Source organism: Bubalus bubalis, chromosome 2 (assembly GCF_019923935.1).
Source record: "Bubalus bubalis isolate 160015118507 breed Murrah chromosome 2, NDDB_SH_1, whole genome shotgun sequence".
Classification (NCBI taxonomy): domain Eukaryota; kingdom Metazoa; phylum Chordata; class Mammalia; order Artiodactyla; family Bovidae; genus Bubalus; species Bubalus bubalis.
In genome coordinates this window covers 80,035,388-80,612,103 of record NC_059158.1, presented here as the reverse complement: position 1 = coordinate 80,612,103, position 576,716 = coordinate 80,035,388, and the positions used below count along the sequence as shown (strand labels likewise).

The window sequence follows — 576,716 nt, the reverse complement described above, 5'->3', positions numbered from 1 at the left end:
TTTGGAGTTCAACAAAGTAGACATCTTGGTACCTAGGTACTAGTCCTTCAGGTAGGCATCTATTTAGGATACAAACAGATGAAGTTATGGATGGGTATAAGGTGGAGTTTGGTAAGCTTTTTACATATAGGGTCAGATAGTAATTATTTATGGCTTTGTGAGCTGTACAGTTTCTGTCATGACTACTCAAGTCTGCCAGTGTAGCACAAAAACAGATATAAACCACATATAACTGAATGAGCAGAGATCATGGTAGTGTTCAAATAAAACTTCATTCAAAACAAGGATTGCCCTAGTGTAAATCAGCTTCCTGGGATCATGTTTTGGCACAGTACTAAAAAATAGCGATCACAGAAACTTTCTTTACACATTCATGTGGGAAAAGTGTTGGGGTTCTTTTAGACACTGATGAGTTATTTAAAATGGTATCTTAATACCAGCAAACCCTTTCTCTAGGCTTGCAAGATGCAAGGCAACAAGTGCTTGAGTAAATGACCAAAAAAGGACCAGGTGAGACCAGGCAGAGGCAGCAGAGAGTCAGATCCACCCAGTACGTTTTCCCAGGTACTGGTAATGTGGGGTGGGGTGCATTGAAGTGAGAATAGAGGAGGTAGTCTGGTTGTAGAAGTTTGGACCAGGAACTTGCTAGTATGTCTGTTCCAAATCAGAATCCATCCAAGCCTTAAGGAAGTAGGAATTACCAAGATATTGGGGCCCTGGGACTTCTCTGGCAGTCCAGTGGTTAAGACTCTGTGCTTTCAATGCAGGGGGCACGGGTTTGATCCATGGTCAGGGAACTAAGATCTCACATGTTACACTGTGTGACCAAATAATAATAATATAATGGGGCCCTAACCTTGTGGACAATTCAGAAAGGAGAGTAAATTCTCGTAAAAACACTGGACTGCTTGGTAGGCACCATTCTGGACTGTGAGACGCTACCTGTTTTGGGGGAGCTGATGGAAGCGAGGGCGTGGGAGGAAGCAGAGAGTAGTTAATGAGATGTTCAAAAAATGGAAACTTCTGTTTTCAGAAGTTAACTTAGACACTCAAGTTTTCCCCCAAACAACCTAATTCCTGGAATATCACAAGATTTAATTAAGGGACCACTGAAACATGTGACGAGTTTCTGACCTACAGGTTGGGTAGATATCTACAGATAGCACAGCAAAGACTAGGGAAGGAGATAATCAAGACCCAGGAACCAGGCAGCAGCTGACAGAATTAGGGTTGCATGTATTATGCTTACATAGGACAAAAACTGCGAGGCCAAAAATGAACTCTGTCTTTATAAAGTCTCATTTATACCTCCGCAGAAAAATCAGACACTTATGCCTAACACTGCATTGTTCCATGAGAGTCTTAGCTACTGAAAGTCATATTGTCTAACCCTTTTTTTTCTGACACTTAAAGAACTTTTACATTGTAAAAAAGATTTTTAAAGATGCAGTGAGAGTTTAACTTGAAAATGGAAGCATTTTCAAGATAAAGAGTGGAAACAAAGAACAGCATAATAGGTATTATGTTCGGTAGACATTTTAAGATGAGTTATTGTAGGCATTTTTAAAATACAGAGAACAATGTTTTTAACCTTTATGTGTATATTTAAACACTCATAAAACATTTCTACTTCTTGTGACAAAAATTTTGATGTACTTACAAACGAAAGAAGAATGCCTGGTGTTAATTATATAAAGGCAGTGTAAGTATATAAAGCACATTGCTTTTATAGCCATGCGTCAACCCATATATACCATTTGGGTAGGTTTATTGTAAATTTCCCATAAAGCAATATTCTGTTTGTTCTTTAATAAAGTGTGGGTTTTGCCACTGGTGGAGAATAATAACCACCCTTTAATTTCACAATTAGTGGCTTCTCTCTAAGATAAGATTTGCCTGAAAGGATAAATGCATTCCAGTTCAGAGAAATTAATGGTGAACAAAGCTCTAAATCGAATACCTAACAGACTTCATCTTAGAGCCCCACAAGAGCTGGAAACAGCGGACCTGATGGCTCTGTCGCACGGCTCTTCGGCACTCACATTCGGGGAGCTGCTGTGACCAACGGAAGTAGAGGAGCTCAATTTGAGATAAACGGAACTGAGATGCTTCCTGAGGGAGCCAGGAGAGAGGAGGTCATTGAAGGCAAGCAGACTGACTGTCCTCAGCACCCCTGACTCTCAGGGTAAATATTAGGAAATCTACCCAACTGTGGGCCCAAGGCTGATTCTGGAAAAGAACCTTGTGCCAGGCAGCCCATCAGCATCAGTGGAGATCCTATTGCATTATAGACAAGAGCCATTTCATGGAATCCAAATGCAACTAAATACTTGAATTTGAAACAGGAATGTGAGTGGCACTTATTTTATTTTGAAGTTGATTGATATATTGAGTTTCCACGATATGGCCAGCTCTTTATGAAATTTACATTTCACATAAGAAAGAATAGCACTCATTTTAAATAATGGGGGAAAAAAAAAAAACCCAGGAAAACTACGGTGATAGCACAGGCCACTCACAGTTGTCCAGAGTTGAGGAATACCCTGAACCTGTCCCTCAGTGTGTTCCAGCCACTGACCTACAGCCCTCTGAGGCTAGGAGACTCACCTCCAGCAGAGGAAACCCGACCACACGAGCTGCTGAGATGTGAAACCTCGGCTCTGGCTCTGGCTGTGAGGTTCCAGGTTTGTAAGCCACTCATTTAACCTCCCATTCTCCATGTAGACAGTTGAGTTTGGACGCCAGAAATGGCCTGGTGAAGCTTTTCCCATCTCTAGGAGCACCTGTGTCTGTCTGTATTTCAGAACCTCCTCAGAGCCAGCTCTCTTGAGGAGGTTTTGAAATGCACTCTGTCCTCACTGTTTCTGTAATTCTCCCTTTGCCCTTCCCCTGAAAACGTGGAAAAGCTCCTTCCTCACCAAGTGGTTTGCCTCAACGCCAAACAACTCACTTGGTAATTGGTTCGACTGCAATAAATCAGCTGAACAATGATTTTGGAAGAGTTGTAGCTCTATATTGCAGACCTTCTTCATTCAAACTGCTTCCCACAGACCAACTGAGGGCTCTTAGAGAAGATGAACTCTTCTGGTTGCTAATCTGAAAGGGAAACCCAGCAAATCATATTCACTTAGTCTCTCTGTTCAATTTGCCTGTGATAAACTGGGCTCTGCTGGTTTTGTGCCTGCTTTATGCAATAGGGATAATGGAAATAAAATGAATACTTCAGAACAAAGGCAATAAAGCATTATTATGGCTAATGAAGGAATGATTTGTTTTGAATGTCAATTGCTTAGAGGCAAGGATTTTCTAAAAATCAAATAATAAATGGTCACCATATCGGCAATATAAATATACCCTTATTGATCTTAGATGGAAATCAGATTTCAGAGAGAAGAATGCCCAACATACTTCAAAATAGATTCTAAAGCAAGTATCTGTGATGAATGACCAAGTTCCTAACTTGCTTGCATTACATTTTTAGAAGCACCCTGATATTTTGACTTATAACTTTTCTTTCATTGCTTTGATATCTAAATTCTCTAGGTTAATACCATTGAAATGAAAGTTTCATTAGTTGAAGCAATCAGAACAAGGCTATAATGCAGTAGTTCTCTTAAGCCTGCACTAGACTTACCTGGAGAGTTATTTAAAAGACAGATTCCCAGGACAGGTCTTCCAGAGACTTTGAGTCGGAAGATCAAGTGGGACCTAGAAATCAGCATTCACACTAAACAGCCAATGTGCTTCTCTGCTTGAGGCTCTTGATCTCATTTTGAGAAAAACTGCAATAGAGTACATCCTGCTTTTGAATCAGGCTTCACAGGACACACATTAGAAAGAGGACAGAAAGTTAAGAGGCTTAAAATAGCTGGAATCGAACTGAGATCAAGCCTCTGGTTCAGAGTAGAGTGCCAAAAGGGAGGAAAAGGATAAAAAGGAATTTATACAGACGGGCCATTCACCTCGTTCCCCTTTTCCTGATCTACACCAAGTCTGCATCTTACAACAGAACCCAGAACTAATCTCCCCCCAGTCTCTAATGCACCCACTGAATTCAATGCACCCTGCCTCTCTGGAATAAATGTGGGTTTTAGTAAGGAACATTGCAGTTACAAAGACTAGGGCTGCTCAATACCAAAAAGAAAACAAAATGTCAATCATAGAAATGTATAGCCTGCCCTACTAATTATTTTAAGACATCTGGAGTAGCATGCTTAGTCTACAGTTCATGCAGATGTTTCAGCTTTGTGTACAGAGCCATGCTCTGCATTCGAGCCGTCTGTTTTGATAAGCATTTCCATGCTTGAACAGTCAGTGTCTGATGAGTGTATTGTGGGGTGGAGGGGAGAGACAGCCTGAAGCCATGCACACACAGTCCCCAATTTCAAACAGTTCTGTCCCAAAGATCGGTTTGCAGCTTAGATGTTCGATTTTCAGAGCATGGTTCCCTCTGGAAACCGTCTGTCACACACACAGTGGTTAACTGCCAAGCCAGTCCACAGAAGGCTCTTTAATCCTTAACATATCTAAGATAAGGAATGGAAAAATCAGCCAGTTGAGTTGTGCAAGTTGAATGTCCCCATAAAGCCCTCTGAAGGAGGAGGGAAGACAAAGAATTTTTTCCCTTTCCTGGAGTCAAGGATGAGCCTGGGATAGAAAATATACTTCCTCCCTCCCCAGTGCTCAGTCAAAACTCACATTCTTAAACTCAATTTGTCTGAAATAAATGGTATAAAAAGAAATTTGAGAAAATTTGATTAAGTAGATAAATGACCAACAGCCCCCTAACTTTCAAAGAGATAATTTGTCTTTTAAAAGAGGCTGTTTATTTTTTAATGAATTTCTGATTGTTGAAATGGCAGGCAGTGTAGCATATTAGCCTGCACGAAAATAAAAGAGAAATACTCAGATCATTGTGGAGAAAGGGAGTTTATAGGCAGGTTGGATTTGCCCAGGAATCCACCCTTAGTCTGTTCCCCAGGATGCTTCCTACATTTATGCCAACATTTCTGTTTCTTCCAAATATTCGTATTTTCAAAGGCTATACATGTTTTCAAGTAGCCAATATGGAAGCGGTGAGGCCGGCAGTGTGTGTATTTGTGTGTGTGTGTGTGTGTGTGTGTGTGTGTGGTGGGCAGGGTGTGGGTAGAGACAAAAGGTACAAGCAATTGAATATATGGATCATTTCTGAGGTGAGTTCTGCCACCACTCAAAAATATATCGGTCTATGCAGACAAAATACCTGTGCTAACTGTATGTAAATATACCAAGTGCTGATGGTGAATCATGTTAATTAACACAGACCAACACTTCTTAGTAATATGCTATGATCAATACTGTTCTATTATGATATTCATCTCTAATTAATTTAGGCTCAGCAGGCTGAAGCTGAAGACTGTGGCTACTCAGGGGATGGCATTTGAAATATGCATTGCTTTACTTGTGGACTAAACTAGTGAATAGCTAAGCTGGGGCAGCGTAAGAAATTATTTCACATCACTCCTCTCCACTGTTGTGCTTCAACTAGAAAATTTCTGCAGAGATGAAACAAAAAAATCACTATAAGAGAATTCCAGAAGTGGAAAGAGAAAGAAACCATGTAGATATCCAAGAAAATCTTGGTGCTTGAACAGAAATCAGTCAGAAGGGCTGACCAATTTACTGGCATTTATTCCAGAAACATGATATGTATTGTTTTCACTCCCATTCTCTTTGTAAGCACATGAAATGCTTCATTTGAATGTTGGGAAGCAGAATATTGGGGCAATAAATAGAAGGATTTCTTATGTCCAAAGGAGTGGGTTCAAATCCCATGTCTTCACCACTAACCACCACGTTGTTTGGGTCAAGTTAGTTATTTCCTTAAGTATCTCCCTCCTCATCTGCAATATCAGACTAAATAATAGGCATAGTTCACAACCTCAGAGGAGATGATAAAGAAGAAGGCATGGCTTTAAGGGGCCTGCTACTCCATAAACATTCACAGAGAGTCAGCTGTTATTAGGCCGAAGGACATAAGTTGCTTTTGTGGCCATTCAGTTCAGTATAATAATGAGCTGTGTGAAATAAAACCCTAGTCTACCCATCCAGTCAAAACCATTATACTACGGGCCAGCTGAGCACCCCCCATCACCCTGGGAGACTAGAGGAGCAAGGCCACTGTTTCTCAAAGCTGCCCTTCAGCAAACTCAAGTTTCTGTTTAAGTAGCTTGGTCACAGACTAGAAAAGAATGATCAGTTAAGTTTCTGGAAGGATATGGCCTTCTCCATCATAATCTGAAAAAAAGGGCTCACCCAGGCCTTGTACATGTACAGAGGTCAGTCTGGTTGATTTGATTTGGTTCCCTATTTACTTTCTAACTGTGGGGCAGGTCCAGCACTGGGACATCCAGGGTGCGTTATAAAGCCAGCTCATTATTCAAGATGTGATTTCACTCCCCTCAGATGAAGGAGAGGAGCAGATGTCTCAGCTCAGGCTTGAAGAAGTCATCCTTGGTCCCCACTTCCTGATACAGTCCTGTAACTCATCTACTAATTGTCCCTCAGCACCAAACTTACTCAAAATATACTCAGAGTTGTTATTAAACATGACATTAATAAGCACTGCAGGCAATTACTGAAATATATGAATTCAAATGGGAGCAGAATTATAATGGGTTTGCTCTTTTCCATCTTCCCAGATTCCACCCTTTTCCCTTCCTCTTCTTTGCCTCCACTCCCAGCTGTCAAGTAGGCCTGTAATGAAGGTGGGTAGTGATAGCCCAGGATAGTGATATCCCTTTTAGAGAGCCCTCGGATGCAGAGTCCAGTCCAGCCAAGCATATCTAGTCTTGGATTATAATCACCTATGAACATCTCTGTCTGCCTCGTTAGATCATAGCTCCTTAAAGCTTGGGATCGTGTGTTTTCATCAGTTTTTTAACCCTTGGCCCCTCCTCCACCCTGCCTCAGCAACTGGCTCTGAGATATTCTGAGATGCTCTCAGCGGTAGAGATGCAAAAGAAGGCAGGAAGCCGGGAGGTGGGCTCAGCTGCCTTGTAGGCCTGTGGTGAGTGGCGCACCAGCACCTCTGCTGGGCCAGTCAGTGACTCCAGCCCCCTGCTTCTCTGTGTGCCTCGCATCTAATCTCTCAGGGAGAGGATTTGATTAGTTTAGTTACTACACAGGCTCTCAGGCAAGTTATCTCTGGTGCCACAAGCCAGTCTAGAGATGGCCAGGCCTAGATCTCTGACCTAGTCAGCCGAGTTGGAGGAAAATTGTGTTGCCTGAGACAAACATGTCCTCCTGGGCCCAGTGCGTCTGTGGGTGGCCACTCTGTGCAGAGAGAAGCGGTAAGTGTGGTAGGCTCTCAGCCTTGCAGCACTTTTCCTCCAGGAAAGATGCCCTCCTGAAATGTTTCCTTAATGGCCAACTGACTCTGGAGGCTGGGCTTTTTGCTTTAGGCAGAGAAAGTAAAAGCTTTTTTGAAAAGATGAATGTAATATAACTGCATATAACTGCTCAATTCCAACATTGTGTAAGGCACACAGAGAATGAGTGACTCAAATGTTGTCCCCATTCTCAAAGAGCCCTCAGACTAGTAGCAAAAGACAGATATGTAAGTCTTTAGGAGCAGTAGAGTATGACCATGGCTGGAGTATGGGCTTTGGATACCAGTTCAGATCACACGTTGTCTGTTTACTAGCTGAGTGACCTTAACTTTCCTGGGTTGCAGTTTCCTCCATTTCCTCATTTATAATGTACAGCCTTGTACTGGGACTGTACAGGGAGGAAAGAATGCCCAGCACACAGCCTGGTGCTTTGTGAAAAACTGGAGTATGAGGATAGTATTATTTACCTGCATGAAGTTCTAATATATAAATTTGTACATAAATCACTTCATTTGGAACACAGGGAAATCTTACTGAAGGATAGTCATCTATTTTTCTTGATGTGTAGTTGTTAAGTCACTGTAGCCCGCCAGGCCCCTCTGTCCATGGGATTTCCCAGGCAAGAATACTGGAGTGGGTTGCTATTTCCTTCTCCAGGGGATCTTCCTGATCCAGGATTGAACCTGGGTCTCCTGGTTGGCCAGTGAATTCTTTATCACTGAGCTGCCAGGGAAGTCCGTGTTTTTCTAATGTCATGCAAATGTTAAAATGGAAGCATCCGTAAAGTATCATAGAAAGGAAAAAAAGGAGAAAATGGAGGTCAAAGAAGCCCGTACTGAGAGCTGGTTGTTTGGAGCAAGCCAGTAGTTGGCAGGGTCAAGGCTGAATCCCAGGACCAAAGTGCTTCTTTTTTCCACTGTGCTGTCCTGAGCTGCTGGCATTTCTCTCCAACCTGACAGGAAACAAGAGGCAACCACATGGGGAAACACTGAAGCATGCCAACGTGCTTAGGACATCCGCAGCCCCATCTGTAATAAGCTACTCCTTTACCTTACAAAGTGCATATCCTGTTATAAAGGGAGAACTCAAAATGTCTATAGATCTGCATTGATTTTGTGTCCATCTAGGGCTATTAGGATGTTATTATAGCTGAGGCACCATTTTGAGGGTTTGTTTACTTAAGTTGAACTGCTCCTGGGAAAGCACAGAATGAAAAATACATGGCTGTGCTCTTGAATTTATTTCGCTCAACTTTTTCTCTCATCACTGGAGTCTGAACCCAGGGTACTAGTTTGAAAGTCTGATTAACAGCCAAGAAGGTCATTTGAGAAGGACTCGAGAATTCATTTGAGGCTATAGCCATCCTTAGTTTGTCACATGAAAAATTAAACACAAAATTAATAGCCTCAAAGATTTGTTTTTGCTGTGTTCGTCCTAGACTAGAGAGGGGAGACTTACACTTATTTAAGCTTCTAATGAAAGTCAAAGATCCTCTTTCATAATAAATGAAGAGAACTATTTTTGGTCTAGAGGTCACAATTTATAATACTAACATGCCCAGAATTATGAAGACAGCGGCCCTTTTGTGAGTCGCTGAGCGGGTAAGGACCCTGGGTATGGGAAGGCGAATTCCGGCCGATGCCGGAAGCTGGGCCTCACGGTAGTAATCATGCCGGCCTACTACCTGTAACATGATGAACACAGAGGAAATCAGGACATTGCTGTGCATTAAAGGGCCAGGAAGGACCTGCTAAAAATCAGGCCCATGATGCCACAGTCCTTTTTTCCGAGATTAAAATGAACTGCTGAATTTTTTTCAGTTCTTGGCATCTTCCTTTTCAGACATTTGGAAATTATCTTCTATTGGCAGGTTAATTTTGCCTTACACATGTATTAAGCCTCTTATAAGTAAGCCAATCTAAAGAACAGCAGGTGACACTTAAGCCTTTGACATCTCCAGTAGTTTCTTAAGCTACCTTATTTCTAGTCTTATGTCTTACCATCTGTAAATTGGGATGCTTAATAAATCTCATATGATCATTTAATGTTCTATAGAAGGAAAAAAGAGAGAAAAATGTCACCATTTGACTTTCATAATACACTGTCTTTAATTTAACTGTGTGAACGCTGTATAGAGAGTTCATTCCACGCACTTGAGAAAGGGTTTGGGATGCAGTATATTTGAACTGGAGTGCCAAGAGTGCTTTATAGTTCGATGTTATGTGTGCCGATTTGACCTTGAGTTCCCTGAGAATAACCTCTGGGTTATTGTGCATTCCTCAGCGGCATTGTTCCAAGGCTCTAGATAACTTTTCCGGATGAAAATGTAACAGAAAATAATACAGAATAGTGAAACAGTGGTCATCTAGTGGTCATTTAGCCTGTTTTCAGCACCTTCTCTGTAATTAAAAAAAAAAAAAAAGTTCAAGTTAAAAGTTCAGTAGCAGTTTTTTTCTTCTGCAGCAAAAGATAGATTTTCATATGATGCTGGATTGATACAAAGCACCATTTCCTTCAGAACAGTCTTGCTATTGTCATTATCAGGTCCTTCTGCCTTTGGCAAACAGCATGTGTTGTGTGTGTGTGTGTGTTTTTTTTAAAGAACACATTTATCAAAGAAATACAGTTACAGGTTGAACGTGTGTTGCTAGGAAGAATGCATTTCAAGTCAGTGGATTCACTTTATCTTCCTTTTCTCTGTGTATGTATTAATTTAAATTTATTCATTCTCATGGTGTTATTTGGTAATACTATAAATCAGGGTGTTTTTTTCCATTGTCCACTGGATGTTCAAGGGGAAGTAGAAGCAACAGAAAGAAGAGATGTTTGAAAGAGATCTTGTATGGTAACCCAAGGCTGTGAACAAGTGCTTCACAGCTTTGTAACTAGCTAGGGTAAGTGACGGAGAAGGCAATGGCAACCCACTCCAGTACGCTTGCCTGGAAAATCCCATGGGCGGAGGAGCCTGGTAGGCTGCAGTCCATAGGGTCGGGAAGAGTCGGACATGACTGAGCAACTTCACTTTCACTTTTCACTTTCATGCACTGGAGAAGGCAATGGCAACCCACTCCAGTGTTCTTGCCTGGAGAATCCCAGGGACGGGGGAGCATGGTGGGCTGCCATCTATGGGGTCACACAGAGTCAGACACGACTGAAGCGACTTAGCAGCAGCAGCAGCAGCAGCAGGGTAAGCGAAACAAACCTCTGTTATTTCACAAGCATCTTTTCGGCTCTTTGTTCGGAGGTTAAAGTCTTTTCCAAACAAGGAAGTTCAACATCTGTAAATAAAGATAAGAAATTGATTCTCTCTACACCCAACATCACAGGTTAAAAAGTCTCTGATTCCTACAAATGTGTTCAACCAAGACATTTATTCTACACAGATTTAAGAATGGGGTCAGATCTCATGGGCTCGCATGTCTATTGAATACCAAGTTCTAAGCAATCTGCCCCTTGTCAATTGTTGACTCACCACCATGATGTCTAGCACACAGCAGGTACACAATACATGTTAGTTAGTGAATCAACTTGGAATTTTGAGGGCGTGGAGAAGCCCAGATGAAAGGGGAATTATCAGATTCAACTTTTCCTTTTTACTATTAATAGTCTAAAAAATATATATGTAGTAAAGAAAGGCACAGGTTAGCAGGTAATTAAAAAGCAAACACCTCAGTAATCCCCACTCAGTAGTTTTCACCCCCTTGGTTCTGGATTCAAAATGTTTCATTTTTCCCCCTATAGTTCTTAGCACAATAATGTGTCAACTGATATTTAAGTGAAAATTGTGACTTAAAATATTTTCATGTAAATCCATTAAAACAGTATCAGTGAAATTCACATTACTAGGTCATGAATCGGAGAAGGCAATGGCACCCCACTCCAGTACTCCTGCCTGGAAAATCCTAGGGATTCAGGAACCTGGTGGGCTGCAGCCCATGGGGTCGCTAAGAGTCGGACACGACTGAGTGACTTCACTTTCACTTTTCACTTTCACTTATTGGAGAAGGAAATGGCAACCCACTCCAGTGTTCTTGCCTGGAGAATCCCAGGGACGGGGGAGCCTGGTGGGCTGCTGACTATGGGGTCGCACAGAGTCGGACATGACTGAAGCAACTTAGCAGCAGCAGGTCATAAATAAGGCATTTCTAAAAAGAACTACTCCTTCTTCTACTCCATTCCTTTGTAGTTGCAATTATCTTTTGAAAGAAAGTGTACATCCTCATGACAATGCTGAGATTGTAACTTCAAAAATTTTCAAAGAGATGGAAATGGATCTTTTTCCTCTGGGGCAGACCACTTCTCCTGCCTCTCGGGTCAATCAAATGCCCTAGGAATCTTGAGACATTTTTAAAGAAAGAAATGGCTTTGTGACTATAAAGGAAGTCTGAACTGAAAAACTATCTAGTGAAAAGGTAAAATTTAAGACAGCTGCTGCTGCTAAGTCGCTCCAGTCGTGTCTGACTCTGTGCGACCCCAGAGATGGCAGCCCACCAGGCTCCCCCGTCCCTGGGATTCTCCAGGCAAAAACACTGGAGTGGGTTGCCATTTCCTTCTCCAATGCATGAAAGTGAAAAGTGAAAGGAAGTCACTAAGTCGAGTCCGACTCTTAGTGACCCCATGGACTGCAGCCTACCAAGCTCCTCTGTCCATGGGATTTTCCAGACAAGAGTACTGGAGTGGGGTGCATATTTCTTGCTTAATGATTTATGTGCTAATTGGGCTGATGACCCTTCACATACAGAGTTTGAGATGTATCCAGGCTCCTTTGTGAAGAATGAACTCCACCAAATTTTACCTGAGAGGCAAGAGAGGAATTTAGGTTGAACATTTTGTGTGAAGGATTTCAGAAGTGGCTCAATTTAGCTAGCTTAAAGTTGAAATAGTGAGAAAACCAATAAGATCCCAAAGGCAAAAGTCTTTCTTCTGTAAGAACTCATCTTTTGCCAAGAAATGCTTGCTTTCGAGCACAAAAAGAACTCTTGGAATTGTGACTTTATTGCTATCATTCTTGCCCACAGGGTGAATAAAAACTCAACAGCCATGTAGTGAAATTAAATCTGTTAATAAAATACATTATTTTCTTCATAGAAACTACTACTATATATTCTAAAAGTCACCTCTAGGTTTCATAATAATTAAGCTGCATTTGTGGTTAAAACAATTAAAAACAACAAATGTTTACCAAGTACCTAGGTTTACAGAATGATACTAGGTGTTATGAAAATGCCATAAGTGGATAAGTCAGCAGACTCTTATCTTGAAATAAAATAAATGCTGCAAATATTCATGAAAGTAAAGATCGGGGAAACTAATATTTATTTCCTTTCCACTTTTAGTTGCCTTTTTCTATTATTAGTGATAGGAAGGGCAAAAGGAACAACTTGGTTTAATAAGCTTATCAATAAAAGAGTAAATAAACAATTTGGAATGAACATAATAACTGCATGTTTTAAACAAAGTAGACAGCATCTGTTGAGACAAGAGAGAAGATAAATTGTGGTCTGCCCCTCCTTCTCAGTAGTCTGTGTCCAACAGAGGCATTTTGAGAACTCAAGTATTTTGAGAACTATTCAGGTGTGAAAATAGAAAGTAGTGTATCTATGTTTAAAGAAAGAGAGTCTTTTGATTACTGGATCCTTATTAGCCCCTAAAGAAAAGTACTAAATAGTCTTAAGAGGAACAAAGGAAAATAGAAGCTGCTTGCACATCCTTGAAGACAAAGGATCCTAGTCCTGATGAGTTTTCATGAAGGCCAAAGGTTTGGGATAGAATGCAGCCAAGAGTCATTTACAGGGAAGTAGAGGAGATGCTTTTGAAAATGAAATCACTCTAGCTTAAAAGTTATAGAATATAAAACACTCCACTTTTGAGTGTTATGGGAAGAGATACCTTGTATTCATGCATACAGTTACCTCATTTCAATAGCAAGACTTGTTTCAATAGAAAACTTTCCTTTTTTCAGGTGTCAGAGCTCCAAGTAGCACTGTAGTCTACATTAAATATCCAGTGCTCCTTTCCTTCACAAACTCCTCTGGTCTATTTAGTCACTGAATTCCAAAGAATCATTAGGGTGCCAGCATTAATCCCCATTATCATATTTATAAATTAATCCTAAATAGATTACAATATTTCAAAGTTGACTTCTCATTTTCCCTCTTAATTCTACAGTATAGTTTATACTTTTCACTAGAATTATTAACGGTGTAAAAGTTTTCTTTTTTCAGGTGTAAGAGCTCCAAATAGTGCTGTAATCTACATTAAATATGTAGCAGTTGCCTACACAGCTGAGAAGGAAGTGCGTACCCAGATGTAGGCATGCAGATGCATAGTGAAACCCAAAGACATGATTGGGTTAGTCTCAGAAATAACCCTACCCTGTTATTGTTTTATAAAGGTCTAAATTAGGTTGGCATAAATACAAAAAACACTCATTTTTATTTATGCGTCTTGAGTATGCTTTTATAAATATGTAAAGTGAACACACTTTGAGAGTTTAATGAGTTTTATAATTTTATTCCTAGATAAACATACTTTTGAGAAAAAAAAGAAAAATAATTATTCCTCGATTCATTCCAAATTAGCTAAAGGGCCCAAAACATAGTAGAGCAAATAATGAATGCAAATAAGGAAAGACTGCACATATTGCTTTCCTTCAGCCCCAGATTTATTAGAACATGAAGATATGAAAATAAGTAATGGCTTTCTACACTGAATCTTGATCTACACCAGAAGACCCGCTGCTTGGGTGTCCCCCAGGGAAACCTGGGTAGTCTGAACCTTACAAAGACCAGAGAAAGCAAGCAAGGATGTAGTCATATGACTGTCTTTGGGTATTTGCCAGCTTGCCAGGTTAAGGAGAAAAATGAGCAATTGACTTACACTTGGCCTTAATGAGGTGAAAATGAAAAGTGTTAGTTACTCAGTCCTGTCCAACTCTTTGCAACCCCGTGGACTGTAGCCAGCCAGGCTCCTCTATCCATGGAATTCTCCAGGCAAGAATACTGGAGTGGGCAGCCATTCCCTTCTCCAGCTAAATGGGGTAAATTTAGAATCTTTTCAAAAGGAGAGAAAATTTTATTAATCTTTACAGTTCTAATGAGAAAGGCATTTGTTAAGTATACGAAGAAGTTTCTAAACGTAGTAATTTATTCACTCCGTGGTTCCCAGAAACTAAAATCTTCACTCTGAATGGTAGGATTAGGAACCTTTGCTTCTGGGTGGTGGTGTTTTGTTTTCCTTAAATGAAATTAGCCATTGTGGTCTGAAAACTGGTGGGTAAAAAGACTTCCGCTCTCAGTGTCTACAACATCGCCTTCTGAGGAAAGCCTGCTAACTTGTGAGACATCCTCTCTGGGTTAGAGGATGTGGAATGACGGTGCAATTACAAATTCCACTCACAGGAGAGGCAGTTATTTTGATGACAGGAGCACATTTATTCTCAAAGATATCAGGCCATAAATTAAAATGTTAGCTACTCAGACTGGCACTTGGAAAAATAAAGGTTATTCCCAGTGTGTATAGTAGATATTTGCCTCCGATAAGTTCATAAATTCATCTTTTCCTTGGTGGTGTCACCAGCGACTCTCTCAGACCCCTCAAATCTCCCTACTTTTAAAATGTGCTTAAATTTACCTGGAGTACATGAAAGGCATTTGGAAATTGCAAAGTTTGGTAGCACTTGGTAGTGAGTGTGGGGAGAATCTAACAATAGCCAAGGTGCCTTTGGATCCTGTTTGCTTTTACTAATGTCTTAATCATAAATTAGAGTCTTGTTACATTTGCTATTCCATTTAGAAAATTATTGCTTAACAGGATCCTAGTCAGCTTAGAAAGGTAATACACTTCCAAAATTGCCTAATTTTCTCACCTTTAAAGGATTAGCTATTATAAGAACTTTTTCTATTAAATCTATCTTTAAAGAGCTGCTACTGCTGCTAAGTCACTTCAGTCGTGTCTGACTCTGTGCGACCCCATAGACGGCAGCCCAGCAGGCTCCTCTGTCCCTGGGATTCTCCAGGCAAGAACACTGGAGTGGGTTGCCATTTCCTTCTCTAAGCGGCAGCAAAAAAAAAAGATTGTATTTGGAATTGCATTGAATTAATTAGGTTCTCCTGAGGGTACCTGGTGCCCATGGACAGGCAGTCTAGCAGCTCTGAGATCCCAGGCCAACCCCACTAGACACAAAAGAAGCCTCTGAACTCCCAGACCTTGTAAATTGTCACTTTGGTCTGCACAGCTCTGGAGAGTACAGATGTGACAGACTGTGAGAAATAAGCCTAGAGTGAGACCCCAGTCCCTGCAGATGCTTTCTGCTTTCCTCCAAAGCTAACTAGGGAAGAGTAGAGCCTGTTGCCGAGTTTCCTAAATCTCAGTGTCTTCTTTTTTCACTATTTTGAATTTTAATTTTCATCTTTTAAAAAGTTGTGTACAATAAGATTCACTCTGTGGCATGTATTTCTTATGAGTTTTGACAAATGCACCACCACAATTAACATACAAAATAGTTCCGTCATTATACTCCCCAAAACCCATTGCTGCCCCTTTGTAATTTAACTCTTCCCCCATCCATAACAGAGAACAGAACTATTTTCTGTCTCTCTAGTTTTGTTATTTCCATGATATGGTATGAATGGAATCATACAGTAGCCTTAAATCTGCCTTCTTTGCCTTAGCGTAATGCATTGGAGATTTATCCAAATGCAGTACATATGGTAAATAGAGGGGCAGGCAGGCAGGTAAATGCTCTTGTACATATCAATAGTTTGTTTCTTTTTATTGCTGAGTAGTATTCTACTATATGGATATACCATAGTCAATCTATTCCTCAGCTGAGGGACTCGTTTGAGGGACCTGGCTTGTTACCAGGTTTGGGCAGATATGAACAATGCATTCAGGGTTTTGTGTTAACATGAATTTTCATTTCATCTGAAATACCTAGAAGTAGAATTTCCTGGTCATATGATAAGTATATGTTTAAATTTATGGGAAACTGCTGAACTGTTTTGCAGAATGACTACCATTTGACATTTCCAGCAGCAGTGCATGAATGTTCGGGTTGGTCTACATCTTCCTCTACGTGTGCTATTGTCAAGGTTTCTTTCTTTCTTTGCTTGTTTGTTTAGTTTTTGTTTTAGCCACTCTAATAGGGATACAATAATATCTCATTGTAGGTTTTATTTGCATTTCTCTAAAGACTAATATGCGAAGAGTTGACTCATTGGAAAAGACCCTGATGCTGGGAGGGATTGGGGGCAGGAGGAGAAGGGGACGACAGAGGATGAGATGGCAGGATGGCATCACCGACTCGATGGACGTGAGTCTGAGTGAACTCCGGGAGTTGATGACGGACAGGGAGGCCTGGCGTGCTGCAATTCATGGGGTCGCAAAGAGTCGGACACGACTGAGCAACTGAACTGAAAGACTAATGAGATTGTATATTTTTTCATGTACTTATTTTCCACTTGTATATCCTCTTTGGCCAAATGTCCATTCAGATCTTTTTTTCATTTCTAATTGGGGTTTCCTTGCTGAGTTTTGAGAGTTCTTTATATAGTCTGGATATCAGTTTTTTGTTGGCATGGTTTGAAAATATTCCCCTTCTATGTGTGGCTGTTCTTTTCATTCTCTTAGTGTCTTTCTCAGAGCAAAATTTTTATCCTGATAAAATCCAATTTACCAACTTTCATCTTTCAAGGATCATGCTATTAGTACTAAGTCTAGAATCTTTGCCTAAGCCAGAGTCACAAAGATTTTCTCTTACATTTTATGCTAAAAGTGTATCATTTTTTATATCAGGGCCCCTTTTTATTAGGCCATGAAGTACTCTGTGAATTCCGAGTATTGTAAATGGACATAGAAAATTTGGGATGTCAGAGAAATTTATAAATGCCCAATTAGATTTTTAGTTCCTTAAGTCAAAAGCTCGATCTCCTAGGGCCTTCACTGTGCCTCACTCCAGCCCCATCCTTGACAGCAGCTAGGTATCTAGTAAACATTTATTAAGAACTGATAAATCCTTTTGGAGAAGCAAGCTGTTTTCTGCATTGGGTAGTGCAATAAGGATAGGTTTTGCAATCAGCTCTGTGTTCAAATTATAGCTCCACGCCTTGTTGGCTTTACGATTTTGGGAAAGCATTTTATTTCAGTTCTTTGTTTCCTGACTTAAAAATATCGACTAATAATGCATTCCAAGATCTTTGTGAGAACTAAATGTGATAACTTGTGGAAGTGTCTTTGTAGTGCCTATCTATACTGGAAACACCATAAAGACATTTTCTCCCTTTTTCCTTTTTCCATACAATCCTAAATATGTCTGTTTTTTACAGTCAAATAGCTTGGTTCTGAGTAACTGATATCTCCAATATGCTGTGAATAAATATACTCCTTAGCTGTCGTTTGAATATATTTTTTCATGTATGCATAAATTTGTAGCAAAGAAGACTAAAGTGGTTTCACATGGCCACCTTCAACAGATTTTCTTCTTAGAACACTTCTTAGACGTTTCTTCTTAGAACACCTCTTACTGTGCACAAATTGAAGGAATGAAAAGAGTCCAGGTTAAAAGGAGGAGTAATCAGAGGAAAGGGCTTCCCAAGTGGCTCAGTGGCAAAGGACCTGCTTACGAATGCAAGGAGATACAGTTTCCACCCCTGGGTCAGGAAAATCCCCTGGAGAAGGAAATGGCAACCCACTCCATTTATCCTTGCCTGGAAAATCCCATGAACAGAGGAGCCTGGCAGACTACAGTCCACAGGATTGGAAAAAAGTTGGACACAACTTAGCAGCTAAACAACAAGTCAAAGGGAAAGCCCAGAAGTATAGCATTCATTGGAGAGTCCCTGTCTCACTCATATTTGGAATTTGGCCAGGCAGTTTTTAATCAGAACCTGGAAATCAATAATTTAACCAATAGTTAAATAAAAATGGGAGAAAGATGGTTCTGCTTAGGATTTGCTTGCCAGAGCTTTACCAATAACTTAGTGCATGGAAGTTATGCTACCTTTTATTAATACCTCAACTCTCTGTTAGACAAAAAGGATTTTTCTATGTAAAATAGCTCATTAATATTTGACTGAGGAAACCAAAAAGGCTGGCATACTTTCTAGTCCCAGACATTAGGTTGATAAACTGGATAATCAGAATCATGTTGCTTGATTGACAAGCTACAAAGTAAGCCCCTGGATGAGTTCGTTTAGAAGCCCTGAACAATGCAGTATCTTGACGTGCTCTTAAAATTGGTTATTTTTTAAAGCTGACCTGAGAAGAAAGTCATAATGATATTTTGTGTAATAATAGTGCTATGTATTAAGCATTTGCTCAGTGCCAGGAAGTGTCACTGAAGCTTTTTATACATTATCTCATTTAGTTGTTAAAACAACCATGGAAAGTGACTGTTATTATTTTATGAACAAGGAAATTGCAGGCTTAGGTTAAATATCTACCCTAGGTCACACTATTAATAAATGGCTAACTCAGAATTTGAACTCAAGTCTGTGTAACTAGAAAGCCCTGTTATCAATTATCATGTAACCCTGAATGGCTTACAACTTGTGGAAGTAGAAATGCTAAGACAGAGTCTCAATTTTGGAGACCCAGTGAATCAGGAAGGTACCTTACTTTTAGATATGCAGCACAAGACCTTTTGATTAGCTACATATGCATTTCCATTTGTAATTACAAGATTAAAGGTCACTCTAGTTTTATGTTTCCTTATTAATCTCCTAAACATTTTAGCACTTGCAAATATACAACTTACCAAATATGCAACTCTTCTCAAGCTCATCTAAACATATGCAGTGATACTGATTAAATTTTATTGATACCTGTCAAGAGATAATTATCACTTAATAGAGCTGTCCAAATGTTTCCTAATTTCTTAAATGCAGAATTTTCCCAGCCAAAAAAAAAAAAATTCTCTCCTAGGCAGAGGCAATCCAGAGCCTCTACTATCAGTTTGAGCAAAAATTTCTCTGAGCTTCTCAGTGAAAGGACAATAGCCTGTTCACTGTGGCATAGTGCATTGATTTGAGGAGAGGAGGAATTAATGTTTGTTGTGTTGTGGTATGAATGAATGAATGGGGCAGTTGGCAAATATTAACTCAATAAGTGTTTTTAGGATGAAGGAATCAATTAATGAATTTATCTATGTACAAGTTTTAGCTCATAGAACAATTTTTTGCCCACTTAGAATGGATTCTAGAACCAGGTAATTTAGAAGCAACTTTTAATTTTATATATATAATATTATATTTGAAGGTATAATTCAACCATATAATATTTATAAAATTCAGTGAGCACAAAATTCTAGGCTCCTTTAGCAGATTCATCACTCCTCATAGGCTGCTAAACTACTATACTTCAGTATTTCTAGAAAGGATTTCAAAGGCAGTGGGAACCATATCCAATCATGTGTTTGTTTTATTTTTTTTATCTCTTACCACTCTTTTGCATACTTGTTAGCTGATTCCAAAGTAAAACAACTTGGGGAAACCATACCCAAGTCCAGGTGGTCATTTATTCTTACCAATCTAGTAACTTGGAGGAGATTTATTCTTCTGACCTAAAAAGGTCCAAATCCACACCAGAAAGTATGGTTAAACTGATAGCTAGCTATTCCGAATACTTAGTTGAAAGATCCATGCTTCAGATTGAAATTGAAATAGTGTCCTATTTTTTGAACTATTGAAAGACTATTGTTTATGCCTAGACTTACAGGACCTTTTATCATAACCTAGTGTTCAGTTGTTCTTTTGTTGAACCACCATGTGACTGTTTAAGCAGGTAATAATAACATCACTGAAAAAGTAATTTCTTATGGAGATTCCTTTAAAAACTAGGAATAAATCTACCAAATGACCCAGCAACCCCACTACTGGGCATATACCCTGAGAAAACCACATTCCAAGACACTTGTACCCAATGTCCATTGCAGCATTATTTACAATAGCCAGGACATGGAAGCAACGTAGATGTACATCGACAGATGAGTGAATAAAGAAGATGTGTTGCATATATACAATGGAATATTACTCAGCCACAAAAAAAGAATGAATTTGAGTCAGTTCTAGTGAGGTGGATGGACCTAGAGCTGTTATACAGAGAGAAGTAAGTCAGAAAGAGAAAAACAAATACATTAACACACATATATGGAATCTAGAAACGTAGTGTTGATGAACCTATTTGCAGGGGAGGAATGGAGCTGCTGACATAGAGAATGGACTTGTGGGCTCAGTGGGAGAGGGAGCGAGCAGGACCAATGGAGAGAGTAGCATAACATATACACACTCCTGTGTGTAAAATGGATAGTGGGTGAGAAGTTGCTGTATAATACAGGGAGCCCAGTCTGCTGCTGTAGGATGGCCTAGAGGGGTAGGATGGAGGGAGGGGATATATGCATAATTATGGCTGATTCATGTTGTGTAGTAGAAACCAACACAACATTGAAAAACAAAAAATAATTTAAAAATTGAAAAAAAGAATCCCATGTTACAGTAAACTATGTGAGCTAGTATGTTCAAACTTTCTAACAATCATTCTTATAATTATCATTTGAATATTTGTTAGCATTACAATAAATATGGATTAAAGAGCCAAAGTCCCCTACCTTTTTTATACCTTGATCCCAGCAAGCACCTATAACCCATATTAAAATAAGAATATTACGGAAAAAATGAAGAACAGTTTTCCTTGCTGTTGTCATTCTCAGAATTTTATTTTTCTATATGAAACTGAAGAAATCATTGGCCTTTGGATATTTGCTTCTGTAGCTCTCTATTTATTCTTAAGACTGAACTTAAGCTAATGAAGTAGGTTTCCTTAATTACATTAATAAATTTATTAAAACCCAAACTCACTAACAATCAAAAACTGCAAATTAAAGTAGTAATAGGATATTATCATTTGCTTCTCAAAGCAGAAGCACTAATTTTTAAATGATACAGTTTAATGCTGATGAGGTTCCTTTAGATAACCATTCCCATGTGCAATTTGTAGGAGGAAATTTAACCTTCCCAGAAAACCTGAAATGTTTCTGCCTTTATAACCAGTAATGTGAGTTCTGGAACTCTGTAAGAAGGAAGATAAATATAGGTACAGATTAAGATTTGGAAATAAGGAAACTCTTTATGCTGTTACTTGAGACAAAAAATTTAAACCAGTTAAATATTTGCAGTATGAAATTAGTTAAATTATACTATGTACAAATGATGGCATATTTTCTATCCAGTAAAAGGTATATTTAAAAAAAATGTTCAAATGCTCATGATATAATATTATATAAAAGTATAAACTGTAAAGAGTATAATTCCAGTTCATTTTTTAAAGTACACACACATAAAAAGAGAAAGAGACACACACACGGTTAAAAAAGAGGGATTATTATATGCATAAACTCAAAGTTAGAGCCCCCAAAACCAGGGATATAGTAGTTATCCCTGAGCTATGGATGATATTCTTCTCTTTCTTATACTTTTCTATAATTTCTAGACTTCCTACCATCAACTTATAACATACATACTTGGAAAACATTTATTTTTAATTAGCTCATGAGACACCCCTGGAGGAGGAAATGGCAACCCATTCCAGCATTCTTGCCTGGAGAATCCCATGGACACAGGAGCCTAGCAAGCTATAGTCCATGGGGTCACAAAGAGTTAGATACGACTGAGTGTGCGTGTATGCATGAGACTCCAGCATTCTATAAATGAATGACATGGAATATAAGATTACCAAAACACAAAAGTAGGAGGAGAATCAATTCAAAAGAAGGCTGTGAGGTACAGTGTTAAGCAGAATTCTAATTTTTAAGGTCTCTTCTCCTCTGGTTCAAGCACTGTTTTACCAAAGGAATTTTTAAATAGTCTATTTCGAGCATTCCCCAAGGTCCCTGCTATTTAGACTATAAATAAGATCATGCAACATTGGATTTTTCTATGATTTAGTAGTATTCACAGGAATCTTAGGAAACTTAAATAGCTTTGCTCTGGGTACTCTTAAAAGACCCAAGAGAAACCATCAACAGAGTCCTTATCCTTTCAGTTCAGTTCAGTCGCTCAGTCGTGTCCGACTCTTTGCGACCCCATGAATCGCAGCACGCCAGGCCTCCCTGTCCATCACCAACTCCCAGAGTTCACTCAGACTCACGTCCATTGAGTCAGTGATGCCATCCAGCCATCTCATCCTCTGTTGTTCCCTTCTCCTCCTGCTGCCTAACCCTTATCCTTTAGGTGTCTGTAATCAAATGAAAGAAACCAGAGTACAAAAAGAACACCAGAAAATGTATTAAGCAGCTGTACAAAGAGATAGCTATGTAACTCTGGACACACACAAACACAATTACAGGTATCTCAGATGCTTCCCACCTCCAAAGAGATGTTTCTGACCTCTGTAGTTACCCTCAGCACCTCCAGACCTAGATGTTATCTCTCCCATCTTTGCGAGTTTATGTCATTCACTTGACGAGAACATAGATGTGAATGATGGGGGATTCTGGACATGAAAAGCATGGGGGGGGGTGTTTTGTGGGGAAAATTCCACCCCTTTTTGCCCCAACTATCCATTCATGGAAATTAACACAGTATAGAGGAAAAGCCGTAATCTTAGAATTAGAATACCCTGTCCACATCCCAGTCCTGATACTGAGTTTCTCGAACCTGTGAAAATTACATTACCTTACGAAACCTGTCTCCTCTGAAGTGTGAACGACAGAACTGATGACACACAGCTTTCTGAGCAGTAGATTAGAGAACATGGGTGAATGAGCCAGTGCATCACCGACCGCATCAGAGGCACTGGATAAGCTTAGTGGAAACTGGGTCAGAGCCTGCGTGTGGATTAAGCAGCAGTGCTTTTCTGTATCCAACATACTCCTTGACAAACACATGAATTACTTTTCATCAGCTCCTTGCCTTGGTTTCCTGGTCTGTGAAATGGGACACTATGCAACTTCAATTTCTCCTTTCTAAATATCTGAGAGTCTACAGTGACAAACATGATTTAAATCTTAAGACAATTAGGAGTAACATTTAGGAGAATTTTTTTAATTCCTCTTGCCATTGTGCACCTTAGTTCAGTTCAGTTCAGTTACTCAGTCGTGTCCGACTCTTTGCGACCCGATGGACTGCAGCACACCAGGCCTCCCTGTCCATCACCAACTCCCAGAGCTTACTCAAATTCATGCCCATTGAGTTGGTGATGCCATCCAACCATCTCTTCCTCTGTTGTCCCCTTCTCCTTACTCCTTCAATCTTTTCCAGCATCAGGGTATTTTCAAATGAGTCAGCTCTTCACATCAGGTGGCCAAAGTATTGGCGTTTCAGCTTCAGCATCAGTCCTTCCAAAGAATATTCAGGACTGATTTCCTTTAGGATGGACTGGTTGGATCTCCTTGCAGTCCAAGGGACTCTCAGGAGTCTTCTCCAACACCATAGTTCAAAAGCATCAATTCTTTGGCGCTCAGCTTTCTTTAGAGTCCAACTCTCACATACATACATGACTACTGGAAAAACCATAGCTTTGACTCTCTAGACCCTTGCTGGCAAAGTAATGTCTCTGCTTTTTAATATGCTGTCTAGGTTGGTCATAACTTTTCTTCCAAGGAGTAAGCATCTTTTAATTTCATGGCTGCAATCACCATCTGCATTGATTTTGGAGCCCCAAAAATAAAGTCTGTCACCGTTTCCACTGTTTCCCCATCTATTTGCCATGAAGTGATGGGACTGGATGCCATGATCTTAGTTTTCTGAATGTTGAGCTTTAAGCCAACTTTTTCACTCTCCTCTTTCACTTTCATCAAGATGCTCTTTAGTTCCTCTTCGCTTTCTGCCATAAGGGTAGTGTCATCTGCATCTCTGAGGTTATTGATATTTCTCCTGGAAATCTTGATTCCAGCTTGTGCTTCATCCAGCCCAGCATTTCTCATGATGTACTCTGCATATAAGTTAAATAAGCAGGGTGACAATATACAGCCTTGACGTACTCCTTTTTCTGTTTGGAACCAGTCTGTTGTTCCATGTCCATTCTAACTGTTGCCTCCTGACCTGCATATAGGTTTCTCAAGAGGCAGATCAGGTGGTCTGGTATTCCCATCTCTTTCCGAATTTTCCACAGCTTATTGTGATCCACACAGTCAAAGGCTTTGGCATAGTCAATCAAGCAGAAGTAGATGTTTTTCTGGAACTCTTGCTTTTTCGATGATCCAACGGATGTTGGCAATTTGATCTCTGGTTCCTCTGCCTTTTCTAAATCCAGCTTAAACATCTGAAAGTTCATGGTTCATGTACTGTTGAATCCTGGCTTGGAGAATTTTGAGCATGACTTTACTAGCATGTGAGATGAGTGCAATTGTGCGGTAGTTTGAGCATTCTTTGGCATTGCCTTTCTTTGGGATTGGAATGAAAATAGAACTTTTCCAGTCCCGTGGCCACTGCTGAGTTTTCCAGATTTGCTAGCATAATGAGTGCAGCACTTTAACAGCATCATCTTTTAGGATTTGAAATAGCTCCACTGGAATTTCGTCACCTCCACTAGCTTTGTTTGTAGTGATGCTTCTTAGGCCCACTTGACTTCATATTCCAAGATGGCTGGCTCTAGGTGAGTGATCACACCATTGTGATTATCTCGGTCGTGAAGATCTTTTTTGTACAGTTCTTCTGTGTATTCTTGCCACCTCTCTTAATATCTTCTGCTTCTGCACCTTAAGTCTGATATTATTTGGCTTGTTTTTGTCTTTGAAAACTGAGAAGGCAATGGCAACCCACTCCAGTACTCTTGCCTGGAAAATCCCATGGACGGAGGAGCCTGGTAGGCTGCAGTCCATGGGGTTGCTAAGAGTCGGACACAACTGAGCAACTTCACTTTCAGTTTTCACTTTCAGGCACTGGAGAAGGAAATGGCAACCCACTCCAGTGTTCTTGCCTGGTGGGTTGCTGTCTGTGGGGTCGCACAGAGTCGGACGACTGAAGCGACTTAGCAGTAGTAGCAGCATCAGTGATCTTTTAAAAAAAAAAAAAAAAACAGAAGGAGACTCAGATAAAGCCTTCTGAACCTTGGGCCTCAGCTGAGACAATTATTATTTTTTTTATTTTTTAATATAAATTTATTTTAATTGGAAGTTAATTACTTTACAATATTGTATTGGTTTTGCCATACATCAACTTGTCTTCTTATATGGAATAAAAGTTGATCATAGTAACTTCCCAGAATCTGCTGGAGAGAAGAAGAGTAAGAGACAAAATCACATTGAATTTTTCTGAATTTCAGGCACATACCGAATCTAATTTGGAAAATACAGTAGAGTTGAGTTGGGGGAAAACAGAGTTTATAATAGTTTTTGTAATAACAGAAATTAAAATGAACAGGTAAACTACATATATAATATGAACATGAAACTTGATGACATTCAGTAGTATATCATCTATTAATGCTAATGATCATTATGAATCATTGTATCTACCAACAAAACTATTTTCCTTAGAGAAAATAAAACCTTGTATGAAACTGTTATAGCATTCCTCCAAAAGAGGACATTTATAATTTCCTAAGAACAATTTTTAAAAAGACATTTTATTGTGATGTCTCTCCAGTATATTGTCATTAATTACCAAGTATATTTCCAGCACTGAGTGGGTCCATAAGCCTAGAACAGTGGTTCTTAACCAGGGGCAGTTTTGCCTTAGGAGACATTTGGCAATAAACAAAGATACTTTTGTTTGTCACAATTGACTGGGAGCATGTAGTGGGTGAGGCTTCCCTGGTGGCTCAGTGATAGAGAATCCGCCTGCAGTGTAAGAGACATAGGTTAGATTCCTGGTTCAGAAAGATCCCCTGGAGGAGGGCATGGCAATTCACTCCAGTATTCTTGCCTGGAGAATCCCATGGAAAGAGGAGCCTGCTGGGCTGCAGTCCATACGGTCGCAAAGAGTTGGACACGACTGAAGCGACTTAGCATGCATGCATGCATGTAGTGGGTGAAGACCAGAGATGCTGCTAAGCATCCTGTGATGCATAAGTCAGGCTCCACATCAGAAAAATCATCTGACCCAAATTGTCAGTAGTTCTGAGGCTGAGAACCACTGGTCTAGAATAAGCATGAATTTGGGGATAATCTGTCCATTCATCCAATCCATATGTTTTAAATACCAAAGCTAGGGACCCCAAAAAACATAGGCGTTTGGTGGATGAATATTCGTAGTTGAAGGATAAACAAAACAGGTGTTCCTCTTTAAATCAGTTCACCATTTACTTGCTTTACTTGCTTGTGTTCTACTTTACTTCTACTTGTCTCCTCTGTATTTTTTCTCCTTTTCCTTTCTCTGCTTCTCCCTTCTATCAACTCCTCTGTGTCCATTGTCTTATTTCCCTATGACCCACACTATACTTTTCATCTTCCTGCCTTTTTTTTTTTTTGCTCTAAGATTGAAGTGTTTGAACATTCTTCCTTATCAATACATAAATGGTGTGGAAACACAGAACTAAGCTGTATTTATACTGGATACAAGGAAAAGAGTCTGTATCCTTCTTCCATTAGCAGGTAAAATCGAGACCCAACAGCTACTTCAGTATTTTGTCTTTTCTCTCCTTGTCTTAGGATTTGAAGAGAACTTCAGCATTAAAGTAATTTGTGTCCTTCTAATAAGCAGAATCTTATGGTTTCTTATGGATCACATAAGGAAAAGAATGCTTATAAAGGAGTATCAAATGGGTGGGGTGGCAAATCCTTTTGAGTGAAATTCTCTAGGGATTGATTAAAATGTTATACCCTTTTCTCTAATTTATCCCTTTCTGCTAGACTGAGGGGTGGGCCTACCAGAGCAAGTCTGTGCTACCTCCTTGGAAAGTGAGGGTACTTGGGCTGATTCTTATACCCATCTTTGTTTACCTCCTTACGAGACACTTACCAATTAACAGTGACATCTAATGAAAGGATTTTGGTCATAGAATTGGGAGGCGGCTAGATCTGTGCAGGTATACTCTCATCTGAGGGTCCAGAGGAACATTAAGAGATTTACCCAGCAGAAATGCATCTTTTTTCATTCATTCATTGAATGTTACTAGATGTCAGACATAAGTGAAGTATTTGGCCATCATGTTCAGGTTTTTTTTTCTTTCTCTCCACACATTTTTTCAATCTTTTTAAACAAGCTACATAGCAGAAGAAAGACATTTGGAGCCATTTGGAATTGCTTGCCATATGTAGATTATCTGAATTTAATGATCTGCATGATGAGAAGGGAATGGCAGACTCAGGAAGGTAGTAGAACTATTTCAGGCTGGTAAATATTTTAAGACCAACAGATTTATTTAAGTTACCTGCTATGAGAGTTCCATTTTCTTTCTATTGTGGAAAGGCTCCTCAGCTTGCACAGAATATATTCGCAGTGATTTCCTGATTTTCTGATGCAGTTAGTCCGGATCAGTGTGCATTTTTTCTTTGTTTAGTATTTATTGATCAGAGCTACTACATGGAGCATTGTTGAAATACAAGTCCCTTGGTTTGCATGCTCAGAGAAGCTGTTAGAACCTCTCCTCATTTGTAGGTACTGGTCATTTCATGTGTCCAGGGACTCTGTGGTTTAGTGCCCAGCAGGCAGGGCCAAATATGAATGTCTGTTTATGAAAACAACCATCAAAAAGAACAGTAAGAACCAGAGCATCACATATTGTATTGTTCTCACAGTGCCACTCAAACTCATAACTGTTATTAATTTCAGAGTAATCACTGGATGAGAGAGTTTGATCCATCTGTTCAGAGAATTATGGAAGCTATTAAAAGAATTTACCACATATGTAATCCCTTCCACTTAATATCACACATCTTAAAACATTCAGCTTTTTAAAATGTATATCAAAATGTCAGTGCAAATGTTAGGAAAATTATTTGCTTGCTAACTACCAAGGTCTGCCTCACTATGTGGATCACAAATCTCAGACAAGTTGCAAAGTGACTGAGGAAAACATCACAGAGGAGTTCATTTGTTATCTTTGCCATGTTACGTCCATTATATTTAAGACAGTACCTCAAGAAAGGCAAGCTAGTTTTCAAAGCAGTTTTTCCTAAAACAGACTACCTGTGACTAAAAGAATCTTGAATGAAAAATGTTTATGGATAATATCACATTACATACAAGTGCCTCCAAGCTGGTGTGCTGAAATCTTGAACTCTGAGCCCAAGGGATGACACATGAGATCCAGAGTGACCAGAACCTCTGTTCCAGTCACCTTCAGTCACGATGAGCTTTGACCGTTGACCCTAACGTGCTGTGCTAAAATCTTTTCCTGTGTGTACAAAAAGTTGAGAGCACTGCTTTTAACAATCAACTGTAGTAATCATGTTCTAAAGAGTGTATTCTATACTCTGCAAGGCTCACTAAAATTGTAAGAACTCACTAACAAAGAGGAGACATCTATCATGATGACATCTCTATGCAGCTGTCCATTGTCAAACACTTTCAAGTAAATAGTCAATTCCAACAACAATTCTATGCCCATAAAGCTCCCAGGGACTCTTTCACATCTTCTTGTTAGTACATCTTGACATATTCTTACAGATGCACACTTCATTGATAAAGCCTGACTTATTGACTAAATTGCTGTACTTTGGAAGCTTAGTTGTCCCCTGGAATTGTTTCCTGCCACTACAAAATGCCACTTTTCTGAAACCAGAAAAGTGATCCATGCTGAAGTTTCAGTGATGGATTTCTACTCTATTTAAGCTCTACAGGTGTTATTGACCTGACAGGCAGCCTGGGTTAGAGCGGACGTGTCAGTCTTATGGTCACTGACAGGATGCACCAGGGCTTTTCAGAGCCAACCACAAGAGCCGCTGTGTTGGCTTCTCCCATACGTACATTCAGTAGACACACAACATTGTAATTATCCTTCAATTAAAAATTATTTTTTAAAAAACTGTGCTCTTGTATGTAAATGACACAACTGAAGACTATGGAAGAAACTTCTTTCAAATAAAAAAAGAGCATTTCAGAGTTGAAGATCTCTAAAAGAGTATAGGCTCTTCATTTCTTTTAGTCACAGCAGAGTGGCTCGATAAATGCGATGCCGTGTGATGGAGGGAGGCATCCTGTAGCTCTTGGGTAAACCTGTGTGTTCTATAACACTTTGGTTTTCTAGAACTTGATTATGAAGTATGACCCCATGGATTGCTTACCTTTGCAGTTATTTTTCAAGCCAACATTAGCTTGAAAGCATTAGAGTCTGGAAATGTTAGAGTCAGATGCTGTGGAAAGCACGCAAGCGTGGCTCCCTAGTGGCCCAGTGGTGAAGAGCCCACCTGCCAATGCAGGAAAAATGGGTTTGATGTCTGGTCATGGAGGATCCTACATGCTACGGAGCACCCAACCACGCGTGCCACAACTACTGAGCCTGTGCGCTCGTGCCCAGGAACTGCAGCTACTGAAGCCCACATGCCCTAGAGCCTATGCTGTGCAACGGGAGAAGCCCACACGCCGCAACTAGAGAATAGTCCCTGCTGGCCACGGTTAGAGGAAAGCCCACACATCAGCAAAGGCCCAGCATAGCCAAAAATAAATAAATAAATTATTATTAAAAAAGAAAATATGTGGGAATAAAGTAGTGATACATGCTACAACGTGGACCAACCTTGACATCATTATGCTGAGTGAAAGAAGCCTGACTTAGATGGCCACATACTGTTTGATTCCATTTATATGTAATTTCTAGAATAGATAAATCCAGAGAAACAGAAAGCCCTTGGTGGTTCCAAGGGCTGAAGAGAGAGGAGAACAGAGAGTGACTGCTTAATGGGTAAAAGGTGTCCTTTTGGGATGATGAAATGATTTCCAAAGTCAGGAGAGGTGGTGGTGTGCTGCTGCTGCTGCTAAGTCGCTTCAGTCGTGTCCGACTCTGTGCGACCCCATAGATGGCAGCCCACCAGGCTCCCCCGTCCCTAGGATTCTCCAGGCAAGAACACTGGAGTGGTTTGCCATTTCCTTCTCCAATGCATGAAAGTGAAAAGTGAAAGTGAAGTCACTCAGTCTTGTTCAACTCTTAACGACCTCGTGGACTGCAGCCCACCAGGATCCTCCGTCCATGGGATTTTCCAGGCAAGAGTACTGGGATGGGGTGCCATTGCCTTCTCCGGTGGTGGTGTACAACATGGTAAATATACTAAATGACACTGCATTGTTCCATTAAAAATGGTTAGTAGTCTCTTATGTGAATTTCAGAACAATTAAGCAAAATTAAAAATGCACACATATTCAGAATCAAAGAATTGCAATATTAGATGATACAACAGCACTATGAAAGGATCTACTCATCCAAAGGAATGTAGTGTGTTATCTTAATTATTCCATAAATAAAATAAGTAAGTATACACCATCCCCACTCCTGGAGGGAAGGTTATTTTAACAGAGCATGCACTTAAAGATTTTCAGTAGAAAAGTATGCATGTATTTTTCTAAATATATTTCTAAAAACTTAAATTGTCTGTGAAGCCTTCCTACATAGGTGAATCTAATTATGGTATCTCTCCAAGTCCCTTTAAAAGCTCTGTTTACAAGATGATGAAATTATCTTAACAGTAACCATAAAGAGAGAATAATAAGAATACATTAAAGAAAGAAACATTTTAGGTTAAATAACAGAGCTTTTGACTCTGTGACTCCTCTGATTACTGGAGAGCTCCCCCTAAGGTGTGGGCAGAGGCTGGTGGGACATGTAATTTATAGTGGATGGCAGAGAACATGAAACAGGAGCGGGCTATGTGTTGTAGGTTGGCACTCATGGGGGAATATGGTAGAGTTTTCAGTTTACCATTTCTGTCTTCAGTTATACCCACCCTCCTCCCCATCTCATACTAAACCAGTTAAGTTTGAAAGAAAAAGAAAAGTGATTAGAAAGAATAAAGAGGGTCCAAAAAATGTAATACCTTTTTCAATGAGGTTTAATCATTGAACGCAACAGGTTTAATCATTGAACTCAACAGAGGAAAAAAATCCCAAACGTTAGTGGTCCACCAGGGGCCATTTCTCTATTTATCTTTGTGTCAACTGCATCTGATGATGGTGAGAGAGAAGATGGTAAAAGCTGAGAGTCCATGCAATTGTTATTTGCTGGAGCCAAGTGAGGTGTGAGATCCATTATACTCCCTTCCCACCTCCCCCTAATGCCTGCCTCTGAGTCATTATGTGATGCCTTCACCAGCAGAGTGGGAGTTATTTTTCTGGAATCTGAAAGAAGAAAGTTTAATCATTTGCCACACATTTTCTTACTGTGAAGCTAGTTGGGAATTTATCTTCTTATCCCCAACAGAGCTGATGCCTTTAAGAGCAAATAATCAGGAAGGGTGAGGTGACTGCTTAGCATGGGGTGGGGATGGAGAAGATACTGTCTGATCCCGCCCAGATGGCTGCCCAGAGACTCTGGCGAGGGCAGGAATAGAGGTCAAAGAGACAATATGCCCTTCTAGCTAATCTTGGTTTCAAATGCCAAGTCCTGCAGTCAGAGGAAATGAAATTCAGCAAAGTTTCTGTGGTCATTAACTTCCTCTGACTTAAGGACACCACCCATCTCATTAGATTTAAAAGCAGTTTTTCCAGGCTAGTAACCTCTGGCAGAAGCCGGGGCTGATGACTGCATAGAGCAGAAATAAGCATGACCATTAGCAGTGGCAACAGGAGAGGGTCGGTCTTAGGAGTAACCAGCAATGGTAGATGTAAATCAGCATGAAAAAGATGACATGAGGAATTCCTAGCTGAGAGTAATCCAAGCCACCTTATCTAGCCAGTTTCCTTCTTAAACTCCGTTGCTCCCTGACTCTGTTCCCCAAGATGCCCAAGTACTGAATTCCAGCAGCCCAGCTCAAATGCATGGAGCACATTGTCATACATGGTGGCACCTGTCGCTGGGCCCACAGATTGATAGCCAACCACAAGGAGACATATTAATATGTGCCTCTGAGGAGTCCTGTGGGCATGCATAGCTGCAGACAATGTTCATAGCCTGTTGCTTTTGGAGAGCTCTGAAGCTATATCCTTTTTTTCATGACGGTATAAACATTCATGAAGGTGAAAATAGAATTTAGTTGCCCAGGTGCCATGCTAATTAGCACGTTATTTTTAGAGAGCATTCGGAGCTGCAAGAGCTAAATGAGATGATCATGACCTTTGAGTTGGTATCCCCACCCTGGGGAATTATCTAAAGAAAGTAGCTTTTAAGCCTACTTGTTCAAAGATGTTTATAACTACCTTATTTGTAAAAGCACACAACTGGAAACAACCCGAATGCTCAACAATTAAGAGTGGTGAGACAAAATTTGTAAAGTTAATACAGTGATAAATCTCTGACAATAAAAATTATGGCTCCCTGGACTGTGTAAATATTTAGAAAGCCTATGTACAATGATGTATAAAAAGGAGATTACAGAGCATTTCAAGCACAGTAGGACACAGTGTTATTGATAGTATGACAATGTGAAAACCACATGTGAGTAGTGGTAACAGAAGTGGTCACCCTCTTGTATCCAACTAGTGCTTTGAGTGAATGAGGACTTAGTGTTTTTATGGCAGTTTAAGGTTTTGTTTTGTTTTGTTTTAAGCTGTTTTAAAATGCAATATTTAAAGACAGTATCTATTACCGTGGTATAAGAAGCATTGAACCATCAACATGTATTAGTCTGCCCATTCATTTCCTGTGCACTTCTGACTTATACCACATGGTCAACATAAATCTGTGGCCCTGAGGAAGTTCGTGTGTTAAAATAATATATAATTGGTCTTATCCTGGTGGCTTAGACAGTAAAAGAAGCTGTCTGCAATGCAGGAACCCTGGATTCGATCCCTGGGTTGGGAAGATCCCCTGGAGAAGGGAAGATCCCCTGGAGAAGGAAATGGCAACCCACTCCCGTATTCTTGCCTGGAGAATTCCATGGACAGAGGAGCCTGGTGGGCTTACACTCCGTGGGGTCACAAAGAGTTAGACATGACTTAAGTGACTAACACTTTCACTTTCACCCAAAAGTAAGTACTTTGTTTTAGGTAATGATTGCCATTTGGTATAAGTCAAAGTCAAAATTTCCATAGCTGAATAATAAAGGGAGAATCTGAGCCAGAGGACCAAATCTGTTAGTAGCAGAAGTGAAAGATCTGGGGAAAGTGGTCATGGTCACAGCAGTGCAGAACAGAGTGAAAACCACTAGCCGCACAGCCTGTGATTATCAACAAAGAAGCAGATTCCAAAAAGGGCTTTGTGTACCAGATTATCATTCCCGAGCAGCTTTTATTTTCCTTAGTCCTTGTTTTCAGATTTCAGCTGATAGTGACACAGCTCTCCTGGGACAGAACTTCTCTTTGGTCATCTAGAAAGAGTTCACGTGCCATTCCAGTCAGGTTCTTCACTGTGTTGTAGTTAAGAAGCTATGAGAATGCAGTATAATTTTCATTGATCGACACCACAGTGCACTGGTCTATATCATATTATTAGAAATATTTTATTTCCTATTGCTGGAGTAAATCAACTAGCTAATTGGAACAAATGCATAAAATCCTTGAATGTCATGCTTCACTGAGCATTTAACAGAAGTGCTTGGATCTAGAATTGTTCATGTAAAGATTTCCTTATCGTGTAAAGGAATCATGTAAAGATTTCCTTATGAATTCAGGGGCCAAACTTCAGATTCCCTCTTGCTGCTGAGTTCTCATTTAGGAGGTAGCATCCGTTTTCATTGTGCTCACTGTTCATGAAGTCAAATGAGAAGATAAAAGCCCTCTGTGAAGGCTGACAAAGCTCTGTTCAGCCTCAGGGCTTCTCTACAACTGCTTTTCCAATTTCATATCAGTAAACTTTTTTCCAACTGTTCAAATCAGCAAGAACCATTGATTCATGAGTGATACATTGAAAGCAATTTCCCCTGCTCATTTCCAATCATTCCCACTAGTCAGCTTTTCTGAATCACTATAGCTATTAAATCAACACAGATGCAAATGGCAGGTCTGCCTCTTACTCTGAATTTGGATGGGCTTCGACATCATAAAAGATCTGTTGAATCTAGATCGTTCCTATTAGTGCAGACGAGTGGGAAGAGGAGGATTTTCAGCCAGGAAGCCTACCTGTCAGTTTCACCTTAGGTTAGTTGTTCACATACAATGTCTTGGGCTCCTCGTCTGCTACACAGGAGTTATACATCACTTGCCTTACAGGGAGGTTATAAGGTCAAATTAAATAAATATGGGGAAATGGTAATGAAACTCTACAGCATTATTTGATTCTCTTTAAAGAAATGATGTTTGGTAGTTAATGTGTTCATTTTCTATGTTGTCTGCATTCTTACTACCCTTGTTCAAGTCAGACTGATCTGGGTTTTAATCCTGACTCTGTCACTAACTTTGCAATGCTATTGTGTTTCTTAACCTCTCTGGCCTTGATATTCTCACCAACAAAATGGGCATAATATTTTAAGGATAAAATGGAAGAGTGTAAATAAAGCCTTTGGCACCGTATCTGCCACATAAGTGCTCAATAATGATAGAGTCCAAATAATAATGATGGTGATGGTAATAATAACCAATACTGTTGAAAAGGTTTTTTCAAAGAAAACAGCTAATTTATTATTGGGTAATAAAACATATTATTACCGCAACATCAAAAAGACCCTTTCTTGTAGTATACATTGAGGAAGGTGAATGTCATTGTAAATCCCTTCAGAGCTTTCCACCTCTGCTTCTCTAAATTCCCTGTTGCTCCTGTAATTCCCAGCTTCACCATGAATCAAGAATCACTCTGTGCCAAGTGGTTACAGTGTGGAAATTATAGACACAGATGGTATCGAATCTACACAGCTACAATCTACACAGATGCAAACAGAAGGGTGAAGGTTGGGCCCACTTCCCTTTGCATTCCTCCTCTGTTTTCTGTACAACCACCACCATGGAAGGATGGACAAGTGGTTCAGACTTCTCGGGAGTTAGCAATAACTAAAGAGAATTCCGAAAGAGGTAGGGATTTCTTTTTAACTCTGTACTTCATCAGACCATCACCTAGTACAATAAATCACTAGAAGAAAGTCAGTCCTTTCAGGGGTACCCCCTTGAAGGCATGCTCAGTCCCAGGCTTGCTCCCTGGCACTCAGGTTTGACTCCTGCTCCTTTTGCACATCTGCTAAGACCGTTTTAACCTACCGATTGGAAAATCCAATTCCACCCAGTGAGTTGGCCTCAGCTGAGATTGTAGCACCTTTTTTTCCTGAAAAACTATTTCTCCTAAGCTGAGATGTTCAGTCTAGACTTACACCCCACTTGGGGTCAACTAGGGCAATGGGAGTGAACTTGAATGCCTCTGCCCTCTGGTACTACGAGGCCAGGATGAGCACTGTGAGTCTGGTTCCATCTAAGATGTCACCACTTGGATAAGCTATGGGCAAGCTTTCCTTTTTTTATGTTTTTTTTTTCTAATTGTTATTGAAGTATAGTTGCTTTATAATGTTGTGTTAGTTTCTACTGTGCAGCAAAATGAATAAACTATCCATATATATATATATATATATCCTCTCTCTTTTTGAATTGTTCTTCTTATGTAGGTCACAACAGGACACTGAGTTCCCTGAGCTATACAGTGGGTTCTCATTAGTTATCTATTTTATACATAGTATCAATAGTATCTATATGTCAATCCCAATCTCCCCATTCATCCCACTTCCTCTCTCCTTCCTTGAAGCTTTCCTATTCTTAAATCTCTAACAGACTGTTGTTGAACCACCCGTCCCTACCCCCAATTCCCATCACTCCCTGACCCATACAACCATACGCTTCTCAAGGACAACATCAGAGGCAAGGATTTAAAACTGATACAGAGGAGGAAAAGTATATCTCCAGTAGAAAGACCCCATCTCTCTCAACCCCTCCCCAGAATAGGGTTGGTGTCCACATTCTTGAGCAAATCCTGGTTAGCTCCTTCCATCAGCCCTGTGTTCTTCCTTTTCCTGTCAGATTGTGCAAATCCTTATTCTATAAGGAGATGTTTTAAATAGTGGTTTTTCTACCTTTCCCTTAATTACAAAAATGCCTAACTAGAGCTTTAAGATTACCATTTGTATTGACCTAACTAAATTCTTAAGTTAAGTGCCTCCCCTTTTTCCTAGCTACATTATTTTTTTTCTAGTTGTCCTTTTGTGTAAATGTAGCATAAATGCAAAGATCCCCACTTTAGATTATTTGCTGGAGCTGTGTCAGGAGATGAATACAAATTCTTGTTTATCCATCAAACACTTGCATAACACTTCCTATGTGCCAGGCAGTGTTCTAAGTGTGTTTTACAAACATTAACGCATTTAAATCCTCTTGACAATTCTATAGATAGGCATTACCATCACCCCCTCTTACACTTGGGGAAATGAAAGCTCAGGGAACTCTATCAAGGGTACACAGCCAGTGAGCAGTAGGATTCCTACCTGGGTGACCTTCCTCGGGGGACCATGCTTTAACCTGTAGGCTTTTCCAGGTCAAAATTAGGCAGATTCTAAAATCAGAGAAGTCTTCTAAATTTAAAATCTGGTTTCAGTATATACTGACTTCTGCTTGAACTGGGACTACTAGAGTAGTCTCTGAAGAATGATCATGAGGAATTTTTGCTGTAGAATTTTATTCCTTGGTTCACTTTGCTGTCAATATGATCATTTGATCAGTCCTTTAATATAAAGCACATATGCCCAGAGAGTCGTGTAATAAATCCATTTCATACATTTTGTGGAGAAAGCCATAAATTATCTCCACATGAAGTGAGCATGGATCAAGGCTGCCTTATTTCTGTGAACAATATGATATACCCTAAGCCAAATTTGTATTTTTCCTTGTGAATGGGGATAAAAATCACATTGTTTTCCCCTTTGGATCACTGGATCTTATACACACAGTAACTACTTCTCTATGTATTGATCTATTGAACAGTTCATACTTAGGTCATTATTTAAAGCAATTTTTTTACTTCTGAGAGAGTGTTTATCAAGAACTCCTGAATCATTTTCCCAAAACAATGCAAATAAAAAATAATTATAATTTATTCTAATCTCATTGACAGGATCCTGGTGATTATGACATTGATCTCCCCCATATTATGACGTAGGCATTATCAGTTCAAGGTAAAGATAGAAGAGATGCTATATACATTTCTCAGGCTGAAAGTTAAGCTCTCTTGAGTTAAAATGTCCCACCCTTGCACTGAAGACCTCCCTCTAGAATCAATCACAATATATTTCTTAAACAGCTAGTATGAGCAAATCACTGGATTGAGCTCTAAAGATTCAGAGGTAAATAAGGCATGGTCTCTGGCTTCAAGAGTTTGTGGTTTACTGAAGAAGATAGGTTTATAAACAATTACAAAATCATAGTAATGAAAGTTGTGATGAAATTATGTACAAGATACTGAGGTGGCACAGAGAGGGAGTGATCACTGACCATGATGGCTCAGTAGTGCTGCAGAGTGGACTTCTTGCTTTTAAACTGGGTCTTGAAGGATGACTAGGAGCCAGCTAAACAATACCTAATAAAGAGTATTCCAGGATAGAAAACTTGGAAAGAACCAGATTATAGAATACCCTGTAAACATGAAAATAGTTTGGACTTATATTCACCATTCCCAGTAATCAGTTCAGTCAGTCGCTCAGTTGTGTCCAACTCTTTGCAACCCCATGGACTGCAGCACGCCAGGATTCTCTGTCCATCACCAACTCCTGGAGCTTACTCAAACTCATGTCCTTCACGTCAGTGATGCCATCCAACCATCTCATCTTCTGCTATCCCCTTCTCCTCCCACCTTCAATCTTTCCCAGCATCAGGGTCTTTTCCAGTGAGTCAGTTCTTCACATCAGGTGGCCAAAGTATTGGAGTTTCAGCTTCAACATCAGTCCTTCCAATGAATATTCAGGCCTGATTTCCTTTAGGATAGACTGGTTGGATCTCCTTGCAGTCTAAGGGACTCTCAAGAGTCTTCTCCAAACCACAGTTCAACAGCATCAATTCTTCAGCGCTCAGCTTTCTTTATAGTCCAACTCTAACATCCATGCATGACTACTGGAAAAACCATAGCCTTGACTAGACGGACCTTTGTTGGCAAAGTAATGTCTCTGCTTTTAATATGCTGTCTCGGTTGTCTGTTTCTTCCAAGGAGTAAGCGTCTTTTAATTTCATGGCTGCAGTCACCGTCTGCAGTGATTTTGGGGCCCCAAAAAGTAAAGTCTGTCACTGTTTCCATTGTTTCCCCCTCTATTTGCCATGAAGTGATGGGACCAGATGCCATGAACTTTGTTTTCTGAATGTTAAGTTTTAAGCCAACTTTTTCACCCTTCTCTTTCACTTTCATCAAGAGGCTTTTTAGTTTTCTTTCTACCATAAACGTGGTGTCATCTGCATTTCTTGCGGCAATCTTGATTCCAGCTTGTGCTTCATCCAGCCCAGCATTTCTCATCATGTACTCTGCATATAAGTTAAATAAGCAGGGTGACAATATACAGCCTTGATGTACTCCTTTTCCTATTAGGAACCACTCTGTTGTTCCATGTCCAGTTCTAACTGTTGCTTCTCGACCTGCATACAGATTTCTCAGGAGGCCGGTCAGGTAGTCTGGTATTCCCATCTCTTGAAGAATTTTCCACAGTTTGTTGTGATCCACACAGTCAAAGGCTTTGGCGTAGTCAATAAAGCAGAAATAGATGTTTTTCTGGAACTCTCTTGCTTTTTCCATGATCCAACGGATGTTGGCAATTTGATCTCTGGTTCCTCTGCCTTTTCCAAATCCAGCTTGAACATCTGGAAGTTCACAGTTCACGTACTGTTGAAGCCTGGCTTGGAGAATTTTGATCATTAGGTTGCTAGTGTGTGAGATGGGTACAATTGTGCAGTAGTTTGAACATTCTTTGTCATTGCCTTTCTTTGGGATTGGAATGAAAACTGACCTTTTCTAGTCCTGTGGCCACTTCTGAGTTTTCCAGATTTGCTGGCATATTGAGTACAACACTTTCACAGCATCATCTTTCAGGATTTGAAATAGCTCAACTGGAATTCCATCACCTCCATTAACTTTGTTCGTAGTGATGCTTCCTAAGACCCACTTGACTTCGCATCCCAGGATGTCTGGCTCTACATGAGTGATCACACCATTGTTGTTATCTGGATCATGAAGATCTTTTTTATATAATTCTTCTGTGTATTCTTGCTACCTCTTCTTAATATCTTCTGCTTCTGTTAGGTCCATACCATTTCTGTCCTTTATTGTGCTCATTTTTTCATGATATATTTGTTCCCCTGGTATCTCTAATTTTCTTGAAGAGATCTCTAGTCTTTCCCATTCTATTGTTTTCCTCTATTTCTTTTCATTGCTTGCTGAGGAAGGCTTTCTTATCTCCCAATAATAAGACACTATTTAAGAATTTAAGTGAAAGAATAATGTGATTTAATTTCCCTTCTAGAAAAGGCAGGATGGTTGCAGTCTGCTGGATGTAGTCAGAGACCAGTGCTACAGACAGGGAGATCAATTAGAAATTATTTTAAGAGCTGAAAAGAAAGACTTTCAGAAACAAAACTAAGACAGGAGGACAGAATTATAGATTGATGATAAATAAATGATAGGTAGAGTTGGAGGATGAGGAAGAAAAAGAAGTGGAACCTGCATACTCACTAGTGTAGTTGAAGGGACTAGAAACTGATCAGTTAAGGTGCTTTCAGGGAATTTATTATCTCTGATAACCACACGTGTGGAAGTCAAGTAAGCCCAGGATTGGTCAATTCATCCACATCCATTGGAACTGTGATTCCCATTTGTTCCATCTTTCCATTCTCCCTGCTCGTAGTTGCAGGCATTGCTTACAGACACATCAACAGGTGACAACGTAAAAGAGAGGATGTGTACTCAGAAGTGGTCAAACAAGAGATGGCAAGAGTGAACATCGACATTCTAGGAATCAGCGAACTAAAATGGACTGGAATGGGTGAATTTAACTCAGATGACCATTATATCTACTACTGCAGGCAGGAATCCCTCAGAAGAAATGGAGTGGCCATCATGGTCAACAAAAGAGTCCGTGATGCAGTACTTGGATGCAATCTCAAAAATGACAGAATGATCTCTGTTCGTTTCCAAGGCAAACCATTCAATATCACAGTAATCCAAGTCTATGCCCCAACCAGTAACGCTGAAGAAGCTGAAGTTGAACGATTCTATGAAGACCTACAAGACCTTTTAGAACTAACACCCAAAAAAGATGTCCTTTTCATTATAGGGGACTGGAATGCAAAAGTAGGAAGTCAAGAAACACCTGGAGTAACAGGAAAATTTGGCCTTGGAATACGGAATGAAGCAGGGCAAAGACTAATAGAGTTTTGCCAAGAAAATGCACTGGTCATAACAAACACCCTCTTCCAACAACACAAGAGAAGACTCTACACATGGACATCACCAGATGGTCAACACCGAAATCAGATTGATTATATTCTTTGCAGCCAAAGATGGAGAAGCTCTATACAGTCAGCAAAAACAAGACCAGGAGCTGGCTGTGGCTCAGACCATGAACTCCTTATTACCAAATTCAGACTTAAATTGAAGAAAGTAGGGAAAACCACTAGGCCATTCAGGTATGACCTAAATCAAATCCCTTATGATTATACAGTGGAAGTGAGAAATAGGTTTAAGGGCCTATATCTGATAGATAAGATCTAGGGGCCTAGATCTTTAAGGGCCTGATGAACTATGGAATGAGGTTCATGACATTGTACAGGAGACAGGGATCAAGACCATCCCCATGGAAAAGAAATGCAAAAAAGCAAAATGGCTGTCTGGGGAGGCCTTACAAATTGCTGTGAAAAGAAGAGAAGCAAAAAGCAAAGGAGAAAAGGAAAGATATAACATCTGAATGCAGAGTTCCAAAGCATAGCAAGAAGAGATAAGAAAGCCTTCCTCAGTGATCAATGCAAAGAAATAGAGGAAAACAACAGAATGGGAAAGACTAGAGATCTCTTCAAGAAAATTAGAGATACCAAGGGAACATTTCATGCAAAGATGGGCTGGATAAAGAACAGAAATGGTATGGACCTAACAGAAGCAGAAGATATTAAGAAGAGATGGCAAGAATACACAGAAGAACTGTACAAAAAAGATCTTCACGACACAGATAATCACTATGGTGTGATCATTGACCTAGAGTCAGACATTCTGGAACATGAAGTCAAGTGGGCCTTAGAAAGCATCACTACGAACAAAGCTAGTGGAGGTGATGGAATTCCAGTGGAGCTATTTCAAATCCTGAAAGATGATGCTGTGAAAGTGCTACACTCAATATGCCAGCAAATTTGGAAAACTCAGCAGAGGCCACGGGACTGGAAAAGGTCAGTTTTCATTCCAATCCCAAAGAAAGGCAATGACAAAGAATGCTCAAACTACCGCACAATTGCACTCATCTCACATGCTAGTCAAGTAATGCTCAAAATTCTCCAAGCCAGGCTCCAGCAATACATGAACCATGAACTTCCTGATGTTCAAACTGGTTTTAGAAAAGGCGGAGGAACCAGAGATCAAATTGCCAACATCCGCTGGATCATCGAAAAAGCAAGAGAGTTCCAGAAAAACATCTATTTCTGCTTTACTGACTATGCTAAAGCCTTTGACTATGTGGATCACCATAAACTGTGGAAAATTCTAAAAGAGATGGGAATACCAGACCACCTGACCTGACTCTTGAGAAATCGGTATGCAGGTCAGGAAGCAACAGTTAGAACTGGACATGGAACAAGACTGTTTGCAAATAGGAAAAAGAGTACGTCAAGGCTGTATATTGTCACCCTGCTTATTTAACTTATATGCAGAGTACATTATGAGAAACGCTAGGCTGGAAGAAGCACAAGTTGGAATCAAGATTGCCGGGAGAAATATCAATAACCTCAGATATGCAGATGACACCACCCTTATGGCAGAAAGTGAAGAAAAACTAAAAAGCCTCTTGATGAAAGTGAAAGAGGAGAGTGAGAAAGTTGGCTTAAAGCTCAACATTCAGAAAACAAAGATCATGGCATCCGGTCCCATCCCTTCATGGGAAATAGATGGGGAAACAGTGTCAGACTCTATTTTTTTGTGCTCCAAAATCACTGCAGATGGTGACTGCAGCCATGAAATTAAAAAATGCTTACTCCTTGGAAGGAAAGTTATGACCAACCTAGATAGCATATTCAAAAGCAGAGACATTACTTTGCCAACAAAGGTTCATCCTGTGGTCATGTATGGTTGTGAGAGTTGGACTGTGAAGAAGGCTGAGCACCGAAGAATTGATGCTTTTGAACTGTGGTGTTGGAGAAGACTCTTGAGAGTCCCTTGGACTGCAAGGAGATCCAACCAGTCCATTCTGAAGGAGATTAGCCCTGGGATTTCTTTGGAAGGAATGATGCTAAAGCTGAAACTCCAGTACTTTGGCCACCTCATGCGAAGAGCTGACTCATTGGAAAAGACTCTGATGCTGGGAGGGATTGGGGGCAGGAGGAGAAGGGGACGACAGAGGATAAGATGGCTGGATGGCATCACTGACTCGATGGACGTGAGACTGAGTGAATTCCGGGAGTTGGTGATGGATGGGGAGGCCTGGTGTGCTGCGATTCATGGTGTTGCAAAGAGTCGGACACAACTGAGCGACTGAACTGAACTGAACTGATACTCAGAATGCCTCCTTCTCAGGGTGAAGACACCCCATTCCCAGAAGCCCTCAGCAGATCTTCTTTCAAGTCTCACAGTCAGGATTAAATCAAATGTGCCTGCCTAACCTAATCACTGACAGGAAATGAGGCCACCATGGAGCAGCTCAGTTCAGTGACTCATTTGAAGCTAGAATCTGCCTTTCTAGCTGCTAGTATGTGAAGGGTACAGAAGGGAGCAAAATCCTTTTACTAAGGAAAAGTCCAAAAAGAATGGGGACCAGGTAGGAACTAACATTGTCTGCTGCTAAGGAGATGATTAGTTTGGCTTTTCTTCCAATCTAGTTGTAGAGGCAAGATGTATAGGGGAAAGACAAACTATAAAAGTAAGGTGGTAAGTAAAATTTCTCCAGTATAAATAACCTAAATGATCAATGTTTTGAAGACTCCAAGGATAAAGCAGATATCCTCTATCATTTATTTTTAGAAATGAAGAATTTAACTCCCAACCTGATGTTTGACCTGCATGGCATCAAGTTGACAGACATCTGAATGATGGATATTCATTCATCTTTTTTTTTAATGTTAGTACTTTATAGGCTACAAACTGTCTCTGTCTCTCTCAATTCTTTGAACTTCTTTCCTCTTTTAAGTACGGTTTCTTCACTCTCATCCCACTAGGGGAAAGGTGAAGAGATCAGCCTTAGACTTTACCTCTTAGCTGATTCCCTTTTTACTTCAAAACCAGCCTGTTTTTCAAGTGAGATTTTCCCCAAATTTGAAAATTCTCCGCCATAGATATTTCAGTAGGAAGATGGAGCCTCAGTGGGCATGTTATGCAATTTTTGCTGTGTCAAATGCCCATCCTCCTCATATTCTGGAGGTCTGTCTCTAACTGCTGAGAAATATTTCTAATCTTCTTGAAACAGAAATTTGCTCTCCTATGTTTGTTGCTCATCCATCTCAATGATTTTTTTCAGCTCTATTATCACTGAATAAACTAAAACTTTGCAGTGAGCCTAATGAATGTATGTCTTATTCAGATAAATCTGGTTGAATTTGATGTTTTTAATAAATAAACATACATGCTAGAATACATTGCCTCAGTTAATAAAGTTAAAGAAAACTTTTTTTTTCTGTTGATTTACCATTGCATTAAAAAAAAAAAAGAAAACTAGTAGGAGTACCAGCTCCTTTGTTATACCCTGTGTAACATTAACCAGAGCATTTAATAAACTATATGTTGCAAATTTTCTCATTAGCAGGCACCCAATTTAACTGGTAGTTTAAGATTTTGAGCTTCTCTAAATAAGCCAACAGAAAAAATAAATAAGCAAAAAGCTTTCTTGTATAGCAGTTATTTTCCTCAACCTTGAAGTTTATCCATAAGGCACTTAGTAAGGCCCCTTTGATATAACAGAAAGGTCAACTTCATTGCCACTGTTTTTCTAACATGCTATTTGTTGGACAAATCCTTTTTATTTCTCTCTTTTAAAAAGTTTAAGAGGGAATTCACTAATGTGATCAACTGTGGACTTTCATCCTGGCCACCCAGTTCCACAAAGTCAAAATGATCAAAGACTCTGCTGTTTCGCACCTTGCTTTCATCTCATGGCTTCCAGGGAAGATGGAAGGTAAACAGTCTCACAGAGCTCCAATTATGAATATCAAGATAAAGAGGAGATGGCTTTCCTTTTCCACCTTTGAAATTATCTATGGATTGATGTAAAATAGATTTCAGAGCCTCAAGTACTTGCTTGCTCTCTGATTGCAAACAATGGGTTCTGAACAAGAACAAATAAACATGGGAAGTGGAAGGGTAACCCAGTTAAGAGGCAGCCTCAGTGAGCACTGGGATAAGCAGAGCCAGGTTTCCACCATCAAACTCAGCTCTCCTTCGCTTTTCTGAGTATTGTGGTTGAAACTCTACTGGCAAAATGTAATTTGCATTTTCCTAAGAACCTGTGTAGCAGATAGATGGTAAAGAGAATTAAAAGATTATTCAAAGATATCTAAAATCATTAGGAAAGAAACATTCTGATACTATAGTGCTATAGAACAGAAATAAGAAGAAAAAACCAAGGCTCCCTTTTGAAAATTTCAGTTAGGGTGGGGAGGGAGCCTTAAAGAACTCTGTTTTGCATGTGCATTGCTTTCTTTTCATCCTTCTTAGAGTCATTTTGCTTTTTAAGGCTCCATTGCCCATTTATTTGCCTGAATTAACTGAAATAATTTCTTATATCCATCTTAAAAATAATTCCCCCATAAAAGCATTTTTTTCTGTGCTCTATGTTAACATTTGGGATCTTTATTCAAATCTTAGAATCAGTCCACATTATGTCTCTGGAGAATCCTGATTTCTGTCAGCTCATTTCTGTGTTAAGATGGAAGGGCTTCCTATACAAGCAAAGATCCAGGCTGGCTTGTTCTCTCATCGTTCACAGTAAACTAACAGTCCTAACACCTGGTGCTTTAAATTTCAAAGCTTATAGACCATCCATCCACCATGAAGCAGCGTTATAGGAAGCCAGCTCTCCAAGGTTTTTTTCCAAAGAATTAACCTTGACTTGTTGGCGATGCAGATATTTCCAATGCCAGATGAAAGAGTGCTCTGGGGGAAAATGGAGGGCAATGGATCTATCCATGTATTCATATCCTGAGCCATGTGTTTATATCATAATGATCCGCTTCCTTCTGGAACTGCCATCACTAAATTTGTTTTAATATTTGTCCTTGGATTTTATTGGGCTGATTGTATGAAATATGCTTCAGTATTTGGATAGTGGCCATTTTATAATTTAATCTTCTCTCTCCATGTAAAAGCTATTCTAGATTTTAATGTCAAAATAACTTGATCTCCCCTGAAAAATTGGCATGATTATTCTTTCCATTATTTAAATTATGTAACTAATTTGTCACATTTCTCATCTTTGCACTGTCTGCCAGGAAGCTCAAATGCAAATCTAAATAAGCCTCCAACTATTAATAACAGTAACTCTTATGGTTAACTTATCTGATTTCTTATAACATGGGTCTATTTTTCTATTTCTTTTTTGTCTTATGATTGTATCTTTTACTTTATACCCCTAAAACCTTTGCTGGAAAGTGATGGTATTTAAGTAAATTCAACAATTAAAGTGGTTTTCAAAAAATAATTTATTCTAAAATACATGAAGGGTCTTATAAAGAAATTGTAGATTTTTTTCGGTAACCAGATATTTTATCTTTGTCTCTTGAGAACATGTAAAACAGAAGAACCTTATGGATTGTGCCAAACATTAAGCAGAAATTAGTAAAAATAAAGCTTTTTCTCTAGCAAGCATGGTTGATAAAGGAGTTGAAGGAGCATTTTCGAGAGGCCATGGAATAGGATAATCTTGGCAATTTTTTTACATTACCTTAAATATGCCATCATTATAAAATTGATTTATGGTTAGATTGTCTATATTTCTGACTCCCTTATTTGCAATTGGCTTCTTGAGAATATAACCTATGACTTAGTTGTTCCCAATACGTAATACAGTACCTGACTCATAGTAATGAAGTGAAGGTCACTCAATCGTGTCCTGCTCTTTGCAACCCCTTGGGCCATACAGTCCATGAAATTCTCCAGGCCAGAATACTGGAGTGGGCAGCCTTTCTCTTCTCCAGGGGATCTTCCCAAACCAGGGATCAAACCCAGGTCTCCCACATTACAGATGTATTCTAACCAGCTGAGCAACCAGGGAAGCCCAACTCATAGTCGGGCTTCAACAAATATTTTTCGAATGCCACATGAGTTTTTATCTATTTAGAGGCACTCTTATATAAAGAAAAATTTCAAAGGACTTTCCATTTCTATGATTTCAATGAATGCACTCTCATTTACATTGCCATAGACATCTTTTCCCTAATATGGCACTTGATGCAGCCTCTTGATTCTGTAATAATTTTCATTGTGAATGAAACATCCTAGCATTTGTCTCACTGATGATGAAATGTATCAAAACTCTCAAAAGCAGACCATCATTGCAGAAATAAAGGAAAATTACCAAATATATTGGGAAGATTTCTTTTTAATTTACTAACTTTTGCTAAAAGTGATTATCCAGCAAATGTAAAGAGAGAATTTGAACAATTGTTTCCATCCACATCATTAAACCCAATTTTGAGTTTGGAGAAGTCTCGCTTTGTAGAACACTCTAAATGACTCTTTATGGCTCTATTCCTTGTGCTTGGTTCCTGCTCTTGTCAAACTATGAAAAGATTGTAATCTCATTAAGAATTGAGGTGGGGGGAGTTTAAAGCAAATGTTAAAGGGCAATTTAATTACCTTATGAAATCTAAAGTGTGTACGAGACCCGCAGACAGTGGCTCTTAGTTTCAGTACAATTTCTGTTTGACTTCAGTGCAAGTTCTATTAGCCCATTATGTATATACACATGGTGTGCATGTGTAGTTTCTTGCCCTAGAACATACATTTCACCAGAGCAGAGATTTTCATCTGTTTTGTGCACTAATGTGTTCCCAAGTGCCTAGAATAGTGTTAGTCATATCCAGCTCTTTGCAACCCCATGGACTATATTCCACCGTGTTCCTCTAACCATGGAATTCTCCAGGCAAGAATACTGGAAGGTGGCCATTCCCTTCTCCAGGGGATTTTCCCAACCCAGGGATTGAACCCACATCTCCTGCATTGCAGGTGGATTCTTTACCATCTAATCCACCAGGGAAGCCCATAGGCCCAATACAAATCTTTTCCCATTAGACATTTGTTGAATGAAGAGAAAAAGTTCATGCTGAGGGAATGATACCATTTCATGATTAACTCTGTTTCCATCCTGTTGAATTTTCCCCCTTATTTTATTTCATGGACATAAAATCATTGAGACAGGAAGTCCAGAAGGTAAAGCATTGGGCATTAAAGCAGTTTCAAGGGTGGTCGGTGCTAAGCATTCTTGTTTGATGCCTTTTAAAATTTGGAACCTCAAGATTATCTATTCCCATGATCAAACAACCTCTGGAGTCTTTTCTTACCATTACATCAGATGCTTAGGAAGGGAAAAAAGCCACTTGTACCTTCCTTCCCCATGACTCATTATCACTACACCTTATTCACAACCCTCCTGCTAAATCCTCCTCCACAACACAGCAAAACATAAAGATGTATATTTACAAGTTCCAAACTAAAATGCAAGTAGTAAATACACTAAAAATATTATCAGCAACTCAACTTCCCTACCTAACCATAGATCTTTGAGACTGGCATTATTCCTTAGTATTGAAATTTTTTCTGGAAACATTTAAGCTTATTTTTTCACCCTCAAAAAAGAGAAGTTTATGTTGAGTTACCAAAAGGAAGGAGTCTGTTGATCCTTGTCTTTGTGCTTGAGGGTGGGCAGTTCTGTGAAGGAGACCTAATCTTGACAAGTCCTTCTAAACCAGGAAGAGCTTAGATACACAGCTTTTATGCCCTAAACTAGCTAGCGGCCCTCAGCTCATTTAGCTTTAAGAGATGGAGTCTAGAGAAAGCCTTTGCATAAAGGAGGCATGTTCTGGACCTGAATTTAGAAACCGTACATGAAAAACTATTGCAGAAGAGCCACTCACTGAATATATTCATCAAGGGTTGTTTCTATGTGACAAAAATCCATCAAGGAGAAAAAAGGTGAAACAGCCAATTAACCATATGAACAGTGAGTTTATGCACTGGATACTTGACAAAGACTGGAAAAATTGCACAACCTGAGAGTTGATTAGTCGCTAAGTCGGGTCTGACTCTGCGACTCCCTGGTCTGTAGCCCACCCGGCTTCTCTGTCCATGGGGTTTTCCAGGCAGGAAGGAGTACTGGAATGGGTTTCCATTTCCTTCTCCAATATAGATATATTTCTCATACCTATATATATATATATGTATATATATACATGTATATATACATATATATATAGTATGTGTGTATATATGTATATGCATGTGTGTGTGTGTGAAAACAAAGCCAGTTAGTATATATTGGTCCTAAATTTAAAAAAAATCAATCAAAATCACCCCATTTTGTTTTCCTCCCATTGAATGAATAAGGAAAATCTATGTAGATATGACAGATAGAAATGAAAATGTGAGCTTTAGGTTTAAATAATTCACTTCCCCTGTACTATACTTAAAATATCAAGGTTTAATTTATACATAAAATAAAAGCCAGAATCTTTTATTTGTAGTGTTTTATCCACTTCACATATGCATTACTAAAATTGAACTAAATTCCTTAGAGAAAAAATAGAGTGCATCTGCTTTTCATGAAATCTCCCTAAAGGATATAAATGTTTTTATTTGCTACAATGAGCTACCTGAGTGTCATGCCATAATACAACATGACATTACTTAACTTGAGGTAATTTAGCATGGCAGTATTTTTTTGGACAGAATTGAAAATATTTTAGATTAACTTACCATATTAGCAAGTGTTGCATGGAATTTGCTACAGCTTTTTGAATCTAAACGCATTAAGTATCGCATGATTGCATGCATCCCTAACACTGAATACCAGCTCTTGTAGAGTTATTAAGGGCAGAAGTCACCATGGATCAGGCAGCTATAATCTCCTCCTGGTGTAGGACAGACTAGGATTTCACACATGCTCCCTGGGGTATGCCAGCACTTGTTTGGTCGGAGGAGGCGAGACTCAGTCTTCCTCTCTGCACCCATAGGCAGCTGCACAATCAAACCCAGCTGGGTGGGAATATACTGTAGTCCTGTGACCCCCAAACATACGGACATGGTGATATGGAGCTTGCTCACAGTCTTCCCTGGGAGCTCTTAAACTCCACGTGAAGCCTGCAGCCCAGGGCGCAGCATCTGGTAAAGATGTTTGTCAACTTGGGACCAGCCTCCAAAGTTACAGGGAATGAGAAGCAATTCTCTGTTCCTAATGCAAGCCTGGTGCAAGAGAATGGGTGTTTAGGGGACGGAGCCAGCACCTCACTGGTCTTCAAAGAGACTGTTGATCTCATTTTATGTGGTTGCTTTCCTTTTAATTGCTTTCGTGTTTGTTTTAAATTTATTATATTTTTTATTGACGTATAGTTGATTTACAATGTTGTATTAATTTTCTACTGTACAGCAGAGTGATTCAATTATATCTTTTAATTATTTTTAAAAATATAAAAGGAAGACTTGAATTTATGGTTGTTGTAAACAATTTGAACAGCATAGATGTGTAGAGAATAAAAAGAGGGACCTTTGCACCAGCTGCTCACAAGTTCATTCCTTTTCCCAGTGACAATTGCTGTTAATTGTTTTCTGAGTGTTTTATTTTGAGGCTAGATTTAAATATTTAGACTTAATATAACCAAATGGCTTAGTGATTCTTATAATGTGACTCATACATAATTGAAAATCCATTGTATCTATCATATCACCATTACTTTATATCTCTAGTAAGTCCTTATTGTAAGCATTTTTATCAGTAACTCTTGAAATACATTATCTCAGCACATCTACTCCAGAAGAACTCCTTCTTAACATTTAAAATGTTGCAGCTACCTATAGGTAGTTGCTATGTTTTTATTCCATGAAATTAAAAAATAGTAATAACAAAAATTTACAATGAAGTTGACAACACTTTAAAATGAATTAGCATTTTTCTTATGAAAGTATATGTCCACATTTGAAAAAATAATAGTGCCTACATGTACAGGACATTATTTTTTTAGGCTGTAAATGATCACAGACGGATTTTCAGATCAGATCACTTGAGGAAATTAACTCATCATTGCTGACCACATCCACCCACCCCCCCAACATACACATAGAGACACATACACCCAGAGATACACATTCATCCCAGGTTGGGAAATACCAGTATTAAACTATAGAAACTTTTCATCAAGGAGGGAAGTTCACATAAAATGTATCCTTAAAAAATCTCAGTGAAGCAGTTCTGCTCTAAGTGGGTCATTGTTTAATTTTTAGATATTTATATGTTTTGAAGAGCAAGTAGGCTTTCTATTCCAAAATAGCTCAATTATGTTTTGATTGCAACATCTGATTTTTTCCAGAGATCTTGGATCTCAGATACTGTAATCATTTATACATAAGTTGATAATTGCTTTACAAAAATAAAACCTGTCGCTGTGGTGGTGGTACAGTGTGGGCATGTGTGGTGTCTTCTCCCATCCTAGAGATTTCACAGTGTACTTAGCTCTGTTGATTGGCAAAATATGCTGTTTGATTCTGCATGATTGCAGATATCTCCAGTTTTCCAGGTAACAAAGAAGAGGAAATGAGCTGGAGTCTGTGGACCTGGCAGGGCCTTGTCTGGGGGTGGGGAATGGAGTGAGGTCTCGCAGCAGCTCACCCATCTCTTTGACCTTGAGCAGATGTCTTTTGCTCTGCATACTTGGCTTCATTGGCTTCCTGAGCAAAGACCTCGGAAATGAAATAACACTCAGTCCATTTATCCAAAACTCCCCCAAGGGATACACTTTAAAAAAACAATAATAATAAAGTATACTCTGTGTGACCCATTTCCACTCTCATTCCGTCACATGTATCACAGTTCCATGGAGAAGTAAGCCGTTATAGGTATGCATTTAGCCTGATGAAAGAGTTGTATTTTACTTTAATGGAGGCATATTTCACAGATCCCTTTTGTATTTATTATCATTTTTTTCCCCAGGAAAAAAATGTAATATTACAAAGAGTATATATACAGTGGTGATGATTTGTGACTTTCCTCAAAATATCTGTTTTATTTTTCGCTCAAAGAGAAAAGTAGACTGGTTTTTAGAAGCTAGACCAAGAAGGTTTTAATAGAGGGAACAGATGGACTACTTAAGGTACCATATCTTTGGGGCTACTATTACACCGAGTTTAATGAATGTAGGTAGAACCAGGTAATTCTTACGGTAAGTTTCAGCTCTCAAATTGATCATTCCAGCCATCTGTGCACTACAGAGCACATCTTTGTTTACTGCCTAAAGTTTAAGTAACATCCAGCTAAGCTTGCTAAGCCTAGTTGGTCCCACATCCCACCCCACACAAAGGAAACAACGCAGAGACCCAAAGGCAGTTTATCAGATAATTTTTAATGGAATTCCAGAAAACTCTGCACATATTGCCCAAGGTCCTTGATTGCTATCTTGGGGGAAAAACAGTTTCTTTTCCTCATATCTATCTGGTTAAAATGTGCAACTTCCTCCTGGGAAGAAATCAGGCAAAAAAATAACAACACAGGGAGAAAACATGAGGATGTAGCTCACTCATCCTATTCTCAGTGCCAGGGTGGGCTACCTAAACCTTGGACAAGGTCATGGCAACAGAGAACGGCAAGCAGTCCAGGTGATATTGCTGTTAAAGGAGTGAGGCGTTAAGTGGCTTCCAGGACCCTTAGCAGGAGAGTCGAGATCTCAAAACTTGAAAAATAGGGCTTCCCTGGCAGCTCAGTGGTAAAGAATTCACCTACCAATGCAGGAGATACAGGATGAATCCCTAGTCCAGAAAGATTCCACATGCCATGAAGCAGCTGAGCCCATGTACCGCAACTACTGAACCAGTGCTCTAGAGCCCGTGAGCCCCAGTCACTGAGCCCACGCGCCACAACTGCTGAAGCCCACGCAGCTTAGAGCCCTTGCCGGAGCTCCACAACAAGAGGAGCCGCCACAAAGAGAGGCCTCCACACCACACCTAGAGAGTTTCCCTAGTTTCACCACAACTAGAGAAAAGTCTGCAGAGCAACAGAAACCCAGCACAGACAAAAATAAACAAACAGATAGAATTTAAAATAATTTTAAAAAGAAGTGTAAAAAGCTGTTATTGTATACAGTATTTGTTTTTAACTTGAAAAATAATAGCATTAATCAGAGTATTAGAATACCAGGTTGGAAACCGTTGCTGAGCCAAACTTGGGCCCTCTCGCCTGCACACAGTAAATCCAGTCTACTAACACCAAGTGTGGTGAAGTCAAGTGCAGCTTTTACTGTAGGGCGTCATACAAGGAGTCTGGGATAGCTAGTCCTCAAAAAGCCCAAACTCCCCTATTAGTTTTAGCAAAGCTTTTTGTCCCCCCTTATTGAAATATAGTTGATTTATAACATGTTAGTTTCAGATGTACAACAAAATGATTCAGTTGTATATATACATACCATTTTTCAGATTCTTCTCCCTTTTAGGTTACAAAATATTATGTATAATTCTTTGTACTATACAGTAGGTATTTGTTGGCTATCTATTTTATATATAATAGTATGTATATGTTAATCCCAAACTCTAAATTTATTTCCCCTTCTTCTGATTTCTCTCTTCTCTTTTGAATAAAATAAGTTTGTTTTCTATGTCTCTGGGTCTATTTCTGTTTTGCATATATGCTCATTTGTATCATTTTAAAAGATTAAAACAGAATATTACTCAGCCATAAAAAAGAATGAAGTAATGCTGGTTGCAGCCACATGGTTGGTCTTAGAGATTATCATACTAAATGAAGTAAGCCAGACACAGAAAGATAGATATCATATGATTTTTTTTTAAATGTGTAATCTAAAAAAAATTTTTTTTAAAGCATTTGTAAAGGCCAGGTTAGGCAACGGGTGCCCAAGGGTATGTGATCAGCTCAGAGACAATTCTAATTGGTTCATGATGAGGTAACAGGGTAGTATAATAGGAGTTAACATTATCAAATCTTAGGTACCAGTAGGTCTGGGGGCCACATGCTTATGGTGATCAAGTAGTTAATCTCTTTCCCTTGGTGGAAGTTTTAGCATCCATAAAACAATTCAGGAAGTGTGCAGTGGACACTTATTATCTAGGTACATCAGAGAGTAACTAAAGCAAAGGATGTGGAAGAGGTGTCTGTCCAGGAATGCCCCATAGGGCCTGCCCAGTTACAAAGCCACTTCTTATGAACCTATTTCTTGAGTGTCTGATGTTTGTGTTTAGTCTTTCTATGACATCATTAATCTATAGGCTTCCCCCATCTTTGTTTTCCAAAAAGAACTTGTGGGGTTTTTTAACAAGTGTCCTAACTGATACCCTGTTTATTCAAAACATTTCTAAGTGGATTTCTCTCACAGCTTAGCCAAGGCGTGGAAAACACTTTCACAGTGTCAGGTCTAGCTCCCCATTCCTTTCAAAGGTCTAGTGAGGAAAATGTGCTCAGTTTGGAAGTAACAGATGTGCATTTTCCTTTCACATCTACGTATCCATCAGTAAAAACCTGGTGTGAAAACCTAGGGTGAAGCTTTATACTTCCGAGGGAAAAATGCACTTTCCCCATACTGGGCCTGTTGCTTGCCAGGCCACAACTTTAAGTCGTATTGATCGTGGAATATAGAAACCCCCATTGAGTATGATTCAATCAGGGCAAAGGGAACGTCCCACTTCCCACCCTCTGCAGGTGCTGCTGCAAGACCTCCATCATGCCTCTTCCTGGTCCATATGGCTGTGAGTGTCTGCACCACATGTGCCCAGGGATGATGGAGAACCACTGAAGTGAGGAGGAGGATCATTCTCCAGGTGCATGTCAGGTCAAGATGCTACCCTTTGAATTAAAGGATGCTGTAGCTGCTTCAACCGTCTGCAGGGCGTATACTTTAAGCTGTTGGCTTTGTTTTGCTGGGTTTTAATGGTGGTGAAATATTTGTCCAGATGCTGGCCTACTGTCTCATCCATTGTCTCTAGTGGCAGACGCCATACCCATTGCTAAAAATACTGATCTAGAATAAAACGCCTATAGAAAAAGAAGAAGGAAAAAAAAGCAAAGCAATTGCCCACAGATGGGTCATATTCAAGGCTCATTGTTGTTAACCGGCTGTAGACAGTCTGTGTCAAAACCAGAAGACATGTTCAAATTCCACGAGCTTATATGGAATGATTGACTCTGACAGCATTTGCAAGATAGGCAGTGCATAGCCTGAAAAGTCCAGCTAAGGCAGTAGTCGGTTCAGTCAATATGCAAACTTTGCTGAGTTCCTTTGCACATATGCCCTGGACTGTTCTTAATTTTCAGAACCAGCTTTTGCTCTCCATAAATTCAAAGACCTAAAATTGTAGCTAAAAAGTTTAACAGCCAAATTCAAACGGGGATCCATCCCATTGCTTTGTTTTGCCTGTTACAAATTCACTTTCTACCAAAATCATTTGTGAAGTAACTCATTTATATAGACTAACATTTCATAAATAGACATAAATTAGAGCATTTATATTCTTGAAAAGTATCATGAAATTATATCAAACTTTTGAAAGGGTCATAACATATCAGATTTTGGGGAAAGCCATTTGAATTTTCTTCATTGCTCTTTATATCCCCAGGACCTAGTCTGTGAATTGTATATAAAACGAAAATGAAAATATTATTGAACTACTGAAAGATTAACTCAGATGCATTCCAGCTTAAAATCAGGGAAAGATCGGATTGTTTTTAAGGCTCCATACTACATTCCTTCAGCCTCACAGTCTCCCGTTTATTTAACAGAAACGTTGTTGTTTAGTCGCTAAGTCATGTCTGAATCTTTGTGACCCGGTGGACTGTAGCATGCCAAGCTACCCTGTCCTTCACTATCTCCCAGATTTTACTCAAACTCATATGCCTGTTGAGTTGGTGATAGCATCCAACCATCTCATCCTCTGTCACTCTTTTCACCTCTTGCCCTCAGTCTTCTCCAGCATCAGGTGGCCAAAGTATTGGCGCTTCAGCTTCGGCATAAGTCCTTCCAATGGTATTCAGGGTTGATTTCTCTTAGGATTGACTGGTTTAATCTTTTTGCTATTCAAGGGACTCTCAATAGTCTTCTTCAACACCGCAATTCTACAGCATCAGTTCTTCAGTGCTCAGCCTTCTTCATGGTCCAAATCTCACATCTATACATGACTACTGGGAAAACCATAGCTCTAACTATATAGATCTTTGTCGGCAAAGCGGTGTCTCTGCTTCTTAATACGCTGTCTAGGTTTGTCATAGCATTTCTTCCAAGGAGCAAGCGTGTTTTAATTTCATGGCTGTAGTCACCATCTGCCATGATTTTGGAGCCCAAGAAAATCTGTCACCATTTCCATTTTTTCCCCACCTATTTGCCATGAAGTGATGGGTCCTGATGCCATGATCTTAGTCTTTTGAACATTGAAACATTAGTTGAATTCATATTTTTCAGTCAAGGGAAGTTATTGTTCTTATTTATTAATAGTCTGAGCACCTATTTTGAGAGAAAAATGCATTTGATCACACAAAAGACAAAGGCAGTTCCAGTTCCAGGTCTCTCCTCTGTGCTTTAGTAGCTCCATTACTGTACTTTATTGTCTGAATTTTATCTGTCTCTAGAAGGATATGAGTTCCTCTATATTTTCAGCTTCTCCTAGAATACCACAATATAGAAAACATTCAACATAGTTTTGTTGAATGAAACAATGGGTACTATAGGAGAGGAATTAAGTAGCTGATTAGAGAATCCAAACGTGGCTAGGCTGTCTTTCATCTTCGAGCAAGGTGTTGTGTGCACTCCGTCGCTTTAGTCATGTCCGACTCTTGGCTACCCCATGAACTGCAGCCCGCCAGGCTCCCCTGTCCAAGCTGCTGAGAGAGACTAAGTTCCTACCCTGTGGTAGGCCCTGTGCTGAGTTGTATGTCGTCATAGGGCAGTTGTTGGAAACCTCACATCCTGACTGCTTTGATGCCTGTTACAGAAATGGGATCGGTGCTGGAAAATAGATACAGTCAATACTGAGTTACTTTTTCATCCCTGAATTTCAGGATCAGCCACACTTTTCTGACTGTGTCTCCTTAAGTCTAACCCCATGTACTAAAATCATGACAAGTTCTTCTCCATTTGATGGCTAGTGTTTTGTTTTTTCCCTGAATTGGATGCCTACGGGGTGTTTTTGCAATTGCCAAATTGCTAAGAATTAGTGTGGGTATAAAATGTAAGGGGCAAAGCTGAGAAGAGGAGTTTCTCTGTAATCTGTCAAATTCTGAATCTTCCCTTATGGTCTTTCTCTGTTGAGTAAAGGGCTCCAGAGAAGAAAGAACTTTGATACATGTGTAGCTTTGTTCAGAATGGTTCTTTTACATTTTTCTGCTACCCCAGCTAATGGTGAATTCTCTCATACCAACTCTCTGAATTTCCGAAAAACACTGTTATTTGCAAAAAGAAATTGTCTTAGTTCATTTTGTGTGGAATTCCATTTTTAAAAAACTGGAATGATTTTATCCCAAAATCTTTGTGTGGCTTGGCTCATATATTTAAAATCTTCTCCCACCTTATTGGTATACGTGCTAAACTGGCTTTAGAAAAATTTTGTGACTTCATTAAACAAAGACACGGTGTAGTGATTATCTCTCTACTGGTAGGGTTGACATAATTGCAAGTAAAGAAATGGGAGTACTTTAAAATTATGTCTATTTTATTTATTTCTTTTACTGCACTGCAAGGCATGCAGGATTAGTTCCCTGACTAGAAATTGAACATGTGCCCCCTGCTGTGAAAGTGTGGTGTCTTACTCAGTGGACTGCCAGGGAAGTTCCCAAGTATTTTTAAATAAAGTCATTTCCATTGACTTTTTTTCTAAGTATTAGACTTAGGATGTTCTTTGATCATTGTCAGAACTTACTCCTCTGATAAGTCTGTCACTTGGGCCTTGGCAGTCATATCGCCATGTTCTATCTCATAGGAATGATGCCATTTCTATGGGAGCTAGTTGCCTCTCTCCAGAAGGCAAAAATAAAGACCCTGATAATGCAGTGAGACTTGTAATCCTGGGATTAGAATGATACTCTGGGTAGAACAGAGGAGACCTAGCCTAGAGAAGTTATAGCCATCCAGAACCTAACCATCCAAATATAGCCGTCATTCCCTTTATGTAGCATCGTGTGCAATTAAGAACTTATCACGTGGATTTGAGTACTGAGATGTGCATCTCAGTCTTGCTTAACGGAGGTTGAAGATTTGGGAATGGGAAGTGACAGAGCTCTGATTGTTTGCATTAGCCAGGTACTGTGTTGTAAATACTTCACACACACATACCTCCAATTTCAAAGTATCAATATGATGTCATTTACCACGCAGTTGGGAAAAGCTGTGTGAAGCCCGCTCTGCCCAAGTCCAGGGCAGCCAGCTCCAGGACAGTGGACATGTGCTGGCTAACCCCCTGGTTCCCGAGCTCCCTGTGAGCTGGTCTCAGGCTTCTCTGTGACTGCATCACAGTAAACCTCTCCCTCCCCTTCCTCCTTTTCCTCTTATCCCAAAACAGGTGTGGCTTCTGAGAACATGTTCTGATCAGCTTCCCACATGACTGTCTCAAAGTCTGTTTCCCAAGGATTCTACCTGTGACAAGAGAAAAGGAAAATTAGGCTCATTATTGTTGAGAGTAGAGAATGAGAACCCTCTGTTCTTTCTTTTAAATTCATTAACTATTACCTCTTCTTGGTTTCCTCATGAATCACAGAATATATCTTAATAAGCTAATAAATGGGCAGCTCAGTGGTGCTTTCTCTTTTGCTCTGTGGGTCTTTTTTCAAGTCCTTGATTGCAGACAGACCACACACAAACCAGGATCAAATTGTAACCAGATTCTGGCATTAGAAATTCACACTGTAAATTACTTTGCTGCCATAAAGAGGACTGTAGCAAAACTGGAGGAACTAAATCTCATGTCCAAATATTTTATTATCTTATTTGTACTATTCTGTCACTAAAATACTTCATAGCTAACTTTGATGTGGAGACAAAACAAAATGAATGGACTCTTTGGAATAAATGGCATTGGCAAAATTCCTTTTTGCCATGTGAATATAAAAAGAAGAAAAGATATTAATGAGGTGTAATAGAATAATGTACTAGAGTAACTATAATTTTTAGGCCTGGTAAAATTATAACTTAGATTAAAATGTGGGTGACAAAACTGAGTCTAGGCTATTTTCCCAGAAAAACACAACAATTTATATAGTAATTTTCAATTATCTGCCCAAGGAGAAATAGTAATAATGGCAGTTATCCAAAAGAGTAGATAATGAACAAATTCATTTCTATCAGACTTTGAAATATTGTTTTGTATTCTAAAAACATTTGAATGTGGATGCATTTTATATTCTGGAAAGTTGTGTTGACTCTAACTTATATACTGAAATTGTACTTTAGAAATCAGACTAAAGAAAGAAAGTGGCTTATATTTTTCATCTGACTTTGTGTAATGCATTTCTATTTTCTGTATTATTGCTGAGGATAGATATCAACTCTTAGGATAATGTTAACTTTTTCTGAAAGCAGAGAAAATTTGTCTCTGTGTGTTTCCTAGCTTTTATTTTCCCAGAACTGATTTTAATTTAAAAGATACCCTCCTTTCCTGCCCCTGTTTGGCTAAAATTGTTTTTAAAACATTTTCTGTTAAAAAAATTAGAGTTATATCTAAGTAAGACTTAAGGTTTAAATTGAAATATCTGACCCTGAAAAGTTGAATTGGCTGTAATATACATTTTTCACATGTATTTTGGCCCTACCTTTATTAATTTTTGTTCATTAAATACTAATATATAAATAACAGTATACATAAATAAGCTGGTATAGAATCTGGCACATGTTAGCAGTCGGTAGATGCTCATTCCCTATATTTCTTGCTTCCTTCCTTTTCTTCACTCAATACTTTATATAAGATGCTTCATATTAATGCTTCATATACTTTAATAAATGTTTATATCTTATTGTATTAAGTATAAAAAAATCTGTACAAGCAAGGATTTTTGTTAATGGGCTAGAATGAAATCTTCCAGGTCTTATTTTCCCTATGTTGACATTCAATATGTGTTTCCTAAAAGCTACCTCCATGGAACTAGATTTATCAATAATAAGCATATAATCTATTAAGAGCACTAACATTTTAAAGGATAAAAATGAGGGCTGAGGGCAGGCTGAAAATGGACCACATGGTCTCATGTCTTACTCATAGTCATGTAGAACGCTTCTAATCTAGAACTATACATTTTCACCTAAGGCAGAAAGTTACTACACATTGCAGTGTTTTGATTGTTTGCTTTGAGACTCCTTTGCTTTGGTATCTGACTTGATAAGTATTTGATGTTTGAGCAGAGTTAGTTATCTCTTCTTTAAAGATCTGAATAGTATCTTCAATGGAACACTAAGAAGGCACTAGAGTAGTGCATTAAGAAAGTAGCTAGGCTCAGTAGACCTATGTTCAAACACTTGGCTCCACTCCTACCCGGGTGTCATTACACAAGAAGCTGACTCTCCCAAAGTCCTGATTTTCCTTTTTGAAAAGGTGACAACATGAAACAGAGAGTTGGGGTGATGATTACAGATAATAAATGGAAGTAAATTAACATACAGTAGGCATTCAGTAAATACTGACATTAAATACAAATCGTAGCAAACATTTACTGAGTATGTACCTTATCTCAGTACCATTCTAAGCACTTTCTATGCACTGATTCATTTAAACCTCAGTACAATTCTATGATTCAGGTACTGTTGTTATCACTGTTTTTACACATGGAACTTTGAGAGCTTATATCACAATAAGCAGCTAAGTCCATATTTAAACCCATCTCTTGCTCTTAACCATCACACAATACCACGTATCATATAAACAGTGGCTTTTAGCAGAAACTGGAACCAGTAGATGGATCCAATGGGACCCAGTGGCACCTGTGCCCATAACTCTCTCCCACTCTTCACATCTGGCTACACTAAGGGACCATTGTATTTTAGTCACTTGACTTTACCCAGAAATCCTTCCATAATGTGAATGGTGAGGAGAGAAAATTGTACCTCTCATTATGAAGGTTTATAGAAATACAGATTGAGACCCAAGGGTCAGATACCCTAAAGGTAACTTCTGGTTGGCTCCTAGTCTGTTATGTAAAAAAGTCTGATCAGATTCAGCCAGTCTTAGAGTGGTCATGAGTCATAAATAAAAGGGAGAATACTCATACCTAGAAAGCCCAGCTCTGCCACTAATTAGCTGAGTATCATTGCACAGTGGCTTCAACCCTCCGGATCCTTCTTCATCATTGGAAATTAAAGATGTTGCCTTTGATCTTAGATCTCATGGCTACTCAGGAGCTAATCCTAAGCTTCCTGTGGGCTTTGGCTTTAGCCTTCTTTGACCTGCACAAAGTTTTGTTTTGTTTAATTGAATTTTAAAATAAAAATTCCAAAGGTTTCGCATAAAACTCTGTGTTTCTGTCTTCCCTTGAGAACCTGAAGTCATGGCATTATTGAGCCTGATTTTCCTTATGGCATCAATGGAAGATACCAGGCAGACCTGAGCCATGGCTGTGGCCTCAGATGGAATGTGTGTTCACCAGCTGAGCATGGCTCCACCTCTCCCTGATGTCTCAAACCCAGTCTGCTCCCTCACTTACCCTACCTGCCTGGTCTTGTAGGCATATAGGTTTGCAATCCAAGGACCAGCTCTGATGTTTTTTTGATCATTTGTTTATTATTATTTTTTTATTTGATCAACATCTGTTCAGTGCTTACTTACTTGCTTTTCTATGTACTGTATTTATAGCCTAAATACAAAGTTTTCTTTTTATATGATAGCATTCTGCCTTCATTCCCCTGAGCCTGATTAATTTCCAGTGTTTCTAAAGTGTTCTTTCTTCTTCTTATCCACCTAGGTGACTTCAGTTTGCTAAGCAGCAGCTTCTCCTGGCATGAGCCACTGCAGATCTCCTCATCAGACGGGCTGAGACCATCCTATGTGCCCTGCACCTGGAGTAAGGAGAACACAGCAAGGTTGGTCCAACAGGTGGGAGGATACACTGCTCAGTTAGGTAGCTCATCACTGTGGAAAAATAATAGCAATTCTGTACAATCAGAAATCAACATCTAAGAACTAATGGGTACAGAAAAAATTTCATTTTTTTATTAATGTTTACCTATTATGGTTTGTAAAATAACCTTGCCATAAATATCTGCAGGAGGGAAAAATTGATAGCTCAAAAAAGTATCCTTTTTTAAAAGTTCATATTCACAAGTGTCTATGAAACCTTTGACTGATTTTAGTGATGGCCTCTTTTAAGATGAAATTGTAGGGAACTATAAAGAGATGCCTTAGGTGACCTGAGACAATGCCTATTTAAAAATCCATTTCTCCAAGGTCATAGCTAAATGATTCTTAAATTTTCTTTGCTGAGGTAACCTTGTCCCACAGGCAATTGTACTTCAATTATTTCTCATTTCGCTTGAAAATAATAGTATTTCATATAGAAAATGATGGTATAGTTATAAAAAGTATCTAAAATAGGTAACCATAACAATGTTTTTATTTAAAATGATAAAAAGCAAAGACAAATGCTCAGAATATTTCTTTATACACTAACTTTTTGTGGTAAATAACATGCTAAGTTTATAAAAATGATTGCAGCCTTCCTGGAGTATGACTCAGGAAAAGAAGGACCACAGCACCACACTGGCAAGAGGTAACTTGAACCATAATTTTACCTTTCCCACCATCACCTCTATGATGTGGGCCGGTAACTTAATCTCTCTAAACAAACTGTTTCCTGGCACCTGAAGTGAAGAGTTATTTCAAAATGCCTCTTAAATACTGATTGAGTTTGACAGTGAAGCACAACTGTGAGCGGAGGGCAAGGTGACAGCTTTGAACTAATTCTCTACGAGATAATTTGCCAAAAGTAAATTCAACACAATGCACATTCACCATATTCCTTTTTTCTTTTCAGTATTTACAAAGTTTACAGCCGTGTGTACTGAATGTGCTGATTTTTGCCACTTTTGAAGATTCCTGTAAGGATTTAGTTGAGAGTTTTCCAATCGCTAACAGCGTTTGAAATAACACCCAGTTTGTCTTTGTCTCGCCCCCCACCACTGTACAGAGGGAGTATCCCGTGATAAGGGGGGATGGAGAGGTGATAGTCCACAGCCACAAAGGATGGCAACAGAGACGTGACGTTATCACAAGGATTCTCCTAGTTGAAGACAAATGTTAGATTCAGTATTTAAATATATTAGGCTGATTAACTGTTTTTGAGAACTATTTCATGGAATTAGCCTGTTGACATGGTCCTTCCCCTTAGGGATATGGGATGTATGATGTATTTATTCATTCATTCATTCACTCAGCTGTGCCAGTCTTAGTAATGGCATTGTGACATCTTTAGTTGCAGCATTCAAACTCTTTTTTGTGGCATGTGGGATCTAGTTTCCTGACCAGGGATCAAACCCAGGCCCCCTGCATTGGGAGCACGGAGTCCACCACTGGACCGCCAGGGAAGTCCCTCTCTTAGAGATCTTATAGTTCAATGGAGGTAAAACATCTAAAACTAAAACAGAAAGTAAATAAATAATACAGTTACAAATTGGGGAAAGCATTATGGAAAACAAAAGGGATGCTGAGGCAGTGGAGAGTGAGAAACTGCTTCATGGAGTGGTCACAGAGGGTGTGAGAGTCAAGAGAGCAGTTCCCCTCCCTCTCCAGGCACACGATAGGACTGCATTGCCTTAGTCTGCCTGCGGTTCCATGGACCATGGGATCTGGTCTGGCTCATCAGTTGTGCCCAGAAATATGTGTCACTTCCACATCGGAGCATCTAAGTGTTGCTTCTGTAGACCCCTTTCCCTGATGCAGTCTAATAAGTGTTGTGTTCCAAGATGTGGTTGCTCCCTTAGCCTGGATCTTGTGTGACTTCAAGGAACAGAGTTCCTTCAACCAACTCACACGGGCCGTGTAGCATGTAGCATGAGTAAACAACCGACTGTATTGTCTTAAGCCACTGAGATGTGGAAGCCGTTTGTTAGCACAGCTTAAGGAAAACAATCCTGCCTATTACAAATGGCATCTCTGAAGAGCCAGAGGGATGATTTACAGATGCTTTAAGACAGAAGGCCTTGAACTTGGCTGGTTCACAGAATTGAATGAAAGCCAGTATGGCTGGATTAGAGTAAATCAGGAAAAAATAGCAAATAATCTTTAGTTTCTACTCTCTCAACTCTTGCCTGTTCTGGTTCTAAGGCTGTTCTTGTATTTATATTCCTGGCAAGGCTTTAAGATAGATCAAGTAGCTTGAGTCTAAATGCTTTTGATTTGCTTACACAAATCAAACTCTCATACTTTATCTCTCGCTTCTGGATTATGATCATTTTTATCAAGAACTTGGCATGTGGGTGATTGATATGATAGTACAATCCTAATGCAGTCCCTGAAGCTGAGGGCCTCTACCCTTTCAGTCAATGCTGAGATGCACTTGGCTGTGTAGGCCATTCATAACTGAGCTGTGACTTGGGATGGGCAGCCCACAGCACTCTGCATTTGAATAATGGATAATATCGTACAGTTTTTAAGGTCTCAGTTTTCATATCCATTTCTAATATTCCAGCAACAGAATCTAGGAAAAAGCCCACATTTTCAGGTGCCTTGTCATAGCCCATTTAATGTATATGTAGGAGAGATTGTCTTTTGCACTGAAGAGCTTGTTTGAAACCAAAACGAGAACCCCTTAGCAAAAAGCAAATTGCGTGAGATGCAGTTTATCTTCCTTGGAAGAAAAGACGAGCTGAGTCAACCCTCCTGGGGTTTGACAACTAAGGTATTTCTTTATCCTTGACACTGCTCAGATAGAGCCACTGACATTATAACTGCCTTTATTGAAGTTTGGTCGATTTAGAGGAAGTACATCCATCTTATATTACAGTCATTCTTGTACAGTCCTTACAGTCTTAAGGATTTTTTATTGAGGTGAATGAAATCCTGCTTAAGAAAAAATCAGAGGAGAGAAGGGAAATGGATCTAGAATAAAAACAGGGTCCTTAATATAGTCCAATCTCAGTGCTGATTGCTTTCATATATAGTATTACTATCCCCATACCGTGGAGGAAGTAACCTAGAAAGGTTGTGATCACCCAGCCAGTGACTGGCAGACCAAAGAAGGGACAGTCTTCTCCCTCCCAAGACCCTTCTATTTATCTCTGCCACTAGAGACGAAAAGTCTAGAATGCAAAAGTCTCCCTATACCATCACCATGGTTAAATATAAAATGCCCATGTCCTGCATTTCTGTAATCTCCAGAGTTGTCCTCTAAAAGATAAATACAGATCACTCTCAACTTATTACATATCTGGAAGAGACTTGGTTTATTTCTTATGTTTACATATCTAAACAGAGCTGGTTGTAATAAGCTGTGCTCCGCTAATTGTACATCTTCCCTTTGTTTCACCTCATCCTGTATAATTAGTGCCGTCTTGAAAATAGAAGTTTTCCATGACATTAAAATTCTTACACAGCACACCCTCTAATTATTTCATATCTTCACATTAGGGACTAAGATACTTGTGGTGGAGGGGGTAATTCTGTTTGTTATTTAATTAGTTATAGAGGAGTTCAGGAAAAAGAGATTATTAAAATAATTTCTACTTGACTCTGAGATTTTTTCTCATTGCCTACTCCCTCCTGACTTCAAACCTCATCATTTTTGATACCAGAGTCAGTTATGCCTGTTAGGATCTCCTTCTATTAAAAAGTTATCTCTTCTTCAAGATCTACCCAAAATCCCCTTCTTTGCAGGTCTTTCCAGATATCCATCATTAAAATTAAGCGTCGTCTTCCATACTCTAGGATACTAATCCTATAGAATCTCTCTGTTTTGTATTATAGGGATAGAAATAGTGCAGAGATGGCTGGTAACTTACTCAAATATATTTCCTCTCTTTTTCTTGGGCATATAATTCAGCAGTATGTCCTTGCCTGCCTTAGAGTTGGGTGTGATCAGATGATGAATTTCTCACAATGGAAAACAAATGAAGTGACATGTTTCCTTTTGGGGCCAGAATTTTTAGGAGGTAGGTTGCTCCATGCCCGCCCTCCCCTGTTGACACCTGCATGAGAAAAGTCTGATGCCCTCAAGGATGGAGCGAGTCAGAGCTCCTAGATGACTAGGTAGAAAGCTGTCTGGCCAAACAGGAATAGCGTCACTAGGTTGAACGAGAAATAACCACCTATTGTGTTAAGGCTGGAAATTTAGAGTTTGTTATAGCAGCTAGTGTGGACATACCTAATACAGTGTGTGCACGTTTGTGCGTATCTTTGTGACTCCCTCTATTTCAGGAGCCCCAAAATGACGGGAACAACAACAACCAAAAAATCACCCCTTACTGGGAGTCTTATTTGGAAATGAAGCAGATGGTCATCAAAATGAAGAATGGAGGGTCTCTAAATCATTTCTAGTATTGGGAATGCCATTTTCTCATTGGCAAGCAACCGACTAGAATTTTGAAAATAATCTCATAGGCAACTAACTTAGGGTAGAGAATGAAAGGGATACCCAGTTAGTTTCCATATTAAAATGTGTCCTAGTTCATTACTCATTCAAATATTCATCATTCTTTCAATCAGCAAGTAGGTATTGGACATATTCTATATGCCAGGCAGTCCGATAACAGTACTGATCAATCACAGATCTAGTCCCAGCTCACTCCAAATATATACTCCACCTATCCAGCAAGTCATCAGACTACCAAAGGTGCATTCAGCTTCTCACCCAGGTTTTCAGGTTCTTCATCTATAAAAGTAAATAATAATATTATCTACTTCACAATTGTATTTTTAATGAGATAATGATCTAAATATAATGATTATAAAATTTTTAGCACTGTGCTTCACACTTGGAACTTGATGAGCACTCAATAAATCCTAGCTATTATTATTCTTATTAATTTAAATTAATTTCATAAGATTGTACAACAACAACAAAAAATCTGCCTGAAAGAGACTATGTGGAATGTAATTTCCCCTTTGTAGTGACTTCTGATATGAGAGTTGAGGGGTTGGGAATAATGCCCCACATTTGAAAAAAAAAACAAATAGTATATGCAAAGGACCAGTGATATGAGGAAGCATTTTTTTGGGAGTTGAGAAAGTAAGAATAGAGGAGTAGAGAGATCAAAGAGGAAAATGCGGCAGGATGAGATCATGCAGAGCCTTGGGACCGCCACGTAGCCATGCTAAGAATTTGGCCTTCTTCCTAGTGCAAGAGAAAGTCACTGAATGGTCTCAAACACGTAGTGGCAACGAATATGATCATCTTTGTTTTTTTTTTTAGAAAAATCACTATGGCTGGAATGCATAGGCAAACCACTTGAAAAGTTACCATAGGAGAGTCAAGATAAGAAATACCCATAAGTTGGGTATGGTGGTGGTAGTGGAGATGGAGAGAAGTCATAAAATATGAGAAATGTCTGAAGTGACATTGGCAGGACATGGTGATGACTAAGTACAGAAATGAAAGGAAGAGAGCTGTTAACAATGGCTCCTGTTGTTTCAGGTAGCTACAAGCACATTTCATAGAAACAGGGAACCCTAAAAGAAATCAGGGCTGCTAGGGCATGAATTTACCTTTGTCCATGCTGCATTCAGGTGCCGCCCAGATATCCAAGAAAATAGGTCAAATACACAGTTGGATGGAGAAGGCAATGGCACCCCACTCCTGTACTCTTGCCTGGAAAATCCCATGGACGGGGGAGCCTGGTAGGCTGCAGTCCATGGAGTCGCTAAGAGTCGGACACGACTGAGCGACTTCACCTTTCACTTTCATGCATTGGAGAAGAAAATGGCAACCCACTCCAGTGTTCTTGCCTGGAGAATCCCAGGGACAGGGGAGCCTGGTGGGCTGCCGTCTGTGGGGTCACACAGAGTCGGACACGACTGAAGCGAATTAGCAGCAGTAGTAGCAACACAGTTGGATATATTGGTCTGGAGCTCCATAGATACATCTGAGCTAGAGTGTGAATATAAAAGTTATTGGAATGAATATAGATAGCAACTGAGACCACGCTGAAACTCCAATACTTTGGCCACCTGATGTGAAGAGCTGACTCATTTGAAAAGACCCTGATGCTGGGTGGGATTGGGGACAGGAGGAGAAGGGGACAACAGAGGATGAGATGTTTGGATGGCATCACTGACTCAATGGACATGGGTTTGGGTGGACTCTGGGAGTTGGTGATGGACAGGGAGGCCTAGCATGCTGCGGTTCATGGGGTCACAAAGAGTTGGACATGACTGAGTGACTGAACTGAACTGAACTGAACTGAGACCAAGGAGTAGAGAATTTGCTTTAAAAATGGGCAAAACTTAAACTGAGAATAAAAGAGGGCCTGGGACCTAGCCTGAAGGAACTAGTTATCAAATTAAGCAGAGATGTGTATGTATTAGAAGAGCATTATTAGGTATTGGCTTAGGTGATTGTGGAAGCTTTGTAAGTCCAAAAATCTGATAGAGGAGGCCAGCAGGATGGAAACTCAAGAAAGATTTGCAGTTTGAGTCTGAAAAATCAGGAAAACCAGATCAGTCAACAGTGCAGATGAAGTCCAAAAGCAGTGCTGGAGAATTCCTCTGGCTTGGGGAAGATCAGCCTTTTATTCTATTCAGGACTTCATCAAATTGAATGAACCTCTCCCCAACCCCCGCCTCCCAACACCCCTGTTATGGCCAACATTCTGCTATACTCAAAGTCCACTGATTTAAATGTAAATCACATCCAAATGCCCTCATGGGAACATCCAGAATAATGTTTCACCAAGTATTTGGCACCACAGTCTAGCCAAGTTGACCCATAAAATTAATCATCATAGGGATATACAAAGACAAGCAGAAATAGTGATTGATTCCTAGGCTCTATACTAGTTGCTGGGAATACAATCTACATCATGGTTTACAGTCTGAGCCCAGGGGCCAGACAGCTGAGTTTGAAACCTAACTTTGCCTTTTACTTACCCTGAGATCTTAGGCAAATTACTCAATGATTCAGTGCCTCATCTTTAAAATGGGCACAGAATAACCCACCTTTGTTGACTGTAAAAACTAGATCAGGTAATAAACATAAAGGGATTAAAAAACTGATTGAACATGGTGAGTGCTCGATAAAATAATTATTTGCTCTTCTGTTTAGGGCAGACCTGGTCTTTTCCCTGCAAAGTGACAGAAAGCATCATGAGCAGACAACAGTGTCAAGGAAGGTGATAGAAATACCTGACCTCATCTTAGATGAGGGCCTGATCTACAGCGGGAAGAGGCAGCAGTCCCCCTGCAGTGCTTTCAGGAAATCTGGAACTTAACCATCCTTTTTCCTCCCTGTAAAGATACCTGACATTTGAATGGCATGTGAACTTGTGAAATAAGCATCCCCTTCACTCTTTTGACCATCCCCATGGAAAAGAAATGCAAAAAAGCAAAATGGCTGTCTGAAGAAGCCTTACAAACAGCTGTGAAAAGAAGAAAAGCAAAAAGCAAAGGAGAAAAAGAAAGATATAAGCATCTGAATGTAGAGTTCCAAAGTACAGCAAGGAGAGATAAGAAAGCCTTCCTCAGCGATCAATGCAAAGAAATAGAGGAAAACTACAGAATGGGAAACACTAGAGATCTCTTCCAGAAAATCAGAGATACCAAGGGAACATTTCATGCAAAGATGGGCTCAATAAAGGATAGAAATGGTATGGACCTAACAGTAGCAGAAGATATTAAGAAGAGGTGGCAAGAATACACAGAAGAACTGGACAAAAAAGATCTTCATGACCCAGATAATCACAATGGTGTGATCACTGACCTAGAGCCAGACATCCTGGAACGTGAAGTCAAGTGGGCCTTAGAAAGCATCACTACGAACAAAGCTAGTGGAGGTGATGGAATTCCAGTGGAGCTATTTCAAATCCTGAAAGATGATGCTGTGAAAGTGCTGCACTCAATATGCCAGCAAATTTGGAAAACTCATCAGTGGCCACAGGACTGGAAAAGGTCAGTTTTCATTCCAATCCCAAAGAAAGGCAATGCCAAAGAATGCTCAAACTACCGCACAATTGTACTCATCTCACACGCTAGTAAAGTAATGCTCAAAATTCTCCAAGCCAGGCTTCAGCAATACGTGAACCATGAACTTCCAGAGGTTCAAGCTGGTTTTAGGAAAGGCAGAGGAACCAAAGATCAAATTGCCAACATCCACTGGATCATTGAAAAAGGAAGAGAGTTCCAGAAAAACATCTACTTCTGCTTGATTGACTATGCCAAAGCCTTTGACTGTGTGGATCACAATAAACTGTGGAAAATTCTGAAAGAGAAGGGAATACCAGACCACCTGACATGCCTCTTGAGAAACATATATGCATGTCAGGAAGCAACAGTTAGAATTGGACATGGAACAACAGACTGGTTCCAAACAGGAAAAGGAGTACATCAAGGCTGTATATTGTCATCCTGTTTATTTAACTTATATGCAGAATACATCATGAGAAACGCTGGGCTGGAAGAAGCACAAGCTGGAATCAAGATTGCCGGGAGAAATATCAATAACCTCAGATATGCAGATGACACCACCCTAATGGCAGAAAGTGAAGAGGAATTAAAAAGCCTCTTGATGAAAGTGAAAGAGGAGAGTGAAAAAGTTGGCTTAAAGCTCAACATTCAGAAAATGAAGATCATGGCATCTGGTCCCATCCCTTCATGGGAAATAGATGGGGAAACTGTGGAAACAGTGTCAGACTTTTTGGGGGCTCCAAAATCACTGCAGATGGTGATTGGAGCCATGAAATTAAAAGACGCTTACTCCTTGGAAGAAAAGTTATGATCAACCTAGATAGCATATTCAAAAGCAGAGACTTTACTTTGCCAACAAAGGTTCGTCTAGTCAAGGCTATGGTTTTTCCAGTGGTCATGTATGGATGTGAGAGTTGGACTGTGAAGAAAGCTGAGCACCAAAGAATTGATGCTTTTGAGCTGTGGTGTTGGAGAAGACTCTTGAGAGTCCCTTGGACTGCAAGGAGATCCAACCAGTCCATTCTAAAGGAGATCAGTCCTGGGTGTTCATTGGAAGGACTGATGCTGAAGCTGAAACTCCAGTACTTTGGCCACTTCATGTGAAGAGTTGACTCATTGGAAAAGACTCTGATGCTGGGAGGGATTGGGGGCAGGAGGAGAAGGGGCGACAGAGGATGAAATGGCTGGATGGCATCACCGACTCAATGGACATGAGTTTGAGTGAACTCTGGGAGTTGGTGATGGACAGGGAGGCCTGTCGTGCTGCGATTCATGGGGTCACAAAGAGTCAGACAGGACTGAGGGACTGAACTGAACTGAACTAACTCACTCTTTTCAGATAAGACCCTAAGGAACTTCTGTTGAAATGTAAATGTTACCAAAAGCACTATCAGTATCAGCCTCCATTAGCTTAAGGTAGATTCCTTCTCAGATAAACTACTCAGGTTCTAATGGGAGGTTGTCTTCATTTGACTGAGGCAGGACTGAGGAGGCCCCTGGAAGCTAGGAAGGAGTTGGGGAAATTGAAGATGGCCAATGGGAAGGCCAGGGGAGGGAAAGATGAAGGGGTAGGAGAAAGGGCAGCAGGGCCCTTCTTGTTACTCACACCTGGGGTTCCCCTGGTGTTCACTCTCCTCCAGACCTTGTGCCTACTCATGCCTGGGACCCTTAAAATACTTTCCCAAATCCTTCATCTCCTTGCTTTAAATAAGTATTAATTTTTTAAATAATTGATTATTTTTGGCTGTTCTGGGTCTTCGTTGCTGCGCAGACTTTCCTCTAGTTTGAGCAAGTGCAGGTTACTCTCTGGTTGCGGTGCACAGGCTTCTCACGGCAGTGGCCTCTCTTATTGCAGAGCAAGGGCTCTAGGGCGCATGGGCTTCGGGGGTTGTGGCATATGGGTTCAGTAGTTGTGGCTCCCAGGCTCTAGAGCACAGGCTCAATCGTTGTGGCTCACAGGCTTAGTCTGTCCACATCATGTAGGATCTTCCCACATCAGGGATCGAACCTGTATCTCCTGCATTGGCAGGCAGATTCTTTACCACTGAGCCACCAGGGAAGCTCATAAATAAGTATTAATTTTAAGGTTTGTGTTCTATTTTTTGTCTCTTCTATGAGTCAAAGTAGTTTTCTAGAGACAGGCTGCCAGTAGAAGACAAGTCTCTTGCTAATTCTATGTCATCATATTCAGAGTACACCATAAATAATTTTTCCCTTGGGACATCCTTTTCATTTCTGCTTCTGAATGACAGTCTACCCCTTTTCTTTGCCTGACTCAGGGCAGTAGTTCAGGAAGTACAGTGCCCTTGACCTATAGCAACTGGAGAAATGCTGACTGTGCATTCGCTCCTCTGTCTTTGTCCTGGGCTTGTGCAGAGGGTCTGTGCAGTAGCACTTGGATCCACTCTCTAACCTCTGTAGACATTGCTAAGTTGTTTGATGTACTATCCAGCTTGTAATTTAGTATCCAGGGCTTCCTTAGTGGCTTATCAGTAAAGAATCTGCCTGCCAATGCAGTAAATTCAGTCCAGTCCATGGGTCAGGAAGGATCCACTGGAGAAGGAAATGATAACCCACTCCAGTGTTCTTACCTGGAAAATCCCATGGACAGAGGTACCTGGTAGGCTACCGTCCATGGGGTTGCAAAGAGTTGGACATGACTGAGCAACTAAACAACAACAATTCAGTATTCACTGTGAGGTTGGCGTTTGTTTTATTTTTCTTTTTAAATGAAATACTGATAAAGATCTTGGACCGTGACTAACTCAGAGCTAAACTCCAGTGTTTATTACTCTATGATTCCTTCTCTTTCAGTCCTGCAAACTAAGGCATTAATTTAGGCTCTTCTTTTTACTTAAAGATGGGGGCCCTGCAGTTTCCCTCAGGATGGGCTTTTTTGAACATTCTTAATCCGGACAGAGTTGCAGGTCCATCTGCATCTGGTTCCATGTCTCAGTTACGTGCCTTGTGTGAAATGGCCTTGGGCACACCTGGGAATGGGTTGTCCCTCAACTCCCAGGCCCATACTCTCTCCACTCTACCACTCTGCCCTCTCCGGGGCTCACAGCACACTCTGCTCATGCCTGAAAACCAGTAAGGTTTCCCCTCAGGCCTCTCAAGCCCCAGGAAGAGGAACTGATAGGAAGGGCAGGAGCCAGTGTCCTTTGGCTTCTGATGGATGTCTTCCAGAACAACTCCGCAGGCAGCTGAGCCAGAGGTGAAGAAGAGGAGACCCAGGGGACACTGGGTACCTACACTTTAGCCAGTGGCTGTCACCTCTGTCTACCCCTATGGAGGTCTCTGAGTCCCAAACCCTCACAGAACCTTAAGGAAACTGATTAGGAGATGCCCTGTCAGGAGTGAGGTGAAGGCGAGGAATGAGGCACTGGTCTGGTACTAAATGAGCCCAGAGAAGGGATGAAGTTCAGGGATAGGGTGAGAGTCAGGGATGCCAGTAGCGCACAGGAATATTGGGCAGTAAAGCACACAGTTTTGTACCGTGGTCTACCAAGTGTCCTCCCCACCATAACCAGCACACTTCACCTTCAGAGGCACAACCCCAGGCCCCAGGGACACCAGTGTGATAAACTGCAGAGGCCAAGGCTCAGACACCAGCGCGGTGTGTACACCTTCCCCAGGCCCGGTGCCTCACGGGTGTACTCATTCATTGCTCAAGATGGCCCTGCAGGTAGGTGTTTGCTCATTCACCTGCCAGAGTGAGGTACGTGGACTAGCACAGATGACTCGTTGAGGAAGCAGGAACTGAGACGGTTCATTTAGTCACAATGCAGTGCTTCCACTCCTAAAGGCTGACACAGGGTCCATGGAGAATCTGACAAGCTCCTCAGCGACTGTGCTCCTGGACCAGGCCCTCTCAGTGCTCCCTGACCAGCTAGCTGGATTGACCTAGAAGGTACCTCAGTGAGAGTGAAGAGCAACAGGAAGCAGGCAATGCCTACCCACCCACCCCTACACAGAGCGGGGCTAAGGAGCAGGGAGCGAGGCTTGTGCGGTGCAAATAACACTCGCCCTGCCCTCTCTCTGTTCACAGACCTGATCCTTCCTCTTCAGGGCTGCTGTGCAGGAGTTGGCTTTCCTGATGCTGTGTTTGTTGATGGCTCTGGATGCACTATAACCAGAGTCCTTCTCAAGCTGTGCCTTAGCCACTGAGCAGACTGGAATGGAAATCAGGAAATTACACAATTCCTAGGTTAAAAAATAAGGGGAAAAAAAAGAAGTCCCCAAGGGTGGAAGTTGGGTTAGGACTGGCCACATCACAAGGTTGCCCTATCCTGAGACTTTGTGACAGGTATTCCTGGTGGATTTCACTGAGCCCTGGAGAGACAGCACAAAGGGATCCCTGAGGACAGAAAAGACTTCTCCAGGCAGCAAAGGTGTCACAGCCAAGTAATGCTCCTCCCCCTGCCCTCCTAGGGTAGCTTACTCTTAACTCTCTGCTACATTTATGATGAAGAACTTCTTTCCCAGTCACCTCAATATTGATTTGCTATGTGCAAGGCCCCCTACTTTCTCACAGCCTGTGACATGTCCAGCATATCTCTGGCTCCCTGGCATCCAGCCCAGAGCCAAAAAGTACTCCTCTATAGATGTTAGACAAATAAATTAGCATAAACCATTTACTTCCAGGATTTGGAAAAGACCCTATAACATGAAATGGTCAACAAATCCTCCTTCACCAATACAAGCTACCTGAGATCTAACAAATGGCTTTTCATGTCTTTCCTAATAACACAAAATATCCCTTGGACCCTAGTGAAATAAGTCTAGCACAAGATGAACTGCCTTATAAATTAATGAACACCACCCTGTAAACCAGGTGGTATATAGGCATTGGCAATGGCCAGAAATATAACAGGCAGTGGTCATATAGTTGATGTGAAAGCCACCACAATGGTTCCTGAGATATATCCTATCACAGTCCACATAGGAGATGAACCTCTCATGCACCACATACTCCCAACAAGGTAGTCCAGCCACACCTCTTTCTTCATTTAAAAAAAAAAAAAAAACTTTCTATTTTGTATTGGGGTATAGCTGACTAACAATGTTGTTATGATTTTAGGTGAACTGAAAAGGGACTCAGCTATACATATACACATATCCGTTCTCCCTTAGACTCTACTCCCATCCAGGCCCACACCCCTTGCAGGAAAGTAAATCAGATGGCAAGGGAGTAAAATCAATATTTTTGTAAGAATGCATTTGAATCTGCTCTAATTTTAAAAGTGGAACCCCGGTAATGGGCAGCCTTCATTGAGTGCTTACTGCATGCTAAGTCCTGTGCCATAAGCTTTGCATACATGATCTTAATTGAGCTAGGAACAACCCTGCACAGTGGGTTCTATAGAATCTTCATCTTGCAGATTACAAAACAAACTGATGGAGGTTATACAGTGTTTCCAAGACTAATACATGGCTAGGACTGAAATCCAAGTCTTTACATTTACACTTGCCTGTCCAAAATCATCATCCTCAAATGTCAGCACCTGGTGACTATTATTATAAATTTCCTGTGACATCCCTCGCAAATGACTGCCACAATCTGTATATGATGACATGAAGAACCTTTTTTACCAAAAATAGAGTGCTGCTTCTATCAAAACTGGATTTTGCTCCCTGGGTTGAACTCAATTCAATTATTGGAGTCAGTTTGTATCTTAAAAATCAGCAAGATAATAACCATCTTTCATTGAGTCTCTTTTATTTTGTTCAGTTCAGTTCATTCGTTCATTCATGTCAGACTCTTTGCAACGCCATGGACTGCAGCATACCAGGCTTCCCTGTCCATTGCCAACTCCTGGAGCTTACTGAAACTCATATCCATAGAGTTGGTGATGCCATCCAACCATCTCATCCTCTGTCATCCCCTTCTCCTCCTGCCTCTATCTTTCTCAGTATCAGGGTTTTTTCCAATGACTCAGTTCTTCATATCAGGTGGCCAAAGTATTGGACTTTCATCTTCAGCATCAGTCCTTCCTATGAATATTCAGGACTGACTTCCTTAAGGATGGACTGCTTGGATCTCCTTGCAGTCCAAGGGACTCTCAAAAGTCTTCTCCAACACCACAGTTCAAAAGCATCAATTCTTTGGCACTCAGCTTTCTTCACAGTCCAACTCTCACATGCATACATGACTACTGGAAAAACCATAGCTTTGATTAGACGGACCTTTGTCAGCAAAGTAATGTCTCTGCTTTTTAATATATTGTCTAGATTTGTCATAACTTTTCTTCCAAGGAGCAAGCGTCTTTTAATTTCATGGCTGCAGTCACCATCTGCAATGATTTTGGAGCCCCCCAAAATAAAGTCTCTCACTGTTTCCATTGTTTCCCCATCTATTTGCCATGAAGCGATGGGACCAGATGCCATGATCTTTGTCTTCTCAATATTGAGTTTTAAGTCAACTTTTTCATTCTCCTCTTTCACTTTCATCAAGAGGCTCTTTAGTTCCTCTTCGCTTTCTGCCATAAGGGTGGTATCATCTGCATATCAGAGGTTATTGATATTTCTCCTGGCAATCTTGATTCCAGTTCATGCTTCACGCAGCCCGGCATTTCTCATGATGTACTCTGCATAGAAGTTAAATAAGCAGGGTGACAATATACAGCCTTGACGTACTCCTTTCCCAATTTGGAACCAGTCTGTTGTTTCATGTCAGGTTCCAACTGTTGCTTTTTGACCTGCATATAGATTTCTCAGGAGGCAGGTAAGGTGGTGTGGTATTCCCATCTCTTGAAGAATTTTCCACAGTTTGTTGTGATGCACACAGTCAAAGACTTTGGCGTAGTCAGTAAAGCAGAAGTAGATGTTCTTCTGGAACTCTCTTGCTTTTTCAATGATCCAGTGGATGTTGACAATTTGATCTCTGGTTTCCTCTGCCTTTTCTAAAACCAGCTTGAACATCTGGAAGTTCACAGTTCATGTACTGTTAAAACCTGGCTTGGAGAATTTTAAGCGTTACTTTACTAGCGTGTGAGATGAGTGCAGTTGTGCAGTAGTTTGAGCATTCTTTGGCATTGCCTTTCTTTGGGATTGGAATGAAAACTTACCTTTTCAGTTCTGTGGCCACTGCTGAGTTTTCCAAATTTGCTGGCATATTGAGTCCAGCACTTTCACAGCATCATCTTTTAGGATTTGAAATAGCTCCACTGGGATTCCATCACCTCCGCTAGCTTTGTTTATAGTGATGCTTCATAAGGCCTACTTGACTTCGCGTTCCAGGATGTCTGGCTCTAGGTGAGTGATCACACCATCGTGGTTGTCTGGGTCGTGAAGGTCTTTTTTATATAGTTCTTCTGTGTATTGTTGCCACCTCTTTTTAATATCTTCTGCTTCTGTAGCTTCAGGTGGTTTCTTTAGGAGCTGCTCTGGTTCCTTTAATCTTGCCTCAGGTGATCTCCTGATGAGCTTCTTGAGATTATCAAATTGTGATCTTCTCTGGAATGCTAACATCTTCCATTTGTTGGGGATTTTATGTGTATCTCTTGAGGTGGGGTTGGTGATGGACAGGGATGCCTGGGGTGCTGCAGTCCATGGGGTCACAAAGAGTCGGACGTGACTGAGCGACTGAACTGAGCTGAACTGGAGGTGGAACCAGGACCCTGTCCCAAGGCTGCACTATTGTTTCTTGGCTGCTCCTCCCTTGTCTCTGCATCCCGTCCCTTCTGTGATTAACAGCAGTTCTTTAAATCTTTCCTTTGGGATTCATGGAAGGTCATGGAGGCTGGAGTCTATTCCGTATAGACAAGAAACAGCAGGGGAGGAGGGCAGAAAAGCCTCTGTGGCCAGGAGCCCCACAGGGTCCTGCTTCGTTTCAGGAGGAAGGTGAGAGAACAGGACAGAAAATGTTGGCAAGGGGATCCCTAGGAGGGAAAGTGTTCCAAACGTGGGTATAAATCCCCAGCAGAAGAGAGGAGAGTGGGGAGAGAGGCGAGCTGGGAGACAGCCCAGTGAGGGTAGGGCAGCCATCATTCCGATGAGAAAATGGAGGAGGCAGAAGAAGGGGCTGCAAGCACCACAGAGGCTTTGGGGAGCTGAGAAAAAGGGAAAGAGATCTCTGGAGAGCACTGACAATTTTTTTTTATGAAGGAGAAAGAGAAGCAGCAGCTTTTCCCAGCCCAGAGCTGACATGTGTGTGGGAGTCCTATTGACAGACAATCAGATCATTTCCCTGTCACTGTGACCAGTCACCACCTGTGTCTGGAAGTCGTGCCCCAGGGAGATGCCTTCAAGGACTCAGAAAGGTAAATTCTCTGGAGCCCTCCCCCCTTGAGCCGCCTCCTGAATGCTGAGCCTTACTAAGAAACTTAATGAGACCTTGTCACACACCAGGGAGCAGGGGTCAGTAGTGGGCAGGCTGTTGAGCAAACATTCCGTTGTCCGGATTTGAATGAGGAAAGATATTCAGCTGGAATGAGATGGAACAGGGATCAGTTCATGCTTAAAAAACATAGAAGTGTTGGTCAGAGAGGAAACTCAGGGACATATTCAAGTTTTTCCTATCTGTCAGTGAAATGTTATCACTGAGGAGCTTGTATGTTCTTTTATTTCAAACTTGCCCACAATTTAAAAGCATCAGTATCAGCATAGTGCACTGTTCTCCGTACAGTATTTGACGATGATGCTACCAATGGTAATTCTCCTGGATGACTATGCAATCAGTTGAAAAGAAGAATGGATGCCTGGCAATCTCCTGTGTTGCACAAAGAACTGATTTCAAACTAGCTGTTTGAAAATAAATACTACCCAAACCAAGAGACTGATATAAAAACAAACAAGGGCTTCTTAGTCTGTATTTTCACAAACAACTGATTTAATCACTTTGACTTTAAACTCACAAATCAAAAAGTCAGCCAGTTTGATTAAAACCACGTGCACAGTCCACTTGATTGACTGACTGAACTATATGCTTGAAGAAGCAGTGGTGTGATGCTAAGAGAAGTAGCTTGGGAGTCAGGCAGTCTGTGCTCCGGTTTGGGCTCCATTTCACATCCCTTGTAAGAACCTGGGTGACCTCTGAGCCCCAGGACACCGTACCTACATCCTGGATTCTGGTGATAATCAAATGAGGTAACATAGGTAGAAATAATTTTGCACACTGGGACGTTCTCTCCAAAATTCCATCACTACTATCAATAACTGTTACTTAATCCCAAAGCCATGTATTCATCAATCCTTTGAAATGCTGCTGCTATATTTGATACACTTACTCATAGAAACTTTCTCATGTTTGGCAGCTTCTGTCCCTCTCCTGTCTGAAGTCTGAATCCTCCTTCCTAACAGTACCCTCTGCTACCAATTTAATGCAGCACCATGGAAGATAATCTGCCCAACTACTGCTGCAGTTAATAGAAATTCTCCTTTCAGTGTGGTGCATCTGCTGTGACATCTGTTTAAAACCCATGGAGAGGATTCAGTGTTCACAGCAAATTGAGTAATTACTATGTAATTACACTATACATTGTGCAGTCAATGATTTGCTCTCAAAATTCATCTTTCGGACATATACACTATGACAGCCACTTGGGTTCTTCTAAGATGTGCAGATCTGTTCTTAAAATGGTCAATATAAGGATGTGAGCTGAACACCTGTGGCCAAAAAATTAGAGGATTATCTCTAGAAAAAAGAGAGTGTTAGAGAAGGAAGAAAATGAAAGTGTGGAAAGGAGATGTTAATAGAGTGAGAAAGAAAGGGAAAGGATATTTTGAAGATTATCTGAGTCTTTCTCAGTTATTTCGTAAAACCTGTGAAATTGCTAAGCCTTGCTGGCAGGAGAAAACACAAGAGGAGAGATCAGTGACGCAGGATTTCGCCTGCTTCATGAACAGCCCATTACTAGTGATAGCTATTTGGACTTTGGGAAACTGTACCATATGTAGAAAGTAGAGAATTAATGACTTAAAAGATCATATCTAATAGTTCTTAATAACTACCAGCTTTACAGTGGCTAAAAACTGAGACTTAACACTTTGCTGAATGGTTATAAAACATAGATCTATGCTTCCTCTAAATCTGTTTTTGAAAAGTCAGTCAACAAATACTTATTATCCACATGTTATATGGAATATGAAATATGTATTAGACTACACACTTGAAGCAACCTGGAATATAAATAAATAAGGCAGCAGCATGGCATAGTGGAAGAAAGGCTAGCTTGAGATCCTTCCTGACTTGAGTTTGAATCATGAGCTGTGGGACTGAGCCATATGAAGCTGCTGATGTTCAATCATTTTTAAGCTATGTACCTGACAATTTTATATGATTCAACCAAAAGGAATTAGAAATGCCTCTTAAATGTTTGAGGATTAGAAAAAGTATTTATAAAATATTTATAATGTTTGTATAAATGTTTAGAGCTTGTTTATGGTGGAAGGGATATAGAAGCATCTTACCCTTGGTCACCAAGGGTACTAAACATCATTACTGTGTAGTGGAAATAGGACAGATGAGTTAAGACAGTGTTGCAAAAGTCAGAGCTATAGAAGTCTCCCTTTTGACCACTGTATGTTTAAAAATACAAGTCTCACTAAATAGTTAATGAAAGGAATTTTATAAAAATGAGAGGATTCATTTGTTAAAACAAAGGCATTTGCTACTACATAAACATGCAAAAACACACACATGCTAAGTCACTTCAGTCGTGTCCGACTCTTTGTGGCCCTATGGACTATAGCCCGCCAGGCTCCTCTGTCTATGGGATTGTCCAGGCAAGAATACTGCAGTGGGTATATCTGATCTTTAAAACCAAAATTCTATGCCAAATGCCCACTGCAACAAACAGTCTATTAGAATCAGTTATTCTGTAATTATATTAACATCAAGTGGTTCCATTTTAACAGCACAACACTTTCTAAATGTGTATACTTCAGTTTTCAAAAGGTAAGTCCCATTTAGAGATGGGATGCAATTTTACAAAATAAAGTAAAAAACCAAAATGCACACCAAACACCCAGTTGCGCTAATGACGGTTTTGTTCCTTTCGTTTGCATGGGAGCAGCAGAGCACCCACGGCATCAGAGGCAGCCGCAGGAAACAGCTAGCAGCATCAGTCAGTGTGCTCAGTAGAGACAGGAAGCAAGTTCAGTGGCGCAGAAAGGTCCCTGCCTCTGTGGAATTGATGGAGAGAAGCAATGTGATTGGTTTCTTAAAGGGCAGACAGAGGAGTGATGGGTAATTGCACCTCCCCTCATTAAACATGCCTGTCTATCTGAGATGAATCAACACCTTAGATTACACATTATACAAATGACAGTGGCAGTTTGGCACCTAATGGTCTCCTGCCAGAGTTTAGATTCATTCCCACTGTTGTCTGAGAAAAGTGAAAATAAACATGCCCCCCTTCCCCTCCTCGGCTTCTTTGTCCTTGTGAAGTACAGCTTTCTCCAAGCCTGCAGCTCAGAGCCTAAACTGCATGGCAGTGGCCGTCTCTCCCTGCAAGGTGGTGAGCTCAAAACTCCCAGACTTGGAAATTTATTCCACAAAAGCAAGAACAGAGGTGCCAGTGACTGTTGTAGATCATACAGAGAAGCTCCCAAGGAAATCCAGGTCCTTAAATTATGCAGGTTTGATCCCTGGGTCAGGAAGAACCCCTGGAGAAGGAAAGGGCAATCCACTCCAGTGTTCCTGCCTGGAGAATCCTGTGGACAGAGGCACCTGGTGGGCTATAGTCCATGGGGTTGCAAAGAGTTGTACGTGACTAAGAGTGGCACATGCGGGGGCGTGCGCACACACACACACACACACACACACGTACTACATTTAGAAAGATACTGCAGATGTTTCAATGCCAATGAGTCAGAAGAAAACTGCTACCCAAAAGGAGCTATTTCCTGATTTGCTCATGGAAAAGTAATTCTGGGCAATGATGGAACAGCTATGTGTGATGTAAGCTCTTCTTTCTCCCCACCACTGAAAAGACCATGTCTAATCTGGGGAAAGGAAAGCTGACAGTTACTGATTTACCCTCACATAAATACTCTAAAAGAGAATTGATTTGACTCTCCCACAACACTGCCTCCCTCCAGAGAAGTCCTGGTGTAAAACTGGAAGACACGTGCTGGAATTATAGAAACAGCTAGTCTGTACATGAAATATGACATCTTTAAATGAACATGATCAGATTTTAGTACAAATTCCCAAGGGATTCTGGAAGATCTTCCTGGAGTTCCTAAGATATATTCATATCTAATATGTGATTTATCCCTGGGGTAGATGATTGTCTTAAATCATCTTTTAAGACTGCTTCCAACATTGAAATTTAGACTGTAAGGATGAAATCAGAATTTTTAACAAAACAAGTTCAATGTTGGACTTCTGTATCAGTGAAGAGCTGAACTCGATTGTAGAGTGGATTATTAACTAAAATGAGAACTTTGCCAGACAAATTAGAGTATGCTGGGCTGGTCACCATTTCAAAAATACCCTCTAATACTGGTCAGAACTGAAAAAAAAAAAAAAAAAAAAAAGGAGGGGGCGGGGAATCATTTCAGGGCAATGGTGTTCTTGTGGTCATAGGATCAATCATTATAACTTCTCAGACTACAAGAAGCCACCATTTTGTATAATGACTTAGTAAGTGTAACGATCTTTCATATAAACATTTGTGCCCACAGTGGAAAACTTAAAAACAAATAGATACCACTCAGGTGAAGCCTAAATTTTTTTTTTTTTCTAGAGTGAGTCAGCCCTGTCTGAATAATGATGTTATCTTCTTAGTGAACATCCTTTGTAAGTGCATAAGGCAGGAAGACAGAAGAAGACTGACTTACCCTGACTTGTCCATCCTTGAAAGGCATAATGTGGTCTCTTTTCTAGAAAATGAGAAGGCTCTTGATACAGTCAGAAACCTGAGTTCTAGTTGTAGATACCACTGGTTCTTTTACTTGAGTCACAGTGGTTCGTCTCTCTACAGACTTTCTCCCTATAAAATGTAGTGATGAAGTGATTCAACATTGAAATCTTTTTTTATGCAAGTTAAGAAACTCTGCCACTACCTAAATTCTGTCATTTATTTACCAAGAATGGCAACTTGATATATCAATACATTTGAGCCTTGAGCAACAAGGGTTTGAACTGCATGGGTTCACTTACATGTGGGCATTTTTCAGCAAATATAGTATATTTTCATTTTACAGATCTTGAACTGTGTAGAAAAGTTTGTATTCAATTAGAGAGCATTATATTTGAAATCACAAGCACTAGGGTTTGAATCCTGATTCATCGAATCAAACTGTTTTTAACATTTCCTTTGTTTTTGAGGCAGAGATAGCAATACATGGATTTTGGGTTTTACCCAAGGGTTAGCACCCCTCACCCTTGAATTTTTCAAGGGTCAACTCTATACCTTTGTGATACTCAGAACCTCCTTGAACAGCTCTTTTTTAAAGTGTTTCAAAAAAGTTACTGCACAGCAATCTCCTCTGTCCAGGGTTAGAACACAATATGGATCCACTCAAGGTCTTCACCCTTAAGACAAGGTTGGCTTTTGTGGTTCATTCACATCTGACATTTGATCGTTATAAGCCACTTGGTATCAGGAGACCACAATTTGAGACAGTGTCTTTTTATGCCTTTAGGATTAGAAAGACAATGGGATTAAACCTCCAATTTGGCAAATTCCCCAGAGACCCTGCATTTATAGGACTACTCTTTCACATTCTCCAGTTAGCAGATGTGGCCACAGTGGCATTGCCACACTTGCCAAGCAGTTTCTGCAAAATGTACAAATAAAATACATCAGGCATCTAATGAGGACTAAAGGCCCATTCCACCCTCCCCCTTTTCCTCACACTGTGTGAGAAGCTATACTGGGCTTGATTTTTAGCCCGCAGCCATTGAAGCCCTAGTCCTAATTAGGAGAGTAAAATGCCCCTGACAAAGGTATAAGAAATCCAGATGTCTACAGTGAGTATAGATCTTGAGATTCTGTATTTGCTGCCAAGAGAATATCTCAGGGAGAAAGAAAAACATGGGAAGCCACAGGAAATAAGGATGAACAGCTAATGTATTTAAGTAATTTTCCTTAACCTAATATATTTCCTTTAAAATATAACTTTTTTTTTTCTTTGCTTGTTTTTGCTTAATTAAACACCAGAAACTATTAACTTGATTTGATCTAGGATTTTAAACACTTGAATAGAATGTGGTTTGTTGTACATGTTAAAGAAGCTGAAAAAAAAAAAAAAAAAAAAACAAATGAATTAAGATGTATTCCCTGTACTAGGCTATCTAAAGATATATAATATTTCAAAAGTTGTTTTGTACAGAGAATAGCATTGTTTTCTCACATCTTCTGTCAGACAATGAAAGCTCAGAGTTAAAACAAATAAAACAAGAATATTTGAGCGCTCTTCATTTCCTGTGATTTAAGCCCAGGGTGAAAGCTCCAGCGGGAAGCAGCAAACGAAATATTTCGGTGACTCATGCTGATGCCCCACAAGTAAAATTTCACCGCTTATGCCACGTGACTCCACTTTGTCATCTTTGTTGCTTTAGTCACTAAGTCAAGCCTGACTCTTTTGCCACCCCATGGGCTGGAGACCACCAGGCTCCTCTCTGTCCGAGGATTCTCCAGGCAAGAATACTAGAGTAGGTTCCCATTTCCTTCCCCAGAGGATCTACCTGACCCAAGGATCGAACCCACATCTCCTGCATTGGCAGGTGGGTTCTTTACCACTGAGCCCCCTGGGAAGCCCCCTGTGACTCCACTAGGTCTTCCCTATATCCGTCTACACTGAACAATGCGTCTCCACATCTCATACCTACTTTTACACCATTCATTTCATTGCTTACAATACTATATTGAAATAAACTGCAGGTGGCTACTCTCTAGACTTTATTTTCTTAGAGGACAGTATGTTATTAATGCTTTATCCCCCAGAATTAGCGCAGCACCCACACATAAAAGAGACAATAATAACATCCTTACTGATAATAAATTCTATTAAAATACTTAAATATATTTGTAATTTTCTCTCAATATTAAAACTAGTAATAGTATCTGTTAAGCATTTCTGTGTGCCAAGACAGATATTGAATGTTTTCCTGATGTTTATTTCATTTAATTTTCATGAATCTGGTGTCCATACACTTTTCGTATATTCCAGCTGAAGAAATGTTTGCAGAATGGTGATACAGCTAGTAAATGGCAGAATTTGAACTCAAATTATCTGACTATATGATCTGTAGTTTTAACATTTCACAATACTGCCTCCTGGGACAAATCCCTTAACAAATGTTTTTCAGAATTACTGGCAAAATCCCAAATCCTGGGAATTAAAAACTAAAAGTTTGTTGCTGTATTTTTTCATCAACATTTGACTTGTAGAGAGAGCCAAGGTTTTTCCTAGTCCAGTTGACCTCCTTTATGTGAAAGATTACTTCAAGGTGCTTCTTAGAGAAAATAGGATGAAAGGCAGTCAGGATCTTATCCTCCGAAAATGACATGCATAGAATAAGAGTTCCATTTAGATCAGTGAAATTCAATCACCAGGCTCCCTCATGGCATTCCTGACAAGAACTTATATGGTCAGTCTACAGATATGAATTTTCAGTGAATGTCGCTGAGTCGTGTCTGACACTTTGCAATCCCATGGACTATCAAATCAGATCAGATCAGATCAGTCACTCAGTCATGTCTGACTCTTTGCGACCCCATGAATCGCAGCATGCCAGGCCTCCCTGTCCATCACCAACTCCCGGAGTTCACTCAGACTCACGTCCATCGAGTCAGTGATACCATCCAGCCATTTCATCTCTATCGTCCCCTTCTCCTCTTGCCCCCTATCCCTCCCAGCATCAGAGTCTTTTCCAATGAGTCAACTCTTCCCATGAGGTGGCCAAAGTACTGGAGTTTCAGCTTTAGCATCATTCCTTCCAAAGAACACCCAAGGCGGATCTCCTTCAGAATGGACTGGTTGGATCTCCTTGCAGTCCAAGGGACTCTCAAGAGTCTTCTCCAACACCACAGTTCAAATGCATCAATTCTTCGGCACTCAGCCTTCTTCACAGTCCAAATCTCACATCCATACATGACCACAGGAAAAACCATAGCCTTGACTAGACGAACTTTTGTTGGCAAAGTAATGTCTCTGCTTTTGAATATGCTATCTAGGTTGGTCATAACTTTCCTTCCAAGGAGTGAGCATCTTTTAATTTCATGGCTGCAGTCACCATCTGTAGTGATTTTGGAGCCCAGAAAAATAAAGTCTGACACTGTTTCTACTGTTTCCCCATCTATTTCCCATGAAGTGAAGGGACCAGATGCCATGATCTTCATTTTCTGAAAGTTGAGCTTTAAGACAACTTTTTCACTCTCCACTTTCACTTTCCTCAAGAGGCTTTTTAGTTCCTCTTCACTTTCTGCCATAAGGGTGGTGTCATCTGCATATCTGAGGTTATTGATATTTCTCCCTGCAATCTTGATTCCAACTTGTGTTTCTTCCAGCCCAGCATTTCTCATGATGTACTCTGCATATAAGTTAAATAAACAGGGTGACAATATACAGCCTTGACGAACTCCTTTTCCTATTTCGAACCAGTCTGTTGTTCCATGTCCAGTTCTAACTGTTGCTTCCTGACCTGCATACAAATTTCTCAAGAGGCAGATCAGGTGGTCTGGTATTCCCTTCTCTTTCAGAATTTTCCACAGTTTATTGTGATCCACACAGTCAAAGGCTTTGGCATAGTCAATAAAGCAGAAATAGATGCTTTTCTGGAACTCTCTTGCTTTTTCCATGATCCAGCAGATGTGGGCAATTTGATCTCTGGTTCCTCTGCCTTTTCTAAAACCAGCTTGAACATCAGGAGGTTCCCGGTTCACATATTGCTGAAGCCTGGCTTGGAGAATTTTGAGCATTACTTTACTAGCATGTGAGATGAGTGCAATTGTGCGGTAGTTTGAGCATTCTTTGGCATTGCCTTTCTTTGGGATTGGAATGAAAACTGACCTTTTCCAGTCCTGTGGCCACTGCTGAGTTTTCCAGATTTGCTGGCATATTGAGTGCAGCACTTTCACAGCATCATCTTTCAGGATTTGAAATAGCTCAACTGGAATTCCATCACCTCCACTAGCTTTGTTCGTAGTGATGCTTTCTAAGGCCCACTTGACTTCACATTCCAGGATGTCTGGCTCTAGGTGAGTGATCACACCATCGTGATTATCTGGGTCGTGAAGATCTTTTTTGTACAGTTTTTCTGTGTATTCTTGCCACCTCTTCTTAATATCTTCTGCTTCTGTTAGGTCCATTCCATTTCTGTCCTTTATCAAGCCCATCTTTGCATGAAATGTTCCTTTGTTATCTCTGATTTTCTTGAAGAGATCCCTAGTCTTTCCCATTCTATTGTTTTCCTCTATTTCTTTGCATTGATCACTGAAGAAGGCTTTCTTATCTCTTCTTGCTATTCTTTGGAACTCTGCATTCAGATATTTATATCTTTCCTTTTCTCCTTTGCTTTTCGCTTCTCTTCTTTTCACAGCTATTTGTAAGGCCTCCCCAGACAGCCATTTTGCTTTTTTGCATTTCTTTTCCATGGGGATGGTCTTGATCCCTGTCTCCTGTACAATGTCACGAACCTCATTCCATAGTTCATCAGGCACTCTATCTATCAGATCTAGGCCCTTAAATCTATTTCTCACTTCCACTGTATAATCATAAGGGATTTGATTTAGGTCATACCTGCATGGTCTAGTGGTTTTCCCTACTTTCTTCAATTTAAGTCTGAATTTGGCAATACAGTCAGTTCCTGGTCTTGTTTTTGCTGACTGTATAGAGCTTCTCCATCTTTGGCTGCAAAGAATATAATCAATCTGATTTTGGTGTTGACCATCTGGTGATGTCCATGTATAGAGTCTTCTCTTGTATTGTTAGAACAGAGTGTTTGTTATGACCAGTGCATTTTCTTGGCAAAACTCTATTAGTCTTTGCCCTGCTTCATTGCGTATTCCAAGGCCAAATTTGCCTGTTATTCCAGGTGTTTCTTGACTTCCTACTTCTGCATTCCAGTCCCCTATAATGAAAAGGACATCTTTTTTGGGTGTTAGTTCTAAAAGGTCTTGTAGGTCTTCATAGAACCGTTCAACTTCAGCTTCTTCAGCGTTACTGGTTGGGGCATAGACTTGGATTACTGTGATATTGAATGGTTTGCCTTGGAAATGAACAGAGATCATTCTGTCGTTTTTGAGATTGCATCCAAGTACTGCATTTCGGACTCTTTTGTTGACCATGATGGCTACTCCATTTCTTCTGAGGGATTCCTGCCTGCAGTAGTAGATATAATGGTCATCTGAGTTAAATTAACCCATTCCAGCCCATTTTAGTTCGCTGATTCCTAGAATGTCGATGTTCACTCTTGCCATCTCTTGTTTGACCAATTCCAATTTGCCTTGATTCATGGACCTGACATTCCAGGTTCCTATGCAATATTGCTCTTTACAGCATCGGACCTTGCTTCTATCACCAGTCACATCCACAGCTGGGTATTCTTTTTGCTTTGGCTCCATCCCTTCATTCTTTCTGGAGTTATTTCTCCACTGTTTTCCAGTAGCATATTGGGCCCCTACTGACCTGGGGAGTTTCTCTTTCAGTATCCTATCATTTTGCCTTTTCATATTGTCCATGGGGTTCTCAAGGCAAGAATACTGAAGTGGTTTGCCATTCCCTTCTCCAGTGGACCACATTCTGTCAGATCTCTCCACCATGACCCGCCCATCTTGGGTTGCCCCACGGGCATGGCTTAGTTTCATTGAGTTAGACAAGGCTGTGGTCCTAGTGTGATTAGATTGACTAGTTTTCTGTGAGTATGGTTTCAGTGTGTTTGCCCTCTGATGCCCTCTTGCAACACCTACCATCTTACTTGGGTTAGTCCATCAAATTCTCCAGACCAGAATACTGTGGTGGGTAGCCTTTCCCTTCTCCAGGGGATCTTCCCAACCTAGGGATTGAACCCAGGTCTCCCACACTTAACAGTTAATTCAAATCACTATTGGAGTTGGCTTACTGAACAGACTACTGGGATATGATGATTTTACCTTTGAATAATTGTTTCTGTGGTACTGAAGGTATTATCTATGGTATAAGTGATATGGGCATTCATTCCAGATCAAGCTGTTATAAGTAACCTGGAAGACTTCAAACAAAACAGGGGAAACTGTCTCATGCTACCAATGTGAAGACCCCTAGATCCATACAGTTCTCATCCCAAGAGCCACAAGAATCGACTTAGTGCTTTTCTGTGGATTTAACCCATACACTGCTTGTATTGTTCCTCTGAAATATTAGTGGCCTGGGAATAAGCTGTAATTGAAGACTGATGAGCCAGGTTGGGAAGTTATGACCATCAATAGCACCGTGAGTATGATTTCAGGGACTCCAGGTGGCAGATCATTGTCAGTGCCTTATCCTCTGACATGGCAATTAAGACATGTGAAGTTTCTAGGACAAGGCTTTAAAGAACTGAGAACACTGTCGTTCTGTTCTGATATTCACATCACTGCAGTTTCTGTGAATGCTAACAGAGTGAACTAGGGAAGAATAGGAAGCCTGTTAAGACTAAACATCCAACAGCAGAAAAGTGATTTCCTAAATGAAATATGTCAGTCATTGAAAATGAAGTGGTGTGAGAGCAGGTAATAGCATGCAAAAGTGTTGCTGCTGCTTGCCAAGTGGAGAAAAGCATATGAATATGTCCACATAACATCTTTCTATATTTATAAATGAAAATACATAAAATGCAAATAAAGAAAAGATCTACATCTGCTTGTCAACAGTGCTCATATCTGCTTGATAGTGTTATGGGTGAGTTTCATTTTCTTCTTTTTGTTTAGTTTGAGCCTCTAAATTTTCTATCTTGAGTATGCATCCTTTTTTTTTTTTGCTTCTGAAAACAAAAGCTTTCTCCAAAGCAATAAAGCTTTAAAATACACTGTTAGAAAGAGAAAAGCTAAGAAAATTAAGAGTAATAAGGCATTAGGCTAACAAGATTAAAGAAAAAAAAAAAGAAATTCTAATAGGATTATGTTCACCCCATAAAGTAACCAAAAGGCTATGACCAGTCTGCCTTTTTATAGATAACTTTTTTTTTTAAGAAACAAGAAATACTGTATCAAAAAATGGCGATAGACATTTACCATGCCGAAAAGGAAGTCATGGAGCATCTTAACTGTCCAGTAGACCATAGCATCCCTAACTGTGCCAAGAAGCTCCTAGTAATAACAGAATCAGTGAGTCACGTTATGTCTCTGTATTGAGATTCCCAAAGAAATAGAATGCAGTGAAGGCCGTGAGCCGTCCTGCAGTGAATCAATCTGAATAACCTCATCTAACGCAGTGTTTCCCACCCTTTAGCATCATACAACCCTAACAGTAATATATTGGAATACCTCTGGTTATATATAAGGCAGTACTTTGAAAAACCTCCTCCATTTAGGAGAATGCATTACTCATAGCAGAAATTTACTTATTCGATTAGCTCTCTGAGCCAAATGGAAAATAAATCATCTTGATTCCTGACAACTGCCACAATAACCATGCCCTGGAGCTCCCCAGAGACTAACGCTTCTTTGCTAGGTTTCTGAGACTGACATATGCCCAGGGAACGGGGGAGCACATTGCTGCTATTGTGCTTCATGCCTTGAAAACCTTCCAGTCATTAGAGGGTTATTCTTCACCCCACTCCTGTTACTCAGAGTGAAAATTATCCTCTTGAATCTGGCAACATATGGTCTCTATCAAGAATTTCCAAGCATATTAAAATCAACCTAACAATAGCTCTGAAAATAATTTTTTGGAAGGGCAATTTTGTCAGTGTAATGATGTCAGCTCCAAACTTTTCAATGAATATATTCTTATCAGTAGCTTGGATGTGACATGAGGTGAAGCATCTTGTTAGGGGATTTCATAGAAGAACGCAGCACAGTAGCGATTGCAAATAATGACTGTGGCCATGGTAACCCAAGGTGAAAAGCACTATTTGCATCACTTTATCACTCCTTAGAGATCCAATTTACACATGTTACTGCTGTAACTGGACAAGATAGATGTAATCACAAATGACCCACCACAACAGCAAGCCAGATAATTTATAAAAAATCAGTTCAGAAAGACATTCCAGAAAGAATAATTCAAGGATTTGACAGTTGACAACTTGTGGAAAACTTTGAAAAATATTCACCCAGAAAAGCTGCAAATTCTTTGTTTCCTGAATTTCTCTTAATGCAGAGTTACTGTCTGTATATATTTTATTGTCACCTACAGAAACTTTATCTTTTATCCAGAAATTTAATCTAGAATCATTATAACTAAGCCATGAGTGCAAGAATTCAGTCAGAAGCAAAAATTTGCCTTGAATGGCATAATGAAAAGGTCTACCATGGGAAAAGTTAACACTCAGACTACAAAGCACCTTCTTCTGTATCTTTACACATCACATAAATACTTGCTGTTGAATATAGTCCACTTATCTATGACACCTCAGCAAAGGGTTCTTGTTGATGCTCATGTTGGATGATAGATTACTGTTTATGGCTGTCTAGAAGCCATTTACTCAGCAGTTATTTATTTATCAACTATAGTATTTCTTGCACTGTGCTTTTATGCTTAGGCATAGTGATAGAGATAGACATAATAATGAGAGTAATAAAAATAGTGATAAAGCCAGATAAAATCTTTGCCCTTATAGAAGTTACAGTTTATCAAAGAGACGCAGTTACAAAACAATCAAAGAAACTGGTCTTTGGATTAAGGGGGTTTTCCATATGAAACAGTCAACCTAAAATACAATCAACAGTGAAGTTAGGAAAGTATATTGAAGAGGAAGAAATGATAAAAGGTATGGTGGAGAAGAAATATACTCCTGAGCAATGACTTCCTCTGCATTCTTAATTTTAACTACACTCTATCATGAATCCAAGAGTGTGCCATACTGGAGAGCTCGCTGTTCTCCAAACAAACCAAACAATTTAACACCTTTGTTTCTTTGCAAGTGCTTTCATCTTATCATTGAATGCCTCTGCCCCACAACCAGTGTTTCTTCTATTGAGATTCCATTAAAAAAAATTTTAATCTAAGTAAAATGTTGTCTCTTCCATTAATTTAACCCAGTGAGCCTCATCAACAGTTAACTACTTCAGTTAAGGTAGCATAACTAATTATTTATTTCTTCTAGATTATAATTAATATAGCTATGAGCTCCTTAAAGGTAGGGGATTTTCATTTCAATTTGTATACTTAATGTAACATTTATACATTTTAATCATGGAATTGTCACATATAATGAATAAGTGCAAACAAAAATACAATGGTCCTTTTCAGTAGCAAAAAAAGAAAGAAAAAAAAAAAAGGACAGAAAATAAGTTGTCAGCACGTCTCCAGACTCGAAAGTAGACACATGTATGATGCCATGTATAATTATATAAGTAAAATTAACACATCACAAAAAAAGACCCAAATGAATTTTCAGCAATTTTTGACAGTACATTTTTGGAGTGCTGTTTTTAAATGAAGGCTGTGTAGTTTTGTGAATTGACCTTGGAGAAAGGGGCACAAGAGAAATAAAGAAATAATCAGTTGTCATCCAGGATATTTTTTCCTAAGCAATATCACAATAAGAGGGCCAGGTGATATCTAGTCCACAAAGACACATACTATACATTCTTAGACAGCATGGAGAGGGAAAATAGAGTTTTTAAGTATATTCCTTAATTCAAAAGGCTGCACCTCACATGGGCAAAGCTCTGTAGCATTTCCCCAGATGAATACAGCAGGGACTGATTTATTTTGTGGTGGTTGGTAGTTCTCTCCAGCAAAACGTGAGTGGCCAACAATTAATAATAACAGAAATTAAAATGTATATGCCGTTTTAAAGCTTACCGCATCTTACAACCATGTACCTCTAATCAAAATTAGATTATCATTATCTCATTTTATACTTAAAGAAGTTGAATGATGTCTGGAGTTCTTTGTTACAGACAACAGAGTCCACTCTAACCAGGTTAAAGAGAAGGGAACTCGTCAAAGAGTATTAGGTAGTTCGTGGACTCTCCGGGAGGGCAAGACTCAGGTTTGGCTCCTAACCAGCCAGACAGCAGGGCCATGAACAACACAGCCCATACAGTGCCTGACAGTTATTTGGAGCGCTTTTAGGGGATGCATCAAGGCTGCCCCTGCCTCTGCCCACGCCTACGACGTTCACATTTGGAGGAAATTCCATCACAGTGATCCAGAAGAAACAACCTTGTCACTCCATGTGCCTTCCAGTCAATCCACATAACTAGGGAGCAGTTGCCATCTTATGGTGCTCACTCCTGCAGCTTTGTCTTGCCCAGAGGCTTCTGATTGGTGGAATTTAAGTCATATGCGTTTATCCTGGTTATAAAGGGACCTGGGAAGTGTAGTCTGGACTTCATCTTCTATTACAGATGACCTATTTCCTGGAAGAAAAGCTAAAGGGAGATTGGAATGGGAAATCAGTTAGCTGATCTACCAAATCTGCCATAAGTGGAGACTTGACTTGATTATAGTCATATAGCTAGTAAGTAACAGAGCTTCAGATGCCAGATCTTACACTCTCCATGAGATAAAAATGACTACTTCATTATGGTAAAGATGAGTAAGTAGCTCATCTGGCCTTCAGAGCTTAATTAAAATATCCCTTAAGAGCAACTATTTCCTTTTGACATTGAATTGCATGCGTTCTAAGCATCATTATTGGTTTAGTTTTCTAGATATCTAAATATTGTGAAGGGAGTAGCCTTGTAAATGGGGATGAGTCCTTCATCCTTTCTCCAGTTCTCATTAAAAAAATAATAACTACACATCTACATTATAAAATTAAGGATCTCAGGACCAGAAAGACCCTTAAAGCCATGTTAAGATTTATAGCACCTCTGAATCAGTTTTCCCTATTTCTCACATTAGTCCATGGATAATTTTTATATTACAGAAAATATGAAAACAAACTTTTAAAATCTGACTACCATGTAAAAAGTAAAATGCAGAATATACTGTCTGGACCCCCACATGACAATTTAATAGACTTGTGTTTAAATCCAGGTTTAATCACTAGCTATAAGATGCTGGTGGAGCAAGCTTAATCTCTTTGGGTCTTTTTCCTCTTGTATAAGATAGGAACAAGAATACCCATTTCTTTTTTTAAAAAAATATTCATTGATTTATGTGTGCCAGATCTTACTTGTGGCACATGGATCCTTAGTTGCAGCATGTGAAGTCTTTGTTGTAGCAAGTGAGATCTAGCTTCCTGACCTACGATTGAACCCAGGCTCCCTGCATGGGAAGCATGGAGTCTTCGCTACTGAAAATTGTTAGGAAGGTTTTATGTAAACTGTAGAGAACATGGTGTGAGTAGAGGTGGGGAAGCAATGGTGTGTCTTCTAAGTACCTCAACTAGATGAACAAATAGTTATTTGTAAAGCACTTAATATAGTCCTAGAAAATACTAAGCAATGACTACTGTTTAAAATATTATTTCAAAAGAATTACTTAAAGTGATCATTCTGATTTAACAAATCTTAATAATGATGTGCTCTGAGAATCTACCCACTCATGAAAACGGTATTAGTTTTGACTGAAGAAACATAATGTTCAATGGCAAGTGAAATTTTTTTCCAAGACTATTTTCTCTCCCAAATGACTGTTTCCAATTATACGTAAAGACCTTTCCTAAATCCTACTTTTGTAAAACTTTCAAACTGTCTGATGGGTTTTCAAATTATATAATAAAGGAAAAGGAAAGCAAATAGCTTGAAATCTCTTAGAAAAGTCACCGGTGCCATCTGTCTATGACTTACTGAAAAAATGACTATTAAAATGCAGTCCTTAAACAAAAAATAGCCTCAGAATTTCATGAAAAGTCATCTCTAATGGGCTTTGTATAAAGTAAAAACACGCTTTGAATAGGACTTTACAACATTTTAACAGTTTCAGAAACAGCCTGACATCTCAAATATAATGAAAAGTAAAACCTCTCATATATGTAGGTGGACAGGAAGCGCAGAATCATTTTTTACTTTTTGTTGTCATTAGCAAAACCTATCCTAGCCTGTTGAGTTTGTCTGTGGTGCAGACTTCCCTGTTTAAGAACTTGGACTAGGACACTTGCATTCTGAAATAAATTGTCTTAAGTGGAGGTTGGGGGAAGCAAAAGGCAGATGGAAAGCACATGTCTCCCTGCTTTGCTACAAATAAACAGTTCTGAAAATGGGAAGACAGAGAAAGTTGGTTCACCTTTCTGGTGAGAGCACTCTTGGAAGGTTGACAGCAGAAGCCTTTTCTCAAAAGAATGAGCTCCCCATGCTGAGGAGACTAAAAGGAGGCCCAGGGACTGGTTTGCAGAGTGTAAAGAGCAGACAGAGGAGGGGTGCAGAGGAGAAAACACAGAGGACCACCAGAAAGCTGAGCAGCGAGAAGGAAGGAATGAATAAGAAGGAAGCCGAGACAAAAGCTGAAAGTAGAGAGGGACCAAGAGTGCCAAAGGCAGCTGAGAGCGGGGAGGGTGGCACAGGGCATGCTGATAAATTGCAAGAGTTAAACAGATGAGGAAATCGAGGAAAACAGGGAAGAGCACTCATTTAGAGGCTCTGGATATGAAATGAAGGAGAAAAATATACTGCTAATTTAATGCGATGTCGGAGAAGGTTTTGCTGTCACTCTTGTCATTTTTTTAAGCAAAAGCAGATAAGCACTTCTGAAAACAAAATAGGAGCCAGTGGGAATGGAGAGGCTGAAAACACCAAATCTGGAAGAGTCCTTCACCAAATGGGCTGAGAAAACGTGGACTAGTGGCAGGATTTCCAATCACTGAGGATTAATGCAAATTTTTTTAAACACTATTTTTTTTTTTTTTTTTAATTTGGCTGCCCATGACATACAGGACCTTCTGTGTTACAACATGTGGGATCTAGTTCCCCAACCAGGGATCAAACCCAGTTCCCTGGCATTAGGAGCTCAAAGTCTTAGCTACTAGACCACCATGGAAGTTCTAGGATAATGCAGTTTTTAAATTAAGAGAGAGTTGTCCAGGGGATGGGGGTAGGTTTCCAAAGAGATTTCATGGCAGAGCTACAGTTAGAATCTTTTCATGTCGACTGTCAATCCTGTGCTTTGTCCAAGAGACAAACTATCTCAGTCTCTTTGATAATCAGACCTTACCCCGCAATATTTAAAGGCACAGGAGTCAAAAGAAAGATGACAGGCAACAGTGGGAGATTTATGCAGTAGGGAGAGAAAAAAGAGAAATGATACTCAAGTGAGAACTGAACCAAAAGCCCATGGGAAAGGTTAATATTCTAAACCCTGCCTATGGAATCCAAACTAGAGGAGTCAGATTCTAGAGCTATATAGGTAAAGCTGATTGTGGTGAAGAGTTCAACACGGCAGTAGAATGAAAATCGGCAGGCTGGGTGTCTAACCACTGGGGAAATAAGAATCGTCAGCGAAAAGGAACTTGTAAACAGAAGAAAATGTGTAGAAATGGAAATCTCAGGCATAAAAGAGTGTCTGGTGAGGATGAAGCTGAGCAAGGGTTTGGAGAACGAACTGTGGGAAGCAAGGCTGAGGACTGGCAGAGGCAAGGACTGTGAAGGACCAAGGCAGTTGACTGAGAAGGAGAATGAAAGAAACATCAGCACTTCCATCTGATTGGCCAGTCGGTACTAAATTAAGAATATTATAGGGCTTCCCTGGTAGTCCAGTAGTTGGGAGTCTGCCTGCCAATGCAGGGGACACAGGTTTGATCCTGTCCCAGGAAGATCCCACATGCTGCAGAACGATGAGGCCTGCGCACCTCAACCTGAGCCCACACACTCTAGAGCCCATTCTCCGCAAGGGAAACCACGGTAATGAGAAGCAACTAGAGAATAACTCCCACTTGCCGGGACTAGAGAAAGCAAGCTCACAGTATCGAAGACCCAATGCAGACAGAACTAAATTAAACAATAAGAATATTGTACACAAAACAGGATTTCAGAAACAGAAGTGAAAGTCAATCGTGTCTGACACTCTGCGACCCTATGGACTACACAGTCCATGGAATTCTCCAGACCAGAATACTGGAGTGGGTAGCTGTTCCCTTCTCCAGGGAATCTTCCCAACCCCAGGGACTGAAGCACATAGTTAAAAAGCTACTCTGCCAAAAAAAAGCTTCATTGTCACCCAGAGGTTCCTTTGGGTGACGATGGAACAATTCATAAAGCTGATTCTGATGGTGAAAGCTGGTTGTCTCTTAGTTGTATCACAGTGATGACTTACCATGTAAGAGTACATTTCCAATGTTGTTTTTCAGTTGCTAAGTTGTGTCCAACTCTTTGCAACCTCATGTACTGTAGCACGCTAGTCTCCTCTGTCCTCCACTATCTCCTGGAGTTTGCTCAAATTAATGTCCATTGAGTTGGTGATGCTATCTAACCATTTCATCCTCTGCTACCCCTTTCTCCTTTTACCTTCAATCTCTCTTAGCATCAAGGTCTTTTCCAATGAGTTGGCTGTTCACATCAGATGGTCAAAATATTGGAGCTTCAGCTTCAGCATCAGCCCTTCCACTGAATATTCAGGGTTGATTTCCTTTAGAATTGACTGGTTTGATCTCCCTGCAGTCCAAGGGACTCTCAAGAGTCTTCCCCAATACCACAGTTCAAAAGCATCAGTTAATTCTTCAGCACTTAGCCTTCTTTATGATCCAGTTCTCACATGACTACTGGAAAAACCATAGCTTTGACCATACGAACCTTTGTCGGCAAAGTGATGTCTCTGCTTCTTAATATGCTGTCAAGGTATGTCATAGCTTTCCTTCCAAGGAGCAAGCATCTGTTAATTTCATGGCTACAGTCATCATTTGCAGTGATTTAGGAGCCAAAGAAAATAAAATCTGTCACTGCTTCCACTTTTCCTCCTTGTATTTGCCATGAAGTAATGAGACCACAAGCCATGATCTTAGTTTTTTCAGTGTTGAGTTTTAAACCAGCTTTGTCACTCTCCTTTTTCACCTTTATCAAAAGGCTCTTTAGTTCCTCTTCACTTTCTGCTATTAGAGTGATAGCATCTACATATCTGAAAGTGAAAGAAAGTGTTTGTAGCTCAGTTGTGTCTGACTCTTTGCAACCCCATGGACTGTAGCCTGCCAGGCTCCTCTGTCCATGGAATTCTCCAGGCAAGAATATTGGAGTGGGCTGCCATTCCCTTCTCCAGGGGATCTTCTCAACCTGACCCTGGGATCGAACCTGGGTCTCCTGCATTGCAGCTGCCTGCAATGCAGGCAATGCAGCTGCCTGCAATGCAGGCAATGCAGCTGCAGATTCTTTACCATCTGAGACACCAGGGAAGCCCGTATCTGAGGTTGTTGATATTTTCAGTTTGTGGCCAGCTCATCTAGCCTGGCATTCTGCATGATGTACTCTACATAGAAGTTAAATAAGCAGGGTGACAGTATACAGCCTTAATGTACTCCTTTCCCAATTTGGAGCCAGTCCATTGCTCCATAGCTGGTTCTAACTGTTGTTTCTTGACCTCCGTAGAGGTTTCTCAGGAGACAGGCAAGATGGTCTAGTACACTCATCTCTTTAAGAACTGTCCAAAGTTTATTGTGATCCACACAGAGGCTTTCACGTAATCAATGAAGCAGAGCTCGGTATTTTTCTACCTTACTTTCTCCATGATCCAACGGATATTGGCAATTTGATCTCCGTTTTCTCTGCCTCTTCGAAACCCAGCTTGTACATCTGGAAGTTCTCAGTTCACCTACTGCTGAAGCCCAATTTGAAGGATTTTGAGATTACCTTGCTAGCATGTGAAATGAGTACAGTCGTGCAGTCGTTGAAACATTCTTTGGCATTGAACGTCTTTGGAATTGGAATGAAAACTGACCTTTTCCAGTTCTGTGGCCACTGCTGAGTTTTCCAAATTTGCTGACACTGACTGCAGCACTTTCCCAGCATCATCTTTAAGAATTTTAATTGCTCAGCGGGAATTCTATCACCTCCACTAGCTTTGTTCATTGTAATGCTTCCTAAGGCTCATTTGACTTCACACTCTAGGATGTCTGGCTGTAGGTGAGTAGCCACACCATCGTGATTATCGGGATCATGAAGATCTTTTTTGTATAGTTCTTCTGTGTATTCTTGCCACCTCTTCTTAATCTCTTCTGCTTCGGTTAGGTCTATACCATTTCTGTCCTTTATTGTGCCCATCCTTGCCTGAATTATTCCCTTGATATCTGCAGTTTTCTTGAGGAGATTTCTAGTCTTTCCATTCTGTTATTTTTCTCCATTTGTTTGCATTGTTCTTTTCTCCTTGCTATTCTCTGTATCTCCGCATTTAGCTGGGTATATCTTTCCCTTTCTCCCCTACCTTTCACTTCTCTGCTTTTCTCAGCTATTAGTAAAGCCTTCCTAGACAACCACTTTGCCTTCTTATTTTTCTTTTTCTTGGGGATGATTTTGGTCACCGCCTCCTGTACAATGTTACAAACCTCTGTCCATAGTTCTTCAGGCACTCTCTACCGGTTCTAATCCCTTGAATCTATTCATCACCTCCACTGTATAATCATAAGGGATTTGATCTAGGTCATACCTGAATGGCCTAGTGGTTTTTCCTATTTAAGACTGAGTTTTGCAATAAGGAGCTCATGATCTGAGCCACAGTCAGCTCCGGGTCTTGTTTTGACTGACTGTATAGACCTTCTTCATCTTTCCATTAGGTTCTAGTAAAAACCTTGACAACCCAATAAAGAAAAAAATCATGAATTTTGTATTGACTTTGTCTTAAGCATCTGGAAAAGAATCACGACATAGTCATTTCAGCCTATCTTCATGTACATAGAATATTAATTATGGCTATGTAAATGCTACTCAAAGGGCTAGTAAAATCTGGTAGATTTTTCATATTCTCAAGTCCTATTTGATAACATTTAATTCTATCTCACATTAGTGCCAATAGTAATACCCATAATGACATTCCCTCCAACTTGCAAACTTCCTCTCCCCCTCTTTTTTTTTCAAAAGTGCAAGACCTTTTTAATATAGGTATTATAAAATGACATTGAAACTTCTTACGAAAAGAATCATCTGGAAACACCAGGCTTTTGGGGGCAACAGCCAAGTAAGAAAATTGGTTTTGTACCACATACTCAAGATGCACTGACCGATCATTGCTCAGGAAACCTTTTCTAGGCAGTCCTCTCAGGATTCGTCTTTATCATGTTTATATTAACAGTCATGATACTTGTAATTCATGTAGCAGTCTTCAGCTTACAAATTACTTTCAAATAATTTTTGAAATTTGATCCTTAACACTGACCCTGAAAAGAATATCCAGATATTATCATTCTCACTGAACAGATGAGGAAACAAGGCAGAAAGATGCACTGAGTTCAGAACCAATGACTAAAACCTGGGAGTTGAGTCCAGCACCTCTAGCGCCGTAAGACTGCCTGCCTGGAGAATCATCTCCACTGACAGCATCTACATGAGATTATGTGGGGCTATTATATATTCCAGTGAAGTGATATGGCATAAAGGCGCATTCAATTTAGAAAAGGGGGGAAAGGAAAATAAAAATTGCAAATTCTCATCCACATATTATCAGTGGCTAGGGTACTTATATCTTTCTTTGAAATATGACCTAAAATAATATCATCTCTCTGTCATGAGCTATCTAAGAAATATTGCTCTTTAGACTTTGTAAATTTTAGATGGCAATACACTAACATCTTTCTAGCTTCTAAAAATACCCATTTTTGTCAGCTTCCCCCCAAAATAATGGGCCAAGTGAAAACTCTTTTTGGTATCACATAGCTCATCATTTTTAAATTCTCCCAGCTGCTGTTTATATTAGCAGGATGTCTTTCCTCGTGTGCTCTTCCAAATCTGTAATAAAACATCCCAGCGTTTCTTCTCCCAGTAGAGACGCCCTATCTGAGGCCCAACCAACCGCATTACCAGCCTCCCAGGCTCCTGTGATTAAATAAGTGATCGCTCTGCCCATCTTTAAAAATGTGTCTCATATGAGGCAGTCGAGACAGAATATCCATCACCGCAAAGGAAAGCCAAGCATTTATTTAAAATAATGAGATATCCTCATTTTCATTTTTCCCTGAGAGGATTGTAGCAATGTTTAAAATTTTCCTGAATTCTAGAACTAGGGCAACACATTGATTTGAAGAAAGCTATAATCTTCCCTTCTAATTTGAAGTGTACTTTCTCTGCAGTGAAATAGAGTGTAGCTTTCAGAATAGCAAGAGCCCTAAGCCCACACAAAGGCACCCTCATCCCAAGTACTCCTCTTTCAAGCTGGCCCCATTCTTCTCAGTGCAGGGATTTATAAAGGCCCTTTGCAATAAATTTCAAGGTATATTGAACTGAAGAAAGAAAGGTTCAAATAATTTCTTCCAGATTTGAGAAAGAAATGATTTTCAACTGCCAAGTCATGATGAATATTACCTTTTGCTTTCTGCCACATCCTCGTTGCAAATGATCTGTTGGCTAAGTTCAATTATGGGGTCTCCTTGAAAGGCTTCATAATTAATTTTTTTTTAAGGAACAAATTAGCTCTTTGTCTTCCTGAGGCAGAAGAGTCAGAACAGTTACAGTTACTACGAGCGTTCAGGGATTTCAGCTTGTGTGGCTATGCGGCCTTCCACGGCCAAGGAGGCTTACTTGAGAGAAAAGGCTAGGAGAGAAAGCCAGCCCTCTGTGATTTGGAAAGATAATAAGTTAGCAAGCTGTATAAGATAATGGTTTATGAAATTCTGCCTTCAAGGACCATTATCTGGTGTTAATAGTGCTTTATTTCTTCCTCTCCTGTGCTTATTTAGAGCATAATTATAAGAACGAGAGGAAGGGAGGGAGCATGGCATCAAGATAACCATTCACTAAATTAATGTAGCTGAGTCGACTCTCTGGCTTTTGGGGCTCGTTTATCAATTAGTTCTGTTGTGGTCTGAATTCTTGAATTTCCCCACAGAGCGAAGATTCTTTGATTTCACTGATTCACTGGCTGTGAGCAAAGTTATCTGAGATCAAAACACTTTTCAGAACGAATCTCTTACCTACTCACCACCGTGATGCATTGTACAGCCAGCTTCGCATTCATTTCAAGAGCATTTTATAAGCACTAGTATTTAGCCTTCTCTCTCTCTCTCTGAATTTGTCTTGTTTTCATTCCTCTATTTGAACTAATTACAAAAGGGCTTTTTTTCTTTTCAACTGGTTTATCTTTCTGCACCATGAATTTAAAGTTACTATGTAGATTTTAACATTAAGACCATTTTTGTACTCCTCCATGGCCTCTAAATATTCAAAATTTGTTCTGAAGAATAAAAATGCTGTTAATTTGAGGTGACACTGGAGAATTGTCCTTATTTTCTAGAAGCCAGATCAGTATTTCAAGAACTGTTGGCCCCCAAGCTTTTGGAAAATTCGCCACAGCCCTGACTTAGCTTTCTCAACTAATTAGTTTTTAAGGAAGGTTCCAGGGAAAGAGAAGTGGCAGGAACAAAAGGCTGCTTAAGTAAGATAAACAAATTGTGTCATATTCTTCACGTGCTCTTAACATATAATCTGAACTAGCTTTGTTTCTAATGTAAAAGCAAACCAAAGTTTGTGTCCCATTACACACGCATGTTTCATCCTCCTTTGAATGCTGTTAACAGTTACAAATCGTTCATCCTTTCAAAGTTAATTTACCAAAACCCAAGAATTCCTGTGCTTAAATCAAGAAAATAAAATGTGTGGAGTAGTGAATTCTTGTGGAGCAAAATATTTCATTTTCTTGCTACCCAGGAAAGTAGTTATGAATGGGATTATGTCTCTCCAAATAGACACACTGAAGTCCTAGCCCAGTGCCTCAGAAGGTGACCTTGTTTGGAAACAGTGTTTTTAAATGAAGTCATGAGGGTGAGCCCTAATTTAATATGACTAGTGTCCTTATAAAGGGGCTTCCCTGATGGCTCAGTGGGTAAAGAATCCGCCTGCAATGCAGGAGACACAGGTTCAATCCCTGGATCAGGAAGATCCCCTGCATGAGGAAATGGCAACACACTCCAGTGTCCTTGCCTGGAGAATCTCATGGACAGAGGAGCCTGGTGGGCTACATTCCAAAGGGTTGCCAGACATGACTGAGTATGAGCACAGACAATCCTTATAAAAAGGAGAAATTTGGACACAGAGACACAAACAAGCAGAACACCAAGGAAAGATGAAGGCAAAGATCTGGGTGATGCATTTACAACCCTGGGGCACCGAAGATGGCCAACAGTATGCCCAAAGGTAGGAGAGAGGCATGGGACAGATTTTCCCTCAGAGCCCTTGGAAGAAGTGAACCCAGCCAACATCTGTTCAGACTTCCAGCCTTTAGGACTGTGAAGCAATAAACGTACCTCATTTAAGTTCCTACTCTGTGTTTCTTTGTCACAGAATCCCTAGCCAATGAATACAGTAGCTAACCTACATCTCTAGGCATGTAGGACATTTGCAAGAGTGCGTGGAAAGGCCATAGCTGAGAAACATGAAGCCAAGAAAACCCAAAAAACAAGAGAAGGGCAGAGATCAAAAACCAAAAATATGTTCCTAAGAAAGCATTTATCCCAAAGAGCCAAGCAAAGAAAGAAAAACTTAGTAAAAGACTCAAGAACTGAATCAGAAATACTTGAGACCTTCTGTTCCCAACTCCACTGTCCCCCTCTTAGAGACTGACCAATCTAACCAAAGTAGCCCTGTCCCCTTGCAACTCTGTTCAGTCTCCATCCCCCACCGCTTCACTTTATTTGTAGCACAGCATGTATCTCTATCTGAATGTATTTTTTCCTTCATTTATCATGTGTTTAATATCTGCCTACCTCTCCTAGAAAGTAAGCTCTCCATCCATCTTACCATCTTAGAAAACAGAGCCCGGTGTCAGCAGGTAGGTGTTCAGTGCATCTCTGCTGAGCCAGTGAAGGAGCTGTTATATTCCTTAAGACAGAGGACATGAAAGCAGGCCATTTGCTGGGAGCCCTTACCCGTGGCAATGGCACCCCACTCCAGTACTGTTGCCTGGAAAATCCCATGGATGGAGGAGCCTGGTAGGCTGCAGTCCATGGGGTTGCACAAAGTCGGACATGACTGAAGCGACTTAGCAGCTTACCCGTGGGTGCAGGGCAGCTAAAATAATTGTGAAGCCAGCTCAGTGCTAACTGAGGTTTAGGAAGTCAGAGTTGACTTGTGCCTGCTTGAACTATGATGGAGGACATGAACGTGGCACCCAAACCATGCATACATCACCCAAGGGACACTACCCACTTGTTATTAGGACTGACCTCTGGCTATACAACAGAACTTTTCACAAATTCAGAGACTTAAAAACAATAAGTTATTCAAAATAACAGACTATCCAAGATGCAATTTCTAGGAGAAACATGTGCCTCTCAAATTGAAAATTCTGCCCCATTAACTTTCTGAAACGTGAAGGTGGATGGTTACAGAAGTTCTATGAATGAAGGTAACCTGTGATACAGAAAGGCCCTGGGGTGGGGGTGGGTGGGAATCTTTTAAATATTGTACTTAAATGTTTCTACATGGAGGGATTTGCATTTAATGGATGACAAGTTAATGTGTAGTCAGTCCTTGTAGTCTGTGTTAGTCGCTCAGTCATGTCCAACTCTCTGCAACCCCATGGACTGTAGCCCACCAGGCTCCTCTATCCATGGGATTTTCCAGGCAAGAGTACTGGAGTGGGTAGCTGTTCTCTTCTCCAGGGGATCCTCCCGACCCAGGGATTGAATCCAGGTCTCCTGCATTGCAGGCAGATTCTGTACCATTGGAGCCACGAGGGAAGGATGCTTAAAAGGAGTAACAAATATTATCTGTGCCACTTGCTATTTTACTTATACATTAAGGTGTCTGTTAAACAGGGATTTGCTTTGTTTTGTTTTGTTTCAATTTTGTAAAACTGAAGGAGCTCTCTGGAGGATTCTGCTCTCTGGAGGATTCCACTCACTCCTTCCCCAGAACTATTAAGCTGATGAATTTTCTTAACTTTTCAGTGGACTTTCAGCCTTGAGTTTTCCGGGAAGAAAATAGAGTTCTCTAGCAGGAAAATCTTTGCAGGCAATCCTACGTATTTAGAAGAATCGATCAATACATGTGCTTGGATCCCAAATCCTGAACCCATGGACTGACAGAAGCCCCTCGCCCCATTGGAACGTGCTGTTTATATCCCAATATCATCTGCTTGCCTAGCATTCTCTCCCCAGCAATTCAATACCTATAATGGATATGGAAGCAAAGCAGATGCTATTTTTGCCCTTATTTTACACCCAAGGCCACTGAGACACAGAAAACTACAGGGCAAGTTACTCAAGGAGTAAAACAAGAGTATCTGGTCCATTACCAACAACTTCATCCAACATACAGGAAATTACCCTTTAGACTTCAATGCACCAGGCTACTCTCTCCTCTCTTTATTTATATTACTCTTTCTGGTCCAGAGGCATATCTCTGTGCTTGCTTGACCACCTGGGAAATCTGTTTGGTTATGAGCAAAAAGGACATTTTTGAGCACCCCTTGCTGTGGGTCCACAGTATCCTTGGCTACTCCTTAGATTCTGGCTGATTTCTTTTCCCATTTCAAAGCCTCTCTTTTATGGGGGACCGAGATGTAGCACTGCGCCTACTTCTGTTCTTGTCTGAAAAAAACAAAAACTCAATAGAAAGAGTGATTCTTTCAGTGTGTGTGTTTTTGCAGGACTTCAGAGAAAAGAAACTACAGTGTTTCTGAACCTCTTCAACATCTACAGCTGGTACCCCTACCCCCAGCATCTTCACCTTCAATCTGCTCTTTGCAAATCAGAATTTTTTTGTTGATTGGGGAGCCCCACAGAACTGATGTGGTGTGATGTGTAGCAAACCAAAATGAATTAAGAAAAAAAAATTCAAGCGATGGACACACATCTAAGAAAATAAACCTGTGTCTCTGGGAGGACAGCAGCCCAAGATGCTCCTTTCCACCCTGGGCTTTCCTGTGCCAAGGATTTTGCCTGTGTCCTAACAGGCCTTAGGAAGCTTGGGGAGACTACTTACCTGGTCACTCACCTAATGTGTGGCCTTGAACAAGCTACTTAGTATCTCTGAGTTGCCATCCCCTCATCTGTAAAATGGAGAAAATCCCTCTCTTGGAACACTGTGAGCAAGAAAGTTCTGTGAAATCCATGACATCAAATGCAGCACACAGCACAGTGCCTGGTGTACTGTGCGCTGTGCTTAGTCACTCAGTCGTGTCCAGCCCTTTGCGACCCCATGGACTGAAGCCCACCAGGCTCCTCTGACCATTGGATTCTCCAGGCAAGAATACTGGAGGGGGTTGTCATGCCCTTCTCCAGGGGATCTTCCCAACCCAGAGATTGAACCCCAGTCTCCCACATGGCAGGTGGATTCTTTACCATCTGACCCACCAGGGAAGCCCAAGAATACTGAAGTGGGTAGCCTAACTCCTCTCTAGGGGATCTACCTGACCGAGGAATCAAACTGGGGTCTCCTACATTGCAGGCAGATTCTTTACCAGCTGAGCTACCAGGGAAGACCAAAGTAAGTGAAATTGTTAGTCGCTGAGTCGAGTCTGGCTCTTTGCAACCCCCTGGCTCCTCCGTCTATGGAATTCTCCAGGCAAGAATACCAGAGTGGGTAGCTGTTCCCTTCTCCAGGGGATCTTCCTGACCCACGAATCAAACCCAGGTCTCCCACATTGCAGGCAGATTCTTTGCCATCTTGAGAAGCCACCAGAGAGGCCCCTGGTGCACTATATATATTTTTAAATGAGACCTGCAGTAACAGTGGCAAGAAGCATCATGTTTGTTAGCTGAATAGGGAAGAATGCTCATTCTTCTATGAAAATGTTTGTAAATATATGTACTCACTTCATGCTCTCGCCTATTCCTCTTCTGTTTCTCCCTCTGTTAGCTCTTTTTAAATTGCTCAGGTACCTATATTTATGGAGTCTCTTCTGCTAGAAAATCTTACCAGAAAGTTACCAGATAAAATGAATTTTCACTTATTCTTCTGGGGCATAGAACTATGGGAGATAGATATCCTTTATGTGGAGGAATGAATTGCTCTTGAAAATCAGTGCACAGGATTTGGGGAAGGTAAAAATCCTCCTTTACACCCTTTAGACTGCAAAGATGGGTAACCAGATACTTAGCTCAAACAGTTTCTGAGTGCCACTCACCATCTGCCCCCTGCCTGTCTCTGTAAGTACCACCTCCATCACCGTCTCCTCTTCCTTTACAGTCCTGGCACATGACAGGCTCTCTCACTTTTTGACTTGGCATATGCTGTTCCCTCTGCCTAAAATGCCCAACCCTCATCCAGATAATTCCTAGATGTCCTTGAAGATTCAGCCTGGATAGCTTTTCTGAGCTTTCCTTGCCATTGTTCCCAAGGCAACCTCTTTGTTAAACTCTGGGAGGGGATGGAGGAGTGGGATTGATTTTGCAGTATAAGGAGAATGGTGCCCTTTGGAGCAGAACTCTGCACATTCTGCAGGACCATCCCTAGGTCTCCCAGGCCCAGCCCAGCTGTCCTGTGTACTCCATTTGCCTTATGATGAAAATGTTTATCCCACTGTTCTAATCATAATCATTTACTTGAGGTCTTTCCTCCTGGATTATGAGTTCCTTGAGGAGGCGTTTGGGTTCTATTTCTGTTTCTCCAGCATGTCACACGCCCCATTCTTAACCCACCCCTCCATTGATAGCTTGATTAGTGACTCCAGAAGAGAACTGGATAGAAGCCTCTTCCAGTTGATGCTTTTGGGTAGTCCCTTAACAGCTCAATGATAGGTGGCTCACAGTTTAATAGAAAAGTATGAAAGGTGACAAGGGCTTATATCATCATATATGATGATAAAGGCAAGCTCCTAAGAATCAGATCCTAGGCTAGGACAGTGGTGGAGAAAGTTTGGTTTCTAGTCCCGTCTTGAGACTCACTCACATCCCTGTGGCATTCAAATGGAGGCGATGTCTGTATATCCCAAGGTGAGAAGTCCTTTACTAAATTCTCTATTGCTGATTTCTCTCACTTCCTTTGACTTACTGCTTAAAGTTTCAAAGCTTGTTGTACTTCTCACCCTTTTTTTTTTTTTTTTTTTAAATCACCTTCAGTGCAACTTAGAGCAGAAATTCCCTCCAGAAGGCCAGGGATACTGGAGCCTATGTTTACAGAGTGTTTAATATGGGTTGGATGGAGGTGTGACTGTGCCTGGAGTCATGCTGCTTGAAGCCATTCTGATGTTCATTTAGTTAGAACCATAACTACACTGAGTTATTGCTGGCCTCATACGTATCATATACTCACAGCAGTGCTTGGCGTAGACAAGAAGGTGTGTGTTGCCTCCCCTGTTGCCCATCAGGTCTTTTCATTTCATTATCACTATTGTGCTTGGAAAAATGATTTTCAGTCTATAATCCCAGTTCAGTTCAGTTCAGTTGCTCAGTTGTGTCCGACTCTTTGTGACCCCATGAATTGCAGCATGCCAGGGCTCCCTGTCCATCACCAACTCCTGGAGTTCACTCAAACTCACATCCATCGAGTCGGTGATGCCATCCAGCCATCTCATCCTCTGTTGTCCCCTTCTCCTCCTGCCTGAGTTCTTTCAATACAGTCTATACATCCAAGAGCACAGTTTTCTTTGAAGCAGACTTTGGTGAAACTGATTTCCATTATTTGCTGTCTCTGTTTTCCAAGACACATTTTGCTCTAACCAAGAAGGAAGAGATGATTATTTACATGAATGGATGTTGTAACCTGGCATATATTTATAACTGACATGCTAGCAGCTGAAGGTCTAGAAGGGATTAGGCTTCTGAAGGGCAACATTTTAATTTGAACACCAGTTAAAGAGTTCTGCCACATCACTGAATTTCTGGCCCCCAGGCTCCATGGTCTCTCTTACACTCCCACTGTGTTTATAGGCAAGTGTAACTAAGTAAAAAGAATTACAAAGGAGACGGTATAATTTCACCAAGGAGACGTAAGGGTGAATTGTTAAAAACCACAAAAAGCGGTACCATTTAGATCAGCTCCAAAATGAATGTTGCTCACTGTCTGGAGGTCACTAGGGCCATGGTCTCTGTGCATGAGGAGTAAGGATATTCTCTGTATGAAGTGTCATAGAAAGAATGAGGAAGTAATATTTGTGAGACCCAAAGAAAGGGGAAAGTGAGGAAAAGTTGGGAATGACTTCTAAAAGGCAAAGGCAAGGGAGATACTATCAGCTGAGATTTTCTAGTGGTAATCGATGCATTTTCAAGAATGGACCTAGAGAAAGCAAGGAGGTGTTGAGATTAGCCTCATCAGAATGATTACTTCATCAGAGTCAAACAAACAATAACTTAGACTTGAGAAAATACGAGACTGTGTGTGAGACTTCCCTGGTTAGAAGAAGACTTTATCATCAAAAAGTATTTAACTGCAAAGAAGGCCTCTTGTGAAGAGGGAATCTTTTATGACAATTACGAATATTCTGTTTCCTTCACGTTCATCTTTAGTTTATAATCTATAGTATATTTGCTAATGCCACGGAGGTATGAATATCCATAAACACCTTCCAGCAAGGAAAGAAAGGTAGAATGCCTGTGTCAGGGAGTTTTCAATACTGATGGAAATGCATGCCTACGTTTATTTTGATCAGCATGGGTCATTCTTACAGGCTCATTATGTTTATTTGAGGATGTGAAATGACTAAATCTGAACGACAACTGTACTTTATTGGTTTTGCAGAGTTTAGAGGAAGATTGATGAGGCATGGACCCTTGCTTCAGGTTTGGAGGAAAGTAGACTAAATACAGAGATGCCAGACAGCCACTGAGACCCATGGACAATCCTGCACTCACGCTGATCTGTCGAACTTTAAAAGTTCCTAGTAATATGCAACCTTTGCCAAACGAAAAGAAACTGATGCCAAGAAGGCATACTCTTCAATATTGGGAATAGACGTGCTCTCAGGACAATGGCTTCGAAGGTCTCCTGTTTGTACGTTTTGACCGTGGTGTGCTGGGCCAGCGCTCTCTGGTACTTGAGCGTAACTCGCCCTACTTCCTCCTACACGGGCTCCAAGCCATTCAGCCATCTGACGGTTGCAAGGAAAAACTTCACCTTTGGCAACATAAGAACTCGACCTATAAACCCCCATTCTTTTGAATTTCTGATAAACGAGCCCACCAAATGTGAGAAAAACATTCCTTTCCTTGTCATCCTCATCAGCACCACCCATAAAGAGTTCGATGCCCGCCAGGCGATCCGAGAGACCTGGGGGGACGAGAACAACTTCAAAGGGATCAAGATAGCCACCCTGTTCCTCCTGGGCAAGAACGCCGATCCCGTTCTCAACCAGATGGTGGAGCAAGAGAGCCAAATCTTTCACGACATCATCGTGGAGGACTTCATTGATTCCTACCATAACCTTACCCTCAAAACCTTGATGGGGATGAGATGGGTGGCCACTTTTTGTGCGAAAGCCAAGTATGTCATGAAAACAGACAGCGACATTTTTGTCAACATGGACAACCTTATTTACAAACTCTTAAAACCCTCCACCAAGCCACGAAGAAGGTATTTTACCGGCTATGTCATCAACGGAGGGCCCATCCGAGATGTCCGCAGTAAGTGGTATATGCCCAGGGATTTGTACCCTGACAGCAACTACCCGCCCTTCTGCTCGGGGACCGGCTATATCTTTTCAGCTGATGTGGCTGAGCTCATTTACAAGACCTCACTCCACACCAGGCTGCTTCACCTGGAGGATGTGTATGTGGGACTGTGTCTTCGAAAGCTGGGCATCCATCCTTTCCAGAACAGTGGCTTCAATCACTGGAAAATGGCCTATAGTTTGTGTAGGTACCGCCGAGTGATCACCGTGCATCAGATCTCTCCAGAAGAAATGCACAGAATCTGGAATGACATGTCAAGCAAGAAACATCTCAGATGTTAGGATTTTTACCAATGTAAATATGTGTTTCTTTTCTTTTTTAAGAGATGAGGCTTAGGGTGTAGGTATTTTACGGTGTCACCAAGGGAAATGAACTGGTGAAGGGGTTTATAAAAAGTATTTTTCTTCCCAATCCTAGTTCCTTTTTTGAATCGCCAATTTCCACATGTTAAGCTATGCTCATAGAAATAATACATGGGTTTACAAGGCCAGATTTCATTCTCAGGTCCTAAGGTACTGCATTCATCTCAAAAAGCAACTTCCTAACAAAGGCTAGGATTTACATACTGTGCATCTGAGATAAAAAAAAAAAAATCTGGTTCTGGGAAACTGGAACTCATTGTAATGTCTTCATATTCTTTCTGCAAAAGTAAATAACACTTAATCAAAAACAATTCAGAAACAGCACAGTCAGGGAGACACACTGGATGTGATGATTCATACTGCATGTGGTGTTACGTTGAACTTTTACATATATTGCCATGGAATGTGTACAGTATTTCCAGTTCCACCAAGAAATGAACTTAGTACTGGTAGGGAGGCTGCAGTTAAGTAAAATGGAAATTTATACTTGAGAATCAAATATTCTCTCTGTTTGGAAGACAACTCTGCTTGCTGATCCAAGGATTAAACCTGGTCAGCAGGTAGAATGTATATAAAATGCTACTTAATAAATAAACAGGAGATTTGTTTTTGCTCTTTCAGAACAAACATTACCTGGTGCCTCCAAGGAGACTTTGCCAAATGTAATTTCACCTGCTTCCTTCCGTACAATGTCACTAAATACCTTTTACAGTTTCTGGTTCAGACAGGCACATGTGTAGAAATGTCGGTAGGAGGCCAGAAGGATGATAAATGACACAGAGAAAAAATAGAAATTTACATGTGCATTATAATTAGCATGAGCTTAGCACTGGTGTCAAATGCCCCTTCCATACATTTGCAAAGCTCATGAAAAAATATTTGAAGAAGGAGCAATGTTACTGAAGGCTTTAGGTCTAGTGTTGATAGATGCAATCTCTTTAACATCCGATACATTCAAGTATCTCTAACAGCAATGCTGTTCAGGGGTATTCTGGAAGCTCTGTGATTGAGGATTATGGGAAGGAAGGGTGGGGAAGCTTGAGTTCAGGTTCTATGGCGGCCATCATGTGAATCATGTAAGCCTGCAACCTCACTTTGCTGTGCTTCCATACGCTCATTTATAAAACAGCTGGAAAAAACACCTACCTTACAGGTGCTGTGAGAGCAAATTGCATTTGCTAAATTTTTGGGGATCCTTAGTTTTAAAGGTGCTACTTAAAGCAGTGTATCATGCATTATGCTAAATGTTAAAATAACTACATAATTGCCATGATGGTCATCAGTAGTAGTAACATCATTGTAGTATAATATCTGCCAAAATACAGATCAAATATAACTATTAGTGCACCTGATTCTTCTAAGACTGACTTTTCCTTGAATATGTTAGGTGCTTGGGAAGGCTTCGATTTCTCTGTCATTTCTTCTGGTTTCAATGAATAAGTTATTACTTCAGTGCATTGCCTTGATATCCCAGGATGCTGACAGGAAAGGCAGCTGCCTTTCTTAAGGGAGGAGCCTCTGGCTGTGGGTACATTACAGTCACTGAAGCACACGCTTTGCAAAATGTATCACATCCAGTTAGATCTCGGGAAACATTTGGTCTGGGTTCTCAGTAAGAACTTTGAAGCCTGGCAGAGGTAGTCCACCTCTGGCAGAAGAATAGACACTCAGCAAATCCACACATTGCACATTTCCAGCACTCATTAGAAAACTTCTGTTTGCTTCCATTCAAAGAAAGCGCCACAACTGAAAGAGTATACCTTTTTTTTAAACCTGCCCTTTGCAAGCCCCTCTAGGAGTTGATAGCAAATAAGCAGATGAAATGTACAAATGGAAATCAAGGCTTATTTCTTGAAAACACTGAATCTCTCGTCTCCAGCCCAAGAGAACCTAATAGGAGACAGACCTTCCTGTCCCTTAATACATCTTCATCTCAAGTCAGCAGGACCGCTGAGTTTGATTAGATAATAACATTAGGTAGCCTGGAGAAAAATGGATCAGCACAAGGCGAGCCACCCTCAAACCTCCAACTCGCAACTGCTGTGAGTTCCAATCGCTGGAAAAGTCTCACAACTCTGAACTTAGTTTGCCTGTCCATCATGTAGTCGAATCAAGGCCCAGTCTTATGCCAACGTCTTGCGTTTACCTTGTGCTCAGTCGAGCCACCTTCAGTGTCAAGGAACTGCACATTATAAACATCACATGTATACATCTGTGGGTCACTTATAAGTGTGTGTGAGTACATTATGAATAGAGCCCTAGTCTTGAAAAGGAGCAAAAGTCGAGAATCATGTCTTAAAGAACTATTTCCTAACTTTTTTATGCTAAGTAATACCCATGTGACAAACATGTAAATATTCATCAAAAACCATATGTATATATTTTTAAAGGCATTTTTTTTTTCTTCTTCCCAGCTGTATGTATTGCTAGAATCTGCTTGCTATGTACATTTCCTTCTGCATGGAACTTGGTGAGGCAAGGTCATTTGTCCAGTTTCAATAGCCTAAAGCATGGTTGCCCTTTGTTTTTTGAATGTTCCAAAAATGTTTAAATCAAGTGATCGGGAAAAAGCTCTAATTTTCTACTTTTGCTAATTTTATGACACTGGCCAAATTAGTATTAGTTAACAAATCAATGATTTGTTAAGCCATTTTTAAACTTATTATTATTTCTTTGACATAAAATAGTGTTTCAGACAGCATTTTACCAGAAGTCAATTCAGACAATTTTAGGAAAACCTTCTGACTGTCCCCCCACTTGTTTTGTTCATTATGCATCAGATAACAAAAGATATCAATACTTCATGTCTATACTCTTAAATTTTCATTAAAAATTTTTTTTGGGGGGGAAAAGTCTGTCTTTGGTGGCTAGTTTGCGTGGCTTTGTGTCTTCTTATATTGGAGCAAATGTCAGTTTCAATATATATTATTGTATTTTTAAAAATCAAAATCAAAAAATGAAGATAATTTTCAATTTGAAATAAATTCAGAAGAACAAAACCCCTTTGTGTGACATGACATGGGGAAAAGAAACTCTTTACAGAGAAGCTAAGGAAGGAGTTTTTCAATCAAATTTCTTCTATTAAAAGACTGAAATATTTCCATAAAACATCTGGGATTCATTTTCTACCTTTCCTAATATGTGGGTTTAGGGGGGAATTGATTATGTAATTTCTTCTGTAAAGGTGAAGATAGTTTTTATAAGCAACAAAGTAACTTGTGAATGAAAGAAGTAATTTACTAGAAACGCTTGTTGATGATAATTGACATTTAGGTACGTCGTTATATATGAATGATTGTATTTATGTATTTATTTGTCAAAATTGTACATACTGTTTCACCAAATGTAATTGTCTGTAAAAGTGCACTCTCCAGTTTTGTAGTACAACTTAGGGTTACATGGGTTGCCAATCAAGCTGCTAATCAGAATACTATTTTTTGTATCAGTGTTATAAAACTGAAAAATAGATGCTGAAAATGTCTTTACATTCAGTTTCTTCACCTTCCTTATGAAATGTAAATTGTTGATTGAGAGCACGATGCTAATGTATAAGCCCATCTGTCATGAGGAAGATTATGGCTCCATAAAGCTGATTTTTTAAACCATGGGGACAAATAAACAGAAGCAGAACAGACTTTCCACTTGGCTTCTTTTCTGAAAGAATCTCTCTGGCGAGATGTGATTATTGGAATTAGCTGATGTCCTGTTGTCTTGTTAACCTTCCTCACAACCTCAATATCAGTGACAGTTCAAATCACTTGGAGCTTGTGCACAAGAGCCCATAGCAACTTGATAGTCAACTCAGAGATGACTTGGTTTAGTAGACTATGGACTACTCCAGGATTTAGGAAACTACTATCCTTGCTGCCCCTTGGCAGCTTCACGTAAGTCTCTCTGTTAAATTGTAATGGTTGAACATGCCAACAAATTCAAATCCAAAGAGCATTATGTTGATAATGTGCGGTGAATCAGGACATGTCAAATCCAAGGCTAAAGTGTCATCCTTACATTTCACATACATGTATCCTTTGGAATATTGCATACTCTTAAAAGTTTGATGAGACTGGAAAAATATCAGTCAGGCATTCTTTGCAGCTAACAAGTAGATGCTGATTGCTGATACCTGACTTTGCAAGCAAGAGACTAATAGCTCTTTAAGAGGTAAAGTTTCCTTTCTATTATCAATCTGATCTAGCCAAATAGGTCTTCACTTTTTAATTGACATTAAGCTTTGGATCTACTAACCTGCACCCCAAAGTTCAAAAGGTAAAGTCTATCAGGTGAGTTGAAATGTGAGTAGAACATAAAAACATGAAATAAGACTTGTATTCAATGTGACTTTTAAAAAATTTTATAATTGGAGTGTAATTGCTTTACAGTGCTGTGTTAGTTTCTGCTGTACAACAAAGTACATCAGCTATATGTGTACATATATCCCTTTCCTCTTGAGCCTCCCCCCTACCCCCCCAGGTCATCACAGAGCACCAAGCTGCTTCCTGTGCTGTACAGCAGCTTCTCACTAGCTATCTGTTTTACACACGGTAACATATATTTATACATATGTCCGTGCTACTCTCTCAATCCATCCCACCCTCCTCTTCCCACTCTGTGTCCCCATGTCCCCACATTTGCGTCTCTGTTCTGCCCTGCAAAGAGTGGCACATATATACAGTGAAATATTATTCAGCCATAAAAAGGAATGAAATTGGATCATGTGTGGTGATGTAGACAGACCTAGAATCTGTCACACAGAGTGAAGTCAGAAAAACAAATACCATATATTAACAAATATATGTGGAATCAATGTGACTTTTTACAAGGACCAACATCAAGAGCAGTGCTCTGAAACATGGTCTCAGACTGGGAGCATCAGCAACAAATAACGATTTGTTAGAAATGCCAATTCTTGGGCTCCCCTAGAAAAGCGGGGTTGTGTCTCAGCATTATGTTTTAATAAGCCCTTTAGGTGATTCTCTTGCACCCTATAGTTGAGAACATTGATCGGGAGTAGAGATTGGCAAGCTACACTCTATGAACCACAGCTGGCTAAGAATGGATTCACAGTAAACATTTGCAATGACTCATCAATAGGAGAAACTAACATTGAACCCCAACTAAGCAAAATATCTCAACAGGAAGATTAGTAGATGTGTTTTACAAAAAAATTAAAAATATACTCAATCATTATTTTATTATGCTTTCAAACCATCAATACACAAACTGAAAAAAATGTGTTGCTTGTTATATAAGTACTTTCCTGTATCTTCAATTTTGCCTCTTGGTTTGCAAAGCTTAAAATATTTATTATCTGGCTCTTTACAGGAAAAGTTTGCCAACCTCTGGCTTAGAGAAAGAGAAAAACATCTGAAAAAGGTGCAACATATGAAATTCCTCCACTTGTCAATGAAAAGTCACATCAGAAAAGCATCCTGGAATTGTTTCCATGCAGCCAGGGAAATGACAATGGAGTCGTAATAATGAATTGCATTAAAAACCGACAGCTGCATGTATTTTTAAAATATTTCATTTTTCTCAAAGTGATTTTTAAAACTGATAAAAGCTTGATCCTAATTGTAACAATTATCCAAAGCTTAATTAATATATTGCTTAAAGATGCGTGGGTAGTAGGCCTAAGAGCATGGGTTTCATATAGCTCGATTATCATAATTACAAGCATTCTATTTTCTCATTTACTTAATTGATTGTCATAGCTTTCCAGATGAATTCATGCTGCTGGAAGAGAATTGAATACATCTCTGAAAGAAAGGAAAAACCAGAAATGAGGCTATTTAGAAAAGTGAGGTATCTCAGAATATAATCCATGGTGAGCATGAAAAATTGCCCTCGATAATATCTCCTTACCTCTTTGGTTAAAAGAGGCTTTTTTGTGAAATGAAAAAGAAATGAATGAAAAAGTATTATTGATTCAACTACATCTATAATAACACAGGCTCCACTGTCTCTTCAGCCAGAGGTGCCTAACACTCAAGAAAAATTTTCCATTTAGTTTTCCTTATAGAATCTATTAGTTTGGTACATTATGTTGACTATTTGTTATGCCTTTTGCAATGACCTCAGTCCTCACCTGGAGGGAGCGTGGCATGAGAGGTGATTTATTCTCTCTCTGAGGTTTATTCTAGAGCATTTCCTCAGCAGTGGCTGCCTGATACGGCAGGCTAGGCAGACTTACGTGTGGGGGTTTTGTGATGAAGACTATTTTTCAGCAGAGACAAGGATGACCCCACCAAGCATGAGGTGAGGAAAAAGAAAACATTAGAGACTTTCTCTCATTGCGAAGCCTTAAATTTTCAGTTCCCATGCCTGTTTTGTCATTATCTTTGTTGTTGTTTATTCCTAACAGTAACCCCCATGAGGTAGATGCTGCATCAGCTGACAGGTTAGGAAACTGAGACAACAGAGAATTTTATAACTTCCAGGGTGAACTCAGGTCCTCTGGCTCTCAAGCCATGTTCTTAACCAATACAGCTGCCTCTCGCAGGTAAGAACATATACGACCACGCCCACCCATGTCCTATGCAACATGCTGTCATTATTTTAATTTTTAAATTTGTCTTCAGATTGTAACTTCCCCCACATTCTTATTGTGAGGGAAGTATATAATTTACATACTTACCCTTTTAAAGTATACAGTTCTATAAATTTTGATAACTTCATATATTCCAGTAATGACCATCATAGTCAAGATACAGGACCATTCATTCAGTTCAGTTCAGTCGCTCAGTCATGTCCGACTCTTTGCGACCCCATGGATCACAGCACGCCAGGCCTCCCTGTCCATCACCAACTCTGGGAGTTCACTCAGACTCACGTTCATCGAGTCAGTGATGCCATCCAGCCATCTCATCCTCTGTCGTCCCCTTCTCCTCCTGCCCCCAATCCCTCCCAGCATCAGAGTCTTTTCTAATGAGTCAACTCTTCACATGAGGTGGCCAAAGTATTGGAGTTTCAGCTTTAGCATCATTCCTTCCAAAGAAATCCCAGGGCTGATCTCCTGCAGAATGGACTGGTTGGATCTCCTTGCACTCCAAGGGACTCTCAAGAGTCTTCTCTATCACCACAGTTCAAAAGCATCAATTCTTCGGCACTCAGCTTTCTTCACAGTCCAACTCTCACATCCATACATGACCACAGGAAAAACCATAGCTTTGACTAGACGGACCTTTGTTGGCAAAGTAATGTCTCTGCTCTTAAATATGCAGTCTAGGTTGGTCATAACTTTCCTTCCAAGGAGTAAGCATCTTTTAATTTCATGGCTGCAATCACCCCTTGCCCCCTAAATTCTCTCACAGCTCTTTGTGATCAGTACCCTTCTCTACCCTGTGTCTATCACTGGTCTGTTTGCAAACTTCCATTTTACATGAGATTTGCATTTAATTCAGTAGCCACCATATATATGTTTACTGTTTGTTTCCAATCACGCTTTTTTCCAAAGTAACATGCTTGTCAGTTCACATTCTCTTCTGTGTCAACTTGATTTTCTTGTTTGTTTTGCTTTGCTTACTTTTTTGCTTTAGAAAAAGGTTCTTTGAGTAACCCATTATGACAACTTAGTATAAAGACAAGGAGAAATCTGTTGAGGAAGAGAATAGAAAAAGACAAAAAAATCTAAAGATAATAGTTAAACAATATGAAAGTACAGGTAAAAGATTCAGAAATTTTGAAGTAAACCACCATTGATTCAATAATACCCAAATCTAATGAATATTAATAAGAAGGTGCAAGTCAAAAATCTATAACCCCACTCACTCTGATCTAGCCCAACTCACTGGGAACTTTAATACAGCTTCTCTCCTTCAGAGCTCACACACATTTCTGTGAAGTGGAGAGAACGATCTATAAGTTCAATTATCCTTTTTCCCTTTTAGAAGTAGAGGATCCTCTGGAGAGGCATCCATCACTCGCAAGCTCATTAAAAAGGCAAGCCCTCTCTGCCCTCTGGGATTTGTCTTCAACCACCCTCATGAACTCCGCTACTGTACCTGCCTGTGATTCCTTTCTGTGGTTTTCTTCAACGTATGTTAGTTCACATTTCCTTTAGGAAAAGGTAACTTCACCACTATAAGCTTCTCTTCAAACTTTATCGACAGAAATATCTGAGCTAACTTGCAAAGCACGGTATTGATAACACTATGCCCCTCCATCTGCGACACCATTCAAGCTAAAGGCAGCATAGCTGTGGGAGAGAAACAGCAGGCTGGAGCAAGACCAGCATGGGGGACATGCGTGCTCTACAGCAGTGCTTCTCAGGCTGTAACGTGCCTGTGATTACCTGGGAGTCTTGCTAAAGTGCAGGTTAATAGCTCGGGGTATAACCCAAGGTTCTTATTTTCTTGCAAGCTCTCAGTGCTGATGCTGCTTTTTCTTGGAACAACCAGGCTACAGGTCTCCTGTTATGAAGTATGCAGACAACAGGAGCAGAAGGAAAGCATCAGAGAGAGAAACATTTGCCACCAGTGACCCCAAACCGGCATAAATGTAGCCTAAACTTGGAATATGGCCATTCAGATTAGTAATCTGACCTCTTGAGGAGGAACAACGTGTAGTGTGGGAGAAAGGAAGTTTTTTGGCATGAAATCAGAAACTAGGTGGTCCCTCCTAAATGAGGAATCTGGTATTTATTATGGGTACCACTTTGGAGATGAAGAATCCAAGAGTCAAAGTAAGTGACTTGTCCAGTGTCAAAAATTGATAACCAGAAATATAGTATTCAAATTCTATGTCTTTTGACTGGAGTCCAAATGCTTTTTTCCATTATATTATAGTCTTCTCGATTCCATTTGGAATTTCGGAAACAAAGGAGGGGAAAATGCTGGTTTTAAAGGTTACAAGTAGCATTATATCCAAGACCAAAAGGGTAGTCAGTGCTAAAAGTGCTTATAAGTCAGCATAGGAAAAAAAAAAAAAAAAAAATTCCAGAGTCCAGAACATGCAGCCCAAAGAGTACGGAGATACCTGGGGAATCAGTCTTTGAATCTGGGACAGAGTCAAAGAAATAGGTTCAGAACATCCATCAAAATTACTTAATATTAAGTGGCAAAAAAATAAAGAGAACCAGATTTTTCAGGCAGAAACTCTCATCCAGCAATATTTTTAACTGCTATATCCTGGGTTGGGTCAGAGGATGGGCTGTACCTCTACTTTGCATCTGGAAGCAACCTAGATCAGATGTAGCCACAAATCAAATAAATGTTTTTCAATAGGAACACACAGCACACTCTGCAAAGGCTTTGCATGTGCTTTTTTATTTCCAAGTCAAATGGAGGGAAGAGAAAATGACTCCAGGGAGACAAAGGAGAAGAGTCAGAAACAGAGACAATGAAAACTTTAAAAGGAAATGAGGAGCAAAGAGCAGGAAGAAAGGGAAGAGAAGAGAAAGCAGCCACTCAGGTCAGGTGGAAGGTGAGGGAAGAGTCACACCTATTTTCACTTTATGTTGACCGATGTGTCTGCTTTTGCTGCTACTGTGCAAAGTGTTACGGATTTCAGTCCATTTTCCAGCAAATTCTCTTGCAGCTGAGCGTACAGAAAAAGGAGAGAGTGGGGAGGCTCCCCAGAGGCAGTTGTCAGTCGTGCTTTTTTCTAAGGTAATGTGTTTGTCAATTCACATTCTCTTGTGTATCAGCTTGATTTTTGCTTGTTTGCTTGTTTTGCTTTGCTTACTTTTGCTTTAAAATTATTCTCAGTTGGTTCTGATACCCACGCCAGAAATGCTGCTTTCTTTTGCATTAAGTTTTGTAGGATTGCTATGGCCTGGACCCCAAAGATTAGACCCTTCGATTTCCACGGGCCTGGATTAATTAATAAGTGAAATACCTAACTACCATTTTCAGTGGAGAAAGAGATAGTTAGATACTCATTCTCCGCCTTAGAAGGCAGGTACAACCTAGAGCTATCTAGGGAAATCAAATAGTGACAGCTCTCTAGTTAACAGGGTATTTGAGGAGTTCCGAACCCATCATGCTTCTTTCTAGCAGCTTTTGGGCTTCTGGTTTCCAGTTTCCATAGTTGTTTTCAAGACTGTTGCAAAGCTAGGGCGAGGTGGATAAGATTAAAATTAAAAACCCACAGAACTTGCTGTTCTGGTAAAGGTCCAGCCATATTTCTTAAATAAACACTCCTCAGATTGTTGCAAGACTTTAATTAATTTATGGAGCGCTGATAAAGTTTGACAGTGAGAATTGTTGTTTTTTTTTTCCCCCAATAGTTACATTCTTTTCATGGAGGAGCAGATTTTCGGAGGTCCTTATTCTACTATTCTGGAAAACGATTATTGGCAGTTCATAGATTCATTCTGTGTGTTACTGATAAAGGAATGCTTTTTCATTCAACAAATATTTATTGTTATTTAGCATACATCAAAAATTATTGTGCTAGGTATAGCTGAAGCATGTTAGAAGGTGGCTTCTGTGGACTATAGGGAATAACTGAAAAGGTTTTAAAGCAGATAGCTAGTGGCAGTGGAATATTCAAGGCAGTGGAGATTGGATTAGAGTGAAGAGCCAAGTTTGGATTCAAATAGAACAGGTATAGATGACCACTTAAGTGTAAGATGGAGGGAGCAGGTGGAGTAACACTTTCAGCATTCATTTATCAGAGTTCCTCCTTGTCAATACAGTTTGTCAATATTCTTTGAAACAGATGCTCTTATATTCAGTACCATAGTCTAGGTTTAGAGATGCTAGACCATAGTCCAGCATCCCTAAATCACCTAAGCTTGGGATTGCAGGCTCACTCCAAGCCTGCAATCGACTCACACCACCAACCCCGACTCTTTTTCCCTATATGAACTCATGCCCCTTCCTTTGTCACTATGACTAAAGGATTTTATGGGGAAAAGTAAAACAGGGAAGTATAGGTGGCTGCTAAGATCAATGGATAATCTTCATTCAATAGCGTTTATTCTTCATTAATCACAGTGATATTTTAGTTTTTAAAAATTATCTGAAAGTTTGAAAAATATCAGCTATTAATCACACCATTCTAATGCAATTATTATTATTCTATATGTTTCCTTCAAATAGTTCTCTTGTGTTTATTTTTACATGTTAGTAATATTTGCCATGCTATCTGGAATCTTATCTGTTACTTAAAGTTACAAATATTTGTCTTGTTCTGCTCTATTTTTAGTGGATACATTGCATTTCTGCTGAGGAACATATTATAATTTAGTTAAAATGTCTGCTACTGTCAGACGTTTCTGTCAAACAAAGTGACATCATTGTAAGAAGACTGAGAATCACAGACTTAGTATTATAAATTGATATGTGAAAATTATTTTTTTCAATTTCTAAATTGAATTGCTACCTAGCATTGTTATGTATCAGAGCAAGCAGTAAGTTTACTGGGATCTGTGAGGAAGGCTCAGGCTGTGGTTCTCTTGCAGATCAGAGCACATCTCTGGTGCTTTGGGAGCAGTCATTCTTCCATGCACTTAAGCTTTCCCCGTGAAAGGGGGAATACTGGGTTTTGGCATCTAGCAGAAGCACTCCTCTAGAAACAGAGAGCACCAGCCTCTTCAGATCATCACAGGGTTCTCAACTTCCCTCTTAGGGACCTAGGTGGGCCTTTATTTCTCATAGACCAAAAGAGATGAAATGCCTGTGTTTGAGCAGGAACATTTTCATGGTCTGGTCAGCTATTTGCCACCCTTTCCTCAAAGTTTACTTTATTCTATTCCCAGGAAAACAGTCTGTGGAGTTGGTTGAGAAGAGTCCTATTCACAGTACCCAGAACATCCTTTTCACATGCGAAGCCTTATTCAATTTATTTTGAAATAAGCTCCTGCTGGGAAGGGCTGCTTTTCTAAAAGTTGTGAAATGCAAGAGACAGTAGCAGCTGCTCACTTGCAGGCTCAGAAAGAATGAAATGAGCAAAACACCCTACCAGCCTCCATTATTAGATAATTAGCAGTTCTCCTCCTGTATCAATTGTCCGTCAGCCAAAGGAGGTGTAAGTTTCCTTTCCCCAATTCCTATTTCATATGCACCAACATTTTGAGTGACTAGACAGAAACAAGTCAGAGACTGTCTTTGCTTTGGCCTGAATAAACTACATCTTCAAAGACTTACCTTTTCACTCAGAGGTTTGGGGTGACGCAGGTGTATAACCCAAAGAGAGTTTCACTTGTGTTGAGAGGAATGGAAGCAAGTAAGTTCAGGACTGAAAGGGGCCTTTGAGAGCATCTAGTTCAGCAATTCTCAAAGGCCATCCATTTACCAGTCTAGCTGACTACAAAAATCTTACCACTGGAGCTTTTAATAGTATAGGTTATCACCTCTCAACTCTGGGGATTCTAACAGTGGAACATTATTGATGAGTGATACTTCTGTTTGGTCATGTTTGCAACCCATTTTTAAATGAGAAAATGAAGGCCCAGAGAGAAAAACATTCAGTCACTTATTCAGTCATTTATTTGTCAGGCAGCTATTGACAGAGGCAAATCAAAATTCCCCATCCTAGTTTTTACATTCTGTTACATGGTCTTCCTAAAACTGTAACTACAGGCCGTGAAAAGTAAACGCACTAGTCGCTCAGTCGTGTCTGACTCTTTGCGACCCCATGGGCTGTAGCCCACCAGGCTCCTCTGCCCATGGAATTTTCTAGGCAAGAATACTGGAGTGGGTAGCCATTCCCTTCTCTAGGGGATCTTCCCCACCCAAGGATCAAACCCGGGTCTGGACCCTCCCAACCAAAGGATTGAACCCAGGTCTCCTGCATTGCAGGCAGACTGTTCACCATCTGAGCCACTAGGGAAGCCCCAACTATGGGCTAAGTACTTTCAAATACCAATTGAGGGCTCATGGAATAAAGTTCTAAAGAACTAAAGATCACTTATTTTGAGAACAAAGCATTTTGTTTTCCTATAAACAAAGAAGACCCCCAGTGACTAATTATTTAAGCATAGAATTGTAGTTAAAATGCTTTTTACATTGCCTCGGCTCTTCCCTATTACCTCAACAGGGTAGGGGAAATTTACTTGTTTATTTAACAAATATTTTAAGTCTAAGCACCTCTTAATACATCAGATTGTGCTAGGCATATAGCTCATGAACAAAAGACACATACTCCCTATTGTAACGGAGCTTACAGTTTAGTGAGGGTTAAGGATAATTAAACAGATAGTTTGCTGTTGAGTATGGTGGGTGTTATGACAAGCAGATTGTCAGGGAGTTTCCAAATTTTTAAAGCCTTTATATAGTTACGATGGAGAAGGCAATGGCACCCCACTCCAGTACTCTTGCCTAGAAAATCCCATGGACGGAGGAGCCTGGTAGGCTGCAGTCCATGGGGTTGCTAAGAGTCGGACACGACTGAGCAACCTCACTTTCATTTTCACTTTCATGCATTGGAGAAGGAAATGGCAACCCACTCCAGTGTTCTTGCCTGGAGAATCCCAGGGACGGGGGAGCCTGGTAGGCTGCCATCTATGGGGTCTCACAGAGTCGGACATGACTGAAGTGACTTAGCAGCAGCATACAGTTACAAAGGAATGATTTTGGCCAAGTTATTTCCTATTGATTCAAAGAAAATTAAGGATATGAGCATATTCATAAGTGGATAAAATAATAGCAGTTCAAATCAGACAACCAGTGCTTATGGTAGAGTGGAGAGGTTGGCAAATTCTTTTCTCAAAAAACAACTATAAAAGTCAACTAAATTCTTGTAAACACCCATTTCAGGGCTCTGGAAATTGACTAAAGGCAAACAACAAATTGAGGAAAGTTGCTTCACAAAAATCTGCTAGAACTATATATAAGAACAGAGGGCATTTGTGGCTTTCGTTCCTGGGATGGCTCAGTCAATGTAATTTTGCAGGGTAAGGCTAGTCATGAAAAGTGAGAGCTTTGTTGCTGGAGGGTGCTTGGAGTAGAATGTGAAAATCCATGTTTCACCGGACTATTTCAGAAGTAGCAATATTGGTAATTGGCAGTTCTGCAAGTAAAGTTAGTTGCTCTGCTCGCCTGAAGTTGCAGTTCCAGTTGGTGAGAATAGAGTGACCATAGTCACAATAGTCGATGCAAGGCTTTAATAGAGAGATCTCAGAACAACAGTATTATGAATGGCTGACTTCTTATCTGAAACAGTGGAGACCAAAAGGCAATGCAATGACATTCAAAATTCTTAAAAAAAAAAAAAAAAAAGTCAGTGAATATATCAATATTCAGCAAAACTATCCTTCAGAAATAAAGATGAAATAAAAACATGCCTAGATGAATGAAAACCAAGATACTTTTCTGGCAGTCTTTTCTTCCAAGAATACTAAAGTCTTTCTCAAGGATAGAAAATGGCATCAGATGTTGAGGAGGTTCTACAGAAAGAAATGGAAACTAGTAACAGCCTATATAAGTATTTGTTTGTCTCTTGATGACTTTAAAAGATATAAAGTTGGAACAATTCAAAATTGGAATTAAGAAAAACATTTATGATAGCATCAAAAAGACTTGGAATAAATTTAACAAAAGAAGTGCAAGATCTGTAAACTGAGAATTACAATGAATTACTGAAATAAATCAAGAAGATCTTTAAAAACAAAGAGACATTTCATGTACATGAATTAGAAGATTCAATATTCAAAAATTCCAGCAGGCATTTTTTTTCACTTGACAACTTGGCCCTAAGATTTACACAGAAATGCAAAGAACCCAGAATAGCCAAGACAATTTTGAAGGAGAAAAAAAAAGGAAAAACCTGAAAGGTTTCGGTCAGTTCAGTTCAATCTCTCAATTGTGTCCAACTCTCTGAGACCCCATGAACTACAGCACTCCAGGCCTCCCTGTCTATCACCAACTCCCGGAGTTCACCCAAATTCATGTCGATTGAATCGGTGATGCCATCCAACCATCTCATCCTCTGTTGTCCCCTTCTCCTCCTGCCCTCAATCTTTCCCAGCATCAGGGTCTTTTCAAATGAGTCAACTCTTTGCATCAGGTGGCCAGGGTATTGGAGTTTCAGCTTCAATATCAATCCTTTCAATGAGGTTTACATCACCCAATTCCAAAACTTAATACAAAGTAAATCAATATGGTGGGGTACTTGTGTCATGTCAATTTAAAAACGATTCACAACGTGAGAGTTGCAAGGTAAGTTTTATTTGGGGAAAAATGAGGACTGCAGCCCAGGAGACAACACCTCAGATAGCCCTGAGAAACTGCTCCAAAGAGGTAGGAGGGAAAGGTCAATATGTGATTTTGTTGAAGGAGGAATTCATGCAATCAAGCTCTTATCTTATGAAAGGTTTTCTTTTCTGCTAGTCACAAGAAGCTGATGTCACCACAAAGGAACTTAGTGTTTTTCTAGAAGTGGAAAGATACAAGGGTTGGGATCATGAAATCAGTTCCTGAAAGCATCTAACTATCTAAAGACTCATTCCACCAGTTTTCCTGGAGCACAATGTGCCTCATTCTCCACCCTGGACTCCCTACAGGGTGTGTCAAAGGTCAAGAGCTGCAGTAGCACAGGATTCAATCCCTACCGAGGCAGATGGCAAATGCTCTTGTTGCTGCTGCTAAGTCACTTCAGTTCAATTGCTCAGTCATGTCTGACTCTTCGTGACCCCATTGACTGCAGCATGCCAGGCTTCCCTGTCCATCACCAACTCCCAGAGCTTACTCAAACTCATATCCATCCAGTCAGTGATGCCATCCAACCATCTCATCCTCTGACGCCCACTTCTCCTGCCTTCAGTCTTTCTGAGCATCAGGGTCTTTTCCAGTGAGTCAGTTCTTTGCATCAGGTGGCTAAAATACTGGAGTTTCAGCTTCAGCATCAGTCCTTCCAATGAATATTCAGGATTGATTTCCTTTAGGATTGACTGGTTTGATTTCCGTGCAGTCCAAGGGACTCTCAAGAGTCTTCTCCAACACCACAGTTTAAAACCATCAATTCTTTGGCGCTCAGCTTTCTTTAGAGTCCAGTTCTCACATCCATACATGACTACTGGAAAAACCATAGCTTTGACTATATGGACCTTTGTTGGCAAACTAATGTCTCTGCTTTTTAATATGCTGTCTAGGTTGGTCATAGCTTTTCTTCAAGGAGCAAGCATCTTTCAATTTCATGACTGCAGTCACCATCTGCAGTGATTTTAGAGCCCCCCAAAATAAAGTGTCTCACTTCAGTTATGTCCAACTCTTTGTGGCCGGCCCTATGGACTGTAGCCCACCAGGCTCCTCTGTCCATGAGATTCTTCAGGCAAGAATGCTGGAGTGGGTTGCCATGCCCTCCTCCAGGGGTCTTCCCAACCCAGGGATTAAACCCACATCTTTTATGTCTCCTGCATTGGCAGGTGGGTTCTTTACCACTAGCACCATCTGAGAAGCCTGGCAAATGCCCTTGGCAAATGTCAATTTGTCACTGACAATAAGGATAGAACTATAGATCAGTGGTGTGGAATTGAGGGTTCAGAAATAAAGCCTTACACTTATGATTCAGTGATGTTCAACAAAGGTGCTAATGTAACAGGAGGAAGAGAGGGGGCAGGGCACAACTTTTGAAAGAATGACATGGCCCAAGGACACAACATAAACTGATTAGAATCAAATGGGACCAAAATGGCAGACAAGACTAGACCTTGATCTTCAATCAGCAAGTGAAATGACACACCCAGAGGTGCCATGACAGTTCCAAGGCCCTGTCAAAAGACCAAGGAGTGGGTGGTGGCCCAGATCCTGGAAATCTCCGTCCCTTCCCCAAAATAGTTGAAATAATCCTCCCACTCATTAGCATATGAAATTGCCCAGCCTATTAAAACTAACCACACCACATTTCACAGCTGCACTCATCTTCTGCAATGGCCCACACTCTATGGAGTGTGCTTCTCTTTGAATCTGAATAAATCTACTTCTTACCTATCACTTTGTCTCTCACTGAACTCTTTCTGTGATGAAACATCAAGAACCTGCGCTTCATTAGGTCCTAAAACCAGGTACCATGAGTTTTGGCTGGGTTTGAGTCCCAGTCATGTGGGTTCAAGTCCCAAGCAGGGTTTTGGCTGGATTTGAGTTCCAGCTACATGGGTTTGAGTCCCAAATAAGGTTTTGGCTGAGTTTGGGTTCCAGCCACATGGGTTCAAGTCCCAAGCAGAGTTTTGGCTGGGTTTGAGTCCCAGCCATGTGAGTTCAAGTCCCAGACTGGGTTTTGGCTGGATTCAAGTCCCAGCACATGGCTTCAGGTCCCAATCTGTGGTAAATGGTTTCACTAAGACAATTGAATAGGGAAAGAAAAATCCTTTTTTAATAAAAAATGATCTGCAACACTAAGATATCTTCAGCAACAAAATGGTTTTACTTGATATCTTACACCACACACAAGAATTAGTTCAAAATGGATCACAGATCTTAATGTAAAAGCTGAAAGACTGGTCTGAAAAAGTGAATCTAAGAATCAAGTTGGAATGGCGTTTTGGTTGTATCCAGAAGGTACTGTCACCAGGCAATCCAGGAATACTCAGACCCTGCTTCATTCACAGTACCTGGAGAAGATGAAAGCCCAAGAAACAGTGGCCAAAGAAAATCACAGCCCCCCTTGTGATTAAAGTGGGCATGGACCCCAAAACTAAATGATGAAGACTGGGAAACTGAATAAGAGACCCTAGAATTGAACCCCTCTTATTTAATTGGCAGTCTGCCTTGTTAAGTGATGGGTGAAAAGAAAGTGAAAATGAAAAGGTATTAGTCACTCAATCCTGTCCAACTCTTTTCGACCCTATGGACTATAGCCTGCCAGGCTCCTCTGTACATGAAATTCTCCAGGCAAGAATACTGGAGTGGATTGCCATTTCTTTCTCCAGGAGATCTTCCCAACCCAGGGAGTGAACCCAGGTCTCCCACATTGCAGGCAGATTCTTTATTGTCTGAGCCACCAGGGAAGCTCTAAGTGATGGGTGATCTCATCCAAACTGGCCTAAGAAGAAAGAATTTAATGGGTTGTAAATGAAAAACTCAAAGGAGGAGCTGTCTTCAGGGATGCTCTGTCCTGTAGCTTAATTTCAAGGTACCTTTCCATCCATATCTTAACATAATCCTGTGTACTGGCTCCATTCTCAGGCAGTCTGTTTCCTTGTGATTGATGATGGCTGTCAAAGTTCTAACATCACATCTTCCCATCTCAAGTCCAGTGTAAAAGAGCCATTTTCTAACAGTCTCAGAAAAAAGTCTCATTGGTTTGTGCTCCCTGAAACACTGAGGCCAGGGCTGGGCAATACTCACCACCTAGGACTGAGCCATTTGCTCCAGCAAACAGGAGCCCCACCCCAAGAATATAAATGGAGGGTGGAAAAGAGGGTAGCTTCCCAGAGATAAACTAGATAACTCTTTCCTGGAAAAAAGCAAATGGGTGCTAGGAAATAAAAATCTCAGAGATTTCCACTGCAACCTTATTCTTTTAAGCTAATAATTTTCCATTTGTTTCATGCAAAATACAACTAGAAAACATCCATCAGATTCAGAGGGAGAAAGAAGGAGCAGTAAAGAGGACATTTGAAAATCAAACTTTAAAGAAAAAAAATTTAAATGACGTTTGTCCCCAAGTCCTTTTGCTTAACCAAACAAGGACCCAACTACGGTGGCTGCCATAGCTCAGGTGCCCTATGGCAGAAAGAGAAAAGGAGAGAAGCTCAGAGAGAAAGTGAAAGTGAAGTCACTCAGTCGTATCCCACTCTTTTCAACCATGAACTGTAGCCTACCAGGCTCCTCTGTCCATGGGATTTTCCAGGGAAGAGTAATGGAGTGGGTTGCTATTAAGTATCAAGTATCTACACCTGGGCCCAATCAGAGTGAAGAGAAAAGTGGAAGTCCGGCTGAAGGCGGAAGTCAACAACAGCAGCAGGGAGAGGCCTGGGCTTTGAAGCGACAGGCCTTAGAGCAAGGGACCAATTCAGCTGCATGGAGAGGATAGGCAGAGCAAGGGGCCAAAGCTCCAAGCCTCTCCTCCCGAGTGACTGCCAATTGGTCTTTAACAGTTAAGCCAAGAGAAAGAAAGAAACCATGAGTCTCCCAGGGAACTGGTCTTTTAAGACGCCATCATTCTGCTTACTCACGGCAAGGCGCCATTCTTGAGGTGAGCGTTCCTCTTCATTGGAAAGGAAGGAGAGGGTGGGGGCTACCTTTCTCCCACAGGTCTGCGCGTTTAGAGTTGGTTATTAAGCCGTGAATGTGTGTAAAGTGAGGAGAGAAGAGTACAGGAAAGAGAAATGGAGGAAGATAGAGACAGGCCTAGGCTGGATTCTGGCAGAGCCCCAATCTTTAAAGAAAAGGTAGGTTTTCTTTTCCTTCACAGGTATTGTTGGTTTTGGTTTTCAGAGTCCTTGTAGGTTCAAAGCAGTTTGGACACCGGTTTACCTCCTAATCCCCAGTTAGCAAACCCAGAGGACTCAGACTGTCCTGGAGGCCCACGGAGGAGGTTTGTAAATTGGGGAGTCATCTTTTGTATTCAAGCTGAAGATACAGTAGCCCAGACAGCTGACATAGAACACTAGTTGCATTTTTCTGGCTTTGAAGAGAAAGTATTTTCCTTTTGGAAACCTCATTTGGCCATTTCAAAACTCTTAATAATGTATAAGTTTGAGGAAGTTACCAAATTTTTGCCAGCATCCTGCCACAGATTTCCAAGTTAGCAGTTTTGTGAAGTACCAGGGGAGGAACAGCTGTAGAATGAAAAAGGTGCTCATTCTTGGACAGGAAAGAAGTGTTTGGAGTCTGCTGGTTTAGTGCCAGCAGGGTCAGGGGACTTGACCTGAGGCCTCAGAGCTGAGTGTGTTTCTAAAGAGAACATGGTGTCTGATCAGGGAGAAGAGTTGAGAATGAAAACTGATTGCTTATCAAATCCAGAGTCAATTACATGGAGACAGATCATACTCTGGGAATCTGTTGAAATCCTAGGGCAAGTTATTTTGAGGCTAGGATGGCAGGAGAAAAGAAAGTTGATTAACTGCTGCCCTCCCCACCCCCCATCACCTACATGCTTTGCCAGTAGTGCTCTACATATACGGCCTCACTTTGCGTCTGTGCACATGTCCGCAGTGGCTCAGTCGTGTCTCTTTGCGACTCCATGGACGGTAGCTGAGCCAAGCTCCTCTGTTCATGGGATTATCTGGATGAGAATACTGGAGTGGGTTGCCATGCCCTCCTCCAGGGGATCTTCCCAACCCAGGGATTGAACCCAAGTCTCCTGCAGCGCCTGCATTGGCAGGTGGATTTTTTATCACTGCACCACCTGGGGAACCTGATGAAAGTGAAAGAGGAGAGTGAAAATGTTGGATTAAAACTCAACATTCATAAAACTAAGATCATGGCATCTGGTCCTGAAAGGTTGTTGCTCAACCACGAAATATGCTGGGATTCTTGGCCTCTGGAGGAGAAGAATTCAATCCGGGGCCAGTGACAAGGCTTGATTGCTCAGAGATTTTGTGTAATAAAGTTTTATTAAAGTATAAAAGAAATAGAGAAAACTTCTGACATAGATATCAGAAGGGGGCATAAAGAGTGCCCCCCTGCTAGTCTTTAGCCAGATGTTATATAGCTACTAGCATTCTGCTAATTAGAGAAAGGAAATGTTTCAAAACTCAGAGACTGGCACCAGGCCCCACACCTACAACATGCATTTTGAGAGAACATTGGCACCAGGTGAGTCATCCCGGGCCATGAAATGATTGACATGAATCTTGAAGAAAGGCAGGTTTCCAAGTAAATATATAGTTTCATTAACATAGATTAGGAGAACAATGTGTGAGTAAAACATCCAGTTTTGTCAAGTGGGTTCTGAGTTTTAGGTGGAACTGACTTGAAGAAAGACAGAGTCTAGGATAAATACATGGTTCATTAACAAAGCTTAAGACAAACATTTCCATAAGAAAAATGCATTGGTTAGCTCAAGGTTTGAGAAAAGTGAAGTTCAGCTGGAGCCAGGTGTCATCATGGCAACACAGAATTTTAAGAGAACCCTCTTTTTAAATTTGTATAGAGAAAGGGGGAAAAAATCTAATACTTGTTTCCTCCTGCCACTTAAGGGAGAGAGAAAAATGTCTAGAAGCCTATTTCGTCCCTTTAGAGACCCCCCTGGCCTTCCTGCCTGTTACACTCTCAGTCCCATCACTTCATGGCAAATAGATGAGGAAACAGTGGAAACAGTGACAGACTTTATTTTTGGGAGGGCTCCAGAATCACTGCAGATGGTGACTGCAGCCATGAAATTAAAAGACGCTTGCTCCTTGGAAGAAAAGTTATGACCAATCTAGACAGCATATTAAAAAGCAGAGACATGACTTTGCCAACAAAGGTCCATATAGTTAAAACTGTGGTTTTTCCAGTAGTCATGTATGGATGTTAGAGTTGGACTCTAAAGAAGGCTGAGTGATGAAGAATTGATGTTTTTGAACTGTGGTGTTGCAGAAGACTCTTGAGAGTCCCTTGGACAGCAAGGAGATCCAACCAATCCATCCTAAAGGAAATCAGTACTGAATATTCATTGGAAGGACAGATGCTGAAGCTGAAACTCCAATACTTTGGCCACCTGATGCAAAGAACCAACTCATTTGAAAAGACCCTGATGCTGGGAATGGCTGAAGGCAGGAGGAAAAGGGGATGACAGAGGATGAGATGGTTGGATGGCATCACCAACTCAATGGACACACGAGTTTGAGTAAGCTCTGGGAGTTGGTGGTGGACAGGGAAGCCTGGCGGGATGCAGTCCATGGGATCGCAAAGTCGGACACGACTGAGTCACTGAACTGGACTGAACTGAAAATCCTACGAAGAAAGGGCTATTGTTATCATTCCTACTTTAGAGAAAGTCAAGGCACAGAGAAATTACATAGCTTGTTTAGAGTCACAGAGCTTCGTGGAGATGGAGCTGGGGGTTAGAACCCAGGCAGTTCCTGGTTTGCAGAGTTGAAACCTGAAACTCCTGTGCTAACCAAACCTGAGGTTGGCTGGGGGCTTGTGTCACACTTAACACCAGTGAGGCCACACACCTGTCCATACCCAGCAAATCTTTCCCAGTTGGATACAGAGTTTTGGTACCTTGGAGTGGCTTGCCTGAGAGTGACAGACTATTGGAGAAGGTGTTTTGTATGGTGTGGTGAGGTGAGGTCATGTGGGGTGAAGAGAGGAAAAAAGAGTGATCCTTACTTTGAAGAAGAGAGTGTATTGAATATTTCACACAGGACACCAGGAAATCAGACCTTCATCTTCCTTTCACCCTCTGTCTTGCCCTCACCGAGCACACTTAAAGAGAAAATGAATTCTGCCCATTGAAAAAGGGCGGACTGCAATGAAAAACAACTCTAAAGATATTTCAGTATATAAAGTCTTTGAGCTACATCACTGACAATGGTTTACAAGTTTATTTTCCACTTGCAGTTGTGCTGAGCAGACACTTTGGGAAGTGCGGCAGTAATTCAGGCTGTGGCTACAGCATCATCTGCTGGGCGTCCCATCTGTACAAGAGCGGGTTGTCATAGACGATCAGGTGCAGATTTATCCAGACACGTCGTCTGCAAAATGGCCAGCCAGGAGAGATTTAAAATTCTTTTCCTCACCCTTTTTGCTAAGTATACAATTCTAAGAAAGCAGATTTCCTAGCAAAGACTTTTCTCCCACCCCCACCCAAAGAAGAAACAAAAAACTTTGAACAGAGGAAAGACAATACAGGCTTTAAGTCCATGTTTCAGTGTCAGCCCCTGGCACTTGTTGACTGGCAACCTTGAGCAAACCCTCTGAATTAGAAACGATTTCATTTGTAAAATGGGCTGTGGGGGCAGTTAAAGGAGATAATAGCCATTATCTTCTTATGCTACATAAAAACAGATTTTTTTTTTTAGTTCTCTGTTCTGAGCAGCAAGTGCTATGACACGTAATACATGCTGCATGACTAAGCATGTGACTGACTCTATCCATTGAAAATGACATCTAGGGACACAGAGCTAATTTCTTCTTAATTATTTCCTCCAAAGGAAAAAGCAAAACAGAAGCTCTCCCTTTCAGGCTTTCCTTCTTTCTAAGGTGGTTTCTTTCCATGACTATTTTCATGTCCCCTTTCCTATTAATAGTTATTTTTTCAAAGACTTTTTCAGTTTGGGTTTTTTTTTGTTTCCTACATCCTCTGTCTTCTGTTTCATTGGCTTACGCCCTTCTTTTATAATCATTTTCACCGAGCTTCCTAAAAGGACAAATTGAAGATAAATTTTTCAGTGGTTTCATGTCTGACACGTCTGCATTCTAGTGTGCTATTGATAATTAATTGGGTTGGTATAGAATTCTAGGCGGAAAAAATGTCCCCTTGGAATTTTAAAAATGATTCTCCAGTGTTTCCTATTATTTCTTGTATTACTTATTAAAGAAAATGTGAATGAGTGTAGGAAAGATTAATAACGAGAGTAACTGTACCACCCGGAGACAAACCTGTTAACATTGTGAAGTCTACCTCCTTCAGGACACACACACACATATACACACTCACAAGATCATATTGTATATTTAATTTCACATCATAATTGTTTAACTTTATGTCATTTTATCCTCATGTCATTATATATAACTAAATTACTTTCAGATCTTTTTCAATCCTAAGGATCAAAGATTCTATGATATGTTAAGAAGAAATTGTGACATATGGGATGGTTCAGTAAAAGGAGCAGACAGATGAGGAGTTGGTTTCATTGACACAGGCATGAAATAGAATTGTGGCAAAGGAAAGATAAGGTTAACTCCCTGCCAAGTGCTTTTCATTTAGGGATACAGAAGGTTCTCAGCGAGTGTATAGAAATCATAGACAGGTTACAGATGAGGCTCAGTAAATCATCTGAGTATAACCTACAGTTGGGAAAAGCACAGTAGGATGGAGAAAAGAGTACAGTAGGACGTCCTGGAAGGAACACCATGTGCAGCCTTGAGGATGAAAGGGGGTTACATATAAGCAGAGTGCTCACGGTGCTGAATGGGAGACAGGCAACCAGTGCCAGTTTCAGAGGCCTGCAATTCAAGATGACAAGCAATAGGGAACAGAACAGAATTGCCAGCTAAACACAGAAAATCTTTGTTCCTGTGAGGACAGAGCCTACGTGGGCTTCAGAAAGAAATGGACAAGGAGTAAAGAAGAGGAAGAAATAGAAGTGGAAAAAGAAGTGAAGAAGAGGAAGACAAGAGAAAATAGAGCAAGTAGCTAGGGATGGAAAAGTGGTGTTCAGAGATGGCAGCTCCTGCTGAAGATGAGAAGGATGCAAACAAGAAACACTTATGTAGCAAAATTATCTTCCTGGAGCTGACTTCTGGTTTTTGTGAGTGGTCCTCATTCCCTCTTCTCACTTGCATTGCAAGAACAATGAAAGGTTACAGTGAATTACAAGGTAATGAGAGCACGAAAAAGCAAGAAGAACTATCAACGTTTTGATAGTCTGAATTTGTCTAGAAACCAAGCCCAGACAAGGGCATGTGGTAAAAAGAACAGTGGCAAGTGAAGACTGCACCCTGTGAGTCAGAAGAGCCTGGCCCTGCAGAAGAGAGAAGTGGAGGGGAGGAGGGGGAGTAAGAGACACCTACCCAGGCCCTTTGTCCTACGTGGATCCTTACCTCAAAGGTACATTAGTAAATGCTAAGACAGAGTAGAGCATACACAGTGTGCATCCATTTATAGAAACTTCATCACTCCTTCCTTCCCCATGTCCTTATAGATGCCCTGTTGGGCAGTGAGGCAATGGCTGAAACCAGACAGAGGGTCAATGAAATCGTTGTATGTGAAGTAGGCTTCAAGAAGGCATATAAACAGAAAGCTTCAGTAATTAATGCACTCTGGCGACTGTATTTTTCATGCTTCTGCTAAAATTTTGACAAAATTAAAGAGGAAAAATTGCAAACAACTTCTAATATGAAAGGACAAATTGCTTTGCGCTGAATCAAAAGAGCTGGAAGCAGTACACAGTCCTTTTTTAGTTCAGGAAAGCTGCATTAGATCATGCTGGTTAGACTCAGACCTGGGTGGTCCTTGTAAGTCAGGATCCACTGGGGAGATGCCTCCACTCTCCATGTGGAAGTTGGGGAATTGTTAGTTCTTATTATTTTTTACTAATAGAGCTATCTTCTCTTCTGTGGAATGTAGAACCCAAGAGACCCCAAAAGATGCCATGAATTTGAGTGAAGGAGGGAATCTGACACAGAAAACAGGAAAAAATTAGAAAGTATTTACTTTGTGTTTTCCTATGTTTCTATGAATCGAGATGAAAGGGCAAATAAGCTTCAATATAGAATTATTTTAAATGATCAGACTTAAAAACAAGCAAACAAAAAAAGCAAAGCCCGATCACTCACTCACGAACACTGAAAGTACAATAGTATATTAAAATCTATGTTGAAAGCAGTAAAGAGTAGAGGTGATATTAGCAAAATAGGGATCAATGATTTCAGAGACTAAATGTAATGGAAAAAGATAACGTGATAAAATCTATGGTGAGAAATACATCATAGGGAGAGGCCAGGTGTTAGAGAAGCAAGATGCGAACGGCAGAGCTTCTGGGGACAGCCAGGAGGAAAGGAAGTAGGGTGCAAGAGCAGGGAACCTCGGTGCTTAAAAACATAGGCTCTGAGTCAACAGACATGGGTTTAAACCTGAGTATCTCGGACAAATTATTCAGCTGTTTTAAGCTTTGGGTTTATAATCAATAAAGTGGGGATACTATCATTCCTATTTGATAAGGTTTTCAGAATTAAAGCATTGTGTCTGACACCAAGGAAAAACTGCAAATTAGCTCAATTTGTGAAAAAAGATTCCCACCTAGACATGTCCTGATTTGTATTTAATTTCAAGGTGATTCTTGTTCCTTTGTATTTTCTATTTGTTGATTGAGTAGTGAGAGATTTTTCCCCCCCAAGGATTAAGGAAGAGGTAAAACCACACAATTAGGAAAATAGGAAAATATGATGTTATTTTCAAAGGGATAGAATCACTCTGATTTCAGTTTTCTTTCCTAAATTAAAGAATAGATGCTGCTGCTGCTGCTGCTAAGTCACTTCAGTCATGCCCGACTCTGTGCGACCCCATAGACGGCAGCCCAGCAGGCTCCCCCGTCCCTGGGATTCTCCAGGCAAGAACACTGGAGTGGGTTGCCATTTCCTTCTCCAGTACATGAAAGTGAAAAGTGAAAGTGAAGTCGCTCAGTCGTGTCCGACTCCTAGCGACCCCACGGACTGCAGCCTACCAAGCTCCTCCATCCATGGGATTTTCCAGGCAAGAATAGATGACGATGTGCCAATATCCATGGAATTTTTTTCTACTCATCTTTGTCCAAATTTAATTGGAATAAAATGAATAAACACTTAAATTTCTAGAGAGACTAATCAGAGTTGTAATTTTGTGCCCTCAAACCACTCCACAGTCACTGTGGCCTGTGAGAGCTGTAACAAAAGACTATAGACTTCATGACTTAAAAGTAACATATACACAAGTATATATAAAATGGACAAACAATAAGGACCTACTGTATAGCACAGGGAACTATACTCAATATTTTGTAATAACCTATATGGGGAAAGAATCTGAAAAAGCATATATATATATATATGTATGTATACACGTACACACACATACCCATATCTGAATCACTGCTGTGCAACTGAAACTCAAATAACACTGTAAATCAATTATACTTCAGTAATAAATAAATAAATTTTTAGAAGTTCAAACTTCAAAAACAAAAAGCAAGTTTTTTATCATGTACCCCTGTAGGTCAGAAGTCCTACCCAGGTCTCACTGGTCTAAAATCAAGGTGTCGGCAGGTCTGGGTTCCTTTCAGAAATTCTAGAGAAGACTCCATTTCTTCTCATTTTCCAGCTTCTGGAGGCCTCCCTATCCCTTGGATTGTGGCCCCTTCCTCCATCTTCAAAGCCAGCAACAGCAGGTAGAATCTTCCATCATGTCCCTCTGTCTCCCTCTCCTGCCTCTCTTCCCCTTGTAAGAGAATTTGTGATGATATTAAGCCCACTTGATAATCCAGAATAACCTCCTTATCTTAAGTCACCTCAATTCCATCCACAATTAATTCCCGCTTGTCTTGGAAAGAAACATAGTCACAGGTTCTAGTAATAGGATGAGGAAACAGTCATTATTCTGCGTATTAGTCAGTAAATAGGTTCTATTGGTAAAAAGAAACATTTTGGGCTCTATCAGATACATAACCTCTCTTACTGAGAAATGCGAGATGGATTCTGGGGAGGATAAACACCATCTATTCACTGTTTGAGTTTCTTCATTTTATTTTTAATGAATTAGTAGTACAGCCTCATGGTTTAAAAAATGGAATATAAAACAACTCTCCAGTGTAAAATCTCCCTCCCAGTGCTGATTCCCACATCTATGGGTTCCAAATTCTACCCACTTAGGGCTACTATTGCTATGGGGCTTCCCAGGTGGTGCTGGTAGTAAAAGAATCCACCTGCCGATGTGAGAGATACAGATTTGATCCCTGGGTTGGAAAGATCCCCTGGAGAAGGAAATGGCTACCCACTCCAGTATTCTTGCCTGGAAAATTCTATGGACAGCGGAGCCTGGAGTCCATGGAATTGCAAAGAGTCAGACATGACTGAGTGACTGAGCACACACACTATTGATATATTCCTATGTATATTATACCATGTGTGCAAATTCAAGTAACTACAAAGACATCTATATTTTGAACCCATTTATTTTTACCTTGATGTTTTCATATTCTATACTATGATGATTTTATTGTGGAAAAAACACAACATGACATTTACCATCTTAACCATTTTTAGTGTACAGTTTAGTAATGTTGTTGCTGTTCAGTCACTAAGTCACGTCCAACTCTTTGTGACCCCATAAACTGCAGCACACCAGGGTCCTCTGTCCTCCTCTGTCTCCCTGAGCTTGCTCAAACCCATGTCCATTGAGTCGGTGATGCCATCCAGCCATTTCATCCTCTGTCGTCCCCTTCTCCTCCTGCCCTCAATCTTTCCCAGCATCAGGGTCTTTTCCAGTGAGTTGGCTCTTCACATCAGGTGGCCAAAGTGTTGGAGTTTCAGTATCAGTCTTTTCAATGAATATTTAGGGTTGATTTCCTTTAGGATTGACTCATTTGATCTCCTTGCTATCCAAGGGGCTCTCAAGAGTCTCTCCAGAACCATGATTCAAAAGCATCAATTCTTTGGCTCTCAGCCTTCTTTATGGTCCAGCTCTCACATCCGTACATGACTACTGGAAAAACCATAGCTTTGACTATATGGACCTTTGTCGGCAGAGTGATATCTCCACTTTTTGATAAGGCTGTCTAGGTTTGTCACAGCTTTTCTTCCCAGGAGCAAGCGTCTTTTAATTTCATAACTGCATTCACCATCTGCAGTGACTTTGGAACCCAAGATATCTATTTGCCATGAAGTGATGGGACCAGAAGCCATGATCTTCGTTTTTTTAATGTTGAGTTTTAGGGCAGCTTTTTCAGTTTCCTCCTTCACCCTCATCAAGAGGCTCTTCAGTTCCTCTTTGCTTTCTGCCGTTAGAGTGATATCATCTGCATACCTGAGATTGTTGATACTTCTCCTGGCAATCTTGACTCTAGCTTGTGAGTCATCCAGCCCAGCATTTCGCATGATGTATGTACTCTGCATATAAATATAAATAATCAGGATGACAGAATACAGCCTTGATGTATTCCTTTCCCAATTTTGAACCAGTCTGCTGTTCATGTCTGGTTCTAACTATTGGTTCTTGACCTACGTGCAGCTTTCTTAGGAGACAGGTAAGGTAGTCTGATATTCCCATCTGTTGAAGAATTTTCCATAGTTTGTTGTGATCCACACAGTCATAGGCTTTAGTGTAGTCAAAGAAGCAGAAGTAAATGTTTTCTTGGAATTCCCTGTTTTGCCTGTGATCCAATGATTGTTGGCAGTTTGATCACTGGTTCCTCTGCCTTTTCTAAATACCAGCTTGTACATCTGAAAGTTCTCAGTTCACATACTGCTGAAGCCTAGCTTGAAGGAGTTTGAACATTACCTTGCTAGCATGTGAAATGAGTGCAATTGTATGGTAGCTTGAACTTTTTTTGGCATTGCCTTTCTTTGAGTTTGAAATGAAAACTTAATTGACATTATTATGGAGCCAATCCCCAGAATTTTTTCATTGCAAAGCTGAACTCTATAGCTATTAAACAGCTCCCTCCTCTCTCCACCCTCAAGCACCAGACAACTCTCATTCAGTCTCTGCTTCCATGAATTTCACTACTTTTGATACCTCATATAAGTGGAATCATACAGCATCATTTCGTGACAAGCTTATTTCATTTAGCCTAATATCATCAAGATTCCTCCATGTTGCTGCATGTATAAGAATTTCCTTCAGTTAAAGGCTGAATAATATTCTATTACATTTTGTTAATTCATCCATGGATGGATTTTGGGGTTGCTTCCACCTCTTAGCTATTGTGAATTGTGCTGCCATGAACACGGATATGCAGTGTGCCATAATGTTTTCATTTCATCATTGTTAGAACTTTGAGATCTTTCCATAGTATGTGCAGAGAGCTTTTCTTTCTTTTTCTGAAAAACAGTATCATAGTCATAGTATTTTGTTGTATTGATGGACCAGTGTATAGTTAACTAACTCCATGCGGATAAACATCTGGACTCTTTCCACCTAGTAGAGATTTCAAGGTGAAAAATCTATTCATATGCAAGTTATCTTTCTTAGAAATTAACAGTAAGAGATTCCCAGGTATTTTGACTAAAGTTCCTTGATAAAGATATATTCTAGTTGTTCTAGAGATGAATAAAATACTGAATTCATGATTAAAAAGTCTTGATGGTAAGCACTGGATATGTTTAAAAAATATTAAAATAATTGTTATAATATGACTACAGGACTAAACACATATTTCAAAAATAGAAATTAAGATACATGATACTAAATAGCGATTTGAAAATAATCTGAATTAAAGAGTTCAGATATTATAACAAATACAAGAGTGTATTTTTTAAAAGATGAGAACTAAGAATTTGCTAAATTACTTAGTCTATGTAGACAACAGTCAAAAGTCCTTAAGTTTTTCTTGTTTTTGACAATTCTGTCTTCTCAAAGAGTAAAAACAAAGGCTTAGAGATCAGAATTAGATATTCTTATTTGCGAATAAATTTTTTATGTATAAATAGAAAAAATAGATGAAGAAATTCAAGAAGAAATATATAAAAGTGTTTTTGAAATAGAAGGTATTCTTGTTTATAGATTTAGCAAAAAGGGAAAAGGAAAGACAGAAGGCAAAGAAAAAGAGTTTTAGACATCTGAGAATAAGAAAAAAGGGCTATAAGATTAAAAAATAATAATAAAGCTTTCAGATGGCACAGAAGGAGAATCTACAGATGACATGGGAGGCCACCAAGCACAGGTGGGAGGAAGGGCATGAGATTGGATATGTGAGGAGAAACTGTGGCATCCATGGCTTATATGATGAGCCAGGGCAGAGGCTCAGGTGAGCTGAGCCTGCAATTATAATGATCTGATCTTGCAAGTTATCTCCCCCCACCCCCTGGAAATGCTCTGAGCTCCAGAAACTGGAGTAGAGAGAAATTGGGATGAGTTACTAACATGCCACTGGGATTTCCAACAGAACAGGAGGATCTCAAAATAATTTGGCCACTGCTCCTTGTGTAACCCACTTCATTAGGACTGATGGATCAGGTTGCCAGGACTGATGGTTCCTTCTCTCCTGGCTCTGTTCCCTGAAATTTTAGAAACGTTCAGCCTCAGAAGTCATCAGAATGGGCACCTGGCTCCTTGGAATGATGATTGGGCAGTACCCCAACCTGAAATATCTCCCATAGTCTCTCAAATCCCCATCAGAGATTCATCATTTAGATCCAAGAGACTGCTTTGCCTTCCTTCACAGATATTCTTCCTGTGATTTAAGAAGGTCCCCTCTAACCTGACCAAACCCTCCTTAAGACTGGCTCCTTAAGACCAAGCCTCCCTAAGACTGGTATAAGTTAGCTTAATGTCATTCTTCAAAGAAACCACACTGTATACTCTTTACAGCACTGTCACAGCTAGAAATATATATATATATATATATATATATATATATATATATATGTGTGTGTGTGTGTGTGTGTGTGTGTGTGTGTGGAGGTAGCACTAGTGGTAAAGAGCCTGTCTGCCTGCTAATGCAGGAGATGTAAGAGACATAAGTTTGATCCTTGGCTTGAGAATATCCACTGGAGGGGGGTATGGCAACCCACTCCAGTATTCTTGCCTGGAGAATCCCGACAGAGGAGCCTAGTAGGCTACAGTCTATAGGGTTTCAAAGAGTCATACATGACTGAAGTGACTTAGCATGCACATATAGATAATAAAGTTTAAAATTTTGCCTGATAATCAAGAATCATATATATTTCATCAGTAGTGAATCTTCAATACAAAGTATTCTGTAATAAATATAAAGCAGATGGTGATTGCAGCCATGAAATTAAAAGATGCTTACTCCTTGGAAGGAAAGTTATGACCAACCTAGACAGCATATTCAAAAGCAGAGACATTACTTTGCCAACAAAGGTCCGTCTAGTCAAGGCTATGGTTTTTCCAGTAGTCATGTATGGATGTGAGAGTTGGACTGTGAAGAAAGCTGAGCACCGAAGAATTGACACTTTTGAACTGTGGTGTTGGAGAAGACTCTTGAGAGTCCCTTGGACTGCAGGGAGATCCAACCAGTCCATTCTAAAGGACATCAGTCCTGGGTGTTCTTTGCAAGGAATGATGCTAAAGCTGAAACTCCAGTACTTTGGCCACCTCATGCGAAGAGTTGACTCATTGGAAAAGACTCTGATGCTGGGAGGGATTGGGGGCAGAAGGAGAAGGGGACGACAGAGGGTGAGATGGCTGGATGGCATCACCGACTTGATGGATGTGAGTCTGAGTGAACTCCGGGAGTTGGTGATAGACAGGGAGGCCTGGCATGCTGCAATTCATGGGGTGGCAAAGAGTCGGACATGACTGAGCAACTGAACTGAACTGAATGAATGAGTGAGTGAATGAAAATCTAAGTAATACCTTGAAGCAGTGGTTCTCCAAGTGTGATCCCTGGAACAGCACTATCTCTATCATCCTAGAGTTTGTCAGAATGCACATTCTCAGACCTACTAAATGAGCCCAGCCATCAATGCTTTAACAAATCCTTCAGATGATTCTGATATGTGTTACAGTTTAAGAACCACAACCTTAAAGTTAAGTTTTAATCAGTTTCTGCTTCAGGGGAGGGGACACAGACTCAAATGCCTACAGGAATAATGAAAAGTTGTGTAAACAGATGACAGAGGGAACAGGTATAAAGCAACAAACAGTGGTGGGGACTGTACCAACATAGTGAGAACAAATGGCCAGTCTAGGAAGTGGTCTGTGAGTGACGTCACCAAGATGGCAGAATAGGAGACCCCACTCTGGTCCCCCCACAAAGAACAGCAGTCAGCTATCCAGGAATGATGGAGAAGGAAACGGCAACCCACTCCAGTATCCTTGCCTGGAAAATTCCATGGTCAGAGGAACCTGACAGGTTCCAAAGTCCATGGGGTTGCAAAGAGTCAGCCACGACTGAGCACATGAGCACATCCATGAATGAGGATAGTTCATTCATAAAGAGAGCACAGGGTTCACTTAAGAAGCTTCAACAACACAGTGGGGCAACAACCAGGGAATAACTACACAGAATGGGTAGGAAGAAGAGTTTCGTTCTGCCTGTATCCCCACCCCGCATCAGCTCCAAGAGAGAACTCTCCCTGGAAAAAGAAAAGCGGGGGCAGTGGCCAGCTTCCCCAGGCTACTGGGGCACTGCCACCCAGAGACAAGCATCCTGAGACATCTGGAGATAGCTAGGAACAAAAGAGGGCGGGCTGTCAGTATCAGCCGCTTGCTGGGAGTTCCCAGTGGCCGCCTCTGCAGAGGAGGACCCCATCAGCCTTCATCACTGAGAATCTCAACAACCTTGGTGGATGCTATGGACCCCCACACCTTTTACCACCGAGGATCTTGACATGGAGCTCAGGAAACTGCTCTGCAGAGGAACACAACAGCTCTGCCACTGAGGAAGCCGACAGCCAGCACAGCCAATGCAGATGCCCCTGCAGCTTTCACTGCTGAAGGACCCCCAGATTTTAGCATTCACAGACTCCAGCTGCCGGAATTCCTCCCTACCTGCTATATGAGAGCCGAGGCCTGGGATCCGGCAGAACCTATGCACCCGCAGCCAGCCTCAGCTTCCGCAGCTCTCGGCATGTGCAGTGCCAGTCCAGGACCATGCACCTGCTTCAGGGCTCAGAGCCAGACCTGTCGCTGGCCTGCACTACCAGTGCCCACGGGCAACCCCTGAAGCCACCCACACCTGCGTGCCGCCAGCCCCAGACCCTGTCACTGGCCTCCACTGCTATGTTTACATCTGCAGCTGGCCTTTGTAGCCCCACAAGTGTACACCGACAGCCCTGGCCCCTGTTGCGTCTGTAGTTGACCTCAGGCCCTGCCAGTGGTCTGCCCTTGCCCCTGTGTGTCTGCTGTCAACCCTGCCACCACACAGGCACCACAGCGACCCCTGCAACTGAATGCATGCACACCATGGGCTCCAGCCACCCCTGCAGCCTGCCCATTCCCACCACACAGAACCTGGAGGTACCATTTAGGATCCCACCAGCAGTCCTTGCAGCCATGGAGGAAGCCATGCAGCTCTTGCTGACAAGAATCAAGCAGTTATTGATGTTGGAGTCCCCAGCGACCTGAGCCAACAAGACAGTACAGTCCCCTGCACCCGGGCCACCACTCACTCATCTACTTCGCACCCTTCACAACCAGACCCAGGGCGACAGCACACTCCAGCATGGCCCCACCGACCGGGGAAGGTTTTTTCTTATTAGACTCAGCCCATAAAGTCTAAAAGAGGTGAGTGCTTCTTCCACGTGCAAACAACCACACAAGGCCACCAAGAGTCAGGGGAACATGATACCACCAAAGGAAAATGATGCATGTTCAGTGGCCGACCACAGAAAACGGATATCCACAAATTTCCCAACAAAGAACAAAACAATTGTCCTAAAGAAGCTCAGAGAGCTACAAGAGACACAGATAAACAATTTGACAAAATTAGGAACAAAATACAAAAACAAATCAGAAGCTCAACAAAGAGAAAACACGAAAAATCACCAAACGTTTTAGAACTGAAGAATACAATGATTGAGCTAAAAAATGCAATAGAGAGTTTCAATAGGAGACTCAATTAAATAGAAGACAGAATCAGTGAGCTTGAAAACAGGTAATTTGAGATTACCCAGAGGAGTAAAAGGCAGAAAGAATGAAGGCCCATAGGACGTGTGGGACAAAATCAAGCAAAACAATGTTCACAATATGGAAGTCCCAGATGGTGCACAGAGAGGCACAGTTTGCAAGCTTATTTAAGGAAATAATGGCTGAAAACTTCCCAAATCTGGGAAATGAAATCGATATCCAGGTGTATGACACTCAAAAGTCTCTAATCAGGTCCAACCTGAAGACTTCACTGAGGCCCTTTATTATAAAACTGTGAAAAATAAAGATGGAATCTTGAAAGCAGAAAGAGAAAAGAAGCTCATCACATACAAGAGAACCCCCATGAGTGTATCAGCAGGCTTCTCAGCACACACCTTACAGACTGGTGGCAGAATACACTTTCTTCTCAAGTGCACATGAAACCTTCTCCAAGGTAAATAATATGTCAGGATACAAAACAAGTTAACACATTTAAGAAAATTGATTAAAATCATATTATATATCTTTTCCCATCACAGTAGTTGCTGTTGTTCAGTTACTGTGTCATGCCCAACTCTTTGCAACTCCATGGACTACAGCACGCCAGGCTCCTCTGTCCTCTGCTGTCTCCTGGAGTTTGCTCAAATTAACGTCCATTGAATCAGTGATGCTATCTAGCCATCTCATCCTCTGTTGCCCCCTTCTCCTTTTGCCTTCAATCTTTCCCAGCATCTGGGTCTGTTCCAGTGAGTCAGCTCTTCACATCGGTTAGCCAAAGTTTTAAAGCTTCAGCTTCAACATTAGTCCTTCCAGTGAATATTCAGGGTAGAGTTCCTTTAGGACTGACTGGTTTGATATCCTTGCAGTCCAAGGGACCACAGTGGTCTGAAACTGGAAATCAATAACAGGAGAAAACATGGGAAGTTCACAAATATGTGTAGGTTGAACAACATGCCTCTGAAGAGTGAGTCAAAGATGCTGAAAATGAAAAAAAAAATCTCTGGACAAAGAACAATGGCAACACAACATACCAAAACTTATGAGATGCAACAGAAGCAGTTCCAAGAGGAGAGTTTATAGATAAATGCTTATATTGAGAAAAAATAAAATAGATCTCAAAGGTTCTTACCAGACACACACAACACACAAAACGTATATGTAAGAGATGATGGATATGTCCGTTTCATTACTCGTCGGGAAGATAGTGCCGGCGGTGGCTGCTCTCCCTGCGCTGGCCCCAGTAAGGCAATCATTTTACAATGTATGCTTCTATGAAAGCATCACACTGTACAACCTAAATATATGAAACTTGTGCTTGTCCAAATATATAAAAATTTTAAAAATGAAAAAGAATTGAGCTGCTCTTTTGCAAGACTCTAAGTTCTGTAGGCCACAGTTTTTAGCTTTCTATGAGATTCTAATACTTGAATTTTTATATGATATTTTGCAATTGTTAATTCTGTGTCAGTCAGTCAGTTCAGTCGCTCAGTCGTGTCCAACTCTTTGCAGCCCCATGAATCGCAGCACGCCAGGCCTCCCTGTCTATCACCAACTCCCGGAGTTCACTCAGACTCACATCCATCGAGTCAGTGATGCCATCCAGCCATCTCATCCTCTGTCGTTCCCTTCTCCTCCTGCCCCCAATCCCTCCCAGCATCAGAGTCTTTTCCAATGAGTCAACTCTTCACATGAGGTGGCCAAAGTACTGGAGTTTCAGCTTTAGCATCATTCCTTCCAAAGAAATCCCAGGGCTGATCTCCTTCAGAATGGACTGGTTGGGTCTCCTTGCAGTCCAAGGGACTCTCAAGAGTCTTCTCCAACACCACAGTTCAAATGCATCAATTCTTTGGCACTCAGCTTTCTTCACAGTCCAACTCTCACATCCATACATGACCACTGGAAAAACCATAGCCTTGACTAGACAGACCTTTGTTGGCAAAGTAATGTCTCTGCTTTTGAATATGCTATCTAGGTTGGTCATAACTTTCCTTCCAAGGAGTAAGCGTCTTTTAATTTCATGGCTGCAATCACCATCTGCAGTGATTTTGGAGCCCAGAAAAATAAAGTCTGACACTGTTTCCCCATCTATTTCCCATGAAGTGATGGGACCAGATGCCATGATCTTCGTTTTCTGAATGTTGAGTTTTAAGCCAACTTTTTCACTCTCCTCTTTCACCTTCATCAAGAGGCTTTTTAGTTCCTCTTCACTTTCTGCCATAAGGGTGGTGTCATCTGCATATCTGAGGTGATTGATATTTCTCCTGGCAATCTTGATTCCAGCTTGTGCATCTTCCAGTCTAGCGTTTCTCATGATGTACTCTGCATAGACATTAAATAAGCAAGGTGACAATATACAGCCTTGACGTACTCCTTTTCCTATTTGGAGCCAGTCAGTCGTTCCATGTCCAGTTCTAACTGTTGCTTCCTGACCTGCATACAGATTTCTCAAGAGGCAGATCAGGTGGTCTGGCATTCCCATCTCTTTAAGAATTTTCCACAGTTTGTTGTAATCCAGACAGTCAAAGGCTTTGGCTTAGTCAATAAAGCAGAAATAGATGTTTTTCTGGAACTCTCTTGCTTTTTCGATGATCCAGCGGATGTTGGCAATTTGGTCTCTGGTTCCTCTGCCTTTTCTAAAACCAGCTTGAACATCTGGAAGTTCACGGTTCATGTATTGCTGAAGCCTGGCTTGGAGAATTTTGAGCATTACTTTACTAGCGTGTGAGATGAGTGCAATTGTGCAGTAGTTTGAGCGTTCTTTGGCATTGCCTTATAGAGTTTTGCCAAGAAAATGCACTGGTCATAGCAAACACCCTCTTCCAACAACACAAGACAAGACTCTACACATGGACATCACCAGATGGTCAACACCAAAATCAGATTGATTATATTCTTTGCAGCCAAAGATGGAGAAGCTCTATACAGTCAGCAAAAGCAAGACCAGGAGCTGACTGTGGCTCAGATCATGAACTCCTTATTGCCAAATTCAGACTTAAATTGAAGAAAGTAGGGAAAACCACTAGGCCATTCAGGTATGACCTAAATCAAATCCCTTATGATTATACAGTGGAAGTGAGAAATAGATTAAAGGGACTAGATCTGATAGATAGAGTGCCTGATGAACTATGGACTGAGGTTCGTGACATTGTACAGAAGACAGGGATCAAGACCATCCCCATGGAAAAGAAATGCAAAAAAGCAAAATGGCTGTCTGAGTAGGCCTTACAAATAGCTGTGAAGCAAAAAGCAAAGGAGAAAAGGAAAGATATAAGCATCTGAATGCAGAGTTCCAAAGAATAGCAAGAAGAGATAAGAAAGCCTTCCTCAGCGATGAATGCAAAGAAATAGAGGAAAGCAACAGAATGGGAAAGACTAGAGATCTCTTCAAGAACATTAGAGATACCAAGGGAACATTTCATGCAAAGATGGGCTTGATAAAGGACAGAAATGGTATGGACCTAACAGAAGCAGAAGATATTAAGAAGAGGTGGCAAGAATACACAGAAGAACTGTACAAAAAAGATATTCACAACCCAGATAATCACGATGGTGTGATCACTGACCTAGAGCCAGACATCCTGGAATGTGAAGTCAAGTGGGCCTTAGAAAGCATCACTACGAACAAAGCTAGTGGAGGTGATGGAATTCCAATTGAGCTATTTCAAATCCTGAAAGATGATGCTGTGAAAGTGCTGCACTCAGTAACTCTGAGTAGGCCTCACAAAATATGTATCTGCCAGGCAAATGCAGCCTGTGGGCAGTGTTTTCTTTAGGGGTCATCCATGTCAACACAGACACTTGGAGTTTATTGCTGAGGGCCTCTGGTAAGGACCAAAATAGGAGGAGAGACAGTGGCATTCTGTGCCTACTTGACATTTTTTCCTAGGATTGACTCTGGTTATGAGATAAAAAGAAGGAAGTCTTTGGTTTTATCAGCTAGGTCAGCTTTATCTCAGTCTAGCAGTAGATTTGATATGAAAACCTAATCAATATAGTACTTGCCTTAAGAACTCACTGAGAAATGAAATATAGAAATTTAACAAGAGGAAGGAGTATAATACACTTACAACAAAATTATAGGTTTTTACTCTGAATATCACCTCAGCCTCAAATTATACTGCGAGAAGTTGAAATTAATGGTTTGAGAGACTGCATTTTGTTTTGCCTAGTTTTGTTTTTAGACTATTCTTCTCCTTCAGTGATTATATAATTGCCCAAACCATTGTGGAAATAGCCACATCTTTAAAAAAAGAAAAAAAAAAGAAGAAGCTAAAATCAATCTAAAAAACAAAAACCACACACTGCAAGTGCTTTCATGACACCCCTCTTCAAATTGGAGATATAACCGAAGCTTTTAAGAAATTTCATTTCAGCCTCAGAAGCTGACAAATGAAGAATTTAATCATAGAGAAGTTCTGCCTGAGATGTAAAACACAAATCCTGGGAGTTTGTTATGGAGATTGTTTCAGAGAAATGGTTTTAATTTCTTAAGAGGCTTTATAATGACAGCTTGTGTCTCCACATCAACTGGTAAAAGGACAACAAAAACTCAAAAGGGATTCTAGTAAAATCCACACTAAAAACACTAATGAGACAGTTAAATTACCTATTGAAGGAGCTGAAAAGCAAAACTGACAGGTTTTTAGTCAAAGGAATGTTCACGTCTCCCAAGTAAACAAAGACTAGGGAGTGAATGAAAGGAAGAAAAAGAACACCCAGTTCCTCGGGGAGCTATTCTGTGAGGAATTCTTAGCAGCTACAGAAATTAGTAGGTCAAAGAAATCTACATGCACTGGGCTTTGAGGCCAGAGGGAACCCTAGGAATAAGCCAGCCCTCCCTGTTCCGGGCAGGCAGAGGGAAGCCTGGAGGGGGAGAGAGAGACAAAGGGAGAACGGTGATTATAAGCCAGCCCTCCCTGTTCCGGGCAGGCAGAGGGAAGCCTGGAGGGGGAGAGAGAGACAAAGGGAGAACGGTGATTGAGTTTCCTTTCCAAGGTCTTAAGTGAAGTCCCTCAATCGTGTCCGACTCTTTGCGACCCCATGGATTGTAGCCTACCAGGCTCCTCGGTCCATGGAATTTTCCAGGCAAGAATACTGGAGTGGGTTGCCATTTCCTTCTCCAGGGGATAAAACCAAATGCTTTCTAGAACTCTACTCAGAACGCTGGGGGTATAAGACAGGTAATAAGGAGACCTATCATTAACTGTTGCCAGGTTTTTAGTGTCAAATTATTAGACAATGGACTTAAAATTTTTTTCATTTTTAGAAAAAATAATAAATTTCAAGATTAAAAAAATATAATGTAAATAATAAGAAAATATAGAAAAGCACAAAGAGGAAAATTAAAGAAGAAAACTTGACACTAAACTATTTAGTGTCAGATTATTAGATAATGGACTTTAAATTTTGTCATTTTTAGAAAAAATAATCATGTATTTAGAGATTATAAAATAAAATGTAAATAATCAGAAAATATAGAAAAGCATAAAGAAGAAAATTAAACCCATTACTACTACTACCTAGATACAATAACTTAATATTTTATATACATTGTCCAGTCTTCATATAACTATATTGTATAGATATATAGGAATGATTAAAGAAATATGGGAATTAATATTTATGTTAAGATCAGACTACACAATCTATTTGGTAATTTGTCAGAAAATATAAAGCATATAAAATATATTTTAAACATTTTGTTAAGTCATTTAGTATTTTTATTCAATATGATTTTAATATATAGTTCAGTTTAGTCACTCAGTTGTGTCCAGTTCTTTGTGACCCCATGGACTGCAGCACGCCAGGCTTCCCTGTCCATCACCAACTCCCAGAGCTTGCTCAAACTCACTTCCATCAAGTTGGTGATGCCATCCAACCATCTCATCCTCTGTCATCCCCTTCTTCTCCTGCCTTCAATCTTTCCCAGTATCAGTGTCTTTTCCAGGAGTCAGTTCTTCACATGAGGTGGCCAAAGTATTTGGATCTTCAGCATCAGTCCTTCCAATGAATAGTCAGGACTGATTTCCTTTAGGATGGACTGGTTAGATATCCTTGTAGTCCAGGGGACTCTCAAGAGTCTTCTCCAACACCACAATTCAAAAGCATCAATTCTTCAGCACTCAGCTTTCTTTACGGTCCAACTCTCACACCCAGACATGACTTTCCATTGTTTCCCATCTTTTTGTCATGAAGTGATGGGACTGGATGTCATGATCTTAGTTTCTTGAATGTTGAGCTTTAGGCAAGCTTTTTCACTCTCCAGTTTCACTTTCATCATGAGGCTCTTTAGTTCCTGTTCACTTTCTGCCATAAGGGTGGTGTCATCTGCATATCTGAGGTGATTGATATTTCTCCCTGCAATCTTTATTCCAGTTTGTGCTTCTTCCAGCCCAACATTTCACATGATGTACTGTGCATATAAGTTAAATAAGCAGGGTGACAATATACAACCTTGACATACTCCTTTCCCAGTTTGGAACCAGTCAGTTGTTGCATGTCCAGTTCTAACTGTTGCTTCTTGACCTGCATACAGATTTCTCAGGAGACAGGGAAGGTGGTCTGGCATTCCCATCTCTTTAAGAATTTTCCACAGTTTGTTGTAATCCAGACAGTCAAAGGCTTTGGCTTAGTCAATAAAGCAAAAGTAGATGTTTTTCTGGAACTCTTTTGCTTTTTCGATGATCCAGAGGATGTTGACAATTTGATCTCTGGTTCCTCTGCCTTTTCTAAATCCAGCTTAAACATCTGAAGTTTCACGTATTGTTGAAGCCTAGCTTGGAGAATTTTGAGCATTACTTTGCTAACGTGTGAGATGAGTGCAATTGTGTGGTAGTTTGAACATTCTTTGGCATTGCCATTCTTTGAGATTGGAATGAAAACTGACCTTTTCCAGTCCTGTGACCCTGTTGAGTTTTCCAAATTTGCTGGTATATTGAGTGTAGCACTTTCACAGCATCATCTTTTAGAATTTGAAATAGCTCAGCTGGAATTCCATCACTTCCATTAGCTTTGTTCATAGTGATGCTTTCTAAGGTATCTGGGAAAAAAAATAATAAAAAGTACTACATGTCAGACTTCATGTGATTGGATAAAGCAGCACTCAGAAGAAAATACAAGGACTTCAGTAGTTATTAATAAAAGTAGAATAAAAACAAATCCACTAAATATCCAACAGAAGAATTTAAAAAAGGAGCAACAAGATAAAATAAATCAAAGGAAAGCAGAACAGAACAATAAAGGTAAACATAGAAAGTAATAAGTTAAACAAACAATAATACAAATACAAAATCCAGTTTTGGGAGCTATAAAGTAGGTATGCTTATAAGAAATGTAATAAAAAATAGGAGGAAGTACAAATACAGACAGTATGGAATAAGTGGGAAGGAGTTATATTTACAGAAATAATTACAGGCATCATAAAACACAGTATTAATTATAGTCAACTAAATTAAAAAATCCAAATAAAGCAAATACTCTGCTAAGTAAATGTAAGTTTTATATCAAAACAAATTCAAGTACAGATAAACTATATAAACATATCAATTAAATAGAAGAAATAGAAAAAATTTTCAAAGAACCATCCCTATCTTACTCCCCAAAAGACCAAAATCAAATGGTTTTGTGATAGATTTCTAATAAATTTTGACAAAACAATTCTATAGTACAGGAAAAGAAAAACTTTAGTGGTTTCTTTTATGATACAGGATTAATACCAACATTTAACAAAAATTTCCAAAGATAAAATTTTTATAAGGCAATGTCTCCTATGATTATCAATGCAAAATACTTTCAAATAAAATAGTAGCAGACCTAATCACCATATTAGAAGAAAATGACATACTAACCAACTAAGATTTTTCCAGTAATGTAGGAATTTTCAATATTAGGAAAGCTATTTAAGTAATTGGCTATAGTAATAGATCCACGTGTGTGCATGCTAAGTCGCTTCAGTTGTGTCCAGCTCTTTGCAACTCTGTGGACTGTAGCCCACCAGGCTCCTCTGTCCATGGGATTCTCCAGGCAAGAATACTGGAGTGGGTTGCCAGGGAATCTTCCTGGCCCAGGGATGGAACTGGTGTCTCTTATGTCTCTTGCATTGGAAGGTGGGTTCTTTACCACTAGTGCTACTGGGAAGCCCCATAGTAATAGATCTAAGAGTGGCTAAATCATATAAACACCTCTAGCCTTTCTGGAAATGCATTTTTTAAGTTTCAAAGTCCATTGGCGATGCTGAAGAATCTTAATCAACTAGAAATAGATGGTTGTTTCCTTAACTAGTTAAAATATGTCTATTATTAGGCCATCAGAAATGCTAAAATCATCCCCATTAAATTTAGAGATAAATGTTTTCATTATCATCACTATAATTTAAAATTTTTTTGCATATATTAGAAAATTAGAGATGAAAAATAAACCATATATATATATATATATATATATATAAACTAGGCAGTAAGGAATAAAACTAAATATACATGATATAATTTATACCTGACATATATAAGATAATAAACTTAAAATTGCCTACAAACAATGAGGATTTCAATAAGATTTCTGACTGTAAAATTAATATACAGAAGTTAACAGTCTTCAGATTATAAACAAGAACTAGGTAGAAAATATAATGGAAGTAAAGATCCCATTTTATAATTTAAATTGAAAATTGAAAATTAAAATTAAACACAAAAATGATAGGTGTAAAGTTAATAATTAGAAGTGACATTCAGTTCAGTTTAGTTCAGTCACTTAGTCATGTCCGACTCTTTGCCACCCCATGAATTGCAGCACACCAGGCCTCCCTGTCCATCACCAACTCCTGGAGTTTGCTCAAACTCACGTCCATTGAGTCAGTGATGCCATCCAGCCATCTCATCCTCTGTCGTCCCCTCCTCCTCCTGCCCCCAATCCCTCCCAGTATCAGAGTCTTTTCCAATGAGTCAACTCTTCGCATGAGGTGGCCAAAGTACTGGAGTTTCAGCTTTAGCATCATTCCTTCCAAAGAACACCCAGGACTGATCTCCTTTAGAATGGACTGGTTGGATCTCCTTGCAGTCCAAGGGACTCTCAAGAGTCTTCTCCAACACCACAGTTCAAAAGCATCAATTCTTCAGCACTCAGCTTTCTTCACAGTCCAACTCTTGCATCCATACATGACCACTGGAAAAACCATAGCCTTGACTAGATGGACCTTTGTTGGCAAAGTAATGTCTCTGCTTCTGAATATGCTATCTAGGTTGGTCATAACTTTCCTTCTAAGCAGTAAGCGTCTTTTAATTTCATGGCTGCAATTAACAATATATAAAATCTTTATAAGTAAAACTTAAAAATCCTTTAAGAGCAGCAAGTAAAATTTTTTGAACTACTAGGAAAATATAACTTGCTTTGGGATAGAACATTCAACATCAAAAATAAAGGTATAAATTTTCCATAAGTTAACTAATAACTTAATAATGATTTTTTAAATTGTAGCATAGTTAATTTACAATGCTATGTTAGTTTCAGGTGTACAGGAAAGTGATTTGGTTATACATATTTATGTATGTATCTATTTTCTTCATTTTAAAATTCTATTTCATTTATAGTTTATTACAAAATATTTGTACATAATTCTCTACAATGAATTTTTGTTGTTTATTTTGTATATGGTAGTGTGCATCTGTTAATTCTCCACTCTTAATTTATCCTTCTCTTGCATTCCTAGCTATTAATTTGTGTACTGTGCCTGTGATCCTCTTTCTCTTTTGTAAATAAGTTCCTTCGTACTATGTGTTTAGATTCCATGTATAAGTGAAACCATACAGTATTTGTCTTTGTGTCCTTCACTTAGTATGATAATCTCTAGTTCCATCCATGCTGCTACAAATGGCATTATTTCATTCTTTTTTATGGCTGAGTAGAATTCTGTTATATATATGTACCACATTTTCTTTATCCATTCCTCTGCTGATAGATACGTAGGTTACTTTCATGTCTTGGCTATTGTAAATAACACCCTCATGAACACTGGGGGTGCTTCTATCTTTTCAAACTAGATCTTTTGTCTTTTTTGGATATATGCCCAAAAGTCAGATTGTTGGGTCATATAGTAATTCCATTTTTAGTTTTTTAAGGAAACTCCATACTGTTTTCCAAAGTGTTTGCACCAAAGCAATTGCACCAATTTACATTTCCACCAACAATGTAGGAGAGCTCCCTTTTCCTTTTCTCCACACCCTCTCCAACATTTATTATTTATGGACATTTTGAGATGACCGTTCTGACAGATGTGAGGTGGTATATGATTGTAGCACTGATTTGCATTTCTTTAATAATTACTATGTTGAGCATCTCTTTATGTGCCTATTGGCCATCTATATGTCTTCTTTGGAGAAATGTCTGTTTAGGTCTTCTGCCCATTTTTTGATTGGGTTGTTTATTTTTTGTTATTTAGTTGTATGAGCTGTTTGTATATTTTGGAAATTAATCCTGTGTTGGTCACCTCATTTGCAAATATTTTCTGCAAGTCCATTGGTGGTCCTTTCATTTTGTTTATGGTTTCCTTTGCTGTGCAAATGTTTTGTAAGTTTTAATTCCCATTTGTTTATTTTTTCTTTTATTTCTATTGCCTTGGGAGACTGATATAAGAAAACGTTGCTACAATTTATATCAGAGAATATTTTGCCTATGTTCTCTTCTAGAAGTTTTATGGTGTTGTGTCTTATAGTTAAGTCTTTAAGCCATTTTGAGTTTATTTTTATGTATGATGTGAGGGTGTGTTCTAACACATTTGGCTGTCCAGCTTTTCCAACACCACTTGCTCAAGAGATTGTCGTTTCCCCATTATATATTCTTGCCTCCTTTAACTGAAGATGTGTGGGTTTATTTCTGGGCTCTCTATTCTGTTCCATTGATCTGTATGTCTGTTTTTGTGCCAATCCCATGCTGTTTTGATTACTGTAGCTTTATAGTATTTTTTGAAGTCTGGAAGGGTGATGCCTCTAGCTTTGTTCTTTTTCCTCAGGATTGCTTTGACAGTTCTGGGTCTTTTGTGGTTCTATATAAACTTTAGGATTATATATTCTAGTTATGTGCAAAATGTCATGGTAATTTGATAGAAACCACATTAAATCTATAGATTGCCTTGGGTAGTATGTCAATTTTAACTATATTAAATCTTCTAATCCAAGAGCATGGGATATATTTCCATTTCCTTAAATAACCTTCCATTTCCTTTATTAGTGTTTTATAGTTCTCAGCATGTAAGTCTTTCATCTCATTGGTTAGGTTTATTCCTAGTATTTTATTTTTTTAATGTGATTTTAAAAGGGTTTTTTTTAATGTTCTCTTTCTGTATCTCATTGTTAGTATAGAGAAATTCTACAAATTTCTGTATATTAATCTTGTATCTTGCTACCGTGCTGAATTGACTTATCGGTTCTAATAATTTTCTGTTTGTGGAGTCTTTAGGGTTTTCTACATAGAGTACTGGTCATCTCATATAATGAAAATTTTACCTCTTCCCTCCCAGTTTGGATACTGTTTTTTCTTGTCTGATTATTGTGGCTTGGACTTCTCGTACTTTGTTAAATAGAAGTGGTGAAATGCCATCTTTGTCTTGTTCTAGATTTTTAGTGAAAAGGCTCTCAGCTTTTCACCATTGAGTATTATGTTGGCTGTGGTTTGTCCTAAGTGACTTGTATTATGTTGAGATATGTTTCCTGTACTCTCACTTTGGTAAGAGTTTTTATCATGAATGGATGTTGAATTTTATCAAATGCTTTTTCTGCTTTTGTTGAAATGATCACGTGGCTTTTGTCTTTTGCTGATCTGTCTTTTGCTGATCTATATCACATAGATTTGCATATGTTGAACCATCCTGTGACCCTGGAGTAAATCTAACCTCATCATGGCATATGAGCCTTTTTATGTGTTGTTAAATTCAGTTTACTAATATTTTGTTGAGAATTTTTGCATCTATATTCATCAGTGATGTTGTTGTTCAGTTGCCCAGTCACGTCTGACTCTTTGAGACCCCATGGACTGCAGCATCCTAAGCCTCCCTGTCCCTCAGCATCTCCCAAAGTTTGCCCAAGTTCATGTCCATTGCATCAGTGGTGCAATCCAGCTATCTCATCCCCTGATACCCTCTTCTCCTTCTGCCCTCAGTTTTTCCTGGCATCAGGGACTTCTCCATTGAGTCAGCTATTCGCATCAGATAACCAGAATACTGGAGCTTCAGCATCAGTTCTTCCAATGAGTATTCAGGGTTGATTTCCCTTAAGATTGACTGGTTTAATCTTCTTGCTGTCCAAGGGACTTTCAGGAGTCTTCTCCAGCACCGCAGTACAAAGGCATCAATTCTTTGACATTCTGCCTTCTTTATGTTCCAGCTCTCACAACCATACGTGACCACTGGGAAGACCATAGCCTTGACTATATAACCTTTGTTGGCAGAGTAATGTTTCTGCTTTTCAACACACTGTCTAGGTTTGCCATAGCTTTCCTGCCAAGAAGTAATTGTCTTCTGATTTCATGGCTCTAGTCACCATCTGTGGTGATTTTAGAGCCCAAAAAGAGGAAATCTGTCACTAGTTTCACATTTTCCCCTTCTATTTGCCATGAAATAATGGGGCTGGATGCTATAATCTTACTTTTTAAAAAATATTTAGTGATATGGACCTGTAATTTTATTTTTTGGTAGTATCTTTGTCTGGTTTCGTTATCAGGGTTTTGGTAGCTTCATACAATGACTTTGAGAGGGTTCCTTCCTCATTAACCTTTTTCGAGAGTTTGAGAGTATGTTTGGGTTTTTTTTTTTTTAATATTTGGTAGAATTCTCCAGTCCTGGATTTTTGTTTGCATGGAGGTTTTTTTTTTGTTTTGTTTTTCCAGCTTGAAACAGCAAATATTAATTATTTCATTATTTCTGTGGGTCATGAATTCAGTAGCAGCTTAGCTGATTTGGTGTGATTCAAAGTCTCTCATGGAGTTACTGGATGCATGCATGTTCATAAAGCTGCTGCTGCTACTGCTGCTGCTGCTGCTGCTGCTGCTGCTAAGTCACTTCAGTCGTGTCCGACTCTGTGCGACCCCATAGACGGCAGCCCACCAGGCTCCGCCATCCCTGGGATTCTGCAAGCAAGAACACTGGAGTGGGTTGTCATTTCCTTCTCCAATGCATGACAGTGAAAAGTGAAAGTGAAGTCGCTCAGTCGTGTCCGACTCTTAGCGACCCCATAGACTGCAGCCTACCAGGCTCCTCCATCCATGGGATTTTCCAGGCAAGAGTACTGGAGTGGGGTGCCATCGCCTTCTCTGGTTCATAAAGCTACCAGCACATAAATCCACGGGAGCTGTACCTCCTGAATGCACAGACTCAGGAACGTGTACAAAGTCCTGGTCCCAAAATCTGCCAGAGGGAGAACCCAACAGAGCTGCCTCCCTGGGCCCACAGTGGATGGCTGGTAACTGGCTCAGGTTTTAGCCCTGCCTCTGTGTGTTCATGCCCACCAAGTTAATAGAACCCACTGTGGCTGCAGCCTTGCCCACTGCCAAGGAGGCTGCTCTGACAGATCCAGGCTCCTCCTTCCCTGTGCTGACAGTGGGGCTCCTATGGAGGATCAATGCTTTTTATGTCAGGTAATTTTTATTTTTTGGCAGCATATCTTTCAAACAGAAACATTTTTGAGCAGTATATTCAAGACCTTTGCTGGGTACCATGAAATATACAAAAAGATATAAAATCGGGTCATTGCACTCCAGGCAGCTGAAAGGACATGGTATGCCGCAACAGAAAGAGAATGGGCCTCAGGGTCCTATCCCCTGGTTAAAATCCCTGCTTAGATTCATGTTAGCAGCTTCCTCAGCCAATTTACTTAACTTCTCAGAGACTCAATTGCTTTATCTGTAAAGCCCTGAGAAAATACCTAATTCTCAATATATTAAAATACCTATTTTAGTACCTAGATCTAACACCTGCACAATGTGTTAAAAAAAAAAAAAAGTTGGCGAGGAGATCATATCCTATGAAAATATAGGCAGGAAATGCTTAGTGCTAAATTGATAACATAGATGATCATTACTGTAGAATTCAGAGGAAGGAGATCATTTCTAGGAGAATGTGGTCATAGCATATTGATTGAAGAAACAAGAACCAAAGCTGAATCCTGAAAGGGTAGTAGTCTGTGAAAAGCAAGGGCATCACCACAGGAAAGGAAAGCCATGATGTGGACACAAGTGTGAGCTGAAAATATTTGGATATAGGCAGAACTGACTTGGAGTAGAGGACAGAAAATGGGAAAGGCCAATTATGGTCAAATTATAGAGGGCATTGGAGGAGGAAATGGCAACCCACTCCAGTATTCTTGCCTGGAGAATCCCAGGGACAGAGGAGCCTGGTGGGCTGCCATCTATGGGGTCGCACAGAGTCAGACACGACTGAAGCGACTTAGCAGCAGCAGCAGCAGAGAGGACATTAAATGCCAGGCTAATGAGTTTGGGCTTTTCTCATAGGAAGCCTCTTTAGATTTACGCACAGGGTTATAATTTGATGGAAATAGTGTTTTGGATTGATGACATTTTGGCAGCCAGCCATATGGATTGGGGTCTGCAAGAGAGACAAGAAGGTCAGAGACTGTCTTAAACTGTAGGATAAACATTAGCTAATAAGGACATCTTCTAGGGTGCTGACACTGGTAAGAGAATGGAATAGAAGAGAAAGTTGTGTTCATCATGAAAGTAAGAACTGAAAAGACTTAATTTTGAGTAGATAATGCTAAGTGGTGACAAGAAGGGAGCCTTCAGAGATGACATCCACATTTTTAAGCCCAGTGACTAGACAAGTAATAGCACCATTTGAAAAAGAGCAGAGAAGAACAATGCTCCAGCAACTTGGAGAAAATATGATTCATTTATATTAACATACTGCATTTAAAATAGAGGTGATACAATCTAGTGGAAAAGTTCCCCATTCAGTTGGAAATTCAAGCCTGGTGCCAGGAGGGATGATGAGACTGAAGCTATAGAACTAAGATTCATTGGCAGCTATCACAGTTGAAGACATGGGGTGAGAGACTTTCTGTTGATAGTGGCAAAGTCTCAATGACTAAAACTTGGCATGTTTGTAATTATTAAGAGCAGAAAATGGAGCTAGTGAAGAGAATAAAGAAAGGTCAGAGAGAACGGATAAGAACTAAATAATATGGTGCTTTGAAAGCCAAATGAGAGAAGAGGGTCAAAAAGAAGATGTGAACAGAAGATGAACCATGTCAGATACTGCAGAAAGGTTGATGAGAACGAGAAATTGATAATGTCAGTGAGTTCAGCTCTTATGAGACCAGTGCTGTTCCTGCCTATGGGTTCAGAGTGCTGGGAGGGCTGACTGCAGAACAAAAAAGAGGTACAAGATAGTGGTGGAAACTGAGGGTCCTGAGAGCAGACCACCTGGATTTCAATTGAGTCTCCAGGCTTGCTGTGTGATCTTGTGCAAGTTGTTTAATTCCTTTATGCCTCCATGTCTCCATCTTTAGAATGGAGATAATGATAAAAATAGCAGCTAACTCTTGAGGTTTTTGTGAGGCTAAAGGACAATGTATATACATTGCCTAATGTATAGGCACAGAGTAGGCACTCAAATGCTATTTATCATTGAAACCGTGAGTAGTCATTCATCAAATCAATTTCACCTGCTTTTACTAATCAGTGTCATCTACAGTAGACTTGCATGTCCTCCAGGTAGAAAGTAGACTAAACAAGATATTTGCCTGAGTTGTTTTCCAGGAACTTGGAGTCAGCTGTGTCTGGTTCCAACTGAACTGGGTAAGACTGGATAAGACCACTGACCCTTCAGCTGGGCATGCGTGAGTGTATGCTCAGTGATCTTTGGATGTTAGAGAGCCAAAAACTCCACCCTCAGATCATGCTAAATGCCTTTATTTTTTTTTTCTTTTAAATATGCAGAGGCTTGTAGCTTAGGTAAACCTGTGCACAACAATGACGACCACGCATTTTCCTAATCACCTTTTCGCACACCCCAGACCATCCTGATTCTTTATTTTTTATCCCATAAGTGTCCCATGCCACTTGATTTCTAGGAGACAGAGCTGAGATTGTCTCCCATCTCCTTGCTTGGCTTGCCTTGTGAATAAACCCCCTCTGCCGCAGAGCTTGATACCTTAGCATTTTAGCTTGCTGTACATCAGGCAAAATGAACCTGGTTCCATAACACCATTTCTTGTTATTAGCATTACTGTCACAGGAAGTGGAGACTGAGTGGCATTTGGTCAAGAGTCTGGGTAGGGAAAAGCAGAAGTATAGTAGCAGGATAGCTTGGGAGAGCTTCCCAGGCACAGGTGTGTACATGTCTGCAGGCAGTTGGGAAGGGGAGACGAGGCAGGAGTAGACACTGAAGGTACCAGGGAGGAGACAATGTGATGGAGCAGAGTCATGGAGGGAAAGAAGAGAGTATGGATTTCAGGATCCAGGTTGACTAATTATCCTAGGAAAGACAGGCTAGACACCACCTGAGCTCATAAAAAGTCTACTCATATAGAGATGGAATTTTGAAGAGACTAGAGGGAGAACAAGAAACACACAAGCTTTTTTTCCCACCCAGCAAAGGAAGCACTGAGGCATTGGCCAAAAGAGAAGAATTGAGTGGATGAAGGTCTCTGCAAGCATTTGCAAAGTTTCGTTAACATTCTCAAGTTTAAACTTCTTCAGACATTTTTTTTTAAACTCCGTAGTGGCTCCAAGTAGAAAGTAAAGAACAAAGGGTTAAAAGCAATTCAAAAATATTGTAGGATTAGTCTAGTACCATCCAGCAGTATGGATAAGAGAGCTGGCAGTGGAAACCAGCCCTCAGCCTGGTAAGTCCACGACCCTTCTGTTGGGAGGCAAACCAAGGAGGAAAAGGCTGGCTTCTCAAAGCCTCTTCAAGGTCCTTTTAGATCTGTTTTAAAGAGCTTTTCTTTTTTACCTAGAGTAACATTTGATATTGAGTAGTCTGCCAGGTTTAACTTCTCTTGGGAAGCACAAATTGTCAAACCATGTTGCTTTCTCAATTAAAAAAAAAAACAATTTTCACCAAAGTTTGTATCTAGGGTAAACAAGGGAACTAAGTCTGATAGTTTGGTCCTTGGTTTCCCAAATCATCATTCTGGGGTAGTTGAAAGAGACCATACAGTCCTTTTTCGGACTGGTGCTGGGAGAGTCAGATTGGTAGCTGTATGTGCCCTCACCTGCTTTCTGCGTTCTCTCTTTGCAATAAATTAAATTAAATTAAGAATAAAAATAAATTAAATTTCTTTTGGTGCAACACCTTCAAATATTAAACCAGAAAGTGTGGAGGAAAGAGTTTGTCCTGCCGGGCTATAAGCCTGTTTGATCCCAAGGGAATATGGGCATGTCAGATGCTATAAACAAGCAGAGGAAAATTCTGATGAAGATAAAGTGCTATGCGCCATAGTTCATTATTCTGAGCAGCTTTGAGGCTGCCAGGACAATAGACTCACTTCTGTTTTAGCCATCAGTATCGCTCTGGAGATGGCTTTCTTGTAAAAGGAGCAGGATCAAGGCTATGCATTCATTTGTAAAAGATGCCACCACACACATTCTGCAGCTAATACCGTGTTCATGAACTTTACCTGTGACTAAATACATTTCATTTCTTACAGCTGAGCTTCAGTAATTGGTTTTTGCAGCCACAAACACATCCATCAAGGAAGATGTGAGAAGCCCAGGGCTCGCTCACTCTGCTTTTTGAAATGGCTTTTGCTGCAGATGGGAAATGCCATCCCAGCTCCGAGTTGGCAGGTCTTGAGGTCAAACCTTAGAGAGCTAGCACCTAGAAACTCCAAGGCAAGGAGGAGCAGGTGGCTTTGGAAGAGTAAATGACCCTGAAGGTAAGCAACAGGGAGGGGGAGAAGCAAACGACAGTGGGCGGAAAGTGGTGGCTAGGGAGTCGGCAGAAATGAGCCTCCCATCTCCAGCGCACAGCAGCTCCATGTTCTGTGTTTTTCCAGGTCCCTGCAGTCATGGAGGTCTCCAAGTGCCCACTAGGCCACAAAGTCATATAGCATAACCAAATCCAGGCTAAACTACCAATGGGAACTGAAGAATCATCATGCTGTTTGGAATTTGGCTGTGAAAAGGAAATATGGGCTCATCCAGTGAATTGATTAGTTAATTTATTCAGAAAAAATTAAGGAGCATTTGCTTTGGCCTTGAAAGAGCTGAATTATACACTTCAACAGTTTGGTTCACTGTGTCTCACATTTCCAAGAGAATTAGATTAGTTGGTATAACCCTGATATCTATACATAAAATTGACATGAAAATAAGCACCAGGATTCCAGAAATGCATCAATGAGATATGCAGAATAATCATATTTTTTACTTTCTGGATTACTAGCTCTAGAGACAATTATGATGTAAGGAAATTTGCCTTAAATTCCCTCATCCCCTCCCCTTACTCTTTTCCCTTCCACCTACTGAGACATTTACCATCTCTGGCTTTTTCCCTTCTGCCTGACATAACCTGTGTGGGCATCACCACAGCCCAATTTTTCACAGTCTCTACCCCACAAATCACCTTTTAAAAATATTTCCATCTTATATTAATAGCTATGGGTTGAGGAATTATTTTCCCAGTGCTATTTATGTTTTCAAAGCTCCTTAATTATGATAGAAAGTCACATACAGAAAGAAGCAGGGCCAGGAAGGAGATTTTGGGGGACAGGAGGGTTATTCTCAGGACATTTTGAATCATATAAAGGTCTGAACACCATTATCTGCCACTCATTCTCACTTTTCATTCTTTTTTTTTTTTCATTAGCCGTGGAACCTACTATGTATAAAGCCACAGAGCCTCCAAGATAGATGGAGCATAGTCTTTGTGAAACTGTGGGTGATAATTAGTGAAATCCATTTCACCTGCCTTCACTAATGAAGGTTGTTTGAAGACTTGCCTGTCCTCCCAGCGGCACATAAACAATAAGATGTTTGTCTGTGTTGTTTTCTAGGAACTTGAAGTTAGCTGTGTCTTGATCAAGATGAACTGGTTAAAAGTGTGATTATTCTGCATATCCCAGTGATGCTTTTTTGGAAATCTTGGTGCTGATTTTAGCATCAATTTTATGTGTAGATATTAGGGTTATAGCAACACGGACCCTCCAACTGGGCACGCACAAGTGTTTGAGCTCAATGACCTTTGACATCAAAGAACCTCAAACTCTGCCCGTAGAACATGTATGGGCCTGTAGCCTGGTTACACCTGCATAGAACCCCGAGCCAATTTACCTTGGGGCAGGCTGATTTTGAGATTTGTTCTCCTGTGTCCTTGCTTGGCTGCCTTGTAAATAGACCCTCTCTTCACTTGCAAACCTCAGTATCAGAGTGTGGGCTTGCTGTTTGTCAAGCAAAATGCACCTGGTTTGGTTACAGTTGCCTTAGAGAGGCTCATAATCTGGTAGAAAAACAGCTCTTTAAACAATCAATAATAGGGTGATTTAGTAAGTGCTGAAGTAAAGTATGGTCAGGGTTTCATGAAAACTCCAGAAAGGAAATTCTGTCTCTTGAAGGAGGAAAAGATATCAGTGTTGTTAAGATTTGAGTCAGTATTTTTAAAATGTAGAAAATTGGCCTGGCTGCTAAGGGCGTAAACATGGATTCAGCAAGTAACTCAAGATCATTCTGGAAGGAAAACACCTACTGGCCTTTGGCCTTTGACCCACTGTGCCAAATTATTTCATCTACTGATAAAACCTAGAGATTTGAGGACCCTGGCTATCAGGCAGCTCTTCGGTGGAGAGAGAGTAGAGGGCTTTGCTGGTGTCCTCAGAGCACACAGGCTGGGCTGTGAGCACGCTGAGGGCTTGGCCCTGGTGAGAGATTCATTTTTGAGTGTGTAGTTGTAACTGAAAGTGGAGTCTGGCTGCTCACCACTCAAAAGTCAATAAAGAGGCAAGATTGGTGGAAGGGAAAGTTTGCTTTATTTCAGATGCTAGCATGGGGATGGGGGGCAGACTCCTGTTCAAAAGCTGACTCCCTTCACACTTTGTCAGTCAGCAAGAGCTTTTATAGATGGAGAGAGAGGGCTACATGCAGAAATAGCACAGTCCACTCAGACAGTCATCTTGAAATTGGTCATCAGTGGTCTGACCAGCATCAACTTGATTGTTTTAAGTGCAGCTAATTTTCAGTTCCAGGGTCGGTGTGTTCCCATTTCTTTGGGGCCTCAGAACTGTGTAAAATGAAGTAGTTTATGTCATGGCTTCGATTTGGTCATCATGTAGTCAGTTAACTGCTTTCATCTGGTAGGGGTTTCAGAACCCATAAGACAGCTCACAGGATATGGCTCAGAATATCATCTGTAACCCTTGAGGAGGAACTAAAGGTCCTTAACTGTGCTTAATAACTAAACTATTATTATTTATTCTTGTTGGACAGTTTTCCTTTGTGCATTTTCTCACTTTTCTGATTAGACTTATTCTCTGGCTAAAGTTCTTTTCACAGACAGAAGGCAGGTGGGAAAACATGGTCAGGGAAAGAACCATAGGGTCCTGCTCTGTTTCATAGTTAGAAGCCCAGTAGCAACCTAGAACCAGGAATACTTCTCCCAGATGTTCAGCAGGCTATAAATGAGAGCTCCTGATTGGATTTAAAACCAATAGTCCAGCACTCCAGACTCATCAGTTTAGACTTGCATTCAATTCCATCCTATCTCTGACACAGGAGATCTGATGAATTGGGGCATGTGCTATAAAGGCACAAAGAATCAAATTGATTTTTTCCTCTACTTCTGTTTGCTTGGGTATTAGGTGCTGTGAATATAATATCAAATCCTCCCTGCCTTTTATTTTTCTCACATTCTTGGGAACGACTATCCTCTGGAACCCAGGCTTGATCCCTGGATACCATATTTGAGATGGTCGAATGTCATGGTTAAGACCGCATGCAGGCTTTTGGAGACAGATGACCTGGTTTAAATCCAAGCCCTTTAGTTACTAGATATACAGTCTCAGCAAGTTATTCAATATCCCGTGCTTAGGGTCCCTCATCTGTACCATGGGGACAATACTACTACCTGTCTTAAATGGTGGTTGTGAGGATTAAACAACTTCACGTATATAAGGCACTTAAAGGTGTACCTGGTAGGTTGTGAATGGTCTGTACAATTGACTTTTATCCTTCCAACTGCTGAGCACACTAATATTTCATTCCAGATTGCAGGAAGGAGGACCTGTGACAAATTCAAAGAACCACCAAGGATATCCTGGACACAGGTAAGGGCAATGACCCCCTTGTTCCCTCCTCAGGACTGGGAGGTGGGAACTTTCGGTGAGCTTATAATGCAGACAGCCTGAGAGGGGCAGTTCTTTTTACTGCTGCCACCTATGAGGTAAGATGTGACCAAGTGTGCCGCCTGCTTCAGATCCCTTGGTGTGGGTAGGTAGAGAGTGGACTGATTCGGCTATGGGGAGAGAAACATGGGATCAGCTTTAGGCAGCTTTGGAAAAGACTTAAAGGAATCCTGCATGTTCTGGACCAGCAGGCAGGGTTCTGAAGATAAGCCATCCTAAGGAATATTCTGTGTGCAGAGCTGACCTGTGCTCTGTGCCATGGCTCTCTGTTGCAGTGTAGGACCTGTGATCCAGGCATGAATACTTTGAATCCGTTCCCCTCCTCTTCTTCTCCACTGACTTAATCCTGACTTATTATTCCCCTAGAGTCTTCAGTTCAGTTCAGTCGCTCAGTCATGTCCGACTCTTTGCGACCCCATGAATCGCAGCACGCCAGGCCTCCCTGTCCATCACCAACTCCCGGAGTTCACTCAGACTCTTAGGGCACCTTATATCTGCCTGGCTATTCCAGCGCTAGCCCCTCTGCTTCCAGTCCACTTGTCCAGGGCTGTGAGATGGATCTTTCTGAGCATTGTTCTGATCACATCAATTTTCTACTAAAACCTTCCTTTCCTTCATGGACTTATTTACCTACTGGACCAGCAAGTATCCTAAGTGAGCAAAGTGGACCAGACAAGATGAAAGAGGCACGCTTCAGATCTGAAAGCTTGGAAACATTCCTAACTTCCATAAGGAGAGGCACTTCCTCCCGTTTATTTTGATAGTGGAGGCTTTCTAAAGCTGCAGTTTACATCCCACTTTTGGTTCACACTTTGTATGAGAAATATCACTTCATTCTTAACTGTTTTAAGAAAAACAACCCTGCCAGTCAAATGACTGTTTTAGGATGTTGGTTTGATGGCATAAATGGAGATCGTAGGACAGTGCTAACTGAGGATGGGAGATTGATTTATAACTCACGTGAAGGTGTATGTTGGTAGGTGGTCTGGTTATGGGGATTAGCATGTTCTGTTCCATGCAGTTATATTGGGACCCTAGTCTCTCTTGTTCTCAGCAGTGGTTCTCAATGTCTTAATCAAGGACTTTTGGGGCATCCCTGAGAGTTTCAAGGGTTTATAATATCAAAATAATTTTAATGAGGTATAGTTGATACATAGTATTATATTATTTTCAAGCATACAATGTACTAATTAAAATTTTTATATATTCTTTTTAAAATAATCATAAAATATTGGCTATATTTCTTGTGCTGTACAATATATGCTTGTAGCTTTTTTGTACTTAGTATCTTCTACCTCTTAATCCTCTATCCCTATCTTGTGGCTTGTCCCTCCCTCTCCCCATTGGTAACCACTAGTTTCTTCCCTATATCTGAGTCTGTTTTCCTATGTATATGTGTTTTTTTGATTCCACATATAAGTAATGGCATACAGTATATGTCTTTCTCTGACTTATTTCAATAAGCATAACTTACTCAGTAAGCATGGACTGCTTGGTGCAGGGGTTAATAATTAGCCACCTGTTGCTCTGGCTAAGCCATGAAAAAACCACCATGGGAAAAGAATAAAAGCAAAATAGACCAATACAGCATAACCCAAATAAAAGTACATTGGGTTGATCAGTTGGGGTTGTCCTGCCCCGCTAAGCTAAGGCAAAACGCGGTGCGGACCTTGGAACGCCGGGGCAGTGCAAGTTTGGAGCACTGCCTGTGCACACACGAAGATGTTTTCCCAAGGCATGTGTCGGTCTGTGACCTCCAGCTAGGTGATAGCCCTTGTACAAGAAAATAACAAAGATGGTTTAAAGTAATCGATAAAACAGGAGACGTGACCAGGGACACAGGAGGCTGACGTCATTGTAACACAACAGATACTTTCTGCTTGCCAAGACACTAAATAAAAGTGATGTGGCTCCAAGCAACAGGGCTCTTGACCAAGAGGTCTTGAGTCCCCAGGTCCCATCTGTAAAACTTTACTTCTGTCTCTAGTTTCTTTTTCCCAGACGGTGCATTGACCACTTTCAATCCCTACCCTGCTGGCTGGCTGCAGCAGCCTAGGTCCATGCACATTGTTGCAAATGGTAGAATTTCATTCATTTCCATGACTGAGTAATACTCCATTGTGTGTGTATATATACCACATCTTAATCCATTCATCTGTCAACAGCACTTCGGTTTTTTCTGTATCTTGGCTATTGTAAATACACTCCTATGAACATTGGCGTGCATATATCTTTTTGAATGAGTGTTTTTTTTTTTTTAATGCATACCCAGGAGTGTAATTACTTAAATCAGATGATAGTTCTATTTTTAGTGTTTTGAGAAACTTCTACACTGTTTTCCATAGTGGCTGCACCAATTTATATTCTCACCAACACTGAGAACCCTTTCCTCTACACCATTTCCAGGATTTGATGATAGCCATTGTAACGGGTCGGAGAAGGCAATGGTACCCAACTCCAGTACTCTTGCCTGGAAAATCCCATGGACAGAGGAGCCTGGTAGGCTGCAGTCCATGGGGTTGCTAAGAGTCAGACACGATTGAGCGACTTCACTTTGACTTTTCACTTTCATGCATTGAAGAAGGAAATGGCAACCCACTCCAGTGTTCTTGCCTGGAGAATCCCAGGGACAGGGGAGCCTGGTGGGCTGCTGTCTATGGGGTCACATAGAGTCGGACACGACTGAAGCTACTTAGCAGCAGCAGCAGCATTGTAACAGGTATCAGGCGATTTCTCACTGTGGTTTTGATTTGCATATCCATGATTAGTAATGTTGAGAATCTTTTCATGTGCCTGTTAGCCATCTGAATGTCTTCTTTGAGTTCCTCCTATGTTTTAATCAAGTTTTTTTTTTTTTAATTAATTGTATGACCTGTTTATATCCTTTGGATATTGACTCCTTATTTGTCATATCATTTTCAAGTACTTTCTCCCATTCAGCAGGTTGTTCATTTTTGTCAAAGATTTCATTTGCTGAATAAAAGCTTTTAAGTTTAATTGGGTTCCATTTGTTCATTTTTGCTCTTATTTCCTTTGCCTTCGGAGACCACAAAAAATATTGCTAAAATTTATGTCTAAGAGTTCTCTGCCTATGTTTTCTTCTAGAAATTTTAGAGCTTTAGATCTTTACTCAGTTTTAAGTTTATTTTTGTATTGGTGTGAGGAAGCTCTAAGCTTATTCTTTTAACATGTAGCTGTTCAGTTTTCTCAGCACCACTTATGAAAGTGACCATCTTCTGCATTGTATATTCTTGCCTCCTTTGTTGTTGATTTATTGACTGTAAGTGTGTGGGTTTATTTCTGGACTCTATTCTGTTCCATAGATCTACATGTCTGGGTTTGTGTCAGTACCATACTGTTTTGAATATTGAAACTTTGTAGTATAGTCTGAAGTCAGGGCACATGGTACCTCCAGCTTTGTTCTTTTTTCTCAAGATTGCTTTGAAATGTGAGGTCTTTTGTTGTTCCATATAAACTTTAGGATCATGTGTTCTACTTCTGTGAAAAATGTCCTCAGTATATAGATAGGGATTGCATTAAATTTATAGGTTGCTTTGTATAGTATAACCATTTTGATAATATTGATTCTTCCAGTCCAAGAGCATGGGATATCTTTCCCTTTTTACCATCAGTTTCCTTCGTCAATGCTTTGTAGTTTTAAGTGTTTAGATGGCTCACCTCCTTGGTTAACTTTTTTCCTTAGTTGTTTTTTTTTTTTTTTAATTCAATTTTAAAAGTTACTGTTTTGGGTTTGTTTTTTTTTTTTTTTGCTTTCTGATAGTTCATTATTAGTTCATAGAAAAGCAACAGATTTATGTATATTAACCTAGCATCCTACAACTTTTACAGAATTCATTTATTTGTTCTATCAGTTTTTGTTTTGTGAAAGACTTAGTATGTTATTCACAAATAGTGACAGTTTTGCTTCTTCCTTTCCAATTTAGATGACTTTTATTTCTTGTCTGATTGCTGTGACTGGCAATATTGTGTTAAATAGAAGTGGCAAGCATGAGCATTTCTATCTTGCTATTAATTTTAGAGGAAAGACTTTTAGCTTTTCACCGTTGAGTATGATATTAGCTGTGGATGTATTAGTCCATTGTCATAAGTGGACTTTATTTTGTTGAGCTATGTTCCCTTTACATGATTTTTGAGGGGTTTTTTTTTTATCATGAATGAATATTGAATTTTGTCAAATGCTTTCTCTGCATCTGTTGAGATGATCATGTGATTTTTATCCTTTTTGTTGGCTTGGTGTGTAATGTTTTTTTGTGAATATTGAACCATCCCTGCATCCCTAAAATAAATCCCACTTAATCAAGATGTATAATCCTTTTTGTATATTGTGTGTGTATAAATATCAATATATATTTATATATAAAATCAGTTTACTAATATTTTGAGGATGTTTGCATCTATATTCATCAGAGATATAGGCCTGTAATTTTCTTTCTCTTTTCTCTTTTTTGGTGTTGTCTTTTTTTGGTTTGAGTATTGGGATAATGGTGGACTTACAGAATGAATTTGGGAGTGTCTGTCCTCTTCAATTTTTTTGAATAGTTTGAGAATATTAGCTCTATTTTGTTACAAGTTACTGTCAAGCTATAGAATTTGGCCTTTTTTTGCTGAGAGTTTTTTTTAATTACAAATTCAATTTCACTACTAGTGATCAGTCGGTTCAAATTGTCTTTCTGATTCAGTCTTGGAAGGTTGAATGTTTCTAGAAATTTGTACATTCCTTCTAAGTTGTTTAAATTGTTGGCATATAACTGTGAATGGCGTTTTCTTAAGATTTTTTCTATCTCTGGTGTTGGTGGTTATTTTTCCTGTCATTTCTTATTTTGTTTATTTGGGTCCTCTCTCTTTTCTTCTTGAAGATCCCAGCTAAAGTTTGTCAATTTTGTTTATCTTTTCCAATAAACAGCTATTAATTTCACTGATCATTTTCTGTTGTTTCTTTAGTTTCCATTTTATTTAGTTCCTCTCTGATCTTATTCCTTCTGCTGACTTTGGGCTTCATTTATTCTTTCTCTAATTTCTTTAGAAATTAGATAGTAGAAAGTTAGAGGGTAGGTTTAGATCGTGTATTTGAAGTTTTTCTTTTTTCTTGAGGCAGGCCTATGTTTCTGTAAACTTCCCTCCTAGAAATGCTTTTGTTGTGCCGCGGCTTGGATTCATGGGGTTGCGAAGAGTCCGACAGGACTGAGGGACTGAACTGAACGGATACATTTTGGAAAGCTATGTTTCCATTTCTGTTTGTCTCAAGGTGGTTTTGGATTTCCTCTTTGATTTCATCAGGGATCCATTGGTTTTATAGTATTTATAGAATGTTGTTAGTATCCATGGGTTTGTGCTTTCCCATTTTTCTTTCTGTAATTGACATAGTTTCATACCATTCTGGTTGAAAAAATGCTTGATATAATTTCTGTGCTATCAAATTTGTCAAAAGTAGTTTCATGGCCTAGCATGTCATCTCTCCTTTAAGTGCACATAGTGCATTCTTCAGAATGTGTATTCTACTGTGTTTTAGATGGAAGATCCTGTAGATATCTAAGTGTAACTGGTCTATTTTGTCATTTATTTATTTAAGTCATTTATTTACATTTTATTTACATTATTTATGTCAGTTATTATTTATGTCATTTATTTAAGACCTTCTTGACTGACTTTTTTCTCCTAGATGATCTCTCCATTAATATAAGTAGTATATTAAAGCCCCCTACTATTACTGTGGGCTTCCTTTGTAGCTCAGCTAGTAAAGAATCCGCCTGCAATGAAGGAGGCCTGGGTTCGATCCCTGGGTTGCGAAGATCCCCTGAAGAAGGGAAAGGCTACCCACTCCAGTATTCTATCCTGGAGAATTCCGTGGACTGTTTAGCTCATGGGGTCGCAAAGAGTTGGACACAACTGAGAGACTTTCACTTTCACTATTACTGTATTAGCGTGAATTTCTCCCTTTATGTCTGTTAGTGTTTGCTTTATATATTTAGATGCTCCTGTATTGGATGCATATTTGAGTATAACACCCTCTTGTATTGATTCTTGTATTGATCCCTTTGTCATTATATGATACCCTTCTTTGTCTTTATTACAAACTTTAAGAGCTATTTTGTCTGATGTGAATGTTACTACTGCTGTTTTTTTATATCTTTTTTTCATCCCCTCACTTTTAGCCTGTGTGTGTCTTTAGCTTTGAAATGAATGTCTGGTATGCAGCATATGGATAGGCTTTGGTTTTTTATTCAATCAGCATCCCCATGTCTTTTGGAGCATTTAGTCCATTGACAGTTAAAGTAATTATTCACAGGTGTGTACTTATTACTATTTTATTGCTTGGTCTCTGGTTATTTTTAGTTCTTCTGTGTTCATTTATTTCCCTGTAGTTTGATTTTCATTAGTGATATGCTTGTATTCTTTTCTTTCTAGTTTAGTATTGTAGTTTATTGGCTTGCAGTTACCACAAGGTTCATAAATGTTAACCTGTAAACTATATCTACTCATTTTAGACTGTTACTTTAAGTTCAAACACATTCTAAAAGATCTATGTTTTTTGTTCCCCTCCTTCAAATTTTGTAATGTCATATTTTATATCTTCATGTTTATCCCTTCACTATTTTTTGCAGTTACACTTTTACATTTTTTTGTCTTTTAATCTTCATGTTAGCTTATTTAAGTGTTTGCTCCTCAGCCCTTACTATGTATTTGCCTTTCCGAATAGAATTTTTCCTTTCCTTAGATCCTTACTTTTTGTTAGAGCCATTTCTTTTCTGCTTAGAGAAGACCATTAACATTTCTTTTAGGGTAGGTTTTGTATTGATGAACTGTTAGTTTTGTTTGTCTGAGAAGTTCTTTATCTCTCTCTCAGTTCTGAATGATGGTATTGCTGGGTAGAGTGTTCTAGGCTGCAAATGTTTTCCTTTCAGCACTTTGAATATATCAGCACTCCCTCCTGACCTGCAAAGCTTTTGTAAAGATACCAGTTGATAACCTTAGGGAGCTTCCTTGCACATGACTTTGGTTTTTCTCTTGCTGCTTTTAAAATTCTCTAACTTTTATTCTGTTTGAATTCATTTTGTTTTGGACACTCTATGCTTCCTGTACTTAAATGTAGTTTTTCAGGCTTGTGAAGATTTTAGCCATAATCTCAAATATTCTGTCTACCCCTTCTCTCTCTCCTTTCCTTCTGGGACCCCTGTAATGGGAGTATTGTTATGCCTGGTATTATCCCAGAGATATTTTAAGCTATCTAATCTTCCAGGTCGTTTTTGCATTCTTCCTTATCCCTTGTTCTGCTGTCAATTCCTTCTAGTACGTTTTTCATTTCAGTTATGGTATTCTTCAATTCTGACTGGTTGTTTTTAATATTTTCTAGTTCCTTGTTAAAAGTCTCACTGTGTTCCTCTAATTCAGTTAGCATTCTTATTACTAATGCTATGAACTCTTTATCTGGTAAGTTGTTTTTTTCTGTTTCATTATGTTTTCAGGGATTTTTCTCTGGTTTTTTCAGTTGAGACTAGTTTCCTGTTTTCTCATTTTGCTTAATTTTCTCTGTCTCTATGAATTTAGGTGAAACAGTTAACAGTTACAGTCTTGTAGTGGTGTCTATATGTGGAAGCATCCCTATACAGTCTGCCTGTGCCCCATGGCTTTGGTAGGAGAGATGGATTTGACATGAACACAAGTCACATCTTACATCAGGGTGTGCTGGCAGCTATCACCTTGGCACGATGTGGGGCTGAAGATGGAGGGGTACTTGAGCCAGATCCAGGGGTGTGGCAAGGAGGCCCCTCTGCTCAGGGGCCATCACCTATCAAAGGAAGATCCAGGCCCTGGTCTCGAATTGTTGGAGCAGAAGCCCTGAGGGTCAGGTCCAAGCTGGCCCCACTATCTTTAAATGTGACCTCCCCTCCATCCCAGCACCAGCACCCTTGGCCCTGGCAGGCGCAGTGCTGAAGCATGAGGACCGTGAGGGCTCTCAGCCCATGACAAGGTATGGGATGTGGTGGCCTAGCCTCAGATAATGGTCCGGGCTGCTTTTGATGTGCTGCCTATGCAAGCACCAGTAGTAGCTTCCTCAGCCCTGTTCAGACAGTGCTTCGGGTCTGCGTCCCTTCATCCCTCACAACTGATCTCTCCCTCAGCATCTGCCACCCCCACTCTGGTGTGGAGCTGCACCGTGGGGCAGGCAGGGCTGTGTGAACTTGGCATGTGTTGGTGCATGCCCTGTGGTGGTCCGACTGCCATCGGAGATGAAGAATGTTCCTGAAGTGCTGTCTGTGTGAGCACCAGTAAGGGCTGCCATCACCCTGCTTAGATGCTACTTTAGGTCTGAGTTGCCTGTGCGTCCCAGGGCCCAGCTCTCTTCTTTGTCATGATGGCTCTTGCTTCAGTGTGGAGTTATGCCTTACTACATTGGGCTAAAGAGTTCACTGGGCTCAGGCTGGGGTGCACACAGGGCTGATCACAGGGAATCAGGCAGCCACCCTGGCAGTTTTTAGTCTGGCTTCTCTGCCCTATCTCAGCAGCAAGCAAACATGATGTGTTTCTCTTGAGTGGAGTCCGAGCTTCCTACCACCCTCCTGTTAGTTTCACCAGCATTCCAACCAGTCCAGGGGCCTCATCTTCCCACCTACCAGAAACTCCAAAACCCTTCCATTTCCTCCAGCCGGCTAGATGGGCTGAGCATGGGCCTGGGCCATCCAGAGCACCAAAGGGAACCTGAGCTCTTCTGCCTCCAAGCCATGTTTGAGGCCTTACTTGCCTGGTTTGACCAGTGCAGCCAGGCCACAGAGGATGTCTGTGCCTGTGGAAGTGGTGGTTGCATAACCTGCGTGACTGCAGGAATAGTGGGCCCCTAGCCTCACTCCACACAGGCTCCTTCCCAGGCCTGCAGCCAGTCTCCCCAGCTACCTTGCCCAGGCCAGTGAAGGCACTGGCCTGGCTACAGGCCCCAGCAGGGCATCCTTGCAGGCCAAGAACAAAATCCACTCAGCAGCATTTAGCCCCAAGGGATCTGGACTCATGCTTTTCCTAGGGTGGGCCTACAGCTTCACTCTGGTTCCTGGGAGGAAGAGCAGACACCACTCAGTATTATTATTAATACTGCCACCCAGGTTTTGGGTCAAGCAGAACAGCTTCAGCCCAAAGACTGGGGTGCCCGGTATGCGTCTTAAACTACTCACTCACCATGGTGGCTCCCCTCCCGAGTAATCTCACTTTTCCTCTGAGTCCCCTCCCAAGGGCACAGATTCCAACCTGGTCACTTCTTGCCCCTTTGTACTTGATTGTGTGGCTCTTTCTTACAGTCTTGGTCTCTTGGCCAGTTTCTAGTTAGTTTTCAGTGAGAATTGTTCCACATGTAGATGTATTTTTGAAGTGTTTGTGGGAAGGTGATTTCCACATCCTCCTACTTTGCCATCCTGATTGATCTTCCTGGTAGTTTCTATTTTCAGTTATTTGAGAAACCTTCTCACTGTTTTCCATAGTGGCTGCACGAATTTGCACTCCCACTAACAGTGTAATAGGGTTCCTTTTTCTCCATACCCTCACTAATGTTTGTTATTTGTGGTCTTTTTGATGATGGCCCTTCTGACAAGTGTGAGATGATCTTGTGATTTTGATTGGCTTTTCTCCAATTAGTGATGCTGAATACCTTTTCATGTGCTTATTGGCCATCTGTATGCCTTATTTTAAAAAAAATCTCTATTTTACACATCTCTTGGACTGCAAGGAGATCCAACCAGCCCATTCTGAAGGAGCTCAGCCCTGGGATTTCTTTGGAAAGAATGGTGCTAAAGCTGAAACTCCAGCACTTTGGCTACCTCATGCGAAGAGTTGACTCATTGGAAAAGACTCTGATGCTGGGAGGGATTGGGGACAGGAGGAGAAGGGGACGACAGAGGATGAGATGGCTGGATGGCATCACTGACTCGACGGACGTGAGTCTGGGTGAACTCCAGGAGTTGGTGATGGACAGGGAGGCCTGGCGTGCTGCGATTCATGGGGTCGCAAAGAGTCAGACACGACTGAGCGACTGAACTGACTGACTGACTGTATGAGCTGTTTATATGTTTTGGATATAGCTCCTTATTGATCATGTCATTTGCAAATATTTTCTCCCATTCAGTAGGTTGTATTTTTGTTGATTTCCTTTGCTGTGCAAAAGCTTTAAAGTTGAATTAGGTTCCATTTGTTCATGTTTGCTTTTATTTCTTTTGCCTTAGACAAAATAAACAATGCTATGATTTATGTCAGTGTTCTGCCTATGTTCTCCTCTAAGAGTTTTGTGGTTTCTGGTCTTACGTTTAGGTCTTCAATCTCTTTTGAATATATTTTTGTATATGGTATGAGGAAATGTTCTAATTTCTTTCTTTTACATGTAGCTGTCCTGTTTTACCAAGACTACTTATTGAAGAGATGACCCTTCCGCCAATATGTTTTCCTGCCTCCTCTGCTTTGATCAATTAACCGTAAGTGTGTGGGTTTATTTCTGGACTCTTCTGTCCCACTGATCCTTGTGGTTTGTGCCAGTGGCACACTGTTTTAATTTCCGTAGTTTTGTGTCGACAGTGTGGTCTGAAGTCAAGGAGCATGATCCCTCCACTCTGTTCTTCTTTCTCAAGATTGCCTTGGCTATTAGGACTCTTTTTGCTTCTGTGCAAATTTTAGAATTACTTGTTCTAGCTCTATGAAAAATACCTTTGGTTTTTTGATAGAGATAGCATTGAATCTGTAGTTTGCCTTGGATAGTCTCATCAATTTAACAACATCCTTCCAGTCTATGAATTTATCTTTCCATCTGATTGTGTCATCTTCTATATTTTTAATCAGTGATCTTATTTTCATAAGAACTTATTTTCAGAAGACTATGAAGGCATTTTGTCATTTTCTCATGTGTATGCACAGAAGTATTCCACAGATTACATGACATGTGATACAACAATAAATTAAACACAGAATATGAGAGTGTAGCTGTCTTCTATTGTCAGACTTTAAAGAGATTTACAAAAATGTCAGTAAAACACCTGCCACACATTTAACAGAATTGCTTCATGTATTATCTTCCACTAAACATTTTGTTTGCATTAACATGTAATGGATTGATTGTTACTTCAGAATAAGTTTTTTTCTGAAAAGAATATGTGATTTTTAAAATTTATTTATTTTATGATCATTTCAATTTTATTTTTTTAATATAAATTTATTTATTTTAATTGGAGGCTAATTACTTTACAATATTGTATTGGTTTTGCCAATCAACATAAATCCGCTACGGGTGTACACGTGCTCCCCATCCTGAACCCCCCCTCCCACCTCCCTCCCCAAACCATCCCTCTGGGTCATCCCAGTGCACTAGCCCCAAGCATCCTGTATCTTGCATCGAGCCTGGACTGGCAATTCGTTTCATATATGATATTATACATGTTTCAATGCCATTCTCCCAAATCATACCCCCCTCCCTCTCCCACAGAGTCCAAAAGACTGTTCTATACATCTGTGTCTCTTTTGCTGTCTCGCATACAGGGTTATCCTTACCATCTTTCTAAATTCCATATATATGTGTTAGTATACTGTATTGGTGTTTTCAGAATAAGTATTTAAATGTTTTCACTTCATTTTAAACATCACTAAATATCAATAGATAAGTTAAAACTCTTTGAGGTCCTCAATTTGTAAGAGTGTAAAGGAATCCAGAAAGCAAAGTTTGAAAATTATTGCCCTAGGTGTTGCCCTCATCTGTAAGGTTGAAGCTGGCTCCTACTCCGCTCCCATTCCAGCTGAAGGGCAGGGAGGCAGAGAAAGAGGAGGGAAAGCCACTTTCAACAGGATGTTGCCCAGAACCTGCTCTCAGTGCTGCTTCTCACATCTCATTGGCCAGAATATCATCCCATGGCCATGCCCTGTAAGGAAAAAGATTGGAGTTTTGCAGCAGCAGCAAAGATTGCCAGCAGGCTCTCTGAAACTAGGGGAGGCATGAAATGGATCCTTTCCTCACAGTCTTCAGAAGGAACCAACCCTCCTGACACCTTGATTTAGGACTTCCAGCTTTCAGAACAGGAGAAGGCAACGGCACTGCACTCCAGTACTCTTGCCTGGAAAATCCCATGGACAGAGGAGCCTGGTAGGCTGCAGTTCATGGGGTCACGAAGAGTCGGACATGACTGAGCGACTTCACTTTAATTTTTTACCTTCATGCATTGGAGAAGAAAATGGCAGCCCACGCCAGTGTTCTTGCCTGAAGAATCCCAGGGATGGAGGAGCCTGGTGGGCTGCTGTCTGTGGGGTCGCACAGAGTCGGACACGACTGAAGCGACTTAGCAGCAGCAGCTTTCAGAACTGCGAGATAATGAACTTCTATTATTTAACCACCAGTTTGTGGTATATTATGGAAGCCCTAGCAAACTGATACAGACAATGTACACCCATGGCTGATTCATGTCAATGTATGGCACAAACCACTACAATATTGTAAAGTAATTAGCCTCCAATTAAAATAAATAAAATTTAAAAAAAATGTAAAGTAGCTTAAGAAAACTGCCCACTCAGCTAGTGAAACAACCAGACACGGCACAGGTGCATTGGAGGAAAGAAGCTTCAATGCTACAAACAAAAGTCTTTAACATCTGTATGTGTTGAACTTGCTTGTTGATGCCAAAAAGGCATCTGAACATCACCCCACTAGGAGTCAGGCATATTTATACTTTTGCACATTGCTTTGTCTCTTCTCTGGCTCCCAGACTAAGCATAAATGCAGGAATTAGAAGTCTCCTTAAGGTCCCATTTATTTGCACTCAATTCCCTGTCAGGAATGTAATGGATACTAATATATTAACTGCTCTCTTACTATAAACATGTTACATTAAACAAGCATAACTGAGCTTCCAAAGCAAAAATAAATAGATCTTTCTGTACATGAGAATGTGTCTGGTAAGATGTTTTTCTTCTTCTTTGTGCTGTCATTTTAGCATCAATAATATTTTTTAACAAAGTATGTTCTTTGTGGTTTAACCTTGTGAAATTGTTGATCATTCGTTAAGTCGAGTCCAACGCTTTGTGACCCATTGGACTACAGCACACCAGGTTTTCCTGTCCTTCCCTATCTCCTGGACTTTGTTCAAACTCATGTCTGTTGAGTCGGTGATGCCATCCAACCATCTCATCCTCTGCTGTTCTCCTCCTACCCGCAGTCTTTCCCACCATTAGGGTCTTTTTCAATGAGTTGGCTCTTCGCATCAGGTGGCCAAAGTATTGGAGGTTCAGTATCAGTCCTTCCAATGAATATTCAGGGTTGATTTCCTTTAGGATTGACTGGTTTGATTGCCTTGCTGTCCAAGAGACTCTCAAGAGTGTTTTCCAGCACTACAGTTCAAAAGCATCAATTCTTTGGCACTCAGCCTTCTTTATGCTCCAACTCTCACATCCGTACATGACTACTGGAAAAGCCATAGCCTTTGTTGGCCAAGTGATATCTCTGCTTTTTAATATACCGTCTAGGTTTTGTCATGGGAGAAGGCAAGGGCACCCCTCTCCAGTACTCTTGCCTGGACAATCCCATGGACTGAGGAGCCTGGTGGTCTGCAGTCCATGGGGTCGCTGAGAGTCGGACACAACTGAGCGACTTTACTTTCACTTTTCACTTTCATGCATTGGAGAAGGAAATGGCAACCCACTCCAGTATTCTTGCCTGGAGAATCCCAGGGATGGGGGAGCCTGGTGGGCTGCCATCGATGGGGTCGCACAGAGTCAGACATGACTGAAGCGACTTAGCAGCAGCAGCAGGTTTTTTAATAGCTTTTCTTCCAAGGAGCAAGCATCTTTTAATATTGTGGCTGCAGTCACCATCCGCAGTGATTTTGGAGCCCAGGAAAATAAAATCTATTGCTGCTTCCACTTTTCATCTATCTGTTTGCCTTGAAGTGATAGGACTGGATGACACAATCTTAGTTTTCTGAATGCTGAGTTTTAAGCCAGCTTTTTCACTCTTCTCTTTCACCTTCATCAAGAGGCTCTTTAATTCCTCTTTGCTTTCTGCCCTTAGAGTGGTATGATCTGCATATCTGAGGTTGTTGATGTTTCTCCCGGCAGTCTTGATTCCAGCTTCTGATTTATCCAGCCTATCATGTTGCGTGATGTACTCTGCATATAAGTTAAATAAGCATGGTGACAATATATAGCCTTGATGTAATCCTTTCCCAATTTTGAACAAGTCCATTGTTCCATGTCTGGTTCTAACTCTTGCTTCTTGACTTGCATACAGGTTTCTCAGGAGACAGGTAAGGTGGTCTGGTATTCCCATCTCTTTAAGAATTTTCTATAGTTTGTTGTGATCCATGCAGTCAAAGGCTTTAGCATAGTCAATGAAGTAGAAGTAGATGTTTTTCTGGAATTTCCTTGCTTTTTCTGTGATCCAACAGATGTTGGCAATTTGCTCTCTGATTCCTCTGCCCTTTCTAAATCTAGCTTGTACATCTGGATGTTCTTGGCTCATATACTGTTGAAGCCTAGCTTGAAAGATTTTGAGCATTACCTTGCTAGCATGTGAAATGAGTGCAGTTGTGTGGTAGTTTGGGGTTGGAATGAAAACTGACCCCCTTTCTTTGAGGTTGGAATGAAAACTGACCTTCTCCAGTCCTGTGGTCACTGCTGAGTTTTCCAAATTTGCTGACATGTTGGGTGCAGCACTTTAACAGTATCATCTTTTAGGATTTTAAATAGCTCAGCTGAAATTGTATCACGTCCACTAGTTTTATTCATAGTAGTGTTTCCTAAGCATTCTTGATATACATATACCTTGTGAATTGAGCTTCATAGTAAGCATTTTTATGCTGGTTTTACTTATAAGTAAATTATTATGTAAATTATAATTTCACCTAAGCCAGCATAAAAATGCTTACCACATAGCTCACTTCACAAGGTATATGTTATCAAAGAATCAAGTTGCAGACTTAAACACATATAATTTTTGTTAGTTACACCTCAAAGCTAGAAAAGAAAAGGAAAAATGTTTACCATGTAATCGGCTATAAAAAGCAGGTCAATTGTAAACTGACCAGGTACCAGTGGCCAATGTGGGGGTTCATTCAATGGTCTGTCATTCAGGACTCTGAAAGAATTGCAGTTAACTTGATGCATGATCATACACTGCCTTAGTATCTAATTGAGGTATTCCCTTTACTAATTCCTCAGATGAGTTAGCATTTATAGAAGCCTAGAGAATCATTGGAGTAGTATGGGAGGGATAGATAGTTAAGGCTGCAACATCTGTGGCAGCATGACACCATGGGAAGATCATGAGCCTGGAGGTAAAGCTATTTAAGTTCTTGTCTTGGCTCTGCCACTACCAAGCTGTGTGCAGTGTAGGCCAAGAACTTCATCTCTCTGGGCCCTGCTTTCTCCATATGCAAACAGACATGACTGGAGCGTAGAATTTCTCACATTCGTGGCTTCTGTTGAAATGTTCTCCTGAATGTAAGCTCTCAGATATTATAATGTATCTGTTTTTCTCAGAGCCAAAAATTGGGAAAACATTTTTAAAAGAGCTTAGTTTGAGTCTTCACTGTTGGCAAATAAAAGGAGGAATGGACAAATGTTTGTTGGGTGTCTGCTTGTTTAGTTTAGTCCATAATTGACTTGGAAAAACTCAATTACTATGTGAATAATTTATATCGTTTCTAAAGTTTGCTTTGGTTTTCTATTGGTAATTGAGATTGTGGAGGAAAAAATAGATGTCTAGCTTCGATTCCATTTATGCACGATTTTAGCAAAATATCTTTAACAGAAAAGCAGGTTTATGGTAGAGCATTTCCAGTTTAGAATTTTTTGTTTTCCTCCTCTTTTAGTCAAAACTGAAAATCCTAAGCGTTAATGTTCCTTTTAGTTAAATGGAGAGATTTTCTGGCTAGGTATTCTGTATTTCCTAAAGTTCACTGTATCAGTTTCTTTTAAAGCATCAACAGTTCTTGGCATTCAGTTTAGGTGCTGTTATAAAAATAATTATTGGCCATACACATTGTAATAGCAGAAGTATATATCCACCAAGATGTACAAAGACCTAGTTCCAGGCTAGGACAGTAGGAATAAAATAAGTGAACAGTGTTCTCCATTTAGGATTGTCACAGACAAAACGCTTAATGCTTTCACTCGAGAAAAGTCTTTCCCTACCAGCGGGTTAGTTTGCCCATTTGAAGTTGAGAAATATTGTACTTATGTAACTTTTCAGTAAAATTAATATACTTGGAAGTGTATATGCTTCATTTCTGAGTTGTGGGCTTTTGTGGTTTTCATTACAGATTGTTTTTTATATCTGTGTTCAACAGTAAACGAAAGCACCCTGTGGCAACATAAAAAATACCAAGAGAAGCATATGGAGTAAAGAAACTCTTCAAGAAACAATCAGACAGATCCAGGGCATTTTATGGGAACAGAAAAAAAGTGAGAACTTTGACTATATTTTCATTTGTTCATGTCTTGTTTTATAGCCTTTCTAATTCAACTTGCCTTCTGTGCTACCCAATGGCATGAGTACTTATAAAGTTTACCATTAAAGCTGAACATATACTTAATTTTTAAAGACATGTGTCTTCTCAAGAAGCCCTTCCAAATTATAGCACACTGTAATTTGTTATATCTGCTCTTTGTTCGAAGAGAAGTGTTTATCTGAGAGATTTCTCAATTTTTACCTATTCATTTTCACACTCCTGAAGGCATTTGGCAACAGAATTGTAATGTTCATTCACATTAATCTATTTTGAAAATGTGTAAGGAGATGGGAGTCCCCTAATCTCCATATCAGTGCTACCCACTAATGACGGCTCTCTGGGTTCTTGCTTTAGAAAACATTTGGTTCATTTTGTGAAGGAAACAATCTGAGACTTTGCCTCATCTGCTTGACCTTTTATTCCTTAAAGCTTGGAAGGATGAATGGTGAGGGTGCTTTGCTAAATGAGAATAGAAAGGTAACTCTGAAAATTGTCAAAAGAACATCATGTCTTCATGGAAAAGTGAGACAAAAATTGTGATCAGGAAACTGTAGGTAGACCTTAGACTAAGAGTAACATTTTTTATTTCCAAACAAAGTTTTGTACCCTTCTTAAATTAGTAAAATACACAACCCAGTGAATTCTTTTTCATGTGAACCCTTTGGTCTCCCATCAAACATCCACTACTTTTTTTTATTCATTCAACTATTTTTTCCAGTTTTATTGGGAAATAATTGACATGCACTGCAGTATAACGTTTAAAGTGTATAACATGATTTGATTTACATAGATTCTGAAATGATAACAGTAAATTAAGTTAACGTTCGTCAGTTCATAGATATACCAAAAGGGCTTCCCAGGTGGCGCTAGTTGGTAAAGAACCCACCTGCCAATGCAGGAGACATGAGATGTGGGTTCAGTCCTTGGGTTGGAAAGATCCCCTGGAGGAGGGCATGGCAACCCACTGCAGTTTTCTTGCCTAGAGAATCCCCATGGATAGAGAAGTCTGGTGGGCTATAGTCCATGGGGTCACCCAGAATTGGACATGACTGAAGTGACTGAACATCCCAAAAGAAAAAAATTCACCTTGTAATGAGAACTCTTGGGACCTGCTCTTTTAACAAATTTCCTATATGTCATACAGTAGTGTTAACTGTATCAGGTAGCTTACATTTCTAGTACTTACTTATAACTGGAAGTTTGTACAGTTTAACCAATTTCTTCCCACTTACTCCTTCTCCTCACCCCATCACCACCCCCTCTAATAACCAGTCTGATCTCTGATCTTTTTGTATGAGTTTGGTATGTTTGTTTTTTAGATTCCATAAGTGAGCTCATATAGTGTTTGTTTTGCTGATTTATTTCACTCCCTGGTAGCTCAGATGGTAAAGAATCTGCCTGCAATGCAGGAGACTCTGGTTTGATCCCTAGGGCAGGGCAATACCCTGGAGAAGGGAGTGGCTACCCGCTCCAGTATTCTTGCCTGGAGAATTCCATGGACAGAGGAGCCTGGCAGGCTACAGTCCATGGGGTCACAAAGAGCAGAACATGACTGAGCAACTAACATACCTTCAAGGTCCATCTGTGTTGTTGCAAATGGTAGAATCTGTTCATTTTTAATGGCTGAATAATAGTCCATTGTATTTCTATAATACTACATCCTCTTTATCCAAATCCGTTGATGGGCATTAGCTTGTTTTCATGTCTTAGCTATTGTAAATAATGTTATGAACCTAGGGGCTACGGATATCTGATTTAATGTTCTCATTTTCTTTGGATATATTCCCAGAAGTGGAATTGCTGGATTATGTAATAGCTCTATTTTTAATTTTTTGAGGAAATTTTGTACTGTTTTCCATAGTGGCTGCTCCAATTTAAAGTCCTACCAGTATCACTCAGGGTTCCCTTTTCTCCACATTCATACCAATATTTGTTGTTTCTTGTCTTTTGGATAAAGATCATTATAAGAAGTGGCTATCTTTTTTTTTTCTTTTTTTTTAAGCAGGGACATTGTCTTTAATATAGTTGGAATTAAAAAGTCACTTAGTAAAATGTTTACGAGTATTGGCTTTTATCACGTCAAAAAAGCTGACATGCGGGTCAAAGTTGTTTCCCCGTAAGAAGTGAGAAGTTGTGTGTTAAAGCCCACGGCACTGGCCCTCCTGCCAGGTGGCTCTGAAAGGGGCTGCTGCCGAGAACACACTTAAAACAACTCTTGACGTATCAAAGAAAGGTGTCAAAATAATCATGATTATTATCATGGGATGATTTGAGAGAACATTGAAACATGTATATTATCATATGTGAAACGGATCACCAGTCCAGGTTTGATGCATGAGGCAGGGTGCTCGGGGCTGGTGCACTGGGATGACCCTGAGGGATGGGATGGGGAGAGAGGTGGGAGGGGGGTTCAGGATGGGAAACACATGTACACCCATGGCTGATTCATGTCAATGTATGGCACAAACCACTACAATATTGTAAAGTAATTAGCCTCCAATTAAAATAAATTAATTTTTAAAAAGTGATATCTCATTGTGGTTTTAATTTGCAATTCTCTAATGACTAGTTATATTGAGTACCTCTTCATGTGCCTATGGCCATTTGTATACGTTATTTGAAAAAAAAAAAAATATTTTGAGGTTTTTTTGCCCGTTTTAAAATTGGATTACTCAATGTTTTGCTACTAAATTGTATGAATTCTTTTTATATTTTATAAATAATAGATACATGGTTTGCAAATATTTTGCTATTCCATAGACTTTATTTTCATGTTGTTGATAGTTTCTTTCGCTATGCAGAAGCCTTTTAGTTGATGTAGTCCCACATGTTTGTTATTGCTTTTGTTGCTTGTACTTTGGGTATGATTTCAAAAAAACACATTAAGAAGACTCATATCACGAAGCTTTTTTTTTGCTATGTTTTCTCCTAGAAGTTTCATGGTTTCAGTTCTTACTACTTAGTACTTAATGGATTTAAGTATTTCACCCATTTTGAGTTAATTTTTGTGAGTGGTATAAGATAGGGGTCAAATTTGATTCCTTTACATGTGAATATCCTCTTTGGGACTTTCCTGGTGGCTCAGACAGTAAAGCATCTGCCTACAATGAGGGAGACCCGGGTTCAATCCCTGGGTCAGTAAGATCCCCTGGAGAAGGAAATAGCAACTCACTCCAGTATTCTTGCCTGGAAATCGCATGGACGGAGGAAGTTAGTAGGCTACAGTCCACGGGGTCGCAAAGAGGCGGACATGACTGAGCGACTTCACTTTCACATTCTATCCTCTTTGCCCACCAGCATTTATTGAACAGATTTTCTGTTTTCCATTGAGTATTCTTGGCTCCATTGTCAAATATTCAGTTCAGTTGCTCAGTCGTGTCTGACTCTTTGCGACCCCATGTACTGCAGCATGCCAGGCCTCCCTGTCCATCACCAACTCCCGGAGTTTACTCAGACTCATGTCCATTGAGTCGGTGATGCCATCCAACTATCTCATCCTCTGTTATCCCCTTCTTCTCCTGCCTTCAATCTTTCCCAGCATCAGGGTCTTTTCTAGTGAGTCAGTTCTTTGCATCAGGTGGCCAAAGTATTGGAATTTCAGCTTCAACATTGTCAAATATTACTTGACCTTGTATAATTTATGATGTTGGCCGGGTGCTTGTCATTTATGGCCTTTATTATGTTGAGATATGTTCCTTCTGTGCCTATTTATTAGGTATATTCTGGATTCTGTTCCACTGGATTCTTTGTGTTTTTTTAATGCCCTTACCACACTCCTTTAATTAAAGCTTTATGTTCTACTATATACTTTATAAAGCTATCGCTTTATAGTAGAGCTTGAAATTAGGAAGTGTGATACCTCCTTCTTTGTTCTTCTTTATTATTTTGGCTATTCAGGGTTTTTGGTGATATTTTTAGAATACTTTAACATACTAATTTTAGAAGTGTTTTTTGTATTTCTGTAAAAGTGTCATTAAAATCTTATTTCTCAATTTTTATTGAAATATAGTTAATTTACAATGTTTTGTTAGGTTTAGATATACAGCAAAGTGATTCAGGTGTGTTTGTATATATGTACACACACATAGATATGGAAAATTTTTATTTATATGTAATATATGAATATATTTAGATTATTTTCCATTACAGTTTATTATAAGATATTGTGTGGTTCCCTGTGCTATACCGTAGGTACTTTTTGGTTATCTATTTTGTTTGTATATAGTAGTGTGTATATTTTAATCCCAAGCTCCAGGGATTGCATTGAATCTATAGATGGCTTTTGGTGGTACTGACATTTCAACAATATTAATCTTCCAGTCCATGAACATAAATACCTTTCCATTTATTTGTGTCTCCTATTTCCTTCATCAATAAAAATGTAATTTTCAGAGTAGAAATTTTTTACCTCTTTGGTTAAATTTATTCCTAAGTATTTTATGATTTTTAATGCTATTATAAATGGAATTGACATATTTTTCATAAAATTGTTAGTGTGTAGAAATGCTACTGATTTTTTCATGTTAATTTTGTACCCTGCAACTTTACCAAATTCACTGATGAGTTCTAACAGGTTTTTGGTGAAATTTGTAGGATTTTCTATGTATAAAATCATGTCATCTGCAAATAGAGACAGTATGACTTCTTCCTTTCCAATTCTGATACCTTTATTTTTCTCTTCCAATTGCTCTAGCAAAGACTTAACAGTACTATATTGATTAGGTGTGATGAGAGTAGGCACACTTGTCCTGTTCCTGATTTTAGAAGAAAAGCTTTAAACTTTTCACCATTGAGTATAATGTTGGCTGTGGGCTTGTCATTTGTGGTCTTTTATTATGTTGAGATATGTTCCTTCTAGACCTAATTTGTTAAGTGTTTTTTATCATGAACAGATGTTAAGTTTTGTCAAATGCTTTTCTGTATCTATTGAGATTATCATATGATTCTTTTCTTCCATTTTATTAATGTAATGTATCACATTGATTTGCATATGTTGAGCAATCCTTTCATCCCAGGATAAATTCCACTTGATCAAGGTGAATGATTCTTTTAATGTACTGCTAAATTTGGTTTTGCTAGTATTCTATTGAGACTTCTTGCAACTATTGGGCATAGTTTTATTGTAGTGTCCTTATCTGACTTTGATGTCAATCAGATATCAGGATAGCTGATTATCAGGAGAATGCTGGCCTTGTAAAGTGAGTTTGGAAGTCTTCCCTCTTCAATATTTTGGAAGAGTTTGAGAATAATTTTATCTTAATTATTCTGTAAATGTTTGGTAAAATTCACCAGTGAAGCAGTCTGGTCCTGGGTTTTTCTTCACTGGGAGGTTTTTGATTACTGATTCAATATCCTTCCTAGTAATTGGTCTGTTCAGATTTTCTATTCCTGCTTTAGTCATGGTAGGTTGTATGTTTTCTAAGATTTTTTTCCATTTCTTCTAGATTATCCAGTTTGTTAGCATATAGTTGTTTGCAGTAGCATCTTACGATTCTTTTTATTTCTGTTTATATCAGTTGTGATGTCTTCTTTTTCATTTACAATTTTGATTTAGGTCTTCTCTCCTTTTCCTTGGTTAGTCTACCTTAGAGTTTGTAGGTTTTCTTTCTTTTCAAAGAACCAACTTTTAGTTTGCTTAGTGTTTTCTATTCTTCTGTTCTCTATTTCCTTAATTTCTGCTTTAACCTTTATTTCCTTCCTTCTGCTAACTTGAGGTCACCTTATTTTTCTAGTTCCTAAGGAATAGAATTAGGTTGTTGGGATCATTCCTGCTCTTTAGTGTAGGTGTTTATTGCTACAAACTTTGCTCTTAGAACTGTTCTTTCTGCATAAGGTCAGGTATGCTGTGTTTCCATTTTAATTTGTCTCAAAACTTTACTGTCTTTAATTTCCTCTTCAATCTGTTGGTTGTTCAGTAAAGTGTTTAATTTCTATGCATATATGAACCTTTTCCAGTTTACCTCTTGTTATGATTTCAGTTTTCTTGAAGAATTGTTTCATGGCCTAACATTTGGGCTGTCCTAAAAAACAGTTCCATTTGCACTTAAGAATATGAATTCTGCTGTTGTTGACTAGAATGTTCTATATATGTCTGTTATATTATTTGATCAGTTCAGTTCAGTCGCTTAGTCGTGTCTGACTCTTTGCGACCCCATGGACTACAGCACGCCAGGCTTCCCTATCCATCACCAACTCCCAGAGCTTACTCCTGTCCATTGAGTCTGTGATGCCATCCAACCATCTCATTCTCTGTCGTCTCCTCCCGCCTTCAATCTTTCCCAGCATCAAGGTCTTTTCAAATGAATCAGTTCTTCACATCAGGTGGCCAAATATTGGCGTTTCAGCTTCAGCATCAGTCCTTCCAATGAATATTCAGGAATGATTTTCTTTAGGATGGACTGGTTGGATCTCTTTGCAGTTCAAGGGACTCTCAAGAGTTTTTTCCAACACCACAGTTCAAAAGCATCAATTCTTCAGTGCTCAGCTTTCTTTAGAGTCCAACTGTCACATCCATACATGACTACTGGAAAAACCATAGCTTTGAATAGATGGACCTTTGTTGGCAAAGTAATGTCTCTGCTTTTTAATATGCTGTCTAGGTTGGTGTGTAGTGTTTAAATTCAGTTTATTATCTTTCTGAATGATCTATCCATTGTTGACAGTAGAGTATTAAAATCACAAACTATTATTGTATTCATGTTTATTTCTCCTTTTAGCTTTATTAGTTTTGTTTTATGCATTTAGGTGCTTTTTTGGGTGCACAGATATTTACAATTGCTATAACATGATGTTATTTACCTTTTTTATTATGTAATATATAATGGCCTTTTTTAAGAAAAACTGTTTTTAAAGTTCATTTTGTCTGATGTAAGTATAGCTCCCCCTGCCTTATTTGTAAACAGTGGGATATTACCATTTGCTTGAAATGTCTTTCTCCATCCCTTCTCTCTGTTTATGTCTTTATGGTAAAGGGACTCTCTATAAGGTAGTATATTTTTGGATATTGTTTTCCTATCTATTTAGCCATTCTGTCTTTTTTTTTTTTAATTTATTTATTTGTTTTTTATTTGGGTGGGTCTTTGTTGCTGCATGGGCTTTCTCTAGTTGTGGTAGGGGAATCGGGGAGGGAAGGGTGTGGAGCAGGGCTGCTCTTTGTTGCAGTGTATGGCCTTCTCGTTGCTGCAGAGCACCAGCTCTAGGCACAGGGGCCTCAGTAGTTGCGATGCACAGGCTCAGTTGCTTCGTGGCGTGTGGGATCTTCCTAGGACAGTGATCAAACCCATGTCCCCTGCATTGACAGATGGATTTTTAACCACTAGACCACTAGGGAGGCCCAATTCTGTGTCTTTTGATTGGAGAATTTCATATGTTAGTAACTATTGATAGGCAAGAATTTACTATTGCCATTTTGTTAATTGTTTTCTGATTATTTTGTAGATCCATTGTTCCTTGTTTCTTATCCTGCCATCATTTTGCATATTTTGATGTCTTTTGGCATCAGTATTCTTTGACTTCTTTTTCTTGTTCTTTTGTTCAATTGTTACAGGTCTTTACTTTATCATTGCCATGAAGATTACCTAAAATATCTTAAAATTATAACACTTGATTTTAAATTGATAACAACTTCATTTTAGTAGAAGTCCTAAACTTTACACTTTTTCTTCTCCTACCCCTCACATTTTAGATTATTGTTGTTAAAATTTGCATATTTTTACATTACATATAACTAACAAGGCTTTTTTAGTTTTAGGTGGCTCAGACGGTAAAACATCTGTCTACAATGCAGGAGACCCGGGTTCAATCCCTGGGTTGGAAAGATCCCCTGGAGAAGGAAATGGCAATCCACTCCAGTACTATTGCCTGGAAAATCCCATGGACAGAGGAGCCTGGTAGGCTACAGTCCATGGGGTTGCAAAGAGTTGGATATGACTGAGCGACTTCACTACACTTTTAGTGTTTAATTTTATTGTACACTACCATTACTATATTATAGACTCTAACTTTTGCTATTTATCATAGCTAGTGATTTTTATGCTACCTTTTTATGTTTCCATAAGTGGAATTGTTGGGTTATTTAGTACTATTTTTTGTTTGCTGAGGAACCCCTATACTGTTTTTGACAAGTGAAGAAGTGAAAGTTGCTCAGTCATGTCCGACTCTTTGCAACTCCATGGACTATACAGTGCACGGAATTCTCCTAGCCAGAATACTGGAGCGGGTAGCCTTTCCCTTCTCCACGGGATCTTCCCAACCCAGGGATCGAACCCAGGTCTCCCTCATTGCAGGTGGATTCTTTACAAGCTGAGCCACAAGGGAAGCCCAAGAATACTGGAGTGGGTAGTTTATTCCTTATCCTTTTTGATGATAGATGCACCAATTTCCAGTAGACAAGGGTTCTCTTTTCTCCACATCCTCATCGGCATTTGTTTTTTGTGGTCCTTTTTGATGATAGCCATTCAGACAGGTATGGAGGTATTTCATTGTGATTCTGATTTGCATTTCTCTGATTAGTGATGTTAAGTATCTTTTTCATGTTCCTATTAGCAATCAGTATGTTTGGAAAAATGTTCGGGTTTTGTGCCCATTTTTGATTGAATTGTTTGCTTTTTTGATATTTAGTTGTGTATGAGCTCTTTATATATTTTAGATATTAACCCCTTTATGGTCATCATTTACAAATATTTTCTCTCACTCTACAGGTTGTCTTTTCATTTTGTTAATAGTTTTCTTTGCCACTTTAATTAGATCCTCTTTGTCTGCTTTTGCTTTTGTTTTCCTTTGTGTTAGGAAGCAAATGAATATTACTATGATTTATATCAAGGAGTATTCTTATATTTTCTTCAAGGAATGTTATGGTTTCTGGTCTTACCTTTTGGACTTGAATTCATTTTGAGTTCATTTTTGTAGATGATGTGAGGAAACATTCTGATTCCATTCTTTTGCCTAGAGTTGTTCAGTTTTCTCAGCAGTACTTATTGAAAAGATTGTCTTTTCCCAATTGTAAATTCGTGCCTCCTTTGTTATAGATGAGTTAACCATAAGTGTGTGAGTTTATTTCTGGATTCTCTGTTCTTTTCCTTTTGATCTGTTTGTGTGTTTTTGTGCCAGCGCTATACTGTATATAGTATATAGTAAAGTATAGCCAGTACTATACTTTGCAGACGAAGGTCCGTCTAGTCAAAGCTATGTTTTTTCCAGTAGTCACGTATGGATGTGACAGTTGGACTATAAAGAAAGCTGAGCGCCGAAGAATTGATGCTTGTGAACTGTGGTGTTGGAGAAGACTTTTCAGAGTCCCTTGGACTGCAAGGAGATCCAACCAGTCCATCCTAAAGGAGATCAGTCCTGGGTGTTCATTGGAAGGACTGATGCTGAAGCTGAAACTCCAGTACTTTGGCCACCTCATGTGAAGAACTGACTCACTGGAAAAGACCCTGATGCTGGGAAAGATTAAAGGTGGGAGGAGAAGGGGATGACAGAGGGTGAGATGGTTGGACGGCATCACAGACCCAATGGACATGAGTTTGAGCAAGCTCCGGGAGTTGGTGATGGACAGGGAAGCCTGGGATGCTGTAGTCCATGGGGTCACAAAGAGTCAGATGCAACTGAACTGAACTGATACTGTTTTGATTACTGTAGCTTTGTTATAGTCTGAAGCCAGGGAACATGATACCTCCAGCTCTCTTCTTTTCTCAAGATTGTTTTGGCTATTCGGGGTCTGTTGTGTTTACATTCAAATTTTAGAATTATTCTAATTATGTTAAACATGTTTGGTATTTTGGTAGGAATTTCATTGAATATGTAGATTGCTTTGGGAAATAGACATTTTAATAATATTATTTCTCCCAGTTAATGAACATTATATATCTTTCCATCTGTTTCTGTCATCTTCAGTTTTTTTTACAATGTCTCATAGTTTTCCAAGTACAAGTATTTTTATCTCCCTAATTGGACTTATTCCTAGGTATCCTATTCTTTTTGATATGATAAATGAGACTTTAAAAAAAAACTTCTGACAATTCATTATCAGTGTACAGAAATGCAGCAGATTTCTATATATTAATTTCATATCATGCAGCCTTACCGAATTCATTGAATTCTAGTTGTTTTTCAGTGATGTCTTTAGGATTTTCTGTGTGTACTATCATGGCATCTGAAAACAGTGACAATTTTACTTCTTTCTTTCCTATTTTTCTTATCTGATTGCTGTGAATAAGATTTCCAATACTGTGTTGAATAAAAGTGGGGAGAGGGGACATTCTTGTCTTGTTCCTGATCTTAGAGGAAATGCTTTCAGCTTTTTATTATAGAGTATGTTAGCTGTGGGCTTATCATATATGGATTTTATTGTGTTGAGGTGTGTTACCACTTCACAAAGTTAATATAAAGAGCTAATCATAAGTGAATGTTAAATTTTGTCAAAAGCTTTTTCTGCATCTGTTCAGATGAGATTATTTTATTCAATTTTTAACATTCATAATCAGCTTTTATTGATTTTACATAAATAGCTTATAGAATGACTTTGCAAACCTTATTTTCCTAACATTTGTTACAACACATGACATTTCTTTATGAAGGTATTTGTTAAATCTTCTTTTACAGAGGAAGTTTAGAAAAATGGAGAAAAAGGAAGGAAAATAAGATTTCAAAATTAATCTTCAGTGATAGACCTAAATATTCGGCAATTATTTCCTTTTATAGAACATCATATAATTATAACTTTGAAACATATCAAAAGTGCTGTCCATCAAGTTAATTAAAATCTTGGTGTTCACATCACATTCCCTTGACCTATCATTGTGATCATTCCTCAGCTGTACCAGCAGTACTGAATTTCAAATAATACTGTTCAATTGTTATGCCTCTTGGCTGAACATATGTAGATTATCTTTCTTTATCAAAAATATTTAACAATTGGGCAGTCATCTACTCAGTCTTTATGAACTCTATATTGAATAACTTTTCATTTTTACAAGCATTTCCTACATGACTTTTGCTTTCTTCTTGTCATCCTCACGTAACTGAGTGGTCCATTGCCTTCAAAGGAAGAGGGATTTTTTTAACAAGACTCCAGTTCTATCCCACAGTGTGAAATACTGTGGTCAACGAGCATGTGGTAGTCCATATGATGAGTTGAGCCATTAATAATTAAGGCCTTAAGATTTAGGGAATGTGAATATCACCATCATGAATAGAAACTATAAATATTGACCAGGATATATGAACCTAAACAAACTACTATGTGTAAAGGAAAGATAAAAGGATATCTGTGGTAAGGCAGACTCTGAAGGACGTCATCCAGAAAGTGAAAAGCATGACTTACAAATGAAGTCAGAACCTTCCAGATGTGATGAGGTTTGTGTAAGCGGTTATATATACAAGTCTCTGATAAAAGCCTCTGTGAATCCAGTAGATCAGCATGTAAGTGAAAAAGAGACAAGTAAAGATACCAGCAATGAGTTAAAACCAACTGTATGGAAACTCTCCTATGCCATTATACAATCTGCTGTAACCTCTCACCTCTAGCAGGAACGGAGGAAATATGGGGTGCTGATCCATGGCATTGGCTGGACAGAATGCATAATCTATCAATAGACCTGATTCTTTAAAAATTGTCTTTCATTAAGGAAAGATCGTAGACAAAATAATAACTCAATGTTGCAAAGAAGGAATAAAAGTTATACATACTGAGATTTGTTATAATCAGGAGGCTAATAAATTGTCAGATGTCATCTTCTGGCTATGTGGCAGGATATATGTATAGCACAAACAGATAATACCCTATACCATTGAGCATAAGATCCATCTTAGCCCCTAGAGTGGATTTGCTGCTGCTGCTGCTGCTAAGTTGCTTCAGTCGTGTCCAACTCTGTGCAACCCTATAGATGGCAGCCCACCAGGCTCCCCTGTCCCTGGGATTCTCCAGGCAAGAGTACTGGAGTGGGTTGCCATTTCCTTCTCTGTGGATTTGCTGCTAGTTACCAGTTCAGTTCCTATGGGGCTCTGGATGCTCTAGCTAGTGTTTTGTTCAATTTTTTTATGCAGTGTGTATCACATGAGTTGTAGATATTGAACCATTCTTGCACCCCTGGGATAAATCCCCCTTGATCATATTTTATGATCACCCTAATGTATTGCTAGATTCAGTTGTTAATTTGTTGAGGATTTTTGCATCTATGTTCATCAGTGATTTCAGACAGTAATTTTCTTTTCTTTTCTTTTTTTTTGATATCTATGCTTTTGGTGTCAGGGTGATGCAAGCTTCATAGAAAAAGTTTGTAAGTCTTCCTCCTTCCTCTGAAATTTTTTTGGTAATAATTTGAGAAGGATAGGTGTTAACTCATCTCTAAATGTTTGGTGGAATACATCTGTGAAGCCATCTAATCCTGGACTTTTGTTGGGAGTTTTTGTTTGCTTTGCCTTTTTTTTTTTTTTAAATGAGTTGGTTTTATTGCTGATAGTTGCTCAATTCATGTTTTTCTATTTCTTTCTGGTTTAGTCCTGGAAGATTGTACATTTCTAGGAATCTGTTTCTTCTAGATTGTCCATTTTATTGACATATGTTGTTGTTGTTATTAGTCACTTAGTGGTGTCTGACTCTTTGCGACCCCATGAACTGCTGCACACCAGACTTCCCTGTCCCTCACTATCTCCTTGAGTTTCCTCAGACTCATGTCTCTTGAGTCAGTGATGCCCTCCAACTATCTCATCCTCTTTCATCCCTTTCTCCTCTTGCCCTCAATCTTTCCCATCATCAGGGTCTTTTCCAATGAGCCAGTTCTTTGCATCAGGTGGCCAAAGTATTGGAGCTTCAGCATCAGTCCTTCCAATGAATTGGAAGGGTTGATTTCCTTTAGGATTGACTGGTTTGATCTGCTTGCTGTCTAAGGGACTCTCAAGAGTCTTCTCTTGCACCACAATTTGAAAGCATCAGTTCTTCAGCATTCAGCCTCCTTTATGGACCAAACTCGCACATCCATACATGACTACTGGAAAACCATAGCTTTGACTATAAAGACCTTTATTGGCAAAGTGATTTCTCTGCTTTTTAATACACTGTCTAGGTTTGTCATAACTGTTCTTCCAAAGAGCAAGTATCTTTTAATTTCATGGCTGCAGTCACCGTCCACATTGATTTTGGAGCCCAAGAAAATGAGATCTGACACTGTTTCCACTTTTTCCCCCTCTGTTTGTCATTAAGTGATAGGGCCAGATGCCATGATCTTCATTTTTTGAATGTTGAGTTTTAAGTCAGCTTTTTCACTCTCCTTTTTAACCTTCATCAAGAGGCTCTTTAATTCCTCTTCACTTTCTGCCTTTAAAGTGGTATCATCTGCATATCTGAGGTGGTTGATATTTCTCCCAGCAATTTTGATTCCAGCTTGTGATTCATCCAGCCTGGCATTTCACATGATATTGACATATAGTTGTTCACAATAATCTCCTGTGATCTTTTGTATTTCTGTGGTGTCAATTGTAACTTCTTCTCTTTCATTTCTGATTTTATTGATTTGGGGCCCCTCCCTGTTTTTCTTGATGAGTCTGGTGAAAGGTTTATCACTTTTGTTTAGTTTTTCAAAGAACTAACTCCTAATTTTTTATTTTATTAATTTAAAAAATTTACATTAGAGTTTAGATTAACAGTGTGTTTCAGGTGTACAGCAAAATGATTCAGTTATGCACATATGTGCTTCTGTTCTTTATCAAATTCTTTTCTCATTTAGGTTGTTAAAAAATACTGAGCAGACTTCCCTGTGCTATGCAGTTGGTCCTTGCTGGTTATCTGTTTTAAATATAGCAGTGTGTACATGTCAATCCCAAATTCTGAATCTTCCCTGCTCTTCACCCTTCTCCTCTGATAATCATAAGTCTGTTTTTTAAGTCTATGAGTCTGTTTCTGTTCTATAAATAAGTTAATTTGTATCATTTTTTAAGGTTCTGCATATACGTGATATCATATGCTATTTGTCTTTCTCTGTGTAACTTACTCCACTTAGTATGATATGCTTCAGGTCCATCCGTGTTGCTGAAGATGGCATTATTTCATTTGTTTTTAATGGCTGAGTAATATTGCATTGTATATATGTACCACATCTTCTTTATCCATTCCTCTGTCAATGGAAATTTAGGCTGCTTCCATGTCTTGGCTATTGTAAATAGTGCTACAATGAACATTGAAGTGCATGTATCCTTACAAACTATGTTTTTTTCCAGATATAACCCCAGAAGTGGAATTGCGGGATCATACGGTAGCTCTATTTTTAGTTCTTTAAGGAACCAAAGAACCAACTCTTAGTTTCACTGATCTTTTATATGGTTTTTTTAGGCTCTATTTCATTTATTTCCACTCTAATCTTTATGATTTTTTTTTCCTTTTACTAACTTCGGGTTTTGCTTGTTCTTTTCCTAGTTCCTTTAGATGTAAGGTTAGGTTGTTTGAATTTTTTTTATTTCCTTAGATAGGCTGGTATTGCTATAAACTTGCCTCTTAGAACTACTTTTTGATCTGTGTCCCACAGATTTTGGGTTGTTGTTTTCATTTTCATTTGTCCCCACCTATTAAAAAAATTTTTTTTTCCTTTGATTTCTTCAGTGCTCTATTGGTTGTTTTGTAGCATGTAGTTTAGCCTCCACTTGTTTATTTTTTGCAATTTTTTACCTGTTCATAGCATTGTGGTCAGAAAGATGCTTTATATAATTTCAGTTTTTTAAAATTTCCTAAGTTGTTTTTGTGGCCTAGCTTGTTCTCTATCCTGGAAAATGTTCCATGTGTAATTGAAAAACTGTATTCTGCTTCTTTTGGTCGGAATGGTCTATTTAGAATTATTAAATCCACTCGCTCAAATGTGTCATTTAATGCCAGTGTTTCCTTGATTTCTTTTTTCCACTTTTTGTCTGAATGATCTGTGCATTGTAAGTGGGGTGGTAAAGTCCCCTACAATTATTGTGTTACTGCCAGTTTCTCCCTTTAGATCTGTTAATATTTTATGTATTTGTTGTTCTTTAGTCTCTAAATCATGTCCAACTCTTTTTGCAACCCCATAGACCATAGCCTGCCAGACTCCTCTGTCCATGGAATTTGCAGGCAAGAACACCAAAATAGGTTGCCGTTTCCTTCTCCAGGCGATCTTCCACTGTAGGGATCAAACCTGTGTCTTCTGCTTGGCAGGCAGATTCTTTACCACTGAGCCACCCAGGGTATTTAGGTGCTCCTATATTGCCTGCATATATACTTGTAACTGTTGTATCTTATTGTATTGATCCTTCGATTATTATGTAATGTCCTTCTTAGTCCCTTATTACGGTCTGTTTTAAAATGTTTTGCCTGATAGTATTGCTACCCCAGCTTTCTTTTGATTTCTATTTGCATGAAATACCTTTTTGCATCCCATTGCTTTCAGTCTGTATGTTTTTAGATCTGATATGAGTCTCTTGTAGATAGCATAAATAAAGGTTTTGTCCTTGTGTCCATTCAGCCGCTCTTTCTTTTGTTTGAAGCCTTTAGTCCATTTAGTAATTATTGATATGTATTGATACTTATTGCCATTTTGTTAGTCTAAGAGTTGTTCTTTCTTGTCCCTTCTTTTGTTCTCTTCCCGTATGATTCAATAACTATTGCTGTGTTTGGAATCCTTTATCTTTATTGTGTTTTCCGAGTTTTGATTTATGAATGTCATGAGGTTTACATACACACTTATTTTAAGTTGCATATCTCTCAATTTCAAAGATCTTTTAACATCCCCACATTTTTACTCCCCACCCTCCATGATTATTTTTGACATCACATTTTACATATTTTTGTCTTTTTTTTTTTGGCCATACTGTGTGTGGCTTGTGGGATCTGAGTTTCCTGACCAGGTATTGAACCCAGGTGCCAGCAGTGAATATGCAGAGTTCTAAGCAGGGAAATCCAGCATCTTCCTGTCTTGTGTATCCCTTAACTACGTATTGCAGATGTGTAAATGATTTTACTGCTTTTGTCTCAGCTGTCCTACTAGCTTTGTAAGTGGCTAATCTATAACCTTTTACTGTATATCTTGGCAACCCACTCCAGTGTTCTTGCCTGGAGAATCCCAGGGACAGGGGAGCCTGGTGGGCTGCCGTCTATGGGGTCGCACAGAGTCGGACACGACTGAAGCAACTTAGCAGCAGCAACTGTATATCTGCCTGGAGCAATGGGCTTTTTCCTTTGTTATTTTCATGTTTCTAGTTGTGTCCTTTTCTTTCTTGCTTAGAGAAGTCCCTTTAATATTTCTTATAAATCTTATTTAGTGGTGATGAACAGTTGTCTGTCAAACTTTGATTTCTCGTTCAGTCTAAAAGTGTTACTGGGTAGAGTTTTCTTTGCTGTAGGTTTTCCTTTTCATTACTTTATATATATATTACTATATATATATTACTTTATATATATATATAACTTTATATATATATATATTACTTTATACCATGCCTTCTGAACTACAGACCTTGTGATGCCAAGTCAACTGACAGCCTTTTCAGATTCCCTTGTACATGAACTTATTGCTTTTCCCTTGCTGCTCTTCACATTGTCTTTAAATTTTGACAGTTTTGGACACCGTGTCTTTGTATGGTCCTCTTCGGATTGTTTCTGTCCGGGACTCTCTGTGCTTTCTAGACTTAGATGCCTGTGTCCTCTCCGAGGTTAGGGAAGTTTGCAGATAGTATGTCTTCGATATATTTTCCGGCCCTCTCTTTTTTCCTTCCAAGGCCCTACAAGGGAGGTGTTGGTATGCCTGATGTTGTCCTAAAGGTCTCTTAAGCGGTCCTCATTTCTTTCTTTTTTGTTCAGCTTCAGTGATTTCCATTTCTCTTTCTTCCAGCTCACTGATCCATTCCTCTGTATTTTTTAATCTACTGTGGATTCATTCTAGTGTATTTCTCATTTCAGTTATTATTCATTTCTGCCTTGTTCTTTATATTTTCTAATTCTTTGTTTAAAATCTTCTCATTCTGTTCATCCATTCTTCTCCCAAGTACTTTGATTTGTTTTACAATCATTACCTTGAATTATTGAGTAGATTGCCTATATCTACTTCACTTAGTTGTTCTTCTGGGATTTTATCTTGTTTCTTCATTTGAAACATGTTCCTCTATTATCTCATTTTACCTAACTGGCTGTTTTTATTTCTGTGTATCTGGTAGCTTTACATTTCCTGACCTTGGAGAAGTGGCCTTTTGTAGGAGACATCCTATTGGTACCAGCAGCACAGTCTCTGATCACCAGAGCTATATGCCCTTGGGATATCCCCTGTGTGGACAAATGGGTCAGTCTGTTGTGGCAGGCTGACTGCTGTGGGTGGTCTGGTAGGTGTCGCTGTCTGCCAGTCCAGTTGTTACGAGGCCCAACCTCATGCAGATGCTTCTAGCTTCTGGTTCTAGGTTTGGGAAGTTTTCAGCTATTATCACTTTGTATATACTTTCTGTCCTTTTAGATTTTATGCTCCTGGAAATCCCATAATATGAATATTTTTAAAAAATTGTGTCCTAGATGTCCTTAAGTTTTTATCATTCTTTCTTATTTTTCTTTTTGTTCATCTGATAGGATAATTTCAGATACCTTATGCTCCATCTCACCAATTCTTCTGCATTTTCAAGTCTGCTTTTGAAACCCTTTATTGAATTCTTAAGTTTATTACTGTATTTTTCATCTCTAGGATTTCTGGTTTTGTGTGTGTGTGTGGTTTTTTTTTTTTTTTTTTTTTTTTTTTACTGGTTTATACTTCTTTGTCCAACTTCTTGGGTTTCTTCTTGCCTTATTTTTCTTATTTTGCTAAATTGTCTGAATTTTTCTGTAGTTTGCTAAGCTTAAGAGGATTATTCTGAATTCTTTGAAAGTGCATAAATCTCCATTTCTTTAGCATTAGTTACTGGTGCCTTATTTGTTTCCTTTGGTGTCATGTTTACTTGATTCTTACCTTGAATTCTTATGTCCTTTACCTTGAATTCTTATGTCCACATCTGCACATTTGAGTACTTAGATACTACAGGTTTGCTTTGGCAGAGACAGATTTTCACTAGTCAGCTCAGTTTGGGTTTGTGGGTGTGTTTGCTGGTAATATTCTTGGGTAGGTGGGACCTACCATTTTTTTTTTGCGTTTTTTTTCCCCCCCGAATAAAGCAACTTTTAAAGCTCTTTGATCAGAGATACGCACTCTGTTTGGTTGAGTACTGGTAACTTGGTTCTCTACTATAGGATGGGCTCCATGGTTACCTGAATTCTCTAGTCAGGCTTTCTAGGTGGTTAGGGCTAACTCCTGTATTTATATTCATACTCATTAGTAGATGGGGCTATACCTTGGCTTTCCTGCTATGGCAGGGCAGTAAGATGGGCCTCAGGGTCTGTAATATTTATTGCTGGAGATTCATATTAGGCAGGAGTGTGCACTGAATACCTTGACAGATGTGCCTCTTGGTTTAGTCTGCAGATAGGGAAAGCCATAAACAGTGCTCTCTGTTCAAGTGTCAGTGTTAGCAGGGCTGTTGTATGGTCTACACTGCTTTCCCACAGCTTCCCCACATGTTCTAGTTAGGTCTTGGTCAGGCAGGCTAAAGGCAATGAGTGGAAACAGCAATGAGCATGGCTATGAATTTGTTTCCCTGCCCTGTAGCATCAGAAGAGCAAATCTGAAACGGGTAAAAGTCTTTGTTTTCTTAAGCTAACCCATGCCCCAAGCTCCATGGCCAAAAAGGGTCACTAGCTTCAGTCTGCACTATCGGCCAAGCTGCCAGTTCCTTAACTCAAACACTGCTGAATGATGCAGCTTTCAGGTGTTGTCACCAACCCTTCTTGACAGATGGGACCAGGAAACACCTTCGACTTCAGGTCGGGCTGCTGGGTCTTCATTTCCTAGTCTGGTGGAAGAGAGAGGGGCTATTTCAGGCCTCTCCAATTTTTTCCAAGTAGACTTTCTGGTTGGAAGGGGTTGAGCTACCCTCAGCCTTAACTATGAATGAATCTTCTGCATGGGCATATCAGAGGAGCTTCCAAGACCCCCGTGTTGACTTTGCTCTGTGGGCAGTCAGCTCCCACTCACCTCTCAGCTAGAACAGTCCTGGACTACACAGCTTCTAAGTGCTGTCAACCAGGCCCTCTGGCCAGATCAGGTCAGACTACACTCTCCCCCGTGCGTTGGGCTATGACTCAGCTTTTTTCATGGTTGCAGGCAAACCAGACTAGAAGACTGGCAAAACTTATTTGAGGATCAAAGGCAGGGAAATGCGCACCCCAGTGGGTTCCCTGGTCAGAGTGGACTATCAACTTGGGTCTGCAGGGGATCAAAGTTTTTGGGTGGTAATGAGCTCCATCTGCCAAGATCGTGGGCTGGTTTTGGGGAGTCCCTTCCCACTTCTCTATCATAGTCAGATCCCAGTGATGCTCCATGCAATCCCACAAAGTGCCCCTCAGTGCTGGGGTAGCTGTTTGAAACCCATGGGATCTTTTTTTCCCATGGGAGGAAGCAGAGACTCAGGGGAGACCTCTCAGCAGGGTGCTGTGCTGACCTGAGGGGGAGGCGGTGCAGTCACTGTGTGACTGTTCTTTTCCTTCTAATACGGTCTGTCTTGGTCTTGGTGGTACAGGAAGGTACCTCTGCCTCACCCCCCTGTTCTAGGGTTCCCTTAATGCTGTCTTGTTCATGAAGAGTTGCTGTTTTTGCGAGGGGACGCAGAGTCGGGAATGACTTAGGTTGCCATCTTGGGGATTTCACTCTCCCGGTATAATCTGTAGGCCTCTCCATGTGCTGCTTACGGCACTGAGCAGCAAAAAAGAATGTGTGCTTCCTGTGGGCAGCTGGATGCCCGGTGGGAAGGAAGAGGTGGAACCCACAACCACTCTGTTGGTTTCAGATATTGATAAGAAAACAAAGATGGGAGAATTCTCAGTCTAAAACCTGACACCATGCTCTAAGGGGGAAAATTTCTGATGTAAAACAAATATCTTGAAATATTCTCTCTACAGACAGAGCCAGGAGACCTACATGCCCATCATGCTTCCTCTTTGGGGACAGCATAATAAAGAAGCACATGCATGTTAACTCAGCCAACTGATTTGGGCTCTGATTCTGCCCCTTTCTTATTTTGGGAGCCTGGGCAGATATCTAATGAGATATTTGTTTCATCTGTAGAACAAAGATAACACCCATCCTTCGGGCTAGTATGAGGATTAAATACGATGTTACATATACAGTGTTTGACAAGGAGTGCCCATGCAGTAAGTGGTAGCTATTATTATTATTTATTGTAGAAGACTTTTAATCCAGAAGAGTCTGTAGAGGAATTTTTAGCTTTTCTGTAGACATACCTCCATTTAGCTCACAGGGACACAGTGCCGTAAGAGTCAACAGCTTTCTCATCCTTTCCTTTGTTTTCTCAAATCTCAAATTGTGCTACAAAGAATCATTTTGTATCCCAGAAAGGTGGGAGGAAAATTATTTGATTAAACTGCTGCAGCCTGAGACTATGAATAACTTTAATGGCCACAAACTTAAGCTTGAGTTCAATGCACCACTGCTCATACCAGCCCCACACAGCCCTCACCATTATTCCAAAGTTGGTTTGGTTCAGGGCTTTGATTGGATCTGAGACCTCTGGACACTAAGGGATGATGTGTTGACTCTGAAAACAGCTTGACCATCAACAATCTAACAGTCATAAAATAGCCATAAAGTGATGTTTGTGTAGGCTGTAATATTGATGTTATTCATGGCGGCCAAATAAATGATGGAAGTGCCACAATGTTGGGCAGTGAAATCTGGAGTGCTAATCAGCTGGACCAGCCTGTAGAGAGCTGCAAGGGAAACACAGAGCCATTCTTTCTAGATGAAGCAAATCTGATAAGCATTTTTAGCCTCTTGGCAAGAGACACAGTGAGAGCTCCAGGAAACCAAATGCCCATTCCTGTTCCCATTTACTCGTTTAAACAAGCTCCTACTGGGTTTATTTTGGGAAGTAGGTTCTACTTGCCCTACAGAATTTATTGATTTAAGGGAGGAGGTCATTGATCTAAACAAACTTTTCTTGGAGGGATTTTGAAAAGATCATCACAGAAACTAAACATTAATATGTAAATGTGGCTTTACCATCCCCATCTCTCCCGGCTGAGCCCTGTTATATTGCCTTAAATCTACACACTCTGGTGCCCACCCAGGATGTCCACACTCAGTAAAATCATTGTGTTTCCAAATGTCCTAGCTTCCTCTGTCATTCTTTTCCTCGTCAGGAAGCTAGTATCCATTAGAAACTGGGAGAGAGACTAAACTCAAACTGATTCACAATAATGTGTTTGTAACTGACAATCCTTAACACCAATACCACAGTATTTGCATTTTAAAAGATAACATCCCTTATGTCAAACAAATTTATAATTGGTAAAATTTGAGGCTAAGTGAAAAGAGAACATAAAAAGCTCCAGAACAGAGCATCTGTGGTTAGCTCCTCTGAGCTGTTGCTTTGTTTCACAGCTTTTCTGAAGACTTTTTCTAAAGAATTCATTCATTTATTCATCATCAAGTATTTGAAAACCTATAATATCCTTAGTACTCTTCTGAGAGTTAAAAAACATCAGTAAACAAAACAAAGATCTTTAACCTTGGAGTACAGAATGAGAGAGTATATATTAGACCAAATAAGTACATTTTATAGACTGTTAGAGAGTGATGTGTTCTTTGGCGGAGAAAGTAGCAGAGTAAAGGGGATTAAGAGTGCTGGGTAATTGGGTTGAAGGTTGCAATTTTAAATGTGGAGTTCAGGAAGGCCTCATTGAGAAAGTAATGTTTATTCAAAGACTTAGAGAAGACGAGAGAATTAGCCAAGGGGATCTGGGAGAATCTTGTTTCTGAAGGAATGGCTAAAGCAGTGCCTGCTCTGTTAAAGGGAGGCCAGTGAGGCTGAAGTCAAGAGAACATAGAGGAGGAGTCATGGAGATGATGGGAACCATCATCCTTGGACAAGTGAAGGATCTTTAGTTTTCTGCTCCTACTCCTGTCGACTTAAAAAAGATGCATGACATGAAAGTCTCGAGTTAAGTTTTATTTGGGGCAAAATGAGGACTGCAGCCTGGAGACAGAACTTCAGAGAGCTCTAACAAACTGCTCCAAAGAGGTAGTAGGGGGAGGTCAATATATATGATTTTGCTGAAGGGGTGTTCACGCCATTAAGCACTTATCTTACAAAAGTCTTTCTGCTAGTCACAACAAGCTAATGTCACCATAAAGGTATTTAGTGCTTTTCTAGATATGAGGAGATGCAAGGATTGGGATCATGTGATCAGTTGCTGAAAATATCTAACTATCTAAAGATTTCCTGATGCTGAGAAAGATTGAAGGCGGCAGGAGAAAGGGATGACAGAGGATGAGATGGTTGGATGGCATCACCGACTCAATGGACATGAGTTTGAGTAAACTCTGGGAGCTGGTGATGGACAGGGAGGCCTGGCATGCTGCAGTCCATGGGGTCACAAAAAGTTGGACATGACCGAGTGACTGAACTGAACTGAAAGAGTTCCTGGAGCAGTGTGCCTCCTTCTCCACCCTGAACTCCCTTCAGGGTGTGTCAAAGGTCAACAGCCGCAGCCTCACAGGATTCAACCCCCGAAGAGGCAGATGGCAAATGCCCTTGGCAAGTGCCAGTTTGTCCTTGACACTCCCAAGACAGCAAGGGGATCTGTGGAAGAAAACAAGAACGGGGAAAGGGAGACAGACGATTCAACTTGTGTGGAAGAATTTTTTTTGTAGACCAATGACTGTGTCTTCTCAAGATCAGTGTAAGGTAATAGGAACTTTATATCTAAGTAAGAAAAAGAAGTTGAAAAAAAATACTGAAATCTACACTCTCATCCTCCTGTGTTCTGAGCAGGTGGACAAAATGATGCTCTTTGAATAATATGTTTGAGGAAAAAGTCATCACAGATGAACACTTGGCTTTCCTTCCTCATTTTGGATTGACTTTGGTCAAAGGGCTCTTTTGAGGTTGGCGTTCCAAATACAACCACCTCATTGACATGTCAACTACAAATTGGCACTTCCAAGAGCATTTGCCTGTGACTGAACAACAACAATGAGGGCATTTGCCATCTGCCTCTGGGGAAATTGAACCTTGCCCTGCTGCCGCTGTTGACCTTCAACACCCCCAGAGGGAGTCTGAACTCCAGGGGTATTGGAGAGAAGCACTCTATGCTCCAGGGAATCTGGTGGAACAGGTCTTTAGATAGTTAAACATTTTCAGGAACTAATTTCATGATCCCAGCCCTTGCATCTCTTCATATCTAAGAAATCACTAAATCCCTTCATGGTGACATCAGCTCCTTGTGACTAGTGGAGAACCTTTTGTAAAGTAAGCACTTGATTACGTTGAACTCCCCTTCACCAAAATCTTATATGTTGACCTTCCCCCATGCCTCTTTGGAGCAGTCTCTTAGAGCTACCTAAGGTTCTGTCTCCTGGGCTGCAGTCCTCATTTTGCCCCAAATAAAACTTAATTCACAACTCTCAAGTTGTACGTCTTTTTTAGTCAACAGGCATCAGTTTGCAAAGTTAAGGACAAGGAATGAATACACAGCTTTGACAGCCTTCAACATAGAATATAGGTGTAGAGAACTTTCCCTTGTTCAGTTATTGTTAAATTAATCATTTCCCTGCAGCTGAAAGCTGCAAGATGATTTGTTGAAACTTTAAGTTTATATATCAAATTACCTTCCTGTGTACTTATATGTATATTCCAGACTAGGGGTTTTTGGGGATCACCTTACATTTAATATATGCTCTCTGATTAAAACATTCCAAAACACAAGCCCTGACCCACTCAGAAAACTGTCTATTCTCTATTTTCAAGATAACTCCTTCTTTAAAAGGAAGAGAATTTCTTTTCATGTGGAGTATAAGAAATACAATGCTGGGAGTTAGAAAGCTTGGATTCCAAAGATGATTGCAAGGAGATTAGATCATATGATTCTGAAATCCTGTGATCTTCTAAGAAATATGATCAATGAGTCCAGATTTGAGAGAATTGGTATGTCAGCCATAACATTCATTCATTCAACAATAAATACTCTTTAAGTTTTGTGTGTAAAGTTGTTAATAAAATAGGCATGAGGCTCTTGTTTTTATGACTTAGCTTACTTCACAAGTGCCTAATTAGTCAGGGTTGTCTAGATTGCTGTGTTGAAAAATACTGAAGTTCAATAGAAGATATTGGTGATTGATTAGCGATGTCCACTATGAGTAAAAGCAAAGTCTTGTGCATAAATGGAGCCCAGACACTGTTGATTCTCTTTTTCAGAGGCAACCCCAAACTGTTTCCTGAAAATTACAGAGCTCTACCAAGGGCCCAACATTATATCACTGTTTAAAAACCAGTCTCCTATCTTCCTGATGGAGTGTGTGTGTGTGTGTGTGTGTGTGTGTGTGTGTGTGTGTGTGTGCACGCGCACGCGCGCGCGCGTGCATGCATGCACGCATGCTCAGTTGTGTCTTACTCTTTGAAACCCAATGAACTGTATAGCCCACCAGGTTCCTCTGTCCATAGAATTTTCCATGACAAGAATACTGGAATGTGTTGCTGTTTCCTTCTGCTTGGGATCTTCCTGACCCTGCACTGGCAGGCAGATTCTTTACCACTGAGCCACCTGGAAATCCTTCTGAGGGAGCGAAAGAATTATATACAGAATACAGAAGTGATTTAGACTCAAAGGTGATGTTCTATGGTAGTGAGCATTGTCCAGGTGATACTTCAAGGAGAAGTTTAACCTTATCTGGTATAGATATCCCTGCTGGTTCTGAGAAGTTTAAGAAAATTGACTGATTCCCCCAAAGCGGCTGTAGCAATGGAGAAGTCAACTCATTCTCGCTTAACCCGCACTGAGGTATCATTCTGTGTTTCTCAGTTCTGGGCTGATCTTTTTAGCAATTTGCTACTTCAAGTCTACTTATCTGTCAATCACTGTTAAACTCATTTTTCACAGCAGACTGTGGTGTTATCACAGCCTTCCTTATACTAATGCATTTAGGAGTTCTGTGTCTTTGAAAGGCTGCCAATATAGAGGAATAGCTTGAAAATGTGACTTCCCAGTCAGACTGTCCTTTTCATGATCAGCCTGTAACTACCATTTGCACTTTTTATAGCTTGAATTCTTTGTTGGTCTGACTGCAGTCATTGATTTTCAACAATATATTTCTCCTGTTGGACTTTTTTTTTTTTTTTAATTTTCTAACACATGTTGAATGAGGGCCTGTACCAGACGATTTAATATTACAAGCTTCATTTGAAACAGCTCCTATGAGAAACTTATACTCTATTTATTGGGTTGAAAGGCAATAAAATAACATTATAAGCAATACAGGGAAAGCAAAGTGATATGATAGGAAGATACAGGCATGTTCAGATTCCAGTACTGCTATTTATTAGCTGTTGACCTTGGGTAAGTTAATACTTTACTTCTCTGAACTTCGTTTCCATTATCCATAAGGTGGACACAGGCAAATCTGTTTGGCTTATAAGGTGGTATAATATGTATGAAAAGCACCTGGAATATAGTTATGCAGGTTACTCTTTTTAGCAATAGTGAAAGTGAAGCCGCTCAGTCGTGTCCAACTCTTTGCAACCGCATAGACTGTAGCCTACCAGGCTCCTCTGTCCATGAGATTTTCCAGGCAAGAGTGCTGGAGTGGGTTGCCATTTCCTTCTCCAGGGGATCTTCCCAACCCAGGGGTCGAACCCGGGTCTCCTGCATTGCAAGCAGACACTTTACTGTCTGAGCCACCAGGGAAGTCAATGGTATCTATTTTAAAATAATTTTAATATTAACAAGTCAGAGAACGAACATGTGAGAGATATTAGGAATATGCAACTTTGAGACTTTGGTTTTGACTTAGATCCTAGGATCATTGAGGACGCCATGGCTGCAGTTATTCAGGTTTGACAGGGTGCGTGGTTAGGATCCGGAGAAGGCAATGGCAACCCACTCCAGTACTCTTGCCTGGAAAATCCCATGGATGGAGGAGCCTGGTAGGCTGCAGTCCAAGGGGTCACTGAGAGTCGGACATGACCCAGTGACTTCCTACTTTCACTTTCCACTTTCATGCATTGGAGAAGGAAATGGCAACCCACTCCAATGTTCTTGCCTGGAGAATCCCAGGGACGGGGAGCCTGGTAGGCTGCCGTCTACGGGGTCGCACAGAGTCGGACACAACTGAATCGACTTAGCAGCAGCAGCAGCAGTGGTTAGGATCATTTGTTAGGGGTCTCCCTCCCTGCCTCTCCCTTTACCACACTTTCTGCCTCTTTTCCTTTAAGGGGAGTTCTGTGGAGAAGGAAAGAGCTTGGAGGAATGGCCCTTGAAGAGTGCTATGTGCTTAGGGTATAATCCCAGAAACTTAGATAATACTTTACGACCATGTCCACTGGTTAATATAACATTGAGAAAAAATGCCTATGAAGATAGGGATGAAGCCCAGAACTATCTGATGGCTTCCTGCAGCCTGAAGACTGTGCTGTCTCCTTCCCACACTGATGCATCAGCTCTCAAGAGGCTCCAGGAAAATAATCAGAAAGCAATAAAGCTGCCTTGTAGAGCTATGACCCTCTACCTCTTTTTTCTCCCCAGCTTTATTGAGCTATAACTGACAATTATATATATTTAAGGTGTACAACTTGATGTTTTGATATACACATACATTGTGCAATAATCACCACAATCAAGTTAATTAACATATTCATCTTTTAAACTTCCAGTAGATGGGTCCTGATTCCCTGTACAACTCTTTGCAATAACAAAAGATGCTAATTAGCTGATTGGAATTTCAAAAACCCTATTCACCAACAGCTCAACTGTTACAGCTGAATGGATGGCAAGTTCACTCAAGCAGCCAGTGGTTTATTCGTTCCTCTGCTCAATTAGGTCCCTAGAATGTTCATGGTGGAAAGGAAATTAATGATCAACTAATTAATCCGCCCCCCCCAAGTCTAAAATTGAGTAGACTGAAGCTTAGTGAAATGGAACTTGGGTGAGGTCACGCTGACAGTCAGCAACAAAGCCTGAGCAGAAGCCATTTTGGTTTTGATATTTTATTACCAAAGAATGTAAATTTTTTTTGTTTGTTTGTTTTAGGGTTTTAAAGACATTTAAGATAAAGAATCAAACTGAAACTGTCCCTTCTCAAACAACTATTTCTGATTCTTTGATCTTGGGAAAATTGTACTTACCTTGCTGAGTTTGGAAGCCACATTCCAAAGGCTCTAATGAACATAAAAGTTAGTTACAATACAAATCATGAATGTAAAGCAAGTGCAACATCTATGGCTTACGGGCAGAATTACCAGGAATAATCTTCAGGTGCCTTTGCAAGACTACCTAATTTTCTATGAGTAATTTTGCATAGAAAATTTTTAGTTTTCTACCCCAACCTGTATAAACTTCAGGACCCAAAAAATCTGATTTGCCCTTAGGTAACTCTCTAAGGGATCATAGTGGGAATGCTTGGAGTCCACTGATTTGGATTCAGTTCTCTGTCACCTGCTACCTGGCTGACCTTGGAGAGTTACTAAAGATCTTAGTATGTCTGTTTCCTCACTTACAAAAGGCAGATAATCAAACTGATCTCCTAGAGTTGTTGCACGCCCTAAGCAAGGTAAGGTGGGAAAAGTCTTCAGTTTAATGCCTGGCCCAGAACAAACCTGCAATAAGGGGGCTTTTGTATTATGTAGGGAGGTTGTCGGATATAGCAGTTAAGAAAGTGGGCCTTAGAACCAGGTATGCTGCTGCTGCTGCTAAGTCACTTCAGTCACAGATGCCAGCCCACCAGGCTCCTCCGTCCCTGGGATTCTCCAGGCAAGAGTACTGGAGTTGGGTGCCATTGCCTTCTCCAGAACCAGGTATCAGATCAGATCAGTCGCTCAGTCGTGTCCAACTCTTTGCTACCCCATGAATCGCAGCACGCCAGGCCTCCCTGTCTGTCACCAACTCCCGGAGTTCACTCAGACTCACGTCCATCGAGTCAGTGATGCCATCCAGCCATCTCATCCTCTGTTGTCCTCCTGCCCCTAATCCCTCCCAGCATCAGGGTCTTTTCCAGTGAGTCAACTCTTCGCATGAGGTGGCCAAAGAACTGGAGTTTCAGCTTTAGCATCATTCCTTCCAAAGAAATCCCAGGGCTGCTCTCCTTCAGAATGGACTGGTTGGATCTCCTTGCAGTCCAAGGGACTCTCAAGAGTCTTCTCCAACACCACAGTTCAAAAGCATCAATTCTTCGGTGCTCAGCTTTCTTCACAGTCCAACTCTCACATCCATACATGACCACAGGAAAAACCATAGCCTTGACTAGATGGACCTTTGTTGGCAAAGTAATGTCTCTGCTTTTCAATATGCTATCTAGGTTGGTCATAACTTTCCTTCCAAGGAGTAAGCGTCTTTTAATTTCATGGCTGCAGTCACCATCTGCAGTGATTTTGGAGCCCAGAAAAATAAAGTCTGACACTGTTTCCACTGTTTCCCCATCTATTTCCCATGAAGTGATGGGACCAGATGCCATGATCTTCGTTTTCTGAATGTTGAGCTTTAAGCCAACTTTTTCACTCTCCTCTTTCACTTTCATCAAGAGGCTTTTTAGTTCCTCTTCACTTTCTGCCATAAGGGTGGTGTCATCTGCATATCTGAGGTTATTGATATTTCTCCCTGTATTCAAATTCCTGTTTTATATTACAATACTTACTGTATTATGTTGGGCAACTTAGTATTTCTGAGCCCTAGTTTTTTCATCTTTAAGACAGGATACTAAAACCTAATCAATACAGTAGTTTGAGATTAAATGAGATGATTTAAATTGCTCATCAGAGTTGCTTTTGCCTGCAGGTAACATCAAGAACAAACATTTAAAATAGCTTAAAACAGTGACTTTTCATCTTTTTGACTACAGCCCACAATAAAAAATAGATCTTACATTGTTCCTCGGTGTAAAAGTACACATTATCACAGGACTAACATGTGAATCAAATTTGATTATGTATATGATCAAGCTTCATATTGCCTTCTCCAATATAGTATTCTAGAATGGTAAAATAAGAGCATGGTATCTGAATTCAGGCATTTCCCAAAATATGCCACAGTAGCATTGGTATCCCAATATGTGACGTGCTTGTATTTTTCTTCTATCTTCTATATCATTTTAATTTACTTTTTAAATTTAAGTACAGTTGATTTACATTATATGTTTCAGGTGTATAAGAGTGATTCAATATTTTTATAGACTGTAGCCCATTTAAAGTCATTATAAAATATTGTACTGTATTCCTTGTGCTGTACAGCGTACCTGTGCAGCTTATTTATTTTATACATAGTATTTGTACCTCTAATCCCCTACCCCTGTTTTGCTCCTCCTGCTTTCTCTCCTCCCATTGGCAACCACTAGTTTGTTCCATATATCTGTGAGTCTACTTCTGTTTTGTTATATTCATTCATTTTATTCTTTAGATTTCATATACAAGTAATAACTTACATTACTTTGCCAACAAAGGTCCATCTAATCAAGGCTATGGTTTTTCCTGTGGTCATGTATGGATGTGAGAGTTGGACTGTGAAGAAGGCTGAGCACTGAAGAATTGATGCTTTTGAACTGTAGTGTTGGAGAAGACTCTTGAGAGTCCCTTGGACTGCAAGGAGATCCAACCAGTCCATTCTGAAGGAGATCAGCCCTGGGATTTCTTTGGAAGGAATGATGCTGAGGCTGAAACTCCAGTACTTTGGCCACCTCATGCGAAGAGTTGACTCATTGGAAAAGACTCTGATGCTGGGAGGGATTGGGGGCAGGAGGAGAAAGGGACTACAGAGGATGAGATGGCTGGATGGCATCACTGACTCGATGGACGTGAGTTTGGGTGAACTCCCTGGTGTGCTGCCATTCATGGGTCACAAAGAGTCAGACACGACTGAGCGACTAAACCGAACTGAACTGAATAACATACAGTATTTGTCTTTCTCTGTCTTATATATCTCACTAAGCATAATACTCTGCAGATCCATCCAAGTTATTGCAAATGCCATATGTCACGAATGCAAATTTTCATTCTTTTTCATGACTGAGTAATATTCCGTTTATCCATTCATCTATAGATGGACGCTTAGGCTGCTTCCATATCTTAGCTATTATAATAAATAAAGCTGCTATGAACAGGCATCTTTTCAAATTATGGTTTTGTTTTCTTTGGATATGCACCCAGGAATGGAATTGATGAATCATATGTTCTACTTTTAGTTTTCTGAGGAACCTCCATGTCATTTTCCATAGTGGTTGCACTATGGAAACCATTAGTGGTTTCCATATGCACAACCATTAGTAGTTGTGCTAATTTATCATCCCACCAATGTTATATTAGGGTTCCCTTTTCTTTACATCCTCGCCAACATTTGTAATTTGTATACTTTTTGATGGTAGCCATTCTGACAGGTATGAGGTGATATCTCATTGTGGTTTTGATTTGAATTTCTCTGACTAGCACTGTTAAGCATCTTTACATGTACCTGTTGGCCATCTATATATCTTCTTTGGAAAAATGTCTGTTCTTATCTTTTGTCCATTTTTAATTGCTTCTTTAAATATTTAATTGTATGAGCTCTTCATATATATTTTGGATATTAACTCCTTATCAGTCATGTCATTTGGAAATATTTTCTTTCATTCAGTAGATTGACTTTTTATTTTGTTGATGGTTTTCTTTGCTCTGCAAAAGCTCTTAAGTTTAACTAGGTCCCATTTGTTTGTTTTTGCTTTTGTTTCCTTCACTTTAAAGACAGATCCAAATATTACTGTTTATGTCAAAGATTGTTCAGTGTATTCTTCTCAGAGTTTTATGGTTTCTGGTCTTACATTTTGGTTTAATCCATTTTGAGTTTATTTATGTATATGATGTGAGAAAATACTCTAATTTATTCTTTTACATGTAGCTGTCCAGTTTTACCAGCAGCACTTACTGAAAAGCCTGTCTTTTCCCCATTGTAAATTCTTGCTTCCTTTGTTGTAGATTAATTGATCCAAACTGTGTGAGTTTATTTCTGGGCTCTTTATTCTGTCCCCCTTGATTTATATATCTGTTTTTGTGCCAATACCATACTGTTTCAGTTACTATAGCTTTGAAGTATAGTCTGAAGTCAGGGAGTGTGATCCTCCAGTTTTGTTCTTTTTCTCAACATTTCTTTGGGTATTTGGGGACTTTTGTGGTTCTATATAAATTTTAGGATGATTTGTTCTACTTATGTGAAAAATGCCCTGGGCATTTTGATAGATATTTCACTAAATCTGTATATTGCTTTGGTTAGTATGAACATTTGACAATATTAATTCTTCCAATCTATGAACATGAAATATCTTTCCATTTTTTTGTATCATCTTCAACTTGTCCCTAATGTTTTATAGTTTTCAGAACATAGGCCTTTCACTTCCTTAGTTAAGGTTCTTTCTAGGTGCCTTAGTATATTTCATGTGATTTTAAACTGGACTATTTTCTTGCTTTCTCTGAAAGTTCATTATTAGTGTATAGAAAAACAACAGACTTCTGTATGTCATGTATCCTGCAATTGTACTGAATGCATTTATTCTTATAGTTTTTGTTAGGGTTTCATATATATTGTATTATGTCATCTTCAAATAGTGACAGTGTTACTTCTTTCTTTCCAATTTGGATGCCTTTTAGTTTTTTCTTGCCTAATTGCTCTTATATTGAATAAAAGTGACAAGAGTAGACATCCTTTGCTTGTTCCTGATCTTAGAAAAAATGTTTTCAGTTTTTCACCATTGAGTATGACGTGGTTTGTTTTTTATTATGTTGAGGTACATTCCCACTATACCCACTTTGTTGAGAGTTTTTATCATTAATAGATGTTGAACTTTGTCAAATACTTTTTCTGCAACAATCGATATAATCATATGATTTTAACTGTTTGTTAATATGACATATCACATTGACTAACTTGTGGAGCTTCAATCTCCCTTGTATCCTTGGGATAAATCCAACTTAATAATGGTGTATGATCCTTTTAATGTATTGTTGAATTCAGTTTGCTTAATATTTCTTTGAGGACTTTTGCATCTCTCTTCATCAGGGATGTTGAACTGATTTTGGTATGAGGGTCTCATAAAAATGAGTTTGAGAAAGGTATTTCTTTTATAAATGTTTGGTACAATTCTCCTGTGAAGCTGTCTGATCCTGGACTTGTGTTTGCTGGGAGGTATTTTTTAATTACAAATTCAGTGTTACTACTATTGATTGATCTGTTTAGATTGTCTGTTTCTTCCTGATTACAATCATCTTGGAAGATTGTATAGTTCTAGAAACTTACCCATCTTATCTCCATTATATTGACTCGTTTCTTTTTCAGTTTACTTGGATCCTGTGTTTTTATTGATGACCCTTATGAATTTTATCTTTAAAAAAAAAACAGCTCTTGGTTTCACTGATCTTTTTTTTTTTTGGCCTCTATATTATTTTTTTGTTTCTCTGTTGTTCATTCTCTCTCTGAATCTGTTTTTTTTTTTTTTTTCTGGTGACTTTGGGCTTTGTTTATTCTTTTACAGATTACTTTAGAAGTTATATTAGGTTTATTTCTAATTTTTCTTGTTTCTTGAGGTAGGCCTGTATCACTATAAATTTCCCTCTTAGAACTGTTTTTGCTGCATCGCATAGATTTTGGGAAGTTGTGTTTTTATTTTTACTTGTCTTAAGGTATTTTCTGATTTCCTTTTAAATTTCTTCATGTACTCATTACTTGGTCTGGAGTTTTGTTTTCATTTTTTGGAGTGTAGTTTATTTACAATGTTGTGTTAGTTTTGGGTGTATAGCAAAGTGAATCAGTTATACACATACATGTATCCACTCTTTTTTTTAAAAGATTCTTTTCCCCATAAGCCATTAGAGTATTGATTAGAGTTCCCTGTGCTATACAGTAGGTCCTTATCACTTATCTAATTTAGTAGCATGTAGTTTAGTCTTGATGTGTTTGTGTTTTTCCCATTTTTCTTCCTGTAATTTATTCCTAGTTTCATACCATTGTGGTCAGGAAAAAGATGGTTGATAGAATTTCTATCCTCTTAAATTTATTGAGACTGGTTTTGTAGCATAGGACATGATATATCCTGGGCAACATTCCAAATGCACTAAAAAAGAATGTGTATTCTGCTGTTTGGGGATGTAATGCCCTATAAACATCTATGGAGTCCAGCTAGTCTAATGTGTCATTTTAAACTACTGTTTTTGCCACCTACCCAGACTGCCTCAAAACATTGAGCAGAGTTCCATGTGCTATACAGTTGGTCCTTTTTGGTTATCCATTTTAAATATAGCAGTGTGTAGAGGCAACCATAAGTTTGTTCTCTAAGTCTGGGAGGAGTTTGGGGAAGAATGGATACATGCATGTGTCTGGCTGAGCCCCTTCACTGTTCACCTGAAACTCACAGCATTGCTAGTCAGCTACACCTCAATACAAAATTAAATGTTAAAAAAAATTTAAAGAAAAAAACTGTTTTTGTATTGGTTTTCTGTTTGGTTGATCTATCCACTGATGTAAGTGGGGTATTAAAATCTTCCCCAATTATTGCATTATTGTCCATTTCTCCCTTTATGTCCATTAATATTTGCTCTGTATATTTAGGTGCTCTTACAATAGGTGTTCACAAATGTTTTATCCCCTTCTTGTATTGATCTTTTTATTATTATATAATGTCCTTCTGTTTTTGTCTTTTGTTGTAGACTGTGTTTTATTTATATTTATTTATTTTAATTGTGTAGACTGCTTTAAAGTCTACTGTATCTGGTATGAGCTACTGTGGCTTTCTTGTCATTTCGATTTGCATGAAATATGTTTTTCCATCTCCTCATCATTTTTTGTGTGCCTTTAGCTCTGTAGTGAATCTCTTGTAAGCAGCATGTCTTATCTTTTAATCTAATTAGCCATTTTAATTGGAGCAGTTAGTCAACTGACTTTTAAAAATGGTTATTGATAGATATGTACTTACTGCCATTTTGTTAATTGTTTTCCAGTTGTTTTATAGTTCTTCTCTGTTCTGTTTTTCTTTGAGTTTCTTCCCTTATGGTTTGATGATTTTCTTTAATGGTATGTTTGTGTTCCTTTCACTTTAGGTTGTGTGTATCTGCTGTAGGTTTTTGATTTGTGATTATTATGGGGCTCATATATGTTGATGTGTGCCTATTATCTACTTGTTTTAAAGTCATTTAACTTCAAACGCCTTCTAAAAGATCTATGTTTTTTTACTCCCCTCCCCCATGTTTTGTATTTTTGATGCCGTATTTTATATCATCATGTTTACCTTTTAACTTTGTAGTTATAGTTGATTTTACGGTTCTCTTTCAATCTTTGTCCTAGCTTATTCAAGTGGTTGATCCACAACCTTTACTATGTATTTTTCTTTACTTAGTAGGATTTTTCCTTTCCTATAGATTCTAACTTCTTGTTGTAGCCTTTTCTTTTTTACTTATACAAGACCCTTTAACATGTCTTTTAGGGCTGGTTTAGTACTGATGAACTCTATCTCTTCTGAATGATAATCTTGCTGAGATTATCCGTTTCCACACTTTAAACATGTTATGCCATTCCCTTCTGGCCTGCAGTGCTTCTGCAGAAAAAATCTCTCATAGCCTTATGAGGGTTGCCTTGTATGTGACTCCTTGCTTTTCTCTTGCTGTCTTTAGAATTCTCTCACTAACTTTTGCCATTTTAATTTTGATGCCTAGATGTGAATCTTTTAGGATTCATCTTGTTTGGGACTCTGTTCTTCCTGTACCTGGATGTGTTTCCTTCTTCAGATTCAGGAACTTTTCAACCATAATTTCACTAAATACATTTTAAACCCCTTTTGCTCTCTCTTCTCCTTCTGGAACCCTAATAATGCCAATGTTGATATACATGATGTTGTCCCAAATGTTCCTTAAACTGTTTTAATTTCAAAAATTTGTTTTCTTTTTGTTATCCTAATTGAGTGATCTCCATTATTCTATTTTCCAGATCAGGTGTTCTGTATCAGTTGGTTTGCTGTTAATTCCTTCTAGTGTGTTTTCATTTATCATACTCTTTAGTTCTGATTGGTTCTTTTTTACTTTCTAGTCCCTTGTTTGGAGAAGGCAATGGCACCCCACTCTGGTACTCTTGCCTGGAAAATCCCATGGATGGAGGAGCCTGGTAGGCTGCAGTCCATGGGGTCGCTAAGAGTCGGGCACGACTGAGCGACTTCACTTTCACTTTTCACTTTCAGGCATTGGAGAAGGAAATGGCAACCCACTGCAGTGTTCTTGCCTGGAGAATCCCAGGGACGGGGGAGCCTGCTGGGCTGCCGTCTATGGGGTCGCACAGAGTCAGGCACGACTGAAGCGACTTAGCAGCAGCAGCAGCAGTCCCTTGTTATAGTTCACACTATGTTCCTCTGTTATTTTCCCTAATTCAGTTAACATTATTACTAATTCTCTGAACTAGTAAATTGTGTATCCGTTTAATTCCTTTTTTCAGGGTTTTTTCCCCTTTCTTGTTCTTTTATTTGAAACAAGTTTCTCTGTCTTCTCATTTTGCTTATCTTTTTCTCTCTGAAATTAGATAAAGGTTACCTATCCTGGTCCTGAATGGGGTCCTTGTGTGGGAGCGTCCTTGTGCAGTCTGCCTGTGCCTGGTGGCTTTGATGAGCGAGTTGTGTCTGAAGTGAGTTCGAGTCACATTTCTCCTCTGGGTAGGCTGGCAGTGATCACTATTGCTAGGAGGTGGAGCTGGAGATGGCAGAGATGGGGGAGGGTTAGAGCTAGAGCCAGATGTGAGAGGGGGACTTCTCTGCTCAGTGGCCAACAGCATCCTGTCAAGGGATAGGAGCGCGTCCAAAGTTGCTACACCAGAAGCCCCGAGGGTCAAGTCAGAGCTGGTTCTGTTCCCTCAGTGTGTGCTCTCCCCCTCCCAGCATTGGCACCTTTGCCTCATAAGGGAGCACTGTTGGAGCATGTGCCCTGTACAGGCCAGGGTGTGAGGTGGCATGGTCCAGGCATGACAGTCAGAGCTCCAGACTGCTGCCTCTGCAGGTGCCGGTAATGGTCACCCTCTCCCTGTTCAGGTACAGTGCTGGATCCAGGTTGGCACCATCCTCCATGGCAAAGCACTCTCCAGAACCAGCAGCCTTTGCTCTAGTGGGAAGCTGTGCTGTGGAGCAAGACGGGCCACAGCGTGTGCTGGAGTGATCCCACCTCTGGCCAGAGCACTGACCTTTCACCCCTGTGACCACCAGGGTGGATGCCTTGCCAGGTCTGAGCTGACTCTGTTCCTGACAGCTGGGCACTCACCTTAGCTGCCGTAGCCTTTGCCTTAGTATGGAGCTGCTCTGCAGAGCAAGAGGAACCATGGTGGGTGCTCAGCTTGGCCTGGGCCTGCACGAGGGCAGTTACAGAAAACCAGGCAAAGCCTGGGGTCCTCTCAGTCTGCTTCCTCTGCCTCGTTGAGGGAGTAAGAGTGTGTGTGCATTTCTTAAGAGTGGTCTAGATTTCTGACAGCCCCACTGTCAGTCTCACTTATGTTCAAATCTGCCATGAGACTTTTCCTTCCAGTGTTGGACCCCAGGGATGGGGTGCCTGATACATGGTTCAAACTCCTCACTCCCCAGGAAGGGTGTAAGCCCCCTCCTCTTCTGTGTTCCCCTCCAGGGGCGCAGGTCCTGCCCTGATTGCTTCTCTTCCCTTCCTGATCCCGACTCTGTGTGGATCTTTCTTACAGCCTTTCGGATGCTGAATACTCCTTCTGCCAGTCTCCAGTTTGTTTCCAGTGAGAACTGCTCACATTTTTGATGTCTTCATGGGGGGAGGTGAGCTCCATGTCCTCCTACTCCACCATCTTGATCTCCTCCTCTTATAGAGTCATTAGTTTACTGAACGGTCTACCTAAACAATAAGCTGGTTTCTTCTGTGATAAATTACAAATCTTGGTTTCTCAAGCCAGTATTCTACATAAGCGATAAATACACTACAGGAATCGTTATTCTATTACTGACCTTTCTTCATTCTGTAACAAATCCAAATAATAGCATAAGATTGTAATTCTTAATATTCCTTGCCCTTTGAGTTATGAGCTAAATTATACAGGTTCAATAAACCCCTTCAGCTAATGATGCTCATTTTGTAGGCTGTAATTCATTAGGGGAAGTATTATGTATTTTTCCTCAAGCATCCATTGGCTTGGCATAGATGCACAGTACCTGATAAGCTAATTGTGCAAATTTTTCTTCTGTTCTTAGGTGTCTAAACTAGCCATGGTTAGGTTTGTTGAATAAGGTGTAAGAAGACAGGTAAAGAAGCATCATTGTTATTGGACCATGCTTTTTCTCTGTGGCAAAAAAGCATTGAGGCAATCACTGAGACATTTTGGAAACAGGTACTTTTTGCTATTTTTTATGGCTTGTCTATTCCAGTGGAGTGCCAGTTCCTTTTTTTGTGATGTTTTGGGTGTTAACTGATATTGTATCTAGGGTCCCTGAGGGAGTCAGTCATTTAGTCATATTTTAAACATATGCCTTTACAGTCTCCACTCTTTACATGCATTAAACAGTTGACTCATTCTTGGTAGTACACATTCTAAATACCTAACTCCAGGAAGTATTTTATCCACTTAAAGGGAATACTCTTATGATCAAACCTCATTACTTAAAATTTTAGTTCATGCCAATATGCAATGGAAATTGTCACTTGAAAACCATCTGATTATGGCAATTCTGCCTAGTGGTAGACCTCTTTTCTAGGTTGGGACATTCTGGCCCTAAGGGTATGTTTTAGCACCACCCACCTTGGCACACCACTTAACGCCCAACCCTGCCCTTTAATATCCTGGTGAGAGTATGAAATGGGTAGATTAGACAAATGTGTGCAACAGAAAAATGAGGGTATGTTTGAGTTCCTTTAATTGTATCATAATTGGATAAAGCCACTTTTGGATAAGCCAGAAGTATGCTCTCTATACTTCTACTGTAGGTATGGATAAATTTAAGCTGATCATATCACTTTACTATAACAAATTCAATGGGCCTAAGCAATAGCTTCTCTTATCCAATATATCTCTAGGGCAAAAAAAGACCTCAGATCATTTACTGTCAAATATGAATCCTAATTTCTGGCAAAGTCCTCCCTCCAGTGCTAATTGGTTATTTTCACCATCTCTGTAATTACTTAGTTGTAGATTCTGCTTGCCAACTTAACTTTGGAAGGTTAACCAGGAAAGTATGTTGCTTAACATGAAACAGGTCACAGATGCATTGTTGAGTGAAAATTCTGATTGAAAAAAATAATTCCTTTGCTAGGATTTTATATGGGATTAGATTTGTTTTTTGAGGGAATTCTTGACTCTTCCCCAAAAGACTACTACTTCACCCTACTCTAACATGAAGAGGCATGAAGAGCTACCATATTTACCAGCATATAAGATATGTAACGGGAGAAGGCAATGGCACCCCACTCCAGTACTCTTGCCTGGAAAATCCCATGGACAGAGGAGCCTGGTAGGCTGCATGCAGTCCATGGGGTCACGAAGAGTCGGACACAACTGAGCGACTTCACTTTCACTTTTCACTTTCATGCATTGGAGAAGGAAATGGCAACCCACTGCAGTGTTCTTGCCTGGAGAATCCCAGGGACGGGGGAGCCTGCTGGGCTGCCGTCTATGGGGTCGCACAGAGTTGGACACGACTGAAGCGACTTAGCAGCAGCAGCAAGATATGTAACACATAGGAAAATGGGTTAACTTTCCAAGAATAATTTTTTGGAAAAAGATTGTTTTCACACACAGTCTAGAAGTGTCTCTAAAAGTTGTCCTATATACAGAAAACCATGTTCATATAAGAACAATATATGGACATTAAAATGAGATGATAATGTCCTCCCATTTTAGATCTTTGCAAGTTGACCACAGTCGGAGCACAGGGGATGCTGGACAGATTTTGTTTGTATGAAATGAGTCCCTTGATTTTATGAAGAAGTGTAAACCCTCCTGTTTGCCAGAGCATGTGAGCTGTCCAAATAAATAATGCCAAGTATCTGTGTTTAGCGAAGTTTAGGTTTTGGCCAGTGAGTAGAATCACAATGTGTCATGTTTAATCAAAAGCTTGATTAGGAGAAATAGTCACACAGGATTGCCTAAAGGAAATGTACCCTACTCAGCCCACTCAACTTTAACTGCTATATCTTTCTAGACCACACGTGAGAGCAACTGCTTGGATCATGATCTCAGCTCCTAGCTGACCAGCACTTCCCATCACATCCCTGCATCTGAGCCCCCACAGAAAGCACTGGAAAGGGTAAGTGTTCAAAACCTGGAATATATGGGTCAATGCTTTGAGAGTTTTTAAGTTTCTAAATTCATAACTCGAACTTCCTAGAAGAATTTCATTCCAGGCATTAGTACTAGGAAAAATCAGCGTTCATCCTTACTTGAAGGAGAAATGATGTTGCTCTTCACCGTTGTGGGTTGGGAGCTCTAATCCCAGGCTGTGTGCTGACTGACTAGGACCTCGTCATGAGCTTCTGTGCCCTAATTTTACACTTGCAATTATCTTGGTAGCCAGTTCTTACTGACCCTTCATCTTAATTTATGTACTTAAAAAAAATTTATCTTGGTATCGGGTATATGTAAGCTCCTTCAAATACCATTAGAAAACATATGGGAATATGAGCATAAAAAAATATAGCATTTATTCATCACTGTATTGCAAAACAGAGTTCTATATAGTTCCTCATGTATGTTTTACTCTGAATAGAATGTGTGGGTTTTTTTCTTACACTGTTTTGGCCACAAGTCCTGCAGCAGATGTCAGGAGGCCAAGAAGCTGTGAAAGGCCCTGGCCAAGTCCTGTAACCATTCTGGCCTTAGTGGTTGGAAGGAATTCTTCCCACTTGTCTGCGGCAACCCTTTGTTTTTGACGAATAGACTGACTGTCTACATTGAGAGTGAATCTCTCTCATTCTTTTTGTCAAGCTAATTGTCAAGCCTGATTCTCTGTGACTAGCTGGATGCTTTAGTCTTCCTCCAGGGCCCTTTTCACCAGGTAATTCTCACTAGGCCTTTTATGAAAGTGCTAAATGTCGCTGCAGCGGGAGGAATGAGACAATGCGACACTCTATCTTTGTGCAACAATACACTTTTATTGTCCTGTTACCTCTGCAGTCATCTTTGAGTAATTGTTGTGTAAACAATAGAATGGAATGAAATTACATTACGTTGTATGCAAATGGCTCTAGAACACCTTAACAATTATGACAAGGCAATTATAAATAACTTTTTTTTTCCTTAGTAATATATATTTGCTTTTTAAAGTACATTTAAAGAGCTGCCATATCTAGGGTTAGCTAGGAAAGAGCAAATGGTACCATCTGGGAGCCACCACCCTGAAAGTTTTGACTCCAATTTTGAAAAATCTGATGGTTTACTATTCCATAATGTATAGTCAAGCAGAGGGCGATTTGGGTTGAAAGTATTTATTCTTGAAACTTAACAGCGTTTTACCTTTTAGTCATTGCACAAAACCCTTTCTAGTATTTTTCACTCTATCTGGGTATTCTGCAGAATTTCAAGTAAAACACGGATTCTGGTATTTTCAAGTTTATCACCTTTGGAACGACAGATTCTATCATTTCAGGAGACATCAAATCAGAGGTGGGTACATAATTAGCAATCTAACAGAATGGCGCCATTTTATAGAGCATCCTAAACGTTCCAGTGAAGCAAAACTTACATATGCCACTTTATGTAGAGGAAATTTTAGATCTGAGACTATTCCAGAGTAAAGCAGCCTCAGGCACATTCTTAATATGAATTTTTTTTTTTTCCCCACAAGGCACCTCCCTCTCCCAGGAGACAATCAGATTGTGAACTGGTTTTCAGGCAAACCAAGAGAGAAAGCATCCTAGTTCCCAATTCAGTCATTTCAAAAATCACAAGTTATAAATACTCGAAAGATAGACCTGAAGTTTTTTGTTTAAATAACAAGAGTAACTGCAGGAAGCATATATAATCAAAAACGTTTTTTTTTTTTCTTTCTTATAGCTAAGGTGTGTAATGCATAAATATATGAAAAATAAAATTCACAGTCAGTTTTAAAACTAGAATTCAAGTTTGGCTAATAAATCTTAATTTTATAAGTATATTAATTTCTAAATACAACATAAGAGGCAGTATTGTCAGATGTACAATTAAAGTATTATAACAGAAAGGACAACAATGAGAGAAGAAATAGGCTTCTGATAGAAAAGATTCCTTTTGTTGCCAATAAATCGGACCACCTGAGTGTTTCAGATTCTTTTCACTTAAGGGAGATCCAAATTGGTTGCTGAGGATATTAAATAGATTTTGAAAAACTGAGCAACAGTCGTGCAGCTGTGGCATTTGCTTGTTCTCATACTGTGGGTTGCTAGAGAATAAAGCAGAACTCAGTGTTGTTAAGTTTAAAAAAAATTCTCTTTTATCCCGTTACATTGAAGCCGGCTTCTTCACAATCCTCTGATTTTGCTAGGGGGTGGGAGGAAGTGGCAGGAAAGGTTGGAGGGAGGGTGTGGCGAAGGGAGGCATGACAGATCAGGGCGACATCAAGGGACAGGTATCAGCTGACACTCAACTGCGCAAACCCGATCAGCTTCACTTCGTCGGGGATCTCCGACCCATCACAGCCAGAAGCCTGAAAAGGTAAAAAGCAAGCCTCAGTGCCGGCTGGTTGGTAGCGGCCTTTTACAAAGTTGTTCGTGGGAAGGCGGGTCCATGTGCAGTCTGTGGGGCCAGGGGTTCCATCTCCGCCAGCAGACATGCTAAGAATCCCTTTCTTCAGTGACTCCTGGGTGTCAACTGCTCTGAGAAATCTGATCATCAAGCCCATTGAGGACAGAGGCGAGAGGCTTTGCTGCCCATGAAATGGAACCGCCGGGAAGGTACATACATATTCTCAACAACTCCTATGTAAAATGTAGTTTTAAATATGCCTTACTTTTAAAAGACTATTATGAAAATGAGCAGAAGAGATCTAATAGGCCACACTCAAGGGTAAGTTGGTTTTTACCAAAATCATCATCTCTGTCAAACTGGTCAGGAAAAAAAAGGTCACCAAGTAGTAGAATGGCTCATGATAGACAACTGTTGTTTAAATATGAGTAATTTTTACAGGGAAAGGTACCATATTTTTCTATAACAGAATTTGTAAAACTTTAGGACATATTTAGTGCCTTAAAAGTGGCCCAGATTACAGAATGCAAAGTATTTTATTATGTCAAAATTCAAAGAAACTGTAACTAAGCCCTTGCCCATCAAAATTCTCACTGGCCCTAATTTACAACTTATTCTCCTCTTTACCTCCCTTTCCTATATGGTGGCTCAATAGTAAAGAATCTGCCTGCAATGCAGGAGACGCAGGTTCGAACCCTGGTTGGGAAGATCTCCTGGAGAAGGAAATGGCTACCCACTGCCAGTATTCTTGCCTGGAGAATTTAATGAACAGAGGAGCCTGGTGGGCTACAGTCCATGGGGTCGCAAAGAGTCGGACACGACTGAGGAACTAGCCTATAGACACACAGAGTACTCAGACCACCATTCTAAATTGCCTCTACAGTAGTACATAAATCAGAACTGGACATTACGTGGGGTGAGAAAAGTTTGAATGTCTGGGAATGGGCAATTAATTACCAACGGGACATAGGAACCTTTTCTTGGCTGACCGCCTGCTAAATAATGGTGAAAACAGCTAGTTTCCCAGGGTCCAAAGCCCTTTCCAATCCTCACAGTGAAGCCGTTTAGCACCGTTCCAAAACACTACAGACACTCAGCCCTTTGCCAACCCCAGCATTTTCCTTTAAAATAGGCAGCTAATTAGAACATATAACTTGAATATTTGAAATAATTATCCTTAACATTCAGTGTGAGCAGTTATGCTTAATAAGAAAATCCATAGCCTAAAGAGTAGGAATATTAGCTAACATTTAAATAATTTACTTTGTGCCTGTCTCTAGTTTCAACTGACAGATAAAGTACAATTTTCATTGTTTGCATTGCCAGGGGCAGAAAGATCAGAAGCTCTCCTTATCACTGCTAAGGAAGCAGCACTGGCAGAAACGGCTTCTCAGCTGAGATTTCTGGTGGGTATTTATCACACCAACGCTGTGACCTTTACCACCACCGCCACCCCGCCCTCCCCCGCCACCCGACCAATCTTCTCGTACTCGTTTCTTGACATCTCTTCCTAAACCTTCCCTTCTTCTCTCCTTGTAGCTATTGCTAACAGCACTTTCTCAACTCCCTGATGGGGGCAGAGATGATCTGTGTAGAAAACTGACAAACATCTGAGGCCAAACTGTTGCTTTTAACAAGTGTGAAGCCACATCCATGCATTTGAAAGCTGTATCTAGCTGTGACTAGCAGAAGCTGAAAATAGCTAGAAATAAAAACTAAGTCCTTGTGGTGAAGAGTAATGAAAGTGAGAATTTGTGTAACCAAAGCAGTGATTATGTGGGTATAGTGAGGTCATGTCCCATTCTAGGTTCTGTCTCCTGGCAAAGAGGCACAGGCCAGGTGACTGGCTTTGCTTCAGGACACTCAGCCTTCCCTCCTCCATGTTGCTAGCTCTGATTTAAGCCTCTTAAAGCAGAGGCCTTAAATCCTCTTAAATCCTTACCTCTTTGTGGCCTGAAAAATGATCATGAGGACAACAAGCAAATGATACTGAAATCGCCACAAAAGAGACCAGAAACCCTTAAGGCAGCAGTTCTCAAACTTTATCAAGAACTCCAAATGATATGTCCACGTGGATTGTATTTATTGTACTTAGAAATATTAAATATTTATATAAACAAATGTGACTTAAACTTAGAAGCTTTTGCACAGTAAAGAAAATCATAAACAAAATGAAAAGATAACCTACGGAACGGGGTAAAATATTTGCAAACGATGCCACCGACAAGGGTTTAAGTTCTAGTATACAAAGAACTCAAAGAAACAAAAAATCCAATCAAAAAATGGGCAGAGGACCTAAATAGAGATTTTTCCAAAGAAATACAAATGGCCAATAACCACACGAAGAGATGCTCAGCATCACTAATTACTAGAGAAATACGAATCTACAATGATGTACCACCTCATACCAGTCAGAACAGCCACAAATGCTAGAGTATGGAGAAAAGGGAGCCCTCCTACACTGTTGGTGGAAATATAAGTTGTTGTAGTCACTGTGGAAACCAGTATAGAGGGTTCTCAGAAAAGCAAAAATAGAATTACCTACCCTACAATCCAGCAATCCCATTCCCACCATTGTAGATAACAGTCCCAGTCTGTTATCTACAACACATAAACAGACTCACAGACATAAAGACTTGTGGTTGCCAAGGGGAATGAGAGGTGGGCGAGTGATAGATTGGGAGCTTGGGGTTAGCAAAACTATTACATGTAGAAAAACAAGGATCTACTTTATAGCAGAGAGAGCTTACAATCAATATTCTATAATAAACCATAATAGGAAAGAATGTGTGTGTGTATATATAACTCAATCACTTTGCTGTACAGCAGAAATTAACACATTGTAAATCAACTTCAATAAAAGTATTTTTAGTAATGTTAAAGTATTGAATCTATTTTAAAACAAAATATGTTTAGGTTATGTTGTATTTACTGTCTTAGAAAATAAAAGATGTTTCTAAAGTATTCAGTTACTGATTCATTAAACATTACAGAAATAAGCCCACTGCATGCAGTTTCCCCAAACAAAATTAAGAGTGGCACTGCTTTTTACACTTTCTCAAATCTCAAATGTTTTGCTTAATAAAAATGGCCAGATTCTCACACCTGCAGGCACAGTCACTCAACTGCTGTTTTCCTTAAAGTATACAAAGAAAATCCAGTCTCTCACAAATATCTAGTTGGAAAAGGGGAGAGTATCTTAACAGCCTTTCCAAATAATTGTGGACATCATTTGTCACTATGCCAAAACTTTCCAAATGCTATTTTCATAAAGCTTAGTTGCAATATAAAATGTAAAACCAACATGTTAAACTTTTCATAAATGTTATGGTAAACATCGGTCTATTTTAATGGATCTTTTACCCATGTATAATTTTTCAGCATCACTGAGCTAGCAAATGTTCCAAATGTTGACATATTACACAGTATCAATACATTATTATTACCAATCTCATCAGATAAGGCTTTAAATACTGGGGGTAGGGTTGTGGGTGTGGGGGTGTCTGTCAAACTTACTACGGCAGATACAAGTTTTCTAAAATCCTGTTTTTTGCTTGAAATGTGAAATTTCTTATTGACAACAAATACTGTCCATAGTTTTCCTTGACGTGTCAGGCTTACTGGGTTCATTTTGAAACAAATGTCTGCCAGATCCCTAGTCTGAAGAGCCAATGTTTCTCAGCTGTTCTTCAAAGTAAAAGTGATGTTCCATGAAAAAAAAAAAAAAAAAAAAAGGGCTAGTTTGGCTCACAACTCAATCTCACCAGTGCTTTCCCTCGAGACAACCATCACACTTAAGTACTGAAGAAATGCTTCCCATCTCATCACACAGAATATTAAAAAGATGTGTTCTCAAGTGGGGATTTAAGCCAGTTGCACTTACTTTTTAAATTTTTATTTATTTATGGAGTGATAGAATGAGTGCTTTCAAGATGATGGCTATTACTACAGTTTGATGTTTCTGCTTTGGTTTCTGCCAACATTACTAGGTTTGACCACAGTGGCTTTTACACCAATGTTAACACTATGGAAAAAGCCAAGTAACATCTTAGTGTTCTAATGAACATTCAGGATCCCTTAAAAAAGAAGTCTCAAGGAACCCCAGAAGTTCAGGACCCACACTTAGAGAACCTCCACTTCAAAGGAAATGTACACGTTACCAGGAACTTACCGTGGTGGTGTAACACCACTATGCCACTCAAGCGTCTGAACTCTGGTTCCTGAACGTGCCCACCAGACCAGCAGGTGTGGCCTTCATCGTGTGGAGGAGCTTAAGATGTGGCTGTCCAACGTCAATCCTAAGAATTCCCTCCACTGCCAGCCTGGGTGCACTTTGGAACCACCAGGAGAGTTTGAAAACATACCCGTGCCCATGTCCACTCCAGAAGCTGTGACTGAATTGGTCTGGGGTGTGGCCTAGGCACTGGGATTTTCTGAGCTCCCCAGGTGAGTCAGTGGAGTTTGAGAACCTCTGTTCTACCCTAGCGTCCCCTTTCCTTTAGAGCCATGGTTCCCAAACTTTAGCATCAGAATCACCCGAGGGTGTGTTAACACAGGTTCCTATGCCTGATTCCCTCCAGATTCTGATTCCTCAGGCCTGGGATGGAACCCCAGAATTCACATTTTTATAAAGGTTCCAGGTGAAGCTGCCACTATCTCTCTGAAGACCACACTTTGCAGAACCATTGTTTCAGACGGAATAGGAGACAGAGCTGCTACATGGACCTTCTTGAACTGACACTTTCAGCAGGAGGAGTAAGTTAATACTCTCAGCTACTTTTTATATCATTTGAGTCCTGGCTTTACATGTACTTTGGGAAATATCACCTTAATCAGTCAGCCTTGATAAATCAGGCTCTTTGGCCATTAATTACCAAAATGCATATAAAACTGCTATCTGTTCAACATCACTAATTATTAGAGAAATGTACCAGCTCACACCAGTCAGAATGTCCATCATTCAAAAGCCTACAAGTAACAAATGCTAGACAGAGTGTGGAGAAAACGGAACTCTCCTATGCTGTTGTCAAAGCAACCATGGAAAATAGTACGGAGGCCCTCAGAACACTAAAAATAGAACTACCATGTGACCCAGCAATCCCACTTCTGGGTACAAATCCACACAAAACTCTAATCCAAAAAGATACCTGCACCCCTAGGTTCAGAGCAGCGCTATTCACAATCGCCAGCACATGGAAACAGCCTGAATGTCCACTGACAGATGAATGGGTAAAGAAGATGTGGCGCATATACACGATGGAATACTACTGAGCCAGAAAACAGAATGAACTATGGACATGAGTTTGAGTGAACTCCGGGAGATGGTGTTGGACAGGGAGGCCTGGCGTGCTGCGATTCATGGGGTCGCAAAGAGTCAGACACAACTGAACTGAACTGAATGCCATTTGCAGCAACATGAGTGGACCTAGAGATGATCATACTAAGCGAAGTCAGAAAGACAAACACCATACCATAACACTTATATGTGAAATCTAAAATATGACACCAACGAACATATCTTGGATACAGAAACAGAATCAGGCATAGAGAGAACAGACCGATGGTTGCCAAGGGACAATGAGTTGGGGGAGGGTTGGAGGCTGGGGTGAGCAGATTTAGCAGATGTAAGCTGCTATATATAGAAGGAACAAACAACAAATATACTTATTCCTACTGTATAGCTCAGAAAACTATATTCAGTATCCTTTGATAAACCACAATGAAAAAGAACATTAAAGTATAACTTTTCTGTATAGAAGAAATTAACACACTGTAAATCAACTAGACTTCAATAAAAAATTGCTATCTGCAATGCACGTTAGTAAACTTTAGAAACTAAGTTCATACTGCTCATGTGTGTACCAGTTGGGTGTTAATTACATGTATAGTTGACCCTTGAACAATGGAGGGGTTGGAGGTGCCAGCCCTCCAAGCAGTCAGAAACCCACATATAACTTACATTTGTCACTCCTTAAATATGGTGCCTCTATATCTGCAAGTTGAACTAACCACAGACTGTTATTACTGTTTATTGAAAAAAATTCATGTCTAATTGGATCATGCAGTTCAAACCTATGTTGTTCAAGGGTCAGCTGTACTTACAATTTGTGTTCTATCTTCTCTCTCTCTGTCTCTCTTTAGTCATTAAGTCATATCCTACTCTTGTGACCCCATGGACTGCAGCCTGCCGGGCTCCTCTGTCCATGGGATTCTTTGGGCAACAATGGGTTGCTATTTCTTTCTCCAGTTCTATCTTCAAGGGCAAATTAAATATTTTGTATTGTCACTAACGCAGTTTCAAAAATTCTACATTGAAAGCAGCAAGACTTACCTACTTTACAAAACTGCAAGGTAGCAAATTAAAAAATGACTTAAAAAACATTTATGAAAACTAGCCTCAAGGCTTACAACAATAAAACCATGCTGATAATGTCAAACCCAAAGCACGTACTACTTGAGCTGAAATGCCCTCTATGCCTGAACTGCTTTGTTGAAAGTGAAAAGGTTTCTGATCTCCCTGTTCCCAGCAGTGCCAACAATGGAAATCGTACTTCACTTATTATCTTTCCTGTCAAATGAAGCTAGAGATCTCACTGGGTGGAGGAAAAAAAGTAAATGCATTTCTTCAAATAACACTATTCTTGCCCCTCAAGGCCATTTTTTTTAAGTTAAAATATATACACAGATATACAAGAGACACCTTTTTAAGCTTGAGCCAAATATTTCTTAATAGTGGTGGGAGTTAAGAGGAAAGAGACTGGAGAATGAGTTGTCCACATATAACATGCTTTCCAGCCTTGGCAAAACACTGGGACCACCAGAGGGTGCTTTCAAAGTTCCCAAAGCCCAGGCTGCAGGAAGAACAATTAGGCTATTTGGAATAGGACCCACACATGAGTAATCTTCTAAAGTGTCCTCACCATCCCTTGAGTGAAACCATTGTGCAGCCAGTTGAAGAACCATTGTATTAATAATTACATAATTTTCAGGCCCCTGACATTCTCCTTTAGAAAGCAAAGAAAGCGCTGAGATTAAAATGATAAACAGTTGAGAGGACTATGAGCAGTTGCAGCTTAGGAGGAAAAATGCTTCCAAAACACTTTGATCTAAATAACCAGACTGGATCTCTGTGGTTTTACCGGGATGTTAAGTGTCCCACAGACGATTAAGCCAAGAAGCAGTTCAAACGAGCTGTGTCAAGTGGGTCTCAAACTGGCTGGCAACTGACAACCACAAAGAAAACCTTTTCAGGCTTTAACTAACTAGAGCTGGATGGAAAGTTAAATGACAGAAATAGAAGGTCATTCCTGAGTTTGGCTTTATTTAACATCTTTATCTTTTGAGGAAAAACCATCACTTTTCATTCACTGGGAATGCCGCACATTACCGCCTTCTCAAGCCATAAGGGAGAAGGAAAACCTGCACGCTTCTCCTGCAGGTCTCCTGCACCAGACAGGCCAGTACTACTCTGCTTAAGGTACAAAGAGATCCGGTCCCAACCAGTGTGTGTCCAGGCCTCCAAAAGGTGACTCCGCAAAGAACCAGAAAACTATAATACCATAAGCGTGCAGGGTCCTGACTGTAAGACTGAACAGTTGTTAAGCGTGGGGCCATGATGCTAGACCAGAGTTGAACTCCCAGCTTTTGCACCATACGATCTTGGGCAAGTTAACCTCGCAGAGCCTCTGATTCCCCAAACATGGGATGGACCCAATGACATCACCATCTTGGGGGATCATGAGGACTAAATTAACTGAGATGATGTAAAATACTTCATGCTCTGTTCTGCAAACAGTGGATGCACATGAAACAGCAGTGATTCCTGTTATTTCTGCAGGCAAGGCCAAGGGATTCTGACAGAGATGTAAAAAGAGGGCATGAAGCTGAGGTCACAATCTTAGTTTTCAGGGATCAAAACAAAGGTAAAGAAAAGAATGATGGCTCAAGTTTTTAAAATGAGGCTTTTGTTATTCTGATGTATTTTAATTATGATCAGTTGAGTTCAGTTGCTCAGTCGTGTCCGACTCTGCAACCCCATGGACCGCAGCACGCCAGGTCTCCCTGTCCATCACCAATTCCTGCAGTTTACCCAAACTCATGTCCATTGAGTCAGTGATGCCATCTAAAAATCTCATCCTCTGTCGTCCCCTTTTCCTCCTGCCTTCAATCTTGCCCAACATCAGGGTCTTTTCAAATGAGTCAGCTCTTTGTATGAGGTGGCCAAAATATTGGAGTTTCAGCTTCAACATCAGTCCTTCCAATGAACACTCAGGACTGATCTCCTTTAGGATGGACTGGTTGGATCTCCTTGCAGTTCAAGGGACTCTGAAGAGTCTTCTCCAACACCACAGTTCAAAAGCATCAATTCTTCAGTGCTCAGCATTCTTTATAGTCCAACTCCCACATCCATACATGACTACTGGAAAAACCATAGCCTTGACTAGACGGACCTTTGTTGACAAAGTAATGTCTCTGCTTTTTAATATGCTGTCTAGGTTGGTCATAACTTTCCTTCCAAGGATTAAGTGTCTTTTAATTTCATGGCTGCAATCACCATCTGCAGTGATTTTGGAGCCCCCCAAAATAAAGTCAGCCACTGTTTCCCCATCTATTTGCCATGAAGTGATGGGACCAGATGCTATGATCTTCATTTTCTGAATGTTGAGCTTTAAGCCAACTTTTTCACTGTCCTCTTTCACTTTCATCAAGAGGCTCTTTAGTTCTTCTTCACTTTCTGCCATAAGGATGGTGTCATCTGCATATCTGAGGTTATTGATATTTCTCCCAGCAATCTTGATTCCAGCTTGTGCTTCCTCCAGCCCAGCATTTCTCATGATGTACTCTGCATATAAGTTAAATAAGCAGGGTGACAATATACAGCCTTGATGTACTCCTTTTCCTATTTGGAACCAGTCTGTTGTTCCATGTCCAGGAGATCCAAGACAGAAGAGCCTCTAGATGTACATTAGAGACACAAATAAGATTCTACACAATTTTGTTAGGTAGGAAGTTAAGGGATGAGGGATGAAGGTGACCTAGCCAAAAAGGATGCAAGCTGATTTCTAAACCCTACTCCAGAAACGCCCAGGAGAGCTCACAGATATGCTACAAAAAGAACCTCACGAGATTTTTCTAACTCCTGCAAGTAGGCCCTAGGCACACAGTGGATACAAACTAACCACAGGGGCTTCTCCAACTCCAGCACATGCACACATGCTCAGCTGTGTCAAGTAACCTTAGGCAGCTAGCAGTCTGTTAAGGATTCATAAACATTCTATATATACATACATTTGATTATAACAGACTGAATTATGGGAAAGACATAAGTAATAGAGCCTGTTGTGCAACTTGCAACTGTCAATCAAAACTCTCAGTCCACACCCATCTAGATGAATATGTAAAATGACTGTTTTGCATGTGCCCAGACAGGTCCCATTCCCTGATTGTCCTTGAGTGTACCTATTTGCATTTTGCACAGGGCATGAACCAAGAGGAGGAGACAGGGAGTATAAAAAGGGAGGTCAAGAGGCATCACTGCCACTCCTTCAGGGCTGCCCATCTTCAGCCTATTTAATAAAAGAGCTTGAGCTGTAACCAGTCTGTTGTTTCAAACCCTTGCTATGATGAGACAGGAGCCGAGAAATCCTGCCTGCATGAGCTGTAACAAGACTAGAACTGAGGGAGAGAAATACACCAACCTAAAAGTTTCACTATAATATAACCTTCCAGAGAGAGAATACTAGAGGAGAACCAAGACCAGAATTGGATGTCCAAAAGAGCACGCTGGATAAGTGAAATTAAAGCATAAAACTGGAACGTGCCTAGGTGTTGGTGAGTCAGAGACCAGGCTGGGTAAAGTTGGGAGACAAGGAAATTTTAGTAAGATTGAAAAGTACATTCAAAGGGTCAGTGGAGGAAAATAGGAACAGGACTAGAGAAAAAAATCAATGAATGGGGGGTGGGGTAAAGAAAGGCAGAGCAGGATCTAAAGGAGGTTTGATTGGGGTGTACTTCCTTAGCCACATTGTTTGAGTTTCAGAAAAGGACAGTGGAGAGCCAGTCAAGTATCTGTGGGCATTCTGGAATTAAGGATTCATGGCAAATAGATGGGGAAACAGTGGCTGACTTTATCTTTCTGGGCTCCAAAACCACTGCAGATGGTGACTGCAGCCATGAAATTAAAAGACACTTAATCCTTGGAAGGAAAGTTATGACCAACCTAGACAGCATATTAAAAAGCAGAGACATTACTTTGTCAACAAAGGTCCATCTAGTCAAGGCTATGGTTTTTCCAGTGGTCATGTATAGATGTGAGAGTTGGACTGTGAAGAAAGCTGAGTGCCAAAGAATTGATGCTTTTGAACTGTGGTGTTGGAGAAGACTCTTGAGAGTCCCTTGAACTGCAAGGAGATCCAACCAGTCCATCCTAAAGGAGATCAGTCCTGGGTGTTCATTGGAAGGACTGATGTTGAAGCTGAAACTCCAATACTTTGGCCACCTGATGTGAAGAGCTGACTCATTTGAAAAGACCCTGATGTTGGCAAAGATTGAGGGCAGGAAGAGAAGGGGACAACAGAGGGTAAGATGGTTGGATGGCATCACTGACTCAATGGACATGAGTTTGAGTAAACTCCGGAAGTTGGTGATGGACAGGGAGGCCTCACGTGCTGCGGTTCATGGGGTCGCAGAGAGTCAGACACGAACGTGTGACTTCATTTTCACTTTCAGTACTGTGAAAGGGCTGGGGTAGCCACTCCTATTTTGTAGGTAAGTGAATTTAGAGACAATGGGAATAAGCCAGCATAAAAGTTTTAATCTCTTGTCCCTAGGTTTACATGTTCAAAGTTTGGAAAATGTCCTGGAGGTATTATATGCTGTAACTTCTTTTTTTGCAGAATAAAAAATAAATAAACGTTAATTCTGACTTGAAACGCAGACACAGGGTGCCATTTTTCTCGTCCATATATCCTCATATAAATGAAATATGTTTACAAGATGCAGGTGAATTAGAAACATAATAGAAGTGAAAAGAAGAGTCCTAAGCTAGAAGATAAAGTTTCCAATTTGTTAATTTCTCACTCTTTGTCTGACTAAAATGTTCTTTTACTATCAAAACAAAATTGATTTCTTCAGCTGAATTCTTTCTGTGAAAATCTTTGTGTTTTTCTTTTATCACCCAGCCTGGCCATCTGAAATTAGATGAGGAGCAAGGTCCAGAAAGTTAATTAGCACTAGGCTAACATTTACTGTAACGAATCATTTAGCATTTTTTGGCCATGCACATTTTCCATTAAATTTTCACCAGAAATAAAAAAGACCATTAATATGTTGTGCACAGCAAAGTGTTGGTCATCTAGATCTTAAATTGCTTAGCACTCTGGCTGGCCCTTGCTAAGATTAATTTATAATTTAAAAAATTTGTCATTTACTATACCGTCTGCAAAAACTTTCCAGAAAAGCATCACTTTTGACTAGTTGGACTTCTCTCCATTTCTAGTCAGGATCACAGGCTCTAAGTTTCACAAGGACCCCAGAATGCTCCATATCTGTATCTCTGTGGCCACCCTAGTTTATAAACTTAAAATCTACCAGTGCAGAAAAACTGTTGGAATATTTCCTCTCCATGAGAATCTGTTACTGTGATTTGAAATGTGGAGTTAAAACGTCATGTCTTTGTTCATTAGCTTTCAGAGGGCAGTTCTACAATCGCTTCCAATTACTTAAACCATTTCTACAACAATCGGCCTCCATTTTTAAAAGTTAGGACCACTTGGCTTTTGCTTCAGAAAAGGTTTGTTAAGAGTGTTGCTTCAAACTCAGATTAATTTGTCTTTCTGGTCAAGTTGCCGTACAAACTGGAAGCAAAAGGGTACAGACTTCAAGACTTCTCAAATGGCTACTCTTAAAGATGTGATGGTAAAAGAGCAAACCACACATAAGTGTGGATGAGGAAATTTCCAGTCATGATTAGAAAGTATTCCCAAGTCATAAAAAAGAACAAAATAATGCCATCTGCAGCAATGTGGATGGATGTAGAGATTGTCATAATGAGTTACAGTAAGTCAGAGAAAGACAAATATCATATGATACCATGTATATGTGGAACCTAAAAAAATGGTACAAATGAACTTATTTACAAAACAAATAGAGTCACAGATGTAGAAAACAAGCTTATGGTTATCAGTGGGGAAAGGGAAGGTGACGGATAAATTGGGAGATTGAAACTGCCATATACACACTGCTGCTGCTGCTGCTGCTGCTGCTAAGTCGCTTCAGTCGTGTCCAACTCTGTGCGACCCCATAGATGGAAGCCCATCAGGCTCCCCCATCCCTAGGATTCTCCAGGCAAGAACACTGAGTGGGTTGCCATTTCCTTTTCCAATGCATGGAAGTGAAAAGTGAAAGGGAAGTCGCTCAGTCGTGTCCGACTCTTAGCGACCCCATGGACTACAGCCTACCAGGCTCCTCCATCCATGGGATTTTCCAGGCAAGAGTACTACATAAAATATATAACTAGTAAGGACCTACTGTATAGCACAGGGAACTCTACTCAATACCTTGTACAGACATATACAGGAAAAGAATCTGAAAAAAAGAAGTAGATATATGTATAACTGATTCACTTTGTTGTTTCCCAATTCACTTTTCTGTATACCTGAAACTAACACACCCTTCTAAATCAATTATATTCTAATTAAAAAAAAAATTCTCATGTTGACCAGCCAAATAACGAATGCAAAAATGGATTCCCACTTCCCTTTCCCCCCAAACCAACAACAGAATTACGGAACAGGTTATTAAATGATATTACTATTACTTGTTGGCACAGCATGGCGAAATCTTTTTACCTTCATTCCATAACTTTCCACTTACCAACTTAAATGTCAATGTTTTTAAAGCTTTGGGATCATCTACAATCTTCTGTAAATTAGCAGCCACTGTAAAATATAAACACAGAGAAAAAGTGTACAGATTATTTCCAATAACACTGGATTTTCACATCAGTGCTTCAGAAAATTTGACTAATGATGCAATAACCTGCAAAATAATTTCTTTCACAGACATTACAAAGTCCATATAAATGACCAAATGGCTCTCATAAAGACATTTTCTACCACAACCTGCATCTTCAGTGCATCAATTAATCAGTATAGACTGGTCCCACATTTTCTACAATAAAAGAGAAATTACTTACTAGTGGAAAGTAGAAAATGATAGTAGCCCCCAGTGTTTCCACTACCTGGACTTTCTCAACACTCATTAATAAGAGATGTATTAGCCAGGACAGGGCAGTTCAAAACAAAGAGGAAACTGCTTTCTCTGGAAATAATAGGTCAGCATTTTGAACTCCTGTCCCTATAAATTCACTCAGTTCTCTGCACCCATTTTTCTCAAAGTAATAAAATACAGTGGACACCCTCCACAACTCAGGCATGTGTCTTAGTGCTTTCAGAGCATGGCGATCTGTCAAAGCAGTGATACCACCCTGAGCAACACCTGAGCTGGGTGCACAGGGTCAAGCACTAAGGGTGTCCATTTGGAGCTCAGCAGTGCAGATACGTTTTTAGTAATAGCCAGATTCATCAGAGATCTGTCCTGCTCTCTGTGGTGCCATGATGCTTCATAGAGAAGTCAGTCTTCCCTGCATAGGGTCCTGTTTATGAACAGGATTCTCATGAGATGATGCTGACAGAAATTTAACACCTTGCTCCTTCTACCTCCAAACCCAAAGTATAAAGCACTGCATGTCAAGTATGTGCTGTTGGTCAAAGAAAGAGAAGTTGGTATTGAAGAAATTAAGAGAGAAAGTCCTGTCCATCATTTTTATTTTCCAAGAGGAAAATCCCCTGCTGCTTCAATAATCAGCCATCTAAAAAGTTATCTGAATACTTGAAGAAAAAATTTAAGAGAAAAATAATAAACATACAAATATTTTGAGAAAAATGTTTCAAGTATAAAGTTTCTAAGTAGAAAATAATCTGTGCAAATTTTATTTTTCTCTAAGGTAGGCTGAAAACAACTTAGATACATGGATTTTTGACAAAATAGTTTCATTTAATCCATCTGCTGCAGAGGAAAAAAAATGAAAATTAAATCTTCATTACGGCCTGTTTCTCTTCATAAACCATAATTGCAAACACTGCTTTATCTTCATCTTGACCTCTTAATACTCCCAATCTAAGTAACTGACAAAGTTTTATTTGTGCTAACACCCCTCACCTCCATTCATCTTTTTCTCTCCCGTGTTTTTGCCCACACAAGCAATCACACACACATCACATAGAGATCCTGAGCCACCAACCTCCATCTTCTTTTGGCTTCCTCTACAGTTTCCCAAACTTATCTCAGATACAAAAATCATCTGCTAATCAACAAGAAATACCGGCTCATGGAGTGCAAAGCTCTGCTGTAAAATTCTGCCCACTAAAGGCAGTACTGATGATGTCAGGACGTTCTGACTATATGCAGATTGCAGCAACTGAACGGAGTCACCCTCTTCTTAAAGCATAAAAGTGTTCTAATAGTTCTTTGGATCTGAGCTGATTTCATGAGTGGCCATAGAGTCTCCACATGAATTTCAGTCCTTTCATTAGAGTCTCTCCATTAATGTAGATGATTTACTGCCTTGTTCTGGGTCATCTATTTCCAGTCTGCTCTCTAACGTTCCGCCAAAAGCAGAGCTGCGTCCTACACTAATTCACAACCCTCTCTCTGGTGGACACACATCTGCGCTAGGGCCAGTTTCCAAGGAACGTGGCTAGAAGCAGGCTATATCCTGGAGGGCAACACTGAGCTGCTGGCATCTTAAACAATCATCCCAGAAACCACATCCCCAGTTGTGAACCCTGCACCTCGAAGGACATTAGAAATTCAAATTCTGTCTTCTGCTCAAAGCAAAAATAGCAAAACTGGCCACTTACCTGATTACTTATCCCAGCTGCTAGGCTTATTTTCAATTTAGTTGATTCTAATTTGTTGTAAAGTGCTACAAAATAACTTCATTTAACTGACATCACATAAAATTCAGGGTGATGCTAATTTCTCTTCTAGTAGCAATGCTCATTAAAAAGATGGGTGTCACTGTTTTCTCCCTTCTCCTGACTGCACCTGGAGTTCTAAAATAAAAAAATGCTCCTTACCTGGAACGTGAGCTGAGAAGGAAGGGCTGGGTGTTACTTTAGACTTCCTCAAGTATGTGCTGAAACTTCATGTTTTAAGATACTCTAGTTTCCAAAAAACAAAAAAAGGCGGGGCGGTGGGGAAGTTCCTGAACTCAGTGACCGTCAACTCATTTCGGATCCCTCTCAGCTTTCCCAAGAAAGACTCACGCGCCTAGTGTTACTCCTTGAACTTGTCCCTTCCCTCCCCCCGAGCCCACTGTCTTTGGTCTTGGTGCTTTCTCTGTGTCTTGACCACACAAGACACAGGTGATACTCACTGAGGCCTTCTTGCCTACACTAGGGTACATGACACCTTTTTGTGAACAGTCTATTTTTTTGTTTGTTTGTTTCCTATTCTTGTGTCCCTGCATCACACTTCAGGGTTGAATCTCTATCAGGGCTAGAAGTTCCTGTCTGCTCTCTTGGATAACATCTGGCCTAAGTATTGTCCTTTATAAAGCTGTAATAATAACATTAACTACATGGGAGAAGGATGCTAATGTTCAATACTCCCGTGAATCTAACAGAGAAGGAAATAGGACTGTCCCAGGGGATAATGGAGTTGATATCTCTCTGGCAAACTAAGTCAGGCATTCCCCAGACACTGGCTTCTCCATAATTTCCTTGTACTACTCAAATTCTGCACACTTTGACAGCAAAGTCACAGATAACGAGTATTTACAGTTTGTGTTTGTATTCTGAGTGATTATTCAAAACGTGAACTTTTCTCCCCACATGCTAGCGTGTTTCACCTTAATCTCATATAGTAGTGATGTTCTAATGGAGGTGACTTAATTGGAGCTATTCTCAAACAAAAGCTTTGGGGGAAAGCACACCAAATGAACCCCAAGGCTGATGTATTCCCCTAGCAAGAAATTCTAAGACAAAGGCACAGACTTGGGTTACCTGACAAGATGATAATAACATCATAATATGTTTTACTCAAAGACACACCCTGTAGGTTGCATGGGTACAGAAAGGTGGCATGAGATTACAAAGACAGAGACATGGGTGCCAAAAGAGAATTCAAGCTCTAAATAAGGAGAAGAGGAGAGGCTAGGAGGCTGGGTTTCTTAGATACTGCTGTAACACTAATGCAAAGTTGTGGCTAATTAATAACTCAGTTCGGGACAAAGGAAGAGATCTGCCCTATAATTTTCTCTAAATGTCTGGGCTCTTATCTTCAGGAGATGCAGTGTAGCACAATGTGCAACAGCCTGAATTCTCCAGCCAGGGTGTCTGCGTTCAAATCCCCCCCTCCTTAGAGCTGTGTGGCCCCATGAACTTGGGCAAGTTTCCTTAGAGTCTTTGTGCTAGAAGTTATGCGTCTGTAAGAGGTGGATGGTAATGGTGCCTACTAATAGGGTTGTTCTTAGGATTAAGTTAATAACAAAGTGCTTAGAATGCTGCATGATGTGTAGCAAGTACGTAATAAACATTAGCTTATTGCCTCTACCCGGGACACCTGCAAATCTTAACTGGTTTCCTTGCCTTTCGTCTAAACTTCTCAAGAGACCCATTTCTCACACCAGAGTTACCTGGAGAATTTAAGTCATAAATCGGAACATGTTGCCTCCTTAAGTAATACTTTTGAACTGTTCCCATCAACTTTGGGGTACAGCTCAAGTTTTTAATGTGGTCCATCAGACCCTCCACAGTCCAGCCTCACCTACCTCCCTAGTTTTTTTTTTTTTTCCCATTTCCTACCCTGAAATTTTCCCAGGAAAAGTTCTGTAACCCTCACTCTCCTCTACATCTCTATCACCAAGTACTGAAATTGTGTGTTTTTTTTTATAGTGATTTCCCCACTATATACTGATAACTCAGATAAAATCTTAGCCTTCTACGCAAAAGGTTTAACTTGGACATACATGCATTCATTCCTGTTGTTCAGTCAGTAAGTTGTGTCCAACTCTTTGCAACCCCATGAACTGCAGCATGCTAGCCTTCCCTGTCCTTCACTGTCTCCCAGAGTTTGCTCAAACTCACGTCCATTGAGTCAGCAATGCCCTTCAACCAACTCATCCTCTGTCACCCTCTTCTCCTCTTGCCTTCAATCTTTCCTAGAGTCAGGGTCTTTTCCAGTGAATCAGCTCTTCGCATCAGGTGGTCAAAGCATTGGAACTTCAGCTTCAGCATCAGTGCTTCCAATGAATATTCAGGGCTGATTTCCTTTAGGACTGACTGGTTTGATTTCCTTGCTGTCCAAGGGATTCTCAAGAGTCTTCTCCAGCACCATAATTAGAAAGCTTCAATTCCTCAGCGCTCAGCCTTCTTTATGGTCCAACTCTCACATCCGTACATGACTACTGGAAAAGCCATACATGTCATATATATATATGTCTCATATGTTTCATATATATATGACACATATCCACCTACACAGAAACTGATGATTTCTCACGACCTCACATGTCGTGAGAAACATGACTTGCTAGAACACAAGTAAAACCTCCACCATCTTCTCTAGATTTGTACAATAACCTGTTGTCTCCCTGCTCCCATCCCACTCGCTCAGGTCTGACCTCCACCCAGCAATCAGATGAGCCCTCTAACATATAATTAGAGCATGTGACTTTTCTATTCAAAGTCCCCTGCCAGCTTTGCAGCTCAGAGTAAAAAAGCAGTCTCTACAAGGAGCAAGCCTCCTAGTCCACGTCTGACCTCATCCCACATCATTCCATTTCCAGCTGCCCCTGCTCCAACCACAGCAGCCTCAGGGCTGCTTCCCAGGTGCTCAGAGCCAGCTTCCACTCAAGACCCTCTGTACATGCCATTCCCTGCTTCTCTATGACTCTCCCTTCCAAGTTGCTGCCCACATGTCACTGGCTACCCTATCAATACCCCTACACAGCCCACTCTCTACTTCTTTACCTAGAATTTTTTTCATAGTATTTATCATCACCAGACCTGCTATATATTTATGAATTTCTGGATACAGCTTTTCACTCACCACCTCACCCCCCACAAGCACAGAAACAGAAGGTCCAGTGACTGCAGGAACTTTATCTGTCTGTTCATTGCTATGTTCCTAGTGCCTGACACGTAGTGTCAAAACAGAGGGTTCTAAGATTCTAAAAATCTTGGGTTAATACCCTCTTACAGAAGAATTATTCATATCTTAGGAGTTCTACAACTGTGTCTCCTAAGCAGCAACCTAGTTTATTTTCCCAAAGCAAATCAATTAACTCTTGGCTCATCCCAAATGAATACCGAGTATCCTAGGCAACCATGACTTTAAAGACTGGCCATCAACAGGCACATGGAAAGATGCTCAACACTGCTAATTACTAAAGATATACAAATCGAAACTACAATGAAAGACCACCTCACACCAGTCAGAATGGCCATCATTAAAAAGTCTACAAAATAACAAATCCTGGGGAGGGTATGGAGAAAAGGTAACTCTCCTACACTGTTGGTGGGCATATAAGTTGATGCAGCCACTATGGAAAACAGTATGGAGGTGCCTCAAAAAAGTAAAACTGTAATTACTGTATGACTCAGCTATCCCAGTCCTGAGCATATATACACAGAAAAAGCCATCATTCAAAAAGATACCCACCCCTGTGTTCACTGCAGCACTATTCACAACAGCCAAGACGTGGGAGCAACTTGAATGTCCATCAACGGAGGAATGGATAAAGAAGATGCAGTAGATAGACATGGCTATCTACTGAGTAGCTTTCCATTGTGGAAAACTACTCAGCCATAAAAAGAACGAAATAATGCCATTTGCAGCAACATGGATGGACTTAGAAATGATCATACTAAGTGAAGTAAGTCAGAGAGAGAGAAAGACAAATACCATATCATATCATTTATGTGGAAATCTAAAATATGGCACAAATGAACCTATCCACAAGACAGAAACAGAAGCACAGACACAGAGAACAGACTTGTGATCCCCAAGGGGTGGCGGGGAGAGTGGCAGAGGGATGGACTGGGAGTTGGGATTAGCAGATGCAAACTATTATACAGACAGTGGATGAACCACAAGGCCCTACTGTACAGCACAGGGAACTATATTCACTACCCTATGAATAAACCATAACGGAAAAGAATATAAGAATGTATATATATGTATAACTGAATCACTTTGCTGCACAGCAGAAATTAACAAAACATTGTAAATCAACTATAGTAAAAAAATAAAGACTGGCCATGTTTCTTTTAAAAGTGAGATGTAATTGACACATAATGCTGTATTAGTTTCAGGCGTACAACATATTTTTTATGTATGTATATGTTATGTGTGATCTGCACATCAGGTCTAATCATCCATTACCACATGCCGGGCCCAGGGTGTAGCCACAGAGAGTCCCCAGAAGCCCACTGACAGCTGTTTCTCAGCCCACGGTAACCTTGTGTATTCTGTGGACACGAGCCCCCTTGGCTTTCCAAGCTAGATGTGGAGGTTCATCTCTCAGGTGCAGGTCTCAAAAGCTGGGGTGCTAGAGGTGGGGTTCAAACCCTCCTCAGGGAGAAGCTTGGAGTGAGTTCCCTCCCAATGTGGGACATCATGCCATGGTGAGGCTTAGGGCACAATTGTGTCTCAGCCCCTTCCACTCATTTCAATGTGGGCTTTTTCTCATTTGCCTGGTATGAAGGAGCTGCCCAGCTAACTTGGGGGTTTCTTTCAAAGGAAATTATTCCACACATAGCTACAGATTCAGTGTGTCCATGGCTGATTTCAGCATCCTCCTGTGTCAACATCTTGAACTGGAACCCAGGATTTATCTTGACCTATTTCTCTCATCTTTTACCTCTCATCTGTCTGCAAATCTGTCTGCAATTTCCGACAGTTTTGCCTTTAATATAGATTTGCAGTGATTTATCTCTTCTCATCTCTATCTCCTTCTATTTAGTCCACAAGGAACCACCAAGATTGACTGAATTTCACTCCTTTTTTTCAGAGGAGAGCCTAGCTCACTCTCCAGGTAAACCAGCCAGACTAGCATAGGTGGTCCCCAGACAAAGAGAACCCTCAGTGGGTAGTAGAGGATGGACGTGGTGAGTATCGGCGTGACCTCAAGGCCAGCTGCCACAGTAGGGACCAAAGGTCACACCACTGACCTTCCCTGGTACAGCTCCCCCCTGGGAAGTGAGAGTGCCCCCTCCTGCAGGAACAGTCCCCAGATGGGTCCACACAGGACCACAGCAGTGAGCGCTATAGGTGCTGCCCAGGCCTTCTCTTCAGGAACGAGGCAACCGTCCTGCAATCTGCAGGGGTTTCTCGTGGCTAATGAGTCTCAGCTTCATCCCTCTTTGGAGATTCCCTTCACCAAAGTGTGCTGTCTCTCCCCCAAAGGCAGCCTGCGTCCATGGACTGGTCATGAGGGCAGAAAGGCCCCAGTGCCTCAAGGCAGGACCATTCCAAGGGTCAGCTCTGATCCAAAGCTCCTATGGGATTAGCGAAGGCTTTGGCTGTGGTTGAATCCTAGTTTTAATTCTTCCATCTGCAAAGTTCTACTTCCTTTAGTCCCTCACAGATGTCAACCATGAAAGTCCTCCTCAAAAAACCACCTGCATGCAAACGTATGCCTCTGAGTCTTCTCCCTGGGAAAACTTAGGACTCTCTCCATGGATAGACATTGTACAATCATCTCAGAAGGTGTTCTCATTATTAAAATTTTAGGACAGTACAAATGATAAATAAAATGTTCAGGGAAAAGGGGGAAAATCACTGTATCATATGACATTTTTCTTTGCATTTTGCTCAAAATTGGGATCCTGGATGATGGGAAAAAGCAGTAGTTTAGAAGAGATTTTAGGAATGTTACAGGTACTATAAGCAAGCAACCTTTGACATCACAATTTTAAACAGAGTTGAGTATTACTATTATTTACATGTAGCAGGAAGGGATTATGGGGAAATAATAGACACAGAAATCCACTTGCCAGTCTCATTAAGGTTTGGGCAAATTCCAGTTAATTACTATTATCCTGGTATAATGGGAAAGTCTGAAACAGTATGGAATAGCTAAAGTGGCTGGTATTGAATGTGTCCTCTAAAATATAATAATAAAACTGATATTTTTATCCTGAACTTCCTTTCCTGTGCTTAAGGTATAGTTTTATGACCTGGACCACAGCATGGCAATCAAAGTGTCCAATAATCGTTATGTTATTATTGTTCATTTTGAAAGCAATGAAATGGTATAATCAATGAAACTGCAGCCTCATTTAGCTGGTAGAGGTGATGTACCATTCTGTTTATAGTTTACTGTGAAGAGTGGCTAAACTTTAAAGTCGTGCTTGCCAAGAACACCCAAGGTTCATCTGAGATAAAGATAAGAATTTATTTATTTGTTTTGGAAAAGAAAAGAGGATTACTGCTTAGGAGACACAGTTGTTGAAAGGACATTAGTTCTTAAAAAAAAAAAAAAAAACCAGAAAGAATTCTATTAGCCTGGGATTTTTAGTATTGGAACCCTCTACATTGTAGGCAAAATTTTGTCCTCACATTACTGGGGAAAGGGCGTGTAGCTTTTACCATATTCTTATGGCATCATGTCCTTAATAACCTTAATAATCCTTGTTCCAAATATTTATTACCATCTTCTCTGACACTAACGCAAGCGACTCAGGGGTCGGCCTTTGTCTCTTTCTGTAACAGTCTTACTGAAGTACAGGTGGCATACAATAAACTGCACGTGTTTACAGAGTACAATGTGTGGATTTTGACAGGCGTTATAAGCTAATAAAACCATCAACACAAGCAGGATAATCAACATATTCCTCACATCCCCAAATTTCCTCAGACCCTTTATAATCAACCCCATTACCCCTCCCTTTTATTCTCTCCAGGAAACCACTACTCCATTTTCTGTCACTGTAAATTAGCTTGCATTTTCTGAAATTTCATTCAAGTGGAGTCATAAAGTCTGTACTCATTTTGTCTGGCTTTTCTCATACATCATAATCATTTTGAAATCTATCCATGTTGCAGGTGTATCAAAAATTCTTTTTTTGCTAAGAAGTGTTCCATTGTACGAGTATATGACAGTTTGTTTTTGTGTTCACCTCTTGATGGACATTAGTGCTGTTTCCAGGGTTTGCTATTAAAAATAAAGCTGTCATCAACACTCATACACATGTCTTTGTATAGACATATGTCTCCCTTTCACTTGGGTAGATACCTAGGAGTGGAATGGCTAGATCATATGGTGAAAGTGAAAGTCAAAGTCGCTCAGTCGTGTCCAACTCTTTGCGACCCCATGGACTATACAGTCCCTGGAATTCTCCAAGCCAGAATACTGGAGTGGGCAGCCTTTCCCTTCTCCAGGGGATATTCCCAACCAAGGGATCAAACCCAGGTCTCCCACACTGCAGGCAGATTCTTCAGCAGCTGAGCCACAAGGGAAGCTCAGATCAGATGGTAGATATATATTTAACTTTTAAAGAAATTGCCAAAATGTTTCTGAGGGTGATTGTGCCACTTTTATAATGCCACCAGCAGTGTACAAAAGAGATCCAGTTTCTTACACACTTTTCAGCACTTAGTATAATCAGTCATTTTAATTTTAGCCATTCTAATTAATGCGTAGTGAAGTTTCACCATAGTTTTAAATTGCATTCCCTTAATAGGACATCCTTCCATGTTCATATTTGGTAGTCTTTTTATAGCCACTTTCTGACAAAGTATTAAGAGGTTCCACAAAAACAAGTGTGGCTTTTCTGGCTTAAGTTGAAGGCTTTTTTTCTACAAAGAACCAAAAGTTTTTGTTGAGGAACCCTAGGCATTTCTTCATCTAAGAAGAAAAATGTTCTGAGAGTGTGTATCAGATCTTCTAGATCATGTAGCCAATGAATAACACATTTATACAGGTATCAGACAGAGCTCCAGCAGCATCTGCCTACATCCTGGAAAATCTCCCAGAGCTTCTTGTACTGTTCAGATACCTCAGTTCTCTTCCCTTAGGGGTTTGTGAATGTGTAAGTCTCAAGTCTGAGTTGAATTAAAGAAAAGAAGGAAATGATATCACAGAAGGGAGAAGAGATAAGACATAGGAAATTCATCCAACTTTGATTTCTGGAGGCACCAAGAAAAGCTTTTCCATGTCTACAGCAAAAAAGTTTTATATAATTATGCTAGATATCTAGATTCCAAGAGAAGAGTCTTACACCCAGAGGCACATTCTGAAAATATTAACAGGACTAGCTGTATCAAAAGCATGAAGCCAAGAAAATACTCTGGGAATTTGAGGACAATCTCACAACCACTGTTGAGGGAAGACTTACACCTGCATTAACTAAGCACAAACCAAGACAAAAAGCTGACTGCTCTTCAGTGTACTGCATGTATAAGACTAAAAACGATCTGTCTCCCTCTTGGTCCCTATAATCCCTTGATTAAAAACAAAAACACTCACACAAATAAGTCTGTACAACCTAAGTCTGTATAAGTCTTTAAGCCATCTCTACAATCTTGTAAAATCTTATAAATTTTAGGAAAATTCTGATCAGTCAGAGGAAAGATGCCAAAGGGAAATCAAACAATGAACTTCACAGGATGGATTTTTATTTTTTCTTATTGTCACTCTTGCTTTACCTTAATCTGTTTTATAAAGAGGTTCTGCAATAGCCATGTATTAATAAAATGCACACAGGCTTAATGATTAACCCAGTGGCTTCTGGGCTGGGAAGAACTTTGGAAAAGTTAAAATTAATGAGACAGTAAACACCCTGATACGAGGAATACTACTTAAATTACAGGCCAATGCAGCCAACTGAGGCCAAATCATCTGGCCTGAGCACAAAGAGAGGAGAAATCAGAAAGCCTGAGCCTGGCACACGGTGGCAGCCTGCCACACACAAGCAGTTCTCACACTGGGGGCCCACCCACACAGTGGAGGAGAGAGCTGGGCTTCTGTTTACATCTCCTGGCACTGCCCCAGAGAAGGATACTTCTTTTATATTTACCACTTGAAGTCTCTTTTTTCTTTCTCATGCGATACTCCAAAGCCTTTAAAGTAAGGGTTTAGTAGCCAGTGAATGGTACAGAGCAAGGCTGAATCGTTATCTTCTTTAATAATAAGAAATCAAAACAAGGGCTGCCCAAGTCTTCACTCTAGGTTAGTTCATGGCCTAAAAAACAAAGGACATGGTCACCCTACTCACAAGGGACCAGGCTGAGGCTCCTTGAAAGCAGACGCCGCCAGTCACCTTGAGATCTCCCGTTTGTATCCAGCACTAGGCCTGGACAAGTTAACAAAGAAAAGATCAGCAAGTACTTGGCTGCCAAGATTAGAAAGCACTGTTATCAGAAGCTGACATCCCCTCACCTCAAAGGTGAAGAAGATAAGCAGAGCTGATTAGGGTGAAGTTACAAAAGCTTGTTGTATGAGAACTCCACCCTCCACTGAACAAGACCATCTCACCCTGCAGAAGTCACCTACCTCCCTGACAACCTTCCCTCCCCCCAAGTGGCAAAGGCCAAGGAGGCGCTCAGGCTCCTTGTCTGTTTAGCTTACTGCTGTACACCCAATACCCAGCACAGGGTCTGCCTCAAAGGAGGCATACATAACTCAAGATGGAATGAATGAAAAGAAACTAGTGGTATATTATTTTCAAAGATAACATGTTATCTCTTCTAGGCATCTGCAATTAAATCTGAGACTTAATCTCTCCTTAGGATAGGATCTGTTTCACAGTAAGGAAAGGCTAGGCCATTAGAAACTAGTGCAGATGGATTTATTCTCCTTTATTGTGGAAGGAAGGGGTGAAGTCTCTCTGTCCCTAAAATTTGACTAAACTTATAAGGAGTTCAGGCATTCAGGTGTATACCTTCTGATTAAAGCACATTTAACTTGAGACATCCTCACTCCTGCCTCCTGTGGTCTTTCAGAGGCTGGAGGTTGGGTATGAACTCACACTTGGCCCATCTTTTAATTATACGAGATGGTCAAAATAATGCCCTATGACTCCTCTCCCTCAAGTATACTGTAGGACGCAGACTATGTTCTCCTACCTTCCTGTGCCTGCTCCCATCCCAACTTGAAAACTCAGAGCCTTCTGGACTCTTTAATTTCTGCTGTTTCCAACCCTCCAGAGTCTCAAGGCAGGGAGGGGTGGGCAGAAGTACTAACTCAAAGATCCTTCAGCCATCTATTTCATCATGAGGACATATTAAGAGCTGATGAGATCACTGAGAGCTCAGCTCCTCTGAGTTATAGGGCAAAGGCTGGGGAAAGCACAGCGTGTTAGAAGTTGGGTTCAAGAGCATTCAAGCTATTGCTTGTTAAAACCCATTACTTCTTAAAAGCAGGTGTGCATTCTCGTATGTATACTGTAAGCATCCAGCTATTAAACTAATTATTAAACTAATCTTACAAGAGTGTGCACCCTAAGTTGGTGTTCCTGCTAGATTTAGAGGATATGCAAATGCAAGTATTGCAAACCTTGCCTTGCTTACTGTGGGGTGGATTCATAGAGGAATAATCACATGAGCGCTGCTGGTGAGGTAGGAATATGGAGCGAGGACGGCACAGAGGCACTGCCCTGAGAGACAACCTGCTGCAATGCAGGAGCCCTGGGTTCCATCCCAGGGTTGGGAGGATCCCCTGGAGGAGAGCATGGCAACCCACTCCAGTATTCTTGCCTGAAGAATACCCCATGGACAGGGAGACTGGCGGGCTACAGCCATGGGGTTGCAACGAGTCGGCACGACTAAGTGACTAAGCACAGCAGAGCAGGCTTCAGAGACAAAGCAGAGCAGGCCTCTGACCTTGCTTCTAACCTGCATGGACACTGCCCTGACTGTGAGCTTCAGCCTGCTGACTTCCAGCAGGAAGACTTCCAGCACCACAGGTAAGATATGAGGAATCTTGAGACTGTTGAGCCCCTGGAGGGGATCTGGTAACCAAGCTCCAGGTTTAACAATATTCCAAGTTTTACATGACAAAACAAACAGCATTAACATGAAACCAGAGCCGCAATTTGCTCACAGATTTATGATGATGACAGTTTTCAACCTGGGATTATAAGCCGGGACTAAACTGCAATCTTTGAAGTCTCACCTACGGAGCGGATGCGCTGCCTGGGACCTATTGCCAATTGGGACTCCAGATGTGCTGTGATTATGGGACCTCCCAGCACTGTTTGAATCTGGATGGTGGTCAAAACCTAATTTGGTGATGTATCCTCTGCTGTGTCTATTTCTCTTTTGAGTATATTAAAAGTAAGCTAGATAATTCTCTCATAAATATTGGTATTGTTTATTTATATATAATGAGTGGCTTATTTTGTTAACAAATCCTTTGAACCTGAGACAAATGTGAAAACTTTCGGCCAAACAGGGATGAGGGGAGACACAGGTGAGGAGCCAGCTGAGGACAGGCTTCCACCAGGGAGTGCAGACTTTCTGCTATAGGAACAGGGCTTTAAACATGACACCAGGTAATAATGATGTTAAGTATACATATTGAGGGATGTTATTATTTGTGAAAGCTTGGAGAAATAAAATTTGGGTTTGGCTTTGTAAAAGTAAAAATATCTTAACAGTCAAGTGACATGCTGACTAGAACTAAAAATACCATTATATATGTCAACTTATTGTGTGCCTGTTAGTCACTCAATTGTGTCCGACTCTTTGTGATCCCATGGACTGTAACTCGTCAGGCTCCTCTGTCCATGGGATTTCCCAGGCAAGAATACTGGAGTGGGTTGCCATTTCATCAAACCCGCCTCTCCTGCATTGGCAGGTGGATTCTTTACTGCTGAGCCACCTGGGAAGCTCTGACGGCTTATTAATACATTTTTAAATGAAAAGCTTTATACATGTACAGCCAGTATTCATATTTACTGCTCATGTAAAGTGATGTCCTCACATAGACTGTGAAAGAAGTTAATAAATAAAAAATATTGTCTGGGTTAAGATAAATTAAAGTGAGCTTTAAAATACCCAACTTTGGTACTCCCATGCTGGCAGCCCTGCCTCATGTACTCTAAGATGCCTGGGTGCAGGGATGTGCGTTTTAATGCAACTAACCTTACATAGAGGAGCTTTTTCCTCCCGATCATTCATTAATTGAGAAATCACTGTATCTCGCTATGTTAACTGCCCTAATTGAACAGATAAGAAACCCCCCTAAGAGGGACTTCATTTTTCTTTCCTGTTACTGTTTTCTTACCACTAGGGTAATGGAGAAGTAAGAGCTATTATTACAAACAGATTTAAAAAAAAAACAAAAACAGTGGGGGAAAAAAAACAGTGCAAGAACTTCAGAATTGATCATTTTTGTTTGTACATTTGTGTATTTTACCAAAACACTGTATGAATAAAGGTATCAGTGGAAAAGCAGCTTACATTGCGTCCTGATGTGAGGAGGGACATCCAGGGGTTATCAACTCCAGCCTTTCTTCTTCAGGCAGGATTGTTGTACATCATTCAAGACCGGGAGGAAGTTGTTTATCCTATATCTGAGATGGTCTACAGAAGGACATTCTGATATTTCTTTATTACTCATTTTCATAGCATACCAGTTATGATATTATTACATGGTAGCTCATCTTATTGAAACCAGTAGCCTTACTGAACTTTTGGTGGATAAAGGACATTAATTTAGAGGGAACAATGTCTCTCTAAATAGTAAAACATAGCCTCAAGGACTCCAAAGTGTATTACTATTATCAATAATAAATATTAACTTGATGCTTTGGGGTATCAAGACATTTGTTCAGCGCCTACTATAAATCATAAGAAGGTACTTTAAAAAAGGAAATAGCATAAAAATTCAACAGTTTCAAAACAACCTTACATTTAAAATTCTTAGCAGCCTAAGACTCTGTTACAACAGGCCTGAACTTCTAACTTACTCATTAAATAAAATGCAGTATTTGGGGAAAGAAAGAAAATACAGAGTATGCCAGACATTCAGATCACAGAACTTGTAGTCACAGCTTTTCTAAGTCTTACAAATATCCCACTAGTATCTCTCTAGACTGGAATTCACCAGTTATATGTGCATGGCCAGCACTATCCGGTTGAACATACACCAATATATTAAGACATTCCAACCCCGTTTGGGATGGAGAAAGCAGAGATCATCTTAAATGTATGCTTTGGGAACACTGCCTTTAATGCCAGCATCAGTCGAAATAATTATCAGAAAGATACTTTTTGTTGCTGTTATCAGAAATTATTTGAAAGAATGGCAGGGGAAGTAAGACAGCCTGCAGGGAGGATGTGCTGGGTCTCTAAGGATTGAACGGGGATTAAATCACTCGTATGCTTAAAAACACCAACCTAAAGCAACCCAAGAAACAACTACTGAAATTTTTGCTTTGGTCCTTGCAATGATAGTGGAACTTCAGAACGAGGAGGTTATCAACCTTTCAGAAATGTTATATATTTATAAAGGGGTCAGTTAGCACAAGTTCTTTGCATGTACATGAAACATAATAAAACGAACTGAATTTCAGATTTCCACCCCCCATCGCTAATAAACAGAGATCAACCTGCCTTAGATACCTAAGCCCAACAGAGTGGATTTAGACTTTATGGCAGGTAGCAAGTAAAAAATAAGAGGAATAGATAGCGTGTTGATTTGGGGAACAAAAATCAGAGGGAGACAAACGAAACACTTCTGGCAAAGGAACAGACAAGAAAGGAACACTGGTGAGGTTATTATAAGGCACAGGTAGCTCACTATCCATGTAAATAAACTGCTGATTATCTTCGGAAAGGAACCCTTTTATTGGAGGACATGGAGGGCCCTCGCACAGTGTGGCACAAGCAATCAAAACGCAGAAGAGGAGCCAGGAAAGAGATGCTGACTCAGAGATGATCATCAATAATGCACTAAGGAATAACAAACATCAGAAGAATGTTTGGCAGCAGTGAAAATAGAAAACAAGACTGAACTGTGTGTGCAGTATCAGAGAACAAGTCAAGGCTACTTATTCCAAGGCTATTTAAGGCAGCAAGCTCTCCTTAACTCTGGGTATATCTGGCTTTTCCTACCCACTGGAAGAAATTGAATAAAATGCTGCAACTGAAGGCCATTCCAGGTTGAAAAGATGGGGGTGGGGGTGGAGGGTTCAAGGGAAGACAAGGTAGCTCCCAGCTCCACAGCAGTTCCACTACAAAACTAAAGCCCTCTTTTCCTCTTCCAGGGCTTATCATAATCTTATGCTTTCAGGATGTTAAGAAGAGGATTAACAGATTTAGATTAGCCAACTGTGAGAAGAGTGCGGATGTATAGATTCTGCAGCCTTTGTAAACTCTGCGATAACATCACTTCTCTTCACAGACACTTCTATGGCAGCAAAGCAGTTATGAGAAAAATAAGACTTGCTAATCCTGAGGCAAAAGGTAAATAATATTTCTCTTTCTTACTGGTGTATTTTGTCCATAGCTGTCCAGTCATTTAATAAAACCAATCATTAAGGAGATGATCACTGAACTTCTAATCAGATCCTGGGAAGGGCACAGCAGAAGTGATCCCAGCTGGCTAAGAGCCTGATGTTTTCACAATCAGAGAGCATTCTGCAACTAGTCACCCAGGGAATACTAAAGCCTCCAAATAACACCCAATTAATCATGTCTTTCTGTGTTCCTTTTAATGAGATTTTAATTTCATTGATGGCGAATGACCAATGGTTGTTCATGTCCCTCAGTTGCCAGTTCGACTTTGAGGAATTCTGCAAACTGCAATAATGAAGTGGTTCTGTTTGTAAACTCTTATCAATGATCAATAAAATGTTCACTGAAATTTACCACGTTCTATGTGTATCAACTTGTAATCCTTGCGGTCAGCCTGCCGTATGAGGTAGGAACTAGCATCTGCCCCATTTTACAGAGGAAACTGAGAGATGAAGCACTTCGTCCAGGGTTCCACGGCTAGGAAGGGGGTGGGGAGTACCCGAAGGCTGGCAGTCTGGCTCTCCAGAGCCCGTACACACAACCCCGGGGCATGCTGCCGCTCAGACAGCTGCCTCCTTAGAACAGTCAGTCACTGTCTGGAGACAGTTACAATTTGGGATTTAAGAAGCACCGCTGGTGCCTTTCACGTATGTGTCCTCTCCCCTACATCAAAGAACAGGTGCCAGCACAGCTTCCAATTTATTTAAAAGCCAATTTTGCCACTGCAAAGCAACTACCAGGTTTCTACAAAGATCCCCTTAGGGATCCAAAGAGTGAACTAAGAGAAGAAGCAAAGTGAAACATACATCACAAAGCCCTGTGTTCTCCACCTTGACTCTTTTAGAAAGAAATGGGACTAACACTTTTCAGCATAACATAACATCATCACATCATCATTTTGATCTTCGTGTCCTTCAACCAAATTTTTCCAGATGCTGCAACACTGAAAACACTTGCCAGCTGGTCCCAGTCAAAGCTATAAAAAAAGTAAGCTTTGAGGATTACTGTGTTATTGGTGCTTTTATGTATTTTTTCCTGCTTTAAGGAAAAACAAACAAACAATGTTTTCTAAGGTGAAGACTTCATCTTGTTAATTTAAGGGGGGAAAGTGTTGCTGGAATAGAATATGGTGACAGTGGATTTAGTTTACATTAAATGACAGTTTTAGAAATTCTCAAGTAAAATTCCTGGGCAATGATGAGTGTGTTTAAGACCACCTAAAAACAAACAAACAAAAAAACCCAAAACTGTGGTATCTGGATATATTAGGAAAAATGCCTCTAGCAGGCAATGTGGGTGAGGAGATGGGCCACTTCACTGCTTGCTAATGGTTTATGCTTTGTGTGTGGGGGCAGCCATGGTGACAAATAGGGTACAATGAATAACCCAGGGCTTGAACCGAGAGCATCCCTGAAGATACCATCATCCTCAGACCAGGGACCCAGGGTGAGCGGCACTCCCAGGTGTTAGCTTTTCTTCCTAACACTGACATCCTGTAATTAACACCGCGGAACTACGCCAGGGCAGGGCTATGATCAATGTCCCATCACTCAGGGTGTAAACCCACTCGCCATCATCATAATGAACCACTATATGGATGGATCTATCCTCTAACAAATAGAGCCAGTCATTCTCTAAAATGAGGAATGAAAAAAAAAAAAATGTGGTCAAGTGGGACCATGCATGTGGCTTTGAAAGTCCAGTGCTTGACAAAAACTTCAGGGAACTGATCCTTGCATCAAACTGTCAGGTAAAGTGTCTTTACTAAATAGCTATCCTCAGGTAGCATTCCTCTTCTACCCAATACATTCCTATCCACTGTCCCTCAAGAACCAACAGTACCTAGCTCAGGGAATTCATCTGATTTTTATGAAAGAACAAGTAAAACAAAACCAAATACTCAACCATTGCTGGAAGGGAGGTGGTAAATTTGACACCTAAGAGGTCCTTGGTGAGGATGGCCAGGCAGCGCTGAGTGGGTGATGGACTGAATCGGGCTGAGTTGAAGGTTTGGACTCCAAAGTGCAGAATAATTATTCAAGAAACTTTACAAGGATATTATTTGTAAGTTTTCATCCTTATTTCTATATCTAAAAACATATTTCAAAGAAGAGCAAAAATGAAATAGTCACTTGGTCCAATTAAGTGTTATTTCCATCATATGCATTATGGACAGGGAATTTTTTTAATTGGAGGAAATTCTGAACTAGAAAAGGAAAACACACCCATCACCCATCAGAAGCAATAACTAAACAGGATGTGAGGCAACAGGAATGTCGTGATCCAAGTTGCCCACCCAGATACATGAGAAATTATTTTTAAGTATAGTGATGGTAGGTTAAAATTTCTAGTGGCTATTAGAATAGAATTGAACGTTAGATGTAATAGTGAGGCCAACTGGGAAGAAGAAAGAGGTTGAAAACGTAAGAACAAATTATAGAAACATGATCAAACACAAACTAAATGGTTAACAGAAACAAAACTTAATAAAAAAACAAAACTCAGGTATTTCAATAAGGTAAGAATGCTGCTAATGACAAAGGATGACAGTTATATCTGTTTACCAATCCACCTTATCCAAGATGCAACTGCCTGGGATTACAAAAGAGACGCAGAAAAGACCGCAATGGCCTGGTATTTGATATGCAGGCTCTCTTAAGACAAATGAGGGGCTCTGTTCACAACCAAATGACATTTTGGCAAGGATTAGACACAGGATTTATTTCTGACTGGCTGAGAGGTCAGTCAAATATATATATTTTCCATCTCCTAAAAGTTAATCTGCCATAGGCCCACCGTGTACTGTTCAAATATGCATTCAATTCTTAGTTTAGCAGAATCTGAAATTTGGCAGTGTTCTAGATGAGATATTGGCATTAGGCTTCTAATGAGAAATGGTGAGATAAAAATGATGAATTCATTCTTGCCTGGGTAATGTAGTAAAAAATGACTGCATTCCAGCTTATGGTTTCCGAGACATAATTCTGGAAGACAGAAAGCTCTGGAATGCCCATCCTGCTTAGTCTATAAATCTAAACAGTACAAACGCAGACCCCAATTTTGGCTGCTAACACATGCCAGCAATTTGACTACATTTTTATAGTATGTACAAGGGTATGTTTTAAGTGAACCCATCATTCATTCATTCGATAAATCAACAGATATTTACTGAGTATCTAACTAAGCACTTAGTATTATTTTATTCTTCTAGTGTTCTAGTTTAAGGAAAAGATTGAGGGCAGGAGGAGAAAGGGGCAACAGAGCATGAGATGGCTGGATGGCATCACCAACTCAACGGACATGAGTTTGAGCAAACTCCATGAAATAGTCAAGGACAGGGAAGCTTGGCGTGCTGCCGTCCATGGGGTTGCAAAAAGTCGGACACGACTGAGCAGCTGAACAACAACACAAGGATACGCCAGTCAACAAAGCAGAGTGAAAAAATCCTGTGTGCGTGACGCTTGATCAAATGATTAGTATACTCTCTCAACAGAGCCACTGAATGCCCAGCATTTCCCAGAAACTTCACTTTACCAGGTATTACTAGCTACAGTGCTCAAATAGAGTCCAAAGTGGCAACAACCTAGGAACCTGGACCAGGAGGGGAGGCCCTGGGGACTAGCTAGCTTCAATTTTAAGGACTATCCAGATTACCCAGTTGGGCCAAGTAACAAACATTTACTACCTGGGAATCCTTAGTAGATGTTATAAACACTCTTCAACCTTGCTGGTCTACAAAATCCTATTAATCATAAAAGTGTTATAAGTCACTACTGAGAGAACATAAGAGTTTCTTTCAATTTACACACTTCTCCAGTGATGGAACTTTCCACTATCAACATCTAAACCAGACTAGAAAAACAAAGCCAAGAACAGAGCATCACTTTAAGATGTGTATCTGGTCTGAGGCTATCATTAGTGTTGGAATATTCAGCCCTGGGCAGCACTGATGTACGGAAGTGGGAAAATGGTGACCGAAGGAGTGATAGTCTCCCTAAAGATAATCTAAAGGAATGTGAATTCGAGTTTTAAAATGCGTTTGTCTCATAGGGGTGAAAGAGGTTTTGGAGTTAGGTCAAAATTATAATGCTCAAGAGGAATGCAGGATGTTAGGATGACACTGGAATCACCTTTGAGGAAGAATGCCAGTGTTGATTACCTGGTCATAGGAATAGGGCATGTACATTCATGCTGCAGTTTTACACGTCAGGTGGGGAGCACATATTGACAGAGTTAGCCCTGATGAGCTCTATCAATAACGAATTAATAAATGAGGAAGGACTCTGTACAGGAGACAGAATCCCAGCAGGAGTGACCCCACAGTAGGTGTTGTTAAAGGGGATGCTCCTGCAGGCACCAGCTGCAACTGACCACGGCCTGGCCCCCCGAGGTGTCCATGTCTCCTTAGGTATCCATGGTCAGTCCTGAGTACAGATGGCCCTGCCTCTCTTACAGGAAGTGGTTTTAGGTCTTCCTACTCTACTGGTTTGGTATTAAATCATCTCCTAAACTGGCCAATTAGGTATCTACTGAATTCTTCTGGTCCAAGGTCATATCTAAGTGTGCTGTTGATTTCCAGTGACATATATGGGAGATGGGAATCTTTAAAAAGCTGGAGAGCCTTACATCAATAGCCTAATCCAAGAGGAAACAACCGTACTTGTATTCTGCTCAGAAAAATATTCTTAAGCTAACTTTATCTAGGTCTGCAGAGATGACGAGCTATGTGTCAGAAAACAAGACAGCACGGTTAGCACTAACCACTCTGCAGGGGTCAGACACTCCAGTGTCTTCAGGGGCCAGCAGGTCTTGTAAATCATTCAGAGAGAAGGGAGCAGAACTTTCTGCCATTAGGATTGTAAGTCCAGCTGTTTTCAGATCTTCTGGTTTTCCAAAGACAAGCCAGAGCTGGATGTTAATGTCCACTCTTTCCTTTTTAAATGTTGGCAACTAATTCCAAAATTTAAAAACATTGTCTAGGCCAGGCAAAATACAGTTGTAGAGAAGATCCAAGCCTTGGGGGCCACTAGGTGGTTAAAAAAAAAAAAAAAAAAAAGGAATTGTCAGGAATCGGAGTCAGGGCAGAAGAAAGGATGTGGGATGGATTATAGACTAAAATGTGCTTCTGAGGCGTTGCGGTAAAAACTTGAAGCTCAACAGATTTCAATTTTGGTATGCCGACAGAGGAAAAAAAATTCCACAGGCATAGAAACACTCAATTAAGACTGCCTAGGCTCATTTCCTCAAGAACTGTGATTAAATTAAGACCTGAGATAGAAAATGCAGGCTGAAGTGATTTTAAAAATCACTTTTTCACAGTTGGGGACTTATATTTTTTTTTACATATTCAAACAAAAGGAGTCATGGTTTAAAGTCAGGGGGAAAATCTATGATACATAATGAAGGCAGAACTTCTGCATACCAAATGCACTTAAAGAAATGGAACAAAACAACCCCATCAGCAATGAAGCACCAAGGGTGCCTCAACCTGAAAAGCAGACTTGCCTATTCAAAACAAACTAAACAGCCTGCAAAACCCCAGGAAAGGGGTGCAGAAACAACCTAGATTTTCCTCCTCTGTCAAGTATCAGGTACTTGCCCATGAAATATGAGCACAAAGGGTGGCATATTTTGGGTTTTCCTTCTCTTTAATATTTCTTGCTTTTGAAAATGGGCTGCAAATAGCACACCTCAATAGAACATTTGAAAGATATGTTATGCTGCCATGGCATAACCTAAACACAGCACAATAAATATTTCTGAAGACTGTCTACATGAAGACAGTTTAAAAAGACAACGATTTTAAAAGATAAAAGATGGGTAAAAAGCCCACGGGGCCAGCAGTGGCTGATCCTCCACAATGGGTTTAGGGGGGTCTCAGTGCCCATCCCACAGGGCCTGTTCAGGGTTAGGCAGACAGGTGTAAGCCAAAGTGGACAGCAGCACAGGGGGAAAGGTTTGTGGGGAGGTTCTAAGAGAGAAACTTTCTTGCTCCTTAGTAAGGACCACAAAAAGCCAAATATGAAGCAGGAAACACGCAGAGCTTTTTGTGACTGGCAGCCTCTTAGGACAGTGCAGGTAATGAGCCTTGGGATAAAAAGTCAAAGCTGTGGAGAACTGGGCTAAGCAAGGAAAGACCTCGGGTCCTGACTGATGCTGGTAAGATGCTGAGCAACCCGGAAGCCTTCCCCTCTCTGCACTTCCACTTCTATAAGCCAGAAGTCCTTCTTGTTAAAACCATTTTAAGAGAGTTTTCTGTTACTGGTAGCTTAAATCACTCCAACTGAAAAAGCGCTTTCTCCTGCAGAATCATTCAAATTCTTCAAAGTGCTAAGGGTCCATTTTCACCCAGTGTGGTTTCCTGGTAGGCACTGATTGTATCGCTGCAAAAACACAGAACTTAGAGAAAAAGATTCCCTTTGTCTTAGCAGTCTCTTAAAACATCATCGTCTGCTAGGAATGATGTATTTTATCTGGAAATGAATGTCAACAGGCTGAACACCAATAGGGCAGTTTTTACATTCTGTCTAGGAGAGATTCCTTTGGAGTGTCCCCAAAGGAAAACTGTCTGGGTTTGGCCCAACCACGTTCTTTTGCCATTTCTGGAGTACAGTCTCACAGCAACCAGTGACGAGCTTAAGTGAATGGCACGAGTCCATACCAGTACCTAAGGCATTTCTAAAAACGTACAGAGCTTACCACTGCTGTGGGCACACTGAAACCAGTCTCAAGTATTACATGAACTTAATGTGTTCTTAAAACACTTTCTATAAGAGCTGCTCCACTGGCGATAACCACCTTCCCACTTACCAAGAAAAAAGCAGCACTTGAAGTTAGGTGTGTAGTGAACGATACGCATAGTAGTTACTTGTACTGCATCACTGATTTCAATATTTATATGCAAGGCTCAATGCTAATATTTAAATAGCATTTTATGGGCTTTGTTTTTCTATGTATATGAAATTCACGTAACAAAAAAGTACCTCTTTTTAAAGTGAATAATCTGGGGACATTCAGTAAATTCAAAATGTTGTGCAATTGCCATCTCTATCTGGCACCAGAACATCTCCAAAAGAAACCCATACCCATCCATCAGCTGGTCACCCCCACCCTCACGTACCCCCAGCTCCTGGCAACCACTAATCCGCTTTCTGTCTCTACGGATTTATCTATTCTGGATATTTCATATAAATGGAATCGTACAATATGTGACCTTTTGTATCTAGTTCTTTCACTTAGCATAATGCTTTCAAGGTTCAAGAATTTTAATAAACTTAAAAAATTATGCCAAAGAGAGTGTTCAACTTAGCACTCCCTGGAGAGAGGTCTTGAGCACAGCTACAGAGACCCCGCATACAGGCCCAAGCAAAGAGAAATAATGACAGACAAAGTTAAAACCTTCAGGTCATAAAAATCAACTATACAAACACAGAATAAGAGCACACTGGATAAGCAGCATCCAGAGGGGAAGGGGGATGAAGGAAGGGACTGACCAGCAGCAAATATGTCAACAATTAAATCTCAGTAATGAGCCTGTGGGTCTACGGTACTTTACAGACTTCTCTGGATATCTGAAATATTAATAATAAAAACATGAAAAAGCTTAAAAAGTGGTTTTTTTTTTTTTTGGCTGAGAAGTTCAATATAAAAGAATGCCATCTATTTTATTTAAAATTATCATATAGTATTTGATGCCACTAGCTGAAAGGTCATATTCCTCTCACAAATGAGGGGGTCCCTAAGCCCTGCAGCCCCCATGTCGCATTAGGAATTTGGAGTTTGTACACAATGTTCACAGGCACAAGCCTTTAGGAGGAGTCAGAAAAATGACAGGACATTGAGAGAGATGAGATAGAGGGAGGGTTTAAAAAGGATATTGCCATGCAAGAAAGTTCATTAAGGAGAGAAGATAAGGCAAAGCTTTGGCATCATTTATTCAAATATTTGAAAAGGGGATTAGATGTGTTCTGTATTGTTTCAGGGGCCAGAAATTAAAGAGAGTGGATTTGGCTCAGGATAAAAACCTTCCAAATAGTAATTCACAACAACTGGTGCCTCTCACCAGGAGAAGCTCCTCGGCACTAGAGGCAGTCAGAGAGCTAGTAAGCCTTCCCCATGTCTCCTTCCCAGCCCCCTGCCTGTGCAGACACACAGGCCCCCAGGCTCAGAAGGCTCTGTGCTGGATTTAACACTCTGCAATAACCATTCTGAACTTGCTAACTTTAGAACAAGGGACTCTGCATTTTCATCTTGGACTGGGCCAGTCCTGTGTATGGATATAGAAGAAACCCTCTTCTCTGATGAAGTCAGCAGCAGTGTTTGGTTGGTTAGCGTAAAAAGGCAGTTCAAGCAGGGAAACATAAGACTGTGATACAAAAACCTTTAAAATTAATATTTTAACTTAAATCTTATGAATGTACACTCCTTTACCAACATTGTGATACAGGATCAAGGCAATTTTAAAAATTATAAATTTTAAACATCTCTTTTGTTTTTACAACGATCTTTTTCCATACTGAATGTAACAATAGTTGGTGTTTACCAATTTGCCTTTATCAATGGACTTCCCAAAGCATGCCACTTGTTTTTCGGACAAACAACTCACTTTTTGAACTCATCTTTTATGAGTTATTTAAATGATATGATTTTAATAAGAAGTAAGTGAACTGTGGTGTTGGAGAAGACTCTTGAGAGTCCCTTGGACTGCAAGGAGATCCAACCAGTCCATTCTGAAGGAGATCAGCCCTGGGATTTCTTTGGAAGGAATGATGCTAAAGCTGAAACTCCAGTACTTTGGCCACCTCATGCGAAGAGTTGACTCATTGGAAAAGACTCTGATGCTGGGAGGGATTGGGGGCAGGAGGAGAAGGGGACGACAGAGGATGAGATGGCTGGATGGCATCACCGACTCGATGGACGTGAGTTTGAGTGAACTCCAGGAGTTGGTGATTGGCAGGGAGGCCTGGCGAGCTGTGATTCATGAGGTCACAAAGAGTCAGACATGACTGAACGACTGAACTGACTGACTGACTGACTGACTGACCGAAGTGGCCCAGTTGGTGAGGAATCTGTCTGCAATGCAGGAGACCTGGGTTTGATCCCCGGGTTGGGAAGATCCTCTGGAGAAGGAAATGGCAAACCACTCCAGTACTCCTGCCCAGAGAATTCCACAGACAGAGGAGTCGGGTAGGCTGTGTTCAAGGGACTGCAAAGAGTTGGACACGACAGTGCCACTAACTTTCACTTTCAAACCTGCATAAACAAATGTGGGAACAAACTCTTTTCAAACATGGAACCTCCTTGGTGGGAGGAGACGTGGGGGTGGCGGCAGGGCAGACTGGAGGGTCATCTCCCAGCGCCCTGGGCTTCACCAGTGCATTTTATAGAGGGAATAGAGAGCACCACTGAATTTAGCAGGTGAAGTTCATGGAAGCTGGTTATTCTGTAGAAATACCAGGCTTATTACATTGTGTTCTGTCTGAGCTGTCCTTCTGAGGCTGATGAGCATGGCCACACGCCTGTGACAAAGAAGTGTGAGCTTCCTTGAGACAGAGGTGTAGACGCCTCCTGAAGCTGGTGAACACTGCTGCTGCTAAGTATAAGATGAAGGCGGGTCTGTGGTGAAGGAACTATAACTCCAAAGGCGAGGGGGAAAGCGGTGGCTCATGGCTATGGAAGTAGGACTCAAAGGCAGGCCTCACGGAGGACAAGGGGAGTCACATTTCTCTCCAGACCTCGCTTCTTCAGCTACACAGTACGCACGTGTGAGAGGTCCTCCAGACAGTAGGAAAGAGAAACTTCAGTCACAGGGAAGCAGGCAGAAAACTATAAAGAGGGAGGCATCCTGAGAGTCACAGCCCCGGTCTGACTATCAGTAAACGCTGCTGCTGCTGCTGCTGCTAAGTTGCTTCAGTCGTGTCCAAGTCTGTGCGACCCCATAGACGGCAGCCCACCAGGCTCCGCCGTTGCTGGGATTCTCCAGGCAAGAACACTGGAGTGGGTTGCCATTTCCTTCTCCAATGCATGAAAGGGAAAAGTGAAAGTGAAGTCGCTCAGTCGTGTCCGACCCTCAGCGACCCCATGGACTGGAGCCCACCAGGCTCCTCCATCCATGGGATTTTCTAGGCAAGAGTACTGGAGTGGGGTCCCATCGCCTTCTCTGAGAAAACTGTTGGATAGGACCAATTATCTAGCTGCCTGCTCCAGAGTGTTCATGTTCATTTTGTTGTTGTTGTTTACATTTATTTATTTACTTGGAGGCTAATTACTTTACGATATTGTGGTGGTTTCTGCCATATATTGATGTGAATCAGCCACAGGTATACATGTACGTGTACATGTACAGGCCCCCAGTCCTGACCCTCCCTCTCCCCTCCCTCCCCATCCCACCCCTCAGGGTCGTCCCAGTGCACTGGCCATCGAGTACCCTGCTTCATGCATCGAACCTGGACTGTTCATCTATTTCACATATGATAATATACATGTTTCAATGCTTTCTCTCAAATCATCCCACCCTCATCTTTTCCCAGAGAGTCCAAAAGTCTGTTCTTTACATCTGTGCCTCTTTTGCTGTCTCACATATAGGGTCATTGTTACCATCTTTCTAAATTCCATATATATGCATTAATACACCGTATTGGTGTTTTTCTTTCTGACTTACTTCACTCTGTATAATAAGGTCCAGTTTCATCCACCTCATTAGAACTGACTCAAATGTGTTATTTTTTATACATTCAGTTGTTTTCATACCACTTCTCAGCACTGCTTAGACTGGAGGAGTAATGGGAGACTAACTCCCACGGCTGGCATGGAGGCGGCAGAGGTGACGCGGTGACTCTCATAAACTCTATGTGGACCATAGTTCTATGGTCATTCTGTCCCAGTGGGAGTTCCTACCTCCATTTCCCACCAAGGACCTGAGCTTCATTGTATTCTGGGAAACCACAGCGCTGTTTCACTAAAGAGTTATAGTGGAGAGGAGGCCAGATGAACTTGCTCCAAAACAGAAGAGGAAAGAACTCACCGAGTCCCTCTATGGGCCCGCTGTCACATCAGCCTCTCCACGTCATCGAGTAAGACAGAACAGCTCTATGAGTTAAGTGGCTCCCTCCAGACGGAAAGAAGAAACTGAAGCCTAGAGAGATGAACTAACTTCCCAGTGTCATATCTAATAATGGACAGATCTGAGATCTGAACTCAAAGCTGTCTGATTCACAAGTGGGCACTCCTTCCCTACACCACACAGTCTCTACATGCTTCAGATTTGGAGAGTCCAAGAAATAAGACAGAGGATGTTTGGGGACTTCCCTGGTGATCCAGTGGTTTAGACTGCACTCTCAATGCAGGGGACCTGGGTTTGATCCCTGGACAGGGAACTAGATCCCACATGCCACAACCAAGACTCAGCACAGTCAAACAAACAAACAAAAACCAACCAACCAGAGGCCGTTTGATCAGTTTAATCATAAGAAGCAATGAGCAACATGGAAAGCAGCCATTTAAGGGATATGTACAATTTGATTTCACCAAAACTTACTAATAGCCAATCTGAAATCAGTTATTTAAATAATCACAGGAGATGACAGCTAAAGGAGCCTAGAAAGCTGTATAGAAATTTCTATGCCATTGAATGCTTTTACTACCTCTACCCTTCAGAAGTTAGAAAAGGGTTTTCTCCTAAAAAGAACTGCATAGAGAATAAAGCCAGTAAAGGGGAGAGGGGTTTTTAAAAAAAAAAAAAAAAAAAAAAAAGCATGACCATCCCTGTCAGACAGCTTTACTAGCTTATCAACACTCTAGAAATCACCACTGTGAGAAAACACTGTCCTGGTTCTACATCCGGTTTACTAGGACAAAGGTTAGCCAAACAAGAACTCGTTTTACTATGTCTGCATTCTGAATATGAGGTCACCTGAAAGCCTGCTTCAGGTAATGAGAGTATTAGTCCCTGACTAATTAATGAATGGATTTGAAATGGCAAGTTTGCTTTAACCCAATGAACATGAATATTTTATGTCTTCTGTGCTCTATGATAATGATAATAATCCTGTTGTATGTATAGCAGTACCTTAGCCCACTCCACAAATTGTGTGAGAATTAAGCAATACTTTGAAACGGAAAATATACTTCATCCTCTTTGGGAATATACATGAAGGCCCTCTGGTTGCAATCAATTAAAAAAAAAATGCCTGCCATTAATGTCGAAGTTTTGCCTTTTCTAGGAATCCTAATTTCCCTCTGATAGTGTAATTGGATTCAGAAATACTGGAAGGCATCTCTGAAATTCTCCTGATCCCCAAACAATAAATCACAAGTCACTTTTCAATGCCCTCAAACTTAAATGAACCTAGAATGTTGAGACATCACTTCAGCTTTTATTTCTCAATTCCTCTAGGGCAACTGCCCCTTTCCTTCTGTAATTCCTCCTCACCTCGGTCAAACGGGCATCAGGTCCAGGCAGCAAAGGGATCCAAGCTTGTGTAAACTAAATACTAAAGATTCTCTAGCAGAATGAATGAGGCTAAGGGAAAGCATTTATTTGCCCTGATAGGAAAAAGGCAAAAAAGGTGCAAGATTTCTACCTTACTTACCTAGAGACTTGAAAGCTGAACAACTAGAACTTATGATAGTATTCACAAGGCATTGCGGCGAATCCTACTTACCAAGTCCTGCACTGTGCGGCCCGCTCCTGTCTGGCCTTATTTCATACCATCTTCTCTTTGCTCCCTCCTCCTGATCACATTGGTCCTCTTTTACAAAGTTAATGAACTTTGCACACTTGCACACTTGTGTGTCTGCCCAGAATAGCCAGGCAAAATCTAGGACTTCACCCAAATATTTCTCTCTCTGTGGGGCTCATTCTGATCTTGAATCTCAATGAGGAGCACCCCCCAATTGTTACTGTCTCTATATACACTATTTTTCCTGCATACTTCTCACAATTTGTAAGTTCACGTCTACCTGTGTACTCATTTATGCCTGCCTCTCTTGTGAGACTGCAGGCTTCAAGAGGGACAAGAACTCTGTCTCTCTGGTTCACCTGGGGAACTCAGGACAGCATAGACTGAGTGCTTTATTCATGGAGTAAACGAAGGAGAGAAATTTCAGGGCCTGGATGCCAAGTGTGGTAGAAGGCCAGTCTCCTCACTTCTGCATGAAAGCAAGACCACTGTGGCCGAAGAATAGGAAGCCCCCCAGGACCTTCCAGAAGCAGCACTCCTGAGCTGGGCGCTGGGGCCCTCGTGTTGGCTGGTGACACTGGTGTGGCTTCTTAAGAGTCTCTTGGGCATGAAAAAGCGGGAGCCAGTGAGGGTGCCACACGGTAACCAGCACCAACAGAGTGATTCAAGGGACCCTGGGGACATTTCTTTAGAGACTCCCAGTAATATCCCAGAGGAGTATATATTATTGTTGGCTAAGCAACAGTTAGAACTGGACATGGAAAAACAGACTGGTTCCAAATAGGAAAAGGAGTACGTCAAGGCTGTATATTGTCACCCTGCTTATTTAACTTATGTGCAGAGTACATCATGAGAAACGCTGGGCTGGAGGAAGCACAAGCTGGAATCAAGATTGCCGGGAGAAATATCAATCACCTCAGATATGCAGATGACACCACCCTATGGCAGAGAGTGAAGAGGAACTAAAGAGCCTCTTGATGAAAGTGAAAGAGGAGAGTGAAATAGTTGGCTTAAAGCTCAACATTCAGAAAATGAAGATCATGGCATCTGGTCCCATCACTTCATGAGAAATAGATGGGGAAACAGTGGAAACAGTGGCTGACTTTATTTTTCTGGGCTCCAAAATCACTGCAGATGGTGACTGCAGCCATGAAATTAAAAGACGCTTACTCCATGGAAGGAAAGTTATGACCAACCTAGACAGCATATTCAAAAGCAGAGACATTACTTTGTCAACAAAGGTCCATCTAGTCAAGGCTATGGTTTTTCCAGTGGTCATGTATGGATGTGAGAGTTGGACTATAAAGAAAGCTGAGTGCCCAAGAATTGATGCTTTTGAACTGTGGTGTTGGTGAAGACCCTTGAGAGTCCCTTGGACTGCAAGGAGATCCAACTAGTCCATCCTAAAGGAGATCAGGCCTGGGTGTTCATTGGTAGGACTGATGTTGAAGCCAAAACTCCAATACTTTGGCCACCTGATGCGAAGAGCTGACTCATTTGAAAAGACTCTGATGTTGGGAAAGATTGAGGGCAGGAGGAGAAGGGGATGACAGACGATGAGATGGTTGGATGGCATCACCGACTCAATGGACATGGGTTTGCGTGGGCTCCGGGAGTTGGTGATGGACAGGGAGGCCTGGCGTGCTGCAGTTCATGGGGTTACAAAGAGTTGGACACAACTGAGCGACTGAACTGAACTGAAGACCTATTTAGTCTGCTTACATGTAAACTGCATGGGTATTTCAGGTTATACCAGCAAGCCTGAGCTGTTACATTTAATTATTGCAAATTAATCATGTAAAGCCACTGCTAAAAGTTCTCTTAAGTGTAGAGCTCTGTTTATGACATGAAAAATTTCATCCTGAAAAAAATTAATTTCTTATCCCCACTGCTTAACTAGTAACAATGTTCATGAGCACTAAATAAGAAAGCCAACTTTTCAGTTTTAAAAAACTACTTAGAGCTCCAGTCTACTGTGCCAATGGCCGAGAAGCCCATGAGTCAGATAAACTATAGCATTTTCACCCTTCCTAAGAGTGTGCTGTCCAATCCATGTCCTCTCACCTGTATTCTACCTTTCTATGGCTTCCCTAGTAGCTCAGTTGGTAAAAAAAAAAAAAAAAAAAATCCACCTGCAATGCAGGAGACCCAGGTTCAATCCTTGGGTAGGGAAGATTCCCCTGAGGAAGGGAATGGCTACCCACTCCAGTATTCTTCCCTGGAAAATCCCATGGACATAGGAATCTGATGGGTTATGGTCCACGGAGTCCCAAAGAGTTGGACATGACTGAGCAACTAAACCACCACATGAGGTGTTAGATTTGTGAGTATGCCATTTTACCTTTTCAACTGATTTCACCGACAACTGCTAGAATTACAAGCAAAACAGTGAGACGGCTATGTGAGGAATGAATAGTTGGCTCACAGGGAAGGCTACTCCTAAGCCATTTGGAAGCGTGCATATCCCAGACAGATGAGAAAGCACAGAGAACTGGAAACAGAATTCTGACCCCAGATCTATCTACTCGGTGACATCAAGGATCACAAGCATGCTGAGTTTCTAAAGATCCAGCTCACCATTACAAACTGGTTGGTGCTGTTCAGTTGCTCAGTCATGTCTGACTCTTTGCAAACCCATGGACTGCAGCATGCCAGGATTCCCTGTCCTTCACTGTCTCCTGGAGCTTGCTCAAACTCATGTCCATTGAGTTGGTGATGCCATCCATCTCATCCTCTGTCGTCCCCTTCTCCTCCTGCCCTCAATCTTTCCCAGCATCAGGGTCTTTTCAAATGAGTCAGCTCTTCACATCAGGTGGCCAAAGTATTGGAGTTTCAGCAGGAGTCCTTCCAATGAATATTCAGGATTGGTTTCCTTTAGGATTGACTGGTTTGATCTCCTTGCAGTCCAAGGGACTCTCAAGAGTCTTCTGCAACACCACAGTCCAAAGAACTGATTCTTCAGTATTCAGTCTTCTTTATGGTCCAATTCCCACATCCATACAAGACTACTGAAAAACTATAGCTTTGACTAGATGGACCTTTGTCAGCAAAGTAATGTCTGTGCTTTTTAATATGCTGTCTAGGTTTGTCATAGCTTTTCTTCCAAGCAATGAGTGTTTTTTAAATTTCATGGCTGCAGTCACCATCTGCAGTGATTTTGGGGCCCAAGAAAATAAAGCCTGTCACTGTTTCCATTGTCTCCCCATCTATTTGCCATGAAGTGATGGGACTGGACACCATGATCTTTGTTTTTTGAATGCTGAGTTTAAAGCCAGCTTTTTCACTCTCCTCTTTCACTTTCATCATGAGGCTCTTTAGTTCCTCTTCACTTTCTGCCATAAGGGTGGTGTCATCTGCATATCTGAGGTGATTGATATTTCTCCCAGAAATCTTGATTCTAGCTTGTGCTTCATCCAGCCCAGCATTTCGCATGTTGTTCTTTTCATATAAGTTAAATAAGCAGGGTGACAATACACAGCTTTGATGTATTCCTTTCATAATTTTGAACCAGTCCGTTGTTTAAGCAATCTCAAAATCTATTACAAATTAGACCACCAGGGGGCCTACTACTGAAAAGATGCTTTAAATTTAATGTTCTCATTTCAAGTAACAAACTTCTCATGTCGGATCAAGTTCCCTAAGGGTGAAGATTAAGGCATTTTTCTATTAAATATTTAGCAATTAAAAAAAAACCCACCAAAACCTGTCCACCAAATCTAATGGGACAGCCAGCCTTTCTTCACTATCTACCATAGGGTACTCTGGCCAGAAGGGGCTTTTAGAGCCATGGGCTTTTATACCCATGGCTATTCAAATGCTACCCTGACTACAAATTCCTGTTGGATGGTTCTATGGCTCATCAGACAAGGGTGTGTTTCACAGCCTATTAGAATGTGACTAATCAGTCTCTCCTTGTCTGAGGTCCGAATCTGAGGTGAAACATTTTCATACACTTTTTGAATGCTAAACTTAAATACTGCAGTATTAAATAGTGTAAGATTAAGAAGTAGGTGTTCTTAAGAGTCAGCAAGAAGGACTTATTTGTTCTTAAAAAAACAAACAAACAAACAAACAAAAAAGGCAGCCAAATACAAGATGTAGGATCCAGGTTAAAATTAGATATAAAGCCAAAAATAAAATGAAAATATGCCCACACTGTATCAAAACTGTTGGCCTAATTTTCTTTCTTGGCTTTACTATGTTTTTGATTGGGTATATAAGGAGCTTCTGTTATACAAGAAAAAAAAAAGCAGAGAGATTTGGTTTGGGATTAAGAGATCTATATGTCAATCTACTAACAAGCTTCTAAGCAGCTTCTTTGTTCTTGTTCAGTCACTTAGTAATGTCCAACTTTCTGCGACCCCATGAACGGTAGCACGTCAGGCTTCCTTCACCATCTCCTGGAGCTTGCTCAAACTCATGTCCATTGATTCAGTGATGCCATCCAGCCATCTCATCCTCTGTTGTTCCCGTCTCCTCCTGTCTTCAATCTTTCCCAACATCAGGGTCTTTTGTAATGAGTTGGCTCTTCACATCAGATAAAAGTATTGTAGCTTCAGCATCAGTCCTTCCAATGAATATTCAGGATTATTTCCTTTAGGATCAACCGGTTTGATGTCCTTGCAATCCCCCCTCTCAAGAGTCTTCTCCAGCACCACAGTTCAAAAGCATCAATTCTTTGGCACTCAGCCTTCTTTATCTACAGTATTGTACTGCTGATGGAATAGTTAAAATTCACGTGGGCCAGAGATTTCTGAAGTAGGTAAACACATACACACACATACTAACAACCCAAAACAGAAATCTAAGAATGAAACAGACTATTCAGCAAAAGAACCATCTCCTTTAAGTCCTATACACTTAAAAGCATTAGAAAAATATACATCAGAAAAACTAGGTTTCCTGCACCAGAGTAAACCTACTATCCTTCCACCAGAAAGACATTCTCATTGTAAGCAGGGATTGGTGTTGGGCTTTATTATAATTCTATAGTCAGAAACTTTGGCTGAATTGAACGTAATCCTCAATTGTATCTGATTCCAGAGTTATGAGACAGATTAACATGAATTACAACAGGACAACGGAAAGTAACTGAAAAAAGCAAGACTCCACTGACAGAGGATGTAGCAAGCTCTTGTTTCACGTAAGTGAAATTAAGCACAGACTTTAAATGGAGTCTATCTCTATCAGTGGTTTTAAAGAGGATCCACAACTCCTAACTAAATAAAAATGACAAAGTTAATTAGAAAACCAGGGCTTGCAGTGTGGTTTACTGCTGCACGGATTCATAATCATATGACACAGAAACTGAGAACACCTTGGGGGAGATTACAGATTTTATGCTTTTTAGAACTTTCTGGAAATAACCTTTGTTCACATTTTGAAAGGTAATTTTGAATTTTTCCCCCTCCTCCCAAATCAGATGTCTTCATAAGCAATAAGTCTGTGAACTCTTATCTGGATAGTCAATCATTTTGCATTAGAATCTGCAGATCAGTAAGCACACAGGGTGGCTGGGGCTGGCAGTGGATTCAATCACAGGAGCAGGCAGCTTCTTTTAGGTTTCTGAAATTTGGTTTTCTAGGAAAACATTTCTTCTGTTGAATTTCCTTGAACTTTGGGGGTGGATGGGAGGAGTATGGTCAAAAGATTATTGAAATGATAGCTTTGTTACAACAAAAATTCTGTTTTATTTTAGTCTATCTTTCTGATGCAATTAAATAAACTTAAAGATATATTAACTTTTAGGTTTGAGACTAAATTAATGCTGAGTGTGTGTGTGTACGCATATACTGCATGCTCTTTGCATATTTATTCAGGCCTGGCTCCCAACATTCCACAGAACAATCAGCTCTTTGTATATTTAAACAGCAAAACTATGATTCTACTACCCTGCCAAAGCATACAATTGCTGAATATAAGGGTGAGTCATCTAATGCATGGTACTTTTAAATTATATATTAGATGATTCAGCTTATCACTTGCAAATATTTTAAAATAATTTTTATATACTATTTTTCACATTAAAATTAATAAATTTTCCTATTTAGGGAATAAATCCCTCAATAACGACTTTTTAAAGAAAAAAATGGTATCTGGAAAACCAGGAGCAATGAGCTACAATCAAATGGCAGTGGCAGTTTTTAAAATGGTAATGCTATGCCATATCAAACTGATTAACATTTATTTCTGATAAATATAAACAAGGAAAGTAATCAGTATAGTTCTCCCAAGCCACTTATAGTCCCTAATTCCCTAGACTATTAAACTTAACATACAGACAACTTTTAATCAGGAGTCACTCAACTGTATTTATTGACATCATTTAACTAACACCAAGCCTGTCTAAACCCAGGAAGGGCTAATGGAATTTTCTGCCTTTTTTTTTAATCATCAGTCATCATTTAAAAATCATAGTAAAATTGTTTCATAGAGACACTATTTTTTTTTTAATGAAAATTTTCCTCCATTGAATTTCAACATCAATAAACATCACAGCATAATCACTGAATTGAATATAAGGGAAAAGATGTTCACTCTTTTCCAAGACTTGCATTGTAAAAGTGCATGGCGGTGCAATAAATCCTGGATTTCTCATAGAAGACTTAAATAACCCTGGCTATAGCTGGGGAAACAACACACTTCACACATCCAACCATATGCTCACAAATGAGCAAATATTCTGTTGCTTGCATACTCCGGAGCCTAAAGAGACTCTGCCATTGTCGGGAGACATAAAAGCTGAAGGCCACCTGGAGGATCTACTGCACCCTGAGCAGCAATTGTAGTTTTAATAAAAACTCTAATGACTCATTATGGTAAAAATTTATACTGATGAGGCTCCTCCGCACATTTACACCATTTAGACACACAGTTTTTAAAAGTTAATTGGCATAGTTTTAAAAGAGATTCCCAAAGAGAGAAAAGAATTGAGGCTGAAAAGCAAAGGAGATGAGTGAGACTGAAAAGGATACACAGATGATAACGTGATGGCCACAGAATTTTATTGCATTTAAGAATCACCTGGGAAGCTTGGTAAAAATCAAGTTTCCACATTCTACACCTAAGACTCCAGATTTTGTTGTTCTAGGCTGGAGTCAAGAAATGTGCATTTTTTAATACACACCCAAGATAAGATGCTGATGCAGGCGACTCACACTCTGTATTTTGAGACAAATACTGTAATGCCAGCAAGCACTGGAAGACAGAAGGCCTTCTAGACCAACCACATTTCCTTACCAAGGAGGCAAGACTCAAAAGTCATGTGAAAAGTCAATTAAGAAAGACAAAAAAGAGGAGAAGGTAGGCAAAGAGAGAAAAAAATCAATCATACAAAAATTGAAATATAAACCAATGGAATAGGATAGAAAACCCAGAATAAGACCATACACTTATAGTCCATTAATCTATGACAAAGGAGGTAAGACTATACAATGTTGGAAAGACCATCTCTTCAACAAATGGTGCTGGGAAATCTGGACAGCCACATGTACAAAAATGAAATTAGATCATTCCCTAACTCCACACACAAAAATCAGGTCAAAATGGGTTGAAGACCTAAATGTTAGACCAGACACTATAAAACTCTTAGAGGAAAATATAGGCAGAACACTCTCTGACATAAATTACAACATCTTTTTTAATCCATCTCCCAGAATAATGGAAAAAGCAAAAATAAGCAAATGGGACCTACTTAAACTCAAAAGCTTTTGCACAACAAAGGAAAAAATAAACAAAACGAAAAGACAGCCCACAGATTAGGAGAAAATATTTGCAAATGATGTAACTGTTAAGGGATTTATCTACTCCAAAATTTACAAACAGCTTATGACCCTTAATGGTGTGATCACTTACCTAGAGCCAGACATCCTGGAATGTGAAGTCAAGTGGGCCTTAGAAAGCATCACTACAAACAAAGCTAGTGGAGGTGATGGAATTCCAGTTGAGCTATGTCAAATCCTAGATGATGCTGCTGTGAAAGTGCTGCACTCAATTGCCAGCAAATCTGGAAAACTCAGCAGTGGCCACAGGACTGGAAAAGGTCAGTTTTCATTCCAATACCAAAGAAAGGCAATGCCAAAGAAGGTTCAAACTGCACAATTGCACCAATCTCACACGCTAGTAAAGTAATGCTCAACATTCTCCAAGCCAGGCTTCAGCAATACATGAACCATGAACTTCCAGATGTTCAAGCTGGTTTTAGAACAGGCAGAGGAGCCAGAGATGAAACTGCCAACATCTGCTGGATCATGGAAAAAGCAAGAGAGTTCCAGAGAAACATCTATTTCTGCTTTATTGACTATGCCAAAGCCTTTAACTGTGTGGATCACAATAAACTGTGGAAAATTCTGAAAGAGATGGGAATACCAGACCACCTGCCTGTCTCTTGAGAAACCTATATGCAGGTCAGGAAGCAACAGTTAGAACTGGACATGGAACAACAGACTGGTTTCAAATAGGAAAAGGAGTATGTCAAGGTTGTATATTGTCACCCTGCTTATTAACTTCTATGCAGAGTACATCATGAGAAACGCTGGGCTGGAAGAAGCACAAGCTGGAATCAAGATTGCGGGGAGAAATATCAATCACCTCAGCTATGCAGATGTTACCACCATTATGGCAGAAAGTGAAGAGGAACTAAAAAGCCTCTTGATGAAAGTGAAAGAGGAGAGTGAAAAAGTTGGCTTACAGCTCAAAATTCAGAAAACAAAGATCATGGCATCTGGTCCCATCACTTCATAGGAAATAGATGGGGAAACAGTGGAAACAGTGGCTGACTTTATTTTTTGGGGCTCCAAAATCACTGCAGATGGTGATTGCAGCCATGAAATTAAAAGACTCTTACTCCATGGAAGGAAAGTTATGACCAACCTAGATAGCATATTCAAAAGCAGAGATTACTTTGTCAACAAAGGTCCGTCTAGTCAAGGCTATGGTTTTTCCAGTGGTCATGTATGGATATGAAAGTTGGAGTGTGAAGAAAGCTGAGCGCTGAAGAACTGATGCTTTTGAACTGTGGTGTTGGAGAAGACTCTTAAGAGTCCCTTGGACTGCAAGGAGATCCAACCAGTCCATCCTAAAGAAGATCAGTCCTGGGTGTTCTTTGGAAGGAATGATGCTAAAGCTGAAACTCCAATACTTTGGCCACCTCGTGCGAAAAGTTGACTCATTTGAAAAGACCCTAATGCTGGGAGGGATTGAGGGCAGGAAGAGAAGGGGATGACAGAGGATGAGATGGCTTGATGGCATCACCGACTTGATGCACATGAGTTTGGGTGAACTCTGGGAGTTGGTGATGGACACGGAGGCCTGGCATGCTGCGATTCATGGGGTCGCAAAGACTGGGCCATGACTGAGCAACTGAACTGAACTGAACTGAACTATGACCCTTAATAGTATCAAAACAAACAACCCACTCAAAAAATGGGCCAAAGACCTGAACAGACATTTCTCTAAAGAAGACACACAGATAGCCAATAGTCACATAAAAAGATGTTTAACATCACTAGTTATTAGATAAATGCAAATCAAAGCTACAATGAAATATTACCTCATACTGGTCAGAATGGCTAGCATCAAAATATCTACAAACAACAAACGCTGGAGAGGATGTGGAGAGAAGGGAACCCTCCTATACTGTTGGTGAGAATGTAAATTGATGCACCCACTATGGAGAACAGTATGGAGGTTCCTTAAAAAACTAAAAATAGAGCTACCATATGACCCTGCAATCCCACTCCTGGGTTTATATCCAGAAAAAAAACAGGGCCCCAAAAGATACATGCAACCCAATGTTCACTGCAGCACTGTTTACAATAGTGTGTGTATATATATATACACACACAACATCTTTATCCATTCCTCTGTTGATGGACATTTAGGTTGTTTCCATGTCTTGACTATTGTAAACACACACAGAGACATACACACAATGGAATATTACTCAGCCATTAAAAAGAATGAAATAAGGCCATTTGCAGCAACATGGATGGACCTGGAATGTCATACTGAGTGAAGTCAGTCAGACAGAGGAGAATATGACATCCCTTATATGTGGAATCTAAAAAGAAATAATACAAATAAACTTACTTACGAAACAGAAAGAGACTCACAGACTTAGAAAATGAACTCATGGTTGCCAGTGGGAAAGGGATAGTTAAGGACTTTGGGAAGGTCATGTACACACTGTGATTTCTAAAATGGATAATCAACAAAAACCTATTGTAGAGTATACATGAATTCTGCTCAATGGTATGTGCCAGCCTGGATGGGAGCAGGCTTTGGGTAAGAATGGATACATGTTACATGTATGACTGAGTCCGTTCATCAGCTATATCCCAATACAAAATGTTTTTGGTGTTAAAAAACAAAAATTTTTAAAAATTAAATTTAAAAAATCAATCATGGTGAATTATTCTTCAGTTTTGAGAGGGTGCCATAATATTTATATTGCCCAGGTCATCAATTCATGAACAACTCCAGTGTTAAATTTCCCAAATGGAATTAAATGTATTGATTTATACAGAAGTATATTTAAATGCCTATGTGTGGCAAGCATAGTAGAGATTAAAAAAAAAAAAAAAGAACCCCCACCCCCACCCCCAGAAAAACAGGCATTGCCGTAAAGGTGCACTCAACCTCCACACAGAGAGAAAGTAGGCCCTGGGAGTAGAGTAGGATGAAAGACATGTGTCGTTAAAGGTAAAAACCATTCTGTGGGGTTCCTGGCGAGGAAAAGCTGTCTTTCAGATTTCATTAGGGAGGAGGTGAGCATCAGAGAAGGCTTCGTGGAGGTGGCATTCACAGTGACTCTTAAAGGGCAGACAGGTTTTTGGGGGAGTCTTCTTTTTTTAATTGGAAGATAACTGCTTTACAATGTTGCATGTATGTGTGTGCACATCCCCTCCCTCTTGAGCAACCCCCACATCCCATCCATCCAGGTGGTCACAGAGTGCCAGGCTGGGCTCCCGTGTTACACAGCAGCTTCCCATTAGCTATCTATTTTACACACAGTAAGGCAGACAGGTTTTGAAAAGGATTCTCCATGTGCAGCAAAAGAGCATGCCAAGGACATGCACAGAATGTCCAAAAGTGCACTGAGAGACCTTATGAGAATGTATATAGCTAATATTAGCTTCCACTGAGTCCTAACTAGTCAGCTAGGCTCAAAATCTCTCAAGGGAAAATTGTATAAATAAATGCAGAAACACATCTCCCTTCTCAGGAAACAGAAATGCCAACATCTGGTTCTCAACCCCACTTAAAGCGGAAAAAAAAATAGACATGTGTTGTTACAAAGCGAGGAAACGGTGGTATTAAAAACCCAGCAAAGAGCTGTCAGTGGGCACTTTCCCAAAAGGCAGCTGCCAAGCGCTTCACTCACTGTCGCACCCTGGATGCTACATCAAGCCTTGCAGATCGAACGTCAGGAGCAGGAGTGGCTGGGCAGCAAAGGTTAACTGGCCAGCTGAACATACGCATCAGTGTTCCTTCTATTGCTGAGGTCCTAACACTTATCCAAGACAGACTCAAAAATACCATGTATCACATGGTATTCAGAATTCAGAACTTTTGCTGTCTTTGGTACATATGAGTTTATGTGTTTTCTCCCCTTTGCTTCTGTTGCTGACAAAACTTCTGATGGACCATTTCTGAGCTAGGAGGCTTAGGAAGCAACTTTCTTAGCTGTCTCACTGGAGGTCCATCTTTGAAACAACTGTGTTGGGTACTCAGATCTGGTTTATTTCCACGTGTCAGCCATGCCAGTCAGGAAAGAGAAGCAAATTCATATACACATCTTGTCTTGCATCTTGCAAAGTTAACTCATATTTTTAAACCAACATCCACCCAAGGCCTTGTCAATCTTAGTTCCGATGTACACCAAGTCTAAACGTCCTTTGTTTCCTGCCTACGGTAGTGCTGCACTGAAGCCCAACTGAAGTGCATTCATGATTTCAGACTATAAACACTGCATTTAAGTTTTGCTCTGCTTCTGCGTGACAGCAATCACTCTATGTCACTACACTGGTCCCTCAGTCTAAATTCTGCTTTGTGATGGTTCCTACACTAAAGACAGATTACCCTGAAGCTGAGTACTGAAGATTTTTTTGTAACATTATGTTCGCTACATTGTAGTAAAAGTCATAACATTCACTGCTCCATAACATATACTATTGCTTTTATTCAGACTTTTATATTGCCCTAAGCATTTACTCTGATTCCAGAGGAAATTCTGATAGGGCAAAAAAGATTTTAAAAACTATTTAAATGTTAGCTGCTTTATATTATGGAAACTGAAAAAAATACACATTCAAAATATCACTCAAACCTCTATATGCCAATGTCCTACGTTGAACTGGACTATATTTTAGTACAACGTTTTTGTCAAGGGACTATATTTCATATTTGTAAAATGCTACTTGATTTCTGTACTCTTGAAAGTAAGATTCTTAAAATAGTAGAATCCCATATAGCCTTCTTTAGAAAGTGTTATGAGGTATTTGTATATTTCAAGGTGGTATATGTTTATCTCTAGCAGTTAACTATATGAATGTAGAGTTTTGGGAACTGGAAACATAGCATTTAATAAAACAAAAATCCTGGACTTCAAAAAACTTATGCTCAAGGGAAGACCCTATATAGTTAAAAATAAATAAATAAATGAAATACAGCCAATTAGATGGGGAGAGATTAGGAAAAGTACTTTAAGGATGGGGGTAGAGAGTTGGGGACAGGTTGGAATTCTAAATAGGCCGGTCAGGGAAGGCCCCTTTGAGAGGCAGCATTTAAGCACTAGGAGATACCCAGGTGAACCTGGGGAATGAGCATCCTGGCCGAGGGCAGAGCAAGTGCAAAAGCCAGCGTGGCTGGGGTGAAACGGGGAGGAGGGGCAGTCACAGAGAGGGAAGACGTCTGAGAAATGACAGGGGACAGATCATACAGAGGATTGTAAGCTGTTGAGATATGGGATGGAAAGCTATTACAGAGTTTTATTTAAAGCATTAATGTGATATGGCTTACATTTTTTTATTGAGATGTAATTCACATATCATAAAACTCATCCTTTGAAAGGGCACAATTCAGTGGTTTTTAGTATAGTCACAAGGTTGTGCAACCACTTCTAACTCCAGAACATTTTCATCACTGCAAAAAGAAGCCCTCGACCCCTAAGCAGTCACTCCCCTTTCCCATGCCCCTCTCCGGCTCTGGCAACCACGATCTACTTTCTCTATGGATTTGCATACTGTAGTCATTTCATATGTATGGAATCATAATATGTGTGGCCTTTTGTATCTGACTTACTTTTTACATGGATCTCTCTGGCTGCTGTGATGAGAACATGCTGAAAGGAGGCAAAGTCAGAAGCAGGGAGACCAGTGAAGAGATGAATGCAGTAATTCAACTGAGAGATGAAAAGAGTCTAAAATAGGATGGGAAGTGAGATGGTAAATAACGGCTGGATCTTGAGTCATTTAGACAGGCTGGATATTGAGAATGAGAAAAAGAAAAGGAAAAGACAACTCCTTGATTTTTGTCTCCATTCTAAAAAGATGGGGCTGACACCTACCTAGGGTACAAGGCCTCTGTGGGTTGCAGACTGAGAGGAAACCACAGGGGCATGTTTTTGGAGATGTTAATTAAATCTGGGATGGTGACGAGACTTCTGTGTCAAGATGCCACAGAGAGAGATGAATATGAGTCTGGAATTCAAAGGACACATCTGGGCTAGAGACAGAAATGTGGGAGTTTGAGAGTGGGAGACGTTAATACCATGAAGCTAGATGACATCATCAAGGATGTGAGTGATTAGAGAAAAGAGAAGAAATACAGTGAACGAGTCTATGGACATGTCAATATTTATAGGTCAGAGAGATGAAAAGGAATGAACATAAAAGACTAAGAAGAAAACACAAATAGGGAAAAGAGTCTTAGACATCAAATGAAAACACTTATCATGGTGGAGGGCATTGTCCACTCTGCCCAATCCTGCTGACAGATCACTGAGAATTAGCCACTGGGTTTAGGAACCTGTCAGGTGGTCATTCACAGTCCATGGATTTTCTCTCCCTCCATCTTGCTCACTCCACTCCAGCCATATCTACCTTTGCATTTGCCATTTCATCTGCTAGGTGTATGCTTTCCCCAGATACAGCTCTGAACTAGTCTGAGTGGAGTAAGGAAGTCACAAGTCTGACTGGAGTGGTTTCAAGAGACAGTGGTAGAAAAAGAAGTGAAGTCAGCAGCAATTCTTTTGAGAAGTTTAATTGTAAGGGGATGAAGAGAAACAGCTGAAATGGGAGGTGGAGTAAAAGAGCTTTAAAATGGGAGACATAAAGACATGTTCGTGCGCTGGCGGGACAAATCAGTAGAAAGGGAAGAAAATTATGCCAGAAGGAACACAGAACGGCTGAGATAGGGGACAGAATTAAACACATATCATCTGCTCATCAAATAATCAACATTTAAAACATAAACCATCTACTCATACAGGAAAAACAAATAAGGGCAAGTTATTTTTTTCCAGAGACACAGAAACCACTTAAAGTGATCTGGATCCATTCTTCAAGGCTAAAGATGTTGGATTAACTGTACACACAGTGTCAGATTCAAGCTTAGGCTCTAGGCTTGGAGTCACAGGATCCAAGTTCAAGGACTATGATAAGTTACAGTATCCCAGAAACTTCTTTTGACCTCCCTCTTTTGTTCATAAAATACTTATTAAAAGCAGCCAGTCCTCTCTACCTTGTATAATTGATACGATGATCAAATGAAATATGTAGACATTGTCACCCTTGGGTGCGCTGTCCCTGTGAGGTATGTTCAGTGCTACTAGACGAGGAACAACTGCACAGCCCTGGGTCTCACTCCAACGCTCTACACTCCAGTTCCAAGAAGGGGAAAAGGCAAAATGAAGAACTGGGGGAAGAATAAATAAAGCATCAAAAAGTAGAAGCTTTCTGGTTATATATTTAAACCACACTCAATAAGCTGGACATGCATTATGCCTTAATTTCCACTTTTTAAAAAAACTCATTGACCAAGAATCCTCTGGTTTAGATTCAGCTAAGCCTGAGGCAAAAAAACAAAACAGAAGAAGTACACTAAATTTGACTGTAGATCTGAAGCAAGATCATGCTTAAATAAAGATGTGACTTAATACCATCCTACCATCCCATGAATCTCTTTTATTCTCCACACTACCTGCCACCTACCAAGTGAAAGTGAAAGTGTTAGCTGCTCAGCTGTATCCAACTCTTTGTGACCCCATGGACTGTAGCTCTCCAGGCTCCTCTGTTCATGGAATTTTCCAGGCAGGTACACTGGAGTGGGTTGCCATTTCCTTCTCCATGGGATCTTCCCGACCCAAGGATTGAACCCACATCTCCTGCATTGCAGGCAGATTCTTTACCATCTGAGCCATCCACCTGCCAAGATCATGTTAAATAAAAAGACTATGTGCTCCTCGACTTTTTGTCAAATAGATACTAGCAGGTGTCTTGATTAATTTTTATCTGTTAATTAATTTTTAATTCTGCCTGCTTTGTGTATGGACCATAGTTCTCTTTAAGGAAGATATTCCTTACAGGGTATCTTGATCTAGCCATTAATTTTTCTCTTGATTTCTTCAAGTAAACTAAAACACAAAGGTGTGTGCTCATTTTTTCAAATGAGAAAAATCTACCTTTATCAAAGAATGATTAACATGAAGAATTCTGATATGGAATTTACAATAAATGCCAAAGTTGAACTGACCTTATTGCTCAGCTCCCCCTCACATTTGATCAGAAAACTAAAGAACTCAGCTAGCCATGGGACCTCACAAGGCTTTAAAGTGTATGAAAGACATGAGAAAATACACACACACACACACACCCCCCTCTATGTATGTGTGCATGTATATATGCCACTCTCCTTTAAAATATGTCTATATAATCATATACACCACTTGGCAGAGGAGTCAGAGTTTCCTTGTGGGGACTTCCTTGATGGTCTCGTGATTAAGAATCCACCTGGCAATGCAGAGGATGTGGATTTGATCCTGGTCTGGTAATTAAGATCCCATATGCCACGGAGCAACTAAGACCATGCTCTACAGAGCCTGCGTGCTCCAGGGTCTGTGCACCCCAACTGGAGAGCCCGGGTACTGCAATTTCTGAAGCCGGCACACCGCAACTAGAGAATCTCTGCACCACAAAGAAAGACCCTGCATGATGCAAGGAAGACATCAAGTGATGCAACTAAGACCTGATGTAGCCAAATAAATATTTTTTAAAAACAGCTTCTTTGCAAAATCAATGTGTACACTTCCTGTATAATTAAGAGGAATAAGAGCTTACTTTTTTCTAATTATAAAGATAACTTTGTATCTTTACATTTATGAATACTTGTGTAACCGTAACTTAGATACTGATTCTCTAGTCAGAATTTCAACATCTCACTAAAATCCCTATGACTCTTTTTCACAAAAAACAACTCACTTTGTAATGATGTAAATACAGAGATTCTAGGAACAGATTATTCTGATGGGTAAGTGTATCTACCTCAAGCTCCAACTTAGTGACACACTCCAGCATTATTGAGGAAGAAATTATTTTAAGTAAGTGATTTTTTGGAATTAGCTTTTATCAAAGTGTAGTTGCTTTCCAATGCTGCGTTAGTTTCTAGCTGTACAGCAAAGTGAAGCAAAGTATAAAGCATTTCATACTTAAAAAAATGATATCAAGTGATTTTTCTTTAAGTTAAAACCTATCACTTAAGGGGCCCAAGTCATTTCAAGAACTGGTTTTGATTTGACTTTAAAGAAAGTTTTATCATAATACTGTTATAGTATAATTATATAATTAAAAATATAATGAATATAATGTCATAATTAACACTGTTAAAATATTAACTCATCTCAATTACTTTGGGTCATCATTACAAATATGCAATAATAAGCTACATTATAAGATCTTCATAAATTCAGAATTTGTTGCAGAACATGGATCCCTTCACCCTCACCCCACGTAAATGCAGGTTACACTTTTTCTTAGATGACACCGTCTGCCTCTTACAGCTTTTCTGCCTTCCCTGCCTTGGCAGGAGGCCAGCAGTCATTTCTTGCTCCTATCAGTGTGTCTGTAGCTAGCAGGCTCCCCAATTTTCACGCAGCTTTTTCTTGATTCTAAAAAGCAGCAATAGTAGAAAAAGCCACAGTCTCAAAGTGTGGTGGTTCTGCCATAGCCCAGCTGCAGGCCCTCGACAAACCACTGAATCACTTTAGGAATTTGTTTCCTTATTTACACAATGAAAGAACTGCACTGAATGATGGTTAAGTTTCATCCAACCTTGAAACTTCATAATGAATGAATTTTTCTAAGAGCTAGAAGTCCACCACCTAAGTTTATTAGAACTGTGTCCAAACAAAGAATAGAGAAACTCAGAGAAAGGACCTCAGAAGTTTCCACACTTCTGTGTATGGAATTTACAGTATCTTGGGCTTGCTAGGTCATGGACTTTTCGGTCTTCTAGGTTCTTTGTTTTATCTCCAGCAAGTGAGGTTTTGCATTGGATAAATCATGTCTGGACAAATGGGACAGAATTATATTAAGTGCTTTTGGAACAGAAAATTAAATATGACTCTTAAATATACTTCTTTCACATAAAAGATAGGAATTCAAGAAATTTTCAGAAATTCACAGAATAAATTATTCCCTTATGAAAACTTTTGTTTCTAAGTGCAGTTCCATTTGATATATAAACAAAATGCATGACACTACATGCATTAAAAAAATGACTCACCTATAACTACATCATGCCCATCAACCAAGCCGGCAGAGAAGAGCTCCTGAGAAACGCCGTCTGCAGTATCTGCCCAAATGTGAAATGAAGGTGGATCAGAAACCACACAATAAAAATTAACAATCTAGTACAATGTAAAATATATATACTTTTCATTTAGAAAAATCATCCATGTGTATTTCAACAATTCAGGTTCTATCAGGAGGAAAAATCAGAAGCAATGTGAAATACATTTGCCACATACAATTTGCATCCTGTCTTTGTTCAAAAGAGGTTCTACAAAATCACTGCTTCATTTTTGGTGAGCCAAGAAGCTTTTGCCTTTTGTCTACTACCTGAATTAGTCCTCAAATGCACCTCTAGAAGTTAGCTCATAACTGGTCCCTATGACAATGCTTTTCTTTCTTGCCAAGGTTAATTCCAGCCACCATCAATCCTTTCCTATCATTAGTAGCTACTGAGTTATAATTTATGGCAAAGGTTGAAGAGGTAGCATTTGATACAACCTTATGTTTGGTACAAACAGCCTGTGAGCTTGTTGGACTATTAAGATGAGCTATTTAAATGAATGTTATTAAGAAAATCCTTTAACATGACACTGATCATTCGATAGCAACAGACTCATTCTCTTAGAAAATGTGGTTGAATAAAAGAATGTAGCCTCTCAATGATAATTAACAGGCGTTAGCAATCTCATAAAGATGAGATTGAACAGGCTGTAGCAAGTGAATATAACAGAAATTACTTAATTGAGAGGTTATCGTGAACATGACAATAGTGAGAAGTCTGTTTGAACACTTTGTAAAGGGAAACTGATAAATTGCCACGTGCTCAAAGAACCATTATGAACCTTGATGTTTTCACAAGGGAGATTGCATGCTCTCCATGGCAGCCTGATATTATTACAAATATACAGTACTAGAGTTAGATAAGAAGAAACTGGGAAAGTACAGCTCCTGAATCAAGTAACCACCTAAGCTGAACTATAATTTGCTATGCCAAAGGCTGCCTTCATCAGAGAATGGGTTTCCCTGCTTAATCTGAGTTTCAAATATGATGACTATGTAAGTGGGCTTGAGTGTGTGTTGTGTGTTTAAGTGTGTACTCATACTCAACATTAGCACGTAGCTGAAGGTACAATTAATTACCTTTCACAGAGGGCTTTAATATGTTTAGCCTGGTGTCTGACTCATAGAAATTACTCAACACATGGTAACTGTGATGATGACGAGGCAACCAGAGACCATTTGAAATGCACCTTCTTTCTCTCTGTCATACATGGCCCAATTTTCTAAACTGCCAACAAGACTTTGAGAGTTGATGTATATTCTTTGTACTTTCAGAGAAACTGTGGTATTCTATCACTTTACTCATCCAATGAAATGAAATCAAAGAAGGAAATGGAAAAGAAAAACACAGGAATCTTACTAAACAATGAAATTCCATTTAAGGTGGGCTTATCTTGGACCTTGTCCTCACTATTAGAAGTACAAGAAACACCTTACAAAATTCTCTCAGAGATAAAATGATCTCAAAGCATGAACCTTGATGTTGTTTAGTTGCTAAGTTGTGTCCGACTCTTTGCTATCTTATGGACTGTAGCCTGCCAGGCTCCCTTGTCCATGTGATTTCCTGGCAAGAATACTGGAGTGGGTTGCCATTTCCTTCTCCACGGGATCTTCCTGACCCAGGGATCAAACCCATGGCTCCTACATTGGCAGGCAGACTCTTTATTGCTGGGAAGCCAGAAATATTTATTCTACCACCAGGGAAGCCCACAGCACGAACCTAGGACAGCATAACAAAAGGCTCTAGTCTGAATATGATGTGCTTTATAAAGTCAGCTAGAATACTCAGCCTCAATCTCCATCTTCCTGGAAGCCACTAGAAACTTCAGGAAAAGCAGCATATTGAATTAAAGTGCCTGCCTCATAGACACCAGGCATACAGTAGGCAGTGGTTACATGCTACTGACTGACTATCTGTTAAAGCAACTGGATGTGATACCACCATCTCTAAAGTTACCAATAAGATCTTACACTTCAGTAAGGAGCTATAATCAAAGAAGTCAGATGAGAATGGCATAATCAAACAAAGCCACATTAAGGGCTAGCACTAAAGCAGTACTGAAGCAAAGAATATTCCCAAATCGTTAAAGTGTGCGGCATCTCTGACTATTTTCAGGACTGTTGGGTACCAAATGAGTCATATCAAAATAGCAAATGGGTGGTGCTCGTTGGTCAAAAATGGAAATGTTCCTGGTTTGTGTGTGTGTGCCATTCAGCAGTTATTTTTCATGCATGTTAAGTAATATGTCAGTAACAGTTTAGAACAAAAACTTGAGGTAACTGATAACTTATTTTTCATTAAGCTAACATTCCTCATGCATAAACAATCATAAATAATCATGTATGCTCTGCTTTCTAGACCATTACAGCAACATAATAAACACAAAGGGTTTGCCCTCAAATGAGGACAGAATATTTGATACGTTCACTTTATACATTCAATGCCATGTATATTTATGTGTGTATATAGCAGAGACATAGTACACGTGGTATGCATGCACAGATGGAGTGCAAACAACATCTGAAATGCTTGACAGCATCAGTAATCACACAAGTACAGTGATTCAACTGTGGTGTTTCTGAAACTATTAATAACAGGCTGTGCTCACTGCCCAGGGAGGGCCAGCTATCATCGGGAAGTCAGCACTGTGGTCTCTGTCTGGGCAACAAAAGCAGAGACTGAATCTAACCATGGCAAACGAGGCTGCCAAAGGCAGCACAAAGGTCCAGGTCATGCAGATAGGGCTGTCTTATCCCCAGTAATCCTCAACTCAGAAATTCATTTCTTTGTTTCCTTTGAAAAAATTGATTTTTATTGCCACTGTCAATCTTAAACAATCAGATGAAAAAAAATACTGTTAAAATAAGAATCTGTTCTTTTTATTTACTATACTTGAAACTATTATATAATTGTTAGATTTTATCACAGAATTGGCTAGTAAACATTTTTATGACAAAATAGCTTTTAGATAACAGCAACCGGCAACAGTTCAATTTCACAGACTGACTCTAAGCTGTCAAAGATTGCCCCCAGAAAGAAAGATCAGTTAGGAAACTTACTATGTTTTTTTTGTAAAAAGATATGTTGAATTCAAATATATTAGAAATCATGATGATGATTATTATTATTTTGACTACACAGCATGGCATGCAGGGATCTTAGTTCCCCAACCAGGGATTGAACTTGTGTCTCCTGCACTGGAAGCACAGAGTCTTAACCACTGGACCACCAGGGAGGTCCTCTGGAAATCATGAAATCTTTGTGCTTACAGGAGACTAGAGATCAGGGCCACTGAATCCATAACCACCTATGGTCCAGGAACATATTTTGTTTGGTGGGCAGGGTTTGTTCAAAACTGAACTGGAATGTACTTAGAACTCTCTGGTTCCCACAATTCACTTTGGCTCCTGTAAGCATTTGAGTTTGTGTCTTCTTACAGGTGGTAACAGCAAGGAGATCAAGCCATTAACTGACTGACCAGTTATCAAGTCAGGAAAGTTTCAGGTTTTCAAAATTTTAGCACATAGAATTTCAACTTATTTAATCAAGTCAAATTTGACATGGCGTTCTAATACATAAAATAATTACAGTGTGTTATATGTTCAAATGTATGAGATTAATGAAATATCAAGGCTATTTTCATGTAAAAGTCTGAAACCAGAGGTCAAGGACAGTAACTGTTACAGTCATAGCATTAGCACCTGATTGTCACTTCTTTAGACTGTTCTGGTTATGAACTAAAGAGTGGAAATAGCAATTTTTGTTTAACAACTAGTGTTGTGATCTCTAAAGCCTGAATCCATTAGTTAACCAAAATGACTTGGGATTCTCCTGCATACCAGGTGCTTGCCAGGTGCTAGAGACACCTAGAAACAGGACATGGTTCGATGACTTCCATGCATCCCAGCACTAAAAGAGCAACCAGTCTAGCCCTGACGCTATTTTAGTAACTACTCAAAATACTAAAATTACATTCTGCTGCCAGACTGGCATTGTTCCTACCAAGCCTCCTAGTGGTGCCTGTAGCAAGCAGCAGCCCAGACACTGCTCAACACAGGCTTCGTATAATCAGAACGGACAACAGAGAGGCCAAGTATGCTACCTTTTGGTCTGATGTCATGGCTTGCTGCTCAACTGTAATTAGGACTGCTACGCGCATCTCATCACACCCATCATAATGTCCTTTAGGCCCTGCATCACCATGCCAGCACTTCTTTTCACGCTTGAGCTAATAGATTTAATTTATAAGTGTGTGTATTCTGTGCAGCACGTGTCATTAGAATTCATACAATCAGTAGTAGGTTTGGTTTGGATTCTCTGCAATTACTACAAATCCTTCCTTCCTTCCTTCCTTCCTTCCCTCCTCTATTGTTAGAGAATGCATTTTTGAATAGCAAATTATAACCACACGCTTATAATCAATTTCTGAAATGCTCTCTGTCGCAATAAAATAATAATTTCAATTGAAACTTACCTCTTCCTGGAGTAAACTCAAATCGTATGTCATTAAGTTCCTTCCTGGAGTTTCTGAAATACATAACATATAGCATATTAAACTCTAATGAAGCAGAGTTTACCCAAAATAAATGAATTGCAATTTTTATAAGATGCTACCGACACACAGAGCATTTAACAGTTTAGGGCTACCTCTAACACTTCTTTAACTCGAAGGGGCAGCTGTGATAGTAACAAAGGCAAGTCTTTGTTGAATTGACTGAATTTACCTCATCAAACATGATTATATCACAAAATTCTAAAAATAAATGTTCCTTTTATAAAATCTACACCAGATCAGTAACCTTAAATTTAATTCTATAATTACAATTTTCAGAAGCTTTTAGTCTAGCAAAATAATATTCAATACAGTTTCAAATTTTCCTTGGAAAATAGCATTTTATCAAATTATTTTTAAAAGTGAAACAAAGGGGATAGTCTTAGCGGTTATTTCATGACAGCACTATACATTAAACCATCCAACAAAACAGCTGGAATAAGGTGTGTAGTTTGCTTTTACATTTTTTATCTAAATAGAGGGGACCTGTGAATGTTGCAAAATTGCCCACTGAATATACAAAACTTGAGAACAATTTTACATGACTACATAAAAGTACAACAGACACACATATGTACATGCAACCAAAAAGCTAAATGACACTGGGGAAATATGGAACAAGTAAATATCTAAGATATGAGTTTCCCAGAAACAGATTCATAGACAGAGAACGAACTTATGATAACCATGCAGGAAGGGTAGTTGGGAAGTTTGGGATTGAAATGTACACAACTGCTATATTAAAAAATATATATATATGAGTTTTCCATTCATATTAATATCAAGACATGATAAGGGCCAGTGAGTTAGAATGGTCTTAATTTCTCATAAGAACACTAAAATATTATGAGTAACTCTCAACAGCTGCTAGAATTAAAGTTAATTAAAAAAAAAAAAACTTTAAGAAACCACAACAGGACGTATGAAATAGTCATTTCTGTATGCACTCAACTCGGCTCTGTTGCCAAGGGTGCCCAAGGCTGAGACAGAGACAGTCTGAATACCCAGCCATGAACATTCTCCTTCCCATGCCAGGACAGTTTGATCAAATCTTCTAATACTGCAGTTTGATACTCTAAAACTTTGGGTAACTCAGTACAGTGCCTGAATCTTGATGACATCAGTCTCCGAGCCTTCTTGGTTCCCTAAACTGACGGTGGTTATGTCCTACCACACCCTATGACACCAGGTGAAAGGAGGCTCAGAAAGATGGCAAAGGCATAGTACTGACTGACAGAAAGCCCTTCTCCTAGTGCCTCGGGAAGCTAACCCATTTAACAGCTCCCACAAGCAGGGAGGAAAAGGGGCAAGAACTCTAGAGATACCCAAGCCCATGGTATCGACATGGGAGCCTTGAACCTCGGCATATCCTCTCTGGTGCCTGGACCATGATTTTATTGTTACTCCTCTGGGAGACAAAAATGGGACCAGCACATATTAGCAATTGCTACAGCTGGGCTTCATTTAGGACCTTCTGAGGATCTGAACACTGTGAAAATTGTGGATGTTCACACACACAAAAAAGTAGAAACATGATCAACATGTGAAATTGCAGGCAACTATAATATAGATAGTTCAGAGATTTTGGACCCCAGACTAAATAAACCTGCCCTGAAGATGGAGTGGGCACCAACCAGTGCCTGCAGTGGCAGGACTATGTGCACGCTGCCTGCATTTTCTTAACACGACAGTGTCATCACACATTGCACAGTGCTTTCATATCCATCGGCAGTTCTCACATGTTTTAGTCTTAGGACCCCTTCACATTCTTAAAAAGTATCAAGGACCCCTAAAGAGCTTTTGTTTGTGCTGATTATGTCCATCAATATTTACTGTATCGGAAATTAAAACTAATTCATTTAAAAATATTCATTAATTTACATGAAAATGATAATAATTAGCATATCATATGTTAATGTAAAAGAATTTTTATGAACAATTATTTTAATTTCTAAAAGAAAAACAAATCAGTGAATGCCTTGTTTTCTATTTCTGTAAACCTCTCTATTGTCTGGCTTGAGGTAGCTGGTATATGTTGTCCTTCATATTCAATCTGCTGCAGTATCACATATCGTGGCGCCAGCTACTGGAAATTTCACCATACGTATGTGGAAGAATGAGTGAAAAAGGCCTATAATTTCTTAATATTATTATAAAAATAGTTTCCACCTCATAAGCTCCTTGAACGGTCTCAAGGACCCCCCAGGGATCACAGGACCACACTTTGAGAAATAGTGATAACAGATTTCACTGGATCCCAACAATCAATCTTTGAGACATGCAAAGTAGGTATTACTTGTTTCCCACTTCTGATGAGCACATTCAATGGCTTTTCCAAGTTTACAAAGGTAATGAGTGGCAGAGTGAGGACCAACAATTCTATACTGTAAATACCTACTGCAAATAGAAATGTTTGATTCCCTTTACATTTTGAGAGAAAACAAAGTATTCCCCAACATTTTGCACATTACCATGAGAAGATCAGTAAGCATTCACTTACTTTACAACCTTGGTCTTGTGAGTTATGTATCAGCAAAGATTGAATTAGGACTAAAACAATTCAATGAGGGGGGGTGGAAAAAAAAAAAAACACCAGGAAAGCCAGTATTTATGGTGTATAAATAATGAAATGACAGAGGGAGAAAATGAGAATTAATTAGGTTTGATGCTAATGTATCCCACTGTTCCTTTCCTCTTTCCTTTGATCAGATTGTCTTAAGTTACTTTGTTCTACTAAGGTCACGGACTTCCCTGTAGCTCAGATGGTAAAGAATCTGCCTGCAACGCAGGAGACCTGGGTTTGATCCCTTGGTCAGGAAGATCCCCTGCAGAAGGAAATGGCAACCCACTCCAGTATTCTTGCCTGGAGAATTCCATGGACAGAGGAGCCTGGTGAGCTCCTCTGGGGTCCATGGGGTCAAGAAGAGTCGGACACAACTGAGTGACTAACATTACTACTAAGGTCATGGAAGAGAGGTATAAGAACTGTAACCAAAACATCATCATGCATATTCTGATTCTTTAAATATTAATCCCACGAAGTTAATATCCAACATCCATAATCTCTGTGCACGTCAATGGTGGCTCAAGTTATGGAGGTTGCCTAGCCAAGTCATTCTCCTTTAATTCTGAACCAAAAATACCCACCTTTGAAAAGATCACAGTGATTGAGTATGTGTAGTAGACGTCTCCCATCAGGGTGAAATATAGTTGGAAAAATGCCTAATTGGATCTGACTACTGAAGGTCATCCTTTTATAAAGAATTAATCTTTTCAGACTCATACTTAACACCTTTAATTGAAAGTACATTTACTTTAATTGATATGGCACAGGATACTCCTAATTTCAGGAAAGCTGAAAATAGGTATGATTTAAGGCCAGAAACTATATGCAACTTTCCAGGGCAAACGTTAATAACTTGAGAGTTTCAAGACCCAGGTGACCTCTGGTAACTTAAAAACTCTTTCAATCCTAAAAATAATAAAACAAAACAAAACAAAGAACAAACTCTTAAATTGGTTAAGGCACAACACCTCTGCATCACAAATGCAAATACCTACAGGGTTCAGGCAGGAAATTTCTTTTTTAAAATAGGTGATAGCATGGTTTAAACATCAAAAAGTACAGTATAGTACGGGCGTCCCTGGTGGCTCAGACAGTAAAGAATCTGCCTGCAATGAAGGAGACCTGGGTTCAATCCCCAGGTCAGGAAGACCCCTGGAGAAGGGAATGGCTACCACTTCAGTATTCTTGCCTGGAGAACTCCATGGATAGAGGAGCCTGGTGGGGTACAGTCCATGGGGTCGCAAAGAGTCAGATACAACTGAGTGACTACGCAACAGACAGGTTCAGTGGGTATTCTGTGAAATCTAGCCCTCTCAGCTCCTTTTGCTCATCCGTCTGGCCCCCCTCACTGAGGCAATCATGCTATAGGCTTTCTGTGTATGCTTCATGCTTCATGAGATGTTTTACATATGCACTAGCAACTACACAGCCTTCTCACGAGCCTATTTAATACAGTGGGAGATGACAATAGCATTCTATATCCACTGTTCTGCCTCTTGCCTTTTATTTAACTTAATAGTATACCTTGGAGTTTCTTCATATTGGTTCACAGAGCGCTTTCTCATTCTTTTCTGTTTGTTTATAGCTACACAGTATTCAATTGTTTGCTCTATCCTTCTTTAACCAGTTCCCATTCTGTGAGTAGATTGTTTCCAGTCTTTCACTATTATGAACAATGCTTCAGTGAATAACCTTGTTCTTAGGTCCCTTGGCAAATATGTGAGTATAAAAATAAATTTTCTGGAAGCAAATTGCTTGGTCAAAGGATATATGCATTCACATTTGATTTGACCGATACTGTCAAATTCCTCTTCATTTATGTTGCATCAATTTATTCTCTCAGAAACAATTTGAAAGCACCATTGCAGGCACTTTTAAATGAGTATGGCAGGAAGTATATATATAAAAAAAAAACAACCAAAAAACAGGGAGATGCAGGGACTCTGCCAGCTGAAAAATATATTCCCCATTGAAAGAGGGAAACCAGCACCAGCTGGTTAGGGTCAAGTAGGATTGGAGCTTAATTTTGTTAAATATTATTTTTCCACATCCATTCAAAGCAAGGGGTTCCAAGATACAGGTTGCTTAGTACAGGAGTTTTCTTTTTGCTCTTTCAATTCATCTGCAAGGGACACAGTGAACACTTTGACTGAGGCAGCTGGCTAACAGGGTGGTGAAGACAGACGGGAGTGAACATGTACCCCTCCTGGTGAGGGAGGTGCAGGAGGCCCGGACAACTGAAGTATATATTTTACAGGGGGTAGCATTTTTCTGCACCTCTTAATTTACCATGTCAAGACAGCCTGAAAGACTTATTGCTCTTGGAGGACTCCCAAACTAAAAGGCCAGCTCAGGACCATATGCATCCCTCAGCTGCATGGTAATGTCTCTCAGCCTATGCCAACAACTGTTCAGGGACACATGAGCCCCAAGAATTGGATCTGAGCAAGAGGCTGAGCAGTCCAAAGACCGCTTGCTGTCAAAGGGCATCATAAACTCTAAGCACTGGCACTGCATGCCCTCCACCACAGGGTGCTCTGGAGTGAGGCTGAAAGCCAACCATTTCCTCAAGCTCTGAGGGGGAAAGATACAGTTGGGGTGTCACCACTCAGGGCCCCTGTAAGGGCAGGAAGGACAGAGTGTCCCAGGATCCAGAGGTTGCCCCTCTCTCCTAAGCAACAGGGGATTTTCATAACCACCAACAGCCCTCTTCTTCCTTACTCTTCCCCAAGATTCCAGGTCAGGGCAAAGCTGTGAGACAGCCACACACTCCGGGACTCCTGGAGTGTCTCCCCTTATCGGGAGCAGGATGGGGACCTTTCAAACATGTCGGGCCAGGAATCACTAGGGGCAACATTCAGCTTCTTTCCTACTCTTGGCACTGGACTGAAGTCCTCTCCCACGGGTTCAGGAAGAGACACAGACTCTCTCCACACCAGGAGGCGAGCTGGCATGGATGACAAAATACCATGGATGGTGGCGAGAAGTCCGACTTCAAATCTGCCCTCTACTCGTCTGGCCTCTACTTTGTTTGCTCAGCTGTGAGATGGGGAAAATAACGAACAGCATTTCCAATCTGCTGGTACATGCTTGGTACTTCACATCATTACTTCATTCCATGGTCAAAACAACCCTTGAAGTAGGGACGATTCTTATCCCCTATTACTTGACAGACAAGGAAATGGAGGAGGCTTAGAAAGGGTGAAGGATATGTCCAAAACCAGGTGTCTGACAGCAGATCCGGACTAAATCTGGAACTTAATCAACATCACGTATCATCTTCTTCAGTGCACAACCCTTAACCTGAGGCTCTACCAGCCCCTTAATTTGCAGGTGCTCCTAACTGGTCTCTTGTTCAAGCTCATGGTCTCCAGACCATCCAGTCAGCTTGTTTCCTGGAAACCTGATCTTGTCACTCCCTTGTTGAAAGCCTCCATTTCCATCCCTTTGTTCTTAAAGCAAAATTCCGAATCCTTAGCATGACCCTCCAAGACTTGCTTGTGCCCACCATCATCATCCACCTACCATGACCTCTGGGCTATGCCCTTTTTAAACTCCTCCAATCATCCATTTCCCTAAAGCTCCACTACTACTGACTGAGGGCAGGTCACCATTATCTGCTGCACACAACAACAAATGATTTAATGACCAAAGACGACGCCATGCAGACATAGAGAAACTCCAGGTAAAACTAAAGATGTAGCAGAAGGGAGAAGGGCCGTAAAAGTTAACAGTGCAACCCTTGGTAGATGAATGTGTAGCCCAGGAAGAAAAATGTACTTCGTGAGATGTGAAAAATGCCACAGTAGTGGTAAGATGATGGACACCTACAATGTAAGGCCAGTAACTGAAGAATCAGGGAGAGAAGAGAGAAGTTTACTGCGGCCAGCCTCTGGGCTTTCCCAGAGCAGGGTCTGCCAGTGAGCTAGTGAGACTGGCTGGACTCACCTGAGCTCACTGTCTAGTCCAGACCCTCACCTGCTTCTTCCCCATCTCGGGTGCAGTTTCCTCAGCTCCCCTCACAGATGACACGAGCTGAGGGAAAGCACTATGTGGCCCCCTCACCACACAGACAGGTGTCATGATGCCCTAAATTCCGAGGTGAGCAGTAGGTCATGCTTCCAGTCCTGAACAAGCTTGCAATCTTCCCCGAGAATGAGGAGAATGAGAGCTGACCTATGTAAAAGCACCCGGAAGACCCCAAGGTAAACGTGTGCTTTAACAACAGTCGCAGGGGAGGAAATATTAGACTAATTCAGATAAAGGAGCATTCCCTCTTTCTTGGCTTTCACTCTATCCATCCTTCATACTCCTGTCAAATTAATCTTCCTCTGAGGTAAAGGTCCAATCACGGAATCATATAATTTTACAACCGAAAGGGGCCCTTGAGGTCATCTAGTCCATTTCCCTCATTCCTCGGGTGAGGAAACAGAAGCCAAAGAGATTAAGTGGCTTGCTTAAAGACTACACAGCTGGTTAATTCACCCAACACTCCTTAAATCCTTATTGATCACCTACTAGGCGTCAGTCCTATCTTAGCAGCCATTACAAAGGACACTCAAACCAGGGGCCGAGGTTCCTAGAGGACTGTTCTTTTAATCTCCACTGGTGATTCTCAAACTGCAGGCAGGAGGTGGAGGCATACTCTCTAAAGGAACAGGCTTTTCCACCCCAGTACACTCCTACCCCTAGTTAAGAATGACTGCATGCAATGAGAGGTATTACCGATGGGTATGGACACATTTCACACATGACTGATATGGTGGCAGAAACAAAGGTGGAGAGCCACCGCTGTGCCCACCAGCCCCGCGTCCCAAACCCCGCCTGAAATCAAAGTTCTCCTACATGCATGTATCTCATGTACCACAAGCCACATGTTTCAGGAGTGTGAGAACAGTAACTGAGTTCTATACTTCCCCTTCCCCCAACCCCTTGCCTCAAAAGAGCCTTCTGGATCTATGAGTGTCCTACAAAGTGAAAGTGAAAATACCTTTCAGCATTATACCTCCAGGCACCCAGAAATATGCCAATGGCCTAGAAAGCATAAGTTGGTAACCTCCAGAATTCTATCTAGTCTACGTGAAGCCACGCAGCATCACACAGCCTGTGATCACTGTCAGATAGATCAGGACATCACACTGTTCCTTTAAACAATGACAACAAAAAAAGGAAAAAAAACAAAAAAAACAAGAGCAGTGATGTGTGTATATACACACACACACACACATATGCACACACACACTCACTCACAAGGTTTTCTTTAAGGAAGTTATCTTGACATATCCAAAAATGTGACCTTACATGACGGTTGTCTGGAGGTTTTTCTGCAACTAGAACCACAGGCTACAGACTCTGAACCACCATCCCCGCCCTCCCCGCGCCCTGCTGGCCATGGAGCAACCTAAAGAACACTTCAGATCTGCAGCCTGCAGGAAGCATAGTTTGGCTACATGTGATTCCACACAGCGGACACTTAAATTAGAGCTGCATCTGCAGAGCCTTGCATACAGAAATTTCTGATGCTCTGTACCATGCTGACATCTATGAATAAATCAAATGCAAAAATGATAAATAACCGCCTTTTGCCATTGACAAAAAATAGTTTTCATCTGGAAATAATCCACACTGGGTTCAACGTTTTGTGCTTCTTTCACAGAAACCTCTTGAAAATCTCCATGCCTGCCAAGAAGATACACTGCTTCCTCTCCTCTACCTGATCCACTCTCCAATGTAAAGAAACACGTTTGATCCTGTTTTCTCCAGTACACACTTTCAAAAATCATGACAGACATACAGCATAATGCAAAGCAGTAATAAAACAAACACATATGTACCTACCACCATGAAATTTTAAAGTGGTAACATTCTGCCACATTTTCTTCAGAGCTTAATACATCAAATTTGAAAAATGTTTGACCTACACAATACAAAATCAGTTGTGTTACATCTGAGCTGTGGTAAATCATGAGCAAATAGATTATTGTGTAAGGGCTCTGCTTCCTGTCAAGATTATGGAACTGCTTCCTGGGTAGCAGTTCTTTTCAGCATTCACTATGCGCAGTGAACATATTTATTGAACCCATTTTCACCTACAGGGCAAAAGGGAGACAAAGTGACCGCACAAAAACCAGCTCATGTGCAGGGCTGGTGAGAGCAGTTAACACAGTCAAGCTGGAGTTTACATTTTTGTTTGTTTTTTCCAGCTCCAAATCCCCTTTAAACTGACAGCCACAGTGCTGCTTTTCACGGACTAAAGCAATCTTGGCTACTCAAAATTCACCTATCTAAAAGTCAGTTTCTTCATCCCTTTTATCAAAGGATTGGACTAAACCATTTCTATTTATTTATTTATTTTTGGCCACACCATGGGCACGCAGGATCTTAGATCCCTGACCAGGGATTGAACCCATAACCCCTGCAGAGGGAGTGCAGAGTCTTAACCGCTTAGACCCCCAGGAAAGTCCCCTGGAGCTCATTTTTAGTAGCAGGAAAAATTTTAACATGCATTTCTTAAGGGTTTTGTGTGTGCCTTATGAATTCCCTGGTGGCTTATATGGTAAACCATCTGCCTACAATGTGGAAGACCTGGGTTTGATCCCTGGGTAGGGAAGATCCCCTGGAGGAGGAAATGGAAACCCACCCCAGTATTCTTGCCTGGAAAATCCTATGGACAGAGGAGCCTGGTAGGCTCCAGTCCATGGGGTCACAAAGAATCGGACATGACTGAGCGACTTCTCTCTTGATGACAAACCACTGATAAAAGCAGCAGATTTCATGAACAATTGTATATGAAAGTCTGAAGTATGCTAGGGTTTACTGCAAAAAACCCAGATTCATCTATGTTTCTGTGATAGAAACCTCTCTTCAGTGAATCAGGATCCTGCATCCATATGCCAAGTCAATTATACAATAAAAACATCAAGGTACCTCTAAGACATGGATTCAGTGGAAGTCCAATCAGGCTCTGGACATTGTGTCAGGGTCAGTATATTTATGCAGCAGACATAGTATATGGGGAGGTGGGTAGGGCTGAACATATTTACGGGATTCTAGGAAGAGGTAATTTTCAAGACAATAGAAGTTTATTTCTTTAAGGCATAAACCATTACAAACTCTATTATGGGCAAGTAGCATCTCCTTTTCTACTTCTTTGGTTCATTTAATCCTTGCAAAAAGGATGGTAAATACTTTTAAAATTAAATCAAATACATAACCAAACACCTGATTACTAAAAATAATAGAAACTGGTTAAAATGAACACAGAAAGAGACATTACACATGCTTGAGATGTCAAGTACTCCAAATGAGCACCAAATTTAGCTCTGTTTGCTTGCAACTAAGACAAAAAAGGAAATACTGCATGATACAGTTCTTAATTTATCAAAAGGAAACATGAAAGGCACATTTTCCCCCCTTGGCATTAGTATCATGGAGAAATTTTTTATGGAAGCCCCTTCATAAGGGAAAGTGAGTAATGTCTTCAAATCTATGGTGTAAAAAGACAAACTTTTTTTCATATAAATGTCTTCAACTATGTGGTACAAAAGATGGGATTTTTTTTCCCCCCATGTGCTGAAGGCACAATATTAAATCTTACCTGAATGATGGCATTTCTGCTGGGAGCTGAAATAATACAGCCAAGGTACATTGTTTCCTGATGATTTACCTCAATAGAGGGAGCTCAGAGAACCTGGAGAAATTAATGGCCTAAGCAGACAGCTTCCTGAAACCCCCAAAGTGTCTTTGCCAAGTGCTGCTATGGGCAATTTCATGGCTGAACTCTGACAAGTATTGGAAGGAGTCTGATGGTCTGTGGGATGATGAAACATAGATCTTTCACTTTAGCTAAAACATATGTGGGAAGCAGAGGTAACATTCTGCTGTGAACCCGTAGGAGACTGAATTATGTTATGTCCTCTCCTGGAGAGCTGGCTAACCAGCTTAAGGGAGGCGGGCTGCAGGGTGTCTGAAGGTCAAAAGGAGGCTTTGTGGCTGGCCAAAAACTTGCACACCTGTTCAGCTGAACACCGAACTATGTTGCTTCAGAACAGAGAAAGGATAACTTTTTGTTTAAAAGCTTTATAAAGAATTTGTGCTACTAATCAAGGGAGAAGACATAAAAGAACATTAGAAGAGCTGCAATAATGTAAAGTGAGCAGACAATAATAAAATTCTTTAAACCTTAGATGGATGATTACAAAAATAGCAAGAACCATGCTTTAACTTTCCCATTCTTGTAATTTCCCTATTGATTTATATGTATAACCCAATCCAGGGAGAGCTATACTAAAAATAAGTGAAACAAACAAAAAACAAAGCAAATGGAAAGCCCTCAAGTTCATGCATATAGGGAAAAGATTGGTGGTCACCAGAGATGGGGGTGGGGAAAATGGGCAAAGAGGGTCAAAAGAGACAACCTTCCAGTTATGAAGTAAATATGCCATGGGGGTATAATGCATAGTAAGGCAACTATAGTTAATAATACTGTATTGTATGCAATATTACTCAGCAATAGAAAAGAAGAATAATTGCATTTGCAGCTACATGGATGGACCCAGAGATAACCATACAAAGCAAAGTCAGAAAGATAAATACCATATGATATCACTTATATGTAGACTCTAAACTATGATAAAAATGAACTTAACAGAAACAGGATCAGAGAGATACAGAATAGATTTGTGGTTGCCAAGGGGGGAGGGCAAGGGGGGAAAATTGGATTGGGAGTTTGGAACTAACAGATGCAAAGTTTTATCTATGGAATGGATAAACAACAAGATCCTACTGCATAGCACAGGAAACTGTATCCAATATTCTATAATGAATATTTAGATGAAAATAAATATGATGAAAAAAATATGAAAAAGAATACATATAGATATATATGTAACTGATATCACTCTGCTGTACACCAGAAATAATACAACATTGTAAATCAAGTATACTTTAATACAAAATTTTTAAAATAATAATACTCTATTGTATATTTGAAAGCTGCTAAGAGAATAAATTTAAAAGTTTTCATCACAAAAAAATTCTGTATGTACGGTGACAGATGTTACTGTGGCAAACATTTCACAAAACATACAACATTGAATCTTTATGTTGCACACCCGAAACTAATAGAATGTATGTCAATTATACTTCAATAAAAATAAAATACCCATCCAATAAGGGAGAAAACTATAAAGGCATAATGAATAATAAATGTTAACAGCAATGTCCTCTAGGGTAGAAACATAAGCACAGGTCTCCTTGGCTTTTCCACAGGTGAGATCTGAAGACAATTAAATTTAATGATAAATGAGGTTGAGCAAGTATTTCCCCTTTTTGATCCATTTCAGAGAAATGGCCTATAATTAAATGTATTTACAAGCTAGTGTGGATGACCCTTTGGCAAAGACAGCATAAATCCTCAAGTTGGACATTTCTGAAATTACTTTGGCAAATGGCTATTTATAAAATACGCAGTTGCACAGAAAATAACCTTGTTACTAAGCATTTGATAGGTTGCTGATGGGCATCTGAAGGAAATAAATGTATATTGGAGCACATCAAGCCATACTTGTCAGGAGGCTGGATTAGGACAGGACCTTTATTCAGAGTAATATGAAAACAAAAATTAAAAAAATCCAAAACCTCTCTCAAGGCCAAAAAAAAAAAAACCACCAAAAAACCAACAAACTTGTTTTTGAGACTTGTATCAAGTGACTCTCCAGTTCCTGGCACTAGCAGGACTGAAATGAAGGAGTTCATTATTTGCATATGATTTAAAGTGAGGACAAATACCTGGAAATATTTACAGGTATTTTAACAAAATTGATTTTCTTTTTAAATCTGAAGATCACCATGAGCAGGAGAATGGAAATCTGAAGCTTGGTCTTATCTGCTTTCCCTGGACGCCCTTTCGAAAACCTGCCTGCTGCTCTAAATGCATAGCTATTACTGTTAATACAAAATGGCCTTTAAAACACAGCCACCTTGTGATGCCTTCTTCCTTCTTACTGGATCCTGGCAAATCTTTGAAAGTCAACATTTACATTAAACTTTAGCAAACACTAAATTTGTTTTTGGCCTCTGGAACACTAATGTATGGCACTCACTACAATGTTTCAGAAAGAAACCATCCCTTCAACAATCCTAGATGAAGTAAATAAAATGGCATTGATGACTTGACCTAGAAATCAAACCATCCATATTGGAAAATTCCAAGTGTCCACTCAGTTCACCAAAATTGGAAAGACCCGTGGCTGAATCATGAAGATTATATTCCAATGGTGTACATCACCTCCTCCATGAATGGCACATCTGAGGGCATGGTTCAAAAGCAGATTGTGTAACATAATCTATTAACCTTATTCCAAATGCTCAAAACAGTTGCTGGCCTATGCTCAAACACATGCTGTACAATCATCAAATAATAAAACTGATTTTCATGTGTAAATTGTGGAACCATTTGGAGCCATAACTCAAAATTTCAGTGATTTTGAAAAACATGCTGGGAATGTTTAGTAATCAACGCCCATGAGTGTTACTGCACCACAAAGTGAAGGACTCAGTATGACTGCACGCTTCATGCACTTTTCTTATCTAAAAATCACTAATAAAAAATATACCCAAGGATTTCCTTTACTGTGTTTTTTTGTTTTTTTCAGTCACTGGTCTTTAAACCAGGTCGGTTGATCTTTGACAAGTGTTGGGACTGACTTAGCTTTCTAGATCTCTTGACTTAGGCGAAAATTTAATAAAGGAGGTCAGGCTGGATATAGGAGCTTTCACTCCTCAGAAGTATTTATACAGTACATTCGGTAAATTGTTTGCTGTTTACTGCTTTAGTATAAGTTGACCACCTGACCTGCCTCTTGAGAAACCTGTATGCAGGTCAGGAAGCAACAGTTAAAACTGGACATGGAACAACAGACTGGTTCCAAATAGGAAAAGGAGTACGTCGAGGCTGTATATTGTCACCCTGCTTATTTAACTTATATGCAGAGTACATATGAGAAACTGATGTACTCATGGGCTGGAAGAAGCACAAGCTAGAATCAAGATTGCCGGGAGAAACATCAATAACCTCAGATATGCAGATGACACCACTCTTATGGCAGAAAGTGAAGAGGAACTAAAAAGCCTCATGGAGTGAAAAAGTTGGCTTAAAGCTCAACATTCAGAAAAATAAGATCATGGCATCCAGTCCCATCACTTTATGGCAGATAGATGGGGAAACAGTGGAAACAGTAGCTGACTATTTTTCTGCACTCCAAAATCACTGCAGATGGTGACTGCAGCCATGAAATTAAAAAATGCTTACTCCTTGGAAAGAAAGTTATGACCAACCTAGACAGCTTATGAAAAAGCAGAGACATTACATTGCCAACAAACGTCTGTCTAGTCAAGGCTATGGTCTTTCCAGTGGTCATGTATGGATGTGAGAGTTGGACTATAAAGAAAGCTGAACACTGAAGAATTGATGCTTTTGAACTGTGGTGTTGGAGAAGACTCTTGAGAGTCCCTTGGACTGCAAGGAGATCCAACCAGTCCATCCTAAAGGAGACCTGTCCTGGGTGTTCATTGAAAGGACTGATGTTGAAGCTGAAATTCCAATACTTTGGCCACTTGATGCAAAGAGCTGACTTATCTGAAAAGACTCTGATGATGGGAAAGATTGAGGGGCGGAGGAGAAGGGGACGACAGAGGATAAGATGGTTGGATGGTATCATCAACTTGATGGACATGGGTTTGGGTGGACTCCGGGAGTTGGTAATGGACAGGGAAGGCCTGGTGTGCTGCAGTTCATGGGGTCGCAAAGAGTCGGACATGACTGAGTGACTGAACTGAACTAGTAAGTTGACAGATATGCTTTTCATAAAGGAAGTACAAAAGGTAGTGTTGCTACACTAGGGAGGGGATAGGAGTCCAGAAAGAAAAGTCAGGGGCCCTTTCCAAAACGATCGGGAGAGACTCTTTCTTCCACTGGTTTGAAGCAAAATAAAATAATTATTATTTGTCAAGTGTAATAAAATTTCAGATAATTAGTTGATTAAAAAAAATAAGCAAGCCACTAAATATCCATAAGGAAAATAAACAGCTGGTCAAGGTGAATGGTCATGAGCACTCTAAGTAAAAATAGAGAATCCAAAAGATGGGCCGGAGGAGCCATGAGGTGATATCATGTCTTCCCCAGCATGCCCAGCAGGGCATCCGCCACATAGTAAGTTCTCAATAAATATTGATGAAATCAAACTGAAGTAAATGGTACACTATTGCTCCTTCCCAGCTGCATGAAACAAAAGTGAAAGTGTTAGTTGCCCAGTCGTGTCTGACTCTTTTGTGACCCCATGGACTGTAGCCCACCAGGCTCCTCTTCCATGGGATTTCTCAGGCAAGAATACTGGAGTGGGTTGCCATTTCCTCCTCCAGGGGATCTTCCTGATCCAGGGATCGAACCCACATCTCCTGCATTGCAAGCAGATTCTTTACCATCTGAGCCACCAGGGGAGCCCAGCTGCATGCCATTGCATTAAACAAAAGCACACTTAACAAAACTTCTAGGTATGCAGGTAACCAACCCTACATCAATACCCAAATAAGCTAAAAACTGTGTTTCTGGGCTATGGGCATTTAAGTTGCTATGTGAGCCAGAGCTATGATCAAACAGAGTATCAGAAAGAAGGCATGGAGTGCCTGGTACACAGCAAGCATTCTAGTCGGTATTTGTTAAAAATCAACAACAGTAACAACAAATTTATTCTTTAGCCTTTGAGTTCCTCATATCAGATATTGGCCCCTGCCCTGAGATCTTAACCCTTCACTGGAGCAGTGCAGGCATCCAATCCTCCACGGAGTCCTCTACAGTAGATTCTAACCACAAGACCCAATACATAACAAGAGGTCAGGGAGGAAAGGCCTCTGTACCTCCTTCAGAGTCCCAGGGATGGCTGAATCAATGGAGAGGCGGAGAATGACACTCTCCATCTGAGAGTTTGAAGAGATGGAAACGGGCTGCTCTGGATTCCTGGATGACCTTCAGAAAGTGAAATAAATCCACGACGAGCTGAGAATTCTCCTGACGACCGATCCTACCACCCTTCGTCTTATGAATAATTTAAACTCTCCACTTCGTTTGGTCCAATCAAAGACCATGGTTTATGTTAAGGTAGAGAGGCTTAGCAGAAGACTGAAACAATGCCTGGGGTACAAAATCCCACCTGCCAGATGAGGGGAATTCCCTGAGGAAAGAGACACAACAAAAGCACTCATTCTGCTGATGGCCTGACCAGCATTTCTGTCGACTTACTCTCCTTTGCACCAGAGGACCCCCCGCCGCTCCCCACACACGTCGTTCATATTATATACTCTTCACCATCGAGGGCCTCCATGGACTCATGAAGGCCTGAGGGAACAGTGCTCCAAGCTCAGAGTGCTGTGTAATTGTGACTCTCATCATCATTGTTATTACAGATCTGTCATCAGAAACATTCTCGGCTATTAGAGACAGCATGGCGCATTATGAAGATGGCATTTCCGTGTTTTGTGTTCTGAACATTAAAAACCAGTTTGGCTCACCAAGTGAGCAAGCAGCGGGTGCCATGCTAATTATATAACTTTTTAGAACACTAATAGGATCTCCTACTGGGCCAACTGGGAGGGGAAAAATACAATATTCATTTTTGTGCTTCAGCAAATTGATCTCCTCTCAGCCCGTTGATGTGACCATTAATAAAAACACTTAAAAATGACCCAAAAGGTTTTTTATGAACTAGAGCCTGAAGCTGGCCGCCAAACAGCTGTGTATTTTAGAAAGCTTGGAGCTGGTACCAAAGGTGGCTGTTGATGATTCAAGCTTGTTCTAGGAACCTCCTGTGTCCAGAATGTTGTTTGTGCTTCTGATTGGTTATGGACAAAAAAAAGATTCCCACTCTTAAGGATTTTGTAGAGCTAGAAATAAGGATGCCTCTGATGACAGTCTTGCTTTGCTTGGGACACATAAAGACTTGATTTAGTTTCACTTCAGTATCTTGAATGTGATCACCAACACACTTTCTTGTAAGTTCTTTTCAATGTTAGAATAGTAATTTCAAGGAATATTACTACCTTTTCAATTCTAAAATATTCTAATGGGTAGTTCTTGAAAGCAAATCAGAGAGAAGAGTTGGATCCTTTCCTACCTTGCCCTTCCTTTCTACTGACAAGAATAACAAAGTAAAAATATGCATCAAATATAATTATTTAAATTTCAAGCACCATGTATAACATGCCATTTTAACTGGGAAGATGAGATCAAATCTACGTGAGTGAGTTTTAAATGAGGCAAACAGAGAAACTCATTCAACTTACATATATGACACAGGTAGGCAACACAAGTCTTGGGAGGAAAGAGCAGACAGACAAAATGATATACAGACTGTGCCCAGTGGGTTTATGACCAGTCACGGAATTCAGAGCTGGAGAGAAACTCTACGTATGGGCAAACTGACGCTCATCGAAGATGTCTACTCTGCTGTCCTGTCTCAGGTACTGGGACCAGAAACACCTCTATCTTTACCTTCAAATGTTTATCCCATCCTGCGACTCTCCATCCCCAGCATCGTCTCCCTAAACACGCACACTTAGAGAACAAGGGACCTGCTTATATTATGAAGGAAGCAGTAACAAAACTGAGGTCACTCCCAGACTTCATAGTTCCTAAAATAAACTGGCAAGTAAACGCTTAGCATAGAGAAAATTCGACTCTCTCAAGAAAGGAAAAAATGACTAAAGAATGTCAATGCCCCTTTATGTGCTTCTTACATTAAAACAGACAAGGGCAGATTTACTAAAGATCAATGTATAATTCCAAATATTTTTCTGTGGGATTAGCCCAGATCTGTGTGTCTACTGTGCCAAGACCAAAACCACAGTTCTCTGAAGGTTGGACAGGAAGAGGACTTGCCGCCCTGGTGGGAAGATGGTGAAGCGGGCAAAGGAGGCTCAGAGTGGGCTCCCCATCATTAACTCACCCCAGTGCTTCTTAGTCATTCAGACATGACCCCAGGACCCCATGTGAGGCAGAAACATGTCACCATGTGCCTTTGTGGGAAAACAGATGTCACAGCATTGATTTCCCCTTGGTATCAGGCAAGCCTGATGATACTGGCCCTAGACTTGAGAGCTCTGCTAAGCTCTGTCTGTAACTGGGCTTACTATTCTTAAGTGGCACAATATTCTTTACCCGTGTCAACAGACAACAGATCCTGGAGCAGAGATGTGAATGGAAGAAGGCGACATATAGTTCCAGGCTTGTCTGGGTATCTCTGTCTGGCTGAGCACTCAGAAGAGCGGAACCCCCCGGATACTCATAAGTGAAATGTTTCCTGCAGATGCCCTGCTTCTGCTCCCTAAAAGCCAGTAGGGACACCCAGCGCCTAGATTCCTACTGCCACTATAGAAGAGGAGTAAGGGCGAGAACACGCGCACTGTCTTTTTAGGGAGAACTTAGGAAAGGAGAGGAAACAGGCTGCTGTGAAGAGGCTGCTCCTCCACATCTCAGTATTAAAGGGACGATCTGAGAGCACTCAAAAGAGGAAATAATAATCACCAGGCTGCAGCAGGTAATCACTAAGAACAAATAAGTTCGGAATAACCTAATTTCTTTTCTTTGCTATTTTAATAAACTTTTCAATTTCAAGGGAAAGCCTTAGGCTTGCTTTGTTAAGACTCACACACATTTTGGGACATAGTGTGAATTCTTTCAGGTCATAATAGAAATTTCAATTTCTTCTTATTAGGGGTAAGTTATTTTACTGAGCTTGGACATCCTATAACAAAGGGTCTTTTCATGCCCTCTCTGACTTTGTCTATCTGGGGATTATGAGATTCGGCTGAACAGAAACGCAAACTAAAAATCCAATTACTACTTTTTTAATCTCCCAAATTAGCAAAGATTACAAAATGATAATAGGAAACACGAAATGCTCACGAGGATACAGTGCCTTCGACTTTCTTTCGCTGCTATTGGGAATACACTCTCTTTTGACAGGGTTGTTTGGCAATGTTTCCAAAATTTCAAAGTAGTCATACCCCTTGATCTACTAATTGTACGTCTATGAATCTGACATATAAAATGAGAAAGCTGACGGTTTTCTGTATAAGGCCAGTCTTTATAGCATTAATTCTGTAACAAAAATCTGGAACCAAATTAAATCCCCAATGATAGGGAGACAGTTAAATAAACTGCAGTGGGATAACCACCAGATGCAATATTATGTAGCTATTAAAATGTCATTTATAAAGGATTTTTAATAACATGAGAAAATGGTTCTAATGTAATACTAAGTATAAAAAACAGAAGACTGCATATGTAGTATAATTGGAACAACAAAAAATATATATGCAGAGTAAAACAAATAGAAGGAAATACACCAAAATGTTCACTGTGCTTACCTCGAGTCAAGGTTCAATGGGTAATCATTCTCTTCTTTATAATGTTCTGTATTTTTCAAATTTTCTCTAATGAACATGTATTACTTTCATAATGCAGTGCGGGAGGCAGGGGGATCTCTTTAAAAAGATCCATTAAGACTTGAAAGGGAAGATGTGCTACAATGATTCAACATCATGTGGTAAAAAAGACTTAAAAGAAAAAGGAAAGAATTGAGCTCAGACTTAAAAAAAAAAAAAAAAGAAAGAAAGCAACAACTAGTGAGTGCTTTTGGAAAAAAACAGTGAAACAGGGATCCTTGGGTGAGGTTTAGATGATAATCTGAAAACAAATAGACTAATGTTACCTGAAGCTAAACAGAGTAGCTTACAAAGTCATGTTTATGGTAATAATTACCATAATTACAAATACATACATAAGCATAGAGAAAGTGCTTGAAAGAAAGAATCAATAGGTGTATGGTTTAGGTGGGAAATAATTTGAGTTTATTCTTTTGAGTCCTCCCCAAAACATTATTTTAATTATAACAAACTTTTGACAAGTTTTCAGTTCCTTGTACAAATAAGGCTGCAACTATGTATCTGTAAGGACAACAAAAATGAGCACTGACCTTTACCCTATGGCCACACACAAAAATTAGCTTAAAATATAAGCAACTCTAAGTGTAAAACCCAAAATGGTAAAACTTTTAGGAAAAAAGAGGAAAAGCAAAGAAAGTATTTGCAGCCTTTAGGTAAGAATTTCTTAAATAGCATATGAAAAGCACAAACCATTAATAAATCAATAAACTTTTTAAAATCAAAGTTTAAAACTTTTAAAGGACACTATTGAGAAACCAAAAAGAAAGCAAAGTATGAGAGACTACATAATCACAATACATACATCTGACAAAGGACACATTCAGGATATAAAAGGGAATCCTACAGCTCAGTAATAAAAAGACAGTTCAATAAGATATTGACACAAGATTTTTAAAGATAAACAAATGGCTGTTAGACACATGAAAAGATGCTAAATGTCTCTAATAAGAGAAATGAAAATTAAAACCATAAAGAGATCCTGCTGCTGCTAAGTTGTTTCAGTCGTGTCCGACTCTGTGTGACCCCATAGACGGCTACACACCTATTGGAATGGCTAAAATTTAAAAGGCTGACCATACCAAGTACTGGCACCGTACGTGGCACACTCAGAAGTGGCAGTGGAACTAGCACTCACGTAGACTGCTGCTGAAGGTGGAGAATCCACTTTTGAGAACTGTTTCGGTAGTGTCTTTAAAAAGTTAAACACACACCTACCATCTGACCCAGCTATTCTACAACTAAGTATTTTCCCAAGGGAAATCAAAATGTAGTCCACAGAAAGACTTGTACATGGATATTCACAGCAGCCTGACTCATAATAGTTAAAAAAAAGTGGGGAATAAAACATCCATCCATCAGTAGGTGAGTGAACAAACAAAATGAGGTAGATCCATAAAATGAAATACTACCCAGCAATAAAAAGGAGTAAACTGCTTATATGTGCAACAAAATGGGGAATCTCAAAATAATTAGGTTGAGTTAACAGAGGTCTCTCTTTCAGCACATGACAACGCCACCTGGTAAAGATACACAAACCCCATGCATGCGTCCCCCCCTTAAATTTTATGCATTATCAGAATGGAGGGTACAATACACCTCCTAATATAGCCTAACATTGAGTCCACTCTCAAAAGGGCTTCTATCCAATTTCCTTTTCATTAATAAATCTAAATAATGTCTTTGTTTCTAAATTACATAGCATACAGGACGGTAAGAATCTGCTTCATTTATCCTTTTAATAAGTATTTAATAAGCTCTTCTAATGGGGGGGATGTATGAGACATAGAACATACAGAGATAAACAAAACAGACACATGGTCACGGTTACTACAGTTGATAATACTGTATTATATACCTGAAAAGTGGTAAGAGCGTAGACCCTGAAACTGCTCATCACAAGAAAAAAACTGTAACTATGTGCGGTGATGGATGCTAACTAGATTTACTGATCATCTTTTAATACAAATATTGAATCATTATGTTGTATACCTGTAACTAATATAATGTTATATGTCAATTATATTGCAATAAGAAAAGGAAGTGAATTTTGATCATATACATAGTTGAATAAAGAAGTGGCTAGGCATTTAATTTAATTAAAAAAGAAAAAACCACAGATCTGGTCCTTGTCTGCCGGGACCTTACTACCTAGCAAGAAGCCAGGATCGAAATTACCAGGCGTCTCCCAGAGCAAGTGATTCATGCCCAAACCTAACGTGAGTGTTTGTGATGCACATTTGCTAACACTAAAAAAAAAAAAAAAAAAAGGCAATCCTTCCAACTCCAAAGCAAAACTCTTAGAGATGTATTGAAAACACAGCACTTAATATAATCAAAGTTCTAAAGGATGTATTTACCTCAGGCTTACAGAAGAGGAAGCCATTAATCACATCTAGTCCTAAAGTACTTCCGCTCAAGCTAAAAATACTTCTTGTATAGTATGGTTCAGAATCATGGGGTGTAAACCAAATACCTGGGGGAAAGACTAGAGGCCTTTTTGTGTGTGATTGTATGATCTATCCGCATAGTTCCTTCTCTGCAGCAGGTGTGCAAAGGAGGACGCCTCCATCTGAGTGTTGTACAAATCGGCTTCTTGAATGCTCCTGTGAGAATGGCAACAGCGCTAGTTGCTCACCTAGCATCTGCTCAAGACTTTTCTCTGAGCAATGCCCTGCAAAGGGGCACTGTGGCTGTCGGACTCCTAACTTGGAGTTACGGCTCTTCTCTTCCTGCCTACAGCCCCTCCATAACTTCTCTAAGCTCAGGGCCCTCTCTGAGTTGTTGAGCAGAAACAAAAGAGACCTGAACCTGGTTTAGCCCCTGAAGAGATTCTTTTATGCTGTAATTCAATGAGGACAAGCCCTTGACCTTTAAGGAGGGTCAATCTAAGGGAAAAACAATTAATCGGCACTTTTTTTTTTTTTGCACTTTTTGCAAATATACAGGTAGTCAAGCTTTCTGCTATGTTATCCATAGTGCTTTATAGAAAAAAAACCACAAGGTAAATTTCTCTTGAATTTGGTTTCAAGCAAAAGTTTGCCCCTCTATGTAATCTTTTAATGGTACAGGTTTGTTTTATCAGAAAAGGAAAACTACATAGACAACTATAATCTTCTGGTTGCTAAGAAGCTGGGAGCTAAATTTACTTCTCAGTGACTGTAATTATACCACTTTGGGTTCCTGGGCCAATTCTCTTTCCACTCTCAAAATAGCTTTAATGAAATAGATAGCCAACAGGAATTTGCTGTATGGCTCAGGAAACTCAAACAGGAGCTCAACCTAGAGGGGTGGGATGGGGAGGGAGATGGGAGGGATTTTCAAAAGGGAAGGGATATATGTATACCTACGGCTGATTCATGTTGAGGTTTGACAGAAAACAAAATTCTGTGAAGCAATTATCCTTCAATAAAAAAATAAAAAGAAAAAAAGCTCATTTTTTAAGCTTCGTTTTCTCTCTCCTGCTTGATGTTTTCCTATTGGAAATCATCTCAGGTCTTCTCTGGAAAAAGGCAAAGTGGAAATAAGTCATTCATGTACATTGTGTGATTAAACAATGCTTACCTGAGTTCTGGCACCTCTAAACATCTCTATGGCATATCACACCAATTCCCCTTTTCCAAGTCATTAATCAATACGCTATTTTCCATGCACATCAACAAAGCTCTTCTAGTTAAGAAATTCTTGCTTGGCTTAAAACAACCCAATTTAAGTTTTTTTTTTTTTTTTCCTCACAATGTTTACTCCCCCATTTCCAATAGGCGGCATACTCTCAAAACATAATATGTGGAACATATGGGACTATTCAGAATTTCATATGAATTACACATCCAAGTCCACCAGCACCCCTTCCATAGAGAACCTGGTGACTGGCCCCTCTGAGATGTTTCTGTTCTCTGGCAGAGGACAACATGGACCCAGAGAGGAGAATTAGGCAGGAACCAAAAGCAACAGAGGAAGGAAATACAAGGGGCCCCCCCAAATCAGATCAACCAAAAATAAGCTGAGAAGCCAGAGTGTGTCCTAGGGCTCTGGGAATGGAGTCAGGGAAGCAAGCAGAAGACGAAAAGCCAACGAGGACGGATCCTAAGCAAAGGCCTACAGTGGAGATCGCTGACTGAAGCTTATGGGGCTTCAGCAGGCACCTCGATTCAGTGTTTAAATGCATGGGTTTTAGTGGAGGATTTTAGATCTCTCTTCATGTATCCTGGCTTGAATTGGGGCTTACCACCTTCACTGCTTCATTTCTCACAAATACCTAAGTGCTTCAATGAGTAATAAGCAGACGTTAACACTGCAAAGGGGTCATATGAATGCAAATTATTTTCTAAACATTTATGGCAGTTTTCATTCATCTGTTTTGCCACTAGATTAGCATCAGTTATACCTACCTACCTACCTACGGAAAAGTTCTCCCTCTAGAAATCACCTTTGCTATCTACCTACCTACCTACCTATGGAAAAGTTCTCTCTCTAGAAATTGCCCTTGAACGTAGCCCATACTCCATTGTAAAAGTGAGCAATCTTCCTTTTGTACATTCAAAACAGCAGACAAACATGTTATGACATAAATTCATATTTCAAGTCAGATTAACACTGTTCAAACTTAGGGTTATGATGGAGCTGGACATTCATAGGAAAATACTAACAACAGAGACAATGAGTTATAAGGATTCCAGTTCTAGCTCCCTGCCTTCTAATCTAGGAGACAGCAAACTCACCTAAACTGCATGCAAAATGCTGTGTAAATGTTAAATTGTATACAGGGAGGCAGCCCATAGCTTTAGTCTGATTTTTAAAAGAATAACCACCTCCTCAAATGGTTAAAAGCTATTACCCTTTTGACCCACTGGACCCTACTGCCCAACTCCACCTAATCAATCTTCGGCTACAGAATCTTGACCACAAATGCACAACACAGCTCAAAGAGTACTTTTGACTCATAAACAGAGTATGTTTCCCTTTATCTTTTAGCTTGTTTTATTCATTTCTATACCGTAAACACAGTGCTTGACATATGGTGAAAATAACAAAAAAAATTGTTGAGCAAATATATTTAATCTGAGGAGTTGTTGTATCTATTAGTCATTGATAGCAAAAATACACTCACCAATAACTAACAGTAGTAAATCTAATTTGGGGGCCAAAGAATCCTAATTTTTTTAATTGAAAATAAATATAAACCACAGTAATAGGAGCAATTAAGCGTGTATGTACAGAAAAGAGGCAAACAACCCCCCAGATATAACTAAACAATATTTCTTTTCCTGCTTGATTAAATCGTATCGCAGCTGTTTCTAAACCTTAAAACACACAAGCAATGCAAATGCAGAATTTTTTCTGCAAATTCTCCTTGCAGGAATGAGACAGCAGGATGAAGTTTGTGAGTCACAGCAAAGTCAGAAGCACAAAGCAGGCACAACTTCTCATCACTGCCAAAGATGCGGGCCACTGCTAAGACCACCACAGTCCTTTTGCGAGCCTTTCCCTGGTTTCTCCCTGGACCACTCTTCTCAAAAGTACATGCTACTTACTCTGCGAAAATTTTTAGTTTCTCCCAATTTCTGACCTTGTATTTTGGCAGCATTATCATGTATACATGAAAACTAGAGGGTTCTAATTTTCGTTTTTTATGTGAGCTCAGGAGGGTGCAGATTAACCAGTATAGAAATCCCCTAGGATGAGGATCTCACCAATTTTATAAAAATTCTTATTATACCTTTCTCTGGAGAGGCTGTTTTAAAGCCTTTGTTCTTATCTGCAACGTGTTGAAATGCATTATGTTTATTTCTCTTTGACTCAAGACTTTACTTTAAAAATTTCCATTCAATTTATTTAAACTAATAAAACAAGACAAAACCAGAGTTTACCTATTTCTAGCCCCTTCAATCAGGGGCTATAGACTCCCAATCCGTTCTTCATATCTTTGAGCTTGTTTATATTATTTGTTTGTTTGCTTTAGATGCCACGTGTAAGAAAGATCATACAGTCTTCGTCTTTTTCTGAATTTTTCACTCAGCATAATGCTCTGGAGGTTGCAAATGTTACAAATACCAATTTTTTTTTTTTAGGGCCAAATAATGTTCCACTGTACTTATATTCCACATCTTCTTTATCCATTCATCCGCTGATGGGCACCTAGATTGTTTCCATATGTTCTAATTCAAGAGTTCAGGATATCTTTCCATTTATTCACATCTTCTCTTTCATTGATGTCTTGCAGTTTTCAAAATACAGCTCTTTCACCTCATTTTTGAAGTTCTGTGTTCATTCATCAATCTCCTCAGTTCAGTAAGCATCTTTATGACCATTACTTCAAATTCTTTATCAGGTAAATTAATTTATCTCTGTTTTATTAAGGGTTCTTTTGTCCCCTTGAGGTTTTATCTTGTTCTTTCATTAACATATTCCTGTTTCTTTGTTTTGGTTGACTTTATATGTATACAGTAGATGAAACAACTACCTCTTCCCATCTTGAAGGAGTAAGAGATGAACTTTTCTGTCCAGCCATGCCCCAGCTCTTCATTTCTCAAACCCCTGGGCTTGTCAGAACAGCCCATTATATTTTAACAGCTCTCAGCAGATGAAGATGTGCCAAGACCTGTTAGTGTCTCACCACCACCTGGGTTCAGGTCGACTATAACCCAGATCCTCAAGAAGCAGCTTTAAAAAGTATACAACTATATACAATCTTGAGGGGACCCAAGTACAAAGCCCTGCTGGCTACTTGAGCTAGATGATCAGAGGTGTCCCCTGGAAAGCAGTTACAAAAATTAGGGCTCCAGATAATGGGATAAGCTCTTCTGTGGGTGTTGCTGGCACGCTGGAATAAGGCTGTGGGAGTGTGCTAGGACTGTCCACAGCCCAGCTCCACAGGCCACTAAATGTAACTACAGGCTATGGAAAATGTATCGTTTTTATATGGCTCCTTTTTTTTCTGAGTTAGCAGGAGCATAAAGAAATAACAGCTGACTTTTGAGGGACAGAGGAAAGGTCTCTGCAGTACTATTGAGTACATTAAGGAATAGTATTGTCAAGTGAATGGTTGAGATAGACTCCCACTATGGTAGCCTTAGACTTAACAAACCTTCCAGCTTCAACAGTAGTAATACAGTAGAGAATAACATGGGCAAAAATATGTCTTCTCTTTATCACTAAATACGCAACTTGAAGTCCAAGGCCACTAAGATAAATTTGGAGTCCTTAAAACACAGTGATTTAGTGAATGCCATAGATTCAGTTCTAGTCTTAGAGAGGTTACCCAGCATCAGTTTGATTTGTGGTTAAGGTAATCTGGATAAAATACTGGAACATGAGCCAAAGGCTGTTTATATAAAAGATGACAACAAGGAAGAGAGAAGCCTCTAATAATTCTCTAAGAAACAAAAAGGAAAGGATAGAAAGATCAGGAGTTCACAAAAAGGGAAGAAAGTGGAAGATTAAAATGTATCTGCTACCAAATCTATCAACATCTCAAACTCACACACTTTCTCTGTTGCTCTGTGGTGGGACAGACTCAGTGAAACAGTGACGGCTTTCTTGGGAAGGAGACTGAAGACTGTCTAGAGTGAAAGGAGAGGTGATAAGCATGTTGGCCATGGATCACGGAAGACAAGACAGAGGGGAGGAGGTTGAGAATGCAGCACACTGCAAACCAGAGGCAAACCCACCAACCATATCTGAAAACCCAAGCATAGTAACAATTCTAACAGGACCATTACCAAAGAGGATGGGTATTTTTAATTTCCTATCAATTAAATATAGTGAAAAATAAACCAGCACACTGAATTGGAATAAAGCTAACAACAGAGACAAGAAAGAAGAATACAGTAAACAGCAAGCTTCTGGCAACTTCTATTTAATCCTTAAAAGTAAAAGCAACTCTCAAAGACAAATTTCTCATTTGCGCCTTTGCAACTGTGAAATCAGTCCTGAATATTCATTGGAAGGACTGATGCTGAAGTTGACGCTCCAATACTTTGGCCACCTGATGTGAAGAACGGACTCACTGGAAAAGACCCTGATGCCGGGAAAGATTGAAGGCAGGAGGAGAAGGGGATGACAGAATCAAATGGTTGGATGGCATCACTGACTCGATGGACATAAGTTTGAGCAAGCTCCAAGAGTTGGTGATGGACAGGGAAGCCTGGGGTGCTGCAGTCCATGGGGTCGCAAAGAGTCGGACACGACTGAGCGATGGAACCGAACAGTTAAACCTTCCCCCCCAAAAGGTTATAACCAAGAATATAATGTAATTTCAAAATTCAGCCTGTTTTTTTTAAAATTAAGTTAGTCTTAGAACTGTGTATTAGTACCTTTTCACACTTCCTCTTCCATTCCTCCCATTCCTTGCAATCTGCAGAGCACAGTGAGGAGCCACGGAGCACAGCGGGAAGGCAGTCTACTCAGCTACTCCTCACTCACCCCCTCACACAGTCCCTGCCATGGGTCAGAGATGTGGCCTTGGGGGCTACTCCAGTGGACACTAATACCTGAAAAACTATACCATCTATCCTTTTATTACATTTACTGGAGCAATTCACCATATGCTGCCTGATACAGCTATTTAATATTCCCTATGTTTCTATTTTTATTTCCTTAAACTAAAATGTAGTATGATCCTTAAAGGCCAAGGATTATGTTTCATGATATTTCCTGGGTCATTTGCCCAGAAGTAGTTCTACATGGAGATGAATGACGGTATCAGCAGATGCTGAGTGCCTCTTTTCCTGTTACCCTAGCATTGGTTCTCAGATGCTAAGGCATCAGGAACCCTATATTCCAAACAGAGCCACAAATATTAGAGGTCAGCTACTCCAATGCTTATTAATAACTTGCAAAAATTGCTATGCTAACACCAAACATGACCTCAGACTCCATCAACTCTTATCTATATAAATAAAATTTGAGGGTCAGGGTGCTGAAAGACAAAGACTCTCCAGTGGTGAATTACTGCTGGGATGAGAGATGGGATACCCCAAGCCAAGCCAAACTGCAGGAGTCTCCCAGACCATCACTTAACACATCAGAGGTGCCTGCAAGGAGGGAAGGTTGGCATCTCACTCCCCACATATTTATCTGCTTATGGGGCAAATTTATCATCTGGCCTTACCCCCTGACTACCGGAGCAAGGAGAAGAAAACTGGTAAGACACAGCAGAGGGGAGAGAAGGAGCAGTTGTAAAGCCTATGTACACACTTGTGCTTTTTGGTATGCCAAAGGAGTCAAGTGGAAGGTGGCCAAAGCCAAGGCACCTTGCTGTGATCCTACTTCTGAGGACCTCCTGTCCACCTGTCCAGGTAAAGGGAAGAAGGGGCTGGGCTGGAAGTCTTCAGTCTCCCAGCAGGGTCCTCACCAAAGAGTCAAAGTGAAGTGAAATTGTTAGCTGCTAAGTTGTCTCCGACTGACTCTTTTGTGATCCCTTGGACTGTAGCTCAACAGGCTCCTTTGTCCATGGGATTTTCCAGGCAAGAATACTGGAGTGGGTTGCCATTCCTTTCTCTAGGGATCCTCCTGACCCAGGAATTGAACCTGGGTCTCCCGCACTGCAGGCAGATTCTTTATCACCTGAGCCGCCAGAGTCAGCCTTGCACACTTGGTACAGAGAACACTGGCAGCCAGTCAGTCTTTGAGAAGCACTAACACCCAAGAGGAGAAAGCAGCACAGAAAGGGGAGAGTGGAAGAAGGTGAAAGAGTGGAATGTGACCCCTGCTCAGCCAGAGGAGGCTGGTGGGGGAGGGGAGGAGACATAAAGGTTAAATGAATAGAAGACTGAAGTTAAGACTAGACTCACCAGAGAATTATGGCCTAATAACCAAGATGCCACTGTAAGATGGGAAAGGAAGACTCAACAATGCTCTTTGAAAATGGTGACTAAAGAAAACTAAAACTTCCATTTTTACCCCAGATAGTACTGATTATTCAACAAACCGAATGAAGGAATGATTTATTAAATATCTTTTAGCCTCTGCTTTTTTGGGGGGCAGGTGGCTTCCCTAACGGCTCAGAGGGTAAAGAATTCTGCTGGGCTGAGAAGATCCCCTGGAGGAGGGCATGGCAACTCACTCCAGTATTCTTACCTGGAGAATTCCATGGACAGAGGAGCCTGGCAAGCTTCAGTCTGTGGGGTTGCAAAGAGTCAGACATGACTCTGTTCAGTCGTGTCTGAAGCGACTTAACACATACACACATACATAGCAGATTAAAAATGTTGTGATAGTTTCAGATGGACAGCAAAGGGACTCAGCCATACATATACAAGTATCCATTCTCCCCCAAACTTCCCTCCCATTCAGGCTGCCACGTCACACTAAGCCGAGTTCCCTGTGCTGTATGGTAGGACCTTGTTGGTTACCCATTTGAAATATACAGCCCTGCTTTTTTCCGTTCCTTATTTTCTTTTAGATTTTCTGAGAATGGGATTGTAAGGGAAACAGAATATTTTGAGAAAGGAAAAAGATTTATCTTAGCTACTTGGATACTGCTCAAAGGACTCTAGGCAAACACTACACTTTCTTGCAACACAGCAGTTAGCCTAATGCAGTCAAAAGGTCAACCTGATGAGGATCCTTGGTGTGATTTACAATGTAAGCATTTAAAATGGTATAGCTCTTGCTGTGGTAATAAGCATTCATTTTAAGCCTTTTAAAGGACTAATACTTCATCTGAGCATTCTTAAAGAAAGCTCTCTACTTGAGGGAGGGAGCAAAATGGTTCAATCAAGCCATAAAAAGAGAATGAATCAAAGTACAGAAATTCCAATAGCTTTTTCACTGAGCAAACCTTGAAATCCACTCCACTGCATGAAAATCTAGAACCAACTCCAGACAAATGGGCACAGTTTGATTTGATTGAACCCCCAGAGGTTCTCCATTAAGACAACAAAAGCAATCAGCTGGAAAGTCAGCAAATCTCCATGTAGGGAACTTTCATGAAGTAAGTTCCATGGACAAGTCATCTTCAAGTACCCATTGAAGTACACACTGACTTACATGACCAGCACAGACACAGGGCCCCGAACCAGTGGATGTGAGAGGAGCAACCCTTGACCCCATGTCATGGAAAGTGGTTTCCCTTCCTACCCAGGGCAGAAGCCCTCCAGTAATATTTATTCTTTTACTATTTATTAAAAAAAAAAAAGTCTGGCCACACTGCACAGCATGTGGGAACTTAGTTCCCCAACTAAGGATCGAACCTGTGCCCTCTGTTTTGGAAGCATGGAGTCTTAACCACTAGACTATCAGGGAAGCCCTTCCAGCTCTTCCTTAATAAAAGATGTATTTCTGCAAATAAAAATGAGCTGAGGGTTCTAAAGAAGACTTACATAAATATTTTGTGGCCAGGTGTACTTGCCTATAAGCATGCCAAAAGATGCTATAAGCATCTCCAGTGTCCAAATTCATTAAAACTCCACCAAAATTCATACTTTCTTTTGGAGATTAAAGTTACTTAAGTACATACCTCACTGGGACAACTCACTAAGATATGAAGATTGCCAGAGGAAAGGGTAGAGTTCTATTTTCTGAAAAATCTTAAAAAAGAATAGTTTCTGTATTTGTGTAATGGTGTGATTTCCATGTGGCCCAGAGGCTGGGAACTCAAAAGAAAATCTTGTGTTGCTCTATGCAGCCAAATTCTGATTAAATTAAGATCCTTATCGAGCGATGGGTTTTCATTTTGCTGTGGTTCCCTAAAATCTAGTAGGCATATTCTACCTCTTTCTCAAGTCTGTGCTTTCAAGTTCAGGTAAATCAATGTTTTTCATCTTCTTTTATAAACACTGGGCCAAGTTTAGCCATTTGCACAAGGCCACCTCCAACCCCCAGGCACACACCTTCCTTTACCCATCTAACACCCTCAACAGCATCTCTCACACTAAGCTGGAGCCCTCATCAGCTCCTGCAACAACCCAATGCATCATGCTTTTGAGAAGACGATTTTTCTCACCACTTGCAAAACCAATGACTAGCGACAGCCCTTATAACCTATGGTGACTGAGTGTCTTATAAACAGTCAGGCACTTGCCCAGAAGCTCTGCGAATGTCAACTATGCTGAGTCAAGGAGAAACAGTGTTAAACAAGCCCTGCAGAATACTCCAGGTCTGTGAGAGTGAACTGGAGAAGGCAAAGACTCCCTGAGTTAATCAGTTCCCTCCCAGCCACCACTTAACACCTAGGAAACACAGGTAATGTTGGGTAGTGACATACTGAAGGCAGCATGAAAAACAAAGTCCAATTTCTGAGTAAGTGAAAGTCCTGATAGTCTCTATTTTGTTTACTATTTTGCTTACCAGAGATAACCTAGGGTATAGTGATGTCTATGTAAAGACAATACCAAAGGCATAATCCATGAAAGAACTGTGATAATCTGACTCCATTAAATTATAAACCCTCTGCTATGTGAAAGACAATGACAAGAGAATCAGACAGCCATAGATTGGGAGGAAATACTTGAAAAGATGTATCTGATAAAGGACTGTTGTCCAACATATACAAAGAACTCTTGAAGTGCAACAATAAGAAAGCCAAAAGAAAAAGAAAAATGAGGCAAAGACTTTGACACTTCATCAAAGAATAAACACAGATGGCAAATAAGCATATGAAGTGATGTTCCACATTGCGTATCATCAGAGATATGCAAATTAAAATGCAGACACCACCACGCACCATTAGAACTGGCCAAAATCTGCCAAACTGACAAGGACGGCACCAAACGCTGGCGAGGATGCAGCACAGCAGCAGCTCTCACTTACTGGTGGTGGGAACACAAAACGGTACAGCCACTTTGGGCAGTCTTTTTGCCAAAGACAATTTGGTAATTTCTTACAAAACTAAACATACTCTTACCACATAATCCAGCAATCATGCTCCTTGGTGTTTAACCAAAGGAATTGAAAACTTGTCTGTACAAAAACCATGCCCACAGATATTTTATAACACCTTCATTCATAACTGTCAAAACCTGGAAGCAATCAAGATGTCCTTTAGTAGGTGAATGGCTAAACCAACTATGAAACATACAGAAAATGCACAGTGCTCATAGCTAAAAAGAAATGAGCTATTAAGTCATGAAAAGACATGGAGAAACCTTAAATGCACATTCCAATGCACATTTTGGGAAAAGCAAAACCATGGAAACAGTAAAGATCCGTGGTTGCCAGGCAAGTGGGAGGAGGTTAGCAAGCAGAACACAGGACTTTTAGGGATGTGAAAACACTCGATATGGTATTATAATGGTGGTGCCTGTCATTATACGTTTATCCAAACTCACAGAATGTGTAACACCAAGAGTGAACTGTAATATAAACTATGGACTTAGAAGAATAAGGATGTGTCAGTGTAGGCTGACAGGCTATAACAAATGTACCACACTGTTGGGGGTATACACAGTCATGGCAGCTATGCATGAGCAGGATCCAGCGATAAATGGGAAATCTTCATACCTTCCTCTTAATTTTGCTCTGAACCTAAAACTGCTCTGAAAAATAAAGTCTTAAAAAAAAAAGTCAAGGAAACAGATTCTTCTCTTGAGGCTCCTAGAAGGACACAGTCCTCTTGACACCTTGATTTTAGCCCAGTGAGACCATAGAGACTTCTGACTTACAGAACCGTAAGATAATTAATTTGTGCTGTCTTAAGCCACTAGGTTTGTGGTAATTTGTTACAGCAGCTATAGAAAACTAATACAAAGATCAACCAATGCAATTCACTGGACAGCAGAGATTTCCCACTATACCACCAGCTAACAACTATGTGAATTTTACCAAGGGGAACAGAGAACTCGAGCACTCTGGGAATTGCAAAATAAAGTTGAAAGTATATTCCAGGGAGTCTGGTTTCAATGGGGAAAGAAATGTTAGTGCAAAGAAAGGCCCCAGACTTAAATATGCTTGTTACCTTTCCAAGACTCAACATTTCGAGGAAGAAATCTTACCGTTCATTATCTCCAGGGATATGGTAACTGAGAACTGAAATAATTTTTCAAACAGACCTCAGAATTATTCAGCTCTGATTAAGCGGACGAGTCCTAAGAGACAACCTTCCCTGAGAAAACTGGAGAGAATTTTTAGAATGCTAAGAGCAGCAGGTTACCTCATCAGCAGCTAGGAAAGGTAGAATATAAAAAAAGGATGAGAGAGACAGCTTCCGCCCAGTGACAGAAAGGAGAACTTAAAATACGTAGCTGCTTGCTAAAGTTTTGGGCTATTTGCAGCCAAGGTATCACGTGATTAACATTGACTTAAATGATGCCAAAATTTAAGGTACTCACTATTTTTAAGACATTTTTCTCTTCATGCCAATCTGTGTGATGACATTTTTAAAAAAAAGCTCAAGAGAAAGAAGCAGGAGAACACAGAAAATGTGAAAGTCCCAGAACTGCAGTCAGTCTAGCAAGTAAGACTGACTGCTGACCAGAGGATGGCAGGACTTACAGTGAGAGAGAGTTATAGCAAGGGGGCTAACCCTCCACGGGCTGACTGGGGGCTCTGGTTCTGGGCACTGACAGTGCCTGGGATACTGCACAATTCCCTGCCCTTTGGAGGCTGGATGAGGAATGCCCTGAAGACATTCTGCATCAGAACTGCAGTCATGGGTAAGCTCCACAGAGGCATGCTGGCTGCTACCTTTAAGCTGCACGCAGGACTGAGGAAGTCTTTTTTTTTTTTTTTTTAACTAGGGAAACTTCTACGAGAGAAAGGTCTGGAGGAAACAGCATTTCATGCCAACACTTCAAAACTCACATGGTGAGAACTGGTCATGAGACCCAGGGGCAGTACAGTCAAAGGATGCTGGTAACAAACCCTTGGGGAAGTAATCCAAGCTGGACACATAGGAAAGGCAGAGGATACTTTCGTAGGAATGTTCATTCAGCATGATTTTGTTCATATCTCTGCCACAAAAACAATCTCACAATTCTTATAGCATACAGTCTGTATGTATTCTAAAATAAACCCAAACCGTAGGGATGTTCATTCAGCACGACTTTGTTCATATCTCTGCCACAAAAACAGTCTCACAATTCTTATAGCATGTAGCCTGTATGTATTTTAAAAAATAAACTAGAGATTATAAACTAAAGTAGTATTTTACTTCAGAATTTTTATACAGGAAATCTAGTTAAAAAAAAAAAAAGAAAGAAAGTATTTTTGTACACATTTCCACTATAATATCAAAAACTATTGTTGCACTATAACATCTTTAGCCATGCTATGCTATGCTAAGTCACTTCAGTCGTGTCCGACTCTGTGCGACCCCATAGACGGCAGCCCACCAGGCTCCCCCGTCCCTGGGATTCTCCAGGTAAGAACACTGGAGTGGGTTGCCATTTCCTTCTCCAATGCATGAAAGTGAAGAGTGAAAGTGAAGTCGCTCAGTCGTGTCCGACTCTTAGCAACCCCATGGATTGCAGCCTAACAGGCTCCTCCGTCCATGGGATTTTCCAAGCAAGAGTACTGGAGTGGGGTGCCATTGCCTTCTCCGATCTTTAGCCATATACATATGTAAAAAAATTATGAGGCATTGTGATATTAAAAGTTTGTGGAAAATGTTAAGAATCATTCAGTTGGCATTTGTGCAATACACATGTACAATATTAAGGGTCTAGCACATGTTAAGCAGTGTGTAAGGCTCTAAGACAATAAAGGCAAATCTCTCATCTCCTCTAATGGTTATATGCCCCACATGTCACTTCCTCTAACCCCAGGCTGCTCATAGCAAGCAACCAAGGGAGGATGTCTTAAAGAACATGCATTGGAGGGAAGAACCCAAAAGAACAGCTGCAAAGTAGAGCCTGGTGTTTATGTTCTACTGTTGTGAGCACATTACACCCAGAAATCACTCATTTCTATGGCTTCTCGGTGCAATGGCTTAGTTAAAACCCTAAGAACTTAGATTTAACAGAGTAAGGTAGCTACTATGTGATCAGTGACGTCTCCTGATGACCAAGAGCCACAACCCGCCCCATGTGCTTTGATACTGGGCTTGCTCAGCTATGTCTCTCCAGGTTTATCAAAGTCTGGAAGCATCTCAGTCAGTCAGTTCAGTTCAGTCACTAAGTCCTGTTTGATTCTTTGCGACCCATGAATCGCAGCACGCCAGGCCTCCATGTCCATCACCAACTCCCGGAGTTCACTCAGACTCATGTCCATCGAGTCAGTGATGCCATCCAGCCATCTCATCCTCTGTCATCCCCTTCTCCTCCTGCCCCCAATCCCTCCCAGCATCAGAGTCTTTTCCAATGAGTCAACTCTTCCCATGAGGTGGCCAAAGTACTGGAGTTTCAGCTTTAGCATCATTCCTTCCAAAGAAATCCCAGGGCTGATCTCCTTCAGAATGGACTGGTTGGATCTCCTTGCAGTCCAAGGGACTCTCAAGAGTCTTATCCAACACCACAGTTCAAAGGCATCAATTCTTCGGTGCTCAGCTTTCTTCACAGTCCAACTCTCACATCCATACATGACCACAGGAAACACCATAGCTTTGACTAGACGGACCTTTGTTGGCAAAGTCAGCAAGGTCTAAATCCAATGCTAGAGGGGATTTTTCTACTGGGCGATTTTCAACCGTCATTTTTACACATATAAGCTTTCATATACTGCCATTCTGAAGAACCGAGAACTCCGTAAATATCAAATAACACTTTTAAAGTAATATGTTTTGATTCATTCAGTCAAAATATAAGGAAGTTATTTAAAAGGATTGTGTAGATTTATACTCATGGATATGACAAGATATCAAAGACATTAAAAACAAAGCAGATCTTGAAACACTATGTGTTACATGAAATAAAATACAACATTAAACAATTTAAGTGTAAATTAACATAAGTATAGAAAAGAGTAGAAGAATACTTTCAAGAGGCTAATAATGATGTATCTCTGGGTATCTTTTATGAGATTCCATAATAAGATTATGGAAGATTTTATTTCTTGTTCTTTTCTTTTAATTTACTTTAATTTTCTAAATTTATAAGATGCCCATATATTGCTTGAAAGTAAAGAACTCTAGTGGTGGGTAAAGAATCCTGCAATGCAGGAGGCCCGGGTTTGATCCCTGAGTCAGGAAGACCCCGTGGAGGAGGGCATGGCAATCTACTCTAGTATTCTTGCCTGGAGAATTCCATGAAGAAAGGAGCCTGGCAGGCTACAGTCCATAGCGTTGCAAAGAGTCAGACACAACTGAGGGGACTGAGCACAAAGAACTCTACACACTCCCTATTGCTGAAAGTATTTGCACTCATAAACATCCTCTTGCTCTGTTGTGAGAGAAAAAAGGGCATTATCTCACAATGGGTCTTCTCAGGTGGCACTAGTGGTAGATAATCTGTCTGAAAATGCGGGAGGCACCAGGAATATCTGGAACATTCCATGGACAAAGGAGCCTGGTGGGCTACAGTCCATGGGGTCTCAAAAAGGCAAAGTGACTATGCACACACCCACAACACACACATCCCACAGTGAATGGTTTTTCATTCTTCTATTTTTCTTCCCTTACTTGACCAAATTTTCCTGAGTGCAAACCTTCCGTTATCACATTTACCAGCAGAAGGATTTTGAAAATGCAGAAGACCGACAGCCTGCACTACCCATCTACACTTACACCATCTCCCTGGACCACACCATCAATAACACTGGATTAACATCCAAACACCCAGTCTCCAGCCTAAGTGTATTGTCTCTGTGACTGCAGGAAAGTTACTTCACATCCCTGATCTTTCTTTGCCACCTGTGAGTAGCCAACACAGGATGAAAGGAAAAATTAAATCAGGCAAGTGATGTGGCAGTGCTTTTAAAATTTTAAGACACTGGAAATGCTAACTGCTATTTTCATCATCATCTTTGGTGTCTCCTCCAAAATATTTTCAGGTATTCCTGTCACAATATTTAATGATGAGCCTACGACTGAAGTGACTTAGCATAGCATAGCATAGCATCGTGAAAAACTGTTAAAAGACTACTTAGGTAAAATGTCAATGAGAAGACAGGTAAATATAACAATCCTATGAGAACACACGTTTCTAACAGCATTCAGAATGGAGCTGAATAGAGCACGGCCATGGGATCAAGTGGTGTTGATCAGCATGTTCAACAGACCGAGATTCAAGACCCATCTCTGCTTCATCTGGACTGGAAGATATTGGTCAAGTAACCCCCATGACTTTACATCCCAGTTTTTCACCAGTGAGATATTAGTAACAAGCTGTAGAGGTTCTGTGATGATTACACAGGACAAAGCACACGCAGAGCTTATCTTGGTGCCTGGTCCATGGTCCCAGCTTTCTGGAGGACCTCACTTACAATATAGCTGAGATGGGCAACAGTGATTCCAGTTCTCAGAGGAGAGGAAATGATCAGAGGAGAATATTTCAAAAAATAAAGTAAAATGCTAATTATTTTTCATATTAAAGAATAGAATTTGTAATAACTTGGTGCCTGCATAATAATCCATACCACTCTACTTAAAAATGTAGTCTTGTCAGAAATCATTTAAATCTGTTAAAGCCCATACCAAAGACCAGAGCCTGACAGAGTCTCTGGATTCAACCCAACCATTACTCTTCTTAAAACGTGAATGTTGAAAAAAATAAACACTGGTTACTATGGGAACAAGGAACCCAAAGATAACATTTAGACAAAAGGGCCCTTGCCTTCCTTTAACTATCCAGAGCTCTTCTTTTCACCAGTCTTCTGATGCCATTTATTACTTTCTACCTTGTGTTAGAGTCATTTGTGCAGGGTCTGATCTATCCGCCTACACAGTAAGCTCTTTGAGTGCAGAAACCCTGTCATATTCATCTTTGGATTTCCAACAAAGCCTTGCACAAGAAAGCCATAAATAAGTAGTTTGTTGAGGGGGGAAGAAGAGCACGTACTAAAAAGCACTGCCACAATTGAAAACTATGATTAGACTATTTAACCCTTGGGGGAAAAGTTAATCAAGCCTCCCAACCACTTGACTAGTAAGAATTATGCAATTAACCCGATTTTAGACTAGAGAATCATTTAAGAGTTCTAATTCCTGCCGCATGATGATAACATGGAATTAGAATTCAGGCATACTGATACTAAAACGGTGAGCAAAGTTGTTTTTAACAGTGTTAGCTTTTGTATGCAATTATAACAAGCTAAGTCTATACTTCACCCCTATCCATGTTCACCTGTTAATAGAAAAACTAAAATAATATGAGGAAGTCAAATTCAGTAATACTGTCATGCTCAAGGATTTCTGTAAAATAAATATCCAATTCTAGAGCTCATTTCCCCCTACAAACAGGAAAGCTATTTTGTTGGTGTACAGTCTTTAACTGACCCATCAAGGTCGAATGGTATTGCTGATTAATAACCAGGTAAATTCATTATTAGCAAATTAATGGAACAGATCAAAGCGTATGTGTCGCAACTATCATATAGCTGCCTTCAGCTAAACTGACTGCAACCCACGGGGCTGAGCTGTCAAACCCTGAACAGCATCCAACACAAAGGAATTAGCAGTTTGACTAAGTTTATCATTTTTCCATATCACTGAGCCTGACTCCAAAAACATGTTTTATGTCAAATATGACTATTCTACTTTATGAAAAATATACTACTGACAAAATATTTGTGCAATGCCTAACTCGAAACAGAAACTGTAATCGCATCTACAGACAGTTATATAAATTATGAGGTAGCTCACTTGGTAATTTTCTCCAGTGATGTGTTTAACAGGATTTCCTTATCTTACACTAATTTTATGATACTCAATTTTTTTTTGACATTACCATACAGGAAATGGTAACCCACTCTGGTGCTCTTGCCTGGAAAATCCTACGGACGGAGGAGACTGGTGGGCTACGGTCCATGGGGTCACAAAGAGTAAGACACGTCCGGGTGACTTACTTACTTACTTATACACAATGGACAAAGAAGCAGAAAAATACATACAAAGAAAAAGAAAAACCTACATGTTAACTATCTCCAGCACTTAACATGGAGATCTAAGGTCTAATCCTTTCTCTCCAACCTTACATATAACGGCTCAGTTTAAAAAGCAAATTAAAGCAATACTGTATTTTTCCAAAGAAGATATTAACCTTTGTCTTCTCAGTCTTTTGCCTATGTGCCTATGATCACTAGAAATAAGTAACTGAGAAATAAATGTATTCCCAGTAGCTAAAATGGACTTGTCTTTAATTTACAGAATGTGATGCTTTGAGGAGAATTTCTCAGGAAGGTGAGTTTTATCTGGCATCTTGGAGGAAGGAAGCATACTCCCAGCAGGTAGGTCTATAAAATGCTACGTAAAAAAGAAAAGAGTCACCTTTTTAAGAGGTGAAAAAGAACCCATATAGTATTAGTTAATACTTGATGAAATGCTCGCTTGAACTGATGTCTACTCACCAGCCTGTGGAGCATGACACACATACATATCATGCCCAAGTCCTCTCAGGGGATAAGAAAGGCAGGCATACTGCTTCCTGACACCCAGCAGCCATGTGCTGTCTAATGATCCATATACATATGTCTGAATCTTAAGGTCTAGATGGAAATGCCTGAAAAGGGTACAAAGCAGCACATGGATTTTCTCAAATCTGATCCACACTTGGCCAGAACAATCTTTTAGCTTCCTCACACAGGCTGCTTTGAGAGATAGACAGCTTGTCGGGCTCAGAACAAAGGGCCTGTTGGCGGGGACCAACACTAGATGGCAGATTTTCTCCTTGTACTTTTGCTGTTGTTTCTTAATTTTTACAATGTTGTGTTGGTTTCTAGATGGCAGATTTTGATATGCTATACGCATGCAACTTTGAAGGTTCTCAGAGAATTCAGACCTATAAGGGGGTGCTGGTGGCAACACAAGAGGGCAGGAGACTCACCCTACAAACAAGAGATCACTGAGGGCAACTCTATGACCCATATATGCTCCTTGATTTATACTCTAAATCTGAAGCCATCACTCTAAATCCTGCAAGGGTGTGCTTATAGAATCCTCTAGGAATGTTTTTATATGCTGTCTCCATTTCAACGGTAATTACACTCACGTGCACACTTATATTCTGGGTGTGTGTGTGTGCTCAGTTGTTCCAGTCGTGTCCAACTCTTTGCGACCCTATAGGCTGTAGCCCACCAGGTTCCTCTGTCCATGAGATTCTCCAGGCAAGAATACTGGAGTTGGGTGCCATGGAATCTTCACAACCCAAGGATCCAACCAGTGTCTCGTGCATCTCCTGTATTGCTGGCAGATTCTTTATCGCTGAGCCACCAGGGAAGTCTTTATATTCAGACATCAGGATAATGTCTATTTCAGGAGCTAAGCTACTGATTCAGTTGAAATTCACAATCTCTACCCTCAAGTGATCGCTTACCTAGAGTCAGAGATCCTGGAATGTGAAGTCAAGTGGGCCTTTAGGAAGTATCACTATGAACAAAGCTAGTGAAGGTGGTGGAATTCCAGTTAAGCTATTTCAAATCCTAAAAGATGATGCTGTGAAAGTGCCAGCAAATTTGGAAAACTCAGCAGTGGCCACAAGACTGGAAAAGGCCAGTTTTCATTCCAATCCCAAAGAAAGGCAATGCCAAAGAATGCTCAAACTACCACACAATTACACTCATCTCACACTCTAGCAAAGTAATGCTCAAAAGTCTCCAAGCCAGGCTTCAACAGCACATGAACTGTGAACTTCCAGATGTTCAAGCTGGATTTAGAAAAGGCAGAGGAACAAGAGATCAAATTACCAACATCTGATGGATCATCAAAAAAGCAGAGTTCCAAAAAAAATCTATTTCTGCTTTATTCACTATGTCAAAGCCTTTGACTGTGTGGATCACAACAAACTGTGGAAAATTCTGAGAGAGATGGGAATACCAGACCACCTGACCTACCTCTTGAGAAATCTGTATGCATGTCAGAAAGCAACAGTTAGAACAGGACATGGAACAACAGACTGGTTCCAAATAGGAAAAGGAGTACATCAAGGCTGTATATTGTCACCCTGCTTATTTAACTTTGTATATACAGAGTACATCATGAGAAATGCTGGACTGGATGAAGCACAAGCTGGAATCAAGATTGCTGGGAGAAATATCAATCACCTCAGATATGCAGATGACACCACCCTCTTGACAGAAAGCGAAGAACTAAAGAGCCTCTTGATGAAAGTGAAAGAAGAAAGTTGGCCTAAAACTCAACATTCAGAAAACTAAGATCATGGCATCTGGTCCCATCACTTCATGGCAAATGGATGGGGAAACAGTGACAGACTTTATTTTGGGGGGCTCCAAAATGACTGCAGATGGTGACTGCAGCCATGAAATTAAAAGACGCTTGCTCCTTGGAAGAAAAGTTATGACTAAACTAGACAGCTGATTAAAAAGCAGAGACATTACTTTGCCAACAAAGGTTCATCTAGTCAAAGCTATGGTTTTTCTAGTAGTCACGTATGGATGCGAGAGTTGGACCATAAAGAAAGCTGAGCACCGAAGAATTGATGCTTTTGAACTGTGGTGTTGGAGAAGACTCTTGAGAGTCCCTTGGACTGCAAGGAGATCCAACCAGTCCATCCTAAATGAAAGCAGTCCTGAATATTCATTGGAAGGATTGATACTGGAAGCTGAAACTCCAATACTTTGGCCACCTGATGTGAAGAACTGACTCATTGGAAAAGACTCTGATGCTGGGACAGATTGAAGGTGGGAGGAGAAGGGGATGCCAGAGGATGAGCTGGTTGGATGGCATCACCAACTCAATGGACATGAGTTTAAGTAAACTCCGGGAGTTGGTGATGGACAGGGAGGCCTGGCATGCTGCAGTCCATGGGGTCGCAAAGAGTCAGACATGACTGAGCGACTGAACTGAATGGAACTGAACCCTCAAGTGATCACTGGTGCAGCCTATTCATTCCACCAACGTTTCCCTGGCGAATTTACTCTCCAGGTCTCCTATACGACTATCTCATCTCTCCAACCTCGAACATCTCTTTGTTCATTTCTATCAATGATGACATTCCTTACCTTACTGAAAGAGCAGAATCAACAGAAAAAGACTTCTACAAGTCTGTACCTAAACCCACCAATCTCCTTGAACTCCTGCCTGCCTTCCCATCACTGTGGCTGCATGTCGAACAGACATCTCTCCATTCTCCCGTCTAAGGCTGACATCTACTTGGATGTCTGGTCATCATCGCTTCCCATCCATCTGAGGACATTAGGCTTACCAATGTCCCTTCTCTCATTTCATGTTCCTACTCTATTGGATCATTTCTATTAAACAAGCTTTACAAACAACCAACCTCCCTTCATCCTTTATTTTCATTGAGCTATCATCCCATGTCTCTGCTCCCCTGTATAGAAAATTTCTAGAAGAGTCATCCATACTCGTAAGTCATCTATCTTTGTTACATCATGCTTTCTCTCGCCACTCTGCCCTGAACCCAGTATTGTAACACAGCGCAGTAAGCCCAAGCGCTTGGCACAGAAGCCATTGCTGTGCATCATGGATCCACAGCCTGTTACCAGGCAATGGGTCCAGCCCAGCCATTGGTCAGTGCCTCAGTGGGCCCCGCCCACAAGCAACCAACAGTTAGAAACAACAGTTAGTGAGGGGATTCAGGCAACAGTGGAGTAGTGGTCATGAGGTGGAGAGTGCGGTAAGAGGCAGATCCCGACCTTCTCCCAGAGGCCCTCCAGCTCACCCAACCTTGGGCCAGCCCGTGAGCTGGGGGGCCCAGAGAACAGGCTTGGGGCTGTGTCTTATCGGGCTTCAGAATCCTCACCAAGGCCACCCACCATCTTTGGCCCAGGCCTTGAGGCAGTGGTGAACCTCTCCACCATCCTGGTATCTAACCTAAGAGCAGAGGCAGTGTGCCTGGGTCGCAGTCTATGGGACCTGGTCTCTCCCTTTTGGGTGGCCTGAGGAGCCTAAGGGTCAGTTGGGTTGGACGTCTGGCTCCTTCAGGGATGACGGCTGGGCAGGATGTGGGAACCTGGCCCTGAAGGAGCTGCCACCTGGGTTCTGCTGCCTCTTAGACAGGACCTTGGAGGGTGAAAGCTGTACGTGGGATCTTGCCCTTTCTTGTCAGGACAGAGAATAACATTCATTTGCTAGAGATTTACAGGAACATTGTTACCTGCTAATGACTTGACTTCAAAAACAAAGGATCTGACACCAGGAAGTCTGCAACAACTAACCACGCCCCTCCCTCACCTTTCTGCTTTTAAAGAGGCTTTGCTGAAAGCTTTCAGTAGCTTTGGGCTCAGGCCTTAAGAACCATCTCCTTCCATGGAAGGGCCATCTCCTTCCATGGCCCTGTAATAAACCTTTCCCTGTTCCAAACTCCACTGTTTTGGTATCGTTTGGCCTTACTGTGCATCGGGCACACAGACCTGGTGATGTTCCATAACACTATTGGGCTTTTGTCTCCAGCACTCCACTGAAATAACTTGCCAAGGTCAAGAATGTGATGCCTTTTGCCAAATACAATAATGAATTCTCAGTTCCCGTTGTACTTGATCTACGAATAACAACCGATGCAGCTTTCCACTCCTCCTTTCTTGAGACACTTCCTCTGTTTGGCTTGACAAAGTATAAGGCAAAGTGAAAGTCACTCAGCCGCGTCCAACTCTTTGAGACCCCATGGACCATACAGTCCATGGAATTCTCCAGGCCAGAATACTGGAGTGGGTAGCTATTTTATCCTCCAGGGGATCTTCCTAACTCAGGAATCGAACCCAGGTCTCCTGCACTGTAGGTGGATTCTTTACCAGATGAGTCACCATTCTCTCCTTGACCTCACCAGCCTGTCCTCACCCACCTGCTGACTGCTCCTTATCCACACACCACCTGAGTGTGCAAGACCAATTCTCTCTTCACCTCTCCTCTCCTACATAAGCTCACGCAATTTTATCGCTTTAAAAACTATATGTACCAAACAGTTCTCAAATGTATTTATCTTGGCCCAGAAATATATCTCCTTTGAAATCTCAGCTCATGTACCCAAATGACTACTTGACATCATTACGTAGATCTCCACTAGACAACTCAAACTGAACATGCAAAACTGAATTCTTGATTCTGCCCCAAACCTGCAACTAACTCCCTTCCCAATCTCAGGAGACAGCAACTCCACTCATTTGTACTTTCAGGCCCAAACCTTGAGTAATCTTTTTGTACTAGAGCAGTGAGGACAGCCCTTAGCGTGCAGGTATTGCTGCAGGCCATTCCCCTGTGCCCTTTCACCAAGCGATGGTCCCGCTCAGCCACAGGTCAGCGCTGCTACAGGCCCCTCCCACAAGAAACTGTCAAGGAGTGACCACCAGTGGTCCTGCTCAGTCACTGGTCGCTGCTGCAGTGGGCCCTGCCCCCAAGCTACCAACTGCCAAAAAGCCACAGTTAGTGACGGGATTCAGCCAACAGGGGGGTGGTAGCTGTGAGATGGAGAGTGAGTTAAGACGCAGATCACAACCTTTTCCCTGGGGCCCTCCAGCTCATTCAGCCTTGGACCAGCAGGTGAGCTGGGGAGCCCAGGGAACAGGCTGGGACTGTGTCCTGCAGAGCTCCAGAGCCCTCGTCAGGGCCACCCACTGCCTGGGTCCAGCCCTTGAGGTGACAGGGAACCTTTTCCCCATCCCTGCCTCTGAGACCTAATGGCAGTGGCCGTCTGCAAAGGATACAGTCTGTGGGACTCTACAGGCGGCCCGGGGAACCTGAGGACCAGCTGGGTCCTGGGCTCCTGGCTTCCTCAGCAATGACAGCTGGGCAGGTCTGTGGACCTGGACCTCAGGGAGCTGCCAAGATCAGCCTGCTCTTAGTCAGGATCTGGACCTTGAAGGGGGAAAGCTGTCCCTTTCTTGTCAGGACAGGGATAACATTCATTTGTTACCCTACCAAACTTGACCTCAAGTACAAAGAATCTGACACCAAGAAGTTTGCAACAACTAATGACACCCCCTCCCTCACCGTTTCTATAAAAGGTCTTTGCTGAAAGCTTTCGAGAAGTTTCGGGTTTTTAAGACATGAGGCACCCATCTCCTTGCATGGTCCTGCAATTAACCTTACTCTGTTCCAAACACCAGTGTTTTAGCATTGTCTGGCCTCACTAGGCACACAGACTTGCATTTTGAATAACATTCTGAGTTCTCTCCCCTCCATCCAGAAGTCTTCAGATCGTCAACCTGTTTATCAATCGCCACCTCCATTACTCCCCACCCTGGTCCAGGTCACGTCATCAGTTTTTGCACCACAGCAATAGCCTGACAATGGGCTCTCTGCCTCCACCCTAAGGTCTCTCTATGGGATCTACTCTCCATAAGGTAATCACAGTGCTTATTTTAAAATTTAACTCAGATCATGCAGCTCTTCTGCTCACAAACCTTCAATGGTTTTCCATGCACAACAGTGAAATCCAAAGTCTTCACCACAGGTTATATGGCCCTACATGATTCAGCCCCTGATAATCCTCTGACCTCACTCCCTACCACTCTGGCCACACTAGTTCCCTGGCTGTTTCTATAACTGCTTAAGACATGCTTCCTGCTCAGAATCTTTGCAATCAGCTTTGCTCTGCCTAAAACTCGCTTGCTCCACGCAACCTTATGGCTGATTCCTCACTTCTGTCAGAGGTCTGCTCAAATATCCCTTTACTTAGACAGCACTTTTATGGTATGTAGAATTCTATAATGGCCTCCAACCTTCCTGTCCCCTGGTGTAAGTGCCCTGAGTAATCCTCTCCTCTGAGTCTGACCCGGAGCTTTAAATACAATGGACTCTCACTCCTGTAATTATGTTACATTTTATGGAAAAAGTGAAGGGATTTTGCAGATACAATTCAAATTCCAAATCAGTTGATTTTGACTTAATCAAAAAGAGGATTAATTCTAGAGGCTTCACTGGTTGTCCAGAGGTTATGACTCAGTGCTCCCAGTGCAGAGGATCGGGTTTGACCTCATCAGAGAGCTAGTTCCCGCATGCCACAGCTGAAGATCTCACAAGTTGCAACTAAGACCCAATGCAGCCAAATAAATATTTTTTAAAACAGGAGACTATTCTAGATGAGACTGGCTAAATTAGGTGAAAAATCTTTAACAGAGGGACTGAGCCCTTGGAGGGGAGGGGAGTTGGTCTCTGGCTGCCTCTGAAGAAAGCAGTCATGCTGTTAACTGTCTAGACTGGGGTTGGCCTACAAGAGCCAAGGAAGAAACCTGCAAGGAACTGAATTCTGCCCACACCCAGATGACCTTGAAAGAAGCCCGTAGCTCCAGGTGAACAGGCCTTAATTGCAGTCTAGTGAGACATGGCACTCTCCTACAGTCTCCCAGGTAGACTATGTCTGGATTTCTGACCTACAGAAGCTGTGAGATAATAAATTGACATTGTTTTAAGCCACAAAGTTTTTGGTAACCTGTTACACGGCAGTAGAAAACTAACATGCATTCCTTAATAGAGAATAGTACCATCAGACTTTCTAGCCTCCTGATGGCAGCTTTTCCATCAGAGAAATCAAGATATCATATCAGTAATGCTCCTATTGGACTTGTTCCCTACCTTTAAAATGTAAGCTCCTGGAGGGCAAGAAATTTGTCTTGTCTCTTCCCTTGTTGCATCATGAGGCCTAAAACAGTGGCGTGCACAAGGCAGGTGCTTGATAAACATCTATAGGATGAATGAGTGTATCTGCTGTTTACATTTACATCAGCACAGAGTGATCTCAAAAACTTAACAGCATTTAACTTTTAAGTTTCAAAGGCTACTTCTCAAATTACAGTTGACCTTCAAACAACAGGGATTAGAACTGTGCTGGTCAACTTATATGTGGGGTTTTTTCCCAACATACCACAGGACTACACAGCCTATGGTTGGTTAAATCTGTGGACGTGGAACTGTGTATACAGAGGGCTATAAAGTTAAAAGTGGATTTTCTACTTTGTTGGGGGTCAGTGCCCCTAATCCCCACACTGTTCACTACTGTATAAGGAGCGCCCTTGAAGGAATCCAACAATATATTCTGAGAGATTTGTGAGTTCTCAAATCAAAAGAAAAACACTAGTATAAACAAATATCCTGTAAACATTTAACAACAAAAAACAATGCACATGAGCAATTAGACATAAACATATGTTTGCTAAAAATAAGCTCTACTAAAATTCACTTCCTTTTTTTTTGAAAGTATCATTGATCCATTTCATTTTCAGAACACTATTAATAGATCCTTTTACATTAGCCTTCTCAATAGTTAGTTAAATGTTGACTAAAAGGCAGTAGAATCAATGGGATTTGATTGGCAACTATACCAAAAAATACTAGTTAATTGTTGAAAGTCATTCAGAAAGCAAATAGTTTCTAAGAGATGCCAGAAAGTTCTGTCCTGCTTGAACTGTTGAACACATTGATCAGTGTTTTTAAAAAAGACACAAAAGATAGGGTCATCAAATCGACAAGTGATGTATATACAAAACTGTCTCTAATAAAGACAGACACAGTGACAGGAGAGAAATGTACAGAGGGCAAGCAATGAGTCAAAATCAATAGGTCCATTATTATACTGACAAATGGTAAGACATACACAGAGTTTTAAAACACAAGTAGCAATTCAGAATCAGATTTGGTAGCACTTCAAACGGGGGAAAAAAAAAAACAAAAAAACCAACCAAGAACAGAGATTTTTTTAATTTGACTGATGGGTCAAGCTAAATTCATCACCAAATTACACAGCTATTGTAAAAGGCAATAAAAACTTGGGCTGATTTAGGAGAAATAAGAGTCCGAATTGCAAAAATCACATGATATATCTACTGTTCTAGTCTGCTTAGCTCCCACCTGGAGTCCTGCATTTAAATATGAGTGCTACATTTAAAAGGAACACGGTTAAACGGAAAAGAGTTTAGCGGTCAAAGAGGTCTTGCAGTAAACAAAGTTAAATGAATTCCTATCCTGCAGAACTTCTTAGAACCTTTAATGTTAATGTTCTTTGTGATTTCCAAAAAAAGGTGTGTGTATGTGTGTGTGTATGTGTGACAGATGGATATGACACACTGTTTCTTAATTTATTTGAACATGGAACTCCTTCTTCATGGAGAATCTTATAACACTAGTGATCTAAGCCATAAACTCAGGAAAACCACCACCTAGGCCCAATGTTCAACATCACTAATTATTAGAGAAACACAAAACTACAATAAGGTATCACCTCACACCAGTGAGAATGGCCATTATCAAAAAATCTACAAACAAAAAATGCTGGAGAGGGTGTGGAGAAAAGGGGACTCTGCACTGCTGGTGGGAATGTAAACTGATACAGCCACAATGGAGAACCGTTTGGAGACTCCTTAAAAAACTAAAAACAGAACTATTACATGACCCAGCAGTCCCACTACTGAACATATACTTTTAGGAAACCATAATTCAAAAAGACATTCACCCCTATGTTCATTTCAGCACTGTTTACAAGAGCTAGGACATGGAAGCAACCTAAATGTCCATCAACAGATGAATGGATAAAGAAGATGTGGTACATATACCCAATGGACTATTACTCAGCCATTAAAAGGAATGAGTTTGGGTCATTTGTAGAGACGTGGATGGACCTAGGGACTATCATACAGAGTGAAGTAAGTCAGAAAGAGAAAAACAAATTTTGTATATTAACGCATACATATAGAATCTAAAAAACAGTATGAAAGTGAAAGTGAAGTCGCTCAGTGGTGTCCGACTCTTTGCAACCCCGTGGACTGTAGCGTACCAGGCTCTTCCGTCCACGGGATTTTCCAGGCAAGAATACTGGAGTGGGTTGCCATTTCCTTCTCCAGGAGATCTTTCCGACCCAGCGATTGAACCCGGGTCTCCCGCATTGTAGGCAGACGCTTTACCATCTGAGCCACCAGATGAACCTATTTGCAAAACAGAAATATAGACGCAGACATAGAGAATTAACAAATGGACACCAAAAGGAGAAGGGGCAGGTAAGATGGACTGAGAGACGGGGACTGACATGTATACACTACCATGCCTGGAACAGGTAACCAGTGAGACCCTGCTGTACAGCGCAGAGAACTCTATTCAATGACCCATGGTGATCCAGATAGGAGAGGAATCCAGAAGGGCGGGGACACGCATATACAAATGGCTGGCTCACGTTGCTGCACAGCAGAAACTAGCACAGTGTTGTGATGCGACTATACTCCAATTAAAAAAAATGTAGACTAGATGTAAACTAAATGTCAGTAAGGGTCATAAACAAGGAGGAGTAGAAGGGGGATACAGAACTGTATCATGAGAAGCAAGGCCAAAACTATTTTGCCGAGGAAGGGTGAAGAGTACGCCTGGCAACCAGCAAACACTTCTCAGAAAAATGAGGGAATGCAGCTGTTCTATACTGTCCTGGTACCTAGAGCAATACAGTATTTGCAAGTAAGGTTCAAAATATGCATTTTAACACTCTCTTCAGGAGATTTTTATCCAGAGGGCCTGATAATTGCTCTAAGGGTCAGAAATAGAGCCCATAACAGGAAGGTCAGCTAAATCTTCAGGAAGACCACTGAAATTAAAGCTTTTTAGTATCACAGGGATGATGCTGGAGACATCAAAGAAAAGACACCTGCATTCGTCAAGCAGGAGGTCGGATGACTTCCAACACCACACGCTCAGGGGGCTAGTCTGAAACCTCCACAGTCTCACTCACTCTTACGTCTCAAAGACAAACATGGAACCCAGCACAGAATGGCTCTCTCAGAAATACCGGTGCAATGTGTGAATAAATGAAGTGAAAAATAAAAGTATCTGGCTCCAAAGTCAAATGAAAAGAGAATGGCTATTTCATTTTTTGGAGATTGCTAAATACACCAATTGTGAATCACAATCAAGGTTACTCACAAATATAAGGAACTAGTCTTTATAATAATTTCACATCTTGACTTGGAAATCAACTCTGAATTAAATCACACCAAGGGTTGCTGTGAGGTTCCCACAGTAAATATGTGAAAATGCACTGCAGATTGTAAATGACTATCAGAAGGACGAGGTGATTACGGTAATAATAATCCAGCCCGACAGATTATGATAATTCAGAGGGCTGGAAACTAACCTTGAAAATGAAACCACCTTTTATAGCCATAGGTCTGAAAAAGGTCCATTAGCCATGTGTTCTGTTTAATTGTCAAAGGAGGGCATATTTTAAAACACCTTCAAAAATGTGATGGTGTTCTAATTGACCTGGTAAGTTAAGCTATTTATAGTTAAGTCTAAGCAAATTTCTTTAGTCATGAGACACCAAATTCTCAATAAAGAATATACATTAAATCAACCTTATATTTAGAAATTCTCAAAATAGAAAGCTTTCTTTCACTAGATACAAAGACTAGACTGTCAGATACTATATTTGTATCCATTTCCTAGAAGACTGAGGGTTCTTTCAAAATATATCTATCATTTCTCCACAGTGGCTGATCAAACCTGTCACTGAAGAATGTTCTGAACAGGCAACTTGTAGTACAAGCAGGGTTTATTTCTGTCAGAAGCTGACTGCTGAAGTGTGAAAGAAACTCATTAAAAATCTCTTACTGTGAACTTACATTGTTAACAAAAAGAAAGAAAGAAAAGGGGAAAAGAGAAAGAAAAACCCAAGAAAGAAAAAGGAAGGAAAAAAAAGAAAAACTTAACGAAGGGTACACTGAGCCTGCAGATACACTCATATGGTGCTTTTCTTTCTTACTCTTCTTGAGGAAACAATTACAAGAGAGCAATTAGTCCTGGGAATACAGCCCACACTGACTATCCCAGGAAATCAAATAAGATCATTTTATTTTATGCTAATATTATGAAAAGCTAAGGAAGTAGATTAGAATATTGTACTATAGGGAAAACGACGCAAAACAAACAACATTGGTTTACCTTAATCTTAAAACGAGGTTTACGGCACAAGAAGCTTCTCTGTAGTCTTCACTAGCATTGGGTAGGCCCTTTAAAAACAAAACAGCCAACAGTTATAAACCCGGGAAACAAATGCATAAAATCATGATAACCCTTGATTCATAAGAGTCCTTTCTTCCTGGAAATTTCAATACTAGGCCTTTTATTACAGGCCTATTATTTGGGCACAAAACACCTCTGTGTGAAGGCTGGAATGATGTTTATCTCCCATCACAACTGTGGATCTGAATGTTTCATATAGAAAGCCTCGGTAGGAGGATGGGCCCTGTGAACAATTGGTATACGCTGCAGTAAGTCCAAAGAAGAAAGATCAGCCATCTAAAGGGGCACCTTGCAACCTGAGCCATGGACGGCATCTACTGGGCCTTGGAGATGCACAGAGGTTGGGCACTTTAAACTTCAAAGATGCAGAAGAAGAAGGAACCTAGCAGATGAGGCCAGTTTGCCTTTCTCACCTAGAGCCTGTTTACTTGAACACAGATCATCAGTCATGAATGCCTCTACGGAACAGGCCCTTCCTACTTTATGAATCCCTGGACATGAGACCTTCCCGTCAGAGCAGAAAAAATAAGGAATTTTTGGTCAAGACTTGGCTCTTCCACTGACCAGCTTTGCAAACATGGGCAAGTCATTCTGTGAACATATTTTCTCATCTACTAAATGGGGATAATATTTGCCTTGAAACTTTCCTGGGAGAACAAATACTATATATGAAAAGGAGTCCAACTATACCATGTTATACAATACTAGGTATCCTAATTCCTTTTTCTGTTTCCTTTATTCTTTGCCTTCTGATCCTTTATTATTCCTACATCTCCTTTCATCATTCAACCAATCCCTACAATTTATCTCAAGGTGCTATACTAAGTTGCCTGCTAAGTTGCTTCAGTTGAGTCTGACTTTGTGTGACTGTAGCCTGCCAGGCTCCTCTGTCCATGGGATTTTCCAGGCAAGAATACTGGAGTGGGTTGTCATTTCGTTCTCCAGGTGAATCTTCCTGACCCAGGGATCGAATCCATGTCTCTCATGTCTCCTGCAATGGCAGGTGAGTTCTTTACTTAGGACTAGCACCACCTCGGAGAAGGCAATGGCATCCCACTCCAGTATTCTTGCCTGGAAAATCCCATGGATGGAGGAGCCTGGTAGGCTGCAGTCCATGGGGTCGCGAAGAGTCGGACACAACTGAACAACTTCACTTTCACTTTTCACTTTCACGCATTGGAGAAGGAAATGGAAACCCACTCCAGTGTTCTTGCCTGGAGAATCCCAGGGACAGGGGAGCCTGGTGGGCTGCCGTCTATGGGGTCGCACAGAATCAGACACGACTGAAGCAACTTAGCAGCAACAGCGCCACCTAGGAAGCTAAGTTGCTTAATACAAAGTCAAGACATAAACTGAATCCTGGTTCCACCTCTAAGCTGTTGCGCAACCGTGGATGAGCCACTTGGCCTCTGCAAATCTTTGCTTCCTCATCTATAAAACAAGGTCAAAGACTAGATGTCTGACCTGCAACCATGAAAGCCCATCACTCCCTCTCCTATGCATACAGCTATTTCATAAAATAGAGATCAGGTGGAATAGAAATAAATTTAAATGGAATATGCAGATTTAGGGGGAAATTTGATCACCGGGCTGGTAATACTTGATAGTATAACCACTTTGGGCTTCCCACGTAGCTCATCTGGTAAAGAATCCACCTGCAATGTAGGAGACCCTGGTTCCATTCCGGGTTAGGAAGATCCCCTGGAGAAGGGGTAGGCTACCCACTCCGGTATTCTTGGACTTCCCTGGCAGCTCATATGGTGAAGTATCTGCCTGCACTGCAGGAGGCCTGGGTTCGATCCCTGGATTGGGAAGATCCCCTGGAGGAAAGCATGGCAACCCACTCCAGTGTTCTTGCCTGGAGAAACCCATGGATAGAATAGCCTGGCATGCTACAGTCCATAGGGTTGCAAAGAGTCAGACATGACTGAGCGACTAAGCATAGCACATAACCACTTTGAGAGCCAAAGGGCTTACTATTAACTATGTGGCAAAATCAAAATGGGGGGCCTACACTCTGAGTTTGCATAGTCCCTACCCTGGATAGGTCAGCATCCTTCATCAGGACCCAACACAACTCATGGCACATGAGTTCTGTCACATAACTTTTAATATGAATTCATTTCACAGTCACTGAACTATTATTTTTACAAGGAAAGTTGTAGAGATAAACTGGCTCATGAAATTCAAGGATAAAGAATTACAAAAAAAGTCATAGAAATCCAACCAGGAGCAAAGAAAGAAAAGTATCAATTAACTATAATGTTTTGTGACTGGAACCTAGTAGAATGGTGAGTCATTTTCTGTCCTTTTCCCACTTCACACAGTACCAGAAATTTTGGAAGCAGTCTGGTAATCAGTTCTTGCTTTTGAACCTATCATTTAAAGGCTGGAGGCCCTGAGAAGCATGGTCAATAGTGACAGTCCTCTATTTTTCCATACCCATTAAAAAAGAGAGTTTACAAGCCCCTGCTCTGGAAGTACTACCCTGATACTGTCTATCTTTCTAAAACATCAGGTTTTGTTCTTTTTTTTAAATCTGTCTTCAAAGCATCTCAAACATAAATGACAGGCAGAGAAACGTACCTGAGAGTCCTGCACAGAAAGGGACTGTATCTGCTCGGGGATGTTGCTGGCGTTCACCACCATCTGTTAAGAGAGCCACCATGACAGCACATTAGGACACCAAAATGGGACATTAAGGTCAGTGTGGTTACATTAAGTCTCAGTTATCAGAGACAAAATCTTAAATAATTTAAGTAATTTTAAAGCACCATTTCCTGGAGTGTGGTCCTTTGACAATCTGCATTGCGATCACCAAGGACACAACTTAAAGATTCCTGGGCACCACCTGGCCTATGATTCAGAATTTCATTGAGACAGGAGAGAATCTGCATCTTTAATAAGGTGCTCGGGTGACCCTTATGCTTTTAGAGAACCACTGAGCTTAAGTGAAAACGCACAGACAATTTGGTATTTTAAACTTGATAACAGAAAGATGCTCAAGGACCATTTTTTTTTTCTTGTTGCACAACTTCATCTCAAGATGGGAGCCCCTTAATGAAAGGATGTTAGGATTAGCACAACTTGCCCCTTTTAATCATTCCTTTGAACAATTTATTTGCAGCACTGGATTTCAAAAAATATCTTCCCCAGAAGAGAATCTAGAGCGAGAGATTATATTTCTCCCTCTAAGCTAGAAACCTGACCCCAATGTGATACCCCAAATATTTCTGCCTCAAGCCCCACTTTTGTGAACTCTGCCCTGGAACACAACTTGAAAGACAAACTGAAAGAGACACAGCAACAAAAAAGAATGAAAAATACATATTATTCCCTAAACTTACGATCAATTCTAAAATTATCAGAAGTCATCAGAAATTCTTTGTGCCAAGAGTTTTCTAAAGTTTGAGCATAAAATTTTTGTATGCTTTTGCAAGATAACTGTATGTATGTTTCCACAAAAAATAGTTATTTTTGTGTTAGTAAGGAAGAAATAGCGGGAAGTGCACCTGCATCTGCAATTTACTTTGAATTGCATCCAAAATCAAAGATGGACCAATAGATGAATAGACAACTGTGAGATGAAGCAAGTACAGCAATGGCAGAATTGAGGTAAGTGCTGGGTAGATGTTCACTATGAAATGCTTTAATGTTGTCATATTTTGGAAATTTTTCACAGTAAAATGTTGGGGTGAAACGATTATATTAGAAGAACAATTAACCAGTATTTACTAACCAGCCAGAGGACCTTCGCCCACCCCAAATGATTTCTTGTAAAGAATTTTCCAGACTGATTCCACAATCTTTAAATTTTTAAAAAAATATTTATTGAAGTAGAGTTGATTTACAATGTTGTGTTGCTTTCTGGCATACAGCAAAGTGATTCACTTACACATATATATTCTTTTTCATATTCTTGTCCATTATGGTTTATTACAGGATATTGAATATAGTTCCCTGTGCTAGACAGTAGCATCTTGTTCATCTGTTTTACATATACTAGTGTGTATCTGCTAATCCCAAATTCCTAATTTAACATCCTCCCCCCTCCGCCACTTTTGGTAATTATATTTGTTTTCTATGTCTGTGAGTCTGTATCTGTTTTGTAAATAAGTTTGTTTTTTTTTTAATTTTTTAATTTTTTGGTCCCGAGGCATGTGGGATCTTAGCTTCCTGACCAGGGAGTGAACCCTCACCCCCTGCATTGGAAGGCAAAGTCTTAACCACTGGACTCCCAGGGAAGCCCAGTAAAAAAGTTCATTCTTAGTTAAGGTTTGAGATACAACCAAAAGCCACATGAGCACCTACAGAATATTCTACCCTTAGTCAAAGAAGTTTTGTAATCCAGAAAATTCTTAATGGCATTTACTACAGGTAACAGCCTCTCTTGTCCCTGGGGAGGTCCATCTCCCGCCCTGACCCTTACTCCTGGACCATCAGGAGCACAGAGAACTACTTAGCTGGACTGAGGGCTGGAACCCCATGCATACCACATAGCCTCACTGCGTAGGTATAACCCTGCATGGGAGAAAAAAACCAGTCTCCAGCCCCCACTGGTATACGAAGCACGCAGAGATGTACAGGAGTGGTGGAGAGAGGGTGTCCCCGCACAAAATTTCTTCCTTGACAACCAACTCTAGTCTGCTAGAGCTCACCACCTCAGATCCCGTTCTATTAGTTTACGGCATGACTTCTGGGTATACATTTTCAAATGTCAAAACTTACAAGAAAGCTAACACATTAAGCAGCTGTCATTCATTAACAGTAAAATATATATTTGTCTACTGGGTTTTTTTTTTTTTTCTTTTAAACAGTTCGCTATTAAGATGGGCACTTGAGAAAATGAGTGCTTTTATAGGAAGAGGAAAGAACAATAGATTAATAGAATAGATAAATGCTGGACACAGCCCTGGAGCCAGGCCTCTGGGACTGAATGAAAGAGGAAAAGATCTTGGAATGGAGAGAAAAAAGCAACCACATCCATTTTTCTAATTTTTCACAGTGCTCTGTCTAATCGTCTCATTTTCTGTTTTTAACAAGGCCATAGCTAAATGCAACGTGTTATCCTGGATTGGATCCTGAGATAGAAAAGGTATGTCAGTGGATAAACCAGTGAAATTCAAATAAAATGTGAGATTTAGCAGATAATAACGCAGCACTGACATGACTCAGCGCCTAAACAACGACAAACAAAAGATCACTGATGATTTTTAGTTGTGACAAGCGTACCAAGGCTATGAAAGAAATTAACAGTGAAGGAGCACAGAGGAGGAATGGATGAGAACTCCAAACAAGAACACTGGAGTGGGTTGCCATTTCCTTCTCCAATGCATGAAAGTGAAAAGTGAAAGTGAAGTCGCTCAGTCATGTCCGACTCTAGTGACCCCATGGACTGCATCCCACTAGGCTTCTCCATCCATGGGATTTTCCAGGCAAAAGTACTGGAGTGGGGTGCCATTGCCCTCTCCGAGTTCTCAAAGGGAAGAGGATAAAAGAGTGTGTATTGCCTACTAAGTTGCCCAGAAGACTTAAAAATAAAGACCAACAAATTCAACCTAGAGTTTCCAACCATCTGAATATTTTGCTTTATGGTAAACCAAAAATCAAGGAGAAATTTTCCTGTATGCCTACTCTGTTTTCTAAGTGATATAAGAATTTAAGATTAAATGAGCAACTAATTTGTGCTAAGAACCCCATTAAGTGCTTTATTACATGATTTTATCAGTCTCACAGCAATTCTATAAGTACTGTGATCACCGCCATTTGACAGAGAAAGAAGCTGAGGTTCAGAGAGTACAGCAATCTGCCCCAATATACACAGCTCCAAAGTATTGGATTGGCCAAAATATCCTTTTGGATTTTTCCATAAGATGTTATGGAAAAACCTGAATGAAGTTTTTGGCCAACCCAATAAGTCAGAAGGCATGAAGATCTGCCAAGTTTATGTGCCTCTTTTTTTCCTACACCACAAAAACAAAATTCTGAAGGTTCTTCCCCAAACAGCTCAGACTCTAATACTGGCAGGCAGAGGTGAAGGGGAGAGAGGAGGCAAAGAACTAAATAAGTTACCACACTCACCTCTGGATTTTCTTCTTTTACTCTTCGTGACTGTAAAACAAATACATATTTATTAATACATACATGCCTCAAGAAAACCACAAAAATAAAAGTTGATGCAAGTCAGCTAACCATCATCAATGTGACCTACCTTTTCTTGAGAAAAGGCTGCTTTCCCTTCTTCACTTTTCTCATCCATCTCGTCGTCACTCCACTCCCAGTCACCGTCTTCGGTTTTATGAAGGTGACCGCTTGACCCTGGAACTCGTCTCACCTGGATCAAAAGAAATCCACTCAAAGCTTCACCAGTCAAAAAGTGAACAGTGCTTGCGAGTGCTGCCACTTAAGTCACAAAGCATACACCTACCCTGAAAATAACCTGAGTGCTTATGAAGTCAGGGGTAACTGGCAAGGATTGCCCCCCAAAGCCACCCACAGCCACCCACACACATCCTCTATCCAAAGATACTGTTTCTTGAAATAAGTTACTAAACGTGTGTAGAACAAAATATTTTGGAAGAGTACCACACATGTCAGCCATGAAAGATCAAACCCTTTTTTCACTCTGGCTTCAGTTCATATTTTAGGAATCACTACACAGGAAAGGCCACGAGGGAGGTTTCAAACTTACTTAAGGAAATGCATGCATGCAAGCAACAGACTGTTGATTAAGAGAAGGTGAGGGACCTGGGCAGCTGCTAGCCTAAGGCACCTGCCATCTACAACCTACATCACAAAAGCAAGTACCCCTCTATTGCCACCTTGCTCTTTTTCAGAATCTGACATCATGCTTGTTTTCCCAGGATTCTGCTCAACCTACTTGAGCAAAACAAAAGAGTATTATGCTTAACACACCTTATGGCCCTTTTGAGGCCTGTGAGATTGCTAGGAACACAGCAAGATAATCAGCAACTATGTCAGATGATCTTAATTGATAACAGTCTATGATATCTATAAAAACTAGATAGCAATTAGCTCAAAAATATAGAGATGTGGTCCATGCGGGTATGTTTTCCTAGTGTCTCTGTGTTTGAAAAGGCAAAACTTTTCAAAGGAGAGGATGACTGAGAATAATGAGCCTCTGACCAAAGTAATTTGCTTAAAAAAAACAGACTCAGATGTGTTTAAACTAAGCAATGTAGCAAGTGAACATAATAACCTGTGGTCCATCAATTCAGAGAAGCCACAAGTGGGGAAAAAAAAAAAAAAAACTTTGGAGACTATCTAGTCAAACCCCCTCATTTCACAGATGGGAGAACAAAGGCCCAGAAGTGACCCAAGATCACACAGGTATAAGGAAAAAATGAAAACACCCATTCAAATTCAAGTCTTTCTATGCCATTGAATAGTAGCTGTGAAAAAGCAGCTATCTAAAAATGTCCTTGAAAGACTTTGAAAGAGTATGACATGAGGAAAGACTATTTTCCATAATAGAAACTATTCACTTATACTGTGGGAAGTTCATGAGTCCCAAGGGAAATAGCACAGGTTTCAGATGTAAAGCAAGCATTTACACGCATTGGATCAATGTGAAGTCATAAACAATGCAGACTTGGGGTTGGGTTCGATTTGAAGGCATTACCATGTGGATCCTGTACAAGCAAGCCTGATCACTTTGTCTTGAGCTGCAACATGGAAACTTGAAAAACTACCAAAAGGTTCTTACTAATAATCACAAACGGTTATGCTCAATTTTTTTTAAAAAACTTTTTTCTCCACTTCAAAAATTTTTTTTCTAACTAATTCACCTTCAAAACACTTAGCACTTAGTAAAACTCCTTCTGTGCTTGGCATATATATTTTTCCACTTGTGTTCTGAGTCACTGGAAAGACCTATTTAATGATAGTGATTTTAATGATGCTCATAGATGTTGGCAAAGTACTGCAGAAAAGATGCTGAAATGCACTTCAGGATTTTTAGAACAGATTGCTCATTTTAAAGCTACATCAAAGAAAGGGATAACAAGAAAATTTTCTGTTGACGTATACAGTAAAATTAATTATTTTCTTAGCAACACTAATCATGATGAGAGCAATAGAGGAAAATCTGTTAATGACTACATTAAAAGAAAGCATTTAAAGCCACATCTACTACAAAACATACTATTAACTAAGAAGTTAGAAGACAAGTAAAATTGTGGATCATAAACAGAAAAATACTCTATCTTCATTCAGACTGTAAAACTCAAACATGGTTGACAATTACTAACATTCACACGCTCATTTAAAAGAGCATACCATGGAAATCTCTCTGAAAGCAGCCAGACAGTGCAGCTTCCCACCCTGAAATTCAGTTGATGTTCTTTTCCCTCTCATTCTACATTTAGAAAATCTGTCCATTTTGTTTCTACAAGAGGCATCCAACTACAGACAATAAAATGGCCAGCTTCTATTTCATTTTAGAACCCTCTCTCCCTCCTCTTGGTTTTATTTGCTGGAAGAGCAAAAGATAAAGCAAAATGTCTAGGATTATAGCCTCGGATATTGAAGAAATGGTGGCGTTGGCCTTTAAGCAATAAACAGTGATTAAACAAATGGAATGTAGAAATTAGGACAGAGAACAATTAAAAAATCTATGTAGCATAAAATGTTCGTATAGTGTAGCAAGAATAAGAACGCAAATATATTCCTTAAGGATGTTATCTTGGTTTACTGGAAAGGAAAAAATTCTCAGCATAATTTGAAACCCAGGTTTCACGGTGTAGTTATATGACACTGACCTCTAAGGAAGAGACCAGAAAGCAATTTTACAAAGTTACAGCCTTGTAGGGAGTTTGTAAGGATGACAGGAAACTTGGAGGTCTTAGAGGTCTTAGAGTTAAGGCCACTAAGTTTCACATAGTTTAAACAGTTTTTTTCTTTTTTTAATATATTAGGGAACTGAAGAATAATCTACAAAACAGATGCTTCAAAAAACAAACTGTGTAAAAGCTTCTATCTCGCCCCATTCCTTACAATGATGAAAATGGAGGTTACTCACCTTTAGAACAATGCTTGCATGCCAGTTACATTGTTCTTATTCTATTAAATGGCCCACTCACTCAGTAAAGCCAAGAGGTGACTGAATGAAATTTTTCCTCTGTCAGGGGTTTAAAAAATAACCCGATGATTCTCAGAGAAATGAGCTCAATTTAAGTCATAGCTAGAGGTATTCATAAGCTCACAAACTCCTCAGGTCAGAGCTGGCAACAGTGAGGTTAGACAAGCCTTTACATGCAATAACATTCATTGCCCAAACTGGGAATAAAATACAACTGAGCAGTTCTATTTATACCAAACCTCTGGGAAGGAAAGTGATATTATTTTCTCTTTCTCAAAACAGTATTTTTATGAAAATCCATTAAAGAAATGAAGTTATAATTCCCACAAAAAAATAAGTCAGGCTCCACCAGACAGAGGGAACAAGAGTGTGGTTCCCAGGCCAGTTCGTGTGGCCATGGGGTCGGGTGTCAGAAGCAGAGCTAGGACGGATTGGCTAGGGAGAGGGAATGGCAGCGACAAGGGAAACAGTCCCTGGAGCCGCCTGACTCATCTTGCCAGGGTTGCTGCTCAGAACAGGAGCTTTCTATAAATACCAGGACCTCCATACAGTATCTCAAATCGCCACCTGGCCCCAGACATAAAAACAGGAGGAAGCATGGGTACAGGAGCATATAAGAAAGCCAACGGAAGCACTTTCTGCACAAGATGTTAAATGTTAGAAATGGAGGTACATTTCTCTAACAAACTCCTGAATAAAGGATGAATGTGACCCAAAGAAACCCAGTTTATTCCAGTTTGTCTTAGTCTTGCATGCTCTTTCTTCCAAGACGCTGGCCAGCTGCTTACGGTGCCACAGTAACTCCTCCAGGAGTGGGATTTGGGGATCTCCTTGGAATGATTTTCCTGCCCCTGGAAATTGTGTATTCCACTTCCCCTTCACTGGCTGGACAAACTGCCTGCCCCACTGCAGCCTGAACCCAAGAACTCATCTCACATCCACACACCGAGAACACTCTAGGCATGGCAGAAAGCAACACTCAGTAACTTTTCTCTTACCAGGCATTCTACTAACCAGACCTAGAAAACATGCTTCTAATCAACTGTTACTTATAATGTCCCTGAGGCAAGGCCAAGCAAACAAAAGAGCCTTCCAAATCATCAAAAATTAAAATTAAACTCACCCAATTTTCAGTAGTAAATAGTTTACTGTCCCCACAGCTTATACTCTGACATTTCCCCTGAGCCCACCAGCTCTCCGGCACCTCCATCCCACGCCTACTGCCTGGCCTCCCTGTGCTCTTGGGCCCTCTGTCCGCTTCCGCCTCTCCCATCAGTCCCTCCTGGCTTCTCCCCTATCATAGAAAGCCTGGAGGCCACAGCTGACGCTCTCGATGCTGCACGTATTAGCCCCTGATGCCCTCGTGCCCACTCCTGGTCAACCCACACCTGGAGGAAAGCTGCGGGCTCAGCCCGAGCCAATGGAGCGGAGGCACACTGCCTGGAGCCATCACAGGTGATCAGTGGCGCTCCTGGCTGACACAGTCCAGCTGCCTCCTTGCCTCTCGCCCCCAGACGAGCAGCAACAGCATCATCTAGAAAGGCTGAATCTTGGGCCCCAAGCCAGACCCACCAAGTCAGAATCTTCCTTCCTGCAAACTCTCGGGTGATTGACAAGGCACGCAGGTTGGAGAAGCGCCTTGCCCGCTGTTGGTCTAGTCTGTCTCACCAGCCCTTGATGCCAGCTGTTACACATATAACAGTGACTGTGCACTCGAAACACATTAACCGATGTAATCGACTCCCAGGTGTAAAGAATCTGCCTGCCCATGCAGGGGACTCGGGTTCAATCCCTGCATCAAGAACATGCCCTGGAGAAGGAAACGGCAACCCATGCCACCGTGTTTGCCTGGAGAATCCCATGGAGACAGGAGCCTGGTGGGCTACAGTCCACAGGGTCACAAACAGCTGGACATGACTGAAGCGACTTAGCATATCATAGGAGTATTTACACAAAGGAAACTGGAAAATAGTACAAATTAGGCATTGAACTCCCCACTTAAGGCCAAAATAGGAGTTCTCAAGGTTTACAAGACACCACTGATCTGTAAAATTTGATGACATTTCACGTGAATTTAGTAGTTCACATGAATTCAGTGATAATTTCTGAGAATACTTTCATTTACAATGGCAAATATCTCAATTTTATTATATAAGCCTCTCACATTTCACCTTTAAAAGCAACACACTAATTGATTTTTACGTACCAAACATTAGTAATGTACTTTACTGGAAGGAGGGGGATGTAGAAAACTATCTTAATATTTCTCAAACTGACACCTATGGCTTGGGATAACATTTCTTATGAAAGCATCATGAGGAAACACAGAGGGGTATATATTTTTTTAAATGCAGACAGAAGTAAAAAGGGTATCCTCTGAAAAACTGTTTTACATGATGCAAAAAACTGGTTTTTTGATGGTTATTGCCAATACTGAAAGTCAAAGCCTAGATAATACTGTTGAATCAAAGTAAGAAAGGAAAACTGTGTATTTCTAAATGAAATATTTTATATATTTCTTTATATATTTCTTTATATATTTCTTTAAGTTATATATAATTATACTAACCCATTATCATAAGTAGATATTTTATTTCATCTATTTCCATAAATGCTCATAAGTTCAAACTGACCAGAAAACTTTTTTTTTTTTCTAATTTTAGATTCAGAAAATAAAGTATCACAATACTTTCAAGATTCCTTTATATTTAGGAATACATGATAAACTTTACAAACAGGATCATAAATTTTACCTGTGATTGATTTTCCTGAAAAATAGAAATAAAGATCCTTCTGGTTAAAGCATGAAGTGAGGTCCTCGAACTTTCTGTAACTATTAGTATGACAACAGATCAATGTTAAATTTAAATGTCATGGAAAAAATAATATTCATTTTATTTATAACAATTTGGAACTTTAGTTATCCAATAGGATATTTGGGAAAAGTAAAACATGAAAAATGCAGAACTACTGGCCTAGTTGACATTTCTGCCTGTACCTTCTAATACATACAAGTGTTATTTCTACTACGCATGTGTAAGCATGTGCTTGTATATACATATAAAGTTTATGCATGGGGCATTCACTGGATAACTAGACATTTTTAAAATAAAATTCCATTTTGACTTAAAAAAAAAAAACATCTCCCTCCCAAACTTCCCTACCCCTGTCATTTTGACCAAAGGGCACAGTCATTTAAGGTTCCTAACATGACGCCTGGCACATAAACAGCCAAGACATGACAGGTGCCATTATCGTGACTACACTTCATCTTTCTCACAACCCAAATCTATCAAACACTATATTCTGCAAATTTTACCTCCTCAGCTGCCACTGTGCTGGATGACAGGGCCCCTTCAACGTTGACCTCTTGTCTCTCCTATTAAAACAAACTGCTAATTCATCTTCTGGCCTCTAAACTCTTCCTATTTTATCCTTCATATTGCCATGAGTCATAGACTAGAACTTTCTCCAAAAGAAAAAAACACAAGAGCTCACTATAGCCTACAGAATGAGTTCAGTCTCTCCATAACCTTGCCCCAAATTAGTTTTCCAAGACTTACTTCCCGCCATATTCAATCAGACACCCACAACCCAGTTTTATACAAATTAAATAACTTCACACCTCTACTTTTTATATTACATATATATCTCAGCCTGATCTGCCCTTTCAAAATTTCTACTTACTTCTTTTCTTCTAACTTAAGAAGTGTTGGCCAATTCTCCCAATTGGTATTTCGTCTGCACCTTTTTATCATTCTACTCTGTGTTACATATAACAGGTGACATACTGAACTGTATACTCCTGCAGGGCAGAGAACAAGCCTCAGCCTTTTAAAAGAACCACTTATTTTCTCATTCAGTCAACAAAGTCTTATTTAATACCTGCCTGGTGACAAGTTCTAGACAAAAGATGAATAAAATCAAAGCCTACACCTTGGAGTAGTCCACACTCCAGAGATGGACAGACATTTAAGCTAATAATTTCAATAAAATGTGAATGCTATGTAATCAAGATATGAATGCTGTGAGATCTCAGGAGAGAGGATGACTACCTGTGGAGCTCACCAGGCAGAGGAAGTCAAGACCTTATTCCACCCAGTGGGAAGGTAGGGCATGAAAAGCAGAGCCAGTAGGGAGCTGGGTGGTCTGGACAGGACCTGCCCCGCACCCCCCCGCCCCCCCCCCCCCCCCACCCCCAGGGAGAGCCCAGAATAGAAGACTGCTGCCACAGGAAGGTAGCCAGTGTTGCCAGAATTTCCAATTCTTCCAGAGAAGTGGATAGCTTGGGTTTTATGTGAATGCTCCTTTTTTTTTTTTCATGTTAACACGTTTATGTCAAGTGAAAGTAAAATTCTTCTACACAGCCTAAAAATGATGTGTCTGTGGGACAAATCTGGCCTGTGACAGGCACCCTCTGTGGTCCACCAAGTCAAGGGGCTTGGAATTCAGACAGTGGAGAAGCACAGAGGCTTTCCAGTGGCTATGGGGGTAAGGGGGGTGATCGAATCTGGATTTGTGAAAGCAGAGCAGACATACGGGGACTTGAGGGTGACCAAGGCTGGAAAGAAAACCAGCAGTGGTGCTGGTTCCTGGTATTACTAGCATATCACTGCTGCTGCTGCTGCTGAGTCGCTTCAGTCATGTCCGACTCTGTGTGACCCCATAGACGGCAGCCCACCAGGCTCCCCTGTCCCTGGGATTCTCCAGGCAAGAACACTGGAGTGGGTTGCCATTTCCTTCTCCAATGCATGAAAGTGAAAAGTGAAAGTGAAGTCGCTCAGTTGTGTCTGACCCTCAGCGACCCCACGGACCGCAGCCCACCAGGCTCCTCCGTCCATGGGATTTTTCAGGCAAGAGTACTGGAGTGGGGTATCACTAGCCACAGCCAAATTAGGCAACTTAAAGTAACAACAATCCCAGCAGCCCAGGGGCAGTCAGACCGGCTTCCTTGGTGCCTGGGGTACTAGCAAAAGTGCTTCCCCTCTGACCCTACTTCTGGAATTCCTGACACGAAGATAATGGAAGATGAAGAAAAGACTTGTTTTAAGAAGGCCGTCAGTGAGAGCTTACAGGAAAGTGAGAAGCTTATTACTGGATGCTAGAGGATGAGACGACCCTGCTGTGCAGTGACAGAGTTTGGCAAAGCTGATATCTATGGTAAAGCGGGAACAGAAATGGATCTAATGATCTAGCAGAAGACATTTCCAGGCAGAGAGCTTAAAGGGACACCTGGGTTCTGCTTGCTGCCTGTGATAAATCATGAATTAAGAGAGGAGCGAAAGGACTCACTGTTAAATACAAACCGGTTTCTCATCCACAGCCTCTCTAGACATCCAGCAAGTCTCAAACCCAGCCCTGGCTTCAGAGCAAAGATCAAATTCAGGCTGTGACCAGTGACACTCTGTTAAGACTTTAGAAAGATCTAAGGTGATGCTTCCTGGAAGCTTTTAAACAGACCTAAGGCTTTCTAAGCTTCCCAGGTGGTGCAGTAGTAAAGAATCCACCTGCCAATGCAGGAGACATGGGTTCGATTCCTGGAGAAGGAAAGGGCAACCCATTCCAGTATTCTTGCCTGGAAAATTTCATGGACAGAGAAGCCTGGCCTGTGACCATGAAGAAGCCCCCTGTGACCACGGGGTCACAGGGCTTACACAACGGAACACACATGCCTATACACATACATCAGGCTTTCTAAAGATCTTAAGAGCAGACCTTGTAGAATCTCTGCGTTGCACAATACGACTTCTGAGAACCTAAGGGTGTGGTCTGTCAGTGTCACAAGGAGTCCAAGGTAGACAAAGCATCTTGAGGTCATGACTCCTGTCTAATACGTGAACCTATCAACATTCACAGAAAATCCACAGTTTTACAGATACTTGTACTGTGAAATTACTGCCAGGTTAGATTATAACAGAGAGTACAAAATGAAAACAGCATTCAGATCCCAAAACTTTTAGGGCCAGGAAAGTCTGAGAAGGCTACTCAGCTACAAACGTTGACTCCTTCTTAAGAAAAATGAAGGGTCACTTAAAAAGCAGAAGCAAGAGCCCAGAGCATGGAGCCGAGAGACAAACAGAACCCTCGTAGAGATACAGGCAACAGGCCAAATTTCACATCTTTCGTGGACCGGGGCCTCTGGTTTTCCCACTTTGGCGCAGGCCTTTAAGAAGCCTGCCCCCCTGCTTTGTTCTGGCTGTGTGTCAGGAAGACGACTGGGGCAAGGCCCTTGACTTTGGGCCTGAGCCTGAAGCCATAAGACGAGACTTCTGGAGAGTCTTGGAAACGCAAGAGTATATTTTGCATGTGGAAGGTATGTGGATTATTGTGGCCAGAGGGTAGACCAGGGCAGGGCAGGTTTCCCCCCACCCCCCAAAGATGCCCATAATAACACCTCCTGATCCAAGTGTTCTTCCTGAATCTTTCCAGCCCCACTATCAAGAGATGGAGTCCAGTGCCCCCTTCTTACACCTGGGTGGGTCTTTGCCTTGCCCATAACCAACAGAGCCAAGTGTCAGAGAAGGTGATGTGGTTTCCACCGAGCTTAGTGGAATACAAGCAGAGGATGCTGCAGTCACCATATAGGCAGTGCAGGCAGCTCTGAGGCCTCCATGCTGCAGGCAGGAGAGCCCATGAGGAGGGCTTGACCACCCGACTGCAGCTGCACGGGACCAGGAAGCAGCCTGCTCAGACTTCTCCAAACCCTGACCCACAGACGCATGTTAAAACGACTTATTGTCTGAAGCTGCTAGAGATAACCAGAATAAGGATGTTGATGAGGTTATTTATGGAATTTCATTTCCATTTTTTTATAGTCAGGAATTCTTTACAAATTCATAGGTCATATTTGATATCCTGTGTGTGTGTGTGTGCGCGTGTGCACACGCATGTGCGTGCTCAGTCGTGTCTGACTCTTTGAGCCCCTGTGGACTGCAGTCCACCAGGCTCCGTGGAATTTTCCCAGTGAGAATGCTGGAGTGGGGTGCCATGTCCTCCTCCAGGGGATCTTCCCAACCCAGGGACTGAACTCGTGTCTCCTGCATTGGCAGGTGGATTCTTTACCACTGGGCCACCAGGGAAGCCATTTGATACCCCTTCCCATGACAAATAACATGCTCTACCATGCTTTGCTTCTTGGTCAGTGTTTTCTGACTGTGGATTTTCTGGGCAACTAAACACTCAGATTTTAATTTATACTTCCACATTTTTTTTTCTGTCTATGTTATTACTTATTAAAATACCAAGAAGAAAAAAGTCCATTTCTATCAATTATAGATAAGTGGCTCCAGCTAAATCTTGGCCCTTTTGCCAGTGATCTGCATTACTTTTTTTTGACCTCTTGGAATTCAATGTTTACCTAGTTCTGCTAAAATTTGGCATTCTCTTTTTCCAGAATGTAAAAGGAGAATAAAGGAATGAGAATATTAAAATGTTCTATAGGCAACTGGAAGAAATTCTAGAGAAACAGAGACTCTTATAATTCAATAATAACAATTCAAAACACTAAGCTAGATCAGTGAAGGACACACGTATAGCAACTTCCTTATAATGCTTTAACATTTTCTAATGTGAAAGAATCAAATCTGATAAATGCTGCTTTTCGGATAATGGAACTTTGTAACTTCGGAAATCCAACTTGAAAGGGCAATGCCGTGAAAGAGAATGTTCTGGAAGCAGGAAGGGAGCTATTCTGAAGAAGCAGCACAAAACAAGAAGTAATTAGATTTCTTGTTCGGTTTTAGTCCTATCAAACCTCCAATATGGCATTTCCCCAAGACAGGGTGACGAAGAACAATGAGAACGGCTAGAAGCCAAGAAAGCAGCATCCAATTTTGCAACTATTGTCTTTGAGAACGAACGCTCCTGCTGGAATGGGTGCCAAGCTGATCTGTGATTTCAGCTAATGAAGAAAACAATGGCAACGTTCTGTCCTGGTGAGACAAATAACATAGATGAGAAAACACACATCATATAAAACCAAAGGGTAAAAAGGGAGAATAAATGTTTAGCAGTGGAGCAGAGCTGAAGATGCTCTGGATACAGCAGTTAGTTATCAGGTTAACTTAATTGCAGGGGAAGGAGGCATGGGAATGAGAAAGAAGAGCACACAGCTAACAGCATACTGCTCCAGGCAGGCGGCAGAAAGGACCGTGAAAACCAGGAGAACCATAACAAGCATCAGAGACACACTGTGATGGTCAGGTTTAGGTGTCGACTTGGCTATGCCACCAGTTATTCAATCAAACACTAATGTAGGCACTGCCGTGAAGACATAGTAGACATAATGAAAGTCCATGATTGTCTTTAACTGCAGGGAAATTATACCTTGATAACCTGGGTGGGCCTGATTCAATCAGTTGACAGGCCTGAACAGTTGAGCTAGGGCTTCTCTGAAGAAGAAATTGCAAAGCCTGTGGACAACAACTTTGGCCATGCCCAAGAGTTGTGGCCTGCCCTTCCTACCCTTCAGCCCTATAGGCTTCACTCCTTAATTATGTCAGACAATCTCTTGTGATAAATCTCTTTATATACCTTCCTGGTTCTGTTTCTCTGGTTGAAGCCTGACTGATACATTAAATCCAGCAGCCTCACAGTGGTATTAAAAAATAAAAGGCAAACTAGCTAGCAGAAGAGCAGTGCCAAGAAGAGCATCCACTGGGTTTTGGTAATGGTGCATGTTAATGTCTCCAAATGAAACAGAGAGAGAGCTGAATAGAATGGACAATGAGAAGAAAAATAACTAAGATGGACTGAATGATCATAACTTACTGCAGACTGCGGACTGGATCCCAACCTTGTAAAGACAGCCAACATAAAGATTAGGGGTGAGTTACCCGTTAAACACCATTCATGTGAACTCTGAGTAGTACAAGCAATGCCAGCACCTTGAAAAATGTTCTGCCAAGACCTAAATTTGCTTAGGGATTAACAATCCGTGAAAGATACTCAAGTGCAGTTGAGTCTGGTAGAATGGAACTCATCCAGACTCAGCAACTGTTATATAGAATAAAATATAGAAAATATTTGTCATATAATTTCACCAAAGTATCTGCTTTAAAAATATACACATCCATACAAACATTTCTGAATAACTTTTAGATGTCAGTGCCAAAGAGTTCCTTCACAATTATGACTAACTGCCCTAAAGATGCATTCCAGCTAATACTCAGCTTAAAGTTCCTAATTAAATACCAGTAATAGGGAGGGATTGGGGGCAGGAGGAGAAGGGGACGACAGAGGATGAGATGGCTGGATGGCATCACCGACTGGATGGACGAGAGTCTGAGTGAACTCCGGAGTTGGTGATGGACAGGGAGGCCTGGCGTGCTGCGATTCATGGGGTCGCAAAGAGTCGGACACGACTGAGTGACTGAACTGAACTGAATAGGTTCTCTGAAAAAGTAGATCCCTACACAGATTTCCAGCATGCTCTCCATTACCGAGGATGAAGTCGTCTTATGGTGAGATACATGATACACCTCTTTTGTGTGGGGAACGAAAAGGAATGGGAAAGAGTTGCTATCTCTATTGGTCACCAGCAGAACTTTACAGTTTCTCACTGTTTATCAGGGCGTGAGGCTCAAATGGAGGCATGTTTATTCTTTCTGGTTGTAAACTAAATACAACATCATATTGTAAAATACTATGCACCCAACAGCAAGTCTCAAATAATCATCAAAACACAAGAAGACGCTAGTAGAACAGAGTATCCATCACTGCTGAACATGAGGAGGGGGAGGTTCGCATATGCACATTTCTCGATGCGTCTGCACATGCACAGAGGATTTCCGGAAGAGCTTACTAGGACTTGGTGATGGCTCTGAATTGAGAGAGGGACTTCTTTGCTGGGTCATGTACATTAAGGAACCCCAATATATATCACCCATGCCCCGCCCAACCCAGTTCTGAACTAATTTAGAAGTATGACCAGTAAGTTCGGGCGGGGGGCGGTCAAAACATCACCGTTTTTACAAAGGTGATACTTGAGAATGTGGCTTAAATGTTGAGCCAGCAGCCTTCCTTGATGAACGACCCCTGGATTTAGACAAGACTTACCTATCCTGTCCCTAGCAGGCACGACCAGCGCGTTCCTACCTCACCCAGGCAGGGCCATGGTGACTGGCCAATAACACCTCTCTATGAGCAGTCCAGCTCCCTCAGAAAGGGAGGGCAAGCTGCTGGGCCACACGTGCCCACTTCCTCCCTCCAAACTCACCAATCAGATACACTGCTAGGTAGAGACAGGCCAAGAATGTTTTGCTCACCCCATGAGCAGTGAAGAAACATTCCCTCTGCCTCTTCCTCTTTTGGCATCATTTGCAATTTTATCATTATCATGTACAATGCTGTCAGTCAAAAATCAGGTATTTAAAAATTAAAGATATACATACCTCTTGTTAAAAAATGCAAACAGAATTCTTTTTATTAAAAAAATAATAATAAAACAGAAAGTAAAAGTAACCACCTCCTACCTCAAAACAATATTCAAAGATATGACTTTTCTAGGAGGGAGGAAGTGATAGTAAGATGAGCTACTAAATTTTTAAGAACGAAAATGATGAAACCTTCTAAAATCTTGATGTGACCATGAGGTCAACTTATGGTTCACCTGCATTTGCCACAATATGTGTATCATTTACGATTTCCAACATTTTTTTGATTTTTATGCAACGAATTCTGGAATGAAGACTCACCATTAAAGTCCTGGTCTGGTCAATGAAACAACCATCAAACTTTCGACCACATAGGGCATGTAATGACAGGAGCTGGTGCTTTTTAGTACTCTGCCTTTACACTTCTCTCCACCAGATGGATGAGTCTGTGTTCTTTTACGTTACAGAGTAATGGATTCTGTTGTTTTTGTTAATCTGCTTAACCTGGTATCTTGCTACAAAATCCAAAGATACTAAGAAGATGTTCTAACATGCATGACAATTTGGAGCTCTGAAAGCACATGCCCTGGGGGTAAGACACAGTTCAATATATTCTGAATCCTCACATTTAGAGTATCTTGTGTTTTGTTGTTGTCTAGTTGCTAAATTGTGTCTGACTTTTTGTGACCCCATGGACTATAGTATGCCAGGCTTCTCTGTCCTTCACAATCTCCTGGAGTTTGCTCAAACTCTTATCCATTGAGTTTTTGGTGACGGCTAACTAATATATGCTTGTTAAATGAGCGAATAACATTTTCCTGCTGCCTGAAAAAAAATTTTCCAAAGCAAACGTTGTATCAGGAGGAACTTCTCCCCATACTTCTCTCACCATTGCTCCTGGAGAAGGAAGTCAGAAGCTGCAGATACAGCACCACAGGGATCTCGAAGGGACATGAGGGGAGGGGCAAGTTAAGATCCCATTACATCCTGAAATTCTTTTAGCTTCTCACATCCATAATCCCTAGAGTCAGAGCACACTTGAAATTTGCTGCAATGAACACAAAATCCAGCTCTGGGAACCACCACTCAATACAGACTACTACGGGGTAACAGACACTTAAAACTTGTTAGTTGGATGCATGAATGAATAAGTCACACTTGGCTAAAACACACAGACACAGTAAGGTTCTGGGCCAGACCATCTCAACCTGCAACGCAAAGGCATTTTACCATGTCCTTAGACAGCTGCTACCCTTTGCCATCACGGACCCTGATATTGTGGTGACATGATTAACAGACAAGTCTGAGGAAGCTCGGGCTTCCCTGGTGGCTCAGATGGTAAAGGATCTGCCTGCAATGTGGAAGACCAGGGTTTGATCTCTGGGTTAGGAAGATCCCCTGGAAAGGAAATGGCAACCCACTCCAGTATTCTGGCCTGGAGAATCCCATGGACAGAGGAGCCTGGTGGGCTATGGTCCATAGCGTTGCAAAGAGTCAGACACGACTGAACAACTAACACTTCACTTCACATGAGGAAGCGAAAGGGCTTAATTTATTCTACCAGTTTAAGCAAAGCAGCAGCTGCTGTCAAGAAAACTCTGGGCTTTCCTCTAAGCATCTGAAGATCCTGAGAGGAAAAGCATGGTTATAATCGTCAAATAAGAGCAAAGTGGATGATCAAAATGGATGGGCCCATCTGCCTCAGAGACGACATATTAACGTCTTGCTGTGCTGGGAATAATTCAAAGGAGCAAACAAGTCTGTGGTGGTTCACTGCAATTATGTCCCCTGTGTAATGGACTCCATTCCCTATCCTTGTGTCTGCAAAGGGCAGAGAATTCAGATGGGAGTTTAGTTATGAAAAAAAAAAAAAAAAAAAGTACATACGCAGCACTGACTTGCACTTTGGGTTGAAAGAGTGAAGAATCTGATTCCAGCTCAAAGTTGAACTGATTAGAGAAAAGAGCCAACAATGACATCATAAGGTCTCTATGTGAAAATATGCCTGCTATTGAAATCTCTACTTGCTCCCATTCCAGCCATCTTTACAAACCACCCCACCCAAGTTGTTATCTCAGTCAAAAGTCTCAAAAACGTAACAGGGGGCAAGGAATCCCCCGCATGGTTACCTCCACAGGCGGCTGAAGCCTCTGAGGAGGACAAGACAGGAACTGCCCAGACCACTGCCCGAGTACCAGGTGGTCAGTCAGTCAGTCACCATGAGTTGCTGAGTGTGTCTGACTCTTGGCAACCCCACAGACTGTAGCCCACCAGGCTCCTCCATCCCCAGGCAAGAATACTGGAGTGGGTTGCCATTTTCTTCTCCAGGGGATCTTCCCAACCCAGGGGTCGAACCCAGATCTTCTACATTGCAGGCAGATTCTTTACCGTCTGAGCCACCAGAGAAGCCCTCCTGGGTGGTGGGGTGTGTCAGCCACAATGGCACAGTCTAACAGCGGTGCAGTACTCCTTGATTCGAGGGTCAGAAAGGCAAAAACCTTGTCACTCTATGTGTGGAAAGAGTACCGGTGTCCACAGACGTATCAAAACCAAATAAGAAGCAGACCTTCAACTCCCTCCTGTTCCTGGCTTCTACATTTTACTACATTCACTTTTAAGTCTTTTTTTTTTTAAACTGGAACTGCCCTGCCACTGAGATTTCATCTTTACACTCTAACTCTTTATGCTTCAGTATTCTGAAAGCAAATCTCAGACTTCAGATCATTTTACCTGTAAATACTTCAGCACACATCTCCAATAGAGAAGGACATTTTAAAACACGATCATGATGTTTTCACAAACAACAAAATCACCAATGACTTCTCAGGAGAATTAAGTTATCAGTCTATGTTGTATCTTATCCCACTGTCTCCAAAATGTCTTTTCAGCTTATTTATTCAAAACAAGATCTAAACAAGACTCACATGTGATCCATGCTCTTAAATCTGTAATAGTTCTCATTAGGGTTTTGCTTAAAAGCCAGCCATCATAACCATTTAAGTAGGCTCTGACTTAGATGGAAAGAGTGTGTTTTCTTATTGCTAATAAGAAACACCCACCACCTCCAGAGGGAGAATACTCACTTCCTTTATATCACTGGGAAAATTAATTCTCAGTAATAACTGAAAGCTACGATGAAGGTTCCAGTGTAAAAATGCTCCAGACAGGAGTTTTATTTCTGGGGCAAAGTCTCAACTGTGTTTTAATTCAGGGTAGAAAAGGGCCATAAATTCTATTTTTGTTAGTCAATTTAGTACTAAGAAGAGACTGTCAGAGCAGTAAAGTAAGTTACATAGATTTCCCTGTAATAGATTCGGAAAAACTATATATTCTAATTCTTGTATTTGCCAAAGACAACACTGTCCAACTACCGAATTTAAATAGAAACCAAGATATATAATAGTTGTATATTCTCATGGGGTTAACTTTAAAAAAAAAAAAATTGGAACTTCAGCTTCCTTGGTTAGGGCTAGATGGGGGCCACATGGTGAAATATAAATGAGTTTGACAAGTAATCAAAGCCTAACTATGGGATCTGATGCTCTTCTTCTAAGGATCCAAAACTCTCATCACATCTGCTAATTGGTAGTAAAACGAAGTATATGTGGATGCCATCATTGTTTTTCTTTTTCTGCCTAATGCCAATAAGAGTCCAGTGGCTAACCTGGAAGACAGCTAAGACTGGAAAGGTGGAAGGCACTCAGAAAATGGATCATTAATGCTTGAGGCAAGAGGCTCTGCACGTGTGCAGGAGCCACGCTCTGGGATTTGTTCTGCACGCTGGTCTCAGCCATTGCTCTTGTGCTCAGCGTGTCCACGTTTCTCTCTCCAGGCCACTCCCTCCCATGATCTGCAGATACAGACCCTGGTCTACTCTCCCTCCATTTGAGACGAGACATCCCACAAGGTTTACCACATTCTAAACATGTGGTGTCATTCCCAGCAAAGGTTTCCTACCTGCCAAACTCAACGTCAGAAAGGAAGTCAACCTCAGCTTTTCCTGACATCTCCTCCTCTCCCTTCCCACCCTCTCAAGCTCCATCTTCATGGAAACCTTGCAAATCCTCAGTTCTGTCCAAGTATCTCCTGCTTCCAAGTATCTACCATTATCCTCCACTGATTCTCACCTGGACTAAACACCAGCCTTCCAACCTGGCTGCTGCGGCCAGTCTTGCTCCTAAACCACTGTCCACAATGTGGCCAGGATGATTTTCCTAAAGGCAAACTAGATCATTGCACATCTCTTCTTAAATTCTTTTTATTTATTTATTTTTGGCTGCACTGCAGGGCCTTGTGGGATCTTATTATAATAATAGTTCCCCAACTGGGGACTGAACCCAGGCTGTGGCAGTAAAAACACTGAGTCTGAAACACTGGACCACCAGGAAATTCCCTCTCTGCTTAAATTCTTATCAGAGTTCCCCAAAGTTGGCACGGGGTTGGGGGAGGGAGACAAAAAACGGAAAAACCTAAACTCCTCATCAAGACACATAAGACATTTTTTGTTCTGGCTCTTATCCACCCCTCCAACTTTCCTCGACTTCAATCACACAAACAATTTTGCTCTTCCAATACATTTTCAAGCATTTGCCCAGGAAGGCTCCCCACCTGAGATAAGCTACCTTGCTGACTGGCAAAAGAACACACATCCTGCACAAGACAATGAAAGCCCTGTGTCCTCGATGAAGTCCTCGGCCACCTCGCCCTCCTCGACACACCCTGGCACCCATGCGTCGTCCCCTCCCAGTGCTGACCCTGATGCTCCAGATGTGGTTTCCTGTCCAAGGCCTCCCCTCGACTGCAGCCACCACCCCTGAGTCACCCAGGCTCAAATCTCACTGTCAACATTTTTAACTTTTTATTTTATATTGGAGTATAGCCGATTAACAATGTTGTAATAGTTTCGGGTGCACAGCAGTGTGACCCAGCCATACACAGACATGTATCCATTCTCCCCCAAACTCCCCTCCTGTCCAGGCTGCCACATAACATTGAGCAGAGTTCCCTGTGCTATACGGTAGGTCCTTGTTGATTATCCATTTTAAACATCGCAGGGTGGACCTGTCGATCCCAAACTCCCTAAGTATCCCTTCCCCTCTTACTCTCAACTTTCATTCTTCTCTTGGGATACTTACAGATGAAGGCTGTCTTACCTCTGGACCCCAGCACAGTCCTGGAACTCGATACATGAAAACCCAGTGTCTTTAGAATCACCGCCCTCTAGAGTCCTCTGGGTCGTACACCATGCCTCCTCTCCATGGAGCCTCTGAGCATACACAAGTTTCCAATGACCTCGAAATTTTCTCAACCCCCAAGCTATGACAGACTCCTACTGCCCTTTCCCATCAAGCTTTGAAAAATTACCCACTAGCACTTCCTTACCATCTCTTTACTCATTAAATCTGAATATCCATCTTCTCCCCTTACTGCTAAAACTGAGTTAAATCCAATGTCCTTTGAGAAGACCTCATTTTCCTTCCCCTCACTGCAGAAATCAAAACCGCTGACCACTTCCACCTCCCTGGCTCCTGTGATGGCACTTTCGTTCCCTCTGTCCTCCACCTGGCCCATTACTGCTCCCCAAGGACTTCACCACGGTCCCTGTAACACCCTCCTTAGCAATCTCACCTGACCACGTGGTTTCACAACAGCCTCCATGGAGAGGACTGCTAAATACAGCTCTTTCGGTCACGGTCTCTACTGAGTCCCACATTTCTGTCTTCCTCAAACTGAAGTCCCAATGGAGCTTCACACTCCAATAGATGGCAACAAGCCTGGCACCTCTCTCCCCTCCTCAACTTCCACCCTTCTGCCCATATGGCCTCAGTGTCTTTCCAGAGTCTCCCTTGTGTGATTTGCTCCTCTCTCCATCATTCGCCAAGATCTTTCAACTCTGATGTTTTAATAGTGCTGACTCATGTCTTTTCCTCCCTACACCTCTGCCGTGGTCCTAGCTGAAACCCGCACTGACTCATGCCTCAAGGTCTTTAACAGCTTCTGCTGGCCCATGGCTCCTCCTTCAGGCTGCCCACAACTTTCCATTTTCCAATCCAAATTCCACAGCTGCCTCCCTGCTTCCAGGGTGCCCCTCATTGGCTCCTCACACCTTAGAGCACCACCTCCAAAATCCATGGATTAGGACTCAAGGCTCTTCATATTCTGGACCTAAAGTGAAGTGAAGTCGCTCAGTCGTGTCCGACTCTTTGCAACCCCGTGGACTGTAGCCCACCAGGCTCCTCTGTCCATGGGATTCTCCAGGCAAGAATACTGGAGTGGGTTGCCATTTCCTTCTCCAGGGGATCTTCCCGACCCAGGGATCGAACCAAGGTCTCCTACATTGCAGGCAGACGCTTTACCTTCTGAGCCACCAGGGAAGATTCTGGACCTAATCCAACTTTAAAATCTCATTTTCTACTGCTTCTCTTCATTTTTTTATGCCTGATCATACAACTTACCTAGATCCTTCATTAAAAATGCAGATTGTCAGGTCCTACTCAAGACCAAATGAGGCAAAAACTCCCAGGATTCATTGTGACTAGCCAAAAAGGATGGATGTTTTGGGAGTGGGGAGGCAGGTTCTCTGTGTGTGTGCATGTGTGTGCGCTTAGTCACTTCAGTGGTGTCTGACGCTTTGCGACCCCGTGAACTGCAGCCCACCAGGCTCCTCTGTCCAGTGGTGGTGGAGTGGAAGGTTAAATAAACAGCCTAAAATAAGCTGATTTAATTATCTAAATTAATTTGTCTCCCATAGTATTGATAACTGCTCCTAAGATCAAATTAGACTGGTGGTGGTTTAGCTGCTCAGTCGTGTCTGACTCTTTGCAATCCCATGGACTGTAGCCTGCCAGGCTCCTCTGTCCACGGGATTCTCCAGGCCTAGAATACTGCAGTGGGTCGCCATTTCCTTCTCTAGGGAATTATACTGGTAGGGCAAGAGAAAGAAGAGGGGGGGAAAATGCTCAAATCCCCACTATTATCAGAAACCTTTACTGAGTCCTCTAGCCATGCTCTCCCTTTAATCACAAAACTCCCTTACAATTACCCATAATCTTTCCATATATAGAAATGTCTACTACAAAGAGGAAGGAAATGCTTTTCTTGTCCTTGTCCCAATCATGACAATGAAATAAAATAATCAATTTTATTATCTGGGATAAAGCTCTTAAATCAATAAATGCTATTTTCCCAAGAAAAATAACTGAAGCAGAAACCTTAATATGTATCTACTATGTTTTATTTTAAACATTAATTATATTATCTAACTGTTAAATATAGGGTTGTAATATTAAGATTCATACAGTTTTATATTTTTCACACCACAGAGAAAAATGTTTTTTAATCTAATTTCATTACAATACACATTTTAATGATATTGGTTGAGATTATTGGAATATAAAATGGATTCACATTTATTATAGAAAATTTGGGAAATAAAGAAAAGAACAAAGATGAAATTAGTCTTTTTCCACCAGGTGACAGCACAACATAGCAGCTGCAGCCAAAGGGCTTTTGTATCAGACAGATTTTTGAGGCTAAGTCCAACCCAACCACTCACTGGATGTCAATGCTCACCCTAAAGGTCCCTCTCTTCACCGGCAAAACTGAGTCACAAAACCTACCTCATCAGGTTATAATGAGGACAAAGGAGACGACACGTATAAAACATTTTTAGTCCAGTGCCTCCACATTTAGCAGGTGTTCAAAAAAGGCTGCTTGGTCATGAATTCTACTCCAGAAAAAAAAAAAAACAAAACAAAACTGGGCATGTCCTCAGCCTCAAGAACTCCCAGAAAATGAATCACTTGTGGACTCTATCCAAATACAAGAAGTTTTAAAACCTGCCACAGACTTACCAATTTTCTTAGAAACATCCAGCCTGATATGACTATTTTTGGATATGTGAGCTCATCATTATGAACACAGTTAATAAATGAGTGGATGAAGATGGCATCAGGCCAGAACTGTTCTCTAAAGTCTCCATACAGGAAGAAAGATGTGGCACTCAGGTTATAATGTTATAATGAGATTTAAAGTATTAATGATACAATGTCTGAATTAAAGATAAACTCCCTTATGAGAACTTTTCTATATTTAAATTCTGAGTTATACTCTTATAAATATCTTTGTTGAATCAGTGAGCATAGAAAAAATCTTGCAAAGGATATAATTGTGCCCCAAATGACCACAAGGGAGAGAGAACAAGCTATAAACTTATTATTGTAGGACCATGTCTTAACACATGCCTCTGTGTCCTTGACCTACTAAGCTTGGTTTCCTAACACCAGCCTGGGTTAAAGTTGACAAGTACCACCAAGTAGACCATTTCTCCGGCACTCAAAACTATCCAGGTGATACAATGCAACCAGAGATAACGTCTTTGAAAATGTTAGCATTCTACTACATCATTAAAGACAGAAAGAAAGTGGTGCTAAGTCATGTCCAACTCTTGTGATCCCATGAACTGTGGCCTGCCAGGCTCCTCTGTTCATGGGATTCTCCAGGCAAGAATACTAGAGTAGGTTGCCATTTCCTTCTCCAGGGGAACTTCCCAACCCAGGAATTGAACCCAAGTCTCCCACATTGCAGGCAAATGCTTTACCAATTGAGCTATAGGGGAAGCCCACTACATCACTGCTGACTGCTTTTTAATCACTCAAAAATTCTTCCATACCTATCTGAAACAGAAATGCTCCTTCCAAAAATATACACACACATAAGTATTCATGTGTCCATTTCACGTTTTCACTAAATCACATGCATTTTCAGATCCTCTTCACAGAGGACTCCTCCTTATGTAGGTTCCACAGAACAGACACATTGCCCAGCTTTTTGATCCCTGAATTCCAGAGCCTTGGACCCTAACTGGCACACTTCAGATGTCCAACCAAGAGCAGTAGAATGAAAGAAGGCATACAGTCAGTAAGTGCTTGAATTTATGCCAGAATTTATATCCAGTAATTCTGCTTTGCAATATGTGATAGAATCACGGTCTATAAAGGTGCTAAATTCAGCACTTACTGAGTTCTTCCTGTATGCTTTTCATTTTACAAACCTGTCTCCAACACCTATAAGAGCTGCGCAAATAGGTACAATGGATAAGAGTCTCATCAAAGCTGAATTATAATATTTATTTTGAAACTACACCTATTGGACTTTATCACATGCTATCTTGGCCAGTTTATCATGGCAACAAGACTGTGGGCCTGCTGCCTCCCAGATGCTGAACCTGAGGGGTGGATATGCCTTGTACTCCTGACTGGGATACCATCGAGGGCACGTTCTCAGTAGACCATTTGCAGCAACATGGATATGACAGTAGATGAAATAAGTCAGAAGGAGAAAGACAAATACCACATGACATCACTTATATGTGGGATCGAAACTATGATACAAATGAACTTATTTACAAAACAGAAACTGGCTCACAGACATAGAGCACAGATTTGTGGTTGCCAAAGTGGATGGCAGGTGAGGGAGTAACAGATGGGGAGTTTGGAATTAGCAGATGCAAACTATTATCGGCTTGGCCACAAAGTTCATTCAGATTCTTACGTAAGATATTACGGAATAACCCAAATGAACTTTGTGGCCAACCCAATATATATAGAATGGATAAATAACAAAACCCTACTGTACAGCATGGGGAACAATAGTCAATATCCTATAATAAACCATAACAGAAAAGAATATGAGAAGAACATATACACACACGTAATATTCTGAGGAGGAAATCCGATGCCTTCTAAAGGACTTGAGCCCTCTCCATGTCCACAGAGTCCAGAATGGCTGCACACGCTTTGCGTTCGTAGATCTGGGCTCTGTGCACAAAGTGCACTTGTGATCCAGGTGCCACATGGGAAGCACTGCCACAGACGAAAGCTGTACGTGAATCCCAACAACAGGCTCCCAAGAGGACCCCTGACGTGACTGAGCGGCCCCAGGCGCTGCCGATTTCGGAGACGACCTCTGCTCAAAGATTTGCCAGAACCACTGCTTGTCCACAGCTCACTCCTAAGGCTTCTGGCGAGCCCTGTGAGACAGAGAAACCCAAGACAAGCTTCTCTGCAGTTCCCATGGAAATGAGAGGGTCCTTCTTGGTGCTGCTCCTGAGGGAATGTTTCTGAGACCTGGGCTGGCTGGCCACCATCCCCAGCATCAGCAGGGAGGTGGGGCTGCTGGTGACCAGTACTGTCCCTCAGACCCCCTTCTTCTGGGCCATGCACATCACCGAGACTCTGCAGCAGACTCTGCATGTTCAGCAGAACATGCAGGCCCTGTTCAGCTCCCTGGCCGAGGCGGAGCAGCCGCAGACCTACCTGCACGACTTGGCGGTGCAGCACAGGACCCGCGGTCTGGCGAGTACCACCTGGGCGATTACGGACCAGCCTAGAACAGGTGCAGGGTGCTGGACCACGTGGACTCCTGGGCAGTGGTCATATTCGTGGATTTTGGCCAGTCAGCCAACATCCTGGTGCAGTTCCTGCACAGCCTGGACAGTGATGATTTCTGGACCATCTCCCCACTTCCACCCTACTTAGCCATTCATGCTGGAGAAAGGTATTTTGAGTTTGAATCAGGTTACCCATCGCATCCTTGAAGGGAAAATCACCAGTGCTTTGAACTTGGGAGTTGCACATCCTGAAGTCTGACGAGTTTAAGTGACGTAGCTACAATCAGCAAGTTTCCTCTCCTGTCTAGGTTCTGCCTGCCCTGCCCTTTTACTCTTGAGGTCCTGGGGGTGAAAAAGGTCACAGTGATGCCTAGAACTGATGGGATTTCCCTTTGCCTTCCCCTGGCTCACTTCTCAATGTGTCATGTGTCTTCACCGTGAACATCTGAACCAAACAGGGAGGCTTCCATGAGGTTGAAAGTCTGATGTGGCCAGTGTATTCTCTCCTGTCTCCTGTCTCTTCTTTGTACCCCTAGAGCATGATCTAAGTTGCCCTGACAGATTCTGGAGAATGGAGAGGCCCACTGCTTTATTTTCCTGGCATTCCATTGCAGAATCAGGTAGAGAGCATCTAAACCCTGATCTGTCAGCTTGGTGAATAAATGTTGGCATGCTTCACACACAAAGAAAAATTTCACTGGATTGAGAATATCAGGTTGATAACAAGCTTTGTAATTTCTTCATGTCACAATGACTTGGCAATATCCAGATGCAGAGGCCAAAAAAAAAAAACTTAAAAAAATGATATAAACATTAAAAAAAAGCTGTAATAGGAAACCAAAATTTCATTTTATACCGACTCTACTTGTTACTAAGAAACCTTGAGAGACGTTGGAGAAACCTCCAATGCTTTTGATTGCCCAGCCTATTTTGAGAGAGAAGTTTGGAAAGTGAAATGGCCAAAGACAGCCTGCATGGAGAAAAAGTTAAAAAGCTGAGAGCCTGGGAACTCTGAGGCAGGCTAATCAGTCTCTGAAAAGTCAATAGCAGACAGAGCCATGAATCAATTCAAGCAGTTCATCATGGCTAATTGAAAAATTTGCTGACTCTTTCAAGGTTTATATTGCATCCACAATTGGGAAACTCCAAAGCCTTTTTACAGTGGAAAGGTTCAAGGCCAAATGAAAGTCATCTGAAGTCAAAATAATCCAAGACCATGTTAGATGGAGCCACAGGGCCTCTACAGCTGCTCTCCTGTAGAAGGAGAGAACTCTGATTTACTTCTAGGAGAACTGGGCTCTGGGTTAGGCCAGGGAGCCACACAATCCAGGATAAGGTGTTTCAAACAGTTTCATCACTTGTTTGAAAAAGAAAAGCCTACCTTTATTGAGTATTTACCTAGTATACGGCTTATTTCACTACACTAAGAACTTCGCTGTGCAGTATCCTGTGTGTGTGTGCATGTAGCCATATACATATAGCTTTGGTGGTGGTTTAGTCACTAAGTCGTATCTGACTCTTGTGACCCCATTGACTGTAGCCTGCCAGGCTCCTCTATCCATGGCATTCTCCAGGCAAGAATACTGCAGTGGGTTGCCATTTCCTTCTCTTTAGATATAATTCACCTATGACACAACTCATGTATTTAAAAAGCATAAGTCACAGAGTAACCATCACCACAATCAATTTTAGGCAAATGTTATCACCCCCAAAAGAAACTCCATGTCCAGCAGCAGTTATTCCCTATTTCCTGCACAGCCTCCAGTCCTAGACAATCACTCATCTACTTTCTGTCTCTAATCATTTGCCTTTTCTGGGCATTTCACCTAAACAGAAACATGCAGTACATTGCCCTTTTTTCCATTCATTAGCTGATGACATTTGGGTTGTTTCCAATTTGGGCACTTAAGAATAATGCTGCCATAAACATTTGTGTACAAGTTCTGGTGTTTTCTCCTCAGCACATATCTGAGTGGCATTTCTGGATCATGTGTTAAGTTCTGAGGAATTCCCAAAGCAGCTGCCCATTTTACATGCCCACCAGGAGCATCTGAGGCTTCCAATGGCCCCACATCCTCACTAAAGCTTGTCGCATCTGTCTTCCTGGTTACAGCCATCCTCCTGGGCACCAGGCGGGGTCTCACTGTGGTTCTGATTTACACCTCCCCCTCTCGCATCATCTCACTTAATCCTCATGGCGATCCCATGAGGTAAGAACCAGCCCTCACTCCTGTTTGGTACACAAAGAAACTGTGGCTTGGAGAGCAGAAGCAACTGGCTGAAGGTCTGGCCGTGTGCAGACTCTGAACCCCGCAGAGCCCCCTTGAGAGCACGACACAACTGCAAGGCCTCACATCATCCTAAGGAGGGAGAACCGGATGACCTCCTAAAGGCCTTTCCAGCTGGGAAATTCTGCTTCATGAATTCACACTGCGTAAGTCTCTCTTCTAGGTGCATTGTCACTTGGGCCCCCAAATCAGTAACATCTGAACTTCTTCTGAGTAGGAGGGTTGTGTTCTAATCATAATAAGATGAGGTTACAACCCAACATGCCAGCTCAAGGCCAAATCTGAGGCCAACTGGAGTGAGTACACAGGACTTAATATTGTGACTGAACCATACCAAACTGCCCACATGCAACTCTTCTAGAACTTCAAAGATGGCAATTTCATCTTCTGTGTGTATTTCGTGAACTAACCTTACTCTTGGCTTTCTATGTACTTTCTTACCCTCACTTTCCCTTTACCTCCTTTTAGTCATCTACCAAATAAATTTTATCCAGTCAATTGTTTGCATCTTTGCAAAATATCTCAAATCTTTTCTGAAATCAAGTGGAGTAGTAAAGAAATAAACATACCAAAGTGTTTTCAAGTAAGCTTCAAAATAGCCCACAGCTGCAGCCTCTTTCATCAGATTGTGTACTTTCCTAAGCAAACTGTTCTCCAAGAAACAGAAAACACTGCTTCTCTCTGTACCTTGACAGGAGAGAAAATACTTTTATGATATTCTAAATTAGACAAGCTTTCCAAAATAGTTTATGGAAGGAGAAAGACAGGTAGTCACTGCCCAGCAGGAAAAAAGGCAGAGAGCAATGATTCATTTGTACACTCACGAATACATGCAAAGGTTGTTTCTCCTGGAGTACCTCTTTGAGATTTTTTTCCTTTGATTTATGTCTAATATTTCATGACACTTTTTGATGACTGAACGCTGTACTGAAGGCCACAGCTAACTATTAGAATTTGACAGGTGCCTAAGAAAATATTCAACACTGCTTTAAATTTTCTTCTCTTCTAAAGGTAATTATTTAGATCCCATAAGGTATATCCATGCTTTAATGCAGTTCTTTCATTTCCAAGACTTGACTTTATCTCAAGAGATCATCACACTAGTACTGACAGATGCATTGACTCAGAGAGAAAACTACAAGCCACAAGTGTCCATCAGTTCAGTACTGCTTAAATGAACTAAGCTGTGTGAGTGTAGAAACAAGTACGATAGAGCTGTTAACAATCAGAATGCTACCAGGTGACATGGGAGAAGATGCAAATTTTTTATTGAAGAAAAGCAAGGTACTTCATCACTGGAATAGTGTGAGGTCATGTGTAAAACAGTACATCACATCTATCTGTATATTTATTCATAAGCAGGATGGATGTGTAACAACACGTCAAGAGTAGTTATCACTGGGCAGTGACAGGTCAGGGAGCTTTTCTACATCTGGCGCTTTTCATTTTTTTCTCATAAAAAGCAGATGTTATTAGCTTTTAACTGAAACACTGTATCTGTTTTTGTCAGAAGCTTAGAAAAGAAGCCCACAATGTGCAGAGCACTGTCCTAGGCAGTAAGAAGTACACAAAATGTGAAAATGAAAGCTAAGAACCCTCAACCTGCTGATAATCTGGCTGAAAAGGTCAGACTTGGCAAAAGAAGCAATTCAGTTGCAAGTAGTATAAGATGGAGCTTCAAAAGGGAGTTGAGTGTGCACATGCCATAAATCAGAAAAGAAAAGCAACAGCAAGCTGTGCCACTGTGAGCCCATAAGAGAGAAGGGTTTCCTGAGTGTTTAGGAGGATCTGTGAAGGTGCAGAATGGAAGGAGAAGACGGTGACAGAGGATGAGACGGTTGGATGGCATCACCAACTCAATGGACATGAGTTTGAGCAAGCTCCAGGAGATAGTAAAGGACAGGCAAGCCTGGCGTGCTGCAGTCCACCAGGTCACAAAGAGTCAGACATGACTGAGCGACTGAACTCAGTCCTCAGAGTGGAAGGAATAGAAGGAAAGGATGTTTTGAGAAAGTTAGGAAACAGGTGAAAATCTTTATCCTATTTACCAGGACCACTAATTAGTTTAGCTGAAGCCTAGCATCCTGACTGCAGAGTAATGAGAGATGAGAGTTTTTAAAACCACAATGATTTAGAAGACAACTGGGTGATATCTACCCACGATACATACACATACACCCTTTGACCCTGTATTTCTGAGTATTTAGCCTACAGAAAAACTTAAAACACATGCAAACATGACATGTATATACAAATAATTAATGAAACAATGTTTGTATGGCAAAAGTTTGCAAGCATCCAGATTTCCAATAATTGGGAACTGGATATATAAATCATATGTCTTGTAAAAGAATATTAGGTAGCAATACAAAAGGATGGGGAAGTTGTATACACACATGGAAATAAATTCAGTGAAAAAACCCAAGATAAAGAACTGTGTAACATGTTGCCTTTCTGCATTAAAATGAGAGAAAACTGGGACTGTGTGTTCACACTGGGCAGATAAACAACGTATGAAAAACGATTTTAAAAAGGTGACTCCGGAAGAGGTTAGGTAGGTTGGATGTTCAAAGTGTTTCTTCGTTATAACTTCCAGAAAACTCATTAATATGAGAATGAAAGGGAACTCAGTCCACCCTAGTGATCCCAAAGAACTTCAGACAGCTTCCCATGCTCTCCTGCAACCTGATATTCAGTAGGAACAACATGTGGCCTAGGCTCCACTAGGGACAACATACCTCAACGACTGAACAATCTGCACACAGCTCCAGACCGTGTCGGTACCCTGAAGTCATTTTACGAAACAATGAAAGCCAGCAGATTAGACCTCAGAAAGGCAGATGGCTGCCTTGTTTCAGTGGGCATACTTCAGAAAATCCCCACAGTACGATGTTATCTAATTGGCATAGAAATAAGAGGTCTTGGAAAAGGGAATCTGGGCTTTTAAAGTCAATTTCAAATGCAAGCTTAAGCTGACAGAGTGCAGCTGTAAAACCTGGAAAATGAAAGGGAAAATTTTAAATAAGCAAATGCCATTTCTTCGAGGAGCTTATATCTACAAGAAATACCAGTCATGTCGGAGAGGAATTGTGTGGAGATGATCACATTTAATTGAGATTTTTAAAGCCAGGATTTGCAGGCTTCATAACCAAAAGGGCAAAACTTTGTGTGAGTAATGACTCCAATTTTGGGAGAAATGTAATCGGCCAGGCCCTACTGAAGGGCTGTGCTGATTCCAGAACCTCAGGCTAGCACTGAAATTCAAGATAAGAATTGCATCTTCCTCTAAAGAACAATGATGGTTTCATGGAAGGCAGTGTTGCCATGCAGTCTTAGTGTACAGACCTTGAAAACAGTAATAGATCAAGACGCCAATATATTTGTAAAGTAACAACATTTAGTGTGGAGGCAGGAATGAACACTATTTTTAAGCATCAGCTTTAGAGTCAGACTGCCTCTATACACATCCCTGCACTCACACTTTAACAGCTGTCAGACTCCCCATAAATTACTTACATTCTGTGCACCTCAGTCTCTCATCTGCAATATGAAGACAGAATAGCACTGGCCTTGTAAGGATTTTGTAATGATACATGAGAAGATATCAGTCAGGCACTTAGCACAGTATTTGCCTAAATTAAGCTCAAAGAGATTAACTATCATGGTTATTATTCTTGTTATTATTATTGTTGTTACCAATACTTCCTCTCCGAGGGCTATACATATGTTAGAACTAACACTCAGAAGAACAAACTATATCCAGATTAAGTGACATCTAGGTTGAAGCTTAAACTATAATCCAGAATTACATGGAATAAATACATAATACAAAACTCACTCAGAAAAATTAAAGAATTGTTTTTTGATAATCGACTGTTTTGACAACAGATGAATCACCTGGAGAAGGGCAGTTGCTTCACAGTAACACAGCCTTAAACATAAAAATTATCTCAGTAGATTATTTTACCATATACATCTACTCAGCATTAATGGCACAGCTGACAAAATATCTTAAAAATAACCATTAGTTAACTTCAGGGCAATTAAACAGAACATCAGACGTGACTATGATTTTAACCTCAGGTCTTATTGTCAGATATTCTACACTTTGCTTTTCTCTCATTCTAATTCCCAGATGAATCACTTCACAACATGATGAATCAGTCTTTTAAGAACCCATGGGTATTGGACTGAACCTCCTATAGGAAAACCTTCTGAAAGGTTTTAGGAATCTGGAGCTTTCCAGAATGATGACTCACCTCACTTACGTGCCTACTTAAAAGAAGAAAGCATCTGTCCTAAAAGACATTAGGGATAACTATACTTTGTGTATTGAACTAAAACCCAAAAAGATGTCCTTTTCATTACAGGGGACTGGAATGCAAAAGTAGGAAGTCAAGAAACACCTGGAGTAACAGGCAAATTTGGCCTTGGATTACAGAAAGAAGCAGGGCAAAGGCTAATAGAATTTTGCCAAGAGAACTCACTGGTCATAGCAAACACCCTCTTCCAAAAACACAAGAGAAGACTCTACACATGGACATCACCAGATGGTCAACACCGAAATCAGAATGATTATGTTCTTTGCAGCCAAAGATGGAGAAGCTCTATACAGTCAGCAAAAACAAGACTGGAGCTGACTGTGGCTCAGATCATGAACTCCTCATTGCCAAATTCAGACTGAAATTAAAGAAAGTAGGGAAAACCACTAGACCATTCAGGTATGAACTATATCAAATCCCTTATGATTATACAGTGGAAGTGAGAAATAGATTTAAGAGCCTAGATCTGATAGACAGAGTGCCTGATGAACTATAGATGGAGGTTCGTGACATTGTACAGAAGACAGGGATCAAGACCATCCCCGTGGAAAAGAAATGCAAAAAACCAAAATGGCGGTCTAAGGAGGCCTTACAAATAGCTATGAAAAGAAGAGAAGTGAAAAGCAAAGAAGAAAAGGAAAGATATAAACATCTGAATGCAGAGTTCCAAGGAATACCAAGCAGAGATAAGAAAACCTTCCTCAGCGATCAATGCAAAGAAATAGAGGAAAACAACAGAATGGGAAAGACTAGAGATCTCTTCAAGAAAATTAGAGATACCAAGGGAACATTTCATGCAAAGATGGGCTTGATAAAGGACAGTAATGGTATGGACCTAACAGAAGCAGAAGATAGTAGGAAGAGGTGGCAAGAATACACAGAAGAACTATACAAAAAAAAGATCTTCATGACCCAGATAATCACGATGGTGTGATCATTCACCTAGAGCCAGACATCCTGGAATGAATAGTCAAGTGGGCGTTAGAAAGCATCACTACGAACAAAGCTAGTGGAGGTGATGGAATTCCAGTTGAGCTATTCCAAATCCTGGAAGATGATGCTGTGAAAGTGCTGCACTCAATATGCCAGCAAATTTGGAAAACTCAGCAGTGGCCACAGGACTGGAAAAGGTCAGTTTTCATTCCAATCCCAAAGAAAGGCAATGCCAAAGAATGCTCAAACTACCACACAATTGCACTCATCTCACATGCTAGTAAAGTAATGCTCAAAATTCTCCAAGCCAGGCTTCAGCAATAAGTGAACCGTGAACTTCCAGATGTTCAAGCTGGTTTTAGAAAAGGCAGAGGAACCAGAGACCAAATTGCCAACATCCACTGGATCATGGAAAAAGCAAGAGAGTTCCAGAAAAACATCTATCTCTGCTTTATTGACTATGCCAAAGCCTTTGACTGTGTGGATCACAATAAACTGTGGAAAATTCGGAAAGAGATGGGAATACCAGACCACCTGACCTGCCTCATGAGAAATCTGTATGCAGGTCAGGAAGCAACAGTTAGAACTAGACATGGAACAACAGACTGGTTCCAAATAGGAAAAGGAGTACGTCAAGGCTGTATATTGTGACCCTGCTTATTTAACTTCTATGCAGAGTACATCATGAGAAATGCTGGACTGGAAGAAACACAAGCTGGAATCAAGATTGCCGGGAGAAATATCAATAACCTCAGATATGCAAATGACACCACTCTTATGGCAGAAAGTGAAGAGGAACTAAAAAGCTACTTGATGAAAGTGAAAGAGGAGAGTGAAAAAGTTGGCTTAAAGCCCAACATTCAGAAAACGAAGATCATGGCATCTGGTCCCATCACTTCATGGCAAATAGTTAAGGAAACAGTGGAAACAGTGTCAGACTTTATTTTTGGGGGCTCCAAAATCACTGCAGATGGTGACTGCAGCCATGAAATTAAAAGACGCTTACTCCTTGGAAGGAAAGTTATGACCAACCTAGATAGCATATTCAAAAGCAGAGACATTACTTTGCCAACAAAGGTTCGTCTAGTCAAGGCTATGGTTTTTCCTATGGTCATGTATGGATGTGAGAGTTGGACTGTGAAGAAGGCTGAGCACCAAAGAATTGATGCTTTTGAACTGTGGTGTTGGAGAACACTCTTGAGAGTCCCTTGGACTGCAAGGAGGTCCAACCAATCCATCCTAAAGGAGATCAGGCCTGGGTGTTCATTGGAAGGACTGATGCTAAAGCTGAAACTCCAATACTTTGGCTACCTCGTGTGAAGTGTTGAGTCATTGGAAAAGACTCTGATGCTGGGAGGGATTGGGGGCAGGAGGAGACGGGGACGACAAACGATGAGATGGCTGGATGGCATCACTGACTCGATGGACGTGAGTTTGAGTAAACTCCAGGAGTTGGTGATGGACAGGGAGGCCTGGCATGCTGCAATTCATGGGGTCACAAAGAGTCGGCCACAACTGAACAACTGAACTGAATTGAACTGATACTTTGTGTGTGGCATGTACCATCTCTGTTTGTGGGCCTCTGTAAAGCACTTAAATGCAGAATCATTAACCTCTCTGTCTGATTATTTTCTTCTATCTGCCCATGTTGCATTCTTGGTAATTTCTTCAGTTTACCAGTTGTTTTTTCATCTGTGTCTAATTACCAAAAATTTTTCATCTAAGACCTTCCACTGATGTTTTTTTGTTTATTTCTCTTACTTTAACAGTTATAACATTCATATCTAAAATATGTTTATTTTTCAAATCTGCTGATCATTTTTGATATTGTGTTTGTTCCTTTTCAGGATTCTATTTTCTATTTCTTTAAATATTTCATATACAGTCTTTTTTAATAGAAAGCATAATATGATTCCCATATCTGAATTTCTTTGGGGTGGCACCTAAATTACTTATTTTTAATGTTTTATTTTTATTTGGAGGAAAGTGTTCCTTCAAAGAATATTTGTGTTTGCTTCTACCAGAAATCAAGAGGCACGAACTACATTTTACCCATCTTCCAAGTCAGGAGTTTATCAGCTAAATTCATGAGTCCTGGGCTCAACTTTTAGTTGTCAAACTTCAAAATTAATTAAAATCAGTGCACAGGCTAAACAAACATGGGTTAGCTCGCTTCCCTTGTTGCTGCAGAGTTAATACAGGCATTCACCCTCACAGGTCACACCCACCTACCTTTCAACCTCCAGCTGTTTCTTTTCCCCTGTTTTTGGATCCTTTCATAAGTGTCTTCACTTTCTTTGAACCCAGAAATGCAGTATAATCTATGCTTAAGGTAGGATCCCATTATTGGGATACTCATTTTATTTCTCAGATGCACACAGTAAGGGGAAAACATACTCTAAAATAAGAAAAATTCACTCCAAAAATTAGTGATTTTCCCTTTATAAATTCAAAGGGAAGTTTTCAGTATTTATTTGAATTCCCCTTTTACATTATTCTGTATTTTCTAAGGTTCTTGGAAGTTTAAACGTAACATGTGATGTCAGACCTTGTACCATGCTCAAATCCAACAGAAACAAACAAACCTGCCCTGTTCCCTCCAAACACTGGTAAGAAATAAGAAATAAATAGCCATTACAGGAGGGTTGAAAGACATCTGGCCCAACTTCCCAGTAGAGTCAAAAATAAATCTCATTACATTCATTCATTTGGCCAGCATCTACGAAGCAGGGAGTTTGTCACAGAACACGGTAAGCAGTGAAGATGGCCAAGTAAGACGGTCCCTGCTCCTCAATGAAGCTTTAACCTACTAATTCATCTTATTTTTGTCAGCTGGCTTCAGTGTATCCAATATAAAAAGAAATAGCACTAAACCAGGAGCCAACAGGAGAAGGCAATGGCACACCACTCCAGTACTCTTGCCTGGAAAATCCCATGGACGGAGGAGTCTGGTAGGCTGAGGTCCATGGGGCCGCTAAGAGTCGGACATGACTGAGCAACTTCACTTTCACTTTTCACTTTCATGCATTGGAGAAGGAAATGGCGACCCGCTCCAGTATTCTTGCCTGGAGAATCCCAGGGATGGCGGAGCCTGGTGGGCTGATGTCTATGGGGTCGCACAGAGTCGGACACGACTGAAGCGACTTAGCAGCAGCAGGAGCCAACAGCAGTGATCCTGATCTTGGTCACTGATTGAAAAATCCATTAAATCTCCAGAGAACTCAATATCTGGTCTCTACACCAGGAGGACAGGTTCAGGCCAGCAGTCTCCATGAACTCCAAAGCTTTCTCAAAATCTCCTATACCAAAATTTTAAACTTCCAGATGAAGTCTTTTGTTTTTTTTCTTTGATGGTTCACAGAATTTTAATACTCAGTAGTTTGGATGATTACATCACAAACTAGTCACCTTATGGCACATGTAGAAAATAACAATACTTACACAGCTCACGGGATGACATGCTAGATTGATTTACAGCAACTGGCCCCAGGACACCAGCCATCCCAAGCCCTGCTCAACTGCCCTGAGAGATGGGGTCATCAGGAGCATGGCTCATTGGTCACCCACCCACCGTCCACTGCTGTGCTCTGGCCACTGGTCAGGAAGCGCTGGTGGAGATGACAGCTAGGGTCTCTTCCAGTCCTGTGGGTCCTTCATGATTTTAATTCCAGTCTATTTAATCTCTGGACAGTTTCCACTGTTAGAAACTCTCCTATAGTGTGAGCCCACGGCTATTTCCTGACCTTCTCTTCAATGCCCAGATATGAACTCCCCAACAACTCTGCACGTGGGTATGCCAAAGGCTCATCCATCCATCCTGCCACCTCAACATGTGAGACTGCCCCCACACCTTCATATATTATGCACTGAAGAAACCAGCATTAGGAGGAAGGCAGAAACTGGTACCTAATAACACCAGTAAAATGAGAGCACTCTCAAGACAGACAGGCCCACTTGAATAGGGAATACAAGATCTATTAAGCAACACCATGAGAAGCCAGTTTAAGAAGACATCAAAGCCCTGCTTCACATGGATAGCCCAGTGAGCAAGTGATGGAACGCTGATAAGATAGGTCTTACAAGCAACAACTATAAGGGGCTGCTCCAGCAGAGTTCAGAGTATAAATGACACAGAGGAAGGGACCACATACCCCAAAGGTGAGTAAGGAAAAGGAGCATTTTAGTTGTGTGGCTAAATAATTGGCAGGGGGGGGAGGGGGAAGGACTATTAATTTTTTGTGAAGTGAGCTTAGCAATATAATTTCCTTCCAAACCTGAGACAGACCAGAAGACTTGTCTCAATCCCCAGTATAACCATTGACTGACCTGCTTATGAAAATTGCAGAGTCCTGGGTTAGGGCCCCAGACCCACTGAATGCTGATCTCTGGTTAAGGAGCCTGGGGATCTGGCTATCAGATCAACTAGGTAGTAAGCTTCCGTAAGGAAAAAGGACCAAGAATATCACTCAAGGTGGTGAAATAAGAGAAAAGCAAGAGGCTCCCAGGAAGTACCATCCTATCACAGGAAGCTTCAGTGGGGGAGGCTGGCTTAGAAGTCATTTATTTCACAAAACTTTTACTTTATTCTAACAGATAAACTCTTTATAGCTGTTAAAAATACATTAAATAGGGAAGCTTTCCAATTGTAACTTAAATTTTCGTAAGTAAACAAAGGAACTAGAAATTGTAATATTAAAACAGGAACAAATAATAGAGTTCCAGTCAAACTTCAGTAATCTGAAGTCCTCAAGGAAACTAGAAAAACTGTGTGTGTTGTCAGAAGGAGAACAGTTTTATTTGAAGAACAAGGGTTAGCAGCTGAGGTTCTACAGAGACAGGAAGAGGGAAGGAAACAGAGGGATGCAATTCACTAACCTTAGACTTTAATTTCCTTGAGAAAATAAAAGTCAATCCTCACATGACATTTAAATACTTCCTCCTGCTCACTCATGGAATACACCTTCCTTCCTTACAAAACGTCCCCTGATGCACAGCGAGGGAAGGAGATGAAGGCACAGGCAGTAATGAATCCCTGCTATGTTACAGACGTTGTAAAAGCATCTGATATAAACTGTCACATTTAAATGTCACAAAACTCTTGAAGTTTGGGAAGGTGAGAAAAGCAAGGCTCCGAGAACCTGAGTGACTCCCCCAAGGTTTAAAGTCAGCCAGGGGGCAGCCAGGGGAAGTATAATCTCAAGCCTATACTTTTTAAAAGACATGCTATGGGACTGCCCTGGTGGCTCAGTGGTAAAGAATCCATCTGCCAATGTAGGAGACATGGGTTCGATCCCTGATCCAGGAAGATCCCACGTGCTGCCAAGCAACTAAACCCAGGCACCACAACCGTAGAGGCTGTGCTCTAGAGCCTACGTGTCGCAACTAATGAAGCCCAAGTGCCCTGGAGCCCGTACTTCACAACAAGAGGTGCCACTGCAATGAGAAGCCCATGCTCCACACATAGAGAATAGCCCCCATGGGCCCAGATCAGATCAGATCAGTCGCTCAGTCGTGTCCGACTCTCTGGGACCCCATGAATCGCAGCACGCCAGGCCTCCCTGTCCATCACCAACTCCCGGAGTTCACCCAGACTCACGTCCATCGAGTCAGTGATGCCATCCAGCCATCTCATGCTCTGTCGTCCCCTTCTCCACCTGCCCCCAATCCCTCCCAGCATCAGAGTCTTTTCCAATGACTCAACTCTTTGCCTGAGGTGGCCAAAGTACTGGAGTTTCAGCTTTAGCATCATTCCTTCCAAAGAAATCCCAGGGCTGATCTCCTTCAGAATGGACTGGTTGGATCTCCTTGCAGTCCAAGGGACTCTCAAGAGTCTTCTCCAACACCACAGTTCAAAAGCATCAATTCTATGGCGCTCAGCCTTCTTCACAGTCCAACTCTCACATCCATACATGACCATAGGAAAAACCATAGCCTTGACTAGATGAACCTTTGTTGGCAAAGTAATGTCTCTGCTTTTGAATATACTATCTAGGTTGGTCATAACTTTCCTTCCAAGGAGTAAGCATCTTTTAATTTCATGGCTGCAGTCACCATCTGCAGTGATTTTGGAGCCCAGAAAAATAAAGTCTGACACTGTTTCTACTGTTTCCCCATCTATTTCCCATGAAGTGATAGGACCGGATGCCATGATCTTCATTTTCTGAATGTTGAGCTTTAAGCCAACTTTTTCACTCTCCTTTTTCACTTTCATCAAGAGGCTTTTGAGTTCCTCTTCACTTTCTGCCATAAGGGTTGTGTCATCTGCATATCTGAGGTTACTGATATTTCTCCCGGCAATCTTGATTCCAGCTTGTGTTTCTTCCAGTCCAGCGTTTCTCATGATGTACTCTGCATAGAAGTTAAATAAGCAGGGTCACATTATACAGCCTTGACGAACTCCTTTTCCTATTTGGAACCAGTCTGTTGTTTCATGTCTACTTCTAACTGTTGCTTCCTGACCTGCATACAGATTTCTCATGAGGCAGGTCAGGTGGTCTGGTATTCCCATCTCTTTCCGAATTTTCCACAGTTTATTGTGATCCACACAGTCAAAGGCTTTGGCATAGTCAATAAAGCAGAAATAGATGTTTTTCTGGAACTCTCTTGCTTTTTCCATGATCCAGCGGATGTTGGTAATTTGATCTCTGGTTCCTCTGCCTTTTCTAAAACCAGCTTGAACATCTGGAAGTTCATGGTTCACGTATTGCTGAAGCCTGGCTTGGAGAATTTTGAGCATTACTTACTAGCATGTGAGATGAGTGCAATTGTGCGGTAGTTTGAGCATTCTTTGGCATTGCCTTTCTTTGGGATTGGAATGAAAACTGACCTTTTCCAGTCCTGTGGCCACTGCTGGGTTTTCCAAATTTGCTGGCATATTGAGTGCAGCACTTTCACAGCATCATCTTCCAGGATTTGGAATAGCTCAACTGGAATTCCATCACCTCCATTAGCTTTGTTCGTAGTGATGCTTTCTAAGGCCCACTTGACTTCACATTCCAGGATTTCTGGCTCTAGGTCAGTGATCACACCATCGTGATTATCTGGGTCATGAAGATCTTTTTTGTACAGTTCTTCTGTGTATTCTTGCCATCTCTTCTTAATATCTTCTGCTTCTGTTAGGCCCATACCATTTCTCTCCTTTATTGAGCCCATCTTTGCATGAAATGTTCCCTTGGTATCTCTGATTTTCTTGAAGAGATCCCTAGTCTTTCCCATTCTGTTGTTTTCCTCTATTTCTTTGCATTGATCGCTGAAGAAGGCTTTCTTATCTCTTCTTGCTATTCTTTGGAACTCTGCATTCAGATGCTTATATCTTTCCTTTTCTCCTTTGCTTTTCACTTCTCTTCTTTTCACAGCTATTTGTAAGGCCTCCCCAGACAGCCATTTTGCTTTTTGCATTTTTTCCATGGGGATGGTCTTGATCCCTGTCTCCTGTACAATGTCAGGAACCTCCATCTATAGTTCATCAGACACTCTATCTATCAGATCTAGGCCCTTAAATCTATTTCTCACTTCCACTGTATAATCATAAGGGATTTGATTTAGGTCATATCTGAATGGTCTAGTGGTTTTCCCTACTTTCTTCAATTTCAGTCTGAATTCGGCAATAAGGAGTTCATGGTCTGAGCCAGAGTCGGCTCCTGGTCTTGTTTTTGCTGACTGTATAGAGCTTCTCCATCTTTGGCTGCAAAGAATATAATCAATCTGATTTCGGTGTTGACCATCTGGTGATGTCCATGTGTAGAGTCTTCTCTTGTGTTGTTGGAAGAGGGTGTTTGTTATGACCAGTGCATTTTCTTGGCAAAACTCTATTAGTCTTTGCCCTGCTTCATTGCATATTCCAAGGCCAAATCTGCCTGTTATTCCAGGTGTTTCTTGACTTCCTACTTTTGCATTCCAGTCCCCTATAATGAAAAGAACATCTTTGTTGGGTGTTAGTTCTAAAAGGTCTTGTAGGTCTTCATGGAACCTTTCAACTTCAGCTTCTTCAGCGTTACTGGTTGGGGCAAAGACCTGGATTACTGTGATATTGAATGGTTTGCCTTGGAAACGAACAGAGATTATTCTGTTGTTTTTGAGATTGCATCCAAGTACTACATTTCGGACTCTTTTGTTGACCATGATGGTCACTCCATTTCTTCTGAGGGATTCCTGCCTGCAGTAGTAGATATAATGGTCATGTGAGTTAAATTAACCCATTCCAGCCCATTTTAGTTCGCTGATTCCTAGAATGTCGATGTTCACTCTTGCCATCTCTTGTTTGACCACTTCCAATTTGCCTTGATTCATGGACCTGACATTCCAGGTTCCTATGCAATATTGCTCTTTACAGCATCAGACCTTGCTTCTATCACCAGTCACATCCACAGCTGGGTATTCTTTTTGCTTTGGCTCCATCCCTTCATTCTTTTTGGAGTTATTTCTCCACTGATCTCCAGTAGCATATTGGGCCCCTACTGACCTGGGGAGTTTCTCTTTCAGTATCCTATCATTTTGCCTTTTCATACTGTCCATGGGGTTCTCAAGGCAAGAATACTGAAGTGGTTTGCCATTCCCTTCTCCAGTGGACCACATTCTGTCAGATCTCTCCACCATGACCCGCCCATCTTGGGTTGCCCCACGGGCATGGCTTAGTTTCATTGAGTTAGACAAGGCTGTGGTCCTAGTGGGCCTATGGGCCCACACTGCAGCAAAGACTCAGCACAGCCATAAATAAATAAAATTATTAAAAAAATAATAATACTATGCAATGATGCAGAAAAAAATAGGGGTTACAATTTTGAAAGCTATAATTTGGTTAATATCGTAGGGAATCTGAACTAGGACATGGGTATATAACAAAAGCCAAAAAAAAAAAAAAAAAAAGAGGCAGAGCTCAATATCCAAACAGTGTGGTACCACCCTTTGAGTGTAGATGCTGGGCATGGCCAACACCTGGTAAGGCACAAGTGGCTGACATCAGATCTCGTAACGAGAATTCCAAACCATAAACCCAGGGATGATGGAAATGGTTTGATCGTTACTCGCAGGCTGGCAGCTGGTTTATCATTTGTTTATTCTGGACAGAAGAGTTCCAAGTGACAGAATAACGGGCAGAAACACCTTGTAACAAGAGATGCTCGGCCTCGTGCCCACACTGAAAATAATTCCTTACCCAAGAGCAGACTGAAGAATAGGGCTTGTCATGCTTCTCGCCAACAACAGCTCTCTCTGAACTACCTTTAATGGCTCTAAGACTTTAGGTTCCCAAGCTGGGCCCTCAATAATAGGCTTTCTATCGATCATGGTGAATTCTAATCTCTCCTAAAGTTACTGAAAGTCTCAAGGTTGCAAAACTGCTAGAAGTTCTCTCATGCTCTCTACAAAATAGCTGACTGCAGATCTAAGAAAGACTGAAAATAAATGTACAGGGAAAACATTTCAATACCAAAAGTAAATAAATAATACTGAATATCAAATGCTAGGTACTGGACTAAGCATGGTATAAGTAATACAGTACTCTGCAGATGAGAGACCTGAGGCTCAGTGTAAGATTTCAACTACAAAGACTCCCACTTTAGACATCAATAAGCCACGAGACATCGATCATTATAAGGCATATACTCTTTGGCCAAGCTGGACCAAGCAATTCCACCCCTAGGAACATATCCTAAGAAAATAGGTAACATCACACGCAGTAACACACGTACAATGATGTTCATTTGTACAATGATGTTCATTCCAGTATGTGAAGTGAGTGAAAATTGCTCAGTCATGTCCAACTCCTTGTGACCCTATAGACTGTAGCCCACCAGGCTCCTCTGTCCTCGGAATACTCCAGGCAAGAATACTGGAGTGGATTGCCATTTCCTTCTCCATCATTCCAGTATGGTTAACAATAAAAAAAAAAAGGAAACAATCTAACTGTCCATCAAGAAATAACTCATTATTAATCACAGTCATTCTTGTAGCAGAATATAATACTGTCATTTAAAATGATTGTATAAATCTATGTTGACACCAAAAAATGTCCACAGGTATCTTAAATGAAAATGCAGGTAGAGCAGTAAATACAGCATAATTCCAATTTTGTTTTCTGGAGAAATGACGGACCTGAGACTGAGGTCAGCTAAGGATGAAAAGCCTAACACCTCCAAACACAGGGGTAAGCAGCTCCTCTAAGAGCCTCAGGCCAGCAGACACATGGAGAACCAGGAGAGAATGCAAGAGAAGTGCTAAAGGTGAGACAGGGACTAGACCGTTCCAAACCCTAGAGGCCTGATGAAGGACTCGGGTTTTCACCCTGGACCACCAATGGGAAGCCCCTGAACAGTTTGCATTTCACAGATGCAGCTCAGGGCGTTCAGTGGATGCTCTAGGCTACGCTGGAGGGAGCGCCAGAGCCAGGGTCAGGCTGGGGCCTGTCTGCTCAGCCTACGCTTGGCTGTGAACTTTCAATCACAGACTTCCATGGATCCCTGCTTCCTGACCAAGTGCTTTCCCCTCTCTCCGGGCCTTTTCTGCCTCTTTCCAAGCTTGTTTTCTCATCTTCCTCTTTCCTTCTCTCCGTCATCTACCTCCTTCTGCTTTCCATAAAGTCACAGAGAAAAGCCCACCACTCAGTACCTTGTCCTATTCCCTAAGGGGTCCTTCTGGTCTGGATAAAAAAAGTAGGACCTTCCCAGTTCCTCCCCAACTGACATAATCAGCCAACAAGCTGGTTGCACAACAATCAAAACAATTTCAAATGGTCTTTTAAATTTAGGTTAAATTAAAGGCTGTTGTTTGAATCTCTTAGCTTTGTTATTGCTTTGTAAGTTCTACAAACGCTCCTTGCCTTTCTGTATGTGTGTATGTAAGGAAAAACAATTTTTTAAAGTTATTATATACTTTTTTAAATCAGTATTTGAATCTGTGGGACTAATTTTAATGGGAAGCTTAGAAAATCCTATATCAAAGCACAACCGCAACTGGGCCTCTTGAATTTTAATTGCTTTTAAAATTACTGAATTTCAAAGTAAGAAATTTTTAAAAATACTACTCAATTAAAAAAAAAAAACAACAGAGTCATCCATCTCTATTATGCCAATCAAATTTGATTAACATAAAATAAGCAGAGCCCTACACCCGACTCTCCATGATTTTTTAAGCATGTATACCATGCCCTCTGCTGGCCTCTCATTTCATTATACAACTTGGTAAGGGGCTAGGGAGGAAAATGCCTGCAATGCGGGGAGACCTGGGTTCGATCCCTGGGCTGGGAAGATCCCCTGGAGGAGTGCAAGGCAACCCACTCCAGTATTCTTGGATGGAGAATCCCATGGACAGAGGAGCCTGGTGGGCTACAGTCCATGGGGGTCCCAAAAAGTCAGACATGGCTGAGCAACTAAGCACAGCTCAGCACAGGGAGGAAAGAGGGCAAAACATGTGCATTCCTTCCACTGAAAAGGAGTTCTCTTGTTCTGAATTAAGTACAAAAGTTCTGTCATTTTCTGTCTCGTTCACCTTCCCTTCTCCATAATGTCGGCCTTGTTTTAAAGATTTACAGAATCATGATATAAGGGTGCAATCTAATTATTTCCCCTAAAATGAGGAAATAAGTTAACAGGTAATCCAGAATGAAAGAGTACTAAAAACCAATTTAAATGTAGTTTCAAAATATATTCCTAATTAGATGTGGCTTCAGGTAACAGGAAACCTTATATGCGTAGTGACTGGGTGAAGAAAATTACAATATGGAAATATGCTGAGTGCCAGGGATTACATTTTTGCTGTCAAATAGTCCAAAGTGGACAACAGAACTGTTAGACAATAAAATCTAACCATTCCATTTTATGGTAAGATGGCAAAGGTAAATACAATTAATTGGCTCACCCAAGACTCTTAGCAAATTGGAGATAACAAAGGATTTTCAACCTAAGATCAGATAAACTCCGAGTCATAGACTTGAAATACAAGGATGGAGCACCAACTGAAAAACAGCTTAACAATTCTCCTGCAAAACTAAAAGCAGATTTACTTTGTCCCGGCTCATGCTCTCACGCCAACTCCCACAAAGTCTGTCATCGTAACTTCACAACCTTGCTTGCCGAACGTTAATTCCAAAGATACTTACTGATTGACCAAGATACTATGCTGGGAACTGGGGGATAATATGACACCATGCTTGCACCCAAGAAGCTCAGTCTAGAAGGCAAAAGTGGGAGGAAATAAACTACCAATGATGCCAAGTGCAACAAGGCTAGGAGCAGGAGGAATGAAGGAAGGATGAACTGTCTGGAGTGCAGGGCTGAGGGGCTGAGGTGCTGCTATGAGAAAGCTCCACTAAAGAGGAGACAGTGCTGGGAGAAGCCAAAACAGAGTGACCAGTACATGTACCTTCATGGAAAACACGCATGGGATTTCAGGAGCGTGTTGATTGGAAAGTAGAAGAATCAGTAACTCTGTAAGAGTGTGTCCAGGGTGAGATGGTGAGTGGCTCATGAAAATCTGGACAGGCAGCCAAGCACAGATCACAGGAGCTTTGTGTGGCCCTAACCCTGCAAGTGTTGTTGTCGTTGTTTGGTCACTCAGTCATGTTTGTTCCACCCCTATGGACTGGAGCCCACCAGGCTCCTCTGTCCATGGGATTTCCTAGGCAAGAGTACTGGAATGGGTTGCCAGTTCTCCAGGGGTTCTTCCTGACCCAGCGATTGAATCCACGTCTCCTGCATTACAGGCAGATTCTTTACCACTGAGCCACCAGGGAAGCCCAACCCTACAAGTAACATGGAACTTAATCAGTGGCAGGAACTTGACACTTACCCTGTAATTGACAAGAGGCCACTGACGTTTTAAACCAGGGAGAAGGAACAGTCATATTAGAATTCTCACAAGTTCAAAAAGGCATCTGCTAAGTTTTTATACTAGCTTTTCCGCAACCATAGCCAAATTCCTTTCTGTTCCTCACGGTTCATCTACTTTTAAAAGAAATGATATGTTTTAAAAGAAATGGTATTAGTGTGAGTTGTAACAGTGAATAAAGACAAACTTTCTTAATGGTAGTCAGTATATTATCAGTAACACTCAGTGAACACTAGACAGGCAGGCAGTCAGGGCTCTTCTCCTGGCACACCCATGCCAATTAAGTTTCAAAAAGTTAGCAGATGCACACAAGCTTTAGAAAAAGCTATCAAATTTCTGAAAGGCAAAAATGACGCACATAATGCATTTGAACACACAGATCTCAGAAATCCAACTGGATGTGAAATAAGGCCATTGATTCTACCAATTCATTTCTGGTAACAGAAAACAATCAGTTCTCTATAAATTCATCTGTATGAACACTATCTCTGATAATATTTTGAGAATGTCCTTATGTTTAAATTTCTAAAAGTGGATCTCCAAGATCAGCAAAAGTTTAAAATGCTCTCTTAAGCCATTGGTATTTTTAAAAGATACCTCAATCTGAAAATACAAACATTTGCCCTAAATGAGGCTGGCGGGATTAGCAAATCACAATTTCCAGAGTGGATCCTCTCTGCTCTAAATCAAATGTCACCAGAAAGAGGCCACTTACCCAGAATGTATGAATTTTTAAATTCAATTCACCAACTGAACTGAAAGTGATGTATGATGCTTTTTCCTCTCCGTTTTTGCTCTATCCTCCGCTCTGCCTAATTCACTCACAGCATAAACACCAGTCAAGCTCCTTATATCAGGCATAGAGCAAAAGGAAAACATCTACAAGGGTTTTTACACGCTGGGAAGCAATTCCTGTCCAGATTCTGAGGAAATTAACTATTCTGATGGCACCCCCTAGTGGCCTAAAGCACTTTTCTGACCAAAGAGACTGCATTCTAACCTGCCTAAAATTTTTAGGCATTAAATTTTTAAATAATGAAAACAATGACCTTACACTCTGGGAACATCTGTCCAGTTAAACCAATAAATTTAACCTTTGGCCAACTGTTCTTTCAGCTTTAAAATAGGAAAAGTAACACCCCCCAATCACCAATCTCCTCGCTGTGAACATGAGCTCCTCAGTACAATAAATTCCCAGTTGCTGCCACTGTTGTTTAGTCCTACGTTGTGTCTGACTCTTTTAGACACCATGGACTGTAGCTCGCCAGATTCCTCTATCCATGAGATTTCCCAAGCAAGAATACTGCAGTGGGTTGCCATTTCCTTCTCCAAGGGATCTTCCTGACCCAAGGATCAAACCCAGGTCTCCTGTTTGGCAGGTGGATTCTTTACCACTGAGAAGCCACCTGGGAAGCCCATATTCACATAATGGCTGTTTTTAAACAAGAGGAATGCAGAAAGAAACACAAAGCAGTAATTGAACATGCATCCTCAAACCTACTTAGATCATCAGGAGTATTTACGTTAAATCCACAATGTATGTGGTGACACACACAGAGTTCTGTTCACTTCTTCCCAGTTATGCACTTCGACTCCCTCCTGCTTTACAGATCTGGCTCTGAGGAGAACTGCAGGGACCAGTGAACTTTATGGAAATTTCTTCATCGCCCAGAACTGTATTAATTTGACCACAAAATATAATTATCTTCAAAACTGAGATTTTTCTTTTGGAGATGAGTTATATAAAATGCATGTCAGATTACTGTGATTTGTTAACAGGAAATGTAATTTAAAGTGAGAAGTGGTAATAACAAGAAATACCTAAACCATCACCCTTTAACCTCCTGCCCAATAAAAAAAAACAAACCATTTGATAGCGGTGCCTAGTACTCAGAACTAGTACCTAGTAGCTCAGAAGAGACCTAACATACTTTAGATCCTTCTATTCTGAAGGCAATGGCACCCCACTCCAGTACTCTTGCCTGGAAAACCCCATGGACAGAGGAGCCTGGTAGGCTGCAGTCCATGGGGTCGCTAAGTCAGACACGACTGAGCAACTTTACTTTCACTTTTCACTTTCATGCAATGGAGAAGGAAATGGCAACCCACTCCAGTGTTCTTGCCTAGAGAATCCCAGGGACGGGGGAGCCTGGTGGGCTGCAGTCCATGGGGTCACACAGAGTCGGACACGACTGAAGCAACTTAGCGATTCTGACCAAACCTGAGACCTTCAACCAAGCTGGACCAGCCTGCAGTTCATAACCACACAGAATTAAAACCCACTGCTGCCCTCTACTGGGCATACCCGGAACAAAACTAACATCCACCCATCAAGTATTTGAAATCACCTAATTTCTTCTCTGGTTTCTTGATAATGTATAAATTTCAACATTTATAAATTAATGATAAGCTTCCAAGAAGTGGGGGGGAGCAATTTTACAAAAATTCAGACCCATTTTCCCTCTTTATCAACTAAAAGAAGCGACAAAATAGTAGCAAACTGGGAGCCTGGCTTCAGACTTGGCTACTATATGACAGCATGAACTTGGTCAGGGCCCAACCAACCTAGGTCTCACTTTTCAGGTCTGCAAATGGAAGAATCACAACCCAGGAGATATTTATGGTCCTGGTTGCTCTTTTTCATTCATTTTTCAAAATGTATAGCTTTTTCTTAAAAAGCTGTAATAATCTAACATATTATACCTCTATCCTGTTACTCAGGACTTCACTGATTATTACAAGGACTCAATGGACATGAGTCTGAGTAAACTCTGGGAGTTGGTGATGGACAGGGAGGCCTGGCGTGCTGCAGTCCATGGGGTCGCAAAGAGTCAGACACGACTGAGCGACTGAACTGAACTTAGTAACGCGACAGATGTAAACCAAGGGTTTTGCATTGCACGAAGACCCACAGTAAGTATGAGTCCCCCTCTCTCCCTTTCCCACGTCCCCCCTGGGACCAGCTCCAAGACCTTTTCTATCTTGTAGGACATTCTACACCCGTATCCTTAAGTATTTGTTGTCTGCTGCTCTCTGAGTTTTCCAGGTCTGGTGACGCAGGCACTGTATTCCGCACTGAAAGGCAAGCCCATCGGCTGCACCGTATCCTTTTATCTGTCTGCACACCCCACCCCGTGTCCGTTACTGGCAGCGGTGGCTGTGACGGCAGCAGCCTTACTGCAGCAGAAGCAGCAATGGTAGCCGCGGCACCCCCAGCGCCGCAGTGAAAAAGCCTACAGAAAAGAGACAGTGACAGTAAAATAACAAAACTCTACTAGTAAAGCCGTGTGTGTGTGTGTGTGTGTGTGTGTGTGTGTGAGTCGCTCAGTCGTGTCCGACTCTTCCAGACCCCATGGATTACAGCCTGCCAGGCTCCTCCGTCCATGGAATTCTCCAGGAAAGGATACTGGAGCGGGTTGCCGTTTCCTTCTCCAGGGGATCTTCCCGACCCAGGGATCAAAACCGGGTCTCCTGCATTGCAGGCAGATTTTTTTACCATCTGAGCCACCAGGGAAGCCCAGTAAAGCCATATATGTGATTATAAAAATAATAAAATGTACCATGATTATGATAATAACTAGATTTATAGAGTCATTTACTATTTTGTGCCAACTCTTGTGGTATACACTTCCTATGCTTACCTTATTTCATCCTCAAAAGCCTGAGGTGGGTTGTTATTACCTTCCCCATTTTATGAATGAGACACCAAGCCTCTGGTGGGTGTTAACAACTGCTAATGCTACCAAACTCCTACTAGCCATTTCTCTTCCCTTTAGAATGCCCAAAGCCCTTTTATCACATTATTCTCTCCGCATCTGGAAGAACCCTGGCGAACTCACCACATTCCTACAAGGAAGTTTACAGGGTTCTCCTTGCGCCCACGAATGGCATGGGCTCCCCCTCCACCACCATCATGTGTATTAAACAGCAGACTGTGGGCTCTGAGAATGACAATTGTGCCTCCCCGACAGCCTGCTTTTCCTGACAGCAGAGAGAAGTGTTGGTCACTCAGCTATGTCTGACTCTTTGTGACCCCATGCACTGTAGCCCACCAAGTTCCTCTGTCCATGGAATTCTCCAGGCAAGAATACTGGAGTGGGTGGACATTCCCTTCTTCACGGGATCTTTCCGACCCAGTGATCTTGCACTGCAGACAAATTCTTTACCATCTGAGCCACCAGGGAAGCCCCTGCCTTTCCTATTTGTGCTGTTTAATCCTGCCCACCCTCTCTATCTGTATCTCCTTCCTATCCTCTCCCTCTCCTTCTTCTTTCTTCTGAGGTACAATTCAGTGGAAAGAGCACCGAAGCAGAAATAAGAATTGCCTCTTTAAGCAATGTGACTTTAAGCAAATCTTTTCAGCTCTCATGCATTCCTCTGCAGTACATAATAACACCTGCCCTGCCTACCTGTCTTGGAGCACAATTGTTTCAAATAAATAAGGAAGCATATCTGAAAGCAATCTAACAGGTGTGAAAGGATAGCAGCTCTATGTGTATTAAATTCCTAGTGTCTTAGGCTCTTCACAAACACGTCCCCCACTTCACACAGTGGAGGGGACTGCTGTGGAGAGGGATGCCCTGGCCCGCACCCACTGCCAGTGCCTTGATGAGGCAGAGAACACTGGGACAATGGCGATGAAATAACGATGGTCATTCTTTCCTTCTTTTGGCAGGCCTCCGTGGGCTCCTACTCCATCGTACCCAGAGCAACGGCAACAGCCACCCACGTCACCCCTCCTCCCCCACCTGCCTTAAGGCCTCTTTCCTTGCTTCCTGTTTCACTGCATATTTCTAAATTGCCTGTCTGCGGTAACCACAAGAATTATTCTCCTTATTTATCAATACATGATATCCACAGCAGCCACTGTTGAATGGAGCGCCCAGTGTGAGTCAAACGCAGCACCAGACTCCCTGGGCAGATCCTCTCACCCCCAGGGCAGCACCATGTGGGTGTCCTTGGCTCCATCTGAAAGATCAGGCAGCACAGCCAACAAAGGACACCGATTCAAATGCTTCCGCTCCCAGACCTGGTACAGAGGCTGGAGCAGCACCACTGCCACCGCTCACCTCAATCTGAACATCACAGGCTAGCAAAATGTTCACTGTGTGCAAGGCTGCTGGGAATTATAGAGAAATCCTATCATTTATATCCTATGAATGTACAACCATAATGCCCCAAAGCAGAAATGTTTCCACGAAAAAGGACCAACGACCCAGTACAGTAAATACATTCACTTTACCTTTTAATGTTTAATATAAAGAGGGAATGTAATATTAATGCGTCCTTCCTACTAAAAGCTAATTGTGTTTACAGAGAAGAAGCTGACAGATACTCCTTAAGCATGTGATAACATCACCAGGAAAGGATTAAATCAACAGCATGTGCCTTGTAATATGATACGCCAAGAGGAACATGGCACCACTTACAAGATAGTCCCATCAAAAATGCATACACTGCATCTAATCATGAAGAATTACCAGACAAACCCAAACTACAAAACAGCTGTCCTGTACTCTTTAAAAGTCTCACAGTTGTAAAAGAAAAAGAAAGACTATTCCAGATTAGAGAAGACTAAAGGAGAGATCAAACTCTATGATCCTGGATTGGGTTCTACACCAGGCAAACTATCATTGGCAGAATTTATATGAGATCTGAAAATTAAATAATAGTTTTGCATCACTGTTCGTCTCCTGATGTTGACAATCATACTGTGACATAAGAGACACACTGAAGTATATTTAAAGATAAAGGGCATCATGTCTATAGCTTTGAAACGTTCCAAAAGAAAGCATAAGAGAAAATATAGAGAAATGTTTATACTATTCTGCTAACATTTTTGTAAGTCTGAAATTATTTCAAAATAAAAAGTAAAAACAGTACCAGTTATCAATACATGTCAAGTTTCAAATGTGAACTATAATATTCCTACCTACTGATTCCTGAACACACAGAAGGACCACGTGGAGCCAACAGCCTTGGGTCATTAATATAAAACCAATCTTGGAGACTGATATAACAAATTCTGGAACCCACAAACACCATCCGAGTTCTTTCAGTTCACAAGGGCTTCACCCAAATGTAGCAGTGATAAAATACCCCCTTCCTCCTGATAATCACTAACCATTTTTAACTTCTCAATTTCATAATTAAGAAAATTCAAACCATAAATCCTCCAGTGAGTCTACTCCCCATGAAAACACAGACAACCATATTAAAAAGATACACTGTGTATTGTTTCCCCACTTCATCCCTTCTCTGGCCAACATACTTTTTAGCTAAGCAGTTGGCATTTAGACAGGGTGCCCTGTCCTGCCATGAGTGAGCTTTAGCCACAGCAAATGTATGAATATGAGTGTGTGTGTGTGGGGACCCAAGGTTTATTTCACAAACATAAAGCAAAGACATCAGCCAACTCTGATACTCAGATGCTCCTGCAGGAAGTGCACAGAGTCCTAAGCATCTGCATCTGATTCTAACAGAATGATTTACACCTTTTCCACCCAGCGATTCCAGGAATGTTAATGATGGAACAATACTTGGTCAAGCTTTCAAACACCAAAAGACAGCTGGAGACAGGCTCCTAAAAAAGCCACATGAGAAGAAAATAAAGCCTTTTCTTCTCATGCACGAGGATAAGGAATAAGCTGAGAAGTTATACAGCTGCACTTACTCTGTTCTCCTGGGTCATTATTAGCATGTTCTCATTTAGAATTTACAGTGTCCTATGGTCAGTGAAAAAGTTGGCTTAAAGCTCAACATTCAGAAAATGAAGATCATGGCATCCGGTCCCACCACTTCATGGCAAATAGATGGGGAAACAGTGGAAGTGTCAGACTTTATTTTTTTGGGCTCCAAAATTACTACAGATGGTGACTGCAGCCATGAAATTAAAAGACGCTTACTCCTTGGAAGGAAAGTTATGACCAACCTAGATAGCATATTCAAAAGCAGAGACATTACTTTGCCAACAAAGGTCTGTCTAGTCAAGGCTATGGTTTTCCTGTGGTCATGTATGGATGTGAGAGTTGGACTGTGAAGAAGGCTGAGAGCCAAAGAATTGATGCTTTTGAACTGTGGTGTTGGAGAAGACTCTTGAGAGTCCCTTGGACTGCAAGGAGATCCAACCAGTCCATTCTGAAGGAGATCAGGCCTGGGATTTCTTTGGAAGGAATGATGCTAAAGCTGAAACTCCAGTACTTTGGCCACCTCATGCGAAGAGTTGATTCATTGGAAAAGACTCTGATGCTGGGAGGGATCGGGGGCAGGAGGAGAAGGGGACGACAGAGGATGAGATGGCTGGATGGCATCACTGACTCGATGGACGTGAGTCTGAGTGAACTCTGGGAGTTGGTGATGGGCAGGGAGGCCTGGCGTGCTGCGATTCATGGGGTCGCAAAGAGTCGGACACGACTGAGCAACTGAACTGAACTGAACTGATGGTCTGGAAACACCAAATCTCTCATTACCCTTCACCACATTCCTGAGGTCAGAAAGAATTTCCATTTCATAGACAGAAAAATCAAGGTGAAAGAAAATTAAGCACTTTCTTGGTGGTCCAGTGGTTAAGAATCTGCCTGCCAATGCAGGGGACACAGGTTAGATCCCCGGCCTGGGAAGATTCCACGTGCTACGAGGCAACTGAGCCCATGCACCACAGCTACTGAGCCCGCGCACCTAGAGACTATGCTCTGCAACCAGAGGCCCCTGCAACTAGAGAAAGCCCGCAGGCAGCAACAAAGGTCCAACACAGACATAAATAAATAAACAAAACTGATTCCCGAACAATACTACCTTTCAGCAAAAGAACCACGAATGGACCAAATACTCTACCTCCAGGGGAAAAAAACAAAAACAAATATCCTTAATTTCTGAAGTTACTTTTACATCCAAAAAAACAAAATCATTTTATGTCACTAAATTACCAGAGAAGACACACTGGTCTGTCTCTATTTTTTAATGTGCTTTTCCCAAGGAGTCATTCTGGATGCAGACAAGATCACCTACCCACGTGGAATTATGTGGCTCTCAACGAATGCTTCACATTTGGGGCAATCATGAATATGAGAAGCCTCTTTCTCTCACATCAAAAGACTGCATTGATGGGCTCCATGGGCCGTCCTAAGGGCAGCTACAATACCAGTCCCTCTCTCTCTTAAATATGAGGGTTGTTCATGTTACAGAAAAACACGTATTGAAAAACAGCTCTTAACTTGGATTACCATAAGGGAGGAGCAGCAGAGATTATGGTTTATGACAACGAATTTCAAACAGCTTCGTTCCCAAAATGTCCAAAGCTTGGTCAACACACCCAGTTGTCATGTAAACACTGGTATATCAATGAACTGTTTCTGTTTTAAAAACAACAAACTGAGGAAACAAAAACCAAGGGACTAACAAAGAGTAGCCTGTGAGGAACATATCCCCAACCAAGAAACTAGAGTACAGTTAACTAGGGGCACCACAGCACACAGGAAGGGAGACCGCTGAGAAGATGCCAATCAAGACAAGTCCAAGAAAGAGTAACACAGAGAGCACTAGCGGATCCTCTGTATCGATTTTAAATTACATTTACTTAAACACTTTAAGAACCTACATGTAAAGAGTCATCTTACCACAAGGGTTTTCAATTCACATGGTGATTAAAATAGTATTTACTTCCTAGTGGCCACACCTACATGAGGGGTTTCAAATGAGAAACAGCAGGGATGCTTATCAACATCATGAGCCCAAGAGAAGGAGGGTGGTTTATTATTAACAGGAAGCCCAGGAACAAGTATATGCCAAGCATTTGAGAGGTTCAAGAGAGTGACAAACGAGTTTCAAATGGCTTTTCCTTGGCCCACTGAAGCATGCATTCACTGAGTCAACAAACACTTGTGGGCACTTACTATGAACAAGACACGCATTCTGATGGATGCTGTCCTGGTTGGCATACCTGCCATGGAACCTACGGGCAAGGAATGGCGTGTAGTTGAGAACCAACTTACACTGTAAAATGAGAATTATGACAGGAAAACAGCCAACGTAATGAAGCTGGAGAGCCAGAATAACATTATGGGGCCCTTCTCTTTTCTATTATGATGTTTAAAGAACTAACTCACATTCTTCTCTGTGTGACTTTGAAATGTGTGGCCATTTTCCTTTCGAAGGAATGAATGACAAGCCCTGAGGTTTAAGTCTCAGATCAAGGAGCAAACAAAAGGGCAGAAGACATGGTTGGAAAATCACTCCCCAAAGGAGCTCTTTGTTATTTAAGATACATTCAAAATGAAATTTGGAATGCACAGCACAATAATATGTAACAATATGTAATCTAAATTTTAAAAAAAGGGAAGTGACAGCCTGAACAGAGTCTTTGCTGATGGAGTGTCAAAGGAAAGTACGGGTTATGTAGTAAGAACTAGAGGTGCTTTAAGTTTGGTGTACAATAGAGTTGACCCTTGAACAACACGAGTTTGATGTGCAAGTCCATTCACATATGGATTTTTTTCAGTGTTCACCACAGTACAACACAATCCACAATTCAGTGAATCTGCAGGTACAGAGGAACCATATACACTGAGGGCGAACTATAAATTAATGCTCAGATTTGTGACTGCACAGAGGGCTGGCGTGCTGTTGAGGGGTCAATGGTATAAGGCGGTAAGTTGAAATGGTGCCATGAACTTAAGGCTAAGGAGCTTGCACTTTATTGATAGGCAACTTGTTTCCCCCCATTTATTTGCTTTTGTTTAATTTTGGAAACCACTTTTGAGCAATTAAGTGACATGCTTAGACAGTTAATCTTGCACTAGCGCCCAAGGTGGAATGGGGGTAGGAGAGTAGTTATTAACAGAAATCTACTGCAAATGTTCAATTAAAAACAGGAGGAAACATTCCAAGAAACGGTGCAGAGGGAAACATGGAGAGGACTCAGAAGACAAAGAAGGCGGCGTCTGATACAAAAAGCAGCCCAGGGTCCTGAGGTCAGGCGGCTCAGGGAGCAGCACCAAACATAGGCAGGTGCGGTCCGGGAGGGGAAACACGCTGCACAAGGAGCCGAGCTGGAGGCGGGAGGGGGAGGCCTGGGCAGGACGCAGGCTTGGGAAAGCCCCTCTGGGAGTAGCTACAGGATGAGATCAGAGGGAAACTGAAGCAAAGGCCTCTGGGGGCACACACTGTACAAGTTAGTGTCTTTCTAACAGCTTTCTTCACCTGTGGCTGACATTCTAGTTATCTGGTCAAAGGACCCCATGCTAGACCCCGACACCCCAGGCAAACACTCTAGGCACCTACTTAAGCCTTCTGGATGGAGTCCCCGCACTCTGGTGGGTACTCTCGACTTTCTGTTGCCTCAAACTGAAGCTCTAGCTTCTCTATGCTGCCCCTTGGGAGGTCTCACTCTGCTGCTGCTAAGTCACGTCAGTCGTGTCTGACTCTGTGCGACCCCATAGACAGCAGCCCACCAGGCTCCCCCATCCCTGGGATTCTCCAGGCAAGAACACTGGAGTGGGTTGCCATTTCCTTCTCCAGTGCATGAAAGTGAAAAGTGAAAGTGAAGTTGCTCAGTCGTGTCTGACTCTCCGTGACCTCATGGACTGCAGCCTACTAGGCTCCTCCATCCATGGGATTTTCCAGGCAAGAGCACTGGAGTGGGTTGCCATTGCCTTCTCTGGTCACTCTGATGGAATATCGCTAAATTTTCAGAGCCATCCCAGAGACCAGCCCTGGCTCACGTCTCCACAGTCAGGCCAGTGATCTCCCATCACCTGCCCAAACTCACAGCCTAAGAACCAGCTCATTCCAAAGAATTCTGCAGGTCTAGGAGATGGGCTCAGATACCCACACAAGATGGGTCATTTCTTGAAGTCTATTTTAAAATCTAATATTTAAAGCAATTTGAAAGCATCAGCTAAATGTATTTCATACCCAGTGATTTAGAAAAAGCAGTGTCTAGATGTTAACAGTCCAAGTTACTAACACTTAGGTATCCTGAGATGCAACCTCTCATGCATATATTTCTTGGCCAATTTTATTTACAGAGCAGACAACTTAGATTCATGTCAACTTCCCCTGTAAGTATTAATTGTAAAAAGGAAATAAAAAGAACCTTCCCCTTTCTAAATCTGTGCCTACATCAATATTTTAAATTTAAATATCTAATACAATTTTAAAATCAAACTAAACCAAACCAAATCTGAGGTTAAATTTTGTTAAGTTTCATACCATAACAAAATCTGTCATTACAAACAAGAAAAACTCTGGGTCAACACATAAATACACTCACACATACATACCATTTAAAAAAAAAATCTAAAACCCAGTTTTTAGGTAATTATTAATATAATTTAGTTAACATAGCATAGACTACAGAAAAAATCAAGGTCTTTTATGAGAAAAGAAACTATGTCACTCAGATATTCAAAATAACCATTAAAAACGAAAGTTTTGTTTTTTGTTTTGTCATTTCAAGCTGATTAAAAATGACTGTTCACCTTTGGTAAAATCCACCCCCCAAAAAAGATATTCAAAGATATTTTACCTCTCCAGTGTTTTAGTCTCAACACAAGCCCCTACCCTCCAAACTTCTTTAAGCAAAGCCAATAAATGGAAAATTGAAATCATTTTGAGTTTCACATTGTTTCTACACCCAAACACATAGCTGCAGCCTGAGGTAACCAAAAGGCAAAATGCAGTTATCTGAGTAATCACTAACCCAGTAATCTCTAAATACACACCCTGACTATGTGGAAATCTTTTTTCTTATTCTTCTACAGGCTCCACTTCCCTGGGTGGGGGAGAGGCTCCCACTGGGGCCAGAGTGCTCATGGCGCTTACCTTTTTGGCTCTTTGGGCTATGTCTGGTGTTCTTGTAAGCAGCTTTTCAATCAGGTACTCTCTGTTCTGCAAAACAAATATTCCCAAGGTTTGACATCAAATATGATACACTGAAATTCATAGTGATTTTAAAAATAGCAGATTTACTTGGGTTTTTAAGCATGTTACCTTGGCTTTCTGGAAGAATTTGCATTTTAAAAGTTCTGCTGCTGTGGGCCTGAAAGATCAATAATAAATTAGAGTTGAAACAATGACCACTCAATAAAGACACTGCCTTGATGAAACAACTTAATCCTCGAGTCTTTCTGGAAGACCAGTTTCAGAAATAGCAAACCACAGACTAAATTCATCGTAAGCTGGCACCAAATAAACTGGTGCCGATCTTCCAGTTCTTTTCAAACACCTCGACTGCAAAACACATACACTCCTGTAAGTTAAATATGCGGGGCATGATCAGCTTTCCATCCTCCATCCTCACATGTCACTAAGTGAAGGCAGGGTTTCTAAAGGTGGCAGACTGACACGTCTGTGAGCTAAATCCCTGTATTATTCAGAAGCAGGACAAGCGGCGGTATGACCCTATCAAGGAAACTATGTCCACGGTGTTCTCGATTCTCCATGAGAGGCGGTGGCTGCAAGGGGAGCACGCATGCGTACAGGCTCTACCCACCCACCGAGTCACCCTGTCTAAAGTGTACTTGGACTACTGTTTTTCAAGGGAACATAAATGTGACAGTGACTAACAGAATGAAAAGTCACTTAAAAGCATTACGAGACCAGTCTGATTGTTTCCTCGTGTGTCACTTGTTTCTCTGTCCTGTATTTCCCATAAACTGACAGTTGGGTCTAAAGGCCTGGCTAGGCTGACACAAGTATTTGGGGGAAGAACACTTCATAGATGATGCACATTGTAATTACTGCAGCTCTGGGAGGCACATGATGATAGGTTATTTCACCGGGACAGATGTTATGTTGAACCACTTGGTCCCCAGGCCCGAGATCTCTCCAAGGTAAGTCTGCCCCACTGCAACCAGCAAGTTTTCTGTTAGATAATACTTTGCCATGATATGCATATCCTGTCCTGGAGAATCTTTCACCGGCTGGTTTTAGCATCTTTGCCTTAAATAATTATTTCATTGGAGGTGGCAGGACACTGATTTTTCTACTTCTATCATTCCTTCTACATTAAATAACTGGCACTCTTCCACAAAGAACCACTTCCTTCATCAACAGTTCCTGCAGGCATGCAGAAAGAATCACATAAACCTAGAGGACAGACAGACAGCAAGATAACTGGGCTGCTCTCTTAAAAATGCTGGTGTCGTAGAAGAAAAGGGGAGGTGTGAGGGGACTGTTTTAGATGAAAACAGATTTAAACATAAAACTAAAATCAACGTGTGACCCTCTCCTGAGTTTTGAATTTTAAGAGGAGAAGAAGCTACAAGAGACATTGAGAAACAGAGATGGGGAATGTGCTAGGCAGAGGACAATTTTAGGAAATTTCTGTTCATTTACTTAAGCATGGAAAAGTATTTTGGTGATGGAGGAATGTGTCTTTATTTGGAGGGAATGCACGCTGAGGTCATAAGTTTGTTCCTTATTTTCTGTTCAGCCAATAAAATGTAGATAAATAGGGACAGCAGATATGAGAAAGGTGAATAATTGTTGAATCTAGGTGTTTACAAAGACGTAAACACTGGTATTTTATCATCTTTTCTGTATGTTTTAAATTTTTCATAATAAAAAACTGGGAGGGGGGAAGGAAGCCTGACTGAGTATCATTAGGTCTCTTTTCAGGCAGTGATTGTTGAAGTGCCTAAGACTACTGTGCTATGGAATCCAAGTTTACAGGGAGTCCTCACACTTGAAGAGACTGGAAACCAGTGCTCTGAACCAGGAAGCCCCACTAAAATGTTTCCAGGGACCCAGCACACAAAAGAATTAGGGAACGTTGTTCGGTGCGATGGTGAACAAACTGTGACAGTCTGCAGGGGCCACAGACTGCATTTCTGTGCAAAGACATTTTCTCTTTAAATTGTTACTGTGCTTTTGCTCAATTTCAAGTGGAACACTGGTTACAAGTACCTAATAAAGAACCCCAAATGGCCATAGCCAATGCAACCAGCAGCCTCTAATTGCTAATTTCTTTGAGTAAACAAAGGTCTACATGACAGGTGGGCCACACTTTACATTCTGTGTTCCATATTCCTTGGCAAGTTGATTCAAATTCAGGAATTTTTACCTTGGACCTTGTTTCTGTACTTTGCTTACCAGGCAACTAGAACTAAAAAGGTTAACTGAAGTGATTTAACTTTGGTTGCTTTTTTTTTTTTTTTTTTTTTTAAACGTAGACTACTTTTAAGAGATCACTGGTAGAGTTTTTTGCTTCCAGCAACTGCAAATTCATCCTTTCACTCTCTCAGCAAGTATGCAATGAACACCTGCTATTTGTCAGGTATCATGCTAATACTAGGCACACTCTGATGACGATGACAGACATAAACACCACCCTCATCGGCTTACAATCTGGCAGATAAGAGACTATGCTGTCAGGCGGGGAGAGGATGGTCAGAACACCCGAACACATGGGTTGTGTCTGTGGGAAGAAGACGGCTACTGAGAGAACATTCAGAACCATTACACAAGGGACTGGGTATGTTTGGCAACTTACGCTGTGAAACCAAATTTCAAAAACCAAGACACGTACAAAATAACCTAGATTTAATTTTTCAAAATGAAAATAAAAGAAACCTAAGAAAATTAAGATGATGAAGGAACTCAAGGCCACTCTTTTGGTTGAAAACCTCCACTCTCTCTGGTCAAAGGGCTTCCCTGGTGGCTCGGATGGTAAAGAATCTGTCTGCCATGTGGGAGACCTGGGTTGGATCCCCGGGTTGGGAAAATTCCCTGGAGAAGAGAACGGCTACCCACTCCAGTGTTCTTGCCTGGAAAACTCCATGGACAGAGGAGCCTGGCAGGCTACAGTCCCTAGGGTCACAGAGAGTCAAACACGACTGAGCCACTTAACACTTTCATTTTTTTTCTGGTCAATACTGTTTTGACACAGTCTCCCGGCTAGTCTCTCTGCCACTTCTCTCTTCCTCATTCTAACCCAACATCCACACTGCTCCCTAGCTGGCTTCTAAGCAAAAATATTTTCTTATCCCTCCTAAAGGATTTTAGTGGCCTGAGATCCCAACCCCTCCAGCCTCACTTCCCATCATGCCCCACGCCAACTTATCCTCCAAACACAGTGACGGTCTCACCCATGCCTTGCTCTTTCATGGCAAAGCACACTGCTGTGCTTCAGAATTATTTGTAACCAACTGGCACACCCTTGCTTATCCATCAAGAACCCATTTAAATGGCATCCATCTTCAAAGACACTTCTCCCAGCTCCTACAAGTAGAATTCATTGCTCACACACCAATCCACCCACACTCATTTTGCAGTTATCTGTTTCTGTATCTCCCTGACTCCACCTCACTAGGTTATAAGCCCTTCCAAGGAAGGGACCACACAGTGTTCATTTTTTTGTAGCCCCAAAGCCTAACACAGACCACAAAACTTGCTATAGCTCAATTTCATGCCAGAATCAAATACAGGGTAAAAGTGATGTTACTAGACATCCGAGCACCAAACTACAACTTCTGGAACTAGAGTTAGCACCAAATTCTAAGCATCTATTCAATACAGTAGAGAACAGGAGAATGATGTAATGAAGACAAGACTCAGGCTAACAAGAAACAAAAGGAAAGAGGTGTATCTGCATGCGATGGAGGCACTGAGGAACAAAGTCACAAATGCCTTCCTTTCTTTCTCCCCTAAACCCCCACCTCCTCGTTTTAGCTTACCAAGGTCAAGTGCAGGACCCATGTAAAGAGAAGGCTGGGAAATGCCAAATATACCCCTGGAGATGAAGGAAGGCAAAAGCAGAAGGGGGCTGCAGAGGATGAGATGATTAGATGGCATCACCAACTCAAAGGACAGGAATCGGAGCAAACTCCAGGAGAAGTGGAGGACAGAGGAGCCTACAACACGGGGCTGCAAAGCACTGGACATGACTGAGTGACTGAACAACAACAACAACCCAGAGATACAGGCCTGGGACTGTGTTTCCTTCCCCAGCAAGGTCATTTCTGTGGTCATCAAGACGGTCAAGGGGAAAAGCATGCTGAAGAGAAAACTCTGTTCTCTGAACTCTACTCTTAACTTCATTAACAGACACAGAAACACAGTGACATGAGAAATGAGAAGTCGTTTAAAAAGCCACACTCCTTTTTTAACAGGATTAATATTTAAATAATAGGTAACCTCGACTCTATAAAAGAGAAGAGCTAAATAGCAGATCCCTTTGGAGTTGAAATCTACATATGTCAAACTGCCTCCATAAAAAGTTTGGAAAAGTAGGAGGAATGATGAAAATGAGGAAGGGAAGAAAGTAGGAGAAGGTATGAGAAAAATCAAGATGCACATTGCCCATCTGATTTTAGGGTTGTACATGTTTTGGGCTCACGTTATAGAGATTACTATGTGTGCATGCTCAGTCGTGTCCACCTCTTTGCGACCCCATGGACTGCAGCCTGCCAGGCTCCTCTATCCATTGGATTTCCCAGGCAAGAATACTGGAGTGGGCTGCCATTTCGTTCTCCAGGGGATCTTCCCAATCCAGGGATCAAACCCACATCTCCTATAATGGCAGGCGGATTCTTGACCACTGAGCCACCTGGGAAGCCCATGGAGATCACCAGTGCAGGGTTAATGCAGGAACCATCCATGCTGCCTGCCTCTTAGCTGAGTACTACAGTAGAAAGAATTCTGCAAGCATTGATATGTCTTACAAGGCCACTAACAATTATCAAGCAATACAATATTACAAGCAAACAGCATATTACAAGAAATGCTAAAATGCTATACCAGCAACTGTAATGATGTCCCAGGCTTTGAATAATGATTCAATTTTAAATCCTTAAAAACAATGCGGAAGGAGTCTGCAAGCACCAACATTCTCAGAAGAAAATCCCTTAAAGGATTCAAATACATGCGGATAAGCCAAAGTCCACCAAGACTTAAAATAATGTTCAAAGGATTCAGGATGAATATGATACAGTTTAAATAGTTCTGAAAATTTGTATTTTAACTTCTAACAATACATTCACCTCTGGCAGAGCTCTATTTCTCACCCTGCCCCCACTCCCAAAGAAATATTTAAGTTTTATTTGCTTCCAATGGATTCATCTATGCAACATCCACTCCTTTGTGGATGGAAAAATGTGCCCAAAAAATGCTAGTTATTTTTATAGTTGCCATCCATATAAAATATGTAGCCTCTAAGAGAAAGGATTTTTTTAAGAATAGCAAAATGTTCTGCTATATGCAAATACAAGCAAATCTTTGTCTATGCAAATGCAGGGCACAGACTTGGATGAGGCAAAGAACTCTGACACCCAGCTCTCAGGCAATGGGAAGTTCCAAGAGTTCTTGAGGTTGACAGAAAGCACAGCTCCTTCTCAGCTAGCCTGAGGGCTCTCACACTGCAATGATTCCGTCCTGGTCACTGTTACCCAGTGATATGTTTTCACTCATTGCTAAAAAAAGGCACTCAGTAAAACCAAGGTGTTGGTACCAGTTAACTGCTTTTAGACTACAAGCAGAGGATCTATATGCTGGCAACAGAAATAAATATAAGGATCAAAACTCCTGCCTTCACCCCTCTCTCAACCCACTACAATCTGGTTTGGCTCTGAAATTCTTTTCAATGAGTCTAAATCATCCCCAAACTGCAAGCTCCCCATTGCTTGCCGGTGTTCAAGAAACACCACTGAGTATGTAATGCAGACCAGTCACTGTGGACAGAAAGACAGAGAGACAGAAAGACGAGAGATACAGACTCTCCTTCTAAAAACCTAAGGAACTCATGCGGAAACTGGATACGTAAGTCAATTAATCTACCTAGTGCAGTAAGTGCTGCAAGAGACATATCTTCAAATACTGTAGGAAACCAGAAGTTGCAATGACTCCGCTGGTCAGGAAAAGACAGGTAAATAATGAAGAAAGAAAGAAAATGGCAATCCCAATTTCATGAATACTTAGAAATACTCAGGCACTATGTTCTGTGCTTTAAATGCATTATCTTGTTCCATCCCCATAGCAACACTGTGACCTGATGTTATTAAGCCCATTTTACAGACAAGGAAACTGAGGCATACAGATGATGAGGAAGAAGGGCTAGGACTCTCACCCAAATGTACCTAACTTTGAGAATATGGGGCCTTTGAACTAAGCGGTGAAAGACAGGTGGAAAGGGGAGAGGAGAAGAGGAAAAATATTTGGACAATATAAGCAAAGGCAGAGAAGACAGGAAATATTCACACTTTCAGACTCGCACAACAATCAAATGTTTACTTACTAATTCAGTCATGAATACATATTTTTACTGCATCCTAATACTGTTTTTTTCTACCCTCACATCTCCCGAATCATTTTTACCCAAACTTCCTACACTGTGTTATTTTCATTACAAGAATGAAATACCTGGGAAATTTATGCACCACTAATACTCTGTTATAGAGGACAGTCGTACAACAGTGAGAAGATCGTGTCATGGAGAAAAAAACCTTTTAAAAAGTCCTTAAACTATTCATACTTTGTAAATCAATATCGTTACTAAGAGAGTACTTTGAGGGAAAGACGTTTTGAATATCTGCTCTACGTGTCTTTTCTAACAGTTTTGTTGTTATTGTTTAGTGGGGTGATGGGAACCTGACATTTGAGTTCATATAACAAATTAAACCTGGAAACACTTTCAAGATTATTGAGAAAAATAGATGGAATGTTAAATATAAAGTATGATGGTCTATTTTGACAAAATTATGAGTCTCCTAAAGGGATATATTTTCATATCAGTAAGTACACTAACAATTGTGTGTATGTTCAGTCGCTCAGTTGTGTCTGACTTTCTGTGGCTCCATGGACTGTAGCCTGCCAGGCTCCTCTGTCCATGAGACTATCGAGGCAAAAATACTGGAGTGAATTGCCAAATTTCTTCCTCCAGAGGATCCTCCTGACCCAGAGATCAAACACGTGTCTTCTGCATTGGAATGAGGATTCTTTACCACTGAGCCATCTGGGAAGCCCAACAATTCTACCCTCCAGAATCTTTTATCAACATAACTGGAACTGTGATTACCTATCACTACCACTAGGTGGGGTCTCAGCTAAGAATCACAAAGACCATCAGTTACAATCGAGTGCTAAAGGGGAGGACAAGTTCTTCTCTCACTGGGTTTGGAGGATCAAGTTCTGTTTTCCTTGCCAAAAACTTACATTTGCAGATAAAACTTACATTTGCAGATGACACCAAATACAAGAGGAAAGTAAGCAAGTTTTGCATCCCTGTTACAATAAATGATTTCAAGATGCTTAACAGCAGAGTCTTTGAACCTGGCTTCATGAGAAAGGTGACTGAATAGAGAAGTTTCAAGGCAAGTTCAAGGGCTTCCCTGGTAGTTCGGTTGGTAAAGAAGCCACCTGCAATGCAGGAGACCCCAGTTTGATTCCTGGGTTGGGAAGATCTGCTAGAGAAGGGATAGAGATCCACTCCAGTATTCTTGGGCTTCCCTTGTGGCTCAGCTGGTAAAAAATTTGCCTGCAGTGCAGGAGACCTGGGTTCGATCCCAGGGATGGGAAGATCCCCTGGAGAAGGGAAAGGCTACCCACTCCATTAGTCTTGTCTAGAGAATTCCATGGACTGAGTAGTCCATGAGGTCACAAAGAGTCGGATACGACTGAGCAACTTTCACTTTCCTTTTCTTCTTTCAAGGCAAATTCAGTGAACGTAAAAGAAGTCACTACAAAGAACAGGTAACATAATGCAAAGTGTGTTTATTCTAGAGAAGGGTAGCCAACTGAAACAGTAGATCACTGTGTAAAAGCAAAGGCTCAAGTTTCACCAAGAACTTAAAAATGAAGGAATCCTTCGAAAAGCAGGTCCTGCCCTGAAAAAGAAAGTTCCAGAAGAGAAGCCAGTTTCCACATTTTGGAATATGAGTATCAAATCAGAGTGCTGGATGGATGAGGGTAGCCAGAAACTTCTCAGCAGCCTCCACAGGTGTGTAATCCATTTAACGGTGTGTGAGGACAAAGCTGCACACAGCCAAGCACCACAAAGGGAGGCTATTCAGCGAAGGAGTGTGCTCCCTTCCTGTCATGAACCTTCTCTAAGTGACAAAGGACACTGGGCTCTACTCTTCACTACTCAGGATATTTCAAAATCACAGAAAGGGAGAAGGAAGAGACAAACTCAGAAAACAGACATACCACAGTGCAGGGTATTTAGTCCCAAGACTAAAGAGGAAATACTAAAGTTAATTTAAAACCATTTGCTTCTGTTTATATGATTAATCTTTTGAATGTAAAAATGTTAATCTTCTTTACTGATAATCTTTTAAAACAGCACAAACAACTTGTTCTGCAACTCAAAGGAAGCTCATGCAAAATTCAATAGCTCTGCCTGGTTTAGACTGGAGCTGGCAGGATATTCAAATCCTGAGAGGTCAGCTCAACCTACACAGTGCAGAATATTAGCTCAGCTTCTGAATGTGCCGCTGCCAACTGCTTCTGATTTCTGTTTTACTTCATTTCCTTTGCTGACAGAGCCCACACCTAACAAGCACAGCCAATCTTATTAACACTGAAAATTTCCCTCTGTCTCTCCCTGGTCCTCGCTCACTTCTGTCCCTTTCAGATCCAAGCTTCTACTAACAGGCTGGATGGAAATTTGGGGACCAGAGCTGGATCTCCTTGAACTAGAAGTCCCATCTGAGCACAGCCTTTTCCCCATCCACAAACCATGCTTCGTCAGGACTCCACCCAGACATGGCCACTCACTTGTCACTCCGTTTGACATACCTTTTGGAGGGATCCTTCTGAAGACACAGTGAAAGTAACTTTCTGAAGGACTTGCCATACTTTTTCATCATCTCCTTATCCTCTACTCCCGTTTCCAAAGTGGGTGGATCATTTTGCAAAGTCAACATCAATACCTGCAGCAGAAACAAATGGGAAGACATGATCTCAGGACAGGCATTGCTTGCTACAAATGAGTTTTCTTCATCAAAGTCTCAAAGACCCTCCTCCAGTAGGTACACATTAAGTGCTTCCCCATGATTTTCATTTTCTAGGAAATGTATATTCAAAGTATTCAGTTCCCTTTGCAAAGCTGTTCACGTGCCCTTTAACCTTTTTTCTTATTCCATTGACAGAACTTACAAAATCTGCTCTATGTGTTAATGTGATCTCCTGAAGGGGCTGGGGCAGAGCTTCCTGGGAACTGGTTCTCACACAGCCTGCGGGAGCACGTAGCCTCACAGCTCCAGCTCCAGCTTAGTGCAGACAGGGGCTCTGTCTGGGAAAGGGGGCGGTGGAGGGGGAGAGAGGCCCAGAGCAGCAGGGAATGCTCATGTTTACAGGTCGTTCCTAAGTAAGGAACTGTCCGTGCTCAAGGCTTCTGTAACACATTACCAGCCTTAGAAACAAATCCACAACATCCCAGGAGGTGACACACGATTTCCTTCTTTTTCTTAATGAAAAAACCTACAGAAATGCTTAACGGCTTGGCAAAACAGAGACACTGAAAGATAGCCAAGATACAACAGAGTTGCTAAAACCCATAACCAGGACAAAAGGCCATGCTGCTTCTGGAAAGGGACAAAACTAAATGAAAATACAGTTTTCACATCAGAAAGGTAAAAAAATTCCATTCTTTCACACTAACGTCAAAATTATTTGCTTAAAAAAAAAAGAGTAGACTTTGTAGCAAACTATTGATCTATAAAATGAAAAAAAACTCATTAATGCATAAATCAGCCTTAATTTATGCAAATGCTGTATAGCCAAGACTCTTTTCAAGTGCTTTCAGATGTGGGAAAAGATGAAGGATTAAAGTGACAGTTTATTGTTTGTAGAGGATAATAGCAACCCAAAGAAAAGTGGGAAATCTGTCAGATCTGAAGTGTCCTACAGGATTTCAGGCTGGGATTAGCAATGTGATGGATTCAAGTGGAAAACACTAAAAAGTAAGGGGAAAAAAAAAAAAAGACCTAAGAAAAAATAATAGAGAAAAACCAGATAGAAGGAAAGTCCTCAGAGTTATTTCAGTAGTTTTTCTCTGAAAGGTCACTTCCATTGTTTACATCTCAATTTTAAATTTTCAGCTAACAAAATCAGGTGTGTACATGCCTGAATCTTATCTACATTAAAAATATGTATATTAAATATAGAGAAAACAATGTAATGAACTATGCTACAATTTTAATAGGGGTTATCTGTGGTTGATGAGATTATGGATGGCTGTTTTATTTATTTATTTGTACTTCAACATTATCTCCAACAAGAATGTTATTAACTTTTTAATCAGTAAGATTATTTAACTTTTTAAATCCTGTTTTGTTTTTTTTTCTAATCCTCCTAAGCTTTTCCAATAAAATCCTAGAAAAAAGTTGAAACAAACATACACCATATTCTCTGTAAAATACCTTCATAATTTCCACTCAAGCTATTTCGGCCTCAAAACAAAATCCAGTTGGATAAAACAGTCCTGAAACCACCGCCTCAAAACTAACAGAAATGATGATGTGAGCCAGTTAAAAGAATAACAAAAAAAATCTAAAAATAGTATCCAAATGTATGTTAGATCCTAAAAACACTGGGCTCCCTTACTTCAGATGAATTACCAACAGGACACTATGAGAACAAGAGTGAAATGTTATAGATCATGGAAAAGAAAAAAAAAAAGGCCTGAAAATCTGGAAATCCTCTGTAAAGATGATATCACTATAATCTATTTTTAGGTTTTTCTTGGGGAGTCTGGGGTATTCCACCATAGAGAGAGTAACGGCCAGCATTTGTCCCAGCTCTCAGCCTCCACCGGCCGATCTGACCACGTTCCTGTGTGCTATGAATGTAAAGCAGGCTTCAGGGCTGGGGACCAGGCTGCTTTTGTTCCACTCTGTCCACTGAGAACATCAGACAGCATTTAACTCAGCTGCATCCCTCCATTAATTCTCTTTGGGCCGCAGAAAAAATGACTATGTTAAAGAGAATTAGCGAATGGATTCTGTTAAATCATCCTTCAAACCCGACATATTATTTCCGAGAGTAATTACTTTCATAGGAGGATACTTGTGATAAGGCGCTGCTCCTGTGGCTAGTTCGATGGCAGTTATTCCAAAACTCCACATGTCAGCCTTGAAGTCATAGCCTCTCACCTAAGAAAGGAAGCAGGAAAAAACACAATTACGTGGCAGGCATGTTACACATGATGGGGGCGGGGGGCTCAATATTATGTCAGAAGTCCACGGCTCTGTGTGCTCAACTTTGATATTACTTTGCTGAGGCTCAGCAATCGGGAATTAAACCTTACATGATGCATTCTAGTAAAATGACTGATTTGAATGAAATGTTAGTGTATTAATGATATGTACAACTCTACTGTGTCAATCAAGACATTATTTTTTTTTTTTTTTTTTTACCTGTTCCATGACTTCAGGAGCCATCCAACACGGGGTGCCAACGAATGTTTTTCTTACTTTATTCCGGGTAACATCACCCCCTGTTGCTAAGAAAGCACTTACCCCAAAATCTGAAAGGGAAAAAAATATCACCCTTATTTTATATAAGACATTATGGCTTACAAATTTTGAGTCTATGAACATCTCTATTCCTGGCGGGCCTCACAATGGTGATGGAGTTGTCTCAGCCACACACCACAGCACTCCTGCCACTTGCTGCCCCCTACACTTCAGAGTAAGCCCTTATCACAGGTCAGCAAGCCCAGTCCAAAAGCTCAGCATATCAAGTCATATTTTCTACCAGAAAGTCATCACAAGTCTTAACCAAACATAAAAGTTTACAGTAAAAATATAAACACCTTCCCAAAGCCCTAAACTAACTATAAGGGATCTTAGCTTTTAGAAAAAGGATCTTAGCTTTTAGCTATGATTCATTTTAGAAAATCATTTATAACACTGAAGACAGAAAAACTAGCATGTGTTTCTTTTTATGTTCTTCTTTTATTATGATTATTTTCTAGCCTCTTTAATTATACATCATCAATGTTCGGGGAATGGATTTATTTTTTGAAATAAAGGATGAATAATATCCAACTTCCACATTCCCATGCCCTTGCTTGAACAGTGCTCTGTAACATTCTAGCCAAAAACATAATGGCAAATCCACAAACCCAGATACATAAAGCCAACATGCCCAGGTTTGTCTACATGGAGCCATCAACACAAACGAAAAGCCCAGTCAGCGAAGATTGTTTTTTTCCCAATGTGTGCTTTCTGGATAATTTTTATAGGTATAGACAGAAAGGTCTGTAGAATGAAATAATACTCTTCTTGATATCCATCATATACTGGAAGTTCTTCTCGTGAGGCAATAAATTAATTAAGCATATTGTATATGTGTCTGCATTTATACAAAAACGGTTTTATATGTAAAAGTAGAGAGAGAATGTTGTATTGTTGTGCTTAGTTGCTCAGTTGTGTCCAACTCTTTGTGACCCCATTGACTGCAGCCTGCCTGTCTGTCCATGGGATTTCCCAAGCAAGAATACTGGAGTGAGTTGCCATTTCCTTCTCCAGGGGATCCTCCTGATCCAGGGATCGAACCTGGGTCTCCCACACTGCAGGCAGATTCTTTACCGTCTGAGCCGCCAGGGAAGCCTGTATTATTCCTACACATATTGTATTTTCTAAGTGGAGAGAACTTAAGTGATTCACTGCTAGTAAGCTTTTTCTAGGTCATGATGCTAACATGGACTTGATCTTAAAATCAGGAGTACCCACATCTCTTGCCTCTCCTGAATTGGCAGGTGGATTCTTTACCACTGCAGCATCTGAGAAGCTCATAGAAACGGAACACCCAATGATTATTAATTCATGAATTTGTGCTTAGATTTTTACTAATGGTTAAAATTAGTTAATAAGCTAAAGGATCCACTATCTGGAGCTACTGCAGACCTATCAGTAAGAGCCAATTCAAGGACAGGTAAATAGTAATAAGTTACCCACTCAATGGACTCGAATTTGAGCGAACTCCAGGAAAAAGTGAAGGACAGGGAAGCCCGGCGTGCTGCAGTTCATGGGGGTCACAAAGAGTCGGACAAGACTTAGTGACTGAACAACAACAAATAGTAATAAAAATGGGGGGGTCAATACTTCAAAACACTGTAGCAGATTACACAGTGTGAGCCCCTTCAAACTGCTCTCACATAACTCCATAGCTGGGCCCTCTAGTGACTGCCAGGATGACAGCAATTACCAAAGAACAGCATCAAGTACAAACCAAGGTCAAATACTGGCATTTGTGTTAGATCTACATTATTGAGTTACGCAATAACACTGGAACCAGTTCTCTGAGTTGAAATCTGTTGACTGTTTCATTTTATTTACATTTAAATGTACTCCACTCCCAACAGGATTACAACTTCAAGTAAAAGGACAAAAATTGACAAAGGGAGTCTTTATTCCAACTGCTACTTTCATGTTAATAGTAAGCAAAAGTATATTTTGAAAATGTCATATACTTTACTTTGCACACATGTGCCAAACTCTATTTTAACTCTTACATTACAGTCTGAAAAAAAAAAAATCAAACTTTGTGAAAAGAAACCTCTAAAACCACTGAACCAATCTCTTGCAAGTAGCAGGAGATAACATTAATTCTCTTACAGAAGAGCTAGATGGAGTTATTCATTTGTAAGCATCTACCATATTGGCTAGAGGAAGAGATAATATGAGATAAGGCTTTAAAAAATATAAATTTCCACTTCACCTGTATTTCTGAAAAGTAGTTTAAAAGTGAATCCAACATTCCATTTTTATTAAACTAATTTTGAAATATGATAATATTAAATAAATACATATCATCTGTAAATAAGAATATGGGTAGAAGTTGCTTTAAGGAAAAATAAATTCTTTTCCATGATGCTGAAGCAACTCTACACCCAAATAAACATATATTTTCCTAAAAGATATAATCTAGATAAAAATCCATTATTAATAATTTTTTAATTCCTTAAAAATACCATCTGATTAGATCTTTTTAAAGCTCCAAAAATAGCTGATAGAGATGTACAGTTGTAATTCATTACTGACAAAACCTCTTCAATGTATTTTTCTGATTCACATATGAACTCACAGCCTCCATTTAGAACATTCCCTTATAAGTTATAAAGAGATCATTAGACGTCTTAAAAGCTCAGAAGAATTCCGCAAGCAGAAAACACCAATCCTAACATCTGCTCACCCTATGACTACAGAATAAAGGTACAATTTGATCCTAAATATGGCCAATGTAGGAGAAGGCAATGGCACCCCACTCCAGTACTCTTGCCTGGAAAATCCCATGGACGGAGGAGCCTGGTGGGCTGCAGTCCATGGGGTCGCTAAGAGTCAGACACGACTGAGTGATTTCACTTTCACTTTTCACTTTTATGCATTGGAAAAGGAAATGGCAACCCACTCCAGTGTTCTTGCCTGGAGAATCCCAGAGACAGGGGAGCCTGGTGGGCTGCCGTCTATGGGGTCGCACAGAGTCGGACACGACTGAAGTGACTTAGCAGCAGCATGGCCAACGTATATAGAAAAAGATTCATATGTACTGAGAAGGAGAACTTTTGGACTGAAGTATACACTGTGCTAGTGTAAACAGGAAGGCAGGTATACTCTGTGTAGACAGCTCACAGGAGACAAGTGGAAGGAGGGGATGGAGCACTAACAGTGAAGAGGGCCCTTGACTGCGGAGAGACTGCTAGACAGCTCAAGGGAGTGGAGCCAGATACACGTGGGTCAGAAACCACGAACATTTCTCTGGCAACGTGGAATCACAGGCTACACATAAAGTTCACCAGCCTCCAGGAATAACTGCATCTCAAACCAGAAAGAATGCTGTCATCCTGGTAACGAAAGGCTCTCACGCCTTTTGAATCCATCCATTTCTCTCCTTCCCCACTGCTCTTGCTTTGGTTTAAGCCAAGATTCCTGTGGCTACCTTCTAATTCACCAGTGGCCTGCTTTCCCCAGATCCAGCCTCCAGCAACCAGGCCCTTCTATGTCTCAGGCCTGAAGTCTCCTTAAAAGTCTTAAAGGCTCCCTGCTCTCCCAGGATCAAGTTAGAATCCCTCAGCACAACACGTTAACTCTGACTGTCCTTTCCTCTCCCACCTCATCTATCACTACTCCCAAATTATGACCTTGAGCCTGTGCAGGCTTGCTAAATCACTTCAGTCATGTCCCACTCTGTGCGACCCCATGACCATAGCCCACCAGGCTCCCCTATCCATGGGATTCTCCAGGCAAGAATACTGGAGTGGGTTGCTGTACCCTCCTCCATAGGGTCTTCTCGAACCAGAGATCAAAGCCAAGTCTTAAGTCTACCTGGATTGGCAGGTGGGTTCTTTACCACTGGCGCCACCTGGGAAGTCCATCCTTGAGCCCAGCCCTTCTAAACTACCTACTTTTAATTGCCTGACCCCACCACCATCCTTACGCTCAGCAGTGCAGCCTTTGCGCTTGGATGATGCCTTTGCCTCTGCATCATCATCTTGACACAATGTTCCCTCCACTAAGGGCAGGACTATCAGCAGAGGACACTCTGCTGGTCCTCATTAATGACAGAACCATCTTTAGCATCCTAGCTCTTGGTGCCATGGGGCTTTTCCACAGCTGCTCTGTTTAGGTGTGGTTAGTTTAATATGCATGCATCACCTTTGCCTAATTTGTGATGTACAATTTTAGTGACTTTGGGAATTGTCATGTTTTGATACGTGAATGCTGCTGAGCCCTGGGGAGGACCTGCAAGGTTCTGGGGTGCCACTACCTGATCTAGAAAGTGGCAGAGCTGTCAGGAAATAGCCCAGCTCTAAGGGACCAGGTACAGGATAGATAAGTGGTTAGACCAAACACTAAGCTATTCCCCAACTGTGTGACTCCAGCAAGGCACTTAATCTTTCTGGATCTCTGTTTTCAGGCTTCTTGGTAATGTCTGTTTTTACATTATTTTCACATTTACAACACTCCCCTATTTCTTTTTACCATGGATAAAAATACTGTAAAGTAATTGTTTAGTTCAGTTCAGTTGCTCAGTCGTGTCCGACTCTTTGTGACCCCATGAATCGCAGCACGCCAGGCCTCCCTGTCCATCACCACCTCCCAGAGTTCACTCAAACTCATGTCCATCAAGTCGGTGATGCCATCCAGCCATCTTATCCTCTGTCGTCCCCTTCTCCTCCTGCAATCCCTCCCAGCATCAGGGTCTTTTCCAATGAGTCAACTCTTTGCATGAGGTGGCCAAAGTACTGGAGTTTCAGCTTTAGCATCATTCCTTCCAAAGAAATCCCAGGGCTGATCTCCTTCAGAATGGACTGGTTGGATCTCCTTGCAGTCCAAGGGACTCTCAAAAGTCTTCTCCAACACCACAGTTCAAAAGCATCAATTCTTCGGCACTCAGCCTTCTTCACAGTCCAACTCTCACATCCATACATGACCACTGGAAAAACCATAGCCTTGACTAGACAGACCTTTGTTGGCAAAGTAATGTCTCTGCTTCTTAATACGCTGTCTAGGTTGGTCATAACTTTCCTTCCAAGGAGTAAGCGTCTTTTAGGTAGATCAATAAGCTACTGTTCTCTGCCTTTTAACTGGGCTGAGGGGATAAGCATTAATGATTTTACAGTGGTGGGTATAAAATATAAGGTGATGCTGGAACTTCTCTGGCTGCCCAGTGGTTAAGACCCCACACTTCCACTGCAGAGTGCACGCAGGTTCGACCCCTGGGCCCCGTTTGGGGAACTAGGATCCCACACGCCACTCAGGCAAAGGGAAAAAAAAAAAGAAGGCTAAGCTTCCTGACCTTAGGAATATTACCATCAAGGAGGGAGAAGACAGGAAACAGAACAATGTGTAGAACCAAATGCTGTGCTCTGCAGTCTGTGTAAAAGCAGAGGAGCCAGGATCGTAACAGTCGTGCAAATCTCCATCTTAAAATGGGCCTTGGACCTGGCCTTGGAGATGGGTCTGAGATCTGGACAAATGAGCCCAAAAGGAAATGACATTCCAGACAAAGCAGCAATGAGCAAAGTGCAAGTGTTGAGCCAAGAAGAAAAACTGTCTGACAGCTGCAAGGCTCAAAAACCCCAACACCAACAGGAGCCCGGGCAGGAATAGAAAGAGGGGAGAGGGTCCTGAAAACCAACAGCATGATCCCAGTGATGAAAGGCACTTGATAGCCATCTCAGTGGAGGAGGGCATTAGGAAGCCCACAGCCCTTCCCAGCAGCCCACTGTCAGTGTCTTCTAAATCAAGCCTCCACTATTCAGCTGGAGAAGAAAGGTGTCACAGAGGAAAAGGGCCCTGGTGTTGCAGATGCCCCCATTTTCTCAGAAAAAGCAAAACATCACAATCTTGATATATTAATAAAATCTCTTGTCGTTGCTGTTACTGACCACAAATTCAGTATATTAAAAAAAAAAAAGATGGAAAAGTAAAATAAACCATATCTGAAGTCAAGTGGGCCTTAGAAAGCATCACTACAAACAAAGCTAGTGGAGGTGATGGAATTCCAGTTGAGCTATTCCAAATCCTGAAAGATGATGCTGTGAAAGTGCTGCACTCAATATGCCAGCAAATTTGGAAAACTCAGCAGTGGCCACAGCACTGGAAAAGGTCAGTTTTCACTCCAATCCCAAAGAAAGGCAATGCCAAAGAATGCTCAAACTACCGCACAATTGCACTCATCTCACACGCTAGTAAAGTAATGCTCAAAATTCTCCAAGCCAGGCTTCAGCAGTATGTGAACCGTGAACTTCCTGATGTTCAAGCTGGTTTTAGAAAAGGCAGATAAACCAGAGATCAAATTGCCAACATCCACTGGCTCATGGAAAAAGCAAGAGAGTTCCAGAAAAGCATCTATTTCTGCTTTATTGACTATGCCAAAGACTTTGACTGTGTGGATCACAATAAACTGTGGAAAATTCGGAAAGAGATGGGAATACCAGACCACCTGATCTGCCTCTTGAGAAATTTGTATGCAGGTCAGGAAGCAGCAGTTAGAACTGGACATGGAACAACAGACTGGTTCCAAATAGGAAAAGGAGTTCGTCAAGGCTGTATATTGTCACCCTGCTTATTTAACTTATATGCAGAGTACATCATGAGAAACGCTGGACTGGAAGAAACACAAGCTGGAATCAAGATTGCCGGGAGAAATATCAATAACCTCAGATATGCAGATGACACCACCCTTATGGCAGAAAGTGAAGAGGAACTAAAGAGCCTCTTGATGAAAGTGAAAAAGGAGAGTGAAAAAGTTGGCTTAAAGCTCAAGATTCAGAAAACGAAGATCATGGCATCCGGTCCCATCACTTCATGGCAAATAGATGGGGAAACAGTGGAAACAGTGTCAGACTTTATTTTTCTGGGCTCCAAAGTCACTGCAGATGGTGACTGCAGCCATGAAATTAAAAGATGCTTACTCCTTGGAAGGAAAGTTATGACCAACCTAGATAGCATATTCAAAAGCAGAGACATTACTTTGCCAACAAAGGTTCGTCTAGTCGAGGCTATGGTTTTTTCTATGGTCATGTATGGATGTGAGAGTTGGACCGTGAAGAAGGCTGAGCGCTGAAGAATTGAAGCTTTTGAACTGTGGTGGTGGAGAAGGCTCTTGAGAGTCCCTTGGACTGCAAGGAGATCCAACCAGTTCATTCTGAAGGAGATCAGGCCTAGGATTTCTTTGGAAGGAATGATGCTAAAGCTGAAACTCCAGTACTTTGGCCACCTCAATGAGCGAAGAGTTGACTCATTGGAAAAGACTCTGATGCTGGGAGGGACTGGGGGCAGGAGGAGAAGGGGACGACAGAGGATGAGATGACTGGATGGCATCACTGACTCGATAGACGTGAGTCTGGGTGAACTCCGGGAGTTGGTGATGGACAGGGAGGCCTGGCGTGCTGCGATTCATGGGGTCGCAAAGAGTCGGACACGACTGAGCGACTGATCTGATCTGATCTGATCTGCCTGATTTAGCCTGCAAGACTTATCTGCCAGGGACTTCCCTGGTGGCTCAGTGGTGAAGAATCCACCTGCCAATGCAGGAGACACAGGTTCGATCCCTAAGTCAGCAAGATCCCAGATGACAAAGAGCAACTGAACCCGTGAGCCACAATGACTGAGCCTGTGCTCGAGAGCCCAAGAGCCGCAACTACTGAAGCAAGTGTGCCCTGAGCTCGCGCTCCACAACTCAAAGCCACACAACCAGAAGCCTGAGCACCCAAGTGCAGCGTAGCCCTTGCTCCCCACAACTACAGAAAGGCCCACGCAGCAACAAAAATCCAGCACAGCCGTAAATAAATAAATTAAAAAAAAAACCTAATCTGCTGATTGTGTTATGTTTAAAATTTACCCAAAATACTTCAGTATACACCATGCGATGCTATATTCGTGGTACTGCAACCCAGGTGGTCAACTGGCATTCTGAGCCCAGGGTATGGCAGCACTTGACTCAGGATGCCAGAGGCAGCTGTGGGAATTATTTTTGTTACCCATATCTAAGTATAGACGAGTAGGGGCCAGGTGAATGCCCAAAAGGGGCTATCCCTGGGGAAAACAGTCACCTGTTGACAGGCATGATGCATGTTAGAAACAGGTTTCACTGGTGAAAGTCAAAGTAGTGAGCACAAAGAAAGTGGCTAAAATATTTTAGATATACTCTCCGTCTCACATGAACAGAAAGAAAGCATCCAGCCTGGCCCGAGTATAAGCTAAACCCCTAACCAGTATCCTGTCTAGTTAGATTCTAGATGCCAAGTACAAGTGTACAAGGACACTGCATCCAGAATGCTGGCGTGTCTGCTTCAGGTAAATTTTTTTTCCACCCAGGAAGCCAGAGAACAGGAATCTCCTTGATCTTACGGAACTGTGAATCTTTAGGGTTCTTGCTTGCTAACGAATGGCAAAATTTGGTCTGAAACTTCATTTCCTTAAAACCTGGGCGTGGCATTATGGGTGAGAAGCCCATCCGAACCTACCCCTAACATTTATAATACCTACTAACATGTACGAAAGGGAACCTGAGTTGGGCATTAAAAAAAAAAAAAAAGGCTAATTCCACTCCACACTTGGCCAGAGAATAATGGAATCAACATTTGATAGCTCAGAGCTTCCTAAAATGTATTCAAAATGGGTTGCAACAGATACTGATCCCTGCAGATCTCCAAGTGGCCGGATGGGGGTTTGAGGCAGCAAGAGTCACAGTAGCTAGCAGGGCCCTGGAACCTCTCTTTCCTCGAGGTCTGGAAAAGCCAAGAGGCACTGAGCTTATCAAAGAGCCCAACCACACAGTCTGAGTTCTAGGTACGGGAAACTGTACTTGATCCAGTTACCACCCTAGACTACTGTTGCTTTCTCTCCAGTCAAGAGGAGAACTGGAGAAAAGAAATCCTGCAGAGATGTTCAGGAAAGGAGAAAGACTGGACACAGGGAAGACCACAGGCACTGCCCAAGAATAAAATCAACAGGGTCTATATTTGAACAGAGATACTGTAAAAGGACAGGATGAGACAAATTCTTAAGAAAATGTGATAATTTAATGAGTATTGGAACTGACGAAAAGGAAAAAATAAAAAATGTGAAATGACTTGCCAATGACCACGCAGCAAGTTATTGAAAGTCTGAACAAAATGCACAGTCCTTCACAGAGGAGATTTAGCCACACAGCCCCAGGCTCCTTTGTGGGGAAATTCAGTATATTCTTCACTACCGAAAAGAAAATATAAAAAAGGAATAATGGGGTTAATACTGACCAGCTTCTGAGCTCATCCCTGAGTAAAAATCTAGTTGTGATTACCCAACATAGAAAAACTAGTTTGAGGCTTTCTGGTTAATCCTGAATGTCATATTTATATCATCAAAAACAATCCCATCGTAATTTGGTTTGATTCCCGGTTTTGTTTTTATTTTTCTCATGACAGACTCAAAACTTTACTCCTGAAACTGAAATGTACTTCTAAACACCCAGGAACATTTTCAGGGCTGCTAGCATCCAGTCTTCATGAGTCCCACAGGTTTCCTTAAAATGAAATACCACCAACATTGGTAAATAAAGAACATACAAAGAAGCACATTATGGTTTAAATTATGCAAAATATAGTAATGAGTATAATACAGAATTAAGAAATATTTTCTTAATTGTTAGGTTTTGTTTTAAACAATGTATTTAGTTTTGTATATTGTTTTTTTATTGGGTTGGCCAAAAGCTCCTTTGATTTTAAAGTAAAAATAAGACATTTTTCACTGTCACCAAAAACTTTATTGAACAATGAACTCATTGTTTTGTTACACTATCTTCTGCCATTTTCCAGGCAACTTCATCATTTCATCTTCCCACAACTTTTAATTATTTTGAGCAAAACACTGTATCAGATATCTTTTACAGTCTTCCAGGGAATTGAATTTTTTCTCCATTAAGACAATTTTGTAAACACCAAAATAAATGGAAATCTGAAGGTGCAATATCTGGTGAATATGGTGGATGAATCAGAACTTCCCAGCCAAGCTGTAACAGTTTTTGCCTAGTCATCAAAGAAACATGCAGTCTTGCATTATCCTAATGGAAGATTATGTATTGTCTGTTGACTAATGCTGAATGTTTTTCATCGAGTGTTGCCTTCAGTTGACCTAACTGGGAGTAGTACTTGCTGGAATTAATCTCGTTTGATTTTCCAGAAGGAGTTCACAATAGAGGACTCTCTTTCAATCTCACCATATACGCAATATCACATTCTTTGGATGAAGACTGGCCTTTGGTGTGGTTGGTGGTGGTTCATTTCACTTACCCCATCATCTTCCGCTCCTCATTACTGTACAGTATCCACTTCTCATTGCTGTCACAATTTGTTTTAAAAAATGGAACATTTTCTTCACATTTAAGTAGAGAATCACATGCAGAAATATGGTCAAGAAGGTTTTCTTCACTTAGTTTATGTGGAACCCAAACAAAAGGATGAACATAACCAAGCTGGTGCAAATGATTTTCAACACTTCATCTGGATATTTTAAGTATGTTGGCTATCTCCCATATGATATAATGTTGATTTTTTTTTCCAGAAAATTAACATCTTGACTTGATCACTATCAGTTTCAACTGGTCAACCCAACAGTGAAGCATCATCTAGCAAGAAGTCTCCAACATAAAACTTTTGCAAACCACTTTTGACATATTTGATCAGTCACAGTACCTTAGCCATCACTGCACAAATCTTTCTTGTTTTCATTTCAGCTGCATTTTTAACCTCTCTTGAAATAATAAAGCATAATACGCTGAAAATATTGCTATTTTTATTTCACCTTCAATGTTAAAATGGCTACACAAAAGTTCAATTTTGGTAAGTTTTTTTTTTAATACACACTGATATAACACCAGTCACAATACAAGCTAACAAAATTATTTCAAATGAAGTTAAAGACAAAGCACTACTAGAGTCTTCTTATGGAAAAAAAACGAATGCTTTGGCCAACCCAATAGTAAAATGTGTGTCAATGGTGCATTCCCCGTCTATGTTCAGGAAGCGCCGGGTAAGCACAGTGATGTCCAACTGGAGTGGCTGTAGCTTTAATTTTACAGAGCCTTGATTTAAACGCAATACCAGTCTTCTAGTGAGAGCTAACATGGGGAAATATGACATCAAACAGAGTGACTATTACATGACTAAACAACATGAATAGAAAAATTATGTTAAAGGCATCATCCTCTCTTTGCTAGTAATTCCAAGGTGCCCTTTCCACCCTCTGATTTTCTTGGTGAGAGAGTAAAAACACAGATCAGAGTAAGTGAAGGCTTTAGCGATTACAGAATCAGAGGCATGCCTCCTCCAACTGCAAATCCAATTGTCTTTCTGAAGCACTGCTCTGATCACAGCCCTCTCTAACTAAACTCTCTCCCCACAAGGCATCCGAAGTAAAACAAGGCAAAATCCTCAGACATAATTCATCCTGTATGTGGAAGCCAACAGTTTTCCAGTATTGTTCCCTTCTGACTGCGACACTTACCCCATTATCACATCCTTGAGCACTGCGCTTTTCACATGTTTAACTGCCCAAATGACTGTTTCTCAATTTTATTTTTTTTTTAATGTATAATTAAGCCCAGCCTTTTCTACCAGTTTTTCTGCTTGCTTTATTTCTGTTTGCAAATTAAATAGGAACAACTTTTCACTCTCCTGGAGGTTTGCCATCTTCAGAGCGTCATCAGAGCTCCAGGCACTAAAAGCCAAGTCTGTGTGGAAAGAGAGCGGGGAAGGGGAGGGGGCGCTGAGGGAAGCATCGCCTCGCGCCTGCTGGGAATCCCTGAAACCAGGCAAGAGAAAGTGAGGGTCAGCGTGGACTCAGACGGGCAGAGAGGATGCCTCAAGTCCTCCAGGGGATGCTGCACCTCCGGGTGTAGCACTTGGCAAATCCAGGGCAAGAAGCACAGCCCAGGACCCAGGGGGCCAAGGCAGGATGTGGCAAGACCTACATTCACAGTGGCCGCCAACATTCACTGGGCTGGTTTCCTTCTTGAAATAATGCCACTTTGCTCAAAGGCAAAGTCTTCTCTCCAACAGTGGTGTTTCATCGGACCAAGAGTATCAGCATAACTAAGTTAGAGGCCAAACAGTGACACACTTGGTAAGGAATACATGGCCCCTGTTCAGAGGCCCACCATGGGGTCCTGATGATTCCCAGTGAGTCCCCATCAAGTACCCTGAAACTGCAGGGAAGAGTAGAGGAACTGAGGTGGGGGCACCGTGAGTAGGGAACAGCCACATTTCTACCTTGAAAAGGTACTTTGGAATCAAACAGACCTGTGTGTGATACCATTTACACTCCCTGCTCATCCATTTAACTTCTCTGAGCACCAGTTGCACAAGCTATACAATGAGGGGCACAGAAAGCATGCAGTAGTTTCTTCAGAATATGAATCTTTGGCAGCATACGTTGTTGGCTGCCTACCCAACATCCACACCCCGTTTTCTACCAGCATCCTGATCAATCGTACAAGAGCTAAGTTAATCATGGCGTCTGGTGACTGGTCTGAGGGTCTGCCCTAGTCCTGGCCCATGGGATCCAAAGGGAATATGGTACAGACCCTTGTGGGAAAATTTTCTGCCTGAATACAGAACCACCCTACAAAGACTCCTTTCCTTGTCACATGAGGATGTGCAGAACAAAAAGTAGGAAAGAGCCCGTGACCTCTGTGCTACCCATGGGCTTCTGCACCAATCCTGAAACTGACTAATGTTACAGAGATTGTTAAATGTCCTTATTGCTCCATCCCCAGACAGTACTCTGGTATTTGTACCCAAAGGCTACTTAATTCTTAGAATCCCCGGTCCTTCTCCAGCCCAGCCATGTTTATTCGAACTTCCTGGCTGCTAAGGGTTAACCATTGCATCAGAGGCCAAAATCGATGCAATCCCCAAGTGGACTCAGTAAAAATCAGCAAGAAAAAAATTTAGCACACAGTGCAGTTTTGGAGTTTTAAACAGTTCCAGCATTAAGCATGGCTTTTAATGCCAGAGGCACAAATCAAAACAAATAAATGCACAGGCATCTCAAGGGGAGAAAAACATACTGCAAGAAGTGCCTAATTCACTTTTTGCCAATAGTTTCTGTTTGGGGCTATGCTTACATAAATGTTCCAGAAATGGAACAATACACTTCTAGGAAAGTAGAAGTGAGACAAATCTTCAAAATTCTCACCTAGATTGTTGCTATTCAAAGAGGGGTCCAAACACAGCAGTGGAAGGAGAGGGTAGGATGAATTGAGAGTAGCACTGAAACATATACATTACCACATGTAAAAGAGATAGCTAGTGGGAAGTTGCTGTATCACACAGGGAGCTCAACCAGGTGCTGTGTGAAGACCTAGAGCGGTGGGATGGGGAGGGGGGTGAGAGGGATGCTCAAGAGGGAAGGAACATACGTGCGTATACTTATGGCTGATTCACATTGTTGTGGAACACAACATTATAAAGTAACTATCTTCCAATTAAAAAAAAAAATTCAAGCCAGCTAATAAACAGACACTATTTAAAATTTAAAAAAAAAAAAAAAAAAAAAAAAGGTGGTGTCCGCAGACCAGAAACATCATCACCATCTGGAAACCACTGGAAGAGGCAGAATCTTGGGTCCCACCCCTGACCTAGTGGATCAGAATCTGCACTGTAGGAAGAGCCCCAGCTGATTCAATGCAGCATGATTCAGTCTGACCAGAAGCCCGCCAAGTACAGCCAGCCCCAGGGCGTCCCTCCCTCATCTCTGAGGAGAAGAGAACCACAGAGGTAGAGAGAGAGTGGCATGGAAAAAGCTGAGCACACAATAGTGTATTTTATGACAGGCAAGTCCAAGGTCAACACTAAAAACGACAATCATGTCCTACACAGAACTGTCTGGCCCAGTGATTCTAATGTGTCATGCAAGACAAATTCACACGCGTGGCACAGCTTTGGGGGAATACTCAGGTTTGTACAAAAGCTCCTTATAATACATTTACATAACTTATCATCACAATGCTTATTAGCAGTACGTCTGTAACAGCTGCTCACTGGAGGTGCCAAGGCCCAGAGGAGAAGGGCTGTGGGTACGCGTCAGCCTCAGCACAGACTTGTGTAACACTATTCTTCCCTTACCACTCGTGAAACCTCTGATACGCAATCGTGTGAGGGTGACGGCATTCATATCATCGAGGTGATAACACTGGATCTGCTCATCTTTCAGGCAAGGCAATAATAAATATGTCGGCACCTTATCTACTATTAGTAATCAATTATTCACACACCACCTGTCCTGCTCAGGAGGGGCAGACCCCAAGAGAAACCTGATAGAACCGAAGAGTTTTCTGAAAAACTTGCTTTCCACCCACACTCCTTTCCTGGAATCAGACTCCTGGTTTTCAATTCTATCTAGTCCTTCTTGTAAGCAAACGGCACTCAGTGGCCTAGGCTGGTTCGATAGGATGCAGCCCCCACCCACACATGGCATGGTGTCCAAGGCATTCATGATCAGAAGATAGGCCCTGCCACACTTCTGGAGCCTGGGCCCTAGACAGCCTCTTGCAGCTGCTTTCAAGTCCATGTTTCCCATTAATGGGGAGAGGCAGTCCTGACTGTCTTTGAAACATCAGAGAATGACAATTTCACAGACTTTTCTGACAGCAAAATGAGAAATCAGAAGATATCATTTTACTCCCTAAAGCTCGAGTTTCACCTTTAAACACACACACACACACACACACACAAAGAAGCAAACCTTCCCATGACAGGTGTTTCATGTAGGCAGACTCTCAAAACTGCCATCAACAGGTTCCCTCAAATGTGCTATATTTCTACTTATAAAGGAAAAGTTCCAGCACTGGTTTCTGCTTGTAGATGCAATCAAAATGAATCCACAATGACACAGACAAATGACTTTAAAAATTCAACAGAGAATTCAGAGGCTACACAAGCTCCAGCCCTCCCCAGTTCCTCAACCATTCTCACAATCAAGACAACGCACACTGAGACAAAACCACAGAAGAAGATTAAGTGGTGGCTAATGTCAATTCCCATTTGGCTCACAGTGTGGCTGACCAATACAGCCAATCAGCCCCAGCATGAGGGAGAATACTAGTTTAAGATGATGGCAAACCACTGATAATCTGCCCATCTGTGTCAGAGCCACTGTACCTTCCCCAAAGCAGGTGAACTTCTGGGGAGAAGAGGAGCCAGAGGCCACACTGGTGAGGCAACAGCAGAAGGAAGAAGCAGTAGTTCCAGACCAGCTGTGGTGCAGGAGGCACGAGCCAGCTTTCTCAAGTCTAAAGACAGACATGACCAAGAGCTCACTAGTGATCAGCTTTCTATCAACTAGGATAATTACAGTGAGCAAAGGAAAACCACCAATAAACCCCAAGTCACAGAAACCATTCTTCCCTGGCTCCCCAGTCAGGGAGGGAGGGATATTGTTGAAAGACGCTCTGGTGAAAGAAGTCACAGGACACATGCTTGGCTTTCTCTCTGCTCCACGCCCAAGACCACCCACTGATTTGAATGCTTTCAAACAGGACTGAGGGTGCCTTTAGTGAGTGAGGTTAATGAAGGGACACTCAAACACTCTGATGCAAGACAGGTCCTCAGAGAACATCTTGTCAACTCTCCTTATTTTACAGCTGAAAAAATCGGCCCCAGGACAGCCGAACTGTCAAAAAGCATAGAGTTAAGAGGCAAACAGGGGAGGGGGTGGGAAGCCTAATGGCGAGGATAGTGACCCAAGGATAAAAAGTGAAATCTGGGGAGGTCTGAGAGTGATGAGCTTTTACAACCTTTAGAATGACCTCAAAAGAGGCCACAATCACTCAGTCGTCCTCAGCCCCCTCATCTGTAAGACCAACTCGGCTGAGCTGACAGCAGAGTAGAGGAACACCCTAGGTAAGCGTATTATACAGGAATCATCATTCCTCGAGTCAAAGGCAAACTCTGAAGTCTCTGGGGGCTCCTGGCTGGACATACCTGTAAAGACAGGCACAAGCAACTTAGATCAAATATTAATGAGTCTAAATTTCCAATGCAATATTCATATACCTCCAGGCGGCCTTTTTCATACAAATCTCCATTCAACTAGCTCTACCATCAGAAGCTTCTAATAAACCAAAAAGACCCATCTGTACACTCTTAAAAGAGATGGTCCCTATGGGAGATGATTAAAATAGTACAATTCCATTTGCCTGAAGTATTTAAAGCAACAATTCACATCATTTTCACAAAGTTTCAAGACAGATTAGTGGAGGACAATGCAATCTTCAAAGAGTCTGCAGATTTTTAAATCTGTGATAAAGAAAACTTCACATTTAAAACTCTCAACATTGAGGGGTGACTAAAATATAAGGAACATAACAATAAACTCTATTGCTCAGTATTCTTTAAATTTAAATTTACTACATAGTCACACTTGTGCTTAGTCACTCAGTCGTGTCCAATTCTTTGTTACCCTTTGGACTGTAGCCCACCAGGTTCCTTTGTCCATGGGATCTTTTTCAGGCAAGAATCCTGGAGTGTGTTGCCATTTCCTCCCCAGGGGATTTTCCTGACTCAGAGGTTGAACGCTTGTCTCCTATGTCTCCTGTAAGATTGTTTATCTGTTGGGCCATCGAGGAAGCCCATTCATTAACTGATTCAACTACGATCTACTGCACTTACTAAGTACCATTTCCATTCTCAACTCCAGGACTGTAGAACAAAACCCCTGCCTTCACAGAGCCAACCCTTAAGTTGGGGCAGGTGTGGGGAGGAAAGAGTAAAAACAGATAATACAATTATGAAGCGCAACAGACAGCAGTGGTTCTCAGATTTTAGTGTGCAATAAAATCATTAGAGATTCTCAAAATACGGACTGCTGGGTCCCACCCCCAGAGTTTGTGATTCAGCAGAAACTAGAGATGAAAGAGCACAAGAATCTGCATGTTTATCAAGCTCCTAAGGTGCTGCTGCTGCTGCTGATTTAGAAGCACACCTTGAAAACCACAGTGATGTGTACAATAAAGAAAAAAAAAAGATCATGGGATGGGGAGTATTGAGAAGAAGCACTGCAATTCACCACAGGATGCCATCCATCACTGATGGGACATGTGAGGTCCTGAGAAGAGCATCCCAGGAAGAGGAACAACCCACGCAAAGGCCCTGAGGCAGGAGCACAATGGCAAGGAGGCCCTTCTGACTGCAGGAGAGTGAGGGAGACGGAGAAGTAGGAAATGAGGTCAACAAGATAATGAGGAGCTAGCTCTTATAAGGGCCACCATTAGGATTTTGACTGAGAAGAAAAGGCTTTGCCAAGTTTATAATAAAGCCATGATACAAGCTTGCTTACTCCAACACTGGATGCCATCACTCTGGATGCCATGCAGAGAAATGAGCACACAGGGGAATGGGCAGAAGAGAAGGATCTCTTAGGAGGCTACGGTAATAATCCAGGCAAGAGCTGATGGATGGTGGCTTGGACCAGGATGACTGCAGGGCAGGTGGTGAATCAAGGTTCACAACAGCATGTGCTGACAAGTTGAACAGGTCATGGGGTATAAGAGAAGAAGGATCAGGAATTCTAGACTTCTAACCTACTACATAGGAGGATGGGACTGCCATTAAAAGGAGCAGGGGAGCCTATGAGAAGGGGAGTTTGTTGGGGGTCACAGAGTTCTTCTGTACTGCAGTTCTACAAGTTTTAGAACTGAAAGGAAACCTGAGAGCCTAAGAGCCTCGTTTCATAGGTGATACATGGCAAGCAAGGAGGGCACAGGGTAAGTTAGTGACCTGTGGGCTAGATAACCCTTGGCTACTGTGTTCTCAAGTGTACTCTGGGAAACCAAGTGTTAAACTATTCTCCATATGGGCTTCCCTGGTGCCTCAGTGGTCAAGAATCCACTACCAAAGCAGGAGACACAGGTTGAATCCCCTATCCGGGAAGATCCCACACACCTGAGAGCAACTAAGCCCATGCACCACAACTATTGAGCCTGCACTCTAGAGCCTTGGAGCTGCAACTACTAAAGCCCACGTGCACCAGAGTCCACGCTCGACAACAAGAAAGGCCACCACAATGAGAAGCCCACACACCACAACTGGAGAGTAGCCCCACTTGCTGCAACCGAAGAAAAGCCGGTGTAGCAATGAAGATCTATCACAGCCAAAAACACATAGTAATATAAATTATATTCCATAGAGTATAAATACACATTAAATCTATTTAAATTTCCTAAAAATCTCTAATCTACATACGATACATGTTATTGATCAAAAATATCACATCCCAAATCATACGTATTTACAATACTACATATTTAAGACTGGTCCCCAGGACAACACATTAAACTAGATCTAGTGTGTAGCTAACTTAGACCCCGTGGATATGTGCATTTCTTCCCACTCACAAATTTTTCAAATTAAATTGTACAGCAAACAGTTAATAGCTGTCTGTTTCACCTGAAATGTAAACTCCAAGAGAGTGGACACGATGTCTCCATTCCTGACCACACACCAGCTCAGACTGAGCCTGGAACACAGTAAATGTTCAATAAACATCTGTCAACTCAAAGGCGACAAGAATATACAATGGGGCAAAGACAGCCTCTTCGATAAATGGAGCTGGGAAAACTGGACAGCTACATGTAAAAGAATGAAATTAGAACACTTCCTAACACCATACACAAAGATGTATTAAAATGGATTAAAAATGGATTAAAGACCTAAATGTAAGACCAGAAACTATAAAACTCTTAGAAGAAAGCATAGGCAGAACACTCGATGACATAAATCAAAGCAAGATCCTCTGTGACCCACCTCCAAGAGTAATGGAAATAAAAACAAAAGTAAAGTGGGACCTGATTAAACTTAAAAGCTTTTGCACAGCAAAGGAAACTATAAGCAAAGTGAAAACCCTCAGAATGGGAGAAAATAATAGCAAGTGAAACAACTGACAAAGGATTAATTTCCAAAATATACAAGAAGCTCATACAACTCAATACCAGAAAAACAAACAACCCAATCAAAAAGTGGGGAAAAAAGACCTAAACAGACATTTCTCCAAAGAAGACATACAGATGGCTAACAAACACATGGAAAGATGCTCAACATCGCTCATTATTAGACAAATGCAAATCAAAACTACAATGAGGTATTACCTCACACTGGTCAGAATGGCCCTCATCAAAAAGTCCACAAACAATAAATGCTGAGAGGATGTGGAGAAAAGGGAATGCTCTTGCATTGTTCATGGGAATGTAAATTGATACAGCAACTATGGAAGACAATATGAAGATTTCTTAAAAAACTAGGAATAAAACCACCATATGACCCAGCAATCCCACTCCTAGGCATATACCCTGAAGAAACCAAAATTGAAAGAGACACACTTTCACTGTTCACGGCAGCACTGTTTACAACAGCTAGAACATGGAAGCAACCTAGATGCCCATCAACAGATGAATGGATAAAGAAGTTGGGGTACATATACACAATGGAATATTACTCAGCCATAAAAAGGAATGAGTCAGGTTTTTTTTGAGTCAGTTCTAATGAGGTGGATGAACCTAGAACCTATTAAACAGAGTGAAGTGAGTCAGAAAGAGAAAGATAAATACCATATTCTACTGCGTATATACAGAATCTAGAAAAATGGTCCTGAACAATTTATTTACAGGGCAGTGATGGAGAAACAGACATAGAAAACAGACCTATGGACATGGGGAGAGGGGAGGAGAGGGTGAGATGTATGGAAAGAGTAACATGGAAACTTACATTACCATATGTAAAATAGATAGCCAATGGGAATTTGCTATATGGCTCAGGAACCTCAAACAGGGGCTCTGTATCAACCTAGTGGGGTGGGATGGGAAGGGAGATGGGAGGGAGGTTTGAAAGGGAGGGAATATATGTATACCTATGGCTGATTCATGCTGAGGTTTGACAGAAAAACAGCAAAATTCTGTAAAGCAATTATCCTTCAATAAAAAAATAATTAATTAAAAAAAAAATCTGTCAACTAACCGCATCAGAGGCACTGAGCCCAAACACCTAATGTTCACCTTTTAACAGGAAAGGGCCTTCGTTGTTAGAAGAAATGGAGGCTCTGGGAAACAAAAAAAATCAATGAAAAAAATAAAAATGATCCAGCAAAAAACTGAGTTGAACTGCTCTGCTCTCAGTCTAAAAACTCTGAAGAGGGTGTGGAGAAAAAGGGACATGCCTAACACTGCTGGTGGGAATTAAGCTGGTATAGCCACTAGGGAGAACAGTGTGGGGAGTCCTTAAAATACAGAGCTATTATATGATCCTGCAATCTCACTCCTGGGCATATATGCAGAGAAAACCATAACTTAAAAAAATACATGTGGGCTTCCCTCATGGCTCAGTGAGAATCCACCTGCTGATGCAGGATACACAGGTTCGATCCCTGATCCGGGAAAATCACACATGCCACAGAGCACCTAAGCCTCTGTACCACAACTATTGAGCCTGTGTTCTAGAACCCATGAGCCAACTACTGAGTCCCACATGCCCAGAGCCTGTGCTTGGAAACAAGAGAAGCCACCACAAGGAGAGGTTCATGCAGCACAACGAGAGAGGAGCCCCTACTCTCCATGACCAGAGAAAAGCTCATGCAGCAAAGAAGACCCAGTATAGCCAAAAATAAAAATAAATAAATTATTTAAAAAGATACATGCACCCCAACATTCACTGTAGCACTGTTTACAACAGCCAAGACGTGGAAGCAACCTAAATGTTCATCAGCAGATAGACAAAGAAGATGTGGTACATACATACAGTGAAATATTACTCAGTCATAAAAAAGAATGAAATAAAGCCATTTGCAGCAACATGGATGGACCTGGAGATTATTACACTAAGTGAAATAAGTCAGAGAAAGACAAATATCATATGATATGTGGAATCTAAAAAAAAAAATTTTTACAAATGAAAAGAAATAGGCCCACAGACAGAAAACAAACTTATGGTTACCAAAGGGGAAAGGGAGAAGGAAATAAATGAGGAGTTTAGAATTAACGTACATATATGACTATACTGGGCTTCCCTGATGGCTCAGATGGTAAAGAATCTGCCTGCAATGTGTGAAACCTGGGTTCAAACCCTGGGTTGGGAAGATCCCCTGGAGGAGGGCATGGCAACCCACTCTAGTATTCTTGCCTGGAGAATTCCCATGAACAAAGGAGCCTGGCGGGCACAGTCCATGGGGTCGCAGAGAGTCAGACACGACTAAGCACAGCACATCATCATCATTACTATACATAAAACAGATAACCAACAAGGACCTAGTGTATAACACAGGGAATTATGCTCAATACCATGTAATAACCTAAGGGAAAAGAATCTGAAATATACATATATATTATAATATATATAGTATATAATATATACAACTGAGTCACTCTGCTGTATATCTGAAACTAACACAGCAATGTAAATCAACTATACTTCAATTAAAAAGTTTAAAACTTTTTAAAAACTATTTTTTTTTCTAGACCTCAGTAAGCCTGCAGTAATACATAAAAATTTAATAAGGACACTGCAGGCCTTTAGCAGGAAGAAAGGAAGGGATGAAGCGAGAGGGAGGGAGCGAAAAGGGTCCTCCTACATGCTTTCCTGAAGTTCAACCCCAGCCCGGTCCCCCTGCAGCCGAACGTGCACAGCTGAGGAAAAATTCCAGTAGGAGCACAGAGCAAAGCAGTTCTTCCCCACTGTGTTCAGCCAGTAAGATTTCCTTAGACTGTTGCTCAAACAACTGCTAGCAGCTGTTAAAGGATGAGATACTGCTCAAAGTCTCCCCAAGTACTTCTCCCGGATGGTATACAGATAGAATGGAAAACTAAGTTCCCAGAACTCACTGTATACATGGTTCACACTAGAGAGTTCACCAAATGGTACCATCTGTCAAGATCATGAAATTCAGGAAGTCACATGAATTTGTCGCCTTTATTTATTTAACCCCCCCTAAAAATGAATAAATGAGAGTTTGGGCATAATTTGCTAAACCATAATTCACATAATTATCAACTTCCTGAAACTCAAAACATATTTTGGTTCACTATAAAACAATTTATACCCCTCTGAAAGATTTTCATTTGCCCTGTACTCTATTTTCGTAATGTGCCCCATGTCTCTCAATTCATGTTATAGCTCTACTCTTTCTTGATTTAATTACTCATTTCATTGCTAGCTGGCTAAGGCAGAGCTCGCCTAAAATCAGAGCTGAAAAATGCTTGTTAGCAAACTATCTCAGCCTTAAAAAATAGGCATTATATATAGTATACATGCCTAAATATTTTAAATATCTTCACCTTCCTCTCTGTCAAGCTGATATATTCTTGCTTGTTTGAACTTTCAGCTGTGACTCACATGTGCAACCCATCACTGAGCGGTGCTTATGTGTGCAAAGCCAGCCGAGACAGCTCAGATCACATTGGCCAAAAGTTCATCAACATCTGCCACGTGCCAGGCACTGTTGGGTGTTACTGAGATGAGCACCATGGTGTTTATACCGCTTGTAATCCTGTCGTCTGTAGCGGAAAAGGGGACATAGAAACTCGACTTCACTATCCCATAACAGGAAATCCAGCCGGAGTATATTAAGAACATATTCAAACTATGAAGGTAAGGTGCTTAATGCAGCGAGGATGTGGGTGGTAGAGAAAAGGCTGGGAAGGGCTTTCTCAAGAAAAGAATGCCCAGATTGAGTCAGGAGGGAGAAGAAGTGAGCCAGGTAAAGAAGCGGGATCACAAAGAAGACAAAGCACTGGCAGACAAGACTGGAAAATCAGTCAGGGCCTTCATATGCCACATTAGGGAGCTGGGGCTTTATTCCCTCAGCAACAGTTTTAGACTTTATGCCAGGAAATCAAGTGGTCAGATCTGCACTGTGGATTCTTCTCTCTGGTGACACTGAGGAAGTTGATGGAAAGAAGGAAAAAAGGAGAGCAAAATGTTAGAGCAGGATGTCACAGGCTGCCTTCAGCCTCGCCTTCCCAGCCGCATCCCTGTGATCTTGCTGCTGCTGCTAAGTCACTTCAGTCATGTCTAACTCTGTGCAACCCCACAGACAGCAGCCCACCAGGCTTCCCCGTGCCTGGGATTCTCCAGGCAAGAACACTGGAGTGGGTTGCCATTTCCTTCTCCCCCTGTGATCTTCAGTTCAGTTCAGTCGCTCAATCGTGTCTGACTCTTTGCAACCCCATGAATTGCAGCATGCCAGGCCTCCCTGTCCATCACCAACTCCCAGAGTTCACTCAAACTCATGTCCATCAAGTCAGTGATGCCATCCAGCCATCTCATCCTCTGTCGTCCCCTTCTCCTCCTGCTCCCAATCCCTCCCAGCATCAGGGTCTTTTCCAATGAGTCAACTCTTCTCATGAAGTGGCCAAAGTATTGGAGTTTCAGCCTCAGCATCAGTCCTTCCAAAGAACACCCAGGACTGGTCTCCTTTAGGATAGACTGGTTGGATCTCCTTGCAGTCCAAGGGACTCTCAAGAGTCTTCTCCAACACCACAGTTCAAAAGCATCAATTCTTCAGTGCTCAGCTTTCTTCACAGTCCAACTCTCACATCCATACATGACCACTGGGAAAACAATAGCCTTGACTAGATGGACCTTTGTTGGCAAAGTAATGTCTCTGCTTTTGAATATGCTATCTAGGTTGGTCATAACTTTCCTTCCAAAGAGTAAGCGTCTTTTAATTTCAGGGCTGCAATCACCATCTGCAGTGATTTTGGAGCCCCCCAAAATAAAGTCTGACACTGTTTCCCCATCTATTTCCCATGAAGTGATGGGACCAGATGCCATGATCTTCGTTTTCTGAATGTTGAGCTTTAAGCCAACTTTTTCACTCTCCTCTTTCACTTTCATCAACAGGCTTTTTAGTTCCTCTTCACTTTCTGCCATAGGGTTATTGATCTTAGGATGCCTTAAATAATTAAAGGTGTCCCCTATTTCAATAGGAAAGCAATATGAGCTAACTAATTCTAATATGGAATGTGTGTTAACTCCTTTAGCCCTCTGGTATTTTCCCATTACACAGAGGTGGAAACAGACGCAGGGAGGTTAAATGGCTACAGGGCCAGGATTGAAGCCATAGCAGTCAGGTGCCAGAGCCCACCCTCTAAACCAAAGCACCCGTGAACACAGTGACATCATCATTTCCTCACCCAGATGCCTTGTGGACTTCAGAACTCTCTCATATGAATCAGGGCTACATCCAGTGCACAGAGGGAGCCCAAACCAGCTTGCCTGAAGCACCAGCTTCTCTTCGCTATAACATGAGAAACACTCCTCTCTCACACCGAAGTACACCTGATCAGTGCCAAAGAACACAGAGAGAACACAAAGGAACCCAGCAGCTACGGGTATAAAAACTCCACCACCTTGCACACTTTTTCTGGCTCCCTGAGAATAATACCTGAGTACTGGGAACAAGTTAAGTCTAGTCGCAAGTTGTCCTGGAAGAAGTTTTTAGTCATAGGGTTTTCAGTGTTCAAGGAGCTGACTAAAGCTGAAAATGTATTTCCATGGTTGACTAAGGGAAATAATCTCCCTCCCAAAAAGCAGAGATGCTACCCAAAGTGACACCATTGTGCCTCAGACAGTGAGACACCCAAGGCCTAAGCTTGATTTGTACAGGCTAAGATACTCTGAGAGAGATGGGAGGATAACTTTCTAAAGTTCTAGGCTGCCTTAGTTAACTAGGTTCCAGGTTCAATCTCTGACATGAAGAACTAGGGATGGGAAATTCACACTCACTCACGCACACCTAAAAGGCACGAACCTGAGATGTCCCGAGATCTCCCTTACACATGCAGTCCTATGTCTCTGGAAAGCCCTTTAGAAATGAACCATTTTTAAATCAACATTCTTCAGGTTTAAGAGCGGTCAATATTTTTTAAAAAGCCTAAGATAAATATACTTGTAGTGACCACCCCAAAGGGACCTGTTTTATATGAATTTCAGTTTTAGAATAGCATCTCATTAATTCCAGATGAATAGGCTCAGTCACTTTCCAGACAAGGCACTAAGCCCTCCCTGACATTACATGAGAAAGAATCAAATTGGAAAATAAAATGCTAGGCCGTGGGAAGAACATGACATTCAAATAACCACTCCTTCTATCCTATTGTAGCAAAGACTATTACACTCACCAAGGCATCCTCTCCAAGTTTATTACCAGGAAGACACACACACACACACACACACACACACACACACACAGAGGTTTTCTGAGCACAGAAAATACACTAAGAAGTAAAGCATTTTCTATTAAACCCAGAGTAGGCCATCCTCAGGTTTTAATTCACTACATGAAACCTGAAGTTTTCTAGTCTGAAAAGAGTGTGGCGTCACTACCATGAGTAATTCTGCACCAAATGACACTTGAGGTGATGGCTTCTCCCATTCCCTGAAGCCTCACCAGTGATGCTGTGAGCAAGGAGGGAAAAGGTGCTGAGTATGTTTCCCAGCCCCTAACAGAATCAATTTACGCCAAGAGGGAGAAGCACTAGTGACTGCTGTTGGTCTTCCACCCAAAACAGAGATCATTCAAATCCAGGTTTAGGGTTCTCTTCCCGGAAATCCCACAATTAGGGGGTCACAGGCTCGGGAGCCAGACTGCCCAAATCTGAAGCCTGACCCTACCACTTATTCCACATGTAATCTGGGCCACTTACTTCCCCTCTCTCTGTATTTTAGCAGCTGGCGGGTAAAGTGAGCATAATGAGAGCATCGGCTCATGGGGCTCTACTACAGCCTTACCCACTTCGTGAGGCTGACTCACAGTGCACTCAGCACATGGAACCAGGCCTGCACACAGGAAACACTTGGTAAGATCAGGTGCTGATTTTACAGCCACACTCACTGAAAATACATGGACTTCCCATGGAATTGCTACTGTTGGAAATGGAGCCAAGCATTCCAGCCATACTCACCACACGTGTTGGCTGCATCTTAGGCAAGAGTTTCTAGTGATCTGAACCTGGCCCCTTCATTTTCCCTTTTCTAATACAAAAAGGCTTTGAGAAAGGAAATATATATATATATATTTTATATATATATACACACACACATAGAATGTGTGACTTTTTTAAATAAAAATGTTATGTTTCTATTAAAAAGCAGAAAAAACTCTTTTAAAAAATATGCATAATACTCTCAAGGTAAACAAACACTGCATTCAAAGAAGTATACGCAAACCTCTCCCAGTTTAACTTGTATTGCAGAAAACAGAGCCTAGGGAGCTTAAAGACATGAAGGGAAGAGAGTACAAACAGTCTTAAGTACAAGAAGTAGATAATTTGTCCAAAAAGTGCAGAGGAACTAAAAAGCCTCTTGATGAAAGTGAAAGAGGAGAGTGAAAAAGTTGGCTTAAAGCTCAACATTCAGAAAACCAAGATCATGGCATCTGGTGCCATCACTTCATGGCAAACAGATGGGGAAACAGTGGCATGCTTTTATTTTGGGGGGCTCCAAAGTCACTGCAGATGGTGACTGCAGCCATGAAGTTAAAAGACGTTTACTCCTTGGAAGGAAAGTTACAACCAACCTAGACAGCATATTCAAAAGCAGAGACATTACTTTGCTAACAAAGGTCCATGTAGTTAAGACTATAGTTTTTCCAGTGGTCATGTATGGATGTGAGAGTTGGACTGTGAAAAAGGCTGAGCGCTGAAGAATTGATGCTTTTGAACTGTGGTGTTGAGAAGTCTCTTGAGAGTCCCTTGGACTGCAAGGAGATTCAACCAGTCCATTCTAAAGGAGACCAGTCCTGGGTGGTCTTTGGAAGGAATGATGCTGAGGCTGAAACTCCAGTACTTTGGCCACCTCATGCAAAGAGCTGACTCATTGGAAAAGACCCTGATGCTGGGAGGGATTGGGGGCAGGAGGAGAAGGGGACAACAGAGGGTGAGATGGCTGGATGGCATCACCGACTCCATGGATGTGAGTCTGAGTGAACTCCGGGAGTTGGTGATGGACAGGGAGGCCTGGTGTGCTGTGATTCATGGGGTCACAAAGACTCGGACATGACTGAGAGACTGAACTGAACTGAACAGCAACAGAGAGACAGTCTAGCTCTGCTGCTGTTGAGTCTTCAGCTCTCCCACACTCCTTCCCCTACTCTGCCCACACAAGATACCAGCAAAAGACCTGAGGACCCCCGGCCCAAGTGTGCTCAGACAGCAAGCCACTGCCTGACTAAGAGTGTCAAAATCCTGTACCCAGCGAGAGCAGCAGCGGCCAGCTTTTCCAAGGAATCACTGCATGTTTTTCTTTTTAAGGCAATAATCTTGAGAGTTAAAACAAAAAATTTAATTTGAAATACTGTATAAACTCAATGTTATGCTCAAGTCAGAGAATATGAAAAACATTAAATGTGAATTCTAGAAAACTATAGCTGAGCTGCAGAGATGGAGACAGTGTACACTCACATGCCTGATAACCCACCACAGCTCATGAAGATTCATACTTCATCACCACACAAGCCACGAAGACGCACATACAACACCACCACCAGGAAAGCTGGGAGAAAAGCCCAGACTGACTGTCCACAAATTCCTCACCACATGCTGGGCATCATCCTAAGCACTATAGACACGGATCCATTTAACCTCATGATAGCCCAAGTGGGGGCTTCCTGCAAGTGCCCTTCCAAATGCAGCAGTCCCTGCCACAACACCTGCTGGGTTACACTCAACACCGCCACCCGCAGTGAGGGAAAAAAAAAAAAACCCAGTCCTGAGAGGGAGAGGAAAAGTCGGGAAATCTTACCTCAGGGGATCTCTCTCAACTGAGAAAAAAGAAAAAGGGCAATGTACTCCCTGGGGCCCAGAGCAGGAGCTGGGGTCATTAGTCTGACAGGAACACCGGGACAGAATAACTGGCAGAGAACCAGGTGGCGCAGAACCCAGGGGCTGACGCCCTTCAGCATTTCAGAAGCTGTTCGCTGCCACCTTGACTCTCTCAGTGAGAAATGACGGTTTCATCACAAAACAGAAAAAATTCGTTGTACTTTTTAATTAGCTTACAGCAAAAGTAATAACAAGTTAGCTTCCAAGTGCCATAATTAATAAGCACTTCCTTTTTATAACTCATAAAGCCCCTCGGAGCTGAACCTCTTGCAAGACAAATTTGAGGTACATATGATCTTCAGGCAGTGGAAGGGCTGGTAGGCGCAAGTCTGTCAGTAGGAGTTACAGTAGTAACAGGAACAAGATTAGCAGTGGCAGCTGCTGATATTTCCTGTGTGCCAATCATGTGCCAGCAGCTGTTGGAAGATCACTGGATACAAAGAGTCTCATCTGATCTCAGGAAAAAAAGATGAAGAGGGCTTCCCTGGTGGCTCAGCGGTAAAGAATCCATTTGCCAGTGCAGGAGACACGAGTTCGATCCCTGATCCAGGAAGATTTCACACTCCTCAGGGCAGCTAAGCCTATGCTCCACAACTACTGAGCCTGTGCTCTGCTGCTGCTGCTGCTGCTGCTAAGTCACTTCAGTCGTGTCTGACTCTGTGCGACCCCACAGACGGCAGCCCACCAGGCTCCTCCGTCCCTGGGATTCTCCAGGCAAGACAGCCTGTGCTCAAGAGCCCAGGAAACAGCAACTACTGAAGCCCAAGTGCCTAGAGTCTATGCTCCACAACGAGAGAAACCACTGCAATGAGAAGCCTGCACATCTCAACTACAGACTAGCCTCTTCTCTCTGCAACTAGAGAAAAGCCCTTGCAGCAGTGAAGACCCACCAAGGCCAATAAATAAATACATATATATAAAATTTTAAAAGTCTAGAAAATGAACTTGTTTAAAAAAAAAAAAAAGATGAAGTGGGTTATACCTGTATCTCCCTTTAAAGAAACTGAGTCTTTAAGATGTTGAGCATGAGAACTGACCAAGGTCCCAGAGCTTGAGAATTGACCTGGGAATTTCAACCAAGTGAAAGTTTCTCAGTCGTGTCCGACTCTTTGTGACTCCATGGACTGTAGCTTGCCAGGCTCCTCTGTTCATGGAATTCTCCAGGCAAGAATAGTGGAGTGGGTAGCCATTCCCTTCTCAAGAGGATCTTCCCAACCCAGGGATTAAACCCATGTCTCACACATTGCAGGCAGATTCTTTACTGTCTGGGCCACTAGGGAAGCCCAAGAATACTGGAGCGGGTAGCCTAATCCTTCCCCAGGGGATTTTCCCAACCCAGAAATTAAACCCAGGTCTCCTGCATTGCAAGCAGATTCTTTACCAGCTGAGCTACTAGGCAAGCCCTCAACCAAGCCAGCTGATCTCAGAGATCCTCTTCTTAACAACTAGACTATCTGATGCTAGAAGGTTCGAAGCTTTTGTTCACACATTTTTTTCAGTTGTTTAGTTGAAGTCTTTTCTTCATAATGCCCCTAGCCTGTGGGATAAAGGCCACTCTCTAAAGGAAGGACAAGATGTGCATATAGAAACCACTGACTTGGCTCAAGAACAAAAGTCAGCATCAATAATGATAAGAGTCTCCAAAGCAGGGAGGGGAATGAGAGATGAATTGAGAACTGGCCAAAGACTGCTGAGTACTGAAGCCAGGTGATGCATACCAGAGGATTCTTCCTACTCTTCTCAACTTTGGGCTACGTTTGATAACTTTCACAATGGCTTCTAAAATGGCTTTGATTTATTGACAGTTCATTAAGTTTGTGGAGTCCTTTCATTTGTTTTACTAGGTCATATATTGACATGGTTCAAAATTCAGAATGTTTTAAAAGGTATATACTCTACCACCCCCACTGCCATTATACTTCTAATACTTCTTTGCACACATATACACAGATATTCTTATTTCTATTTCTTTCACAAAAGGTGGCATATTATATACATAGTATTTCACCTTGTGTTCACTTAACCATGTAACCCGGTGATTTTCCCCCATTGGTGTACAGAGAACTTCTCATTCTCCATCGGTGGGTCTTCCATAGTATAGATATACCATAAACCTACTTAACCAGGACACCTCAGCTGTTCCTAATGTTTTGCTACCACAATAAATAAGCCTATACTGTCTTTTTACTGTCGATTGCCCATTTTGAGGGTCACACTAACCATTTCTCACATTTATTTACTTACTGCCAAAACAGTAAGCAGGGGTGGATCCAGATTTCACGGGGCATCAAATTTAGACAATTTGAAAGATCCTCTTTAAAGCAGAGAATACAAAATCATGAGTACAAAATGATATATAAATGTGTGTATTTCTTCTAAGTTACAAATTCTTATCAATTCACTGGAGTCTTAAAGATTAAGGTCCTTTCTTCCAGGATCTTTTTAGACAACTTAACAAAAAATGTTTATACAGAAATACCTCCGCATTTTGCAAACTGACATCTCTGGGTGGAAACACCTAGAATACTCTGTAACTTTCTAAAACCTACTGTATTGCACTTATAGGGGCTTGAATCCTACCATTTAGTAGCTGCACAGGAAGTCCCTGTCTTTGAGAATGATAGGCAATATCATCACGGTCTCACAGATGTGGAAACTGAGGCTTAGAGATGCAGTGATTTGCCCCAAGTTGTACAGCGGGTATTAAATCAGGCCTGCTTGATTCCAAAGCCTTTGTGCTTGACTGACACACTGAGCGCCTTCCTGGTGGTCTTAAACTCGACTAAATTAATCTTTTCAAAAGAGAAGACTAATAAAAGATAACATTGACATTATTACTTCCCTAAGGAAGAAACATCTGATCTCAAACAAATCCTCAGTTTCCCTTTTATATTTTCAAAACATCTTTCTTTAAAAAAAAAAACAAAAAAACTCGGTAATAGTCTCTGTAAGTGTACCTAACTAAACCCAGAGCCTAAGGTCAGCATCGTGCTCACTATAGAGGCTGGGACATCACCTGACTGGTCCTCTGGTACCCAGAGAAGGGGCACAATGAATCAAAGAGATGACTCAATGCTCATCCTTTGTGTTGGGGGTGTGTTTGTTTTCTGCTGACCTCTCACATTTCGAATAATATCCCCAGATCCTCAGATCTGTCTAGAAACAAGAGTGGGACCAAGGACTGCCATCAATTTCATTCTAATAACTAGATATGCAAAGACTTTAAACCTATCCTAGAAGGTAAGACTCTTCCCATCCAACTCAAATAGAAGCAGATCAGACTAACTAAATGTTTTTAACATTTTTTCAATAACACAAGCCAGATCGGTGACTGATTGTCACCACGGATGTTGCTAGGATGTGCTGCTAGTGACATGTCATGCCTGGAAGCCAGAAGGCTGAACATCTGGTAATGACACGGACAGTCTAGTACAGAGAGGGGACTGTGGAGCCAAAAATGCCCAAAGTGCTGCTAGTTGAGAGGACTGCTGAGACAGCCCTTCACAGAAGGGGGATAAAACAAGAGCGGACAGGCACATGGCTACATTTTATCCCAGGCCTTTCAGGTTATTCTAGGAGCATTAACAAAATGAGAGGATCTGCATGGAGAAGGCTCCTGTCAATGCTCTCATTTGATCTTTACTACACTGCCAGGCCCCATCAACTGTCAAGAATCACCATGAAGGGTCAAATTTGAGAGTAAAATAAGCCCTAGGTTTCAAGAATTCACAAATCTTTCAGCCATCGCTTGAGAAATAAAGGGCTTAAAATTAATGTGTACAGTGTTTTAAACTTTCAAACTCATTCAAAAAAACTTTCCAAAGTGCTTCTTGCATTTATATAAATATCACCATTATTCAATCTGGAAGGTAGAAAATAAAATTAAAATTGTCCTTTATTAAAAGGCCGTGTTCTAAAACAGCAATTTATAGGAAGATCTAACAAAGATTATCAAAACAATAGGAAAACATGTTATACCTCAGATCCAAACATTCAATAATAAGGCAGCCCAAATACTGGGGGACCTACAATGGAATTCTACTCAGCCACTCAAAAGAATGAAAGAATGTTGCCATTTTTAACAACATGGGTGGACCTGGAGGGCATTACAATTAACGGGAAATAAGTCAGAGAAAGACAACATCTGTATGGTATCACTTGTATGCAGAATCTAAAAAATAAAACAAACTAGTGAATATAACTGAAGAGAAGCAGACTTACAGAGAGAACAAACTAGTGGTTATACCAATAAGGAGAGGGAAGTAGGGAGGGGCAGTATAAGAGGCACAAGCCATCATGCACAAAACAAGCTACAAGGACATCTATCCAACACAGGGAATGTAGCCAGAATTTTATAATAACTACAAATGGAATACTAACTTTTAAAACTGTGGAGCACTACACTGTATGTCTGCAACTTACACAATATTGTACATCAACTATACTTCAAGTAAAAAAAAAAAAAGACTACATGCATTATTCATTTCTTAGGAGGGACTCTACATTCTTTGAAGTTGTAACACGTCCATAAACAAGCAGAGAATGCTTTATCTTTGTCAGCTTTACCTGCTATTTGTACTGAACCATCTTCACCCAGAAGAATATTACCAGCTTTCAAATCCCTATTAGGAAAAAGACAGAATTTAATGCTAGAGTACAGACAATATATTGCATTAATTCACTCAGGGAGATTTTAAAACATATCATATAATTTAGCTGTTTGACATAATTATTATTTTACAAATATAATATTTGTAAAACAAATTTAAAAAGTTACAAGGGTACACTGTGATTTTATAGTTTGCTCCTGAAGGATGGTTAGGGTTTTATATTATAACCTTAGTTTTTGTAATACTATTATCCAGATTTAATTAAAACAGTGAGTAGATACTTTATGTTACAGAATTAGAGACTGTCCACATACTCACAATACTATCATTTTATCAAGAATTAAAGCCCAGTCTATGTAGAACTGCTTTACTTCAACTTAAATTTGTCTGTGGTACAATTTCAAATCAAACCCATCAGACTCTTAGACAGTGGATTTGATCAGTCTCTTCTCTGGGGAGATACTGATTACAAATACTAATTATAATAGTCTATATTTGTTCACTATATAAAAGTTGGGCTCAGTAGCCTTAACACTTAAGAAAAATGACAATTTACAATTTTGATTTCTAAACTAATATTTTTTTAATCATTAAAAGACATAGTAAATATCATAAACCATACAGTTCACTCATAGTTCAGGGCAGGGGAATTACAAATATTAGTATTATGGTTAATGGTTGTTTACTTGCAACTATTCCTAAGAGCCCAAGTAACACTAACCCATTTGAAACATCAAGTGCTCGCATTCTATGCTATTACGCTATGTAAAGAATTAGCACTGTATGTTACAGAAGAGATGAAATTAGTGCCTCTCCTCCTCTTCCACCACCATGTCAAAAATAATTAACATATTACATGTTTGGAACACTCTTGCCTGCGTTATAAAGCTAGAGATGCCGACCTAAGTTAGAAATGAGGCTTCCTAGGTGGCTCAGTGGTAAAGAATCAGAGACTCAGCAAGCATGGGTTCAACCCCTGGGTTGGGAAGATCCCCTGGAGATGGTAATGGCAACTCACTCCAGTACTCTTGCTTTGAAAATCATATGGATAGGGGAGGCTTGTGGGCTTCAGTCCATGGGGTTGCCAAGAGACAGACACAACTTAACAACTGAGCACACACATGCAAGTTAGACATATGTCAATACTTAACTGTGAGGTGTGTTTCCTTAACATTCTCTACTAACTAGGACTGAAGCTATGGACAGCTGAATTGAAACACCTCTGCAGAAGCCATACCTGTGAATCTGACCGTTTCTGTGTAGATAGTCTAAGCCTTCCAAAACTTCTTTAAGAATTGTTGCTATTATTGCCTCTTCCAGAACTCCGTTCTTGTGTTCTCCTCGATTGACGATGTATTTTATGATATCCAACATTGAACCTAAGTGGACAGACAGAAGAATTAAACAACTGTATAAGCACCTTCATGATCTTTCCAGAACAGGGCTCCCTATTTAAAAAACTAAATGAGCACATCAAAATATTTTGTTGTTGTTGTTTATTTAGCACAAATATTCCCAAGGCATACAAACAACTGCATGGCAGCCCATGGCCAGAAAAACATTAAATCCAAGTCTGCAAGCACACATCCTGCTGAACTTAATGAGAGGGGTTCTGGGTCAAGAGGCAGAAGCCTGCGCATGACCACTGCAGTTAGTCCCTTTCCCCAAGACGTGCAATTGGTTACAGATTAAAAGGAGGTTCCGGATGTCTACGCAGAAAAAGAAAGGAACAGGAAGCCAGGGGAAAAGACAGCAGGGAACTGCTGAGAGAAAGGAGCACAGCTCTTCTGTAACCCCTAAGACACAGGTAGCAGAAGCAAGAAGAAAGTACACTGCTTCTAGAGACCCCTGTTTATGATGAGAAGACTTCTTTCTGTGACGCTAGGCAATCTTTATTCCATTTACTTGACACTGATGCACTGAGTTTAATAATAAAGAAATGAATGCATACTACTTTGTTACTATAAACAGATTAGTATCCTTGGCACTCTGAATTCATGTTTCAACACATGTGAATTAATATTCTAAATCTCCTGGGCATTTTAAGAGCCATAATTACCTGGGGGTTCAACATTTCTGAAGAGTTACCAAATAGCTCACCTCAGGACCTGAGTTTGGCTCCAAGCTCTCTCTGATTAACTAGGAGGATTGCGTTTCCCCATCAGGTATTACTACAGCAGACTAGCCACCTGCCCTTCATTAAGAGATCTGATGTGATAAAACAGTATAGAAGAAAACAAATGCAGAGTTCCCCCCCGCTGAGAGAAACAAAACATCTCTTTATCGGCTGACTCTTGGATTTTTGGATTTTTTAGAAATAACATTTCCAAAAACATTGTATTTTTTAATCTTATAGGGATATACCATACGAGGCATGGATGCATTTCTGGGGCTTCCCAGGTGGCACTATTGGTAAAGAACAGACCTGCCAATGCAGGAGACATAAGAAACTCTGATTCAATCCCTGGGTTGGGAAGATCCCCTGGAGGAGGGCACAGCAACCCACTCCAGTATTTTTGCCTGGAGAATCCCTTGGACAGAGGAGCCTGGTGGGCTACAGTTTACCGGGCTGCAAAGAGGCAGACATGAGTGAAGGGACTTAGCACGCACACACCCATGCATTTTTGGACTGCTGAAAGAAAAGTGGGCCATGTCTGCCCACATTCCCCTTACCTGTGGAAACCTGTTTAAAACTTGTTCCTCTTACCTAAAGCCTGGGAAGGCTAAATTTAATTCCTTTAAAAAGACAATGAAATTTTCTATCCAATCCACAAGGAAGGGCACAGGGGATACTTTCAAGCTTACAAAAAGTAATTGGGATTAAAAATAAAGAGAGGAAGTAAAACCTGCAAGATCCCAGGTTACCAGAATTTCTTGTTTCCTTCGTTAGTGGACCCCACAGGAAGAGACCTGGTTAAAATCATCATTGATAAAGCACCACCCTCAGCAGAACCAAGACGCAGTCCTGAGGCTCAACACTGCAGTCAGCTCCAAGGGCTTCCTTTTTCTCCTTTCCTTTTTAATTAAAAACCAGAGTTGGCACTCAAGGAAACAATGACTAACAGCATTGACAAGACTGGGAACAGAACCGAATTAAGTTCTCCCGGGCTCCCTACCGAGACTTACACAAGCAAACCCGAGGCAATTACAATGCCTTCATCATCTCATGGCAGGGCCTTGCTGGATCCAAGTCACTTTCTTCTTAAAAAAAAATAAATAAATATTGAGATGTTTCCCTGATTCAGCCTTAGCTGAACTGGGCTTGCAAATAAAAGTGGCCTCCACAGTATCAGCCCCACTCTGTCTGTTCTCCCTGCATCCAGACACTACCCTACGTTCTCCCCTGCTCGTAATATACTTCATATCTCAGAGAGACAGATATACAGGGAGGAAGGGACGCTGGGTGTTGGGTATGCTTGCGCTTTCTCAGCTCCAGTTTTCAGCTCTGTATAATGAAGGTGATGATACCTGTAGGGCAGTGTGGCTTGTAGGTCCACAGCTCCCAGCATCAACAGTTATGATGTGTGTGACCTTGGGCAAGCGGTCTAATTCTCTTGGGCTCTTGTGTACTTTCTGAAAAACGCAGATGATGACACCTGCCATTCGAGGGTGTTGCCCGGATTACATGAAATAAGGCAATAAATCACCTTGCAAGGGATCTAACCATGGAGAAAGCATTCAAGGTAACTAACCGTGATGATGATCCTTCCCTATCAAAGAGTGAGGCTAGAAGATGAAAGGAAAAAAAAAAATATGGGCATGGGAAAGTGTCTTACAAATTACATTCAGTTTAGTTGCTCAGTCATGTCTGACTCTTGTCTGTGGCTTTTTTAACTTCCGTGATCTGAGGCTGGAAAAATAAAGTTCCTTTCCTTTCCCACGTGTTCCTTCATGAAACCCACAATCTGAAAATACCCTGTCCAATACCGTAGCCACTGGCCACCTGAGGTTATTTAAATAAAGTTGATTAAAATTGAATAGAAATTCAGTCCCTAGTAACACTAGCCACGTGTCAAATACTCGATCCACCAGAAGAAACTGGAGAGCACAGCACACATTTCCATCAGCACAGACCTTTTAACAAACAGCAGTGACATAACTTGTTATCTTACAAGGTGTGAAAGATTTGAATAATGTTAAGAATGAATGCTTTAAAAGAGAAAGGCCTGGTTAACTTTTCTGAAGAGACAAAGATGATGAGATCTTGCAGGACATGAGCACATGGAGAAGGACAGACTGACATCCAGGGCTGAGGAGCAGTACAGAGACCTCAGACAGCAGAAGACTTTTGGAAAGTCTCACCCACGCCAAGAAGGCTGAGGTAGAAGAGGACACAGATAGTCCAGGAGTTACGCTGAATTATGGAAGGCTTTGAATATGAACATGAAGCAATCCAGACTTTAGTCTCTAGGCAAATAATGAACCAAGAAAACTTTTAAATACAGGAGGAAGGGGATCAAATCTGAAATCTTATTCAATATGCTGACTCACACAAAAGGAAAAAAAAGAAAAAAACAAGCAAATAATGAAAAAACCCACTTACCTCCACTTAGTAATTTCATGACCAGCCAAAGTTCGTCTTTTACCACAAAAGAGGTGTAATAGGTCACTACGTTGGGATGGCTGCACTGACTCATGGCTTGAATTTCTTTCTATAAAGAGAGCAAAACATGACATAGTACCATCGGGTGAAACCCGGAAGTAAAAACAAGCGAACCCGGTTGAGTACTCAGGAAACGTTCCTACTTACAGCACACCTGGGCGAGGGTGAGCGGGTGGGGCTGCCCAGACCATTACTTTATATAAACCACATGAGCATTAACTCCCTCAATCGCATCATCCACTTGCTAGAATGAGGGAAGCCTCCCTAGAATTAGGAGACCACAGAGCCCTGTGGACCCTCCGAGGGACAGAGGAACTTCAGATCAGCACACAGCCCACATAACCCTCCTCCCCTGCCCGCCATACGTGATAAGTGTCTCTGACCTGAACTGAAAGCATCAACAGAGATGAAAGATGGATGAGCTACTAGGACACCTAAGTCTAGGCGCCCACCTGAGCTCCAGTGGTTCTTAGAGCCTCCCTCATCCAACAGAGTTGCTTCTGTTTCTCAGGTCTGCTAAGACGGTAAATGAAAAACTACATGTAAAAATGCTAGAGTATCATCTTCCACATTATCTTCCATGGGAGATAGAAAAGTAGTGGTGGGAGACGCAGCTGGTAAAATGAAATAAGCTTGGGAAACATCAGATACTATATCTCACTTTAAAAGCATCACAGGCTACATTAGTCCTGTCAAAGGCTCTGAGAAGTCCTGCAGTAGATAAGCTGTCATAGTTGAATCCATATTAACAATGCAGGAAAAGAATGCTTTGTGGGTCGCGGCTTAGAAAACACTGCTGCAGAGGAAAAAGTTTTATCAAGAGACGAAATCACGAAGCTCTGAAATCAAACAAAGGAGCAACTTCCATAAGACACATTTTTCTGCAATACTCAAGTTCATATTGGTTTTAGTTTGCTGTTTTGTTATGGCCAGGTCAGGTGACGCCTATAAAAACCTTCAGTCAAATGCTGACCCTCAATCAAAGGTACCAAACCAGCATAACTCAATTTCAAGGTGCTGACCAAAAGCCACCAGAATAACCTAAGTCATCACAGAAACCTCACTTACATGATTGTGTATTTATGATGAAATAAAAAGTATATTTTTGCATCTTTACATTACCTTTATATATCCAATATTATTTTAATCTTCAAATTACTAAGACAACCCTACGTGTCAATTAACTTGGCCTAAATATCATGACATGTAACACATACATATGTCTCAATACATGTTTATTTAAGTGCTTTTTATCATGGATAAACTCGTAAGAAAAAAATATCACCCATTCGTCTGTTTTCCTTTCATTATACAATAACACTTTCCCATCATTTTCCTAATCCGTTTAACTGATCACAGGTTTTCTAAATCTAACACTTTTCGATTCTGCACCTTTTGTCCTTTGAAGAAGATCTAAAACCTGAGCTCTAGTTTCCATCTGTTTCGAGTGTTAGGTTTCGATACCGTCAGACGTTCTGAAGGAGAACTGGAACGTTGCCCAGCACCCCTATTTCAGGTGGCCAGCATCTGCTCCTGTGGGCATGGCCCACTTTGAAGGCCTGCAGCTCCAGGTAGGGTCCAGTTTAAACAGACGCCCCTGCTGTTCACAGAAATGAGAACGATGTTTCTTCAAAGTATGGGTGTTCTACATTCTCAGTTTTATATCCAATGTAAATGAATGCCTTTCTAGTTTTCGAACACCAAACTTTTAAATCATTAAAGCATATAGTCAACCACTGGTGCTCTTATGAAAGGAAACACTTTTGCATGGACGCAAAGTGGGTCAGAGCCTGGAAAAACACTTTTTAAGACCTTTGTATTTAGATGGCCAGTATCACTCCCTACCTGGGGATCAAGTTCTCTGATACAGCAATGAACAACTGTATGGGTGTGTGTGTGAGAGAGGGAAAGACCTGGGGGTAGGAGGGGACTCTTGTAAGTAACCTATGGAGAAACTATTTTAGATAGTATATGGATATAGCTTACCAAATTCTATTCCTTCAAAATTCAGGGCCTTAAAATTGCCAGCCAGGTATTTAAAAATCCTGAGGACTTTTAAAGAAAAGAAAGAAGAGACAAGAGACACAGATGCTGCTGCTGCTAACAGACCTGCAAGGGCAGAGTCAGGGTGGGTCAAAGAAGAGGCGGGCTCTGAGAAGAGGCAGGACTGGCATCGGTCTGGCCACTCATCATCTCGCTGCCCTCTGCATCACTTGGCTAGGGCTCCGTACCCCCACTCCTACACCACCCATTTTACTGCACAGCCTTTCCATGCAATGGAGCAGCTAATGTGTAAAGACATGATGAAACTTGCCTTAAGGAAAAACACTGGTCACTCTCCCTTGGGAAATGACCTGTACTTTCACTGAACCCCATATTAAGTAATATTTCCACCACGGGGTAGAAATGCACTTTTAAAAAGTTAAAAATAGGTGTTATGCGGCCTATCCAATCCTTCATTTAGTTTATACGTAAACTTGTTGTTTAGCTGCCTTTTAGAGAGATACAAAATTTTTACACAAGCACCCCTTGAACAACACGGGGATTAGAAGCACCAACCCTCCATACAGTCGAAAATCCTCCCTAGGTATCCAAGATTTGTTTCCTCAGTGTCCTTGGATTCAAAAAGCCATAATCGTGTAGTGCTATAGTATTTACACTGAAAAAAAATTGAGTATAAAGGGACCTCCACATTTCAAATCTGCATTGTTCAGGGGTCAACTGTATTTATAATTTTGCTATGGTCTGAATGCTTGCGTCCCTGAAACATTCATAAGTGGATGGTACTGGGAAGTGAGGCTGTTGGGAGGTGATTAAATCACGAGGGTAGAGCCTTCACGAATGAGATTAGTGCCCTTATCAAACAGACCCCAGAGAACCAGCTCACCGCCTCCTCAACATGAGACAGCAGAGAAACCTGTGCACTGGGAGAGGGCACCCACCCAGTCATTCTGGCACCCTGATCTCAGACTGCCAGGCTCCAGAACAGTGTGAAACAAGTTTCTTTGTTTATAAGCCACCTGGTCTATGGCATCTTTGTTCCAGAGTCCCAGACAGACCAAAACAATTGTATAAACTTTTTTTTTCAATTTGAAAAATATAACTTATTTCTTGATTCAAATATTCTTTCCACAGAACTTTCAACACAGTGATGATGGTTGTTATTTGAATCCTTCCTTGTTGGAACAGTCTGTCAACTAATTATCCAAGCTTTTCCCAATGCCTTAACTTTACCATATGGGTAGGTAAAGCCATTTATCCCCAAACATATGCATTTCTTCCTATCCCTAGAAGTGATCAAAGTATTGCCCACAGTTGAATAAATGGATGGAAAAAACAAAAATACCTTTTTATCCAATTCTTCCCACAGAATGACTGGGTTCATTTCTATCCCCTTATTTAGGACACAATCCATGGAAGATGTGTGACTTCGAGCAGCGCTTCTCAAATCTGAATGTGCATACAGATCACCTGAGAACCCTGTGAAAATGCAGATTCGGATCCAGTAGGTCTGGGGCGGGGCCTGAGGCTTCTAACTGCTGCTGATGCTGCAGGTCCAGAAACCAGACTTGTAATGACAAAGTGGTGGAAGGCAGGCAGACAGGCCCTTGGGTGGAGGGGATGTGAAAGGAAGGAGCACAGACAAGTGGTTGCAACCAAGGCCCAGGGGCTGGAAACGGAGAAGAGCCGGCCGGTGGTGCTGCCAGGGTGACTGAGACCTTGTGGAACGGGCAGGAGGCAAAGCTGGAAATCAGAGACTGTGGGATTAAAGGGTTTGAATTTCACAGCCACAGGAAAGGGTAAAAACTTCAAAGGGAGGAAAAAGCATGAGGTCAAACTGGAAGAATTCACAGACCTCTGAAATCCAGGCAACACATCAGCTAAAACTATAGTCATTAGCTCAGCTGGTAAAGAATCCACCTGCAATGTAGGAGACCCCAGGTCGATTCCTGGGATGGGAAGATTCCCTGGAGAAGAGATAGGATACCCACTCCAGTATTCATGGGCTGCCCTGGCGGCTCAGGTGGTAAAGAATCCACCCGCAATGCGGGAGGATCTGGGTTCAATCCCTGGGTTGGGTAGATCGACATGGGCGTGGCAACACACTCCAGTGTTCTTGCCTGGAGAATCCCCATGGACAGAGGAGCCTGGAGGGCTACAGTCCATGGGGTCGCAAAGTGTCGGACACGACTGAGTGACTGAGCACGCACAATTCAGTGGCTCCCTTGACAGAACCGTGAAATCAGACTCAGACACATCAAGTGCCAAACCAAGCTACGGCACAATATTTAAGCTTCCTTGTGGTTGGATCTGCTCTTGCAGCACGGGTGGTATCTCTCAAGAGTGGGAAAGCCAACCTAAAATGGGTTATTGAGTAAAAGGCCTTTCCATCTGCTAACACCAAAGTGGCAGTCACAGCAGCATCTCTGCTGGGAGCGATGTGGGAGGCAGGCAAATCAAAGAGGGACACCCACATACTGCGGCTGGGCCAACCTGGACGAATTTGCCAAAACAGGCCATGACATGTGCCTGTTACATGAAACAAAGGAGGAGAAGAGGGCAACAGAGGATGAGATGGTTGGATGGCATCACCAACTCAGTGAACATGAGTTTGAGCAAGCTCTGGGAGATGGTGAAGGACAGGTAAACCCGGTGTGTTGCAGTACATGGGGTCACAGAGAGTTGGACACAACTAAGCAACTGAACAACAAAATATTTAAATATTTATGAGCAATTTTCCAGAGAAGGCAATGGCACCCCACTCCAGTATTCTTGCCTGGAAAATCCCATGGATGGAGGAGCCTGGTAGGCTGCAATCCATGGGGTCGCTGAGGGTTGGACACGACTGAGCAACTTCACTTTTACTTTTCACTTTCATGCATTGGAGTAGGAGATGGCAACCCACTCCAGTGTTCTTGCCTGGAGAATCCCAGGGACGGGGGAGCCTGGTGGGCTGCCGTCTATGGGGTCGCACAGAGTCGGACACGACTGAAGTGACTTAGCAGCAGCAGAGCGATTTTCTAATACTGCTATATGGACTTTGTCCTACCTCCCCCCAAAATTGTTGTCTTCTGTTACTGTTACTGAGAATAAGCAGGAAGCGTGATTAACAGGGATGTAAGCCAGCAGGAGCCACTGAAGAAGGGCCGCATGCTAAGTCACAGCTGGCTTGGAAGCTTGGCTTTGCCATGGACCACAGATTGGTTACCTGGACAGGTCACCCAGTCTCTTTGAGACTCAGTATCCTTTTCTGTAAAATGAGCTTGATGATGCCATTGGAAACCCACTATAAAGCACAGGAAGCTCAGCTCAGTGCTCTGTGATGACTTAGAGGGGTGGGATTGGTTGGGGGGAAGGGAGGTCCAAGAGGGAGGGGATATATGTATACATGTAGCTGATTCACTCCATTGTACAGCAGAAACTAACACAATATTGTAAAGCAATTATACTCCATGTTTTTTTAAGATGCTTTAAAAAAATACCATCTACATAGGACTGTTGTGAAACAAGCAAAATGAGATCTACACAACTCCTTGCAGAAGGTCAAGCACCTAACGTGAATGTTGCAGTCACCCTCTCGATGTCTCAGTTCTTCCCGAACGAGCATCCCCACACTGATCACTAATCTCAAAGGTCCCAAGTTCCCAACTAAGTCTCAGGCACAGAGACAGACCTTGGCAGCAGCACACACCTTTCCCAAAGAAAGATCTCCTAACAAATGTGCTCTGTGCGCTGCTGGCTCAAGAAGTGTCCTGTGACACGCGGTCAGCTAACTGGGCCATGAATTCTTTGCTTCATTCCTAACTCTACATCATCCTCACCTGTGTTTTCCCTTATTACTACACTCTGAGTTTAATTTATATTAATACCACCTTATCATATTTCACGTATCTTGGAACACTGCCTCAAAAGCTTTTGGAATAAGATGTCTAAACATACACTTATGCAAAGCTTTCAGAACAAAGAGAAACAAAAAAAAGTCTGAAGGACTAAGAATTAGGGAAAACGTAAAGCCTCGCTTCTTTCATCCTGAAGACAATATGATTTACAAAGCACTAAAAAGAAAGAAATTTCTTTTATGAAAGAAAATGCTTTAAATGGATCCTGAATTCAAAATATTAAACTATACTTAACCAAATTAGCATAATTTCACACCTTAGCTAAATCTTAAATAAATTCTTCTGTATCTAATGTTGGTAGCAAAATATTCTATTCAGCCTTAGCTGAGAAATCAAATCCACCCAAGTTCCAACATCAGTTCAGTTACTTAGTCATGTCCGACTCTTTGCGACCCCATGAATCGCAGCACGCCAGGCCTCCCTGTCCATCACCATCTCCCGGAGTTCACCCAAACTCATGTCCATTGAGTCATTGATGCCATCCAGCCATCTCATCCTCTGTCGTCCCCTTCTCCTCCTGCCCCCAATCCCTCCCAGCATCAGGGTCTTTTCCAATGAGTCAACTCTTTGCATGAGGTAGCCAAAGTATTGGAGTTTCAGCTTTAGCATCATTCCTTCCAAAGAACACCCAGGACTGATCTCCTTTAGAATGGACTGCTTGGACCTCCTTGCAGTCCAAGGGACTCTCAAGAGTCTTCTTAACACCACAGTTCAAAAGCATCAATTCTTTGACTCTCAGCCTTCTTCACAGTCCAACTCTCACATCCATACATGACCACTGGAAAAACCATAGTCTTGACTACATGGACCTTTGTTAGCAAAGTAATGTCTCTGCTTTTGAATATGCTATCTAGGTTGGTCATAACTTTCCTTCCAAGGAGTAAGCGTCTTTTAATTTCATGGCTGCAGTCACCATCTGCAGTGATTTTGGAGCCTAAAAAATAAAGTTTGACACTGTTTCCACTGTTTCCCCATCTATTTGCCATGAAATGATGGGACCAGATGCCATGATCTTCGTTTTCTGAATGTTGAGCTTTAAGCCAACTTTTTCACTCTCCACTTTCACTTTCATCAAGAGGCTTTTGAGTTCCTCTTCACTTTCTGCCATAAGGTGTCATTTGCATATCTGAGGTTATTGATATTTCTCCCAGCAATCTTGAGTCCAGCTTGTGCTTCTTCCAGCCCAGCATCTCTCATGATGTACTCTGTATATAAGTTAAATAAGCAGGGTGACAATATACAGCCTTGACGTACTCCTTTTCCTATTTGGAACCAGTCTGTTGTTCCATGTCCAGTTCTAACTGTTGCTTCCTGACCTGTATACAAATTTCTCAAGAGGCAGGTCAGGTGGTCTGGTATTCCCATCTTTTTCAGAGTTTTCCACAGTTTATTGTGATCCACACAGTCAAAGGCTTTGGTGTAATCAATAATGCAGAAGTAGATGTTTTTCTGGAACTCTCTTCCTTTTTCCATGATCCAGCGGATGTTGGCAATTTGATCTCTGGTTCCTCTGCCTTTTCTAAAACCAGCTTGAACATCTGGAAGTTCACGGTTCATGTACTGCTGAAGTCTGTCTTGGAGAATTTTGAGCATTACTTTACTAGCATGTGAGATGAGTGCAATTGTACGGTAGTTTGAGCATTCTTTGGCATTGTCTTTCTTTTTCCAGTCCTGTGGCCACTGCTGAGTTTTCCAAATTTGCTGGCATATTGAGTGCAGCACTTTCACAGCATCATCTTTTAGGATTTGAAATAGCTCAACTGGAATTCCATCACCTCCACTAGCTTTGTTCATAGTGATGCTTTCTAAGGCCCAATTGACTTCACATTCCAGGATGTCTGGCTCTAGGTCAGTGATCACACCATCATGATTATCTTGGTTGTGAAGATCTTTTTTGTACAGTTCCTCTGTGTATTCTTGCCACCTCTTCTTAATATCTTCTGCTTCTGTTAGGTCCATACCATTTCTGTCCTTTATCGTGCCCATCTTTGCATGAAATGTTCCCTTGGTATCTCAAATTTTCTTGAAGAGATCTCTAGTCTTCCCCATTCTGTTGTTTTCCTCTATTTCTTTGCATGATCGCTGAGGAAGGCTTTCTTATTTCTCCTTGCTATTCTTTGGAACTCTGCATTCAGATACTTATATCTTTCCTTTTCTCCTTTGTATGAAGCAGGGCAAAGGCTAATAGAGTTTTGCCAAGAGAACGCACTGGTCATAGCAAACTCCCTCTTCCAACAACACAAGAGAAGATTCTACACATGGACATCACCAGATGGTCAACACCGAAATCAGATTGATTATATTCTTTGCAGCCAAAGATGGAGAAGCTCTATACAGTCAGCAAAAACAAGACCAGGAGCTGACTGTGGCTCAGATCATGAACTCCTTATTGCCAAATTCAGACTTAAATTGAAGAAAGTAGGGAAAACCACTAGACCATTCAGGTATGACCTAAATCAAATCCCTTATGAGTATACAGTGGAAGTGAGAAATAGATTTAAGGGACTAGATCTGATAGATAGAGTGCCTGATGAACTATGGACAGAGGTTTGTGATATTGTACAGGAGACAGGGATCAAGACCATCCCCATGGAAAAGAAATGCAAAAAAGCAAAATGGCTGCCTGAGGAGGCCTTACAAATAGCTGTGAAAAGAAGAGAAGTGAAAAGTTCCAACATCACGTGCAGTTAAATCTGAGGAGGTGCTATTTCTAACTTTATTCTAAAGCAGTTGTTCTCAACCTTGGATGCATAGTGGAATCGCCTCGGGACCTTTAAAAAATACCAACACCTGGATCTCAGACCCAGAGACACTGATATAAATTGGTTTAGGACCCAGCCTGGGAATGAAAATTTTCAAAAGCTCCCAGGTGATTCTAATGTGCAGCCAAGTTTGCGAAACACTGCTTTCCAGCTAAGCACTGACATGCACCAATTCTTTCAACAGAATGCTGAGAGAACATCGACCTCCTACATTTTCCATTTGTGGCAAAGCACCATTTCCACACTGGAATTTCATCTTAAAAATAAATATATGACCCATGTGCTAAGTCACTTCAGCAGTGTCCGACTCTGCAACCCCATGCAATGCAGCCCGCCAGGTTCCTCTGTCCATGGGATTCCCCAGGCAAGAATACTGGAGTGGGTTGCCATTTCCTTCTCCAGGGATGTGACTCATGAATACCAGCAAATAAAATGTATATTTCCAAATGTGAGAGATAACCAAATATATCTTTAAAATGTTAACAACGCCCCTCTAAGCATGTAAATAATTCTTTATCGGGGTGCCCTACCTCTGTGTCCTAATGCCTGATATCTAAGGTGGAGCCAATGTAATAATAATAGAAATAAAGGGCACAATAAATGTAATGAGCTTGAATCATCCTGAAACCATCTTCCCCCCACCTCCCCAGTCCATGGAAAAACTGTCTTCCACAAAACAGGTCTCTAGTGCCAAAAAAGGTTGGACCGCCGCCTTAATGATATGAGGGTAACCGGGTTAATTGAAAACACTCTTCAAAAAGTCATCGTTCAGCTTGCACTGCCATAACATCATCATCATTATGAAGGGTAATCTCATCCATATTCACAAATAACCCAGTACTGTAAGTAGCTGAATTTTTTTTTAAAACAAGAAAAAAAACCCATAAACTTCAATGATTTCAAATGTCAGCCAAGAAATGGAAGGAAAAGATTGACAAAGTTCTAAAAGCAATATATTTTTCTGGACTGTCACTTTCAATCATGAAAAATGTTATTTTTAATTACAAAAAATCAAATGGCACACATACAGCAAACTCCTACCTCTTTTAGAACGACAGTACCAATGGGAAGAAAAACCCACTCAAGGAAGAGTTAAGTCAAATATTCTGACCTGTACTATTTATGAATATATCAACCAGTGTGCCTCGCCAGTTAGTTTTATTTTTCTATGATTTAGTACTTATTTATCCAAGTACAGTCAAACTGAAGACAAGATTAGAAATGGGGAAGGTCTGGGTATTTTGAAGTCAGGGAAAAACACATGCAAGAATTAGGAAAAGGAATCACATTTTGTGACAGCCTTAATCATGTCTGTGGAAAGTGAAGTCACTCAGTCGTGTCCGACTCTTTGCGACCCCATGGACTGTAGCCTACCAGGCTCCTCTGTCCATGGGATTTTCCAGGCAACAGAAATGGGGTGGATTGCCATTTTCTTCTCCAGGGGATCTTCCCGACCCAGGGACCGAACCCAGGTCTCCCGCATTGTAGACAGACGCTTAACTGTCTGAGCCACCAGGGGCGTAAACTAAAAAGAGCAGTTGTAAAAGGTCAAGTGTCAGAGGAGGTGGAGGTCTGGAAAACCCCGGGAGGTCAGCAGAGAAATCACAACGGGTAAATAGCTCCTTCCACAGAACACAACTTCCATCTCTGGGCCTCTCTGCTTGGTTATGACATCATGACACTGAGCCTTCTGCAAAAACTGGTCTAAAAAAAAAAAAAAACTACAGAAGTTTGCTTGAAAATGAAGAAGTTGCTGAAATAGTTAACAAGGAAAGAAAGCAAAGAATAAAGGAGTGATATTAAAATCACATAGGCAAACTCAATGGGGAAGAGCCATTTTCTTTCAGAGTTGACTGAAAAAGTTCTTCGGCAAACAGTAACAAGGACGCCTCATGGGTTCTGAAAGCTCTAAAGCTGGCCATCAGGAATCCGAACCAGGCTGAGTATCAACAACCGCTGTTTGAGCCTTTAATGGTCCATGACTGGGAGTACTGGGGAAAGTAAAGTCAAAGACTTCATTAAAAACAGAAACACAGAGACTCTTTCCTTTTGGCCAATTTATGCTGCTGGAAACCTCCAGGCCAGCTTTCAACACCACGGCTACATTTGGCTTCATCACCAAATGACCAGAATGGGAGGTGAAACATATCTTTTTGTTTTGTGTGGCCTACCCTGGGTACAACTACAGTCTGGGGTTTTGCCAGGGAATAGTAGCAGAAACCCGACCAATCTCTCTACAGCCTTCTCCTTCAGTGTTTCCGAGTCCTTTTCTTTCAGAGGCAGCTTAATTAATTGTGGAAATAACCAAAATAAGAAGATGATAACATCAGTTCAGTTCAGTCGCGTCCGACTCTTTGCAACCCCATGAACTGCAGCACGCCAGGCCTCCCTGTCCATCACCAACTCCCACCATGAAAATAACGTCATGATTATTAAAATATTTTAGTTTGTGGTGGGTGACAGATGTGAGCAAAATCATTTCAAAAACCAACTGCACCAGTGAGGAATACTGAAACTTGTGACAGAGGGCAGGTTGCTTCCTGGGCCGATGGCCCGCGTTCTCCACCTGGGGACTGGACTTGGGATGAGTCCCTTTCACTTCTGGCCCTCAGCCTCCTCATTTGTTCAGTAAGAAAGTATACTCGAAGGCAAAAATGTATTTCCACCACCAAAAGTTCGATGATTCTGTGAATTTAAAAATTAATTTTTAAAATGAAATCCCCTTTTAAGATCATTTAAATAGAAACACTAATTACTAGCAAATTGTGCTTTACAATTTGGGGTAGTGTCAAATCACTCCAGTATTGTGGTGTAACAATAAAAATTCACTGTAAATTCGTAGGTTTGGGTACACAGAGTGCCATCTGTTTCTCCTGTGTACATAATGAAAAAATTTCTCAGTCTTGAACTAGAAAAATTCTGGCATTTGCCCTTCTGTCCCTCTATCATCTTTATAAAGGTATTTTGCTCTCACTGACAGTATGTTTAAGTAACATGGGCTCACTTTCCTCAGAATGAAGCCCTGGTCTCATTTTGCTTTCTGCTGTAGTGTGATTTTATTGATTATTTCACTTCTCTTGATCTACATTTCTTACTTCCACTCCACCTCCCCTGCCAACCCTGCCCTGCACAAGCTCCCTCCTTCCTTCCACAACTCCCTTCCTCTCTAGAGAAATGAATTAGCTATGATTTGTAGCTTATTTTGGAGAATAAAGCTAGATATTTATTTTGCCTAATGTTCATTTAGTAGAATAGTTATCTCCTATTACCTGACATAGGTTTCTCTCATTCTTTTAACGTTTAATTATAGTATTTGGGGACCTCTAAACAGTTTCTCTTGTCAGAAGACTTTTGTTTTTGTAAATTGAGATTTTTAAAAATTAAGAAAAAATTTCTTCTGGTGCATTTTAACTTAATCTCTATAATTGTTAACACAAATTATTTTTGCAAGTCTTTTTATTATAGACAAAAATTATACATTATACTGGTTTGAGGACATCAGCTTAAAAAACTGGAAGCTATAATGTGCATTTGTGTGTTTTGTCTATTGTATCAGTGAAAGTATTTTTCATTCTTTTTGAACTGAAGAACTTTCTAATTAGTAAATTAATGATTCATATCCCAGCACATCCCCTGACATATGTGGTAACAAATTGCATTTCTCTGTTTCTTGTAAAATCTTTTATATCAAGGGAATAGCATTAAAATACAAGCCCACGTTACTGAATATAGTACTGTTCTGAGGATTTCAGTCTCAAATATCAAATTTTATACTGTCATGTGTCCCTTGCCCATTTGACTTTGTAATTATTTTCATATGATTTGGTGTCCGTGCTTTACTCAAATATAGTCCAACTGAGGGCAGGACCAGAAATGGGAAATTTTTGGATAAACTGAAGACATACCATTTATAAGGAATTGGAGAATATCATATATGCAAAAGTAATTTATTTTTACAGCTCTAAAGTTACATTTGCTTAGGAATATGTATGATTTGGCTAGAGAAAATTTCATTTTGGAAACAATTTTAAAGTTTTATCGTAGCTGATTCAGCTAATTAAATATCCTAATTGAATTTACACTTAAGTATTCACTGTACTGCAGATGGTGACTGCAGCCATGAAATTAAAAGATGCTTACTCCATGGAAGGAAAGTTATGACCAACCTAGACAGCATATTCAAAAGCAGAGATATAACTTGGCCAACAAAGATCCGTCTAGTCAAGGCTATGGTTTTTCCAGCGATCATGTATGGATGTGAGAGTTGGACTTTGAAGAAAGCTGAGCACCGAAGAATTGATGCTTTTGAACTGTGGTGTTGGAGAAGACTCTTGCGAGTCCCTTGGACTGCAAGGACATCCAACCGGTCCATTCTAAAGTAGACCAGTCCTGGGTGTTCATTGGAAGGACTGATGCTGAGGCTGAAACTCCAATACTTTGGCCACTTCATGCGAAGGGTTGACTCATTGGAGAAGACCCTGATGCTGGGAGGGATTGGGGGCAGGAGGAGAAGGGGACGGCAGAGGATGAGATGGCTTGGTGGCATCACCGACTTGATGGACATGAGTTTGAGTGAACTCCGGGAGTTGGTGATGGACAGGGAGGCCTGGCATGCTCCAATTCATGGGGTCGCAAAAAGTCAGACACGAGTGAGCGAGTGAACTGACTCGCTCGAGTCACTCGAGTGATTCTTATGCACTTGTTAGAAATGGCTTGCTTAAATGTTTTAACATCCTTTTAAAAAAAAAAAGAAAGAAAGAAAAATAAGGAGAAATTAACATTACAAGGCCACTCAGATTTCTGGACTTATGTGTTTGGTAACAAAGAGACCCAGAACATATATGCATTTTCAGAGTAGGAGAAAATGGTGAAAATATTCCCAGTTTGAATACAACTTCAGTTGTGTCTCTCTTTTTTTAATACTTCACTTTTGCCATCCCCACAGACTTCTGGAAAATGTGTAATATAATCAGTTTTGTATAATATAATCAGTTAACTAGACAATTTTTTCCTTTTTTATTTTTAAGAAATAAGCACTTCGGGGGCTTCCCTAGTGGTCCGATGACTAAGACTCTGCACTGCCAGTGCAGGGGGCCTGGGTTTGATTCCTGGGCAGGTGACTAGATCCCACACGCTGTAACAAAAAGTTCACCATGCCACAACTAAGACCTGGAACAGCCAAAGAACTAAAATAAACACATACATTTCTTTAAAAAAAGACGAAATAAGCATTTTGCCCAATTCCAGGGCCATAATTTTTCCTACACCTAAGGCACTTCTGCCCCTAAGAATTAAACTATAAGATTTGATGTATATGAAAGAATGAGAAAATGGTACTGACTTTTCTGTGACTCATACCAAGGACAGACTGAAAATACGAGAATTCTAGTCTAGAGGAAAAAAATTGAGAAAGATATGATTGATTAAAGTCTAAGGATCAAAATGTCAAATAAGGTGATGAACCAAAACATTCATCAATCCTTGGGTAAAACTAAAGAAGAGTGTGTCCCAGAGGCTAAAAAATGTAGGATTTAGGGTAAATAAAAGAAAGGGCCGTGTCACATCTATGGAATTGTCATCTGGTGACAGAGATTGAAAAAGACTCAAGCAGATTAATTCTTCACTTATGTAATGAGTTTTAAGGGAAGCCAAGAGTGCCCTCGAGTAGCATCCCTGACCTCTGAGGCTGACCACAAACTGGAGAACCAAGTTTCTTCAAGAAAACCCCAAGGCCATCCTTAACCAGAATATACTAGTCTGCATGACTGTGGGTCAGACCCACTTAGGAAACTTTAAATTCCTACTGGAAAGCGAAAACTTCCTCAGTGGGGTACACATTAGAGAATCTGCCTATCAATCTGATAAACTATTTCTAGACAAGAAGAGGGAAAAGTGCAGAAAGATATTCCTCACTCAAACATCTCACCAACCCAATGCAAATATGAAGAGACTCATTGGCTAGTCCCGGGCTCCACAAAAAAGAAGACTCTCTTTTGTTTTCCCACCACCTAGTCCAGGACCCAGCATCTAGTAAGGTTTTCCTAACTATGGAGTTAACAAGCTCTGCTCTAAAACTGTAACTATCTCCCAGAGGGTGTTACACTAATTATAATTAGTCATTTATACTGGAGTGGGATTAACAAATATGGAGTTAACAACAAATGTGGGATAACAAATCTCAGCATTATCAACATATCCAGGTTGGGATGGTTAAGAATATAGAACAGACCAGTAATACTCCTAAGCTCCTGGAAAATTAACAACCAAGATCATCATACCCAGAGAGATTAGGATGTAGTTAAAGACCAAAGCCAAAAACGCAAATGAAAATTCACAAGAATGCATAGAAAATTAGTTTAAATTGAGTAGGTTAAATGCTATTCGTGCCAAGGAAAACATTTAAGGGTGCTCTAATCTAATTTTTGTTAAAATGAATTTTTAGTGAGCACATACCTTTGTCCTCCCACGTATACACCCAAAACTCATCCTTTTTGTGGGCCTAAGCACAATGTAGAAACTCATGTGTGTGTGTGCTAAGTTGCTTCAGTTGTGTCCAACTGTGCAATGCTATGGACTGTAACCCACCAGGCTCCTCTGTCCATGGGATTCTCCAGGCAAGAATACTAGAGTGGGTTGCCATGCCCTTCTCCAGAGAATCTTCCCAAATTGGGGACTGAACCAGTGTCTCTTCTGCATTGGCAGGCAAGTTCTTTACCACTAGTGCCACCTGGGAAGCTCGTAGAAACTCAGGTATTTACCAAATAATTAGTATCTCTGAGGATATCACAGTACTCATTTGAAGAGCATAATTTTTACTTAAATTACCAATTATTTAGCACCAGTGATCTCATTGAACATTTCTTTTCCTCCCTTCACTCTCAGAGGTGATACTAAAGATCACTTTGCTTTAGAAATCATAATGAAAAATGAAAGTCGCTCAGTCATGTCCAACTCTTGGTGACCCCATGGACTATACAGTTCATGGAATTCTCCAGGCCAGAATACTGGAGTGGGTAGCTGTTCCTTTCTCCAGGGGATCTTCCCAACCTGGGATGGAACCCAGATCTCCTGCATTGCAGGTGGATTCTTTACCAGCTGAGCCACCAGGGAAGTCCAGAAATTATAATACTTCAATATTACTTTAAAAATAATTTTAAATGATTTTTACTATAGTACTTCAATACTTTACTACAATACTTCCATTTACTTTAAAAATAAATTAAAAAAAAAAAAAGAAATCATGACCACTTAAATCTTCAGTCAAACCGTGAATAAACTTCACAACCATGAGAAAATTTACAGAGCGCCTCCATCACATAAAGAAGCAAAGTCCAGGGCCAGTTGTCCAAACCGTTCTCTGCCACCACATTCAACCTGTGAGGATAAATCCAGCTTACTATGGGAGTCAGGGCTGGCGGGTAGGGGCAAGGCAGACAGCAGGGGTGGGAGGTTGACAGAGCTTCAGCAGGGGAGGCAGCTGTTCCAGTAGCCAGCAAATAGCTGGTAATTGTGACTTCCATGACATAACACTCCCACAAGATAAGGATTCCAGTGGCCGTTGTTTCTTGAAAGAACAATGGTTTCCAGTTAACACATGACACAGTTTGTCAAATGACGCCAAGCACTGACCTGTATATAATACACACACACTCACGGAATTAAAGGATTATTAGGATAGCGGATGTCCAGACACTGCCAAAATGTGAACCCCCAGAGATAATAAAAGCGCGAGCAGCAGCAGGATTAGACATTGAAAGGATTACGGCAACTTTGCTCCGCACGAGTCATGTGCCGAGAGCTCGGCCACCACAAAAGCCTGGCAACAGCAGGAGCCTACACTGTAAGTTCTATTTCTTTTTGCTCGCAGAGAACCTGGGAGTTGTGTGTCCTGCAGAACCATAGCCGTTCCCTCCATCCCTAGAAATATCAAGACATCAAAAGGTCAAAGACTCAAAATTAAGGAAAGATTAGAGCAACAAGTCAAACATCCTTTAAAGTGAAAAACAGATAATTATGCTATATTCCATTAACACAACATGGGCATGGGAGCAGGTAGAAAATGAAAGAAAAAATTAACTGCTAACAAGCAAACTCGTAAATCTTAAAACTTCAGGTTAATGGAGCCAAGCACTAAGCTAGAAAAGCTCTAGTCCTTACTCTGACAGCTCTGGCTAAATTATGAGTCACTCCAAGTGACACTGATATGGTTCCTGGTCCCAGTAATAGAGAAAAGGGCCTGGAACGACAATAGTCCCGGTGCCTCCAGTAGAACCCTTACCTAGGTGTCATCACTGGCAGCCGACTGCTGATAAAAAGTCAGCAGCGGGAAAACATGGAGACTTCGGGCAACTGCTGCTGCTGCTAAGTCACTTCAGTTGTGTCTGACTCTGTGCGACCCCACAGACGGCAGCCCACCAGGCTCCCCCGTCCCTGGGATTCTCCAGGCAAGAACACTGGAGTGGGTTGCCATTTCCTTCTCCAATGCATGAAAGTGAAAAGTGAAAGTGAAGTCGCTCAGTCATGTCTGACTCTTTGCGACCCCATGGACTGCCGTCTACCAGGCTCCTCCATCCATGGGATTTTCCAGGCAAGAGTACTGGAGTGGGTTGCCATTGCCTTCTCCTTTTGGGCAACTGAGGGCTTGTTAGAAACCAGAGACCACAGCATCAGCCCTGAAGGCTGGTTCCAGAATTATCAAATACAAGTACATACAAGCCTTGTACATATTCTGTCTAAATATTCTTCTGCTAGTGGCAAAAAGACGACTGTGAGACCTCCAACAGAACACCATAATCCAATACAACTGCCACAGGCAAATTCAAGAGTAATATTTCCAAACAGGGCGTAAGAATAAATGTATACTTCAAGATCTTTAAAAAATTATTATGTACCTAGTATAGCCACAGAATTTGAGACTCCTAATGGGATCCTGGAAAAGACCCTGATGCTGGGAAAGATTGAGGGGAGGAGAAGGGAATGACCGAGGATGAGACGGTTGGATGGCATCACTGACTCAAGGCACACAAGCTTGAGCAAACTCTGGGAGATGGTGAAGGACAGGGAAGCCTGGAGTGCTGCAGTTCATGGGGTCGCAAAGAGTCAGACACGACTTAGGAGCTGAACAACGGCAACAAACAATGGGATCTTAGAGATCTTGTGATTCAATTCTCTTTACATCGTGCAGAGCTGTTAGGTAACTTGACTAAAAAAAAAAAAAAAGAAGAAGTTAGTGGCAAAGGCAGGACACAGCTCTCTCCAGTTTGTTTAAAGCTTTTTCCATGCCAGAAAGTGACCTTGAAAACTGGTCAGATGACAAAGACACAGTTTTACTGGTCACCGTGATAGCAAGCAACAGAAGTATGCAGTAATAATTTCAATAAGAGCAGAGCAGAGCTGAAATTCTGAGGAGGGTAAAAGTGCTAAATGCATGCAAAAAAAAAAAAACAAAAAAAAAATTTTTTTTAATTAAATTGTGGAAGCCCCCTTCCTTTAATTGAACTTTTAGCCAGCAATCTGTTGTTTCAATCCCAGCGAAAACTATGCTTTATGGAGCCTGATTTAAAATGTAAGGCCAAACAGATCTGGAAAAGTACAGCTTTATCCTTGTACTTAATTTATACTATAGTGTACTGTAATTATGCCTGAAATAAAAGCTATATTCTGAGTAAAGACAAAAGGCTCTTGTTAATGACATTCCATTCCCAATGTAGACTATGACAAAAGGCCTCTTCATTTGAAGCCAACTGTCATTATACTTTGTAGCTTGTATGGAGCTATTGGACTAATATTTGTCCTGGGATTAGTGGTGGGATAACCAATCAGTCAACTCCTCCACTGCAGTTTTCCATTATCCTCAAACAAATGACCAAAAGGAAAAAAAAAAGAAAATTGGCAGGCGGAATGACAACTATATTTATGAGATTAAACTCTCAAACCCTTCACAGTTTGCCGGGCAACTAATAACCATTTGCCAAGCTGTTCATTTAATAATGAGTCAGCTAAACCCAAAGCAAATGATCCTCCAACCAACCAGTGCTACTACGGTCATAGCCACGCTGACAAGCCCCAGTTACTTATGTAACATACTTTACTTAGAAGAAGTACAAGTTGGCCTGTACCAAAAAAAAAAAAAAAAAAAACAACACCTCTTCTCATTCGCCAATAGGAATGCAAGCTACCCTGTGGTATTTTTGAATAACTGAAATTTATAGGAGATTTTGTGATTTATGAAAGCCAGAAGGGCCAGCAAATTGTTTAGGGAGTAATTCCTCTCTGTGTACGACTAGAGACGGAGGGCCAGAAGCTCGTCATCCAATTCAGTATAACGTGACCTTAGGTCATCTGAGTCTATTCCCTCATTTCATAAAGCAGTGTCAACACTGAGACCATCCCCACCTGGGGATTATGAGGACCGAGTAAAATTCTATTTGTCAAAGCAAAGTAAGCTGTATATTACACAACACAGTCATAAGGAGGAAAAAGCCAGGTGGGCTGCTTTCCAAGAAATACATGTGTCCAAATGGGAGAAAATATCAAGTGGCCTCTGCTCTCTCCTCTCCTGCTTCTCTGGCCCATCTCTACATAAGATAAGCAAAGCAACCAGCAATATCCCATTGGCTTTGACTTACTAATAGTTCATCCATGCTGGTCTGGCATTTTTCCAAGTTGATCCGCTTTATTGCTACACGTTCTTGCCTGGGTTTGCATAGAGCAGCCTGAACCACGGCTGTAGCGCCACTGCCTGAAAGGAAATGAAAACAACGTCAGCTGTCAAATGGCACACTGTCAGGTTACCCACATACATTCTTTTTTTTTTTCAAGTTTCTATAACTTGGGTATTCAACACATTACCATCTGACATCCTTTTAAAGAGTTTCTTAAGTTCGAAAATAATTATCTGGATGAGATAAAGGAAAATCTGGATTTTTCTAGAGGATACAAAGACAGTATCTACACTCCAGAGGCTTAACAATCCAGGAAGGTGACCCACATCAAAAGAGCCCACTGCAATACAGCGTGTTCACGGCTGCCTAGAATAAAGGCTGAGAAAATAATATATCTGATGTCACAAGAATAAAGGACACGAGCATTTCATTACAACCCTGCGTGGAAGCCATTACCATCCTTGGGTACTGGCGTTTTCTCATCGTGATGACCACAATATCTCAAGCTCTTCTCCCCCTTCAGCGCAAACCAAGCCACTCCAGCCTAAGCTACTTGAGGGCTTCCACCACATGCTATGACTTCTCTGCTCTGAACACTCTCTGAGTTTATCTCTTTCAAGCTTGCTCTACAATTAGAAGAACAGGAATCAACCCAAGTATTCTCATGTTGAAAGCAGGCCTCTTCAAGGATGCCAAGCAAAATGATGCAAACCTGTAATTACAAAAGCTCTCAGCATTCACATGCATTTCCCATTTCTAAGGTTTCATGATCATTAGCTAATGCACTCAAACTCCTAGGAGACAGAGTCATGTCATTATCCATATTTTATAAGAACAAAATGTAGACGTGTAATGACTTGTGGCAGAGCACAAAGAGCTTCTAATCGAATTTGTATTCCGAAGGGGCAAAAAGACCTCCAGGTTAAGGCATCTCAATTCTGCAAAGAATATCAAAAATCTCATTCTCATCACATAAATCTTCTCCCACTGCAAGACTGCCAAGAAGAGAAACAGCCTGTGCAAAAGGGGGTGGATGTGACCGTCTTCTCCTTCAAGTTTTCCTTTGGGTACTTTTTCCCAAATGAGTTGCTAAATATCACCCAAATGGGGGAGGGGAGATTATTTTTGTCAAAAAAGAGGAGAGACCAGTAGCTATCTTGATACATGTGAGATAGAGGCATGACATTTCCTGTGCAAATCAAGGCTTCCCCACCCCAACAAAAGTGCCCAAATGAGTGTCTTTGGTGCAAAGGTTCTGCCCTGTGGTCTCACCATCAGCTCTAGCCCCCTGACCTGGTGACCCAGCAGGTCACCCAAATGCTCCAAAGACAGGTCTCCAACTTCAAGGATTCCATTGCAGGAAGCCCCACCCATGTTCACCAGGGGAGTAAATCCACATATAGTGACCACCCACTATACAGTCGGCATTTTCCTTGTATAATTGGTTACAAGCCCGTGCATTTTGTTGTTGTTGTTGTTAATAGCCTCGTTTTACATGTGAGGAAACTGGGACCCCCACAGCTAACAAGTACCTGAGTCAGGTCTGCCATACTCCCAGGTCCATGCTTTTTTCCTTCTACCCACAAGCCAGAAGCACACTTTTCCCCTGCAGCCTTGTTTTGCCATTGCTAAGAAAATATCTTCTACATTGTCCTATATGTTGAAGACAAGAGAATCAACCTAGAGGGAAGGTCTGAGTGAGCCACACTCTCTCTAGAGCTCAGTTCTCAGAATGATCAGTTCGTCAGTTGGTGGTTCAGTGGTAAGGAATCTGCCTGCAATGCAGAAGACTCTGGTTTGATCCCTGGGTCGGGAAGATCCCCTGGAGGAGGACATGACAAACCCACTCCAGCATTCTTGCCTGGAGAATCCCATGGACAGAGGGGCCTGATGGACTACAGTCCGTGGGGTCACAAAGAGTCAGACACGACTGAGTAAGTAAACCACCACCACCACCCCCTCCCTTACCTCAGTGCTTCTCCATCAACTGTTACTCCAAGTCCCACTGGATCAACCTCACCAGCGTGCAGATCACAGCATGCTGGGCTCAATCCAGAATGTTCCAGATACCAGAGCCAAACACTACAAAGAGCCCTGCTGATAGCAGAGTGCATTTTCCAGTCAAGGTCTCCAGAACAAGAGCCCATCGCTGAAGGGAGCCCACAGAGAAAGTGATAAGTAGCTAGTTAGCACTGGGCCTGGTACCCAGCAGAGAAATCAACAAACACCTTTAATGAGCTGCTGATGGGAAGCTCAGCCCTATCTATTATAAAACTCCCCCCAGTCCAACCCCTCCATTCTCCATCCACATCTCAGACCATTTTCAAACTGGGAAAACTGGAAAACAGGAAAGAAGACAACAAATTCCCAGAAAGGATAAAATAAGCGTATGTCATATGGGGCTACCACTCAGAGTCAGTTAAGTCCTTGACTATAAAAGTCTTCTGGCTTCCACAGACAAATGCAAGAACATGGACACAAAGAAGAATTCTAAAAAGGGGGAGGGATGTTGAGTTGGCTTTTGCACAGCAAAGGATACCTCTGACAAAATGAAAAGACAAACTATTGAATGGCAGAAGATATTTGCAAATGATATGACTGAAAAGGAGTTAATATTCAAAATATATAAACAGCTCATACAACTCAACATCAAAAAACAAACTGACAAATGGGCAGGGAAAAAAATAAATTTTAAAATAAATAAAAATTTTAAATGGGCAGAACTGAATAGACATTTTTCCAAAGAGGACGTGCAGATGGCCTATGGGCACATGAAAAGATGCTCAACGCGGCCAATAATCAGGGAAATGCAAATCAAAACCAACATGAGATAACACCTCATAGCCATCAGAATGGCTATCATCAAAAAGAGCACAAAAGGTTGTCAAGGATGTGAAGAAGAAAGAAGCCTTGTACACTGTTGATAGGAATGTAAATTGGTGCAGCTACTGTGAAAACTGTATGGAGGTGTCTCAAAAAGCTCAAAATAGAACTACCATATGACCTGGTAATTCCACTCCTGGTTATGTATCTGAAAAAAACCAATGCACTAATTCTAAAAGATAGATGCACTCCAATGTTCATAGTAACATTATTTGCAATTGCCAAGATATGGAAGAAACCTAAGTGTCCATCAACAGATATATGGAGACGTAAGATCTCTCTCTCTCTCTCACACACACACACACACACAATAGATATGTTACTCAGCCATAAAGAAAAGAAATTTGCCATTTGCAGCAAGTGCCATGAATGGCCTTGGAGGACATTATGGTAAGTGAAATAAATCAGAGAAAGATGAATACTGTATGATATCACTTACATGTGGAATCTAAAAAATACAACCAACTACTAAATGTAACAAAAAAGACGTACACTCACAGTTATAGAGGTTACGCTATATAACCAGTGGTTACCGGTGGGGAGGGGAGGAGGGGCAACACAGGGGTGGAGAAGTGGGAGATACAAACTGCTGGGTAGAAGATCATTTCAAGGATGTACTGTACAACATGGGGTATACAGTCATCATTGTGTAACAGTTACAGGTGGAAAGTCACCTTTAAAAAGTGATAATAAATAATAAAAACTTTTATTTTTTTAAAAAAGGGGAGGGAGTGGTGGGGAAAATCTTTTATTAGAGCCATACAACCAGAGGATCGTTATTGCTTTATACATATAGCTGACTAAAGAACAGCTAGCGGCTTCTCATCTTGATAAAGAATAAATGTGAAGCTTTAGAACCTGAGGTGACTGTCACTTCACGTAAGGATTTAACCACTCATTGGACAATTTGGAACAGTCTACTTTGAATCCAAAGATTTCCTTCAACTGTAAGAGATCAGGAACAACATTAGAGGTGCAGGGAGCCTCAAAGCTCATCACTGAGTCCAACCCCTCACTTTATGGGTAAGGACAGGAAGGGAAGAGAAGAGAGCTCTCATCGGAAACCAGACCAGCCAGCACCTTGAACTGGACTGCCCAGCCTCCAGCAGAGTGAGAAATAAATTTCTGTTGTTGAAGGCATCCATTCTTAAGGTATTTCGTTACGGCAGCCCCAGCTGATTCACACAAAAGACTTTCCTTGTCTGTTCTAAACTCACAATCACCTATGCTAATTACGCTATGCGACTCAGAAGTTCTCAAAAACTTCCTTAAGTGAAAGTGAAAGTCACTCAGTCGTGTCCAACTCTTTGAGACCCAATGGACTTATACAGTCTGTGGAATTCTCCAGGCCGGAACACTGGAGTGGGTAGCAAGTCCCTTCGCCTAGGGATCTTCCCAGCCCAGGAATCAAACCAGGGTCTCCTGTATTGCAGGCAGATTCTTTAGCAGCTGAGCTACCAAGGGATCCCCCCAAAACTTCCTAATTAATTCAAATAGCACTAAGAGAAAAGATTCAACTGGAGGGCCTCTGGTAGGCCTCTGTAACCCTCAAGACTCTTGAAAGGATGGTTGGACAGATATTCTATCCAATCCTGGTTCTGATTCCCAGAGTTCAGTGATACTGGGCCTATTTCTACCTATACCTCCGTTTCCTTAACAGGCATAATAAAATGACCTGCACCACCAAATAACACAATTGTCTCACATCCCTGGAAAACAGCAACTCAATAAACATAAGGCTATCTCTCTAGGACTCATTTCTCCATCTGTAACGTGGAGACAGAATACATCCGTAGTTTATATTGGGGAAAGCAGCCGCAGGTCAGGACTCAGTTTCATTTTGCTTACCAGGAAGATGCAGCTGGTTTAAAAGGAGCAAGAGGTGGGCTAAACTGGGAAACCAGAAGACTAAATGATTTCTAACATTTGATACAGCGTGATGAGCTTCAGATCAGTCGCTCAGTCGTGTCCGACTCTTTGCGACCCCATGAATCGCACGCAGCATGCCAGGCCTCCCTATCCATCACTAACTCCTGGAGTTCACCCAGACTCACGTCCATCGAGTCAGTGATGCCATCCAGCCATCTCATCCTCTGTCGTCCCCTTCTCCTCCAGCCCCCAATCCCTCCCAGCATCAGAGTCTTTTCCAATGGGTCAACTCTTCGCATGAGGTAGCCAAAGTACTGGAGTTTCAGCTTTATCGTCATTCCTTCCAAAGAAATCCCAGGGCTGATCTCCTTCAGAATGGACTGGTTGGATCTCCTTGCAGTCCAAGGGACTCTCAAGAGTCTTCTCCAACACCACAGTTCAAAAGCATCAATTCTTTGGCTCTCAGCCTTCTTCACAGTCCAACTCTCACATCCATACATGACCACAGGAAAAACCATAGCCTTGACTAGACAAACCTTTGTTGGAAAAGTTATATCTCTGCTTTTGAATATGCTATCTAGGTTGGTCATAACTTTCCTTCCAAGGAGTAAGCGTCTTTTAATTTCATGGCTGCAGTCACCATCTGTAGTGATTTTGGAGCCCAGAAAAATAAAGTCTGACACTGTTTCCACTGTTTCCCCATCTATTTCCCATGAAGTGATGGGACCGGATGCCATGATCTTCGTTTTCTGAATGTTGAGCTTTAAGCCAACTTTTTCACTCTCCACTTTCATTTTCATCAAAGTGAAAAAGTACTTTGTACTTTTTCAAAGTCCTTCCTACCACATAGGAAGCACTAATTAAATCTCAGCTAGTACTTCTCCTCAGGGAAAACCCTCCGGGTCAACTGGTATCCTGTCAATTTGTTATGTTAATACCACACAGCATTTCACAATGTCTATGTACACAATTCATTCAGCCCTTCTTTAATTGATGAATATTCTCGTTTGTGTTCACTTCCCCCACCGTTACAAACAATGTAGCATAAACATCTAGTACTTTTAAAATATACATTAGTCGAGGACAAGAACTTTCATGTTAAAATTAGGACATGGTCAGTAGTTGCTTCCCATAAAAGTCAGGATTTAAAAAGCAAAAAGATGAACAAAACAAGGCATAACATTAGCCTGTGACGTGAATGGTTGGTGGGGAAGCAATCTATCATCACATCCTACTCAAATGAAGAGCATCAAGCCAAAGCTTTAACCAGAGTTTGCCCATCTCTTAGCACATGAACGAGCGAGCTCCTTAAGTATGCTTGCTTAGCTGTCTTTCTTGGTAAATAGAGCCCAGAGCTGTATCAGGCATTCTTTTTAGAGGCTGGCTGTTGGTGTGTAGTAAACAAAACAAATGACTTTGGTCCAGCTAATAATTTCTTCCAAATCTCTTTATCCATCTTACTCAAGGTGCTCTAATTATCACATGAGCAACCTCATAGTCCAAGAGGCCAATGAGGTCAGATCACATGAGGGTCAGAAGCTGGCCAGGGTATGAATGGACACACACACATGAGCCCCATGGGGACACAGCTGCCACTCTGCCTTGGTCCACTGTCACCAGGTGACATCACCTGCCGGGTGGGGTGAGACTGTGACTCTTGCAGACAAGCTGCAAACTCAAAATTTTGTGTGTGAGCTCCTGAATTAAGGTTAGCAATTAATGTGTAAAAATATAAAAACATTGTGATATAAAAGCTCACCACAGGCTGTATTTGCCTCCTGTATTTGAGTTACTGCTGCTGCTGCTGCTACTGCTAAGTCGCTTCAGTCGTGTCTGACTCTGTGCGACCCCATAGACAGCAGCCCACCAGGCTCCCCCGTCCCTGGGATTCTCCAGGCAAGAACACTGGAGTGGGTTGCCATTTCCTTCTCCAATGCATGAGAGTGAGAAGTGAAAGTGAAGTCGCTCAGTCGTGTTCGACTCCTAGCGACCCCATGGACTGCAGCCTACCAGGCCCCTTCGTCCATGGGATTTTCCAGCCAAGAGTGCTGGAGTGGGGTGCCATTGCCTTCTCCGGAGTTACTGCTAGTTGGCTTCAAAAATGTATCCTTTCTTACCTATGGGTACAAATTTCAAATTATTCAGTTACCCATATGAAATTGTCATTCTTCTATATCAAAATGGTCACATTTCCTACGTTTCAACATAGTATGTGAATGTACTCAGGACATGGGACCATGCTGACTTTCCACAGGTCAGCACGTTGCCATCCACTTCATCCTGCTAGCTCACACAAAGAAAAAACTATCAGTGCTGTTTGGTGGTTCGAGGCGTTCTACGTGAAAGGAACCCAGGTACAGCAAACACATGGTAAACACAAACTCCTCAAACAGAGAACAGAAACTGTGAGACAAGTGTCAGGTGCCATTTGGCGGACAGATTCTTTTGCAAAACAGATGTTACTGCTGGCCTGTCAGGTACGGGGGCAGGCACAGCAAGGCCGCATTTCTCACAGCAGCTACAAACAGGTGACCTTCCTAAGTGACCTGGATTGTGTAACAGCCAAGCTGGATGAGTTATATCCTTCTGCCTCTGTCCAAAGAACCAGTGAGTACAGCCTCTTTCTGGGATTGTGGGAGGAGATTTAGAGCTTATTATTAAAAAATCATCAAGCTCAGGGTGAGGGGTTTCCTAATGGCTAAAAAAATCTGCCTGCCAATGCAAGAAATAGGGGTTCAATCCCTGGTCCAGGAAGATTCCACATACGGAGGAGCAACTAAGCCCAGAAGCCACAACTGTTGAGTCTGTGTTCTAGAGCCCAGGAGCCACAATTACCGAGACCATGCATTGCAACTACTGAAGCCCATACACCCTAGAGCCCATGCTCCGCAACAAGGGGAGCTGCTACAGTGAGTAGCCTGCGCTAGCCAAAACTAGAGAAAGGCCTGTGCAGCCACTAAGACCCAGCACAGGCAAAACATAAAATAAACAAATAAAAGTATTTTAAAAACAAAACAGGGTGAGGTGGAGAAATGGCTACTCAGTGAATGAACTTGTATTTCACCACTGACCTGGATAAACTACCTTCACTGGGAAAGCCTACCTTGTTAAAACCTTTAGAGGTCACAGATCTCACTGAAGAAAAGCAAGGCTTACCTGCAGCTCAGCAAGAACCATCTGATAATAACCACAGAAAAATAAAAAGGCACCCCGGGCTCTGATTGCAGGGAAGATAGAGGGAAACTGGTGTGTGGAATCAAATTGGAATTAATATCATATGCTCACCTTGGACCTCAAGCTACACCTAAAGCAACAATTAATCTTTTTTTTTTTTTAATTTTACCCAATTCTCTACATTTACTAAACTCAGAAGGCAGACTGGGATTATCTAACATAAAGAAAATTATGATTAAGGGATCAGGTAAAGTCTAATTACGAGACTAAAGAGGAGTGGTATGTATAGGATAAGAAGCTGTTAAGTATCAGGCTCTAATGTGCATCTCAATCAATGTGATCCATACTGCAATTCACTCCTAGACATTTTTGGTTTTCTTAAAGATACACAGTAGATAAAAGAATCACTCTGTAAATATGACTGCTTGCCACTTAAAAAAAAAAATCACAGTTACAGCCATTCCCCCCTTTTTTGTGGTTTCCCTCTCTGTGATGGTATTTGCCCAATGTCAATCACTGTCAGAAAATATTAAATGGAAAATTCCAGAAATAAGCAATTTGGGAGTTTTAAATTCTGAGCCATTCTGGTCAGTGTGATGAAATCCACCTCCATCCCACCCTCAACTGGAATCATCACTTTGTCCAGCATATCCCACCTGTAAATCACCTAGCCGTCTCGGTTATCAGATCGACTGCCAAGGTTTCACAGTGCTGTGTTCAGGTAAAGCCTTATTTTACTTACTAATGTCCCCAAAGCAAGAGTAGTGATGCTGCAATTTGGGTCTGCCAAAGACAGGCTGTCATGTGCTTTCTTTAAGCGAAAAGGCGAAAGTTCTCAACTTCATAAGGAAAGAAAAAAATCATAATGCAGAGATTGCTAAGATATATGGTAAGAAGTAATCTTCCATCTGTGAAATCGTGAAGGAAAAAGAAATTTGTGCTAATTTCACTGTCTCACCTCAAACTGCCACCACAGTGCATAAGTATTTACTTAAGGTGGAAAAGGCATTAAATTTTTAAAACATTGTGAGAGGGAGAGAGATTACACTCACCTAACTTTTATTATGGTATATTGCTGTAATTGTTCTATTTTATTACTGCTAATTTCTTATAGCACTTAACTCATAATTTAAGCTTTATCATAGGTAGGTATGTAAAGGAAAAATCAGCGTGTGTATATATATATATGTGTGTGTATATATATATATATATATATATACACGCTGTTTCAGGCATCCACTGGAGGTCTTGAAAATGAATATCCTCTGTGGATAAGGAGGAACAGCTGTAGTCTAAAAAGCACTCGCTTCAAGGTTCAAGTTCTAACGTTGACAGTGACCAACAGGAAATGTAGAGTAAAACATAGGTTCTCTCTGTCCATGAAAGTGTATTCATTGTTTAAGAAAAAGATCATCCTATTTTGATGGGGTGAGGGAGGGTGGGGAGGGTTGACAACCCAACCCCAGGGGTTAGCTATGAATCATTTCTTCAGACGCTGCCTTCTCTAACAACTCCAGGCAGAGTTAGTCACTTCCTCTCTGCTCTCAAGGACTCAGTACAGCCTCATCTCAACACTTAACATGACAGGCTTAAGACTCTAGAACCAACCCTTCCACTGAGGCTCTGCCTGGAACTCAGGAGATACTCAATAATTGCTTGCTAAGTGGATGAAACGCACATCAACCTCTCCCTGGGTTGACAAGATAAATAAGGAAGGTGTTCTGTTCTGCTCAGTCACTAAATCGTGTCTGACTCTGCAACCCCATGGACTGTAGCACACCAGGCTTCCCTGTCCTTCACTATCTCCCAGAGTTTACTCAAATTCATGTCCATTGAGTCGGTGATGCTATCTAACCATCTCATCCTCTGCCACCCCTTCTCCTCCTGCCCTCAATTTTCCCAGCATCAGGGTCTTTTCCAGTGAGTCGGCTCTTTTCATCAGGTGGCCAAAGTATTGCAGGTTCAGCATCAGTCCTTACAATGAATATTCAGGGCTGATTTTCTTTAGAACTGACAGGTTGGATCTCCTTGCAGTCCAAGGGATTCTCAAGAGTCTTCTCCAGCACACAGTTCAAAAACATCGATTCTTCAGTGCTCTGGCTTCTTTATGGTCCAGCTCTCACATCCATACATGACTACTATGTAGCTGTGCTCAAAGCTGGCTGGATACAAAGGAGTCTAGGCCCAGATAGGCTGTAAAACCAACCGGGAGGCAAGGAAGCAGAGCATTTTTACTCCATCTGCTCACTGCATGTGTTTGTAAGTGCGTAGAGGTTGGAGGACCTGGCAGTTAATGTCAAGGAAGAAGCCTAGCAAGGCCATCTGCCTGAAGGCATTTCTGATTTGCAGAACATCCCTTTCCATTCTGGCATCAAGTGTCACAGCAAAGCTCAGACAGAAGAGCAATGTTCCATCAGAATAGGCTGGGACCATCAATTTTTAAAAACTGGATCCCCTGGCCCCTGCTCAGTATACAGATATCATGCAAAATGAGGCAGGCTAAAATAGGGTAGGGCCTTCAGTGATTCCACTTGATGAAAAAGAGGTGATACAAAACACCTCACACCGTAGAGAGGTGACAGACAGGGGCTGATGACAGTCCTCCAAATACATCTTAGGAAACGCGGCATCAGGCCCTGGACTCCACATTCCTACAGAGCAAGCTGGATTTTTACACTCAGTAAAAGGTCACTTTGAAGTCCTCGCCCCCTGCAAACTCAAAGCCCCATGATCCAGCAAGACTGAAAAACTTCCTGTTCTTCTCTGAGGGGGTAGCAACTCCTCCCAGCAAAACCCACTCGTTTCACTGATTAAATCAACCAAATAGAAGCCAACATTCCACAAAAGAATGTCCACTGCTATTCACACAGATAAACAGATACACCCACTGGTAAAGGCCAAAAGACATGAGTGCCCTGGTTCTCAAACAGTATTTCAACAGGGTATGGGGGTGGTCTCCTGGTCTCCAGCTCCTTATTGTTCCAACCTTAAGGCCCCCAAAAGTGGGAACAGCTCTAAATGCAAAAAGAAGAGCCAGTATCTAATTCAAAGTCAGTACCATTTAACCATCTCAGCCATGGACACGTTGCCTTTGTATAAATAACAAAAAGGCATGCCCCTCACAGGGTGCCGACCTTGAGCCCAAGAGCTGGCCAAGTGGATAATGACTAAGGAGAAAGCTCTTCTCTCCAGCTGATTGAATCAGAACTTGTTGGGCTGAACAATGATTTGGTGTTCAGCCTCCAGGGGTCAGGGTACAACCTGGGGGCAGCCCCTTGGTTTAAATTTAGCACATCCATAGCCCCCAGCCTATTGTGAAAATATAAGTAAAGTCTGTTTCTAAGTCTCACTTCATATCCAAGAAAGAGCCCCCACGAGGAGTCCTGAGTCTCAGCAGATTTCTCTGAAAGCCTGTGAGACACAGTAATTAATATCTGAACTCATCTCAGAAATATCAAAGATGCTTAAAATGCAGATTCTTTTTTCATGATGAACTGATTTATTTACTACTGCATAGCTGATTTACAGCGTTTCATGTGTACAGCAAAGTGTACAGTTATATAGATGTATTCTTTTTCAGATTCTTTTCCATTTGTGTATGTGTGCACACACTCAGTCATGTCTGACTCTTTGCGACCTCATTATCGATTATTAAAAGATATTGAATATAGTTCCCTGTGCAATACAGTAGGTCCTTTTTGCCTATTTATCTTCTATATAGTAGTGTGTATCTGTTCAAAAAGCAGATTTTTAAGCCTATATCCAATCTATTGAATCAGAATTATTGCAAAGGAAAGACTAGAATCTGCATTTTTAATAAGCTTCTCTAAGGCAATGGCATCCCACTCCAGTACTTTTGCCTGGAAAATCCCACGGACGGAGGAGCCTGGTAGGCTGCAGTCCATGGGGTCGCTAGAGTTGGACACGACTGAGCGACTTCACTTTCACTTTTCACTTTCATGCATTGGAGAAGGAAATGGCAACCCACTCCAGAGTTCTTGCCAGGAGAATCCCAGGGATGGGGGAGCCTGGTGGGCTGCCGTCTATAGGGTCGCACAGAGTTGGACACAACTGAAGTGACTTAGCAGCAGCAGCAGCAATTTCTCTATATCCTTAAATTTGAAAACCATGGATACTGGGTGTAGGCTTCTCTGCCCACTCCACAGCTAGGATACCAGGTCTTGGGAAATTTTATCAGCAAGCAGTCAGTTAGGAAAATCAGGTACACTAAATCTTGTAACAGATATTATCTAGTATAAAGAACTGGTTCCGCTGGCATCAGGGACACAGTAACTGCAGGAAGCAGCTTCATCCACAAAAGCCAGGAAAATCAGAGGAGGGATGGGGTTATCAGAATCTGACAGTTCAGAGGAGGAGACCCATAGAGCTGGGACCCAGACCTCTGAGGGACAGGGGCTGACACCTCAGGGGCTCCAAGGATGGCCTCTCAGTAAGGGTCCACGGTGGGCTGGGAGGTCAACATCTGAGACTGGCTGGTGTGGGCATCTCTGAGGGATGCCAGGAGGCTGGTTCCAGGATGTAGAAAGAAGCTGGAGGACAGAACCAACTGCTTCTAGGGCAAGAAAGATCCTTTCTGGAAGGAAGCTGCAAAGAACCAGAAGCAAGCAGGATGAAGTCCTTTCTCCCTCCTCCAGCCTCCCAGAGTCCCCCAGCATCCCCAATTAGCAAAGCTTAACAGGGAAGAGCAGGCAAAGGAGGAACATGGTTTGCCGGGTACCAGACCAGGTCTAGAAAGGTATGTCTAGCACTTAGAGACCACCACTTAATGAGGAGCCAAGGCAGTATGCTGTGCATCAGCTCCAACAGAAGACGGGGTCTACTCCAAGCTCCCCCAACAAAAGCTTTGTCTCGTTTCACTCTGTTTACAAACACAGCTTCTATCGTGGCCCTTTTTAACATCTAACACTCCTCAAAGGTTCACTCTGTACTTCCACACCCAACATGGCCCCACTGTGTCTTCCTGGTCATGTAGAAATTAGGAGTAGCCACAATTAGCCACACAGCCCAACCAGGCGTGAGACCTAGGGCAAGTTGCTTCGGCACACGTGCCTCATTCTTCTCAATTACAGCAAGGGAATGGCAGCAGTTATGTATGTACCTCACGGGATGGCTGTAAATATTAAATGAGACAATACACACAAATGTAATAATACAAAGAAACACGCCTGGCACTAAAGTGTTTATGTTTTGACTGTGAATATTTTCAACAGTATGATTACCCCAGATACCCGGATGGAAACCAAAACAACACCGACCACAAGCTGCTGCAAAATGCCCTTCCCTGAGGTCACCTCTATTCGCTCGGAGCCCCAGCTCCTGCCTGCTTCTTCTCAATCCCACCTCGCCGAACCTGACTCCTGGTAGTCTTGATACCAGTGACTGGGTATACAGAAAATTATGCAGAGGGAAATGATTCATTGTTCCAGCTCCACTCCTCTAATAATTAAATATCCTTGGCTACCACACCCATGAAGCAGCAAGGAACTAAAAAAATTTCTCCTAGCTCAAGGACAGAAGGAAAAAAGTCCATTTCACCAAGGCCACCCACTGCTCCCCATCTTTCTGTCTGATTTGACTTCACTCATAATCATTCAATTATCTGGTCTCCTCAGTCACCTGAGGTTCCCCCCAAGCTACACCACCCAAGGGGAAATACAGGCACCCCTACAGGGAGAGGGCGTCCCCTGCCTCTCTCCTGCTGCAGTCTCACCCAGCAGCAGGAAGATGATGCTGTAGGCAGTCTGACAGCAGAAGAGGCACGGGGACAGCAGTGTGCTGGGAACCCCATCAGGGCCTGAGAGCACAGCTACATGAGCAGGAGCTGAAGAAGACCCCCGTGAAGGGACCCGTGGAAGCAGCAGCATGCCGTCAGCGCCTGCCTCTACCGGCCCTACCACTCAGGTCTTCCCGCAGGATCCCCCTCTCGTCGGTCGGGCCTGGCAGGACTTCAGGACAACTTGCCCTCTCATTCTTGGAGCCAAAGATTAGGACTATACAGGAATTAAAAAGATGTGCAGGTCACCTGGATACCCTGTGAAAATGTAGACGCTGACATAGTTCTGGGGTGGGGTTTAAGATTCTGTGTTCCCAATGATACATATGATGCACCTGGTCCACAGAGCCCTCTTTGAATTGCTAAAGCATGAGGGACACAGCCTTTTCATACTGTTCATGGGGTTCTCAAGGCAAGATTTCTGAAGTGGTTTGCCATTTCCTTCTCCAAACAATGGAATGGGAAAGACTAGAGATCTTTTCAAGAAAATTAGAGATACCAAGGGAATATTTCAAGCAAAGATGTGCACAATAAAGGACAGAAATGGTAGGGACCTAACAGAAGCAGAAGATACTAAGAAGTGGTAGCAAGAATACACAGAAGAACTATACAAAAAAGATCTTCATGACCCAGATAACCACGATGGTGTGATCACTTACCTAGAGCCAGACATCCTGGAATGTGAAGTCAAGTGGGCCTTACGAAGCATCACTATGAACAAAGCTGGAGGAAGTGATGGAATTCCAGATGAGCTATTTCAAAAGATGATACTGTGAATGTGCTGCACTCAATATGCCAGGAAATTTGGAAAACTCAACAGTGGCCACAGGACTAGAAAAGGTCAGTTTTCATTCCAATCCCAAAGAAAGGCGATGCCAAACAATGTTCAAACTACCGCACAATTACTCACTTGCTAGCAAAGTAATGTTCAAAATTCTCCAAGCCAGGCTTCAACAGTATGTGAACAAAGAATTTCCAGATGTTCAAGCTGGATTTAGAAAAAGGCATAGGAACCAGAGACCACTGGATCATAGAAAAAGCAAGACAGTTCCAGAAAAACATCTACTTCTGCTCCATTGACTACACTAAAGCCTTTGACTATGTGGATCACAACAAACTGTGGAAAATTTTTAAAGAGATGGGAGTACCAGATGACCTTACCTGTCTCCTGAGAAACCTGTATGTAGGTCAAGAAGCAACAGTTAAATCGAACAACAGACTGGTTCCGATTGGGAAATGAGTATGTCAAGGCTGTATATTATCACTCTGCTTATTTAACTTATATGCAGAGTACATCATGAGAAATGCTGGGCTGGATGAAGCATAAGCTGGAATCAAGATTGCCGGGAGAAATATCAATAACCTCAGATATGCAGATGACCACCCTTATGGCAGAAAACAAAGAGGAACTACAGAGTCTCTTGATTAAAGTAAAAGAGGAGAGTGAAAAAGCTGGCTTAAAACTCAACATTCAAATAACAAAGATCATGGCATCTGGTCCCATCACTTCAAGGCAAATAGATGGGGAAGCAATGGAAACAGTGACAGACTTTATTTTCTTGGGCTACAAAATAACTGCAGTTGGTTACTGCAGTCAAGAAATTAAAAAATGCTTGCTCCTTGGAAGAAAAGCTATGACAAACCTAGATAACATATTAAAAAGCAGAGACATTACTTTATCAACAAAGGTCCATACAATCAAAGAAATGGTTTTTCCAGTAGTCATGTATGAATGTGAGAGTTGGACCATACTAAGTGCCAAAGACTTGATGCTTTTGAACTGTGGTGTTGGAGAAGATTCTTGAGAGTTCCTTGGACTTCAAGGAGATCAAACCAGTCAATTCTAAAGGAAATTAACCCTGAATGTTCATTGCAAGGACTGATGTTGAAACTGAAACTCCAATACTTTGGCCACCTGCTGAGAAGAAGTGACTCATTTGAAAAGACCCTGATGCTGGTAAGGATTGAAGGCAGGAGGAGAAGGGGATTGCAGAGGATGAGATGGTTGGATGGCATCACTGACTTTATGGAATTGAGTTTGAGCAAGCTCCAGGAGTTGGTGATGGACAAGACTGGTGTGCTGCAGTCCATGGGGTTGCAAAGAGTTGGACAGGACTGAGTGACTGTACTGAACTGAGGGGACACAGCTTCCCCAAACTGACCCCAAAGGTTCTAAGTACTAACCTCCTAATAAGGGAGTAGAAAGTTCAGAATCTGCCTGACCCACTTCCTGGTTCCCTGTGGCTGGATGGGGAGGGAAGCATGAGCTATGGGAAAGCAGATGCCTGGGAAGTCAGGGATAAGAGGGACCAGCTTGATATATCTAGAAAATCAATTAATTGCAAAAGATACATGCATCCTAGAGTTCACAGCAGCACTATTTACAATACCCAAGACAAGGGAGCAACCTAAATATCCATCAACAGATGAATGGATAAAGGAGACATGGTATATATATATATATATATGTATGTATGTATGTATGTATATATGTGTGTGTATACACACACACACACACACACACACACCAGACTATTACTCAGCCATGAAAAAAAATGAAATAAGGCCATCTGCAGCCACATGGATGGACCTAGATGTTATCACATTAAGTGAATTAAGTCAGAGAAAGACAAATATCATATGATATCACTCATATGTGGAATCTTAAATAGACCCACAGATATAGAAAAGAAGCATATGGTTACCAAAGGGGAAGTAGGGGGCAGGGATAAATTAGGAGTTTTGAATTAACATATACAGACTAAGGCGTGCTACTGGTGAAGAACCTGCCTGCCAATGCAGAAGTCCTAAGAGGCGCTGGTTCAATCCCTGAGTCAAGAAGGTCTCCTGGAGAAAAGCATGGCCACCCAGTCCTTGCCTGCAGAATCCCATAAGCAGAGGAGCCTGGTAGGCTACAGTCTATAGTGTCACAGAGTTGGACATGACTGAAGTGACTTTGCACACTTGCATATATAAAACAGATAACCAAAAAGGGCCTACTCTATAGTGCAGGGAACTATACTCAATATGTATATAGAAAAGAATAGATAGATATAGGTATACTTATATACACACATCTACATACATGTGTACAAAACTGAATCACTGTGTTGTATACCTGAAACCATTAATAACATAATGTTATAAATCAACTACACCTCAATTGAAAAAAAAAGAAGGTCCAGTGTGGGGAAGAGGCTCCCAGCCTACAGAAACCAGAAGGAGCAAATCCCTTTCCAAGGAACCACATTTAGGAATGTTATGCATATTTAACTCTTCAAAAATGAAGATTCAACACTCCTCCCCTTAACACCTAAGTTTATCATTTTTTAGGTATATTTTCAGAAATTCACCACAAAAGATGAGGACAATGCTGCTTCCTTGCCTCAGTAAACAAAGTGTAATGAAACTTAGAATTATTTCCAGCAACTCTGGCTGAAATTAAGTTGGGCTTCAGTTGTCTGGAAATTTATTAATCCATAAAACATAATTTCTCAAATATTATCATTAACTAAGTATACACAGTAAACAAAGGTAAACAGCCAGATTGCCATAAATGCTTTTATTCACCCCTAGTCACACTCACATTAAATGATTAGTCTTTACAGTAACAATACAATGTTGATATTCAACAGATTACTTTGATGACAGTTCAAGAAAAAGAATCACTACAAATATTAACTGTTTAACTGAAACTTTCTTACAGCCTGATGCACAGATCCTCATATCCATACAGTATCTCTAACTGAAAGCAGACGTGTGTATTCTATGGAGATCCGCTTAGGATGGCATGAGTTTTAATATGTCTTGTAGTCACTCGTTTATTACCTTTTTTAAGAGCTGGGCTGAACTGGATTAATAAGTGCTTGCTAAATTGATCTTTTAATAGATAAACCTCTTTATTTCCTTTCTGTTTCATTTACTTCACAAATGATAGGAAGTATTTAGTTTTATGTATTTGCTGTCAAGTTTTTGGTTAACTAGTGTTTCTACCTTAAACTCTAAGCTCTCAGAAGGCAGTTACCTGCCTTCTTGATTAGCCTTGTTCACCACCAAGATAGCCCCTCTTGTGCCTAATGTAATAAAAAACCTGTTGGTGATAATGGCCAGGCCTTCAGGCCCACAGTATGTGGACCAAAATCCCCAAAAGGCCCAAGTTTCAGATTCAGTCTCCTCACATGCCAGTTAGCTTCACTCTGTTGTTTTACTCCATCCAGTCCCAGTAATAATAAAATGGATAGATACGTATAACAACTCCACCACCAATGGGGGTTGAGGAGAGGAGGAGCAACCAAAAGCCTGATCTACTAGCATTTAATAACAATTATAATAATGCCTTCAGCACATGAAGAATAACAGCATCCTGGAGCTGGAAAGAACTTCTATTTATAGGTCACACAATCATATAAGGACAGAGAATATGTACGTGTTTATTCATTCAACAGATTCTATTGAGCTTCCTGTATGTGCCAGGCACTAGCTGAGGAGCTGGAGGCAGAGAGCAAAAAGTGCCTCCTTCCTAGAGTTTACATTTTAATCGGGGTGGGGGCTAGATTTTTTAAAATCTGTGAACAACATAAGTTTATTTTGTGGTAAGTGCTATGAAAGACATGCGTAATATCGATTGGTGGGTAGAGTCCTGGAGCTGTGACAGTCAAGGAAGCCTCTCTAAGGTGCTGACATCTGGGTGGACAAGGAGGAGTCACCACACTGAGATCTGTGGGCAGACGTGCCAAGAAGAGGGGCAGCACCTGCAAAGGGCCTGGGGCAGGGCAGAGTTTGGAGAGCTTTGTTCGACTATACAAAGGCAGTATAATCAAAGCTTGTGGACTAAGAAGGCAGATGGGAAAAGGGATGCTTAGATGGTAGGCAGGGACCACAAGGAGAGACATGTGAACCAAAATAAGTGCTCTCAAGGATTTTGAAAAGAAGAACTGGATGATCTGGCTCACGTTTTATAAAGCTCACTCTGGCTCCTCTGTGGAGATACAGCTACAAGTGAAGAAAGAGTAGATGTGGCAAGACTGGGAGTTGCCATAAACGCTCAGGGACCAAATAAGGATAAGCTAGGATGAGCGCTGATGGATTAGAAGTTATCTGGGAAAGGGAAACCTTGAAGTACCAAAACTAAATATGTATCACCTCTGCTCTGGTCATCACTGAATTTTATAATGAATAACCCTGATTCTCTCTTTATCCTTTCAAAACTTGTACACCAGGACTGGTCTGTCCACCAGAATAAATTCTACTCACTCCAGATGACAATTTAAAAGCCCTGAGCTACCATGCATTGCTCAATCAACCTCTAACAGGAAGAACAAAGAAGGCTGAGAATGTAGAGGAAAGAGACATAAAAACCAAGTTGCCGTCGTTCTCCATCTACTAACTGAGAAGAGGCCAGCAAGAGTGGGGGGTGTGTTTCTACATATTTGAGAGATAGTTCTGGGGAAAAACAATTTTTCAGTCATCTCTTACAACTGGATATTTGTGGGTGCTGCCTCCTATGAAGAAGCATTTTATAAAACCAAAAGAAAAAACAAAAACTGTTGGTATTTGAAGGTATTTTTCCCATCTCACTTTTCTACTTTTGGAGGCTTACAAGAAATAATTAACCAGTTAAATGAAAGCTCTTTCTCGCCATTCCTTAAAATTAAACCATACTAAACAACAGTGACTAAGAGTGTTTAATCTAAATTTTTTAAAATCCCACTATCCAGACACAGTTATTTTCATAGTCACATATTACAGTCTAATCCTTATTCATACACACATTTATATGCATTCACATGCATAGTCACAATAATTATAGCTCTGTGTTCTGCTATTTGCATTGTGAATTAGATCATAAGCATTTTTCATGTTTCTAAAATGTTTATAATTATATTAGTTGCAACACAACATCCCACCATATTACTGAACCATAAACTGTTGCCTTTAACCCTAAAATTGGGCACACGAATTCTCTTTTCTCTCAGTTTTATCTTACAATTTCAAAGAGATAACCCAACTTTTGCACAAATAAAAGCTAAAACAAAGCCAAATGCATAAATTTCAAGGCTCTTGTAAAATTGCTGCATTGAGTAACTCATTAAATTGCTTATAAAATCATTCATCTGTCAATGATTTGCCAAATCAAGTGAGTAAAAAGAAATACATCAATTTCATTTAGGGATTATTTACCTAGGCTACAAGAATAACACACAAACCCAACAGGAAATTAGCTGAACCTGCACTGTAGAGTGTGTACTTTTTTCTTTAATAAGTGAATGGAATATGGACTTGGAGGAGACATCACATTCTCTGCACTGTAATTTCGCCAAAGTCTTAGCTTTCAGTAGGTGGCTGAGTACTTATAGGTAAGAATCCACAGATGAAACGCTGCAGGAGGCAACTCTCTGAATGTTTTAAGAAATGTACTACACTGGGCTTCCTTGGTGGCTCAGCGGTAAAGAATCCGAGCGCCAACACAGAAGATGTGGGTTTGATCCCTCATCCAGGAGGATCCCCCACGCTGCAGAGCCACTAAGCCTCTGTGCCACAACTACTGAGCCTGTGCTGTAGAAGTTGGGAGCCACACTACTGAGCTGCAACTGCCGAAGCCCGAGTTCCCTAGAGCCCGTGCTCCACAACACGTGAAGCCACCGCAATGAGAAGCCCACGCACCGCAACTAGAGAGTAGACCCCGCTCACTAGACTAAAGAAAAGCCCACACAGCAATGAAGACCCAGCACAGCCAAAGATAAGTAAATTAAAAAAAATTTCTTAAGAATAGTGCATTAAAATAGTTCACATTTAAATATGTAAGGGTAATTTAGAACTATACACACAGAGATAAATGTTGTTTATAGAGAGAACACTGTTGTTGTTTGGTCACTCCGTCGTGTCCGACTCTTTGTGACCCCATGGACTGTAGCCCATCAGGCTTCTCTGTCCATGGGATTTCCCAGGCAAGAATACTGGAGCAGGTTGCCATTTCCTTCTCCAGGGGATCGTCCTTCTCCAGGGATCGAACCCGCGTCTCCTGCATTGGCAGCTGTGCCACCTGGGAATGGTAAACGTGGCTCACCTTTACCAATGAGTCACCAGGGAAGCCCAGAAAATACAGTACCGTGTTCTAAAGGTGTCTTTCCTTTAAGGATTCCTAACTCCCCAAAGGCATGCCTAAAAAGGTGGAACAAGCTCACGCAACTGACAGCTTCCCAGCTGTCCTCCAGATTCTCCACGAGCCATTGTATTTTAGCAGTGCTAAAAGTAGCAGAGGGGCAGGGGCTTCAGGGGCTTCAGTGACCTTCAGGGGCTTCAGCTTCAGGAAATGCTTAAAAGAAAGATCCCATATCCTTTGATACCCTGATCCTTGACAGGGTTATACCCTTCAGCAGATGAGAGGCTACCACCACTAAAGTTTGTTCTCAGTTTTAAAAGGAGGCCAGCAGCAGCCTCTCAGTGAAGACTCTCTCCAGACATGGAGACCACAAGGGTCACCTCCTCCACAGTTTCATGCCCCATCCTTAACTCACGAGGCCAGTCATTTCAGGAGAATGTCTGAAGGAAAAAAAAGGAGATGGCCATCTACAGATCAGACCCCATCCTGGGAGAATCTGAACTCCATCCTAGAAAACTGAAGAACTTGTTCAGTTTTGCAAACTGTATCATATTTCAAAGCCACTGGTGGAGAAGCACCACTTTATGCTCTTCCCTTTGTAAAGGGAAATGGGAAATGTGAACCCTTGCATCTCAACATTCTGTCCGTGCAGACTTTCACATCTTCTGCCAGGGTTCACCCTGGACAAAGACTCCAAAAGGATGTCCAAATTCTTTGGACAATTGGTATTCAGCCATATCAAATACTGCTTGAAATAATTAAGCTGTCAGCAGCGCCTTGGAAATGCTAGGGCTTTAAGAGTATCTAGATGTCTTATTATGTTTCATGATGGTATCTGATAAGCATTACAATTCCTCACAGTCGCTAGACAGAACCAAAATGACCAAATACAGCTGGCAAAACAATGTTTCTTTTCCATTCACCTTCCTTTCTCTCTTGAACCTTAAAGTAACATTTCCATGCTTTTATTCATCTATGTATCAAAAGCCATATCAAAATATTTAAGAAGTGGGAAAAGACAATGACTGATGAGACCTCCTCCAACCCAAATCCATGGAAATCCTAAATGCCACACCATTAGTCTTAGAGATCAGCACACTTTAAATCGAAAAGAAGCACACACACCCAACTACTATCTAACCTCACTCCCAACTCAAAATCAAATGGATTTAGAGGATATCACTAGTTAAAATTAGAATGAAGAAGAAAAAAAAAACTATTCAGTGATGCAAACCCTTCTTTCTCGTTTTTTATTACATTTTGCCATTAAACATTCAACTTTTATTTTTGTTGAGTTCAGTTCATTTCAGTCGCTCAGTCGTGTCCGACTCTTTGTGACCCCATGAATTGCAGCACGCCAGGCCTCCCTGTCCATCACCAACTCCCGGAGTTCACTCAGACTCACGTCCATCGAGTCAGTGATGCCATTCAGCCATCTCATCCTCTGTCGTCCCCTTCTCCTCCTGCCCCCAGTCCCTCCCAGCATCAGAGTCTTTTCCAATGAGTCAACTCTTCACATGAGGTGGCCACAGTATTGTACCAGTTCATAAATAATTATATGTTCTCTATTTAGTTTTATTATGATAAAATACACAGAAATGTCTACCTGCTATGGGCTCAGACACCCAACATTATCAAACAAAACAATTTTATGCTAATTCAGGGAAGCTAGGACTTATTCAACAAATATCTTATTCAGGATTGAAAAATATCAAGGCAGAGCAACCTGACTCTTTGGTTTATATACTTTCCATGTAAGATTCATATTCACAGCTTCAAACTCATTAAATCCAACAGACAGGACTTTAAAGGGAGCTCTGGGGGGGAGGGAGGAGCGGATTCCAACAAGCATGTTAAACTTTAAAGGCGCATCTCACATGGTTTACATTTCCAACTACACTCCCCAGTTGACTTTTGATTTCTACCTCACACTTTCATTTATTAAATAAATGATGAAAATTCCTTCCAAGGTTTTCTTTATAAATGTTTTGGATTCGCAGCCCACACTGCAGAGGCCAAACCTCAGCTGGCAGCCAGAAGCTGTGCCTGACTGAAAGTGCGGCTAAAACACACCCTGCAGAAAGAGATCTGAAAACACACAGAGACCCAAAGTTGTGGCACAGGGGAAGCGCTAAAATATATTCCTGGGCAAGCGTTGGATGTTGATTCTGTCCTCATGTCAGGAAATTTCAAACATTCATTTCAGGACTTAGCAATCCTGGTCATTAGGGGTCCTTTCAATGAGTCAGCCTCCCACCCTCGAAACACAGCTGCAAAATGAAACTGTTTTTAAAATACTAACACAGTCAGTATTCTAGATCACCAGACATAAAGCAATGAAAGAAGAGATACACTAGACACAAACAGTTTGCAAGCAGATGGAACATGGTCGGTTTCATCCCATTCCTTAAGGAATGCAGTTTAGAGCTGGGAGGAATCCAGTCCATGTCTCACTTCTCTTTCCCCCAGTGCCTTCCAAAGCCCCTGTAGAGAATAAACACCACCTCCCTCCAACCTGCTCCTTCCCCACCCCAAAGCACAATCCCATCAGCCAATGGTCAAGGCGATTTCCCCTGCCTGGGTTCCTGAGCGGGTTCCCTCTTAGAAAGATGGTAACAATAACCCTGTGTACGAGACAGCAAAAGAGACACTGATGTATAGAACAGTCTTATGGACTCTGTGGGAGAGGGAGAGGGTGGGAAGATTTGGGAGAATGGCATTGAAACATGTAAAATATCATGTATGAAATGAGTTGCCAGTCCAGGTTCGATGCACGATACTGGATGCTTGGGGCTGGTGCACTGGGACGACCCAGAGGGATGGAATGGGAAGGGAAGAGGGAGGAGGGTTCAGGATGGGGAACACATGTATACCTGTGGCGGATTATGTAAAGTTTAAAAATAAAATAAAATTTAAAATCTTAAAAAGAAAAAAAAAAAAGACTCTGAGTCAAAACAATGTTCAAGGTGACCACCCAACACAAAGACACCTTTAGTTATCATTAAAAGGAAGAACAAAGAACAGCTTTGTCCTGCTTGAAACAGCTTGGAAAGATTATTCTCTGTCTAATGGCCCCAGACTCCGGGAGCTGGTGATGGACAGGGAGCGTGCTGCAATTCATGGGGTCGCAAGAAGTCCGACACGGCTGTGCGACTGAACTGAATGGCCCCAGAGAAACAGAAAACAACTAGATGGAGCCGGGCTTCTTGAGAAGGTGGGGCTCCTCTTTTAGGCTCAGCTGGTAGCCATAAGCCAGGATTTCGACAAGTGTTACCTGTGCACCACTTACATGAGAAGCACCTCGGTTACTGTGACAAACGCCCGAAGAGAATCTCTGGGGCTGTAACCTTGAGGACCTACATTCTTGAACAATCACCCTGGAAATTCCCCTGCATGACAAAGTTTGAAAACAACCATCTAATTCAAACTATGTCTGTAGACGTCCCAAAGTTTTGAGTATCTTCTCCAAGGAAAACCGTGGATGCAGTTAATTAAAACAAGTCCTTACTTACCCCAAAGTGCTCATGATTATTCAAACAGAGTCTCACTCACTTTACTCTCGCAACAACCCTATGAAGTATTCATCCTCATATTATGGCTCAGAAAACTGAGGCCTGTGGCCCACTTTTTGCACGTGGCCCTGTAAAGATTTTTACCCTGCTGTCCATTACATGGAAAAGGACTCCCTCTAATGAGCAGAAGTAACTTTTTCTTAACTCTCCTAGAGGTCATTTACAAGGTTGGTCATGACTTTTCCTCCTACCCGGACCAGCTCCACCTCAAAGATAACCACTTTCGTCGCATGTGGCATTCGCCAAACTGCTAGAATGTGGCCTCTGGATTGAGTTGCCACAATGTAAGAGACATAATACATGAAAGTTTTGGAAAACATCTCGAGAGATTAAAATGAGATAAAATAGGCTACAAGAGAATAAACCTTAAAAGTTAACTGAGATCAGCTTGGGAGAGTGTGATCATCCTCAGAAGATGGTGAGCACACATTTTCATCTCCACTTTAGAGCAACTAACTGAAGCACGAGAGATTTAGGCTGGATGTACAAATGAACTTTCTGATAAGGGACAATGCAATATTGGCATCATGCTCATGCTTAGTTGCTCAGTCATGTCCAACTCTTGGCGATCCCATGGACTGTAGCCCACCAGGCTCCTCTGTCCATGGGATTCTCCAGGCAAGAATACTAGAGTGGGTTGCCGTGCCCTCCTCCAGGGGATCTTCCTGACCCAGGGATCGAACCTGCGTTCCTTATGTCTCCTGCACTGCAGGTGGGTTCTTTACTGTCTCAGCCACAGAGGTCATATAATGCCATTGATGGGAAGATTTTCCCCAAAGCACCTTTATATCTAGGGCAGGGTTTCTCAGCCTCAGCACTACTGGCATGTAGACCAGATAATTCTCTGTTTTCGGGGCCTATCCTGTATGATGTAGGATGTTTAGCAGCATCCCTGGCCTCTACCCTCAAGAGGTGAGTAGCATTTCCTCAGCCCTCCGCAGCTGGGACAACCCAAGATCTCGAAAGACACTGAGGATGGCGGGAGAAGAGGGCCAAACCTCCCTGAATCAGAGGGGAGAGAAAGCAGAGGGGGTAAAAGAGAAACCAGCTCTTCTTTCCAAGAATCAAGGTCCCAGCCAACCCAGGCACTGAGAACTGAAATGGCCTGCAGGGGAAAAATTCAAGGAGACTGGATAATTCAGAAACCAGATGGTGTGCCTGAGACAAGTGCTAAGAATCAACTGCCCTAAGGAAAAGAAAAAGAAGGAAGAGATGAAGACCACAGAAAAAGGGAAGTGGGATGGCCTTGTGGGGCCCAGTTACATAAAGTCAGGACTCCACAGCCCCCAGCTCCCAGGAAGGCAGTTTAGCTACGGGTGAGTTTATGAGAAAGAACAGGTGAGAGCTGTCGCCAATGTCAAGACCGAGGCTTCTTATCGTTTTCAGCGGTGCTGACGTGACACGGAGACTGAACACCCTGGAATGTGACACAGGGGAAAGGAGAAGGCGGAGGAAGAGGCACAGAGCCTGCTTTCTCCAGGGCCCACAGCCACTTGCAAACACAAGAAAAAGTGACAAGCTCTGTAGAACCAATCCATGTTCTTAAAATGCCTGTGAAAGGCAGCGCCTGCAGAGCAGAACAACTAACTACAGCGTTTCTGGAGAGTTTAACAGAACAGGCTACTTGGCAATCAGTGTTTATTTAGGCCTAAACACACAGGTGTTCTGTGCTGGGAACGGCACACAGCAAGGCCGCCGCTCCTGGCCTTGCCCCTTGGGTTGTACAGCTTTAAAAACAGGCATCGGAGAGACACAAGCCACAAGTGTTTTGTGCCCACCTCAACATTCCACCACCACCACCTAAACAAGAGAAAGAACATGTCATTCAAACAGGAAGGCCACAGAAGCTCTGCCCTCAGAGTCGGAGGCAAAAGCAAACAGGGAAGAGCGTTCAGGGGCCACAGGGCAGCTGGGAGTCAGCTGCCCCACCAGGAGCCAAAGTGCTTTTCCTCCTAACTCAGCCGTCCACGATCACTATTCACCCAGCGCCGGGGGCTCCCACAGCATAGAGAACCACAAGCAAAAGAAGCACTGGCCTTGTCCCCACGCTGAAGTCTGCTTTAGGCATAAAAGCAGGTGAGTGAGGTGGATGGAGACCCTTTTCCCTGGTTCTTCATCTGCCACCTCAGACACTAATGATGCACTCTGTTACAAGGCAAAGTTTAAATCCCTGGATGTCCTTTCTCACTACGCTCAACAAAATTCTCCCGGCATGATGTCTGGGCTTTCCTTCGTGTGCTCAGAGAATACAGATCCCTTTGAATATTGGTATAAACCAAAAACAATTATGAAGGTTAAAAGCAATACACTGCACTGAAATTTACTCTGAAATGCAGGGGGCAAGTAGTAATATGGATTGATGAAATGGACAGAAAAGGTAGAGAGATGGACAAGTGATAAAATAAGTATGGTAAAGAATTAATGGTAAAATACAGATGATGAACATATGGGTGTTCACTGTAAATTTCTTCCAACTTTGCTGCATGCTTGAAATTTTTTCAGAAGAAATTGTTGAAAGCAATTTTTAAATAACCCTGCATTTACCTTAGAATAATAGGTAAGGACAAGGGCAAATTAATACTATATTTTTTAATAAAAAGTAATAGGTTATAAAATACCATGTATAATGTAATCCCAATTTTGTGCATATACAGTAAATACCAAAATACTGCTTTCTCTTTTGGAAACAGGATTATGGGTGACTTATACTTTCTTCTCTGTCCTTTCTACATTTTCCAATTTTTCTTCAATGAGCATGTATTGCTTTGCAATCAAAAATTTACTTTATTACATTAAACTTTAAACAAAATCTCTGAAGCCAAATCTCAATTACTTACTATTGAGAATTATATGGACTGAAATAAGTTTTATTTTTGTGGGTTTTTTAATATAGACATGCAGCTCCGTAAGTACCAGATCTCTGAACAAACAAACTCAGTAGAGGGCAATCCTATAAGCCCTACTTTTGACAAGACAAGAAAGGAGGCAGTGTGTTTTAGCAGTCATTGCTTCCCTTGTGACTCAGCTGGTAAAGAATCTGCCTGCAATGCGGGAGACCTGGGCTTGATCCCTGGGTTAGGAAGATCCCCTGGAGAAGGGAAAGGCTACCCACTCCAGTATTTTGGCCTGGATAATTCCTGTATAGTCCATGGGGTTGCAAAGAGACAGATACAACTGAGCGACTTTCACTTCACTTCGCTTCCTTTTAAGCAGATTTGCAATTTTATATACTGCTACTACTAGTACCCTTGCCTGGAGAATCCCATGGAGGGAGGAGCCTGGTGGGCTGCAGTCCATGGGGTCGCAAAGAGTTGGACACGACTGAGCGACTTCACTCACTCACTCACTCACTAGTCCCATCACATCCATCTGATTTGCCATCAACGTATAGCACATCCCAATCACAACACAGGACATCAATGTCCTCACAGGGCCCTTCACTGGGCTCCAGAAAGTCCCACAGTATGTTTACATGAGTTCCCCTGCCCCATCCATACAGCATGATACCTACACTTACTGGCATAAACAAAAGAGACACCTGATGAGCCAAGTGCCGGAGCAAAAAGGAGGAGATCAAGACCGTTGATTCCCTGGGGGACGTCGAGCTAAGCACATGACCCCTAACTGTGAAATAAGAGTACTTGCCTCACCACTCCAAGGTCTCTGTGCATTCTTAACACTTTATAGCGCTACAGACCACAAGGCAGACCCCCAACAGCTCACTCACTTCCAAAGAGAATAAAGGAATGAAAAACAAGAGTTTTCGTAAGGATGTCTTTCAGGATCCAGTGTTCAAAGACGGTGATCAATCTGAGGTACGTAAGGAGGGGAAAGAGAACTCACACGCTAATCCTGAAGTGAAGAAGTGAAGTGAAAGTCACATCCAACTCTTTGCAATGGAATTCTCCAGGCCAGAATACTGGAGTGGGTAGCCTTTCCTTCCTCCAGGGGATCTTCCCAACCCAGGAATCAAACTGGGTCTCCTGCATTGCACGCAGATTCTTTACCAACTGAGCCACAAGGGAAGGCCATGCCCTGGAGGCAGAGGCAGGACGACCAAGGAGGTCCTTCTAAAAGGAAAGGAAACCAACTCCACTGACAATAGTTAGGTCTACAATACAAGCATAACTCCAGGTAAATCCACTCACTTAATGAGTCCATGCTCCTTGGAAGAAAAGCTATGACAAACCTAGATAGCATATTAAAAAGCACAGACATCACTTAGACAAAGGTCCATATAGTTAAAGCTATGGTTTTTCCAGTAGCCACACACAGGTGTGAGAGTTGGACCATAGAGAAGACCAAGCGACAAAGAATTGATGCTTTTGAACTGTGGTGTTGGAGAAGACTCTTGAGAGTCCCTTGGACTGCAAGGAGATCAGACCAGTCAATTCTAAAGGAAATCAATCCTGAATATTCATGGAGGGACTGATGCTGAAGCTGAAGTTTCAATACTTTGGCCACCTGATATGAAGAGCCAACCCACTGGAAAAGACCCTGATGCTGGGAAAGATTGAAGGCAGGAAGAGAAGGGGATGACAAGGATGAGATGGTTGGATGGCATCACCGACTCAATGCACACAAGCTTGAGCAAACTCCAGAAGATAGTGAAGGACAGGGAAGCCTGGCATGCTGCAGTCCATTGAGTCACAGAGTTGGACACAACTTAGCGAATGAACAACAGTGAGTGTGAAGCTTCAGGAGAGACTCATCTGACACCTCTCTTTTTCCTTACCAGGTACACCTTCCCATAGGCACAACCAGTCAGAATGCTATGAGCCCCGTAAGCAGCTGAGCACAGAGAAATGAAAGCCACCTTCTCAGCGATATAAATGACCAAGGTCATATTAAGTTCTCCTCTGAGTACTGGTGAATTGCTACTTTATGACAGTGATTATCTTTTATGCTATTTGCACTTTCATTATTTCTTTTATTTTCCCTTTTTTGTTAGTTTCAATTACATTACAGTGACAATCATGTATATTTATATGCATGTATGTGTGTATGCATACATATACACACACGTACACAAACATACATGCTAACCAGAGAAGTAACTCTCCCCTTCTACCTCATTTGGATCAGTTTAACCTTTAATTGACACCAGTTACTTGCACCACACAATGATGGTGATGCAGCAGATTCAGCAATGAGTGAAAGGTAAGTCCCAGTACACAAGTACACATAAACAAAAAGGTATTGTCAGCAGATCTCAAGTGCTTTGGCAACTCAACGGAGTATATCATATCCACTGCCTAGAGAAACAATGAAGTAATTAAGCTTTCATTCTGATATCAAGGGCAAGTGATGAACACTCTTGGGAAAAAAAGATAATAGAAAACCAGTGTCCTTTTAATGTTTAATATGAGTAAGAGCACACACAAATTCTCTCCTAATCCCACTGAGATTAGTAATAATAGTAGTAATAAGCATTTTTACCAGCTTTCTACCTAAACTCTGGCCAAGATAAACTATCATCAAGATTTAAGGACCTGCTAACCTACCAGACTGCACCACCCCAAAAGATCAATCGATCTGGTGCAAGTAAACTTTAGGAGGCAGACAATGTCAATAAAGCACAGAAACCCAAAAGGACCAACAGAAACTTTCTAACTTTCTTGACAGTGGCAATAGCTACCTTTACACTCTTTTAGGACAGCATAACACAGACTAGGTTGTAAAGAAAGATACGTGCAGAGAAACCATCATGGAAAACTACCTCTTCTTTGCACATGTTCCCTTATGAACTCACTCCACCTTTTTCCTTTGCTGTCAATGGCTTCTCTCAAATCCTCACATCTAGTTCCAATCTCTCCTCTGAGACCCATGTGACAGAGGTTACAAGGGCTCACCAGTATCTCGTTACTAAGCACAACAGCACTGTGTTATCTTGCGACTGACAAGACCACGTGAACGGTGGGGCCAGTGAAATTTGGGCAGTGTTGAGTCACTCATCATGGCTGAGGCAGAGCAAAGTTCCCGCAGCCCCTCCCCGTCCTGCAGCAATCAGACGACAGAGCCACAAGACTGAAGCAGCCTGGATCACTGAGTTGCTGCAGGAAGGACGGCTGACCTGGAGCGTCTCCCAGACTCAGAAGACTCTGAGAACAAGAAGTACACTTCTGTTATGTTAAGCTCCTTTGAGTTCAGGATTGTTTGCGACCAACCTCAACGCCCAGCTTACCTGAGAGAACGAGCTTAGTGGACATATCAAGGGCACCAAAAATCCATCTAAAATCAAATCACCACCATCTTCCACCTGACTCCAGAGAAGCCTGCCTGCTCTGTTTTGGTTAATCCTCCCAAAATTCAGGGTCTGCCCTTCCTCTACATTCCCCAGGCCTGGATGAAGAAATTGCACTAAAGCAGTTTGATAAATTATTATTGTTGGTGATCAAAATCTTGGGCAAAAATCAAATGAGTTTTAATAAGTTAGCCTTTAAAAAGAATGATGGAAATGATCAAGAAACCACCAGAAAAATATTTGGGGGAAAAAATAAGGCTCAACCATGAAACTGAATTGTCTACTTAGATATACACTTTTCTCCTCCCATGAGTAACTAATGTAACTGAAAAAAAAAAAAAATCCCAATTCCCCACCCTCATCACCCTTACTGCAAGGATATGCCAACTTTGAACTCATCCAAACAGATAAAATAGGCAAATAAATGTGCTTTACATTTTTTAAGGGTCAGAACGCCACTACTCAGAACATACTGGAAACTCTTCACAAATATCGCCCACAATTGTAAAAATTAAAAGCTTAAACCCACAGAATTGTAACGCAAATATCAAAAGTTCACTTCAAAGGTCATTTATCACCATTTTTCCCTCCCCTTCTTGAAAGGGGCCCACACATGCTGGCTCAGAATAGAGCTATGAAAGAAAATATGTATTGCGGTTTCATAAAGTTTTTCTAGCTTATAGGTGTTGCAAATTTCATTACCGGTTCCCAGGTCATATAAGCTGCACAAAAACATCAAGACACGCAGTCCCATTGGTTTATCTACCAGTTAAGCAACTGTCACACTTGAATAATGGATCTAAAATCCACACTCGGAAAAAAAAACTTTAATTTCCTTGTTTTCTGTGGGAACACCAGGGAAGGTTTTCTTCTCATCTGAAAGGCAATCTACATAATATGATATACAATATAATTATTATTCCACTGGTCTTTCTGAAACGAAGCGAAAATGTTCTCATTGAAATTTCAAGCATGAGGAGGCATTATATAATTTTAAAGGAAGGGTAATTAATCAGCCATTCTCTCTATGGTCATCTAATCCCACTGAACAAACTGTTCAGTTCCTCTCAAGCCAACTTAAAAATCTCACACCTTCAATATTCTAGGCAAAAGATTACTAAGTAGTGATAAATCTAGTTAACAGGAAAGTTTTAACTTAGATTTACCCAGAAGGCAAAGCTCAACTGTTCTTTCCCCAATGCCCCTCTTCTGTCTCAAGACTGTTACTTAACATGGCAGGATTGCTCAACACAAGTCTATGTTGCAGTGAGAAGGAGCAGCCCTCATTTTAGCCAAATGAGTCAAGAGAAAATAGAATTATTTATTGGTCAGCACACACCCATCAGATACTTACCACACATGCACACCTGTTCACAAGGGTCATTTCTGTTCTAGAGTTTACAGAGAGTTCACCAACCCTAGGAAGACGAGAGAAGCCCGCAGTTCTGCCTTCTGAACCATGCTCTGCTCTTTTAACTTCCATACCGGTGAGTTTTGGGTAATATGTAGAGAGTGATATTCGTGTCTTAAAATTGTGACTTTGTATCTGCATCTGCCTTTCAATATTTATTTTTTTTAATTTTACTAAGCTGTAAATAGTAAACATGTGTCTGCTTCATAAAGCACCATCCAAAACATGCTGTCTTCTGTCTCCAGGTAGATCATCAGAGGAAACTGGTTATTATCAGTGGGCAATAGTTAAAAAAAAAAAAAAGAACCTATCGTTGTGGATGTGTGCAAATACCTCCTCTTTCTGGGCAGTGCATTGGTGTAAATGTTCCTATTCTAGGTTCTGAAAGTAAAATTTAGACACAAACATTCACTGGTTCTGCACCTGTGAATAAACTGGGTATAAACCAAGTTGTGCACCATGATTAGGATGTGGGTGAAGGTGATGATGCAGAGCCGGGAGAAGTCCTTGAAGATAACCACCCAGCCTGACCACACCTTATGCAAAAGGTGACGTTGCTCGCTATGCGTTTGCACTCCTTAGAAAGAATGAGGCATCACAAGTTGAAAATACTATCCCAGAGGAACCACAATGGCCCCTTTAAAAAGTACCTCTTCAGTCACCCAGAACTCTTCTTTCCCCGACTTCAGAAGAGGTGAAAGAAGGAAGCTTGAGTTCAACATGAAGGTCATACACCCTCACTCTACAGAGAAGGACTAATATACCCTGTGCTTAGCAAACAGACCAAACTAATATCTTCATTCAGTTAAGTGTTTGTACAAGGAAGTTACTGAAACTCACTGTTCGTGAGAATGTTCCCTCCCCACCTTACCTGCAGGAAGGTAGTTACTGACTTCCTCCCCAAGTCTTCTGCAGTAGCCCAGCTCCCCAACTCTACAGCAAAGCTGGCCAAGGCTCCTGACCCTGTGCCCTGGGGAAATCACTTCTCTCTGAGCTACCTGCCCGGGGGGGCAGCGTGGGGGTGAGGATGGCCTGGATTACATGTCTAAAGAGGGCTTACAGGTTTGAAGTGTAGTCACTCAGTCGTGTCTGACTCTTTGCAACCCCATAGACTGTAACCCGCCAGGCTCCTCTATCCATGGAATTCTCCAGGCGAGAATACTGGAGTGGGCTGCCATTTCCTTCTCCAGGGGATCTTCCCAGCCCAGGGATTGAACCTGGGTCTCCTGTATTGCAGGTGGATTCTTTCCCATCTGAGCCACCAGGGAAGCCCAGGCTTACAGGTTGTACTAGGATAACTGTTCAAAGCAGGTCTCAAAAAGCACTGAGCCGCCAAAGATCTCATCCATGTGCCATGACTAATCTTCATGCACTCAATCACAGTGCAAAGTGTATTCACAGAATAAAGCAGTACACTTTAGGTAAAGATCAGGTTTCCAGACCACAGGAAACGTAAAGCATAGAAGTGCAGACTACAGCACAGGCATTCTGGAGAAGAATCCACCTCGGTCTATCTAGACTCTAAGTTCATACATCCTCCCATGATCCATGTATCCCGTTCCTAGACATACGTCCCCATCACTCCTCCCACAGGTCTGATAGGGCACGATGAGGGTGTGCCCTACAGACCTGTGCCTGGAGCTGGAGGAAAAGATAAGACAGGAATGATGTCTAGGTAAACATAGCAAGATTAATCATAAGATGATAGTGCTGAGTTCAAAAACAGTAAAAGATAGTAAAAGCTAGCATACAATATGAACTTAAGACATGAACAAATGTCCTCATGTGCTATAATAACCATACACTCTATATGTGATGCCTGTGAAATGGTAAAAAACACTTAAAACAGTCTGTCACATTTTAAGCACTTAGTAAATATCAACTATTATTAGACAAAAAGATGGTCACAATATATTGTAAACCTTCTATTACAAACTTCATCTATGTATCCTCCTTTCTCCTAAAGGGCTTTCTTTTCCTCTATTAAAAAAATGCATAAAAGAGATTAGAAAGTTATGTTTAAAAATGTTTACAGTGGTTACCTCTGAGGAGACTTGTATATGTGTTTTAGCTTGTTCTCCTTGCTCAGCTCTATTTCTACAATAAATAAACATATGTAACTTCAGAATTGTTTTTAGTCCTTAATGTCCCTTTCAGTATGATTCATGACACACAAAAAGTATAGAAATATCTCAAAAATGCACCCCATCAATGGGGAAATAGTTCTATCATGGTACAAGCCGACAGCAGAATATTTTATAGCCACTTTTTGTCAATGTGGGAAACAGCATACTGTTGTGTGGAAAAAAGCAGGCACTGGAATTGCACATGTAAGATATGAAAGGACGCAGACAACAGTGGTCAGCAGAATGGGTTCTGGAGCCGGCCCACTCCCTGGTCACATCCTGCCTGCAGGATAACATGACTGCCTCCCTGAGCCTCGGTCCTCATCTGCAAGATGGAGACGACAGCGCCTCTCATGAGGCTGCTGTAAGTAAATGCAAAATACGCACAACACACAGGAAAAAATATGTATAAGGTCCACTAGGAAATGTCTGCCTTCTGTTGACGGAGATTAAACCCCAATAAAGTTGATTCAAAAACACATGCACACACACAAAAGGTCACAATATTGTGTAATTTCATTTGCAAGAACTATCCAAAAGAGGTAAACTCTTAGAAATGGGAAGCGGGGCTCTTCCCTGGTGGCCCAGTGGCCAGGACGCCAAGCTTCCACTGCCGGTGCCTGGGTTCAAACCCTCGTCGGGGAACTAAGATCCCACAAGCCAGGCAGCATGGTTTAGAAAAGAAAATAGAAGAGCGCACTGGCGGTTGCCAGGGGCTGAGATACGGGAGAAGGGAGAGGAACTGCTGACGGGGCTGGGGCTTTACTGTGGTTGATGGGGGTTTGGGAACCAGGCAGAGGCTGTGGTTGCATGATGTGAATGTACTAAATGCAACTGGACTGATAGTTTTTAAAGGGTTAATTTTATGTTTATATAATTCTACTTATGTGGATTTCACCTCGGTGGGGGAAAACATGAACGCAAAACAACATTTGTCAGGAATACATATAAATTAATAAAATAAAATTATTAATAAATTAATGAAAATACATAGTCATAAAGGTTCAAAGGGGGAAAAGAATGATTAAGGGGATTAAGTATAAGCACAAGCCAAAAAATAATGTGACGCAGCATAACTCAAAAACAAGCCCTGCTGACAGTGTGTTCCCTGAACAGACTCTGGCGTGGTTTAACCTTCATCACCTGGGGCCAAAACACTGTCTTGGTCTGCTGCCACTTCCTTTTCAAAAAAGTAATGGTATTCACCTCTATTCTTCATTTTGCCATTTGCTGTTTTTACCTACTGGTGTGTATCTTGGAGCTCTCCTCATGTTAGTACATATCATCTTTTGTCACTGCTTCAAAGCGCTACAGATGTATTAATATCAAGATCCAAACACTTTTAACTTGCTTTATTTGATCATACATGGTATTTTGCCCTTGAGCATACATAGCATGCCAGTTAATGACAGTTTCATAAAGAAAAGTTAAACATGATATGCAACTGCCTATACCAAACAAAACCCTGACATACGGTTAGCTTTTAGAGCTAGCTTATATGCATCCTTCAGAGACAAATGCCTCCCACAAATCATTAATGCTACAACCAAACAGCCAAGGGTGCAATGATTTTCCCCCCACCTCCACTCCCACACCCTCCAAACTGAGGCTGATCTGATCTGATCTCATAGGGGAATAAAAAAAAAAAAAATCTTAGCTGGATAGGAGCTCATTGTATGATTCTTTGACCCAAGATGGCCCTTCCCTAAGCCCAGGGACTGGCCCAGCCTGGCTGCTTGGTATTAAGTTTAAAGGCTTGGAATTCGTTCAGAGGATACACTCAGTGTCAGCAACAAATCCATGAAGTTCACCTTGGAGCTTCTGGCTCCTCTGACAACCATGCCAAAAACGCTACCATTTTTTCTGGATCTGTTTTCCAAATCCCAAACACCAACATGTTCACCTGCTCGTGTGTATCGAACAGAGTTCTCTGGGGTTTTGTTTTCATCAAAATAAACTGGTATAAAAGCCTGCCCTTTTTAATAATTAGTCACAAATGTCAGTTGCCCCAAGGTGACACAGGATGGACACACTTGAGATTTGGAGAAGGAAATGGCAACCCACTCCAGTGTTCTTGTCTAGAGAATCCCAGGGACGGGGGAGCCTGGTGGGCTGCCGTCTATGGGGTCACACAGAGTCGGACACGACTGAAGTGACTTAGCATAGCATAGCAGCTGGAAACAATCACACAGGGAAAACACACATACACTCAAGGAAACAGCCCCTTCTGGGCTTAAGGAAAGGCAGGCATTTTAGAAACCTAAAATAAGCCATTTATCAGAGGCAGGGTGGGGGTGGGGGTGGGGATGGGGGGTTGGGGGTGTAAAGGTCATCCCTGAGGTACCAGGGTGGAGGACAGAACCACCTCTCACAGGCGCTGCCTCCTGTTCTCATAGGACCTGCCAGCAAGAAGGGTCTGTTCCGAGGCCAAGGGCTATCTGGCATCTCTAAGGTTTGGGCAGTTATACAATACAATTATTTTTTTTTGCATAGCATCCCTCCCACGGGGCATTCCAATAAGCTTGACAAAGGGAGTCATTCATAGACTTGATAAAAGCAAAGCAAGGAAAACTTTGTAACCAGGAGAAAAGATGGGAAATAAACAGTGGAGAGGAGGAAAGGGCCCCCAGGCTTCCCTCAGAGGCTTTCATCTCCCCACCCGACACGTGGGCTGAAGCAATAAGCGAGAGGGATGCAAGGGAGAGCGAATAAAGTCAGAGGGTGACAGAGAACTGGCCTCCCACCTTCCTGAGAAGGTACATCCTCACTGCTGACAAACAGTGAAACTGTCCCCTGCCAACTGACCTGAGATTGGTTTGGATTTTTGTTTTTGTTTGGGGTTTTCTGAGGCCAGCTATTTACTCTACTTGTTAAATAATAAACACAAGTTACAAAATGTTTTCCTAATTTATGACTTACCAGCCTGCTTTACTCTGACAGAAACAGAAGTGTGTCTACACACCAAGGCAAAAGTTGTGTTTGGCTGCTAAAAGATCTCCTTGGAATTCCGACAAGACATTCCTGGGTCTGGGCACTCTGCTGCTGCTGCTGCTAAGTCGCTTCAGTCGTGTCTGACTCTGTGCGACCCCATAGACGGCAGCCCACCAGGCGCCCCTGTCCCTGGGATTCTCCAGGCAAGAACACTGGAGTGGGTTGCCATTTCCTTCTCCAATGCATGAAAGTGAAAAGTGAAAGTGAAGTCGCTCAGTCGTTTCCGACTCTTCGCCACCCCATGAACTGCAGACCACCAGGCTCCTCCGTCCATGGGATTTTTCAGGCAAGAGTACTGGAGTGGGGTGCCATTGCCTTCTCCGCTGGGCACTCTAGAAGGAGCTAAATGTCTTTTTTTCAGGGAGGTGAGCCATCTAATGAAGAGAAGAATCACTGTTCTTAACTGGAGCAGAGTGAAAGTTGCTCAGGCATGTCCCACTCATTGGGACCCCATGGACTATATAGTCCATGGAATTCTCCAGGTCAGAATACTGGAGTGGGTAGCCTATCCCTTCTCCAGCAGATCTTCCCCACCTAGTAATCGAACCAGGTTTCCTGCACTGTAGGCGGATTCTTTACCAACTGAGCTATCAGGGAAGCCCTTACAGATATGCGCGTCTTTAGGCTGAGAAACATTATAGGTTGCCTTCAAAAGAAGACATGATCCAGGTGCTTTCAACCTTCTAAAAGCAAAGCCCATTTCACCCCAGCACCTCTTATCCACAGATGAGCTTGTGAACAAGAGAAAACCCTCCTCTCCCGAGCAGGTGTCTCAGCCAGGTCTCCCTAGCTGGGCAGCTACCTACACAGCCCACCCCTTCTAAGTCTGAAGTCTGAAGTGTAGTCGCTCAGTCGTGTCCAACTCTTTCAATCCCATAGACTGTAGCCCACTAGGCTCCTCTGTCCATGGAATTCTCCAGGCAAGAACACTAGAGTGGGTTGCTATTTCCCTCTCCAGGGGATCTTCCCAACCCAGGGATTGAACCTGGGTCTCCTGCACTGCAGGCAGATTCTTTACCATCAGAACCACCAGGGAAACCCAACCCCTTCAGGGTGCTAGGAAGTATCCCCCAGTCCAGGTGCTGCAGAGGAGTGGGAGGGGACAGCTGACTGGGAGGAGGGATGAGGTCAGCTCCAGCCCTGGGTTCTCAGCAATAGCAGATGCACTGTGGCAGGTAAAGGAGACTTCTCTCGGGCCTGCCAGGGCTGTCCTGCCACAAGGCACTTCCTATCAATCTGAACCAACTGCCAAAACCCAACTTGGGGATGTGTTTCACTGCAACTTAACCAATATTTTCAAAAGCATCCCATTCTTCCAGCTTATCTAAGAACATTCCATAAAGGAAGCCTGGAAAGTAATATATTGGAATTCCTTAAGTCACATGGGAATGTGTTCCATTACAGATCTACCTTGTTCAATTTCCTACTGGCCTTCATATACAGAATGAATGAAAAAAATATTTCTTTCATTAATATAGTCAATGAATAATATAGAGATATGGATATAGATAGGCATCAAAGCCAGCCCAGGAAACAAATGTGCTCTATAAAAGAAAATGCATCAATTACTGATTTTAATATCAAATCCATGTTAGCATCACAACTTAGAAAAAGCTTACTAGAAGCAAATCACTTAAATTCTCTCCACTTTGAAAATACAATATGTATAGGGACAATATGAGCTTCTCTGGTGGTTCAGACAGTAAAAAAAAATCTGCCTGTAATGTGGGAGTCTGGGGTTCGATCCCTAGCTCAGGAAGATCCCCTAGAGAAGGAAATGGCAACCTACTCCAGTATTCTGCCTGGGAAATCCGAGCGATAGAGAAGCTTGGCAGGCTAGGGGTCCCAAAGAGCTGGACATGACTAAGTGACATACGTTTTCACTTTCACTTTTTCATAGGGATAATAAAACATAATACTGTGTCATCATTAAGGAGGAAATATACGGAAGTCACTCTTGCTGATGGGCATCCCGACAAAGCAGGGATTGAAAGAGCACCAGCCCACACAAGGGGAAGAGGGTGCCACAGACGAGCCCTGAGCTCTGCCCCAGAAAGCCTTTCTCTGGAATCGGCGGCACTGCCGCTGTCACTGACGCAAGTCCCGCAGGACAGAGAGGACTGTGTTTCGTTTGTACAGAGGGTCCTGCAGCCTGGCCTGAATGTCCACAGTAGGCAAGTGACTTGTACAGAGCCACCAAAGTGGAGAAAATTCCCAAAAGGACGTCTTGGGAAAGTTCACTTTCACAGCATCAACATGTATCATCTTTCCTGGGAAGCTGACCAGTCAGGTCAAAGTCCTACCACCAAAAATGATGACCGTGGGATACACAGGCACCACACGTACCAACATGAAGGCAGGGGAGCCCTCGTCCTCTGCCCACCAGTCCTCCCCAACACTCCCAAAAGAGGGTGAGCAAAAACAAGGGCCAACTCAACTTAAAAGACACGACCATACTGACAGAAACTTCCCATCGTGAGCCTGGAAGGCCTGAGACAAAATCAGGAAGTGTCACGTTTCTCCAGAGGTAATTCCACACAGAGAGCAGACAAGAGCAGAGGACAGACTTTTCCTCCCCCGCCAATCCCCCCAAAAAGTAAAATAAGTAAAAACAGATCCCAGAAGGTCTGAAAGGGAGGTGGGAAAGCCTGAACTGGACACTCTCAGAACAGTCAAAAGATTGATGTCCATTCAGCCTCTCAGCAAATAACCACCAGCTCCTGCCAAGTGGCAAGAACCCTGTTGAATGTTACTCAGGATATAAAACATGGGACAAGCATGTTTCCTCTTCTCAAGGATTTGAAAGTTACCAGGGAAAATAAACTTTATGCCCACACAGCTGCATTACCCAGTTGTAGGTGATTTTCCCTAAGAACTGAATAAATCAAGAGTTTGGGATAGGCATTTGGGTTGAAACCTGAATGATGCATGTAACTTACATAGCAGAAAAAAAAGAGAGAGAGACTAGCACTCTAGAAAGTAGCCAAAGGAGCAATGAAGGCAAAAAGGTGGGATGAACCATTTATTTTCAGGAAGCAAAAAATACAACAGGTGAAAAGTAATGAAAGGAAAAAAAAACAAGGATGAAATACTGAAACAGGTCACTAGCAGGGCTGGAAGTAAGAGGAGCAGAGATGTATCAGGGCAACTGACATCACCTACTATGATCACTGACTGCCCTACCTTCAAAGTGAAATCAAACAGAGAGGCATAAAATGTGGGATGATGACAGCTTTTGTCTGTTCCTTTTCCATCAAGTACTATTTGTTTAGGAGAGAAGAGGTATCCAATTAGTCTAAGAGATGTGCAATGATCCCAGGTATCCAGGAAGGTAACACCAGTCCTCGGCGGTGGGGGAGGGGGAGCACTATCGCCTTGGCCAGGCAAACTCCCAATTCTCTTACGACCTATGTGGTATTTAAAGCACCTTAGAGCTTCCCTGGAGGCTCAGACAGTAAAGAATCTGCCTGCAAAGGGGGAGACCTAGGTTGGGAAGATACCCTGGAGAAGGAAATGGCTACCCATTCCAGTATTCTTGCCTGGAGAATCCCATAGACAGAGGAGCCTGGCAGGCTACATTCCATGGGATTGCAAAGTTGGACACAACCAAGCGACTAACACTAACTATAGCACCTTGGTAGACCAAACATGTCTTTCTGTGTCCAGTAAGTGAAAAGAATTTTTTCAAAATTTTAAATGTGTTCAGATCTTTTCCTGTACACTTAACTCTCAATTTGTTGCTTCCCTGGTGGCTCAGATGGTAAAGAGTCTGCCTGCAGCATGGGAGACCCGGGTTCGATCCCTGGGCCAAGAAGATCCCCTGGAGAAGGAAATGGCAACCCACTCCAGTATTCTTGGCTGGAAAATCCCGTGGATGGAGGAGCCTGGTAGGCTACAGTCCATGGGGTCGCAAAGAGTCAGACATGACTAAGCGACTTCACTTTCTCAACTTGTTGGTCAGCTGCCTTGTAAAGTACAGTAAGTCCCCTACATACAAATGAGATCAGTTCTAAGGGCATGTTCGGAAGTCCAACAAAGTTAGCTAGGTACCCAACTAACACAATTGGCTATATAGTACTGTAATAGGTTTATAATATTTTTCACCCAAATAATACATAAAAACAAACACAAAAAACAAATATTCTTAATCTGACAGTACAGTACCTCAAAAAGGACAATAATACAACAGCTGACACACAGGGTCAACACTGAGTGAACAGAAAAGAGTCACTGACTGGAGGAGGGGGAGGAGATGGTAGAGCTGAAGGACCGTCAGCAGGAGGAGCCGGAGGGCAGGCAGCAGTCATACTCAGCCTGATGTTGCCAGAACGTATATTCACATCTTTCAAAGTTCTCAACTTGAAGGTTCACACGTAGGGGACTTACTGTGTAGCTTAGTCATGACTAGGAGGACTTCCACCGCACAGTGAGATGGCCCGTGGCCTTGTCCCTTCCTTCCAGGGGAGGGGAGGGCTTTTCCTATGGCTCCTTTTACTTCCCTCCCTCTTACATCACAGAGTTGTTTGTAGGTCTCTGTCCTTCCACTGTCCAAACCCAATGTCTGGCAGAAAGATGCCCTCAGCTACAGAAGAAAACTTATCTAGCCCATCCCTCATCTTTTCTCTGAGTGGTCTGTAGCAAGCTAGCACTCCCCTCTCAATGCAAAAGCTCTGGTCTCTCAACTGCTTTCCTAGCAATCTTGGCACCACCTAAAGATGCAGCCTTAGGAACATAAGTAGCCATTTCTTAGGGTCAACCTTTAAATTGATGAGACTTCACAGGGAGCCCTCTGGACTCTCACTTACTTTGATGTCTTGATGGAGAACAAGTCAAGTTTCCTTCACCTGCTTTCCTTGCTTACATACCTATTGCTAATTCTAATTGACTTGTTTTCTTTAAACTTTATCATGTAAGCATGATGTGCTTATCTTATTGTGCAATGCACCTCGGAACATGCTGGCATGCTATGGAGTACTCACAAAGAAGTGAAGTGAAGTCTTCGTTTCCTTGCATACTTGAACAATCGTGACAATCAATGTTTCTCTTTGTTAACAGGTTTCACTGTGAGAAAAAGTAATGGGATGAAACTAAACAGCTCAATTAGCAACGGCAATAGATGCCAAAGAAAGCGTCTCGGCAGATCATTGACGGTGGCGCAGCTGGCTTACCAGGTGAGAATTCTGGGACGAAGAGAAAGCCATTCTAAGCTGTACAACAACGATGGTTAAGAGTATGGACTTTGAAGGAAGAGAAACTAAATCTGTCCTTGGCAAATCTGTGTAATCTTAAGCTTCGGTTTCCTCATTGGCTTGATATGTGAACTAAATAAAATACGCATGTAAAGTCCTGGGCAGAGCGGCCACTAATACAACACTGATGGAGTGCTGATGACCAACAACATGGATTCAGAGCTTTTTCCCTCAGAGATGACACATACAGGCAATGCCAAGGGAGGCGTCGAAGTCAAAGGCAAGGCATTTCTACTGCATCAAGAAAAACAGTCCATCAAATGAAAGCCAGTATTTCTAGGGAAAGTGCTGGTTCTAAACTCGTCTCCACTAAACGCTTTAGTTTCTTCCAGATTAAAAAAAAAAAACTTTTTATTTAAATTGTCAAAGATAATATAATTGTAGTTGTGGGTAACGGAGGGAATTAAGACAATATACCCTGCCTCACTCACCAAATAGCGCCTCCAATTAAATCTAGGCTACAGAGAAGAGGTTGTATTTTTAAATGAAGGACCACCTTACATACAAAAATATTTTTCCAGTAGAAAGTTAAAATCTTTGACTTCAAATGCTGATGTAGGAGACGGAGTCAGAAATAATGGTTCCTCCTGCTTCCCAAATCCATTTCTTTTGTACTGAAATTATTTGTTGAGTTGGTTAAATCATAATGAACTGCGGTTGATTTCGGAGGAAAGGGAACATGCGAGCAGGATGATGAGAAGTAAAAAAATTCCACTACAACCAGGATATCTTTGTTTAAAGGCACAAGTTGATTAAATTCACATCCTGTGGTCCTTTGTTGAGTTTTCAGAACAATGGTAAATGTAGTTACTGGGAAAACAGAAAAACCATTGTTCCTTTTCATTAGTTCTCTTCCTTGTCAAAAGTTTAAACACTGATTGTCTAAAAGTCTACAGCTTATAGTCAAGATAAAAGCATGATGTTAAAACATGCACATCAAAAAGCTAAACATAGATTCATACATACACATACATATATATGCAAATATTCAACTAATGTTAGCATTTAAACCATGTTTGTATAGACAGTACTAAACTTCAGAAGTTGTCTTTATGAAGAGAATTATCAAGTTTCATCAAAACATTAGCTCTATCTCTCACCACAATTCTGCCTTGGAACAAACTTCACAACACACAGTGGATGGCGGGAATGTCAGAAGTTGGAGTTGCAATCCCTTCCTTCAGAATTCTAACAATAACGATATGATATGCTGGCGTGGAGAAAAGGTGATCAGCACTGAGTCTTAGTTACACAGCTCCGCTAGAGAATGACCTCACTGGGATGTAATCGGTTCCCTGTTTTCTCCTGGAGACTTTCTAAGTTCCTTCAAGGTCAACCCTCAAAGGGAGCTCCTCTTTATATTACCAAGATGTAGCAATGCCTGGCACACACCTGAGCTGAGCAAACACCAAATAAATAGACTGAGGATAATCAACCCACCCTCTGATCAAGTAAAAGCAGGGAGGTGTATAAATTCTGAACTTTGGCCAGCTCAAGTTGGCTCAGGTCTTTCTATACAGAACAGACTCATTCCCATCCTCTTCTTTGGATCCTGAGAACCATCATCCCACTTTCTATAACACGTGAGGAACAATCTTCTTAACCCATAAGGCCTCTAACCACCAGGCAAGGGATTCCAGGATATTACAGGCGTGTTTAAAAAGTAGGATATCTGCACAGGTTAGTTTTGTTTTCTTTTAAACGTTTAACGGCCTGCTGTTTTGGCTGAATTTTTTAGTCCGGTTTCAATGTTGGGAAGTACGTGAGCAAAGCTCTATAAATTTCTCTCTTCTATAATGAAAGGTCTTTGAGTCCACTGACAGAATTCTGTGTTCTCTACGGCTGTCAACATTTCAGCATTAATGTTAGTAACTTTCTTAAACCTCCCAAAGCCCCATCATTGATTTAGGTAGATGACAGGCCATGAGAACTGCTGCTTTACGCAAATAGTCACTGACTGAATTTTGGGGTACTTTGTATGACAAAGAAAGAAATCTATTAAAACATTTGTTATATATGAAACAGCTACTACTAGAATAAAAGGCTTGATAAATAAGGGCTTGATAAAATCACGAGATCTATTTTAATGATTATTTTAATGAATATTAAAGTTTACTAAATGGCAGTGGATTTTCTAAGTCATTGGATACTCAATTATCCATATCAATGGAAGGGTAACTGGTATGGAAAATATAAATAATATTGCTGTATACCTGAAACTAACACAGCATTGTAAAGCAAGTATACTCCAATAAAAAGTTTTTCTAAAAAAAGAAAATGTAAATAATAAAAACAGTCTTCACATACTGACAACTTTCTATGTCAAACAAGGGTAACTGAAGCTGCCTCACTGGGCTAATGTGAAGATTACATGGACCATGAAAAGTATTATATCAGGGGTTGACATAATAGCTCCTCAGTGCTAACTGTCACTGTTATAATCACCTTTATTATTATATTACTTATTATGCATTCTTATTGTTGTTGTGGTTTAGTTGCTAAGGTGTATCTGACTCTTTCACGACCCCATGGACTGTAGCCCACCAGGCTTCTCTGTCCATGGGATTTCCCAGGCAAGAATACGGGAATGGGCTGCCATTTCCTTCTTCAGGGGATCTTCCCAACACAGGGACTGAACCAGCATGTCTGGCATTGCAAGCAAATCCTTTACCACTGAACCACCTGGGAAGCCTCATTATGCATTATATTATCCTGCAAAGCCAATATGATGGTCCCGATTTGGATGATGAAACACTGTGAAGCCCAATAAGGCCCAGACACTGGCTCGCAGTCTCAAACTTGGTAAATGATGCCAATGAGATCCAAGCCAAGTTGGCGTAATGTGCAAGTTCTAGCTCTAATGTCACGTGATGTTGCTTCTGAAGTACGGACCTTTCTTCTGGAAGTTAACTCCTTGTCGTGATAGCTTGAAAATCCTAAAGGCAGACAACACAACAAAAGCTGAGGAGGCAAAGGGAACCCTGGAAAAAGCGGAGACTCTGCAACCAGATGTCACTGGGTTCAGATCCAGCGGTGTGATCTTCAAAAGGTGATGCGATCACCCAAGCCTCTGCTTCCTATTTGTAAAATTGGGATAATTATACCAATCCTGGCAGGAATAAGCTAAAGATACAATATAAAGCACATAAAGTACTTGGTCCAGTCCTCAGCACACAAGGGGTGCTCCACAGATTGGTATCAAAATCATCCCATTGACTTGAATCACTTTTACAAGTACTTAAGTCTTCATGGTATAGAGAAAATTTTAAAATCTCCCAGAATTTTAATTTTCAATATTTTTTTCCAAAGATAACTGTATCTCACAGAGTATAAAATAAAATTCTCCCTCAAGACTCAAGTAACTTTTATTACCCCTAATTTTTCTTTGGTCATATGTAAGTTTTGTTATTTTACACACATATGAAGAAAGAAAGTGATACAGTCACCTATTCTATACATAACTGTACTTATGCCAAGCTTTGGTGCTTTCAAAGGAGAATGAAAAGAATGTAATAAAAAACTAAACCAAAATAGAAAAGAATGGGAAATTCTTAAAACACACACACCAAGTCCATTTTCCTAAGCACTATCTTGCTGCAAGGTAACTGATAAAAGGCCTCTACACATACACTACATACACGAGCATCAAAAAAAAAAATAAACAATGGGACATGTCACCAAAAGGAAAGATAGCTAAACTTTTTTTTTTAATCCAGTAATCAGATGAACAGTCAAATATAATAAAACATGTACGAAAATCCACTTTATTGTTTCACAAAATGAAAACCCAAAGAAAGCACATTTATAAACGTACTCTAAAGCCAGGTACTGGGTGATTTCCAGCTCCCCACCAAAGCAATCAAATACAGATTAGCATGCCTATCAGCTAAGACCAGGCTGTCAAAATGCAAGCTTTAAATTACACATGGCCTTACCAGAAAGTATTTAAAAGATTTTTCTCCTAAATAATAAAGAGTATTGTGCATACTGTAATAAAATAATGTTTAATTTTGCTTATGTGCTAAAAGGCATTTTTAAAAGCAGATTAAAACACAGAATTCAAGACCACCAGAAGAAACATCCCCAAATGAAAGAAAACCACTTGGCTGTCTTTTCCAAAGGCAAATATGTTGTTCGTCTTTCTCTGACCCAACAAAAATTCCTACAAAATGATAATCAAACAGGAGCTTAAGTGCTGCCTTGCAAATCAGATTACATTTCAAGTGGTCTGAGGGCAAACTAAGATGGCATTTTATGAGCATGGTTCTGATTTTTAAAAGTAACAGGGAAACTGCTCTTCGAGGACTGGGAGACACGGGCACCAAATTAAGGACCCAGGCATTCAACAGTTACTGAAATGTTCAGCCTGCCAGCCTTTACTTGAAAGAGAAGGAAACTGGGGTCAAGGAGGGAAGAAAACAAGGAAAAGAAGGTGTGGGTAGATAATAAATAGTGACTCTTAGGAAGTAGACAGAGTGGCTTAGAGAAACCTTCCAGAACTATTAATATCTGGTCACCTTTGAAACACTGGAGCACCAAACACCTAATGAAATTAAGAAGGACCAGACACTCTTCCCAATGTGTGCAGAAAAGATACAGTTAAGATTAAACTATTCACATAGGAAAATGAGCTATTCCAGGAGTTTCAGGTTCCAGGTATATTTTTCATAACTTCATCATCATTACATAAACAAGATGAACTATTTCACAGCACTTTCAAGTTGGCAGAAAAGGCAAGACCGTATCTCATGATCCAGGCATCAATATTTCAGAACTGAAGACAATTTACAACTAAGACAGGGCAGAAACTTTCCCAACTTACGTTCCATATGGAAAAAGGAAGGCTGCATCCCAGGGAAGTATTTACTGACTTAAATGAATAAACTGCTTTTAAAGCACACCATAAAGTATATATTTTTTAACAACAACAAAAAAAGTGCATTACTAAGGATTACATACTAGACTGGTTACTTACCTAGGAGTAATGTTACATAGGTTCCAGCCACATCCAAGTTTTCTTCCCAGGAGGGAGCTCGAGATGCTACACCCGTACCTGCGGAGGGCGCCTGAGTTTAAGGCAGCAGTTTATAGGCTGGGAGATGTCCTATGCAGCCACTAGGTAAAATTTGGATTCTCAACCTTTGGGATTAAAATTGAGAACCAGAGAATCCGGCAGTTAGTAGCCAAAGCTATGGCTAAAGAGGAAAAGAGAAGCTGAAAGAGCCATAAGGGTTATGAATGAGCCAAAATCCTGACTCAGCAGAAGGTAGGAGAAGGCAGTTGTTTTACTTGCTAAGTCGTGTCTCACTCTTTGTGACCCTGGGGACTGTAGCCCACCTGGCTCTTCTGCCCATTGGGATTCTTGTCCAGGCAAGAATACTGGAGTGGGTTGCCATTTCCTTCTCCAGGGGATCTTCCCGATCCAGGGATTAAACCCACATGTCTAGCATTGGCAGGCGTATTCTTTACCATTGAGCCACGTGGGAAGCCCAGAGGAGCAGGTAAACACAAGCAAAAGCACACGCTTACTGACGGGCTACGTCACACCAAGGTTAGAGGATCTGGAATTGGGGAATCCCAAAATTCCTGCTGCTAAGGTCTTGTCCACTTCCAGGGTTCATGAGAACATGCTTGACTGCAATCCCCCAAGACCTAGAGGCTCAGTTTTTCCTGGGCAAAACCTGGGATGATGGATGAGACTCCTATCTCCCCATTCCCATATCTACTTTTATAAAGAATGCCCTGTAATGTGGGAGTAATTTTAACGAGTCCCCAGTCCTTCTAACCAAAAGGATATGTTAATCAATTTAGTTACACAGTATAGCCCAGACTTTTTACCAATTCTGAAATTCTTTCCATAAATTTGTCCATAGTAACACACTTCACAACATCTCACTTTTTTAGTTAATAAAGTGAAGCAACTTTGATTTCTTAAACTTGGGTGATAATTTTCCTCTTTTCAACCCATCACTACCCCATCCCTCCATCCACCATTTTCTCCTCCAGATCTTAGATATTGTAGGTCTCAGTCAAGTAGGAAATAAGGCAAGATGCTGCTGCTGCTGCTGCTGCTGCTAAGTCGCCTCAGTCATGTCTGACTCTGTGTGACCCCATAGATGGCAGCCCACCAGGCTCCCCCATCCCTGGGATTCTCCAGGCAAGAACACTGGAGTGGGTTGCCATTTCCTTCTCCAATGCACAAAAGTGAAAAGTGAAAGTGAAGTTGCTCAGTCGTGTCCGACTCCTAGCAACCCCATGGACTGCAGCCTACCAGGTTCCTCTGTCCATGGGATTTTCCAGGCAAGAGTACTGGAGTGGGGTGCCACTGCCTTCTGGGTCTAACATTCTTTTATCTTTAAGACCAGAAATGGAAGCAACTAAGAGGGCAGTTAATTAACATAACAAGTGGAGAAAATTTTCATGGTATCTATCAGAAGTACAAATGCAATGCCACAAGTCCCTGCAGTCCCACTTATGGATCTCCATCTACAGAAATACGGACCCCTGGAGACAACCAATGAGTTAACTGTTAAAGGACTGGTTATAATAGAAATGGACCCCAAACAGAAATAAATTGGCATGTTTTAAAGTGAAGTGGATCTGTAAGAAATGACCTAGAATGAAAGCTGTGAACATTTATAATATTTTACTATCAGTCAGTTCAGTTCAGTCGCTCAGTCGTGTCTGACTCTTTGTGACCCCATGAATCGCAGCATGCCGGACCTCCCTGTCCATCACCAACTCCCGGAGTTCACTCAGACTCACGTCCATCAAGTCAGTGATGCCATCCAGCCATCTCATCCTCTGTCGTCCCCTTCTCCTCCTGCCCCCAATCCCTCCCAGCATCAGAGTCTTTTCCACTGAGTCAACTCTTCACATGAAGTGGCCAAAGTACTGGAGTTTCAGCTTCAGCATCATTCCTTCCAATACATATAAAAATACATGCAAGTAAAATATACATGTAATATATATTATTTGTAGAAGTAAAGTCTGTAAGTTGTAGAATACGATGCACAGTTACCACATTTCATGTATAATATTTACATTTGAGAAAAAAATCGATGTGTATATTTATACACAGGAAAACAATGTGGAAGGATACACATCACACTGACCATACAGGCTATGGCTGGGAAATGAAACTGAGGGCTGTTATTTTTCACCAGCATGACACCTAAGTATTCATTGTATCTTTGTAATTTTAAAACTTTTTAAACAAAATAAAAAGTGCCAATGGGGATTTCATCCTTTTGTTCAAAATGCTATGAAATCCAGACTTAAAAGACCAAAACACTCAACCTTCAGATCATTAAATTAAATTCCTAGAGATTCATTTCTCCCATATATCCCTGAAATCAAAAAGCTAGTTCTACAAAAAGGTATTTAACCAATCTAGAAAATTCTCACTGCCAGTTCAAGGGTTGATATGAAAAGTCAATGTGAAATCTCAAAATCATTACTGTGCTCAAACACACCCACAAACAACAGGAAAGTTACTTACTCTTAACTTCCCTCTGTCCCAGAACTCTCTGTAAAATGTTTTCACTTTCCATCAGACAAGTACCAGATACCAGAATAAGGTGATCCATAACACCCAGAGGACAAAGACAAAGCAGAACAGATACTTCAAAGAAACAAACTGTAACAAAGACGTTAAGACTAGATTGTAAATGCATTCTGAGAATACGTAAGTGAGAAAAATACACACATGTTTTCTGTCCAGTAATCATCAAGTATGTTTGACTCTTGTGCACGCACGTGTGCTCTGTCATGTCCAGCTCTTTGTGACCCCATGAACTGTCGCCCACCAGGCTCCTCTGTCCAGAGAATCTCCCAAGCAAGAATACTGGAGCGGGTTGCCATTTCCTTCTCCAGGGGACCTTCCTGACCCAGGGATCAAACCCACGTCTTCTGCATTGGCAGGCTGATTCTTTACCACAGAGCCACCTGGAAAGTTCCAAAGTTTCACGTTTGACTCTCTGTATGTACCAGATTCTCAAGAAACAAATCACTTTTGCCAAGCAGGTATTAATCTAAGACTAGTTTATTTTTCTTTCTCCAAACAGAGTGTGAAAGTACTGGCAATGCGAAAATGTATCAATTTCCAAAAACATCAATTTATGCTTTTTATCTACAGTCCTGTCCCATTTAAACTTACACTCCTATGGCAAAATTCAAACAGCATCTACTTCTGGGCCATTATGTAATTGGTGATTTTTCCGCCTTTCCACCCACTTGTATTATCCAAACTTTCTATAATGACCATCTATTATTACTTACATGATATTTGGGAACTTTAAAATAAATAAAATTGGAGGTTTGTTGTTGTTGTTTTGTAACTCAGAGGTCTAGGTAATATCCTCTTCTAATGAGAAAAGGGTGTGAGCCAGCCACATTTCCACATATCTTATCCAGTACAGATCTGTCACCCCTTTGGAATGAACAGCAAGCCACTTAATATTTAAATACCTAAAAAGATAACACCAGCCCTCTTTCCACATCTAAAAGCATATAATATCTTATGACAAGGGCTTTTACCAGAAAGACTTTTCAATTTAATAAATGGTATACATGCATACCTCCCATCCTTCTATGATTTCTATTAGTATATGATAAACTAAAGAAAGTGGGCAAATTCTGTTGATAACTATTAATGGGTTTCTAATATTTTTATCCTAATAGGCTGGCAATTCTTTTCTGAAAACTGATTTATAAAACAGGGAGTACAATATCACTGGATTGACTTCAAAGTAAAGAAACTTTCATGATTGTCTAGGCAACAATCTACCTTTAAACTGAGTGATACAGAGAAAACATTATTTTTAGAGCTGTGACAGACCTACTTCACTGACTTCTACGTGGCAGGAGAAATAATTACATATGCATGCAAACAATCTATATTTTTAATGTGGTGCTGCTGAGTTTTAAGAAGGTCAGTCTGGAATAAAATACCTGAAGGCTAAAAAAGGATCAGCATTGCGCGCACACACACACACGTACTTAACCCTCTGCCCTTCAAATGTTACATTAGAATAGATATGTTTAGATTTCTTAGCAAGTTATACATTTCTAAAGCCACTCTTCTTGCCAAAATGAATCTGATGGATGGTTCATACAACATATTAGCTTATGAAACCTGTAGTCAACCACACTAGAACCACCAGGGGGAAGGTAGTCAGGTAATTAGCTCCCCAATCACAAGTAAAAAACAAATGTTCAATGATTGACAAACACTGTGCATTCATCACCCTTGAGCTAAATAAAGCTGTTGTGGTAGACAATTTACAAAAGATGGCAATAAGAATTCCTCCCATCTCCATACACATGTTCCTTTTGCAATGTGATTTAACCATTCTTCCCAGCAAGCAGGGAAATCAACCTCCCTCTGGCCTGAGTCTAAGCTAGCCCTGTGATGTGCTCTGATCAACTGAAAGAGGCACCATGACGCTTCGTGACCACTAAGCCTAAGCCTCAAGGCCCCTGCAGCTCCACTCCAGCAATCCTGGAAAGCAACTACAGCCAAGGGATGAAGTACAGGTGGACTTCCTTGGGAAGGACTCAACGGAAAGAGAGGGCCAGCCACCCACTGGCACCAACCACAACACACACAATGAGGCCATCTTAAAATAGGTAGCCCCAGACCAGCCAGCCACGGACTATCCCTAGGTGAGACCAGCAGAACGGCCCAGTGCAGCCCAAATGGCCAATCCATGGAATTGTAAGCAAATAAAAAGGTCATTATTTTAAGACATTAAGTTTTGGGATGGTTTGTTACACAGTTATACACAACTGATGCAGAGACCGCGAGAATCCACACCTGGAGAACTGAGCCTTTCTGATGGTCAGAGACACCCTTGAAGGCAGAGCTTCAAATGCGGTGCCCAGCCCAGCAAGATACATCCACTGAAACTTTCTGGGAAAAGTTACATTGTCCCCACTTGCCTTGGTCCCTTGCTGAACCCCTGTGAACCTGAACAGTCCCCTGCGTTCTTATTCTCCATTTTATCCACTCCTGCCTGGGTCTGAGGTCTTTTGCTGCCTGTGCTAGTCTTTGCCTTCCAATGATGCCATCTTGCCTCTGGCTTTACAGATCTGGTTTTGGAATCTCACAACCCACCCTCCTCCCCACTGTATGACGCATCCTCTCAGGCCCTCAGCTTTTGCTATTGCTACTCCTGCTTCTAGACAAACAGCTCATTGTAATGGCAAACCACAGTCCTGGATAATCTCATTATTTCTATGAAGTAGTGGTGCAGAATCTATTAAAAAATAATAGTAAACAAAACTGCCTTTAAACAACTAAAAGCACTGTGAAGGCTAGGTTATTTTGTAAGGTTAAATAACGATTCTGATCAGGCTGCAAACTGCTAAAAACAGCCTAGGAAAGACCTTAAGAGCAAATTAATGTCACATCAGAAAATCAGTCTTCTTTCTTCACATGAGGCCTGATGGAAATGGGTAATTTTTGAATTTAAAAATAAAAGATGGCTATAAACAAAAAGTGGACCCCATCCCACTATGTCCCCTTGAAGGAAACTACTTTTTGTGTATATCAGTTCTGATACAATTAATTTTAAAGTTGGTCAGACCTCATAAATATCACCCTTTCACATTTTTGTCATTCCTTTTCTTTCAAGTATAATAGCTCCAAGAGAATATTTCATTTTTAAACAGCTACATACAGCTGAAAACAATGTCAATTTTTTTTTCTTTTTGCCAAGACACACAGTGTACAGGATCTTCCCAATCAGGGGTTGAACCTGGGCGATAGCGGTGAAAACGCAGAGTCCCAACCATGAGGCTACCAGGGAACTCCCAACAATGTCACTCTTAATACAACAGCCTAAATGGACCGTCCCCTGTAAGCGAAGCCAAACAAGCGCCTGACTGCAACTTCTCCCTATCCCAATGACTGCACGGCAGTTACTCTCTTTGCCTTTAAAGACTACATAAGCAAATATATAAGCTACAAAGCTGCCCATTTGCCTATTTCTAGAGGGCTCTAAAGTGTAGGATGTAAAATTATAGCCTTTAAAAAGCCTTGCTGCTTCTATGGAAACAACTGGGAAGATGGCTACAGATGAACTAAGAGGTTCGTTCTCTCTCCGCCCCAGAGATTGTCACTTTTTAAACAACCAAAGAGCATTTATCTTAGTAAAGATAAACAATTTAGTCCTGATCTTGACTTTAAAAAAAATCTGTGCCAAAAAGATCACTATTCTTAAATTTGCCCCAATGATCAAAATTTGAAAATACACAGAGACACTTCCCCTCCTTCTATTTCAGCCACCCATATGCCCAGGAAAGGTGCTACATTAAAAATGTTTCCACAACAGCCCTTGCTGAATGAAGGTCAGGCACTGGATTTAGGACTCCAGAAACTGGAAAGGGCATCTACAAGGAAAGAAATAAAAAAGGATTACATAGTAAAACATTCTCTGTGATTGTCCCGGCCACCCTAGGGACACTAAAGGTGATAAAGTACAAACTGTTCCTGAACTGCCCCAAATTAAACCCAGTTAATCTCCCTACACAGATACTTTCTTCACCCCTCAGTCATTAATTCCCTCTCCTAATAAAGCAGGTGTCCTACCCAAACAGTGGTGATTGAATTTGAATTTCTATTAAGGTTCTGACTTCAATACTGGATGTTTTATTTGCTTTGTGGTATAAAACTTAGACAAAACCATTAAATCCTTTAATCACTCAACTACCAAAATGTTTTAAAGCCAAGGGAAAAAAAAAGGACCATGATTCAGACTCACCATTGAAGTGACTAAAACTGATATAGCTATCATTTTTTGTAAGTGGAGTTAACTTCACAACGTCTTTGTTAATTTCACCAAAAAAAACTATTTACTCAGCTCTTTCTTACTTCATTACCTAAAAGAAGATAAACTGAAGTGATTCTGTCTATGGCATTCAACCCCAAGACTCTGAAGCGATCTCTTGAGGAAATGTAACATTTTGATACTTCTAAAAATACTGGATTTCATTTGGGAGGATTCTGTGTTTACAGTAATCATAAGAACATCCTAAAAGAGTTAAGTGGGTAAGATAAAATTCAAACTTCAAAACTATCTTCCTGCGTCAATGGGGGGATCTGCTCCACCACACACAAAAAAGAGTAACTGTTGTTCTGAAATAACAACCAATGGAGAAGGCAATGGCACCCCACTCCAGTACTCTTGCCTGGAAAATCCCATGGGTGGAGGAGCCTGGTAGGCTGCAGTCCATGGGGTCGCTAAGAGTCGGACACGAATGAGCGACTTCACTTTCACTTTTCACTTTCATGCATTGGAGAAGGAAATGGCAACCCGCTCCAGTGTTCTTGCCTGGAGAATCCCAGGGATGGTAGAGCCTGGTGGGCTGCCGTCTATAGGGTCACACAGAGTCGGACACGACTGAAGCGACTTGGCAGCAGCAGCAGCTTTCTAATAGAGCATATAGTAAAAAAAAATTATTTTAACTGAGGTTAGCATTGTCTGTCTCCTTTCATACTTCTAGGTCAATGGCAATGCTTTGTGTGCCAGCAGGAGGTGGCCTCAGAATATTTACAGCCAACATAAAATTTAGTCAGTTTTTGAACATTTCTGAGAAATTACCATCCAGCACCATCCAGTTTGTGGTCATGGAAATAGTCTGTATCTGCACAATCGAAAAGGTACTTTACTGGATTTGTTTAGTGGCTAAGTCGTGCCTGACAATTTGAGACCCTGTGGACTGTAGCACACCAGGCTCCTCTGTCCATGGATTTTCCAGGCAAGAATACTGGAGTGCATTGCCATTTCCTTCTCCAGAGGATCTCCCCGACTCAGGGATCAAACCTGCATCTCCTGCATTGGCAAGCGGGTTCTTTACCACTAAGCCACCCGGGAAGCCCACTTCACTGGACTGTGCAGGTTTTATAGACCTGAAAGGAACTAAATAAAATACAGTTCCTCAGCTGCACTAGTCACAGTTGGTTACTGATTAAAATGTGGCAAGTGTCACTATAGAACTGTATTTTACTTTATTTTTAAAGATTTTATTTTTAAAGCAGTTTTAGGGTCACAGCAAAATTGAGAGGAAGGCAGAATTTTCCCTGTATACCCCCTGTCCCTTCCTCCATGTGCACAGTGTCCCCCATTATCAACATCCCCCAACCGAGTGGTACATTTGCTACAACTGATGAACTTACATTAATACATCCTTATCATTCAAAGTCCACAGTTTACATTAGGGCTCACTCTCTTTGCTATACATTCTATCACTTCAGTTCAGTTGCTCAGTCGTGTCCGACTCTTTGCAATCCCATGAATTGCAGCACACCAGGCCTCCCTGTCCATCACCAACTCCCGGAGTCCAACCAAACCCATGTCCATTGAGTCAGTGATGCCATCCAGCCATCTCATCCTCTGTCGTCCCCTTCTCCTCCTACCCCCAATCCCTCCCAACATCAGGGTCTTTTCCAATGAGTCAACTCTTCACATGAGGTGGCCAAAGTACTGGAGTTTCAGCTTTAGCATCATTCCTTCCAAAGAAATCCCAGGGCTGATCTCCTTCAGAATGGACAGGATGGACCTCCTTGCAGTCCAACGGACTCTCAACAGTCTTCTCCAACACCACAGTTCAAAAGCACCAATTCTTCGGCGCTCAGCTTTCTTCACAGTCCAACTCTCACATCCATACGTGACCACTGGAAAAACCATAGCCTTGACTAGACCTTTGTTGGCAAAGTAATGTCTCTGCTTTTGAATATGCTATCTAGATTGGTCATAACTTTCCTTCCAAGGAGTAAGTGTCTTTTAATTTCATGGCTGCAATCACCATCTGCAGTGATTTTGGAGCCCAGAAAAATAAAGTCTGACACTGTTTCCACTGTTTCCCCATCTATTTGCCATGAAATGATGGGACCAGATGCCATGATCTTCGTTTTCTGAATGTTGAGCTTTAAGCCAACTTTTTCACTCTCCTCTTTCCTTTTCATCAAGAGGCTCTTTAGTTCCTCTTCACTTTCTGCCATAAGGGTGGTGTCATCTGCATATCTGAGGTTATTGATATTTCTCCCGGCAATCTTAATTCCAGCTTGTGCTTCTTCCAGCCCAGCGTTTCTCATGATGTACTCTGTTTATAAGTTAAATAAGCAGGGTGACAATATACAGCCGTGACGTACTCCTTTTCCTATTTGGAACCAGTCTGTTGTTCCATGTCCTGTTCTAACTGTTGCTTCCTGACCTGCATATAGGTTTCTCAAGAGGCAGGTCAGGTGGTCTGGTATTCCCATCTCTTTCAGAATTTTCCACAGTTTATTGTGATCCACACAGTCAAAAGCTTTGGCATAGTCAATAAAGCAGAGATAGATGTTTTTCTGGAACTCTCTTGCTTTTTCCATGATCCAGTGGATGTTGGCAATTTGATCTCTGGTTCCTCTGCCTTTTCTAAAACCAGCTTGACATTCTGGAAGTTCATGGTTCACATATTGCTGAAGCCTGGCTTGGAGAATTTTGAGCATTACTTTACTAGCGTGTGAGGTGAGTGCAATTGTGCGGTAGTTTGAGCATTCTTTGGCATTGCCTTTCTTTGGGATTGGAATGAAAACTGACCTTTTCCAGTCCTGTGGCCACTGCTGAGTCTTCCAGATTTGCTGGCATATTGAGTGCAGCACTTTCACAGCATCATCTTTTAGGATTTGAAATAACTCAACTGGGATTCCATCACCTCCACTAGCTTTGTTCATAGTGATGCTTTCTAAGGCCTACTTGACTTCACATTCCAGGATGTCTGGCTCTAGGTCAGTGATCACACCATCGTGATTATCTTGGTCGTGAAGATCTTTTTGTACAGTTCTTCTGTGTATTCTTGCCACCTCTTCTTAATATCTTCTGCTCCTGTTAGGTCCAAACCATTTCTGTCTTTTATCAAGCCCATCTTTGCATGAAATGTTCCCTTGGAATCTCTAATTTTCTTGAAGAGATCTCTAGTCTTTCCCATTCTGTTGTTTTCCTCTATTTCTTTGCATTGATTGCTGAGGAAGGCTTTCTTATCTCTCCTTGCTATTCTTTGGAACTCTGCATTCAGATGCTTATATCTTTCCTTTTCTCCTTTGCTTTTCGCTTCTCTTCTTTTCACAGCTATTTGTAAGGCCTCCCCAGACAGCCATTTTGCTTTTTTGCACATAGGTCTGGACAAATGTATAATGACATGGATCCATCATTATGGTATCACACGGAGCAGATTCACCATCCTAAACATCCTCTATGCTCAGCCTCTTCATCCCTTGCCACCCAGAAAATTTATTTAATTTTAATTATTCGAATTGAAATAGCCACATGTGGCTGGTGGTTACCATAGGGGACGGTTCCAAAGTAGACACTGCTGGGAATGTTGTTGCTGCTGATTGTAATAAAGTTATGAGCCTGGCAGCAGGGAAGCTGCCCTGCAGAAGCTCTGCTCCAGCGAATGATGAGCCCTGAAGGATCAATACATCTACTTGCTGCTCCTCAACCTCTTATTTGCCAACACACAGAGACATACACACTCTCACACCTTTCCATGTCACTAACAGGTTCTAACCAATCATTAAAAATATAATGTACTCCAACAACCCAGGCAAAAGATGATGGTTGAAACTATTTTATGTTTATATATCACCTTCATTTACATGTTAAATAAATACGCCCTGGTGAAGAAAGAAATACATATAGAGATCATTTGATCCCCTCTAATGCAATACATCGGAGAAGGCAATGGCACCCCACTCCAGTACTCTTGCCTGGAAAATCCCATGGATGGAGGAGCCTGGTGGGCTGCAGTCCATGGGGTCGCTACGAGTCGGACACGACTGACCTAGTTCACTTTCACTCTTCACTTTCATGCATTGGAGAAGGAAATGGCAACCCACTCCAGTGTTCTTGCCTGGAGAATCCCAGGGACGGGGGAGCCTGGTGGGCTGCCGTCTATGGGGTCGCACAGAGTCGGACACGACTGAAGCGACTTAGCAGCAGCAGCAACAATGCAATGCATAAAATTTTTACTATAACATCTATATGGTAAATATGTTCCCAGATAAATTATATATGTACTTTATTAAAATGGTAGGTATAAAATTCACTGAGTCAATAATATCTCTAACTTCCTCCTTCCCACCAATGAGGGATCAATGTGATGTAAGTGGAAGAAAATACTGAACTGAATAGGAAGAAATGGCCTGAGATTCTAAGAACTTCTGGACCACAGGCAAATTACTTTCAGGCAGGCTGCGAGAATCTTCACTTGTAGAAACAAAGGAACAGGAATGAACTTTCTCTTTGGTTTCCTCCAAAATTAAATTTCATTATTCCCTGGTATTCTTATGTGGTAATTCTTAGGAACTGACCTTAATAAACCAGCACTGACCCAGCAGAAGATGAGATGGTTGGATGGCATCATCAACTCAATGGACATGAGTCTGAGCAAACTCCGAGAGACAGTGAAGGACAGGGAAGCCTGGCATGCTGCAGTCCACGGGGTTACAAAGAGTTGGACACGACTGAGCGACTGAACAACACCAACCAACCTGTGGTTTCTCCCCTGGAGCACTCTCTTCCTCTTCGTCTTTGAGTCAGCCCATAACTGAGAAAGGTGATGGCGACACCCGACAGTTTCAAAGGAAGGGAGGAAGCGAGGGAGGGAGGAAGCAAGGGAGGGAGGGAGGGAGGGAGGACAGACCAAATAATTCAAAGTAAAATGTCAACAACACAAGGCAGACCAAATGCACCAACCCCTGAGTTTAATCCTTTTCAACCCCCAAACAAAACAGAGCAGCAAAGAACATAATTGGAATGCCCCTTATCACAAACCCTGCTACAAACTAATGCTACCTGTTCAAAAACGATCATAAATCTTCTAGGATCTCAACCATCAATAGAGTCATTGTGAGAAGTCTCAAAATCGTCACAGGTCGCTGGCTTCTCAAATACTCCCCTAATGAAGATCTATCCTTCACATGAGAGGAAGTCATCAGGGTCTACTTACCATACTAGTTCTTCTGGTAAATTAGTGACTTAACGCTGGAAACCGGAACTCCATAAATGTCACCAGAGTACACATTTCCACCTAAGGGAAGAACTGAATGAACACCCTCTGGACTAGGCCTCTGACTTACACTAAATGCCACTTCCTTGAAAGAAGTCTGAAAATAAAATATCTTAAAATGATGTTTAAAGTTCTATCTTAAAAAGATGTTTTCCCATGTATCAAAATAAGCAGTTAGTTTAAAAGATCAATTCATCTAATCCCTCAGTGTCCAAGAGTTTATTCCCAAATAACTGTTCAGCAAATAAGAAACGTGAAACACGTCAGCATTTACTCACATCAGATTCCCAAAGTGTTTCTCTAAATCAATTCTGAACTACATGCTTGCCAATCCATTCTCTAAAGGACTGCTTCTTCTCCTCTGTTTCCCAGTTAACCCAAATCTAAAATGCCTTTTTAATTACTATACTCAATTCTTCTTTCATAGCCCGAACTGCAATGAACAGCACATTTGGAAAAAGAAACACCTGAAGCACTCGAATCACTGCGGCCATCTTGGAGCTGTTTGGGGATAATTTAAACAAAACTGTCCTGGAGGAAAATGTAAAACTTCACTTGATTACGTGGAGAGTTTCATTTAATGGGGAAAAAAAAATAACTTTCCCAAAAATACAGCACAGAGGAATTATAACACAGATTAGATTGCTTTGGGCTTACAAGACCTAGCTCCATAGTCTCAGCATGTACCACACCAATCCTATCATCCCCCAGTCCCTTGTCTAAAAAATATAATTCCTGACTTCGTGACAACCTCTGAAAACCACCTGTCCTGATAGTCTGCTGCGGTGTTTCACCCGTATCCCTGATCTTCAACAGTCCTGATTTCTACACAGCAAGAAGCCCCATAGAGCTTCAAGGCTGGGTTATATATAACTACACAAACAGCCAGAGGTCACGGGTACACTCAAGAAAGCAAAGTTTGAGAGCAGAGATGTGCCAGGGCTTCCCCACCCAGCTCTGCAATGCCCGAGTTGTTTTTGTTTTTGTTTTTTTTTAAAAGGGCACCGTTACTGCTCTCTGGATTCTCTAATCCAGACAGGCCACCTCGCAGAACGATGACCTCAGGAGAGCCAGGCCTCTGCCTGCCTACCTGCCCAGCACAGGCAGGTGCAAGTACTCGAAGTGCTTACTCTTGATCTGGGAGGATTAACGAGCTAATTTCTCCAGAGCCCTTTAAGCTGACTGGCCCAAACACAGCGAAATGAGCATCATCATTAACCACAGGCAAGATTAAATCTTCAGGATCCAAGAAGGCTAATATTCAGAAGTGAGGCGATGTTCCTCTTCCAAGGTGGGGGGCAGGGAGTGTTTATCCCTAAAATTCAGACTTTCACCCAGAAAACATTTATCAAATCTTTAGTGGGCGGTATGGGGAGCGGAGGCCAAAGACCTGTCCTCAAGGAGGAGTGACATCTAGCGCCAGGATGGGCAAGGAGGCAATAAGCCGCAAGGGTATGAGGATCACCAGGGATGAAAGGGCCAAGAGAGGAGGCAGAGGGGAAGGAGATTTGGGGGCAGAGGACTGTTTCTGTGAAGAGAAACCATTTATTCCAGGTCTTAAAGGGGAGCCTGGATCTGGGTGGGTTCCATTTATGAACACGCATCAAGGTATACATTTATGATATGTACTCTTCTGTGTGCCTATTATACTTCAGTAAAGGTAATGCTTAAAAGGAGAGACAGAGCTCTCCGTTAAATATATGACAATGGAAGAGAGGTGGAATGGTGTTGCAGGCAGAGAGAAAACTTGCCTCGAAGGGGCTGGGAAAGCAGAAAGCATTTCAGCAGCTGTAAAACATTCCCCCTGGCTGGGAGTCTGTCCTGAGAACTGCAATGACAAAGGTGGGGGGCACTGAATGGAAGGCAAAAGACAATTCCAGAAGGCCTTACACACCTGCTCGGAGTTCATCCTGAGCATCATGGAAGAGCCACTTTTAAAAAGGTCTAAGTCTGGTGGTAACTGATAAAAATTTGGGTATCACTTTGGTAGCAATGCTTACTAGAGCTGGAAGCAAGGCTGCAGACAAGAAACATGGTTATGAAGAGATTACAGTCACTCAAGTAACAACTGAGAGAGGCCTGAACTGAACCAACGATGACCAAGAGGAAGAACGAGAGAAGCCTCAAAGACAGGATCCAAAATGCTGAATACCAATCAGATGCAGGAGACGGAGGAAGCCAGGAAAGGGTGGGATGAGCAGCACGTTTCTGCTTCATACTCGAGGGTCTTCAGGAAGATGGAGAATGTAGAAGGAACAGGATTAGGACTGAAGCAAAGGTGGAGGGTTAGTGAGTTTCACTGTATGAGGTTCTGTGAAGTATCTACAAAAAGACGTTTGAAAGGGAGCTCTGACACCAGTCCAAAGACCAGGCAGGCCCTGGGCATTTTAGGCTGCGGTTAAAGCCTCAGAGCCACCGAGAAGTGGATCCTGGAGCAGGCACAGTCAGGGAAGTAGGAGGAGAAATGGTAGGTGGCGTCAACTCCTGCAGAGAGAGGGAGAGAGGGAAGCCCTGCGGTGTCACTGGCTGCAGTCACAGAAAGCCATGGTGATCATGGAGATTTCAACTTTGGCTTCTTAGCAAGGGGGTAGAGGCCAGATATAAGTAAGCAGTGGAAGGGAGGTTCTCCACTGGGAAGGGAAGGAAAGAGATAAGGCAGGTGCTAGAGGAGGGAGTAGTGAAAGTGTTCTGTTTTGTTCTCCTTTGCTGTGAAACTGTTAAGAGGGAGACTTGAGAGTATTTATAAGTGGCGGGAAGGGCAGCGAGGCAAGGAAGGAGACAGGGGAGCCACAGTGATGACCTGATCTGCAGACAAATGCCCTCTGCCTTGCTGGGGCGCAGAGGGATGATTTCTTTGAGTCAGCAGCATTTCCTGCCAGCGCGGCAGCCTCCAGAGGTGGGGGAAAAGTGCAGTCTGAGCAGGTTGCTCATGAAGCCCTTTGAGCCGGGCCTTTCCTCCACCAATCTTCCTGCAGGATGCCCTTAACACTTGTCAAAGAGCCATCTGGCACCCGAAACCCTGAGCTGTCCGATTCCACAGGTCTCTGCAGCTTCCTCCCCGCAGGGCCCTCGGGCTCCCCAGCCAGCCGCCCACCGGAAGGCGGGGACTCGAGAGCCAACTCTCCTGGGCAGAGAAACTCCAAGATGCTCCAGAGTCTGGGCAGGATTCTCTCCCGGTAACACGGATCTGATCAGCCGGCGCAGCCTGCAACAGTTGCAGGCTCAGACTCCCGGAAAGCTCGCCCTGAGCCAGGCACTGTTCTAAGTGCTCCGCAGTCAAACCCTACTGTTACCATCTCCAGGTCCTGAATGAGGATACCAAGTGCAGACACCTCTAAGCAAGTTGGCTTGAAATCACATGGCCAGCAACTGCCATTGCCTGGCCATGAAACAGACCAGACCGCCCGACTGGAGAGTCCACCACGTTTCAAGTCACTCTCCACACCATCAAAAATGTGGTACACAAGAGACTACAATAGATGGAAGGAAATCATGTTACTGGTCACAAATCCAATGCATAAATAAAGCAAATACTATGGAAATTCTACCATGCATTTCTCTTAACCTAGAGATTTTTCGTACATGCTAGTTTGAACAGCACTTTTAAAAGCATTTCTGCTGTCAATGTAATTAACACCGCTGAAATGTACACTTAGATAACAGTAAATCTCATGTTACGTATATTTCATCGCAATAATGAAAAAACACGAGGAGAGTTCTATATACATTATTCTCCTTACCAAGAAGAAAAAAAAGTGACATGATATGAAAACCGAAACCCCTGCACGAAGCTAAGCATCTCAAGACTCTTTTAGTTAAAAAAAAAAAAAATTAACAACTGACAGCAGTGGCAAAGCAGCCCGGTTTATAAGTCTGGGAGATTAGAATGCGGGCACTCAGTGCTCCATGCCTCTGAGGTCCCTGGCAAACAAGTGTGACCCAGTGTAGCTCCACCGTCCTCATGATGCTTCAAACACCTATAAAACCAGTTCTAAACCCTAAACCGTAGAGCTCCACAGAACTTCCAAGAGCACAGAGCAGGATTGCTCTCGGCTGCTGCTGCTTAAAGACCTGGCCAGTTGCCTGTTACCTGAACCTGGGGAAGTGCACGGGAATGGTTAAACAAAGCCCCTGGGAGAGAAAGAAACCAGAGTACTGGAGAAGCCCTCTGTCAAACTACAGTTAGGAGACTAGAAACGAAATTCTTTTTGTTGACAAGGACCAGAAATGAAGTAGGTGGCCCTTGCGGATGATTCCAAGTGACTGTCTAGGATGAAAGTGAAGCAATGCTTAGAAATAAGGTGCAAAACTACAGAAAGCCTCATACTGCAAAAAAACTAAGAAAAATCAAACATGTTCTGAGGCCTAAGTCTATTTAGTGTTTTTCACAGGAAAACCAACAAAGATTCCAGCCTCTGCTGAAATTATCTGAGTCAAATACAGAAACTGATACTGCACTGACTACAAGTTTTTGACAGGAAAGTTCCTTGAGGCTGTTCAATCGATTAAGGATACCCAAGTCAACATTTTCATGATTCATCTTTTGTTCTTTGTTTAGCAAACTGAAGTGATAATACTAATACCACCAACAAATAAACTAATTTTTCAATTGGCATATCTTTGGGTGCCCCATATACTTCTAAAGAAAGAATCTGAGGAGAGTGAGATGGGGGTAGTTGGGGGTGGTGAGGAACAAAGACTAATGAGGCTGAAGGGTATTAAACAGGCTAGAACACCTTCCAAGAGCAGTTACTTCTCCATAGGAGACAGAAATATTTGAAATCTACTGATGGCTAAAACAAGGAATTTAATCATTTTACAACATAGTTAACCTCTCTCTATAAACCTCTCTCCAACAGATTTTGCATCATTTCCAGGTTGCCCATAACCTTTTGAACCAGATTACCATTACAAATTCTCCACTGATCTTTTATCACGCAAGAACAAAATAACAAAGAGAAAAGTTTATTTTTAGACTTGCAAAATCCTGTGTTTATTCTTCTAAAACAGAAATCAAACAACTGAACCTGCTTTGTTTGGATTTCAGTAAACCTCTTCTCTCCTAATCTTGAGGCCCTAACCTCTGCCAGAAGGAAAAGAAGAAAAAGTGCTCCATGCCACGCTGGAGAGTTAAAACACCTGGCCTCCCCTGGCCTTCTGCTCAGGCACATCTGAGCCTCCTCCTGCTCACGGTTCACACTGCTGGGGTCCCATCATATGTCACCTGCCTTGTGGCCCCAAGAGGCCAAGGCTGTCCACCTGCGTTCACACTGAAACTGGCTCCATGTTTAAACTACAAACTTCTGCGTGTAATGTTTAAGCAGAAGTGCTTAACCGCAAGTTCACTCATTACTTAACTAGCATTAAACACTAAATGGAAATGGGTGTGTAATTCCCTACAACATTAAGCCCTTGGAAAACCCTACTCCAGCAATGTGACTTTTCAATCACAAGGCCACCACACAGACCGTCTCTTTCAATTGGAAAAATATGAGATAATTTTAAATGTAGGAAAACTCTTCCTGCAGTGTGAATATACAAAAATCAGCGTAGAATAAGCAGGCATTTCTGCTGGAAAATTCCTTAGGTAAATTTTTTTTATATGCAATTGACCAACTGTAATTAACAATGCTGCTACTGCAAGCAGAAAGAAGCCCTGAAATCAATCCCTTCTCTTTAATTAAACTAAGATTTTATTCATTTCAGTTCGTAAAACTGGTCAACTCAAAACATTGCTTTCAAAAGACAAGCATATGTCTTCCATATTGCAAACTTGCATACTGACCCTAATAATTGACAAAAATAAGCCTAGAAATTGATTATAAGTAAATGCTGGTCCTAGACCCTATGGAAACATGTGGCAGGTTACCATCAATTAACTTTTATGGACCATCCCTATGTACTGGAGTCAGAGGGATAAATAAGACCCTAAAGGAGTTCACAGCTGACAAAGAAAAGCAGCAATGGAAATAATCAAGCAACTTATAAACTTATTCAGACATCAAAATTCAGCTCAGATGTCTTCTGCAGAATACCCTGCTTCCTTATTTCTCCAAGCAAGCAGTTAGTCCCTCCTTTATGCTCCACCAGTACTCACTGGTGACATCCTATAGAATCAATTTCTTAAACTTGGGAAGCCCTGAGGGCAAGGACCATTTAATTCATTTCTAAACGCAAAAACCTAGCACAATGCTTGGGAAAGAGTAGGCCTTTAGATTTTGTTGCGCAAATAAAAACTATGGGATTACATGCTGTGAGCCGTGTAAAAAAAGGAGCAGAAAAAGCCACCATACTTTGCCTTGGAAGAAGCAGAAGGCGTCTCAAGAACATTCATCGCAAGCTGAGTGAGATTAACTACAAAGATGGGCACTTAGAGAAGAGCCTGTGAAAGACAGCAAGGAGTGGAAGGCCAGGTGTATCCCAGGACAGCTGACTATTCAGTGGGCAACCCGTGCAATCAGAATATCGGTGGGGGTAAGTAGGTTGAGAGCAGACGGTAAAACTGGGAAGACGAAGGGGCTTAGCTAGCGAGTGAAAGGAGTTTTCACTGAACAGGCTTTAAAACCCCCTTGAAGATACATAATTCATGCAGGGACAGGAAGACATACTACGAGAGTCTTTGGCAAAAAGTTATAAAAGGCCTGAGTTTTCGAAGAATTTTGCTTTCATATGCTAGGTTACTGTTCTGCCCATCATTTGTCTATTTATTTCAGTCTATGCTATGTTCCATTCCTACAGTAGCAGGTGATAAAGGGTAAACACCTAATGAAATTCTTATTGCCGGTTTTAATTTTTTAAAGGAAGGGAGGGAGGGCCGCATTCTTTACAGTGAAAAGGGGGAAAAGTTTAAAATAAATATCCTGAATTCCTTTTTCATCATGTACTTCAACATCAAGATATGAGAAGGCAGCATCCCATCCCACCGCCAATAATGAGGGCCCGCTTTATCTGGAGGGTGCCCTAACTGGGTTTAACAAGCCTCTCAGACGAGATGATCCAACAACGGTCAACACAAATCTGGTCCTTCACGTTCTTGGCCCAGGGAAAAGTAACGGCGGCTTCCTGCCATTCGACTTTGCCAGGTTTTTTAAAATCTAAGATAAGGGGATATTGGTGAGCCAACTAGAAGGCACCGACAGGCAAGCAGCAGGTCACCGAGAGCCTCGGCTTTCGCTCATGCAGTTCGGCCCTGGACCAGAGGGGAAGCATCGGCCCAACACGGGGCAGGAGGCCAGGGCGCCTTCTTTCTCCCGGCGACCGGGCTGGGCAGCAGGCGGCGCACCCGGGCACCAAGAGGCGGGTACCCGGGCGCGCCGGGCGGCGCGAAAAGCCAGGCTGCAAGGCGGGCGTGGAGCTGGGGCTGTCAGGAAGGGAGGCCAGCATCCTCCCTGGCCTCAGGAAAGAACCTGGGCCCCCGGAACTCCTACGTAGTCCGGTTACCCATGGCGAGAGGTTGCTGATGGGAGGCAGTGGTGCGGAGCTAAGAGAGCAGAGGCGCGGCTGCGCCGGTTGAGTCCCCCTGGACGCGGCCCCCCGGCGCGGCGCGGGGGCGCTGGAAGACCAGGGCGGCGCCCCCGCAACCCCACCCCGACCGCGGCTGCCTGCTCGCGCGGCCACCGACCACAGGCTGCGGGCCCGGCACGCGGGAGGAGGGAGATGCGGCGGCGTTGCCGGGTCCCCAGCTCCGCTGCCCCAGCGATCGGGGAGATAAAAGTTTGCAGCATGCGGCTCGTCTGCAGTGCGAGTCACATCCGCCGCGCCACCTCCTGCAGCACCCGCGCTCACCGAACGAATGAAAAAAAAAAAAAAAAAAAAAAAAAAAACTGTTGAGGCCGGTAGGCCCAGAAGCCGACCGCTCTGCCTCCAGGGCGTGCATGCAGACAAGCCCAGCATCCCGCGTACCCTGCCGCGCCTCCCGCCCGGCCTGGACCGGCCCCGCCGCGCCCGCCGCACTGACCGATAACCTCCTGCAGCTCGTACGCGTCCCTGCAGATGGGCCAGCCGATCGACTGCGCGGGCGGAGCCGTGGCCACGGGAGCCACCGGAGCCGGCGCTGCTGTCGCTGTCGCCGGGGCCGCCGCTGTCACCGGGGCCGCCTGCTGGGGCTGCTGGACGTGCACGGGCGAGCCGCTCGGCTCCGCCATGATGCTGCCGGAGGAGACCGGGAGGACGCGTCAGCCGGCGGACGACCTTCCACTTGAAACTTCCCTTCCCTCGCCACCGACACCTCTCGGCCGGCGCACGCCCTCCGCGCCCGCCGCCGCAGCCGCCGGAGCCAGCCACGAGGGGAGGGAGCGAGGGAGGCCGAGCCGGGCGGAGGGAGGAGGCAGCGCCGGCGGAGGCGGGGAGGGGAGGAGGCGGCCCGGTCGCCGCGCTCGCCGCGCGCCCCAAGCCTCGCGCGCGCAGTTCTCTGCCTCCGCGAGGGGAACCGCCGCCCCGCCGCCCCTCCCGCCTAACTCGCTGCCGGGAAGTTTCCACGAGGAGAGCGAGGCCGGGTGGGCTGGCGTTCGGGACCCGCGTCCCTCGCCCCTCACTCCCTGCTTTCCCTGAGCCTTCGCCCCAGACAATCGGGCTCTCCGGAAGATGTCCCTTGGGGACCCCGAGGGCGGGGTCGTTGAACCGCCGCCAGGTTCTCAGATTCAGAAAGTCTCCCCAAGTGAAGAGAACCTGAAGTTCATTTACAAGTTAGCGAGTGAGCCACCTACACGCCGGCCGTTTGTAGGGCGCCGGTTAAAAAATAACTCGAGTTGTAACTTTCCGGCGCCCTACCTGCCAATAACCCTTTCCCCACCTTGCCTAATCTAATCGCAGACCTTCTGGTTTTTTTCATAGTGAAACGTGATGCCTTAGGTCTCTGGCTGTTCACAGACTTCATTAGTTCCAAGCCGCTTGGATCCCAGGGAGGTGATGTAAGGGCCTAAAAAGTTAGAATAAGTGTAAGAGATTTGAACTCTGAATCTCAAATTTTAGACCCTTAATAACAAAGCTACGCTAACCCGATAGGCCAAGAGATAGCAGGCATTTCTTTTACAGAGCATAACTGGGTGTCAAAGAATGTACCGCAGCACAAGCTGCGTTGAAAACTTAATTGCTGCTTTTTCAACGCTCCTAAAATTACCTCATCCTTAAAACTGCTGTGGTATAACCATAGGGCTTCCTAATTATAGGTGTCATATTTAACACTGAGTGTTCTCTGTGTTCCCCCTGGTAGAGATGACCAGGATTTGCACCATCCTTTTCTTAAGCTGAAACGGTGCAGTGACCCAATGGTCATAATGGTCATTGGGCCAAAATTATCGTGTGTAGTTGTGATGAGAACTACTGGATAAGAAAAATGAGCTTTTTTTTTTTTTTTTTTTAAAGAAAACAGAAAGATCATGATACTTTGTCTCCTGTTTACATATAAAAATCTCCTTAAAACTTTTTAACAGATAATTCAGATGAAACCCAGAAATTCATTAGGAGAAATGTCACAAGTTCTAATCAAAATATTGATGGAAACTGAACATGAGTATGCTTAGTCTCTCACAGCATGATGCAACAGTTGGGGTAAAGGGGATTCGGTGCTTTGGTCTACACACAGAGCTGTATGCTGAACAAAGAAGCTGTACATTGTTTTATGAAGGGATGTTCCAAAGCGGTGTGTTGATTTTAATGTCTGTCAGGAAACAGACAACTTCATGAACAATTAAATTCTAGCCTTTGATGTTTTAAGCGGGGGAATAAGAGGGAACAGGAATGCTCTAACTGTTCACCTCTCCAAGTGCTGTTCCCTACCTGAAGAACTTTTAAGGACTGTTTTTAAGGAAAAAGAAAAGTGCTTAAATGAATATGAATTCCATTTTATCATATTAATTTTTACTTTGACTTTCGAACCATGAAGGCCGGGAAACTCTGAAGGCCAGGAAAGTTCTTGGAACTTAGTAAGAAAATACAATGCTGTCAAGACTAATAGCACAGATTTGAATCAAACGCATGTTGCTTCAGTTCAGTTCAGTTCAGTCGCTCAGTCGTGTCCAACTCTTTACGACCCCATGAATCGCAGCACGCCAGGCCTCCCTGTCCATCACCAACTCCCGGAGTTCACTCAGACTCAAGTCCATCAAGTCAGTGATGCCATCCAGCCATCTCATCCTCTGTCGTCCCCTTCTCCTCCTGCCCCCAATCCCTCCCAGCATCAGAGTCTTTTCCATTGAGTCAACTCTTCTTTGCTTAGTTTCTCACAAAGAACAAGGTTCTGTAGTCATATACCAGATATCTGTACCGAGCTGACTACTTTCCACATGGCTCCCAGGAAGATGACTTGAAAGAACTGATGATTCAATGCAGACCCATCACTATTACCAGTAAGTCAGTCTGAAGAAGAATGTTTACTATCAGTGGCCTTTGGCATCATTTTTATATAGGAAGAACAGAGCATGATTTATAGTTTTAACTTAAAGAAGCACTGGATTAGAATTTTAAGTTAATGTTTCCATAAACAACTGAGTAAAGTGGCACTTAAAACTTGGAAATATGTGTATTTAAAAAGTATTCAACTGATATGCAATTTTCCCTCAAATCCCATTTCTAAATTTAAACTGAAAGATGACAGGGGAGGAAGCCTTTAAAATATAAACAAGGTTCATTTCAGTACATAAAGAATACGTTCAGTCAGAGACTGTAAAACATTAGAAAAAAATAAAGAGGCTAAACTTTGTCAAGTGTTTACATCTACCTCAGTATATGTCTGGGTATATTAACTTCAGCACTTCAAATATTTTGTGCCAGATATTCTCTGTGTTGTAGAGGTCTGTTCTGGCCTCAACTCACTAGATGCCGTAGCACCTCACTCTCAAGTCATGACTATCAAAAAGGTCTTCTCTCAGTTGAGCCCGACTCTTTTGCAGCCCCATGGACTGTAGTCCGCCAGACTTCTCTGTCCATAGGATTTCCCAGGCAAGAATACTGGGGTAGGTTGCCATTTCCTTCTCCAGGGGATCTTCCTGTCCCGACCCAGGGATCAAGCCTACAGTTGCAGGTGAATACTTTTATCTCTGAGCCCTCAGGGAAGCCCAAAAAGGTCTCCAGACATAGCCAAATGTCCTCCGAACAGCAAATCACTGCTTTAGGTAAATTGAATATACAAAATTATCCTTTTATAAACAGATAATTGCAGTAGTTATTTGCTTTACAAAGAACTTAAGATTTAGTTATTCATAAAACCTGAAGATCACAATATGCTACCCCAACATATATGACACTTTGGCATAAGAATTATTTTGAGCTAAAACCAATTAAGAAACAATACAGGACATAAATTTCCCTTTTGTAAATGAAATTTCCACTTATAAAGGAAATTTCCATTTGCAAAGGTGCCCCCTCTGCCATACCAGGAAGAGAAGAACAACTCTTATCATGGAGATGGTGTTGAGATGAGTCTGCACAGTTTCTTGTCTACCATTTGTTTCTCCCATACATTTCCTAGTTACCTTCCTACAACTTGCCCCCGACACCAGAAGCCCAAACTCCCTTTTCCTTGTCCAGTCACTTCTCCATAATTTATCACCCTTTGTTAAAATGGTATATAAGTTCCGAATTCTAACCACCTCCTTTCACTCAATGCTGCTGCTGCTGCTAAGTTGCTTCAGTCGTGTTCGACTCTGTTAACCACTGAGTATTCCTGCACAACTATGCATTTCACATGCAAATAAACTTTGTTTTTTTCCTCTTGCTAATCTGTCTTTTGTCAGTTTAATGCACAGGCCTCCAGTTATTAAACTTGAGAAGTTAGAGGAAAGTTTTTCCTCCTGTACAACCTTTTGAATACCTAAAAGATGTGTAGTGTAATGGCCAAGACCTTGAAGAAAGAATGTGCCAGATTCAAATCTTACCATTACCATCCTTTTTTTTATAATGTCCAACTTTGGACTGACTTTAACTCTCTGAGTCTCTGTCCTCATTCACAAAAGTAACATCATAATTTTGACATGGGTTTTAAAACATGATTTATATGTAAACAATTTAACATAATAGCTGACACATAGTAAATATTCAATAAAAAGAAAACCCTCAATATCATCTTTTTTTTTTTTTTTGGCCTCACAGCATAGCATGCAGGATCTTAGTTCCCCGACCAGGGATAGAACCCTTGCCCCCTGCAGTGGAAGTGCAGAGTCTTAACCACTGGACTGCCAGGGAAGTTCCATCATCATCATTATTCTTACCTGCCAAGATTTGTAATAAAACATAGAAGAGAAAGATTTACAATAATGACGACCATGAACTGTACAGAATTCTCCCTGTGTATGTTAGTTGCTCAGTCATGTCCTACTCTTTGCGACTCCATGGACTATAGCCCATCAGGCTCCTCTATCCATGAAATTCTGTAGGCAAGAATACTGGAATGGGTTGCCATTTTCTTCTCCAGAGGATCTTCCCGACCCAGGGATTGAACCTGTGTCTCCTGCATTATAGGCAGATTCTTTGCCATTTGAGCCACCAGGGAAGACCAAAAGCATTCCGAGGGCGGGCACTTTTGTTCCTTTGGTTCATTGCTGTATCCCAGTGCCTGGAATAACATCTGGTACAGAACATACTCAGTAAGTATTTGTTGAATGAATATAACACTTTCAAAATGGATAAAAACATGCTTTTAAGCATCTAATGAGTCAGCCATGTCAAGGGTGGATTGGATGGGAGGAAACTGGAGGCGGAGAGACCTATTTGGAAGCCACTGAAATAGTCAACTTAGAGAAATGTATATGTGAATAAAGTCATGATATTGAGGATAATGATGAGGGGGTAGATTTAAGAATTATTTAAGGAACAGAAAAATGGAACTTGATGACAGATGAGATTCCTTTAAAAGTAAAATTTCCCAAATGCATTAAAAAAGTAGATGTATACAAGTACAATTTCTAAAGTGTTTTAGAAATACTTCTTTTGAAGGAATGAGAGGCTCTCTCGATTGACAGATGGTCTTTCTCCCATGGCTAACATATCGTCTATTGGAAAGTCACTCCTATTGCATGGTGGGCAAAAGCCAGATATTCTTGGGTATGAAGAATATCTATCACCATATTTCCCATCTCCAACTCTTTTTATAATTCCTGTATTAGTAACTATGTTTGAGGGGAAAGTTGTAAAATAGTTGAATTTTTATTTCATCAGTTGCTTCCAAAGACAGGGATCCAGTGTTTTTTGAGTTAGGGTAATGGCAGGGCATAGGAGCAAAGTTTAAGTCTATAATAGCTGGATTTACCGGAGAAGGCAATGGCACCCCACTCCAGTACTCATGCCTGGGAAATCCCATGGGTGGAGGAGCCTGGTAGGCTGCAGTCCATGGGGTCGCTAAGAGTCGGACAGGACTGAGCGACTTCACTTTCACTTTTCACTTTCACGCATTGGAGAAGGAAATGGCAACCCACTCCAGTATTCTTGCCTGGAAAATCCCAGGGATGGGGGAGCCTGGTGGGCTGCCATCTATGCGGTCGCACAGAGTCGGACACGACTGAAGCGACTTAGCAGCAGCAGCAGCAGCAGCTGGGTTCACATACTTGATCTGTACTTACCAGCTGGTGGCTTAGACCCCCTGAGCTTCTCTTTTCTTCAAAGGTATAATTCTCCCAGAATGACTGGGTTGCAGTAAGGATGAAATGAGTTGGTATGTGTAATACACCTTACCCACAGGACACTCTTTAGTAGTATAGTAATGGTTCCAGAACTTCCTCCCAGGAGGGACTCAAGGGTGATGGTCTCAGGGAGATGTGGCTCTTATTGATTGAAATACATCACCCCAAAAGGTGTGTCAATGGCCCAAATCCCAATATTTGCAGACCCTTATCTGCAAATAGGGTCTTGACAAGTTAAGATTAGGTCAAAATAGAGCAGCTGAGCCTATTGCCATGACTGGCATCCATACAAGAAGAGGAAATTTGGACCCAGGGACACAGACACACCCAGGAAGAATGCCGTGTGAGGAGGGAGGCAGAAATTGGAGTGACATGTCAAGGAATGCCAAAGATTGCCAACAGCAACCAGAAGCTAGCAGAAAGGCATGGAGCAGGTTCTCCCTCAGGAACCAACCCTGTTAACACCTTGATTTTGGACTTCTTAGCTTACAGGCTGCGAATCAATTTCTGTTGTTTTACTCCACTCAGTTTGTGGTACTTTGTTACAGCAGCCCTAGGGAACTAATACAGTGGGATTGTGGAATTCATTCTTTAGTCCATTATGTTTGATCTGGACCAACTTTAGCAGCGAGCACCAACAGAAATAGTCACTCCTTTGCAGCCATCACTCTAACCAAAGCCCTGGACTTTATACTACAACTTGGGGGAGGGGGTGGTTTGGGGTTTTGTTGTTTTTTGGGGTGTCGGGGGGGTTGTTTGTTTTATTGTTTGGTTGTTTTGTGTGGGTTTTTTGGTGGGGGTGTTTTTTGGTATTTTGGTTGTTGTAACATTTTGATTGTTTTTGTTTGTTTGTTTGTTTCTTTTTGCCACACTGGGAGGCATGTGGGATCTTAGTTCACTGAACAGGGATAGAACCCATGCCCCTGGTATTGGAAGCATGGAGTCTTAACCACTGAACTACCAGGGAAGTCCCTATAAGTTGTTTTTAATATAATTTTAAGTAAAAAAAAAATAGCAGAGTAAATATCTAAATGAGTTTTCAGCAGAGATGTCAAATAGCCATTTAAAAAAATGCATTTGAGAACATATGAACCTTTCCAACTTTGAAGACCAAGGCATCCTATACTTAGCATACCCATAGAGATGTCATGTGCTTGCCACTGACACAGCTGATGTTCTCAAAGTCCAGAGCCAGTGTGATCCAATTTTATTAGATTAATGTGATTTAGTGTTAAGGGGTCATTGGTTCCTATTTCCCAACTATAATGGAAAGAAAAGCTTAAATCTATATTAGCTGAATTATTACAGACATTGCTTTCAAAATTCGTGTGATTTAAGGTATTAAACTTACATGAATTATAATGTCCAGACACGTGTTTTCATTTATTTCCCAACCCACTGTTGAAACTTTCTATTCATTTTATGTTACAGACAAAATTGCAATGGGGACAGTTAATGCCTCCTTACTTATCTCAGAGGTTTCTGACCATGATTTGGGCCCTCAAAGAGAGTAGCCCTACTCTATCCACTGGGGAAGACCTCCCTCCATATTTAGCAAGGCTTGCCCTTTGCTAAAACATCTAAAGGCATTATAGTAAATCTGTGTGGCATATATATATATATGTTTTTTATGATGTAATCTGTCTAAAAGCTGATAGTCTTATTCCAGGCAGACTGACATAAAAATGTAATTAAAAGCAATTTGATTCTTTATTGCTCTCTACAATGAATCCCATTCATTACACAAAACAGCATTTTCTGAAAAAATTCGCTCAGCCCTTCTCAGCTTTAAATTTTTCCAAACGCCAAGGCTCTCTTTTCCCCTCTATTAAAAAATCTTCCCACCAAAACTATCCACAAACCCTGAATACTCTTTCATCTCTGCCTCTCTTGCCTCAGGGCTAGATTCAGATCTTTATCAGGAGAGGCACCTTGAGTCACCTGTATTCTGAAAAACAAAGGAAGGTCAGGGGCTGCCCTGGCTTATAAGGGGTTTGAAGTAAAACACTTAATAATGAACGTATTAATTTTCTTTCATTCAGTAAACACATTTTAGGGACTATAATTTTCATGACACTTTGCCAAATGCTTTAGAAAAATAAAAGACAAAACTTTCTCAGCCCTTAAGAATCATATAACCCATACAATCCCATTTTATCCAGTGTCCAATCTTCCAGCATCCCAGCTGCCCACAAGTTACTGAAACATGTAAACAACACTTAAAATAAGGAGAATAGCCCAAACCACAAGTCACAGAGATGTAATATGATGGGTTGATTTCTTGATCAAAATAAATCACTTCTATTACCGTTGACTGGAAAAGTCTAAAAGGCAAAAACAAAGAACCCATGCCCTACTGGCACTAAAGTCAAGAATTCTAAGAGAAATGGCAGGAAATAGCAAGAAAATAAAAACGAAAACTTAGGATTTCCCTGGTGGTCCAGGCTAAGATGCTGTGCTCCCAATGCAGGGGGCCTGGGTTCGATCCCTGGTCAGTCAAATAAATAAATACAATAAACTGAAAATCAGACAAAAGAGGGGAATTCCCTGGTGGTCAAGCACTTAGGACTCAGCACTTTCACTGCCATGACCTGGGTTCAATCCTTGACCTGGGAGCTAAGATCCCACAAGCCATGCGTGATTTAAAAAAAAAAAAGACAAAACAAATAGAGAGCAGAAGAGATGGATATTAGAGGCAGCTAGAGAGGTAGCCTGGTAGGCTCCAGTCCATGGGGTCGCTAAGAGTCGGGCACGACTGAGCAACTTCACTTTCACTTTTCACTTTCATGCATTGGAGAAGGAAATGGCAACCCACTCCAGTATTCTTGCCTGGAGAATTCCAGAGACAGAGGAGCCTGGTGGGCTGCCATCTATGGGGTCACACAGAGTCGGACACGACTGAAGCGACTTAGCAGCAGCAGCAGCAGAGACGTAGATGCTTTTGCTATTAAGCAGTTAGGTGAAGATGCAGAAATGGCCTTGAAGAAAGCAAAGAATCATAAGGAAAGGAAGTTCAGTGTCAGGGCCAGACCTGAATCCAAGGAGACACAGTCCAGGTGCAAGCACATATGTCTACACAGTGTGAGCAGCGGGACGGTGTCACACCGACCAGCGCTGGCCCAGCCCGGCATGCTGGCATGCCAGAAAGCTCTCCCAGGGTTGCCAGATCTTCCGGCTGCTTTAGGAGAAGCCAACAGATCTCATGCAACGATTTCATGCAAAATTTTTCCATTTTTAAATATTGGCCTGACTTGATAAAATACTGCACAGAATCTGATACCATATACATAATGTTTTAAAACAAGAAATGCTAAACACACTCTTTAATAAATACATAGTGAAACATGGATCTGAATGATAAACAAGGATAGAGGTTATCCCTGGAGAGGACTGGGAGGGGAGAGGCATGCAAAGGGGTTCTATAGCATCTGCAATGTTTTATTGCTTTAATAAAAATCTGTAATAAGTATAGCAACAGGAAAAGATTTGTTAGACTAGATGGTATGTCCATGAGTTTCAACTCTGGACTATTATATTATATCACTATTATATTAGTGACCCTAGTGTTCCATACGTTTGAAATATTTCACCATTATAAAACAATAATACTGCACAGGCCAAACAGTTTTAGTCCACGCCACACCAGTGGAGCAGAGTTTTGCACATCTGCATAGCACGATTGCAAAGGCATACAGCCCACACTCAGGTTAGAGTAGGCCGAATAGCACTTTGGCCACCCCTCCCACCCTGAGTAAAACATAGGTGGTCCAGGTGGGCTTCAACCTGGATGGACATCACAGTCACCTGCTCAGCTTGTTAAAACTTCCCATGCCTGGGGTCACCTAGATTCTACTAAATCATAACCTGCATCTAGAAACTGGGCAGCAAGGAGATTCTGATGTGTAGCCAGAGTTGAAAATAACTGTGATGGTCCTGAGAACATGACTGTGACACAGGAAAGCCACAGCTACAAGAAAAGCAACCAAGTCAGGGGCTCCCAGTGAGGCGACAACTCAGTGGTCACTGATGGCTTTCCTGAATTAGACACAACAAATGACAATGAAAGTAAAGTGCTCATTTAAAAGGACTAAGTCTTTTTGTAACAAGAAAATTGAAATAAGAACTGTTGAAAAAGTATTTTTCAAATATTTTCATTGAAATGGTTAGAAGAAAGTTTAACTCAGTGCATTATTTTAAAGACACAAACTGTATACCTGTGCAAAGCTTGGGACTGTGGAATAATGGAAAGATGGACGAGCGCCATCCCTTAACTCTCAATGAAACTAAACAGCTAATAGGACAGACAGACATATCAAAAAATAATTTGTCCCTTGGGGAGATGGAAACTGGTATTATACAATTCTAGTTTGGCCTCAAAGATTCCAAAACTAGAGCATTCAAGTTATTGGGCCACAGTGTCTTAAATTAGGGAGAAGGCAATGGCACCCCACTCCAGTACTGTTGCCCGGAAAATCCCACGGATGGAGGAGCCTGGTAGGCTGCAGTCCATAGGGTCGCTAAGAGTCAAACACGACTGAGCGACTTCACTTTCACTTTCCACTTTCATGCATTGGAGAAGGAAATGGCAACCCACTCTAGTGTTCTTGCCTGGAGAATCCCAGGGACAGAGAAGCCTGGTAGGCTGCAGTCCATGGGGTCGCACAGAGTCGGACACGACTGAAGCAACTTAGCAGCAGTAGCAGCAGCAGTCTTATTTTAACCATTCTCTGATGGCCTGGGTTTGGTACAGAGACCTTAGAAGCTGGGGAAGAAGAGCAGAATGGAAAGGAGTCATCTTAAAATGATTTCAATTTCATATGGCATTACCTATGTAAAGAGTTCAAAAATGATATGTTGACATGGAAACAATATAAATGTCCATTGATAGAAGAATGGATCAAGAAAATGTGGAACATAGAAAATGGAATACTATTCAGCCATAAAAAGGAATGAAATAATGATATTTGCAACAACATGGATGGACCTAGAGATGATCATACTAATGAAGTTGGAAAAAGACAAATACTATATAATGTCACTTATTTGGGGAATCTAAACTATGACACAAGTGAACTTATCTACAAATCAGCAACAGACTCACAGACATAGAGAACAGACTTGTGGTTGCTAAGGGAGGGGGTAGAGGAGGGATGGGTTGGAAGTTTGGGATTAGCAGATGTAAACTATTATATATAGGATGTATAGCACAGAGAACTATATTCAGTATCCAGCAAGTATAGTTGATTTACTTCAATATACATTTTTAAAATGATGTCCTGAAAAACTGTTCTCACTATAAATTACTCAGGTTTATCCACAAAAGCCTTTCTCCTGATATGAAGAGATTTTTGTCCTTTGCAATAAAGAGGACATCAGTGTGACTTTCTCTTTCAGAACCCCACATGTGAATGAATCACTGGGTGAATGAATAGAATTTCAATCCTCATAACCAAGATAGCATTGGATCATAATATACTCCTTTAGGATAAATTTCAGGAATGTCTATAATTCAAAGCATTTCCTTTTATAGCAGTAGCTACAGATTATGGGTACATTATATTAAGCATTTTAGGTGCATTATCGTGATTCATCTTCACCTACAACCTGCTGAGGTAGGTCACATTATGTGCATTTTTATAGATGGATAAACTGGAGGTCACAATGGTTAAACAACAAACTGAACCACATCTCACTTTACTTGCAGCAGTGCCAGGATTCAAACATGCTCTAACTCAGCACTACTTGACAAGGAATATTTGCTATTATTACATTAAAACTTTTAAACAAAGTTTTATTAAGTTAAATTTCAATTTAATTTTAATTTAAAACTCCAGCTGATAGACTATGTGGCTTAAGTCCATTAAAGCCAGAAGGTCAGGCTGTAAATAGCCAGGAGACAATCACTGAGGGTGGTGTGTTCCTTCTTCAGGCATCAGTTTTTGGTAATTTTGAGTTTGGAGACAAATATTCCATATGTGCCTCTATTCCTCCACCAGAATATTGTAAATATTAGCTCCAAAACAACCTTTTTGTGCTCTCAATAATACCCTGTGAACAATGGCCATTGTTAATCATTGTTTTAAAAATGCTAAAGTAACAGTCTGAATAATCAATATAAATAATTTATTAGTTTGGTCTCTAAATCAAGTAAAAGCTACATGACAGCATTTCATGGTTCAGTGAAGCAGTTAGTTTAGTCAAGTAGTGAATAATCTTCAAATCAATTGTTCCTCAAATACAAAAAAAAAAAAAAAAAGAGTGATGTATAGCTAAGTAATTCATGAGACTAGAAAAGGCTAGGTAATATTATAGAATTTTGACACATATTTCAATAGATAATCCAATAATTTTTTCATTCTCATGTGTTCAATTCTTTAAAAACATAAATTTTTGAAAAAAGAGAAAAGAATCACTGTGTTTTAGTGTTATTTTCAAGCCAATTAATGCACATTGAATATTGAAAATTATAGTGGGCTTACCACTTTGTGTTCCTGTGACTGGGCTGTCAAAGCAGGCTTGTCATTGCCTTAACCATTTGAGTGCATAGAGAAAGGCCATTATGTTTTCCTCCCTCATGAAAATGCATGGCCCACTTTGTATTTTCCACGGATATGGCATGGATTTAATTCAGCAAGCGAGGTACTCGCTACCCTGAAAGAAAGGGCTCATGGGAGTAATATGATGTCAGGAAAATATTATTTTTTGGCACAAACATTTTGTTCAAAGATAGCAAGAATGTTTACCGTGTGGTGGGAAGCAGTAGCACAGTAGAAACCCAAAGAGTTCATGTATCTGTTGACAGAGTTTTGTTCTTTCAAACAAGCAATTAATCATGGGAACAGTGGCTGATGACAAATTTAGATTATGAAGGAGCTTCGTTAATTTTTTATTTTGAATACATATTTGTACAAGTTCTAAAAATTTAAAGTAGGAAGGGCATAAAGTGAAAATTGCATCTCTCTCCTGCCTTTATCTTTCACCCATGTGTTTCTCTTTCCTAGAAGCAACAATTATTACCTTGTTCTTGCATCCTATGCATATACAACCATATTTATATATTGTTTTTTATACTAATCATAATATACATACTGATCCATAGTCCCATTTCTTTACTTTAACAAATGGTCTTGGAAAAGGTGTCAGGGAATCCTAATTGTTGCTATTGTTTTTTTAACCTAGCTCTATGCTGTCCATGTTTCCCTTTTCACTGAGGTATAATTTTCATTTAGTAAGATACGGAGATTCAATTAGATGCATTTTGAGAATTGAATACTAGGGTGTAACCATCTTTCAAAGCAAGATGTAGGATATTTCATAATTCTTTTTTGCATGGATGTGCCATGACTGATTTAACTAGATCTCTGTTTTTGCACTCTTTCGTTGCTATAAACAAGCTTGCAGTGAATAGTATATATATGTATGATATTGTATATGTCTAGGTGCACCTATGAGAAACTTCCTAGAATTAGGATTACTAGATCAAAGGGTATATGCATTTTTAATTTGGAAGGATATTGACAAATTACATGTCATAGGGGTTGTACTAATTTACCTTCTGACTGACAATTTATGAAAGTTCTTTTGCAGTATGCTATGGTTAGTAAACTTCTTGATCTTTGTCCACTGGTAGGTGAAAAAGTAAGATTGTAGCTTTAATTTTGTTTCTCTCATTAGGAAGATGCTGAGCATCTTTCCCTGTGTTTAAAAACCATGAAACAGCTTCATTCCAAAAGAAAATCTGAGCCAAAGCAAAGGTGCCGTGAAGACTGTGCCATGCGTATGGAGTGGTGAACAGAAACACAGAAGACTTAACATTTATTCTGACCTTTCAAGAGAAGCTGGACAAAGGAATGTGTTTCTGAGGACAGTAGAAAATTGAGAAAACTTGATATTTTCAGTATGAACTGAAAAGGAGATGCCAAAATCTTGAATTGAAAAGTTCAAGAAACCAAAGTTCTAAGAAAGTATGCCTGTCGGAATCACAAATGAGGACAACATTAATTTGTTTCCTCAACATAAATGTTATTGTCCAAGCTGAATTAATCGACAAAATCAAACAGTCAACAGGCTTCTTATGCAGAAATTCTAAAACATCTGTGGGATTGTGCACCATACAAATCACTGCTTGATCATCCATTCTATTTACTACACTTTGCTTTGGACAACCTTTGAAAATCAGAGCCATTCTGAAAGGAAAAAAGCAACCCAAACAAGAAAGAAAACTCACCACTGAGTTGACTCATTGGAAAAGACCCTGATGCTGGGAGGGATTGGGGGCAGGAGGAGAAGGGGACGACAAGGATGAGATGGCTGGATGGCATCACCGACTCAATGGACATGAGTTTGCGCGAACTCCGGGAGTTGGTGATGGACAGGGAGGCCTGGCGTGCTGTGATTCATGGGGTCGCAAAGAGTCAGACACGACTGAGCAACTGAACTGAACTGAACTGAAGGATATTAAAAAGACAGTGACTTCAATTCTAATGGCAGTTCCAACAGAAAAGATTAAAAATACTTAGGACAATACTGGAAATCACTACAAAGCTTCCAATGTGACTTGTTTGAAGGAAACAATACTCTTTTAGATTTAGAAATTCTTATTTTAAGTTGGTTCCATTGCTGGATAATTATTTATGCCATGTTAATCTATCAATCAGAGATACTTAAAATCCTTCAGCTACCCTTCCTCTCTCCTATAAAGTATTTCATGGAACAATGGAACAACAGAAAAAATTATTCCTTAATTTATTAGACTCCCACTCATTAGCTGCAGAGTATTGTTAAATTTATTTCTCTTTCTTGGACATCAGTTTTATGTTGAATTCCTACAACAAATGGTGGTGCCTAATTAACTAATAATGTCTCTGGCATATAGTAGTCTCTCAAAAAAATGTGTGTTCACTTCCACACATCGGTATTTTGATTAGGATTTGTTGCTACACCCAGAAGTAACAATTGAAAATGAAACTCTTGAGATTTCAAAGGACTGAGTATGAAAGATTTAGGTTTCAAATTAGGAAGAATTTTCTTTTACCAACACCTGTGATAAAAAAACAAACCTTAATAGGAACATTTAAGGAAAATAATATACAAAGACATATTGTCAGAGTTTATTTGCAAAGAATAGAATTCAGTTTAGCTAGTTTACAAGACATTAAAAGACTTTCAGATTTGGGGAAAGGGATAACGGGACTTAGTCTGGGTTGAAGTTTCAGGAAAGCTTCCCACAGCCATATTTCACTGTTGGGGCATTAACCTGCGTTGAATAGTATCCCCTCAAATTCATGTTTAACTGAATCCTGTAAATGTGACCTTTTTTGGAAACAGGATCTTGCAAATGTTATCAAGATGAGGTTGTACTGGATTAGGGCAAGCCTTAAGTGAACATCTAGCATCCTTAAAAGGAGGCAAAGCAGAAGAGACACTGACCCATGAGAAAAGGACATTTGAAGCTGAAGACAGGGATTGGAGTGAGGCATCTACAAGCCAAGGAAAGCCAAGAATTGTCAGCAACCCCCAAAATCCAGAAGTCAGGGAAGGATTGTCCCTAGAGCCTTCAGAGAGAAAGCAGAGTTCTACCAATAACTTGATTTTGGACTTGTAGCCTGCAGAATTGTGAAAGAATACATTCATGTTGTCTTATTTTTATTATTATTATCATTTTTTAATTTATATATTTTAATTGGGGCTAATTACTTGACAATATTGCAGTGGGTTTTGCCATACATTGACATGAATCAGCCATGGTGTACACGCGTTCCCCACCCTGAACCCCCTTCCCATCTCCCTCCCCATCCCATCCCTGAGGGTCATCCCAGTGCACCAGCATGTTGTCTTAAACTGCCCCACTTTGTGGGGCTTTGTTAGGGCAGCCCTGGGAAACTAATATAAGCGCCAAGGGATCTGCTGAATCTTCCATAATCAGGGATGCTCCAGTTCTAGAACCACCCTTCTGCCTCAATAGTTAATAAAGCTTCAAGATCAGGAAACTACTACAGTCAGGAGCCCAGGCAACCTGAGGTGGTCAGAAAATATCCCTCTTGCTGGTTCCAGAACTGTGGCACATCTGGTACTAGCAGTCTACACTCTGTCATAGGGCATAATGCGGGGTTCCTTGAACAACAGGACTTTAGCTAATACTCCCACAGAAAAAGCAAACACTTCATCATCATTGTATCCAGCAGTGGAGGAAGAAAATGCAGGAGGAGCACAGCCTCAGAGTGGCAAGACCATCTGACAGGTCAATCCTACATCACATCCAGAATTCCAGGTGCTAAGGAGTCTGTGTGCGTGCTCAGTCAGTCACTCGTGTTCCACTCTTTGCGACCCCATGGACGGTAGCCTGCCAGGTTCTTCTGCCCATGCGTTTTTCCAGGCAAGAATACTGGAGTGAGTTGCCACTCCTTTCTCCAGGGGATCTTCCTGACCCAGGGATTGAACCTGTGTCTCTTGCATCTCCTTCATTGGCAGGTAGATTCTTTACCACTAGCACCACCTGGGAACCCTGCAAAGGAGTCTTGGAAGTATAGTTATTGGTTCTCCAGACCCCCACAGTACAGGAAGATGAAACAGACCCTAAGTACCAATCCACCATATTTACTACAGAAAGTTCATGCAATTATTCCTTATTCTTTTTTGTGTGTGAACATATGCTTTCATTTCTCTTAGGTAAACTCAACTTGAAATTTGAAATGAAATTATTAGATGATTGGGTAGACATATGTTTTGTTTTATAAGAAACTGCCATAACTTTTTCCAAAGTGGTTTATCATTTTACAGTTCCTCCCACTAACCGTGTGTGAGCATTATGGCTAGTTCACACCCTCTCCAGCATTTGGGGCTGTCGGTCTTTTTAATTTTAACCATTCTGGGGATGTATAACCAGTTTACTTTTTAACTGTTGGATTTGAGGAATGTTACCATAGTCGTCTAATTCAAAATTCACAAGGTGCAAAATACTATACTAGAAGGTAGTCTCTGTCCTAGCCTTTACTCTATCGTGCAGTTTCTTGTATATTCTTACAGAGATGGTCTGTGCATTTCATAGTGCATGAGTATAAATACTTTTCAAAGACATTTTTGTACAAAATGGCATCTTGTTAACAATATTTCAGATATTTCTTCCTAGTATATGTAATACTTAACCAGTCCTCTGTTTCTGTACAATTAATTGTTCCTACACCAGTCTGTTTTCTCTCTCCCCATAGAAGTTGTCTTCCTCTATCCCTCTCTTCTTCCCCTATTCAGTATTAGCCTACCACAAAACTAATAATAATAGTTTATATATTTATAAATATATCTTTATGTATTTTTTAATTCACTCTTACTAGGTTACCTGTAAATTTTTTTCACCATTTTTGATTGTTAAATTGCATATGAGTCAACAATTAATATTCAGGGGAAATATGTACTCAGTAGGGTATAAATAATCTTTACGTGTGATGTGAACATATAAATTAAAAATGAAAGATTTTAGGTTACAATCTTATTTGACAATAACGTTTCAAAAGAGAATAATCTATAAGTATAAATGCCCAAATGGTAGGCTGAAATTGTTCCTTTTACTATATTCTGGTGGCCATGAAGATATTAATATATTAATAGTAAACAAGAAGCACCATTAGAGATGAGACAGGGGGAGCCATATGCTTATATATATATATACTCTGTTTCTTGTTAGCATTGTTATCAGTTCCTGTTTTTATGTTTGATGATAAGGAAGAGCATGTGGATTTTTGTGATACTTAACTGTTTTCCTACCAAGTTGTAGTTATGTCTCCTAAGAATGCACTGTTTATCCATGAGACCTGATGATCACAAAGCTTGTTAAACTTGTTCATTAAAAAGGAATCTGCTTTTTTTTAATAACTCATTGAGTGCATCAGTCATAGGCTGGAGCCAGCACATATGGCTTGTGAGAGTCAATTGGACCTTTCATTAAGTAGCTTATACTTGGAGGTGTACTTATTTATTATTTTTGGCCACTCTGCACAGCTTGTGGGATGTTAATTCCCCCATCAAGAATTGAACCCAGGTCCCAGCAATGAAAGTGCCAAGTCCTAAGCACTAGACTGCCAGGGAATTCCCTCAGACGTGATCTTTTTAATCCAATCTGAGGATCTTGTTCATTATATAGTAAAATTCAAACAATTTGCATTTATTGTAAAAATGAATGTATTTGGCTTCCTTAACTTTGTATTTATTTTGTGTTTTCTATTGCTTCTTGTGTGTATGTGCGTATGTGTGTGTGTGTATGTTGAGTTGCTTTACTCATGTCTGACTCTTTGGGACCCTATAGACTGCAGCCTGCAAGGATCCTCAGTCCATGGGATTCTCCAGGCAAAATTACTGAAGTGGGTTGCCAAGCCCTCCTCCAGGGGATTCTCCCAACCAAGGATTGAACCCACATCTCTTAGGTCTCCTGCATTGGCAGGCAGGTTCTTTATCACTAGCACCAGCTGGAAAGCCTATTGCTTCTTACTTTTTGTAATTCAACAGTTGTGATTTGCATTTCTAAGAGCACTTTCCTATTCTCTCATCATTACCTGTTACAGTTTCATCAATGTATTATCTTTCTGAATTTTGTAAGCATACATATAATTTTCCAAATCTTCTTATTTCTTCAGAATAACTTAATATGATAATTCAGATTGGCTCCAGCTTTTTAAAATTGTATGTAGTTTTCAATAGTTGATTTTCTCTATTGAATCATACTAACAGAAAGGATTCTAGCCAAATTGCTGTGCTGTGTGCTATGCTTAGTTGCTCAGTCGTGTCCAACTCTTTGTGACCCCATGGATTGTAGCCCACCAGGCTCCTCTGTCCATGGGATTCTCCAGGCAAAAATATTGAGTGACTAGCCATTCCTTTCTCCAGGGGATCTTCCTGACTCGGGGATTGAATCTGGGTCTCCTGCATTGCAGGCTTTACCTTCTGAGCCACCAGAGAAGCCCAACAATGCTTATTGTGCACTTATTATGAAGCAGGGTTTGTGCTAAATGTTACACATACCATTTTATTTAATCTTCACAACAACTAGGAACTATGTAAGATCATCCTCATTATCCATGGCCACTGCAAGTTCTCTACCCCTCTTCAAGGATAAGGCTGCTTCGCACAGAATTCTGCTCACATCCCAATCTACCCACCTACAAGGAACAAACACTTAAGCAAAAGGAGATGATCCCCCCGCACACCCCTGACCATTGTATGAATCTTAGTTTCTCATCTGCTCCCTCTGAGTCAAAAGTTTTCTGTCCCTCACAGCTGTATTCTATCTTGCTTTGCTCTTTTGAGGATTAGCTTGGCAGTTATGCTTTGATCTTCCTGCTAATCCCAGCCACAGGATGTAACCTTCCTTACATGTCTTTTAGAGACTTATGTAAGAAGGCAATATTATATGTTTTTCAAACTTACAAAATTTCTATGAACAATTTATATCACTGAGGCATTGGCGTCTGGATTTCCCAGATGGTGCTAGTGGTAAAGAACCTGCCTGCCAGTGCAGGAGATGTAAGCAACATGGGTTTGATCCTGGGGTCAGGAAGATCCCCTAGAGGAGGAAATGGCATCCCACTCCAGTATTCTTGCCTAGAGAATCCCATGGACAGAGGAACCTGGCAGGCTACAGACCACTGGGTCACAAAGAGTTGGACACAGCTGAAGAGATTAGCATGCACGCACGAAGCATTGGAACAAATTCTGGCTCATCTCTCTATGTTGGTTCCTACTGCAAAGCCTCAGACCTGGAACAAGTAATATTGTGGTACTTGTGTTTCCCAGTCAGCTTAGAACGGCCAGCATTCTTTGGGAATGTAGAGTGATAACGGGGAAGCTACTGCAGGATGCCTGCATTCCACATCACCTGTAGCAGCATGAACATCCCTGGGGGACTTTGTCCCATTTTGTTGCCTCCTATAGTTGCCCTCATTATCAGTAAGCCATGGTTGGATCCCTTCTCTTCTCCTGACCTTGCCATCCTTATCATTTGAAGCCCGAATTCAAGCCAGATTAATGGGTAATCTAGCTGGGCAGGTGTTTGGGCTGCCAACATACAGGGTGATATAAGTCAGCTTTCACTGTGTAACAAACCACCACAAAACTCAGTGGCTAAAAATGACAACTACTTACTATCACTTATGTGTCTGAAGGTTGGTGGGGATTTTCTTATCTATGCTGTGTTAGTTTAATGGCTCCATTACTCTTGGCTGGGTTTATTCTTAAATGTGTTGATCAACTGATAGGAGAGATTGTTCTATTTATTTCTTTTTCTCTTGGATCAGTGGGCTAGTAGCCTGAAGGAAGAGATGCAAGAGGAAATGCATATTCAGTTTCCTGTGGCCCAAGCTTAAAACAAGCACACTGTCGGTTCTGCCCATAATGAGTCATATGATGAGCTCAAAGACAAGGGCATGCAAGACGGTCCACAGACATTTGAGGCTATGGGAAGGGTGTAATTGCAGAAAGGGGTAAAGAATCGGTATTCATTAATTAATAGTGAAATCTAGCTCAGGAGCCAAATCATCACTGCATATACAATGATATGGAAGACATGGATTTATCAAGACTTCCTTTTAAACAGAGTGCTTTATATGTTTGGAAACTAAACTTTGTAAGAAACTGTAGGGGAGGAAAAGAATATTTTTCGCCTGTCCCTCTTGGGTTCTCTGGCTGGAGTCCTATAAATTAGACTAACAAAAGCCAGATTAACAAGAGAAAATACAGACAGGAGTTTATTAACATGTACAATGTGTGTACACATGAGAACACTTGGTGATGAGTGACTCAAAGGGATGGTTAGAGCTTGGGCTTCATAGCATCCTAACAAAAGAACAATCAACTTTTAGAAAAGTGACAGAACAAAGGAAAAGGACTTTGAGTATCTTAATGGTGGGAAAAAATATATGGGAGAACTATATTTGTTTGTCACACAGTGAAATGGAAAATAAGGTCTGGTTATTAAAGTCTGGTACTTTGATTCCTCTGGTGCCACCATCTCTGGGCTGATAAGAATCTATAATTACTAGTGATTACTTCTGTCCTTCCTGGTAGGGAGGGAGGAGGGCATAATACATATGCCCTTTATACATATATGTATATGTATAAATACTTTATACATATATGTCCTGATTTTAGGACATAGAGGACAGACAGTTTTCCTTATATCTGCTTCCTCTTAGTTGACTTCAGCTCAAAATAATCCTTATGTCAAAGTGGCATATTTGAGTAACATATTGCTATCCTTCAGAACTTCAGGTTTGAGGTGCTTGCTGCATGCTACTGCTGCTAAGTCGCTTCAGTTGTGCCCGACTTTTAGCAACCCCACGGACTGGAGCCTACCAGGCTCCTCCATCCATGGGATTTTCCAGGCAAGAGTACTGGAGAAACTAGCTAATTACTAAACTACTTTACAAAGAGGGATGTCAAGTAAACCAAAGATGTTTTGTTTTACAGAGTGGGATATGAGAGTCTGGACCAGAGACAAATACTTAGCGGGAGAGAGAAGAGACTTAGTATGGCTACCATTCTGTCTTTTGTTCATCAAATACTCAATCCCACCTGAAAGTAGGTGCCAATCAATAGAAATTCATTTCGATGGGCAAACTATTTCAGAACAGCGACAGGCCCCCTAATATCGTGTTCCAGCCCTACTTATAGGAAGTCTCCCTGTAGAATCATCACCCCCAGGTACCCACTGTATTTCTCAGAGGAGCTGCTGAGCTCCGCTGTGCCTCCCCTGAGTCCTGCAGCACCTGCACTCCATTATGGTGAAACTCACAAAGTCTAAAGCAGAGAGCAGTTTTTGTTTTGGTGTGTAATCCACATGGTAACTGGTGTTTCAGCCCAGGTCTAACCAGGAAACAGAAACCACCTGGATATTTAGAAGAGTGTTCAATGCAGAGAATTGGTTATCCACAGGGGAGAAAACAAGCTGAGAAGCCAAAATAAGGACACCAAAGCAACCTAGAGATGAACAACAGCAGGAAACCTCTGCCTCTGCCGTGTCTGGAAGGACAGAGGGAAGATGTGGTGTCACAGGGGTGCAAGGTCATCTAAGGAAAGTGGAATCACGCTGGTCTGACAGTGTGAGTCCCAAAGCAGAGTGAAGGGGAGAAAGAGCCTGGTCTCTCCTTCCTTCAGTCGCTAAGTTCCTCCAGCTTTTCCTATCAGTGACCCCATCTATCAACAGCCATCACAACAGCCTGGGAAGTGGAGTTTATAGCCAGCTTCTCCCTGCGTGGAGCAGGGAAGTTAAAGGAAGGGCTCCCTCTCCCCACCCTGTGCTGTGCTCAGAGGCTCAGTCATGTCCAACTCTTTGCCACCCCATGGATTGCAGCCCGCCAGGCTCCTCTGTCCATGGAATTCTCCTGGCAAGAATACTGGAGTGAGTTGGCATTTCCTCCTCCAGGGGAGCTTCGTGACCCAGGGATTGAACCTGTGTCTCCTGCATCTCCTGCCGTGCAGGTGGATTCTTTACCCACTGAGACACCTGGGTAGCCCCTCCCCATCCTCACACTTTAAAATCCCATTGCCCCCCTCCCCCCCCCGCTAGTGCCCTGTGGATTCCCAGGAGGCCTGCTTGGCTTTGAACTCTCCCCCCACTGACTTTGTTAGGTTTAGAAATCATCTCAACATCCTAGATGTGCCATTCCTATTGACCCACATACAAACTTTTCTTACTTTTCATGAAACAAAACAAAATGAAAAAGAAAACTTACAGCTAAGGCATTTGGTGAATGTATCTGTTTCTATAAAGATTGACAGGAACAGAGATTTACTGAAGAGTAATAAATTTTTTAAGTGGCTATTAGAAAATCTTGTGTTTTAAAGAAGTCTGTCATTTCTACAGACAAAAATGGGCTCCTGTCTCCTGTCATCTTATTCAACCTTCATCTCTCTGGTTTCTCTGGTTCATCTTCACTTCACTTTATTCCTCACAGGGTCAAGAAATAAAATAAAAGTCTACCACTCTGCCACCCCCAGCTCTTATCTGTCGGTGTTTCAATTCTCTTGGATCGCTCCTCCCAACTGAGCCCCAGGCCAGCCTTTATACATCCCAGACCCGGGACTGAACTTTGGAAAAAACATTGGAATGCTCTCATAAGGTAAGAGTAGAAGGGAGATCCTCTGTTTCCTTTTGCTCTGGAGAACCACGTCCTGACCAGTTTCACATTTATCTCTGATTTTTCATTTTCAATGAAGCATTATTACTAAAGTTGCATGACAGTAAGCCAGGACAGGTTCAGTAGAACTCCACCAGGCACATCTGGCTTCTACATGACAGATACATGTACAGAAAGCTGAGTTCTCACTTCACCATGTGGTTAAGTCTGAAAGATGACCAGTGATAATCTTCTAGACCCTCCCCTGAAGCAATGTAAAAATAATCACCTTTCAACAACAGGTGGGCACTCACTGATACCTGACATGGGTGGCTAGAACAAGTCAACTGCTTATCCTCTGCTAGAAAAGGGAGGACTATCCCAACTACACCATTCCTGGTCAATCAGTTTCCTGGTGTTCGAGTTGGTTGGCCTGTGTCTGTGGCTCTACCAATCGTTGATGCTTAAGGCCTCCAGGAGAAAGATGGCAGGAAGAGGAGGACGTGTGGGAAATTATAGTTCAAGAGGACAGCAACATACGTGGTAAGTTGAAATGGGCCCTCACTTTACTATTGAACATAGCAGGTAATCTAACAATCTTTCTTAGTATAAATATATGACTAACTTTGCTTTATTGTTTCACAATCCTTTTTATTTTGCAATAAAAATTTCCACAGCAATGATATTTTTAAAAAGAATATGCATGTTTGGAGGGGCTTCCCCAGTGGCTCTGGAGAAGGAAATGGCAACCCACTCCAGTATTCTTGCCTGGAGAGTCCCCTGGACGGAGGAGCTGGTGGGCTACAGTCCATAGGGTCACAAAAGAGTCGGACACGATTGAGCGACTTCACTTTCACTTTTCGCTTTCATGCATTAGAGAAGGAAATGGAAACCCACTCCAGTGTTCTTGCCTGGAGAATCCCAGGGACAGAGGAGCCTGGTGGGCTGCTGTCTATGGGGTCGCACAGAGCCGGACACGACTGAAGCGACTTAGCAGCCGCAGTGGCTCAGCGGTAAAGACTCTACGAGCAATGCAGGAGATGCAGGGTCGATCCCTGGGTCAGGAAGATCCCCTGGAGGAGGGCATGGCAACCCACCTCAGTATTTTTGCCAGGAGAAGCCTATGGACAGAGGAGCCTGGTGGGCTGCAATCCACAGGGTTGCAAGACAGTTGCACACAGCTAAAGTGACTGAGCACAGCACAGCACAACACAGGCATGTTTGGGATAACTTTACTTAACATTCCCTCCACCCCGTCTTTTATCATAAGTTATATTCAAAAATAATTATTTACTTAAAAAAACTCTAGTTTCCTTATGTTTGGCTACATTTTTAATCTAGGGACAACAATGGTGTTAATGAGCAATTTAAAAAAAGCCTCCTTTCCTGACTTTCCTCAGCAAACCTAGAACCAGGCATTATTAAGTAACTACTGAAGCTAGAAAATCAAATCCCTACCCTCACAACTATACAGTGGAAGCGGGAAATAGATTTAAGGGACCAGATCTGATAGACAGAGTGGCTGATGAACTATGGACAGAGATTCATGACATTGTACAGGATACAAGGATCAAGACCATCTCCAACAAAAAGAAATACAAAAAACCAAAATGGCTGTCTGAGGAGGCCTTACAAATAGCTGTGAAAAGAAGAGAAGCAAAAAACAAAGGAGAAAAGGAAAGATATACCTATTTGAATGCAGAGTTCCAAAGAATAGCAAGGAGAGATAAGAAAGCCTTCCTCAGCAATCAGTGCAAAGAAATAGAGGAAAACAATAGAATGGGAATGACTAGAGATGTCTCCAAGAAAATTAGAGATACCAAGGGAATATTTCATGCAAAGATGGGCTCAATAAAGGACAGAAATGATATGGACCTAACAGAAGCAGAAGATATTAAGAAGAGGAGGCAAGAATACACAGAAGAACTGTACAAAAAAGATCTTCACAACCCAGATAATCACAATGATGTGATCACTCACCTAGAGCCAGACATCCTGGAGTGTGAAGTCAAGTGGGCCTTAGGAAGCATCATTACAAACAAAGCTAGTGGAGGTGATGGGATTCCAGTTGAGCTATTTCAAATCCTAAAAGATGATGCTGTGAAAGTGCTGCACTCAATATGCCAGCAAATTTGGAAAACTAGCAGTGACCACAGGACTGGAAAAGGTCAGTTTTCATTCCAATCTCAAAGAAAGGCAATGCCAAAGAAAGTTCAAACTACCACACAATTGCACTCATCTCACACACTAGTAAAGTAATGCTCAAAATTCTCCAAGCCAGGCTTCAACAATACATGAACTATGACCTTCCAGATGTTCAAGCTGGATTTAGAAAAGGCAGAGGAAACAGAGATCAAATTACCAACATCCGTTGGATCATTGAAAAAGCAAGAGAGTTCCAGAAAAACATCTATTTCTACTTTATTGACTATGCCAAAGCCTTTGACTGTGTGGATCACAACAAACTGTGGAAAATTCTTCAAGAGATGGGAATACCAGACCACCTGACCTGCCTCTTGAGAAACCTATATGCAGGTCAGGAAGCAACAGTTAGAACAGGACATGGAATAATAGACTGGTTCCAAATAGGGAAAGAAGTATGTCAAGGCTGTATATTGTCACCCTGCTTATTTAACTTATATGCAGAGTATATCATGAGAAATGCTGGGCTGGATGAAGCACAAGCTGGAATCAAAATTGCTGGGAGAAATATCAATAACCTCAGACAAGCAGATGACACCACCCTTATGGCAGAAAGCAAAGAAGTACTAAAGAGCCTGTTGAAAGTGAAAGAGGAGAGTGAAAAAGGTGGCTTAAAGCTCAACATTCAGAAAACTGAGATCATGGCATCTGGTCCCATCACTCTATGGCACATAGATGGGGAAACAGTGGAAACTGTGACAGACTTCATTTTCTTGGGCTCCAAAATCAGTGCAGATGGTGACTGCAGCCATGAAATTAAAAGATGCTTACACCTTGGGAGAAAAGTTGTGACCAAACCTAGATAGCACATTAAAAAGCAAAGACATTACTTTGCCAACAAAGGTTGGTCTAGTCAAGGCTATGGTTTTTCCTGTGGTCATGTTTGGATGTGACAGTTGGACTATAAAGAAAGCTGAGGGCTAAAGAATTGATGCTTTTGAACTGTGGTGTTGGAGAAGACTGTTGAGAGTCCCTTAGACTGCAAGGAGATCCAACCAGTCCATCCTAAAGGAGATCAGTCCTGAAGATTCATTGGAAGGACTGATGGTGAAACTCTAGAACTTTGGCCACCTGATGCGAAGTGACTCATTTGATAAGATCCTGATGCTGGGAAAGATTGAGGGCAGGATGAGAAGGGGACGACAGAGGATGAGATGGTTGGATGGTATCACCAACTCAGTGGACATGAGTTTGAGTAAACTCTTGGAGTTGGTGATGAACAGGGAAGCCTGGAGTGCTACAGTCCATGGAGTTGCAAGGACTCGGACACGACTGAGAAACTGAACTGAACTGAATTGAACTGAAAAGGTCTCTATTATTTGCTCATCTATTCCAAGGCTAGGAAACCAAGCCCATGAAACTCTCTCCAACTTACACTACCTCAAGATGGGGTGAAATCATCTTTGTTCAAGTTCCCCCAGGCTTGCCAAGGTCCCTGGCCTGCTTACCACCTGTGAGGCTAGGATTCTGACAGTCATGGAAAAAGATCAAGCCATTTGTCTGCACTGGCATTGTGGGTATTGATTCCACCTAGAAAGTACAACCCTTGTTCCTTCAGGGGGACTAGTTACAATAACTGGTCAAGAACTAGTCTCAAGTATGACAACCCACATACAAGCCTCAGTAGTACCAATGTTTGGTCCAATTTTATCTGGTAAAAGGAAGAGAGAGTCTTATTGAGCTTATGGAAGTAACTATAATACCATGAAAAACAATAAGACACAGTAAAAAAATATTGGATTCTTTTGAATGTGCTTTCTCATTCAGCTAAACTAAACATTAAAAGCACAATAAGAAAAGAAAAAGTATATATGAAGAATACCAATAATTTTTTTTTTTAAGCACAGACCACAGGACAATTAAATGGCTCTCATTAGTTCATTCAGTTCTATAATGAATTCTTATACCTCTGGATTTTGAATCACCACTCTGCTTTCCTGAAGTCATCTGCCTCTGGACTTCAAAGAGCCTTGGAAATCTCAGCCCAGTCCTCGGGTAGAGTCGTCTAAGTGCTGACAGCTCAGAAGCCAGTACCCAGAGGTTCAACTTTGAATTGTACAGTCCTTCCCAAGACCCTGAGACTGCATTGTGTTGAGGACTCAACTCCCATCTTATTGCTTATAGCAGAACCTTCAGGAAGCATTCAGGGAAAGAACGACCTTGTAGTGATGCAACTAACTGGCTGTGGTTAATGTGTTACAATGGCCTTCCCTGGTGGCTCAGACGGCAAAGCGTCTGTCTACAATGCGGGAGAACTGGATTCGATCCCTGGGTCGGGAAGATCTGCTGGAGAAGGAAATGGCAATCCACTCCAGTACTATTGCCTGGAAAATCCCATGGACAGAGGAGCCTGGTAGGCTACAGTCCATGGGATCGCAAAGAATCGGACACGACTGAGCGACTTCACTTTCCTTTAATGTATTACAATAGCTAGTAAAATCATAAAGAGGATTAATACCCCCTATTGGGGTAAAAATACGTGACTATTTCCTAAGAATAAGATCAAGAATTCTCCTAAGGATGAAAGCATCATGGGCAGTGAGAACATTGATACATCTTCAAAGGCTTTCTTTTCTAGTTTGCAAAGTGTACGATCTTTGCAACATTTATATTAAATGCACTCTACCAATATGAAGTATTGGTAGATTTGACAATTCTTCTCATGCAATTCTTAAATTATCTTGTCAGTTAAGAAGTATGGAGTATAAAAAGCGCCTAAATGTTGATAATACCCCTCTTTTTATAAGATGAAAAAATAAATTTTGTCATTTTCCCGAGTCTCTGAAAATCTCAAATAGTTTTAGGTGAAAAAAATCATTCTAAAAAATGTTTGTTTGTTTTTTTGATTTCTGAGGGCTTTTTAAATGTAATGTTTATTTATTTATTTAGTTTTGGCTGTGCTGGGTCTTCACTGCTGCGTGGGTTTTCTCTAGTTGCAGTGGGCGCTGTGCTCTAGTTGCGGTACAGGGGCTGCGCATTGCGGTGGCTTCTCTTGTTCAGCACAGGCTCTAGGGTGCACAGGCTTCAGCAGTCGTGGCACATGGGCTTAGTTGCCCTGCAGCATTTGAGATCTTTCCAGATTGGGGATTGAATCTGTGTCTCCTGCATTAGCAAGTGGATTCTTTACTACTGAGCTACCAGGGAGGCCCAGGTTGTTATTGTTCTTCTGTCCCGTACAACAAATTTTATTTTGTAGTTATTTCCAAAGGTGACAGAGAAATGGATCAAATATCCTAGTTAGTTGCGACTGCATAAAATGTTCATAATCACTTTATAGAAATTGTACATTATCCTATACTGAGAGAAATTTGCGATGGACACATTGTATCTAAATATTTTATCCATAAAGCTTACAACATTAACAGCCAGAGGCAAAGATTTGGCCATCAGAAGGCAAAATCAAAAGGGTTCTCAGGGTAACTTTGGTCACTGACTTCCCAGATGGCACTAGTGGTAAAGAATCTGTCTGCTAATGTAGCAGATGCAAGAGACTCGAGTTCAGTCCCTGGATGGAGAACATCCTCTTGAGAAGGAAATGGCAATCCACGCCAGTATTCTTGCCTAGAGAATGCTATGGACAGAGGAGTCTGGCAAGCTATAGTCCATGGGGCTGCAAAGAGTCAGACATGACTGAGCGACTAACACACACACACTGAGGACCTATGCAGGCTCTCTGACCTCTCTTACAAGGTAAGATTATGGATTCTTGAGAACAATAGCTTGAAACTGCTGTTCATCTCAAGGTCTCATTTCAGTAGTTTAAACAGCAAAAGCAGGGCTTCTCTGGTGGCTCAGAGAAGAATCTACCTGCCAATGCATGGGACAGGGGTTCGATCGCTGGTCTGGGACGATTCCATATGCCTCGGCACAGCTAAACCCACGTGCCACAGCTACTGAAGCCCCCGCGCCTAGAGCCCATACTCTGCAACAAGAGCAGCCACCACCGAGAAGCTCCTGCACTGCCAGTAAAGAGCAGCCCCTGCTGGAGCCAACTAGAGAAAAGACCACGCAGCAGTGATGACCCAGCACAGCCAAAACTAAATAAATAAAACTGTTTTTTAAAAAGTAGAGTTTTCACCACTAATTCACAACACACAGCTTAAAAATCACCAGCACACTTAACATAAGGAGTATAAGGATCATGAAAGAAAATTGAAAAGAGGGAGTTGAGGGAAAGTTGATGGCTAGTGGGAAATAACACAAAGATATATCCCTGGGATTGAGTGTGTTAGGAGGGGTATTTTAAAAGTGTGAGAGAGCAGAAAACAGATGATAAGCATCTATGCTGTTGTTTATCTAGCACTCTTGCCTGACCCATGCCCCACTGAACTACTGCAAGCCTCCTGACAAGTGACTGTTTTTTTTTTCTGCAATTAATTATTTTTAGGACAGGGTGATGTCCTTATGTGAAGCTACTGTCCTGGTCAGGTTTGGCACCTGAAACTTGGAACTTGAAGTGGAAGATGAAATATTTAACATTTGGGAAGCCATAAGACACACTTTTTCTAAAGCAGAGAAAGTCAGTCCTTGGTGTCAGACAATAAAGTCAACACTCAGAAGGAAGCCAAGATGGAAGATGAAGTGCCCTGTTGAGGAGAATCCCTGGTCACTGGTCCCTGAGGCCCAGATGTATCAATGAATTTCACATGTTTGTATTGGTTCATCCTCCCTTAAGTTACATCTGCCATTAGGTTTCTGTCACTTGCAACAAACTCCAAAGGCAAACAGCCTACATCACAATTTATTTAAGGATCACCTTGTTTAAAAATGGATGTACTCTGAGTTTCAATCTACTTTGTAATTTAAGTATCTCAGCTTCTCTTTAAGACATTCACATTTTTAAAAGTCACGTCTTTACATGAGAATGTTATTTATGTTAAACAAATAGCTATAGTGCTTATGAAAAAGCTCAAAAATAATTTATTGGAAATTTAGAAATCAATTAATGAAGTAGCTTAAGACCCTCACATTTCCTACTCTAGGAGAGTCAGAGATTAGACAGCATCACACACCCACCGTGTAAAAAGTCTAAAGTGGTCTACAAAACCACACTGCCAACACTAAAGGTCAGGTTTTCACGTACAAATGCTTGTTAGATGCTCTACTAATCTTACAAACATTTTTTTCATTGATATTTAGTTCTACGGACATCTGTGTTGAAAATTTTCTTTTCCTATTTATTTGTTTGATTTTTCTTTCATATCATGTTTAAGGTCAGATGACAGGACTTAGTGAATATGTCTCAGCTGGGTAGTATTTATAGGAAAGTGTATATGAAGTTTTGAGTGGGGTGTCTTGAAGGATAGCAATGTTAGAATTTGGTTTATACATTTAAGGGGGCATACCCCCTTAAATTAAGCAAAATGAGATTCTAATGTACTAACTCCTCAGTCTTAGGTTCTAGGGAGCTAATTCATGATGCATGATGGATGTGGAGTTCCCTTTCCAGGTGTCCTCTTCACCACAGTGACCAGAAAAGACTATTAATGGCCAGAGAGTGCTGCTAAAATGAGATTGCAGCACAAAAAGGACAGTCACTTGGGCTGGTACTCAATCAGCTCCAGCTAGGAAGAGGGAGGGTTTTTATGCATTTCTCCACTGTCCCTGGCCTGTCAGCTTTACTAGGACTTTGCTACAGATGCTGTTAGAATGCAGATTTTTGATGCTGAGTAAAGAATAAGAGTTGGACTGTGAAGAAAGCTGAGTGCTGAAGAATTGATGCTTTTGAACTGTGGTGTTGGAGAAGACTCTTGAGAGTCCCTTGGACTGCAAGGATATCCAACCAGTCCATTCCAAAGGAGATCAATCCTGGGTGTTCATTGGAGGGACTGATGCTAAAGCTGAAACTCCAATACTTTGACCACCTCATGCAGAGTTGACTCATTAGAAAAGACTTTGATGCTAGGAGGGATTGGAGGCAGGAGGAGAAGGGGACGACAGAGGATGAGATGGCTGGATGGCATCACTGACTCGATGAACGTGAGTCTGAGTGAACTCCAGGAGTTGGTGATGGACAGGGAGGCCTGGCATGCTGCAATTCATGGGGTCACAAAGAGTCGGACACAACTGAGTGACTGAACTGAACTGAACTGAAAGAATAAAAAATAAAGAAATAGCTTTAAAATAATTATAAGAATAACTACTAGGGGACTTCCCTGGTGGTACACTGGATAAGAATCAGCCTGCCAATGCAAAGGACACAGGTTCAAGCCCTGGTCTGGGAAGATTCCACATCCTGAGGAGCAACTAAGCCCATGAGCCACAACTACTGAGCCTGTGGGCTGGAACTACTGAAGCTTGCACACTGGGAGCCTGTGCTCTGCAACAAGAGAAGCCATGGCAGTGAGAAGCCCACACCTCACAATGAAGCATAGCCCTTACTTACTGCAACTAGAGAAAGCCTGTGTGCAGCAATAAAGACCCGCGACAATAAAAAAAGACATAATAATTGCGAGGGAAACATTTCTATTAGAGTTCTAATGGGAAAGGGAATACGTCAAGGCTGTATACTGTCACCCTGCTTATTTAACTTATATGCAGAGTACATCATGAGAAACGCTGGTCTAGAAGAAGCACAAGCTGGAATCAAGATTGCTGGGATAAATATCAATAACCTCAGATATGCAGATGACACCACCCTTATGGCAGAAAGTGAAGAGGAACTAAAAAGCCTCTTGATGAAAGGGAAAGAGGAGAGTGAAAAAGTTGGCTTAAAGCTCAACATTCAGAAAACGAAGATCATGGCATCTGGTCTCATCACTTCATGGGAAATAGATGGAGAAACAGTGGGAACAGTGTCAGACTTTACTTTTTGGTTTTTCAAAATCATTGCAGATGGTGATTGCAGCCATGAAATTAAAAGATGCTTACTCTTTGGAAGGAAAGTTATGACCAACCTAGATAGCATACTCAAAAGCAGAGATATTACTTTGCCAACAAAGGTCCATCTAGTCAAGGCTATGGTTTTTCCAGTGGTCATGTATGGACGTGAGAGTTGGACTGTGAAGAAGGCTGAGCACTGAAGAATTGATGCTTTTGAACTGTGGTGTTGGAGAAGACTTTTGAGAGTCTCTTGGACTGCAAGGAGATTCAACCAGTCCATTCCAAAGGAGACCAGTCCTGGGTGTTCATTGGAAGGATTGATGCTGAGGCTGAAACTCCAATACTTTGGCCATCTCATGCGAAGAATTGACTCATTGGAAAAGACCCTGATGCTGGGAGGGATTGGGGGCAGGAGGAGAAGGGGATGACAAAGGATGAGATGGCTGGATGGCATCACCGACTCGACGCACATGAGTTTGGGTGAATTTGGGGAGTTGGTGATGGACACGGAGGCCTGGCATGCTGCGATTTATGGGGTTGCAGAGTCAGACACAACTGAGCGATTGAACTGAACTGAACTGAATGTTAAATCAGACTTGGAGAAAACCATGTTGACAGAAAACTTAAAAACCTAGTCTTCTTTGTCCTAATTCAGGATTTGCATCATCCCTAAGAGACTGTGACCACCTAAGGCTCCTTTCCTCCTAGCTAATAGTTAAGTTTTCATATAAACCCAGGCTGCCCCGTAATGTTTAGAATGGTTGGAATAACTTACTGCCAGGATTGTGCATTGATATGTTCCAGAAAGATGCTTAGAGCCCCAGGAAAATCAGCCATCACAAGCATTCCTCCTCTCTCTATTATTCATTATGGGATTGCAGATGATAAACTGACTGGTTATGGAAGGACTCATAAGAAAGTGTAGTACCATCTGGTAGGCATTCATCTATAACAGTGTTATGAAAGCTTTCTTCTTTGTGTCAGGCATGGTATGGCTTTGAGTCAACAAAGTTTCACAACAATGTTCTGTAAGCCCAAGAATCTCCAACATCTCTTCAGTTTTCCAGGTCTCTGAACATCTCAAACACTCCATGAAATATCTTATAATGATTAAGAACATCGATCATGTCCAAAGTGAATAGACTCTAAATTGAAGAAAGTAGGGAAAACCATTAGAGCATTCAGGTATGACCTAAATCAAATCCCTTATGATTATACAGTGGAAGTGGGAAATAGATTTAAGGGACTAGATCTGATAGACAGAGTACCTGATGAACTATGGATGGAGGTTCATGACATTGTTCAGGATACAGGGATCAAGACCATCCCCAAGAAAAACAAATGCAAAAAAGCAAAATGGCTGTCTAAGGAGGCCTTACAAATAGCTGTGCAAAGAAGAGAGGTGAAAATCAAAGGAGAAAAGGAAAGATATACCCATTTGAATGCAGAGTTCCAAAGAATAGCAAGGAGAGATAAGAAAGCCTTCCTCAGTGATTAGTGCAAATAAATAGAGGAAAAGAATAGAATGGGAAAGACTAGAGATCTCTTCAAGAAAATTAGAGATACCAAGGGAACATTTCATGCAAAGATGGGCTCAATAAAGGACAGAAATGGTATGGACCTAACAGAAGCAGAAGATATTAAGAAGAGGTGGCAAGAATACACAGAAGAACTGTTCAAAAATGATCTTCATGACCCAGATAATCACGATGGTGTGATCACTCACCTAGAGCCAGACATCCTGGAGTGTGAAGTCAAGCCGGCCTTAGGAAGCATCACTATGAACAAAGCTAGTGGAGGTAATGGAATTCCAGTTGAGCTATTTCAAATCCTGAAAGATGATGCTATGAAAGTTATGCACTCAATATGCCAGCAAATTTGGAAAACTAGCAGTGACCACAAGACTGGAAAAGGTCAGTTTTCATTCCAATTCCAAAGAAAGGCAAGACCAAAGAATGTTCAAACTACCACACAATTGCACTCATCTCACACGCTAGTAAAGTAATGCTCAAAATTCTCCAAGCCAGGCTTCAACAATGCATGAACTGTGAACTTCCAGATGTTCAAGCTGGATTTAGAAAAAGCAGAGGAACCAGAGATCAAATCGCCAACATCCATTGGATCATTGAAAAAGCAAGAGGGTTCCAGAAAAACATCTATTTCTGCTTTGCTTGACTATGCCAAAGTCTTTCTGTGGATCACAACAAACTGGAAAATTCTGAAAGAAATGGGAATACCAGACCACCTGACCTGCCTCTTGAGAAATCTATGCATGTCAGGAAGCAACAGTTAAAACTGGACATGGAACAACAGACTGGTTCCAAATAGGGAAAGAAGTATGTCAAGGCTGTATATTGTCACCCTGCTTATTTAACTTATATGCAGAGTACATCATGAGAAATGCTGGGCTGGATGAAGCACAAGCTGAAATCAAGATTGCTGGGAGAAATATCAATAACCTCAGATATGCAGATGACACCACCCTTATTGCAGAAAGTGTAGAAGAACTAAAAAGCCTCTTGATGAAAGTGAAAGTGGAGAGTGAAAAAGTTGGCTTAAAGCTCAGCATTCAGAAAAGTAAATCATGGCATCTGGTCTCATCACTTCATGGCAAATAGATGAGGAAACAGTGGCAGACTTCATCTTTGGGGACTCCAAAATCACTGTAGATGGTGACTGCAGCCATGAAATTAAAGATGCTTACACCTTGGAAGGAAAGTTATGACCAACCTAGATAGCAATATTAAAAAGCAAACACATTACTTTGCCAACAAAGTTCCATCTAGTCAAAGCTATAGTTTTTCCATAGCAGGTATGGATGTGAGAGTTGGACTTTAAAGAAAGCTGAGAACTGAAGAATTGATGCTTTTGAACTGTGGTGTTGGAGAAGACTTTTGAGAGACCCTTAGACTTCCCTGGTGGCTCAGACGGTAAAGCATTTGTCTACAATGCGGGAGACCTGGGTTAGAGCCCTGGGTTGGGAAGATCCCCTGGAGAAGGAAATGGCAATCCACCCCAGTACTATTGCCTGGAAAATCCCATGGACAGAGGAGCCTAGTAGGCTACAGTCTATGGGGTCACAAAGAGTCAGACACAACTGAGCGACTTCACTTTCACTTTCAGTTTGGACTTCAAGGAGATCCAATCAGTCCATCCTAAATGAGATCAGTCCTGAGTGTTCATTGGAAGGACTGATGTTGAAGCTGAAACTCCAATACTTTGACCACCTAATGCGAAGAAGTGACTCATTTGTAAAGACCCTGATTTGGGAAAGACTGAAGGCGAGAGGAGAAGGGGACGACAGAGGATGAAATGGTTGAATGACACCACTGACTCAATGGACACGAGTTTGGGTAAACTCCAGGAGTTAGTGATAGACAGGGAGGCCTGGCGTGCTGCAGTCCATGGGGCCGCAAAAGTCGGACACGAATGAACAACTGAACTGAACTGACCTGAAATGTAGAATGCGATAGGTATTAGCTTTCTTAACTAACATTCTATCAGTAAAATTTAATATTGTTTTGGAAGTGAGAATTATAGTATTGTCATACTGACTGCTTTTTAATCAGGATTTTAGTGCCTGTAACTATTATTTTTAATCAACTCAATGGTACCATTATCTATAGCATCTCTTCTGCATGGAAGGCAGTTTGTTTTATTAGTGGAATTGTTTTGATCCTTAACCAAAACATAGTGTTTTCTGTGTGTTCTGTATTTTTCAATTTTCTGATTAAAAAAATATATACATAATATTTTTTGGCTTTTTCTCCTATGCATTCATGTGTTTAGATAACTTGTCATGCTTTCATTTGCAGAAGATTAGAAGGTTTCAGATGTGTATTTGTGCAGTATTGCATTTCATATTAAGAAGCCAAGTTCAACAAATAAAAATTATCTTTCAGTGGATTCAACATAATGTTTGAATTGAAAAATAAACAAATGGAGAGTCTCTGAGAAACGAGTAAATTGAAAAAGATTAGAAAAATAAATATCCTATGTTAAGATAGTTCTGGAAACTATTCTATTTATCTTTACTGGCTCTTTTTGAACCCCAGAATTGTATAAATCTTCAGGGAAATAAACATCTCTCTTTTATTTTTATCAGAATAATGGGCTTTTTAAAAAAAGACATTTTATTTATTCTTTTGGCCACTCCATGTGACATGCAGGATCATAGTTCCCCAACCTGGGATGGAACCTGGGCCCCCTGCAGTGGAAGTGTGGAGTCCCAGCTATTAGACCAGGAGGCAAGTCTTGAGGGAAATAAACATGTCTTGCCAACATGTAGTACTACGGAGGTGGAAGGTATAGCTATAGTTTCAGGTTTTGGTTTTTTTCCAGTTATTCACAAATAAGTTTCTGGTATATTTTACCATTCTAAAATTTATGTCATGGTGAGAAGGCCTGACACTGCTTGATTTTTTTTTTTCCCCAATAAAATGATAATATCAGCTGTTTACTTGTTTCTCGTCTCTTTTTTATAAAAAGACAGACAAGGAACAAGATACAATTTATCTGCTATTTGAGCCTTTTGATTGCTTGAACTTTAGACGCGTAGAAGTTTCAGTTAATTGTATGTTATATAAAGGAATTGTACTGTATTCTCTCCCCCATATTTCCTTTTCAAATTACTCTTCTTATAGTTGAAGGTGTCCCGTAGGGCCAAAAATATCCTGAAAGCAAAGCAAAAACACTCAATATCAGCTTATTGCTATAGTATTTTGCTGGATCATTTGTCCTTAACCATTACTAAGAAGTATTATGTTCTTGTTTTTAAGAACATGTTGTTTTATAAGAAAAGTAATTATACTACTTATTCTAAAATGATTTCCCCTTTGTTCTTTTGTTTGCATAGCAAACTACCCTAAAATTTTGTGACTTAAAATGAAGACTGTTTTATTATATTTCATGGTTTTGTGGGTCACAAATTGGTCAGGGTTTGGTTGGGTCTTTCTTCTGTTCTACATGGTGTCATAAAGGTTTTTCAGTAGCCTGGAAGGCCCAAGACAGTTTCAGTTCTATGATTAGGGCCTTGGTGGGGACAGCTGGATGTCTGGGCCCCTCTAGGAATGTGTTTGGAGTACCTACAAGTGGCCTTGCCAACAAGGTGGGTTCAGCGTAGTTGGTCTTTCATAGGTGCTCCAAGAACCCCAGAATTCCTATGACCTGAAAGTCACACAGCCTTGTGACTGCTGTCTTTTATTGGTTAGCCCGTCCGCCACCAACCTGGTGCTGGTTGGTGGTTTCGTTGCTAAGTTGTGTCCAACTCTTGTGATCCCATGGATAATAGCCTGCCAGGCTCCTCTGTCCATGGGATTCTCCAGGCAAGAATACTGGAATGGGTTGCCATTTCCTTCTGCAGGAGATCTTCCCAACCCAGGGATAGAACCCAGGTCTCCTGCATTGCAGGCAGATTCTTTACCAACTGAGCTATGAGGGAAGCCCAACTTCCCTTTCGATTTATTGGTTAAATCAATCACAAACCCACTCAAATTCAAGTAGAAGAAACATGGACCTCATCATCCACATTATTTGGTGTGTGAAGTGTTCAAGATTGCAGTCAGGTTTTAAAACCATCAAACCTTAACTTCAGGCAACTTTCCCCCATCCCTCCTTCAAACCTCTGAAATATTTTCACTTTTCTTTATTCTAGAAACTGTGCAGTTCTATGAAATCATTTGGCTTTAAATTCATTGATGGTAGAGTTTACAATTTCATGATCTATATCTTTTCTCTAGTATTTCTTGCCTGAAATAAGGGTACTGCTATCTATGTTTACCATATGAAAAAATAGTAATACTAATAGTTCTTTTTGGTGGGAAGTAACTCATTTAGTAGCAGCTTTTATATTTCCATGATAAAATATAGATTAAAAAAAAACAAGAATAGAATCCCAGCTTGTTAAATATAATGTATTTTATATTTTCATAGAAATACAGAAGTAGAATACTTTCAAAGTCCTGGTTTTAAATTTTATTGCAAATATGAATATATATATATATTTGGCTGAATTGGTTCTTGTTGCAGCATGCAGGATCCTTAGGTGCAGCATGTGGAATCCAGTTCCCTGATCAGGGATTGAACCCAGGTCTCCTACGTTGGTCAGGGAGGCCCCTGAATATATTTTTTAAATTTGAAAACCTTTCCTTTAGTATTTCTCTACCAATAATCAAGCAAGCATTGATTGACAGATTAGGCTTAATAATCCTGCCTTCCTCTTTCCTAAACAAGCTGTTCTACTTACATTTTTGACATTTAGAAATGACTGCTTGTCGACATTGTCAGTGATGTGTTGAGTAAGAAACTGTTCTTTTACATAGTTCTCCAGTCTCCCATTTTTCTTACTTTTCTTTTTCTCTTCATATTCATTGTGCTTATGGACATGAAACAATTACAGATGAATAGGAATTGTCTTCCCTCTATTTACTGTTCAAAGTTCATTGATGCTTTGCTTAATTTTGTAAATTCAAATTTTAGAAAATGGAGTAAAAGATGTGAATACTCTGCTAATCTTCATGACAATGAAATTGTCTCACCCAGTTAGCTCTGCCACCGGTATTCCCCCTCAGTAGGGCTGGAGTCCCTTCATCCTATAGCTATAGGATATCATAATCACATTCTGGCAATGGAGGACCAGATTGTCTCTGGGATACTGTGCATTGTCCCAGGTGCTGAATTATAGTACTGTGGTATTAGGAATACTGGACTAGAATCTAGGATGCTTGGTTTATTACTTTGCAGTGGACATCAGTCTCCTGAGAAAATAACTAGAGATGTCACTACTCCTTATTCTCAGTCATGTGGGTCACACAGGGCTAGAGTCATCTCCTAGATCCTGACAGAGGCACTTGGCCCTGGCTTGACCAATCAGCATATCTCATATCCCTGGCCATAGTTCAGGGATAAGCATATTCTCCAGGTAAATGTAATAAGAATTACACTTAGCACTTTTACTACAATTACCTATCAATTACATAGAAAGAAAGAAGTATTCTTTTTACACTGAGATTATTAAACAGAACATAGTACTTGAGCTTCTGCTTGCCAGATTTGCCACTGCTAAAGGAAGATCTGCTGTGAATAAAGTCAATTAGGAGGAAGAAGAGCTGAGAAAAAGATCAATTTCTGATTAAATTTGTAAATTTAATTAAAAAGAATTGAACACTTCCAGAATTCAGAACTACTCCCTTGACTTTTC

At 41.1% G+C, this 576,716-nt stretch overlaps 2 protein-coding genes, 4 long non-coding RNA genes and 1 pseudogene across 27 annotated transcripts in view; 4 read left to right on the top strand and 3 right to left on the bottom strand.

Moving 5' to 3' along the window:
* Positions 1 to 114,451, top strand: part of B3GALT1 (beta-1,3-galactosyltransferase 1) — a 570,539-nt gene extending 456,088 nt beyond the window's left edge. For 4 of the 9 annotated variants that reach the window (XM_025261083.3, XM_025261075.3, XM_044934389.2 and 1 more), the window contains 2 exons: positions 61,603 to 61,720; positions 109,526 to 114,451. In XM_025261083.3, the coding sequence (XP_025116868.1) occupies positions 109,755 to 110,735 (981 nt within the window). In that variant the 5' untranslated portion in view covers positions 61,603 to 61,720; positions 109,526 to 109,754 and the 3' untranslated portion in view covers positions 110,736 to 114,451. Of the gene's footprint in view, positions 1 to 61,602; positions 61,734 to 62,351; positions 62,407 to 77,018; positions 78,011 to 101,735; positions 101,959 to 102,895; positions 103,674 to 109,525 lie in introns of those variants that run through there. The other 5 variants (XM_044934380.2, XR_006547559.2, XM_044934383.2 and 2 more) reach the window with 5 other exon arrangements.
* Positions 92,785 to 101,727, bottom strand: LOC123331073. The gene is made up of 2 exons (XR_006547563.2): positions 101,213 to 101,727; positions 92,785 to 93,205 (listed from the first exon to the last, which is right to left on the bottom strand). It is a non-coding gene; the product is annotated as an uncharacterized LOC123331073 (long non-coding RNA).
* Positions 114,452 to 129,562: 15,111 nt separating the features above from the next.
* Positions 129,563 to 226,759, top strand: LOC102411733. Of its 8 annotated transcripts, none has more exons than XR_006547542.2 (14): positions 129,563 to 129,893; positions 162,740 to 162,967; positions 166,289 to 166,348; positions 176,809 to 176,895; positions 182,716 to 182,857; positions 218,507 to 218,608; positions 219,662 to 219,749; positions 220,179 to 220,315; positions 222,123 to 222,227; positions 222,905 to 222,974; positions 223,493 to 223,582; positions 224,748 to 224,847; positions 225,965 to 226,044; positions 226,178 to 226,759. It is a non-coding gene; the product is annotated as an uncharacterized LOC102411733 (long non-coding RNA). The 8 variants fall into 8 exon arrangements; XR_006547536.2 differs by lacking the exon at positions 222,905 to 222,974 and adding an exon at positions 219,009 to 219,196 and having other exon boundaries at positions 129,564 to 129,893; XR_006547539.2 differs by lacking the exon at positions 222,905 to 222,974 and having other exon boundaries at positions 129,568 to 129,893; positions 182,743 to 182,857.
* On the bottom strand, positions 193,163 to 195,450 carry LOC102411393 (annotated as a pseudogene).
* Positions 223,050 to 538,732, bottom strand: STK39 (serine/threonine kinase 39). Of its 7 annotated transcripts, XM_006059958.4 has the most exons (18): positions 537,737 to 538,503; positions 470,274 to 470,386; positions 450,924 to 451,032; positions 447,618 to 447,759; positions 446,337 to 446,392; positions 413,831 to 413,940; positions 413,465 to 413,566; positions 411,210 to 411,343; positions 402,468 to 402,516; positions 402,300 to 402,365; positions 346,463 to 346,585; positions 346,333 to 346,362; positions 342,838 to 342,900; positions 340,171 to 340,238; positions 289,172 to 289,224; positions 284,629 to 284,697; positions 237,512 to 237,576; positions 223,050 to 224,600 (listed from the first exon to the last, which is right to left on the bottom strand). In XM_006059958.4, exons 1-18 carry the CDS (start codon positions 537,921 to 537,923, stop codon positions 224,526 to 224,528), a joined length of 1,614 nt encoding a protein of 537 aa, XP_006060020.1. In that variant the 5' UTR covers positions 537,924 to 538,503; the 3' UTR covers positions 223,050 to 224,525. The 7 variants fall into 7 exon arrangements, with proteins under 7 accessions (XP_006060020.1, XP_044790268.1, XP_025131376.1 ...); XM_044934333.2 differs by lacking the exons at positions 223,050 to 224,600; positions 237,512 to 237,576 and adding an exon at positions 272,413 to 272,462 and having other exon boundaries at positions 537,737 to 538,506; XM_025275591.3 differs by lacking the exons at positions 223,050 to 224,600; positions 237,512 to 237,576 and adding an exon at positions 280,199 to 281,763 and having other exon boundaries at positions 537,737 to 538,524.
* Positions 496,645 to 513,463, top strand: LOC112581880. The gene is made up of 3 exons (XR_003106562.3): positions 496,645 to 496,779; positions 502,343 to 502,434; positions 512,531 to 513,463. It is a non-coding gene; the product is annotated as an uncharacterized LOC112581880 (long non-coding RNA).
* LOC123331066 lies at positions 533,877 to 534,915 on the top strand. The gene is made up of 2 exons (XR_006547549.1): positions 533,877 to 534,011; positions 534,827 to 534,915. It is a non-coding gene; the product is annotated as an uncharacterized LOC123331066 (long non-coding RNA).
* Positions 538,733 to 576,716: the final 37,984 nt, after the last annotated feature.

What these genes read in the sequence shown, in the direction of transcription:
- STK39 (XM_025275591.3), bottom strand. Translation starts at nt 537,923, where the DNA reads ATGGCGGAGCCGAGCGGCTCGCCCGTGCACGTCCAGCAGCCCCAGCAG. An exon ending in CTCCTGAAGTCATGGAACAG is followed by an intron (nt 413,567 to 413,830) that starts GTAAAAAAAAAA and finishes TTCCTTTCTTAG; the next exon opens with GTGAGAGGCTATGACTTCAA. An exon ending in TTTCTGTGCAGGACTCTCAG is followed by an intron (nt 340,239 to 342,837) that starts GTACGTTTCTCT and finishes TTGTTTTTAAAG; the next exon opens with GGCCTACCCAATGCTAGTGA.